This window comes from Schistocerca serialis, chromosome 3, assembly GCF_023864345.2.
Source record: "Schistocerca serialis cubense isolate TAMUIC-IGC-003099 chromosome 3, iqSchSeri2.2, whole genome shotgun sequence".
In the NCBI taxonomy this organism is placed as follows: Eukaryota; Metazoa; Arthropoda; class Insecta; order Orthoptera; family Acrididae; genus Schistocerca; species Schistocerca serialis.
This window is the reverse complement of record NC_064640.1, coordinates 954512695-955089410: the sequence shown is the minus strand read 5'-3', so window position 1 is coordinate 955089410 and position 576716 is coordinate 954512695. Positions and strand designations below refer to the sequence as shown.

The 576716-nt window shown below is 42.6% G+C and overlaps 2 protein-coding genes across 6 annotated transcripts; one reads left to right on the top strand and one right to left on the bottom strand.

Moving 5' to 3' along the window:
- Positions 1–257026: 257026 nt before the first annotated feature.
- LOC126471402 (band 7 protein AGAP004871-like) lies at positions 257027–516958 on the bottom strand. Of its 5 annotated transcripts, none has more exons than XM_050099530.1 (8): positions 516594–516958; positions 504085–504154; positions 296525–296622; positions 283121–283276; positions 275682–275779; positions 265585–265746; positions 262341–262506; positions 257027–259573 (listed from the first exon to the last, which is right to left on the bottom strand). In XM_050099530.1, exons 2-8 carry the CDS (start codon positions 504146–504148, stop codon positions 259460–259462), a joined length of 858 nt encoding a protein of 285 aa, XP_049955487.1. In that variant the 5' UTR covers positions 504149–504154; positions 516594–516958; the 3' UTR covers positions 257027–259459. The 5 variants fall into 5 exon arrangements, with proteins under 5 accessions (XP_049955487.1, XP_049955485.1, XP_049955484.1 ...); XM_050099528.1 differs by lacking the exons at positions 275682–275779; positions 516594–516958 and adding exons at positions 277296–277393; positions 504299–504360; XM_050099527.1 differs by lacking the exon at positions 516594–516958 and adding an exon at positions 504299–504360.
- LOC126471403 (uncharacterized) lies at positions 504513–511407 on the top strand. The gene is made up of 3 exons (XM_050099532.1): positions 504513–504670; positions 504755–505005; positions 510637–511407. The coding sequence occupies exons 1-3, from the start codon at positions 504595–504597 to the stop codon at positions 510913–510915; spliced, it is 606 nt and encodes a 201-aa protein (XP_049955489.1). The 5' UTR covers positions 504513–504594; the 3' UTR covers positions 510916–511407.
- Positions 516959–576716: the final 59758 nt, after the last annotated feature.

Sequence of the window (576716 nt, the reverse complement as noted above, 5' to 3'; positions counted from 1 at the left end):
AAAACCTGGAGGTCGGTAGTCGGGAAGGCGAATGGTCGACTTGGGTTTATTGGGAGAATTCTAGAAAGTTTTTCTCATCTATAAAGGAGACCGCGTACAGAACACAAGTGCTACTCATTCTTGTGGACACCTCGAGCGATTGGGATCCCCACGAGGTTGTACGCAAGCAGTTCATAAGCAAGCTGCTAGATTTGTTGCCGGCAGGTTTCATCAGCACACGAGTATTACGTAGTCAGTTCGTGAATTCAAATGTGTATCTCAGCAGGGAAGATTACGTTCTTTTCGTGAAACAGCATAAAGAAAATTTAGAGAACAAGCATTTTTCGCTCATTGTAGAACGATTCCACTGCCGCCCAGGTACATTTCGAGTAAGGACCACGAAGGTAACATAAGAGAAATTTGGGCTCATATGGAGGCATACAGACAACCGCTCCTCTCGCGAGTGGAAAAGGGAAGTGAGTAACGATAGTAGTGGTGCTCTGCATCTTACGGTGGTTTGCGGAATATGTACAAAGATGATACGTTGATTTTTAACATCTGGAACACTATTTGTGACTCTTATAATAAACTGAAAAAACTGGCGTTTGCTGTTCTTTCCTTATTCTGGTCTACATATTTATGTAACAATCCTTTTCTAGGATAAACCTTACCAAGAGATAACTGAGAAGTCGTCTTATTGATAAGAACCTGGAGTCGTGCCTAAAATTAAAAATACAAACTTGACTTAGCTACACTTTCATAGGCGATACAAGGCTATTGTTCACATTAACGTTTGTCAGTATTGTCACGATTTCATTTTATGGATACCTTATAATTTATTTTTTTCAATAAATAACATCGTTATTAAGTTTACCTCAAGTTTTAGTTTAGTTAAACGAGGACTTGAAAACTTAAGTACAGTTTATTTAGTTAATTTCAGGGCGTGGTGTGGACTGAATGAAGATAGTGTCGAGTACTGAGAAAGACGTTCTCTGAGATGGTTCGAACACGGTGAGGATGGACGAGAGGAGATAGACAAAACAAGTACACAAGACGAGTGTGGATGGGAAAGTTGGAAGGGGTCGACCTCGGCGAAAGTACCTTAATCACACTCAGAGCGTTTTCAGCAAAGGCCATCTCAGGAATATCCTCATTAAATTAATAACCGTGTACGTACATAAGTTTATAAAATCTGGGTCTCGAAAGAAATTTCAGTTGTTGCATTGCTTTTCGGCTCTGTTGATGAATGAGTTTGCCGGCCGTTGCTCGATGAGATTAGGTACTTAATTAGTAAATCCAATTATCCGGTACTCATTGCTGAAATTAGCTGCGTGCTGACATAAATGTTTCGTATTATTTATCGGAAACTTGTTAAGCAGGGCCGCGCTACAAACCCCGATGATGTCACGCTATTTATAGTTATCTGAAATTTAACTCAACTACAGCCAGTGTGTGAGGAGTCGGCTCCTCGCGGAAAAGCATACACGTCATATAATACTTACACTTTCAGAAAAGCTTGATATATGAGAGACGTACAACATTGTCATATATTACTAAAGAAGAGTAATTCATCCACGAAGGACGTTGGCTGTACATAACAATCGTCCGACTGCCTTTCAGGTATTGTTGTTCAACGTAGAACTCTCAAGAAATTGCGTAAACAGAAGAAATGGAAAAAGGTGAAGAAAGGGCTCCGCAGTTTGGCAACGATTTGTTTCGTTAGCTGGAAAGTTTCACAAATATTCAGCAATTTGCAACGGGAATGACGTATTGTGTCTTGTGAAGACTCGCTCTTAAAATTCCGAGAGTGTTCGTTCCAAGACTACTCTCGTTCATTCTACCGGTATGATTATTATGAGACAGAAAGTAAAATGTTTCGAAAGTTGGGACTGTATGGGGAGGTTCATGCCGCGCAACGTCCGTGAATCGTATAGGAACGGGTACCACTATATACACCGTACAGTGGTTTGCGAAGTGCTGATGAAAGTGCAGACTATTGCAGAAGGAAATACGTAATTTACGTTTGCATAATTTTCTTTATTCGTTCATAACGGCACGTTTCCTTCAAAAGAACGAATCTTCTGTCTTTGTGTAACTGTTTTGTGTGGATGATTATTATGAATATATGACCGAATGTTTGTATTGCTGATACTGATGGAAGAAGAAAGAAGGGTGGTGCCTAGTGCCAGTACATACACCATGTGATCAAAAGTATCCGGACACCCACAGAAACATACGTTTTTCATATTAGGTGCAATCTGCTGCCACCTATTACCAGGTACTCCATATCAGCGACATCAGTAGTCATCAGACATCGTGAGAGAGCAGGATGGCGCGCTCCGCGGAACTCACTGACTTCGGACGTGGTCAGGTGATTGGGTGTCACTTTTGTCATACGACTGTATGCGAGATTTCCACATTCCTAAACGTCCCTAAGTGCACTGTTCCCGATGTGATAGTAAAGTGGAAACGTGAAGGGACACGTACAGCACAAAAGCGTACAGGCCGACCTCGTCTGTTGACTGACCGAGACCGCCGAAAGTTGAAGAGGGTCGTAATATGCAGTAGGCAGACATCTATCCAGATCATCACACAGGAACTTTGACTCTGCATCAGGATCCACTGCAAGTACTATGACAGTTAGGCGGGAGGTGAGAAATCTTGGATTTCACGGTCGAGCGGTTGCTCATAAGCCATACATCACGCTGGTAAATGCCAAACGACGCCTCACTTGGTGTAAGGAGCGTAAACATTGGACGACTGAACAGTGGAAAAACGTTGTGTGGAGTGACGAATCACGGTACACAATGTGGCGATACGATGGCAGGATGTGGGTATGGCGAATGCCCGGTGAACGTCATCTGCCAACATGTGTAGTTCGGAGGCGGTGGTGTTACGGTGTGGTCGTGTTTTTCATGGAGGGGGTTGCAACCCTTGCTGTTTTGCGTGGCACTATCACAGCACAAGCCTACATTGATGTTTTAAGCACCTTCTTGCTTCCCACTGTTGAAGAGCAATTCGGTGATGGCGATTGTATCTTTCAACACGATAAAGCATCTGTTCATAACGCACGGCCTGTGGCGGAGTGGTTACACGACAATAACATCTCTTTAATGCACTGGCCTGCACAGAGTCCTGACCTGAATCCTATGGAACACCTTTGGGATGTTTTGGAACGCCAACCTCGTGCCAGGCCTCACTGACTGACATCGATACCTCTCCTCAGTGCAGCACTCCGAGAAGAATGGGCTGCTATTCCCCAAGAAACCTTCCAGCACCTGATTGAACGTATGCCTGCGAGAGTGGAAGCTATCATCAAGGCTAATGGTGGGCCAACACCATATTGAATTCCATCATTACCGATGGAGGGCGCCACGAACTAGAAAGTCATTTTCAGCCAGGGGTCCGGAACTTTTGATCATATAGTGTAGCAACTCCTCTCTAGCCGGCAACGAGCGGCGGTTCTTAACGCTTCCATCCGAGAGACGAGTCACCATTACCAATCTCACGTGAGACGCTATGGCGACACTGACGCACAGTCTGTCGATTAGGGCTCATCTGCTCCTCGAGTTATGGATAAATACTTGTCCCGATATATTGTACCAGCATCAGTATTCAAACCGGCTATCTCCACGTCGTCTGACATACACCAGCGATGTTGGGTGCTGCAACTCCACTCATACAGTTACTCCAGACCGTCTGTTTTGGCGCGCGTTTTCTAAATTTGCCTCTGATGAGCAGGGACGGATGGTCATTCTCTGCACCACAACTCACGAGGGTTAGGACGACATTTATCGGCATCGCAGCGAAAAATTGAGTCTTGAAGGTCAAAAATATTTATTTTTCGACGTAGCCCCTTTTTAGGTGTATTAATAAAAGTGGCATATGTTTATCGTTAAACAATAGCAATAGTAATGTCAGTAAGATAGCGCGCTACCATACCGTGAAAATTATTATCTATATAAATAAATATGAGTGTTTCTTGGTATGTTTGTACTCTATGCGTTACTAAACCATTCATCCGTTGTGATGAAATTTTGGTGAGTTCTTCTCTGTACGTCCGCTAAGGTTCCTACCCCCATCCCCGCCCCCACCGCAAAAAAAAGTGCGATAGGAGATACGACGTCGTAAACAGCGCGTATACCCATATTTATGCATCTGCCTGACAGAAGTAGCGGCTCTGGTCACGACGGCCGGGACAGCGGTGTGCTGACCATGTGCCCCTCAAAATCCGCATCCAGTGACGCCCATCGGCTGAGGATGACACGGCGGCCGGTCGTTACCGTTGGGCCCTCCGAGGCCTGTGCGGACGGAAGGAGAGGGTGACTTCCTTTCATCCAACTTGATAATGCAGTGGTCGTAAACTGCGGCCCGCGACCCGAATTGACGGTTCGTGCGTCTCGCGGTTCTCAGCCCTATAAAATAATAGTTTGCTCTAGAAATGTCAACTAACATTAAGACCTTCTTAAAAGTGTAGTTTTCCTGCTTAGTACCAAACAAAAATATTTCGAGCCGGTCCTGTTTTAAATTTTTTCAATTTAAAGTGCCGTTGGTGAATTCGGCTTTGAGCTAAGTAAAGTTGGCAGCTTACCTTGGGAGCAGAGGGGGGAATAGTGCGACCACAGCCGGGTTAGAAGCTCTGAAGGGGGAATCTTTTACTGTTTGTCTGCTACTCAGTGGTGGACTAAGGGAGTGGGAGGGCGGGCGGTGGCGGCCAACCCCACGTCTCTGCTCCTGACGAGCCTCAATATTTGGAGGCCCCGAGGACCAAACCATTTTTAATCAGACCCCAAACAAGGCAAAAAAAAAAAATAAATTAAAATGGCTCTGAGTACTATGGGACTTAACATCTGAGGTCATCAGTCCCCTAGAACTTAGAACTACTTAAACCTTACCAACCTAAAGACATCACACACATCCATGCCCGAGGCAGGATTCGAACCTGCGACCGTAGCCGTCGCGCGGTTCCGGAATGGCCAAAACTCGGCCAAAATATGTTTAGTAAATAAGAGGCAGTTTGCAGTCACAGGCCCCGTCCACATGCAATATATAGACATAGGTACCCACTTACATGCGCTGATGGGAAATAATCTAAACACCAAAAAATAATTAACGTAGAGTAAAGAAATTTCGGGAATACAATTTGTGTAGATCACGTAGCCCCCGCGGTACAGAGGTAGCGTCTTTGATTAGTAATCAAAACGTCCTTGGTGCTGGGTTCTAGGCCGGCCGGAGTGGCCGTGCGGTTCTAGGCGCTACGGTCTGGAGCCGAGCGATCGCTACGGTCGCAGGTTCGAATCCTGCCTCGGGCATGGATGTGTGTGATGTCCTTAGGTTAGTTAGGCTTAATTAGTTCTAAGTTCTAGGCGACTGATGACCTCAGAAGTTGTCGCATAGTGCTCACAGCCATTTGAGCCATTTTTATTGCTGGGTTCGAAATCTAGCCACAGGTTAAATTTTGAATAAAAATCATCACCAATGGCGGCCGGAGACTTCCGGCATAAGAAGTCACCCTCATTGTGCCTACGGACGTCAGTCAAGTGAAACTGAAAGAAGACAAGTATTTCTGATCAGATGAGGGCAATATCAACAGCAGCAGAAAATGGTATAACGGGAGTACAATTCGTTATGAATAGGAAGGTAGGACAGAAACTGTGAACAGCTCAGTGATACGGTTTTTCTCATCACAATCGACAGCAAACCAACACCGACAACAATAGTTCAAGTATACACGCCGACGTCGCAAACCGAAGATGAAGATAAGGAGAAAATACATGAGGATATTGAACGGGTAGTTCAGTACGTAAAGGGAGATGAAAACCTAATACATATGGGGGATTGGAATATGGTTCTAGGGTAAGGATTACAGGAAAAGAAAAGTTTACGGTACTAGGAATGAGAGACGAGAAAAACTAATTGAGTTCTGCAATAAATTTCAGCTAGTAATAGCGAATACCCTTTTCAAGAATCACAAGAGAGGAGGTATACTTGGAAAAGGCCGGGAGATTGGTTGGTTTAAAGGAGGAGGAGGAGGGGGGGGGGGGGAAGAGATCAAACTGCCAGATCATCCGTCCCTTGTTCCCGGTAAAATAATTACACAAGGGAAAGAAGAAAAGAAAGGAGACGTACAGCACAATAACAGGAGCATGGAAGAACCAGAGAACGACAGAAGGACATCCAACACTACTATGGACAAAACAGGAAAAGAAAACCACAGAGAGAAGCAACAGAGAGGTAGAACGGATAAAACAAGAGGCCGACCAGGAGAATAAAAAGGAAAAGCCAGCCACTCTGCGACACATTAAAACATCCACTGGAGAACACAAAGGGACAAAGGGCATGCACGAAAACTTACATAGAATGATAAAACCAACCGTCGCGTATAAAAAGTAAAACTAAATTAGCCGATGAAGCATTGTCAGCTAAAATTAATGGCAACGAGTCCGGTAACTGAAGAGTCCGTCGCAGGGCAGCCAAAGAAGGATAGCTCACCAAGATATGGGCTACTGTCAGCCGGGCGCCACACTGACACTGAGGTGGGTCATAACGGCGCAGGAGGTAGCCGTGTGTCATCCAAGCGTGGCGAATGCAGAGCCGACAGAGAGGCCCGCATGGAGGACTGCCACACATTCGTAGTCACCTTAATGGCACGCAGTTTGTTGTGCGTGTTGAGGTTATGCCACTTCGTCTCCCAAAGCCGCAAAACCTTGCGGCGTAGTACTGCACGCAGGTCAGTTACAGAGAAACCGATCTCTATAAGCGGTTTCAGTAGCCTGTTTGGCCAGGCTGCCGGCAAGTTCGTTGCCTGGGATTCCGACGTGACCTGGGGTCCAGACAAATACCACTGAACGACCGGACCGTTCCAGGGCATAGATGGACTCCTGGATGGTCGCTACCAAAGGATGACGAGGGTAGCACTGGTCGATGGCTTGTAGGCTGCTCAAGGAGTCAGTACACAGAAGAAACGACTCCCCAGGGCATGAAAGGACGTGCTCAAGAGCACGAGATATAGCTACCACCTTGGCAGTGAAAACACTGCACCCATCGGGCAAGGAATACTGTTCAGTATGTCCTCCATGGACATACGCGAAGCCGACGTGTTCATCAGCCATCGAGCCGTCGGTGTAAACCACTTCATAGCCTCGGTACATGTCAAGAATCGAGAGGAAGTGGCAGCGGAGAGCTGCGGTGTTAACTGAGTCCTTAGGGCCATGTAAAAGGCCGCGCTCTAGGTGTACACCATGGAGGTGTACGAGAATGGACCTCAAGTATAGGTGGTAAAGGCAAGGACTCCAGTTCGGAAAGAAGGGATAGGACACGAACCGCAATTGGAGGCCCTGACCTGGGTCACCGATGCAGGGGATGAATAACTGTGGGTGGGAAAGGGAGATGGTAATTCGGATGCGCAGGAGAACTACGAACGTGTGCAATTTAAGTGGCCAGCAGTTGTGCACGTCGGATCTGCAATGGAGGGACTCTGGCCTCCACCAGGACGTTGGTCGCCGAACTCGTCCTAAAAGCTCCTGTCGTTAGGCGAACGCCACAGTGGTGCACTGGGTCGAGTAAACGCTACGCTGAGGGCGCCGCCGAGCCATAAACTAGACTCCCATAGTCAAGGCGGGATTGAACAAGGGCTCTGTAGAGATGCAGCAGCTTAGAGCGATCTGCACCCTAGATGGTGTTGCTCAGGCAGCGGAGGGCATTGAGGTGCCGTCAGCACTTCCGCTTAAGCTGACGAAGGTGAGGAAGCCAAGTAAACCGGGCGTCGAAAACCAGTTCAAAAATGGTTCAAATGGATATCTCCAATACAGTGAGTGGATCGTCATCAAGGTAAAGTTCTGGTTCCGGATGAACGGTACGACGACGACAGAAGTGCGTGACACACGACTTTGCGGCCAAAAACTGGAAACCGTGGGCTAGAGCCCATGACTGCGCCTTGTGGATGGCTCCCAGTAGGCACCGCTCAGTAACACCAGTACTGGTAGAGCAGTACGAAATGCAGAAGTCGTCTGCACACAGAGAGGTGCCCCTACCATCAAGGGGGCAGGTGTAGCCTTCCGGCTCTGAGAGGTGCCTGGGGTTGGCGGAGATGTAGCGGCGGCGTAAGACGATGTCATTTCTACAGGATGTAGGCGTTCAAATTTCCTCTTAGTCTCAGTGTAGGTCAGAATGTCCAGGGTCTTCTACTCCATGATTTTCCTTTCTTTCTGGAGCAGGCGAGCAAGGTGAATGGTGCTCTCTGCAGTTGACAGAGAGCATTGGGATGTGATGGGCGTCGGCAATCTCGACATGTGACGCTGGAAGTACAGTGGGAAGACATATGGGCAAACTTCCAGCATTTAAAGCACCACATTGCGGGAGGGATATAGGGCTTTACATTACAGCGGTAGACCATCACCTTGACCTTCTCGGGTAATGTATCACCCTCGAAGGCCAAGATGAAGGCACCAGTGGCAACATGATTATCCGTCGGACCCCGGTGGACACGCCAAACGAAATGTACATCTTGCTCCTCTAAATTGGCGCGCAGCTCATCGTCAGACTGCAAAAGAAGGTCCCTGTGAAATATGATACCCAGGACCATATTTAAGCTCTTATGGGGCGTGACGGCTCCAGAAACATCCCCAAGCTTGTCACAAGTGAGTAACGCCCGTGACTGAGCAGAGGATGCTGTTTTGATCAAGACTGACCCAGATCTCATTTTGGACAAGCCCTCCACCTCCCCAAACTTGTCCTCTAAATGCTCAACAAAACATTGAGGCTTTATCCTCATGAAAGATTCCCCAGCAGCTCTCGAACATACAAGATACTGGGGCGAATAAGATCCGCTGCCATCCTTAGCGTGACGTTCCTCCCATGGTGTGGCCAGACAGGGGAACGATTTGGGGTCACACTTCTGTGCGTTGAATTGGGCCCGTGAACACTTAGAGACTGCTGGTGTTTAACTACCAGCAAGAGATAATGTACTACGCTTCATCGAGTGTCACCTGCCCTGATGCCACCCACTCCGACCAGGGGCCCTCCTCACGAGCGCCACCCAGCCGCAGCAAAGGCCACCTAGCAGGATGGCCATTGCCAGGAGTCCCGATGCCCCATGGTGACGGGTATCTACTCGTCAGCATACGTGGGGAGTTAATGGCGCAGGCATCAGCAGAGCGATCCCTGTGTGGTCAGGGGGCAACAACCAACAGGGTACATGGCGGCCACACCACAACGGACTGGCTACCTTGCTGGACATCAGGTGCAATCAAGCAAACAAGTCCATTATTTATCGTCAGCGTAGAAAACGATACTGCACAGTTGATGGATAAATACGCACCCAGGAGGGTGACCTAGCCCAACCGTTGGAGAATGAGCAGAAGTGCAGATTCACGTCAATAGGGATGCGATAGGTCTCAGCACATGATGGACATGATGCACCATGTCCAGTTGGCTCGCTCTTCGGGAAAATTTTGAAAAATGGAGGTCAAACCCTACAGAGGGCCATCACATAAAGGCCGAAACGTGTGAGACTCGTTTCAGTCGCCTCTTACGACAGGCAGGAATACCTCGGGACTATTCTAACCCCCAGATCCGCAGGGGGGAAAGGCCGAGAGATACTGGAAGGTTTCAGTTAAATTACATCAAGGTCAGGCAGAGATCCAGAAATCAGGTACTGGATTGTAAGGCATACCCAGGAGCGGATATTGACTCAGATCACAATTTAGTAGTGATGCAGAGTAGGCTGAAGATTAAGAGACTAGTCAGGAAGAACCAAATGGGATACAGAAGTAATAAGGAATGAACAGATACGCCTGATGTTCTCCGAGGCTATAGATACCACTGATAAGGAATAGCTCAGTAAGCAGTTCATTTGATGAGGAATGGACATCTCTAAAAAGGGCAATCACAGAAGATGGAAAGAAAAACTTAGGTACAAAGAAACCATGGGTAACAAGACATCCTGCAGTTGATGGATGAAATAAGGAAGTACAAAAAATTTCGAGGAAATTCGGTAATATAGAAATACAAGTCACTTACGAATGAAATAATTGAGAAGCGCGGAGAAGCTAAGGCAAAATGGCTGCATGAAGAATGTGAAGAAATCGAAAAAGAAATTATTGAGAGAAGGACTGACTCGGCATATAGAAAAGTCAAAACAACCTTCAGTCAAATTTAAAGGAAGGTTGGTAACAATAAGGGTGCAACAGGAATTCCATTATTAAATGCAGTGGAGAGAGCGAATAGGTGGAAAGAGTAAACTGAAGACCTCTGTGATGAGGAAGACTTGTCCGATGACGTGATAGAAGAAGAAACACGATTCGATAGGGAAGAGATAGGTGATCCAATATTAGAATCAGAATTTAAAAGAGCTTTGGAGGACTTAGGATCGAATAAGGCAGAAGGGATTGATAACATTCCACCAGAATTTCTAAAATAATTTCGAGAAGTGACAGCAGAACGACTATTCACGTTGGTGTGTAGAATATATAAGCCTGGCGAAATACCCTCCGACTTTCGAAAAAACATCATCCACACAATTCCGAAGCCTGCAAGAGCCAAGTGCGAAAATTATCGCACGATCAGCTTAACAGCTCATGCATCCAAGTTGCTAACAAGAATAATATACAGAAGAATGGAAAAGAAAATTGAGGTTGTGATAGATGACGATCTGTTTGGCTTTACGAAAGACGAGGAACGAAGTACTAGGATTAAAAATGTTAGAAGACAGGAATGCAGTCTTTCGCCCCCACTGTTCAACCTATACATCAAAGACGCAATTCCGGAAATAAAAGCAAGGTTCAAAGGTGGAACTAAAGTTCAAGGTGAATGGATATAATTGATAATATTCACTGATGACATTGCTATCCTTAGTGAAAGTAAAGAATTACAGGATCTGGTAAATGGAATGAATAGTCTAATGAGCACAGAATATGGATTGGGAGTAAATGGAAGAAAGACGAAAGTAATGAGAAGTAGCAGAAATGAGAACAGCGAGAAATTTAACATCAGGATTAGTGATCACGAAGTACGTGAAGGTAAGGAATTTTGCTACCTGGGGAACAAAATAGCCCATGACGAACGGAGCATGGACATAAAAAGCAGTCTAGCATTGGAAAAAAGGGCATTCTTGGCCAAGAGATGTCTACTACTATCAAACATAGGCTTTAATTTGAGGAATAAATTTCTGAGAATGTACGTTTGGAGCATAGCACTGTATGGTAGTGAAACATGGACTTTCGGAAAACCGGAAAGAAAGAGAATCGAAGCATTTGAGGTGTGGTGCTACAGAAGAATGTTAAAAATTAGCTGCACTGATACGGTAAGGAATGAGGAAGTTTTCCGAAGAATCGGCGAAGAAGGAAATATATTAAGACATCACTTCCTTGATACTAGAGGGAGCTGTAAACAGAGAGAGGAAAACAGAGATTAGAATACATCCGACAAATAATTGAGGACGTACGTTGCAGGTACTACTGCGAGATGAAGAGGTTGTCAAAGGAGAGGAATTTGCGGCTAGCTGCATCAAACCAGTGAGAAGGCTGATGACGAAAACAAAGAAGGAAAAACAAGGTAACATCATATTAAAGTAATGAACATTGTAAGGTACAGGATAATGTAAGAGAGAGAAGCCATTGCAAATGTGAAATAATGGTACACAAATACCCGATGTAACCGACAGAAAATTCAATGGAAGCACACACACGTGCATGCAGGGTGTTTTACATGTCCCGGTGTGAGTTTGTGGGACGGAGTTCTATGCCCGTTGCACTAGGTCGGTCAATACAGGGGCAGTTAATGTTGTTTGTGGATGACGCTGTAGTTATCGTCCGATGATGTCTCATCTATGCTCTACTAGAGATATATCTGGTGATCGGGCAGTCCCAGAAAACATGTCGACACTCTGGAGAGCATGTTAGGTTAAAACAACGGTATGTGGGCGGGCGTTATCCTGTTGGAAAACACCCCCTAGAATGCTGTTCATAAATGGCAACACAACAAGTCGAATCACCATATGCAAATACAAATTTACAGTCAGGGTGCACGGGATAAACACGAGAGCGCTCCTGCCGTCATACGATAACGCACCCAGACCATAAATGCAGGTCTAAGTCCAGTGTGTCTAGCACACAGACAGGTTGGTTGCAGGCCATCAACTGGTCTCGTTCGAACCAGTATAGGACCATCTCTGCCACTGAAGCAGAACCAGAGTTCATCAAAAAACACGACAGACCTCCACCTGCCCTCCAATGAGCTCTTGCTTCACACCGCTGCAGTCGCAAATGGTGGTGGTTCGAGGTCAGTGGAATGCACGCTACAAGGCGTCTGGTTCGCAGCTGTCCTTGAAGTAACCAATTTGCAACGGTTCGTTGTGTCACTGCGGTGCCAACTGCGGGTCAGATTGCTGCTACAGATGCAGTATGATGTCCGAGAGCCATACGCCCAACACGATACGATCGTCTTCCCTCTCTGTAGTGCCACGTGGCCGTCCGGAGCCCGGTCTCCTTGCGGCCATACATTCTCGTGACCACCGCTGCCAGCAATCGTGTACAGTGGCTACATTCCTGCCAAGTTTTCCCGTAATGTTGCAGAAGGAACATCCAACTCCTTGTAGTCCTATTAAACGACCTCGCTCAAATTCAGTGAGATGTTGATAATAGAGTCTTGGTAGTCTTGAAGACATTCTTGACTAACTACAACTCACCACGTCCAATCTCAAAGGTAACTAAAGTTCACACTACCTTTACATCCTGCATTTGTATCTAACCTGATTTGCATCTTCGTAGGGGCGCTACTGGCGCCAGTCTTAGGCGACTGGTGCGAAATTTAAATAAACGTCATCTTGCAGATGTAGAAACACGCCTACCAACTTTCGTGAATATTGCACAATTGCCGGCCGGGGTGGCCGAGCGGTTCTAGGCGCTTCAGTCTGGAACCGCGCGACCGCTACGGTCGCAGGTTCGAATCCTGCCTCGGGCATGGATGTGTGTGATGTCCTTAGGTGAGTTAGGTTTAAGTAGTTCTAAGTTCTAGGGGACTGATGACCTTAGAAGTTAAGTCCCATAGTGCTCAGAGCCATTTTGTTGCACAATTTCTTCTTGGTGTTGCGATTTTTTTGCGTCAGTGTACTGTCAGGCCATGGCATTTTTCAATGAGTGTGTTCAAAATTTTTAGAATTTGTGTAAAATATTGGATGTAACTTACAAACTGTAGAATGATAACTCGTTGTCTGCAAGACGCAATTATCCTACATTAAAAGCTCTGGCTGTAGCAGTTAGAAGCTGGTAGAAATTTACGATGAATCTGACAGGGAGCAGGTGCTGCAGAACATAAAGTATCGTAGGCATCTACATGCAACAGGTATGAGTGTGGTCGTCGTGCTAGATGGACAGTCCAAGGAATCCTTCAGTTTATAACTAAATGGAGCTTCAGTGAATCATTACTCTGTACACCACTTACTTCTTGGTCATTTGTCTATCAGTCGCATCATGCGACAATTTTTTTTCAGGTAAACTAATTAAATTTATCTTCGCTCTACGACGAATCAAGAACGATTACCTACTCGGTCCATTTTATCAACTGAAAGAAAAATTTAAAAGTAAATAGATTTCAACGAGGTTATTGTAAATTTCCGCAAAATAAAGGCACGATACATACACTATAATAATATCAATAATAACTAATGTTACTATGGTTACGAAAGTAACTGACATTGTAACTGTACAAGCTTTATTTCAAGACATACAAAATTAAAGATAGTTTTCTTATTCTATGCTTTATTATTCTTTTGCACTCCATCTGAGGGTTTATATGGTAAATGCTGATACGTATATTAAGTTTGTCACCTACATCTTCAAGTGTGAATATTACAATTTAGGAGGTCAGAAGCGAAGGCGTACAAGCACACTTCTTGTACTTTTGAAATAACTTAAGTTAAATTTTACAAGTTTCAGAGTCATCTAGAGATTGAAAAATGGGATTTCAATTGTTCTGTATATTAGACAAAAAATACTTTCTAGCATTTTTGTGCTCGGATATTGAAAAGACAGGTTAATATAAACGATCACTTTTATATCATCATTCGTACAAGTTTGTATATACTTGTATCCCTTTGCTTCCAGAATATCGTGAATTAAGAAGACTGTGATTTATGTAATCTCTGTAATGCGTTATTATTAGTTCTTATAATTAATTTATCATAAAACTGTTATTTAGAGCTATAAAAAACATTTCTGTAATGCTACATGAACACCATACGTTTTGTGGCTTACAATAGTGCAACAAAATAAGAAAGAATAGTCTTTATGCATACCAATTACCGCCGGCCGCTGTGGTCGTGCGGTTCTAGGCGCTCCAGTCTGGAGCCGCGCTGCTGCTACGGTCGCAGGTTCGAATCCTGCCTCGGGCATGGTTGTGTGTGATGTCCTTAGGTTAGTTAGGTTTAATTAGTTCTAAGTTCTAGGGGACTGATGACCACAGCAGTTGAGTCCCATAGTGCTCAGAGCCATTTGAACCATTTGAACCATACCAATTACCAAAAATATTTCGCACGGATTAGGTAACTTCCCTCTTCTCGTGTATCGTAAAAAGTTTTTTCAGATAATATACGACATAAAAAGTCAGTGTAGCCTTACATGAACGTAGTTGTCTTGTGAAATCTTGTAACTAGTTTTCTTTCGTTCAACGTGGAGCGGCACAGAGTGGGATTTCACTTGTATCCCCTCGCCACAACAATTTTACACACCCTACCATGTTCTACATGCACTTATCTCATTTTTGTGGCACACGTCGCTTGTACCCCTTTGTTCCACAATTACTGGGACGTGGAGTACACACATTATAAATACTTGTTCTTTTTTGTCAGCCATTACATCTATAGACTAGTAATCGTTTTTTACAAAATGTACACTGCAAGTACAGCAGTTTCTATGCAGACCTGGGACTCATTTGGTTTCAGCGCCCTGGGCCTCCGACGAGCTTAACCCGCGACTGCTGGTACTTACAACCGCCGGCCGTGGGCATCTCGCACCGATCATCTGATGCGGTATACATTTTGACGCAGAAGTAACACAGTTTGTGAATGTGCGTTACAGAGACGGTTATCTTCACATGCTGTTCGTATTTGTAGCACGGAATATGTAATTAAATTAACGCTGTTGTAATACAACGGAATGAGTAGAAGAAAACGAGACTCATAACATTTAGTAAACATTTGTGATCGTGTCTTATAGTGCATAATACATTTGACTGTAAGTAAAATTATTGTTATCAATCAATTAATCATCCGCTCGCACGGACAACACAGCACTTCGTCAGACAATTACAGACTCGCAACTTCGTGGTTGCTGAGGGCGGCAGAAATTTTGAGACAGAGCAGTCGATACAAAAAGTATACCGACTGGTGTCAACTTTTAACGGTCATTACGTGGGCGCCGGAGGCCAACTTACCGCGCCCTTAGTATAGCTAATCTATTGGGGGCTCTTAACACACTAATTTATGTAGGTTACCAATTAGCTAATAATAAAATCGCGCCATAAGCGGTCCGAAGTACCGATCCATAATGTCGGTTTGGCTTTTTATCAAAAATGTTTTACGACCACTGTGCTAACGAATTCCCACTGACGAACAATACTTTAAAACATCTGAACGAATCTCGCATGCGACAACACTCCTAAATGAATTACGCTTCCTTAGGATTCCTCCAACGAATTTTGTTTGGTATCCGTGAGTTCGAGTGGTCGCTCCACGCTATATCGCTTATAACGGATGTCCCTCGATAGTTATCGGTCGCTACTGTTTACCGTAAATAATCAAACATTGACGAGTCTTTTCACCTGTTGACGCACATCAAATCACACCTCTTTATGTGCACTCCTAGAGTATTGAACTGAATGATGAAACTTGTACGATGTGATTACTTGATGTGCAACATAGCCATGACTGCTTCACACACACACACACACACACACACACACACACACACACCAGTGCCTGTCGTCCACTTGATACCACACGAGTCATTATGCCTGTTTTACGGATGAAAGATTCGCTGCAGCGATCCTTTCATGCATAAGATCCTACATCTTCCTACATCTGACCTCAAGGGCATCTAATAGGTTTAACAAGCTATTTGAGTATGTCTTCTTTGTGGTGTCAACTCGTGGAGACAGGAAGAATTACATCTATCCAGTAACCAAATACAAAGACAAACCGTGAACTACAGCTTACATCGAAAGATGCACGGCGCAGCCAAGTGCACTAGCGAAGGGGAGGTTAACATGATACTTGAGATCAATAGACTGACAACAGTTCAAACGCCGGATGAGGGTTGTCGCTCTGTGTATAGTCGCATGGTCTTTGACGCCATCCGTCCTTGATTAAAGGACCCGCTACGCCTGTGCAAACACAAGCTTGCTTCCTCGTTTGCCAATACACCCAGGAAAGGAAACTTACCAGTCCCAAACGAGGGGAGAATGTAAAACAAGATTACGATCACAGCAGCAACTGAAGTTAATGCACATTCTGGGTAACAAGAAAGGGAGGTTATAGACAAATCTTTCATCTACGTCAAGGTCATCAAAGACGAAGGAATAGCACAGTTGGACAAAGAAGGGGGAAGGAAATGGACGTGGCTCTGTTCCAGGAAGTATCCCAGAATTCGTCTCGAGTGATTTAAGGAAACCAAGGCAAACCTAGACTGATATAACCTGACAGAGATTTGACTCCTGCTCTTCACGAGTCCAGTGTCAGAGCACTGCGCCACCTAGCGCGCTGAAGTTCAACCGTGCCTCTGTAGCTGTTCGTAAGTGAAGAGGAAAGATATCTGGTCATCCACTTAAGCCCCTATATAAGACCACTAAATTTTAAAACGACCACTTAACTGCTCTGCAGCGCGATGAAAGTTATTTGTCTTCTAGGAGCGCGTAAGTTATTGTCAGTGGCCTGTTTCATCAGCCCTCAACGAGCTACGAACTACGGCAACGCTTAACTGAATTGCTGTAGTGTCACTTTGGCTCACGCTCTTCTTTTTCATTGCAAATATGATACTTCGCCCTGATTTCAATTTGTCTAACTAAAAGGTGTCAAGCATGGGTTTTTAAAATTTCTGTACATGGCGACGGTAACACTTCATTAGTTTTGTTGCTCTAAAACACGTTAATGATAACGTCCACTGTCAACTACACTGATGAGCTAAATCATTATGACCACCTGATTAATAGCTTGTTTGTCCTTCTTTGGAACGAAATACATCACTGATTCTGAGTATCAGGAAGCCGACAGTTTGTTGGTAGGTTCGTGGAGGTATGTGACATTAGATGTCTACGCACAGGTCATGTAATTCGCGTAATAACGGGCCGCTGAAATGCGTACGCGGTGGTGGTGCCCGATAGCCACTCAGTTGGGTTCCATGGGGTCTATATCAGGCGAATTTGGTCGCCGAGACATCAAAGTGGGTTCAGTATAATGCTCCTCAAACCACTGCAGCACGGTTCTGGCTCCCAGGCACAGACAATTATACTGCTGAACGATGACATCGCTGTCGGGGAAGACATGAAGCGTGAAGGGATGCAGGTGGTTCACAACTATCAGCGTGCCTTCGATTACTACCACAGGTCCCATGCAAGCGCAGGAGAATGTCTCCCACAGGAAACAACTGCCCACACCAGCCTGTGTACGTGGCGGGCCGCACATTTCGAGCCCCCTTTCACATCGATGACGGCGTTTGTGGAGACGGCCATCGACCTAGTGTTGCAAAAATGTGATTCACCTGAAGAGCCGACACGTTTCCATTAATCGACGATCGAATCCTGATGGTCCCGTGTCCACTGCAGTCGTAACTGACAATGTCGTTGGGCCAACATTTAAACACGTAGGGGTGGACTGCGGCCTAGCTCCATGTTCAACAGTGTGCGATGAAAGGTGTCATCCGAAACATTTGTTCGTGCACCAGCATTGTGCTCTTTCGGCAGAGACGCCACAGATCACCACCTGTCCAACTGCACAGAGCAGACAAGCCTCCAAACCCCATGTTCTGTGAAGAGTTGTGGACGTCCAACCATTTAGCGATTGGTGGTAATTTCACTTCCCGTAGATGCTCACGACAGTAGCATTTGAACATTCGGCCAGCTTCGTCGTTTTCGAGATACTCGTTCACAGGCTCTGGGTGACAATAATCTCCCATGTCTCGAAGATGCTTATCTCAAAGGATTTCCCCCCTTGCAGCCCATATTTTCGCTAAGGTGATCGCCTTCCGTGTCTCCTCCTCTTACATGGTTTTGTTACCGCGTCACGTGTCCGCAACGCCACCAGGCGGCATTCAACGTCGCGGTGGGCAGTGGTCGTAATGTTTAGGCTTATCAGTGTACGTACCCAACACATTTAGGTGCAATGCTACAAGCCGTCCGCGGTGGTCTAGCGGTTCTAGGCGCGCAGTCCGGAACCGCGCGACTGCTATGGTCGCAGGTTCGAATCCTGCCTCGGGCATGGATGTGTGTGATGTCCTTAGGTTAGTTAGGTTTAAGTAGTTCTAAGTTCTAGGGGACTGATGACCACAGTAGTTAAGTCCCATGACGCTCAGAGCCATTTGAACCATTTTTTTGCAATGCTACAAGAATTTTCTCCCCTGCTGTGTATCTGACACTCGGTTTTTTTTCCAATCCTCCCCATCTCGACCCCCCAACCCTTTCAATCCCCCATCATCTCTTCTTATATTACATAAATTGATGTGAATCTGTATTTTACACGATTTGCCTGTACCATGCTGGTACTGTTAAAAACAGCGTAAAATTAAGCCCACTAATGATGCTTCAGATAATCGCTAAAGCTGATAAGAAGGATAAGGGTCTAAATAGCACTATCCACTATCGATTCTCTTCTGAGTAATATCTGTCCTACTTTAAGGGTTTAAACTTGACAGATACATCAGTGTGAATATGCTAGGTGATACACGTACGCCCTCTCCATACATCTACATCTACATCTACATCCATACTCCGCAAGCCAGCTGACGGTGTGTGGCGGAGGGTACCTTGAGTACCTCTATCGGTTCTCCCTTCTATTCCATTCTCGTATTGTTCGTGGAAAGAAGGATTGTCGGTATGCCTCTGTGTGGGCTCTAATCTCTCTGATTTTATCCTCATGGTCTCTTCGCGAGATATACGTAGGAGGGAGCAATATACTGCTTGACTCTTCGGTGAAGGTATGTTCTCGAAACTTTGACAAAAGCCCGTACCGAGCTACTGAGCGTCTCTCCTGCAGAGTCTTCCACTGGAGTTTATCTATCATCTCCGTAACGCTTTCGCGATTACTAAATGATCCTGTAACGAAGCGCGCTGCTCTCCGTTGGATCTTCTCTATATCTTCTATCAACCCTATCTGGTACGGATCCCACACTGCTGAGCAGTATTCAAGCAGTTGGCGAACAAGCGTACTGTAACCTACTTCCTTTGTTTTCGGATTGCATTTCCTTAGGATTCTTCCAATGAATCTCAGTCTGGCATCTGCTTTACCGACGATCAACTTTATATGATCATTCCATTTTAAATCACTCCTAATGCGTACTCCCAGATAATTTATGGTATTAACTGCTTCCAGTTGCTGACCTGCTATTTTGTAGCTAAATGATAAAGGATCTATCTTTCTGTGTATTCGTAGCACATTACACTTGTCTACATTGAGATTCAATTGCCATTCCCTGCACCATGCGTCAATTCGCTGCAGATCCTCCTGCATTTCAGTACAATTTTCCATTGTTACAACCTCTCGATACAATACAGCATCATCCGCAAAAAGCCTCAGTGAACTTCCGATGTCATCCACAAGGTCATTTATGTATATTGTGAATAGCAACGGTCCTATGACACTCCCCTGCGGCACACCAGAAATCACTCTTACTTCGGAAGACTTCTCTCCATTGAGAATGACATGCTGCGTCCTGTTATCTAGGAACTCCTCAATCCAATCACACAATTGGTCTGATAGTCCATATGCTCTTACTTTGTTCATTAAACGACTGTGGGGAACTGTATCGAACGCCTTGCGGAAGTCAAGAAACACGGCATCTACCTGTGAACCCGTATCTATGGCCCTCTGAGTCTCGTGGACGAATAGCGCGAGCTGGGTTTCACATGACTGTCTTTTTCGAAACCCATGCTGATTCCTACAGAGTAGATTTCTAGTCTCCAGAAAAGTCATTATACTCGAACACAATACGTGTTCCAAAATTCTACAACTGATCGACGTTAGAGATATAGGTCTATAGTTCTGCACATCTGCTCGACGTCCCTTCTTGAAAACGGGGATGACCTGTGCCCTCTTCCAATCCTTTGGAACGCTACGCTCTTCTAGAGACTCACGGTACACCGCTGCAAGAAGGGGGGCAAGTTCCCTCGCGTACTCTGTGTAAAATTGAACTGGTATCCCATCAGGTCCAGAGGCCTTTCCTCTTTTGAGCGATTTCAATTGTTTCTCTATCCCTCTGTCGTCTATTTCGATATCTATCATTTTGTCATCTGTGCGACAATCTAGAGAAGGAACTACAGTGCAATCTTCCTCTGTGAAACAACTTTGGAAAAAGACATTTAGTATTTCGGCCTTTAGTCTGTCATCCTCTGTTTCAGTACCATTTTGATCACAGAGTGTCTGGACATTTTGTTTTGATCCACCTACCGCTTTGACATAAGACCAAAATTTCTTAGGATTTTCTGCCTTCACAGTAACGTGTATACAGGGTGGTCCATTGATAGTGACCGGGCCAAATATCTCACAAAATAAGCGTCAAACGAAAAAACTACAAAGAACGAAACTTGTCTTGCTCGGGCGGCCTGGGTGGCCGAGCGGTTCTAGGCGCTACAGTCTGGAACCGCGCGACCGATACGGTCGCAGGTTCGAATCCTGCCTCGGGCACGGATGTGTGTGATGTCCTTGGGTTAGTTAGGTTTAAGTAGTTCTAAGTTCTAGGGGACTGATGACCTCAGAAGTTAAGTCTCATAGTGCTCAGAGCCATTTGTCTTGCTTGAAGGAGGAAACCAGATGGCGCTATAGTTCGCCCGCTAGATGGCGCTGCCATAGGTCAAACGGATATCAACTGCGTTTTTTTAAAACAGGGACTCCCATTTTTTATTACATATTCGTGTAGTATGTAAAGAAATAAGAATGTTTTAGTTGGACCACTTTTTTCGCTTTGTGATAAATGGCGCTGTCATAATCACAAACATATCGCTCACAATTTTAGACGAACAGTTGGTAACAGGTAGGTTTTTTAAAAGGAAATACAGAACATACGTACGTTTGAACATTTTATTTCGGTTGTTCCAATGTGATACATGTACCTTTGCGAACTTCTCATTTCTGAGAGCGCATGCTGTTACAGCGTGATTACCTGTAAATACCACATTAATGCAATAAATGCTCAAAATGATGCCCGTCAACCACAATGCATTCGGCAATGCGTGTAACGACATTCCTCTCAACAAAGAGTAGTTCACCTTCAGTAAAGTTCGCACATGCATTGGCAATGCGCTGACGCACGTTGTCAGGCGTTGTCGGTGGATCACGACAGCAAATATCCTTCATTTTTCCCCACAGAAACAAATCCGGGGACGCCAGATCCGGAAAACGTGCGGGCCATGGTATAGTGCTTCGACGAACAATCCACCTGTCACAAAATATGCGATTTAACATCGCTTCAACCGCACGCGATCTATGTGCCGGACATCCATCACGTTGGAAGTACATCGCCATTCTGTCATGCAGTGAAACATCTTTTAGTAACATCGGTAGAACATTACGTAGGAAATCAGCATACACTGCACCATTTAGATTGCCATCGATAAAGTGGGGGCCAGTTATCCTTCCTCCCATAATGCCGCACCATATATTAACCCGCCAAGGTCGCTGATGTTCCACTTGTCGCAGCCATCGTGGATTTTCCGTTGCCCAATAGTCCATATTATGCCGGTTTACGTTACCGCTGTTGATGAATGACACTTCGTCGCTAAATAGAACACATCCAAAAAATCGGTCATCGTCCCGTAATTTCTCTTGTGCCCAGAACTGTACACGACGTTCAAAGTCGTCGCCTTGCAATTCCTGGTGCATAGAAATATGGTACGGGTGCAATCGATGTTGATGTAGCATTCTCAACACCGACGTTTTTGAGATTCCCGATTCTCGCGCAATTTGTCTGCTACTGATGTGCGGATTAGCTGCGACAGCAGATTAATAGAGTCATATTTACAGTTCGATGACTGTGCGCAGGACGAGTGGTAAGTGGAGAAACTCGGGTAGCCGGAGCTTGGTGTCTGTTTTGTGATACGCCTGGAAAATGAGTTTTACTGTCATTGAGTTCTCTGATGTGACTTTATCAGCATCTGGTTGCCCGCAACAATTCCTGTTATTTTGATTGTGAAACATTGACTTTTTTGCCATTAGTTACTGTGAAATATAATTGTTTAGAGTATTGTATCCATCATCTTCAGTTAATCTTTAGTATTCTGAGAGGTGAAAGCTGCGTTTTGACTTTTGCCCACAAAAGAGACCAATTGTCCCATCGCATGTGGCTCAAGAAATATTAGTACACTACTGGCCATTAAAATTGCTACACCACGAAGATGACGTACTACAAACGCGAAATTTCACCGACGTCAATAAGATGCTGTGATATGCAAATGATTAGCTTTACAGAGCATTCACACAAGGTTGGCGCCGGTGGCGACACCTACAACGTGCAGACATGAGGAAAGTTTCCAACCGATTTCTCATACACAAACAGCAGTTCACCGGCGTTGCCTGGTGAAACGTTGTTGTGATGCCTCGTATAACGAGGAGAAATGCGTACCATCACGTTCCCGATTTTGATAAAGGTCGGATTGTAGCCTATCGCGATTACGGTTTATCGTATCGCGACATTGTTGCTCGCGTTTGTCGAGATCCAACGACTGTTAGCAGAATATGGAATCGGTGGGTTCAGGAGGGTAATACGGATCGCCGTGCTGGATCCCAACTGCCTCGTATCACTAGCAGTCGAGATGACAGGCATCTTATCCGCATGGCTGTAACGGATCGTGCAGCCACATCTCGATCCCTGAGTCAACAGATGGGAACTTTTGCAAGACAACAACCATCTGCACGAACAGTTCGACGACGCTTGCAGCATGAACTATCAGCTCGGAGACCGTGGCTGCGGTTACCCTTGACGCTGCATCACAGACAGAAGCGCCCGCGATGGTGTACTCAACGACGAACCTGGGTGCACGAATGGCAAAACGTCATTTTTTCGGATGAATCCAGGTTCTGTTTACTGCATCATGATGGTAGCATCCGTGTTTGGCGACATCGCGGTGAACGCACATTGGAAGCGTGTATTCGTCATCGCCATACTGGCGTATCACCCGGCGTGATGGTATGGGGTGCCATTGGTTACACGTCTCGGTCACCTCTTGTTCGCATTGACGGCACTTTGAACTGTGGACATTGCATTTCAGATGTGTTACGACCCGTGACTGTACCCTTCATTCGATCCCTGCAAAACCCTATATTTCAGCAGAATAATGCACGACCGCATGTTGCGGGCCTTCCTGGACACAGAAAATGTTCGACTGCTGCACTGGCCAGCACATTCTCCAAATCTGTCACCAACTGAAAACGTTTGGTCAATGGCGGCCGAGGAACTGGCTCGTCACAATACGCCAGTCACTACTCTTGATGAACTGTGGTATCGTGTTGAAGCTGCATGGGCAGGTGTACCTGTACACGCCATCCCAGCTCTGTTTGACTCAATGCCCAGGTGTTTCAAGGCCGTTATTACGGCCAGAGGTAGTTGTTCTGGGTACTGATTTCTCAGGATCTGTGCACCCAAATTGCGTGAAAATGTAATCACATGTCAGTTCTAGTATAATATATTTGTCCAATGAATACCCGTTTATCATCTGCATTTCTTCTTGGTGTAGCAATTTTAATGGCCAGTAGTGTAACATGCCAATTGTCCTGCAGATCATTTCTGTCCTGCCAACGTAAAAAAAACTGTCTTAGAATAGTATTCGTTTTAATTTTGTCAGTGTTGTAGCCCTGCACCCCTGAAGTATGCTTCGCCGTGTGTCGTTTTTATGAGGCAGGGGAAGGGGTGTTATGTTTCGTTCGCAGGTATGAAACAGGTGCTCGCTCAGCTTACACATATCAGTCTAGAATTAATATAGACAAAGTGGTTCGCGAACTTTCACTTTTCATTATTGCCTCTGTGAATCGGACATTCAAAAATCGCTATATATATTGTACCGCTTTTCAGTCAAACAGCAATAATTCGAGAACTCAATTAGATTTCAATAAAAAAATAAAAAAGTGGGGTGGGCTACTCAGGAGCTTTGAATGATACAGTGCTGTCAAAGGAAAGTCAGCAGCAAGCTTCGTTATACTGTAAAAGACAGAAAATTAGTCTATTTCTTTTTTCTAACAGACCCGTCCCACAATATCAAATTCTTAAGTTTCTAACTTCCCTTTAGCAACCCATAGTATGTACAGAGGGAGCTGGATAGATATTCACCTCCGAATACGAACGGTTTCCGTGCTAAAACAATATGTTCCTCCCTCCCCCGTTTGTTGGTCGGTAGAGCGACACTAATTTACTGTGACTCGCGTAACTGTCATTTATATTCATCTAATTCAGATATAAAGTTGAACGCTAGCCGCTGAATAAATACTGTAGCGAGATACATACCGGCAGTGGCTGTGTAGGTTACATGTTAATACACAAAGGTGCGTGCGTGCATGGGTAGAAAACATTAGGCATTATTACCGTATTATTTAATTGGTTAAAAAAGCTCCAATTACAGTTCACTGTAATCCAATATCACTGTCTCAGCCACCACACACGCGAGAACGTAAAACTGTTGTTGAAGTTAGCTCTTGTAGCACGGAAATGGTTATTCTCGGGCCACGGATTCCTATTTACATCACCACATATCCGGTACCGTCTACTCGTTCTAGCATTTCATAAGAGAACTTAAGATGCATCTTGTGTACGCTGTTGGTGAAAACAAATATGTGACATGTTGGCCTGCAGGAAGGATGGTACATTCTGTACGGAACTACTTGACGTGCATTCTGTTCAGAATATTTCTGTTTCTTCTTAAATCTCCAGAGAGAATAATGTACCACATATCAAAATTGTACTACGTGTTCTGTTTTTTCTGAACACTCAAAACTCTGTTTTCCTTCAAAGTAGAACACAGTAGAGTTCTCCCACCCAGGCACGTACTTTACTTGGTCGCAGTAAAAGGCAGCTAAAATCACAAGTTTAGAAGACGAAACACTTAGATTTATTTTTTTATCTCAGATGGAGCGCTTATAGTTAAGCTGTGCGATCACCCCCAGGAAACCTGTAGTTTCTGAATAGTGTCGTTTCTAGCAGTACTATCCGAAAAATTTGCGCTGAATTGCTGTGTGGCAGCCTGCTCTAGCTTCTATTCATCATATACACAGGGTGGATCACCTAAAACTTGTACCGCAAACATTGCGAAAATGGAAAGTGCTACTGATGAGCGTTTTACACAGTGTGGAATGATAATCAGAGACTCGCATTTTTAGCCAATGAATAGATTGTAATAATATGTAGGAAGTGTATTTCTGTGCAAACATACACTTTTTAAATGGAACAATGCCTATTGACATCAACAAACAAAAGTAGTGTAAATTAGAATAGCAATGTTGTCTGTTGCAGCATTCTAGTCCGAGTCGTTTACGACACTTGTTTGTGCCATTCACCTGCTTAGTTGCTACGTACCATGTTGTTATGTTTGAGCTTCTGCGTTCCTAGAGTCCAAGTAGTAGTCGTGAGTGGACGACGGGATTTACCAGTGCAGAAAAAGCCGACATGCTCATTGTGGTGTCACCGCCAGACACCACACTTGCTAGGTGGTAGCCTTTAAATCGGCCGCGGTCCGTTAGTATACGTCGGACCCGCGTGTCGCCACTATCAGTGATTGCAGACCGAGCGCTGCCACACGGCAGGTCTAGAAAGACTTCCTAGCACTCGCCCCAGTTGTACAACCGACTTTGCTACCGATGGTTCACTGACAAAATACGCTCTCATTTGCCGAGACGATAGTTAGCATAGCCTTCAGCTACGTCATTTGCTACGACCTAGCAAGGCCTTTCGGCTTCCTCTAATAACACGGTGTTGGCTCTCCTGCCAACCCACAACACTCATCGTGTATGGAAAGTGTATGAAGAAAGCATTTCGTTCTTGTACGGTCCCAATACACGTCAACGATCTCGGCTATTATTTATCAACCCCTTCAACCAGTTATGTGAAAGTGGTAGTGTAACAGCTAGGCAAAGTAACGGAACGAAACGAGGGACGACAGAAGAGGAGGAAATTAATATTCTTGCTGCTGTTGCAGTTGATCCGCACGTTAGCTTCCGCGCAATCGCACAAGACAATTGCAAAAGTCAGGCAAGTATGTTACGCATTCTCCACTGCCATGGGTTCCATCCCTATCACATCTCTTTCCATCAACAGTTGCATGGAAAATATTATAAGAATCGTGTTAACGTCAGTACGTGCGCATTCAGACAGGATACTCCAGGCGTATCATGTATCTTGTTTAGTGATGAAGCCACATTTAGCAGTCATGGCCAGGTAAACCGCCGACACATGCACTACTGGCCTGTTGATAATCCCCATTGACCTCTACAAGTGAACCGTCAGCGTCTATGGAGTGTAAACGTGTGGTGTGCGTTAGTGAACCAAACTCATAGTGATATTTTTGATAGACGCAACACAGAAGGTGCACAGGAATCGCAGCCTTCAGCAGACCATTTTCCGCGGATGCTAGAAGACCTTCCTCTGCAGACTAGGAGGAACCTGTGGTACCAACATGATGGCTGTCCAGCCCGTACTGCACCAAGTACTACAGTATGTCTTCACGAATGGTTTCCAAATCGTTGGATTGGACGCAGAGGACCTGTATTTCGGCCGGCCTGTTCCCCGGATTTGACGTCTGTAGACATTTTTCTGCGGGGAAAGGTCACAGACGCTGTCTGCAAGAACATACCAACTACACCCGATGATATGCAACGACGCATTGGTGCAGCCTGCTCGGACATCTCCGCTGAAATGCTAGCACGTGCAGCAATCGTTCCATACCACACTGGAATCGTGTATTGCCGCTGCCGGTGGTCATTCTGAACACAACTTGTAACGGTCAGTTGTCTCGTTACTGGTGAGAATCCCCATAATTAGTGTATGCACTTCCGTTGTTCTTAAGTGTTGCCACCACAGGTATTGTACACGTGTCGGTGTGAGAACTTTTCAAAATACAATGGTTCGTAAACGACTCGCACTCGAATCGTGGAACAAACATCACTGACATTCTAATTTACCCTACTTTCAGTTTGTTAATGCCAATAGGCATTGTCCCGTCTAAAAATTTTTTGTTTGTACAAAACGTACACTTTCTAAGTCTGCTGATTGGCTAACAATACGAGCCCCTGCCTACCACCCATTTTGTGAAAACCGCACAACAATAGCACTTTCCAGTTCCGTAATATCTGAGGTGAAATTTTTAGGTAATTCGCCCTATATATAGTACACTGATGAGCCAAAACGTTACGACTGCTGCCCACCACGAGTTAGCGGGCACGTGATACGCTACAGGAATCAGAGACGAATGATGAATGATTGTAGCGGCGGTACGAGCCGCAAGAGAGGAAAGCCACTGACATAACGACACTGGTAAAGGAAGATTGTTATGGTCCCTTCGACTGGGAACGAGCATCTCGGAAGCTGCGAAGATCGTCGGCTTTTAGCGTGCTGTTGCCTTGAGCATCTATGGAATACGGTTGGAGCTCGGTGTAACCAGCAGCAGAAGATAAGCTGTTGAACATCTACGCAGACTGGAGGTTTTTCCGCTCTGTACAGGAGGATGACAGCAGTCTGTGGCAGGTAGGACGACAGAGTACAGTGCTGCTACAGTCACAATGTTTCGGAGCAGATCGTTCTGTGCACGATGTCGAACATGGGACTCTGCAGCAGACGAACCCTACGTGTCCCTCGTTGACCCAACATCGTCAGTTTCGATTGCAGTGGGCACGGCATCATCGAGATTGGACCGTGGATAAATGGAAGCCCGTCACCTGGTCGTATCAGTCACGTTTCCTGTTACACCAGGTCGATTTCTTTGACCGGATACTCTGTCATCGATGAGAATGGCTGCTGAAGATATGCGCCGCGCCAAGTCGGTGTCACTACTGTGCGACGCAGGACATTCATTTGGGCTTCCATGCGACCTGTGGTAGTAACTGACTTCATTATGACAGCTGCGGATTACGTGAATATTACTACGGACCACCTGCATCCTTCCATGCTTGATGTCTTCCCTGGCGCCGATGAGATCTTCCAGCAAGATAACTGTCGGTGCCACAAGCCCATAATCGTGATAAAGTGGTTTTTGGGCCTTGTCACTTATTCAAGTTGTCGTCTTGGGCACCAAATTCGCCTGATCTGAACCCGATGGAACACATCCGGCACGCTACTGGACGTAATCTCCGCTCACAAACCACTAGCCCGTAATATACAGGAAATTGCGTGACCTGTACGTAGACACAGTGTGTGTGTGTGTGTGTGTGTGTGTGTGTGTGTGTGTGTGTGTGTGTGTGTGTGTGTGTGTGTGCGAGCGCGAGCGCGCACGTGCGTGCTTGCGTGTGCCTCGCCAAAGACATAATACCCCTTTCATTTCGAGAATGGTATCAAGGGACAGAAAAAGATCTTCAGCGAATGCTAGCACGCAGAATGTTACGGGGTTTTGTGCTACAGTTAATATTCTTAATTCTTGTATCAACCGCAATACTGAAGTAAGTATGGATTTCCCTAACGGGGCGATATACTTTTTTAACGATATTCAATAGCTCATGAAAAGACGAGTATGACGATATAACGCTAGTTAATAATGACGTTGAAACTCAACGGAAAAATATCCGAGGAACGAGCTAAAATTGCCGGAATTGGTTACTGCGGTGTAGGCCCCATCAAGTGGAGCTCTCGTGCGGTACTCGGTCGTTTTATGCAGCAAGAAGACAAGACCTACGATACTACGATAAATTATATTTCCTCTCTGCCCAGTGTTATATGACGTAGATACAGGGTTATGGTGACTGGAACTGCGTCAGGGTCTCACTTGGCGGTGTTTACACCACAACAGCACATTCCGGCCGCCTCGCCATTCCATTTTAACACGTTACTCGGAGATTTTTGCGAAAAGTTTCAACACCTACATTAACTGTTGTTATCCCACTGTACTCGTGTTTTTAGTATTAGTAGAACGCCGTTAAAATGTGTATTGTCATTTGAAGATAGTAAATGATAGAAAGAACAAAAAAAGTGGCTCTGAGCACTATGGGACTCAACTGCTGTGGTCATAAGTCCTCTAGAACTTAGAACTACTTAAACCTAACTAACCTAAGGACAGCACACAACACCCAGCCATCACGAGGCAGAGAAAATCCCTGACCCTCGCCATTCCATTTTAACACGTTACTCGGAGATTTTTGCGAAAAGTTTCAACACCTACATTAACTGTTGTTATCCCACTGTACTCGTGTTTTTAGTATTAGTAGAACGCCGTTAAAATGTGTATTGTCATTTGAAGATAGTAAATGATAGAAAGAACAAAAAAATGGCTCTGAGCACTATGGGACTCAACTGCTGTGGTCATAAGTCCTCTAGAACTTAGAACTACTTAAACCTAACTAACCTAAGGACAGCACACAACACCCAGCCATCACGAGGCAGAGAAAATCCCTGACCCTCGCCATTCCATTTTAACACGTTACTCGGAGATTTTTGCGAAAAGTTTCAACACCTACATTAACTGTTGTTATCCCACTGTACTCGTGTTTTTAGTATTAGTAGAACGCCGTTAAAACGTGTATTGTCATTTGAAGATAGTAAATGATAGAAAGAACAAAAAAAAATGGCTCTGAGCACTATGGGACTCAACTGCTGTGGTCATAAGTCCTCTAGAACTTAGAACTACTTAAACCTAACTAACCTAAGGACAGCACACAACACCCAGCCATCACGAGGCAGAGAAAATCCCTGACCCCGCCGGGAATCGAACCCGGGAACCCGGGCGTGGGAAGCGAGAACGCTACCGCACGAGATAGAAAGAACAGATACCATTAATGACCGTGCAGCTTCTCTAGAATAAATGATAATTAATTGAAACCCTCAGCTGCCGACAGGTGTTGTTGATATACCTCAATGGGGACAGCTGAAAATGTGTGCGCCGACCGGGACTGGAACCCAGGATGGCAGACGCTCTATCTATCCTTTTTTTTATTTCTTTTGCATTTTGTTCGTTGTTGATCATTGTGTTTGGTCGTTGCGGACGTCACATGACATCCGTTCGTTTGTTGATCCTTCCACTCAGTTTTTTTTATTACAGAGGCCAACCGGCTCTCTGACCGAACACGCAGAGCTACGGTGCCGGCAAGCCACCGAGGACACAGATGAATAGCGCGACTGCAGGGACTTATCCCTGTGTGAGGCATAAGTTTCTCACCGTCAGAAATTGCACCACTTTACTGGGTGTTATAAATTTCTCCATGCTGTCTCTTTGAGTGACGTCAAGTGTATGGTTTATGGAACTCTGTCAATCCGCAGGCACATTAAGAGGACCGATTGTTGCTATTTGACAGGAGCTCCGAGCCAACAAAATGTTTACATTCTCCCTTTCTTCCAGTTCACATGCATCTATAACAAATGTTACAACACTGCATTGCGCAACCAGCCATCATCACTCATTCACACATACAAATTCACACCTGACGCCCCGTAGAGGACGAAGAAAGCAACGCCAAATCACTTTCAAAGACAGCATTACAGGTGTCCCGTATTGCTTACCACGTTGATTGCCAGATTATGGAACTGACAAAGTTATGTACTGTTGCAAATAAGTATATGAGGAGAATCTGTGGGTCAGAACAGCGATTGAAAATAGGCGTCTGCGGTAGCGTTCTCGCTTCCCATGCCCGGGTTCCCGGGTTCGATTCCCGGCGGGGTCAGGGATTTTTCTCTGCCTCGTGATGACTGGGTGTTGTGTGATGTCCTTCGGTTAGTTAGGTTTAAGTAGTTCTAAGTTCTAGGGGACTGATGACCATAGATGTTAAGTCCCATAGTGCTCAGAGCCATTTGAACCAAAATAGGCGTGAAAAATGTTTTCAGTCGGGATGACTGAGAAACAGCAACCAAAGCCTACAACAATGATTGCAAACCGGCTGTTGTGTGTCTGATTCGTTCCTGTGACTGAAGTGCAAATAGATGTAAAACTACGTTCACCTCCAGGATTTCTTGTCGCCCTAAGTAATCCAGTAGATTTCGAGAATACAGCCAGTTGTCGGTAATTTCTTCTTGAAATATTTTGCCTGTGTACCTTCTTGTTATGTTCTGAGTGTTTATTGCTGCAGTTAAGAAGCTGAATTTATATATTCGCAGTCACAGAGATATTAAATTTAGTGATAGTAATGCACAGGAAAGTGGTGTTTGAGGTACAGAGGCCACCGAATACGTGTCACTTGTGGCAAATAAAAAATGATAATCGTGAGGCATTGGTCTCGCATGAATGATGTTTTATTCACCTAATTGCCCATTTTAAATGATCATACTCAGAGGGTCATTACCAACGGAGATATTATCTTGGCTAACGGTTTCATTATCGTGTACAGCCTCTTCTACCTACAATGCAGTACCGAAATCGTGCATGCAGAAATTATGCAGATGTCAGTCATCAGCTTGGTAGATACAGTTTTATCTGAAATCTCGTACGGTGTTGATGCGCTGCAGTTTGGCTTTTGTAGGTCAATTTGAGGTTGTTTCCTGGCTTGATACTCCAGATCTGTCCTATATCACATTGTTGGTCTCGACTTCCACTACACCACTGTGATACATTGTAAACAGTAATCGTTTACAGGCTGTGTATAAGGTATTACATTCATTGATCTCTTTATTGCCCGACTAGCATCAGGCGCATGTCCATTATCAGCGGCATTTACATTACAGAAGACGAAATATCTTTCAAAATACATGTATCTCTAGCGTTCAGTGTTTCGTATTACTAAACGTGACTGTTACTTTTACATATTAACAGTGGAAATGGAAAACGTTCTAAGTGCTAAATCTGACATCTGTCAGGAGAATGGAAAAACATTGTATCTCGGTTTACACATAACTGATTTGTATCCCAAAAATTGAGAAGGTATTTTGATGCCACAGAATTGTGCTGCTCACCGCATTGCATAAACAATAATGAGGTAAATTAGAAAATCAATACGAATGTTCTAAGTGCATACCAGAAAACTGATTGATTCGAAGAGAAATTGAGAAAATTTTTACAAGTACATTGTTGCAAAGAGGAAATCAGCAACCAGCCACTGTTAATAGTGCTATTTATTTACACAAATAGCGTCGTTACCGGTTTCGAACCAACAGGTTCATCTTCGGACGGCTGTTCACGTTTATATTACATTTATTGTTGCTTACATTTTTTGTTGTCTGTTTCTTTTCCGACAACTAACGTGAGCAATAACAACTGTAATATAAACGTCTAAAGATGAACCCGTCGGTTTCAAACCGTTACCGACGCTATTTGTATAAATAAATAGCACTATTTACAGTGGCTGGTTGCTCTTTTCTTCCCTGCAAGAATCAGCTTGTATTTTGTACACATTCACAGTCTGAAAAATGTCAGTTTTCGACAAAATATCGGGAAGAAAATTTTAGTCCGAGGTGCCATTAATACTGATGTCTGAAGCGCTCCGTTTATTAGTGAAAATAAAAGTATAGAAATACAGCATTTGGTTTTTAACTAGTAGAACTGTGGACAACAAAAGGCACTTCCCATCTTTTTTAAATTTTTGAACTCGAGTGGGAAGCACAGCTTTGCACAGAGACCTTGCCCCATCTACTAACGCATGTTTGAAATACCTTCTCCATGGTTGGCACCTGGATCAAGTCTCGGGACGTGCAACAGATTAGAGAGAATACAAGAGCACTGAAAACCCGTTTTCTTTAAATCGCAATTAGATAGTTTTCCACTTCCACTCTTCACATAATTTAACTTGCCTTATATACTGGTTTCTTAGCACATTCTAGAGACTTTTGCCGAAAACATTCAAATAATTAAATGAGCATTTTAATCAGCATATTAATTTTGGATATCATGTACTCTTACTAACCAATGGCGATGTGCTTAGAATCCAAAGATACTGATGACTTTTTTTATTTCGTAGATTATATATCCGTTTCTAAATTGCATTACATGTGCTAACGAAACATCGAAAGAAAGGAATGTATTTCAGCACCAAAGGTTTATGAGAATATTGGTGAAGTTGCTATTTTAGATTAGTTTTATATTTTTAAGTTGGTCAGTTGGTTCAAAATAATGTCATGAGGTATCGTCAAATATGTGAAAATTTGTATTTCTTCCAAAACATTCAGCAGGCTATCTTTTTCGGCGGTGTGTAGGACTGACCGGTATTGTGTTATGTCACTGGCTGTATGATCTTGTTCTTTCAAGTGCGAGTTAAGTGAAGGTAGGTTTATGCCAATGAGATTAAATGTCCTTTGATTCGCGTTTTGAAATTTCTTCCTCTCTGTCCTTTGCATATTTTCTCATAGCTATCGTATTTTAAGTTATTACCGCCTAGTTCGGCAATAAATAAATAAATGTAATCTCTATCGGGCTGTTGGGCAGCAGCTGTGAGCCAGACCCAGATGAAAGCCATGTGTCGGTTTAGCGACCGCTGGTCCGGTACACTGACCAGCCTGAATGTGGTTTTAGGCAAATGCTGGGCTGGTGCTCAATCTGTACCTTCGAAAATACGATACACAAACAATTGCAATACGACAATACACACTAAAAACGTTTGAGGATTATTCCGTTGGTACCTGGAGGAACAGACATATTGAAGACAGATAGGTATCGATGTTCCGCAATTATATTTATAGTTCGTTACGGACCAGATTTCGCCTTTCCAGGCCATCTTCAGGTAACTTAGTCTCAGTATTCATGTCCACAATAATATTTATTTTATAATCTGAGTATTTCAGTTTTTAACACAAGAACAAAGTTTACGCGATTGACAGACAGATGGCGCTCACGACTTCCCTCGCTAAAGTTTGCTGACGGCTGCGGCGAAAGGAAAGGCATACGGACACAAAGTTAAAACAAAATAAAATAAATTTGGTAAATCATAAAGCGGCGGACCCGTACGTCGAGAGAAACACTAGGAAAGAGAGATACTGTTCCATGCAGCTTCCACCAAGTCGAGGAGTGCTACCGAATATGCATTCTGTACATGATGTTGCCATCGAGAATGAGGGTAACTACGTCAGCAATGATACAAAGCAGAGACATCACGTCCTGCGTGTTGAAAAGTTCTTCGGAAAGACTGTCCGACTTCTGACAGTACAATCACGCTGAAATTCTGTCATTTATATTCAACAGATTTTTGGATAGCCTCCGGGCATTTCTACAATGTTTATCATGCCAGTAAGGTGACAGAAACAAAACAAAAACCGCTCTGTAATCAGATGACCCGCTATGGTTACGGACCTAGTGTGTTCACGCTCACTAGATAGATACCACTCCGTCAACAGCATGTCGCTTTGAGGCATTGCATTTACTTCTTTCTTAAGACAATTCTTTACTTTTTTCGTTGCGTAAAATGTTTATTTTACGCTAATATAACGGATGCTGCGATTCCGATGTAATGCTTCATTGATATGAGTTTTTAACCGTAGAATTAAGGTGAACCAATGGTCCCCAGACTTATCGAAGCTGAATTTGCCATTACGATAACAAACCTGTTCACCAGCCGTATTTCCTTAGCTTTCTCGATGGATGGGTTGTAGACAATAGGATATAAAGTGCCTACATCTATTGTACAGCAATCTGTCAGAAAATATTGGAAGATATACAACAGAAATGTTACAAAAGGCAACTAGATTCGGCTCCATGCCCAAAATGGTGCTTCTTTATCGTTCTTGACGTTTTCCTGCTGCTGCACGTTCCGTAATCTGGTACTCGTGGGCGAATGCGCTTTAAGAGACGAGGTAAACTTAATATAATCCACAGGCACTCGTACTACGTGTACCAAGTGTTCACGAATCATCTAATCTGTGTTTTCTTGTTATTTTCATGTTGTATTTCTAATGCGGAGACGGAAAAATCGTTAAGAATTCGCCAAAATAGGCGTAGAAAACCGGCGAAGAAAGCACATCCAGGCTGTCCAGTATTCGGAACAACGGTTGGTAATATAGTACACAGTTTCAGTCCCGGGTGTGAGAGTATAATCACCCACTGACGTCGAGATCATTATGGACGAGATGTCTTCAGTCAACGCAGTACACGGCTATATTATTCCCTGTATTTCTCGTGAAATTACTCAGTGAGAAGCGGTTTGTACTTGTTCAGTCGGCACAGTGGTACTGGCGCACAAAGAAAAAAACTTATGTCAGAGATCGCACGCGTATTTATAAGCTTGTGGATCTCGTAGTCCCTGGAACGACCTCTCAGACTACGTGGTTACCAAGCGCGTGATACAACGATTTCTGACGAAGACAATTCCCAACCTGAAACGCGCAAACAAAATGAACTCGTCGTGGGTGCGGCGCGTACAAAATGGGATAGGTCAGCGTGAACTCAGGTACGTTACGCGCTGTGAGTCAGCCAGCAGACGTGATTCACGCTGTCCTTGGCACTTTCTAAGCTGTCTTGACCCGGAAACGGGCAGTTGGCACTGCGAGGATTCGTCTCCGTACTGGGCAGCATCGACCGATTCTGGCAGAGGAGATGTGCTGCGGTGCCTTGCGGATGATGTACGACAGCTATAGCCAATCACGGCGTGTCTGTGTACCTAACAACCACAAACAGCGTTTGAAAGCTTCGCTGAGCGGTACTACACATTTATTCGCTTTCACTGATTACAGTACACGTCTGACAACGTTCATTAAGCAACTTGAAACTGGCAGCGATGGTATCTTTTAGGATCAGTCGAAAAATTCATGTCACACGTCCGTCGCAACGACAGTCGAGCAGTGTTTTGCGCCCGTGACGGTTGCCTGCCCTGCAAGGAATAGCGCTTGTACATATATACATTTTTTAAAGGACGCGCCATGTACGGAAGTAAAACTCGCGCAAGTAAGTCACCACAAAAAGTAGTTTCATCAGTTTTCATATCTGCAAGATATCGAGGAAATTTAACATAGCAAATAATACCTCATACGATATTTTGCAGGTGTTTCTACAGTGTTCCCAGGAGGAAGTAGACACAAATTTCCCTGCTTTAAATAAGTTTCGACATATAGCTGTTTCACTGTAACGGCTTTCGTCATTTCTGTCACTCACTGCAGACATCACTTGCACGGAGACGCCTACACCACTTGTGCAAAGGGAAAGATCGGTAAGTCTCACTCTTCTGACGCGTCTGAGCTAGCTAGAATGGTAGCGTGTTTCGTATCCTGTGTTGTGACGCCGAAGCTATTGACACTTAGAGTATGGCATCGTCAATGTACGACTGTCTCAATGAAAAACCGAAGGGATCGTTCGAAAATACGAACGATGATTTCCTGAAAAAGGATACCTACGGTATAATATCGTGAACTGTCTTCATTGCGTGGATGTTGTCGCCACGCGGAGTGGCTGCGCGGTTAGAGGCGTCATGGCTTGCGCGGCCCCTCCCGCCGGAGGTTCGAGCCCTCCCTCGGGCATGGTTGTGTGTTGTTCTTAGCATAAGTTACTTTCAGTTAGTTTACATAGTGTGTAAGTCTAGGGACCGATGACCTCAGCAGTTTGGTCCCTTAGGAATTCACACACACATTTTGGATGTTGACCTCTTCCCAGTCTTGTCGCTGTATCGAAGCAACAGGGTCAACAAGATGTCATCAATTTTTCTTCTTTAACGCCAGAAGCACTATATATGTCCTACAACGACATGATTATTACAACAGATGCACCAAATAGCTGCTTATGATAACTAACCTTTATCCAAAACAGACTCTTTCGGTATTCATTGCCATTGTCAAGAGCCAGCGGTTACGGTTTTGGTGAGAACGTGTATAAAAGTCAACGTTATTTGTATTACATTGACTAAATTGTACTCTCGTATAGGTTTTGCAAAGAACACTCTAGAAGAATTGGAAATCTATATACACACGAGAAAATACCCACAAGAAATATTAAACGGGTATAGAGAATTTCGACACAAGCACTACCTCAAAAAATTTATTGAACTTTTAGAACACGACAATGGATAAATCGGAAGATGCAACAACCAAAGACAATTTTAAAAAATTTTAGTTAATAAAACAATATCGCTGTTCATCTGCATAATCTTTGTAAACATACAGCGTCGCCAGCCGCGGTGGCTGAGCGGTTCTAGGAGCTTCAGTCCGGAACCGCGCGCCTGCTGCGGTCGCAGGTTCGACTCCTGCCTCGGGTATGGATGTGTGTGACGTCCTTAGGTTTGTTAGGTTTAAGTAGTTCTAAGTTCTACGGGACTGATGACCTCAGATGGTAAGTCCCATAGTACTTAGAGCCATTTGAACGATACAGCGTCGTAAGAGTTGAACAGTCAAACTAAAACTACTGACACACCGTAATTGGAATATTATTTTCGATATTTTTAGATCTTTTACTATCTTATTAAAACAGACAGTTGTAAGACAGTTCACTAACGACGCAATACGGACGTCATATCAATCTAGACATGAGTACAATTTAGTCATTGTAATATAAATGACACTTTTATACCCGTTCTCTCCAAAATCGTATTCGCAGGCACTTGGCAATGGCGATAAATGCGAAACAGTTTGGAATAAATATTAGTTACGCCGTCACTTGGTGCATCTACTCTGTTAATCATATCGTTATCAGAGATGTCAATCAGTTGAATATTTTTGAGCAAGAGGAGAATTACAAACGAGTACGTTTTGGACAATTTCTTTATAACTGTATAGTCCACCTAAACAAGTATTGAACATTATACAGCGGCAGGACATGTATCCCGACACCACTAATATACGGAGCACTTTGAAGACAAAGGTAATTACTGGAGAATGTGTAACCTCTAATGACGAACGGGTTGTATAAACTGTTTACTGATGAATCAACGTTTATCCACGACAGCATTGACAGCAGAGATCACTCGCTGTTCTAACAGCTTCAAGTCTCTGTTTATAGGAAACCATTGTGGGCACAGAAAATAAACATGTTTTCTGGTCTCAATGGTTTCCTACAAACAAATACTTGAAGCTGTTAATATAGCAAGTGGTCTCTGATGCTGATGCCGTAGCTGATCAACGAGGTTCTTCGTTCAGAACGAAGCATTCTACAACCTAACGAATGTCAAAAAAAAAAAAAAAGGTTCAAATGGCTCTGAGCACTATGGGACTTAACTTCTCAGGTCATCAGTCCCCTAGAACTTAGAACTACTTAAACCTAACTAACCTAAGGACATCACACACATCCATGCCCGACGCAGGATTCGAACCTGCGACCGTAGCGGTAGCGCGGTTCCAGACTGTAGCGCCTAGAACCGATTGGCCACCCCAGCCGGCTTAACGTATGTCCATTTCGTTCCGAATCGTTCTCTATAATGGAATGTAACATGACACATGCGTGTAGAGAAAAATTCATCTTAAGTGCCAACTGAAAATCTGTGCCAAGTCCAAGATTCGAATATAGATTTCCTGCTTAAAGCGAGAAGTCTGCTTTACGTTTTTTTAAAATTGTTCCTACGCATACATTGAGCCAGATCAATATATTTTTTAAAATAACGTGTTTCATAGGTCACAACACACTAACGTGCGAGTGTATGCGTGATATAACCTCGAAACAATATATTAAGCTGGTTGAATGGCTGCTTATAACAAAAATACAAATTTTAAAAAATGGCAAGGAGACTTCCCACGAATATCAGGATTTTGTATCGGTGAAGACATATGCCAACATATACAGAATGCCCGAAAACCTTAGGGTCAAAATTGTACAGACGAACCAATGTTCAGAAATTTATATTTCAGGCGACACGATATATAAATACACAGTGCGAGTAGGACACCTGTTTATAAGCTACTTATGGTTTTGAATCGACTTTGGGGGCAGTAACCTGCCAAAACAATACACGATCGTCTGTGATGTATCCACGGCATTTTTTTCCAATCGAATTGCAAAGAAAGAGTGTCACCTGATTGTCCCATTGTACAACAGACAACAAGGATATTTGAGACAGTGCAACAAAATTTTAAGCGTCTTTGTTGTACATGGAATGAGACTAGCGTGCGTCACTTTGAACAGCTGCTATGAGCTTAAGCTGCTGCCCAAATATCCCTTACGGCAAAATACTCAGTTTTGGGCCACTTACATTTACATAAAGGAACAACCTTTAGTAACGACATACTTAAAATCGAGACCCATGTCCGTGGCAGGACGCTAATACACGAATTGCGCTCTACGATAGTTTTCCGCTATCCTGAGTCCATGGAGATTGCCTGCCATTACGCTATCCATCGACGCCTCCACGCCCTATACCATTCCTCAATATTATTCGCTGTTGCTTCCTGTATGCTGAACACTTACACAAAGCTTATCCCATCACAGGAGTAGCGTCACTGCAAAGATCTACTGAAAACCTCTGCTGAAAATCCAGGTTCTAATGGAAACCCTGACGCAAATTTTTACTTGTTACGTAAGATGCTTATTAACGTGCTTACTGCGATGAGTACTCGTTGTGACATAAATCTCTGACTTCGTGCTTCATCTACACTCTGAGCGAGACAAAAGAAAAAAACCGTCGTACGACGAAGGAGTTATCTGAATCGGACGGAAATCGGTAGATGTGATGTACTTGTACGGACAACAAATGATTACAATTTCAGATAAACTGGATGATTTATTCATGAGAAAAAGCTTCACAAATTGAGCATTGGTCCATCTCTGGCCCTTATGCAGGCAGTTATTCGGCTTGACATTGATTAACACAGTCGTTGGAGGTCCTCGTGAGGGATATCGTGCTAAAGTCTGTCCAATTGGTCCATTAGATCGTCAAAATCCCGAGCTGGTTGGAGGCTCCTACCCACGATGCTCCAAACGTTCTCAGCTGTGGGAGATCTGGCGAAATTGCTGGCCTAGGTAGGGTCTACCAAACATGAAGACAAGCAGACACGTGTGCGAGTGGGCTGAAACGTAAGTGCAGGATGGCTTGCATGAAGGGCAACAAAATTGAGTGTAAAATGTCGTCGACGTGGCGCTGTGCTATAAGGATGCCGCAGATGACAACCAAAGGGGTCTCGCTATGAAAAGAAATGCCACCCGAGACCATCACTCCTGGATGTCACGCCGTATGGCGGGCGACAGGCAGGTTGGTATCCCGCCCCTGTCCGGGACGACTCCAAATAATTCCTTCGTGGCGCGCAGTCTTTCTTATACTGTGTTTCTGTTGAAGACATTATCTGGACGGTCGATCAGGTTGGTCAGATTCTTGGAACAATATTTTAATGGGTTATAAAATGAAATGGCGACTTTTATTTTATAAGATGAAAGGTAAATTACACGTCGTGTTTTTGCAATAATTCAGAGAGTTCGTGGCATTTCTACTGCGAAAGTGGCAAGATTCCCGACTCTCTTACATTCTGAGTGCTGTTCGCTTTTCGGTAAGTCGGAATGATTTGAAAGAGTTTTCTAGTTGGCCGGCCGAAGTGGCCGTGCGGTTAAAGGCGCTGCAGTCTGGAACCGCAAGACCGCTACGGTCGCAGGTTCGAATCCTGCCTCGGGCATGGATGTTTGTGATGTCCTTAGGTTAGTTAGGTTTAACTAGTTCTAAGTTCTTGGGGACTAATGACCTCCGCAGTTGAGTCCCATAGTGCTCAGAGCCATTTGAACCATTTTTTAGTTTTCTAGTTTAAAGAGTGATTTCGTTGTTCGTGACAGCTTTCAGTTTCTATAGGGAGTCCTAAACTCCACCAAGAATCAATAAGAGGATACAGTCGTGCCTTACGTGCATGCCCACTCAGATTTCAAAATCTGTCTGGTGCGTAACGTGTAAAAACACACAGCCTCTCCACAACGCGAATACAATCATAAATTTAGATAACGATAGGTACATGCTGAAATTCACTGGCAATCGTTTCCTCTTCGAACATCATTCGTGTCTCGCACGTGACAAATAACGCTGCCTCTAATTATCCTACGTCACACACTATATGGTGGTTTGAGGTTTTAAAACATTGATCAAAAATTAAAAAAAAAAAAAACAGTATTAATATTATGCGGCTAATCGTCTGACGCTGTGCATCAACGGTTTCGTGTTTGTCAACCTGAGCTTTGATTTCAGAAGTATGTTTTCCCTACAGCCCACGTGTAACCAGAAACGCAATACGTTAATGTATTCAGAAATTATAAACTGTTCATGTAACTTTTAAATTTGAACCAAATATCACGTAGTAATTATGGATCTTTGCCTATCGTACTGCAGAAAAAATATTTCACGCTGCTCATTCCATACCTTGCTGTGTTCACAGATACTTCTTTAGCACTTTGTTGCACATTTTACATTGGGTCCCCTTCCAGTTTCTTTAAGCTACGTAGCTGCCTGTGGAATTTTGGTGAACGTGTGTGTGTGTGTGTGTGTGTGTGTGTGTGTCTATCTCAAGTTTTGACAATTTGTTTTCGTACTCAGTGGTCAGAAGAGGCACCCAAACGTTTCGTGGTTTCTCGTGCGCCGCCGCAGAGCAGAACTTATCAGCCGAGACACGTCGGTGGCCATGACTTGAATGGGAGTGGAGGCTTGCTTCGGAATGAGTCAAGACGCAATACAATAGCGACCACGAGTGGTAACACGCGTGACTCACAACGATATCGCATTACTTCGTGTTAAGACCTGGCGCGCAAAAGGTTTTCGTGCGGTTTTGGTCCTTGAAGGTAGTAAAATTTGGCGTCGCGTGACTGTCTTTGCGAAGAACGGGGCATTCTAGTGTCACAAATTTTCAAGCGGTAGTGGCAGCAGGCTTGTATGTATCACATTTGCTTAACTGGCCAGATCAACAGTAAACATAGATCTACATTTAGCTTCATCATCAACGTCTTACAGCTATTTAAAGCAAAAATATTTTAACGTATGTCGGATAATCATGTTCAAATTTGTGATCAGTGGATGAAAGAAGCCACACGTAACTTTATACCTATTTTACTTGCTGTACAACATTCCTATTGAGAGTGTAGGCCTATTAACAAGTTCGCAGAAACGAACTGATATAGAAGAGATAATCTGAATTGTCCTGGAAGTGAGCATGGTGTGACAAAAGTACTAAAATAAGCAAAATATGCAACAAAGATTATAATGATGTTCAACTCTTATAATGACGCGCCTTATATAATTTGCTTGCAAGTGACAAGTTATACATCTTTTTCTCTATTTTCGTTGCCCTTGGATATGCACTTAATAACTTACCTTTACAAATGTCAAAAATGTGTGGTCATCCTCATCCGGTAGTTCTCGGGCAATCAGACCTTTTCTGTTGGCTAATAAAAGCTTATATTCAAAAGAATTCCGTCTTATCTTTTCGTAAATGTACTCCGACGTCGCAGTTTTTGGAGACCACCACGAGTATTGCTAATACTGAGAAAAATATTTCGACAAATATGACGCAGCGCTGAATCTCACAGTGAAAGGACCTATTTCTCGACGTGAATGGCTGGCTATGCTGGGGCTGAAAAGGAAAGTAGATACTTTAATATTTGAGGGTATTTGCAGCCATACCAACCACAATAATGTCTTCGAAAATAATACAGAAACCACCATCCCCTCTGCTACCCATACGTAAAAAAAGGCACAGGTGATCACAAACAAACTTTATTAACATTCTGTATCTTTACATTTGCAGCCCTCTGCCGCTAGACGGCGTGTAACATGGCACTGTGTAACGTAACTGTGTCGGTGTGTGAGAAACAGCGTCCACACACCCAGCACCATCCCCTTCAGCATGGCAATCCCCGCCTACACACGAGCGCTGCAACATCTGCTACAATCCAGCGCCTTGGATTCTTTGTCGTCGATCACGCTCCATACGGTAGCGACTTGACCCCATCCAATTTTCATCTGTTTGCAAAACTTAAAGAACGTCTTCGAGGACTTCACTTTGATAGTTGTAACACCGTCGACAGAGTGAAACGTGCTACAGTGACGGATTGAGAAATGTGTTCGTCACCAGGGTGACTATGTTGAGAAATAACGTTTGTTTTATTTGAAACGTTTGCTTTATTTAAAAAGCTTAACGAGTTTTCACGTAAAAATTGTGAGGCATTGCTTTTCAGGACGCCTTCATAATATTCTCTAGAAACATGAAACCACTTCCAGACACGCTACAGAAAATCTAGGGACAGCGTGAAATTGTATTAGAGATACGAATTCAATAAAAATATTACCGTATTCATACAACAAGCATTAAAAGCGTCATTAACATTTATGTGTAAAATTTTTCATAACAACACTAACAAAAGTTACAGGCATGCTAAATATGCGTGTGACACACTATTGGACAGGTCTCGAAGTCAGCTGGAAAATGATCATATTTATCTTAAAACTGAACAGACACACGAAGTGTTATAAATCATTTATGTAAAAATTACTAATATAGTGGTAAAACAAAGCGTTATCCACAGATAAACGATAGATTAGCATCAGCATGAATGATTTGTCCTATCGTCCAAATTTTCTTTGTTTGTTTAATAACAACTTTTAATAGTTAATATTTTAAGATGCATTATTGAATAGAGTAGTATAGAAGCAGCAAGCTGAATTAAGTTACATGTTTGGCTAACGCTTGTCGGTCCGTTTTTAAATGTATAAAATATAAATTCCAGTTGATTATTCTGGAATGTTTAGTGTGTAATGCAGTAATATTTGTCTGCAAATTCCTTTCTTATCTCCTTTATTTATAAGCAGCGATTAAAAGCTTTCCGTACAAAGGTCACACCAACTCCTTGCCTACGTGTCTGTGCCTATACACGCGCATCGGAATCGCGCAGGGTTGCATTTACGCGAAGCACCGCCCTCAGACGGAAGCACTTTGATCGACCCTTACAATAACCTGCTCATTGATTTATGTGCTTTTGTAAACTATTCAGGCCATATGAATAATCAGTCGGGCCATATGAATAATAGATACTTCTATACGGACGTAAAACAACACCGCACAAAGGAATCCCTAATTTTGCAGACGAAAGGTATATATATTTGAAGTTTAAATTATTGGGTGTGGGTTCCGCCTTTTACGCAAAAACACTGTGTTTTCTTGTTACCCAAACATGTTTGGTTCAAATGGCTCTGAGCACTATGGAACTTAACATCTGTGGTCATCAGTCCCCTAGAACTAATTAAACCTAACTAACCTAAGAACATCACACACATCCATGCCCGAGGCAGGATTCGAACCTGCGACCGTAGCGGTCACGCGGTTTCAAACTGAAGCGCCTAGAACGGCATGGGCACACCGGCCGGCCCCAAACATGTTTCGGCACCTCTGTGCCATCATCAGTGGGTTCCGTTTATTGAAAACGTATATTGGTCCCGGAAGAAGCGATGACGCCATTTATAAATGGGGAAAGATACCAAACCCAAACTGCGACTGCGGTGCTGAAAAACAAGCAATCCATCACATAGTGGAAGAAGACCTAGTTCGAGCTTACAAGGGAACCTTCATCGATTTCCTAGCTGCAACAGAGGAGGCTCTCGATTATATTCAGTGTCTGGATGTCAGATTGTAATTAAATTGCATATAAAGTGTATAAGAACAGCGATGTATACCATATGATAAATAAGTATTCTTCAGTTATTTCATGTGGAATCTCTATGGGCATGACAACGTATCTACTGGTATCATAGGGCTCAATTGCGCGTAAATCTCTACGTATCATCTTCTAACGCGCTGCTGGGAAGAAGGAACAATACCGAGAGAACCCTAGAATATTAACACTGTAGAAAGGAAGCTGAGGTACATGTTACTCCAAACATTACAAAATGGCATCATGAAGTATGGCTGCAAAACCACTTGCCAACGGATGCTTAAAAAGACTCTAGGCGCTGGAGGCACTAATACACTCCTGGAAATGGAAAAAAGAACACATTGACACCGGTGTGTCAGACCCACCATACTTGCTCCGGACACTGCGAGTGGGCTGTACAAACAATGATCACACGCGCGGCACAGCGGACACACCAGGAACCGCGGTGTTGGCCGTCGAATGGCGCTAGCTGCGCAGCATTTGTGCACCGCCGCCGTCCGTGTCAACCAGTTTGCCGTGGCATACGGAGCTCCATCGCAGTCTTTAACACTGGTAACATGCCGCGACAGCGTGGACGTGAACCGTATGTGCAGTTGACGGACTTTGAGCGAGGGCGTATAGTGGGCATGCGGGAGGCCGGGTGGACGTACCGCTGAATTGCTCAACACGTGGGGCGTGAGGTCTCCACAGTACATCGATGTTGTCGCCAGTGGTCGGCGGAAGGTGCACGTGCCCGTCGACCTGGGACCGGACCGCAGCGACGCACGGATGCACGCCAAGACCGTAGGATCCTACGCAGTGCCGTAGGGGACCGCACCGCCACTTCCCAGCAAATTAGGGACACTGTTGCTCCTCGGGTATCGGCGAGGACCATTCGCAACCGTCTCCATGAAGCTGGGCAACGGTCCCGCACACCGTTAGGCCGTCTTCCGCTCACGCCCCAACATCGTGCAGCCCGCCTCCAGTGGTGTCGCGACAGGCGTGAATGGAGGGACGAATGGAGACGTGTCGTCTTCAGCGATGAGAGTCGCTTCTGCCTTGGTGCCAATGATGGTCGTATGCGTGTTTGGCGCCGTGCAGGTGAGCGCCACAATCAGGACTGCATACGACCGAGGCACACAGGGCCAACACCCGGCATCATGGTGTGGGGAGCGATCTCCTACACTGGCCGTACACCACTGGTGATCGTCGAGGGGACACTGAATAGTGCACGGTACATCCAAACCGTCATCGAACCCATCGTTCTACCATTCCTAGACCGGCAAGGGAACTTGCTGTTCCAACAGGACAATGCACGTCCGCATGTATCCCGTGCCACCCAACGTGCTCTAGAAGGTGTAAGTCAACTACCCTGGCCAGCAAGATCTCCGGATCTGTCCCCCATTGAGCATGTTTGGGACTGGATGAAGCGTCGTCTCACGCGGTCTGCACGTCCAGCACGAACGCTGGTCCAACTGAGGCGCCAGAAGGAAATGGCATGGCAAGCCGTTCCACAGGACTACATCCAGCATCTCTACGATCGTCTCCATGGGAGAATAGCAGCCTGCATTGCTGCGAAAGGTGGATATACACTGTACTAGTGCCGACATTGTGCATGCTCTGTTGCCTGTGTGTATGTGCCTGTGGTTCTGTCAGTGTGATCATGTGATGTATCTGACCCCAGGAATGTGTCAATAAAGTTTCCCCTTCCTGGGACAATGAATTCACGGTGTTCTTATTTCAATTTCCAGGAGTGTATGTCGTGAGACACTGCGTGGGTTCTGATCCAGGGTTTCCACAAACGATATAGTTACTCTTCAACAAAAAGTGCTGTGAATATCATAAGACCTTGAGTGTGGCCTTCGTAGTATAAAAACAAAGCTTTTGAAACAGATGAGGACTTTACAATGTTCCACAGGAATTCGGTATCCATGTACGTTATTAGGGCTTTTCATTACGATATTCACCGTTCTGACATTTTTTATGATGAAGCAACTTCAGTCGAGGACCTACACAGAGTTTCATGTTGGCTTCCATGATCTTGGAAATATTTTTCTCAGCATTGTTCTCTAAAGACTCTGACATTGAGGTATATTTATTTAAAGCAAAGAAGGGTCTTCTTTGGGTATCAAATTTTTGTAGTCAACGACAAAAGCTATAGATCTGATTGACCTAGAACTACTGTATGCAGATGAGTATACACACGCTGAAAATTCCGCGGAAGAGGTTTAGAAGCTTATCACGATATTTGCGTACGCCTGCTAGGTATTCTCGATAAGCTAGTCAACGCCAAAAGTATGGTTGCTATGGTTCATGGTGCATATCGACCTTCCACTACAGTTATTGAGGGAGCTGCTCTCAAAGTATTTGCTGATTTGTTTTACCTTGGAACCATCACAACATACACTTTCTTCAACAAGAAGATAGACATGAGCATCGACGGAGTTTCGACAACCGTTAAAAAGATCTTTTCCGGAGTATGGCGAAATAGTAAACTTGAAATTTCTGGCTTTGTTGTGGGTGTAAGAAAAATCAACTATTCACGTCGAACAAGAGACGGCTCAGTGGTTTCCGTGTGCGGTGTATCCTGTTGTGGATGTGCACGATGTAAGCGAAGGCTTTTCTCCCTAGGACGCCGCGCTGCCAAAACGCCTACTTGTCACCACCTATTTCGTTCAAATGTGTGGTGTATGCAGGGCTTAGCTAGAAATTAAAGTGAGAGAAGTGGGAGCTCCAGACAGTCAGTGTTTAGAAAAAATAGCATTTCTAGCGCGAATCCGGCGAGGCATGAGCCATTTGTGTCATCACAGGTTCCAGGGAGTAGTTGACGCACCGGAAAGAGTACAGAACGGTAATTCAAGGGTCGTGGGGTTCAGTCTCTTTGCGGAAACTTATTTATTTTTTATTTTTACGTTACCTACACTGCAAATAAACGAAAAATGAACAAAATAACCCACTCGTATACACCACAGCATGTTAAAACCTTTTCTGTAAAATTATTGCCAACGGTCTAGGTATGTCTACAAGAGAGTACTACCTCTCTTGGACTGATGATTCAAAAAACTGTGGATGAGTACACGGGGTAATATAGAAATTTCGTCTTTATTTCGTCAAAATATGGGAAACCTAGATGAGTTTCATATAAAAAAAATTGACTGATGTGATAAGGCCCTACTTACAGGAGAAGAAATTTCTTCTGTTAACTGGCTTGTACGGAAGACAAAGACATCCAGAGTTATACGAAGAGTTTTCTCAAGATGATGGAGGGACGCTAACATACTAAAGATGATTTTCTCCTAATGGACTCCGTTAGTGCAACCCTGCGTTGTCTGTTTTTATGGCCAGGAAAAGAATCTGATCAAAAAGCTTCAAAACTGCTCTTATTTCATCGAGAGGGAAAAATAAATCACATTCCGATAAGACTGCATCAAAAACATTCCATTGCACATTATTAGTTATCGTCGACAGTATTTGCCGAAATGATGTGTTACGTGTGGTTTGCTGATATACTGTGCGTGTAGGTGAACCTTTTATGAGTGTAAACCAAGTCTGTTTCCCTAGAGAAACTTTAAAATAAACCTGTAATTGTGAAAATTCGTCGTTTATAGCTTGTGCAAGGTACAGAGAAAATTACTGCTTCCCATGTTTTTACGATGAGTATCATCCCAGCACGAGTAAATCATCAACTGTAAACTAATAACGGTATCTAGTTTTGTGGTGTCACCGCCAGACACCACACTTGCTAGGTGGTAGCCTTTAAATCGGCCGCGGTCCATTAGTATACGCCGGACCCGCGTGTCGCCACTGTCAGTGATAGCAGACCGAGCGCCACCACACGGCAGGTCTAGAGAGACTTACTAGCACTCGTCCCAGTTGTACAGCCGACGTTCATAGCAATGGTTCACTGACAAATACGCTCTCATTTGCCGAGACGATAGTTAGCATAGCCTTCAGCTACATTTGCTACGACCTAGCAAGGCGCCGTATTCAATTGATAATTAATATTATGAAGCATGTACCGTAACGAGAGATGTTCTACAATTGTGGATTAAAGTTAAGTATTATATCAACTACGTACTTTATTTGCAATTCGCAAGATATTGTCCTGTTCCAGACCTCACGCCAGTCAGCGTGTAATTAAACGCGTGCATTTCGGCCTCCTCTAGAAAAACAGTGTTGGCTCTTCTGCCAACACTACAAGTTTTATATACGAAGATATCGTGTACGCCCTATAATCCCTTCCAGGAAATGATTCCCCATCCCAAATTTTCCGTTGCCTTTTCTATTCGTGCCTTTTATGAAAATATCAATAAAAACAATATAGTAAAGTGAGTAAAACCACTCACGGAGTAAACCTGAGGTCTGTTCTGACTGGCCGAATGATACCCACAAGGGGCGATCAGTGATCAGTATGTTGCAAGTATCTCCAGCCGTTACTGCCAGTAGATGATTCCTGATCACTCCGCTCCCACTTTATTCCGGCAGCTCCTTATTTGGCCTTGCAAGGGCTGAATGGAGCGTATAACGGACCTCACTACGTCAGAAAAAAAACCTGAGGATCTGTCGGGAAACGAACCCGGGTCCTTCCGCAGCGATGCTAATCATTCGGCTACGGAGGTGGTATTAAATACAATAAACTGAAATAATACTCAATATATTGTACATAAATGCAATATATTGTACATAAATAAAATATATCGTACATAAACACAATACACAGAACATTATATCGGTTTATTTGCATAGTAAGTAACGTATAAATTGAAAATTGAAAAAAAAAGATGTTTCCGCATAGGGACTCGACGCCACGACTCTCGGATTACCGTTCTGTACTCTTTCCACTGCCCCAACCCCTGCGTAAAAACTACACTAACACTAGAGGTTGATGCCTTCCCCGACCCACACCGAAACGCTACTTTCTCCAAACGCGATCATTTGGAGCTCCCACATCAGTCACTTTCATTTCAAAAATGGTTCAAATGGCTCTGAGCACTATGGGACTTAGAACTTAGAACTACTTAAACCTAACTGACCTAAGGACATCACACAACACCTAGTCATCACGAGGCAGAGAAAATCCCTGACCCGGCCGGGAATCGAATCCGGGAACCCGGGCACTTTCATTTCAGGCCATTCCCTGCATATACTATACATCTGAACGAAACAAGTGATGACGAGTACGTGTGGCCCCTTGACAGTAATACTGAGAGAGAGACGACTCAGCTGGCTCGGCTACACTCGCAGAGCACGTTAGTTTCACGAGCAGTGTGTGGGCGAGCACTATACTGTTGAAACAACACGTCACCTTCCTATTGCAACAATGGTAAAGCAACAGTCTGCACGTACTGAGCGCTGATTATCGTCCCCTCCAGAAACACCGAAGGTGAACGAGAGTTGTGGCTCACCTGTGGGGTGGGGGCAGTGTGTATTAAACGAATGCACTCCACGAGACAGCGCTCACCAGGTCCACGTCACACGCGCAAACGACCGTCACTTGTGTGCAGCCAGAATTTGCTTTCATCACTGAAGACCACGTCGCGCCATTCCATCTTCCGAGTGATCCTCTGACACCACCAATCGAGCCGTGCACGTCGGCGTTGTGGCGTGACTGGAAGACTTCGTTTCTACAGGTGCATTAATTTTTCTTCTGGCAGTGCAACTAAGACAAGTCACTTCAGCAATTGTATGTAAAGACCCTGTAGGTTGGTTGGTTTAAAAGAGAGGGAGAAGGCACCAAACTGCGAGGTCATCGGTCCCTTATTCCCAGTAAAATAATTACGCAATGGAAATAAGTAAAGAAAGGAGACGTACAGCACAATAAGAAGAGAAAGGAAGAACCAGAAGAACGACAAAAGGACAACCAACACTACTATGGATAATAACAGGAAAAGAAAACCATAGAGAGAAGCAAGAAACAGGTAGAAGGGGTAAAAACAAGAGAGCAGATGACCGTGGCTGGCCGACCAGGAGAATAAAAAGGAAAAGCCAGCCACTCTGCGACACATTACAACATCCACCCTAAAAGCGTTAGAGAGGAGAACAGAAAGGGACAAAGGACATGCGCTGATACTTATATAGAATGATAAAATCCACCGTCGCGTATAAAACGTAAAATTAAATTAGCCGATGAGGCGTTGTCAGGTAAAATTAATGGCAACGAGTCCGGTAACTGAAGAGTCCGTCGCAGGGCAGCCAAAGAAGGACAGCTCACCAAAATATGTGCCACTGTCAGCCGGCACCGCACCGACACTGAGGTGGGTCATCACGGCGCAGGAGGTAGCCGTGTGTCACCCAAGCGTGGCCAATGCGGAGCCGGCAGAGAACCACAGAGTCCCTGCGAGAGGACCGCATCGAGAACTGCCACACATTCGTAGTCTCTTTAATGTCATGCAGTTTGTTGTGCGTGCTGAGGTTATGCAATTTCGTCTCCCAAAGCCACAAAACCTTGCGGGGTAGTACTGAACGCATGTCAGTTGCAGAGAAGCCGATCTCCATATGCGGTTTCCGCGTAGCCTGTTTGCCCAGACTGTAGACAAGCTCGTTGCCTGAGATTCCGACGTGACCTGGGGTCCAGACAAACATCCCTGAACGACCGGACCGTTCCATGGCATAGATGGACTCCTGGATAGCACTGGTCGAGAGCTTGTAGGCTGCTCAAGGAGTCAGTACACACAGTCTTGTGTGTATCTACTGATAAATTGTAAGGTCTGTTTCTTGACGAGTGTGAATTGCACTCTGTCAGTATCAGCGGACAATTTTCTGATCGACATGTCTGCGAAAACTATTGATACAAGTTCCACACAAAGCCCGAAGAGGATTCCGTCGCTCCCGGAAGCCTTGCAGATTTAGGTGGTGTAATCTGGTTTCTGCACTACGAGCATTTATGTCTACACCATTCACGGATGCAGTGGTATTAAAATGATACAGTGGCAATATCTGAACAGCTCCGCTTTGTGAAGAAACATTTTAATAATAAGTGTGGTACTCGAATTTGCCTTCTGGTGCTGAAGATTTCAATTGATGTATCATTAACACATTCTGTATCTCTACTACTTTTCGTTCAACTAATGCCATTATCACACAGAAAAAAAAAAGAAATCGTATGTTTTATCCCGATAGAACTCTGAGATTATAATCTTCCACAGCCAAGCCCTGTATCTGGGAGGCGGGTGGGGGGGGGGGGGGGGGGGGGCTTGGGTGAAATCGGGGTATCTCATATTGTTGAAGAAAAAAAAAACGTTGTTTCTCGAAGCGCGTACCATTCAGAGCACGTTGGTCTATCGATTATTCGTATCATTTTGAAGCGCATCGCTGTTGGTTTTTGAACATTTTTGAACACTTTCTAAGTTGATTTCTGAACGAATTATAAGTTTATTTTTGAATACGTGCATAGTGTACGTGATGTCTCTGCCAGGGGAATCTAGAAATAAAAATCTTACCCGCAGACAAAAGAGGACGCCGCTATACGAGCCGAGCCGAGCAAACCCGAACGGATGAATCCCAATTGCTGTTTGTTTATGTGGTTGATTAGGTATGCAAATGATCACCGTTGTCATAATTATTAGCGGAATCCGTGGATTCAGACTACCTGAGTGGAAATAAATGACTAATAGGAACAAGAGGTAAGAAAGACTACATATTAATCTCCTAGGTGTATTCAAGAAAATGAAATTTTGACAGAAAATTTTTGCCAAATCGCTAAACTACCAGTTGTACAGTTCCCGGTTAGCAACCGCTTTAAGTTCTATTCTCGGAATAGCGCGGAAAACGCGTTTCACCAATACGTAATAACGCCTATCCGGAGAATAAACGCGGGGTTACTAAACTTGTGATTCTGGCAAGGTTAGTGAAGTTAATCGGAGAATAAGTTTTGACAATGCCAGGAACAGTTACAGAATTAGTGATGACAAGATTGTTTGCTAGAATGAGAAGAAATGGGGACATGATACAAATTATATGGTAGAATATGACGATCCCAAATTCATATAAAAATTTCGTACTATTTCTTTTCGATCTCATGCTTGAGAAACTGGAGCATGTAAATGAAATGTTAAATTGTTTCCTAACAAAGTTTTTCACCGTAGTACCTAATAAGCATTTGATATTGGTACTGCGTGAATTAAATTCTTTCGTGTTATTTATGTAAATGGGGTAGATAAAAATGACCACTTGCGCCAAAACAGTCTCGCTTCTTTGGCGTGTATTACAATTGCTGCAATATTAGAAAGGCCTATTTCGTTTTATCTAGCTGACAGTGACAAAATAGACGTAAGCAAATCGAGAAACCACACCAGTCTTGGGTACTACTGCCGCGCGGGATTAGCCGAGCGGTCTAGGTCGCTGCCGTCATGGACTGTGCGGCAGATCCTCGGGCATGGGTGTGTGTGTTTGTCCTTAGGATAATTTAGGTTAAGTAGTGGGTAAGCTTAGGGACTGATGACCTTCGCAGTTAAGTCCCATAAGATTTCACACACATTGGAACATTTTTTGGGTACTATTCGTATTAACATATTTTTCAGTATTAGACAATGGCTTTCGATTTTTAATGTAGCAAACCGTTTGACGAAGTTTTATGAGGTAATAGATTCTTTTGCAGAAAGGAAAGCACACCGTGTAAAGCTGTAGTAAGTTTAGAGAGAAAAAAATGCTGGGACCTAAGAATTAAAGAAATGTGTACTGCCTTGCTTGTCTCTTGCCTTTACTGTTTTATGTTTCCTGTATTTTATTTTATGTCACACAAAAGAGAAAAGTTATTCGCCAATGGGCATGGAAGAGCGCAAATTTTTTGAAGAGTTCTTATTCTCCGCCAAATAATCACATCCAGTATTAATTGTGAGATTATTTAAGGGGGGTAGAATGCCAATTCGGATAACTGAAAGCAGGATAGGCACCACAGGGCATTTTAATTTCCACTGTCCTGAATATGGGTTTGATGGCTTCCACTACAAAATATACACGTTTGAATTCCACAGAGCGAAATACAGCAACGTGCGATAGCAGAATGCGGTGTGAAGAACCGTGACACTGCACTTTGGTACACTTAAGACCAAATAACATGTCTTACATTTCCTCGAACATATATCTTTTATTTATCACACTCTTCATAGAGATGTGCGTTAAAAAATGAACATTTTTTGAAAAATCGATTTTTTTTAAATTTTTGACTTTGTCTCAATTGCTCGACGGGGGGAGGGGGGGGGGCGCACTATCAAGTTTTTGGCCCGGTACGGAAATATCGTAGATCCGGGGCTGTCAACAGCAGATGCACATTGTGCACATTGGTGGCTTTTCATAGCATACGCTTCTCACCTGCTTGGCCCTAGTTGTGTCGTTGTCTGTTTGCTAATAATGGTAGTATTGGTGAGGAAGTTTGCGGCTTTATCTGTTCCTCTGCATGAATATTGTTGTTGAGCTTGATCAAGAACTGAACAGAAATGAACCACAGTCCCACAGGTGTTCCGAGGTTCCATTTTTTAATGTTTAAGCCACATCACAACCTGTTTACACAGTGAACCAAACGAGCTTAGATGCAAGCGGTCCTGTCACCCATTCATGTAACGAATACTGAGTTAGTTTGCCCTGTACCTCCGATAATTTAATCTGCGGAACAATTTTGTTAATTCGCAGCCTGGTGTGGCAGTGCCACAATCCTATTAAAAGCAATATCATCATAGTAATAACTGAATGACAAGCTCAAATGGCTCTGAGCACTATGGGACTTAACATCTGAGGTCATCAGTTCCATAAATGACAAGCTATTGTGTCGGTAATCAAACTACTTAGAGAATGGTTGGGTAGAGATTCTCTGTCCATAGACTGGAGTGAACTTGCTTTTAACAGATGTGTCAATTGCAGAATAACCATAATTTATACAAAGAATAAAAAAAACATAATATTTCCTCAAGTTTTGCAAGCACAAAAGGCCTGAAATGCTCCAAACGTTAGCTAAATTTTTTTTCGGTTAAGTTCTGAAACGTTTTTGTGGTGTCACCGCCAGACACCACACTTGCTAGGTGGTAGCTTAAATCGGCCGCGGTCCATGTAGTACATGTCGGACCCGCGTGTCGCCACTGTGATCGCAGACCTAGCGCCACCACCAAGGCAGGTCTCGTGATACGAGAGAGCAATCACCCCAGTTGTACGAGAACCTAGCTACCGCCCAGTTGTACGAGAACCTAGCTACCGCCCAGTTGTACGAGAACCTAGCTACCGCCCAGATGTACGAAGCCTTTCGCTCTCATTAGCCGAGAGACAGAATAGCCATCAGCTAAGTTAATGGCTATGAACTAGCAAGGCGCCATTGGTATCAGTGCCTATAGCTTACGAGTATTCAAGAGAGATGTATTCCAAGGACTAATAAAAAGATAAGTAATAAGCATCTACATACTTTTCTTCTTATTCATTTATAAGTTCTCATGTTCCAGACTTCACGCCCGTCTGTTTTAGCCGTGCGTGCACTATCGGCTACAGCGTTAGTCTAGAGTTCATTTTCAGCAATCTCAACTTCACGGTGTCGGCCCAGCTACCGACACAACAGTTTTCATGCGAATGGAAGCTTTTTTTTTTAGTTATCATAACCTTTCTGTAAGTTATTAACAGCTGGACCCATCACAGGTTTATTGTAAGTTTTCGTTTCCGATTTATGTTGCTCTTTTCTCGCGTAATTGTTGATCTGTTGCAGCCATGTGAAGAACAAGCACACATATCATTAATACAAGGAGAAAATAAAATGTATGGTGTGTCCACATCACGAAATATAAAAAACGCGATATTTATACTTAAAATGAATAAGAACATTTTAAGAAGCAAAGGAAGTGAAGACATTAGCTGCGAGTTGGAACTGATTTATACCAATGGGGCAAGTTGAAAATCTGTGCCGACTGGGATTCGACTTGCCCCAGTGATAAAATCAATGCCCACTGGCAGCTAATGTCTTTGAGTCCTTTGTGTCTCGTTTCATAGTGGCTGCAGTATACAGAAAATTTTAAATTAAGCCAAACAGTCGAAGTTGTTAGTATCAACTGAAACAGGCAAGTATCTGAAAGCAGTAACTAATTTTGCAATTCCATACTGAGTTTCAGATTAAACTCCAATTATTATGTGAACTAGATTCACTACTTCTACATTACTTGTTTCTGCGGCCACAAGCAGCCTTTCGCTATCGTGCACACATTACACTCTTCACTTCACAGAGAGTGTCTCTACTAACAACAACTGAATCTGTTTGTGGTGTGGTAGAAGACTTAGGAACGTTTAATGGAACTGTAAACTAGGTGACAGGTTACAGAAAATTGGGTGTTTCGGTTTATATTCGTAAATGTCACTGTTAAACGTAACGCAAAATGTTCACATTCCTATTTAAACGTAGCTCGAATGGCTTTTATTTACATATCTCTTTTTCTCTTAGACTGTACATAGTTGGCCACATGACAAAAACAAGAATGCTTTACTTAACTAACAACATGATAACATTATTAGGAGAAACTTGCACAACCCTTGCGCAACGATGTCTGATGAATGAACTTCTAGCAGCAGTGTCTAGCTTTCCTTCCCTCTTTCTCTCAAGCAAGACGAAAATAAAATCAAAAGGGAGACCGGCAAACACGGCGTATAAAAAACAAATTAGAACATCGGAGGCCAGTTCACTCCTTAAAATTCCTTACTTGTCCACGAAGTTTTACTCCAATATTTAAATAGTGATTTCCTTTTGGACGGAACTAGACTTAGTGAACATTCCTGAGGGGGCTGCGACGGGGGAGTACGCAGGATGAGTCATGGGAATCGGCAGTAACGATTATTGGGGAGCGCACCCTCGCCCTGCCACGTATTGGCACGCTGGGGGTTGTTTTCTGCGAACGCGACGCACCTCTCTCAGCCAACAGTTCGCGAACGGATACTGCACTTATTCCCTTCGGAGGTTTGCTCGTATTATCTTTCGGCCGCCAATAAAATCAATAGCAATTTCTATGAAGTTATACTGTATCCAGTGCAGAGCTACTTGGATATTCATCTTATAATATTGATGAAGCAAATAGCCAGAAAACTACGGAATGTGTTTATAACATGAAATCGGGAGCGGCAGAAATATGCCACATGACCTCTGAACACATTGTGACTTACATTTCGCACAACGGCAATGCGCAAGGCTAATGAATTATTATTTAACGGTTAATTACGTCACTTGAAAAATATCAATAAAAGTGCATCAGCGTTGAGCGCCCATGTACTTTCTACGGGAGCCTGGCAATTTCAATTTTTTCCATATGTGAATTATTACACTCATGTCCTGTTCTGCTAAATCCTGCCGTCTTAATAATATGCGGGCGTATTTTGGATGATACATCTGCAGACCTTCCCAGTGTTTTGGCATGAATAACACAAAGAAACATTGTGTTAACGTCATAAAGAATAATCCTAATATTAATCTTCGTTCAAGAGGATTAACAGTTTAGTTACTGTGCCTTCTTTTAAGGATAGACCATTACACAGTCGAACGATGTGCTCTGGAGACGTTGCACAACAAATCAATACGTATCGAATCATTTTTTTTCTTTTCTCTTTTCCCATTACGAGACGTGTACCATCAACTAAAACTCTGAATAATTTAGGTTTTATAGCACACGGCTTTTGGGATATTACGGCAGGCAATAACTTCGTTCGCTATCGACATGGCCTAAGGATGGAGCTGCTTGTGGCCAGAATAAAGGAACCGCAGATACATATACGTCAACTGGTTTAGGGAAACAGGATAGTCACTGAGTCCTACTGAGTTTAATGAACGAGTGTAGACCACGTTATGCAGTAAAATGTGAAAAATGACAACAAACAACAAGTGATTTGGATATTTTGTGATATTTTATGCGGGAATGGCATAAAAACATAATTATGTAGTGCATCATACAATAGATTTTAAAATGTGCCACCGTTCACAGAACAGAATGCTTGGCATCAATCATCTGGACGTTCCTTTATTCATGTATCGGCATCAGCATCCCGCCTGTGAAGACATTACGTACAATACAGCATGTGACCAAAGTGAGTATGGACTATGGAAATTTAGCATGGATGCCCAATGCAATCTAAATCCTCAGATTCTGGACACTTCGAAGTCGTTGCAGTTGGTGTTCCAGGTGGTAGCCCAAGGAAATACTGTAATACAGCCAAGGAATTGTCGTGAGACCATAGTTGTGCGTGGCCGCGCTTTGTCCTGTTGGACAAGAGCTCCAGTTAAGTCCAGACGAAAGAGGTCGCAGGACACCCTGAATGTAGAATTGTGCCCTCCCTGACAAAGATACTGACGACACTGTTTAAGCCACTGAACACGCATTCGTGAGCGATGTCAGTAAAACCTGCATTGACTCCTGGGTTGAGTTTGTGTTTGTTACGTAAGTCACTTGTGAAATCCATTCAAAACATGTTCACCAACAGTGAGGATCGTTCATCGTACTACAGCAGACTCAAAATTGAGGTGACCATTACAAAGTCTCTAGAAACGCACAGGGCTGTCATCAGATCCCAAACAGAGTTTGGATTCGTTAAAGACAACATAAATTTAGTCCACTGGAGTGTTTCACGACCTCACTGCAGAGGGAGGCGACAGCTGCAAAGAATACCCGAAGAGATTCGTTGGAACTCATCTCCTCTCAATCAGTGTCACAATACATCCCTCGCAAACCAGTTTCATCAGATGAACTATATTGTTTTGCGGCAGAAAGACATGACACATGGGTCAACAACTACTCACATGTCCAAACGTGGCTTCGATGCACGCCAACTGCTACAGTCGTATATGTGCACACACCACTTTCAAAGTGACGTCTTTGAAAACCACGCACCCGCATTTACGAGGGTAAAAAACATGAAGAAGGTACTTCACTGCAATGTCACATGCAACGAAAAGCAGCGAAATTCACAGATAGCGTTACTTTCGCATTAACGTCATATTAAAGGTACTTCGATGGACAAGAGAAGCCCTGGAGATAAAGCTAGGCTCCAACATGTACATTGGCGAATAAAATACCCTAATGAAAAGAACCTTATTATTAAGTTTTACATTTATATCGCTGTCTCTATTTTGCTACTGCTGTAGAATATTAATCCCGAGTCGAACCTTCTGCATCTCTTCTCTCTATATTCGTTCACAAAGGTCGATTGATGCATCTGGGCTTTATCTTTCATGTCAGACATACAGGTCACAGCTAGGCGTTCTCTTCAAACGGAAAAAACTGAAGTACAATTAATGTAATGATCGAAATTAATACTCAAATTGTGATAGTTCATTTGCTTCTAACTACGGCAACGAAGACAGTACACGTAAGTAAATAATACTGTAGCAATTCATTCATAGTCTGCGCTACCCCTCCCATTTCAAGCAATTCAGAACAGTTTCCTGGAGTATCATCAGCTATCATACATTATGAGCTCAACTTGGGTAACTGGTGCGATGTCTCTTCTTTACTTGCCAGTGTGACCACTACCACTGTCAGTCAATCATGATAAATGCTCAGAGACAAGATATCCCGTACGCAACACTGCTTCCCAAAAACCAACCGAGTTGCATATCGCCGTAGTAGAGCAGCTGTTCCACATCACTTTCTCCTCGACACTCCACGGCAAGTTCGGTTTACACGACGCGTCAGAATATATGATCCCGTTTTCACAGCAGAATTCGCATTCTTTCTATATAGGATACATGTCACTACCGTATCCCACGCAGATAGCCGAATCTGAGGAGATTTCCCTTCAGGGATCACATCGATGTATTGCAACTTTTTCAAACATGGGTTAAACCGCCGTTCATTTAACGTATTACGGGCTGCCTCGGCCTCAAGGAAGATTTCAGAACTGTCTCCATATCTCACAGTGTTTATGGCTATGGAAGCTTTCAATGTAAATGACGGTAAAGTCATAAAAAAGATCAGCTTTCCGTTACTCAATTGATGTTGTCTCACAGTAAAGAACTCAAGTTGTCTCAATGAATTTCCAGTTCTAATACGTATTCTTCAGAAAGCAAAGTAGGAGCAAGTACGAAGATGTTGGTACGATGCCTAACACCACACGCGAAAGTGGACCTGTATGGATTCGAAGTAAACCACGGAGCAACTCCCCGATACGGGGAACAGCGATGTCCTCAGCATCCTGCGACGAGCGAGCTGGTTACGGGCGTACACAGGGCTTCCCGGTGAGTTACTGCAGGCTCGTTTGAAAGAATGCGTTTATCCTGACTAAACAGCACAGCCACTCCGCTCGAAAGTTGTAAACTCTTATACAAACAATCCAGCTGTTCTTTCTCTGGCGAAAGAATTGTAACCGAAAGCTTGCGGGCTTAAAATCCGCTAATCACATTGTGGAACTTGGAGCCCTGCGTATATCAGTAGTGCTCTCTTCGAGTTCGTTTAATATTTTACCCAAACGGAACAAAGATGCCTTTGTGCCGCATCTGCGGAGGGTCGGCATGATCATTAACGGATGTGGTATGGCTAGTTAAAGGGCGGCCTGATGGCCTTCCTGTGCCACGCCGTTACCCCCAAGGACGGAATGTGTGTACCCCCAACTGACTGCATGCAGTATTATTCGTGTGAAAGTTTCAGATGTTTGCGCATCGTGTAACTGAGGCGATATTCATCAAGTCGGATGTGAGAAACCGCCCAAAAACCACATCCAGGCTGGCCGGCACAGCGACCCACGCCGTCAATCCGCCGGCCGTATTCCATCTGGGACCGACGCATATACCCAAGCCGGAAGCGGCGCTGTAACACGCATGACAATCCGGGTGAGTTCTTCCTCTCATTATACTTGCCTCGACAATTGTTTGTTTACAATAAATCGATATTTTACATATAATACAGGGCGGAGAATATAAAACTTGCTCAGAAAATATGTACAATAAAACTAACGCGAGACAGTCCTTCGTTAATGAACATCACAGGAGACGCTGGAAATGGCCGCCGTTGACGTCGATGCATCGCTATGCTCGACTTAAAAAACTATGAGACACGTGTAGATGCTCTGTCTCAGGAGTAGCAGCAACAGTGTTTTCGATATTTTGATGAAGCTCTTCCAGTGTGTGAAAGTTGTTTGAGTACAACTGACCTTTCAATTTGCCGCTCAGGTTAAAAGCACAGGGGGAGAGGTGGCACTGCTTCTGCCGATTGTTCTCTCTTGAGCGAACACCTAAGGCATTCCTGACAAGATCATCAAGACGGTATGTGCTGTTGCTCTGTCTAGCTGAAAATATTCGTACAGTCGTTCTTCTTCTGTGAGTTGATCCATATACGGATTAAACAGTTTCTGGATATACCGGTTACAATTAACAGTTTGGTGGAAGAATCGAGTTACGATGCGGACACCAGACACTGTGCTCCAAACACAAATCTTCAGAGAACTGATGGGGATTTGCTGATGCATAATCGCGCATGGTCTGTGAGTTCACATACCCTGACAGGCTGAAGAGGCCTCATCTGAAGCAATGAAAACTTTGAATCCGAAAGTTCTGATTCCACCTAAGTCAGCAACCGATTGGTGCATGGAAATCACAGTTTCCAGCATTTTTTGTGATGAGCAGTTATCCTGTTCATTAACAAGGCTGCTCAATTCCGCGTCAGCCTTGTAAATATTTTCCGAATCAGTATTATTTTCCCAATCCTGTATATACGTATCTTAAGTCTACTGACTATCCGATGCCGTTCTCCACAATTTTTATCTAGTGGTAATCTTTTCATCTCGGCATTCTCATTCAGTCTATTTTAATTATTTTAATCTATGCCGATTGGTCTAATTTACCCTCTTGTGCTCTGTACCAGGCCAAATTAATTGTTCCTAGATGCCTCAGCACAGACTCCACTAAACTATTCCTGCTTCTGCTAAGGGACTTCCATACACTTCTTCCTTCGTCTATTCACGCGACTACCTCATTATTTTTATTATTATTTTCTTTTGAGCATTTAATGTTGAGACGTTACTGTCAATGTGAGTCATTTCATTTTTTGTTTTAATGTATGTAAGGTGATTAATTATATCAAACATAAATAAACTGAAGTCTCCCACAGTAGCCCATCAGAGTAGTGGCAACGCCCGACTTCCGTGAAATGTCGGGAACCGGTGTATCCACTTCGGCACGGCCGCTGAAACAGCTGCGACGAAAGTGTACTTCTATTAGAAACGCGGGTACTGTCTTGTACAGGCAATACGGGATACAGTCCATAAATAATCCCATTCAATTATGCTAAATTCTCGTTCAAATATATTTTAAAAAATACATCGCATTCTCTTTTACATTTAATTATGTTCATTAATTCCGTTTTAATTTAAAACTCAGCAGAACTGACACGTGCAACACTTATACGGGATTAATTTCGAGATATTAACATAACTATGCATGCAATACATACGTAAATAGCTGCGTTCTCTTCGATGTGTGTTTTGCGCTACGGTATTTATTCGCAAATATTTGCTGCTGTACGAATGAGATATCAAACAAAAAATGTCGTTCGTATTTTTTTATTATTATATTTTGTGTACTACGTACACTGGAGCATGCGATGCACAACAAAAAGCATTTCAGAGTTTTGTTTTAGCGTTATTTGTGCCTATATTATTTTCATTCTCTCCGACAGTCAGACCAAGTATTACACATTTTGCTGCCAGACCATCATAAATTTTCTGCAATTTTTTCTGTAGGGCACATCACTTGTTATTTCAACTTCTTTCATATCTTCTTTTCTTGCCATACTCTTCGGTTAACTGTGACTTTCGGAGAATGCCGTAACCTGTCTGGTTGGTACTATTCTACTAATATTCTTATAGAATTTTAGCCGGTTTTGTTCACATCTGCACAAATATTGATATTCTTTCCAGTTTAGTTATTTGCTCTTAGTCTGCACGTTCCTTCTTTTCTGTAATTTAAACATAAAATTTTCCTGTTTACTTTTCGCTCTTGTCTCTCTCTCTCTCTCTCTCTCTCTCTCTCTCTCTCTATCTTTTATTTTTTCCATGTCTCTCTGTTTAAAATGAAAACTCACTGGTTTGATGTCTGTGTTATAGTGTCTCAGTTTAGTGTATTCTGAGATGGATTTTTTGTTGCAATGAAGTCTGAAGTCATTTTCACATAAACTGAGCCATTTCTTTCCATAAGCTCAGTCTCACATTTCAGTGTTTGCTTTTCTTTATTGTTCTTAGCCCCTGTTCTTACCATTAAATCGATAATTAACCTTGGACTTACCATAATGTACCCAGTCCACTTGTCCATTCATTTATTGAGGATGTCCTGTGTGCTTGTTCCTACAGCCGTCTTAGCTATAATTCCGTAAGCTTTATATTACTTTTCTATGACCTTAAGTTCCATGTAGTTCTATTAGCGTACAATTCAGATGTGGGGAGGAAGGAAGGAAAGATGGAAGGATGGAATGTAATAGGCGAAGAAGTCCATTACAATTTCATTGAGCTATTAGCAATAAATCACTGGAAACTGTAACAACCGTAAAGTACCTAGGAGTAGCTGTCCGGAGTGCCCTCAAGTGGAATGACCAAATAAAACTGATTGTGGGAAAAGCAGGTACCAGGCTGCGATTCATTTGAAGAATTTTAAGGAAATTAAATTCACGCACGAAAGAAGTAGTTCAAAAACACTTCTAATTAGTGTTTACCGCCTCCGTAGACAAATGGTGGCACCCTGCCTTTGTGAGCAATGCGGTGAAGATGGAGTTGTTTACGTCCTCGCCGCGGCGCGCGCTTTCGAGGTGTTTACGTGCTCCAGCAGCCTTTGCGCGAGTGAGTGTCAAAAAATGGTTCAAATGGCTCTGAGCACTATGGGACTTAACTTCTGAGGTCATCAGTTTCCTAGAACTTAGAACAACTTAAACCTAACTAACCCAAGGACATCACACACATCCATACCCCAGGTAGGATTCGAACCCGCGACCGTAGCGGTCGCGCGGTTCCTCCTTTCGCCCGGCGTAGTGCAGCAAGTCGACGTAGCATGAGTTCAACAAGCCGTTGGCAGGACCCTGCAGAAATATTGAGCCATGCTGCTTCTACATCCGTACATAATTGCTAAAGTGTTGCCGGTGCGGAATTTTTTGCACGGACTGACTTCTCGATTATGTCCCTTAATGTTCGACGGGATTCGTGCCGGGCGATCTGGGTGGTGAAATCTTGCGCTCGAACTCTCCAAAATGTGCGAGCGAATAACTGTGACCCGGTGATATTGTGCATTGTCATCCAGAACACTTCCATTGTTGTTCAGGAACATGAAGTCCATGAATGGCTCCAAATAGTTTCTAAGTAGCCGTCCACAACCAAAGACGCAAGCAATTCCATTTAGACCCAGCCAACACCATTCAGGAGCCACCACCAGCTTGCACAGTACCTTGTTGACAATTTGGATCCAACGCTTCGTGGGGTCTGCGCCACACTTGGACCCTACCATGGCTCTTACCAACTGAAATCGGGACTCACCTGACCAGGCCACGATTTTCCAGTAATCTAGGGTCCAACCGATATGATCACGAACCTAGTAGAGGCGCTGCAGGCGATGTCATACTGTTCGCAGAGGCATTCGCGTCGGTCGTCTACTGCCATAGTCCATTAACGCCAAAGTTCGAAGCACTGTCATAACAGATACGTTCGCCGTACGTCCCACATTGATTTCTGCGGTTATTTCACGCATTGTTGCTTGTCTGTTAGCACTGACAACTATACGCAAACATCGTTGCTCTCGGTCGTTAAGCGAACGCCGTCGGCCACTGCGTTGTCCGTGGTGAGACGTAATGCCTGAAATTTGGTAATCTTGGCACACTCTTGACACTGATGATCTCGGAGTATTGAATTCCCTAACGATTTCCGTAGTGGAATGTCCCCTAGTTCTTGCTCCAACTACCATTCTGCATTCAGAATCTGTTAATTCCGGTTGTGCGCCCATAAAGACCTCGGAAACCTTTTCACATGACTCACCTGAGTGCAAATGACAGCTCCGCCAATGCACTGCCCTTTTATACCTCGTGAACGCGATGCTACCCCCTTCAGTATATGTGCATAACGCTATCTCATGACTTGTCAACTAAGTATACGCGTATATGCTTCCGCACACTTCTAACAGCCAAGTGATAATGTTTGCCAGTGTTCCTTGCTACAATACGTGTTCGCACCTCTCGCCGTATGATGGTAGGTCCAGACTTTAGTCAGAATCAATCTGCTCTCATCCGAGAAGAGCAACCGACCAGACTCCTCGATGGTCCAGTCCAGTGCTTGGCACCATCGCAAAAGGTGCCGCCAATGTGCGGGTACCAACGGAACACAACGTACTTGTCGTCGGGCAAAGAGATTATCCACATGCTGTCGCCGTGTCACATTCGACCGTGAGATTGCGTGCCTGCAGTCCTGTTAAATGTGGTTGAAATTGCATCCGCTGTTTGACGTGAGCCCCTTCTTGGCTGTTGCTGAATGTAGCAGTCATCTGCAATGAAGAAGTCCATCACAGTGCACCGTAACTGCTCAGTGATTGACACACACTTATTTTTCTCCTGCCTTCAACTGCTACTTGTTGCTGGCAGACCCATTTGGCGCTATAGTCAAGCTGATCTCACGCCATGTGACATCCAGCTTTCTGTGCAGGACTGGGAAGCCTCTGGCAATGTGCCCCCGCAGTCTCATTCATTTTCACCGACTTGTTAGTATATTATGTTACTTTATCTATCTCGTCTTTGAGGTTTGGTTCAAATGGCTCTGAGCAGAGTGAAAAAGTATGTAAGTGAAATAACCTCAGTGCAATCCCTGTCACGTTTAGATTCTCTCATTTCTGTGGAAGTTGGTCGCGAGGTACCGGTTTCCTGTTGTGCAATTTCCGAATCATTCTTGGTACACACCAGAATTAATACCGGCTCAGTAGAGGGCCACAAAACCGTGTAGACTTGTGTTTTTAACAGCAAAAAAGAGGAAACGAAGCCGCTTGGTATTCCGAAGATGCCTCAGTCTGAGATGTATGCTCTGCAGTCGTAGGGGAACATTGGTGTTATCACATCGTTTAGAAGACACGTCTTAGATTTCCCCATAGTTCCAGTATCTACAACCTTTGTGACATGCGGTTTCTGCGAAGAAGATACACTGAAGAAGTTGCTGTGTCGATGTAAAGAGACGGTACTACATGAAATCGTAAAATTTAACACGTTCTCTCTCCCAATCTCCCATAAAACACTTAATTTAAGTGCACTAGGGCAACAGGCCTTGCGAACAAAACGAAAGTGTCCGTTTTTGCTAAAGTTAAATGGTTCGAATTCGAAAAAAGTCAGTCTAACACATCAGCGCAGTCACCCCTAGACAGTTAACAGAGATCGTTGTAGGAAACAAAGCAATCGCCGTTTGTTTATTTTACTGGTTCGACGTCTTCGTCTTGTGTGAGACAGGCCAGACGGATCAGTCTCAGTTGGACAAGGAAGCAAGAGGAACTTCCTGGCAGATTAAAACTGTGTGTCAGTCCAGACTCGAACTCGGGACTTTAGCCTTTCGCAGGCGCTCTGCCGACTTCCTTTTTTTTCATTTTGGTCGTTACTGTTCTCGGTATTTAGTCTGGGCGGACGTCAAATCGCACCTTACCGAGCACGCTGAGCCACCGTGTCGACGCGGAGTGAGCTACCCGAGCACGACTCACGACTCGACCTCACAGTTTCATATTAGCGCACACTCCGCTGCACAGTGAATATTTCATTCTGAAAGCAAGAGGAATTCCGAGGCATTTCTACGTCTCGCCGACAGCAGGACAATTCGAGAGAAATTAAGTATCTCAATTGAGCGCTAAGGGAAGAGAATTAGGACGCCTAAAGGGAAGAAAGTCCGCCTCCGCAGTTGAGTGGTCGGCGTGGCTGACTGCAATACGGAGAACTTGGCCTTCATTCTCGGTATTACCGTCGATTGTTCCTCGGTGGTAGCACTGGAACGGGGTCCCCCATGTCTGAGCAGCGGCTCCGAGGTCTGCAAAGCCGCCAACGGCCGGGAGACCGCTGTGCTGATCGCAGTCGCCTCCGCTCCACTTCCACATGCCGTCATTGGCTGGGGATGACCACCTTATTATCAGTTGGTCCCGATGAGTGCGTCTTTCCGCCAGAAGAGTGGAGCTTTCCCTTGTTTTGTTTTGTTTTTTTCATTCGGAAGGAAAAACATTACTCCGGAAAAACTACACAAAAAATCAGACTGGTTTCTCTCGAAAAATGTATGTTCTCTTACGTTAAACATTGTACCGCCTTGTTAGGTAGTAACATGTAACGTCTATCGCTGAAGACATATTTATTACATTCTTGCTGTACACAGGGCTTTCCATTCTTGAAAGAAGTGTAAAATGTTTAAAACCTATGGAATGAAAACCTAGAATTTTTAAACACTGAAAGTTTCCTACAGTCACTACGAAGCAAATGAAGGAGAAACATTGGCATCTCCCAGTCGGTTCAATTTTTATGGCGCGAAGACGATAAAATATGCTAAACATACGTTCGACATAAAAACAAGTGCGCTGTGGAGAAAGACAACAATTTATGACAGTCTCCCACAACATTCCTGTGCTGTGACTATACAAACGAATGACTATACAAACGAATAATGAGGTTTTCCGTTATAGGAAAAAATCTAAAAAAGGAAAATAATGTAAATGCAGTAAAAGTGAAAGACGTCGAGCGAATAAAACTCATATTTCGGAAGAGCCGGGTTCCAATTCCAATTGAGCATTCAGTGATTTCAGTATGTCTCTCCTCAGAAAGGCCACTGTTCTACGTCTAGCAAAAGAAAAAAATAGCCTAATCAAATGCAATAGTAATCAGTAAGAATAAAAAATTCTTTGTAAGTCAGTGATTTGTATTTTACTTTCGTCTTATGTCTATATTTTAACATGTATATAATGTTAACCATTTCATGTGTTAATCACTGATCCTTCTGAAGACGACGTTTTTAAAGACGTCCAAACATACGTCAAGGATTTTTCAATAAACCTTATACTTACAGTGAAATGAACACCCTTACCTGCTTACAGGCGTTGACATACGTCAACGGGGACAGATGAAAATGTGTGCCCCGACCGGGACTCGAACGTGGGATCTCCTGCTTACATGGCAGACGCTCTATCTGAGTCACCGAGGACACAGAGGACAGCGCGACTGCAGGGATTTATCTACGAATGTAGTGCGGGACAATACGTTGAGAATGTGGGTTTCGCGGGAGCCGTGCCAGAGATAAATCTCTGCAGTCGCGCTATCCTCTGTGTCCTCGGTGGCTCAGATGGATACAGCGTCTGCCATGTAAGCAGGAGATCCCGGGTTCGAGTTCCGGTCGGCGCACACATTTTCATCTGTCCCCGTTGGCGTATGTCAACGCCTGTAAGCAGCTAAGGGTGTTCATTTCATTGTAATTTCATTCTAACGAGCTGCTTGGTCACCGATGGTATCCGTTCTTTCGGACATGTCCGAAAGAACAGATACCATGTTAGTAGAAAACCTTGTACTATTGCAAATGATTACGCTGTTTTTTCACCTTTTCCTACACGAAGAGTACATTAGCGCTGCTGCCTCCAGCCATGTTCGAGATTTTGAAGACCACTGTTCTTTTTTCCACGAGGATGCTGTGAACTGCTTCCGCATTTCTTGTAAGAAAGAATAGTAACTTGCCATCGACAAGTCAGTGTAAGCCCACGCTGAAAACTAATAAAATAAATTCAAACTGTCATAATTTAGACATCACTTGATTCAGAAACATGAGAAGTTGAATGAATCCTATGACGCAAAACAGGTGTTCACAGCCAGTGCTTACTTTAGAGGCGAAATGTGGTTTTGCAACTTAGGTCGTGAGCTTCAATGTAATTTCCACCAAATGTTTTGTTTCTTACTGCGGAAGACATGTGGGGATATGTGTTTTACAATAATCTGAGACGTATAACTCCGTAAAATGGTTGTTTCCAACATTTCGCGGCTAGAAACAAAAGCCAACCAGTTCCTTTGTTCCACACGACTGTAAAGCGGGGAAGCTATATGTTTTCAAGGCTCACCATTTCAAACCAAAGTGGGAGCTAAACAGGTAATTCGTTCTTGTCATTTCTAGTAGTAAAGTGTACGAAACATGCAATCAGAACAAATATTGTGCGAAGGCTGCAACTAATATTGGACATTTTTTTACATTCCGTCGTGAAACAGCAGATAAAAATGTAGTTCTTCGTTACGATCTTTAAAAAAAATCTCTTGCCACGTTGGTTTATAGCGTTATTTTGCGAAACTGCTCAACTGCTGAAATCCGTTACAGCTTCGCGTAGGTTTCCAAAGTAAATGATATTTCAGTATATCTGCGTACAATGTCGGCGTTACAGATATTTTGCACTTCTCCAGAATACGTGTGTAAAATATAGTAAAAATTCTCTGTGTGAAAGAGTCTGAATCGCAATTTTCAAGCGCACCACGCCCACTCCCCTGAGCAGCCAGCAAGAACGGAACACTTAAACGCTCCGCCAAAGTGCCAGAAAACTAGTCAGGCGGCAAGTCCTGCCTCCCGTCTCGTGTAATGCGGTTTTAAACATGAGCTACGTCACTTCAGTGCATTAGCGCCACGCTAGATTTCAGCGGGCAACATACGGCTCGTAATCCCTCCGAGTTACTATCTTGTGTTTCATCTCTGCACCTGATATTACACTATCCAGAGTATCGCGGGCGGCAGCAGGTTTTTGCGTAACGACACTTTCTTCGCTGTTAATTTAGCAAGAAACGTTTTGATGAAATTACTGTGCAGTTTAAAAGCCTCCTCTTATTTTATTCGTGGTTACTCTTCCGTGAATATCAGCATATTACAGCAAAACTTGAAGATTATCCGCAAAGACGCGCATTACTGCGCAGTTCTCACGGGCAACTAAGAACAAATTAACTATCCTTAACAAAAAGGGACTGCCTCTAGTACAGGAAGTTACTAAGGCGTGGACATTGCATCACCTAGAGTTCGAATACTCAGGGAGAGGTGAAAGTGTGTAGCAAAAATTACTGTTTTTCCTCGTTTCGTAACCGGAGACCATAAACGAAAATAAAGCTCCGTTACACCACCTTATGCTGCAAACTTCGATGTTCCTTCACCTATCCAGTGGATGTATTAGTATTACAGTCCGATTAAAATTACTTGATAGCTGGCGTCTGTCACTAGCCGCTACATTGTTGCCACATCCGCTGGCGCCTACCACTAGGTTGTAGGCAGGTCACTTCGAAACTGTTGTTAATGTGTAATGTTGGAAGTGGTTGCCGCGAGGTATCTCGTAAACGCGTGATGTTTTGCTAACAGCTGATTTTAAGTGACCCGAGGCTGAACTGCAGCAGTGGTCAGCACAATGGACTCGCACTCGGGAGGACGACGGTGCACACAGTGTCCGGCCATCCTCATTTAGGTTTTCCGAGATTTCCCTAAATCGCTTCGGGCACATGCCGGGATGGTTCCTGAAAGGGCACGGCCGATTTCCTTCCCTACACTTCCCTAATTCGAGCTTGTGCTCCGTCTCTAATGGCCACGTTGTCGACAGGACGTTAAACACTAATCTCCCCCTCCTTCTGAACTGCAGCAGACGACGCGTTTTGTAGCCCTGAATTAAAACTCCTGTCATAACCTAACCACAACCTTGTGATGTGCAACATATCCGAGAAAACAGTGGTTAGCAATATTCAGAAGAACTAAAATCACAATCGCTTTCTTCACGGAGATTAAAGATAATCTCTACCAACAAACCCAGGAGAGAAAAAATTGAGTTTCAGCGCTAAAAGCAACCCTTAATTTCTCGCTGTCATTGGTTACCCTAAACATTCCCATATTGGCTACTCCTCGCTGGCACTTGGCTGCAGATTATAGGCGACAAAGGAAGATTCCAGACGAAAAAAGAATGATAGGAAGAACAATAAGAACAAATAAAAAATTCAATACGATGATGAAAATGACGTGGAAAAAAATCAGAAATGAAAAACATTACATTAAACCAATTAACTGAGTAAAAATTATAATCAAACTCTTTATATTACATTTAGAAATAAAAAAATCGCTACAATTGACGAGATTCGCACCTACGACCTTCTGCACGTGAGGTTTACGCTAACCTGGGTCAAAAAGTTATATTCAACACTGTGGTAACTCAGTCGCAACAGTGAATTGCAGCCTTCAAAAATTCAACTTTACACACCGTCGTGCAAAACTTATCTAATGTAAGTCGATCTCTGTGATTATCATAACTGTATATGTGACGCTGAATTGCGTCTTGTGTGGAAGACTCCAGTAATGTTTGCTTAGTGCTGTGCGTGAAACGTTTGTATTTCATTAGATATGAAATAAAATTGCTAGACGCATGATTCGATATCCAGACACGTCAAGAAAGAATGCCAGACAAGGAACTAAAAGTGAAATGACCAATTGTTGTGGCAGTTTGACAACAGCGAACGGTTCGGGCGTGACATTGAGCGCTCTGATTGGAGGAAACCAGTTCCAACGCGTGAAGTGTCAAATATCAAGTAATACTAATCAGACTATAGTGAAACTAAACTCGTGTCTTAAAAGTTCACTGTGCGGCATCACAAAATAAATAAAATATGAGAGAGACAAAGCAACTTTATTCTCCTTAAGAGTACATTTCATTGGCTACAATTCACATTTGGTAAAATTTGTAAAAATGATGGCTTATTCTGGCATGGATCGAATCAATGAAATTGCGTACCTATGGATGGGCATTGCAATGTAATACAGAGAGCTGAACTCTGCGATTGTGATACACTCCTGGAAATTGAAATAAGAACACCGTGAATTCATTGTCCCAGGAAGGGGAAACTTTATTGACACATTCCTGGGGTCAGATACATCACATGATCACACTGACAGAACCACAGGCACATACACACAGGCAACAGAGAATGCACAATGTCGGCACTAGTACAGTGTATATCCACCTTTCGCAGCAATGCAGGCTGCTATTCTCCCATGGAGACGATCGTAGAGATGCTGGATGTAGTCCTGTGGAACGGCTTGCCATGCCATTTCCACCTGGCGCCTCAGTTGGACCAGCGTTCGTGCTGGACGTGCAGACCGCGTGAGACGACGCTTCATCCAGTCCCAAACATGCTCAATGGGAGACAGATCCGGAGATCTTGCTGGCCAGGGTAGTTGACTTACACCTTCTAGAGCACGTTGGGTGGCACGGGATACATGCGAACGTGCATTGTCCTGTTGGAACAGCAAGTTCCCTTGCCGGTCTAGGAATGGTAGAACGATGGGTTCGATGACGGTTTGGATGTACCGTGCACTATTCAGTGTCCCCTCGACGATCACCAGTGGTGTACGGCCAGTGTAGGAGATCGCTCCCCACACCATGATGCCGGGTGTTGGCCCTGTGTGCCTCGGTCGTATGCAGTCCTGATTGTGGCGCTCACCTGCACGGCGCCAAACACGCATACGACCATCATTGGCACCAAGGCAGAAGCGACTCTCATCGCTGAAGACGACACGTCTCCATTCGTCCCTCCATTCACGCCTGTCGCGACACCACTGGAGGCGGGCTGCACGATGTTGGGGCGTGAGCGGAAGACGGCCTAACGGTGTGCGGGACCGTAGCCCAGCTTCATGGAGACGGTTGCGAATGGTCCTCGCCGATACCCCAGGAGCAACAGTGTCCCTAATTTGCTGGGAAGTGGCGGTGCGCTCCCCTACGGCACTGCGTAGGATCCTACGGTCTTGGCGTGCATCCGTGCGTCGTTGCGGTCCGGTCCCAGGTCGACGGGCACGTGCACCTTCCGCCGACCACTGGCGACAACATCGATGTACTGTGGAGACCTCACGCCCCACGTGTTGAGCAATTCGGCGGTACGTCCACCCGGCCTCCCGCATGCCCACTATACGCCCTCGCTCAAAGTCCGTCAACTGCACATACGGTTCACGTCCACGCTGTCGCGGCATGTTACCAGTGTTAAAGACTGCGATGGAGCTCCGTATGCCACGGCAAACTGGCTGACACTGACGGCGGCGGTGTACAAATGCTGCGCAGCTAGCGCCATTCGACGGCCAACACCGCGGTTCCTGGTGTGTCCGCTGTGTCGTGCGTGTGATCATTGCTTGTACAGCCCTCTCGCAGTGTCCGGAGCAAGTATGATGGGTCTGACACACCGGTGTCAATGTGTTCTTTTTTCCATTTCCAGGAGTGTATTTGCTTACCCGCCTGCAGATCAATATGATAGCAAGAAATCTTATCCACTATGATAATGCTTTGCTGAAAAATGGTGAGCTGATGTTCAATTTATTCAAATGTTTCTAACGCTGAGGACTGGTAATGACAGTGTTCGCGGGAATTCTTTCAATGACAATCTCAAAGAAAGTCAGTTCGTATGCGCGCGCCCGTCGGTTGTATGGAATCGAGACATGGAGGCGGAAAGAAGCTACATTGTTTCGGCGTGCTCACAACCACAAAGTGAATGAAATTTTACGATTTTTAGACGTATATCCGACGTGCCGAATTCACAGGGCTTCCCTCATACGTTCCTGGTTCAGTGAACATTCAGGCACGCTGTCGCACCTATACTGGTGCTCTACATCACTCGATCTTAATACCTCAGATAAATTCTGAGAGTATTCGGAAGACCTGGTGAAATTTAGCAGCCAGCATCCCCGTAATTTGGTAGCTTGAGTGTCTTCAGGTGGCTGTTGCACACTTGAATAAACTTGTGGCCTCCTTCCCTCTACAAACGGAAACCATTGTCAACAATAAAGGCGGTGTTACACGGTATTAACCATGGTGTCTCCTAGGAGAGATATATTTTTGTCCGATGTGCTTATTTATACTTTCCTCCACTATTCTACGATACCACTCTTCATGCACTCCGTTAGACTGGCTATAGAGGATATAAGTACTAATTTTTAATTTATGTAATAATTTGAAGGGCAGGCAATTTGCAAAACTTTCTAGAAGCATCTTGTTGGTGTGTTATGTCCGCGGCTAGAGGGTGCAGTTTCTTTCCTTCGAAAGCTAGTTGCGATCACTTTTCTTAAATAATATCTAAGCAGTGTTGAAACGGTATGTATAGCGGCGCGCAACCCTATATCCAGATGTATTCGAGGAATGACACTGTATTTAGTGGCGTACATGAGCAGCCATTTAGAACATAGTCAACAGTTTTATACCCACACTAGCGTACCAAACAAAGCTTTGCAATTGCTAAGTATGTATGGAAATTGTATGTACGTTCTACTCTCCTTCTCCCCCCTCTCTATGTGCATCTCCTCCTCCTCCTCCTCCTCCCCCTCACCCCTCTTTCTGTCATTCACATTCTCCCTCTTCTCTTTTCGGCTCCCCCTGCCTCCTCTCTCTGTCCCTCTCTTCCTCCTCCTCCTCTTCACCCCTCTTTCTGTCAGTTACCTCCTCTCTCCTCTCTTTTCGTCTCCCCCTGCCTCCTCTCTCTGTCTATCTCCTCCTCCTCTGCCTCCTCACCCATCTTTCTGTCATTCACCTCTTCCCTCCTCTCTTTTCGTCTCCCTCTGCCTCCTGTCTCTGTCCACTTCCCCCACTCCCTCTCTATGTCCATTTCTCCTCCTCTCTGTCCATCTACTCTTTCGCCTCTTTCTGATCGTGAGCCTTGCTTATTGTTATTCCAAATTCAGATTTCATAGTATGTAGTATTGCTATCACAGGTCGATAACAATAAATACAGCTCTTCTGTTTTCTAACAAAAACAGTACACTGTTGTATTATTGTTTAAAAATATAAAATGGCTCTGAGCACTATGGGACTTAACATCTATGGTCATCAGTCCCCTAGAACTTAGAACTACTGAAACCTAACTAACCTAAGGACATCACACAACACCCAGTCATCACGAGGCAGAGAAAATCCCTGACCCCGCCGGGAATCGAACCCGGGAACCCGGGCGTGGGAAGCGAGGACGCTACCGCACGACCACGAGCTGCGGACTTAAAAATATACATAGCCTATGTCCGTCTGAATCTTTATTATTAGGGTATTGTGTAAAAATTTAAAGTGAATCGGCCAAGAAAATTTCGAGATTTTCGGCAAAAAAGTTAGCCCTTTATATATACACAGATGAGCCAAAACATTACGACCACCCGCTTATTAGCTGGTTTGACCTTCTTTGGAACGAAATAAACCAGTGATTGTGCGTATCAGAGATCCGACAGTTTGTTCGTAGGTTTGTGGTGATATGTGGCATTAGATGTCTATGGACTGGTCATGTAATTCGAGTAAATAGTGGACCGCTGATTTGCGTACTTGGTGATGGCGCCGGCCGTTGTGGCCGGGCGGTTCTAGGCGCTTCAGTCTGGAACCGCGCGGCCGCTACAGTCGCAGGTTCGAATCCTGCATCGGGCATGGATGTGTGTGATGTCCTTAGGTTAGTTAGGTTTAACTAGTTCTAAGTTCTAGGGGACTGATGACCTCAGATGTTGAGTCCCATAGTGCTCAGAGCCATTTGAACCATTTTTTTTTGTTTTTTTTTTTTTGTTTTTGGTGATGGCGCCCGACAGCGACCCAGTTGGGCTCTATAGAACTTACATCAGGCGAATCTGGTCACCGAGACGTCAACGTGGGTTCACTATAATGGTCCTAAAAAGTACTGTAGCACTGACCACTGTTCTGGCTCCCAGATACCGTCGGGGAAGACATGAAACGTGAAGGCATGCAGGCGGTTTGCAGCTATCAGCGTGTCTTGGATTACTATCACAGGTCCTAAGCAAACGCAGAAGAATGTCTCCCATATCATAATACTGCTCCCACCAGCCTGCGTCCGTGGCAAACAAGCCGCCGTTCACCTCGATGACGGCGTTTATGGAGTAGCAAAAATGTGCTTCACCCGAAGAACCAACACGTTTCCATTGATCGATGGTCGAATCCTGACGGTCCCGTGCCCAATGCAATCGCAACTGACAATGCCGTTTTGTCAACATGTGAACATGTAGGGTTGGTCTGCTACGGCTCCATGTTCAACAGTGTACGATGAACAATGCGCTCTCAGACACTTGTGCGTGCACCAGAATTGTGCTCTTTCGGCAGAAATGCCACTGATCATCATTTATCCTACTTTACAGATGAGACACGCCTCCGAACGCCACGTTCTGTCAAGAGTCGTGGACGACCAAGCAAAGCGCCTAGTGGTAGTTTCACTGTCCTACCTCTTTCCGTAGATGCTCACGACAGTAGCACGTGAACATTCGGCCAGTTTCGTCGTTTTCGAGATACTCGTTCACAGGCTATGCATAATAATAACCTCCCCTTTGTCAAAGTGGCTTATCTCAATGGATTTACCGATTTGCAGCCCTCCGCTAGGGTGATCCCCTTCCGTGTCTGCTCCGCTTACATACGTATGTTACCCCGTCACGTGCCCGCAACTCCACCTGGCAGCATCCTACGTCGCAGTGCGCGGTGGCCATAATGTTTTGGCTTGTCGGTGTACATTACATATATATTATACCTGCTAAAAATATATAGCCTATGTCTGTCGGAAAGTTCATTACAGTATCGTGTAAAAATTTAAAGTAAATGGTAAATTACTTTTCTAGTCTTTTGGTAACAACGTTAGAGAACAACTTGACTTTATATATTAGTATAAATTATACTCTCTACATCAATGTAAGCTGCATTACGTGTGAAGGACCGTATGTACCAATTCCGCGTCAAAGCACGATCCAGCAAACTGTGGAATTTATGTCACACTATTCATGTGTGTTAACGTTGCCTGATCATTGAAACGAAACTTGATGGTCATCAGCACGGTGTCGATGATCTGATAGCGGCACAGTACATCGTCTACTGCTGGGTTTGCAACAGCTTCGGAGTTCTTCGACGCATCTACCACTATACAGGGTGCTTTTCTCCACCGTGTACAAATTCTAGGGACTGATCGATGAGAGGATATGGAACAAAAAAGGTCTAATGAACTTATGTCCGTAAATGCATCGTTTCCATGCTCGAGACCATTTATTCAGTCATACATTGCTCAGAGACTTCGGTCTAAAACGCGCTGCACCATGCAGCCATAGTTGTGGTCTATGTTGAAATGGTTTCCATGTGCCTCAACGCTTACGTGTACGCGCAGTAGCATGTTCTGTCTCACACGTTCACATCGGCCAGGCCGCATCCGAACAGTGTCAAAGGCAGCATGAACACGCTGCTCCACATCAGGAATGAGCTCTGCATACACGATACTATTCAGATGGCCTCATAACCAGCAACCGCAAGGGTTGAGATCCGGTGAACAAGCAGGGCATGCAACTGGACTCCTTCTTCTGATCCATCGGCCAGGTAAGACACGATTGAGATGCGTTCGGACGATAAACATTCGAATCATCAATGGCACTTCTTCCAGCAGCGGAGACAAAGTCACCCGCAAGAAACGCCGTTAGTTCCGGCCTGTTAGGCGACGTGGAAGGAAGACTGGTCCCAAAATACGGTCGCCAATTATCCCGGCCCACACATTCCGGCAGCACTCATGCTGATGATTTGCTGTCGCCATACCATTGGGGTTATGTGTACTATACCAAAGACGACAGTTATGAAAGCTGAAGATACCACTCCGTATAAACGTGGCCTCATCTGTGAACAGGATGGATGACACAAATCCCGGAATCGTGGTTGCCTGGTGAAGAAACCAGTGACAAAACTACTCCCGATGTGAAAATTCTGTGGGTAGTAAGCCCTTGATAGTAACAGCTGCCATGGAGAGAATTTTCCACACTTTCGTCTGGCTTACCCTGTACTGGCGGGCCAACTGCCTTATACTGACAGGGCGGTCGCCTTCCACGGTGTTAAACATATTTTTCCTCCAAGTCTGGTGTCCGAACATTTCGGGTCCGTCCTTCATGATTTCCTAATCCCTGAAACGACCCTGTCTCAGACAAACGGCGAAAAACTGTTGCAAACATTGAACGCTGTGGTTGTTGTCGGAGGGGACAAGTATCCTGATACAAACTTGCTGCCGCCGCCCGTTGCAATTTTCCTTTCCGTAAGTAAACATCAAGTCTGAAAACTCTCGATTCGAATGGGGAACCACTGTCTACAACGCTGTATCACATCCACTACAAGGTGAGTCAGCAAAAGAAGTGAATCGGAAGCAACATTATCAATTACTATGGCAGGAGAGCGCGCTAGGACATGATGTATGAGGAACAGTACCTACCATACTCTAGGAGGAAACCATGCACATTGTAACTGTGGCTGAATGGTACAGCGCGTATCAGACCGCAGTCTGTGTAACAAAGTATAACTGAATAAATGGTCTTTAGAATGGAAACCATGTATACGAAACGTAAGTGCATTACACCTTTTTTGTTACGTATCCTCTCATCGATCAATCACTACAGTTTGTACACGATGGAAAACATCACCCTGTTGTTGCAATACTAGGTGTTGCCAGGTCATGAAAAACCACATTCAGTGTTAAAGCCCCATAACTTGGCTACACGGAGTCCTTTTGCGATAACGAGGCACAGACATTCGTTATTCAATCATTAACGCTGGCAGAAAACTGCACTCAACGTTTAACACAACCTGGGAGCTTTTAATCCGCACTGTTCAGCCACAACACTATGACTCTCCATCCATCGTGTAAATGAACACCGTTAGGCATGTAATTGAATAAGAGTCATATTGTCCCGGGGTCAGGGATTTTCTCTGCCTCGTGATGACTGGGTGTTGTGTGATGTCCTTAGGTTAGTTAGGTTTAAGTAGTTCTAAGTTCTAGGGGACTGATGACCATAGATATTAAGTCCCATAGTGCTCAGAGCCATTTGAACCATTTGAATCATATTGTCTTTGTGGAGTCAAAGTCACTGGCAGTTACGAAGTTCTGGCAACCAGTGCAATTATAACTGCGCCATTGCTAGCACTATTGTTGTTTGGATTTAGGACACACAAACCCGAGGTTATCAACGACCCTATAAAATTACGATGGGTGCTCAATAAGTAATGCAACACATTTATTTTTCGGCCAATTTCGGTTGAAAAGATACGGAATTTGCTGTAGGACATTGTGGAATATTCCCGGTTCAGCCCCTATAGTTTTATAAAGTTCCACTAGGTAGGTGGCGGTGCCATATGTAGCCTTCAAAATAACATCTTTAAAAGAGATGTAGTTGAGTTTCTTTTGACGGAAAACCAGAGTATCTCATATTTTCACAGAAGCTTGCAGAATGTCTACATAGACTTGGCAGTGACAAGTGAGTCGTTGGGCTAGGCATCTGTCATCATCGCAACAAGTTCGCGCAAACCCGTCCCATCTACCGCGTGCCGGCCGGCCGCACACAGCTGTGACTCCTGCGATGCTGGAACGTGCGGACACTCTCATTCGAAGTGATCGACGGATCACAATCAAACACTTCGCTGCTCAACTGTACGTCTCTGTTCGTCATTGCTCGGTTGTCTGGCCTGGCTCCCGCCCTTTCCACCTTTCTAATTCTTCTTATTCTTTTACATCTGTCGGTGATTTATTGTCTCGTCGCCGTCGTTCTGTTTCCAGCGATTTTTATCAAATTATCCACTTTTATGTTTTATGAGGAAGTATTGAATAGGATTGGGGAGAAGAGAAGTTTGTGGCACAACTTGACCAGAAGAAGGGATCGGTTGGTAGGACATGTTCTGGCCTCAAGGGATCACCAATTTAGTATTGGAGGGCAGCGTGGAGGGTAAAAATCGTAGAGGGAGACCAAGAGATGAATACACTAAGCAGATTCAGAAGGATGTAGGTTGCAGTAGGCACTGGGAGATGAAAAAGCTTGCACAGGATAGAGTAGCATGGAGAGCTGCATCAAACCAGTCTCAGGACTGAAGACCACAACAACAACAACATGTTTTACTGTGGTAATGGAGGGTGACGAAACACCGGTCAGATGCACAGAATGTGTCTCCCACCGCGTAACATGTCCCCAGGGGACAGCTGCCTTCTAGGCGGAGCAACTCACCCATTTTTACCCTCTTACCCTTTTATCACTAATACCTGGTTCTATGTATTGGTTTTTATTGATTCTTTTTTACAACTGGGTTCATCAGGATTTTTCTTCTATGCGCTTCCTGTCTGAGGACTGTTCCCAGCTTGATGCATATAGAATGGAGGGACTGATGACAGGGATGGACTTATGACCTAGTAGTTCGGTCCTTTTACCCTACCAACCCAATCCACTGTTGCTGATGATACGTCCGTTGGAGGTTATCTGAGAGCAGCAGGCTATGTGCTGGCACCAGGTTTCGCACTTTTCCTTCCATTCATCCATGCCAATCGCAACACTACTCTGCTCTGTATACGCACTCATCACAGCCATCCGCACGACACAGAAACACGCTTGACACTTCATAACCGGTCCGAGAAAGGCAATGGCAAAGCACGTCCACTAGGATATTGCCTAGAACGGCGATGCAGGATTCCTGCATTTGCTCCCCTACGCTCATGCCGTGTACGGGACAACTTTGTCTTTGAGTATCTGCAACTGACGGTTAGACGTGTATGACTAACTTATCACTAATATAAAAAATGCGAAAGGGCCAGCTCCTACATACAGACAGAATAAAATTAAATAGGTAGAAGTAGATAACTGTTTGGTCACACAACATACGTGAATAAGCCACTCCGTGACACCTTAAAGTCTTCTACTACTTTAGAGATAAGTTCTGACAACTCATGAAATTTTAAAATACGCTCTACACTCACTCTATTACCTTAAATTGGGAGCAAGTCCTCATTTGAACCAAGGGTCGCTCTTCTGTCATCCTACAAAATACAAGCATTTAAAATATGTTTCACTAAAGAGAGTGCGTCACAACCATTACAAACTTGTGTGTTCTTGCGTTGGAGTAGGAAATGATGCGTTAAAGGAATGTAGTTAATACGCAAGCGTGTAAAAAAGAATTTAGTATCTTCTTCAAGGCTGCATGGAGGCAGAATGACGTGCCTTTGCTTAGTGCTATTATGGTTAATGGTGTCCTGGATTTTTTGAGCACTTTCGTCTGCTGAGAACAAATGCTGGATGCCCTATGCAGCACTTTACAAAAATACAGATGAGAGGAGGTATTCTGTGCGCCGGTCACGCCTCAACTGTTCCAGTAGTGCATGGCATGCTGGATCAAATGTCGAATACTCTTTCGAAAAACGATTCCTAACGACACAATGACGGAAAGCGACTGCACAGCTCAGATTACCCCCTGCTTAAAGCCACCATCGTTTTCATTTAAAATCTCAAAATTGTTTAGTTTAAAAATATGATTTAATTTCTTTAAAATTTAGTAGCCAAGTAAGTAATTTAAGGCCCAGAAACATCAAGAAGTTCTTAAAAATATGATAGGTACCTGTTAAATACTGGCCAGGTACACTAAAAACACGGCGTGAGCTATTAAAATTGAAGCACACAATTTTAAAACCAGTACTTTGTGCCAGTTTCTCCAGCCTCTTGAGCATCAGCTGCAGTCGATGGCACGTGCTTATAGTGCTGAAGGATGAGAATTGAGAAGAAAAATTGTTCACAAAGAAAGAATATTCCACAGGCCGGATCGTGTGAATGACTGTTGAGACCTTGCACAATGTACATGGTGGTTATAATTCAAATTCCGTTACTTGAGCCAGTGTAGAAGGAAAAACATTTATAGAATTGGTACCCAACTTCATTAGAATGATGTTCAGACTGTGCGCTGCAGGATTTGCATTGTTGGTAATGTTAGTGTCATCACTTGGCTGTAAGCGCCGTTACCAGTACGTCGATGTGGGGTTGAAACACATTCGTCAGTGTTCATTACAGTTGCAGACAGTCAGCATGGGTCTGGACAAGGTGAGCAGGGCTCGTGTCGAAACAACGGCAATAGCGCTGCTGCTCTTCGCGAATATCGATGCATTAAAGGAATACGGAGAGGTCCTCTTTCCGTACCGGGGTCGAAGAACATGATTCAGTAGTTCGAATTAACTGGCGATTTGGGAATTGGTTCTGGGACAGCTGACGGCCAATTGCGCCACAAATTGCTGAAGAAGTTAGTTTTGCCATGGCTGAGAACGCTGGATGCAAGGTGCGATCTTCAAGCAACTGTGTCACGACAGCTGAACATTCCACGGTCCACCGTTCGAAAAGTGCTGGTGCGGTTCCAGGCTGACGTGGATGCAGATGGTCCTCACATTGAGCAACGTTTGTAAGCTGCACCGTAAACATGTTACGCAACTAACAATTATTACCCTCTCATGTGGAAATTAAAATATGTTTTTTTTTCAATGGTATATTAGTTATTTCTCTTCCGCACGTTCTTAAAAATGTTTCTACAAAGTCTGATTGTCCTACGATCACTCGTTTCTCATACGGTCCTCTCAAGAACGAAAGTTTAATTATAACCATCCTGCATATTTGTGATGTGTTTATGTTGTAATGGGTAAGTATGCAAATGAAACTAAGGGAAAGAGCGCAAATTCTGTGTCAGTACATAACTTATTGCTCTTTACGAGAACCATATATTCTAGACTGAAAAATGAGTTTTGTATAATTTTCATTTACGTGGTAAAGAGACCTCTGATTTTAATGTTTGGTCAATCAGAAGAAGCTCGTGTTTTTCAAAATTTTATGGAAAAAATGTATCGTAATATCAATGATCAGGAACAAATTAGTCAATTCTGCCAACTGTCTGATAGAAGGAGCCGGTTGTATGATGCAAGTTTTGTGCCAAGAAATAATATGACGTATTCTCTTCGTTATTGCATTGTAATGCAGAAAAAAGACAAGCGTAGCGTTGCACGAACAAGGACGACAATTTGCAGTGCTAGAGAGTCACAGTTGCAATACAGGGGCTGTGGACTGCCATGCAACACAAAGCAATTAGGTTGAAAATAAGACTATCAGAAAGCTATCGAATGCTGTCAAAGACAACAAAGCCACTTTTTAGATACTTCAATTCAACAGAAGATATTACGCCTCATTTGCACTGAAGATATGCAGTCTATACCTAATGTTAGATTTGCACTGAACTCTACCCGTATGTCGTCGTCCTGTTGTAGGGATGGTAGTTAACTTGGAGCCGGATTAGGGAGGTAACTTTGACAGTCATTGGTGGATGTGGCTGGTCGATTATTTTGAGCGACATCAGATAGATGCGGAATTCGAATGTGTTGTCTACACAATCCTAGAATTACGAAATGGAGGTCGTACCTGTTTTATAACCGTTTTTTCCTAATTATTACAGAATTGGTTGCATTTACAGGTGGAAGTTGTTGTATAATCAACAGTTTATTGAAACCGCTCACAGAACACGAAAACAGACTGAATGCAGAGTGACTGAATCCTGATCCAAAGCAGCCGCCAGGCGAGAGCCGTCTACCGCGCAGCGACTTTCTCGACTGCCTCTCGCTTTTATCCAGGTCCGCTCGGACCGCGCTGCTAGCGGACGAGAGAACTTTGGGTACTTATCCAGCGGCAGTGTGCTTCAGTCACATCGCCTCGCTCTCTTACAATATACAGTTTGGCGAGAAGAATAACACTCGAGTCGCGTATGTGACCCTGTCACGGTAGAACTAATGTGCGCTAACGAGTTTTCATACACACGGAGCGTGGCCGTGTAGCAAGTACTAAGCGCGTAGCGCAGGTGTGGTCATCTCGCGCTTGACCGAGTAACCTTAAACTACGCCAGGTGAGCAGGGATGACACACTTTCACTGCTTCCCGCCCTCTGGCGGCGGCCGGCGAGGGTTTCCGGCGCCGGATAAGGCGGATGGGTTGCAAAGGATTATGTAAGTGTGCCACCGCGCTCCGTCTACTCTAGAGCGAGGACGCCTTGCTGATCGCTGCAGCCACTGCAACTCACACCTGCGCACTCCGCTCGCACTGATAAGATACTGCGCTAACTTCACAGATCCCTGCTGGCCCACCCGTTACCACGGACTGACCGAATGCAAAACTTAACAGTTAGTTTGCAGGTTAGTACGCTCACCGGGCATACAATTTATCGCCTCATATGTCGAAACTTGCGGTGATTTCAAGCGACCTCACATGGTCTGAGATGAGGTTACGTGGGTGGCAACGGCATTCGGAGCGTAGACAAATGTTCAGATTGTTCACCGAGATGGTACAACGTAATCACTGTCTAAGAAATGTCATTATTACCGCTTTAAGCGCCTGAAAAACTCTTTATTTAACAACCAGTTACGTTGACAGACCCCCATACCGACTTGGTTGTTAAATAAAGAATTTTATCAGTGTCTCAGGGCAGTAATCACGATATTTTTCAAGTACTTACGAGCTGTGGGTACCACCTCCTGCAAAATGTATTGTAAGCAATGTCTCGTTTGCCATGTAACATAGAACGTCGCATGACGTTACAAGCAGGCTAAAGGAGATGAATCACTTCGGCCGTATTATACATTATCCAGTGAACTAACTGACGAATTTCTCAGACATATTACAGTGCACTAACGTGTTTCACCAGCAGTGGCAAACATCTCGATCTACAACAGAGTTGCGTCAGAAACAATACTGTGTCTGAATGTGACTACAGGTATTGGCTCAGAAATTGTGGCATGAAATCAACTCTGGTCCTTCCCTATCCGTTTCTAAACCAATATTCTGCAGGTAATTCCACCACATGGCTGTTTGGAGGGAGGTTGTAAGCGAAAGACTGCTCCTTAGTGCTGTCAATAAATGTATACGATTACAGCGGGCGAAGACGCTCCTGCTGTGGATTATCTCCATGAATGGGATCATGTTGTATGGTCAGACGAATCACTTTCATGCCAGTGGGTAGAGGGCGATATAATCTTTCTAGTGCGCCTTAGGAAACCTTCGCAGAAGAAGAGACTGAACGGACATTTAAATCATATGGAAATTGGTCTATTGTTTGAGGAGAAATGTATTGTGAATTAAAATGTTACATCGAAATGCTAGACAACCACAATTTGTCATTTACTTGTACCTTGATGATGACTGTAGCACTATCAGCTCTGACAACGAAGGTGAGAATATTTGTAAAGATACATAATTCTAAGAATTTTAAGGGACAATCATGAATGTTGACTGGCCTGGAAAAGAGCCCTTATAGTCTCTGGAAGCGCCGAGAACACCGCGCCACAAATCAGGACTTGGACATGAAAGGGATGATGTACTGGGAATAGTTAAACATTGACGTTCTCTATATTGAGAACTTATTTAGTCACTGTACCGCGAATCATAGTCGTTATCATGGGTAGTGGAAGTGTGACTAATGTTTTGGCCACTGAACTCCTTTCCAAGCAACATAAATCACCGAATAACTCATGTCTTGAATAAGGGGCTTCATAACAAATACACATGTATTCCACAACTGCACAGTGTCATTCTGAAACAACGACGCTTTGGCCACTTAGCTTTCGCCATTAAAAAATTAAAAATTAATTCGTACTGACATGAAGAACAAAAGCCAGTGCACCAAGCGACTGATAAGCACAAGATACTTCTACTAGAGAGATGCTTTGTTCCCAAACGTTGTTGATACGTCCATACATCGTCATTTAGATTTTCCCTGGAAATGAATACGAGATGATGGGTAGATTTGAGAGACGAGATAGTGAAGGCAGCACAGAATCAAATATGCAAAAAGGCAAGGCCAGTAGAAGTCCGTGTATATCATAAGAAATTGAATGTAACTGACGGAAGGAGAATACATAAAAGTGCAGCAAAGGTAAATAAAGTCGTATAAAAACTGAGACTGACAGGAAGTATAAAACAACGAAACAGGAACGGCTAGACGAGGAATGCTCGGCTGTAGAACTATACTTGACTAAGGGGATGACAATGCCGCCTACTGGAAAATTAAAGAGGCCTTTGAAGAAAAAAGAGGCACCTGTACGAATATTAAGAGCACAGGTGGCAAGCACGTATTAGCCATAGAAGGGATGGCTGAAAGGTGGAAGGGATATAATAAAACCGACAAACTGCAGGGAAGGATTCCTGACTGCAAATGGAGGAAAAAAGGTCCTCTGAACATACGTCAGGAAATGCATCGTTGCCACGGTAGATGACGCTTTGACCACGTGCCGTGTATTCCTCGTGTGTTGCAAGCTAACATTCTTCCCGTAGAAGAAAATCCGCTGCTATAATCCTTGCACTCGTTGAGGATAGTAGCAAGTGTCTGGCAGGATACGCATGATCGTACTGTGATCATGTTGGCGGGCCACTGGCCTGGAGCTTCTACTAGGGTTAGTCTCAATATCCTGTAGACCTCGGTGCTCCAAATCTCGTGTACGGATAGTCCTCCATCTCCCAGAACGTTCGTTTGTCTTAAAGGACCCATGGTCACACAAACGCCCAAAAGGGGCTTGAAATGTGGTGTGATGTGGTTGGTGTCTGTGAGGGTGCTTGTTTTGGTATAGCCGTGCTGCCTCTCGACCGTTTCCGTCTGCTTGACCATACACAAACACCATCACGGCATGTTCTCGATATGAATACCGCACCATTCTGCTGCTTACAGCACGCTGCGTCAATCACACAGCGTCAATCATTCGTCAGCGTCATCTATCATAGCAACGATGCACTGCCGGGCACCATGCTACACTCTGTCACTGCGCCAAAGTCCAGTGCTGACGGTTACGTGCCCATTTCAGTCGTAGTTGCCGATGACGTGGTGTTGATATTGGGTCGTCGTCTGTGGAGGCCCATAGTTGGGAGTACTTGGTGCGCTGTGTGTTCAGACACACTTCTACTCTGCTCTGCATTAAAGTCAGATGTTAATTCTCCTACAATTCGCCGCCTGTCCTGTCTTCCTCAACGCGTGGCGAAACCAAGGTGAAACCACGTCCAGATGTGTTGGGGTGGGGAGGCAACCCCTCATTACAGATGTCGGACGTCGTAGGCTGAGCAGACTGGTAAAACAGGACAGGCGGCGAATTGTAGGAGAACTAATATCTGACTTTAATGCAGGGCAGAGTAGAAGTGTGTCTGAACACACAGCGCACCAAATACTATGGGCCTCCACAACGAAGACCCAATATCAACACCACGACATCGGTAACTACGACTGAAATGGGCACGTGACCGTCAGCACTGGACTTTGGTGTGGCGCAGTGACAGAGTGTAGCATGGTCTGATGAATCCTGACACCTTCTTCATCATGCCCATGGGAGGGCGCGGAACCACCGTCTTCCAGGGGAACAGCTCCTTGCCACCTGTACGGCGGGACGGAGACAAGCTGGCGGCGGCTCCACTATGATCTGGAGAACATTCACGTACGCATCCATGGGTCCAGTGGAGCTCGTGCAAGGCACCATGACGGCCAAGGAGTATCGCACACTGATTGCAGACCACGTACACCCCTTAATGACGATCCTGTTGCCCGAAATCAGTGGTATTTTCCAGCAAGATAATGCGCCATGCCACAAGACTAAGAGTGTGATGGAGTGGTTCGAGGAACACAGCAGCAAGTTCCAATTGATGCGCTGGTCCCCCAACTCGCCAGATCTGAACCCAATCGAACACATCAGGGATGTGATTGGACGTAGCGTCAGAGCTTATCGCCCCCTCCCCGGAATTTACGGGAATTAGGTGACTTGTGTGTGCAGATGCATAGCCAACTCCATCCAGCGACCTGCCAAGGGCTCATTGCTTCCATGCGTTTCCGCTGTTATCCGTTCCGAAGGTGGACATACCGGCTATTAGGTACGTGTTCATAATGTTCTGGCCGATCAGTGTATATGCCAAGCTATACTTTAATAACCAGGTTTTAAGACAAAACTTCTTTAAACATGGTAAATCTAAAAAAAAAAAAAAATTCCGAAAAGAAATCCGCGTAGTTGTGCCCCATACTCTCCTACTCCTAATATCTTTGTATTCTGTTCTACTTATTGAGTCAGTATATTTTGTGAATTACGTGTTTAGTAAATTCTGTCCGCATAAAGTTTCCCTGGAAATAAGAAAAAAATTAATAACTTTATACTGTCGCAGTGTGGATACGATGTATGACAACATATATGCATGCAGCAGTAAATTACGCAGCACCTGGCAATCTCGTCACAAATTTAGTAACTTTCGTAATGAACCCACTGTTGAGCGAACACGAATTTGGGGGCATGTGGTTGTTCGTTGGAGGGGAATGTTAATATAATTACGAGAAACTAAATAGAACAAGATTTGTATTATCATCAAATTAATTAATTTGTTGTGGAACGTGAATATAAAGCAATCTCAGAAGTTTTTCTTTCAGTAAAATTATTTAAAAGTGGAGGTAAGTATGTTTTTAACAAGGTCTGTACGGGAACTTTTTTATGGCTACTTATAAGTCCCCATTATTCTTGCAAAATATTAAAAATACACCACATACCCCATAAACCCCCCCCCCCCCCCCACACCTCTTACAGAATATCGTATGGAGCACTTGCTCTCAATACTGTGTGCTGATGTTTTCAATTTAGCTGTAAAAGGCTATGCTGTAACTCAGCATCAATTTAAACTCTTGTCATGTTGTCATGTACTCCTCGATAGTTCCTTTCATAGTTGTATTGCTCCGTTATTTAACTTCTGCTGCTGTTCTCAGTTTGCACTGACATATTTCGTTTCTTGATTTTGTTAACATTTAGTCCCATCTTCTAGAATCGAAATATTTCTGTCGCTTTGCGTTTCTGCACTTTTTTTTCACCATGCTGTTTGACAAGTTTTTGACCTAAATCTACTTCATCATTCTTGAACTGTGACCTACATGGTTGAATAAATGCCTTACTAAAATCAGTAAAATGTGCATTTTCCATAATTTTGTGAGATTGCTTTAAAATTTCGCACAACATGCACCGAATTCCTATCCATTGCCACTTGGTATTTGTGTTTATCACATCACATGGCTGTACACGAACGCTCGTAGCTTTTTCCCACGCCAGCCATTTCCCCGGCGTTTCTCTACGGAAACAATCCATGAAACGTGCTCTTTGTGAGTGAAATTCTTATTTCTCTTCCTTCACAGGAAAAACAGTAACGTGGAATAGGATTTCTTGTGAAACTGAAATATTTGTGATCGATTTGGCAATTTCTCATTTCTTGAAAGTCTGCACGTATTGTCCTTGTATAATGAGCAACAGCATCCAGAGCTATTTCTTGTTGCGGGTCGCTCTGTCACATTTCCCTTCCCAGGAATGAACGGTACAGTGTACATTAAACCGACTGTACTGTAATGGTTAAGTGGCTAATCACGTATAAAATCTGCGCATTTTTCCATTTCCCGCCGACATGAAACGGCATTCTACGAGACATAGCAACTCATCAGTCGTGCTGTCGCTGGAACGAAGATACTTGTTTCAGTATAAATAAAGGGTGCTATTCGCTTCATTTTAAAAGCTCCGTAATGACAATTATGGCAGGTTTTCCACTGACAAGCAAATGAATCCTGGAATAATTCCCGAATCCTGCTTCAACTGAATTACTGAACAGCTCATACAAAATTTATTTCAATTTAGTTGGAGTGGAAGGTTGATCGAACTTCATTATACCTTATTTATGGCAGGCGGTTGGCTTGATTTGTGGTCTTCCCAGAATACCCTCTATATGTCTCTTTCGAAAGTTATTGTTGTGATGAATGGAGCACGCAACAGTTAAGTATTTTGATATTTTCGTTAAAGAGCTCGCTTCGTCAGTAGTAGCAAACTATATTTTCCCGCTCAGATTTACTAATCCACTGATGGAGAGGGCAGAGGTGGTTAGACATTAACGTTCCTTAGACATCGAAATGAGAAGGATTGAAGAACGACCTCAAAGAAGAAATATGGGGAGAAGACCCCACCTCTGCGGCATTCACCTGAAAGGGTCTAGGTGATCATAGAAATGTAATTCAGGAAATATACGAAGCCAAAAATTAGCGTAAGGAGGACTATGCGTGAAGCGTTCAACGGATTTCAAAGTAAAATTCTATTTACCGACTTGATAGAAAATTCTAAGAAGGTTTGGTCTTAAGTCAAATGAGAAAGCGGATCGAAGCTATTTGGCCGGCCGGAGAGGCCGAGCGGTTCTAGGTGCTACAGTCTGGAACCGCGCGACCACGACGGTCGCAGGTTCGAATCCTGCCTCGGGCATGGATGTGTGTAATGTTCTTAGGTTAGTTAGGTTGAAGTAGTTCTAAGTTCTAGGGGACTGATGACCTCAGATGTTAAGTCCCATAGTGCTCAGAGCCATTTTTGAAGCTATTTGTCCCGACACTCCGTGACAATAACGACAGTGAGACAGAGGAGGACACAGAAAAGACCGCAATACTAAACGTCTTTTTCCAAAACTTTTTCAGAGGTGGAACGAACTTTCGTTACCCCTTTAAATCGTCGCACGAACGACAAAATTACACATATTGGAATACGTGATCTTGGGGTAGAAAAGGAACTGAAATCGCTGAACAGAGGAAATGCCACTGGACTTGACACAATACCAGTTCGGTTCTGCACAGAGTATGCGAAAGAACTGGCCCCTCTTCTATCAGCAGCGCATTGTACATCTCTACAGAAGGGCAGCTTCCAAAAGATTGTAAAAAAAGCACAAGAAATTCCCGCTTTCAAGAAGGGTCGGCGACCAGACGCACAGAACTATAGGCCTATACGTATCTCTGACGTCAGTCTGTTGAACTTTGGGATATGTTTTGTGCTCGCGTATTATGACATTTTTGGAGGCCGAAATTCGCCTCTGTAATAATCAACGCAGGTTCCGAAAACCACTGTCGTGTGAAAACCAGCTCGCTCTGTTCGTCCACGAGACCCAGAAAGCAGCAGATACAGGCGCCCAGGTTGATGCAGTTCGATACAGATCCTCACTGCCGTCTAATGAACAAAATGCGAGCGTACGGAATATCTGACCAACTGCGTGATTGGATTGAAGATTTTCTAGCAAACAGGACACACCATGTTATTCTGCACGGAGAGAAATCTTTAGACATAAAAGTAACTCCGGGCGTACCCTTAGGGAGTGTTCACAGTACATATAAATGACCAAGTGGATAACGACAAAAGTTCCGCGATGCTTTTCGCGAATGATGCTGTTGTATATGGAGAGGTCACGATGGTAGAAAATCGCAGCGAAAATTTCGGACTTTTCGATATACTATGTCTCCACAAGTTTGTTTGTGTGGCCATTTTCCGCATGAAGGATATACATATTTGTTTTTTAACTCCTAAACGCCTTTTCCTTTCTGCAATGTAATATTCATGTTCCAGACGCGTTTCAGCTTTTATATTAACGTGGATTTTTTACAAGACAGACGATTAACTAACAAATCCACTGAAGGCGTATTTAATATTAAGGTCATGCCTGGAACGCAAATATATATTACACTGCATCAAGAGAAAGGCGTTTTCCAATTGTGCGTCATCCTTTGGATGTGGTAGTTCCCCTGATGGACGCAGATGAGCGATTTTAGCTCTACAGTTCGAGGGCCTTGCATAGTGCTTGCCATGTTTGTGGTGTCTTGTCTGGTACTCCCGCTTCGGCACTCCGATACTGCGCAACTTCGACTCTTGCTGACGTACTTGGTAGCAGTGTCAAATCGGGCACGCGACAAGGCTGTGCGCTTCCTGTCGTAGATTACGTACGTGAACTTGCACCTGGTAAGCGAGCGGCGTCTGTTTGTCAATTACTCCCCGGTCGTTCACAAGAATTTCTCATTTATTCAGTGTTCGGGGGTGCACCATTCGCAAATGTGTAGCGGAGTAAGAAAAGCATGACTTATGTCTAGCGACCACTAAGGAAAAAAGTTCAGTTCCGTCGACTTGGAGATCGTTCCACGTCCGCAGCTCATGGTCGTGCGGTAGCGTTCTCGCTTACCACGCCCGGGTTCCCGGGTTCGATTCCCGGCGGGGTCAGGGATTTTCTCTGCCTCGTGATGACTGGGTGTTGTGTGATGTCCTTAGGTTAGTTAGGTTTAAGTAGTTCTAAGTTCTAGGGGAATGATGACCATAGATGTTAAGTCCCATAGTGCTCAGAGCCAGATCGTTCCATACGAATAGATCTTCTGTACCTCAAGCACTAGTCAAATCGACGTTATGCAGAGCACTGCACGGTGGTGATCTAACTTTTCCTCTGGCTGATGGCGGTTTCCCTTACCATAAATATCCAGTTATATGAATGCGTGGTATGGAAACCGCAGCTGTGATAAATTATATGTAAGTTGAAGGTTCAAATGTGTGTGAAATCTTATGGAACTTAACTGCTAAGGTCATCAGTCCCTAAGCGTACACACTACTTAACCTAAATTATCCTAAGGACAAACACACACGCCCATGCCCGAGGGAGGACTCGAACGTCCGCCGGAACCAGCCGCACAGTCCATGACTGCAGCGCCTGAGACCGCTCGGATAATCCCGCGCGGCTAAATTGAAGGTGAAGGTGGGAGAAAGGACAGGAAATGGAAGGGATTACGGATGTCAGCTGGATCGGAACATTATGCGAAATCAGCGGCGACGAGTGAAAATGTGTGCCGAACCGGAATTCGAACCCGGAATCTCCTGCTTACTAGGCAGGTAGGTTACCATTGCGCCACCCTGACACAGTGTTTATCGCAACTGCACGGACTATTTCGGCACGCCTCTCGGGTGACCCACACTCCCATCGAGCGCCACCTATCCACAGTCCCTGTCCGTGCGCTCCATGCTCGCTACTCAGAGATTCCCGCAGAAGGTCGGACGTATTTGTGCATCCGCAGTGAAAAGTCTGTCCGCCCCTGGTAGCTGAGTGGTCAGCGCAACGGAATGTCAGACCTAACGGCCCGGGTTCGATTACAGGCTGGGTCGGAGATTTTCTCCGCTCAGGGACTGGGTGTTGTATTGTCCTTATCATCATTTCATCGACACGAAAGTCGCCGAAGTTGCGTCAGCTCTAAAGACTTGCACCAGGCAAACTGTCTACCCGATGGGAGGCCCTAGCCACACGGCATTTCCATTTTTACTGAAGAAGGTAGATTCGTTGCCGATCGAGGTGAATCAATTATATGATGCATGGCTCCTGTTCTTTCGGACATGAGGCAACAACTCCACCTTCTTCAGTGCGGATGCTTAAATACGTCCGACCTCCTGGGGAAATCTCTGAGAAGCGAGCATGGAGGACACGGACAGGTACTGTGGATAGGTGGTACTCGATGGTGCTGTGTGTCGCCGGAGAGGCGTGGCAAGATAGTCCGCGCAGTTGTGTCCGGGTGGCGCCTAATAGTACCGAGCGAGGTGGCGCTGTAGTAAGCACACTGGACTGGTAATCGGGAGGACGACGGTTCAAACCTGCGTCCGGCCATCCTGATTTAGGTTTTCCGTGATTTCTCTAAATCGCGTAAGGCAAATGCCGGGATGGTTCCTTTGAAAGGGAATAGCCGACTTCCTTCGCCATCCTACCCTACCTGATGGGACCGATGACCTCGCTATTTGGTCCCCTCCCCCAAATCAACCAAACAACCCACTAACCAACTGCCTAGTAAGCCGGAGATCCAGGGTTCGGATCCCGATCTCGTCGCTGATTCCGCGTAATGTCACGCTACAGCTGACACGAGTAATCCCTTCCCTTTCCTTTCCTCCCCCCCCCCCCCCACCCTCAATTTACAGGAAATATTCTGGCTGATTGTAAACGAAAACAGTTTTCAGGGAATACAACAACTATCGACCGTTCTTAACCACCACGAGTAACTTAGACGAATCCAGAAATCAGAAAACACCGCCGAAGTCGACGAGTGCTATCAGCGATTCGTTTGTACGTGTCCCGATTTACAAAAGCTGCAACATTTTATTTATTTATTTGCTACCACCTTGTTACTAAGACAGGTCGTACTTTCACAATACGAAATTGTACATGTATTGAATACGATACTTATTTGTTAAGCCGGCCGAAGTGGCCGAGCGGTTCTAGGTGCTTCAGTCTGGAACCGCGCTACCGCTACGGTCGCAGGTTCGAATCCTGCCTCGGGCATGGATGTGTGTGATGTCCTTAGATTAGTTACATTTAAGTAGTTCTAAGTTCTAGGGGACTGATGACCTCAGATGTTAAGTCCCATAGTGCTCAGAGCCATTTGCTATTTCTTATTTTTAATGAGGTTAATAATATTGCAGCTTTAAATACTTCTAAAGTTAAAAGTAATTAAGAAACGAAAATCTTAAAATTAGCGATTTATAAAGACAGAGAAGAGGTTATGACATATTAAGTCGTATTATAAATTCGGAATTTTTTTTCTAAAATAAAATTCTCGCATTTAATATGGATAAATAAAAAGTAATAAACGTTCGTGGAATTAACAAAATTTAGTAAATTAAATTACAAACCATAACAGCCGCAACAATTTGGCTACGGCAAAAAAGCACTGCTTAACGTAGTTGGGTGCCGTTTCCGAGAGAGGACACACAATAATAAAAATCGGCCAGAAATAAAAGCGTGAGACTCGATGGGCAGGCTGCGAGTGGAAAGTGCGGGCGGACTTTCTCGCGTCGGCCCCAAGGCCGTTGACTGGGCGCGCGGCTCCGTGGGAATACTCGTACAGCTGCACCGCCAGTACCTGTAGTGCCGCGGCCGCGCCCTCGCTGCCTCGCTCTGCACCACGGAAGGAGGCTGTTCACTTCTCGTTGAGTTCCTAGTCTCCACTTAAATAAGCATTGTGTCTCGTGAACAGCACTATATCGGTTCTACGAGAGGCCATTCTCTACTCAACTTCCCGCCAACAGCGTGGTCATTTTAGACGGAGCGCAGATTCTGACTGGACAAGGATGCACCAGACAATAGGTCAATGCCATGTTAAACAAAGCATTCGAGCACCTCACTGAAACTGTACAGGACAATGAAGTTTTTTTACATGCCGATGGCATATCAATAAACACTGGTGTGCAAAACTTAAGACTGGTTGGTTGGTTGGTTTGGGGAAGGAGACCAGACAGCGTGGTCATCGGTCTCATCGGATTAGGAAAGGATGGGGAAGGAAGTCGGTCGTGCCCTTTCAGAGGAACCATCCCGGCATTTGCCTGGAGTGATTTAGGGAAATCCCGGAAAACCTAAATCAGGATGGCCGGACGCGGGATTGAACCGTCGTCCTTCCGAATGCGAGTCCAGTGTCTAACCACTGCGCCACCTCGCTCGGTGCAAAATCTTAAGGACGAAAGTATCTTCCGCATGATGTGTCTCTGCCAAGTAACATAGCTCGATGAAAGTTGGACTAAACTACGACCTAATACCCATCTAGCACCTGTGCGATGGGTCGGTAAGACGTCCACTTGCTTCAATGACTATCCATCAGTTGTGAAGCGTGGTGCTGGAGGAATGGAACGCACCTTACCAGCCTTCCAGCCTCGTGACTGGCTTGCAGAGCACGCATTGCCGTCATTAGTGATCACATGCCCTATTAAGAACCGCGTCCCGCCATTTGTAACGCTCAGGGGATCATCATAAATCACGATGACTTGAGTGTAATTATTTTCTTGAAATAAAAGGGTTACTTCTGTTCGTCTCATTGCGTATTTCTTTCAGTTACTTTCTGCACCACACTGTAGCAGTTCTTTAGGTGTATGGTCCCAGTGTCATCGAGCTACGTTACTTGGTAGTGACACATCATGTCACAGTTACTTTCGTTCTTAAGCTTTGCACAGCAGTGTATATGCATTAATCAGCTGCTCATCACTTTTCGTCTTGTCTAAAAATTTACATCGAAACACATACTCCGCAGTCAACTGTACAGTGCTTGGCTGGTGGTACTTCACACAAGTATTGTCGATTTTCTGTCCAATTCCATTCGCGTATTGAGAGACGGAGAAAAGCACTGTCTATGTGCTCTGTACGCAACCTCATCTCTCACGACCCCTTCGCGAGATATACGATGGTGGCACCACGGTGGTCGATTACAGCTTTTTCGAAAGAACTTCGTCGTCTTTCTCCCAGGATTACCATTCCCGTTACTCTTCCGTGTGAGCTACGCGGATCTGTTACGGTCGTAGCAGAGCGTCTATGAATATCAAGCTTGATGTCTACAGCCACGTGTATTTGATAAGGACTTCAAAGACTAGAACAATAATCTAGAATTTGTCGCGCTAGCGTCCTGTTTGCCATTTCCTATACAGATGCATTGGTGTTCGCGGAACGCTTCCAACAAATTTAGGTCTCCCACTCGCCTTCCCTATGCTGACTTTACGTGATCATCTCATTTCGTATCGGTTCTAAGTACTTATACGACGTGACGTGCTCGAGATATCGAACACTAAACTTGTAAGCTGGAACATCCAGATTCTCTTTCTTTGTTGGAGTTATTATCTTACACTTTTAGACATTTAAAGAGAGCCGTCATTCATTACAAAAGATATAAATTACCCGAATCTTTCTGTAATTTCTTACTACTGTCCAACGACGATACTTTCCTTTACAGAACAGTACGTCAGTGAACACTGTTATAGTGCCTGCTGGTCAGCCTCACAAATTGTTTATGTGTATGGAGAATATTACAATTCGTATTACACTTGCTTGTGACAGACTCGATGTTACTTTAGTTTCTGTGGAACATTCGCCGTCCAATGTATCGTACCCAGTTGTATTAGTCCAATACAGTAGTGAAAATCAGTATAAAGGCAGGGTTCCTACGAAAGTAGTAGTACAATGTCTGTAGCACACTGTATGGAATTTATTATTATAGTAGTAGATCCATAGAAAACATCAATAATCATGACGGAATTACACAGGTTTTTTTATAACATAAGTAACAAAATAAGGCGTTTTCATTTCCTGAATGGAAACTCGCCGTCACCTCAAAAATTCTCTTCGGCATTGGTTTTGTTAGAATTTTTAGTTATTGCAGAGAATTGTCGCCCACTCTTCTCGCATCGCACTTTTCAGCTCACATACGGCCTCAAATTGCCTTTCATTGCGATAAACATGCAAGCAATGCGTGATTTAAATTTAGTGCAGAAGGCTAGCACTTCCACCACCAAAATTTCTCTTAATTTTTTCTGCTTCCCTGTTCTCAGATCACGCCAATAATGCTGAAATCCATCCGGCTCGTCTAAATTAGACTTCTACTCATCACTAAAGATCGCTTTATTCCATTTATAAGTCCATGACATATGTTTTTCAGCAAACTCCATACTAGCCTGTATATGTTTGGGTGTTAGAGCAGGTTTCTGCAGTCGTCTCTTGAATGCAAGATGTTTATGCCGTAACAAAATTCGTCGTACACATCTAGCAGTTACTCACAGCTGTAAGTCAGCAACAAGGTGAGAAGAATAACGGTTTGTGGCCCTTGATTTGCGCAAATGGAACCGTACCCATGCCTAAATTTACTTTTTACTTAGCATATATTTTCCGTTCTGTCCAAATCCTACGGTCAGTCTAACGAAATTATTAGGCAATGTAGTTGAACGGTTCAGCTTCTAGGCGATTTGACGATTAGAGAATCCCATTTCCTTGTACGCCCCATGTGTGCTTTTTCATCTCATGGTAACTGTTTTCCGAGTGGCATTGTTACAATCGTAGTTTATGTACACAACACGGACGGTCACTAATGGTGTATGTTCTCTATCTACAGTAAAGGCACGTGCGCACACGCTAACGCCGCACAGGGCCAACTGCCTTTATACAGAGCTCCACCTTCTACCTCCTGAATCTTTGATGTCTTGTTACCCACAGTACAACTGACATAAAATGCAATACCGCCGCCCGCGGTGGTCTAGCGGTTCTAGGCGCGCAGTCCGGAACCGCGCGACTGCTACGGTCGCAGGTTCGAATCCTGCCTCAGGCATGGATGTGTGTGATGTCATTAGGTTAGTTAGGTTTAAGTAGTTCTAAGTTCTAGGGGACTGATGACCACAGATGTTTAGTCCCATAGTGCTCAGAGCCATTTGAACCAAATGCAATACCATTTAAGCTGGCCTCTGTGGCCGAGCGGTTCTAGGAGCTTCAGTCCGAAACCGCGCTGCTGCTACGGTCGCAGGTTCGAATCCTGCCTCGGGCATGGATGTGTGTGACGTCCTTGGTTAGTTGGGTTTAATTAGTTCTAATTTTAGGGGACAGATGAGCTCAGATGTTAAGTCTCATAGTGCTCAGAGCCATTTTTTGCGATTCCATTTAACTGCATTTGTCTGTAAACTGTATTCCATACTACTGCATACCTACTGTACAAAAATATTCCAGCCGACAATGTTAATTTTTCTACAAATATCCATGCCTCTGAGTTTCATTACTGTACTGATCTAACCAATCACATTTGTCAAAGAGACTCCGTATGATCGTATCTTTGTTAGTGGTCGACCATGTGATAAACCGTCTAGCACCTTTCGGAAATTTAGGAGGCTGGATCTACCTATTGACCTGTATCTGATATCTGCAAGATATCATCCGTGAATAAAGTAAGCCGAGTTTCAAACGACTCTTTGTTCCTGAATCCATGGGCACTCTTTGAGAGAAGCTTGCTTTCCTACAGGGACGTCATAGAGCTTAGAATGTGGCCAAAGATTCTGCAATAGGCAGACGTCAGCGATACTGAGATGCTCATTTTTGTTAAATAAGAGGAGAGGACCACAGCCGATAGGGATACTACAATTTTCAACACTACAGTCAGATGTAGTTTCATTATCAGTTTACAGGCAATCGGATTTGGCGATAAACTTCATCATCAGGCGCTCTAAATATATAGTGGCTGAATTTTCCAGAAAGACATCTGTTAGAAAGTCCCGCGTGAAAATAACCGCTATCCGCATCAGATCTTGAAGTAAGCAACCACGCACGGTGAGATCGCAAACTTCTATTAGTACCACGTGGCCGTCCGGGTCCCCGTCTTCTTGCTACCGAACATTCTTACAGCTGCCAGCAATCATGTATAGTCGCTACATTCGTGTCAAGTCTTTCTGCAATATCGGACAAGGTACACCCAGCTTCAAGTAGCCCTATTACACGAACTCGTTCAAACCCAGTGAGGTGTCGATAATGGCTTCTTTGTCGCCTTTAAGGCATTCTTGACTAACATCAAATCAACACGTCCAATCTCAAAGATAACTAACGCTTACGACCGTTTCAGCGTGTATTTAAAACGACCGTTACAGCGTGTACTTAAAGCAAACCTGATTTGCATCCTCAGAGTGGCGCTCCTAATGCCGCTGTTATGCGTTTGGTGAGAAATTTGAATAGACGCCATATTTCAGATGTCGAAACACGCCTACCAACTTTCGTTTATGTCGCACAAATCCTTCTTGGTACTGTGATTTTTTTCCGTCAGTGTATATGCGTGAACGTAGGCAGATGCTCGACATGGAAGAGCAAAACTACAGATACAATTAGGAAAGGCTGTTTGTCAAATCTTATGAGCCAATAACCTTCCTGAAGGCAGGTTAGAAATCTGGGTCGACACAGCACTCTCAGTAGGCAGTGCGCAGTTCTGTTATATCCTCCTCGCGGTGTCAGCGCTCATCAGTTGGTGTTGTTGACCGACGGCGGCCACTACGAGGCAGCATGTTCGAAAGAAAAAGGATGATTACAGATTAACGCACCGTCGAAATCATTAGAAAGGAACGCAGAATCGCATTAGGGAAGGCTGGGGAAGGAAATGTCTTTTACAAGGGAACCATCCTGACATTTGCCTTGACCGAGTTAGGGAAATCACAGAAAACCTGAATCTAGAAGGTTTGGCGAGGATTTGAACCGCCGTCCTCCCGAACGTGTGTCTAATGCCTTGTCACTGCGCCATCTCGCTCGGTGTTCTTCTAGAAACGTCGCTGTGTTGTGAGCCAATTCGGCGGGCCACTTCCCGTTCTGACAAGCTTTCTTCTCGTAAAGTAAAAATGCACGCACTCTCTAAGCTTGGAGGCACGTTGACATAAGCCACATAGCCCCGTTCACGACTGGAGACACTGAGCGCTCAAATGATGAATGTTTACTTGTACTCCATTACCAAATTGACTATAAAGGTCCCGGGTTCGATTCCCGGCGGGGTCAGGGATTTTCTCTGCCTCGTGATGACTGACTGTTGTGTGATGTCGTTAGGTTAGTTAGGTTTAAGTAGTTCTAAGTTCTAGGGGACTGATGACCACAGTAAGTCCCATAGTGCTCAGAGCCATTTGAACCATTTTGACTATAAAGGCCAATTTTCTGAAGTCTAAAGGTTACTGAGAATGACGTTTCGGTTAAAAAGAATACTACGATGGTGGTGCCAAAGTTTTAAGAGCATTTTGTAATCGTTACCATGAGTTTCTGAACCAGAGATAAATCACATAAGGGAAATCAGGCTAGAATTCGCGTATATTTCCAACATAGTATTTAAAAAGACATGCAGGCTAGGCCTCTTGGGTTTATGAGTCTTTAAAATACAGGGTCCAGTGGCCTGGGATGAATCACAAATCCTCTCGCAGTGTCTGGTGGAATGAGGGCTAGTGACATCATGATGATCAGCCTATCTGCAGATGAGGACATTAAGCTCGACTGAAGCCTTGGCGTTTTTCGAGACTAGTAGCTTACGTGCGACACCGGCTTTCATAGGCTTTATGAACTTTCTTCTGACTCGCTCTTACGAACAGCACGAGCGTTACAGTATAAGAAACAATTGCACTTGAAACTACACAAACTATTTGTGACGGAAATGCGCCAGAGTCAGCGACAAAAGGAAACCTTTCCCAATAGGTGAAAAAAAACCTTCGGATTCCCCCACAGAACAATTCCATGCGACTTCCCCTACATTTTACTAAGGAGAATAAGTCTATTTTTGTTTGAAATGGATAGAGACAAACAAAATCCGAACAAACCCATAGTTAGCCTAAGAAGAGCCATAAGTAAAGTGTTCAACGAATTCGAAAGTCAAATTCTATCTACAGATCTGACAAAATTCTAAGAAGGTTTCTACGCATTTTAAGTCAGTAACGGATAAAAGTCATCTGTCTGACACTCTGTGACCGTAACAGCTTCGAATCAGAGGATGATAGAGATAAGTTTGAAACACTAAACTTCTTTTTCCAAAACCGTTTCACTGAGGAAGATCGTACTGCGGTTCCTATCGCGCGAACGTCAAAATGGCAGATATCGAAATAAGTGACCACGGGATAGAAACTCATCTGAAGTGGCCACCGGAGTCGGTGGGATAGCTATACGATTCTGTATAGTATAGCAAAAAGAACTTGCTCTCCTAACAATCGCTGTAGTAGCGAGCAGATTGGAAAAGAGCGCGGGACATTCCCTTTTTTAAGACGGGTCGTCGAACAAACGCACACAAGTATTAGCCTGTATACTTGACGTCAGTATGTTGGACAGTGTTTGAATATGTTTAATGCTCGCCTTTAATGACGCTTGTAGAGACCGAAAATCTCCTGTGTAGAAATCAATATGAATCCCACAAACACCGATCGAGTGAAACCCAACTCGCTCTGTTCGTTCATGTGACCCAGAAAGGTGTAGATACCGGCACCCAGGTTGCTGCCGTGTTCTTCCACTTCCAGAAAGTGTTCCATATAGCTTCGGATTGCCGCATAGTAAACAAAGTACGAGCGTACGGAATATCTGACCAGCTGTGTGACTGGATGGAATAGTTCCTAAAAAAACAGAAACAGCATGTCAGTTTCAATGGAAGGAAATCTTACGACATAAAAGTTACTTTGTTCCTACCCAAAGGGGTGTTATAGGACAATTTTATTACTTTTCAAAACATGTAGCGAAATGCAGGAATACCTACAGAGGCTCGACGCTTGGCAATTGACCCTCAACATAAAAAAATACAACATATTGCACATGAACAGGAAGAAAGAGTCGCGCGGGGTAGCCGCGTGCTCTGAGGCGCCTTGCCACGATTCGTGCGGTTCTCCCCGTCGGAGGTTCGAGTTATCCCTCGGGCATGGCTGTGTGTGTTGTCCTTAGCGTAAGTTAGTTTAACTTAGATTAACTAGTGTGTAAGCCTAGGGACCGATGACCTCAGCAGTTGAGCCCTATAGGAAATTACCACAAATTTACAGTTTCCAGGCAGAAAGACCCATTATTGTACTACTGCAGAAGCATCACTGGAACAGACACATCTACAAAATACCTAGGAGTATCTGCACGAAGTTTAAGTGGAATGACCACATCAAACTAATCACAGTTACGGTGGATGTCAGGCAGATTCTTTGGAATATTCTTGAGGAAATGTTGTCCATCTAGAAGGGAGGTAGCTTACAAAACTTTCGTTCGTCAGTGTGGGATACGCGCCAGATAGGACTGACAGAAGGGACAACCAGCGGCGTTGCCGCCCTGGATGACTATCCCGCTGAGAAGAATAGGAGGCTCACGATACGAGTGGCCCACGCTTTGTGCGCAGGCCGATTCGAGGTAGAGCGCGCTGTAGCCAAAGCAACACGACGCTCTCCTGCCCCGCCACTTTCTTTTGTTGTGCGCAGCCAGATCGCAACTATTTTGTTCAGACTCAAGACACCTGCAGCGAAATATTTGTGAAGTACTTGTCTCTGACACTCTAACATAGCGATGGAGGTGGAGAAAATAGAGCCGCATCATATAGCCATTTTCAAACCTTCTGATCTGCGTTCGTGCACTGCTTATTAGGGATAGCGGTTATGGCTAAAACAACCGGTCATCGGTTATATGGGTTTTTTCGACGCATGTTTGACCTATCTCTTAAAACCGCTCGAAAGAACCAGTTCCTGAAACAGCCGAATTTCGGTTTTTTATTCCTATTATTTCCTGTAATAAACGTAGAAATCGAACAAAGATTGAGAACTTTTGTTTCCTTCAGTTTCAAAATACATAGAATCAAAACATTAAATTAAATAGGCAAATAAAAGAAAACAGTCCGTCCACCGTTCACCGCTTTTCTCGGTAAGTGATAAGTGCTTGTATACAACAAAAAAATGAACAGTGATTCTATTTTTTTTTAAACTCTGCTCAAAAATCGTGTTGTGATCGAGGAACATACCACTATTCGGGCATTACGAATAGTCAGTGCTAAAGGGTGAAAACTCTATTTCTCGTGTTAATTTGTCCATTTCCAAGCGCTTCAAGCAGATAAAGGCATATCACGTCGAGGCAACAGATCAGCTACTTCCTGTTTTTATCGTGAACTATGGATAAATTGTAAAGTTGTACGATTTCTCCTCATCTGATGTCGCAAGTTTGTTGTGGCTCCTCGCGCTTTTAATGTTTTAAAGCAAATGGAGCATTGTACTTCTTTGATGTAGCACTTCATAAAATACTTCTATTCTGGGTATGGTACCTTTCTCTAGTACAAATGATGTCAGACGATGACAGCGAGAAAGTACCATATAGACCAGATGGGGCAAGTATGACACACAACATGTACACACGTACCATCTAATAGCCCACACCACAAGGTAAAAGTTACGGTATTGTCTTAGCAGTGCTGTACCACTTCTTATGCCACGAGTTTGTTGTTATTAGAATAGCACTTATCCAATTTTCTGTTATAATGCAATATTTCAAAGCAATGGATATTTTAAGAATAAAAATTACTTCTTTTTGAAAAAAAGCTTTATTTAAAAGCAAAACATTTTTGCATTGCTGCTATGGATAGTTATATTTCGGTTCTTTTAATCGGTTATTAGTAAATAATAAAAACATGTTATAACCGAGGCCAAATAAATACCGAAAAACACCGGTTATTCAGAACTAAAATACCGGTATTGGTTTTAACTGGTTGGCTTTTCTCCACCCCTACTGGTTATTCCGCGAAAAGCAAATATCCCAAATATTTCGTAACCAGTTTTTGAGAAATAACAGTACGCGAAAAAGTAAGGGTTTCGCTGTATGATTCAAACCCTTGCCTTCATTATCTACCGAGCTGCTGAAGCAACATTAATGTGACACTTCTATTTCTTTGTACAAGAAAATATCTAGTATCTGAGTACGTGTATGTGTGTGTGTGTGTGTGTGTGTGAGAGAGAGAGAGAGAGAGAGAGAGAGAGAGAGAGAGAGAGAGAGAGAGAGAGACTGCCTGGGAGGGTAGGGAGATGGGAGGCGGAGGGGATCGGAAGCGCAACTCTTATTAATTCCACGATGAATGGCAAATAGCTTTGAGCTTTCACATCAGATGCTTCCGGGTACACGTGCTACTAGTCAATATTCATTACGTGATCCGCCTTTCTTCTTATTGATACTAGATTATCTGTGTGGCGGAGCAGGTCGCGACTTCGGTTTGGTAAGGTAACGTATTTCAGGGGGATATGAGGAGATGGGCAGCTCCCCCCTCTCCCCCTTCTGCATAAATCCATATCTTTACAGTGGAAAAGTAACGGTGAAACCGTGCTAAATCCCCGATTCGAGGCAGTCCGCACGGCGCAGTTTCGCTTTCACTGCGTTTTAAACACTGCATGAGAGTGGCCACATCGATACATTGGTCTTAATAATACATCGGCTGGCGAAAAGTTTCAGCGTCCACTACATTTTTCGTTACAAGGGCACACTGCACTCCTCTCTTGTCCTGCAATCGCGTTAATAATGCAAGTCTTATCACTTACAGGATTATGTGGATAAATCAATGAAAAGCACTAACCATACAACAAAATACTCACTGCTTTGGGCACAATTAATTTTTGAAAACATGTTAAATAGCTTTTCACGAGTTGAAGAAACTTATCTTTTTCCGCCTAATTCAACAAATAACAAGATCATAACGACCAGCACGTTTAGTGAACCTTATTAACCACTGAGATCATGGCATCAACTTTCTTTTAATGGATGCATATGTTCCGTGGCTCTGGGCCCCAGTTCTCGTTGACGCAAATTCAGTAATACAACTATTTCATAGATCTGACAAAAAGTTACGAAGTAATACACATTTAAAATAACAATATTTTTCGTTATTTTTGTGGATGGTTGAATGGTCCACCACCCGGAATTTTATTTCACTCTGCACGGCAGAATGCTTCGTTGCGATAGAAGACACTTTATCATTCGTGTATTGTCCTTTTTTGGCTAAAATAGCTATTTTTTGCGCCCTAAATATAAAACATCTATATTTTACATTTTAAAATTCTAAAAGATTCACATGCCTAAATATTTTGATTAGGACCACTGCTATAGTGTTGATATAGGACACAAGGACTGAAAGTCATCAGAGAAAAGCGGCGCTTTCTCTGGAATGTGTTGTGACACTTATGCAGCAGAACGCAATCAGCCGATTGTCCATTTGATCACATGTGAGTCCCTCTAGTATTCTTACATCGCAAGGCACAGATGAACATGAGTCTTCAGATTGTCGAAGTACGGAAATAAAAGTCTACTGGAGTGAAGAACCGCTATTACGTCGCGGTACACATCAATCAGACAGAACGGGTGACGCCAGAAGAATGTGATAGAAACGATCCTTCTTGTCACCAGTATACATTTGGGGATACGTGAAAATGTTTGTAGAGTTCCATGCTCGATATTCATATGCAAAGGGATACATGACTGTAAAGGTGAGTGCATCAACATGTAGGGGAAAGTCGAGAAAGAGTACGCACGTAGTATTTAACCGCTCATATCAAGTAGATGAGAAGGTTAAGGCAAATTTTTCTTATAACAAATTATTTTTGGATTATTTAGGTACAACATATATCAGTTACAGCTACCTAGCTTTTAACAGAAATATTAAATGTCAACACCTGTAAGACAGTGCTCGTTCGTAATCTTAAACGCATCATCTGGTAAGAGTCGACAACATGCAGTCAAAGAGTAAATCACAAGAAAATTTACAATGTCCTTCATAAACTATGCATTCTTCATCTCACCACTGGGAACAATTATCATACCTAAGTCCAGTCTTCCGTGATAGGCTCCTTGTGGACTCCATCACACCCTGGGCAATTCAAAAGATCAGGTCCCTCCTTGGATTTGGGCCTGGTTGTTCCTGGAGATGGCGCGGTTAATTCCAGATCGGCCTTACAGATTCTGCGTTGTTCTTTACTGGTATTTTGTCTCTTCTTGGTTTTGACTGGTTTAGCTTGTTTTTTTAACAATACATTTTTGTATAGAGACTCATACAAAATCTCGGATTTTTTTGCCATTTTCTTCTTTGTTATGGGTCGATCATATTTTGGCAGTGGATAAATACTGGATGGGCCTACACCTGTTTGTACATCAGCACTCTGAACTTCATTTGTCTCACGTTTCTGGTTCTTTCCTGGTGACTGCACAGACAAATCATTTGTCACTGAGAACCAGCACTTGTCCGTGGGCTCCTGTTGAATTCCTTTGCCTTCTGCAGTTGTCGAAAATTCGGCTCTCTCAGTGATTTCTGATGGAGCAAAGTCTTCCGCCGGGAAGACATCCGTACTCAACGGAATATTCCCGTTGACTCGAAGGATTTCTCAGCTGTTTGGATTTCGGGTATTCTAGAGAATGCGGCTCGGAACAAAATACAGCTTTCTGTCTAATGGATCTTCCTGGATTAGTAACTGATAGAAACAAAGAGGAAGGGGGGGGGGGGGGGGGGGAGGGAGGTTAAGAGTACGCACATAGTCTTTCCCGCTATATTTCAGCGTACTCTTAATCAGCGCGTTATACAGTTATAAAATATCACAAATGGCAGCCACTGCTAGGTTTCGCTGTTTGTCGTGCCGTTGTTTGTTCCTCACAGAACGGTAATTCGTTTGGCAGACAATTTTAGGGCTGAATTAAATTTAGAGATCGAACTTCGATAATACCTGAATAAAATCCATCCAGAGTCGAATGATGGGACATCCGATTGAATTTAACAACCGATTCGCCAGTTCAATAGATTTTTTCAATCGAACGAAACAACCGAAAGAAACTAGTCTCTGCGACCACGTGTGCTATATCAATAATTTTTACTCACTCCCCGGCTTTTCTTGTTTCATTCAGTGTGAAATAACTGAATGGAACAAGTCTCTGGCGGTTACGCTAGTTATACACGGTCTAGTCACATTAATTTGACCACCGCCCGTGTTCGACGTCAACGTGCAATAATCACTCACAGACGGGAGCTGGCAGCACTAGCAGTGGAGGGTATACAAACCGTATCGGTCGAGCGGTGGGAAACAGTGAAGTCGTTCTCGTATCGCGGAAACGGAGCGATTTATCTGACGTCCAAAGGGGCGCGGTCACTGGCTTTCGGGACAAGGGTGGAAGGAATTCCGAAACGGCTACGTACGTTTGTGAACTGTTAGCGTGCTCGTTTGGTTAAACTATGCCGTCCACGGTAAAATGGCGCTATCCGGAACAGGTGCCGAGGCAACTGTGATGCACCACGGGCCATAGACAACAGGAGTGAATGACGGCCGCATATAGACGTGTAATAGTTGAGCAATTGAACCGAGAGGCTACCAGTAGTGTCTCCTCGACGACCAGTCAAAAACGCTGCTGCGAATGGGCCTCTGCAGCAGGCACCTGGTTCGTGCACCAATGCAGACTGCTATTCGTCGGCGACGAAGGCTCGAATTTACACGCCAGTAACGGAACTGGAAGTTCACCGAGTGGTGACAGGTGCCTTTTCTGCTGAATCAGGTTTTATGCTCTATCGGACAGAGGGCTGTTGGCGTATACGGCGGAAACGTCTGAAAGCAAAAGGTCCAGGCCAGAGAAGGAAGCCTTAAGTCTGGGGTATTCTTTCGTGGCATTCCCTGGGAGGTATCGTCATTCTGGAAGGCAAAATGGAACAACACAAGTATGAATTTATCCTTGTGAATCGTGTCCACCCCTACATGCAGTTTGTTTTTCCTCAGGATGGTGACACCTACCATCAGGGCAATGCAACGTGTCACACAGCTCGAGGTGCACGTGAGTGGTTCGACGAGCACCAGGATGAGTTTACTGTACTCCTCTGGCCTCCAAACTTCCCGGATTTAAAACCCAATCGAGAATCTGTGGAATCGCCTGTTGGTGGCACGGATCCTCAACCGAGAAACATAGCACTGGAACTGGCATGGCTCCACATCCCTTTCGGTGCCTTCCCGAACCTCACTGCCTTTCTTGCTACACGTCCACGCTGCAAAATGTGGTTATTCAGGCTTTTGACTGGTGGTCACGTTAATGTGACTGGACAGTGTATGAACTTTTTCACGCAGTCTCCGGATTTGAGTGATTTCATTTGCATACTTTTTCAGCCTTTTCCGTTATACATGAACCATGAATAGGTCGCCATCGTTCTTTAAAGACAAATAACGTATTTTACTCTGCTCTGCAAACCTCAAGGACGAGATAGATAAAGTAACATAAGATATTAACAAGTCTGTGAAAATGAATGAGCCTGCACAGAAAGCTGGATGTCACATGGTGTCACATCAGCGTGACTGTAGCGCCAAATGAGTCTGGCCAGCAACACGTAGCGGTTGAAGGAAGCAGAAAGAAACTGTGTGTCAATCACCCAGCAGTTACAGTGCACTTTGGTGGAGTTCTTCGTTGCAGATGACCGCTACATTCAGCAACAGCCAAGAAGGTGCTCACGTCAAACAGCGGATGCAGTTTCAACCGCATTTAACAGAACTGCAGGCACGCAATCTCACGGTAAAATGTGGCACGGCGACAGCATGTGGATGATCTCTTTGCCCGACGATAAGTACGTTGTGTTCCGTTGGTACCCGCACATTGGCGGCACCTTTTGCGATGGTGCCATGCACAAGCGCATAGGGACTGGACCAACGAGGAGTCGGGTCGGGTGCTCTTCTCGGATGAGAGCAGATTGATTCCGACTAAAGTCTGGACGTACCATCATATGACGAGAGATGCGAACACGTATTGCATCCAGGAACACTGGCAAACGTTATCATTTGGTTGGTTGACTTGTGGGGAGGCATACACTCGTGTACTGAGGTGACGAAAGTCAAGGATAGCATTACGCAGATATACAGAAGGGGGTAGCATCGCGTTCACAAGGTATAAAAGGGCAGTGCATTGGCGGAGCTGTCATTTGCACTCAGGTGAGTCATGTGAAAAGGTTTCCGAGGTCTTTATGGGCGCACAACCGGAATTAACAGATTCTGAATGCAGAATGATAGTTGGAGCAAGAACTAGGGGACATTCCACTTCGGAAATCGTTAGGGAATTCAATACTCCGAGATCATCAGTGTCAAGAGTATACCGAGAATACCAAATTTCAGGCATTATGTCTCACCACGGGCAACGCACTCGCAGACTGCCTTTACTTGACGACTGAGAGCAGCGGCGTTTGCGAATAGTTGTCAGTGCTAACAGGCAAGCAACACTGCGTCAGCTAACCGCAGAAATCAATGTGGGACGTACGACGAACGTATCCGTTAGGACAGTGCTGCGAACTTTGGCGTTAATGAAATATGGCAGCAGACGGTCGAGGCGAATGTCTTTGCTAAGAGCATGACATCACCTGCAGCGTTTTTCCTGGGCTTGAGGCCATATAGGTTGGATACTAGACGACTAGGAAACATGGACTCGTCAGACGAGTCTCGATTTCAGTTGGTAAGAGCTGATGGTAGGGTTCGAGTCATGGACACAAGCTATCAACAAGACACTGTGCAAGCTGGTGGTGACTACACGATGGAGTGCGCTGTTTACATGGAATGGACTGGCTCCTCTGGTCCAACTGATCTGATCATAGACTGAAAATTGTTATGTTCGGCTACTTGGAGATCGTTTGCAGCCGATCATAGACTTCATGTTTCCAAACACTGATAGAACTTTTATGGTCGACAATGCGCCATTTCATCGGGCCACAGTTCGCGATTTGTTTGAAGAACATTCCAGACAATTCGTGCCAATGATCTGACCACCCAGAGTCCCATGGTACATTTTTGGGACACAATCGAGAGGTCACTTTGTGCACAAACTCCTGCACCGGCAACACTTTCGCACTTATGGACGGCTGTAGATGCAGCATGGCTCAGTATTTCTGCACGGGACTTCCAATGACTTGTTCAGTCCATGCCATGTCGAGTTGCTACATTCTGCTGTGCAAAAGGAGGTTGGTTGACAAGATATTAGGAGGTATCCCTTGACTTTCATCATCTTAGTGTAATGTTGCACGGACGTACTGAACTCCAAATCTTTGAACACGGTGCGCTACCTCAACGTTATCGTGACACTGTAGTCTTTCCCTGTGTGCGTCTTTCCAGGGGTGCATTCGGCCCTGACGTCTTTTTTATGGATGACAATGCGCGATCGCATCGAACAGCACAGCTGGCCTGCCAGTTCCCACTGAGCACGTGCACCAATGACCATCCAGCAATCGTATGCTCGGCCTGCCACAAATAATTCCTCACCATCCTTGTGGCCAGCATGGGAGCACGTTGCAGACCAAGCACTGCTGTCCGCTGTGATCACACTTCCTGGTAGGAACCATGCCTCTCCTTTTGTAATGTCCTCCAAATATCGAAACAGCAATAACAGTGACGACAGGCAATAAGAGTCCAGTCAGCAGCGATGATTTAACAATGGCCAAACGATCGAATATTTCCGCTCAGAACTGAATAGGCCGGAATGCGTCGACTGTTTGCATTCGGTTGCTCCCGCAGACTGAATGAATGAGTAAAGTGAACAGATACGTAAAGATACAACCGAAAGTGTCGACGTTTTCCATCAACCGAACTGAATCGATTGTTTTCATTCGGTTGTTCCTCACTACCTGATTCTAACACAATTTCTGATCGTGCTGAGATTCGGCTACTTTACATTTGTGACACTATTAGCGATGGAACAGTCATCTAGATTTTGTGCGGAACTCACGTTCTCATGTATAAAAGTTGAACGGAGCTGCATTTACGATCAGAATACACCGAAACTTGTTTATTTTGTATACTTCAACTTCTTTTTGGAAGATAACGACTGTGCCTCAGGGCAAATCAGTTCAGTTATAAAGAATATTTTCAATCCATAAACTTTCTATTGCGTCCATATTGATTGACGACACTACTGTACAGCATTATTCCAGAAGCTTGGGTTTCCTGTGGTAACATAATTCTTTTCGCGGCAGCAACGCTAAGTCTTCTTTATTATGTTATGGAATGTAATTTCCTTAAACGAATGGAAAATTAGAAAATAGTGCTTACTTCTATACAATACAGGTCAGCTTGTGTTACGATAACAATGATAAATGGATTGAGAAGTTGGAAGAACTGTCATCAGAGGTTTCAGGCTTTGAATCTGATGTAACCAGCGTGAATTAAGGTGGTTCTTCCCAAATCATCCCATGCGAAATGTCAGGATCATTCCTACTGATACGCCATATCCGTATCCCCAATCCCCGGCCATTACTTAGCTTTACAATATGAAGTAAACTTTCGTGACGAATATGTATTATTATTAAACTTTATTTTCGTATTTTATAATTTAACATTTAGATATCTCATAATTTCTCTTTTTAATAGCTCTGGGTCTAAGTTTTGTGTCATAGGATCATTATCACAGTTTTATAGACGTCCACTCAAAAATTGTAAAGATATTTATATACGTGATTGCCGGCGTCTCCGGCGTATACCCATGATAAAATCTTCTCGTGTGATCAGCCGAGTGGTGGCGTCGTCTTGTCGCACCGTTTCAATGAGTTTCGTACCCATCACCTTCAGGCGACAACGTCACCATTCGGCTAATCACCCGAGAAGATTTTATCGTAAGATATTTACACGGTAAAAATAGTATTTGTCGTCTAGAGTATGGAAACGGAAGAAGTACAACGACCAAAACATTTTTGTCCATCTCACTGCCTGCATATCCATATGTCTACAATACTAAATCGGTTTCTGAAGGCCGTACGATAACACTGTGACAACACAGCTTGCAGCACGTGGCACTGAATGAACGTAACGTACCGTGCGGTACACAGCTAGGCAGAGAAAGTAGCGGCCCCGATGCGTAGAAACATAGCCACGAGATAAAACGCATTATAGTTACGTCTTTGGCATAATGCGGCTAAACATGATACTTTCGGCTCAGTTCTTGCATTGTCATCGCTACGACCACACCAAGATTATAATAGAATGGCGAAGGTAATAGTAAGTTTATAATCTAAGAAATAACGCAAATCAGAAACAGGACACACGTGCATATGATGTTTTGTTAATAGCAAGTTTCGCTGACGCAAAATGCAGAGGGATTGGTGTTACTGTAAGGAAAACTTTGAGAAGCGAGTTTTACCAATACCGAAAGCAATGTCCACTAATGCTAAACGTAAAATCTGTTTTACTGCGAGATATTCCACTCTATTTGTATGTGATGGTGTCTTAGAGTAACTATGACACAACACCTGCATAAAAAAGCAAACACTGTGGACGCAGTTGATTTATCACCTGAGAACATTCGCGGTAAATGATCCCATTTTAGCCAAGTGGTGCATAGAAAGCATCACCAGTTTACTATTAGAGTCGACATTAAATGACATTTATCGTCAAAACGGTGCCATGTACAGAGCAAAAAAGTTAGTTTCCGTTTACCGCCAGTAGCACCTGACGGCAACAGGCAAATACTTCTTGCTCCGTCGAATCTAACGGTACACTACACAGCTGCGAGTCTGACAGCTATTAAATTCAGACAGCCTGTCATATGTTACTCTTCTCAGCGAAGTAGTGCCAAATATTTTTTTCTAATAAATTTTCAAGGCAAGCAGATTTAAACCCATTAGCACAACTATCAGCAGCTTTAAACATCTCGCTGTCAATTTTGCACACTAGTGATTTTAGATAATCGTATTCCTCTATTCAATTTTTTAAAACTTAACAATTATTGTTTGCGTGCCGTATCAGTTTCACATTTTTATACAGAAAAAAGAAAAACAATCGCTATTTTCCATACTCCGCGTGTTTCTGTTTGTAAAGACTGTAAATGAAAACACAAACAAATCTCAGCTGTGATTACGCTGTCAACAATAATATACGATCTGCGCGTGGAAATTGCACTCATCACGATAAAAAAGTGCGTTTCCATTGGACGTTCGTTATGCAAAAACATGACAAACACTGCAAAAGCAGTACATGAAAACGCAATATGAACAACAGAAACTTTGCCGCTTACCACAAATGTTGAGCCAGCCTTCAACTCTGCAAGGATACACCAGTTTCGTTCTCCGTCCCATGATGAGTAGAATACTGTGCTTTTCTGAAAACAATACTTCGGCAGGACAGCTGTTCTCGTGAACGCCGAAGTAAAATTTGCCCAAAGAAATTCAGTCACATTCCAACTCGGAAAAACTTTGTATTTTAGTGTCACTCCACGGCAGGCAAGACACTGACAAGGGATAAACAGGGAAGCATTAAGGAAACATATATTTGTGATATAAGTGATGGCATTAGCGAGTTTCAGAGAGAGACAGTAAGAAATCACTTCGCCTACCGCGCGAGCCCCATTCGACAGCTCGCCGAATTTGAAACTGACAGCGGCAGCATTCCCCAGCAACCAGTAGCGCTACTTTCCAAAGAGGCTAGAGCGCAAGATGTACCTCACGCCACAGCGAACGCAGTAGATAAAACCTCTGTCTTTCTTCTTTCCCTCAGTCTTGGAGAGACTGATTTGAGTATATCATTGCAACGTATATTTATTCTCCATTCATAGTTAACACGCGTCCCTTTGAGTTCCCAGATATCATACATTTTAATATAACACTGAACAGCGTGAGCGAGTGATACAGAGTCCTCTTGCGGTGCGCTCACGAACTGACAGCGCAGCAGCCGCAGTCGCGGTTGCCGTCGAACTCTCAGTTGGTTATTGACGAAAATCGCGTCCAAGAAAAAAAAGTCTACAGCATTGCAGTTGTGTATTAGAAAATCTATATGGGTGACCTTACTCGAATTCATTTATTGTTGCTTCTGGCAACAGAAAGAACACTGTCTAAAGTAGCATTACAACTGTCATCAACCATCCTTCGGCGTATGTTCCTCGCAGACCTATCTGTCTTATGCTAGAATCATTCAGTAAGTTGGTCGATTAGAAATCCCCGGACAAGCGTGATGAAAGTAAACCATCTAGTCGAATTATTTAAAATGGGAAATAACGTGTATGGGCGCACTACTAAAGCAGTACCTAGCACTGAGCACAACGCTACGAGCGATATAATGCCCGCTGTAAATGACGAATATGTAATTATTGTTACATTAATGAATATAAAAAAAAATTCAGGCTCCGTAACGTTTATTGTGAGCTAGACAGCAACAATCTCTCAAAACATGCCGGCCGGTGTGGCTGAGCGGTTCTAAGCGCTTCAGTCTGGAACCGCGCGACCGCTACGGTCGCAGGTTCGAATCCTGCCTCGGCCATGGATGTGTGTGATGTCCTTAGGTTAGTTAGGTTTAAATAGTTCTAAGTTCTAGGGGACTGATGACCTCAGATGTTAAGTCCCATAGTGCTCAGAGCCATTTGAACCATTTTTCTCAAAACACGAGAGGTACAGAGTGAGTTAAATAAAACTTTGCCGCTATTGTCGAACATATGTAGGTACTTATCGGTTCTCTTCAAAGAGTGATTTCTATTTTAACAAAGCACAGTATGAAATATGAAGCTTTCTGTACGTCAGATCGAACTTATAATAGTTCTGGGTTACTATTAATTTATTTATTTACTGTTGATATGCATATCGGCTGTTCCACTGTTACCTTAAAAGTAAAGGAGATCGTAATTGTGTGTTTATTTGTGGTAGATACTGCTATACAAGTTTAGTTAATAACATTTAAGGGAAATAATATTTTCAGACTGAGTTCTTTAACATTTCTTATAACTAATTTTAAATGGGTAGAACCTAAACTATTTTCAAATTAAGGTCTCAGTTCTCTCTTTAGTTACCACTACTGCTTCTGTTCTAGGTTACACATGAGTTACGCTTCCCATTCGTACCTTAAAATACAGGACATTCCCCTTTTCTTGCTTGTATATCCCGCGCCCCACTATTTTTGTTGGGATTTTGCCATTTATTGTTGTGGCAAATGATGGATCGGCGCTTATCTCACTGTCATTGTTTAGCGCGTTCTAACAGCACTGAAGACGGAAGAAGTTTGCTTAGCCTGGAGTTGGCAGCTGATTCGGTGTATTGCGTGAACTAAGCTATCGTGCCTAAACGGAAATGCAGCCTTTCTTCAAATTTAAAGGAAAAATATCCTCTCCTCAAATAGACGAAGATTAGTTATGAAATTCACTGTAAAATCTGCAGCCTAAAAATACTTTATTAAAGGGTTTCTTGAAATAAAACCTTCGATATTCAGGATTACAGAGCTTTTACAGTAATTATAATAACGTAAGATATAATACTATTACCGTTGACGGTTCACTTGGTCCTTTGCAGTCGGTCCTATATAGTTACAGTTATGAGCTTTAATCTGTATCGAGATAGAATGGGTAAACAGTAAAAGCGTAATTTGTGAAATTCCAGAAAATAAAGAGGCTACATTGGCTGCAGATGAGGTAGCTTTGGCATACCATTCAGCGTGTCATAAAAGCTACAGTTCCACAGATTGGACAATAAAAAAAAAAAAAAACTCTACGATGTCAAGTTTTGTTGCAAACGAACCAAAGCTGAAGCCATTGTTGACAACGTTTTAACTGCTTGGTGCAAACAACTTCTTAAAGAAGTTCTTGACCATGTAAACTTTGCAATTTTATCCACTGATACCAGTAATCAAAATCAACAAAGCTTCTTCCAGTGTCTGTTAAATACTTTATTCCAGAAAGTGGGGCGCATCAAAAAAATACTGGAATTCATTTCTATTTAAAATGAGAGTTCTAATGTAATATCTAAGAATGTGATTCCGGTTTTGCACGGTCACTCAATAGAATCAACGTTTATGTGTTTATCTGCCAACAATACGAACAGTATGTTTGGTGGAGTAAACAGAATTGGCAAAGGAAATGTTTTTTCTGAAGTACAAGCAAGCGTTGGTAGTGGATTGCATGGCACTTAATTATCGTCCACAACATTGTGTAATAAGCCGTTGGGAAGCTGCCAATTGGTGTAGAGAATATGATTTGCAAACATTTACGGGTACTGTCATATTTATACTGTAAGGGTGTAAACACTCATAGAGTTGTGTGATTTGGTAAATGTCAGCTACCATAAACTGCTAGGTTATGGCAGAACAATGTGGCTGGCTTTGCTTCCTGACTTTGCAAGAATTTTAAATTTGTATCCTGCTCTAAAATCATTTTTCGTCTCTGACTCAAGGTGTCCTTTATCTTTGTAATCACTTTTCAACAATGAGGAATCTGAATTATGGTTGTGGTTTGCTCAAGTCGATATTTTTGAAACAGGCATTCGAAAAATCTAAAAGCAGAATGCTTGCTTTGCAGAGACAATATCTGATTATGAATTACTCAGAAAAAAAGCTAAAAAAATAGGAAAAAATTATTTTATGAGTTTTAAGATCAAATCGATGTTGAAGTAGTTGTATGACAGTGGTCAAGCTGCTCACAGTGGGCTTTACTTCTATGTTAATTCATTTTGTAACGAAGCACTTAAATATGTCCGAAAGAACAGATACCATCTTAGTACATACATAGTTAAGGCTCACCAGCCACTTGACCATCTTCTTCTTTTTCTGTGCGAATGCACAAACAGTGCCCGAACTCTTACGGGAATCGGCAATGCGCCGCGAGTAATGAGTATAATGGGCGGGGGCACTACGAACGTTGTGCGGGACAATACGTTGAGAATGTGGGCTTCGCAGGAGGCGTGCCAGAGATAAATCTCTGCAGTCGCGCTACCCTCTGTGTCCTCGGTGGCTCAGATGGATAGAGCGTCTGCCATGTAAGCAGGAGATCCCGGTTTCGAGTCCCGATCGGCGTACACATTTTCATTTGTCCCCGTTGACGTATGTCAACGCCTGTAAGCAGCTAAGGGTGTTCATTTCATTGTAACTTAAATATTTGATTTCATGTGGAAGCAGTTTTCACATTATAATTCACTTTGCTGGAACAGTTTGAAAAAGGAGCTACAATGGAGTGAAACAGAATCAAGCATACCATTGATTCACACACTAATCAGCCAGAATATTATGACCACCGACGTACTGTCGATATAAACCCGTACAGGCGATAGCAGCATCACCTGGCGAAGAATGACTGCTAGTCAGACACACGCACGTTGCATGTGGTATCCGAGAGCGTGCTGTCTGTGTGCAGAATGGGGATGGACGCGATCTACAGGGTGTTACAAAAAGGTACGGCCAAACTCTCAGAAAACATTCCTCACACACAAATAAAGAAAAGATGTTATGTGGACATGTGTCCGGAAACGCTTAATTTCCATGTTAGAGCTCATTTTAGTTTCGTCCACCTACGCTCAATAGAGCACGTTATCATGATTTCATACGGGATACTCTACCTGTGCTGCAAGAACATGTGCCTTTACAAGTACGGCACAACATGTGGTTCATGCACGATGGAGCTCCTGCACATTTCAGTCGAAGTGTTCGTACGCTTCTCAACAACAGATTCGGTGACCGATGGATTGGTAGAGGCGGACCAATTCCATGGCCTCCACGCTCTCCTGACCTCAACCCTCTTGACTTTCATTTATGGGGGCATTTGAAAGCTCTTGTCTATGCAACGCCGGTACCAAATGTAGGGACTCTTCGTGCTCGTATTGTGGACGGCTGTGATACAATACGCCATTCTCCAGGGCTGCATCAGCGCATCAGGGATTCCATGCGACGGAGGGTGGATGCATGTATCCTCGCTAACGGAGGACATTTTGAACATTTGAACAATATGCATGGGATTGGAGTCCCAGGCAGCACAGAACTATTCGTTGCGTTACCTCTAGCCAAACATGTGCACATCTCGCTAATCGTGAAGACACAGTAAATATTTCATGTCTATTCGTAGCTATAAGACAATAGCAAAAGGTGCTGGGTTCGAATACCTGAGAGTTAAAAATCATTTGTATCGTCATTTCAGTTTGCAGTATCACACTATTGGTGAACATACGAGGGTGAGTCAAATGAAATCCTTAAATTTGTAACAAATTGAAATTTCGTGCCGTTATCCTGTAAGTTGGTAAGCGTGGTACAAACAGCGTGCAGAATGGCCTGTAGGTGGCAGCATAGTGCAGATGCACACATACCGTCGCAGTATCAGTATAAAGATGGCCGCCCCATTTGCGACTTGCACCAGGGAAGAATAGCGTTCTGTTATTCGGTTTTTGCGTAGTGAAGGTGTAAAACCTATTGAAATTCATCGACGAATGAAGGTTCAGTACGGCGATGCATGTTTGTCACAGCAGCAAGTCTACGAATGGAGTAGGAAGTTCGAAAATGGTGTGACTTCAGTGGAAGATGCTCCTCGTCCAGGTCAGGCGCAACGAGTTGTGACTCCACAGAGCATTGCAGCAGTTGAAGCCATAGTGAAGGAAAACCGCCGAGTGATATTGAACGACACTGCAGCATGTTTACAAATTAGTCATGGGTCAGCACACCACACTGTTCATGATGTGCTCCAGTTTCACAAAGTGTCTGTAAGATGGGTGCCACGGCAGCTGACTCCTGAAATGAGAGAACGACGTGTTGATGCTTGTGAAGAACTTCTTCGGCGCTTTGAACGAGAAGGTGGCTTTCTTACAAGAATCGTTACTGGGGACGAAACCTGGGTTGGCTTCCACCAACCGGAAACGAAGAGAGCGAGCAAGGAATGGCGCTATTCTTCATCACCAAAACCAAAGAAGTTTCGAACAGAACCATCAGCAGGGAAGGTTATGCTGACTCTCTTTTGGGACGAAAAAGGGGTCATTTTGGAGCATTACATGCCTAGAGGGACCACTGTCACCAGTGCATCATACACAGATCTCCTAAAAAATCATCTGCGGCCTGCAATCAAATCAAAGCGACGTGGATTGCTGTCAGCAGGTGTCCTTTTGCAACATGACAATGCAAGGCCCCACACTGCCCGTACAACAGTTGCAACAATCACAGACCTGCATTTTGAGTGTCTTCCTCATCCACCATGTTCACCAGACCTTGCCCCAAGTGATTTCCATATGTCTGGACCACTCAAAGACGCAATGGGAGGAAAGAAGTTCCGTTCCGATGAAGAGGTACGCCACGCGGTGCATGAGTGGTTGCGCGGACTACCGAAAGAATTTTTTGCTAAAGGAATTTATGCACTTTGTAAGCGTTGGAGGACATGCATTGAGTTTTGGGGAGATTATGTCGAAAAGTGATACAGCTTTGTACCACTTCTGCACAATAAATAATATTTAAAGAATATTTAAGGTTTCCATTTGACTCACCCTCGTATTTAATATCTGACATCTGATTTTCCTCAGTTAACAATTCGTATAGGCACTGGGTTCTATTCCCCGTCCATCACCGCAACTTTACTTCATGGCGTTTCACACTTATGCATTGCACTTTATTACGTACATTTCGTTGTTACTTCTCAGGGTCATTATAAACTTCATAGGGTTCCCCGGTGCAGTGCTAAACATATCGTCATTTATTTCCAGGTTCAGACATTCGGCCTTGTAAACTGATACCGATGAACACTTCAATATTTTAGGTCTCGTCATGTCATTAAATGAGTGTGATAAGACTTCTGTCGTGTCACTTACAGTAATGAGGTTTAATTAACAAGCGTTAAGGAATGTTGTCGAATTAAATCGGGTGATGCTGCGGGAATTAGATTAGGAAATGAGACGCTTAAAGTAGTAAATGAGTTTTGCTATTTAAGGAGCAAAATAACTGATGATGGTCGAAGTAGAGAGGATATAAAATGTAGACTGGCAATGGCAAGGAAAGTGTTACTGAAGAGAAATTTGTTAACACCGAGTATAGATTTAAGTGTCAGGAAGTCGTTTCTGAAAGTATTTGTATGGAGTGTAGCTATGTATGGAAGTGAAACGTGGACCATAAATAGTTTAGACAAGAAGAGAATAGAAGCTTTCGAAATGTGGTGCTACAGAGGAATGCTGAAGATTAGATGGATAGATCACATAACTAATGGGGAGGTACTGAATAGAATTGGGGAGAAGAGGAGTTTGTGACACAACTTGACAAGAAGAAGGGACGGGTTGGTAGGACATATTCTAAGGCATCAAGGGATCACAAATTTAGTATTTGAGGGCAGCATGGAGGGTAAAAATCGTAGAGAGACCAAGAGATGAATACACTAAACAGATTCAGAAGGATGTAGGTTGCAGTAGGTACTAGGAGATAAAGAAGCTTGCACAGGATAGAGTAGCATGGAGAGCTGCATCAAACCAGTCTTTGGACTGAAGACCAGAACAACAACATAGGACTGTCTTATTTCCAATAAGGTCTTCTCTAATATTTGTCGTATGACGGTATTAGTTACATCTGAACTGACTGCGATAATCAGTAGTGTTCTCTAATAGTCTTCTGTGGTAACCATTGTGCATGTCAAACGGCTGTACTGTAGAGGATTTAGAGGACCTCCGACACAACTATGCTTTGTTGGTTGCATAAAGTCAGGTGTGGCCTACACATTGGAATTCAGGGGCGGCCTGCTTTTTGTTCTGTCGAGTGTGCCGGTTTGATAAGTAGTCTTCATGGATTTGTTCAGATATGGCAATTTACTGCTTAAGTCCACAGGGTTTCAATGCTACCACTGATGATAGTCACACAGCGATTGAAATCGATTTGCAACAGAAATATAGATTTATGCTTCAACGATGAGTAATGACTTTCCTTTTGTTATATGGGGGCTATTCGGAAAGTAAGGTCCGATTGGGGTGCGAAATGGAAACCACAGTGAAAATCCGATGAAGCTTTGCACAGATGCGTTGGGCAGTGCCTCTAGTATGCCTGTCGATCGCGTCACGTCGCTCTTTTCAGATCTAAGCACACAGTGAGCACGTAAAGACGCTTAGAACAATAGTGTCTCCCGCCAAGTATGAGGGCCTGGGGTGATATTTCGCCTAATGTCATGCAGCCCACATAACACAGCTGTCATGCTTTTCCTTCTGCATGACAATTTTCGGCCGCTCTCTGCAGGGGCAATGAAGATGCTCCCGCAGCGTTTTCGATGGGAAGTGTTTGAACATCCACAATAGAGCCCGTAATTGACTCTCCCTGTATTTTATTCCTGCTCAGATGAACCGCTGGCTATGAAGATAATGTTCTGGCACACACAACGAGCCGTAGACTAGCGTAGAGAATTGGCAGGAAGAACTGGCGGCTGCCTTCTATGACGAGGGTACTGAAAGTTGGTAAAACGCTACGACAAATGTCTAAATCAGAGCGGCGACTGTGTAAAAGTAGCTGGAAGGTGTAGCTAACTGTTGCAAATAAAACTTTTTTGATTTTCACAGTGGTTTCCATTTTGCGACCGATCGGACCTTACTTTCCGAATAGGCCTCTAAATACTTGTGTGGCGGTCGTGGTGCACACAACTACTGGTGGAACCTCATTCAAAAAAATTGTCTGCAGGATGTAAACGATAAGAGCTATAACGTACTGCAGTGTTGTAAGAAAGTCGAGACCAACAATTTGCAGTCTATCAAGCCGAGAAACAACCTCAGATTGGCCTACAAAAGCCACCCAAGCTACAGCGCAAGCGCGCTGCCGAGTTTTTCAATTCCCTCTCACACTCTTACGCCATCAGTTTAGTCGAATACATCGTTAACATTATTAATTTAAACTTTCCCATGAGAGTAATGGACGAAATAGCACTTTTGTAAACGTTATGCAAAAACTAATTGGTTCAAATGGCTCTGAGCACTATGGGACTTAACTTCTGAGGTCATCAGTCCCCTAGAACTTAGAACTACTTAAACCTAACTAAACTAAGGACATCACACACATCCATGCCTGAGGCAGGATTCGAACCTGCGACCGTAGCGGTCGCGCGGTTCCAGACCGAAGCGCCTAGAACCGCTCGGCCACTCCGGCCGGCAAAAACAAATTACTTTTGGAGTTCGCTCTAAATATTACTCTTACAAGCAAAGTAATTTCATACTAAGAAAGCGAAATAAATAAAATGGTTTAATTGTTAAATTTATGATTCTAAAATCGCAATATTTTGAGATGAAATGTACAGAAAATTCTATTTTACAGTTTGTAAGTCCAGGAACAAGAGGTTTTCAACACTGAAGGAGGATTTTCGCCAAAATCACGCGCGCCGCGCATGCACTGTTGCTTAGGTGGCTTTTGTAGGCCAATCTGAGGCTGTGTGGGTCAGTATCCTCATTTCTTGAGTGACCGGGACATACAGTCACCGCTCTTTGATGCACAAAGTATGGCTTTTCTCCAGGAATGTAAGCATTCAGATTTATGTGTTTTTTTTTTCTTTAAAAGTACTTTAGGTAACACCTATAAAATGCTTTTTGTCCGAGTAATCTGAACGATCCCATGCATATGTGTGAGTAGGACAACAGTATGGCATCGCTACAGCTTGATGATGAAGCTATTAATGCGTGATTTGCAGGAGGGTGACCCTAAGAATTCATATTTATATGTATGCCTCTTAATCTTGTTCTCATGCTTGCATGCAGTGCTTACGTTCTGTTAAATTTATTTCTATAGCTGCCCCAGACATCAAACTGCCACAGGCCCTGACGCCATTTTCTAGCCAGAGCTCACGGGGGATGTCAGTGGTCATTAAGAATCGGATACATGAGCATTACTACTTCCTCTGTCAATAACAATTTGCGCTTGCATATAGTGCTTGTGACGTCTTTTTCTCTGTTGTTTCGTACGTGTGCTTGATGTTACTATAGCTACAGCAGTGTTGTTCTATTAAATGAAAACAATATCTAAACATACGTCTAAAATCCATAATGACGGAAATGAGAAGTGGTTAAAATCACTTAATAGTGTCGGTGAACCGCAACGTAAGTGTCGGAAATTATAATCGATGGATGTATATATATCTATCGCATGTGTGTGTGTGTGTGTGTGTGTGTGTGTGTGTGTGTGTGTGTGTGTGTGTGTGTGTGAGAGAGAGAGAGAGAGAGAGAGAGAGAGAGAGAGAGAGATACTTATCTCACTTCTTTCTTTTACAGAAATATCGGAGCCGTCTGGCGGCGGCTAACTACAACACCCCAGCCTGTACCTTCGAAATGGAGGCCACAAGCACCACAACCACGGTCATTACGCTCGCTGTGGCCGCCGCTTGAAACCTCCCCGACACCACATACGGCACCCCCATTGCCCCAGCCCGGAATATCAAACTGGTGCGGGACATCGACTCCGGGGCGTTTGCCGGGACGTTTGGCGTTTGCGATGTCAACATCGTGTGCGACACCATGAGCCTGGTCTGGAGTATCACGTTTACCGTGCTGCGTTGCGATCGATCTCTATGGCAACGTCCTGGGTCTAGCAGCAGTAGGAGTCACTGAGCCCGTCTTGTTAATGTACACCAGGTAAATGGCTCTGAGCATTATGGGACTTAACATCTGAGGTCATCAGTCCCCTAGAACTTAAAACTACTTAAACCTAACCAACCTACGGACATCACACACAATCATGCCCGAGGCAGGATTCGAATCTGCGACCGTAGCGGTTGTACGGTTCCAGACTGAGGTGCCTAGAACCGCTCGGCCACTGCGGCCTGCACACCAGGTAAATCACACAGCTGCGTTACACAACTCTGCGGTGGCCAGTGCTTTTGGGGATAGGATCCTGCAATCCCACATTGATAACTCCAATGCGTCGTATCGAGATCCAGACACTTTCCTACTTTCCTTCGTGCTTGTCGAGCAGTGTTGGAACAGTGGCATCCGCCCGCCACCACGTGCACAAAGCAGTTCTCTAGTTCTCTAGTGTGAGCTGACGCACCCCCCCCCCCCCCGCTCTGCTCCACCACCCCAAAGAAGTCAGTAATGCTGCAGAGAAAAGTATGCATATATGTATGTCAGAAGCAAATTGCATAATGTATGTACGGGTACAAGCTGTCACGTAGGAATGACGACATGGGGAAGCTAAGTCCAAAAGCGGCGTGTACCTCACAGCGCTATTCGCATGTTTTATGATCAACGATAGAATGGCCAACTATCATGAAACCATATTGGAGTTCACGTTCCTAACGACCGTGCGCGACCAAAAGCACTCACCGTCAAACAAATCGTACGTGACGAAGTGAAGATCCCTCGTGAAGACATGATCGGGGAACACCTGTCCATCGTTAGTAGCGTGGTTTACGAACGACGCAGCCGGCGATAAGATCTTAGAACGAATGGACGAAAGACGCCCTCAAATTCCAGCAACAGTAATTGTTGAACGTGTCGGCCTAGATTATGCACAATCCGCATCTTCGAACTTCCGTTCGAAATGCTGGCAGAAGGCGTGATGGCGGCACTGCGTCCTTATGGAACAGTATTCGGCCATTTAGCAAAGGAGTAGATTAGTTTTTAACGTCCCGTCGACAACAAGGTCATTAGAGACGGAGCACAAACTCAGATTGTGGAAGGATGGGGAAGGTAATCAGCGGTGCCCTTTCAAAGGAACCATCCCGGGCCGGCCGGAGTGGTCGTGTGGTTCTAGGCGCTACAGTCTGAAACCGAGCGACCGCTACGGTCGCAGGTTCGAATCCTGCCTCGGGCATGGATGTGTGTGATGTCCTTAGGTTAGTTAGGTTTAATTAGTTCTAAGTTCAAGGCGACTGATGACCTCAGCAGTTAAGTCGCATAGTGCTCAGAGCCATTTGAACCATTTGAACCATCTTTCACAACCTACAGAGACCAGGCGAGATAAGGCTGACCGTCTACAACAGCGACCGGCCGCTCCCCCGGAGATCATTGTGCATGATGAAGATATCGATAGGCGTGAAGGTGATATGGCTCTGGTTTGCCACGGTTGTGCCTTCTGCAGCCTTCGTCGCGTCTGCATCCCGTCGTCCGACACTGAACCACATCCGCGAAAACAGATGTCACTAAAACGACGCAATAAGAGGAAGATGACATCGACAGCAGAGTTGGAGCCGTGCTTCCAGGATGAAACCGTCACACGCCCAGGAGGAGGTCACATGCGCTCTTGGCGGTACTGACCCCCATCACGGGTAGGTCAATTTGCCGACTGACTCCAGAACGCAACAACGACCGAAGATCCCACCGGCGAGGTTTCCAACGCCGCCAGCATGGACACGCTGATGAAACGGCTCGTCTTGTATCAGCGCTGATCAGACCTGACTGCCCTGTTTCGTGGGCGGACGACGTTGTTCCTGAACCCCCACTAGAGGAAGTAAAGCCACAGGCCACCCCGGCACGATTAGGAGACAGACAGTGCTTAAGACCCTGCGACATTCGTTCTTACCGGTACGAGTCAATTTAAATACGATCAGTTCCTAAGTTAAACTTCAATTGCTACGTGACGCATTACGAGCAGCGGACGTTGACATTGTCCTGTTCCGAGAGCTACCGACAGAGACTAGGGCCAGTTTTTATTGTTACACTGCATACGTCACCTCAAGAGCCAACGGAGATAATGGAGCAGCGATTACCGTGCGTGACGGCATTGCAGTAGAAGACGTCACTCACTTGCAGCCAGCACTAACAGTGCACTAGTGAATGTCTATGTGCCATCCGGCACAGACCAACGACGAGGGCGCGCACCGTTTTATTCAGGAACAATCACGCCACTTTTTCTGGGACGATAAGATGGGAAGTGGTACATGGCAGTCGCCTAAGATACACACACGTCACACTAGCCAATCGACTGGATTGCATCTAAGTGACTTTCCCACTCGCTTCGTACGCCCTGAACGCGGAAACGTGGCCTTGGACCATCTTAGACAATAGTTTTTATGTGTGCACGATTAACCTCTGACGACAAACAATATGGCGCTGTCGGGGACAGTAGAAGCTTAGCGTTGCCTACTTACAGGTACCGTAATTTCGACAAATGGCCACGACCACATGGGAATCCTGCGAAAGACGCATCACCCGATACTCGTCCATACTTTTGTGGTGGATACAATGTGTAAAGCCAGCCCTACGCCCCGCGCTGGTCCAACGACAAGGAACGAATGCAGTGGCAGAGAGGTACGACAGAATTTTACTACATGATCCTCCGGGACCTTATGGAGCACTCGCCATCCCCGGAACGTCAGGCAGAGGTCCAACGAGGCTATGTTTTTGGCCCTTACTCGACGCCGCTTGGAATGCGTAGTTGTCAGAGTGCGATGCCAAGGCGGCATCAACGGAGAAACGTCCCCAATACATCATGTCGTCGCAGATCTTAGACGCCGTCGACAAGTGTTGGTCCGTTCTTTAGATTTTCCTGACGGCCGACGGTTGCTATCAAAGGCACACATAGAAACAGCCTTCGAAGCTAACCATCGTCAATTCTATCGTGAAGAAGACCCTAAAGTTGAAGCACTTACAGACATACTGTAGATGGTCCACCACACCCTTGATGGCCATGCGGCGGACTTAGCAAATATCTTCAATGAAAACATCACTGATGCACTCGCCAAGGATGCTCTCAACCGATCGTCAGAACCAGACGGCTTGCCGTTAGAATTTTGGAAGACCATCAAGGACTTAATATTGCCTCGATGGAGGGAAATATACCAGGAATTGCTGTCCCCCATGACGCCACCACCACCGGAAGTCCTGGAAGGTCTAATCATTCCGATGCCCAAACCATCTGGAGGTATGCGATCCGATAACTATCGACCATCACTTTACTCAACTCAGATTTTAAGATTTTTACGCGCCTCGCGCAATGCGTCTCAGACGAGTCCTGCACCAGCTCCCGTCGCCTGCACAGACGTCCTTGGGCGGAGATACTAATATACAATCGAGGCGTCATCTGCATTGCAACAGTCTGTCAACTGCAGCGAGCTACGATATCCGACGATTTCGATTAACCATTCGATCGCGTGAACCACACCTTCCTCGAGAAGGTGATGGAACGAATGAATTTCCCCCTGACTTCGTCCTCGAAATCATGGGTCCACTTCGTGACGCTTCGTTGTGGATGATGGTCAATGGACGGATGACGACGCCAATATGGATCGTATGGTCAGTCAGACGTGATTATGCCCTTTCAACGATCATGTACGATATTGAACCAGAACCGCTTCTCTGCTGCCTGCAACGTCGTTTATCAGGGATCACCCTTGCGAGGAACACACATTAAAATGCCGCGGCTATGTAGACGACCTCGTCTCCATCGTACATACCAACGAGAAGGTTCAAGAGGCAACATGGTAGATGGAACAACACGGGATCGGTGCAGGCAGCCATATGAACTTGGTCAAATCCTGCACAATGATCACTGAACGGGGACTCCCTTGAAAGTGCGGCTCCGTTTAGGACGATGGAGACTCTACGCTCTCTAGGAATAGTTTTCACTCGAGACATTCGTCGCACCACGGTGATCAACTATGTCTTCTTCAGAACATCAGGACGGGAGTTCTAAGCCAGATATTGCTGGCAATGGGCATGTTAAAAAAGGTGCAGTTTATTATCATATATATGCCATACCCCCGTAACACATATCGCACAAATTCTACCTATCTCTACAGTGATGGCGTCACCGGATCCAAGGGCCCTTCGGTTATTTTGTCAGTACTGGTCACATACTCAATCAAATATTACACACTCACACTCCCTAAGTCCTGGTCAGTGTCCATGCACGCTCTATAACTCTTTACGTAAGTTAAATCTTGAAGTTACGGAATCACAGCCTCAAGAGTATCACTGGACTTTTGGTCGATGAACTCGCACCTAATTCACGTCAACCGCCTATCGCCATGGCCCATATTGCATCAGGCCTACCACATCAGACTTTTCCTTCTGGAATACAATTATGTCCATGAAGACTTTCCTCGCACTAGGGCTCCCACTACGCGAGACTTTTATCACCTGTTAATGCGGACTCAGCCCAGGAATGCTGTCGAACAATCTCACCCAGAGGTTGGGATGGTCAGTGAGGCGCGCAGTTTATCACCCATACTTCATCACGGGAACAAGCGCCACGTGGTACATAGCCGTTACCGGTAAACACCCGACGCGACACAAACTCCATGCTATCGTCCTGGCAGACAGCCCTCTACGCCTGAGGTGTAATGTGGACGATACAGCCTCTGCGACGCGGCGGCGGACATATGGCTCCTTCTCCAGCAGATCCTGGTCCTTTATCTCCGTATTTTCCACCATCAAAGATTCATTCGGTCAACTGGATAAAGGATGTGGCCGTCCTATATCTTTTCAGAAATGGATCCAAGAACGTGATCAATTTTGGGAAGTTTTTTACACGACACCACATAATGAGACGACAACTTAAATACCAGTCCACTTTTGCTAACTATCCAGGAAGCATTTTTTCGAACCCGCCCCACAGTTGGAAACTCGCGGTTGAGCGGGGTTGACGGGTGAAGCCGTACTCTCATGACCATCAAATGCTCGGCGTTCGCTTCCCGAAGGTATTTCCTCAACCGATGTCTTCAAAACGAGCGGTCGGCGATACGTTTTCGCACACCAGGAGCATCTTTAAGTTTTTGCCTGTTTCCTATGTTAAATATAGATGTTTTCTGTTATTGTTTTTACACTATATAACTAAAAGAGACCCACTCACAACTATTTCCTTAATTACCTGTATTCCCTAAAAAAAAAAAAGAAACGGCGAAGGCGCGGGAAATTCGGTTTCGAGTCCCGGTCCGGCACAAATTCCCTTGTACAGCTGATGACTGTTCGTATTCGTAACTGCGAATACGTTTCATGTGTTTCATAACGGCTGTGGTCGCTACAGTGTCTGTTCCTTCGGACATACATGCATGTCCGAAGGAACATTCCCTCATTCATCTTAACAACACAGACACTGCGATATCGTATAGCTTTGCTTTATACAGGAACTGTAAAACAACAATGTAATTGAAGAAATGTGGCGTGTATAACGTGTGCGGGGTGCTGAGAAAATAACTGCTTCCACTGTTTTTACGATGATTTTTGCCCCAATACGTGTAAATCATCAACGGTAAAATAATAAAAGTATTTTATATATAGCATAGTATAAAAGCATTTTATATATCAAGTTGTCGTGTACGCCTTACAATCCCTTCCTGGAAATTTATTTGCAGTCGTAAATCTTTCTCCTATGAAAATATTAATAAATACAATACTGAGGATTATTTCAGTTTATTTGAAGTGTAAGTAACGTAAACGGATTGCAGCTCTGTACTCTTTCCACAGCGCCAACCGCTGCCTACCGAGCGAGGTGGGGCAGTGGTTAGCAGACTGGACTCCCATTTGGGAGGACGGCGGTTCATACCCGCGTCCGGCAATCCAGTTTCAGGTTTCCGTAATGTCCTTAAATCGCTCCAGGCAAATTCCCGGATCGTTCCTCTGAAAGGGCACTGCCCATGTCCTTCCCCATCCCTGAAACAATCTGAGCTTGTGCTCCACCTCTAATGACCTCGATGCCGACGAGACGTTAAACCCTAATCTTCCTTCCTCCCCCTCCCCCTTCTTTTTACCAACTGCTACTTGGAAACTACGCTAACATAAATGGCTCATGCCTCACCTGACCCAAGCCACCGCGCCAAAAGTGAAAAACGCTTTTTATATTTTTTATTTGTACTTTATTTTATTTTACTTTTTTTGAGCATTGCTGTCTGTAGCTCCCACCTCTGCCACATTCATTTCTGGCCAAGCCCTGCATATACCATAAATGTAGACAAAATCAGTGATGACGAATAGTCACGATTTTTCCTTCTTAGTTGCAAAGAGAAGTAGCGCAGGTCGTTAACACACGCCTGCGCAGTGGCACCCGGCTCGGAGGTAAGATGGTTACAATCCTGTTGGTAGTTGGAATTTTCAGTGCCAGTATTTGGTCGGCAAGGGAAGGAGAGGTAATGGCGTGAAGTTTCTGATCACCAGTCTTTGCGCCAATATTTTGGATTAAATTCCAAACCTCTCCGCAGTGCCTCATGAAGTGAGGAAGTGTGACATTATTGGTGACCGTCAGTTGGATGGGGATGTTAAGACCGGCAGCCTTCTTAGCGCTATTCAGGAGACATAGGCTATGTCACGGCACCAATTCTTACCCTTTCCCTTGCCTCATCGTCATCATACGACACAAATATAACACTACCCTGTACACGCTCCTATTACACTCACCTACACTCCAAAAATACGTATACAGCAAAACTCTCACATATCAGCAAGTAAAGGGACCAATGTTCGCGTCGGAAGAAAACCCTTTCCGGCAGACTGCTTAATTCACACCGTGGTAAATCCTAGCCAATAATTCTCTACGACATATACATTTTTTACCATAGTCCTCTAAAAGATGTACTAATCAGGGGTCCGTAACTTAATGTAACGTATTAGTAACATTATACTGGACTCGTAACAAATTAAACCGATTTATTGCGCGTTCCACTTGAACAGTACCGTTATTGTCCTGCGGTACCGGAATAACGTTATTGTCGGGTAAAACGTTATACAGTGCACCGTTATCGCAGTAAAGAGATGAATGACGATACGTAACGTAACAATATTGGGTAACAGGAAAGGAATAACGGTACTGGAATAATGAAATTATCGGCTGAAACGTTATGCCGTGTAACGTTGTTGTAGTAACGAATAAATTCCGGGACATAACGAAATGCAGTGTGGTATCACAAAAGGAATGACTTTCCTGGTCTCAACAACGTTACTGTCCTGTGGCACAGGGACAACGGTACTGTACCCATAACTAATAACCAGAGGTTCATAATTTAACAAAACGTATTAGTATTGGGAACTGTAACGAATTAATCCGTTTTGTTATCCGTTAATCCATTTTGCTATGAGTACACTGTTGAAAAAACTAATTAACAACAAGTTAAGGAAATTTCTAGAGACGCATTATAAGAGGAAATTCACTGATGAATATAGTTAAAAAACAAGTGTGTACATATTTTCCCGTGCTTACGTTATTACCGGAGTGACTAATGGCAAAATCTTTCTAACGTTTGTTCATATTGAGATAACTAGTATTTTAATGAGCCAACGGCCTTGCCACAGTGGTAACACCTGTTCCCGTCAGATCACCGAAGTTAAGCGCTGTCGGGCTCGCCTAGCACTTGAATGGGTGACCATCCGGTCTGCAGAGCGCTGTAGGCAAGTGGGGTGCACTCAACCCTTGTGTGGAAAACGAAGAGCTACTTGATTTAGAAGTAGCGGCTCCGGTCTCGGAAACTGACATACGGCCGGGAGACCACGTGCCCCTCCATGTCCGCATTCAGTGACGCCTACGGGCTGAGTATGACACGGCGGCCGGTCTGTACCGTTGGGCCTTCATAGCCTGTTCGGGAGAAGTTTAGTTTAGTTTTTAGTATTTTAATGAACTTGAAGTTATTTGCACACGATGTAAAGAACAATTTGTAGGGTAGATTTGGAAAATTTTGCAAGAAAACTTTATTAAGCCGTTTTCAAGGAGATCGACTTAGAGTGTTGTTTTGGAACTATCAGTTTTGGGTCACTGCATCTTGGAAACGGCAAATACATTTGGAAAATGTTAAATACATAAAAGGCGTTAGTTGATTAAATTGATTTACAAAACAAATCCGGCATGCAAGTTATATTCAATATCGAACAAACATCGAAGATTTTTTGAACTTTTTTTTATTGCCTCAAGAACTAACATCGCAATATAAATTGGCTCATATCAATCATTTTTGTAATTATTCTCTTTCAATTGCAAAATTTTAAGGGAAAAATGTGTAGCCTGTGCTTGTGTCCTATGCTGTGCAGCAAGAGGAAGCAGACTGCCTGCGCCCGCCCCTGCTCTACAGGCAGAATTAGTTTATTTTAAGTGTAATTTTGGTAAATTATTGTCTACTACATATGTCATGTAAACAAGAGGCTCCTCTTGTATCATGCATTAGAGTTGTATTTGCTAAGAGCATTGCAAGTGACCCACCACCAGGTACTGTATTAGGAAGGTTTATGTCAGATAAAATTTAAAAAAGTAAAGGTTACAAATCACGGACCAACATTTCTTCGCGATGACGTTATAATCTCTAAGGAGAAGGTAGCAAGCAGATGTCTCGTTATAAAGTTGTTAATATATATACATATACAGGGTGGTCCATTGATCGTGACCGGGCGAAATATCTCACGAAATAAGCGTCAAAGGAAAAAACTACAAAGTACGAAACTTGTCTACTTTGAAGAGGGAAACCAGATGGCGCTATGGTTGGCCCGCTAGATGGCGCTGCCATGGGTCAAACGGATATCAACTGCGATTTTTAAAATAGGAACCCCCCATTTTTTATTACATTTTCGTGTAGTACGTAAAGAAATATGAATGTTTTAGTCACGACGTGACATATGTTAAAAATAGCAAAGACTGACGTTTCCCGTAGTTGAAAATATATCATACACTCACATGTCATTGCAGAAAAAGCATACAATGTAAAAATGTTTAATAGCTGGTTAAATATTCATCCTAGACGGAAAAGTTATAAGAATAAAAATTGGGTATTCTTGAATGATGAACAACTTTTGTTACTAATTTCTTTTTTTACAGCATATGTTCTAAACATCACAACACAAGGTTTAGAAAATTGTCTAAATAGATTGTTACTTGTAAAATAATTTAATTTATTGTTTCCATCATTTTTATCTAACCTAGTATACGTTGGAAGTTTTTTAAATAGAAAATGTTATATGTATTTTTTGTAAGAGCTCTCTGAAATTGTCTGTACTATAGGTAATGTCTGTTCTGTTGTTTTCTGTAGGCTCTGCAAAGGAAAATATGCAAAGTTTAGTGTTTCTTTAACTGTCCAGAATTATTATTTTTTGTTTCTATGGCGATAATATTCCAAAAAAGAAAAAATGATATCTGTGACTTTTCAGAGCTGCCGTGAATTCTGCAACCATTCCCCTACTCATTCCAGAGTTTGCTGACGCGGTACGAGCAAAACTAATCCAGGAATTCAAGTGCAGACAGGTCTTTTCAAAAATCGACGCAACGCCAGAAAACCATCGACATTTTTTAGGAGTAAACGTCCAGTACATCAAGGGCGGGCAGATTGTAGTTAGGACCCTGGGAGTCGTCGAACTGTTCGAAAAACACTCGGGGGGCCAACCTCAAGATGGAAATTCTTCTGTTGCTGGATTGCTTCGAAGTTCTTCTCAAAACGTAGTGAGTCTCACAACAGACAACGGGTCTGATATGCTCAAGACCACTCGATTTTTGCGTGAAGACATTTCTACGTTGGAAGACTGGGATGAAGAGTGTTCATTGCCTGAGTGTGCAGTTGGCTGTTGACGACGGAATCGCTGTAACTCCGTCCTTTGCTTGGGATGGCCTCATCGATAAAGTTCGCTCTTTAGCAAAGCATCTTCGTACTCTAACGGTCGCCCGCATCATACGAAGACAGCAACAAGCTCTACCCACGCTACATATCAGAACTAGATGGGGTTCGTCTTACGATATGATGACGTCGGTGAAGAGGATTACAACTTTTATTCGCGATTTTTTTACAGACAAAGATGAGGAGAGTACAATGTTAGCGATACCGATTGAGGCCCTCTCGACAACATCATATCCGCGCTCGAGCCCATCAGAGCCCCAATAACCGCCTTGCAAGGGGAAGGGTTGCTCTTAGGAGATTTTATGCGTTTTGGCTAAAGTGCAAACTTCGACTTGACAACATGCCCGGCAGCGATCTCGCGAAGAACGTGAAAATAGCAATGGGCAATAGAGAACGTGCGCAAATGTATAAAAGTGGTGAAGTGAGATATACGGCATTGTTAGAATACTGAGGTTTCAAATCGGCCCCCTTAATAAATCCCCGATATTTTTCGTTCCTGGAAGAAGATGACGTAGATGGTTCAGATGGCTCTAAGCACTATGGGACTTAACATCTGAGGTCATCAGTCCCCTAGAGTTAGAACTCCTTAAAGCTAACTAACCTAAGGACATCACACACATCCATGCCCGAGGCAGGATTCGAACCTGCGACCGTAGCAGCAGCGCGGTTCCGGACTGAAGCGCCTACACAGAACCGCTCGGTCACAGCGGCCGGCGATGACATGGAAGCTGCTATTTGTTACTTATGTAAAACATGGTTTAAGATCCAGACGGTGATTGATACCGAAATTGGCAAGGAAGAAGTGCGACATGGTCCTGCAGTGGATGATGAATCCGATGAAAAGAATGACGAACTTCAGCGACTACTGGCGGAGAAGAATGCCCAGCGATACAGAGCTCCGAGCGAGAGTAACCGAGCGGCTTTATGTATTAACACAAAACTCAGCAGTTATTTCGAAGGTACGAAGCAACTCAAGAAGAGCGCAAATGTCCTCCAACGTTTAGTACTGCCAGAATTGCATGCACTTAATTGTATCGTTCTCGCTATCCCAGCAACACAGGTGAGCGTGGAACGCTCTTCTCGTCTCTGTGATACAAGCTGATCCCACTGAGGTACAAACTTGGCGAAGAACACGTGAACTAAGATATTTTTCCCCAACAGTAAAAAGGATATTGTGCTGGAAATCTCCCTCGATCTCCATCCCCATTAACTACATCAGTTTTGTCATCTAGGGAAAACCAATGTTCTTCTCTGTTTTCCCATTTGGAACCTGAGTCGTCGATGATGGAGACAACTACCGGTGATACCAGCACCTAAGTTAAGCCATATATGTTGCTATTTTGTATTAAGCGCCAATGTGTTGGCAATATAAATTCGTGTTTCATCACGAAATGTTTATTGTGTTATTCATTGACAAATGTGTGTCATTTTATGTTCTATACTTTGAAAACCATGAAGTATCCTCTCATTGCCCAGACTTCCAAAAATCGAACAAAAAGAACAAGTGGTGCACATACTTTCTCTTACGGTACTATTGGGAGTGAATAGCAGTAAATTCTTTCAACTTTGTGTAAATTTTCACTACGCCAATATTTCAAACAACCTGAAAGTTACATATGACCTTCGTAACTATTCGTAGAGTAGATTTTTAAAATTTCAAAAGAGAATAAGAGTTTTCTAAGAAATCGACTTAGAGTAATTTTTTGAGAGTATCAGTTTTAGGCTCAATGTATTTTGGGAACGGTAAATAATTTTGAAACACGTGGTAGAGGAACAGCTCACATACTTTCACTTTGCTACGTATGAATTATATGTAGCAAAACTGGTAGTGGCAGAATGAACGGATCAGGACCTTGTACTCAAGCACATTTTTGTGCGCTGTCCTCTCCCGATTTTTCTCCCTCTCTCTTCCGTTTTCTATCTGTCACGCTCTGTTTATCTTTCATTTCGTCTCTTCCAAGTAGACAATGGCATAGGACCTGTCAAATAGGTACTCTATCCATTAATATTTTTACGACCTACAGGAAATTATATTCAGGTATTGCATGTAATTGCATAACAATGATAAATACATCCAGATTCAAATAAATTCATAATATGCTGAATGAAGGTTAAACAAATAGATTTCAAATTTGTGAAAAACATAACTACGACAAAATTTCTTTAGTACATTGTAAAATTAAAATTGCCAAGAAAATTGCCTCATTTCAGTTCAGTCTTATTAACTTAAATAAATTCATAATAATGAAGAAATTAAATAATCATTAAAATAAAAGATTAAATCAAACGGTAATCCTACTCGTGACGAAGCATAAGAATGAGGATTCGGTTTCAAGTGATACACGCGTGGCTGAGCGCGGCGTGCTGGACCAAAGGCGACGAGTTGGCCACAATGCGGCGAGCGGAACCAGCGCGGCGAGCAGACCAGCAGAGTACGAGCCGGCTCGAGTTTTCCCTTTCAAACAGGTTGAGCGCGTCATGAACGCGCTAGTCGCGCTCACAGCCAATCGCTGCACAGCTCTAGCCGGCAACCCAGACGCCAACTTACTGTATACAGACAGTCACCTGTTCTGTTCATTTTGCCACTATGAATTTTGCTAATATAAGCACGAGTATGTATGTGCAATCTTCCTGCACCGCTTATTTGTTATGTTTTTGTGTTTACGGAACATAATCCCATTTAGTTACAACGATAGCTGCAGTCTGGAACCGCAAGACCGCTACGGTCGCAGGTTCGAATCCTGCCTCGGGCATGGATGTTTGTGATGTCTTTAGGTTAGTTAGGTTTAACTAGTTCTAAGTTCTAGGGGACTAATGACCTCAGCAGTTGAGTCCCATAGTGCTCAGAGCCATTTGAACCATTTTTGAGTTACAACGATAACAGTACAAAGCGCACCGTTACCACCGATGACATTACTTCTGCTTCACAGTTCAGTAACGTTACTTACGCCAAATAACGTTATTTCTTTTTGGTTACCCTATTGCGTTACGTTCTGGAAAGCCATTCCATTAAGTTACGAGAACTGTATATGGCGTATCGTTATCAATGCTTATGTTACTTCCGTATCAGAGTCCAGGAACGCTATTCAGTCCAAATAACATTATATCTATTTGGTTACTATGTCATTACGTTACGTTCTGGAACGTTAATGATGGAAGCTGAAAAGATGAATTAAACCCGGGTTTTCTTGCTTACTAGACAGAAATGCTAACCATTACACCACTGCAGCAGTATGGTCAACATTGCACCGGCACAGTACCTCAGCGTGTTCGGTCAGAGAGCTGCCTGGTCTCTGTAATTAAAAAATTGAGTGAAGGGATCATCACCGACTTTAACGGATGTCGTGTAACGTCTGCTACGACCAATAACAACGAACAATAAGAACAATACCGAAAAAAAAAAACCATTGCTGCATTTCTTCCTAGTGAGCAAGAAAACCCGGGTTCGAGTCCCAGCGGTGGCACAAATTTTAACTCATTTCTTCAAAATGGTTCAAATGGCTCTGAGCACTATGGGACTCAACATCTGAGGTCATCGGTCCCCTAGAACTTAGAACTACTTAAACCTAACTAACGTAAGGACATCACACACATCCATGCCCGAGGCAGGATTCGAACCTGCGACCGTAGCAGTCTCGTGGTTCCGGACTGAAGTGCCTAGAACCGCACGGCCACCGCGGCCGGCTCATTTCTTCAGCTTCCATCATTATCGTAGATAAAGATGAGACTTAAATGTCGCAGGGAAAATTTAATTATATTAGATCTATAAGTTCTGGAACGTAATTCAATTCCGTTTTAGCAATAACGTTATTTGACATAACACTACAAAGCCTTGACCCCCAATTCCGATCCAGTCCGCGCTAACGTTATTCAGGCCAATTTCGTTATTAGTTACTTGGTAGGAAACATAACGTGAAAAAAATCGTTCCAACCAAGAATTTTGTTAAGTTGCAGACCCGTGGTACTAATTGCTATGTCCGCGGACCTAACCGAATCACGCGCGCTCTGCCGTCGCTTAGCCCGGCCGCACATGCGCGGTGGTCGGCCTTAGCTTCACGTCGCGGCCGCCGGCGGTTCATGGCGTTATCTCCGGCTGAAGACGTCGTGCCATTCAATAGTTCTTGCCTGCAGCTCCCTCTATGTACACAAGATATAACGGGAACACAGACCTGACGCCACGGCCACTCGCTCTTGATCGCTAGCTGTGTTAATATCGAAGTGTTATTGTCTAGATCTTATGTGACACCTTTGGACTTAGAACATAGTTACGATTTGGATTGAACTGTGGATTTGTGAATTGTATTGTGAACTTAATTACGTAGCTACTTGTGTGGAGAATAAAGATAAGTAATCTTCCTGATCGCTGGCGCCTTGCTTTGAGACCAATCTTTTCTCGGCCATCAGACATTGCGTCACATCCCGGTCACGTCCTGCTACCAATTCCAACTTATGTTTGCCACTCCAGGCAGACATAAAACTAATGGCCACTTAGTCAGGCTCAGATTTCATCGTCTGTCAAAATGCCGTCATTCCGATTTCTTGAACTCCGTCCGGTACAGATGCATCACTGTGTCCTCACAGAACATTTCCCGCCAAGCTATTGCTAAAAATATTCACAGCTCCATGATACAAAATGCTAAAGTATGCTGACAGGGCAGGCTCCAGTGATCATATATAGCTTTTAGACTTAGCATGACTGACAAATAAGTAACCTAAAGAAGTAATTTTTCCTTCTGTACCGTAGGTACACTGAGTATAATTGATAGAAATCCCTTGCTTAGTGAACATTGGTTATTCATTGCAAGGCTCTACATGCTCGGCGGAAAGTTACCTTAAACTTTCCACGCCTCACTCTTTTCTAAATCTAATGAAAAGGTGCATAGAAAAAAATAAACTGAATGTCGGTATTTCTGCGTTTTTGTTGAGGCATCTAGCATGGTGTACCTCCCGGAACGTTTTCTCACACTCCACGGAAACCTGCGCCGCCGATGCCAGCGATACGTGATGTTTTCGCCACTATCGGCGGGGAGTGGTGTTAACTTCCCGGTGACGATCACTCAAATGGCCCCAGAGGTACCACAAATACACTGCGCAACACAATTAACTGTCTCTGCAGAATTTTGAAATTTGGCGCAAAAGTGCGTTGAACATACTTCTGCAATGATACAAAAGCGTGTTGCCCACGGACTCGGCGACGCTTAGAACAGCAAGGTGTCGATACGTGCGAAAACAAGCCCACAGCTCACAAGCTGACGTATGGTGTAAGGCGAGTTAGTGAAGTCACATTGGCACCAAATTTCACCAAAATTCTGTCCAACGCCACCGCGGAAGCGTCACACGATGGGAAGGTCGTCACACCCCCTTTTTCCCATATTTTATCCCGTCTTTTGAGGTCTCTGCGACGGAGGTCAGAATCGCAACAAATGGTTCAAATGGCTCTGAGCACTATGGGACTTAACATCTGTGGTCATCAGTCCCCTAGAACTTAGAACTACTTAAACCTAACTAACCTAAGGACATCATACACATCCATGCCCGAGGCAGGATTCGATCCTGCGACCGTAGCGGTCACGCGGTTCCAGACTGAAGTGCCTAGAACCGCACGGCCACTCGGGCCGGCGAATCGCAACACCCAGCATTGAAATCACGCGGTTTTCCTACATTTCACACACACCGCAGCTCAGTATTGACACCAAAGGGCAGTCAGGGTGTAGCATAAAGAGCGTCAATAAAACCACCCCTTTCCTTCGGGCATTGATTCCCAGACACCTTGCCGTCGAAAAGGACAGTTCGCAATACCATGAGCAAACGGACAACATTCTTGACAGCCTTTGCCCCCGAACGATTCAAATGGTCTCTAAGGACATTGTGGGCCTACAGTCCCACTGAACGTAATCACACCCCTTTGGAGTGTAGCGCGACTGCAATTTTTGCTATGGTATACAGGATGGAACTACTAAGGACCGTTCAAAGCCATTCGACGAAATCTGAATGTGATCCGAATCGGTGCTTTTTCAGCACTCCTGTTCCGCACCGTCCTGTGACGTGATCTCATTGGAGGGGGAGAGGGGGGGAGGGTTGGAGGGATGCGACATTGTTACATGCGTGAATAAAACGGGGCAAAGAGTCCCTCTAATATTCTTTATTTCGGCAACATCTTAAGTGTTGGATCTTGCCCACTCGTTACTTATAGGGTGACTAAAGGATGCTGCGTTCTCGGAATGCTATACAACAATTCAAACAAATAACATTAGTAGTTTTATTTCTATAAAGTAAATTAACAATACTTAACTTTGGGGTTACATCGGTGTTGCAAGTGACATGCAAACAGTAATAGTCATCGCTATAGACAAAGTCCAGGCAAGGAACTGATAAGGATCACAACTAGTTGTTCTTGTAGCCTGCTCCGCAAATACGTTCCTCTAATGCAGTACACTCAGCCGACCTGAGCGGCCGAGACTGGCAGGAGCTGCACTTATATTCACTTGTTACAGGGCGCGCTCCTGACGCGGCTCGGTCCTTGTCAGAGTGCTATTGGCTGACGTTTCCTCACCGCCTTCTATGGTTTTTCGTTCTTCGTCTTCGTTCCGGCGCTCGTGGTTATGCCACAACATTAAATGCCACACGTGCACCTTTGTTGAACGCTTTAAAAATGTACCTGTACTCACACAGCCGATCACTGATTATTAGGCGCCGATGTGATAGCCTGCCACTTAGACACCCCTTTATTAAGTGGCGCTATGTCGCTGAACCAGCCTCCGTAGCTGCGCAGTCAGCGCTGCGGAGTGCCGAGCGAAGCTGCCCGGGTTCGATGCCTGGCCGGGTCAGAGATTTTCCCCTATCGGGGACTGAGTGTAGTGATGTCCTTATGTTCGTATCGTCATCACTGACATTCCACAAAGGAGATGGCTGAATGGGCACATCCAGAAAGCCAGTTAACTTAAAAAAAAAGAAAAAAAATCCTTGTGCCTGCTGGTCGCATGCGAAATCTATAGAGTGTGCCAACGAGGGCTGAAAAAACATACCAGAGAAAAACTTGCGGTCGCGTTACACTGAAAAAGGCTGCGATGGCGATCAGTGGGTTTGCAGGCCCACGATGTTCTTAGAGAAGGGTTGGATCTAGCGAGGGATGTCAGCAGTGTGGGATCCTGCCCACTCGTCCCTTATAGGCTGCCTAGGAAGCTGTTTTCTCGGATAGACAGACAAAATACAAGCAAATCACATTAATGGAGTTTATTACAGTAATTGAATTGACAATATTTAACTTGCGTATGTACAAGGTGGTGTCGCAGGCAATTGGGGACATGCAAATGAATCAGTGTCCTTCGAAACATACAATTTCCATGCAAGTAACTGATATGGATCAAAAGTGCGGCCACAGCTAGGCGGCGTGTCGCTTTTATTCTCTTCGTAGATGCCGCTCCAGTCGTGAGCCAGCCGCGGTGGCCGAGGGGTTCTAGGCGCTGCAGTCTGGAACCGCGAGACCGCTACGGTCGCAGGTTCGAATCCTGCCTCGGGCATGGATGTGTGTGATGTCCTTAGGTTAGTTAGGTTTAAGTAGTTCTAAGTTGTAGGGGACTGCTGACCTCGGATGTTAAGTCCCATAGTGGTCAGACCTATTTGAACCATCCAGTCACGATGTCGTAGTCGGCGTACTATTGGCTGACGTCATCTCACAGCCCTCTCTGCTCTTGCGCTCTCGCTCTTGATGCCGGCGCTTGTCATTACGCCGGAGCAAGCAGTGTCAAAAGTTGTCAAGAACGTCGTCCTGTTACTCATCGCAGTGACAACTGTTCTTTTCGACCGCGAAATACCTGGGGATCAACGCCTCCAGGCGAACGGGTGTCTTCTTTGACGAACCCCTGACGGCCTTTTCGTGTCGATACTGAGCAGCGGTCTGTCTGAAATATTTTCCTCTGCCACTCATATGAAAGCTGCGTGATTTCAAAGTTGGACGCCGCAGTTCTGACCTCCGTGCAGATATGTCAAAATAAGGGATGAAATGTGGGTAAGACCGAACAATCGTCTGACGCCCACGGTGGCGCTGGGCAGAGTTGTGGTGACATTTGGTGCCAGTGTGACATCATTAATACGCCTACACCAAACATGCACTTCCGAGCTCTGACTTTTTTTTTTTTTTTTTTTGCATGTGTCGTCGCCTTGCTGTTTGAATCGTCTTAACAACTGTGTAAGCGATAACTGTAGGAATCAAGGGCACTGTTAACGCGTAACCAGAGATGTGCAAAATTGTGTATTAAATGTATATAAATTCAAAATGCAAATACTGGGTGTTTTTCTATTTCTGCTGTAAGTAAAAATGGTTTGAAATAAAAGTACATAAATACAAAATACGTATTTTCAAAATACGTTTATTCAAATAAAATACTTCTAGTTAGTGAACATTTCACGTGGCACTTATTTCACTGATTTTAACACCAATAATTGTTCAAATATTTCATCTCTCATGTTTCGCTTGTGTGGCCTCATTATCATTCCACCAAAGGAGCAGAACTTGATAAACATGTATTATACACTCCTGGAAATTGAAATAAGAACACCGTGAATTCATTGTCCCAGGAAGGGGAAACTTTATTGACACATTCCTGGGGTCAGATACATCACATGATCACACTGACAGAACCACAGGCACATAGACACAGGCAACAGAGCATGCACAATGTCGGCACTAGTACAGTGTATATCCACCTTTCGCAGCAATGCAGGCTGCTATTCTCCCATGGAGACGATCGTAGAGATGCTGGATGTAGTCCTGTGGAACGGCTTGCCATGCCATTTCCACCTGGCGCCTCAGTTGGACCAGTGTTCGTGCTGGACGTGCAGACCGCGTGAGACGACGCTTCATCCAGTCCCAAACATGCTCAATGGGGGACAGATCCGGAGATCTTGCTGGCCAGGGTAGTTGACTTACACCTTCTAGAGCACGTTGGGTGGCACGGGATACATGCGGACGTGCATTGTCCTGTTGGAACAGCAAGTTCCCTTGCCGGTCTAGGAATGGTAGAACGATGGGTTCGATGACGGTTTGGATGTACCGTGCACTATTCAGTGTCCTCTCGACGATCACCAGTGGTGTACGGCCAGTGTAGGAGATCGCTCCCCACACCATGATGCCGGGTGTTGGCCCTGTGTGCCTCGGTCGTATGCAGTCTTGATTGTGGCGCTCACCTGCACGGCGCCAAACACGCATACGACCATCATTGGCACCAAGGCAGAAGCGACTCTCATCGCTGAAGACGACACGTCTCCATTCGTCCCCCCATTCACGCCTGTCGCGACACCACTGGAGGCGGGCTGCACGATGTTGGGGCGTGAGCGGAAGACGGCCTAACGGTGTGCGGGACCGTAGCCCAGCTTCATGGAGACGGTTGCGAATGGTCCTCGCCGATACCCCAGGAGCAAGAGTATCCCTAATTTGCTGGGAAGTGGCGGTGCGGTCCCCTACGACACTGCGTAGGATCCTACGGTCTTGGCGTGCATCCGTGCGTCGCTGCGGTCCGGTCCCAGGTCGACGGGCACGTGCACCTTCCGCCGACCACTGGCGACAACATCGATGTACTGTGGAGACCTCACGCCCCACGTGTTGAGCAATTCGGCGGTACGTCCACCCGGCCTCCCGCATGCCCACTATACGCCCTCGCTCAAAGTCCGTCAACTGCACATACGGTTCACGTCCACGCTGTCGCGGCATGCTACCAGTGTTAAAGACTGCGATGGAGCTCCGTATGCCACGGCAAACTGGCTGACACTGACGGCGGCGGTGCACAAATGCTGCGCAGCTAGCGCCATTCGACGGCCAACACCGCGGTTCCTGGTGTGTCCGCTGTGCCGTGCGTGTGATCATTGCTTGTACAGCCCTCTCGCAGTGTCCGGAGCAAGTATGGTGGATCTGACACACCGGTGTCAATGTGTTCTTTTTTCCATTTCCAGGAGTGTATTAAAGGAAAAGGTTTTTTTTTCAGAGTTGGATATATGTTCAAGGAATCTAAACTATTGTCATTATCTTTTAAATATTTTAGGTTTACAGATCTATTCTACTGCTGGCACTATCACTGGCTAAAGAAAACAAACACGTAATAAGATTGAAACTTTTTTTTTAATCAGAATGTTGCAAGTTCATCCCATTCATTCTTCTCGTTTCATCTTCCATGCTTTTGAAATACGCAGGTCTTTAACGTATTCTCTGCTTGCCCTCGGTACCCATTTTAGTTGAGAAACTTGTGTTCATTATAGAATTTTGAAGGAATATATTGTGAATTCGGCTGGGTTTTGTCTTGCGTTAACTGAATTCACCTTTAATAATGTACACTGACGGAGAAAAAATCGCAACACCAAGACGGACTTGTGCGGCATAACGAAAGTTGGTAGGTGCGTTTCTAGGTCTGAAAGATGATGGCTATTCTGATTTGGCGCCAGTCGCAAAAGTGGCGCTAGTAGCGCCACTATGAGGATGCAAGTCAGGTTTGCTTTAAATCCGCGCTCTGACGGTACTGAGGGTAGCTTCCTTTGAGACTGGACGTGGTAAGTTGACGTTGGTTAAGAATGCCTTTAAGGCGACAAAAATGCCATTATCAACACCTCACTGAGTTTGAACGAGGTCGTGTAATAGGGTACGAGAAGCTGGATGTTCCTTCTGCGATACTGCAGAAAGACCTGGCAGGAATGTAGACACTGTACATGATTGCCGGTGCATTATTAAGTCCATAAGTCGTAGATTCCCGGCAACGCCCGGTATTCCAGCTAGTGTAAATTAAAAATTTTGAATACGATTTTACATGTTACCATACAAACATCGATAATGGTGGAATTTTATTTGAGGTTAGATCACAAGAAATAATACAGTATTTATGTTTAATAAGTTGATGTCCAGTTAAAAACAAATTAACAATAACGTTTTATTTACATTTCATTTATTTCCATCCAGAAAATGAAAAAAAAAACTGAACAAAACCACTTAGGAAGCAAACAATCACCTCGGTCAAATCGTTATTGTGCGCTCTTACATTGTAGCGTTGGATAAACATCATTAGTACAATAGTAGTATCGAAATTATCGATTGACGATAAAAAACTATCGACATTAATGTTACCGACAAAAAGAAAAGACAGTTTTTCAAGTACTCCATAGATGAAGACATTGTTTGCACGGTATAGCTGTCACTGTCGCATTGAATGAACACACTTGGTGTTGCCCGTGGTCTCAGAAAAATACTATATTCATTTCGCTCTCCCCTTCCTTCGCTTCCTTTTGGGGTCACTGGGAATTACCTAATGATTTCAGTAAATTTTACATTAAACAGTAATGGTAAACACATAAGGTTTAGTCAAGTCTTACTGCCTTTTGTAATAATTAGGGCCGCGCGGGATTAACCGAGCGGTCTCAGGCGCTGCAGTCATGGACTGTGCGGCTGATCCCGGCGGAGGTTCGAGTCCTCCCTCGGGCGTGGGTGTGTGTGTTTGTCCTTCGGTTCAAATGGCTCTGAGCACTGTGGGACTCAACATCGTAGGTCATAAGTTCAAAAATGGCTCTGAGCACTATGGGACTTAACATCTGTGGTCATCAGTCCCCTAGAACTTAGAACTACTTAAACCAAACTAACCTAAGGACATCACACACATCCATGCCCGAGGCAGGATTCGAACCTGCGACCGTAGCAGTCGCGCGGTTCCGGACTGCGCGCCTAGAACCGCTAGACCACCGCGGCCGGCGTAGGTCATAAGTCCCCTAGAACTTAGAACTACTTAAACCTAACTAACCTAAGGACATCACACACAGCCAAGCCCGAGGCAGGATTCGAACCTGCGACCGTAGCAGTCCCGCGGTTCCAGACTGCAGCGCCAGAACCGCACGGCCACCGCGGCCGGCTTGTCCTTCGGATAATTTAGGTTAAGTAGTGTGTAAGCTTAGGCACTGATGACCTCAGCAGTCAAGTCCCATAAGATTTCACACACATTTGAACATTTCACAATAATTAGCGTCAAGATCATATGCACTTGACAAGTATATCTTTGGTGCTTATTATGCTAGTGTGCCATCTGTATCCGTCACAGAGCTATTTTTGTATAAAAAATGGCTCATTACATGAATAAAAAGTACAAAGAACGAAATAAAAAAATCAAGAGAAGCATTTTGCATTTTTCAAATCCAAAATATCCGTATTTTAAGTATTTCAAACAAAATAGAAAATGCTTTTTGAAAAAAAAAGTATTTCAAATGCAAAATAAAAATAAGTATTTGGCATTTTGTATTTGCTTTTCAAATACATGTATTTCAAATAATTCATATCTCCACACGTAATGCATGTTCTGTTGTAGTCAATAGTTTATGACACCACTTGGACGATATGCCCTGTGACAACAGAGTGTATTAACAGTCTAGCGAAGTACTTCTCCCGCCTAATTCTTAAATCTTCCTTGTTTTTGTCCTCTCTCCCGCCACCCCCCCTTCCCCGCCCCCCCCCTTCCCCGCCACCCCCCCCCCCTCCCCCGTTCCCGCGCCCTTGGCAGGAGACTTTTTCGCCACGTCCTCGGAACGGCCCTGATTACAAGTCTCAGTTTCAAAAATACTTTTTTTAGAATATGTCCTACCGATTTTCGTTGTGTAAGCATACAGGATATTTATAACAAAATAATTCTGCTGTCACATCAAAATGAATATTGTTCTGACAGATGCCAGAGAGGTGGGACACCGTGTACACCTTTTGAAATACAGTATGGCCCAGCTAAAGTTATGCATTGCCACGTCCGTCGAATGAAGCGCGCTAATGCGCCCCGGCCATTCGGTAATATGGAAGCACTAATTAATATACAGCCACTGGAGCAGCGGTGTGGTGATTGTGTTACAGGCGAAGTTATGCAACAGAGTGAAGTGTATCGCATTGCAGCTGGTTTCGTGACACCGTTGGCCTCCCACGAAACACAATCGGCAGCACCTTTGGGAAACTAGCTAGTGTGCCTCGCCACGAGTAATAACGGAGTACCGCTTCTACGCAAAAAAATGGCTCAGTACTTACAAATCTGACGGAAGGTTTTAGTTTACGTGACATTTGTATTTAACGACAAATATACCCTCGATCGTGGTAGAAATTTATTACAACAATGTTCACATTTTAAAGTTACAGTTAAAGCCTAGAAACAACGCAACGTAGTGTATCTGTAACTAAATATTGACAGCATAAACTGTTCAAAATATAAATCTAGCGGTCTGGCATTCAACGGCAGCATTTTTCAGGTCACCGATATTAATTACGTTGGAGTAACGATAAACATCTCGAGTGTTAAAATGAAGAATCGAATGAAGTAAAATTAACATATAAAAACTAGTTGTATATGGGAATAATGGAAGCTTTCTATTTATTGAGAAAGGTACGAGAATTTTTTTAAATTTATTCTCGGATACACCGCCAAGGCCCGGGTTCCCGGGTTCGATTCCCGGCGGGGTCAGGGATTTTCTCTGCCTCGTGATGGCTGGGTGTTGTGTGTTCTGTCCTTAGGTTAGTTAGGTTTAAGTAGTTCTAAGTTCTAGGGGACTGATGACCATAGATGTTAAGTCCCATAGTGCTCAGAGCCATTTGAACCATTTTTTGAACACCGCCAAGTAGCCAGTTCAATTTGTCTGAGATTTTAAGAACATCGTTGTTAACCAGCAAAGAGCTGCTACAATTATACTTTCTTTATAGCCGAGGTTTTCTCCGGACAAAGAACATATTCAATTGACAAAAAGTTATCGTTAAGGGTGGTAGGACGTCAATCGGGACGACTTGGAGCAGGAGAGACACCACAGGACATTTTTATTTCCACTGTCTATTCTTTTAAAAACAAATTCATAAAACTTTGTCAGAATGACCAGAAAGGGTTCAGGATTTACTCTTATAGTGGTGGAAGTTCAAAAATATAAGAAAATAATTTATTTTTTTACATTGGTATTTCACCTTTTTTCCACTTACCATTGGCTGCATTTGTTGCTATAGGTACACTTTTCTTCATAAGTAAGGGAGATTCCTCGATGAATTTTGCACAGAATACAAGCCATATTTACAGGTGTATAAAACTCTAGAATTTTCCAAATCTATTACAAACCGTGGTAAAAATTGAAATAATTAACTATAAAATTTGAGTTTTTTCTAAACATGAAGTTTAAAATACAACAGCACACTCATTTTTTCATAAATTAAATAATTCTAGAGTTTCAAACACCTGTAAGTATGGTTTGTATGCTGTGCAAAATTCATCGAAGAATCTCTCTTACTTATGAAGGAATGTGTACCTATAGCATCAGACGCAGCCAATAGAAGTGAAAAAATGATGAACTTTCACACGTAAAAAAAAATTATTTTGTTATGTTTTTGAACTTCTACTGCTAAGATTGTGAAACCCGAATTCTTCCTGGTCCAGCTGACAAAGTTTTATGAATTTATTCGTAAAAGTATAGACAGTGGAAATTAAAATGTCCTGTGGTGTCTCTCCTGCTCCAAGACGGCCCGTTTGACGTCCTACCCCCTTAAAGCAAACGCTTAGGAGAAGAAGGTTTCTTTAAGTCATAAATCGTAAAATACATGAATACTTTTTATGATTTTCGGCTACAGGGAACCATCCTTGGAAGCGTTTGCTGTAATAACTTTCTTCGGTGATGATTAGTAGTGTTTTAGGGCGCACAACAACGAGGTTATCAGTGCCCGAGACGGTTGGAGATGACAGTTAAATGAAACTAGCTTCCATAGTAAAAGATATATCCTCGGAACGGTTTCTTGCCGGTTATTACTGACGTTCTTCAAGTACGTTGTTGGAGACGTGGAATGCAGCAGCAATTGTGTTGGCAACCTGGGAGGAGCCGATGAACCAGATTCTATGTAACTAACCGCCGAAGAAAGGCCAACAGTTTTCGAGGTGGTACAAAGCAGCAAACCACATTGCAGCATGCAGGCAAACGGCAAACACTCTGTTCGTAGAAAAACCAGACGCAATTGTTAATCTGCTTTCTCGCACACTCATCGGATTCCTGAGCTTTTCTATCATTGTAACTTGTGCATTGAAATGCGCTAAGAATATACGCAGTTTTTACTAGAATTCCAGTGTTTATAAATTATTTTATGTGACCAACCGAAATAATAGACTGTCTGCTGCTACGCTTACTTGTTCTGCAGCTCTGCAGTCGATCCACGGCCACAACATTGCTGTCCGACCTTGCAAGTAGTATCGAATCGATGCCCTTTGATCTGGAACATTTATATTTCGATTAATGTGTGCGGTTATTACTTCAGAGGAATCGTTCCGTAACATTGATCTGCCCACTGTATGTCATTCAATTGCTTCAGCTAGCCACACAGGTACAGTAATCAGTGAGCCATGGACAATTAATGAATCTCAGGCGAAGACCAACAGCTGCGTATTACCACACACGGAAAGGAATCCGTAAAGCATTCGACACCACGGCCTTGAAGTTCATCAGGCAGGGCTGACATTGCAGCAACAAGCAAAAACATTTGACTCTGACGATATGACCCTCTGTAACTACCGGGTGGTTATAATTAAAGTGCAGCCACTCATGGAGGTCCAGTGTGGGCTATAGTCATCGTATGGTAGCGAAGCTTGGTAGATATGCTAGTGCAGCAATGCGGAACCGATTTACGCTGGGAAAAAATCAGTTCTAATTTTGGCCACCATTTGCAAATCTGGCGCTGTACAGCATCTCGTCAACGTCTCTGGTACTCATACTGTGTAAGCGATAGTTAATAATAAAACCAACATTATCCCTTTCTCACTTGTTTGATCTTTCCGATCCACATACCGTTTCTCGTCCATTACATATGGAAACATTTCTATTCAACTTTAGTGCATTCACGGCGCCAGCGCCCCTGATTGCCAAAATTGGAACAAATTTTTTCCAGTGTTAATCTTTTCCGCATTAACGCATTAAAATATCTACCAAGTTTCGCTGCCATTCAATAGTTAACGCCCACACCGGTCCTCTGCGAGTAACAATTATAACTACCCGCTACATCGTTATTCGCCTCTTGTGCTTTGCACGGGGATGATGGAGCCGGTGCTTCATCGAATTCAGTTGACTTGCAAAGAGTTCCAAGTGCTTCAGCGACTACTGGTCTGTAGAATTGACTGTTTCGTTGAACGCTGAGGATTCTGGAATGCGTGTAAGAAGCGTGTGATGAAAGTACAGGAGGTGCCCAAGACCTCTGCCAGTTTATAGCGTGGCCAGCGGGTTATACGCACATTCTTAGCCCTGCCTCACAAAATAACTTAGCGTTCAGGGTAGCTTGGTCCCAGATTACTTAGTCAAAACATGGAAAACGAAACCACAATGTTTGCACGGCATTTGAAACCCGCTCCTCCCCAAAATGAAACGTCTTCACTGCTCCACGTTGCTCGGTGAAAAGATTATCATTCCGAACACCATTCAGGTCTTTCCGATTGACATCCACCCTAGAGTGTCTAATACATGCCAGCGTATGTCAGGATAATTCCTTGGAAAAGGTATTCATCGGCTCATTTCACAAATGAGTGAGGGCTCTGACAAGAATCGCTTCACTGTATCCGAAGTTAAACAAGCACATTTTTAAAAAAAATTGCTATGAACAGACCAGAGAAAGAAAATTTTATAGGAGAGTATGTGCTCAATCGGTCACATATTTAGCGAACAGATGGACCTGGGGAGAAAGGTTATTTCACGTCTGCCCAAAAACTGGATTAATAAAAACATAGAGAAAAGTTAAGATGAAGATTTTATTGCTCCAGATGTTCTACGTACTCTTCTCCCATTCGGGTTCAACGCACAAAACGTCCATACAATCATGTGAAACTGCCAGAAAATTCCTGTGGGATACTTCGTGGTTTTTTGGTACGTTCGTATTGATGACACCTATTCTCATCACCCGTGACAACTTTTCCAGAACAGAATTGTCCATCTTTCGCATTTCAGTCAGCACGCGACAAACGTCCATGTATCGTTATTTGTGTTCGAGAGTCAAAGAGTGCGGGGCATACTTTGCGCACACTTTTTTCTTCTTCAAAACCTTCTGGCGAATACTTGATTTACAGAAGTTATTCCATTGCGATTTGTGACACAACGATGGCACACTATGGTCCCACGTCCACTACTTAACACGGCCTACTCACATCTGACCGGTCGAACATACAGCGTGGTTATAATTAAACTTCCGCTAGTTAAGAGGGCCACCGTGAAGAACGAGTGATTGTAGGACAATGAATCATTGTGGTATCATTTCTAAGGTCATGTGGAAGAGAAATAACGAATCAACCACTGAAAGAATCACATTTTAACTTCCACACGACAGGGTAACATGTGTTAATTGCGTTTACGTTCCAGATTACAAATGTTGCTCAGTGTGACGCCCGTCTGCATCCACGACAGTCTGGAACCGCACCAGAGACTGCTCTACTGCTGCCCGAAGCAACGGTGGACCGTGGAATGTTCAACTGTTTGCCACAGCTCGTGCGCTGCTCGAAGATCGCACATTGCGTCCAGCATTGTCAGCCACGACAACAGTAACTTCTTGTACAATATGAGCCGCAACTCTCCCAGGAGCAATCGCCAAATCACCAGTTAATTCTAACTTCTGAATCATGTTCTTCAGCTCTGGTGCGGAAAGAGGACCTCTCCATATTCCTTCCATGCGTCGATACTGGCGAAGAACAGCACCACTGTTGATATCGTTTTGCTAAAACAGGTACGAGTAAAGCGTTTCTCACATTGTCCAGACCGATGCTGACTGCCTGCAACTGTGAAGTCCACTGCTGCTTGTGTTTCAACACTACGTTTCCGTACCGGTAACGGCGCCTAATGACAAGTCATCACATTAGCACTACAAACAACGCAATTCTTTAGGCGCACAGTCTGAAGATAATTCCTATAAAGCTTGCTATCCATATAGTAAACAGTTTTCTGTCTACATCTACATCTACATGTACATCTACATCCATAATCCGCAAGCCACCTGACGGTGTGTGGCGTAGGGTACCTCTATCGGTTCTCCCTTCTATTCCAGTCTCGTATTGTTCGTGGAAAGAAAGATTGTCGGTATGCCTCTGTGTGGGCTCTAATCTCTCTGATTTTATCGTCATGGTCTCTTCGCGAGATATGCGTAGGAGGGAGCAATATACTGCTTGACTCCTCGGTGAAGGTATGTTCTCGAAACTTCAACAAAAGCCCTTACCGAGCTACTGAGCATCTCTCCTGCAGAGTCTTCCACTGGAGTTTATCTATCATCTCCGTAACGCTTTCGCGATTACTAAATGATCCTGTAACGAAGCGCGCTGCTCTCCGTTGTATCTTCTCTATCTCTTCTATCAACCTCATCTGGTACGGATCCCACACTGCTGAGCAGTATTCAAGCAGTGCGCCAACAAGTGTACTGTAACATACTTTCTTTGTTTTCGGATTGCATTTCCTTAGGATTCTTCCAATGAATCTCAGTCTGGCATCTGCTTTACCGACGATCAACTTTATATGATCATTCCATTTTAAATCACTCCTAATGCCTACTTCCAGATAATTTATGGAATTAACTGCTTCCAGTTGCTGACTTGCTATATTGTAGATAAATGATAAAGGATCTTTCTTTCTGTGTATACGCAGCACATTACGCTTGTCTACATTCAGATTCAATTGCCATTCCCTGCACCATGCGTCAATTCGTTGCAGATCCTCCTGCGTTTCAGTACAATTTTCCATTCTTACAACCTCTCTATATACCACAGCATCATCCGAAAAAAGCCTCAGTGAACTTCCGATGTTATCCACAAGGTCATTTATGTATATCGTGAATAGCAACGGTCCTACGACACTCCCCTGTGGCACACCTGAAATCACTCTTACTTCGGATGACTTCTCTTCATTGAGAATGACATGCTGCGTTCTGTTATCTAGGAACTCCTTAATCCAATCACACAATTGGTCTGATAGTCCATATGCTCTTACTTTGTTCATTAAACGACTGTGGGGAACTGTATCGAATGCCTTGCGGAAGTCAAGAAACCCGGCATCTACCTGTGAACCCGTGTCTATGGCCCTCTGAGTCTCGTGGACGAATAGCGCGAGCTAGGTTTCACACTATCGTCTTTTTCGAAACCCATGCTGATTCCTACAGAGCAGATTTCTAATCTCCAGAAAAGTCATTATACTCGAATATAATACGTGTTCTAAAATTCTACAACTGATCGATGTTAGGCATATAGGTCTATAGTTCTGCACATCTGTTCGACGTACCTTCTTGAAAATGGGGGTGACCTGTGCCCTTTTCCAATCTTTTGGAACGCTACGCTCTTCCAGAGACCTACGGCACACAGCTGAAAGAAGGGGGGCAATTTCCTTCACGTATTCTGTGTAAAATCGAACTGGTATCCCATCAGGTCCAGCGGCCATTCCTCTTTTGAGCGATTTTAATTGTTTTTCTATCCCTCTGTCATCTGTTTCGATATCTACCATTTTGTCATCTGTGCGACAATCTAGAGAAGGAACTACGGAGCAGTCTTCCTCTGTGAAACAGGTTTGGAATAAGACATTTAGTATTTTGGCCTTTAGTCTGTCATCCTCTGTTTCAGTCACAGAGTGTCTGGACATTTTGTTTTGATCCACCTACCGCTTTGACATAAGACCAAAATTTCTTAGGATTTTCTACCAAGTCTGGCTCAAGTAGTGAATGTTTAATTATAAACACCCTAAACGTCGGTTGTTTACAGTTTTTAGCTCAAACTTTCACCGCAGTTACTGTACTAACATCGCTTATACGTCAGGAATTAATCAGCCTCGGAAATTTTTGAACGGACGGTATACACTGTGCTGCGAAGGAGATTTGTGCATTTTAAGCAACATGTTGTCAGACGTGTATCATTCTCGAATATAGCTTCAGAAAAGTATATTAAGATTATGGCATAAAACTTGTGACAATCAAAAACCATTTGGAATCGTAGGTAGCAAATACCATCATAAGAGAGGCTGTGGGTGCTACAGTCGCAGGTTCGAATCCTGCCTCGGGCACGGATGTGTGTGATGTCCTTAGGTTGGTTAGGTTTAAGTAGTTCTAAGTTCTAGGGGACTGATGACCTCCGTTGTTAAGTCCCATAGTGCTCAGAGCCATTTGAACCATTTGAGGATAAAACAATAGTAGACACCAGACATGATACGCTTAAAATGGTGTGGACATCTAGAAAGGATGGACGATAGCCGATGAAAGTGTGGTAGTAGCCCCAGCGGAAGGAAGAAAGCGTGGACGGTCTGGCAGGAGCCGGAGCCAGAGGTCTGGGACCCGACGGATGCCAGAGGCCAGAGGGCTCAAGAAGGGAGACTGGCGTGACCGGAGCAAGCGAGGAGCAGCGTCCGCCGTACAGTACTCGCAACATCACTCATATGCATCTTAATAATGCCACAGCTATTGTCAATGATTTAGAGTCGTCCCCAGACATGTTATAAACAGGTAACAAAGAGGGATGGCCAAACTTTCAGGATACATGCCTCACACGTAGAGGAACAAAATGTATAAGACTGAGGTGAAAAAAGTCATAAGATACATCCTAGTATCGTGTTAGACCTCCTTTTTCCCAACTCGACATTACATGGACTCAGCAAATCGTTCGAAGTCCCCCGCAGAAATAGAGAGCCATGCTGGCTTTATAGCCGTCCATAATTGCAAAAGAATTGCAGATATAGGATTTTGTGCACGAACTGACCTCTATATTATGCACAATAAATGTTCGATGGGATTCATGTCGGGCGATCTGGGTGGCCGAACAATTCACTCGAATTGTCCAGAATGTTCTTCAAACCTATCACTGACAACATGGCACATTGTCAGCCATAAAAATTTCGTCGTTGTTTGGGAACATGACGTCGATGAATGGCTGCAAATGGTCTGCAAAGCCGAACATCCAGAGGGCCCTGTCCGTTTAATGTAAACATAGCTCACACAATTATGGAGCCACCACCAGTTTGCACAGTGCCATGTTGACAGCCTGGATTCGTGGCTTCGCGGGGGCTGCGCCACGCGCGAAACCCACCATCAGCTCTTACCAACCGAAATCGGGACTCATCTGACCACGCCACGCTTTTCTAGTCGTCCAGGATCCAACCGGTACGGTCACGAGCCCAGGAGGGGCGCTGCAGGCTATGTCGTGCTGTTAGCAAAGGCATTCGCGTCGGTCATCTGCTACCATAGTCCATCAACGCCAAGTTTCAAATCGTTCAAATGGCTCTGAGCACTATGAGACTTAACATCTGAGGTCATCAGTCCCCTAGAACTTAGAACTACTTAAACCTAATTAACCTAAGGACATCACACACATCCATGCCCGAGGCGGGATTCGAACCTGCGACCGTAGCGGTCGCGTGGTTCCAGACTGAAGGGCCTAGAACATCTCTTCCACATCTGCCGGGACGCCAAATTTCGCTGCAATGTCCCACGTTCGAAGTCATCCGCAGACGTTCAGTCGTACGTTCCACATTGATTTCTGCGTTATTCCACGCAATTTTACTTGTCTGTTAACACTGAAAACTTGCGCAAAGGCCTCTGATGTCGGTCGTTAAGTGAAGGCCATCTGACCGTTGCGTTGTCCGTGGTGAGAGGTAATGTCTGTATTAGATTTTCTCAGCACACTGTTTACACTGTGGACGTCGGAATATTGAATTCGCTACGGTTTTCGAAATTGAATGTCCCATTCATACAGCTCCGGCTACCATTCCGCGTTCAGAGTTTGTTAATACCCGTCGTGCACCCGTAATCACGTTGGAAACCTTTTCATTTTGATCACCTGAGTACAAATTACAGCTTCTCCGATGCGCTGCCCCTTTATACGCTATGTACACGATACTACCGCCAACTGCATTTGTGCGTATCACTATCCCATAACGTTTGTCACCCCATTGTATACGGAAATACGTCTGGAAACGGTTCATTTTTATGTTCAAAATGCCCTCCATTAGCAAAGATGCATGCATCAACCCGCCGTCCCATTGAATCCCTGGTGCGCTAATGTATCCCTGGAGAATTACGTATTACTTCACAGCCTTCCAGAATACGGGCACGAAGACTCTGTACATGTCTTACCAGGCTTTCGTACGCAAGAGATTTCAAATGGGTTTAGGCCCGGAGGGAGTGATGGCCAAAGAATCGAGAGGACGACAGTTCAAATCCCCTCCCGGCCATCCAAATTTTCGTAAATCGCTCCTGGCAAACGTCAGAATGGTTCCTCTGAAAAGGGCATGGCCGATCTCATTCCTCATTGTTTCGTAGTCCAAGCTGAGGCTCCATCTCTAATGACCTCGCTGTCGACAACCTTCCTTCCTTCCTTTGTATCTCTGGGAATCGAACGTGGACTGCGGAACATTTAATGTAAGAAAACGTTTCGTGTAATGCTAGTACGTTCTGTTTCTGTGTTTCCCACGATTAATGTTATTATGAAGAGAAGTAGAAAATCAGCTCTAACATATAAATAAAGCGAGACCGGATCCATGTCCAAATAACACATTTTATTTCTCTGTTTGCGAACAATGTTTCCTGAAAGTGTGGCCATAACTTCTTGTTCCATCCCGTACATTCATATCTATTAATAATAAATCTGTAAAACCGTTGTGTCTGCCCGTTTGTCTTTGAACACGCTGATCTCCAATACCACTAGAAGAATTTTCATGCAGTTTTCGCAGGTAACTTGACCATAGTTTGGAGCACTGTATAGGCTTTAGTTCATCAAAATTGGATGACGAAAAAAGAAGTTATCGTGTTTTAAATTTTTCTTAAAACTTTCTTGTCCCTCTGTCTGAACACGCTGATCTTCAAAATACTAGACGGATTTTTATGGGATTTTCACTGGTAACTTTAGTGTAACTAGGGGCATCGTATAAGCTATATTTCATCAAAACCGGACGGTGAAAGAAAAGGTATTAGTGCATGTGTATGTGTGTTCCACTTCGAAACCACTGAACCACTTTCAACCAAACTTGGTACACATCACTTACTATCTGCAAAGAATAGATGTGGGGGTAAGAACCACCTACTTACTAAAAGGGTGGGGGTGGGGATGAAAAAGATGTGCATGCCACGACTCGCGAATACCCACGTTTTTCATCCAGTATTTGAAAACGGGAGCACTTAGTGACTTGCAATACACTTTGGACGTAATTTCAAACCTTTAAGGAACTATTTCTCGCTGACACCTCCGACATAATGATGAAAGTACAAATGTTTGTGGCTTAACACATTTTTGCATCAGGCATGACGTTTTAATTCATTATTTCTTTATTACTAACTGTACTCGCGATACATTTTGCAGATTGTGTTCACATATACCACCGAATGTACCTGCAAATTTATATCTATGTACCACACATTGTTCAGGATATATGACGTCACAAACACTGAGATGTGTGAAAAACTGCCGCCTCATGCATGACGTTAAAATTTAGCATTACTAACATGCTGAACCGATTTCGATGAAATTTAGTACGAAGATAGCTTGAACCCTGAGGAAGAACATAAGCTGCTTTAGAAAGTGTGTCGTACAATATACTTATTGATTTGAGAAACAATACACGAATTAGGGAAAAATGTTTACTCTTTAAAAAGCTATTTACTCTTTGACTTTTGAACACTGTCATACTTGTGAAAATGCTTTTCTTGGTTGATATGTGCTACAAGATACGATTCAAAGTAATCAATACAGTGCTTATACAGTCTTCAGTGTGTTTATTCCACACTCTCACAGTATTTGTTCCATACTGTACACGTTGCATAATGTATAGCTACTATACGCACCGTCCAGTATTTGAGAACGATAGAACTTAGTGACTTACAAGAAAAAGTACACATAATTACAAACCTTTAAGAAACCCACAAAATGATAAAAAGAAGAAAGTATATCGCTTACTACATTCTCGGTGTTCATGGAGTAAAACCATCGTGTCAGCCATGACGTCATGAATTTTACATTTATTGCTTCTTTGCTACGAACTCTATTCGCAACACATCTAGCAGACAGCCTCCACATGTGCTGCTGAATATACCTACAAAATTATATCTTTGTGCAACACATAGTTCAGGAGGTATGAGGGAAGGAAGAGATGGACAGAGAGGCGGATGAAGGAGATGGACTAATGGAACAGAAATAAATACATACCAGAGCAACAGTTGGTTACAAATAAAACAGTACTCTTAATAATCAAATGGCTCTTAGCACTATGCGACTTAACTTCTGAGGTCACCAGTCGCCTAGAACTTAGAACTAATTAAACCTAACAAACCTAAGGACATCACACACATCCATGCCCGAGGCAGGATTCGAACCTGCGACCATAGCGGCCACTCGGCTCCAGACTGCAGTGCCTAGAACCGCAAGGCCAGTCCGGCCGGTGCAGGGGAGGTGCCACAGCTTCAGGTGAGTAGTGCATCAGTGTATGTTCTGGCAGGAATTTTGCTGATGTGGCGACCAGCACATTCTTATCGTCAAGGCAACACCCCCACCTTCAGTGCCCCCACGCATTGCCCCCCCCCCCCCCCCCGCCCTCTGCACATTTAGCCAATGCGATGAGCGCCCCTGTGGCCCCACTAGTCATCATACTGTGGCCAATTGAATGACTGCAGTTTTCCCACTGCTATACTATAGACAGTCTGTGATTTGGTGGAGATTGTGATTATGATGTCGTGAGAATAATTTAATATGTACACTACTGGCCATTAAAATTGCTACACCACGAAGATGACGTGCTACAGGCGCGAAATTTAACCGACAGGAAGAAGATGCTGTGATATGCAAATGATTAGCTTTTCAGAGCATTCACACAAGGATGGCGCCGGTGGCGACACCTACAACGTGCTGACATGATGAAAGTTTCCAACCGATTTCTCATACACAAACAGCAGTTGACCGGCGTTGCCTGGTGAAACGTTGTTGTGATGCCTCGTGTAAGGAGGAGAAATGCGTACCATCACGTTTCTGGCTTTGATAAAGGTCGGATTGTAGCCTATCGCGATTGCAGTTTATCGTATCGCGACATTGCTGCTCGCGTTGGTCGAGATCCAATGACTGTTACCAGAATATGGAATCGGTGGGTTCGGGAGGGTAATACGGAACACCGTGCTGGATCCCAACGGCCTCGTAACCCTAGCAGTCGAGATGACAGGCATCTTATCCGTGTGGCCACGTCTCGATCCCTGAGTCAACAGATGGGGACGTTTGGAAGACAACACCCACCTCCACGAACAGTTCGACAACGTTTGCAGCAACATGGACTATCAGCTCGGAGACCATGGCTGCGGTTACCCTTGATGCTGCATCACAGACAGGACAGACAGGAGCACCTGCGATGATGTACTCAACGACGAACCTGGTTACACGAATGGCAAAACGTCATTTTTTCGGATGAATCCAGGTTCTGTTACAGCATCATGATGGTCGAATCCGTGTTTGGCGACATCGCGGTGAACGCACATTGGAAGCGCGTATTCGTCATCGCCATACTGGCGTATCACCCGGAGTGATGTTATGGGGTGCCATTGGTTACACGTCTCGGTCACCTCTTGTTCGCATTGACGGCACTTTGAACAGTGGACTTTACATTTCAGATGTGTTACGACCTGTGGCTCTACCCTTCATTCGATCCCTGTGAAACCCTACATTTCAGCAGGATAATGCACGACCGCATGTTTCAGGTCCTGTACGGGCCTTTCTGGATACAGAAAATGTTTGACTGCTGCCCTGGCCTGCACATTCTCCAGATCTCTCACCAATTGAAAGCGTCTGGTCGATGGTGGCCGAGGAACTGGCTCGTCACAATACGCCAGACACTTCTCTTGATAAACTGTGGTATCGTGTTGAAGCTGCATGGGCAGCTGTACCCGTACACGCCTTCCAAGCTCTGTTTGACTCAATGCCCAGACGTATAAAGGCCGTTATTACAACCAGAGGTGGTTGTTCTGGATACTGATTTCTCAGGATCTATGCACCCAAGTTGTGTGAAAATGTAATCACATGTCAGTTCTAGTATAATATATTTGTCCAATGAATACCCGTTTATCATCTGCATATCTTCTTGGTGTAGCAATTTTAATGGCCAGTAGTGTAAAAGTCATAATGCCAATGTAAGCACCATCATTTCTTCACAGTCTCTACATACGTCTAGGTTTCATGTGTTCAGTTGATGAGACACTTGTGTCGAGCAAAGAATAATTTGACAAGTCTATTTTTTGTAAGCATCTACCAAAGAAATGTACACACACCTTTCTGCATGAAGAATGAAAAAGCACGATAGTAGAGGTGCATATAACTGTAGACAGCATTAATACTGTTCACCGAATAATGGCAGTGCAACAGAACGGCAAGAAGATGCATTATGTGACTGGGTCCACCACACACCATGCTGCTTATGTTGTAATTATATACCCTTCTTAAAACGTCAGTCCAGTCTCCCAGCACACAAGAAGCACCATCAGTTGCAGTAAGTATTCATCCATCTATAAATATAATTACTATTGTTATTACAGCGCTGGACCAGGAAGTAGAGGTGTTCACAGGAGCAACAACAGTTTGTAACCAGGAGGAATACTGTAAAAAGTTTTGAATAAATATATCTTACAAAAATATGTTACTTTTATTTTCAACCCAATCAATCACACACACATGCAGTTTATAAGGAGGATGTGTTCACTTATAGTCCATGTTGCAGTTGTCTTAGAAAAACTTTAAATACATGCCACTGGGCATGATGCACTGTCTGAATGTGCCACCTCCGACAATGAGACACTCATCAGCCATGCAGTATGATATTCAGTGCCCAGGGTACTTCATCACATCAGCCACAGCTGCAACTACAGCACACACAAATTACCTACAATACTTTCCTGGACGTTTTAACCACTCATGCACAGACAAGGTTAACTGTAAATTTAGTATGAAAGATAATAACAATCTTAATGGGCTTGCAGTAGAGGTCACGAATAGTATAGGTATTTGCACAATTGATGAACAGTTGACCCCCTTACGAGAGAACCGCCAAAGGGTAAGGATGTCAAGATGTATATCAACACTCCCTGCTGCGAGGCAGTGTAAGTAATAAAACTGATAGTGATGAATAGCAAAAAACATATATGATAAACTAATAATTCTTTTTCCTTCCAGGCAAAGTGAATCCATTCCAGCAACAGCCACCTGACGTGAAAATAATGCTAGTCAATCAAATCTACTCTTTGAATACCAGTGGCTGTCAGCGTTTCAGTGTCGGTATGATATCAAATTTGGAGGTCTATCCATTAGTATTGTTTGAACACCCTTGATTTAGTGACATCAAAGTAATATTCTCCATGGATGAATGGTGTCGACTATGTGATATGTTAATACAGATTTCAGCCTTGCTGCACAGAAAAGTTGACTCTCCAACAGTGATACTGGACACTCACACAAGCTCTTAGGGAAGTTCCCTGGAACAGTTAATTATTTAACAACATAGAATGTGTACATCTTCAGGAGCAGACTTTCCAGAGTTTAATGTATGCAATCTATGCAATATAGCATGAGCTAGAGTGTCAACTAATGTGGCAGCCACATTTCCACTGTTTCTGTGAGACATTGTGAAGTAATTTGATGGAGTTAACACACCAAACTCTCCCTCATCAGAAGAAACCGTAGTTCAGCTCTACAATGCTTGCTGTGCATCGATGGAGGTAGGGATGTATGATTCAACTTTACCAGATGTGGGCACAGAACTATGATCTTATTTAAAATTTTTGTATATATCTGACCCCATTGTGCCATATATATAATATAAGGTCATTATTATATTATGTTATGGGACCAAACACAGTAGGGTCTTTGGTTTTATAACTTAATATAATAATGTCCTTATATAAGTTTGTTTATGTAACCAACTCTATGTAAGATTTTATTCAGTTTAAGAGCCGTATGTGCGTCATTTATTTCCCTATAAAGCGCACTTCATCCTATTGTAAACGAACATTTACCATCATAACTGAGTGGACGAAACAGCTTCACTACAATTGTCTTGTTGTAAGAGCCTGGTCCAGCAGTGGTGATGCTGGAAAGTGGAAGTCAAAGAACAATGGATCACTACTTCCTGATAACATACTTGCTTTAATTATAGGGCCTTCAGATTGCGGGAAGACTAATCTTGTTCCAACACTGAGGGACTCCACTTCCAGCATGTATATATTATTTTGCAAATACCTTGTTTCCGCCAAAATATCAGCCATTGCAGGAGCTTTTGAATTGCATGGAGACAATAACACTGGGCAACAAAAAAATAATTTCTGACTGTTTCTAGCACTTCATGAGGCAATTCCTACTAATTTTGGGTTGGGAAAAACAAATATGACAATGAAAAATTTTTATTAGCTTTAGTTTCTATGATATACACAAGGTGGAAGTATTACACATTAACGGATTGAGAGTAAATGATACATTTTAATTACATAAATGCTAACAATTATGAAATTGCATTTGATTTTTTTATACTGGTAATTATATGCTAAGAGTTCTAAATTGCTCGAAAAATACTTCGCAGATGGTCGTGTCTGAAGAGATCCATGTGGTGACCTATTGACTTCGTTGTCTTTTAGCTTGCCTCTTGTAATGGAGTTGCGCAGAATCCCTACACAAAGAACAACAGTAATCCGCAAGCATTACTTCATTCCAACGGCACTGATATCTTTGTTCCATAACAGAAATGTCCTGGTGGAATCTCTCACCATGTTCATCACTAACATCTCCACAACTAGGAGAGAAAAAGTCTAGGTGGGAGTGGAGAAAATGGATCTTAAGGAACATGTTGCATCCAAGGTTATGGTATTTTTGCAGGAGCACTGTAATCAAATGCTTGTAGTTGTCATCTCTTTTGTTGCCTAAAAATCCATGAATAACACCCTTGAAGGCTTCCCAAGCTTCCTTTTCTTTCCCTCCAAAACTTGGTCAGATGCAGGATCCTTTCCAAGTTCTCTGATTTGTGGTCCGACAAAAATGCCTTTCTTAACTTTTGCATCACTTAATTTCGAAAATTTCTCTCTTATGTACTTAAAGGCCCGTCCTTCTCGGTTCATAGCTTTGACAAAGTTTTTCATCAAACCCATCTTGATATGCAGGGGTGGAAGAAGAACGTCTTTTGGGTCCATAAGAGGCTTGGCAACGACATTTTTCTCGTTAGGGTGAAGATTTATTGCAGGTCAGTCTTCTTTAGTATAATGCAATTTCCTATCTCTACTGTCCCACATACATAAGAAGCAGCAATGCCTTGCGTAACCCAGTTCCATTCCTAAGAGTATGGCAATGACTTTTAGATCACCATAGATTTTCCATTTGTGTTCATGATAGTTAATTGAGTCCAAGAGAGCTGTCATATTTGCATATGTCTCCTTCATGTGAACAGCATGACCAATAGGAATAGATGAAAGAAGGTTCCCGTTGTGAAGTAACACAGCTTTCAAACTAAGCTTGGAGGAAACTACGAATAGCCTCCATTAAGTTGGATCATGGTCCAAATTCAAAGATTCCATGAAGCCATTAATGTCGCAGCAAACAACAAGATTATTTTTCTTCTCAAGAAAGGGAAGCAGTTCCATGTGATGTTTTCTGTACTGTGAGATTCACACATCACTTCGGAGAAGATTCCATTGCTGTAGTCCAGACGCAAGAATTTCTGCATTCTCCTTTGACAGGCCAAGGTCTCTAATGAGATCACGCGATTCCACTTGACTCAGTCTCTGCGGTTTATCATCTTTTCCCTCAAAATGAGGGTCATGGGATGTAGAAGGCTTGTTTGGTTTTTCTCGTTCCACACTGTTTTCATTTTCTACTTCAAACACACAATTTTTGGGTGGAGTAGGAATTGGTGAACTATCCGAATGTGGAATTGGTCGAATAACAGATGAAGATTCGGGTACTGAAGTGTTCTTCTTTCCTTCATAGACAATCCTGCCTTTATAGGTAGAGTCAGGCAGAAATAGCAGTCATCTGTGTGGTTTGTAGGCTCCCGCCGAATCATAGGCAAAGCGAAAGCCATAGATCGTTTCTTCTTCTTCAGCCATTCTCGCAGTGTAACTGAACATGCGTTGTGACATATATGTGGAGCCCAAGACATCCTGGTCCCCTATTTTCATACCGAAATAATACTGATAGGCAGTCTTTACAAGAGGCGTCAGATTGCGTTTCTGTGAGGAAAATGTTATTTCACCACAAATATAACAAAAGTTATTCACCATATTTACACATTTTCGTGGCATTTTTAGAAAGTTTACGCTAAAAAAGCACTCGCGAACCAGAAATTTTGCATTAATTTGAGTAGAAACTACATGTAATTGACAGTCACACCAACAGTATCTATGTTTATGACTTACAAACAGCTGAAGAGCATTTGTGTTTTGTTAATTGACAGGTGTGCCAACACCCAAAAACAATTCCCCCAAATTTAAAATCTTCATTATAAAAAATGAAATGTCACTTTATCTTCAAAACAAGAGCTAATCTGTCATTTTTATGGTGATTTTTGAATTCAGCATATGGAATTAAATGTAAATTTACTATTTTTAATCCCGAAACATTTTCATTGTTGCCCAGTGTAATTTACCAGACAGTCACCAAATGCAATATCCTACCACCTGAAAAAGTAAAGCCAAACAGTGTATTTATATTTGATGACGTCGCAGTGGAAAATCAGGATGAGATCCGGAGATGTTTCTGATTTGATCGCCATATGCAAATCAATGTATTTTATTTGGACCAGGCATATTCAAAGATCCCAAAGTAGATTGCCCAGGAAAATGCGAACCTTATTTTCGATTTCAAACCGGACAATCTGAATTTAAAGCATATTTACCAAGCACTTGTAAGAACTGACATGTCATTTAGGGAATTCATTATCGTGTGTGGGGATTGTTGAAATAACTCGTAGTATGGCTTTCTGGTAATAGACAAATTTATAAAATTGAGTAACGGTCGAAACTTCTACGTATTTCTGCATAAAAGGCAGTGTATCAACATATAACTATATCAGAACACTGTAGACTATGGACAAATTTGTACATGTTTTGCACACTGCATTAAAGGGTGCAAAGCACATGCATCTACACATTGACAGAAAAATTGAGGCAATCAGTGCTAAAGTAATAGAACTGGAAGTTCTTATCGAGGATGTGGCTAGAAATGATGAGATGTTGAATCTTACAATACAGTACTGTGAACTATATGTCACTGAGAAAGTTGATGAAGAATTCAACACAAAACTAACGTATATGTGTGGCTATATCAAGGCGATAGCTAAGGCACTTGACTCAAATCATCACCAGTAGTCTCAGAGTATATATAAGTTATACGCTATCTCAAAACCATCTTACTATACAGCAGCATCTCTTCAACAAAGCATAAATTTATTGAAGTGTGGAAGGCTATTCGATGGAAATTACCATTGTTAAAAATTGTGCAGTTGCAACAAGATCAGTTGCTCTCAAAAGCATTTAAACCAGTAAGTGAGAGTTGTAATCTTATCCTCTCACACATCACTATTAATTTTTCCTGTCTTAAAAATTTCGAAGGCTTCTAAAGACGTAGGACGTAAAAAAGAAAAACTTTTTACTTATCTTCATTTTCTCTTCTTTTGTTGGCTCCAGTTCTTGCGTCTAGGGGTACATTCTTGCGGCTGAAACTTTGACTTACTGGGTTCCAGATGACTAAATAACTGATGAAGTACTATCTGTTGCTATGATTTTCTTTTATTTTATCCCATTCTTCTAAAATACACTGACTTTACAATATCCATTTTCATACAACCATCAATTATATTGTAGACAAAATTTAAAAAATAAAAAAAACCACGTGCGCTTCCATCAAAGGCATGCCCACTACTCTTACATTCTGCGGTACTCACAATATTCCAAAGAGTTTACAAAGCAAAAGAGCTTACAAACTTTGTTGACAAAAGAACAATCATCACGAAGACATAACATTATGTTATAAATGAATCCAGAAATAAATTTAATAATTTGCGTTAGATTGTGCAGTTAATAATTTAAGTACGCCAGATTTTCAAAATTTTAAACATTTCTAAAAGAAGAGCAATTTTAACTGTATGTACAGAGTAGTAACAAATTAATTTCTTTTTTCATATTTTTGCCCGAAACATAACACACCGTATACAAAATCATATGAAGTTCATTTATTTAAACAGCTGACATAACGTTCACGTATGCAAGAATCGACAGTATACATGGTATCGGTTATTTCTATAAGAAAAAGCTTATGTTAGAAACGGGTGTCCGATTACAGTGTCTAAAAAGACTGTCACACACTATGGATGCAGGCAGAGAAGAAGAAGAAGAAGAAGAAGAAGAAGCAGGAGGAGGAGGCGGAGGAGAAGGACAAGGAGAGGAAGAAGAAGAATGAGTAGGAGAGGAAGGTGCTATTACTGATTTCATTAACTGTCGCAGTAATACTGTGTTAGACGGAACATACGGAGTCAGCAGGAAACCATAAATCAGGTAATCACTCAGTACATTTAACTGACAATGCAATACAAGTTGGTAAGTAGGAATATGAAAGAACGCCTGGTTTATTAGAGCTACTATGCTTAAAAACTTCGAACGTAAAAAAGTATTTCCCAAAAGAGATAGAAGCGTATGGCCAAATATTACGCATGACTAACGCGCATAAGAAGAGCGACACCTCAAAAGGACAAATGAAAGTCACAAAGAGCGATAAATACAAGAATACAATTAAACAAGCCTTAGCAGCTGCAGATAACACAGGCAAAGGGGGTTGAAGTTCAGCATCAAGGACTGAACAATCTACCTCTGGAGTACATATACACTCCTGGAAATTGAAATAAGAACACCGTGAATTCATTGTCCCAGGAAGGGGAAACTTTATTGACACATTCCTGGGGTCAGATACATCACATGATCACACTGACAGAACCACAGGCACATAGACGCAGGCAACAGAGCATGCACAATGTCGGCACTAGTACAGTGTATATCCACCTTTCGCAGCAATGCAGGCTGCTATTCTCCCATGGAGACGATCGTAGAGATGCTGGATGTAGTCCTGTGGAACGGCTTGCCATGCCATTTCCACCTGGCGCCTCAGTTGGACCAGCGTTCGTGCTGGACGTGCAGACCGCGTGAGACGACGCTTCATCCAGTCTCAAACATGCTCAATGGGGGACAGATCCGGAGATCTTGCTGGCCAGGGTAGTTGACTTACACCTTCTAGAGCACGTTGGGTGGCACGGGATACATGCGGACGTGCATTGTCCTGTTGGAACAGCAAGTTCCCTTGCCGGTCTAGGAATGGTAGAACGATGGGTTCAATGACGGTTTGGATGTACCGTGCACTATTCAGTGTCCCCTCGACGATCACCAGTGGTGTACGGCCAGTGTAGGAGATCGCTCCCCACACCATGATGCCGGGTGTTGGCCCTGTGTGCCTCGGTCGTATGCAGTCCTGATTGTGGCGCTCACCTGCACGGCGCCAAACACGCATACGACCATCATTGGCACCAAGGCAGAAGCGACTCTCATCGCTGAAGACGACACGTCTCCATTCGTCCCTCCATTCACGCCTGTCGCGACACCACTGGAGGCGGGCTGCACGATGTTGGGGCGTGAGCGGAAGACGGCCTAACGGTGTGCGGGACCGTAGCCCAGCTTCATGGAGACGGTTGCGAATGGTCCTCGCCGATACCCCAGGACCAACAGTGTCCCTAATTAGCTGGGAAGTGGCGGTGTGGTCCCCTACGACACTGCGTAGGATCCTACGGTCTTGGCGTGCATCCGTGCGTCGCTGCGGTCCGGTCCCAGGTCGACGGGCACGTGCACCTTCCGCCGACCACTGGCGACAACATTGATGTACTGTGGAGACCTCACGCCCCACGTGTTGAGCAATTCGGCGGTACGTCCACCCGGCCTCCCGCATGCCCACTATACGCCCTCGCTCAAAGTCCGTCAACTGCACATACGGTTCACGTCCACGCTGTCGCGGCGTGCTACCATTGTGAAAGACTGCGATGGAGCTCCGTATGCCACGGCAAACTGGCTGACACTGACGGCGGCGGTGCACAAATGCTGCGCAGCTAGCGCCATTCGACGGCCAACACCGCGGTTCCTGGTGTGTCCGCTGTGCCGTGCGTGTGATCATTGCTTGTACAGCCCTCTCGCAGTGTCCGGAGCAAGTATGGTGGGTCTGACACACCGGTGTCAATGTGTTCTTTTTTCCATTTCCAGGAGTGTATTATGATGACCCAAATGAAATCATATAGCGAATTACTTACAGCATCAGTTACCACAGGGAACACAAGTCACATGAACGAAATCATATCAGCCATTTCAGAGCCTTCGAGAAAGATGTATAATGAAGTAATTATTGAGATGTTAGTTCATGAGCTCCATAGACTGGCATACAAAACATTCCTGCACAGACATTTGATAAAAGGAGGACTGGATGGTTTATGGCAGGTTAATCTCATAGATATGCAAGAATATTCACGACTGAATAAAGGTTTCATTTACATCCTAATGGTAATAGATATATGTTCCAAATTCGCTTGGGCACTATCTTTGAAGGTCAAGACAGGGAACGAGGCTGCAAAAGATTTTGGACAACTGTTACAGACTGGAATGAATCGGTGTCGCGACTGTCTTCAAAATGGCCATAGAGGCGAATTTTACAATAGGCATTTCTACATCTACATCTACATACATACTCCGCAAACCACCATACGGTGCGTGGCGGAGGGTACCTCGTACCACAACTAGCATCTTCTCTCCCTGTTCCACTCCCAAACAGAACGAGGGAGAAATGACTGCCTATATGCCTCTGTACGAGCCGTAATCTCTCTTATCTTATCTTTGTGGTCTTTCCGGGAAATGTAAGTTGACGGCAGTAAAATTGTACTGCAGTCAGCCTCAAATGCTGGTTCTCTAAATTTCCTCAGTAGCGATTCACGAAAAGAACGCCTCCTTTCCTCTAGAGACACCCACCCCACCCGAGTTCCTGAAGCATTTCACAGTACTCGCGTGATGATCAAACCTACCAGTAACAAATCTAGCAACCCGCCTCTGAATTGCTTCTATGTCCTCCCTCAAACCGACCTGATAGGGATCCCAAGCGCTCGAGCAGTACTCAAGAATAGGTCGTATTAGTGTTTTATAAGCGGTCTCCTTTACAGATGAACCATGTCTTCCCAAAATTCTACCAATGAACCGAAGACGACTATCCGCCTTCCCCACAACTGCCATTACATGCTTGTCCCACTTCATATCGCTCTGCAATGTTACGCCCAAATATTTAATCGACGTGACTGTGTCAAGAGCTACACTACTAAAGGAGTATTCAAACATTACAGGATTCTTTTTCCTATTCATCTACATTAATTTACATTTATCTATATTTAGAGTTAGCTGCCATTCTTTACACCAATCACAAATCCTGTCCAAGTCATCTTGTATCCTCCTACAGTCACTCAACGACGACACCTTCCCGTACACCACAGCATCATCAGCAAACAGCCGCACATTGCTATGCACCCTGTCTAAAAGATCATTTATGTAAATGGTAAATGGTAATGGAACGATATGGAATAAACCTGGTTCTCTAAATTTCCTCAGTAGCGATTCACGAAAAGAACGCCTCCTTTCCTCTAGAGACTCCCACCCGAGTTCCTGAAGCATTTCACAGCACTCGCGCGATGAACGCCTCCTTTCCTCTAGACACTCCCACCCGAGTTCCTGAAGCATGTATTGCGAATACATAGAAAGAAGGATCCTTTATTGTATGATTATATGATAGCGGAACAAACACTGGTAGCAGTTACTTCTGTAAAATATCTGGGAGTATGCGTGCGGAACGATTTGAAGTGGAATGATCATATAAAATTAATTGTTGGTAAGGCGGGTACCAGGTTGAGATTCATTGGGAGAGTGCTTAGAAAATGTAGTCCATCAACAAAGGAGGTGGCTTACAAAACACTCGTTCGACCTATACTTGAGTATTGCTCATCAGTGTGGGATCCGTACCAGATCGGTCTGACGGAGGAGATAGAGAAGATCCAAAGAAGAGCGGCGCGTTTCGTCACAGGGTTATTTGGTAACCGTGATAGCGTTACGGAGATGTTTAATAAACTCAAGTGGCATACTCTGCAAGAGAGGCGCTCTGCATCGCGGTGTAGCTTGCTCGCCAGGTTTCGAGAGGTTGCGTTTCTGGATGAGGTATCGAATATATTGCTTCCCCCTACTTATACCTCCCGAGGAGATCACGAATGTAAAATTAGAGAGATTAGAGCGCGCACGGAGGCTTTCAGACAGTCGTTCTTCCCGCGAACCATACGCGACTGGAACAGGAAAGGGAGGTAATGACAGTGGCACGTAAAGTGCCCTCCGCCACACACCGTTGGGTGGCTTGCGGAGTATCAATGTAGATGTAGATGTAGATGTAGATGTAGAACCACTATTCGACATTCTCCATTCGAAAGCTTGTATTGTTGAATGCTTAAACAGGTTGATCAAAAACCGGATGTGGATCCAATTTAATCTTCAAGTGTCATATAAATAGCTAAACATTCCATCACAAATCATTGACGAATTTAACCAGATCACTCATCGTACAACTAAGATGAGATCTATTGGTGTCTGTGATAATAGACTTCTAAATACTAAGGTGGTGGATTCGCGCAAGCAGATGTCCAACGTAGGTGATTTGGTACGTATTTGGAAATAAAAAACAGCATTTGAGAAGTCAAACGTACCATACTGGTCAACAGAGATATTTAAAGTTACCAAAGTGCAGCAAACAAACCCAAGAACTTACATCTTAGCGGACAATGATGTCGAATAAATTACAGGGAGTTTTTATGGAGAGGGATTACAGAATGGATCTGAACTGGACGTGTACCTCACAGTGGCTCATAAGATATTGAGGGAGAATGGCATTAGTGGAATGTTTCGGCTTCCCATCAAAGTACACCAGTTGGGTGAACGCTTGCAATTTCCTATATAATACGAGTTTCTTTCAATAAGTAACGCAAACACATTTCTTTACTGAAAACAGGTTGCTTGTATTCAGGATTCTAACACAACATTTTATTCCCCACGCTTTTGACTAAAAAACCTTGTTTTCTCAACGTAATTGCTGTTCAATGCGATGGTCTTAGGTCACCTTACTGGGAGGGAGGGGGGGGGGGGGACGGGCTGTACGTCCACATGCTACCATTCTACTGGTCGACATCGGAGACAACGTCTTGCTGCATGAGTAACCTCTGCATCATCCATGTACTGCTTCCCGAGGACTGTGTCCTTCATTGGGCCAAACAGATGAAAGTCGGAAGGTGCGAGATCCAGGCTGTAGTGCGGATGAGGAAGAACAGTCCAATGAAGTTTTGTGAGCTCTTCTCGGAGGTGCAGCTTAGTGCGAGGCCTTTCTTTGCCATGGAGAACGACAAGTTCGTTTGCATTTTTGTGGCGATGAACTTGCGGAAGCTATTTCTTCAGTTTCCTGAGGGTAGCATAAAACACTTCCGAGTTCAGCGTTGAACATGAGGGAGGACAACAAACAGAACAACTCCTTCAGAGTCCCAGAAGACCGTCGCCATGAGTTTACTAGTTGTGGGTGCAGCTTAAAACTTTTTCTTCTTAGGAGCGGTGGTGTGGCGCCACTCCATAGAGTGTCGTTTTGTTTTTGTTTCGAAGTGATGAACCCATGTCTCGTCGCCTGTGACAATATTCGACAAAAAATTGTCACGATCAGCCTCACGGCATGCAAGAAACTCCACACACGTGGTCGTTTGTTGCTCTGTTGGGCGGTGAGGAACACCTTTGAGTACCCCAACTGGTGGACGAGTGTGTCAGCAATACCTTCAGAGACGTCCAGTTAAGCAGCGAGATGTTTGATTGTGGTGTGTCGATCACCCTGAATGAGAGTGTCCGCACGTTCCAACAATGCAAGAGTCACAGCTGTGTGCAGGCAGCCGTCACACAGGTGGTCGGACAGGTTTGCGTGACCTTGTTGCGATGATGACAGACGCCTCGCCCAACGACTCACCGTGCTTTTGTTCACTGCAAGGTCTCCGTAGGCACTGTGCAAGCGCCTATGACTATCTGTGATGCTCTGGTTTCCTGCCAAAATAATGTCAGTTACAACTCCCTGCTTTCCAAAGCGTCTCCGTTACAGACGCGATTTTGAAAGCTACGTATATCACCACATCCTATCGGAACTTCATGAAGCTATAGTGCCGAAGCAGGAATATTCCACGAAGTCACACAACATATTCCGCATTATTTCGATCGAAATTTGCCGAGTAAAAAAGTGTGTTGGACTACTTATTGAATGCTTCTCGTAGGATGCACAATCTCAAACCCTGCAGTAGCATGGTCTGAGTGCTAGGAAATGCGTCAGCGGAGATGGGGTGGTATTCTCGAGAACCTACCTGTTGAATTTCATATCTCGGGATACAATTTTTGTGGACCTGGAACGAAATTGAAAAAGCGCCTAGCTGATGGCGGTAAGAGAATTAATGTACTAGACGATGCATGCAAGGAGCACGATATTGGTTATGCCACAAATAGAGATCGTCGCACTGTAGACCAAATACTAGTTGCCTTAGCTAGGTAACTACGTCAAAGAAAGCACATTGGTAAAGGACAACGTGGTGTTGCATTCTTGGTCCATAAGACAATGCGTGTCAAACTTAAACTGAGTGCTGGAATAACTTATAGGCAAATTATGAATGCAGATCGTTGCACGCTAAAGAAGAATAAAAAATCGATGGAATGTTTAAAAAACAGTATCCAGTCAGCGGTGGCAGCGGCTAAAGGTGCCTCGAGGCAGAAGGAAGGAAGAAAAAGACATATTAAAACGCCCAGGGTTATGCCAGTACCTAAGACATATGGTGGAATAATTAACTTTCTAATCCCTGCATTTGCTGGGTTGTCGGCCATTGGATCGTTAGCAGAGGAGCTGTTGCCTTAACTCAAGCAGTAAAAAATGCACTAAATGCAGAGAAGCAACTGCAGGAGGCTAAGAGAAGTAATATGGCAATGAAGGCTATCACTATCGTTAAAGAACTACATTTAAAATAGTACAGAAAAGCACTTGGGCTGTTCATTAAGAGCTGTTCAAATGGCTCTGAGCACTATGGGACTTAACATCTGAGGTCATCAGTCCCCTAGAACTTAGAACTACTTAAACCTAACTAACCTAAGGACATCACACACATCCATGCCCGAGGCGGGATTCGAACCTGCGACCGTGGCGGTCGCGCGGTTCCAGACTGTAGCGCCTAGAACCGCTCGGGCACACCGGCCGGCTGTTCATTAAGAGGAAAGCTCATAGCGATAGTACTTGACAGACCACTTACAAACATAATCTGCATAAACTCGTCAGAAAACTCAAAATAATAGATGTCGCAGTTTTTTTCATACAGGATACATTTCCAAAAATGATGTGGAAATCCAAAGAATGTGGAACTGTCAATTCAGGTGTTGTGATATAGGGAGGGGGATATTGGACTCACTGGATTGCACGTGTAAAAAACCGGAATACAATCAACTACGCTGCAGATGGCGATTTGAATACCTGTGTCGTTAGTTCACCGACAAAAACCAGGTGTTCTACAGTTTTAGACGCTGCCAAGATGTCAATTCATACCTCTGCGGTCATCTATGTCTGGCGTTTCTCCTGACGATTGTATTAAAACAAATAGTATACATTTCACTGCGTCAGTTGAGTTCTGGATACGCTGTCGTATACTCTAACTTTAAAAGAACGTTCGTCTACATTAAAAGTGAACTTCTTTCCTAGTTCTTTATCACTGGGAAAGGCCAACGGCCAATTGCTCCACAAATTGTTGAAGAAGTTACTGTTGCCATGGCTGAGAACGCTGGAGGCAATGAGCGATCTTCAAGCAGTCCACGAGCTTTCACGACAGCTGAACATTCCAAGGTCCACCATTCGATAAGTGCTGCGAACAATTGTGAAATGGTATCTCTAGTGCTGTTCCAGCCTGCCCTGGATTCAGGTGGTCGTCATATTGAGTAACGTTTGTAGACGTCCATTACAATGAACTGTATACACTTTCAAATGGTTTGGGTCTTGTCTCACAGACACCCATCCTGTTGGAAGTATAGTGCATACATACAGCAAATTTTATTGTTTTCCCTACGTAACTGCAGTGGTACGGTATTAGGTCTGAGCTTAGCAGCATGCTGCTGATCTTGTACTAACGTCATAAACAGAGAAAACACTAGTTCGCTCTGATCTGACAGTGGGTGTCAGATGAGTGGCAAGGTAAATGTACACACGGTGCTGATAGAATCCTACCAGTTCGTGTCTTTCATAATAGCTACAGCTATGAAACTGAGCTACTCGGTTTGTGTCCAGATTGCCCGAAAGTATTCCAGATGTGACAGAGCAGATCCTTTTAGGAATGTGATTCAGCTTTGCACAGTAGAGTATTCCTCGCAATTCATCAGTACATAACTGCAACACCCAACACTAGGGATGCTCTCAGTTCGCTAATCTTGAAGAACGCCGGGTGTGCGGATCGCGCGTGCGCCAAGTCTCGGAACTACCCACTACAGTGCGACGTTTCATTTAGTGCTGCGGTGTGGCAACTTTTCAGTCGACATAACTATCTTCAATTCGACAGAACCGTGGCGTCAGTGCTGTTTACGTTACGCTTTTTGTTCGTGGTGTGAAGGACGTTCACAGGTCCAATGTCTGTTTACACAAAAAGAGGCAATCTAACGATCTGTCACCACAAGCCTCTAAAATAAATAGGAATGACCGAAGAGACGGATGAGATTCTTCAATACATACGACGCAGTCGCTTAGAATACTGGTACTGCAATTTTTCTACGAAACGACATTACAGTACCGTGCAGAAAGAATTTAAAGAGTTAATTGACAATGAAATAGAAAAAAGTTACAACTACCGATGGGATTCATTGTTTTGTACATCAAGAAGCACTTTGTGCTGCACACATCAAAAAAGTTTTCCATGACATCGGATCTGAGAGTTCCGGAACCTGTACAGAAAATTGGAATAGATATCAATACAAACATCATTTCCGCCCTTTCTATTGCTCATAAAAACCACACATTACATGTTGTACCACCATACAGCGAGACCTTCAGAGGTGGTGGTCCAGATCGCTGTACACACCGGTACCTCTAATACCCAGTAGCACGTCCTCTTGAAATGATGCAGGCCTGTATTCGTCGTGGCATACTATCCACAAGTTCATCAAGTCACTGTTGGTCCAGATCGTCCCACTCCTCAGCGGCGATTCGGCGTAGGTCCCTCAGAGTGGTTGGTGGGTCACGTCGTCCATTAACAGCCCTTTTCAATCTATCCAAGGCATGTTAGATAGGGTTCATGTCTGGAGAACATGCTGGCTACTCTAGTCGAGCGATGTCGTTATCCTGAAGGAAGTCATTCACTAGATGTGCACGATGGGAGCGCGAATTGTCGTCCATGAAGACGAATGCCTTGCCAATATGCTACAGATATTGTTGCACTATCGGTCGGAGGATGCCATTCACGTATCGTACAGCCGTTACGGCGCCTTCCATGACCACCAGCGGCTGGGGGCCGAACCGCACAATAACCCTGGGTTCGGTGTGGGGCGCGCGGTGGGGTGAGTGGACTGCTGTAGCCTGTTGTTGGGTTGTGAACCACTGAGGGCTACCGCGGGGACGAAGCCTCTCCGTCGTTTGTAGGTCCCAGTTCCATACAATACAATATAATGGAGACTTTATATATTACGGAAAAGTACGTTGGTTAAGTCAAGCGAAATGCCTGGAAGGATCTTTCGATTTAAAACCCGCTATCGGTGGATGTATGAAGGAAAATGTGTTCGGTAATGAAAATTGGAACATCTAGAAAGGATTGCAGACCTCACATTTTAAGTGGACTTCACTGCAATCTGCCCCCCGTAAGGCACTGCAAGGTGAGAAAAAACTTCTAAGATTTGATGAGGTTGAATTAAAAAGAAGGGACACATCCCGACAACGATAGTCCAGATACCTAAGCTCACTGGCGTTAAGGGACACACGAGATTTGAAGAATTCTCTGTGGCCTTCAAGGAATTGTAATAGTAGTTTCGTAAACATTTCGAGGACACCACCAATCTCACAGCTGTTTTCGAGACCATTTGCCGTTTCAGTTGAAAACGCCCCTGTACATGTACAGAAGCAACTGATTGACCTGGAAGGTAATTCTACATCTACATCTACATCCATACTCCGCAAGCCACCTGACGGTGTGTGGCGGAGGGTACCCTGAGTACCTCTATCGGTTCTCCCTTCTATTCCAGTCTCGTATTGTTCGTGGAAAGAAGGATTGTCGGTATGCCTCTGTGTGGGCTCTAATCTCTCTGATTTTATCCTCATGGTCCCCTCGCGAGATATACGTAGGAGGGAGCAATATACTGCTTGACTCCTCGGTGAAGGTATGTTCTCGAAACTTTAACAAAAGCCCGTACCGAGCTACTGAGCGTCTCTCCTGCAGAGTCTTCCACTGGAGTTTATCTATAATCTCCGTAACGCTTTCGCGATTACTAAATGATCCTGTAACGAAGCGCGCTGCTCTCCGTTGGATCTTCTCTATCCCTTCTATCAACCCTATCTGGTACGGATCCCACACTGCTGAGCAGTATTCAAGCAGTGGGCGAACAAGCGTACTGTAACCTCCTTCCTTTGTTTTCGGATTGCATGTCCTTAGGATTCTTCCAATGAATCTTAGTCTGGCATCTGCTTTACCGACGATCAACTTTATATGATCATTCCATTTTAAATCACTCCTAATGCCTACTCCCAGATAATTTATGGAATTAACTGCTTCCAGTTGCTGACCTGCTATATTGTAGATAAATGATAAGGGAACTATCTTTCTATGTATTCGCAGCACATTACACTTATGTAAATTGAGATTCAATTGCCATTCCCTGCACCATGCGTCAATTCGCTGCAGATCCTCTTGCATTTTAGTACAATTTGCCATTGTTACAACCTCTCGATACACCACACCATCATCCGCAAAAAGCCTCAGTGAACTTCCGATGTCATCCACAAGGTCATTTATGTATATTGTGAATAGCAACGGTCCTATGACACTCCCCTGTGGCACACCTGAAATCACTCTTACTTCGGAAGACTTCTCTCCATTGAGAATGACATGCTGCGTTCTGTTATCTAGGAACTCCTCAATCCAATCACACAATTGGTCTGATAGTCCATATGCTCTTACTTTGTTCATTAAACGACTGTGGGGAACTGTATCGAACGCCTTGCGATAGTCAAGAAACACGGCATCTACCTGTGAACCCGTGTCTATGGCCCTCTGAGTCGAGTGGACGAATAGCGCGAGCTGGGTTTCACACGACCGCCTTTTTCGAAACCCATGTTGATTCCTACAGAGTAGATTTCTAGTCCCCAGAAAAGCCATTATACTCGAACATAATACGTGTTTCAAAATTCTGCAACTGATCGACGTTAGAGATATAGGTCTATAGTTCTGCACATCTGTTCGACGTCCCTTCTTGAAAACGGGGATGACCTGTGCCCTTTTCCAATCCTTTGAAACGCTTCGCTCTTCTAGAGACCTACGGTACACCGCTGCAAGAAGGGGGGCAATTTCCTTCACGTACTCTGTGTAAAATCGAGCTGGTATCATATCAGGTCCAGCGGCCTTTCCTCTTTTGAGCGATTTTAATTGTTTCTCTATCCCTCTGTCGTTTTAAAGACAAATTCTTTTATCTACATCTACATCTATACTCCGCGAGCCACCTTACGGTGTGTGGCGGAGGGTACTTATTGTACCACTATCTGATCCCCCCTTCCCTGTTCCATTCACTGTCCAGGGCGTCTACATTGCTTTCCTCGGATAAAGTTCCCACGTCTCCATAATGAGATTGCAATAATACTACAATATTTCGATCAACTTATATGTGTCAAGGACTTTTTTGATTAAGAAATCTAATAAGTCACAATTATGTGCCAACGTGAGTGCGATAATCTTTGAAGTTGTCTGCGACTGTCGTTACGCCAACGGTTTGTACCAGATAAACATTATATTATGTATTCAGCACGTTAAAAATAATTAAATAATACTGAAAATTCGTTTTGTTTGTGATCTTTGTTGTTGAGAAATGTGAAATTTAAAACCAAGTCATATGCAGTGTGACTGCACTGCCATTTAAGTGAGACACGTTTGAAGTTTTCCATTTTCCTCTTCCTCGGGCTCAAATAGCGTAGCGTAGCGACGTGGGAAGTGTGCAGCGTGGTTTGGCTTCTGCCAGCGCGCGGCTCGTAGGCCGAATTCTTGGCCGTCCCTGCCCCACAGCCAGTAGCATACGCAACGGCAGTGTCACGGCTCTGTATATTACTCTGTCATTACGGTCAACTATGTATGCCCTCAAACCGACGTGGCACAATACGACCCTTGTATCATAAACACCCAACCTGATGGAAGACTTAATGCAGTTCGTTATACTGGACTTCGAATGTCTTACATCTCAATACATATTCATAACAGATATAGACATCAAACATTTCCACGGGACGTCTAAATTATTTCTGACGAACACTGGCGTTAGTTGCATTGGACTGATGGGCACACACACATCCTTATGTATAATGCTCACATCACACGTGGGCCCACAGCGAAATCTCGCTGAAACATATCATAATAAAATAAACATTTCACGTTTTGTGCAAAATTTTGAAAAGAAGTCAAACAATCTGTAATGAAAAGTATTTGCGTATAAAAACTTGTAATGTATTTAAAGGATAAAGAATATACTGTAGTGCATAGACATTGTAACGAAGTAGTTAGACTAAACTCTGTAACACTTTCAAACTTTCTAAAACAAAATATGGTGTTATCCAGAATTTGCTCACTTCTGCTCTTCTTGTCGGAGAGAGAAGAGGTACGTTCATGAGCTCTCTGTGTTTTGTAATCTTTAGCTAATAATAATTCATATTTTGATAAAAACGTGTCTGCACAAATCATTTGTAGAATTCTTTAGTTGGTCACATTAATTTGTAGGTCAGTTTCTTTACGTTTCAGAGCAACAGTATCACGTTTCTGTGTACTCATTGTTTGAGAGAAGGACGACTGAATCCTATATCCCGTCATGTTGTCTAAATATTGTCTACGTACAAGGTATAACCTGCAATTCTTTTCTTGGAGTGTGAATTAATACTTGTAACCCATTTATTATGTGGAAATTAATGCAGTATTACCACGATCATAAAATCTTTCAAACAATTAAGACGTGCAATAGCCGCCATGATCTGATACATTCCGTGATGGCAATGTATTGGTAAGGAGCAAAAATACACAATGATATATGAACATTATTGATAACTTTTCCCGACGCAAACTATTCTTAAATGCACTGCATACGCTTTTGACTTATCTAAATATTGTTTCCAAACTTTATTCCGCCAGTAAGGAAAAGTTACGTTACAACTGGCGACGCGCGACCGGACGAATTGTATGTACAGGTATTACAAATGTTTTACTGTTACATGTACTGTGCTGAATACAACGACTGAGGAAAGGAGAATATAAAGGCAAATACAAAGACAAAGAGGCAAACCATAATATGTATGTATGGAAAACATCCGCTTTAAAACTAATGTATTGCAGAGATCGCAGCAATCAGCAGAAATACCAGGTGAGGCCATCCTCGATCTATCGCTTACATTTTAGTGTTATGAATCTTGAGATTTTACTGTGGACGTATCATAACCCATCAGGAATTTGAACATTTCAATTTTCAATACAAAAACAAAGCTTGTAATTACTAATCGTTATACACTTGAGCTTCGTGGCACTACGATGGCCGTTTTGCAGCGCGCGTAGTTAAAATGTCGACTCGACTTTGCTCTGTTTCGTAACGCGGCGCGCTTTCGCCGGAAATTTTTGTGAGAAATTTCGTTATTGATAACAGTATTGCTCACACGCAGGCAAACGTTTGTAAAGCAGTTGATGTTAAAATTTCAAGTATTCAGTCTAGGTATGAAGGAAATTGACAAAATAGATAAAGTAGGGAACGCAGAGGAAATTCTACCCCAGGAAAATGTCGAAAACGGCAACATGTCGGAATCCAGTGACGAAATTACAGATACTGCTCGGTGGGCATCTCTGTTGGCGCGGCGGTAGTCGTGGGCGGACTTCGGGGGGTGTAATGGTACTTGGTAACCATTACGGCAGCTCACCTGAACCTCTCGATACCAGCTATATTCTACTGTGTTTCTGGAAAGTAGTTGACATATTTCTGAGACAACATTCAGATTTGATTTCATTTGTGATACATCGATATCTTTATATTGCAATGATATTATTCTTATGTGTATTCTTTCTTTTGTCACTATGATCTTTGACGTACTTGTAACTCTGAGTTTTGGGCGTGTAAGCGATAGATAGTTAGTTAGTTGTTGAGTTGTTAGAGAGTCGAACCTTGAGAAAGTCAAGTGTTGGACGTCATGTTGGAAAGACGCATAACGTAGTCAGCTTATAAAATGTGAACTTTAACATGACTGTGAGGAAGATGTTTTCAAGTATGTTTTGTATTGTGAAGTGATGTTTTGTGTGTTACGTGATATTGCAATAAAAGCAGTTAAAAGGAAGTGTAACTTAAATTCGGATTGTTGATTTTTTTTCACATCACTCTTGTGCTAACTTTGAAAGGTTTAATCTCCAAGAATGGTTTAAGAAGTGCATCTACAAAACTTTTGAATATAGCAGAATAAAACCTAGGCCTCTTTGCATCCGCTAGATTTTCAACGATTGAGCCATGATAATACGAGACCAGCGTGGGAAATACAAAAAGATGAGTGCCTAGTTTTTTCATTATTACATGAAATGACTTTATTAACTGTGCTCTAATGACACCTGCCACATAATATGACTGTTGTTGCCCGAAAATGCAGTATTTAGCAGCGTGAGCAACACCACAATCATTAAATTGTGACCTTTGTTGTGGTAGGGTTGTTAGAAGGGGCAGCAGGGCGGGGAGCAGGAGGGTGGTCATGGGCGGAAGAGATGGTGAGAAGGACTGGGAGGTGGTCACTACCAATGGGCTCGAGGACGTCTGTGGCGATGTGACCAAGGAGGTTGGGGGAATCGTGGATGACATCTGGGGTGGAGTTACTTTCAGGACGGGTGGGCTGTGGGACAAGGTCACCGTGGAGGGTGGAAAGGAACTGATGTCACCGCCGAAGGGTGGCTTGGTCACAGCTGTGGATGTTGAGGTCGGCGGCAATCACATAGGTGGAGAAAGTACGGTCAACGTGGGAAATGAAGTCGTAGGAGAGAGGAGCTGCGGGACAGATACAGATAGTGGCACAGGTAACAATGAGGGAGAAAAAAAAGATGCCGAGAAGAAGGTGTTCAGTCGGGTCATTAAGTAGGGGTTGTGGTCAGACGGGGAGATGCTTGAGGTGGCCAATAGCGACCCCGCCTCGTGTGAGGGGAAGGGGGTTGTCGGTATGGTGAAAGAGATAGCGAAAGGTGTGTACAACATGGTGAGGTTGGAGGAAGGTTTCATTAAGGATGGAGGAGTCGACCTGGTGCTGGGACAGGGTATGCATGAAAAGTTATTTGTTGGCAGGGAGGGAGTGAATGTTTGGGTATATGAGGCTATACTGTTGTTGTGCCAGGAGGTGGGAGGGGGGAAGGAAGTGGGAGAAGGAGGAGAGAGGGGCTTAAACAGGAGTGTCTAGGCAGGCAAAGCTAAAGTGGACACGGTTGTGGGAGTAGGTGACATAGGTATTCAAATGGAAGATGGAGCAGGTGGCAAGGGAGATCTGCCGGAGGGTTTGGGTGCGTTGGAACGGGTGGATACTGCAGGACAATAGTCAGTAACTGGATGATGTCATCAGCCGTAGGGGGAGGGCAGAGGAAATTGTTGGGGTGGATGGGCCGGTCGACGGGGTGAATGGGGATGGTTAGCTCAGGGTTGGTGGGAGGGGGTTTGGCTTCGCATTTGGAGGAGTAGGTGGGGTGGGGTTCGTTGCAGGTGTTGCAGGAAGGAGGAGAGGCGAGATTAGGACACTGTTTAAGGAAGTGGGAGGCCTTACAATTGGGGCAGGTGGGGAGGTTCTTGTGGTCTCGGGTGACGTGGTCATCATAGAGGAGACAGCATCGGCAGCGGTATGACTGAGAAGGGGAATGGGACGGGTCAACTGAGTGGCAGTGGTTAAAAATCAGGGCTCCCTGAGTGAAGTGGTGGTCTATGGAGGAGGCGGACTCGGTAAAGACACACACGAGGAAGGTAGGGCCGGAGTTGTTGCAAATAAGGTGGGCTGAGCAGATTTCCAGGGTGGGTTGGGCATTCAGTTCCACCAACACCTCCACCTCCATTACCACAGGAATGAGTTTTGTGATCAGGGCGGCGAGTGTTGACAGACGGCAAGGGGGTCGGGGCTCACGATGAGAGGTGGAGGTAAGGAAAGGGGTGAAGGACGCATAGGGGCCAAAGGTGATGTGGGGAAGTCGCCGGAGGAGATCAGTGTGGAAAGAGAGAGAGGGAGATTTGATGAGGACAGAGCCTCTGCAGGGGATAACTCAGGTAATGGGGCACAGGGGATTTCGAGGGTGAGCATGCGGGTATCTAGGAATTTTGGATCGAGGTTGGCCAGGATGAAAGTATAAAGAGTATGGGCTGGGGAGGTGGGAGAAGGGGTGGTGTCCATGGGGGGATCCGAAGAAAGAGGGGTGGGTGGTGGTTTTTTAGAGGAGGGAATGGAGGCGAGGTCGCTACTTGGGCACTTGGGAGGTTTTTTGGTGGGTGTGGCCTGGGAGGAGGGGGGAGGGACTGGTCGGATTGGGTGGTGGGAGGCAGGCCCCTCTTGTGAGGCAGCAGCACTGCGAATGGAGGCTGGGCACTCTGAGGTGGCGACTGTGTCGCAGTGGGCAGTGCCTCTAGCAGGGGAAGCAGCGACGGTTGTAGCAGAACAGGCGGGAAGTGGGGAAAAATCTTCCCCGTGGTTGATAGCAGTGGGAGGGGGCACGGGCAGGGGCAGGGACAGGGGCAGGGGCACGGGCAGGGGCAACATACAGGTGGGGATACAGGGATGGGGAGGAGATAGAAGGAGAAGAGACTGTGAGGAGGGGAGGTGGGGTATACAAAGGAAGCACAGAGGCAGTACTCCATGAGGTAATGGTGGCTGCAGGGAAATGGGAGGTGTAAATGATGGTGGTAGTGGGGGTTCCACGGTGGAATGCGGTGTCCACTGGTGACAGGAGTCACCGAAGCGGGGAAAGAAGTAAAACGGGGGTCGGCAGTGGTGGTGGCGGGCACCAGCGAGCACCGGCAGTGGTGGCGAGCACCGGGTGGCAGCTGGCGGACAGAAGACGGCGGCGGAGGGCGGCAGACGGCAGACTGTGAGGGGGGCTCTCACAAAAACGCCTATTGCATCCTGAGAGTAGCCTAGGTGGCGAAATCGTCCGATTTTGAAGGTAAGGGGATCACAGGACATAGTCAGGAAGGCATGGAAGCTACACTCCTGGAAATTGAAATAAGAACACCGTGAATTCATTGTCCCAGGAAGGGGAAACTTTATTGACACATTCCTGGGGTCAGATACATCACATGATCACACTGACAGAACCACAGGCACATAGACACAGGCAACAGAGCATGCACAGTGTCGGCACTAGTACAGTGTATATCCACCTTTCGCAGCAATGCAGGCTGCTATTCTCCCATGGAGACGATTGTAGAGATGCTGGATGTAGTCCTGTGGAATGGCTTGCCATGCCATTTCCACCTGGCGCCTCAGTTGGACCAGCGTTCGTGCTCGACGTGCAGACCGCGTGAGACGACGCTTCATCCAGTTCCAAACATGCTCAATGGGGGACAGATCCGGAGATCTTGCTGGCCAGGGTAGTTGACTTACACCTTCTAGAGCACGTTGGGTGGCACGGGATAAATGCGGACGTGCATTGTCCTGTTGGAACAGCAAGTTCCCTTGCCGGTCTAGGAATTGTAGAACGATGGGTTCGATGACGGTTTGGATGTACCGTGCACTATTCAGTGTCCCCTCGACCATCACCAGTGGTGTACGGCCAGTGTAGGAGATCGTTCCCCACACCATAATGCCGGGTGTTGGCCCTGTGTGCCTCGGTCGTATGCAGTCCTGATTGTGGCGCTCACCTGCACGGCGCCAAACACGCATACTGTTGTGTCGGTAGCTGGGCCGACACCGTGAAGTTGAGATGGCTGAAAAGGCAAGCTAGACTAACGCAGACGGGCGTGAAGTACTGGAACAGGATACGTAATTAATGTTAGGAAGACAAGTACGTAGCTTGATTAATACTTATCTTTAATATCATTGTGGTACATCGATCTTGACGATACACAGGAGACTTTAAGTACAATCACTGTATGGCTAATGGCGCCTTGCTAGTTCGTAGCCATTAACTTAGCTGATGGCTATTCTGTCTCTCGGCTAATGAGAGAGAGAGGCTTCGTACATCTGGTCGGTAACTAGGTTCTCGTACAACTGGGGCGAGTGCTCTCTCGTATCACGAGACCTGCCTTGGTGGTGGCGCTAGGTCTGCGATTACACAGTGGCGACACGCGGGTCCGACATGTACTAAATGGACCGCGGCCGATTTAAGCTACCACCTAGCAAGTGTGGTGTCTGGCGGTGACACCACATTCCTCCCCCGCAAATCGGCGAACGGTCGTGTGATAAGGCTTCCGCCCGCCGTGGGGAGGACCACATGTTGACGTATGCGATGAGGTGGGGAGCCTAACAACAGGCGAGGCTGTGCCACCCGCACCCGGCCATTCGGTCCGAGGGGAGCTAGGAAACGCCTGAAAAGCTAGTCCAGGGTGCACGTCAACATGCGGTGTATGCGCCCGTAAAGAGACAGGAGGGACCGAAGGGTCGACCTCCATTGCGTCGTGGTAGCCGACGCGCGATGACGTCATGTGGTCCGGAGCGGGCGGGAGTTCCATGGCGGAGGACAGCTGGTCACGGGAAGCGATCGGCGGCGCGTGACCCTGGGAGGCGCTTGGCGGCTGCAACGAAGCGCCGAATGCGGGCGGCGCCGGCGGGAGAACAAGCGGCGGCGGCGGCGGCTGCTGCTGCTGCGGCGGCGGCGGCGCGTCGCCATGGGGCAAAATGGAAGGCATCGTCGGTAACACCTGGGGATGAGGCGAGCCAGTAGATGGGTCCCCAGGGCGCTGACCGGACGGCACCGTCGCTGAAAGCAGACGGGGAGCGGCAGAACCCGAGCGACGACAGAGGCGCAGCTGATTGAGATGCCGACGCACCTCACCAGAGGCCCCCAAAACCAAATACATCGCGCGGCCGAGGCAGCGAAGAATGCGCCCTGCGAGCCAACGCCGTGAACCTCGATAGTTGCGATAAAATACAACGTCGCCTGGAGCAAAAGCAGGAGTCTGCCGCTGCACAGGAACCTGATGCGGCGGACGCAGCAAAGACATCAAGGTGCGATGAGGACGACCGTGGAGCAACTCAGCCGGCGAGCGACCATCTCGGGGCTGAGAGCGATACGAAGACAAAAAGAGCAACAATGCGTCCTCCCGAGAATGCGACTCTTTCAATTTCAACATCTGTGACTTGAAAGTCCGGACCAATCGTTCAGCGGCACCGTTGGACTGAGGCGAAAACGGCGCGGTTGTCAGATGTTGAATACCATTGGCCTGGCAGAATGACTGAAATTCTGCGGACATGAATTGTGGGCCATTGTCGGAAACAATAGTCTGCGGAAGACCTTCAATGCAAAAGATAGCAGACAACGCTTGGATGGTGGCGGAGGACGTCGTGGAAGACATCCGGACAACAAAAGGAAAATTACTGAAGGCGTCGACCAGAACCAACCATCGAGCATTCCAGAATGGACCAGCAAAATCAATGTGCAAGCGTTGCCAAGGGGAAGTGGCTTTTGGCCACGCAAAGACTTTCCGCGGCGGTGCGGACTGTTGTTCGGCACACGCCGGGCACGAAGAACACATATTCGTAATCGCAGCATCGATTCCGAACCAAGTACAGTGCTGACGAGCAAGTTGTTTCGTTCGCACTATACCCCAATGTCCTTGGTGAAGAAGCCGTAAAACAGAGGACTGTAACGAACGTGGGACCACGACTCGGGACTGATCATTAACAGAACGCAACAACAAAACACCACGTCGAACAAAAAGTCTATCCTTGTGAGCAAAAAATCGGCGAACCAAGGGATCCTCGATCCGAGACTTTGACAAAGGCCATTGCGTAGCAACAAAACGTAAAACAGTAGCAAGGACAGGGTCAGCAGCTGTGGCTGTAGCTACACGACGAAAATCAATCGGAAACGATTCGACCACTTCATCGGTTTCCGAATCAATGAACATGCAAGCAAGTTCGGAAGAATCGAATGCTTTATCCTCAGCAACAGGCAAACGGGACAACGCATCGGCGTTTCCGTGCTTAGCAGTGGACCGATACAAGATATCGTAGCGGTACTGCGAGAGGAAAATAGACCAGCGAATGAATTTCTGCGCTGTACGTGGAGGTACAGGCTTGGTCGGATGAAAAAGCGATGTCAAAGGTTTGTGGTCTGTGATGATGGTAAAGTGACGACCATACAAGAAATCATGGAACTTAGTAACACCAAACACGAGAGCCAAAGCTTCTTTCTCTATCTGTGAATAATGTCTTTGCGCAGACGAGAGCAATTTGGACGCAAAGGCAATAGGGCGATCATGGGAGCCAACTTTGTGCGCAAGCACAGCACCAATCCCGAAATCCGATGCATCTACCATCAACAAAAGGGGTTTCTGGGGATCGAATGGCGTAAGGCAAGTATTAGAAAGCAACGCCGATTTCAACTGGCGAAAGGCGCGTTCGCATTCCGTCGTCCAGAGAAACGGAACACCTTTACGGTGTAAGCGATGAAGCGGAGCTGAAATGGAAGAGGCATTGCGCACATATTTGTTGTAATAATTAATTTTACCCAACACACTCTGTAGCTGTTTCACATTTTGAGGGGAAGGCAATTCTTGTATGGCACGGAGGTGCTCTGGACTCGGATGTATGCCTTGGGCATTAATGACATGTCCCAGGTATGGTAAGTCACGAGCAAAAAACACACATTTGTCCTTCCTCAAGCGAAGACCATTTTGTCGCAAGACCTGAAATAATGTTCGTAAGTTCGCAAGATGATCTTCTTCTGTCTGTCCGGAGATCACTATATCGTCCAGATAGTTTGCTGCAGTAGGGACCGACGCACAAATAGTTTGTAAATATTGCTGAAACAAGGCAGGGGCGGATGCACACCCGAAAGGCAGTCTTTTGAAGCGGTACAATCCAAGATGCGTGTTAACCACCAATACGCGCTGGGATTCGTCGTCCACCGGTATTTGCAAGTACGCATCGGCTAGGTCCAACTTCGAAAAATATTTTCCCGGGCACAGTTTAGCAAAAAGATCTTCCGGGCGGGGCAAAGGAAAAGTAGCAGTCACTAGCTGTGGATTCACTGTGGCCTTGAAGTCCACGCAAAGTCTCAATTTTCCGGAAGGTTTTGGCAAAATTACTAAGGGTGAGGCCCAGAGAGAAGCTTGCACACGTTCAATTACACCCTGTGATTCGAGATCGTGTAACGTTCTTGCGACCTCATCACGCAATGCGTGGGGAACATTGCGCGCCCTGAAAAATTTCGGTTGCGCGTTTACCTTCAGTTCTAAATGTGCTTCATAGTTTTTAGCGCAACCTAAGCCCGGTGCAAAAATGTCTGCAAATTCGTCACACAGCCGAGAAACACTGTCTGTAGGCACAGTCTGATTCACTGATAGGACCTGATTTACAATAGACATGTTAAACAACTGAAATAAATCTAGAGCAAACAAGTTCACTGCAGAAGAAGAACGAAGAACGTAAAATGACACAAGTTTTGTTTGTCCCTTGGATGTTGCAAGAAGGCTGCACTGTCCTAACACAGGAATTTTCTGTCCGGAATATGTAGTTAGCTTAACATTTGCGGAACGCAACGGAGGTTTGCCCAGTTGTTTGTACGTGTCATGATTGAGCAATGAAACTGCAGCTCCGGTATCGAGCTGGAATGGTATCACTTTGCCTTCAAAGTCTAAGTCCACAAAAAGTTTATTGTTCTGCTGACGACAAGAGCGACTGTTTTGTGCAATTGGAACAGACACTGGTACAGAATCACTTGCTAATTGACGTGATTTCCGGCGACGTCGACGCACAGTTTTTGTGGGACGAACACAGTTACTGTTAGAGAAAGTGTCACTGGACGAAGTGGAATTAACGACATGAATGTCCATAGGCGAAGGTCCACGAGCCTGAGTGTCCTTGGTTCGATTCCGGCGCGAAGCAAAGGGCCTGGAATGATTGTGATTGTCGGATCTGAGCTTTTTCTGGCAAACACTTTGAACATGTCCTTTCTCATTGCAGAAAAAGCAAATAGCTTGGCGTGACGGGCAATGTTCACGCGAATGTCTAGTAGCACACCGCGGGCACGATTTCACTACATTTGTGGGCTGACGCGGCACACGTGGCTTAGCGCGCGGCGGCAGCTGTGCGGACGTGCGCGAGGCCCGGTTACCGGGCCGCGCAGCGCGTCCAGCGGGCCGGCTAATGTTACACACGGCTGGCGAAGTTTCAAAAGATTCCTGAGCACAGTCAAGTGTGTCCTGTCTATCCAATATGTCTATCACTTGTTGAAGGGAGGGATTAACTAGTTTCAAAATTTGCTCCCGTATGCGAACATCAGAAACGTTCTGTGCAATTGCATCACGCACCATTGTATCTGAATAAGAAAGACCACAGTCACATTCAAAGGCACAGTCCCTAGTAAGTCCTTGCAATGTTGCTACCCACTCCCTATTAGTTTGACCGGCCGTACGTTTTGTACGAAAGAACGTATACCGTTTTGCAACCACATTAACTGTTTCTTTGAAATAGGCATCTAATGCAGACAAAATTTCCTCGTAGGACAGAGTTGCTACGTCGCGTCGGGGAAACAATTTCACTATCACACGGTATGTGGGCGCACCGACACAAGAAAGCAAAAACGGCTGCCGCTTTTTACCTTGAATTCTGTAGGCCGCTAGATGAAAGTTGAACTGGCGAGACCACACGTGCCAGGTCTCATCGGCTGCCACGTATGGTCGAAAGGGAGGTGCAACAGCGTTTAGTGGCAGCGGTAGCGAAGAAGCGGCGGCGGCCGCATCGGTTTGAATGGTACGTTGACCCTGGACGAGCTGTCCAAGGGCATCCAGTAACGCCTGCGTCTGCTGATTCTGCAAGCGATAAAATTCGGACAGTACATCTGGAGAATGTGGCGAAGCCATGACACAATTAAATGTAAGCAATCAGAAAGAACTCTTTTCCCTCGTCGCCAATGTTGTGTCGGTAGCTGGGCCGACACCGTGAAGTTGAGATGGCTGAAAAGGCAAGCTAGACTAACGCAGACGGGCGTGAAGTACTGGAACAGGATACGTAATTAATGTTAGGAAGACAAGTACGTAGCTTGATTAATACTTATCTTTAATATCATTGTGGTACATCGATCTTGACGATACACAGGAGACTTTAAGTACAATCACTGTATGGCTAATGGCGCCTTGCTAGTTCGTAGCCATTAACTTAGCTGATGGCTATTCTGTCTCTCGGCTAATGAGAGAGAGAGGCTTCGTACATCTGGTCGGTAACTAGGTTCTCGTACAACTGGGGCGAGTGCTCTCTCGTATCACGAGACCTGCCTTGGTGGTGGCGCTAGGTCTGCGATTACACAGTGGCGACACGCGGGTCCGACATGTACTAAATGGACCGCGGCCGATTTAAGCTACCACCTAGCAAGTGTGGTGTCTGGCGGTGACACCACACATACGACCATCATTGGCACCAAGGCAGAAGCGACTCTCATCGCTGAAGACGACACGTCTCCATTCGTCCCTCCATTCACACCTGTCGCGACACCACTGGAGGCGGGCTGCACGATGTTGGGGCGTGAGCGGAAGACGGCCTAACGGTGTGCGGGACCGTAGCCCAGCTTCATGGAGACGGTTGCGAATGGTCCTCGCCGATACCCCAGGAGCAACAGTGTCCCTAATTTGCTGGGAAGTGGCGGTGTGGTCCCCTACGGCACTGCGTAGGATCCTACGGTCTTGGCGTGCATCCGTGCGTCGCTGCGGTCCGGTCCCAGGTCGACGGGCACGTGCACCTTCCGCCGACCACTGGCGACAACATCGATGTACTGTGGAGACCTCACGCCCCACGTGTTGAGCAATTCGGCGGTACGTCCACCCGGCCTCCCGCATGCCCACTATACGCCCTCGCTCAAAGTCCGTCAACTGCACATACGGTTCAGGTCCACGCTGTCGCGGCATGCTACCAGTGTTAAAGACTGCGATGGAGCTCCGTATGCCACGGCAAACTGGCTGACACTGACGGCGGCGGTGCACAAATGCGCGCAGCTAGCGCCATTCGACGGCCAACACCGCGGTTCCTGGTGTGTCCGCTGTGCCGTGCATGTGATCATTGCTTGTACAGCCCTCTCGCAGTGTCCGGAGCAAGTATGGTGGGTCTGACACACCGGTGTCAATGTGTTCTTTTTTCCATTTCCAGCAGTGTATTAAAAGACCCCAGTTTACCAGATGAAGTGGTGAAGAAATAAACCCTCGTGCTGCCAGACCTCCCAGGCTTTATGGACTGCCAAAGGTACATAAGAAACGTGTTCCTCTTAGGCCCATTGTTAGTCCAATCAGCTCGCCCACCTACAGACTGGCAAAATACATTGCAGGATTATTAGCACCAGAACTGGGTCCCATGACGTGCTCTTCCAGCTGGTGGATCCAACTTGAAACATAGAACACATCTACAGACATAACGCGTGGTTGGTGCACCTTCGAGCCCTATCCCAGATGAGACGTGATGTGGATCCGCATCCCAAAATCGCTCCAGATATAACGAGCGGCATATTCACCTTCGCATCCTATTCTGGAAGTGGCATATTGTGAATCTGCATCCCAAGATCGCTCGGATATAAAACTCGGCGGATCGACACTCGAACGCTATCTCTGGCCTACTGTCGGACCTGGGAGCCTTCCGCGAAACATGCACATACACAGACATACAGAAAACAGAGCAAACGTGCTGCAACTGTAGAATATGCGGTTGGAAATGACTGGATGCATTCGAGTGCAGTGCTATACTATGCTGCCCGACCAGAAAAATAGCGTATTTGCTCTAGGTGTTGGCAGTTGTATTACATTTACAAGCAATTTTAGAACACAGAACAAGAAGTGATGTCATGATCACATGGATAGAAGTGATGCAAAATCGATAAAATAAAGAAAAATGATGGAAAATACGTATACATTAAGGGAAAACACACCGAAATGTGGGGAAATTGAGGGAGTACTTGCATGTCTTCTGATTGGTGCAGAACAATTCTTGTACATGGGAACGAGTACACAACAGCAAGAGGAATACCAGAAAACGTTGAGATGGAAGCACTGGGAACCGTGGAAACAGTCTTTTATTTTTCGTTGAGGCAACATTCTACTTTATGTATATTGAGGTAATAGTGACATACGAGAGTTGACTGCTGTCTTTGATGTTTTCCTGGAAAAAAGAGAACCATCTGCCTCTAAACTTACCTGCATGTGCGTTAAAGGATGACAGAGAGTGGATGGAGTGATCGGTTGAGATGGAGTTGTAATGAGGTAGGATTTAATGATAGGCTCATGATGCGTTCTAGAGAGAGAGAGGGACATGTTGCTGCAAGTCATCTGACCATTTCTTTCCGTTGTTCTGTCGGGATGCATCAGTTGAGTGACATAACCTGCATTCGACTCACGTACTACTGCGTGTTCGGTGTATGACTTAGAGGACTGTCTACTTGCGATCGTTAACAGCAAACCTCTTGGTCATCGGAGGACTTCCATCCTGCTTCAACCCATTCCTCTAGACGAACGAAGATTTATGCGACGTACGCCATTCCCCTCCCGTAATAAAATCGAGTCTTCAGTTTCATAACTACGGTGATTCTAAGTTAGCGACAGCTGTTTGTGAAGTACTACAATCCCCGTGTATACACCTGCTTGACAGATGCCATGTTTATCGAGTTAGTGGCGGTATGACATGTAATTTCAAATGTCATACACCGCTGCTATGTGTTTGTCTCTTTCATTGTAAGAGGGATTCTCCATTACTCATGATCATTTTATATAGCACTGATGCGAGCATAGTATAATTTCTGAACCGTCATAGGATGTGAACAGTGGGGCCATACACCTCTAGAAAGCTATATTTTACATGGATCACAAGCAATCGATGTTTTAAGGAAGCAGTTGTTAATTTTAATGGTTTGTCACCATATTTTATAGTAGAGAAATCTGCAGGGAGAATATATGTCATGCGCTAAAATAAATGACGTGTGGCTAGGGCATCCCGTCGGGTTGACCGTTCGCCTAGTGCAAGTCTTTCAAGTTGACACCACTTCGGGATGGGGATGAAATGATGATGATAAGGACAACACAACACCCAGTCCCTTAGCGGAGAAAATCTCCGACCCAGCCTGGAATCGAACCCGGGCCGTTAGGCATGACATTCCGTCACACTGACGACTAAGCTACCAGGGCCGGACATGTAATGCGCTGGAAATATATATCTTACACTGGGATAGTAACAGCGTAGCGTTCCATACGACTAACAGGTCGGAAACCACAATGATCTAACATAATAGTGTCTTTTAAGTGCAGAACCTTGTAGCTTTAGGAGTGCACATGTTTATGTTCTCTCTGAATACCTTCTTGGTAATTACCCCAGACACTAAAACAATAGTTTATAATCGATAGCGCAGTTGATTTATGTAAAATGCTGCAAGCTCTGTCCGTCTGGATATCCATCATGCATAAAAAGCAGCCGTTTCTTGTTCTTAACCGTCTGTTATATCATCACAACAGTTTCATATCTACTGTACACAGATAAGGGGTGCTAACCTCTCGACATTCGCGCATCTGGAGAAATCTTGTGTTCTTGGATGGGTGTGGGTCAGCAGTTACAGCCTCGGTTCCCACTGTTCCTCCACGAAACGTGGAATCTAGCGATCTACTTCTGGTCAGCTGCAGATTAAATTGGTGCCAGTTCTGCAGGTAGCGTTGGTCAAAGAGAATGCGAGGAGATCTTTCAGTCTCTAACTTTATCCTAAGAATCCGAGAATGCCCCTTGACTCCACTCCACATAGAGAAAGGTCGTTAATTACGCACTACGATCGAAGTGCTAGAGATATGTAGGTCGCTGTCTGGTATACTTTGGTGTATATGTTCAAGAATTGACAATGAATGAACATACTGCACAGTCATCTATTTACATTCGCAATGGTACTCGCAAAGTAGTGGAGGAGCTGCTAAGTGATGGTACAGAAATTGGGAAGCATGCTGCAACGTCATTGGCCGGTGTTGAAATTACGATAGAATTGCTAAAATTGACCGCACTATCATCTATGATGCTTATTATTACAGTACATAGATGGTGTCTTTTCCATCCCATCCATCCACGGGTGCAATTTTAATTACCACATAACTGACTGACATAGCTTGTTTGGGATAGAGAAAGAGTCTCGGTGGAGGGGACAACACCTTCTGGGGATGGTTAACACCAAAACAGTAATTGCATACATGGCAGCAATATGAGGAATCAATCAAATGGAAGAGAGAGATGTGGTAAAAATCTATCGGATGAAGTTAGCGGAGCTTTTATAGTTCGTAATTTTTCTCTGTTGGATGGTAGAGGATAACGATGATAGAATGATTGGGTGATAGACGTGAATGGACCCTGAGGGACGCAGATCTGCTTCGGACTGCAGTACTTGCATGATGTTGAGTCTTCCTAATTTTCCCAATAAGAGACACCAGTGTAACTGTTCGTAGTGTCTTTTACACTACCTCACGTTGCAGGAGCAGGCTCCGTTTGGCGCTGACCTTACACATCGCACACGGTTGGTGGAGCTAAGACAACATGTTTCCACTTTCACCGAGTGGTCAAAATATGGTCCTATAGCATTCACTCAGCTCACTCTGTTTCCACAAGGGTTGCAGAATGTGGTACATATAGCTCTCTCTGACTTCTGGCTAAAATTGCTAAAACTGATCTCGCTATCATCTGTGGTGTGTATTACAGTACATCGTCACATATCAACGGTGTCTTTCCCATCCCGACCGTCCACTGGGTACGCTGTTGATTACCGCATAATGATTGATTGACACCACTCGGTTGATATGGAGGAAGCCTTGGCGGAACACCGAATATCTGCTACTTTTCGCTGTAGACCATAGGATTAAATTCAGAGGTAAAAAAAGTCATGTGACTAGGGCCTCCCGTCTGGTAGACCGTTCGCCAGGTGCAAGTGCTTCGATTTGACGCAACTTCGGTGACTTGCGCGTCGATAGGGATGAAATGACGATGATTAGGGCAACACAACAACCAGTACCTGAGCGGAGAAAATCTCCGACACAGAAGGGAATCGAACCCGGGTCTTTAGGATTGACATGTTGTCACACTGACCACCTTACAAAAAAAATCTCGTCTTGTTCTATATTGTTCGTTGACTTTGTTCGTGGCGAACGTCGATGACACTCGTTCAGGTTGTTCGTTGATCCGTTCACTCAGTTTTCATGACAGAGGGTAGCTAAACCCTCTGACCGACCACGCTGAGCTACGGTGCCGGCGACCACTCAGCTACCGGGGGCGGACATTTATAGGTCATCACCTGCATACAGTTGTTTGGAAGCATTCCTCAATGCTAGAGACTCGTCCTGTTTCCATATGCTGGGCTGCCTTTCACATATTTTTATTTTTTTTCGCCAATAAGATAACAGCACCTCTTTTTATTTGTACCACCTCACACGTGTTGTGAACAGCATCTTCCGGCGATGGTCAACACCAGAACAGTAATCATGTACATGACTGCAAAATGAAGCAACAATACTTTTCGAAATGGAACACTGAGACATCCGCTACCCTGTCGATGGGGAAGATGAGATTAACTGTACAGGTCATCATCTTCGAATAGCTGATGGAAGCGCTCTACAATACCGCAAACTCTTCCAGTTTCCATATGTTGCCATGTCTTCCACATTTTTGTCAATGAGGAACATCCCATCCTTGTTTTATGTCTGCCAGCCTGTGTTGTGGTAGCTGTACAGTTTTCGCCATGTGATGTTCAGCTTTCTATGATAGCCACAGGATCGAAACGTGTTAATGTCTGTTTAGCAGCAGCTGACGGACCTCTAAGTCATGGCAGAAAAAACAAAGTGTATGGCAGTGTACACTGATTGGGTGTGTTACAACCGAAAAAAATGTATTACACTGCTTATGAAGGAACAACACAGGAATCCTCTCGCGTGACAGTCTGTTGGATATGGTCCCCCTACAGTACAGGTGATGAAACTTTACACCCGTCTGTGGAAGCGACTTTGATCACAAGCCACATGTATATTTAATAGGATCGCCACATATGGTTAATGCTGGAAAGCAGACTGTATTTGTTTCAGACATAACAGAAGACAGTGATGTGGTAATATCTTATTGAGTTCTCTAACGGATGACGTCAGTGGAGTCTTTATAGTTCATAGGTTTTCTCTGTTGGATGGTATAAAATACCGAGGTGCGAGAGAATGTTTGGATGATAGAGATGAGTGCACCCTGAGAGACGCATATCTCCTTCGGACTGCAGTACCCGTATGTGATTTGGAGATGAGTTACAATGGTGAGTGTACCATCCTAGTACCTACCTGGTGAGTGTAATCCGACTACTGAAAAAAAATACTCGCTATGGTAACTGACTCTAATGATCAATTTAATTACTTAGCCTATCAAATTGATATGAATGATGTTCCGCCTGGTGGGTGGAGGAGATGGCTAGGACACCATGGAATGATTCTTGACAGGCGTTTCTTTCTTTATTTTTTCGTTGCGGTGATATCTATTAACGTTATTTCAAACTCCCACCTACACAGGGCAAGACAGGCTCTCACAATTTTTTTCATATGATGTAGCATCACATTGGTAAATATTATAGCTTCTTAGTCCGCCACGATAGCTGAGTGGTCAGAGTGGTGGAATGCCATACTAAGGAGCCTGGGTTCGATTCCCGGCTGGGCTGGCGATTTTCTCCGCTCAGGGACTGGGTGTCGTGTTGATTTCATCATCATCTCATCCACATCGACGCGCAAGTCGCCGAAGTGGCGTCAACTCAAAATACTTTCACAAGACGACCGGTCTACCCGACGGTAGGCCCTAGCCACACGACATTTCATTTCATTTCATAGCTTGTTGTTGTCGAATGCAATGTTTGTAATACACACATGATCATCTGTGATCGGCTGCAGTGCACTTTCGCCGGATGACGCAAAATAATGAGATGCGAATTGTACCCTGCAGTTGAATGTAAAAACTATACCGATTTTGCTCATACAACTAAAAGAAAATGGACTATGCCTATTTTCATGGAAAGTGGACATTTATTACAATTGTGTCTTCTTTTTTTAATAGTTGCTTTATTATAGGAGTCACACTGATGTTAAATACAAATGTTACAGCCCAGTGCTCAGAGAGGCGTGGTGACCGAGAATCCTATGAAGTGACACCTTACCCCTTTAGACAAACAACCCGTGGTCGGGATAGCCCTCATTTATCACAGTTTTTTTCTGAGGGATGTCGACGTCGCGCCCTATTGTATGTGTAGCTTTTGTCGGCATCGATAACGCTGGCCGCCCAGCAGTGTGCTTGCCGGAGTGCATTGTACTGAAGACACTGTGGTGTGAGGCTGCGGTCGCTTTAGGCGGAAGGCTTCCTGTTTTCCAATCAGCAGACTTTCGAAAAAGCCATCTGGAGCGTCCTCCGGAGGGATGGGGTGGTGCTGCTAAATTTCCCTTTTGTGCTAAGGGACGCCGCCTCAAGGCAGGCCAAGTGCCGTGAACGACCGCGGAGGGCAGCGGAAGGCCTGCTGGCTGCAGAAAAACTACGAGATGCTCGGCGGAGCAGCTGGACATTTGAAAAAGCCTGTGCCCTCTACATATGTGGATGGATGGAGGGAGGGGAGAGACAGTGAGAAGGGGAGGGATGAGGAGTCTCGATTTTTGCCAGTTTGTGGTTGTACATTGAGGAGAATACATGTTCAGCTACCGTCTCGATGCAGTCTTTTGGGAAAACGATTTTCCCTAGTACATGTGTTGCATTATGAGCTGTTCATTACGAGTGCTGGCTGTTTCACGACGATTTCGAAGTGTAATTAGAACTGTGACACATTTTTTCCACCAGTTGTGGTATCGTGTATTGACTTCGGTAATCTGGGCCGCACGGTTGTTTTTATGTAGGCGTCTGTAGCGACCACTGACGTCAAACAACGATAGATACTGTCCTCAGCTGTATGCTTACAGGTAATACACTTTTTAAACTCCTCTCTGTCCAACACCAGCATTTCCTCAATCGAACATAATTCTTGATAAAAAGAATAAAGGCAGTACCTAACATCTCAGCCTTTTTTCCTGCCAGCCTGTAGATGGAGGGTAAAGTTTGAGTGTGTCTGTCACTAGTTTCGAGTGGTATTGCGAAATTTTTTCCCAGCCGGATAACACCAGTTGTATGGCTTTTTCAATTTTTGATCTGTATTGAGATTTTAAGCCGTCCTTGTGTAGTACTATGTATATAGTTGTGTAATTAGGTCCGATATTTATGATTAATTACTTAATTGGAACTGATCTTTGCATCAGTCTCCTGACCAAAATAAATAATGTACACTAACCTAACCTTCCTCTCCTGTACTTGGACAGTTTCCATGTGTTTGGGGGTGCACTTGGGCTATCCATTCAGTAGAATTAGGGTTCGAGTCCCAGAAAAGGCACCGTCATTTTTAATTTCCCGTCATTTCGAAGCATCTCTGATGGTATAATTGTGTTATGGAGGGTGCATTTGGGCTTTACGTCTAGGAGAAACAGGGTTCAAGTCCCAGAAGGGGTATTGCCAATTTTAATTTCCCACCAGTTCCTGGGTGGGGGGATGGGGTGGCACATCAGCACAGCTGAGGACAAATAAATTGCCACCAAAATTCGAAATTCCCTCCAAAATTCGGAATTTCCCCAAAATTCGAAATTCTCGCTAATAGAGTACGTTGGGGAGGGGGAGGGTGGGGAGAGGGGAGGGGGCTGCGGCCCATGTGCAGGCTGAGAAGAGCACGTGACGTGCTAGAAACCCACAAGTATATCCCCAGTGTCCCCATTGCTCAGCTTATCCAGCTTATCCCCTACAGAGACTCCATTCTCATCAAATCCCTCTTTCCACATTGACCTCCTCCAGAAACTTCCTCGTATCACCTTTGGCTCATATGCATCTCTCACACCTTTTCTTACCTCCTTCTTTCCCTATCAGTGCCAACCCCTTCATTGCCAACCTTCACTTACAAGATCACAAAGCTCAGCCCCATGCTCACAGAGGTGGAGGAGCTGGTGGAATTGAACGCCCACCCTGCTCTGGAAATCCACTCAGGCCGATGCATCTATAATGACTCCAGCGCTACCTTCCTGATACATGAGTTCGCAGAGTCTTGCTCCATACATCACCTCCTCACTCAGGGAGCCCTTAGTTTTAACTGTTGCCACCCTATTGACTCCTCAAATTGCCCTCCTCAATCCTACCACTACCAGCACTGCCTCCTCTGTAATGACCACCTAACCCAAAATAAAAAAAAACCAACCCACTTCCTCAAACAGTGTCCTACTAACCTCGCCTCTTCTCATTCCTGCAACACCTGCAACGAATCCCCTCCCACATACTCCTACAAATGCAAGGCCAAGCCGCCCCCCCCCACCAACCCTGAGCTTATCATCCCCATTCACCCCATCGATCAGCCCATCCACCCCAACAATTCCCTCCACCTGACTCCTAGAGCCAAAGAAATCATCTGTTTCCTAACCATCGTCCTCCAGAACATACACCCCTTCCAACGTGCCCACACCCTCCAGCAGACTTCCCTTGCCGCCCTCACTGTCTTCCATTTGAACACCTATGCCACCTATTCCCACAACCAGGGCCAGTCCATCTTTACCCACCTCAACACCCTCGTTTAATTCTCTCTCCTCCTCCCTCCACTCCCTTTCCCTTCCCCACTCTGGCGCACCAATGGTATTGTCTCCTCTCCTATACCTAAACATTTTCCCCCTCCCTGCCAACAAATACCTCTTCATGCATACCCTGTCCCAGCACCAGGTCGAGTCCTTTATCCTTAATGAAACCTTCCTACAACCTCACCATGTTGTCCACTCCTCTCCCTACCTCCTTCAATGCACAAACAATCCCCTTCCTCTAGCTCAAGGTGGGGCCACCTCAACCATTTCCCTGTGTGGTCGCAATCTCTGCTCAATGACCTGACCAAACATCTCATCCTCAGCGTCTTTTTCCCCTCCCTGACCATCACCTGCGCCACTATCTATGTCCATCCGGCAACTTCTCTCCCCTACAAATTCATCTCCCATGTTGACTGCACTTTCTCCACCTATCTGATTGCCACAGATCTCAACATCCACAGCTGCAACCCTCCCACACTTTGGTGGTGGCATCAGTTCCTCACTACCCTCCAAGGTGACCTTGGTTGCCTACCACAGCACAACCATCCTGAAAGTAATTGCACCCTCGATGTTGTCCTCATTTCCCCCAAACTCCTTGGACGTGTCACTGCAGACGTCCTCTACCCCACTGGTAGTGACCAGCTCCCAGTCATTTGCACCATCTCCTCAGCCCATCGTGTACCTCCTGCTCCCCCCCCCCCCCCCCACCCTGCTGCCCCTCTTTAATTCGTCCATGACTACTGCCAAGCTGACTGGGATGCCTACTGGGAATCCATGGCCTCCCAGGTCGAAAGCCACCCACTTGTCTTTCATCATCACACTGACATCACCCAGCCTCATCCTTTCTCCAGAAAACCATCACTGACGCTATGGGGGCCCATGTTCCTACCAAACATATCCACCCTTACCACCCTACTCTTTCTCTGCAGGCTGTCCTTCTTCTCTATGAATCCCACAGGCTCTACCACGCCTTCCTCTGCAATTGTGACTGAGATACAGCAATTACAATGACACACGTGTAGCCTCTTAACAGCAAAGAAACGCTGGGACTGGCGCCAGACATGCCCATGACTCAACGCCATCCTCCCTGTCAACTCCTCCAAGTACTGGAGTGCCTTCCATCGCCTTACTGTTAGCCATCCTACCCTGCATTACCCCCTTCTCCACGATGACAGCCCCTTCCCTGACAACCTCAGAAAGGCTAACAATTTTGCTCCCACCTCTCCAAGGTCTTCCTTCCTATCAGTTTCATCCATCTTGTTGCTTCCTTCCTCTCCCGTCATCCCTCCTATGTCACTATCCACAATACCAACTCCCGTATGTTTTATCCCACCACAGGCATGCCCCAAGACTCTGTCCTTTCACCTCTCCTCTATCTCCTGTATACTGCAGATATGGCTAGACTTCCTGATGATCACTAGTTCGATTACTCCCTCTTCCCCACAGTCCTTGAATGCACCAATACCTCCAAATGGCCACTCGCCCCCAGTTTCCAGTACTTGGATCAGTTACCTCCCTCAGATTTAAACACTCCCATTACAGCACACAACATCAAACTCATATTCCGCTTCAAACACAACACAACCCCTGGTCATGGCTGTGTCACCTACCAACACCTCAAGGAATCCCCCCAACCTCCTTCCTGGCTGTCCCTGCTACCTTGTATAACGTCATCCTTTCCATCAGCTATTACCCTGACCTGTGGAAGACTTCCTGTGCCCTGCTGTGCTCTAAACCCAACAAACCCCCCTCTGACACCTCTTCCTATCGTCCCATCTGCCTTACACCCATGTTCAGTAAGATCTTTGAGTCTATCTTCTCACAACGTGTTCACCACCTCCTCAACCAGCACAACCCCTTACCTATTGTGGCTTCCAGCCCTCCTTCTCCACTGACGACCAGCTCCTTAACCTTACCAATCTTCTTTCAACACCAACTTAAATCCTGTTGTTCCGCTATCTTTATTTCCCTCCACCTCCAGACGCCTATGACCATGTCTGGCATCCTGGGCTCCTCTTCAAACTCCAGACCTATGTCCTTCCTATCAGTTTCATCCATCTTGTTGCTTCCTTCCTCTCCCGTCATCCCTCCTATGTCACTATCCACAATACCAACTCCCGTATGTTTTATCCCACCACAGGCATGCCCCAAGACTCTGTCCTTTCCCCTCTCCTCTATCTCCTGTATACTGCAGATATGGCTAGACTTCCCCCGCCTGTTCATCTCCTCCAATATGCTGGTGACACTGCCTTCCTGGCCCTTTCAACAGTCCCCACATACCCTTCAAACCAACCTCGACCAGTTCAACACTTGCTGCAACTAGTGGCTCGTTCTCATTAAACCTTCCAATACCCAGGCAGTCAACACAGGGCATACCACACCCTCCTTCTGGATCCACACTTTCCACCTTACCATTTACGGTCATCCTATACAACTCACTCCTGCTCTGAAATAACTTGGCCTCACCTCACCTGGATTCCCCATCTCCTTACGATCCAATGTAAAGCCCACAATAGGCTCCATCTCCTGAAACTCCTGTCTGGTTGGACATGGGGACTGCATCCTTCCACCAGCCTTCACACTTACAAATCCTTCATCCATCCCATCCTTTACTACGCGTCACCTGGAGTTCTGCTCCACCCAAATTCTATCAAGCCTTCTAAATCCTCTAATGCCATGCACTCTGTCTCATTTTCCATATCCACCTCCTGTCCCCCAAACGGATCCTATATGACCTCATCCCCTTTCCACATCTTCTCCTTTTCCTCAAACACATCCACACCCTGTACATCGACCACAGACAAGTTCCCCCACACCCCGTGGTCTCTCCTATCCACTCTACCCCTCACCCATTTCCACCCTTTTACTGTTATGTTCCACCCTCTCTCCATCTCCACACCCTCCAACTCCTTTACCAATGTACTTTCCAGCGCATTCTCCAGGTCCTGGATGATGAGTTTTGCACTGATATCTACCCTCCCTACCAACACTAACCCCATCTTCTCACCCCCTCCTCAGGGCTCCCTCTTTCCTCTTTTTTGCCTTCCTCCCTCCTACGCCACCCCCCCCCCCTCCTTTCCAGCGCATCCCTTCCGCATCTCTGCGCTCCCTCCTGGCTTGCTATCCCTCTCCCACCACACGCATCCCCTGCCATCCATCCCCATTTCTTTTCATCCCGCCCTCTCCAACCCTCCCTCCCCAGCTGCCGTGTGCCCTCCCTCTCTTCCCACCTCTCAGACCTCACCTCCGTCGGCAGGTCGTTCCTGGCAATTTTTACCCTTTGTCATGTGTGCTCCATGTTGTGCAGTGGTCTTGACAGTGCCGTCGTTTGGGTGTGGAGTTTTAATACTGTGGTCAAATTTTATCTTGTGCTTGTGACTTTGGTGTATTTTATGTGCCACATACCTCGCCAACTGTGTTTTTATCTTTATGTGGACTTTTTTTAACTGTGTCTCACAATAAACATCTCCTTATCAGTGTATATTTTAACCCCCACTGTCTCCGCTCACCATGTTCTTATGTTCCCCTTTTTATCGTCTATATATATATCGTTTCATCTCTTGAATAACTGTCATGTCCCTCAGCTGAAGCGCGGAGGATTGTGCTGCTGCCAGTGAGACAAAGCAGATACACACCTTGCCGGTGCAGTGCTGCAGGATTTCTGGAGCTACTGGTGCTATATCTCAAAATGTTAAACATAGGAACGTTAAGTTTAGGAAACGGAGCAATTAAGTGCACGTTCCTATCAGTTAAGGGACTGTCTGCGTCCTGCATAATAGTATTCGAGTTTTTGCGTGAGGGGAACAGTGTAATTGACGTCTCTCTCGGAAAGTGGATTTTGACTGTTAATGGGAAAGAAGTCATTGTGTATCTGTTGGAAACGAAAGGACGGCATGCCATAAACTGTAAATGGTAATAGAATAAGCATTACACAGAAGAAACTGCTGTATATTTATGACGTACAGTTTCACTATTTTGATGATGTAAAGTCATGCACACGTGATACAAATGTGTCATCTAACACGAGTCGCATTTGTAACAAAGTAACACAATCCCAATGCCTCAATGGAACGGAACTAACCCAATTTACCGATTTGTTAACAAGATACAGTGATATATTTTCAGACAAACATGGGACTGTCAAGAGCTACTAATACAATATGGAAGTATTTCTACACAAAATCTACTGCACTCCCACGTACCACATCCCGAGGACAAAGTGCGAAGGCGTGAGGCAGGAGATACGAAAAATGCTGGATTGGAAAGTAACTGAAACGTCATTATCTTCATACAATACTAAATTGCTGGCAGTAAGCAAGCCTAAAGGACAAATTTTCCCATGTTATCTAATATGTTGTTTTATGTTTGTAGTTGTAAGTTCTATTGTAATCCGAGACAAACAAAATCATATGGACAGTGCTGTTGTGCAGAGTAATTTTAAGCGTTATTCTTGTACGTAAGAGTGCTACCAGCATGAGCATGTACTAATTATCACAAGTAATGGAGGGATATTTCTCAGATGTTATGATTTACAATGCAAAAATGTACGACGCTAAGGAATAATATTCAGAGTAACTGCTCATATCAGTCTATTTTGCAAACATGTAGATGAACAGTGTAGTTACTAATGTTTTAAATATTTTCCTTCTGTTTTGCAATGTAAGATGAACTGTAATACTTAAATGTGTAAGTACTAATTTCTCTACATGCTAAAAAGGAACATTTGATTTATTTGTATTTTTAAATAGAGGTGATTTAGTTATGGTATAAACGTAATGATGATCAGTCACCAATAACGTTACATTAGTTCAATAACATAAGAAGTAACGAAGCACAGTAAGCTGTAAATAAAACTGCGTAGTTTAGTTCAAATGGCTCTGAGCACTATGGGACTTAACATCTGAGGTCATCAGCCTCCTAGAACTCAGAACTTCTTAAACCTAACTACCCTAAGGACATGACGTACATACATGCCAAAGGCAGGATTCGAACCTGCGAACGTAGCAGTCGCGCAGTTCCGGACTGAAGCGCCTAGAACCGCTCGGCTACCGTGGCCGGCGTAATTTAGTAAGAAAAGAAAGTATCACAATTAGTTAATAGGTTGTTGTTTCCTAATTTATATTCTCGTGTAAACGCAAGTTCATATCAATGTAACCAAGTGGGCTGTGATGGTCTTCGTGACACCTCGGAATCTGTGACACGTTAAGCACTCTTGTGCTTACTCTGTGGATTTCGTGTGTGCTTTGTTTGGTGTTTATTTACGTTCGCTAGTCCCTCTGTTATGAAACCATTTGGTGTGGTTTGGGACAGAACAAGGATTGTACATAATGTAAATATACGTAAAGATGTATAAATGATTTTAAAACAGTTTAAAAATAAAAAGAGAAGAAAACACGCATACAAATTCTAAAACTATCTGGCCCATGGCTACATACTGGCCGGCCGGTGTGGCCGGGTGGATCTAGGCGCCACAGTCTGGAACCGCGCGACCGCTACGGTCGCAGGTTCGAATCCTGCCTCGGTCATGGATGTGTGTGATGTCCTTAGTTTAGTTAGGTTTAAGTGGTTCTAAGTTCCAGGGGACTGATGACCTCAGAAGTTAACTCCCATAGTGCTCAGAGCCATTTAAACCATTTTTGAGCTACATACTGAAGTCATGAAATGACTATATAGATGGTAAATTACTAATGTAAATAATAATGTCATACTGACAAATACAGAGTATTCCCGAAAATTTTAAAAATTAACGTAAATAAAAATAAATTTCCGATCCGTTGAGAAGTTAAGTTATGTAGAGAGTACGAACAGTAAGAAAATCTGGTGAAATACGAGATGTTCAGAAACGTAGGAGCAATGTGTCGCAGTATGCAGGGACACAGCAAAGCGAAGAAAGTAGGGTGGAGTGATTGCTTAGCTCATGGGGTCACGGACAGTGGGATAAAGAGCAAATCCGATGGTAAATGCTGCCAAGGATGGACTCTTCAGGCAAAATGAAGAACTTCCTAGATCATAGCAGAGATCACTTCGGTGCCATAAACACCACGTATGTTCCCATACGGAATATAGCAGCGCGGCGCGTGCTACTCCCAGCCACGACTACACGGGCGCCAACCACCAGCAACACTCAACTGTCACTTTTAAAATTTGCGTACATGAACAGCGCACTTATGAACTAACTGGGAACTGCGTGATTAAAAGCGCCCATAGAAGGACACTATAAAAAGTGCTTGTGTTGGTGATTAAGTAGTGCATGGACTCTAATAAACAAAAGATGGGCACCTCGACCTAACTAACAAACTGTAAAAATAAGGATGAAAAGACAGTGACTTTTTATACGTATATTAACGTTCACGAATGGAAATACAATCCCCAATAACTGATATGTTGTTGTTGTTGTGGTCTTCAGTCCTGAGACTGGTTTGATGCAGCTCTCCATGCTACTCTATCCTGTGCAAGCTTTTTCATCTCCCAGTACCTACTGCAACCTACATCCTTCTGAATCTGCTTAGTGTATTCATCTCTTGGTCTCCCTCTACGATTTTTACCCTCCACGCTGCCCTCCAATACTAAATTGGTGATCCCTTGATGCCTCAGAACATGTCCTACCAACCGATCCCTTCTTCTGGTCAAGTTGTGCCACAAACTTCTCTTCTCCCCAATCGTATTCAATACTTCCTCATTAGTTATGTGATCTACCCATCTAATCTTCAGCATTCTTCTGTAGCACCACATTTCAAAAGCTTCTATTCTCTTCTTGTCCAAACTATTTATCGTCCATGTTTCACTTCCATACATGGCTACACTCCATACGAATACTTTCAGAAATGACTTCCTGACACTTAAATCTATACTCGATGTTAACAAATTTCTCTTCTTCAGAAACGCTTTCCTTGCCATTGCCAGCCTACATTTTATATCCTCTCTACTTCGACCATCATGTTATTTTGCTCCCCAAATAGCAAAACTCCTTTACTACTTTAAGTGCCTCATTTCCTAATCTAATTCCCTCAGCATCACCCGACTTAATTAGACTACATTCCATTATCCTTGTTTTGCTTTTGTAGATGTTCATCTTATATCCTCCTTTCAAGACACTGTCCATTCCATTCAACTGCTCTTCCAAGTCCTTTGCTGTCTCTGACAGGATTACAATGTCATCGGCGAACCTCAAAGTTTTTATTTCTTCTCCATGAATTTTAATACCTACTCCGAATTTTTCTTTTGTTTCCTTTACTGCTTGCTCAATATATAGATTGAACAACATCGGGGAGAGGCTACAACCCTGTCTTACTCCCTTCCCAACCACTGCTTCCCTTTCATGTCCCTCGACTCTTATAACTGCCATCTGGTTTCTGTACAAATTGTAAATAGCCTTTCGCTCCCTGTATTTTACCCCTGCCACCTTTAGAATTTGAAAGAGAGAATTCCAGTCAACATTGTCAAAAGCTTTCTCTAAGTCTAGAAATGCTAGAAACGTAGGTTTGCCTTTCCTTAATCTTTCTTCTAAGATAAGTCGTAAGGTCAGTATTGCCTCACGTGTTCCAGTGTTTCTACGGAATCCAAACTGATCTTCCCCGAGGTTGGATTGTACTAGTTTTTCCATTCGTCTGTAAAGAATTCGTGTTAGTATTTTGCAGCTGTGACTTATTAAGCTGATAGTTCGGTAATTTTCACATCTGTCAACACCTGCTTTCTTTGGGATTGGAATTATTATATTCTTCTTGAAGTCTGAGGGTATTTCGCCTGTTTCATACATCTTGCTCACCAGATGGTAGAGTTTTGTCAGGACTGGCTCTCCCACGGCCGTCAATAGTTCCAATGGAATATTGTCTACTCCGGGGGCCTTGTTTCGACTCAGGTCATACGGATCGAATAAATAAAATAAGACACTTCAAAAACAAGTATTTCAAACTATTGTTGAACAAAAGTCGATGTAATGACGCTATTGTTCGTTTTGTACGATAAGACAAACTATGCCTGTAGAGAACCGATATTGTCGTACAACTGTTGCATGTGACAAACCCCACTGAGTGACCGATCGACCTGGTGGTGAAGATCAACCGATCAATTCCGACGGCGGCTGCGCAGCAATGGCGGCGGTGACATACTGGCCGTCGTCACGGCTGTCCACCTACTTGCGGCGCTCATTGCACGTCAACAGAACTTCTCAACTCCAGACCACAGTATCACAAATACGTAAAATGAACAGAAAAGCCATTTTCTACAACATAGTTATATTAATATAATACACAAGTGTGTACTAAAACTTCGACTGAAAAAAAAAACCACTATCCAATAACTTTTGAACTACTATGAGACGTGGACATAACAGTATGGCAAAGCTAATCAATATCCCAAAGGGACTTCCACAAAACATACAGTACGGTGTTTTTCAAACCAAATACTGAAATCTTTATTTGTTTTCAACGAACTAATGACTTACTACATACTACACCGAAGAAACTGGTATAGACATGCGTATTCAAATAAACAGGCAGAGTAGGGTGCTGCGGTCGGCAACACCTATTTAAGACAAGTGTCTGGCGCAGTTGTTTGATCGGTTACTGCTGCTACAAAGGCAGGTTATCAAGATTTAAGGGAGTTTGAACGTGGTGTTATAGTCGGCGCACGAGCGATGGGACACAGCATCTCCGAGGAAGCGATGAAGTGGGGATTTTCCCGTACGACCATTTCACGATTGTACCGAGAATATCAGGAATCAGGTAAAACGTCAAACCTTTTACATCGCTGCGGCCGTAAAAAGATTCTGCAACAAAGGGACCAACGACAACTGAAGAGAATCATTCGACGTGACCCAATGCAATCCTTCCGCAAATTGCTGCAGATTTCAATGCTGGGTCGTTAACAAGTGTCAGTGTGCGAACCATTCCGTGAAACATCATCGACATAAGCTTTCGGAGCCAAAGGCCCACTCGTGTAACCTTGATGACTGCACAACACAAAGCTTTGCGCCTCGCCTGGGCCCGTCAACACCAACATTGGACGATTTTTCTTTGGAAATTTGTAGTAAGATCCTGTGGAACCAAACTGCTGAGGTCATCGGTCCCTAAGATTACACACTACTTAATACAACTTAAACTAACTTACGCTATGGACAACACACACCCAACCCCGAGGGAGGACACGAACCTCCCACGGGGGGAGTCGTGCGAACCGTGACAAGACGTCCCTGACCGCGCGGCTACCCAGCGTGGCAATGGACGATTGATGAGTGGAAACATGTTGCCTGGTCGGACATGTCTCGTTTCAAATTGTTTCGAACGGATGGACGTGTACGGGTAGGGAGACAACCTCATGAATCCAAGGATCCTGCATGTCAGCAGGGGACTGTTCAAACTGGTGGAGGCTCTGTAATGGTATGGGGCGTGTGCAGCTGGGGTGCTATGGGACCCCTGAAACATCTAGATACAACTCTGGCAGGTGACAAATACGTAAGCATCCTTTCTGATCACCTGCATCCGTTCTTGTCCATTGTGCATTTCGACAGACTTGGGCGATTCCAGCAGGACAATGGGACACCCCACAAGTCTAGAATTGCTACAGAGTGTCTCTACGAACACTCTTCTGAGTTTAAAGGCTTCCGCTGGCCGCCAAACTCTCCAGACATGAACTTTATTGAACATATCTGGGATGCCGTGCAACGTGCTCTTCAGAAGAGATCTCCACCGCGCCGTACTCTTACGGATTTGTAGACAGCCCTGCAGATTCGTGGTGTCAATTCCCTCTGGCACTACTTCAGACATTAGTCAAGTCCACGCCACTTCGTATTGCAGAACCTCTGCGTGCTCGCGAGGGCCCTACATGATATTAGGCAGGTGTACCAGTTTCTTTGGCTCTTCATTGTATATCTGAATTCTATGTAAAATTTTATGCATCACTTATTCAGAAACTTTGTAATTTTAAATTATTCGAACCAAGGGAGTCCCAAGTTTCAGATCGGGGTTTTCGGTCTGTTTTCCTGTGCTCTTTCGCCTGAATGGGTGAACAAATAGAAATTTAGTCGTACCACAGCCAATACAATTCCGAATTTTCTGATCGAGCCAATAAACGATCAAAACCTGCTGCACACAAAGCCATTTCTGTCAATTTGTAAGAAAAAGTGCATCCGCAACAAAATAATCGTTTTCCAAGTCCCATTAACTTAAGCTGAATTCCGGAAGAGAGGTATCTGTGAACTACAACTTCCAGAACTCAAGGAGGCAGTGAAACGTATCATAATAAAATAAAACATGTCACATTTTGTGTAACTTGTGAAGAAAAGTCAAACAGTCTGTAATGAAAAATATTTTCGTATAAAAACCCGTAACGTATTTAGAGGACAGAGAATATACTGTAGTGCATAGACGTTGTGACGAAATAGACTAAACTCTGTGAAATTTTCAAATTTTTTGAAACAAAATATGGTGTTGTATAAATTTGCTCTGGTAATAATAATTCATATTTTGGTAAAAACGTGTTTGCACATCATTTGTAGATTCCTTTAGTTGGTCACATTAACTTTTATATCAGTTTCTTTAAGTTTCAGAGGAACAATATTAGGAATGTGCACTTATTGTTTGAGAGAAGGACGACCGAATGCTACATCACGTCGTGTTGTCTAAATATTGTCTACATCCAAGTCGAACCTGCAATTCTTTTCTTACAGTCCGAATTAATTCTTGTACATTTACTACGCGGAAATTAATACAGTATTACCACGGTCATAAAAGCTTTCAAACAATGAAGATGTGCAATAGCCGCAATGGTCATTCATTCCGCGGTGGCATTGTATTGGTAAGAAGCAAAAATACATAATGATGTATGTTATTCTGATAACTGCATCGTGCCGTCGCACTTGTAATTTACTTTTCCCAAGGCAAATCATTCTTAAATGGACTGCTTACGCTTTATTTAAATATTTTTTTCTAAATTTTATTCTACCGGTAAGGAAAACTTACGTTTCATGACTTGCGACTGGTTATAACATCAGCCCAACTGCAACACACGTGGGAGGCCTCGATCCCTCCTACAGACATCTTGAAGGGTTCACCTTTAAATATTTTAATTTTTGAGCAACCATATTTGACAAATATTTCATATCTTCTAATAATGAACTGCGAAGTCCATCAATACCTGAAAATGCATGAGCTGCCAAGTTTCTCTAACACTGCGACAACAACTAGAAATGTGTAAATCTTTAAGTCTCTCTCTACCATCGCAACAGTTGAACTGTTAAGTTTCATCTGAAGTAAAATGTGCTAAGTCATGTCAACATGGCAAAAACTTGGTCTGTAAAGTCCCTCTCTAAGTGCAGTCTTATGCTTTTACTCCTACTATGCAATGGGTGTCTGAGGTGGTGGGTTTTGAGAGTTCTCTACATAGAGCTATATGTTGTTGTTGTTGTTGTGGTCTTCAGTCCTGAGACTGGTTTGATGCAGCTCTCCATGCTACTCTATCCTGTGCAAGCTTTTTCATCTCCCAGTACCTACTGCAACCTACATCCTTCTGAATGATGTTTGCATACACTGAGAGACATTTTGTCACAATTATGCTGTAGCATAGAGTATTTTGCTACATCTTAACTGTAAGATATGATATTTTTTGCAGCAACTATTAAGCCTCCTTCACTCCTTGACATTGCAATAACTGAACTATTAAGTTTTACCTTATGCAAAACTGTGCCAGGTTTCATTGACATAGCAATGCACCTACATCTAGATGTTTACTCTGCAATTCACAATTAAGTACCTGGTGGAGTGGATTCATGAAATCAATTAGTTCTTTACCGTTCCACTATCGAACAGCGTGTGGAGAAAACGAACACTTAAATCTTTCCTTGTGAGCTCCGATTGCTCCTATTTTATTATGATGATCATTTCTCCCTATGTAGATACGCGCCAACTAATATTTTTGCATTTAGAGGAAAAAGTTTGTAATTGAAATCTCATGAGAAGATCATGTCATAGCGAGAAACGCCTTTTGCCCCCCTCTCCCCCCAATTTCATGTATCACATCCGTGGCCCCCTCTCCCCTATTTTGTGTGAGCCGCGCGGGGTAGCCGTGTGGTCTTGGACGTCTTGCACGGTCCGCGCGGCCTCCCCCGTCGGAGGTTCGAGTCCTCCCTCTCACGTGTGTGTGTGTGTGTGGGACCGATGACCTCAGCAGTTTGGTCCCATAAGACCTTACCACAAATTTCCAAATTCCTATTTTGTGATAATGAAAATGAACTGCCTTCTTTGAACTTTATCAGTGTCTTCCGTCAATCCTATCTGATTCATATCCCACAATGCGCAGCAATACTCCAGAAGGGGATGGAGAACCGTAGTGTAGGCAGTCTCTTTCGTAGATTTGTTGCATTTTCTAGGTGTTCTGCCAATGAATCGCTTTGTCCAAAACATTATCTATGTAACTTTTCCAACTTAAATTATTCATAATAGTAATCTATAAGTACTTAGTTGACTTCGTAGCCTTTACGTTTGTGTGACTGTTATGTAACTCAAATTTAACGGATTCCTTTTAGTACTCATGTGAGTGACTTTCATATTTCATTACTTAGAGTCAATTGACACTCTTCGCACCATACAGATATCTTGTCTGAACCATTTGGCAATAGGTTCTGATCATCTGAGGACTTTACAAGATAGTAAATGACAGCAGCATCTGCAAAGAATCGAAGAGGCGTGCTCAGATTCTCTCATACATCGTTAATGTGAACGAGGAACACAAGGGTGATCTATAACAGTTCCTTGGAGAACGCCACATATCGCTTGTTTTACTCTGACTTTCTAACAGTTACTATAAACCGTGTCCTTTCTGACAGGAAATCATGAAACCAGTCACACAACTGAGATGATAATTCATAGACATGCAGTTAATTACACGTCGCTTGTGACGAATAATGTTAAAAGCCTGCTGGAAATCTAAAAATATGGAAGAGTTTGACATCCCCTGACGATAGCACTCATTACTTCACGAGAATAAAGAGCTAGTTGCCTTTCACAATAACGATATTTCCTTAATCAATGTTGGCTATTTTTCAATAAACTGTTTTCTTCAAGGTAATTTTCGAACACACTATATATTCCAAAATCCTACGTTAGTGATGTAGGTCTTTAATTCCTATTTACGTTCTTCATTATGGTGCGACTTTCCAGTCTTTAGGTGTGGATCTTTCGACAAGCGAGTGGTTGTATATGACTGCTAAGTGTGGAGCTACTGATATCAGCATACTCTGAAAGGAAACTGAGTGATATACATTCTGGACCAGAGTCATTGCCTTCATCAGGTAAGTTAAGCTACTTCGCTACACCGAGGATTTGTACTTCTAAGTTACTCATGTTGATAGCTGTTTTTGATTCGAATTCTGGAATATTTACTTGGTCTTCTTTGGTGAATGATTTTCGGAAAATCTGCTATGTGAGACCTTTATCGGTAACATTACCATTGCTATCCCGCAGTGAAGGTATCGATTGCATCTTGCTGATAGTGTATTAACCTCCGACCAGAACCTCCCTAGGTTTCCTGCAGATTCTGAGACAGAGGTTCCTTGTGGAAACTATTAAAAGCGTCTCGCTATGTAGATCGTCATAAATTTCGAGCTTCTGTAAAACTTCGCCAGTCTTCAGGATGTTGCATTCTTTTCAATTTGGCATGCTTTTTTCGTTGTTTCTGCAACAGTGTTGTGACCTGTTTTGTGTACCATAGGGGATCAGCATTAGATTAGGAAATGAGACACTTAAAGTAGTAAAGGAGTTTTGCTATTTAGGGAGTAAAATAACTGATGATGGTCGAAGTAGAGAGGATATAAAATGTAGACTGGCAATGGCAAGGAAATCGTTTCTGAAGAAGAGAAATTTGTTAACATCGAGTATAGATTTAAGTGTCAGGAAGTCGTTTCTGAAAGTATTTGTATGGAGTGTAGCCATGTATGGAAGTGAAACATGGACGATAACTAGTTTGGACAAGAAGAGAATAGAAGCTTTCGAAATGTGGTGCTACAGAAGAATGCTGAAGATAAGGTGGGTAGATCACGTAACTAATGAGGAGGTATTGAATAGGATTGGGGAGAAGAGAAGTTTGTGGCACAACTTGAATAGAAGAAGGTATCGGTTGGTAGGACATGTTTTGAGGCATCAAGGGATCACAAATTTAGCATTGGAGGGCAGCGTGGAGGGTAAAAATCGTAGAGGGAGACCAAGAGAGCAATACACTAAGCAGATTCAGAAGGATGTAGGTTGCAGTAAGTACTGGGAGATGAAGAAGCTTGCACAGGATAGAGTAGCATGGAGAGCTGCATCAAACCAGTCTCAGGACTGAAGACCACAACAACAACAACAGGGGATCAGTACCATCTCTTATTAATTTATGTGTATGGATGCTATTTCTTAGAATTTAAATCACATCTGGTCTATGCTTACGTAGTCAGATTGCAATGAGTGGAGACCCTTACTTAGGAATTCAAGAAGCGAATTTTTATTGGCTTTTTTAAATAAATATATTTTTAGTTTAGTATTGGTGGCTTTGGACGTTACAGTATTCAGTCATGCTACAACCATCTTGTGGTAGCTAATGCCTGTATCGGTCATTATACTCCCTATTTGCTCAGGATTATTTGTTTCCACGACCACTTACACTCTGAGTGGGCTCCTGAACTGATTATTCAAAATAATTTTCTGAGAATGCATTGAATACGATTTCGCACGACGTTTGTTGCCTGCAATCGACTTTAAACATATACTGTCACCACCAAATATAATGGTTTGATAGGGTTACCCATTTGAAATGAGAAACAAGTTTTCTTTGAACTGTTCAGCAACTGTATCATCTGAGTTGCGGGATCAGAAAAGGAACCAATTATTAATTTATTCCAGTAGTCAAATATAACATCTACCTATACTAACCCATAGGAACTACTTCCGACAGCAATGAACACTCCTCCACCAACTGTGTTTAATCTATCCTTTCTGAACATGGTTACGGCCTTTACAAAAATGTCGACTGAACCTACATCCGGCTTTAGCCAGCTTTCCGTACCTATAACGATTCGAGCTTCAGCGCTTTCTTAACGTAAAAAAAAAGAACCGCAACACCACTAATGAGCTGTAAGACATAAATGATGTTGACAGGCCTGTTTCTACAGCGAAAGATGGCGCCTGTTCAGATTTCGCGCCCGTCGGATAAGAGTGGCGCTAGTAGCGCCACTATGAGGATGCAAATCAGGTTTGCGGCAAATACACGCTGTGATGGTCGTGAACGATAGTTTCTTTTTAGATTGAACGAGGTGAGTTGATTTTAGTCAAGAATACCTTTAAGGCGACAAAGATGACATTATCACCATCTCACTGAGTTTGAACAAGGTCTTGTGATAGGGCTACGAGAAGCTGGATTTTCCTTCTGCGATACTGCAGAAAGACTGGACAGGAATGTAGCCACTGCACGTAACTGCTGGCAGCGGGGATAACGAGAGAGTACGGTCGCAGTAACACCGGGCTCCAGACGACCGTGTGGCACTACCGAGAAAGAAAACCATCGTGTTCGGTGTATGGCTCTGACGCATAGTATTGCATCTGCAACAGCAATTTGAGCAGCAGTTGGCACAACAGTGACACAACAAAATGCTACAAATCGGTTACTTCAAGGACAGCTCCGCCCCAGACGCCCTGTAGCGTCCACTCCACTGACCTCAAACCACCGCCATTTGCTACTTCAGTGGTTTCAGACGAGAGTTTATTGGAGGGCAGATTGGAGGTCTGTTGTGTGCTAGTGCCAGTGATGCCCACGTGTTGGTTAAAAGGAGGCCAGTCGAGGGGTTGCAACCAACCTGTCTGTGTGCTAGACACAATGAGTTATGGTCTAGGGTGCATTTTCGTATGACAGAAGGATCACTCTTGTGGTTATCCCACGCACCCTGATGCAAGTCTGGTGATATTGCCTATTGTGTTGTCATCCATGAACACCATTCCAGGAAGTGTTTTCCAACAGGATAACACACGCCCACATTGCACTGTTGCAAACCAACATGCGCTACAGAGTGTCGACATGTTGCCTTGACCTGCTCAATCACCAGATTTGTCTCGAATCGAACACATATGGGACATCATCAGAGAACAACTCCAGCGTCATCCACCACCGGCATTAACTGCCCCTTTATTGACTGACCAAGTGAACAGGCGTGGAACTCCATCCCACAGAGTGACATCCGGCAGCTGTAAAACACGATACATGCACGTTTGCATGCTAAGATTTAACATTCTGGTGCTTACACCGGTTATTAATGTACCAGCATTTCACGTCTGCAATGGCGTATCTCATACATTAACTTGTGATCTTGCAATGTTAATCACTTAAATATGTTACATATACAAATGTATTCCCAAGCACAACAGTGCTAAACACAATGAACCTACACCTAGAGTTATAGTCTAGGGTGCATTTTTGTATGACAGGAGGAGCACTCTCGTGGTTATCCCACTCACCCTGATTGCAAGTCTGGTGATTTTTTGCTCTTGCGATTTTTTTGCCATGTGTGTATTAGCTCTTTCCCAACACAGCTACTACAGTTTACGACTACCCTCCATCCTAAAAAGCACCCAAATAGCCCCTACTACTCGTGTACCCACTTCTCTGGTCTATTAAGCACAACCCAAATCCGACCACATTATGGCGTAAGTGAAGGAATCTGCAGCCTACATGCTTGCAGAACTGTATGAGCCTCTGATTCATACCTTCCACTTGGCTCTGTACCGAAGTTATGAATTCAGTCCTGTTGATGATGCAATGGATGGCGAGCTCCACCTTCGTATCACAAGCAAGTCTGGCAGTCTTTACCAGTTCAGCTAACCACCCAAAACCACAGAGAATCCCTCTAGTCTAAAGTGATACACATTGTTAGTACCAACATGAGGCATCACCGGCAGTTGGCTGCGTCCTGTGCTCTTCACGGTATCTGGAAGCACCCATTCCACACCTGAAATAACTCCTCCTGGTATGCATACAGAGTGTACACTGGATTCCGTCCCTTCTTTGGTACCAATATCCCTAAGGTGCTCCATCACATGCCTAATTTGGAACTCGTAACTACCACTAATCCAACCCTCTGTGACTGTACAGATCTTGCAGGCTGTGAGGCTTCCTCAAAAATGGGGCAAGTGACTGCATCTGGCTCAGGGTATTTACGAGACAAAAGCAGTGCCATCATATGAACGGGGAGGCCCTCTGATTGGCCCTCTGGAAAGTCTTTTGCTGCCTGCCACACCTTTGAGCAACCTCCCACTCAACCATGAATGAGCAGCCAACCTCAGCACAGGCAGTGCCCAGGGCAGCTACAGTAGTGGACCAATTGGTGGATACATGGGAAGTTCTGGAAGTCCCCCGGATCACCACGTCTGCACCTGGCCTTGCTCCCCGCCCCACAGTGATGCCCCTTGGCAACAGTGTCAAGCTGCTTGACTAAAGCCAGCACCACCTGGAGTTTTGAGCAAAATGTCACCAACTCAGCTCGCATCTGAACACGGCAATCACAGTTCCTACGCATACTAAAGAGGGCGGAAATATACTGTAGACAGTTTTTAATGCTCAGAATTGCACCCGATAAATAGACAAACATGCACAAAATGCAGGATTTTAAACTAAAGGGTGCAGAGCAAATTCAAAATAAGTCACTTCTTATGAAAAGCTGTGTCAACTCTCAAACAAAACAGTATACTTCGGTGCGCTACTGCAGTAATAAAAGCTACCATTTAGCTGAGCTGTAAAGTCATGGTCCCCCAAATCAAGAACTGTTGTACTTCATACATATGTATTCTGTGCACGGACAACTATTCGTCTAAACTTCAGTGATAGATCTACATACTCCTGCCCATATATAAATGTTTCCAGTTCCTCCTTGAGATATGCCTCAATTCCCTCTTTATCTAGATTACTGATCATGTAAATCATCTAATTGGCTTTTGTACTTCAGAAATCTTAACCATATATTTTTATTCAACATGTTTGAGGTATTTAATTAAATTAAACATGGTTTAGAGAAATAAATTTTCATTTATTTTGGCTTGTTTTACATGAGCTTGCATTTTAGTGTATACAAGTAGGTACAAATGTGCACATAGTTCTCTGGCAACATCAGGTAGTGATGTTGCTGATCCATTATACATACTGCATACTTAAATACAACACATATCAAAATCTTTAGTGAAAACTTCCTCAGAAGTGTTCTGACAAATAAGGTTTGTAAGTGCATGCCACATATTTCCATACAATCCATACTCATATTCCGACCACCCATGATGCTTATACACAACACAATGGATGGCTCAGCTAGCTCACATCAAGTTACTCAATGTAAATTCCTGAAAATGAACGCACTGCATGATATTCTCATTGTTTTTCACTTTCGTTGTTCTTGGTTAGTCCCCAACCCGTATTGTATGATTATCCAGTAACACTGCAGGTGCTTGAATGTTGACCATTGCAATTATTTGTGTTGAATTCTGACATAATTGATACCATTCGTAGTCTGAAAGCACTACTTCCATGCCACTGAATCTTGGGTTTCCGGAAATTACCATTACGTTTAGCTCATGATCTGTGAACAAGTCTGCAACAACACATTTACTGTTTCTCTCAGTCGGCTAGTGCATTGAAGAGAATAACACCACTTTCATAGTTCCGCTATACAATTGTTGTAGCTCGACAAGTGGAGCAGACCAAGGTGATAATGGAAACTCAAAGTCTGGAACAGTTCTGCGTGCTGACTTGGGTTCTAATGAATCAGATGCACCATGCAATGCTGCTGGCATGATGATTGGTGCATATGTTGGATATACTGGAAATTCAAAGTCTGGAAACAATTCTGTATGCTGACTTGATTTCTGCTTTAATGTTTCAGGTGCATTGTGAAATTCTAGTCAATAGAGTGCTGTTCCGTAACTGCTGATGTAAAATTATTTTTCTTTATTTCTGGTATCATACATATGCAAATTGGAATATATGTTGTAGTGTAACATTCAGTGAGCAATATGGCTTTTAGAATGCACATGTTTACTGTTGTCAGCACACCAGTTTTTGGAAACAAGTCATGATATGATTCCTTATATTTGGCTCCACTGATGATTCTTAGAGCACTTCTTTGAGGTATCATTAGCTTGTTTATATTTGCCACGGTTGTTGCTCCCCAAATTTCTATTTTGTAGTTCAAGTGTGAGAAAAATGAAGCATGGTACACATTTTATAGGGCAACAGTGTCTTTGCAAAACTTGCTAACCGTATTGATTGAAAAATTTTCCTTAGATAACTTGCATGCTAGAAAATCAACATGCATTTCCCATTTCAGATTGCTTTGAATGGCTAAACAAATGAATTTTACACTAAGCTCTTTTTCGCCATTTACTTTCCTATGTATAGTTTAATTTCATCGTTAAATATACATTTGTTGAACTGTATCAGACATGTCTTACTGGCGCTCAGATTTTGGTGGCTTTCATTAAAGTACTGAAAAATTTCATTTGTCACATTATTACAATGGGTCTCTAGACCATTAAATGATTCCCTTTTTTTACACAATGGTCATATCAGTTGCATACAGAAGTATTTCAGAATTTACAGAGCAATATTTAATGTCATTCACATAATCAAAATCAGAAGAGGTCCCAAAATTGAGCCCTGTGTCACTCCATATTTTATTTGGTCATTTTACATTTGTGAACCCCAGTTTCAATTTTAAGCAGTACAAACTGTTTTCAGTTACTCATGCAGGAAATTATTAGGTCACAGGCAGTGCCTCTGATGCCAGTGTTCCATAGCTTATATAGTAGAATAGTGACATTCGCACAATTAAAAGGTCTAGGTACAAACATGCAAAATATTCCTTGTTCTTGATGACACTTACGAGCGTGTGCTGAAAAGTAATGCCTCCAATTTTTTTTATGTGAAAAGTCTTAACGCTTTTTAAATAAAACAAACATTATTAACATTCTACATCTTTATTCTTCAAGTCTATAGATTTATTTCTCAACCTAGCCACCCTGGCGACAAACACGTATCTCCCTGCAAGATACCAGTTGATACTGTCACTGTAGAATGTTTGACTTTGTTGACAGAGCCTCAACCTCACCTGTGCTTGCACTGCTTTATCACTATCAAAGTGAAGAAGCTTTGGAAACAAATGAAAATCAAATGGGGCCAAGTCGGGACTGTATGGAGATGATCAGTGACAATGAACCCAAGGCATCAGGTTGATGCAGATGTCACAGAGCTTGTATGTGGTCTGGCATTGTCACAGTGAAGGAGAATGTGCTCCATGTGTGGATGGACTCATTGAATTCGAAACTTGATTACAGTATGCTGTTCCTCATGCACCAACAGTCATATTAACACCTCCGTGTTACACACTACAATTCAAAGCCCTGTAACAGCAGAGGCCTGCAGATATGTAGACATGAAGAATAAAGACGTAGAATGTTAATAACATGCATTTTATTTAAAACGCTTTAAGAGTTTTCACATAAAAAATTCAGAGGCATCACTTTTCAGCAAGCCCTTGCAATGCTTCTTCAATTAACTGAGCAGCTGCAATGCTAGTTGATTTACATTTTAGGAATCTAGTTTGATTTTCAGACAGTAGACTATGTTTGTTGAGAAAATTGGTAATTATATTTTATATGACTTTTTTATCTATTTTATAAAAGTTGGGAAGTATCGAGATTGACCTATAATTTTTCATTTTGTATGTGTTACCTTTTTTAAAGATCAGTGTTATCAGGACTATTTTACTCTGTCTGGGAAGGAGCCTGGTTCTATAACATTATTTAGTGCTACAGACAGAGGTACAGAGATATTTTGTCTACACACTTTTAGTTCATTAACACTGAGGCCATCATGTCCTCCAGAACTGGAGAATTTTAAAGAGCTAATGATATTCATTATTCCTCTACAAATGATTTTACACTCACGTTAAGGATCCACGGAACTCAAAAATAAATAAATAAATTTCCCATGGATTACAATATGTCTTTACAAACCAATATGCTGCCGAAATTAATCCCTGTCGTCATGCATCTCTCTGGGTGCTAAGACATCTCTTTTTATAGTGTCAATCTACATCTACATCTACATGGGTACTCTGCAAATCACATTCAAGTGCCTGGCAGAGGGTTCATCGAACCACCTTCACAATTCTCTATTATTCCAATCTCGTATAGCGCACGGAAAGAAAGAACACCTATATCTTTCCGTACGAGCTCTGATTTCCCTTATTGTATCGTGGTGATCGTTCCTCCCTGTGTAGGTCGGTGTCAACAAAATATTTTCGCATTCGGAGGAGAAAGTTGGTGATTGGAATTTAATGAGAAGATTGCGTCGTAACGAAATACGCCTTTCTTTTAATGATTACCAGCCCAAATCCTGTATCATTTCTGTGACACTCCCATATTTAGTGATAATACAAGACGTTCTGCCTTTCTTGATGTACTCCGTCAGTCCTATCTGGTAAGGATCCCACACCGCGCAGCAGTATTCTAAAAGAGGACGGACAAGCTTAGTGTAGGCAGTCTCCTCAGTAGGTCTGTTGTATCTTCTAAGTGTCCTGCCAATAAAACACAGTCTTTGGTTTGCCTTCCCCGCAACATTTTCTGTGTGTTCCTTCCAATTTAAGTTGTTCGTAATTGTAATACCTAGGTATTTAGTTGAATTTGCGGCTTTTAGATTAAACTGATTTATCGTGTAACCGAAGTTTAACAAGTTCCTTTTAGCACTCATGTGGATGACCGCACACTTTTCGTTATTTAGGGTCATCTGCCACTTTTCACACCATTCAGATATCTTTTCTAAATCGTTTTGCAGTTTGTTTTGATCTTCTGGTGACTTTATTAGTCGATAAACGACAGCGTCATCTGCAAACAACCGAAGACGGCTGCTCATATTGTCTCCAAAATCGACTATATAGATACGGAACAGCAAAGAGCCTACCTTGGGGAACGCCAGAAATCACTTCTGTTTTACTCAATGACTTTCCGTCAGTTACTACGAACTGTGACCTCTCTGACAGGAAATCATAAATCTAGTCACATAACTGAGACGATATTCCATAAGCCCGCAATTTCACCACGAGCCACTTGTGTGGTACAGTGTCAAAAGCCTTCCGGAAATCCAGAAATACGGAATCGATCTGAAATCCCTTGTCAATAGCACTCAAAACTTTATGTGAATAAAGAGCTAGCTGTGTTTCACAGGAACGATTTTTTCTAAATATGTGTTGACTGTGTGTCAATAGACCGTTTTCTTCGAGGTAATTCATAATGTTCGAACACAATATATGTTCTAAAATCCTGCTGTATATCGACGTTAATGAGATGGGCCTGTAATTTAGTGGATTACTCCTACTACCTTTCTTGAATATTGGTGTGACCTGTGCAACTTTCCAATCTTTGGGTATGGCTCTTTCGTCGAGCGAACTGTTGTATATGACTTATGTATGGAGCTAGTGCATCAGCATACTCCGAAAGGAACCTAATTGGTATACAGTCTGGACCAGAAGACTTGCTTTTATTAAGTGATTGAAGTTGCTTCACTACTCCGAGGATATTTACTTCTACGTTACTCATGTTGGTAGCTGTTCTCGATTCGAGTTCTGGAATATTTACTTCGTCTTCTTTTGTGAAGGCATTTCGGAAGGCTGTGTTTAGTAACTCTACTTTGGCAGCACTGTCTTCGACAGTATCTCCATTGCTATAACGCAGAGAAGGAATTGATTGTTTCTTGCCGCTAACATACTTCACATACGACCAGCATCTCTTTGGATTTTCTGCCAGGTTTCGAGACAATGTTTCGTTGTGGAAACTGTTATAGGCATCTCGCATTTAAGTCCGCGCTAAATTTCGAGCGTCTGTAAAAGATAGCCAATCTTGTGGATTTTGCGTCTGTTAAAATTTGGCATGTTTGTTTCGTTGTTTCTGCAACAGTGTTCTAACCCGTTTTGTGTACCAAGGAGGATCAGCTCCGTCGTTTGTTAATTTATTTGATATAAATCTCTCAATTGCTGCCGATACCATTTCTTTGAATTTAAGCCACATCTGATCTACACTCATTAATTTGGAATGAGTGGAGATTGTCTCTTAGGAAGGCGTCAAGTGAATTTTTATTTGCTTTTTTGAATAGGTATATTTTTCGCTTATTTTTCGAGGATTTGGGGATTACAATATTCAGTCTCGCCACGATAACACTGTGTTCACTAATCACTGAATCAGTTTTGATGCTCGTTATTAATTCAGGACTATTTGTTGCTAAGAGGTCAAGTGTATTTTCACATCCGTTTACTATTCGCGTGGGCTCATGAACTAACCGCCCGAAATAATTTTCAGAGAATGCGTTCAGCACAATTTTAGATGATATTTTATGTGTACCTCCGGAATTAAACATGTATTTTGCCAACATATCGAGAGTAAATTGAAGTCACCACCAACTATTATCGTATGAGTCGGGTACGTGTTTGAAATCAAACTTAAGTTTTCTTTGAACCTTTCAGCAACTGTATCATCTTAATGGAGAGGTCGGTAAAAGTATCCAATTATTATTTTATTCCAGTTGCCAACAATGACCTCTGCCCATACTAACTCACAGGAAGTATCTATTTAAATTTCGCGACAAGAGAAACTACTTCTGACAGCAACAAACACGCCACCGCCAACCGTGATTAGCCTATCCTTTCGGAACACCGTTAGGTTCTTCGCAAAAATTTCAGCTGAGCTTATACCGGCTTTAGCCAGCTTTCAGTGCCTATAACGATTTGAGCATCGGTGCTTTCTATTAGCGCTTAGACCTTTGGTACTTTCCCAACACAGCTACGATAATTTACAACTGTTATACCAATGGTTCCTGTATCCACGTTCTTCCTGTGTTTAGCATGCACCCTTTGTACTAAAGTCCTTCTTGTGTTTTCCCGAGACCCTCTAACCTAAAATACCGCCCAGTCCACGCCGCACAGCCCCTGCTACCCGTGTAGCCGCCTCCTGCGTATAGTGGACACCTGAACTATTCAATGGAACAACCCTTTGGCGCAAGTCGAGGAATCTGCAGCCTACACGTTCGCAGAACCGTCTAAGCCTCTGATTCAGACCCATCACTCGGCTCTGTACCAGAGGTCCGCAATTGGTCCTGTCGACTATGCTGCAAATAGTCGGCTCTGCTTTCATCTTGCAAGCAAGACTGGCAGCCTTTACCACTTCTGTTAGCCGCCCGAAACCAGAGAGAATCTCTTCTGATCCAAAGTGACACACATCATTGGTAACGACGTGAGCAACCACCTGCAGTTGGCTACACCCTGTGCTCTTCATGGCATCCGGGAGGACCCTTTCCACATCTGGAATGACTCCACCCTGTATGCACATGGAGTGCACATTGGTTTTCTTACCCTTCTCGTCACCAAAGTCCCTAAGGGACCTGGAACGCGTCTAACGTTGGAGCTCCCAACTACCAATAAGGATCACCCTCTGCGATTGCCCGGATCTTGCAGGCTGAGTGGTTTCCTCTGAAACAGGACAGGCAACAGCATCTAGCTCAGCGACAGTGTCAGCCACAGGCAGCACCTGGAACTTGTTTATCAGACAAACTAGGGAGGCCTTACGTGCGGCGGCCTGTGAAGTTTTTCACCGCCTGCTTCACCCTGGGGTGACCTCCCACTCGACCACAGGTGAAGGGTTAGCCTCAGTGCGAGCAGTAACTGGGTTGGCCACCGGTGAGGAGCGATCGGAGGACTCGGACGTGCTGGACGTCTGTTGGATCCCCACGACTAGCCCACAACAGTGGTGCCCATCCACTGCAGCCTCAAGCTGTGTAACCAAAGCCATCACAGCCTGAAGCTGAGAGTGAAGTGTCACCAACTCGGCTTGCATCCGCAAACAACAATTGCAGTCCCTGTCCATACTAAAGACCGTGGAAAACTAAACTATGCAGATAAACGGACTATCGGCATGTGCTGCACAACTCTACTCTAGACCCTGATGGAAACGCACGAACTGAGTCTAGTAATACGCAGGTATTCGAAAACCTAACTACTGAAGCACTCAGGTGAAACTAAATAATTTGCCCCTGATTAGGAACTTGTAGTATGTCACACAATTGGTTTACTTTCCGATGCAAATGTAAAAGCGACAACTGTGGCTATTAGATATTAAATTTACATGCAGAAACTCAAAAAACTAAACTAAAGCACACAGACGATATAATAAAATTCGCTCCTGGTTAGGAGCGTGTGTGTCTGTCTGTGTGTGTGTGTGTGTGTGTGTGTGTGTGTGTGTGTGTGTGTGTGTGTGTGTGTGTGTGTGTGTGTGTTTTTTTTTTTTTTTTAAAAAAAAACAAGTGAAGTAGACATAAAGTATACCAGAATTTCATTTATGTCAGGGTGAGATAAATGAACACTAGTCACAGATGATTTGAAAATGAAGACTGGATAATGAAGTGGGGGTTAATTAAAACTGAATTATTTTATATATCTTGAGAGTAATTATAGACGAGGAACTGTAAAGAATCACTCTCCAACATTTTAATTTAGTGGTTAGATACTTTTCCTGACATAAGACACCAGATCTTTTACTTCTTTCTGGAGAAGATACATATTTGAATTACAATGCAACCTATATGCTTAAGGTCAGTTAATTTGTTACTCTCACACCCAATTGTATAGTTGGAGTAAATATTCTCCTAAATTTTTATGGTTGTTTTCTTTTGAGTGAATTCAATAAGAAATGATTTATTTTCAGCTCATCACTCCACTGCCCAAGCTATTACACCAGAGAATGTTCTCCATGATCACAAGCGTCCACATATTCATGGTAGATAATTTTTTTTTAATTAACCTGCATTGCTAAACATGCAAAATTATAATTTCAGTTTGCAAAAGATGAAACTAGGTGATTTTAGTAAGAAACATGAACATATAATAGGACTTTCATTTTTAGCTCTTTCTAGTTCTGGGTTTCTAGGGGTACACTTACGTATGTGTCCCCTTTAAGTTTTTGGATCCTCAAAGAGGAGAAAAGCTACATTTTATTTATATAAAAAGGCAGAAAAGTTATTCATACATAATTATCAAAAGTAGGTAATTATATTAGGTTTTGTCGATATCTGGGGCATTTGTAAATGTATGTTGGTACTTCTTTTAGGTGTCTTGGCAGCCAACATTTCGAGATTGTACTGATTTCATTGCTATGTAGGAGCTCCTTCACAACTGTTCAACATAGCTCTGTATGTGGTGATCTGGTTCTCATAGAAAGAAACCTACCTACAAGCAGCAAAAGTAAGGAGCAGAAGCAGGAGAAATACGATAGTGATATTGTTATGCCAATTTGGAACCTCCTTTAAACAAGTTTCTCTGCAAGGTACTGCTTTTAATATTAATTCTAGATACTAAATATAGATCTGAATTATTTGTTTACTTCAAGATATGCATCAAAACTATGTTATAATTTCTTACGGTAATAATTTGTAAATGTTGTACATTGGCAACAGGTCACTCAGAATTCCACTTAAAATTCTTCCTGAAAATTACCTCTGGTGATTCCCAATTAAACAGTTAAAATTGAGCAGTACATAGTGAGCCATTATAAACACATTTCAAAAGTTTTATAGCCTCCACAATGTGTATAAGTTGGTATCTAATTGTTGTCACTGCTTTTTGAATGTTCAGTCAAGTAGATAATCTGTCTCATAGCCAGCAGGCATTCTGGAGCACCCTCTTCCAGCCAGTCAAGTAAGCAATCCTTAAGTGTGGGGCAGAGGCAGTTTACAGAGATAGCATCAAGTTTCCCAAATTGGTGACTCACTTCCTCTGCCTGACATCACACCTTGGCCTGTCTTTTCTGCTACTATTACCAAACAGCCCAAACTATCTGTCACTTTGTCTACAGTGGTAGAGTTTTTTGCTGTTAGTTTTACACTTTAACCACATTTCTTTGCTCAACACCAACTTTAATAAACTGGGTAGTTATCTAAAGTTATTCATTGTTGTGGAAGGAGAGTCCAAGTAATTCTCGAGAAACTAAGATGACATCTTAATATCCAATCAATGAAAAAGTCTGGGGAAATGGAGCACATTAAATCTAGAGTGTTAGATTTGAATTTAAATCCGTTATATCCAAGCACTAGCCTAGTGCCTTAATCACTGCACAACTTCACCCATTTGATTGGCTGTGGGCATTTCACTTGTTTACGACAGTGGCTTTTAATCTAGTTTATGGCTAAAGTTGAGATGAGAACCAGTGGCAGTCATGGCAGTGTTGCTGTACTACTCGTAGGTTGGCAATGCAACAGTTTTGCATACCCAATGGGATGATACTTTTACATAATCAGTGAGAGGTGACAAAAGAAGCAATGCATTTCTAGCACTGAAATTGAGCCACTTGTGCTGCTTGCTCACGTTTTCTGTTTTTCACTGTACATCATGAGTATCTCAAGATACTACTCTCTGACTATGGCAACACAATGTATGAAGAGGAAAGCTCCAAGTGATTTGGTCAGAGGGTGAGACTCATATAGGGACTTCCAGTAATGTGACCTTGGTTTACTGCCAGGCCACTTGGAGTGTTACAAGTTTATCAATTCGTCATCTCCGTTTTTTATTGGGTGATTCAAAATCTTCCATATTTGCTTTCATTTTGTACTAGACAGAAGCTAGTATCATTGCACTGTGTTCCTGATTGTGACTTCTTGTGTGTGTTGCACTCTTTGAATTGCATTGTGAATATGTTACTCATATTCTGCTTGATTTTTTCTTGCATCTGTAAAATTCGGAGATGTAAATGATTCCATATTTGTTTATGTTTCATACAAAAGAAAAGCTGGTTTTGTCACATAGTCATCTGTGAACATTTGTTCATGCATATGACTGTGTGTGAACTGCTCGATTTAAGTGTATTGTACATATATTGCTTACGGCCTTGCCGCAGTGGGTACACCGGTTCCCATCAGATCACCAAAGTTAAGTGCTGTTGGGCGTGGCCGGCACTCGGATGGGTGACTGTCCGGGCCGCCATCGCTGTTGCCATTTTTCGGGGTGCACTCAGCCTCGTGATGTCAATTGAAGAGCTACTCGACCGAATAGTAGTGGCTCCGGTCAAAGAAAACCATCATAACTACTGGGAGAGTGGTGTGCTGGCCACATGTCCCTCCTATCCGCATCCTCAGCTGAGGATCACATGGCGGTTGGATGGTCCCCATGGGCCACTTGTGGCCTGAAGATATATGTATATATATACAGGGTGTTACAAAAAGGTACGGCCAAACTTTCAGGAAACGTTCCTCACACACAAATAAAGAAAAGATGTTATGTGGACATGTGTCCGGAAACGCTTAATTTCCATGTTAGAGCTCATCTTCGTTTTGCCAGTATGTACTGTACTTCATCAATTCACCGCCAGTTGGCCCAATTGAAGGAAGGTAATGTTGACTTTGGTGCTTGTGTTGACATGCGACTCATTACTCTACAGTACTAGCATCAAGCACATCAGTACGTAGCATCAACAGGTTAGTATTCATCACGAATGTGGTTTTGCAGTCAGTGCAATGTTTACAAATGCGGAGTTGGCAGATGCCCATTTGATGTATGGATTAACACAGGGCAATAGCCGTGGCACGGTACGTTTGTATTGAGACAGATTTCCAGAACGTAGGTGTCCCGACAGGAAGACGTTTGAAGCAACTGACCGGCGTCTTAGGGAGCACGGAACATTCCAGCCTATGACTCGCGACTGGGGAAGACCTAGAATGACGAGGACACCTGCAATGGACGAGGCAATTCTTCGTGCAGTTGACGATAACCCTAATGTCAGCGTCAGAGAAGTTGCTGCTGTACAAGGTAACGTTGACCACTTCACTGTATGGAGAGTGCTACGGGAGAACCAGTTGTTTCTGTACCATGTACAGTGTGTGCAGGCACTATCAGCAGCTGATTGGCCTCCACGGGTACACTTCTGCGAATGGTTCATCCAACAATGTGTCAATCCTCATTTCAGTGCAAATGCTTTCTTTACGGATGAGGCTTCATTCCAACGTGATCAAATTGTAAATTTTCACAATCAACATGTGTGGGCTGACGAGAATCCGCACGCAATTGTGCAATCACGTCATCAACACAGATTTTCTGTGAACGTTTGGGCAGGCATTGTTGGTGATGTCTTGATTGGGCCCCATGTTCTTCCACCTATGCTCAATGGAGCACGTTATCATGATTTCATAAGGGATATTCCACCTGTGCTGCGAGAACATGTGCCTTTACAAGTACGACACAACATGTGGTTCATGCACAATGGAGCTCCTGCACATTTCTGTCGAAGTGTTCGTACGCTTCTCAACAACAGATTCGGTGACCGATGGATTGGTAGAGGAGGACCATTTCCATGGCCTCCACACTCTCCTGAGCTCAACCCTCTTGACTTTCATTTATGGGGGCATTTGAAAGCTCTTGTCTACACAACCCCGGTACCACATGTAGAGACTCTTCGTGCTCATATTGTGGACGGCTGTGATACAATACGCCTTTCTCCAGGGCTGCATCAGCGCATCAGGGATGAAGTTCTCTTTGCTTTTGCAACAATTTTCAAATGTTGCTACGGAACCATTGCGGGTCTTCCTCATTACCCATAACTCAGTGTAGCCAAAGGCATATTTAGTAATACTTTTGAATTTTATCTGTTTTTGCTCCACATCTTCATCCTCATGGCTGAGTGTTTGGTTTGACTAGCCAGATACTCTGCAATCTGTTTATATTGTAAGTAAAACTGTGTCTGATATATCCTCTGTGTGCTACAAGATTCTTAATAACAATTAATGATTAAGTATTCATCTTGCATCAGCAGTGCAAAGTCTCTAATGCTCATTTGAATAGTACATATCAAATTCCAGGAACTGTTCTTTGCTGCATCAATTAAAAACATATTTGCATGAAATAGCATCTGTTCCACACTGAAAGTGTTACTCTGGCTCATTTACTGCTGACAAGTTGCTATATTACTATTTGGATGCTGAAGGAAACAGAACATCTATTAGCATACTTTACTCCTGTTTGCCGGCCGGAGTTGCCAAGCAGTTCTAGGTGCTTCAGTCTGGAACTGCGCGACCGCTACGGTCACAGGTTCGAATCCTGCCTCTGGCATGGATGTGTGTGATGTCCTTAGGTCAGTTAGGTTTAAAGTAGTTCTAAGTTCTAGGGGACTGATGACCTCAGCTGTTAAGTCCCATAGTGCTCAGAGCCATTTGAACCAATTTTTACTCCTGTTTACCTCATTGCTGTTCTCCCTTATGTAGTTGTATGTAACACCTACCTATTTAACATTTCAATCACTTACCCATCACAAATGTTTCAAGCAATTCTTCTGTACTCATATTTTGTGACCGCTCTGTTGAAGTACTGAGAAGTGGCACTTTTAATTGCCTCATTTCCTAAAATAAGTCTAAAGACAATTCTTCTCCTTCTGCTTATGCCAAACGGAACTTCGCTGGTAAGTGGTTTAGTGAACAAACTGTACAGAGTGAGGTGGTACAATAACAAAGACATTTGGCTTTTATGCAGGAGAAGAGGAGGAGGAGGAGGACATTTGTGTTTAACGTATCATCAACAATGAAATCATTAGAGATGGAGCACAAAGTCAGATTAGAGAAGGATGGAGAAGGAAAGTGGCCATGCCCTTTTGAAGGAACCATCCTGTCATTTGCCTTATGTGATTTAATGAAATCATGGTTAACCTAAATCAGAATGGCTGGACACGGGTTTGAACCATCATCTTCCTGAATGTGAGAACTTTTATGCAGGAAAAGTGTGACACAATTCTCCATTTTGGCATTCCTTGCCAGTTTCAAGCAAGTTTCTGCAAATAAGTTGCAGCGAATTTACATTTCAATGTATGTTGTACTGAGGTGGCACTTAGTCTATAATAACCTCAAAATTTTTATTATTCTTAATGTGAACACTGGAATGGAATACTTGTGTAGTAACATCATCCTCATGACTTTCACTGTGTGAATTTCTTCTGAATTCTCTTTCTCAGTATTATTATAATTACAAGAAAAGGAGAAAGTAAAAGTAAACCTGCATTCCCAGCGAATACAAGTAAAGTGCACTGTGCATCAAATTGTAAATGGAGCAATTGGGCTTGCCCTGAAGAGTCATTTTAAGCTCAGACCATGCACACATTGTAATGAAAAGGATTGCCAGCATGGGAAGTTGTCCTCTAAAATGGTACACACCATAGAGACACCATTTGAATATTCAGCAGCTACTGTGAGACACAGAGCATCATAGTGGCTGCCCATGGCCAACGGTGCTAGATGACAATCACTACATTCAACTTGTGGCTCGTAAATAGCCAGAGGAGGCTGCATCAGAAATGTGCATTGATTTTTTTGGAGGCAACTGAAAGAACAAGGTTGTTGGGTTGTCTTAACCAACAAGTGCAGGATTTGCACTATACCTAGCAAACATCATAGAAGATACCAGGTACTAGTGAACCTAATAGGCATGTAGTCCCATGGGTCCAGGAGGCAGGTGTTTCATTTATTGTTGGGGTCTGTATCATGTTTTTATGTCAAACATATCTCATCACTTTTTACGGTTATTTAAGAGGTTGTGGTGTCATAAGGGTATCTCTGATCTATTGTCCAGCCATATAGTGAACCTTTTGATGATAGGTATATCTTTCAAGATGGTATCTGCTGACACAAATCTGACTGGGTGTACTTAGGACCAGTTGAAATTTGCAGTATGTCATTACAAACACCACCCTTACACAATGAGTCACCTCAGGGCGACAGTCTTTGATGAGCGAGACTGACTTGAGCACCTTGTAGGCAGTGTGCTAAGGAGTATCACAGCATGTTAAAATGTACAGTGTTGAGCAATTCAGTATTGAATGTTAGCCAGCAGCAAATTTTGATTTTGCATGTGTGGAGGGACCCTTTATTTGGGTTATTGTAGCATTATTTTTTTGTTTCATTATGCCAATTTTTTCAAACCCTGCTTACCTCAAATCTGAGTCCACAATGGTTCTTAGCTTTGAAATGATGCCAAATTTTTTGAGTAGTTTAGTTGACTCTGTTCCACAGAACATTCTATTTTTTGTCAAATATCTCTTATGTCAGTTTCATATTGTATTGTTAATACTGAGTATACTGTTTTATAATGTTGTATTACTAATACTGAGTACAAAAGGATGCTTTGATATCAGAATACCACCAAAATATTTACAACTGCTACTTCTTTAGAACAAACGAGTCTATGGGAGACCTTCAACAGTGTTACCTGAAACATAAAAGCAATACTGATGGTTGCTGTATGGTACAATAAATCAACTGAAATCCCTTATGCAATGTCATGAAAATGAGAGTGAAGGTAAACTATTCCTCCACCTAAACAAATAAGAAAAAAATTTGTTCACTCATAATACACAAACCTGTAAGTCAGATTGCAAGACAGAATGCCATTTTTACATGTACATATTTAATAAGTTATTAAACATCAGTAATATGGTGCTGCTGAACACTCTGACAAAGGAAAAAAATTTGACAGTAATTTCACAAAACAATCACTGGCTTTGCTAGAAGCTAAGAGAAGTGAGCAGAGTCATCTGCAATAGGATCAGATCTGAAAGTATTGACCACTTACAATGAAAATTCATTTTGTAACAACTGTCAGTTATCCATACAGTCTAACAGTTTACAAACATAAAATTCACATTTGAAGTTTTAAGCTGGGGATCTTTTATTTTATCACAAGAGATTTTTAATCGTTTGTCTGAGATTCCCACATCAAGCAGCACATTAACAAGAAAATAAAACTTCATAGGAGAACAATATGGCTTTTGGACCCCTTTTGGCCTCGAACCACACACACACACACACACACACACACACACACACACACACACACACAAGTATTGTAAAAATGAGAGTGCAAAAGTTCTAAATTGTGTTAAGTGTATTATATTTATGTTACACATATCCCACTTAACAAAGGAAAAGTATTCAAAATGGCCATGTAGAAAATTCTCTCTGTTAAAATATGCTTATACAAACATCATAAAAATGACACTAGCAAATAATATTTGAAGGAACAGTGTTTAAATTAATGAAATTTTGTCCAATATCTAGGGTATAACATATGTACCTCAAAAATTTTAGGATGTAAATAACATAAAACAAAATAAATAAAACAAAATATATAAAACCACACACAAACACCTATCAAAGGCCTGAATAACCACCTTTTTCATTGCAGACCACTGAAAAATATGCAGGAAGAGAGTCAGTGAGGTTCAGGAAGGTACCAAAAGAATATGGAGCCATGTCGACTCCAGTGCCACTGCAAGTTGCACTAGATTTCTCGGTTGAGGATACATGGTGTGCTCAAGGTGGTCCCAAAGATTCTCAACTGGGTTTAAATTCAGGGAGTTTCTTGGCCAGGGGAGTATGATAAACTCATCCTCGTGCTCTACAAACCACACACCTCCGCTGCAAGCTGAGTGACATATTGCATTGTCCTGCTGGTAGATGCCATCATGCCAAGGAAGAAACAAAGAAACAATTGTAGATTGGGGTGGACATGGTTCCTCATGATAGATGCATGCTTTTGTATTGATCCATTGTGCTTTCCAGAATGATGAGATCACCCAGAAAATGCCACAAAAACACCCTCCCAGACCATAACCCTTCCGACAATTGTTGCAGGGTGTTTGCTTTCAGACATTTCATGACACACATGCCAATGGTCATCTGTCTGATGGAATGTAAAATGCAATTCTCTGAAAAGGCCATCTGTCGCCACTCAATGGACATCCAATTGCAGTTCTGGTGTGCAAATTCCAGCCTTTGTCGTTGCTAAACAGCAGTCAGCATGGGTGCATGCCTGCTGCAGAGGCCCGTATGTAGCAACATTCACTGAGGAGACATTGTTGGTAGCCCCTTGATTCATATGGTTGGTCAGTTGCCCACAGTTGCATGTCTATTTGCCCGTACACATCTCCACAGTCATCATTCAACCCTGTTATCTAAGTAAGGCCCATGGTACACTACAGTTGCCTTAGTGGCAGTTTTGGATAGTGCCATTTTGCTGTGCACCGTACACTTTAACCATAACAGCATGCAAACAGTTTACAAATTTAGCCACTTCATAAATGCTTGCACCTTTGGCCCAAAAGCCAAAGATCATACCCTCTTGGATGTCAGATAAATCACTCAGTTTCTGCATCATGACAATGACAGCATGTTTCTGTATCTCCCTGACATGCATTATATTCCCTCCACTGCCACTGCTTCCACCTGTCATGTGTGAGTGGTTACTGCACGTTGATGCCAAATATATGCGGTGGTCACATTAATGTGGCTGGGCTGTGTCTGCACATTATTTGTACTAAATTGCTGCGTTAACGCACTCTGATAATGATCTTACAATGTTATTTCATTGAATATAACTGATGAAATGGAACTGACCTCAACCATGGCACTGTGAGTGTGCTTTGTGCTTCCACATAAATGAAGAACTGTAATATGGAAGTAATTAACACTTAAGGTTTCATGAAAGCAAATGTCATCAGTGGCAGTGTCCCCTCACTAAAGCAACTTTATTTCATACCCTACATGTGCATTGTAATATAAATATATCCAAGATGTCCTAAATATGCAGCAGTACACAATTCAAATTTAGACAGAATGAACAGTACAGAGTGCAAAGTTTTAAACTACCTGAATAACATGGTGCTTGGCTATCAAATTTTGCCCATTTTTATGAAGGAAATACATTTTGAAGTACCAACCTTATACTTTACCCATATAATTGCAAACCTGTAAGAAGGAAAAATTAGTTTACCGAAGTTCTCCCTGTTTCATAAATTTTGTTGAAATATGATACACTGTTTAAGAATGTAGTAGCTAATTATCTGAAATTTTGTCATTTATTCAAAATTTCACTAATAAATTTTACGCTTTCTAAATATTAGACAACATACAGCCAAAAACTTCATCATACGCATGATGTTCATATGGTCTGAGAAGTAATGTAGCTTTTTCTTTATGTGAGAACTAAATCAGACCTCACAGATGTTTTTGCACAATCAAAATGTGCTGCAATATCATTCATGTTGTAACTGTCATTACCTGAAAAATCTTATCACTTCAACTATGCTAAAATTATCATCTCAGTGGATGTGATGTTCACGTGTACGAAATCCATATGGAGTAGTAGTTACCTCAACGTTTTTCACAAAATTCCATCATGTTTCACAAATTTCCTGAAATTTCACAATTGTTAAACTAATTTGACAGAATTTTTCATAATTTCAGTCTGCTTCTTCACTAATTTCTTGAGTTTTTCTGAAGTGGCACAGTTTCACACAGACTAGGTATGAAACATTATAAGATATGTAAACTTCTGTTGGGCAGTGAATGAAAGTTTCTTTTATAGCCATCAGTAGTTCTAATTCAGGGTCTTAATTTCTGTAATTCAATTTTATAGACCACAAAATTAACTTGGAACATACATATAGCATGATTGAGTTAAAAATTGTTTAAAAAGTATGCACCAGATATTGATGTGACTTCAGTTGTTTTATGCATTCTAAATCATTGTGTGCAAAGTTGATGCTAGAAAATACTCCTCCAGTAAAATAAAAATTAAAAAGATATTATTACAGTGTGTTTCATTCTAAACCCAAATGAGCTATATAGCAAAATGATTGCTACTACAGTTCATACCCAAATGATGTATAAGAAGACCATCCTCATTCTTAATATTCGCTTATAAAGGTATCCTGCTCAAAAATTAAGGTAAAAATCTAGAAGAGGTCCAGTGGTGTACTCGTTTTGTGCAGCTATGTTGTCAGGGCTCACCATGAGGTGTCGTAGGAATGAAAGGGGATGTGCCAGCTGCTTGTCATATGCAGAAAACGAGAGAGCATGTCATGTGTTAGCAAGAAAGTGACAAATTATTACATTATCACATTAGTATACTACTGCCTTGAAAATTGTAATACATTAAAAAAAAGAGTAAAATATTTAAGTGAATAAACACTACAAATGTAATTGCTCCTTGCTTCACTCCCAGCGATTTAAACTGTACTATTATCTTGGAACCTAAGAACCTAGTAATTTGTGATATACCCATAAAACAGTAAAATATTTCTGACAACCAAGATTAAAAATTTAATTGCTTCTCCTTTCACTCCCAAAAATTTATGCTGTAGTATTGGATCCAGACCTAACCCCAACTATATAATTCAAGACATGTTTGAAAAAAGTAAAATATTTGTGACAACAAAGATTATTAATATAACTGCTGTGTCTTTAACTTGCAGCAATTTCAGCTGTGCTATTACCTCTGAACCTAACTACAGCCTCATAATTTGTGACATGTTGGGCAAAAGCAGTAAAATATTTGTAATAATGAAAATTATTCTTCAAATAGTTGCATGTTCAACCAAACCACAGCTCACAAATTCTTAACATATTCAGAAAAAAGCAATATAAAATTTCTGACAAGAAATATTATTAATCTCATTTTAGTGGCTCAAACTGTCATACACCAGCCTAACCTATACCTTGGTCTAAGCTACAGATCATTCTGTTACTGCAAGTATGGTTTTTAGCTTTAAGATTTGCTGCTTTTGTCAGCTCACAAATTAAGCTAAATCTCAGGTTAAGCTACAGATCAGTCTGTCATCACAAGCAGGGATTTTAGCTTTCACAGTTTTTGGCTTCGCCAACTCTCAACCAAACTCGCACATCCCAATCTAACCTAGACCTTTGGCTGTGCTACAGATCTGCCTGTTATCACAAGTAAGTTTCTTAGGTTTCAGATTCGATGGATTCACCAATTCACAACCAAACTGTCACATCACAACCTAAACTAGACCTCAAGCTAAGTTACAGATTGTTCTGTCTGCACAAGCAAATTTAAAAGCTTTCAGTCAGTGCTTCACAGAATATGATAGCAATATTAAATAGAAACACTTCTTAATGTTCTGCAAGATTATATTTATTTGGTCACCAGCAGACTTTCAGTTTATTAGGACAGCATCAGGTGGTGATGGCCTCAGAAGTGAAAATCTGGTTCGTGATCATATATGTATAATCTTGCAGAATGTTAGGAAGTGTTTCCTATTTAAGAATGAAAGTAAAATTTGCCATCTGATCTGACTAAAAGGCCTAAAACAGTTTGGTCATACATAAAGTCAGTAAGTGAATAAATTCATTTATTCACTGACCCTACTGATACCAAGACAAGAGATGTCAGGGAGAAGGCTGACATACTAAATTTGGTCTCCCAAATGTGTTTCACTGCAAATGACTGTTATATGATTCCTCTTTTCAATCTTCTAACAAACACCAAAATGGCAGATATTCAGTCAAGTGACCGTGGAATACAAAGTCAACTAAAATCATTCAGTAGTAGAAAGGCACACTAAGTGATGAAAAGTGGACACACCCAAAACATATGTTTTTCATATTAGGTGCATTGTGATGCCACCTACTGCCAGGTACTCCATATCAGCGACCTCAATGGTCATTAGACATCGTGAGAGAGCAGAATGGGGCATTCCGCAGAACTCACGGACTTCGAACGTGGTCATGTGATTGGGTGTCACTTGTGTCATATGTCTGCACGCAAGATTTCCACACTCCTAAACTTGTCTGGATCCACGGTTTCTGATGTGATAGTGAAGTGGAAATGTGAAGGGACATGTACAGCACAAAAGCACCTCATCTGTTGACTGATAGAGACCGCCTACAGTTGAAGAGGGTCATAATGTGTAAGAGGCAGAAATCTATCCAGACCATCACACAGGAATTCCAAACTGCATCAGGATCCACTGCAAGTACTATGACAGTTAGGCATGAGGTGAGAAAACTTGGATTTCATAGTCGAGCTGCTGCTCATAAACCGCACATCACGCCGGTAAATGCCAAACGACACCTCACTTGGTGTAAGGAGCATAAACATTGGACAATTGAACAGTGGAAAAACGTTGTATGAGTGACATATCGTGGTACACAATGTGGCAATCTGATGGCAGGTTGGGGGTATGGTGAATGCCTGGTGAATGTCATCTGTCAACGTGTGTAGTGCCAACAGTAAAATTCGGAGGCAGTGGTGTTATAGTGTGGTCGTGTTTTTCACGGAGGGGGCTTGCACCCCATGCTGTTTTGCATGGCACTATCACAGCACAGGCCTACATTGATGTTTTAAGTATCTTCTTGCTTCCCACCATTGGAGAGAATTCAGGGATGGTGATTGCATCTTCCAATAAAATCGAGCATCTGTTCATAATGCACAGCCTGTGGGGGAGCGGTTACACTACAATAACATTGCTGTAATGAACTGACCTGCACAGAGTCCTGACCTGAATCCTATAGAAGCCCTTTGTGATGTTTTGGAACTCCGACTTTCTGCCAGGCCTCACTGACCAACATCGATACCTCTCCTCAGTGCAGCACTCTGTGAAGAATGGGCTGCCATTCCCCAAGAAACCTTCCAGCACCTGATTGAACGTATGCCTGCAAGAGTGGAAGCTGTCATCATGGCCAAGGGTGGGTCAATACCATACTGAATTCCAGCATTACTGATGGAGGGCGCCATGAACTTGTAAGTCATTTTCAGCCAGGTGTCTGAATATTTTTGATCACATAGTGTATCTGGACTGGATGAGATAGCTGTGAGATACTACAGGGATTATGTGAAAGGAATGTTACTGTTGAAATTATAGGAGTATACATAAAAAGAAGAGTCAAGCGACATATTGTGTATATCTCACAAAATGAGCACAGTGACAAAAACAGAGAAACTTGAGCTGATAGAGAGGTTGAGGTTTATCAGCAGTCATTCTTCCCATGTAGCATTTGTGAATGGAACAGGAAAGAGGGGCAATGATAGTGGCTGCAGAAGTACATTCCAGTGGTCTTAGCCAAGTTCATAGGTATCTCTATGGTTCCAAGTTTGCACTTTATCACATGATAAGCTATTAGTGAGTACAGTACAAGAAATATAGTGCTGGGTGTTGTGTTAAGCACCTACATTTACCAGATGAATTACCACATGACACACCTGCATGCTATGCGAATGCATTATTGTCGTTACCCATGGAGCCTGATTCCAGATTTGAAAAGGCTGCTGATGCACATTTCCACATTGATATATCCATCCGATGAGTTAATGTGCTCTCTCCTGATACAACATTGTAACTCACAGAAACCATTAATAGAAATACGTATTGGAGTTATTCCAGTACTTCTGTTAGCAAAACGTGATCCGACATCTCACCTCTGACAAGCTGCCTGGTGGTTTCTATCTTGGATTCTTCGGCTGACATTCATCTGATGATTTTACTGATGTTTCGGCAGCACGAGTGGCTGGCATTGTCAAAGCTTCACCCTCCATTCGTGAGTGTGAAACTACCATTTCTACATGCGCTAGTCACAAGGGATGGTGAAAACCTGGGACATGATGTGTATCAAAAACCGACACCCATTGACCGATACCTGCACAAACTATTGAACCGCCAACTGAGCCAAAAAAGAGGCATGATTAATACACTTGTAACACAAGCGGGACAAATATGTGAGCCGCAGCACCTCAGACACGAAATTCAACACCTGGAAAGTGTTCTGAGGAGCAATGGGTACTCCACAAATTACACTACTGGCCATTAAAATTGCTACACCATAAAGGTGATGTGCTACAGACATGAAATTTAACCGACAGGAAGAAGATGCTGTGATATGCAAATGATTAGCTTTTCAGAGCATTCACACAAGGTTGGCGTCGGTGACAACACCTACAATGTGCTGACATGAGGAAAGTTTCCAACCAATTTTTCTTACACAAACAGCAGTTGACCGGCGTTGCCTGGTGAAACGTTGTTGTGATGCCTCGTGTAAGGAGGAGAAATGCGTACCATCATGTTTCCAACTTTGATAAGGGTCAGATTGTAGCCTATCGCGATTGCGGTTTATCGTATCGCAACATTGCTGCTTGCGTTGGTTGAGATCCAATGACTCTTAGCAGAATATGGAGTCGGTGGGTTCAGGAGGGTAATACGGAAAGCCGCGCTGGATCCCAGCAGCCTCGTGTCACTAGCAGTCAAGATGACAGGCATCTTATCCGCATGGCTGTAACAGATCGTACAGCCACGTCTTGAGCCCTGAGTCAACAGATGGTGACGTTTGCAAGACAACAACCATCTGCATGAACAGTTCAATGACGTTTGCAGCAGCATGGACTATCACCTCAGAGACCGTGGCTGCGGTTATCCTTGACGCTGCATCACAGACAAGTCCATCTGCCATGGTGTACTCAATGATGAACCTGGGTGCACGAATGGCAAAATCGTCATGTTTTCGGATGAATCCAGGTTCTGTTTACAGCATCATGATGGTCGCATCCGTATTTGGCGACATCGCGGTGAACGCACATTGGAAGCGTGTATTCGTCATCGCCATACAGGCGTATCACTCGGCGTGATGGTTTGGGGTGCCATTGTTTACATGTCTCGGTCACCTCTTGTTCGCATTGACGGCACTTTGAACAGTGGACGTTACATTTCAAATGTGTTACGACCCGTAGCTCTACCCTTCATTCGATCCCTGCGAAACCCTAAATTTCAGCAGGATAATGCATGAGCGCATGTTGCAGGTCCTGTACGGGCCTTTCTGGATACAGAAGATGTTCGACTGCTGCCCTGGCCAGCACATTCTCCAGATATCTCACCATTTGAAAATGTCTGGTCAATGGCGGCCGAGCAACTGGTTCGTCACAATACACCAGTCACTACTCTTGATGAACTGTGGTATCATGTTGAAGCTGCATGGGCAGCTGTACCTGTACACGCCATCCAAGCTCTGTTTGACTCAATGCCCAGGCGTATCAATGCTGTTATTATGGCCAGAGGTGGTTATTCTGGGTACTGATTTCTCAGGATCTATGCATCTATATTGCATGAAAATGTAATCACATGTTAGTTCTAGTATCATATATTTGTCCAATGAATACCCGTTTATCATCTGCATTTCTTCTTGATGTAGCAATTTTAATGGCTAGTAGTGTACATTAGAAGTGTCACAGAGCTAAACACTCGGTGAGGTGACAAATCAGAAAAATAAATAATGGGTACAGCCTTTCTGCCATACATTTGCAAAGTGATGGAAAGAATCGGCCGTATTTTCCACAAACACAACATAAAGATGATTTTCAAACCGACAAAGAAGATCAAAGAGTGTCTTAGATCAGCAAAGGAGAAAAGGGACCCACTTGCAATGTCAGGAATACAACACATACCGTGCACATGCGGAAAAGTTTATGTCGGATGACTGGACAGTCAGTCAACACCAGGATCAAAGAACATAAACAACATTGCAGGTTGGAGCAGGTGGAGAAATCAACTGTGGCAGAGCACGCACTGTGCGAGACCGACCACGTAGTAAAATTCGCGGACAGAAGTTCTGGCTGTAGAGAAGCACTATCATACTCACTTGTTCAGAGAAGCTATACAAATACAAAAACATGGAAATAGCTTCAACAAGAAGGAAGAACACCTTAAGGTAAATGGATTCTGGGTTCCAGTGCGGCAGCAAATGACTGTCACAGGTAGCAAGAGGAGAACCACACCGGAAATGACTGCGGAGAAGCCCTCAGACATCAGTGGGCCAGGTACATATAGTCTGTGACCATGAGCTTGGCTCCAGTTCACCACCAGCAAGGGAGGGTGACAATGCCAGTCACTTGTGCTGGAGAAACGTCGGTAAAACCGTCAGAGGAATGTCGGCCAAAGAACCCGAGACAGAAGCCAATAGCCAGTTTGTCAACGAGTGGCCACGAAAGCCTCAACGATCTTGTATCTCACCTCTGCATTTTACCATCAGGCCTATAATGTAAAGACAGAGAGAGCCTTTAAATCTCAGATGTCCAAGTCTGTGGCGGATATCCATAGAGATGTGACTAACCATGTTTTAAGCACTTAGAGATTAACACACAATGATAGAAGAAATCTGCTAAGACTACCAGCCTCATACCATCTTTTATTTCCTCTTCTTGTAACGCCAAGGTACTAGCAACATGCAGCAGCTGCCACATCTGGATCTCCGGCAGTACACTGCAGGTGCCCTCATCTGGCCCATTTGTACAGCCACCACTCTGCCTGGATTCTGCCAGTAGTTCACATATACAAAGGCTACAATAGGTGTATTATTGCACCTGAAAAAGGGGCTGTCAGTTGCTATCATAACCAGCTGCGCCCCAGGCAGGGTCCTCCCCAGGAAGAGCAGCTTCGACCTGACTTCCTGCTCTGCAGCTCCGTGCCACACACAGATCGTGCTAGAGTTGTTCCATTAGTTATACTTTGTAACAGGAAGCTTCTCCTAGAGATTCTCTAATGTCATGGTAAGCTTTTCATTAAATATATTACACTGCAGCTCTGGAATCCATGGCACAGTTTCTAAATAGCATTATAAATCAGTATAAATCATCACATACTCCTCAAGAAATATGAATTAACAGTGTTGTGCACACTGAGTGTGCTGCGTCTAAAAGTAAATGTACGGGCAGTAATTACTGTGCTTGGTGAAATTGTTAAGGAAAGGCAGAAAATGGCTTTGCTGTGATATTTGAAAGACTGGAAAGGGTGAGAAGATGATAGAGGAAGAGGTCATAGTATGTGGAGTTGTATAAGTAGAAGACATAGTGCTGTTATCATTGTAGTTATTGAATAATTTGCATACAAAACAATTTTCTCTTTTATATCCAATGGAAACTGTTACTCTCATGAATACTGTGACAAGGTGAAAATATTTAAGGTGTTAATTCAAATAAATCAAGGCCATTGTTGCAGTGACACATTTTTGCTAGTTACCCTGTGCAACTTCATGAAAAATAAACCTCAGAATATAAACATTTCATTTAGCACAATTTTCCTGATTTCACAGGACCATTTTAAAAATAAATGGAGATCAGCAGCATACATCTAACAGTGAACTGACTGCTATTGTCTCTCTATCCCAGGGCCGGCCAAACGCTGCACAGTGTGCAGACGTGCGGAAGTGCTGCACATGTGCGCATGTGTGCGACAGCGAGCGACAGCAACGTCTGTTATTAGACGTGTGTCCTAAATGAACGGTGGCGGTTCCCCTTCCCTGTTTATGTGGTACAGGCAAGAGCGCAGCATACCCAGTCTCGTTTACCCCTGGTGACCGTAACCTTAACAGGGAAGTATTGAGAAGTGGCAGGTAGCATGAAAAAGCGAAGGACGGGAGATCTATGTTCTCAGTAGTTTAAAAATGACTGGGAACTGAAATTCTTTTTTGTAGCCATTGGTGAAAACTCACAGTGTTTGCTGTGCCACCGAATAATAGGCGGCCAGCGTAAGTTTTCAATTGAAAGACACTACAATTCATATCACAATGACGAGTGTAGTGTACTCAACAGTGAAGAACGGCAAGCAAAATTAAATGTCCTTAAGAAAATGGATGAGTCACATCAACTTGATTTTACTGTACATCAAAGTAACTGATACTTCTTGAAGTCTTACTTTCTTGTATTACATTTATGTCTATTTTACTGTATGCTGTACAATGTACCGTTTTCAATTTTCCAGAATGACAACAACACTAAATCTTCAATGCGAGCAAGTTTTAAAATCGCATTAAGAATTGCACAATCTGGGAAACCCTTTTCCGAAGGGGTGTTTGTGAAAGGATGTCTGACTGATGCTGCAGAACTTGCGTGTCCCACAAATGTTAGCAGGTTTCAAGAAATCAGTCTATCCAAACAAACAGTGACAAGACGTATCAGTGCTGTGGCCGGCGATGTGCACAGGCAGCTAATAAATAAGGCTAAAGACTTTGTTGCCTTCTCTGTTATGCTTGATGAAGCAACAGATCTTACAGACACAGCCCATGTGATATACGTACGAAGTGTCGATAACGCACTTTGTGTAACAGAGGACGTTTTGGACTTATTACCTTTTAAAGGGATTACTACAGGTGCAGACTTACTCCAAGCTGTCGAGCAAGTTATTGATGGTGTCGGTATGGACTGTAATCGGTTAGTCTCAGTGACCACAGATGGAGCACCATCAATGCAAGCCCATCAGGGAGGACTCATAGCATGGATGCGCAAAAAGCTAGGGCGCACAGACGAGACGTTGTATGGAATTCACTGCATTCTGCATCGAGAGGCGCTTTGTGCAAAATCAGTAACGTTAGCAAACGTCATGCAAATTTTTGTGCGTACCGTAAACTATCTGAAGACACATGGGCTAATGCATCGCCAGTTTCGGCGGTTCTTGGAGGAATTAGGAGCCAAGTACAACGACATAACTTACTAGTGCTAGACTTCAAGAATACGTGTCAATAATTGTAAAAATTAAGGAACAATTTTGAGCATGATTTGCAGATGTTACGAGTTTGTCTCCTGTCATTTGCCTCTTTGCTCGACCATTCTCGTCGTCAGTTGAAGATGCTCCGAATGATCTAAAGATGGAACTGATCGGCTTACAATGCAATACAAGACTGAAGGACAAGTTCTTTGCAGTGCGAAGTACAAAAGAATTCTACGAAAATTCTTCACAACAAGAATTTCCACGCCTGCACCGAGAAGCCATGAGAGTTATGTCCATGTTCTGGTCGACATATGTTTGTGAAAGATTTTTCTCAGTGATGTAAATGAATAAATCAAGGTTTTGATCAAGTATAAGTGATGAAAATCTTTGCAACTGCTTGCGTTTGTCAATGAGCCGTGCTTTTGTGCCTGATATGAGCTATATCATTTCTCATGACCAGTGATAAACGTTTTTGGATTTATTCCTTTCATAATTAAAATTTATTGTTTACTAACTGTGCAGAGAGCAAAAGACTATTTACTATTTGTACAGAAACCAGATGGCGGTTTGTAATTCTGTCAGAAACAGCAAAGGACTTGGAAGAGCAGTTGAACGGAATGGACAGTGTCTTGAAAGGAGGATATAAGATGAACATCAACAAAAGCAAAACGAGGATAATGGAATGTAGTCGAATTAATTCAGGTGATGCTGAGGGAATTAGATTAGGAAATGAGACACTTAAAGTAGTAAAGGAGTTTTGCTATTTGGGGAGCAAAATAACTGATGATGGTCGAAGTAGAGAGGATATAAAATGTAGACTGGCAATGGCAAGGAAAGCATTTCTGAACAAGAGAAATTTGTTAACATTGAGTATAGATTTAAGTGTCAGGAAGTCGTTTCTGAAAGTATTTGTATGGAGTGTAGCCATGTATGGAAGTGAAACATGGACGATAAATAGTTTGGACAAGAAGAGATTAGAAGCTTTCGAAATGTGGTGCTATAGAAGAATGCTGAAGATTAGATGGGTAGATCACATAACTAATGAGGAGGTATTGAATAGAATTGGGGAGAAGAGGAGTTTGTGGCATAACTTGACAAGAAGAAGGGACCGGTTTGTAGGACATGTTCTGAGGCATCAGGGAATGACAAGTTTAGCATTGGAGGGCAGTGTGGAGGGTAAAAATCGTAGAGGGAGACCAAGAGATGAATACACCAAGCAGATACAGAAGGATGTAGGTTGCAGTAGGTACTGGGAGATGAAGACGCTTGCACAGGATAGAGTAGCATGGAGGGCTGCATCAAACCAGTCTCAGGACTGAAGACCACAACAACAACAACAACAACAACAACAACTGTGCATTATTGCCTCATTCTGCTCCATGTTACATTATTATCAGGAAAATTGGTCATTAAACCGATTGTTCCAATGTATACTTACATTTAGGGTTTTTATATGTGTGAAGGGCTACGCTCAGCTGAAGTCGATAAAAAAAACATTCATCTAATTGTCAGTTATTATGCAGATTTCAGACGGAACTGATGAAAGATATAGCAATAATGGTATTGAAATAACAGGTGATCATCGAGAGGTCTGCAGTTATCATTCTGTTCAGAGGTCAGTGAGACAGAAATTATGTGGGTGTAACTGAGGGCACCGAGAGTTAGTTATAGGAAATCTTGCATTAGTTTAATGTTATTTGAAATCATGAATAAGGTTTGTTGGAAGTCGCTAAGTGCTCTCTTTCTTAAATACTACCAAAAAAAAAAATATTACCTATTTATGTGCCGTCAGTCAAGCTGGCTTAATAAAAACCCACAGTTGTTAACTGTATTACTTGTCTTACTGGGTTAAACACTTAACATAAAAGTAGACGTCTCAATGAGTAGATGAGTAGACTGTGACAGTATTTTAAATGTTTAATATGCAAAATACCTTCCCATGGTTGGCTTGCAAGCTGTGGAAAGAGCACTAGAATGCGCCGGTACAGAGTATCCCAGCAAGTGGATAAAGTGACATCTGTGCGTAGAAACATGCACTACATGAATGTTGATGGCTGCGGTGTGCACGCTGTGACCCGGAAGTTGCACATGTGCAGGAGCAGCGCACGCGTGCAGAATTTCTGGCCGGCCCTGCTCTATCCCAAGGGATAGAGAGACAGAGATATTAGCCAGTCAAGATAAGTGCTTACCAAAGCTGTTGCAAACATGTGAATGTGTTTTGTGAACTTGCTACATCAACCAAAAGCACAGATATAGTTTACCAATTTTTACTGCTTGGCGCAACTACCATCTACTCAGCCCCAATAATTATAACAACAAGTAAAGTAAGGTATGGGCTTCAGTGTTTATTTCTGAGAACTATGGACTACTTCACGAATTTGATCTTTCCTGGGGAAAAAATTAAAATTGGAGAAAATAGTAACAAACCTCTGAAAAAGCACAGAAACAAATTTATCATAAATAACACCCTGTTGGGGATAAATACATCCATAAAACGAATTCTTTACAATATGCTAAGAAGAGATAACAGTACATCAACTATTGTTTTATAATACAGGCCACAATAGCTCAAAAATTTTTAAAACATGTGATTGTGTAGTCCAGAAAAGATTTCAATTTCATCCTTGTTCTCAGCAAACTTATTGGGGTCATTCACAGACGTCTGATCAGTGTCTGCAACAATGAATCAAGATAATCACCTACAATGGTTTCACAGACCTTACTCTTTACCATTCCCTACAGAGAAATTATAGGATCTACTGAAAACCATTATTGAACACTCAAAACACTTTATACAATATGAAATAAAGTAATAAACTGGCTCGTTGGATCACAATTCTTTTTTTTCCTTTTTTGTTCAGTAGCCCAGGGTTTGTTGACTTTCCACCACTGAAGCTGCTTCTTTGCATTCACTTGGTTTAACATGCTGACTGTCATAAGACTGCTGGCAACCACAGTAGAGCCATCTGGTAGTCAATGTGTTAAGAAAGATTTTGTGAAAGCAGTTCTATAATCAATGTTTTACTGGGGTTTATCACTCTGTTTCATTGATACTCGAGACTACAAATACATATAAAACTGTCATGGCCGTTGTATTTTTATTATGCGCAACAGTTTTTAATGCTCTCCTGTCTCTGCCTTTCTTTCTTTCTTTTTCCCATTTGGTCATCACCATACAGCCATCCATCACCTTGTCTCTGTTAGAGCATCTAGTTTTTGTTCCAATGTTGTGTTTAGTAGACCAAATAATCCCCTGAACTCTACATACTTTCATGGCACTAGTAACAGAAGCTCTAAATATCTCAGGCAGATTTGTAACTGTTGTGGCACCAATAGTTTCTTGAGCCAGTGAAGTCCAGCATGACAGTAGATGAAAACAATGGTTATAAACCTCCTAGTTGAAACTGTCCAAATGTACTTAGTTATTTGCATGTTCCATGGATCCTTATGATCTCTCACAATGCGGAAAAGTGATTTTTACAATTATAGTACATCTTAGTGCAAAAAATGACATTCTGAACTGTTATGTGATTTCTTAAGTGTTTTCATTTTAATGCATACATGCCTATACATACAGTTATTTATACTTTTTTTCAAAACAACACACAAGTGTATCGTTGACTAGTCCCTCTTTCTCTCCACATTCAAATATACTTTTATGGAGTAGGAGAAATAGTGAAGCAAACTAGCAGATATGATTTTACATTGTGTTTAAAGTTAATTTTATTACCAATTAAATTCTTGACATCAGTGGGTAGGTGGTCAAAGACTTTTATGACTGAATACCTCATTCCTTTCTGTGCCATGCTCTGGCTAGGTGATGGTTAGTACAAATCATTTCTCCTTCTACAACTATTTTATGAATGTTACTGTTGTTTTCAGACTTTCATTGACTGCTGACAACAAACTTCATAAGGGAATAAATATACTGAGAGACTGTTGTCAGCGTGCCCAACTGTTTAAGGAGCTGCCTGCAACAAACACTTCCATCCCCCCCCCCCTCCAATGATGAATTATCCCAGAATATGAGACCGTAAGACATTATTGAAAGAAAATAGAAAAAGTAATTCAACTCTTTGACACTTTTCATCTTAAAAAACTGATATTATCCCCAATACAAAAGTTGCAGAACTTTGGTTTTTATGATGATCTGTAACATATGACTTCCACTTCAGGTTCTTATCACTAAAAACACCTAAGAATTTAGAAATTCTGTTTCATTTATTGATTTTCCTCTTGAGCATTATTTCTCATTATGTAGTGAGGTCATGTTAAGTACTCCACCAGTACGTCATCTCATATATTCTAGAATGTAAACGTAGTCGCACTAGAGAGATCGCAGAAAACAAGTTCGATAAATGAGATGTTTACACCAATTGATATCTAATTATTAGACAACAAAGTCTTGAGGTTTATTCTTTCTTTTATGATCAATGAGAATTATAGTGCCACTTTGTTCACATTACGTCATTCATCTGAATATATGATTAAGTCTAAAACCATTATTGTTGAAATTAACTGTTATATCTGAGAAAATATCATCAAGTGTATTTTTTTTCTTATCATTTCAACTACAAAGTGTGAGTTCAGCATTAGGACTTATATGTAAGTTTTCAGGAAATTATGCTGCATCTACAATTGTATCCACTTCTACAAATTTCAGCACACAAAGATATACTAGAATAAATGATGAGAATGTGGGGTTGAATTTGCAAGATACAAAGCTTTGGGCTGAACAGTACAACAGATTCAGTAGTAGAGGAAATACTGGATGTAATCACTGTGAAATAATTAGTGATTAACAAAAAAATAATTTGATGGTAAAAAAAACAACAACATATATGCAATATGCCTATAAAAATTAATGAGCAATGAATGATATGCAGTGGCAGCACTATAATTTGTTCTGAAACAAATTTAACAGGAAATATACTAGAAGCAAAACTCTTGATAACAAGAAGAGTAAAATGTCACTGAAATAATAAAAAACATTTGTTACTTTCGATTTCATTGGTCAGAAACCATAGAAAATGGTTGCCTATTTCAAGGAAAATCACTCTTGTTACATGACAAAATATTGTTTAAAGCTTACTTTTATTGAGCTTTCACAGTAAGGAGAGGAAAAAACCGAAACACCAAAATCATTGAAATGTCTCTGTAATGAAGGGACCAGCAGGTTACTCAATAGTTGTTTCAAAGTCCGCAAAATGACAAAAAGAAATCAATGACTTCCAATCTGCAAATAATGTCAAGAAACAGGCGAATATGAGAGCTAAACTCTGTGCTTGCATGAGAACAAATACGCTACTTGGAGGGCAGGCAGCTGATGTCAAAATACCTTTTTTATTGTTACCTGGATCTTGACTTGAAAACCTCTATCACTCAGCAAATCAGCATCCAGCTATATCATATATGCTTCGTATCACTGACTTCTCCTTTTTGACTTGCTGGTGGCTCCTGAAAATTTGACAAGAGAATGCTTCTCTTCATATACTAAATGAGAGAATTTTCTTCTTTCGTATGCTACATACATCAACTTTTTACACTCAGGAAAGAAATTCAAACAATTCTGTGTCTACTTGACAAGTGTATTCGCACTGATCAGAGCCACAGTTCGTATGGCCCTACAAACTCCAACCTCTTTTGTCCACAACTTTTTCATACATTATCACAGCCGTCTTCTTCCATGGAGGCTGGTATAACTCTGAGGTGGAGATCCACTGTGCAGAGAAAACAGTAAGAACTAGAATTGTGGCCAAATGCAAGCTGCTGCCAGTGTCACCCCATCCAGCAACAACACTGTCTCCATTGCCATTCAATCAATGTGCACTTACAGAGAAACCCCACACTCAATACACATGTCCTGCTTCACAAATAACATTTAACAAATTTTCTGCCGTAGTTTGTGATCATCATTCATTGGCCCTAAATACCCTGTGCAACATGAATTTAACGAAATGGTATGTTACTCTATAGGCATTAGAGAAAATACAAAGACTACCTCTATTCATGGCCACAAAGTACACTACAATTTAACCAGGTTGGTGGTATCATTTCTAAGTATGACAGTAAACGGTGACAGTACAATTATTTCTTTGTATTATATAACAGTAAGGTGAATCATTGCTGACAAAACACTGAAATGCAGTTAAGCAGGACATACCATACATATTACTAGAGACCAGATTATATGCATCATAAAAACTTTAAAATATCCGTGCAAATATGAATCAAAAATGCATGAAAAGTGTCAAAATATGCAAGATCAAATCATAAAAAAACATGGTAGTTGCTGCATGCATTATATCTCAAAGTCAAACCAATGCATATCAGTTATGAGGAAGAGCATTGTCCATGCGAAAAATTGGTACATTTAGAATGCTGATATCATTTTCTGAGTACTTTCTGGTAGAGGCTAGGAAGAAGGCCTTTCTGGGGGTTATTTTCTACAAATTTGCAAAATGGAGACACGTACTGTGTTTCAAGAATTGTTCCTTCTTTGCTATTGTTGTCTGTAAGGAGCAGAAGCGATGCAAGTGACTTGCACCGAAACAATCGATATGTACAGGACCAACTTTGAGATATATCGCACACAGGGCACCACGCTCAAAAATTCCACAATATTTTACTAAAAACAACAGACAATCATGAACTTTTTTGAACAGCATTAACTTTTAGTTAATACTATTTGAGCAAAGTATCATTTACAATTTATTTTACAATAAATGAAAAGCACATTAAATGTCTGAAGATGGCCTTGTAAGCCGAAAACCGGTTAACACAATAAAAGTATAATAAATGAAGAGCACAAGTTTGCTTTTGTTCTACAATATTAATGTTGTTCTACCAAGAACTGACGGAAGATTCTGTTAACATTTATTTCAAATTTTTCTACTATTGTAAACAAACGACCAAGTACTGTTCCAAATGCTCAGTAGCGTTTTCGATCACTCAGAACATTTTTGTAAGTTCTATATCAACTGAGGTAACTGGGCAGTATTTAAATTTGGGTGCTATGTTGCCACTTATTGTTTCTGGTAAAACTTCACTTGTCCCATCACTAAAACTATCAATTTGGCACAAGGGTTTGAAGCCTGAGTTATTGTTTACAATGTTTTCAAATTTTTCTTTAAGTTTTCTTGGGAATACCTCCAGCAATGAGGAGTTCACTAGAATAATCTTATTAATAAACTGAATAGATTCATTCAACACCAAACCTTGAGTTTCAAGCTTGTTAATACTCATAGGTATATGGGAAAAATGAGTGCTAATTACAACAATGTCTTTTTTAATACCGGAATCATTAAAAGCTTCCTTGCACTGTCAAACTTCCAAAGCCTCTGCACTATTGAAGTCGTTTCCTATCCCTCTAATTGCCTTGACATGTTCATTGTAAAACAAAACAACTTCAACCCATGTACTCCAATGAGTTTGGGAGGTAAAGGCACATTTGGCAGCTTTGCCTTGTAGGTCTTGATGTCAGCAGGAGCCTTTAGAAACACTTTATTTGTGGATGAAATCAGTTTCTTTACATTCACATACATGGAACGTACTTCTTCAGCAAGGCAATTAACTCCATGAGCAAAGCACGTCACATGAATCAAATTGGGATAAAATACTCGGAGGGCTTTTCCTGCTTTGATCATATAGGGAGCAGCATCTGGAATAAACACAAACACCCTTTCATAGGCAGAAGATTCTGGAAATATTTTTCTAATACCCTCATTCACAAATCTGGCAATTGTAGAATGAATTTACTTTTTAAAGTTCTTTGCAGGCCGCTAAATAGGAAGAAGGAGGCTCTTCTTTTAAAGCACCAACAATTAATTTTGCAATGTAACAACCACAAGTGTTTGTAGTTTCGTCAACTGAAATCCAGATATTGATGTCCTTGAGTTCATTGCATATTTCTTCCAGAAGATTATGTAAACTGTAAGTATGTATTGTAAGTATTGTATTGACTCATCTCGTACGTTTTGATATACACAATATTTGTGCAGGAAGCCTTTGAGGATAGGGTTTGTAAGTTTGTGAAGAGGAATATTGCTTGCAGTGAATACTTCACATAGATCCATGTTAAACTGACTTTTTTGGTTACCTTTGGATGATTCCCTGCTACTGCAACTTGCTGTTGTCAGAAGTTTTCGTGGTCCTTTCTTCTGCATTCCTGCGATATGAAGACTTTTCTTGACATGCTGGTCTATAAAGCTTTTTCTCACAAGCTCCACAATATAAAACAAATCTGTCATATGTAAATGTTCCAGGATGGTCAAGTATCCACAAAATGACATTTCTTTCTTCGGGCAGCATGGCGCACAACACATTACATACTATACATCGTAAACACATTCAACTGTGTACAAGTAAATAGAAAGCTAAACTGAAACAACGGACTTGCGACTAAAAGCTTGCTTAGTTTAATTTGAATGTTGCTCACACATACGGTATTACAGCAGAGGGGATTAACCAGGGCCGCAGGCGTAGGAGGATTGATTCTGTCTGCCTGTTTCTGTTCCTCTTCTATAATGATTTTGCTAGGCAGTGGCCTCTTGGTTAGTGACTGCATGCAGTTCTAGGTCACAGTCAATCTGACTGTGAGACATCAAAACTAGATGGAGCTAGAGATACCCCATCTAAATTTTTAAAATACTGTAAACATAGAGCAAAAATATGCATCGTCACTAGTTTTTAGTTAAAATATGCAATAACCAGTGAAAAGGAGCCAAATACACAAGTGCACATGCAACATGCAACATGCAAATGCATACAACCCGGTCTCTGCTAATTACTCAAACAGTTAAGACGTAGCCCATATTTGTGGGGAATCAAAATGTGTCATGCCACTGTAACTCTGGACAACCTGCTGTGATATGCTCAGGAAATACGGAGAAGATGAATGCAAAAGTTATCTTTGACATATCAGATTGTCATTGTCGTTATCATCATCATCATCCATTTAACAGCCACTGCTACATAAAGACCACCTCTGGACTTTTCCAAGCATTAAGGCTATCTATGTGTGTGTTACTGCCAGAAATTTCTAATGTCATCTATCCCACTTGCATATGGTCATCATCTTTAACTTTTCTTAGATCCTGTGTGCAAGCAAAGCACTTCTTTGGTCTGTCAGCCATCCATTCAGCAGTCTTGTCCTACATACCTCTCTTTCATTTTTTCATTAGAGTCAGTACAGCATCTTCCACTCCGGTTTCCCTCTGTGCCATTTGTTCCCTCTGCCTCTACTAATAAATCTAAACATACATTTTCCTATAGCTCATTGAGAAACTCTCAGTTTTTTAATAGTTTTTCATGTCTGAATCTACATCTCACAATCTTTAAGTCAAAACTGATAACACACACTGATAGTGAACTTTCCTTTACAGACACATTGGTAACAGTTTTAAAAACCATTTAGTTTCCCAAACACACTGTAGGCCAGTTTTACTTTTCTGGTTATTTCTTTTGCTGTCCATACAGTTACTGTATTCAACTATAAAAACTCCCTCATTAACATGTGGACTGCCATGCAGCCACTGGCAACCACAATAGGTGGCTCTGCTGCATCACCGCCTACTTCGTGGCAGTCAGTGTGTTAACCAGCTGTATGACATTTGTTAATGTGTTAAAATTTTCTTTTCATTGTGTTAATTTTATTGGAAATTATTTTCACTCCTATTTCTAAACATTCTCTGTTAGTTTTACACTTAAGTGCACTTGAGGCAGCTAGTACAGTGCCATCATTTGGGCTAAGGTAGTTCAGATGTAGTTCATTAAACCAAATTCCTCTTCCTTTTCCCTAGTTTACGGATCTAAAAACTTCCTCTATAGCTGATGAGAAGAGTTTTAATGAAACTGAAATTCCTGACAGCACTTCTGCTTAATTGTGTATTTTCCACTATCATGATACAGTCTAACGAAAAATGTGTCATTGACATATATATCTCTATACCTGAGCTATAAAGGGGTATAAGGCTAATTTCCTGTCCCTATCAGTAATACACACATACATCTTCATTTGAGGAAGAAGGGTGGCGGTCCCACACCGGTCCATTGCCAATTTAGGCCAAATTAAAAGGACACATGTCCATTTAAGGCTCTCTAAATCAGCAGTGGTCTACAACAGGACAATCATCCTTCTTCCACAAGTGAAGCAGTGTGTGGGTATCACAAATAAGGTCGTAAGGTAAAACTGCAAAAACTGGACTTGCCACCTTTACCTGTTGCGTATAGATAGTCTTCTGAACACTAACATAGATTGAATCAGAGTCTTGTTTATGAAGTATTCTGAGTATAGATTTTGTTAAAACTGTGTCAAAAGCTTTCTCCAAATCGATAAATCCCAGACAAAGTGGTAATCTATGTTTGTTGCTTCATTCTATAACGGTGTTTATGACATGCAAATGTTCCAGCATTAACCCTGCTTCAAAGGTGTACAGAGCCTTTGCCCAATTAAAACTGTTTTTTCTATATTGTCGGTGTAATTCTAGTGACTATCGTGTATAGTATGGAAGTTTTGGCTTGATAGACCTTTAATTCTTTTTATGTCTTATGGGTCTTTCTTGCGAAATAGAACAAATATGTCCTTAATGAAATTTTCACTCTGCAACATTGTGTTGGAACTCAAACCTTGCAAGGCAAAGGAGCCAGGTTCAAGCCCCAATCTGGTGCACAGTGTCAATCTGTCAGGAAGTTTCAGAACAATTATATCATTGATCCAGTTTTTGGAAATTGTCTTACCTCTGAAAACATTCCATATACAGAGGGCCCATTTATCTTGGACACCCTAAATAACTGTTTGTCCAGATGCAAATTGCAAAATGTTTCAAGCAAATGCTCTTCAGCCATCAGGGGCACATCAACCAGCATGATAGTCTTCGTTATAGCTTTGCTTTTTGTTTTTTACAAAGATATGAGCAGCGGTATGGCTTTTTTAAATGGCACCCTGTATTTTTAATTTGGTAATTCATTTCCTCTCCTGAAGACCTATTCAAAAATGTATCACAGTGTACTATTCACTGAAACACAATGTTATTAATTACATAACACAACATTGACACAGACGCTCCCAGCACTTAATGCAGGTACCCAGGGTAATGGAAAATATACACGTGCTGATGTTGACAGAGGACAAATGCAAACATAAGTAGAATGCACACCCGTCATTCCGTCAACCATCGTCAGTTGAAGAGTTGTGTAAATAGAATGTACACCAATGAAGAGAAGTAGAAATGCTACTCATCTATGGGGAATGTAAGTTAGCAGAACAGTAATTGCAATACTGTTTTCTTATGTGCGGGTACATTTAGTACAGTAGTTTAGTCTTTTTAAATGCTGTTGTGCAGAGTAGGCATACAGTAAAGGCTGTCCTTCCTACAAACTGCATCGACATAATGTTTCTTTTATTGTTGCTGTTGTTGAAGGTAGGCAAAATGCTACACAGGCAGCGGAACTGTACAGAGAGCGATATCCTGACAAGAACCCACCTTCTCGATGGATGTTTTCTCGCCTTTTTGCGACCGTTTAGGGAATGGGAAGTTTCAGCCCACGACAACACAATCATCGTAGCACTTGCACAGACGAAGCTGTCAAAGTTACTGTTCTCACTTCCGTTGCTATGAATCCACATGTGAGCATACGACAGCTTGAACACGAGATTGGCATTCCTGAAACCAGTGTACATTGTATTCTTACAAGTCACCAGTTCCATCCTTACCATGTACAACTACATCAAGAATTGCATGGAAGCTATTTCCAGAATTGTCAGTGGGCACAGCAGCAAATCCTCGCTAACCCAAACTACTTCTCCAATGTTCTATTTACCGATGCATATTCTTTCTCAAACAAAAGACAGGTAAATACAAGGAACATGCATTGTTGGTCCAGTCACAACCCACAAGGGCTTTGACAGGTGTAACATCAGCATCAATGGAGAGTTAACATCTGCTGTGGGATGCTTGGTACTACAATTACTGGCCCTTATTTCATTAATGGTAGTCTAAACAACACAGCGTTTGTCAACTTCCTCAGATGAATTCTTCCTCCTCTTCTATGAATTCTTCCTCCTCTTCTGGATGAAGTGCCGCTAAGAACCAGAATGCTTATGGGGTATCAACACAATGGATGTCCAGAACATAATGCCTCGCGTGCATGTCATGTTCTGAACTGAAGGTATCCTGCCAAATGGATTGGTCAAGGAGGAACAGTTACTTGGCCTGTTAGGTCTCCTGATTTATATCCTCTGCACTTTTTTCTTTGGGGGTGCATTAAAGACGTTGTCTATTGTGATATTCCAACAACTCTACAGGACATGCAGGAACGTATTGTGACTGCTTGTAATTCTCTTCAGCAGGCAACACTGGATGCAGTAAATAATTCTTTCATTCAATGAGTGCACCAGTGTATCAGAGTCCAGGGTCACTTCTTTGAGCACCTATGAATGTTCTACTCCTGGGCAATGGTACAGGAGAGTGAAAGTCAATTTTGTGTTATGTTTTGACTTGGTTTTCATTTGTTTTCTGACAACTCCAGCAATTGGGCAAGTTTGTGATCCCGGGCTCAAAGTCAATGTTGTGTTATGTAATTAATAATGTTGTATTTCAGTGAATGGTACACTACGATACATTTTTGAATGGGTCTTTACGAGAGGAAATGAATTACTGCATAAAAAAATACACTGTGCCATTTTAAAAAGTCATACTGCTGTTCATATCTTTGTAAAAAAACAAAACTACAATGAAGGCAATCATGTTGATTGATGTCCCCCTGATGGCTAAAGAACATTTGCTTGAAACATTTTGTAATTTGCATCTGGACAATGTTATTTACGATGGTCAAGATAACTGGGACACCCTGTATACGAAAAGTGCACTGTTGTGACATACAATGATATTGTGCATAATTATACTGCTGAATTGTTGTAGGAGTGGGCACATAGAGAATTCACTGAAGTCAATAATAATGATGTTACAGAGGAAAGGTATCCTCCTCACAGCTAGAGGAACACACCCTTCATGTGTTGTATTATATCAATATTATGGAAAGGAAAGTCATTACTCACCATATTATATTATGTATTTCAGCGACATTGTATGTTCACTCATCAATAAGTTCTGCAGAATTAAGATACACAATCTCTCTGCATATCACTATGTGCTCAGCCATGTAATACCATTTAACAACTATGGGCCACTCCCCAGTGCATAAATCAAGCTGGTTAGTGTCCAGAACATCATAGTAACCCTGCATTGTTTGCCAGGTATACTCCTTAAGTACTGCATTGTAAAAAGCTGACACACTCTTGCAAATGGAATCTGTGTAAGCCCTCCAAAAATTACAAATTCTTATAGCAGTCAGTGTGCCTCCATGGATTTACTCCATTACTACTTGAGCCTCCGTATGTATTATCTGTGGGTAGTAGGTCAATGTTTATAGTGGATCTGTTAGAAATCCTGCAGTCAGAGACACAGCAGTGATGTCCATGATTAAAATGGTTACAGAATATCAGAAGGAACAGGCCAATAGCTCTTTAACACCTCAACTTTAGAAATGTGACGTGATGAATATTTTCCTCTGTCATAAATCTTGCCTTACAATTACTTTATTTAAAAAACACTCACTATAATTGAATTTAGCTGGTGATAGACTCAATAAAACTGTGTAAAAACTGCATGTGATCATTTAATTTCTAAATCAGATTTTTGCCAGTAAATCATCATCTGTCCATTTCAAAGCAACTTTCTACTTTGAAAAATCAAACCATTTCTGGAGCCTACAAATGTCGTAAGATGTTTTACAAAACTGTCTGTCTGCTATGACTTTAAAGAGATTGCAGCTACTCACTTACCAGGAGGCTGTGCACATCTGTATCTGAGCCCACTCTCCAGTAGGGAGTGCACACCAGCACTACATACCAACACGACACTACTAGGTTGCTATCGAAGCACCCCTACACCTGTCTGAGCAGTGAAGTGCCTAAGTTCCCAAGCTGAAACAACGCAATGCATTGCAGCACTATGCAATGTCCTGAAGCACTTTCAGTTGTTTGTTACATGCAAAGCACAAGATATTAGAGAGAAAATGGCACTAAACATGGATTCACCAAATCGAAATCCAACCACTTCTGAACTGGTTCAATGAGTTGCAAGCCACTTAGAACCACTAAGGAGGTATATGACACTTAGGAATGCTATTGACTATCCCCCTTCCCCCAACCAACTGTGGGAAAGTGAATTAAATTTACATAAATAATTTAGGAGTAAAGGAGATCACTCATCAAATAGCATTAGCACTGAGTCATCAACAGACTCTTTTGTGTGTGACAGCTGATGACTCAAAAGCTTCTGCTATTCATTGAGCGGTCTTGGTTACTCCTAAATTGTGTACATTCTGACATAATTTTCCTCACTATATGAATTACATTTACATAATTTTTAAGTCTACAGATAATCTTTTATAGAAATACAAAAATTATAAACAATAATGAGGACAGACAGCCATTCTCATGCAGTCAATTGATAAGTGGTGCACAGACGTGTAATTAGATTCTCTCTCTCTCTCTCTCTCTCTCTCTCTCTCTCTCTCTCTCTCTCTCTCTCTCAGTACTCTGTAGCTAACAATACTACAGCTTCAGGATATTAAACAAAACCAACCATGGTGACACCTTCATCCTTGTCAGTCATTCAAATGTTACTACAAACCTTTAAAATAAACCACCACCCACATTCTACATACTGAAACTAAAAGAGTACAGAATGAAGAGATGCTGTTTCCACACTATGATAACAAACATCTATAAAAGAAATGTTTTTAATGTACATGTAAACTTACAACGTTACACACTATTTTATTACAAGCATCAGTCACAATGTTGTTATATGAAAGATACAGTAAAAACTAACACACAAAGTAAAAGCCAATCAAGACACAATCCATAAAAATTCTAAAATGACTGATATATAAGGATAACACAGATTCTTATACCTAGTATGCTACAGAGCTATCAGTTGAAAACATCACGAAACTAGTTTTGGAACACAACCTTCAGTTATGTTTGCAGAATGAAATGTCACAATGCAGAGAAAATGTACAATATAATGAATGTTTTTAGTCATACTTACAGAAAATGAATGCTGACTACCAATCACTGATGAGCTGTATTATAAAAAAAGTCACACAGCATATAACAATCCTCTGTTTGTAAAAAATTAAAGTATCTTCAGAATCTTACAAGCAAATATATTCCATAAACTTTAGGCTAGCACTTCAGAATCTTACAAGCAAATATATTTAATTAACTTTAGGCTTGCACAGAGAACTATTTACACAGCAAATTCATATTGCAACCCATAAGTTGTCAAACAATGTTTGGAACATACTAAAAAAGAAATGGATACACACTTCAGAAATTTTGCATTATCGTTACAGCAAGTAGTATGAATTCTGGATTAAACTAACACAAATTGAAATTATTCTGCAAATCACAAAAAAGTACAATATGAATCTTGGAAAAGCAATTAATGCATGTCCAGTGACAGCTACAATGATAGCAGTACATCAGTCGCAAATACACACAGAAACCAATTTCCATCTCCCCTTTTCTGTAAAACAAATATCCACAAAATGGGAGAAGTATCACAAAATACCAATGACATAAAATCCTGCTGTCAAAACAAACACAGCAGAAATTTTCTGGTAGTTACTACTTATCAATGTCTCTAATATGAATAACACTTCTGTGATATTCACGGGCCATAACAAAAAAGCATTACAGAGAAAAATAAATGAAAAAGTAATGAAATATACTGATCATGGTGAGACAAAATTTAGAATTTAATTATTACACTGACATATCACTGTATCATAGAATACATTCATTCTTTTCTTTACTTTATTTTTCTTTAAGATTGCAGAGAATGTGAACTATAGAGTGTGGGCAACTTAACCCATTAGTTGCCTCATTTTTACCATGCTGTCAGAAAGTAATCTCATGGATGTCTGCATTAATTATCTATATGATCATTTTATTTTACTCTGGTGTTCAATTGACGAAACAACACTTAAATCTGAAACAGTGACGGGTGTCCACTCATTACGAATATTTGTTCCCAAGATGTACAATCTCATCATTTAGTACTGCAGGAACCATGACTGTTTGATGGAGTTCAGAATGAAATACATTCATCCCACTAATTCACAAAACTGTGCTCATAGACTATTTTATAAAGATAAATAGGAACTAAATACCACAGGTTCTGAGGTACTACGGAGTGTTATTGAGACAACATACAAGTTGTACTTTCATACAAGGATTTATTATTATTATTATTATTATTTATAATGTGTGATATAAACTCTCACAGAAAAGAGCACAGGAAGATTAGGGTTTAGTGTCATATCAACTCTCACAGGACCAAACTGGGCAATGTGATGGCATTCTATACTTTAGGTAATGTGACTAGTGTAAGTATAAGGATTGGATTTTCAGGGAGAATACGAAAATAATACATAAATTCACTTTTTACTATGAGCACGAGCTATAGTACCAACACATTTCACAAATCATGTGGGGATACTGTCAACAGAGTAGTAAAATAGTTTCAGCTCCATCTGTCAGTACCGCATTAGTCCCTGACAACTGGTGTTAGTGGTGAGTGTCTTAATCCCCCCCACCCACCCAAATCCCTTCCTCTCCTCCTTGCCTCTAGCAGAATGTATGTAGGAAACTCTAATCTTTTCACCTCTTATTGGTCACACCATGCATTGCAAACTACATTTTGATTTAATCTTGTCAGACATTGAGGTGTTATTTCAGTACTTTTTAGTTCAGTTTTCCAAACTAACCTTCAATACTCATTGTACAACACATACCTAATGTAACATCTGGGTAATAAGAAGCAATGGATTTCTTGAGATGTACAGCTTACTCTAAGTTAATGCAAAATGTAACATTTCAGGTAATATTTTTTCTACATTTTCTTATAGTTGTATGAAAAAAAAGTTCATGAATATTTTGAACATTATATTCTATTGGCTTTTAAAGTGAACTCTGATACAAATTTGTGGATTCCTTCGTATGTATGAAACACACTCTTGACGAAGCACGAGAAAGTATAAAATTAGATGTAAATTCCTGAGATACAAACAAATGCTGTGCACACATAGAATAGACATATTACAATAAACACATCACTTAATAATATATATAAATTTGTTTGAAGATCGAATTAAGACTTTTTAAGATTAGTGAGAAAAGGAGTGACAATGTCCATTGGCAGTGGAAATATAATAGTAGAATTCTTCTCAGCTGAAATGGTATTCAGGGTCTGGAGATAACGAAGCTGTAACAAAGACCATAATTATTAATGTAAACAAAAAGGTAATAAACTATCAGAAAAACAAACAAATTCAATTTTTAAAAATGTTCTACAAATTGCAGGTGAAACACTGCTCCCTATGATTTCAGTTTTGTAAATACTGTGATCTGTATGTACACTGCAGCTTCATATTTAAATAGACATTTGTAGGCTATATGATTTACTTCAGCTCTGCTTAGGCACTGCTCCACAAACTAAGCAGCAGCTCTAAGTAAGTAGGAGCAAAATAAAAGGAAGATCATGAAATGGTGTGGTTTTTGTTTTTTTTATTCATCATTTATTATGAATTCCACGAATCCATATTGTGATAAGCTATAAGAATGGGGAACACATCAATTTTACAGCTATAGAGACACAACAAATATAATTAAGAAATGTACTGTAGCAGAAATGTACCACAAATTGGTGAATAAGCTTAAATTTTGAAGGCTGAAGCAAAATTAATAAGGTATAACTAGTTTGATGCATGGCCATCCTCTGCAGAAAGCAAATAAATATTTTGTTTTGTGAACAAAAAATGTCTTCTCTTGCTGCACTGTATTTTATTCTCCCAGACATGTTTTGCCTCTTTTCACTTTGAGGCATCATCAGTGGGACCTATAATGATACAGTTATGATACATTTTTGTTTTGATATGTATTATTCATAGGAATTACTTACAGTACTCTGCGTTTTTAGTTGGCATCAGTGTTTTTGCTCTCATATGTTCATATGCTGGAATTCACACTGGTGCTCTGTTTATGACATGTTAACATGTTTTTAGGGCTGAGACATTTTTCTTCCCACTTTTCATGTTGTTTTCCCTTGTTGTTGTGATGCACTATCAGTCTTCTGTCACTAATACAGACATTTGATTGAAAATTACGACTTCCAGACGTAACTACATTGAGTTCACTTTGGGTCTCATGCTGTTTGGTTTGTTTATGTACATGTTGCCAACCTAACAAAGTATATCCTGAAAACTAATGTCTATTCATTTTGTCATGTTCATATCTGTGTGTGTGTGTGTGTGTGTGTGTGTGTGTGTGTGTGTTTGAAAGTTTGTGTGTTCAGCTGATTTGGGATTTCTTTTAAATGTTATGAGGAGAGGTTCATCGACAAATGATTGGAAAGTGGATTGGGTGGAATTATTGCAGTCCTCTGTTGCACTGTTACTCTGTTATTTTATCTATTAGTCTAAACAATGAGTTGTTTGGCACATGTACTTGATCATTGACTGGAATACTCTCTTTCAAATTCTAAAGGTGGCAGGGGTAAAATACAGGGAGCGAAAGGCTATTTACAACTTGTACAGAAACCAGATGGCAGTTATAAGAGTTGAGGGACATGAAAGGGAAGCAGTGGTTGGGAAGGGAGTAAGACAGGGTTGTAGCCTCTCCCCGATGTTATTCAATCTCTATATTGAGCAAGCAGTAAAGGAAACAAAAGAAAAATTTGGAGTAGGTATTAAAATCCATGGAGAAGAAATAAAAACTTTGAGGTTCGCTGATGACATTGTAATTCTGTCAGAGACAGCAAAGGACTTGGAAGACCAGTTGAACGGAATGGATGGTGTCTTGAAGGGAGGATATAAGATGAACATCAACAAAAGCAAAACGAGGATAATGGAATGTAGTCGAGTTAAGTCGGGAGATGCTGAGGGTATTAGATTAGGAAATGAGGCACTTAAAGTAGTAAAGGAGTTTTGCTATTTGGGGAGCAAAATAACTGATGATGGACGAAGTAGAGAGGATATAAAATGTAGACTGGCAATGGCAAGGAAAGCGTTTCTGAAGAAGAGAAATTTGTTAACATCGAGTATAGATTTAAGTGTCAGGAAGTCATTTCTGAAAGTATTTGTATGGAGTGTAGCCATGTATGGAAGTGAAACATGGACGGTAAATAGTTTGGACAAGAAGGGAATAGAAGCTTTTGAAATGTGGTGCTACAGAAGAATGCTGAAGATTAGATGGGTAGATCACATAACTAATGAGGAAGTATTGAATACGATTGGGGAGAAGAGAAGTTTGTGGCACAACTTGACCAGAAGAAGGGATCGGTTGGTAGGACATGTTCTGAGGCATCAAGGGATCACCAATTTAGTATTTGAGGGCAGCGTGGAGGGTAAAAATCATAGGGGGAGACCAAGAGATGAATACACTAAGCAGATTCAGAAGGATGTAGGTTGCAGTAGGTATTGGGAGATGAAGAAGCTTGCACAGGATAGAGTAGCATGGAGAGCTGCATCAAACCAGTCTCAGGACTGAAGACCACAACAACAACAACAACAACTTGATCATTTAACTGGGTTTTCTTTTCTATTTTGGTTTTCTGTGTGTGGTAATTTTCTTGCATGGTTAGAAGCTGTTTTTTTATTGTTGATTCTAATTATTTTCATGCCTTCTTCTCTATAGCATTGTTTGGAGTCACAATCTACAGAAAAGAATATTTATGGGGAAAACGAGACAGCTTTAGAAGATATGAGGTGAGCAAGCTTCTTCTCAAACAATCAGCTAAACACCAAGTGCAGACTGATAAGATTTCCTCCTGCAGTTTATCTAACTCAGCTCTCTGTAAGCAAATTCACATAAGGGGCAACTTACAGTATCAGCATATTTAGATGCAGCAATGTATCACAGCAGGAAGATTCCCTATTTCTATCTTTTTCAATAGATGAGACAATGATCATGGAAACACTACATCATTCATAAGTACCTAGTACTAGAGGAAACCTAAAAACAATACCACCAACCTGTAAGGCAGCTGGACTTTCAGACATAACATCAGAAGCTTCTTTCAGAGCACGTGAAGCCTTCATTTCTCCTTCTGCAGCTATGACTTTAGCACGAGCCTCTCGTGCAGCCTCTGCTTCAGCTGCCATAGCTCTCTGCAATTGAACTGGTAGTCGTACATCTTTTCTGTAAGTATTAAAAACAAATAAATGAATAAGAAATAAAAACATATGATCTGTTATTCTGTAACTCATCCCTGTATAGAAATATAAGTTAGTGACAGAGTGAAAACACAGATTGAGAGAATTCTATCACTTCATTTTTACCATTTTTCTTCTATTTTTGAAAAAAAAATTGAACCTTTCCACTACATGGTGAATGATTTGCCTGGAAAACTTAGGAGTGTTTCACATGACAGGAAATATTTTTATTAAAACTGCAAAACTGGAATAATGTCAAAATATGTTCATTCAACTTTTGGGACTTATTTATCCTGCACTAACCACTGGTTACAATATTGCACAAAGCAGGTAATTAATCCTAACAAAGTGTTATTTTAACTGCACTCCACAGTACACGATAACACAGACATTAACTCTAGACATAGAAAAGATTCACCATTATGATGATAATTGGATATAAACAGGGAGTACAAATCATTTGATTGTTGTGTTTAATTCAGCTTCCTGATTATTCTAGCACTTACAAGTTGGCTTCAATACACATGAGACTGCAAAATGTGTAACGTCGCAAACATATAATCTACAGAAATTTTCTTGACCTAAGGAATACATTGATGAATTTTGTTATGAAATTCACATCAAATGTATACAGCAATGCACATGCATCTGCATGTGCACAAGAAGTATTTATAGTGTATATTGATATTAATTATTAATTACTAATGGGCGAAGTAGCATTAACTCTGTCCTTCTGTCATTCGAACAAGGAGAGAGCAATATTCCGAGCAGAATTTAAGCAAAAACCTCCATATCTATTTGTAAGGTTACTTGCTAATTTGATCTCAACTGTTTCCTTACTAACACTATCCCAATAGCTGGAAGTGCCTGCCATAATCTCAATGTTGTTGCAGTGCATATGAGGCCAGGTGCCAATGCGTTGTTTGTGTGTGTGTGTGTGTGTGTGTGTGTGTGTGTGTGTGTGTGTTTTTTGTTCACACTCAGTAATACTATAATCTGCCATAATCCTGATGTCCTAACCAATTTATGACAGCCACTTTACACAAACCATGATCATCCTTTACTGGTACTAAAGGGTCCTAATCTTAGATGATGGTTGGAAAACACATTTCACATCATGTTTCCACATAGTACAACAAATCCTGTTGGAAATGATGCCTATGCAAGGGTAAAAGGCTGTAGACATTGGTGTCACCTTATTATTTCCAACACTCACTCACCCAATTGAAGGTTGATGGATGACACAATGCATTGCTGATTTGTCTTTCACTCTAAGAATCCTGGTGATGACTTCAAAGTGGGACAACTCAGCTAACAAAGTTTCGGGGTCTCAGATGTTGTGGGCCCTATAAACGAAGGTACAAAAGTACTCCTCCATGCTGCACCGGATTGTGACAAACTATCAGCCTGGAGACACTGATCACCTGGCTACAAATCCATACGCTGCTTGAACATTATGTGCTAGTAGAAACTCAGGTTTCACATAAGATACACTGTTTCTAAACAAGTGACTTTATTGCACAGTTACAGTCACTTACTGAAAGAGATGCACCCACAGAAAGTATGTTTATTGTGATCTAACAGTCTGCTTAGGATGAAAATCAAACAGGTAATCATGTCAGTGTTTGTAATGAAATAATTTTTGAAATATCGATAAAACACATTCCAGATTTTGTTGAATCCACATCTGCTGCACTGCTACCTGACAATCTGGCTATCACTTTTTCTCTCATTTATCAGCTGAATTAAACTTTTATTACCCATAGCTTGTCTAGTGACATGCCACTTAATCCTGTTTAAGACATTTCAGATGTTAAACTTTACAGCCACATAAAGAGGCACATAATTAGTGTAATGGTCTGCAGAAATGTAATGAATCAACTTTCAGGCTAGGAATACCCTTTCCTTGTTGGTTTACCGAGCAAGGTGGTGCAGTGGTTACCACACTGGAGTTGCATTCGGGAGGGCAATGGTTCAAACCAGGATTCGGGCATCCTGATTTAGGTATTTTGCAATTTCCCTAGATCACTTCAGGCAAATGCCGGGATGGTTCCTTTGAAAGGGCATGGCCAACTTCCTTCCTCATCCTTTCCTAACGTGATGGGGCCAATGACCTCGTTGTTTGGTCCCCTTCCCCAAATTGACCAGCCAACCAACCAATCCTTGCTGGTTTCACTAAAATACAAGATTCTGGAACCTGAATTCTTACTTAACATTATTATTACAAATTCTGACAGTAGTGGAGCAGATGTCATAAGAGATGATTTGCATTAGTATCCACATACACTATGGGGTTGGGTTGTTTGGGGAAGGAGACCAGACAGCAAGGTCATCTGTCTCATTGGATTTGGCAGAGAAGGGGGAGGAAGTCGGCCGTGCCCTTTCAAAGGAACCATCCCGGCATTTGCCTGGAGTGATTTAGGGAAATCACGGAAAACCTAAATCAGGATGGCCAGACGTGGGATTGAACCGTCGTCCTCCTGAATGCGAGTCCAGTGTCTAACCACTGCGCCACCTCGCTCGGTCCACATATACTATGAACTGATCAAGATTTCTATACCAACATATGACCAACTTTTTCATAACTTGAATACACAGTATTAATGTTCCACAACAATATTTATTTAATAGTTCATTATGAACTGGCTTTCATCTTCTTTGGCCATCATCAAATAACTTAGTACTAAACAGATAGTCCACACAAATTCAATAAAAAATCATAGCTATACAAAGATTGTTGTACAATGACACGTGACATTTTATGACTATATTGACATATAGTCATAAAATCTTTGTACAGCTATGAATTCTTGCTGATGTTGTGTGGACTCTGTTTAGTATTAAGTTATCTCATGGTGGCCTAAGGAATTGAAAGCTGGTTCGTAATGAACTATTAAATAATTATTATTGTGGAACATTAAAATTGTGTATTCATGTTGCTAATATGTCTATGTTCCTCCAAGAACTGTTGGAATGTTCCATAAATATTATTACAAACCTTTATAATAGCAGAAATTAAAAAAAAACAGAATTTGTTGAAGATATTTAAAGTGCCGTAACTTACATCTCAACACGTTCCACTTTCACACCCCATGGATCTGTAGCCTCATCAAGAGCTGACTGCATTGTATGGGCAATTGCTTCTCGTTCAGACAGTATCTCAGATAGGTTTCTTGTGCCCAGAACATTACGCAATGTTGTTGCAGCAAGCAGGCGAGTAGAATGGCTGTAAATGAAAGCAGTTTAGGTTAAAGTGTTTTCTCAGGATAGTAGTTAGTTTGTTTTTCTAAGCCCATACACTAATGACAATGAGAGCATGTCCATATAGCAATAAAAAATTCCCAGTAATCACCTGTATTCCCTCTTATTTATGATAACAGAATTAAAATGTTTTGTTTCATTTTTTATAAGAAATATTGTTATTTCCAACTTAGCTGCAATCATTGAATTTCAAGTTGTGCCCATCTGCTGTCTGTGTATGTTCAAAACAAAACAATTTTTGTTTCTTATTTATACCATTAACAGCACTTTTTAAATTTCAGTAGAATGTCCTCCCCCTCTTCCCATAATTACAGACTTATCTATTTGACATTCAGTCACTTGTCTTCTATTCAATCGAAATCCATTGGGAGCTCATTGTTTCCCATGTGATGGTGTTAAGTTCATAGTGGACATGAAGCAGCACAGTACATCCCATTCATGGGCATCATGACCATCAATAGAATGAAGTACTAAAACCTACACTGTAAAATTATGAAAAAAAGCAACAACCAGCTACATAAAAGCAGTCTTGATCAATAGGCAAGCATACAAAAGATGTGTGAACAACAGTGTTTGGGTTTTTGACATTGAGTTCTTAATGGATGAAGGCAGGCTGCAGTGAAGCCCTATACTACATGGCTACTGCTTGTATTTCCTGATGCTACCTTTTTTTACAGTTCACCAATGATTTCCCATTATTGTATTGCTTTATAACAACTTAGAATTTCTTACTTTTTACTCTTTTTTTACTTTCTGAGGGAGCAATTTTCCACTGTGAAACAAGTGTCACTTCTGAGGCCCATTTTGCACTATAAAAGAACTTTGTCACATATCTTTTAAAAATACATTTTATAAAACGTTTAACAGCATTATATCCTTAATAAAATTAAGAGCAAGGTCTTAGATGTTATAATATATGGGTCTGAGTACTATATCAAGGTATCAAAAATTAATACAAGACATCATATCAAAAACTGGATGAAGACGATGGTGTACCACCTCCAATAAAACCACACTTAGTAAAGGCACTATGGTCTTGAAACCAACTATGATGTTGATGACAGCTTACTTTTGTTTTAATAACACTATAGTACAATAAACACTTCACAGAAAGTGCAAACTGTCAGTTATTGTAAATCTGGCAAAGTAAAAGTGCAGAATTAAACATCTGAGGATAAATGCTAGCTCAGTTTCAAAACTAAATGAGTACTGAGTGAGACCTTGACAACTGCCAACTGTAGAAAATGTTCGATGACTAAATTGTTATAATGTTTTTTAATGAATACTATTATTGCATTTTTTTTCTTTACTGGAAATATTCAGGTCAAGCATAGTTGCAGAGCAACCAATCAGTTCGAAGTGGTGTGCGGTCTGCAGCAAAATGCTAGCTGTCATAAGAACTTCTGAAAAACAATTACAGAAATCAAAACATATTTAAAAACAAAAACACAAAGTTTAAGCTTCATAGAGATCATGTCCATCCATTGAAGAAGGAGGGAGGTTGGGAGTGGGGAGAGAATGGTAGAGGGTCGAGTGTTGTCTTCTCTGTAAGGAAATACAATCACAAACCCATTGTCTTCAGGATAAGCACAAAATATATTAATAGAGTCATGTTCTTTCTAATGACTACTAATCTTTAAATCAGAAAGAACAGTTCCCACATTGCCTTCAACTGCAGACTGCCGATCAAATGCTCGATACCACTTTCAAATTCCGTAATACAAAACAATAAGACAGTTTGCTGGATATGGAGACACTCACTGCAAAAACAACTATTTCTTTTACTTTTGTGGATTGTGCTGTAAGTTTACAAGTGAACGAAAGCTACTTATACAAGCATAATCTATGGTAATATTCTCACCTAATAAGGCACACAGTTTCAAATGTATCTCAGTTCTTTTTCATGTAGTTTCGCTAGATAATAGTTTTCATTGCTCCTTGAGCTAAATTCTAGACAGCTTAATCAGCTTGCAGGAACAGGAGAATGTAGCACCAAGTGTAAGTCTGTGTGTTTCATGCTTTGCTGAACATCTTCATATGTATCATAGATGCAGAGCAACCAGTCAGTTTGATGTGCTGTAGACCGCACACCACTTTGAACTGATTGGTTGCTCTGCAACTATGCTTGACCTGAATATTTCCAGTAAAGAAAAAAAAATGCAATAATAGTATTCATTAAAAAACATTATAACAATTTAGTCATCGAACATTTTCTACAGTTGGCAGTTGTCAAGGTCTCACTCAGTACTCATTTAGTTTTGAAACTGAGCTACAATCAGTCCTCAACTACTACTCTATGTGATTATCTGCTACCTTCTGAATATGTCAATTGCTTGTCTTCAGCCATTCAACTTGTTGCATTTCATTGGGGATTCTCCATCATTGCTCATATTGAACTTCAAAGAAAACAAAACCAAGACAGAAACAAGTGCACCTAGTGTGGGATTTAATTTGGTAAAACCTATACCACAAATACTTCTTTTAGTGGCTCTAAATTATTGTTACAGAAGATTGGGTCTGGAATTCACCTTCTGAAAAAAAAGGGTCTCTTTTCTGTTTTTATCCAGTCATGTATCAGCACTGTGTGTTATCAGTGACCCTCACTATATTTCTGTGGAAATGTTAGGTGGTTTTAAATTTTATATTAGGACTAAAAACTAGTACATCTGTCAGTTTGTCATCTGTCTGTCCACTTTACCATAATTCTCAAGCACCAATATACGTGCAGGACAAGAACGAAAGAAATTCCAGAACGTTACATAGCAAGAAAAGCTCAGAAAAAATGAAAGTACTAATATTAAGTGACAGTCATGGAAGAGACTGTGCTCAAATACTGCAAGACAAACTAGGGCCCTCATACCAGGTAAAAAGCATAGTAAAACCTGACGCCCCACTAAAAGAAGTGATAAAAACGCAGAATATTTGACAAGAAGCTTCGGTACACGTGATACTTTGATTGTAATAGGGGGTTCTAACGACATAGACAAACCTCTCGATCTAATGTTGAAGCATGTGGTAGAACCATTGGAACCAATACTCGCTCTAAGTCACAAAATGAATATCATTATCCATCCTATACCCAGGAGATATGATGTTCAAAATTTAAATAGTAAAATTAATATTGCAAACCTCCACCTGATACAGGCTCTGAATTTAGCTAAACACCTGTACAAAAAAAGAATTGCTGTAAACTTTGAAATAGAGAGACTAGCCAGAAACCACTTCACAACACATGGCTTACACCTAAACAAATGTGGCAAGGAGATTATCTGCAATAGACTGGCCTTGCTGACAACTATGGGTGACAATAAGAAACCAAAAGTCAGAAACCATAAACAGACACTAATAAGCAATTGGATAAAGACAAACAAGATGGGAAATAAAAAGAGTAATAGTGGCCATACTGTGCAAACTACACTAGACAAATGGGTCACGAAGTCACAGAGACGAAACACAAACCCCCTGACCCCTCAAAAAGGCCAGCAACCTGAAAGGATCAATAATGTGATGGTGAACATTATCGAGACATCCCTCCAAAACGTCAATGTGATGCCTCAACAGAGTGAAGTGCATGTGAATACTTTTCAGGCCCACCTGGAAGATGAGATGGCTGGCAAGGATGACCAACAGAACCAGCACAACTGCTCAGAAGTCAACATACCTGTAATACAGCACAATTTAAACTAAAGGTCAGTGACACAGTAAATATGACTTCGAGCCCCCTGAGTAAACCCCACTCAGACCTGAAAATCTATTATCACAATATCCAATCCTTGAGCAACAAAACTGATGACTTAAGCATTTTGCTGACCAGTGAACTCAGTGATATCTCAGTAGTATGCCTAGCAGAGCACTGGCTCTGCACTGATGCGGTTAAGCTAATCTCACTACCCAACTTCAAATTGTGTTAACACTACTCCAGATCAAATGGACATGGTGGGGTTGCCATCTTCATTAAACAACACATTGAATATAGCCCACTTCCTACCCTAAAGGAAATAGGAACAGATAAGATCTTTGAATGTGCAGTCATTAAGCTTACAGATCTAAATCTAATTGTAGCTACAATCTACCATCCCCCCTCCAGTAGTATTAATGATTTTCTGTTACAAATGGACTTGTTTCTATCCAAAATAAGTCAGTGGAAAAAGGAGGTGATTATATGTGGTGACTTTAATATAGACTTTCTCACCCACAACAGAAACAGGGAAACATTGATTAACATTGCAAAAACTTATAATCTGCATGGCCTTGTAAACAAGCCCACTAGAATAACACCCACATCCAAGACAGCTCTAGATCAAATTTTTACAAATAGAAATAAACTTAACCCAACTATAGAAGTATACAATGCAGGATTCAGTGACCACCAAGCTGTCATTCTAAAGGTCGATGTTAGCAAAGATACCTCAAACCCAGTCCCACCTAAAACTTTACGAAGGTTTTTCACCCAAGAGAACTTGAACAAGCTAAATGCCCTCCTTAGTAAAGAAAAGTGGACAGAGATGTACACAGCCAATGATGTCAACATGAAATTCAACATATTTATTGACAAAATGATCCACCACTTTGAAGAGGCCTTTCCACAAAAACCAGTAAGAATAAATAATAATAATAATAATAATAATAATAATAATAATAATAATAATAATAATAATAATAATAATAATAGAAACAAGAGTTGGATTACACCAGCTATAAAAATCTCTTGCAAACATAAAAGAATACCCCACATGTTATGTAAACAAAGTAGTGACTCCCCCCAACTAACAGAATACTATAAAAACTACACATGTATCCTAAGAAGAGTGATAAGACAAGCAAAAAGGATGCAGAATGATGAGTAAATTGACAAATCCAGCAATAAAGTAAAAGCAATGTGGAATATCATAAAAAGGGAAAGAGGGGAAATGAAAGCTTCACATTCGAACATAGAAATCAAACTCCACAATGAATCTATATCTAATCCCGAAGTTGTGGTGAACTCATTCAACAATTTCTTTACAAGCATAGCTGAAAAACTGGTCCAAAATAATCCTAACACAAATTACCAACCAGCAAACCAAAAATATCACACATGTGCAGAGTCAATTTTCATTACCAAAGTCACTGAAAATGATGTTGCAAAAGCCCTCAGAGAGTTAAAAAATTCATATTCAGCTGGAATTGATGGCATCCCAGCAGCTGTAATCAAAATTTGTGAACACACAATTGCTGAACCATTAACTCACCTCTGTGACTGTTCTCTCCAGGCAGGTATCTTCCCTGAAGCTCTGAAACTTTCTAAAGTAATACCTGTCTTCAAAAAAGGTGATAATAAAGATATGAATAACTACAGGCCTATCTCAATCTCATCCTGCTTTTCTAAAGTTTTTGAAAAAATAATGTCCAAAAAAATGATGGACTTCATTGAAAAAAAAGATTTACTAAGTTTAGCTCAACATGGGTTCAGAAGCAACAAATCTACTGAAACTGCAGTATATGATTGCACAAATACGCTTTTAGAACTGTTAGATAGAAAACAACCCATAACAGGCATATTTCTGGATCTGTCAAAGGCTTTTGACACTGTTGACCACAAAATATCACTGGAAAAATTAGAACACTGCGGTATCAGAGGAATTGCAAACAACTGGATTGCTACATTCCTAACCAATCGGATGCAGAGAGTCAGCATGAAATATACTAATAGACAAAGCAACTCAATAACCGAAATACTGTTGTTGTTGTGGTCTTCAGTCCTGAGACTGGTTTGATGCAGCTCTCCATGCTACTCCATCCTGTGCAAGCTTTTTCATCTCCCAGTACCTACTGCAACCTACAGCCTTCTGAATCTGCTTAGTGTATTCATCTCTTGGTCTCCCTCTACGATTTTTACCGAAATACTATCAAGTAATAAAACTGTAAAGCAAGGTGTTCCACAGGGCTCAGTATTGGGACCCCTACTTTTCCTCCTGTATATTAATGACTTGAGCCTGAATGTTGATGCACACAAAACAATAATATTTGCTGATGACACAACTGTACTCCTCAAAGGGGAGAATACAGAGGCTGTGCAAAAAGCTGTGAACTTGGCTACTGATCAACTCAGCAACTGGGCAAAAATCAACAGATTAACTATCAACACCAAAAAGACAGCTTCCATGAACTTCCACACAACACAAAATGCAAATTCCTCTCAGCCATCTGTCACTATAAATAACCAGTCAATAGATACCGACACTGTTTTCAAATTCCTAGGTCTGTGGGTTCAAGATAACCTGAAATGGAATACACATACAGGAAAGGTAAATGCCAGGATTTGTACTGGCTGTTATGCATTGAGTGTACTGAAAACATGTGCTAGCCTCAAAACATTAACCAGTGCATACTACGCTTATATACAAGCCCACCTAAAATATGGTGTAATATTCTGGGGAAATGCTCCAACTGCTCTGAGCACATTCAGAATCCAGAAGAGAGCAATGAGGATTATTACTGAGAGCAAACCCAGAGACTCCTGCAAACCCATCTTCAGAAAGTTGGAAATCCTTACACTGCCTTGCCTCTACATTCTTGAGACTCTAAAATTCTTCAGAAAACACATAGTGCCAACTGACCCCAGAGTCGTAAAAAAATTGTGAAATACATGAACACATCACCAGGAAAAACGCAAACCTGCATGTTATACATACAAACACTCAACTGTGTAAAAGGGGAGTTTTCCACATGGGCCTCCAACTGTTCAACAATCTTCCCACTAGTATTAAGTCCATCGAAGACAACATAAAATTTAGCAAAGCTGTGAAGTCATATTTGTTGTGTCACTGTTTTTACTCTGTAAATGAATACTTAGAACAATAATCTTGCTGTTTCTGTTAAATTGAAAACATTGAGCAATACAATAGATTAGGATACTTTAGGCTTACGTTAATACATGTTAACAATGTTAAATGATATTTTCCGACATCTGCAACACACTGTGTACCATCAGATCACATGGAATAAATAAATATTCCAACATAATTATTTAGACTCGAGTAAATAATTTGGGACAGATTTCAGAAGTTGGTATGTTGTTTTACATTTTTTTATGGCAAGACAACATGTAATTTGCAAAGTAATGAGAAATAGTGAAGTTCTTTTTCTTTTTGCTCAATAAGAATTTTAGTGGAGATTATTTCTGATATTAATAGTATTTGTTATTATGGAACTCACATAAATTTGTTTTTCTTGAGTAAAGAATTGAATACAAACATTACTACCTGCTCCACCCAGATGAGATGAGATGTGAAAGTCCTCAAGAAATAGCCTCATCACAACTGAGAAGGGAGAGTGCTTGTGATTGTAATTGTAATCACAATCTTTTGTTTGGTTCTACAGACAAGAGTATTCTGTATACTTATAGTCAGTGGAGAGAGGACATATTATTAAAAACTAACCCCATGTGTCCAAAGAAGTTTAGGTGCTCATTCTCAAATTGTGTCATAATTATTTGTTGAAAGGAATAAGCACAGAATGAGTGAAGAATTTTTTGGGGTTTACAGGTCATAAATTTCAGACATGCAGTTGATGGACACTGCAAAAATGCTAGAAAGTCAGCAGTAATGTACCTGATACGTAGTTGTTCTCAAGTTCACCTTCCTTCCATATCAGTAACACTGATGATGTTACAGACTTTCAGGGATGGTGGAGAAGGATAAATGTGTCAGTTTGAGGTAAGGGATCTTGTTCCAGAAACGACCAAGTTGAGAGATATATGAAAAAATTATTCTGATACTTCTGACAGTGAACTGATACTGTGAAAAACATGTCTTCTACTGCAAGCTCTTTGGTTTCTATATTTTTGGAGAAGGTAGTAAGGACCAAACCAAGAAATAAAGTCCAGTATATATGGGTGCTACAATGCATACCTTGAGAGCTATTAGCTCTTGTTCATCTTTGCTACTATGAAACACATCTCTTCTACTGAACAAGTGGCCACAGCTCTTCAGGTATGCATTTAAGAGCCCATGTTTGCTAGACATTTTTTTCTTGTTTTGCTCCATACTATCACCTCTGTAAGTTGGCTGCCATGCAACCATAGCAACACTGTCACAGGTATCAGAACCATTTTCGATTATAAGTTTCAACTTGATCGTTTCCGAACCAGAGTCCCTGACCCCAAATCAATAAATTTACTCTTCTCCATTATCCCTGAAAGTTTCCAATAGCATTATGGAATCAACCTGTACAATGATACTTGCAGTGTATAATAACAGTTGAGAAATAATTAATGTACAATTTGAAAAAATAATGGCCATATCTATGCTCCTCAGAAATAGAACACAAACAGAGATACTGTACAACAGTCACAAAAATTTAAGCTTTTCTGTTTGGTAAGCAGTTTTTTTTTCCTTTTTTATTCTCAGCAGTGTCACATGAATATCACTCACCTCTCATATGTCCAAAGTTAATTTCTCATTGTTCATACCATATCTCATATGAGCAGGGATCATTCTACTGTATCTGCAGAAACCCAAATAAGTTGATCTAGGTTAAGTAGTTAAAAAACTGGTTATATGAGGTATATTGTTTAAAATCTTCCCTTACACTTTCAGAAGACAACTGTGTCAGTAGTCCAATAGTGCATTTACGTAATCTTTTTCCAGAAATACAATTGTAAACATTTAGTTCCGGCTGTTAGAAAGATGTTTGCAGTCAGGGAGCAGTTAAAGTTGTCAATTATTATGGCAGAAGTAGGTTACCAATTAACTTAATAATTTGCACTTGCATCTCATGTCTTGCAGCTGATAAAAGAATTGATCTGATTTCTTGGTGGTTAATAGCTGTGTGAACATGAAAAATAGTTTCTCCGATATTATCGCTAGGCATTACTTACAGTGTTTTTATATTTCACCTACACTACTCAAACTATTAAACGTAAGACATATATAACAACTATGTGGTGTGCAACTAGTAATGTAATATCAAAGATTTACCAGAGTATCGTGTATAATTCTTTGACTCAGGGTGCTATCTCATGCATTTTTGTTCCCACATATTTTGATGTTCTCAAAATAATACATTCACAGATTTTATAAATTCTATCAAAAACAAACATACTGTACATTACACTACATTTAACAATGCACACACTCTATCTAACGTTCACACTAATACCATGTCACCTCTGTTATTGCTTTAATCAATGATCTGGATGTACTGTCCTCTTGGAGTACTTTCATGTGCCACTAACATGGATTGACTGTACAGTCGACCTTGGTTTGTGACACATGAGAAAAAATATTCCCTGTTCAGCACCAAATATGATCATTACTACATAACAGATGTCCCAGGCTATATGTAATGTTTTACAGGAAGTGGTCACTATTCAGTCTCAGTTTGTTGCAATGTACTTTTCAGTAAAAACTGACAAAGAAAAGAAATCAATCACTGGAAATAAATTTTAGAGTTGTACTAATGTTTCTTCACATAGGAGCAGTCCTTGAGATATACTAGAATTTATCTTGATAACAGACTTTACACATACATCCTATAAATTTAACAGTTGGAAAACTTCATAGTCTTTTCCCAGAAAAATCTGACTTTTTGCTAAACTACTGTCAAATGTTTATCATATTTTAATGCCACTCCAATCAACAACATTTTTATGTGAACTTTGATTTATTAAGTTAAAAGGTTTAAAAAACATGCTTGTACTCCTAAAACACACAGTGCATGAATATTAAACATCAAAAGTTCTACACTTTCTAGTTTCATGCAGAAATATCTTGAGAGCATTCATAATCAAAAATCACTGTAGCCAAACGTGTCTCCAGACTGAAGACCAAAACAAAAACAACAACAACAACAACAACAAAAACAACAAGAAGTTAAATTTAGCACAGTACTCTCTTTCCATAGGTTTTAGGCACTCACCTGTAATTGTTAACTGAGACGATGGCATTCAAAGGATCATTTACTCTATAATAGACGACAGCATCCACTGTGACAGTCACTGAATCCCTGGTGAGTGCCTGAACCCACATTTTTGAGAATATTACAAGATATACTACATGAGCATATAACATGCAAAGCAAGCAAACATAACCTGAACATTTATATTTACATGTAAATATCAAACAGCTGTGTGATGATTTTTTGTGGCAGTGAAGGTTAAACAAGTAACTTAATTTTATAATTATCTATGAAGACAGATGATCTTAACAGCAAAAATTTTTCATAGTCTTCGCTCATGCACACATATGTACACATGGTATAAAAATTCTTTTTAATAAACATTTAAGCTATTTTGCATAACAAATCATCAGTTAATTATCTGAAATGTAATTGTAGTTATTACGAAGAAAATGAATCCATGACTTGCATCTGGATTGGTTTCAATCTATAGAACCAGTTCAATTTAGTTTTGTTAAATGTAATTTCAACTTTTAAGGTGCTAATCCGTCCTTTCGTCCTTTTACACATGCTAACACAACTAAGTTCAGCAGGCCATTTAATAGTTTCTGTAAATACAAAAGAGGGTAGAAGTATGGGTGCATAAAAATACTTCCATTAATTGTTACCTACAGTTTAAGAATAGGTGTGATCTACATTCCATAGAACAACACTAAAACAAACTAGATTCCAAATTATATGTTGTATATTCCCTACACTCATTGTAGTAAATGATAGCAAATATATTACGCTCTGTCATACACTTCTACCTTACTTGTATGACAGCTGCTGCATAGAATTAGTTCAGAAAAATGTGTTTTCATAGAACAAAAGCACCTTCTTTGTTCATTTTCAATAGTGGCAAGAGCGATGATACTACAACTTATTCCATGAACTGATGTATTCACAGAACTTAGGCACTTCTGTAATAAAGATGCCATACAATTCCTTAATGTCTTCTAATTTGGTAAGAATTTCTGATAACAATTTATGTTACATTCTTCCCCTAAAATTTCTGTTTGGAATGAAAGATTCAGAAATCTCTAGTGCAGTCATAAATTCTAACCTAAAATTGAAGCTATAATTTCTCCATATCTTTTTTTTAGTGTCTCTATATGAACCCCCTTCATCTGATGCAATATTAAAAATTTGCGCACGAAAATACTCATCCCCCACAGCCCTATCTGTATATATTCTTACACAACTTAAAAGGTGTGCACACATGCATGAGCACCGTGAGGAATGTGCCATGAAAGCCTCATCACAAACCAAAATACTGTATCATTTACCAGTGCTGACAAGAATTTAAATACCAACTGAAAAGTATGCATGCCAAAATGCTGATGATTCCCAGGCTTAGGCTGTGATGCAAACAAATCAGTGACTACAGGCTTCAAACTACAGAAGAAACATAGTGTCATAGTAGAAGTGACACCTGGTGTGATCTTTAGATCAATCTGATTGTAAATACAAAATTATGCAACCAAAAATAAACTAAAGAAGCTTAAAAAGCATTAATGTAGCTATTAAAAATGAGTTGATCAAATATATAATAATTCACAGTAAATGTGTTCCAAGATGCTTTCCTAAGGATACCTGTAATCTTCAACATTGTTGGTGGCCATTGTTGGACTGCTGACACGGTAGAATACAACAGCATCTACATTGACTGTGACTGAGTCACGTGACAGCACCTGAAATCCATTTCTATAATAGCATCTTCTGGAAGGGGGGAAAACCACCCACAACAAACAGAGAAAAGTGAAAAAAAAAGGGGTGGATATAGAGAGAGAGAGAGAGAGAGAGAGAGAGAGAGAGAGAGAGAGAGAGAGAGAGAGAGAGAGGGCGAGGAGGGGGGAGGGAGGGGGGGGATGAGGTATGGGTAAGACATGAAAAGGATGGTAGAGAGATGCTTTAAACTACTCTGTCTCATACTGAACATTCCTTTCCCTCTTCAGTTTTTGAAATCAAGTGAAGAATGTGTTCATACATTACTGCCTGACACTAATTGTAAGTAACTTCCTACAGTGCAATCAATCTTGTCTACAGCATATACAATATAAATATGAAGCTGAATAATTTAAAAAGGAAAGGTGAAATTGGTAGCCATTTCCTTTTATCTTCCAATGAACTTCATTTTTCATTTTAAGATTCATGGTAAATTTCAATTTCTATGCAAGATGGATGCCAAAAACTGCTCTCATTATTCAGGAGAATTATGCATATGTGGGCAGTTAATTTTCATGAGATGAAGATACATTGTTAGTGGTGATAAAACACAGTTTGCTGCCATGTATTACATATGTATACCCCCTCCTCCATACACTGTATTTAAAAAGAATATTTTATTCTCATGTTGTTTTCTCTTACATTTTAAAATTTTGTGTGAACCTTCCTGTTCCCCATTTCCAAGCTGTAGCAAAAAGCACTTGGCTGATATTTTCATATTATTGTGTAATTAGCTTTTGTGTAAATGTACCTCCAGGAATGGTAGCATTAGCTCTGCAGTACAGTTCTGATTAAACATAATGCTTAACATATGTGTCCCTCTCGTTTCATAATTTAATCTAATAACACAATTAACTAAGGTCAATTCAGAACTGAATTACTCCAAAAGTAGCACATACAACAGCAAAAACTCAAAACAAAAAATTTTAAAAAGTTGGAGAAATAGGCAAAAGACAATGCTTAAATATGACAACTTTTGATGTGAATAAAACAATATCTCATATACCATCATCAGGGCCTGAAATCTAAAAAAGTGTTGCGGCTACTAACGATATTCGGTATGGCTGCAGAAATTGATATTACTGCAGTACAGCATCAACAATGCAAAGAAAAAGTATTTGTATAGGTTTCAGTTTCAGCAGCAGAAGTTCTTTTAATGGTAAAGAAATCACAATTATCTTTAAAAAAAAACCTGTTTACAGTAAACAGTCTTCCTATTTTTTCAGTATTATTTCAAATATTGCAATGACAAAAGACCATCTACATCTATGTCTACATCTACGTGGATACTCTGCAAATCACATTTAAGTGCCTGGCAGAGGGTTCATCGAACCACCTTCACAATTCTCTATTATCCCAATCTCGTATAGCACGCAGCAAGAATGAACACCTATATCTTTCCGTACGACCATCCTATACACAACTAACAGCTACAGGGACAGCCTCAAAGCAACTGGAAGAATGTATATACTGATCACTCGTATAGTAAAATGTTCACATCTTGAAGACAAGAAATGTTATTGTAACCCTCATGAAAAAGATATGGTTTTGATTTACACTGACATAATTTTCATCAATGATATATTCAACACAAATATTTAACATGTGAAAACATATATAAAAATTAACAGCAATTAGTTACTCATTCTATTATTCACATAATCTTTATGAAAAAAGATACAGTAGCCAGTATGAAATGTCCAATCATTGGGAGAAAGCCAATGAATTGCAGTTTTTCCTGAGCTCTCATTTCAGGGATGTGCTGTATTGGGACCTGCAGAGTGGGAGTTGGGGGAAGGGGCAGGAGGAGGAACGCTCAGGGGTATCTGGAGGTTAACATCTAACTGAGGCCATTCAAGACAGAACACTAGCACAGTTGGACAAGGACGAGTGAAGAAAGCTCTGTGGCTAAATAAGGAACTACAATTCGAATCCACTTCAAGTGATTCACAGATAAATATGAACATCTGAACGAGAATGGTCAGATAGGGATGCAAGTCCTGCTGCTCCAAAATAACAAGAGTAATTGTACTTGTTGATTATTGCAATGCTGCTGATAAAATAAATGGAATCCATGGATTACACCTTGCCCTATTCAGCCAAAATGTTGAGACTAATTCTATGACAAATCTGTAAATGATGAGTTGCACAGGGGGAGGGGAGCAGTAGGAGCAAGGGGGGATGCATGTCTCATGAAGATATTTTGTTAAAAATCAAAATAATTTACTTTAATTTACTTTAATTTGTCACTCACATGTGCACAGAAGTATTTTATTTGCATATCTGAATTATGTTCCATGGGTTCACTGAATTTCTAGAGATTAAATTTCTGCATTTTGCTCCAATGCATAGGACTTTCAAACTATTTTGAATTATTTACAGACGTGTTTTCTATCCACGTGCTGCAAGAACTAACATGAAACATAATTCTGTTCACAGCAAATTTTTGGAATTTTATGTTTAAGATCCTTCCCACCTGCTGAGAACAGATCTCATTCCTGGGACTCAAGCTATGAAGCCTTAATTCAGCTTGCCTTTTTTTAGTTGTTATATATTTTAGTGTGACCCTTTTTTAAGTTTGTTTAGCATTTGCACAGGTGTGACAATGCTGGTACTCTTGCTGTTAGTGCAGTTACTTCACGGGCTGACGACGGCTCGATAACAACTGGGTAACGGAACCCTGACGGAGAAAAAAAACTCGCCATGTGATCTAGTCTATGGGAAGCAGAGTGTCCAAATACATGCAGAGATTTGCATAGCAATAATCTCAGTCAGTGGCTGGCATGGACAGTTAATTAAGCACACAACAGTAGCACTCGGCATGAAAAACAAGCAGAGGTCCGCAGTAGTTGGGTGCAGAGTGAACGTTGCCTGCTTCACTTGCTGACACCGCCAGTAAACACTTCGGTCAGTAGGACTGTCCCTATTATACGATATGTGGGCCCTCCGGGGCAAGTTCCTAGACTACTACACTGCTCCATCCATCTCATCTCGTCTGCCTCCATCGCGATTTCCTCTGGCGGGGATACTAAATTCCTCCCTCACCTGAAAAGGCGATGGCCAAAAATTGCCATTCTTAGGCCACATCCTCCAGTGCAGAACCTGGGAGGGTGCCAGAGAACTTGACAGCAGACTGACCACCAGAGGAAGAAATGTCGATGCTTCTGGCCCCACCAGGAGGGTGGAATGACTCGGAGGCTGCAGCAACGGTGGGCCCACCAGTGTCAGCGGGGACATGTCCCCCTCCAAGATGACAAGTGAGAGGAGGCAGAAGGGGATGGATACAGGTCGAAATTTATGGGCTCCGCCTCAGCAGGTGGCGGTGCAAGTCTCACTGGGTAGCGAGGCTGCAGGCAATTGAGGGATGGTGGAGGGAGTGCAGGGGGCAAAACGGAAAGGTTCACTACTGCAAGCGGGAGCCCACCCCTAAAACAACGTCACGAGCAACCCTGGCTCTCAGCCGACCAGAAGGCTGCAGTTGCGGTGCCCCGACAGGGCACAGGTGCAACTGATTTCCGTGATGAGTCAGCTGCTCCCCATCAGCATCCACCACAAACTGCCAACCTTTGTGGCCCACCATGACACCCAGCTGCCACCCCTGATGCTGGCTTACGGATGACAGTTCACCATGTCACCAGGCCACAATCTTTCGTAATTGGTTTGAAGAATATTCTTGACAATGCAAGCAAATAATTTGACCAGATCACCCGACACGAATCTCCTTCAACATCTATGGGTCATGAACTGGCAACACTTTCACAACTACAGACAGCTATAGAGGCCGCATGACAGAATATTTCTGAAGGAGACTTCCAATGACTTGTTGCATAAATTCCACATCAGTTGCTACACAATGCCAAGCAAAAGGAGGTCTGACACAATATTAGGAGGTATCTCATGACTTCTGTCACCTCAGTGCATTACTAGTTGATGGATGCATAGCAGTTTTCACATGTTACTTTTGCATGTTATGACTTGTGGTGCAGCAGAATGAGAGGTACATTGTTTTTATTATAAGTTTTGTCATATTTTTTTAATCTATTAATGTATTAGTTATTACTGTACCTTCTTTTACTTCTGTTGCAGGCTCTGAAGATGGCTACCATATAGCCAAAACTGGTAATTCTATTTAAAAAGCAGTGCAATCAGACAATTATGTAAAAATTATGCATATCACAATTGCTCTCCAAATGGTCACTTTATTCCAATTTCAGTTCATAAATAAAAATGCTGACATATGGACAACACCAGCTCTAGACTGAATTTCTTACTGTTCTACATTTTGTAAAACAAAAGGTCATATTTGCCCTGCTTTCATGAACACATCATATCACATCACAAACTGAAGGTCTACATGAGGAATAAATTTCTTTACATAAAAGCCTACTGTTCCCATGTTTCAGTGAAAGGAATCAGTAAAATTTCATTGATACCCCTTATGTCTGCTGCTTATAAATAAATTTTTTTTGTGTTAACTTACTTCTTACAGTGTGTTTTATTCTTTGAAATAACATGTTTTCCTCAATTAGTGTTTTAGTTTAAATTTTCTCCCAGAAACATAATTGACATATTTTTTTCCAAACATTCACATTACTACCACTGGCAAACTGATGTTATTGGTATGTTAACACCAATGACAGTGCAGTAGGGAAACAGAAAACTTAGCTTATTCAAGAAACTATTGGCCCCAAAATAAAATTTTAATACACTCAATGAGATCTCCTTGAAAACAAGAGCTCACTTTGCTGGACCACTTTAAAACTTTACCAATTAATTGTGTTTTGTAACAAATATCTGGTTGTAAATGCCACAATTTTACAGATACACTGCACTCACAGAACAATATGTGATGTGCTGCCGCTGCCACAGCCACTGCGACCAGCCACCCACCTCCCCACCCTTCACCCTCCCCTACAAAAGCCAAGGTTCCAGTGAGTGACTGTCCTTCCAAGCCTGAGAAATTATTGAGAAAAATTATTTATGAAGTTTTGATATATGTAAATTACAGAGCATTTCTAGAACAAAACTACCAAACAACGTGGATTCCTCTTTAAAGCAGGTGTTTCATGATGTGGGCACTGTCATCATGACAAAGTTAAATGATATGTTCTCGATTGTCGTAAATCCTTGGGTGTTCTAGGTGGTGACATACTTTCAGTAAGTGTAAAAATGGTAATACATACTCCATGGAAGTCTCAATTGCAAACTCCTGAACTTCAGAAGATGAAGTCTGATGTATCGTATCTGATAACTGAAATGATCACGGTACACCTGCAATGAAACAGTGTGCAAAGGATTTGCTTGCAGCAACTGAGAAGTACAAAAGTACTAATTGAACTGAAGCAAATATGGTTTAGTGTGAACTATGAAACAAGTGTTGTATAGCCATACAGAAAGGTAGCTCATTTAAAGTATTTAAAAATGTAGTTTCTCAGGAATAAACCACCAGAGACTATGAGCTGGTTTTACAACAACACTCAGCCAACATCCCTGAAAAATACTGAAAATTTTGTTGATAGAAATCACTTCTGCTCTGAATAACTAGGGAAATGGGACCATATCAGCACCAAATTGAAATACAGAGTATCAGACTTCATCTTAACTACAGACATACACTGTGTTATGCTACTTACTTTGCTCACATTAGCTTTCCTTATAAATACTATTATTTGTTAGCTCTATATTTAACATACCTCTTGTGGAGGAACATCAAATGAAACAGTCCGTAGATCTACTTTGCAGTACGTATCAATGCATGGTAAGACAAAAAAAATTCCCGGACCACGGGCTCCCCCCTTACGAAGTCTCCCTAAGCGGAAGATAACAGCGCGTTCGTACTCCTGGACCACCTAAAAATTTAAGAGCATTCATAACCCTTTGTTATCTAGATGAAAATAATCTGTCAACCTTAGTTTATTTACAATATTCTTATTCAGTACACAGTAGGAAACAGTAAACTTTAGTTCCATGAACAATTTGTAAAAAAATTAAAGACAGTGGTGACTTCTTACTTCATTTAAGAAATTAAATATAAAAGAACAGTTTATACTACCACTTAACTTAGAAAATTCTACGAGAGTAACACAACTGGAAAACTATAGATAATTAATGCACCATCAACACTACTGATATCGCTGGAAGATTATGAAAGTGTGTTGTTACAGAAGAGTCACCAAAATTTGATTTAGATGTTTTTGTTGCCGTCGTCATTGTTGTCATCGTCGTCTTCAGTCCAAAGACTGGTTTGATGCAGCTCTCCATAGTGCTCTGTTCTGTGAAATCCTCTTCATCTGCAAATAGCTACTGCAACATACATCGTTTTGAACCAGCTTACTGTATTCATCTATTCATCTTTGGTTTCCCTCTACAGTTTTATCCCACACACTTCCCTCCAATCTTACATTGGTGATCCCTTGGTGTGTTAAGATATATCCTACAATAGATCCCTTCTTTTAGTCAAATTGTGCCACAATTTTTTTTTTCTCATCAATTATATTCAGTAGCTCCTCATTGGCTACACTATTTACAATCTAATCTTCAGCATTCATATGTAGCACCACATGTCAAAAGCTTCTATTCTCTCCTTGTGTAAATTGTTTATTGTCCATGTTTCACTTCCATACAAGACTACACTCCAGACAAATACCTTCAGAAAAATACTTCCTAACACTTAGTCTATAATAGATGTTAACAAATTTCTCTTCTTCAGAAATGCATTTCTTGTCACTGCCAGTCTACATTTTACATCCTCTCTGCTTCAGCCATCGCCAGTTATTTTACTACTCAAATAGCAAAACCCATCTACTACTTTTAGTGTCACATTTCCTAATCCAATTCCCCCAGTATCATCTGATTTAATTTGACTACATTTCATTACCCTTTTTACTTTTGTTGGTATTCATCTCATACCCTCCCGTAGAGACACTGTCTATTCCATTCAACTACCCTTCCAACTTCACTGCCAACTCTGAGAATTACAATGTAATTACAATGAAATCCAGACCTTTAGCTGCTTATAGGCATTGATAAATATCAACAGGGACAGTTGAAAATGTGTGCACTGACCGGGACTGAAGCCTAGGATCTCCTGCTTACATGGCAGATCCACCTGAGCCACAGAGGACACAGAGGATAGTGCAACTACAGGGACTTATCTCTGGCATGCTCCTCGTGAGATCCACATTCCCAACTTACTGTCCACACACTACACTTGTAGTGCCCCTGCCCACTATACTCATTACTCATGGCAGAAAGAACAGATACCATCTTCATATAGAATTACAATGTTGTCAGAAAACCTCAAAGTTTTCATTTCTTTTCCATAAACTTTAATTCCTTTTCCAAATTTTTCTTTTGTTGCTCAATGTAGCAATTGAACAGCATTGGGGATAGGCTACAATCCTCTCTCACTCCCTTCTCAACCACTGCTAACCTTTCATGCCTCTTGCCCTTTGTGACTGCTGTCTGGTTTCTGTATAAGTTTTATATAAGCATTTGCTCACTGTATTTTACCCCTGATACCTTCAAATTTTCAAAGGGTGTATTCCAGTCGACATTGTTAAAAGCTTTCCCAAATCTAAAAACGCTAGAAATGGAGGTTTGCCTTTCCTTTTAAGAGAACTCAAAGGGTCAAGTACTGTCTCACATGTTCCTATATTTCTTTGGAACCCAAACTAACATTCCCCAAGACTGGCTTCTACCATATTTCCATTCTTCTGTAAATAATTGTAGTTAGTATTTTGCAACCATGACTTACTAAACTGATATTTTGGTAATATTCACACCTGCAGCACCTGCTTTCTTTGGAATTAGAATTATTTCATTCTTCTTGAATGTCTAAGGGCATCACACACTTCTCATACATCTTGAATACCAGGTGGAATAGTTTGTTATGGCTGGTTCTCCAAAGGGTATCAGTAGTTATGACTGTCAAATTCTTCTTGCAGTGTCATATCTCCTATCTCACCTTCATGTATGTCTTCTTCTCATTCTATAAAATGCCTTTAAGTACATTTCCCTTGTACAGCCCTTCTATAAACTCTTTCCACCTTTCAGCTTCTTCACTTAGAACTGATTTTCCACTTGAGCTCTTGATGTTCATAGAGTTGCTTTTCTTTCCTTCAAATGTCTCGTTAATTTTCCTGTAGAGTATGTATCTTTCCCCTAATTATATATGCTTCTATATCTTTACATTTGTCCTCTACTCATTCCTGCTTAGCCATTTTGCATTTCTAGTCAGTCTCATGTTTTTAAATGTTTCTATTCCCCTTTTCTTGCTTCATTTGCTGCATTTTTGTATTTTATCCTTTCATCAGTTAAATTCAGTAACTACTGTGCTGTTCAGTGATACAATTCCATGTTTTTTAACTACTTAATCCTCTCCTGCCTCCACTATTTCATCTCTCAAAGTTACCCATTCATCTTCTTCTGTATTCCTTTCCTTGGTTCAGTCAATAATTGCCTAATGCTCCCTCTGAAACTCTAAACCACCTCTCATTCTTTTAACTTATCCACGTCCCATCTCCTTACTTTCCTTCCTACTAGCAGTTTCTTCTGTTTTCATCTACAGCTTGTAACCAATAAATTATGGTAAGAGTCCACATCTGCTCCTGTAAATGTCTTACAGTTCAAAATCTGGGTCCAAACTCTCTGGCTTAATATTATACACTGAGGTGACAAAAGTCATGGGATAGTGATATGCACATACACAGATGGCAGTATATTGTCAACACGAAGGGAATTAACAGACTTTGAACACAGAATGGTAGGTGGAGCTAAACACATGGGATATTCCACTTTGGATATCATTAGGGAATTCAATATTCTGTAATCCACAGTGTACTGAGAATACCAAATTTCAGTCACTACTTTTCACCACAGACAACACAGTGGATGATGGCCTTCACTTAACGACCAAGAACAGCGGTGGTGTTTGCATAGGGTTGTCAGTCCAATGCATAGCCAACACTGCATGAAATAACCAGAGAAATAAATGTGGGATGTAGGACAAACATATCAGTTACGAGTGTGCTGCAAAATTTGGCATTAACGAATTATGGCAGCAGACGACCGAAGTGAGTGCCTTTGCTAAAATCATGATGTGGCCTAGACTGCCTCTCCTGGCCTTGTAACCATATTGGTTGCACCCTAGATGACTGAAAAACTGTGGCCTAGTCAGACGAGTCCAGTTTCAGTTGGTAAGAACTGATGATAGATTCCAAATGTGGCACAGACCCCATGTACCCAATTAGTCACCAAGACACTGTGCAAGCTGGTGGTGGCTCCATAATGGTGTGGGCTGGGTTTACATGGAATGGACTGTGTCCACTGGTTCAGCTGAACAAGTCATTGCCTAGAAATGGGTTTTGTTCAGTTATATGAAGACCATTTGCAGCCATTCACGGACTTCATGTTCTCAAACAACAATGTGCCATGTCACCAGGCCACAATTGTTTTCAATTGGTTTGAAAAACATTCTGGACAATTTGAACAAATTATTTGGCCATGCAGATCATTTGACATGAATTCCATTGAACATTTATGGGAAATAATTGAGAGAACAGTTTGAGCACAAAATCCTGCACTGGCAAAGCTTTCTCAATTGTGGATGCCTACAGAGGCAGCATTACTCAATATTTCTGCATGGGAATTCCAATGACTTGTTGAGTCCATGCCATGTTAAGTTGCTGCACTATTCTAGGCAAAAGGAGGCCCAACATGATATTAGGAGGTATCCCATGACTTTTGTCACTTCAGTGTATAGTCAATGTGCAATATTTCAGTGTCTCCAGGTCTCTTCCAGATATTAAGCCTTCCTTAACGATTCTTAAACCAAGTGTTAGTGATGACTGAATTATGCTGTGTGCAAAATTTTACCAGGTGGCTTCCTCTTTAATTCCTTTCTCCCACTTTATACTCTTCTAGTATTTTTCCTTTTCTTTCTTTTCTTACTATCAAATTCCAGTCTCCCACCACAAATTTTCATCTCTCTAAACTATCTGCACAGTCTCTTTTATCTTATTGTACACTATTTTCAAACTCTTTATCATCTGCAGAGGTAGTGGGCATAAAAAGTTGTACTGCTGTGGTGTTTGTTGGCTTTGTGTCTATCTTGGCTATGATAATACATTTACTATGCTGTTAATAGTAGCTTACACACATTCCTATTTTCTCATTCATTATTAGACCTACTCCTAGATTTGATTTTGTGTTTATAGCCCTGTACTCACCTGACCAAAAGTCTTGTTCATCCTGCCAAATTAAAGGATCGGACATTCCACACAGTAATCCATAGAATGTCAGTTTTGTTTTTCCTGATGACAACACCCTCCTCAGTAGTCCCCACCCAGAAATCTGAATAGGGTCTATTTTACCTCTAGAATATTTTATCAAAGAGTATGTCGTCATAAGTTAAGCATACAGCAGAGCTTCACGCCCTCAGAAAAAATAATGGCTGTTTGATTTAGCACAAACACAAAAAAGAAATTGCAAGACACTTTGAACAGAGAGCCTGGGTACTATTGACAGAACGTACATATTCTGCATCAGGTTTGCACTGCTTTTCTTACTGGATATTTCCTTCATAACTGAAAAAATAATCTAGGACTTTGATGCTAAGGAATTATAGTGCTACTCGAATTCAGCTATTGGATTGTTGAATAGTACCGAGTTACTTACTCTGATGAGATAGATCAACATAAGTTTGGATTAACACAAAAAGTTGAAAACACACAAGAGAGGGGTGTTTGCAGTTTTGTCGATTTTGTGAGAGTGTGCAATAAAAGATAGGAAGAAGGTTAGGGTTTTTCATCTCATCAGCATCAAGGCATTAGAGATAGAGCCCAAGCTCTGAATGATTCAAAAATAGAGAAAGAAATCAGATGTGGCATTTCAAAGGACCCATGCTGGCCACTTGTCTGAAGCAGTTTAGGGAAATCGTGGGAAACCTAAATCTGGATGGTTACTTGTGAATTTGATGTATTATATAATATGGGATACTAGATGCTGGAAATCACTGTGGTTTGTCACGGACAAAATTTGATGTAGAAATTCTATGTATGCTTCAATATTGTTCCAGAATGAGATTTTCACTCTGCAACGGAATGTGCACTGATATGAAACTTCCTGGCAGATTAAAACTGTGTGTCGGACCGATACTTGAACTCGGGACCTTTCCCTTTCACAGACAAGTGCTCTACCATCTGAGCTACCCAAGCATGACTCACGCCCTGTCCTCACAGCTTTGCTTCTGCCAGTATCTTGTCTCCTACCTTCCAAACTTTACAGAAGCTCTCCTGCTATGAGGACGGGGCGTAAGTCGTGCTTGGGTAGCTCAGTTGGTAGAGCACTCACCCGCGAAAGGCAAAGGTCCCGAGCTCGAGTCTTGGTCCGGCACACAGTTTTAATCTGCCAGGAAGTTTTACACGTATAACGCTTGCAAAAGTTTGGAAGGTAGGAGACGAGGTACTGGCAGAAGTAAAGCTGTGAGGACGGGGCATGAGTCGTGCTTGGGTAGCTCAGACGGTAGATAAATTGCCCGCGAAATGCAAAGGTCCCAAGTTCGAGTCTCAATCCGGCACAGAGTTTTAATCTGCCAAGAAGTTTCAATATTGTTACTGTCAAAAGTCCATTGGTTTCCAGATTTCCGAACTGATCATTTCAAATACTCTACAGCTTTAGAAAACTTCTGCTACTTCATTAATAATAAGCTGCGGTATCATGTAATGACAAAAAACTAAGAAAGAGTGAACTAACTTAATCAGTATCCATATAGCTCACAGTACAAATATCACATGTCTTTTTGAAAATACACCTTTAAGGAAAGAAATGATACCATAAGAATTATATAAAGCAATGTCAGTTAATGAAACATTAAAAATATAGCTATAAAATTAATAATGGAATTAACTTTTTTAATGAAAATACTTGCCTCCTTCTGACATTTAACACATTCACCAGTCAAATTTGTTATGACAAATGATTTATCCTTCAGAGAGATCAACCAATCTGCAATCCTTATATCCTATATTCCCTCTTGAACTAAAGTCATGTTAACCAAAATGTCAACTGTGAATGTAGACTTTCCTAACATATGCTACTGACAAAACCTCTTGGATGACACTGTTAAAATAACGCAACAATTGAATTCATAGACTGTCTTATTTATCATCTTCTTCACCAGAAGATTATCAGTATGGCACTCTACAAAGTGTTACAGTATTTTGACACTGCCACCCAGCTCAAAACACAAGAGCTTTTCATTGATATGTCAACAGTTCGTGATTTTAATTTTATTATCTACATTTTAAATGTCTTACTTTTACAGCGCAGATGCTACACCTTTTATATTGATGAAAGTTTGTTTTACAGCAATTTGTAAGTGGTCTCTTACTTCCTAAATAGATGCAAGAAACCTACTAAAACCGAGATCTGGGATCATTAGCATTCTGAATCTCTTGCTGTTTTCTCTTCCTATTCCTCATCATGTGCAACTTTTCTCACCTTGGTTGACATTTCTGGCACATTTTTAAATCCCAAATGTTGTCAGTGTTGTGTTTGAGCAGATGCTCTTCCCAGTCCCAGTCTTAAGTGAGTCTATATTACTCAGCAGAGAAGATGTAATAAAGATGCATCACCTTTACATATATTATGTAAGCAATGATCTATAGCATGTCCAGAAACCATCTTATCCCTAATTATTTCTGTATTGTTGAACATACCTTCCTCTGAAATCTGTCAGCAACCATGATGCAGAATCTTCTTTTCCTCACCACTGCTGCAATTTACAGTCTGTGTCAATGTAAACATTTCGAGCTTATACTGCTGGTGGCAGTATTCAGAAACCACAATGTTTTTATGAATGTTACACTTGTCATCTTCTGGTGAACGGTGCCCAATGGAAGACAAAATTCTCATCCGGCGACAGTTTTAATCTGCCACATGGGCAACCACCCAATCCAGGGCACATTCTATAACAAGTCACAAGAGGTTTGTATATTTTGTGCCATCTGAATTCTCCTCCTTGATAGCAGCGATTTCAGATACACATATGGGCATGTATTCAACAATGCTTAATTTTCTTTCATGCTAAGGAAAAGCTTATTACCTCATCAATCTTCCACCAGCCCTTCCACCAAGTCCAGTAGGTTACAAGAACTAATCTAGTCATAGTCCAATAAAAAGACATTTGCAGCTACAATTTATTTGTTTTTGTCAGCCCACAGCATCCAATCTACCCTATACTTTAATCCCCTTTTTCCCTGCTCTTGAGAGAGCATTTGCACCCATTTGTCATTCTGAAATAAGGTAACTTTCTCCTATTGCATCTGCCACATCCCTTAGCACTCCAGCAATACTTGTCCCAAAGTATCACGGCCCACTGCACTGATATTATTAATTTTTCTGCTCTAGTTTCTACTTCAGTCATGTCACTAATAACCCTGTCAACTTTTCCTTTCAGCATCCATCACATTCTAAATCTTAACGTTTTTGTTGTTCACGGCCTTTCTTCAGTGCAATTTTTTTCATTGACTTGACCTACTTTAACTCTTTTATTTATTCATCTGTTTGGTTATTTTCCTTAAATTTCTCACTTTTCACACGATACACAGTTGCATATGGCTGCTAAGCTACCCGAGTGCGGTTGTGCATTGGTAAAGCATTATGACAACTATTTACTATTAAAAACAGTCTTGATCACGATTTATTTATCAAGGTGACCGGTTTTGATCACTACTGGGGTCATCTCCAGACCATTGAGGTTCCTACTCAATGGTCTGAAGATGACCACAGTAGTGGTCCAAACCGGTCACCTTGATAAATAAATCGTGATCAAGACTGTTTTTAATAGTAAATATTTATAAGACATTGATCACTGCTGTTCCCGTAATGCATTCAAAAGTAATTATGACAACTATTCTCGGATTAGAGCACGCATCTGACAGTTTTTAATATTAAAACAACTTCAAGCAACAAATGGGAAATTAGTTCTCACTATATTTACCTAAACAAAAAAAATCACTTAAAATATTTATTGTTTGATAATTTAACAAGGGAATTAAATACAATTCATTAGACTTTTAACTGAAAAATAATTTTTTAATGGTGAGCAATACTGACTGACTGTGGTAAGTATTTTATATGCACATAATGTACTATCTGCTATAGCCCAGTACGTAATACTTGGCTAGATGCCGCAGCACCAGGCTGCCAGTGCGCTACATTTTGAATAAACACTGTCAGTAATTGCTTGTATCAGCACCTGGATTGTTTCTATGTTTGTATCTACATTCTCAATTGTTGTCTGCCTGTAAGTAGAAGAAGAATTAACTCTGGTTGATTGTGGTCATGCTGTTGGTAGTGTCTTACAGTGTGATAGAATTGGTGACAAGTGTGGTGTTCAGTTCCAAGTGCTCAGTCTATTTGGTTGTTCCTTCATTTCTTCTATCCATGGAGGCAGTGATCCAATCTCTCCTCGAGCAGCAGCAGGTTCTTACAGTTGCTATCACAAAGTTGGGAGGCACATTGACTACGCAGGCTTCCACACCATCGGCATACCCGTCATCCTTTCACTCTTAAGACAATGTGCCCAAAGACTGGCAGGCTTATGAGAAGTGGCTTCAGCATCACTTCCTTGCTTTTGGTGTCACTGATGCAATCACGTGGAAGGCTTCGTTCCTTTCTCGGATTTCTCCTTGGATCTACCAGCTGTTGTGCCAGCTAGTCCTGCTCCAGGAACCTGTATCATTTTCGTTCAATGAAATGTGTACATTGCCATAATATCACCGTAAATGCGTGCATGTCATTGCAGCACTTTTAGAGTTCTAGCATTGTCATAAAAAAAACCCACCAGTCTTACTGGGCTTGGAGGCCAAACTCCATGCCTCAGTCACAAATGACCATTTGTTACTGATGCTCATCATGATTCCTATGCTGATTCTATTGTCCATGATATTATCATCTGGTTGACTCCTGATAAGGAGATGTTTCAATGTGCACTACAGTGTAAGAACCCATCTTTGGCTGAAGTGTTGAATATTGCTAAATTTTTTGATGTACCTCATGCTGCTGGTGGTCAGATTGAGGCTTGGTCATCAGGCATCAGTCAGTTTTCAGGAAAGTACAGCATGGCAGCTGTACAAAAGTGGCCTCTGCAGCACACTGGATAGTGATACGACAACCAACCACCACGTCAACCACAGCTCCGTGCTCTCATCTCGCCCTACTGTTTCGTGTAACATGACAGGGCTGTGTGCCCTAAGCGCTGGGTGACTTGTGACAACTGTAGGAAAAAAGGACATATAGCGTCTGTGTGTTGTTCCCAACCGCCTCCTACAGACATGAACATGGATGTTAATTCTGTCTCCAGTGTTTATGAATCATAACAAACTGTTTATCAAAGTGCTCAGACTACAAGTGGACACGGGTGGTTTACTGAACTCATAAACCTATATGGATTTGGGTCTCCGGTGTGTCTCCAGTTACTGAACATTTGATGAGTTACAACAACAGCATATTCCAATTTTGGTGCAAGTTATGGCTCCAACTATGTATAAATCTATGGTTTGTTCCTTAACTTATTTGGTAGTGGATGATGATGGTACTTCAAATTTGTTCAGTCTGGATGTTTTCAATGCTTTTGGTTTCCCATTTTGGATGTGGTGCACCTTGTTTCCAGCCAGCACCCTTACCAGCAGTTAGATACTCTGTCTTCCGAGTTCTCGTCTTTTTTCCTCAGATGGATTAGGTTGTGCCACTAATTTTGTGGCACATGTTACCCTGAAACCTATGACATGGCCGTTTTTTCTGTGCATGCCATATTCCAGTGGCTTTGTGTGATCAAAGTGAAATGGAACTAGACAGGCTGATGTTGTTGGGGGTCATACAGCCTATTGCATTGAGAGAATGGTTTACCTCCCTCGTGATTGTTAAAAAACTGACTGGTCATCTTTGCATCTGTAGCAACTTTAAAGTTTCAGTTAATGCTCGATCTATCATTGACACCTGTCCTTTGCCTCATCCAGACAAGTTACTGACTGAACTCACCAGGGACCAGTTTTTCTCCAAAACTGATTAATCTGAAGCCTATTTACAGGTACCATTGGATGAGGATTCTAAATGGCTCGTTGTGATTAACATGCCCTTCAGGTTGTAACAGTACTGTTGCTTCCTGTTTGGTGTGGCAAGCAGCCTGGCAATTTTCCATGATTTTTGATGATGGTCGTTCCAGAGTGCATCAGCTACCTCAATCACATTGTTGTGATGGGTGCATCCCGGAGAGCATTTACATAACTTACTCACCTTGTTCACAGTCTTACATACTGCGTCGTTGAAATCCAACTCGGCCTAGTTTCGGCAAATCCATTGTGTATTTCAGGTTTGAAGTTTCTCGGGATGGTTTAAGCCTTTACATTGCCATGTTACCATGGTCTCAGCTCTGCCTCATTCTATCAATGTCACAGAACTCCAAACATTTTAGGTGACATTGCTTACTACCACAAATTTATTATGGGTGCAGGTGTGTTCGTCCATCCCCTCCACAAGTTACTTGACAAGAATGTTCCTTTTCAGTGGATGCTGACCTGCCAGTAGCCTCACACTTTTTTAAATATAAATTACATTTTGCTCATTGTCTGGTCACCACCTGGGTTTGGCTTCAAATACCTCTCAGTATGGACTTGGGACCATTCTCGCACATCAACATGAGGATGGTTCTGAACGTCCAACAGCTTACACATCAGAAACGCTCAACTCCACTCAGCAGCACTACTCCTAAGTTGATAAGGAAGTGTCTGCTATCATCTAAACACTCAAAAAATTTCATGTGTTCTTGTACAAATATAAGTTCCACCTCATTACTGATCCAGAGCCCTAGGTTTTGTTGTTTAATCCATCTGTTTCGTTGCCCAACAAAGTAGCACATCACCTTCAGTGTTGGCCCTTGTCTATGTCTTGCTAAAACTATGAAATACTCTTGTGGCCTACCACACAACATGCCAATGTCAATGTGGTGTCCCAGCTTCTGATGAAACCAGATCCTACTTTTGAACAGGATTAACTACTTTGTTTTCATTTAGATATTGAGGAGCACCATACAGTGGAAGTATTCCCTATTAGGGGCACCCAAATTGCAGCTGCTGTCGCTGCCAAACCGGTTTTGCGTCAAGTTGTTCACCTCGTTCAGCAAAGTTGGCTGGACAGGACTCTGGGCAGGCCTTCTGATCCTCTGCTTAATTATTTTGACCTTAGTCACAGCCTTTCAGTATTAGATTGTGTTGGTTTCTTAGCTATTGATGGGCTGTTGCCTAGGATTGTGATCCTGGTCACCCTATTGCGAGATGTGCTTCAGCTCCCACATGAGGGACGTGGGTCTCGCGTACCAAGTTATTGGCCTGTCAGCACGTGTTTTGGCTACACATCAATGGTAACATTATACATCTGGTCGCAGCCTGCTCTCAGTGTACTATCCAACAGGTGGTGCCATGGGCGATGCTCTTCACTGGCCCGCACTGCAGCATCTGTGGGAATGTGTCCCTGCTGATTTCGTGGGACCCTTTCTAAATTCTTCCTGAATGTTGGTTGTCAATGTTTCTCTAAATTTCTATATGTCATCTAGTGTCCTTTGACATCAGCTGCAATGATGATTCAGGGCCTGACCAAAATTTTTCTACTGAAGGTTTGTCTTATACGCTTGTGATGGATAACTGTCCACAGTTTGTCTCTGGCCTTCCATAATCTTTGCGCCCATCAAGGTATTTGACACGTAACTGCTCTTCCTTTTCGCCCCCAATGTAATGGTGAGGCAGAACATCTCATCCACACATTCAAGGTTCAAATGAAAAATCACGTTGCAGACTCCTCCATGGACAATGCCTTGACACTCTTCTAGAGTTCCTACAGGTTTACACCAATGGGGAATCTGGGTCCAGCTGAGATGTCAATGGTTGCCAGCCACACGCTCTACAGCATATGCTCATTCTGCTCCACCAGTGTCAGCTTGCTCCTTGTCACGGTTCACTACAGGCTCCGCGGTCTGGGCTCAAGGGCGCAGCCAACGACCAAAGTGGACCACAGCTGCTGTGGTCACCGTCTCTGTATGGTGCGCATCAATGATAGGCTGGTGGCACACCAGCAGGACCAGTTGTGTCCTCATGCCATGGCAAGAGCTAAGGGTCCAATGCCGTCACCTCCACCTCCTCCCTCATGACTTTCCCTGGCCCACAGGGCGTCCATGGTGCATGAGTGGACACACATTCCTTGTGGATATCACTGTGATGTGCCTCTCCTACGGGATCCAGTGCTCCTGGCCCCTGCTGCCACGCCTTCACACAAGGCTTTGCTCCTACAGGTGATTTTGCCACTGGCTGGGCCAATGCCTTCGGGCCCTTCAACACCAGCAACACTGGTGCCCCCAACTGAGCGGCCAGTGCCTGCATCGTCAGCACAGTTCCACCATGTCAAGGAACCCTCAAGATGCTACCAGCACCATTGTCACTGGTCCTTCACAGGGGAGCAGCCGCTGCGTGTGTTCACAGCCATGCCACTTCCACCCTTATTCACTAGTTCTGGCCTAGAATCTTCTGCTACCACAACCATCATCACTGCAGAGGCCATGGATGTTTCAACAGTCACACTATGGCCTGCATCAGAGAAACACCTTTTCCCCAAGGGGCCAGAAGTGGTATGACCCTGCATGTGATACTTAACTATGTGTTGTAGGACCAGGCTGCTGGCGTGCTACAATTAGAATATTCTGTCAATGGCATATGTGTGGGCCTGACACCAGAGGGTGCCTGAGCCATATGACTTGTGCACAAGGCATGGCATCCTCCGCACTGTCTAATGGAGCCTTCCTTTGTACAAGCACAGTGCAGCAGGCTCTTGCTCTTGTATTTTGTTCGTACTTACTGCCTGTAACTGCTTGTATCAGTGCCTGGACTGTTTATATATTTGTGCCTATGTTCTCCACTGTTGTTAACCTGTATGTAAAGGAATAGTAAACTTTGGTTCATTGTGGCCATGCTGTTGTTTGTGTTTTACAGTACAATACACTATCTATTATACTTCAGCTGAACTTAACATTCCTTTAATACGCTTACCTTGTAGCTCATGAAAATTGCAACTGGAAAGGTGAGAATGAGAAGCAGAATTGAGAATGCTGTGGCTAACACTTCAATGCAACCCAAAGGCTCTGGATCTGCAACAAATTATACATGTACAATTTTTAAAAAGGAGACTAAAAACAAAATTCTGAGTGTACATTTCAAGAATCTCCCTTCTCTCAATCTTTAAACCAAAATTATAAAAATTCAAGCACAAATAATGCACAGTAATCACACCCATTAGCTTTGTGGCATAAAACTTCCACCAAAATAGAAAACTTAATAATGATTAGCAGCTTCAAGAGACACAAGAAAGTACACAAATATCCTTCCCAAAATTGTTTATTCAACTATAATAATGGTTTGTGCCTTTTGGTTTTCACTGCTGTCAATATCTAATATAAATGTAAGTGTTTAGGAAGTCTTTTCTGAATGTATTAGTTTGGAGTGCAGCTGTGTATGGAAGTGAAACATGGATGATATACAGTTCAGACAGGAAGAGGATAGAACTTCTTGAAATGCTGTGTTACTGAAGAATTCTGAAGATTAGGTTGGTAGACTGGATAACTAACTAACTAACTAACAACAGAACTCCTTTGGCAACCTGGAACTGCACACAAAGTTGTTTAATTAACTTCTTAAATAATATGTAGCTTTCAATCTATGGTGCAAGCATAAAAAGGTCACAGTCTACGTTATCGTACATTCAGTGAAGTCTGTGACTAAGGTTTCCACCCAGCTGAACTATGAGGGGGCTTTTCAGTTCTAATAATACTGCTGCAGAGCTCAGGATTTACCCACTATGCTTACCCACTGAGTGCAGATTGTACAGTTTCTTGTCACACAGAGACTGTGAAGATAAGATTTAATTAACAGTGGCTCACACTGAAACCTGTGGGCAATCATCTTGTCCACACCTCATCTGTGAACAGAACAGGATCAAGCCTTAATTTACACTGAGGTGATAAAAGTTATTGGATATCCCCCGATATCATGTCAGACCTCCTTTTGCCTGGCATAGTGCAGCAACTTGACGTGGCACGAACTCAACAAGTCATTGGATGTCCCTTGCAGAAATATTGAGCCACGCTGCCTGTATAGCTGTCCATAATCGTGAAAGTGTTGCCAGCACAGGATGTTGTGCACAAACTGACCTCTCGATAATGTTCCATAATTGTTCGATGGGGTCCATGTCTGGCAATCTGGGTGACTAAATCATTCATTCAAATTGGCCAAATGTTCTTCAAACTAATTGCAAGCAACTGCAGCACACTGACATGGTTCATTGTCATAAATAAAACTTCCATCGTTGTTTGGGGACATGAAGTTCACGAACGGCTGCAAATAATCCCCAATTAAACAAACATGACCATTTCCAGTCAATGATCAGTTCAGTTGGACCAGAGGACCCAGTTCATTCCATGTAAACAGAATCCTCACATTTATGGAGCTACCACGAGCTTGGAAAATGTCTTGTTACAACTAGGATCCATGGCTTTGTGTGATCTGCACTGCACTTGAACCCTACCATTAACTCTTGCCAACAGAAATTGGGACTCATGATCAGGCCAATGTTTTTCACTAGTCTAGGGTCCAACTGATATGGTCCCAAGCCCAGGAGAGATGTTGCAGCCCATGTTGCACTTTTAGCAAAGACACTCACATTGGTCATCTGCTGCCACACTGTTCTAATGGATACATTCGCTACAAGTACCACATTGATTTCTGAGGTTATTTCACAAAGAGCTGCTTGTCTGTTAGCACTGAAAACTCTACACAAACACTGCTGTTCTCAGTTGTTAAGTGAAGGCTGTTGGCCACTGCATTTTTTGTGGTGAGAGGTAATGCCTGCAATTTGGTATTATCAGCACACTCTTGACACTGTGCATCTCAGACTACTGAATTCCCTTATGATTTCCAAAATGGAATGTCCCATGCATCTAGCTCCAACTACCATTCTGTTAATTCCCACTGAGCAATCATTATCATGTCAGAAATGTTTTCACAGAAATCACGTGAGTACAAATGACAGCTGTGCCAATGGACTGCCCTTTTATACCTTGTGCATGCAAAACTACCACCATCTGTATACGTGCATATCACTATCCCATGACATTTTGTCACCTCAATGTATTATGTAATAAGAGGTACTATATGATGGGCATTTCACAGTGCTTTTCCAGGCACAGATGTTGATACAGAAGTTCAGTTTATCTTGTAATATCTCCACCATATACCATTAGTCAAGTACAGGCTTATTACAAATGACTGAAGCGATTTCACAGCTCTACAATAACTTTATTATTTGAAATATTTTCACAATGCTTTGCACACACATACAAAAACTCAAAAAGTTTTTTTAGGCATTCAAAAATGTTCAATATGTGCCCCTTTAGTGATTCGGCAGACATCAAGCCGATAATCAAGTTCCTCCCACACTTGGCGCAGCATGTCCCCATCAATGAGTTCGAAAGCATCGTTGATGCGAGCTCACAGTTCTGGCACGTTTCTTGGTAGAGGAGGATTAAACACTGAATCTTTCACATAACCCCACAGAAAGAAATCTCATGGGGTTACATCGGGAGAGCGTGGAGGCCATGACATGAATTGCTGATCATGATCTGCACCACGACCGATGCATCGGTTTTCCGATCTCCTGTTTAAGAAATGCCGAGTATCATGATGGAAGTGCGGTGGAGCACCATCCTGTTGAAAGATGAAGTCGGCGCTGTCGGTCTCCAGTTGTCGCATGAGCCAATTTTCCAGCATGTCCAGATACACGTGTCCTGTAACGTTTTATTCGCAGGAGAAAAAGGGGCCGTAAACTTTAAACCGTGAGATTGCACAAAACACGTTAACTTTTGGTGAATTGCGAATTTGCTGCATGAATGCATGAGGATTCTCTACCGCCCAGATTTGCACATTGTGTCTGCTCACTTCACCATTAAGAAAAAATGTTGCTTCATCACTGAAAACAAGTTTCGCACTGAACGCATCCTCTTCCATGAGCTGTTGCAACCGCACCGAAAATTCAAAGCGTTTGACTTTGTCATCGGGTGTCAGGGCTTGTAGCAATTGTAAATGGTAAGGCTTCTGCTTTAGCCTTTTCCGTAAGATTTTCCAAACCGTCGGCTGTGGTACGTTTAGCTCCCTGCTTGCTTTATTCGTCGACCTCCGCGGGCTACGCGTGAAACTTGCCCACACGCGTTCAACCGTTTCTTCGCTCACTGCAGGCCGACCCGTTGATTTCCCCTTACAGAGGCATCCATAAGCTTTGAACTGCGCATACCATCGCCGAATGGAGTTAGCAGTTGGTGGATCTTTGTTGAACTTCGTCCTGAAGTGTCGTTGCACTGTTATGACTGACTGATGTGAGTGCATTTCAAGCACGACATACGCTTTCTCAGCTCCTGTCGCCATTTTGTCTCACTGCACTCTCGAGCGCTCTGGCGGCAGAAACCTGAAGTGCGGCTTCAGCTGAACAAAACTTTATGAGTTTTTCTACGTATCTGTAGTGTGTCGTGACCGTATGTCAATGAATGGAGCTACAGTGAATTTATGAAATCGCTTCAATCATTTGTAATAGCCCTGTATGTTCTGCACATGATTTAATACAACTTATGCTGTAGTATGTTTCCCAACAGGAGATGCGGGGAAACAGATGGCTGCTCCGCTGAAGAAGAGCAATGTTCGGTGATCCGTTTTTTCTGGTCAGAAGGTGTATCAAGGGCCAAAATTCATGGAAGACTTTCGGTACAGTACGGGAACAGTGTTTTGTCACAGTGGAGTGTCTACGAATGGCTTGAAAAATTCTGAAATGGTCGCACAAGTGTTACGCACGATGAAGGAGTTGGATGACTGTTTACCGCCACAAATGAAGAAACCATTGAGCGTTCATGTGAAATGATTATCTTAAACAGACTATTAACTATTGACAAAGTGGCACATCATCTGCAAATTACTCACAGTTCTGCCTACGAAATCATCCACAACAGACTTGGGCTTCATAAAGTTTGTGCAAGATGGGTCCCAAAACAACTCAGACAGTTGTATAAACAAACGCACTTGGACATCTGCAAAAAACATTTGGATCACTATAGTAACGAAGGGGACAAAGGGGACAACTTCTTAGACAGGATCATTACTGGTGAAAAAACATGGATCCATCATTATGAGCTGGAGAGTAAATGGTAGAGTATGGAATGGAAACATCCAAATTCACCATGCAAGAAAAAGTTCAAGACCCAACCATCTGCAGGAATACTGATGCTTCAGATTTTTGGGACACACAAGGTCCAGTATTGGAACATTATGTGGAAAGGGGCACAACAATAAACAGCGTACGTTACAGTGAGATGCTTAGTGCCAGGCTAAAGCCTGCAATTCAAAGCAAATGTTGAGGATTGCTGTCAAAAGGTGTTGTGTTGTTGCACAACAGTGCCCGTCCACATACTGCTGCCCACACTGCCAAAACGCTCCAGAAACTCAAATTTGAAGTACTGGATCATCCTCCATATAGTCCCGATCTTGCCCCCTTCTGACCATCACTTGTTTGGTCCACTCAAACAGGCATTAAGGGGCCATCAATTTGCCTCGGATGAAGCAGTGAAATTAGTGGTGCAACCCTGGCTTGCACCTCAACCGAGAACATTCTTTTATGAGGGCATCAGGAAGCTTGTACAACAATGGACCAAGTGTGATAAAATGCAAGGAGACTATGTCGAAAGATGATCTTCTTGTAAGTTTCCTATTTGATTACAATAAAATTTTATAACTACTTTGCGCATAATAATTGACTTCCCCCGTAGATATAGACTTCTGCAGATGTTTCCCATCTCAACCACAGTATTTCATGTACTTAAATAATATGGGTCATCTAACAACTATATAAAATTTTACTTTTGGCATATTCATAAAATGGAATGGAATGGAAACAGCTGACACAGCTCAACTATAAAAATAGTAAATATTCAGCATTAGTTCAGAATCAGCTGATTCGTTGTTGTTGTTGTAATGGTGGTGATGGTGGTGGTGGAGGAGGAGGAGGAGGAGGAGGAGGAGGAGGAGGAGGAGGAGGAGGATCCAACATTTTATTAATATTGTTAAGTCCCACTCATTTTTATTCAGACAAGAAAATTGTCTGCATACAAACTTCAGTTGTCATGTGCTACAACAACAGCAACAGGGAAGCCCTAAATGAAGGAGCCTGGAGCAATAATCAAAGGCAATTCCTCTGATATATCAGATGACTCCTCCAATACTACAGAAGTGGAAGCTGGTCTGCACCAACACAAAGTAGCATTGATAAAAACTCAGCTGACATCCAACAGAGCAGCCATTCGTTTCAGCCACGAGCCACTTTTCTCAGAAAGTGGACAACTGCACTGACTCAGTTGGTATCTGCACACAGAACAATAGTAGGCTGCATGTTGCTTTTGAGTGACACTGTTCTACAGAAATGTTTCATTGTCCTTTAGGGCTAGTATCAATTATTCTACCTACAGATGGATGCAGCACAATGTTACAGAAAATATTTTTATGTCATGCACATTTTTTCTTGTGTGTGTTTACACAAAGTTAGGAATTCCCTCCCAATTACAGTGTCCTATTTTTCACATCATAGTATGTGATATTCATGAAAGCAAGTGATGGAATGATGAAAACACAAAATAGTTTGCAGACTGTCCTATTCAGTCTGTGTGAGCAGCATACATGTTTGAGCAGAATGGAAAAAATGTGTGTAGGTTTCCTGTGATCTTTTTTATTTTATTTATGGCTTACATTCAGGTATAACTTTATAAATCCCATCAAAGTTTTGTACATCCCCACACATTTAAGTTCTTTTCTCTGCTATAACAGCAAAAATTGCACAAAATTTTATATACAGGACACCTCGTTCAGTATTATGACAGGAAGAGGAAGAATGTTATTCTTCTCAACTAATTAAGGAAACTTGATCACTATGGGATATGAGGAACATCTCTGAATATCACTAAATCATATCTGCAAAATAGGAAACAAGCAGCAGAAATGCAATTTGAACAAAAGAAATATTTATCATAATTTCAACACATAAGCCATGGTGTACCATAACGCAGCATATTAGTAGCCCTGTTGTTTCTGAGATATATACATGACTTATGACTTAACTATGAAAGGGAAATGATTCTTTTTGCAGATGACACCACTAGCATGACCACTGGCACTAATTTACTTGATATCATAACAAAAATGAAATTCCTAGTTGAGTCGATCACTCAGTGTCTAGGAACCAATAGGCTAATTCTCGGTGAAGAGGAAACTGAAACAACAATTTTAGTAACAACATCAGAAGAAGGATAAAGGAATCCACAACTATAAGAACTGGATATGAATGTAGTTCAAAAGACAAAGTTCTTAGGTCTCACCGTAGACACTGTTTGCTGTTGAAAGACCACACTGCTTCCTTTAACCATCAAATTAAATTCAGCTATATTGGTTGGTTGGTTGGTTTGGGGAAGGAGACCAGACAGCGTGGTCATCGGTCTCATCGTATTAGGGAAGGATGGGGATGGAAGTCGGCCGTGCCCTTTCAGAGGAACCATCCTGGCATTTGCCTGGAGTGATTTAGGGAAATCACGGAAAACCTAAATCAGGATGGCCAGACGCGGGATTGAACCATCGTCCTTCCGAATGCGAGTCCAGTGTCTAACCACTGCGCCACCTCGCTCGGTCAGCAATATTGATTCTCAGAAACATATACTAGTGTTTGCATGAGAACATAAAAACAAGTTCAATAAAAATGAAGATATTCGTACCATGCTATCAGAAACAGTACAAAGTTAAGAGTTTCACAAAATGACACAGCCGAACTAGAAAGCAGTACTGCTTGTATGGCAATAAAACTAGAGCTGTTTAGCATTTTTATTTTAAACATTAGCTTCAAAGAGACATTTAAGCAAACAATAAAAATATGGCTTACAGAAAGACCTTTTCATTCAGTCAATGAACAATTTCATGATGTATGCTTTTGAACAATGAAATGCATGTGAAACAGAGCAGTGTTATGTCAAATCTGCAGTCACCTTCATGAAGTTGGTGTCTAAGAACATAGGTATTTTTTTTTTTTTTTTTTTTTTTTTTTTTTTTTTTTTTTGTTTTAGGGCGCAAAACTTCTATGGTCATTAGCGCCCAGCCCGTGACGTAGAAAACAGGGAGAAAACGAAATTTAAAATCAGCAGCAATGGGAACAAAGTCATAAAATTTGAGAAACTAAAGGCAGAAGGAATGCTTAAAAATCCACTATAGGAAGGGGTTGGTTGTCCCCCAAAAAAAGCTTCAAATGACTGACGTCATTTCACTGTCACTAATAAACTGTAGAACGCGGTCAGCTGAGCGCGTGTCATCTGCTAAAATCGACGATAGATCAGGCGATAGCTGTAGACGGGAGCGTAACGGATTAAAATAGGGGCATTCAATTAAAAGGTGTCTGACCGTCCACAGCTGAGAGCAGTGGGGACAGAGTGGGGGAGGATCACCGCTTAAAAGATGTCGATGACTAAAAAGACAGTGCCCTATCCGGAGTCTAGCTAAAATTACCTCCTCCCGACGACGCGTTCGGGAGGAAGAGGTCCAAGCGCAAGGAAGGGCTTTCACTTCCCGCAATTTATTATGGGGAAGTGTTGACCAATGCGCATGCCATAAATGAGCAACTTGGCGACATAAACCGCTCCGTAGATCGGTAAACGGAAGAGACTGAATAGCTGGCCGAGGAAGAGAGACTGCAGCCTTGGCCGCTATATCGGCCGCCTCATTTCCACAGATACCAGCGTGCCCCGGGAGCCAGAGGAACGCCACTGAGACGCCCCCCAGGTGGAGCAAGCGCAGACAGTCCTGAATCCGGTGGACCAGAGGGTGCACAGGGTAAAGAGCTTGGAGACTTAGGAGAGAGCTGAGAGAATCTGAGCAGATTACGTACTGTATCCGCTGATGGCGGCGGATGTAGTGGACAGCCTAGAGAACAGCGTAAAGCTCCGCAGTATAAACCGAACACTGGTCGGGAAGCCGAAAGTGATTTGGGGTGTCGCCAACAATATAGGCACTCCCTACACCTAACGATGTTTTCGAGCCATCGGTGTAAATAAATGTGGCTTCCGTCATTTGTGCACATAGAGCAGCAAATGCCCGACGGTAAACAAGTGTAGGGGTACCATCCTTGGGAAATTGACATAGGTCTCTGAGCAAGTCGATCCGGGGACGGAGCCAAGGCGGTGCTGTACCCCAAGTTGTCAAGAAGGTTTTAGGAAAGCGGAAGGAAAGAGAATGGAGCAGTTGACGGAAGCGGACTCCCGGGGGTAGTAGGGAGGAGGAGCGGCCTGCATACCCGACATCAAAGGAGGCGTCGAAAAAAAGGTCATGGGCTGGATTAGCAGGCATGGAAGACAGATGGCTAGCATAACGACTCAGAAGGACTGCCCGCCGATTGGACAGCGGAGGTTCAGCAGTCTCAGCATAAAGGCTTTCCACAGGGCTGGTGTAAAAAGCTCCAGACACTAAACGTAATCCACGGTGGTGGATAGAGTCGAGACGCCGAAGGATAGACGGCCGAGCAGAGGAGTAGACTATGCTTCCATAATCCAATTTCGAGCGCACTAAGGCGCGATAGAGGCTGAGAAGGACCACTCGGTCCGCTCCCCAGGAGGTACCATTCAGGACACGGAGGGTGTTAAGGGAACGCAGACAGCGAGCCGAAAGATAGGAAACGTGGGAGGACCAGCACAGTTTTCTGTCAAACATAAGACCCAAGAATTTAGCGACGTCGGAAAACGGAAGGTTGACAGGACCTAGATGTAAGGAGGGCGGAAGAAACTCCTTACGTCGCCAAAAATTAACACAAACGGTCTTACTGGGTGAGAAACGGAAGCCGGTTTCGATGCTCCAAGAGTGGAGGCGATCGAGACATCCTTGAAGACGTCTTTCAAAAAGGCTGGTCCGTTGAGAGCTGTAGTAGATCGCAAAATCGTCCACAAAGAGGGAGCCCGAGACATCAGGAAGGAGACAATCCATAATTGGATTAATGGCGATGGCAAACAGTACAACACTCAGCACGGAGCGCTGGGGTACCCCGTTTTCTTGGGAGAAAGTACGGGAGAGAGTAGTGTTCACCCGCACCCTAAATGTGCGCTCTGCCATAAATTCGCGAAGAAAAAGGGGCAGCCGGCCTCGAAAGCCCCAAGAGAACAGTGTGCGGAGGATGCCTGTCCTCCAACAGGTATCGTATGCTCTCTCCAGATCAAAAAATATTGCTACCGTTTGGCGTTTCCGGAGAAAATTGTTCATGATGTAAGTGGAGAGAGCAACAAGATGGTCAACTGCAGAACGATGCTTTCGGAATCCGCATTGGGCAGGTGTTAGAAGACTGCGGGATTGCAGCCACCAAGCTAAACGGTAATTCACCATACGCTCTAAAACCTTACAGACACTACTCGTGAGAGAAATGGGGCGATAGCTAGAGGGGAGATGTTTGTCCTTTCCAGGTTTCGGAACGGGAACGACAATAGCTTCCCGCCATCGCCTGGGAAAGGTACTGTCGGTCCAAATTCGATTGTAAAGGCGAAGGAGGTAACGCAGGCTATGGGTTGATAAATGCAGCAACATTTGGACATGGATACCATCCGGTCCTGGGGCGGAGGAGCGAGAAGAAGAGAGGGCATGTTGGAGTTCCCGCATGGAGAAAACAGTATTGTAGCTTTCGCGATTTTGAGAGGAGAAAGCAAGATGTCGCACTTCCGCTGCACGTTTCTTCGGGAGAAACGCTGGCGGGTAATTTGAAGAGCTCGAAATCTCAGCAAAGTGCTGACCCAATGAGTTAGAAATTGCGACGGGGTCCACTAAGGTATCATGCGCGACAGTTAGCCCAGAGACCGGGGAGGAACTAGGCGCGCCTGAGAACCGTCGAAGCCGACTCCAAACTTCCGAGGAGGGAGTGAAGGTGTTAAATGAGCTAATAAAGAATTTCCAGCTTGCCTTCTTGCTATCGCGGATGACGCGACGGCATCGCGCACGGAGCTGCTTATATCGGATACAGTTTGCCAAAGTTGGATGGTGACGGAAAATGCGAAGAGCACGTCGCCGCTCACGTATTGCGTCACGGCATGCCTCGTTCCACCAAGGAACTGGGGGGGCGCCGGGGCAATTCGGAGGTGCGTGGTATTGAACGTTCCGCAGCTGTGAGAATAACGTCGGTAATATGTGTGACCTCATCGTCGACGCTGGGAAAGCGACGGTCATCGAATGTCGCTAGAGACGAAAAAAGTGTCCAATCGGCTTGGGCAAACTTCCAGCGTCGCGAGCGCATATATGGCAGTTGAGGCTGCAGTCTAAGAACACATGGAAAGTGGTCACTCGAGTGTGTATCATCAAGGGCGAACCATTCGAAGTGCCGAGCTAGCGGACCGACCGCAAGGTCCAAATGAGATAAATTTGTCGTGGAGGCAGACAAAAATGTGGGGACCCCAGTGTTGAGGCAGACTAGATCCGCTTGGTGGAAGACGTCTATCAATAGTGAGCCACGTGGACAAGGATGTGGAGATCCCCAAAGCGGGTGGTGGGCATTGAAGTCCCCAACCAGCAAATAGGGGGGTGGAAGCTGACCAAGAAGATGAAGGAGATCAGCTCGTGCCATTGGTGTGGACGATGGAATGTATACCGTACAAAGAGAGAACGTGTATCCAGAAAGGGAAAGACGGACGGCGACAGCTTGGAAGGAACTGTTTAAGGGGATTTGGTGATAATGGAGAGTATCGTGGAGCAGAATCATGAGTCCTCCATGGGCTGGAGTGCCTTCAACAGAGGGGAGGTCATATCGAACGGACTGAAAATGAGGGAGAACAAATCGGTCATGGGGACGCAGCTTTGTTTCCTGAAGACAGAAGATGACCGGCGAGTAGGATCGTAAGAGGATCGACAATTCATCCCGATTGGCTCGAATGCCGCGGATATTCCAGTGGATAATGGACATAGGGTGAACAGAAAATGGAGGAACGTGACCAAGGATGCTGTCAACTCAACGACTGCTCAGAGCTTGCGACCGACAGCATGGAATGGCATTCAGTCGAAGGCAGAAGATCCTGATCCATAGGTTGGTCAGGAGCAGCTCCAGCCACCAACGATCGGCCAGTTGACCGGCCACCAGCAGTGCGCCTCGGCGACACAGAAGAAGGCCGAGGGCGATTTCCGCCAGGTGGTGCTGTAGATGGGACACGCCTTGGCGGAGAAGGAGAGGAACTGTGTTTCTTCGCAGCCTTCTTGGAAGTATGATGTTTAGATGAAGGAGGAACCGATGGTTGTGAAGTTGCGGTACGTAAAAACTCTTCACGAGTAGGCTCTTTTTTCGAAGACTTGGCGTCTGACTTTTGGGCTCGAGATTTAGCAGAACCCGACGAAGGGTGAGCCATTGAGTGGGCAGGCGAAAGTGGTGAGGTTGAACGGGCGATCTTTGCGCTGGCCGATCTGACGACCGTGGTACTAAAGGTGAGGTCGCAAGTCTGCGTGGCCGCCTCCTTTGTTGGCCGAGGAGAAGCAAGGACAGTGCTGTATTTTCCTTTCTGAGGCACAGTGGGCTGTCGACTGGCGAGTAACTTTCGAGCAGCAAAGGTCGACACCTTTTCCTTCACTCTTATTTCCTGGATGAGTTTTTCGTTCTTAAAAACGGGGCAATCTCGAGAGGAAGCAGCGTGGTCACCCATACAGTTGATGCAGCGAGGGGATGGAGGTGGACAAGCACCCTCATGGGCATCCTTGCCACACGTAACACATTTGGCCGGATTGGAACAGGACTGGCTGGTGTGATTGAACCGCTGACATCGATAGCAACGCGTAGGGTTTGGGACATAAGGGCAAACGGAAATTATCTCATAGCCTGCTTTGATTTTTGATGGGAGTTGAACTTTGTCAAATGTCAAGAAGACAGTGCGGGTTGGAATGATGTTCGAGTCAACCCTTTTCATAACCCGATGAACAGCTGTGACGCCCTGGTCAGACAGGTAGTGCTGAATTTCTTCGTCAGACAATCCATCGAGGGAGCGTGTATAAACGACTCCACGCGAGGAATTTAAGGTACGGTGCGGTTCCACCCGGACAGGGAAGGTGTGGAGCAGAGAAGTACGCAGCAATTTTTGAGCCTGGAGGGCACTGTGTGTTTCCAACAACAGGGTGCCATTCCGTAATCTGGAACAAGACTTTACAGGACCCGCAATTGCGTCGACACCTTTCTGAATAATGAAAGGGTTGACCGTGGAAAAGTCGTGACCTTCGTCAGACCGAGAAACAACAAGGAACTGTGGCAACGATGGAAGAACCGTCTGTGGCTGAGACTCAGTGAACTTACGTTTGTGAGCAGACATAGTGGAAGGTGAGGAAACCATTGCGGAAGAATCCCCCATGATTACCGGCGTCTCCGATGGCGCGCTCCTTCCTTGTGGGGGCCCTCACCGAGGGCACACCCGCCTTAGGTGATTGTTCACACCTCAGGTCACACCTCCCGACAAACGGACGGAGGGACCAATCGGCACTTTCGGAAGGTGTCAGCTCGGGTAATCACCCCTCCCTGGGCCTGGCCTTTACCAGGGGGTACGTACGTGTCCTACCTGTCTACCCGGGGCGGGGAATTACGCGTTACCCCGTCACCGGCTACGCATGGAAGTGCGTGGGTCGGCCTTCAGACACGCACAGGGAGGAAGAAAGAGACAGGAAAAGGAAAGAAGAGAGGTCTCAAACGCCGCAGCGGAGAAAAGGGTAAAGAGAAGAGGTAAAGAGAAGAGGTAAGGAAAAGAGAAGGACGAAGAAAGATGAAGACATACAAGCAAGGAAGGCGAAGAGTGCGGTACATTTACAAGCGTCCGTCTCCGGACGTAGGCACAAACCGTACTCCCAGAGGGGGAGAAAGGGAAGGAAAGAGCCAGAGGTGAGGGGGGGGGGGCGAAGATGGGGGATGGGGAAGGATACGGAAAGGGGGGGTATGCAGCCCGGAAAAGAAGGAAGGCCACATTAGCTCGGGGTCCCGTGCTTGCTACACACGTATCCACAAAAGAGTTGTGGATCCCCTGGGGGGGGGGGGGAGGAGAAGAACATAGGTGTTTGTCTCATTAACAATACAGCATCCTGGTGCACCAAGACAATCTAAGACAAGGAATAACCAGCTTGGAGCTAACTGATTTACATCTTGTGGCAGCAGGTAGTTTAAGGGCATAGGTAGCTAAACTGCTTTTAGTACATTTTTAGATATAAAGAATGGATACATTTTTTATCAAAAATTTCGAACAGACAATGATTTTAAAATCTTGACACCTAATGCTAATATAAAGTAGTAATGCACATACGGCTCAACTATTTGGATCTACAACACACCGACAGTGGCAGCATTCAACCATGCACATATGTGACATACAATGACTTTTATTATATTCTGTTTGGTTGTCTTATCATAAAAGGAAGCCATGAGTTAAGGGACAATTTTCTACCAGCAAGCACTTGGAATGCAAAACATCTTGTTCACAGTGCTGGAAGGATGTGCAGCATTGGTGATCCATTTGCTCCACTCTTTGCCACTCACTATTTGTCACTTTTGTCGGTCCATTTTGCCACTGACATACAAGTTGAAACTTCATTGTAGATTACAACTATACACCGTGTAAGGACCTGAACCTGGAACCTCACCTTTCACAGGCCACACTTACAGACGAGATGAAGAAGCAAGACTCGTGACTCACTCTCACAATTTCTCCTCACTACCCAATATCATTTCTTACAGGACAGTTAGCCCCACAATTTATTCATGAGAACTGTGAACTTTGAGAGGGAAGACACAGCTATTGGTAGAAGTGAAGCTGGGAGGGTAGGTTGTCTGCCAGGGTAACTAGCTGGTAAGAAAATTGATCGCCGAAGGCAAGGTTCCGGGTCTGAGTCCCGGTCAAGTATACACTTCTAATCTGCCGAGAAGTGCAAAACAGTGCATTTTCCATTACACACTGAAAGACTCATTCAGGAGACTTATAACTTATTGTCTCAACAATGCTGTAGCAAACCACTACAGGAATGATCATATTGTTACAATGCATTGGTTAAAACATTGCTTGGGTACGCCATCATTACAATCAGTGCACCCACGTCACGGTTCTCAGAATGATTCCTCTTCTCTAGAGATTGAGAAGGCTGACCTACAGATCACAGACGTTCCCAAGTGGTGATACTGCAGTGTATGCATGGTGCCAGAGGCGGATTTACATATAGGCACACTAGGCACGGGCCTAGCTTTGAACGGCGGCATTTTTGGTACAGTATTAATTCAACATTTTACGTTTTAAAGTAAGTGCTCTTACAATGACAAAAATTATTAATACTGTCAAATAATTTGGTAGTTTAAGCAAGCCATAAGAACGAAAATCTACAATACAAGCTTTGAAATATTATCAGTTTACTTGGTGACTAAATCTAACTTCAAATACTCAATTTCCGCCAGGAATCGTGTTTATGAAATGGTTCAATAGTATTTTACAGTAAGCTATCAGAACAACAGTCGACAATACTAGCTCTGAAACGTTGTTATTCCGAGCTGTCAGCTTCTTATTTCTGTTCATTGAGAATAAAGAAAGAGGCTCCAATGAAATTAAATTATTCTACATGGTCGTTCTTGTCTTTATTTTATTTCATAGCACAGTTCGGTCAAGTAATCCAAGCTAGTCAGTTAGTTATCACCGTCGTGTTTAAAGTGAAAAACTTCGTGCTCGTGTGGTACGATTTTAAACAGGTTACTTTTCATTTACAAACTTATTTTCCTTTGTGCTGGTGTTGGTTGATAATTTCGTATGTGTCTTTAAAATTAACAAGAGTGACAAAACCAAACGTGCTAAATAAAGAGCGGGATTTCGGAAATTAGCGACGGAAAAGAGAGAGCGAGAAGCTAATGTCTACGCTTGGCAACGTAGACAAATTTTTCACAAACAAATATTGCTAATTCGACTTCGATAGGTCTAGCACTACATCTGTAGTAAAAGTAAATTATGATTTAAACATTATACAGTTATGATTTAAAGCATATTTTTTGAGGGCCCTATGGGCGCAAAAATTTTAAATACACCTCTCTATGGTGTATTGCACATAGAATTCGTTAGATACGACGGGCTACTCGAAGGTCGAACCATAACCTGTGCATCCCTAGGTGGTGCTTACATGCAGAGTGTGGAACATGTAACAACTGCACATCTGTAGATGGACTTGGTTGATGGTGTGGTGAGGAATCTATAATTCAGATGTGAGGATCTCGATGCAATGTGAAATTGTTCCTAGACAGCTGCTGTACAGAAATGAGATCATATGAGTTCTTGAGCTATATGTTTGTGCCTCTGGATATTCCTTTCATCTTATAGATGGAAACCCTATATATCTGATGGTGAATGACAGTTTCACTACTGCTGCTGGTTGGGGATTTTCTCTGCCCGGGGACTGGATGTTTGTGTTGTCCTCAGACTGTCGTCGTCGTCGTCACCACCACCACCACCACCACCACCACCATTCGTGACAGTGGCTAGATTGGACTGTGTACAAATTGGGACTTTGTACGGGCGCTGATGACCGCGCAGTTGAGCGCCTCACAAATCAATCATCAAATGGTTCAAATGGCTCTGAACACTATGGGACTTAACATCTGAGGTCATCAGTCCCCTAGAACTTAGAAGTACTTAAACTTAACCAACCTAAGGACATCACACACATCCATGCCCGAGGCAGGATCCGAACCTACGACCGTAGCGGTCGCGCGGCTCCAGACTGAAGCGCATAGAACCGCTCGTTCACAACTGTCGGCAAAACCAATCCGAACCTACGACCGTAGCGGTCGCGCGGCTCCAGACTGAAGCGCATAGAACCGCTCGTTCACAACGGTCGGCAAAACCAATTATTATCATCATCATCACTAATGCTGCTACCAGTATGATCTTAATTCCTACCATTCACTTCCGTGATTCGTTTGGCAGAGTTATTTTACATTGACCAGTACTTCTTACGAGTTACGACTGACCTGGAGATTGCACCCCATGAATAGCAAATCATCTATCTAACAATGATCATTCCTCTGAATCCATTCCACCTTCAATATGCTCAGTAACTACAGTCTCCTACTAATGATGTTTTGAATTACCGTTAAAAGCTTAATTTTTCATAATGTGTTCTCCCCTACTTGTTCTTTGTTCTGAGTGCAGTACACAGAAATATAACTTTTCATGTTAATATCAGCAAACAGATGTTCAAGCAAGAGAAGCATTATAGTTTTCTGAGGGATCCCAGATGCAGACTACACGTGTACACTGTGATCTGTGTGAATCCCCGAAACACACTACATTCGTTTGAAAGCCCTATGAGCACTGCTTTGCCATGCGTGAAATGTGGAGCGGACGTTTCAGGAGCAACACAACAGCAGGAAATAGACACTCCAGCTGTGCAGGAGCCTAAAAATACGTTTTCAGGTGATCTGGTTTGAAGATAGCTGCTGTGTTAAAGTGCCACATGTAACAGACTTTCGGATGTATCAACAGATTCTGAAAAGGCGGTCGTTACAGAATGGTCATCAAATGGTGCTCTTCCCTTTTTACAGTAAATAGGCAATTATCTGCGAATGTTACGGTACTATTATGACTGCAATCACAAGTTCAGCCCTCTGGTGTACCAAAAAATACAAACGAATGACCCAGGAACGGGACGCCAACGTAACAAATAAATCAGGTATCATAACAGGAGTATGCGAACTTAAATGGATGTTGCAGTTCGAAATAAGGACGCAGCCAGAAAGTCTGTTTAGCGGTGCGTGCTGCAAACTGCAAGGACTAGCCTTGATTATATTATGACCTTTCCCTTTGCTGACGTGCAAGCGAATGAGACACGCCCCTGCTCTGAAAAAAACAGGCTTATAATGTTAGAATGGTAGTATCTATATCCTCCAGCAGCACAAGAAAGAAACTGATTCAAAAATACTTTTACCTACATATAGGTACACCATATACGCTTGAAAGCCCTGTGAGCACTGATTTGCCAGGCGTGAAATGTGGAGCAGACGTTTCAGTAGCAACGCAACAGCAGGAAATAGACACCTTCAGCTATTCAGGGGCCTAAACACACACACACACACACACACACACACACACACACACACACACACACACACACAGTGTTCAGATAAACCCTAAAGCACAAAACTGTCCAAATGTGCACTTAAATCTTCTATCGCGGTTTCGATACTGAAACGAGCTTGTGGAAGCACGACAACGCGTTGAAAGGACCTTGTGGAATAAACAGTGGTGACAAAAGTCATGGGATAGCGACATGTACATATCCACATGGCGGTAGCATCGCACACACAAGTTATAAAAGGGCAGTGCATTATCGGAGATTCACGTGAAATGGCGTCTGACGTGATTATGGCCTCATGACGGGAATTAACTGTCTTTGAACGCGAAATGATCGTTTGGAGCTAGACGCATTCCATTTCAGAAATCGTTATGGAATTTAGTATTCCGAGATCCACAGTGTCACACGTGTGCTGAGAATACCAAATTTCAGGCATTACTTCTCACCATGTACAGCGCAGTGGCCGACGGCCTTCACTTAACGACCAAGAGCAGCGGTGGTTGCGTAGAGTTGTCAGTGCTATCAGACAAGCAACACCGTGTGAAACAACCAACGTATCCATTAGGGCAGTGCGGCGAAATTAAGCGTTAATGGGCTATGGCAGCAGACTGACGCGAGTGTCTTTGCAAACAGCACATCGTCTGCAGCACCTCTCCTGGGCTTGTCACCTTATCGGTTGGACTTGGAACCTAGACTACTGGAAAACCGTGGCCTGGTCACACGAGTTCCAATTTCAGTTGGTAAGAGCTGATGGTAGGGTTCGAGTGAGGCGTAGGTTCACGAAGCCATGGACGCAAGTTGCCAACAAGACACTGTGCAAGCTGGCGGTGGTTCCATAATGATGTGGGCTGCGTTTGCATGAAATGGATTGGGTCATCTGGTCCAGCTGAACCAGAACCGGAAATGATTATGTTCGGTTACTTGGAGACAATTTGCAGCCATTCATGCACTCTGTGTCCCAAACAACGAAAGAATTTTTATGAATGATAATGTGCCATGTCACTGGGCCATAATTGTTCGCAATTGGCTTGGAGGGCATTCTGGACAATGTGAGAGAATGGTCTGGACACCCAGATCACCTGACATGAATCCCGTCGAACGTTTATAGGACATAGTCGAGAGGTAAGTTCGTGCACAACATTCAGCACCAGCAACACTTTCGCAATTACAGACGGCTGTTGACGCAGCATTATTTCTGTAGATGACTTCCGACGATTTGTTGAGTCCATGCCACGTCGAGTTGCTGCTCTATGCTGGGCAAAAGGATGTCCGACACGATATTGGGATGTATTCCATGACTTTTGTCAGCTCAACGCATATCAAAAGTGTGACAAAGTTTAAAAAACAAAATATCTGAAAACAAGATGTGGCGTGCCTCCAGCATAGAAGGAGGCAGGGAATAAGTGTTGTCAGTGGAGGAGCAGTAGCACCAAAATAACTCGGTCAGGACAGCTCAGTGGCTTCGAACATGAGACTAGTCACTGGATGTCACCTGGGTAACAGATCTATCAGAGACATTCCAAGCCTTCCAGAGCTGCCCAAGTCGACTATTGGCGATGTGGTTGTGAGTTGGAAACTTGAAGAACAACCATAGCTAAACAAAGACCAGTAGACCCTATGTACTGACGGACAGGGACCGTCGAGCATTGCGAAGGGTGGTTGTAAAAAGTCACAAGGAATCACTCATGAGTTCCAAAGCGCTATAGCAGTCCAGCTAGCACAGTGACTGTGCATAGAAATTTAAAAATAATGGGACACAGTGGTCGAGCAGCTCTTCATAAGCCACACATTCCTAAAGTCAATGCTAAATGACACTTGAGTTGGCAATCTGATGGAAGGGTTCGGGTTTGACAAATGACTAGAGAATGTTACCTGTCATGTGTAGCATGGAAATGAAGGTGTTACGGGTATAGGGTCCCTTACTGCGGTGAAGAAAATGGAAAGATATGAACATATTTTACAGCACTGTGTGCTCCGTATGGTAGAGGAACAGTTTGGAGAAGAAGATTTGTTGGTATCAGCAAATCCACCCTGTAATTACGCGTCATCTGTAAGACAATGCTTTGTGGACGACAACTTTCCTGAAATGGACTGGCGTGCCCTGGGTCCCTACTTGACCTCAGTGGAACACCTTTTGAATGAATCAGAAAGTTGACTTTGTTCCAGACCCCAACGTCCAACATTACTACCTTCTCTGGTCTCGGCTCTTGAGGAATAATAGGGTGGCATTCGTCCACAAAGGTTCATACGCCCCAGCAGAGTTCAAGCCGTCACAAAGGCGAATGACGGACGCACTCCAGTTTATGGCCACTAATATATTTCTAGATACCTCTGATTCGATGTGTACCAGACACTTTAATGGCCAGTACCTCGAAGGAGTGTGGCTCTGTGGCCAACTGACAGACTAAAAATCCAGATGTGTATGGTTCAATCCGAAGATGTCCTAGGATTGTTTTCTAACGCCGATCACAATGATTTTATTACATGTGAAAAATGATACGTTGCTGCGTGGTTGAGAGCCCGTGTCAAACTGCAGGTCCCCCTGTAACTGTTTAATCTAAATAAAATGCAAATATTGTAGTTGTTAGGCCTAAAACTGGAAAACAACGACGAACTTTGTATCATATTTTACATAAATAAATCTAAACCCCCAGAAGATGACACATAGGTGCAAAACGTGTATAGGTAAATAGAAAAAGAAACATGCTGACAGAAAGAAACGTATCAAATAAACTCTCTCAAACAGTGGATTTTGAATTTGATGAGGTTAATGAAACTGAAATAAGCAAGGTAATCCTCACATTAACGAACACACACTCAGATGGATGGGATGGTACGTCAAGTGCTGTAGTTAAAAATGCATAGGAGAAGTAGTTAAACCACTAACCTACCTCACAAACTGTAGTATTACGGAAAACATTCATCCTAGTAGTCGATAAACAAGCATTGTTAAACCAGTGCATAAGAAGGGAGGTGCAAAAGAGGCTTCAAATTTTCTTAACAGAAAAACAGCATGGTTTTAGGGAAGATCGCTGAACAACAACTGCAGTGACTGAATTTCTCCGTTAAGTGTACAACCTCCTAGAAGGAATGAAGACAATGGGCATATTCTTAGGTCTTTCAAAAGACTTTGACTCGGTCAGTCAAGGGCAACTCATTAAGAAATTGAAGGTATACAACACCAAAGACTCATCTTTGCAGTTACAATCCATAAGCTTAACAACTCGCAATAAGTGTACTAAAATTTCATGCAAAATAGATAATAAATTCATAGATTTCCCGTCTTATAGAGATACAGATGCTGCAGGGGTCAATCCTTGGTCCCTTTCTCTTCTTAGATTATGTCAATGACATGACTCAACCCTTCAAAAATGGTTCAAATGGCTCTGAGCACTATGCGACTTAACTTCTGAGGTCATCAGTCGCCTAGAACTTAGAACTAATTAAACCTAACGAACCTAAGGACATTACACACATCCATGCCCGAGGCAGGATCCGAACCTGCGACCATAGTGGTCGCTCGGCTCCAGACTGTAGCGCCCAGAACCGCACGGCCACTCCGGCCGGCTCAACCCTTTAAATCACATATTGTAAGCTATGCTGATTACACCTTCCGCTTATTTTACAAGAAAGATTTTGAGGCATTACAGCCAGTTGCAGCTGGGGGTGTATCAGAAGCAACCACATATTTTCTACGCCAGTGCCTAAACGCTAACATCAGTAAATCCTAGCTACTAACATTTAAAAAAACTGGTTCTCATGAGGTTGAAATAAACTATATATGTGGAATTATGTCAGTAAAAACAGATATGTTTCTTCGTGTCCACCTGGACAAAAGTCTTTGCTGGGTAAATCACATTTATTCTGTATGCAAGAAAATCAGCAGTAGGTTGCATTGATAATCCAACTGGCAAATGTAGTTCCAAGTCAAACCTTAAAAACAGTAAACTATTGAACAGTTTATGCATTTCTTAATTACGGTATTGAACTTTGGAGATGTGCAGCCGACTCGCACCTGGATAGAATAGGAGTACTGTAGAAGAGCGCAGTTAGGTTAATGCATGAATTTTCGTCATGAAACCTTTGTCCAACATAGATATTTAGCTATATTCCTTATATTTTTATAAACTTTTTGTGAATAGTAAAAAGGAAGCAAATAAATTCAGTGATACACATAATAACATTAGAAGTAATAGAAGTAATGCTAACTATTTCAGGCAAAAAACAAAGTTAAAAATAACTGGCACTAGTTCTTATATTAATGGGAAGATATGGTTCAACAAGCTGCCACATACTTTAAAAACTTGTGAAGCAAAGCTACTTCACAGGTTCTAAATTGCATGTCTCTTGTTGCAATATATATATATATATATATATATATATATATATATGTGTGTGTGTGTGTGTGTGTGTGTGTGTGTGTGTGTGTGTGTGTGTGTGTGTGTGTGTGGAATATTCCGTCGATTCTTGGAGGAGCATAGACATATTAATAACTCGAATACAACGTATTAATGTTCCACAATAATTATTTTGGAACATTAATAACTGTATTCAAGTTATTAATATGTGATATATTTAGACAATTAAGGTGAATAATGTTCTACTACGGTCTGTAAGTGTTATTTATGTTAATTCACTATATAATACACGTATAACGTATGCAAAAGTCACTGGATTGATGGCTATATCCAAAAAATGTAAATAAATGCAAATAAATAAAAACTGTGTTTTGCTTAATGCGGAATTCTGTACTTTCCCTTGTTACATGTTCTATGTAATTTACGTTATTTAAACATGTATTTCAGTTTATAATTTACAAGTTCTTTAACTTGTTCCACATCCCTGCGCCTCACATACATACAAGGATCTACGGAATGTGTATATATATTCGAGAGACTAATTAGAAGCAACGGCAGCCACGGTAACAGAACAGGAGCCAAATGGCATAAATCATATTCCATTTTTTGTAAAAATGTCATAAAAGATATCACGATCAACAACACAATATTTTAGAGTTTTGAAAGAGAAATGAAATCCAATAACGGTGCTCTGGCTTCAGAATGAACACAGAACCGTGCTTCGACACAGTGAAATATAAAATAAAAACAAGGCGAATTTCGTTCTCTTCTTACGGTCTTAATTCAAACTGGTTACAGGACAGTAGCTTTCAAGTAAAGAAGAGCTTTCGCAATCCACATTGCACGATGGACAGCCCCTGGAGCGCGGAAAGATACTCCATGAGATGGCGCTCTAACAAGAGAAATTTCAGTTAATTCTAAAAATTCAGTAAAATTCTCCTTGGCTGCTGTTCTCTGGAAGTATCTCGCACAAAATCTGAGAATAGCGGCATATCGACTTGCTCCAAGTATTCCTTGACCTTTTCTTGGTGAATCCCTGAGTAGAATCAGTTACCGATGATTCAAACAAAGCATTTAACCTTTTTTTTTCTTCAAGATGACCTGTGTTCCTACACATCGTAACTGGTGGCCGTTTCCGTGCATCAACCTTGGCTCTCTTTTCAATAGTTGACTGATCAAAATCTACCTGTCGTCTCGAAAATACTAATCTTCAAAGTATTAAGATGTTCTATGTTCTCAATTTTTCTCTCACCTATAAACCTCCGATTATCTCCAGCAGAATCTTGTAGTTAACTACATTGTAGATACAAAACTTGTAATTTTGGTAAGTAGGGTTTCTCAGCTCGTGTGTTGGAAAGCGTACTTTTTCCCAACAACTCATCACTTCTCCCACACAGCTAGTGGGGTACTTTGAAGTGCAGATAATTTATGCATTCACAAATTGTAAACGTTCATTTGAAAAATGGCAGTTTACTTCCATTTATTTCTGTGAGTAATAACCAAGTGAACATAATACATCCTATAGAGCAACTGAGGACGTAAGCATTGTACGTGCTACGATTGCTACCTTCCCTCTAAAGTGGGACCCCGTTGGGTCGTAAAAATGGAGAGGCACAGCTTGTCCTGCCCCGTGTCTTCCTGTCTTAGTTTCATTGACCCGCACGTCACTCGACCAGTGTGATATGAGAACACATTCAGGTATGGAAAATGAAGCAAGCAATCGGCCTACATTAGGTAATCAACAGAAAATTAAGACTTTCTTTTTTCTTGATTTTTTTTTATATTTTTGAAGCTCTGGGACAGCGTTTTCTCTTATCCTATTGAGCCCAAATATGATAGCTCAATTTTTTACATGCTGTAGAACCAACTTGGAGGATAGACCAAGGGACACTGACAAAATTTTAAAAAGTACCATATACAAGCTAACCTTAAGGTGCGTAGCTTCTGAGACGTAATATTCAAGGCACCCTCTAGTAACTGTAACCCTTTCCCAATATGAGGGGCTTTAACATTCTAACTTGGCTTGCATAGTAGTTTGAGATTACTTTTAATGCAATTCTCTATCTAGATCCATACTCTACGAACCAGTAAGAGAAGCATGGCAGAGGACACTTCCTAATGTAATATACACATGGTGATTCCATGATGAATGATGGAGATAGGTAGATGTATCAATTTGTGGTGAGCGACCCAGTGCGGAAAAAACCACGTCGAAAATTACAAGCGAAAATCTTTCCGACACCTCTGATAGTGGACCTCTTCCACTTCTCGCTCTTTGCTTTCCATATTTTGGAAGCAGAGTGTATGGACCTAAAAATGAATAAAAGATATTGCCCAGTAGACACTGGCCCTAAAATTCACATCTTAAAAGTTAAGTGCACTTGTTCAGTAGAAGAGATGTGTTTCACAGTAGCAGAGATGAACAAGTGCTCAAAGCTCTTAAGGTATGCTTTTAGAACCCCTGTTTACTAGGTAACTTTTCTTAGTCCACAGTACATGCTCCCAGTATATGGAAAACGAAGAGATTGTAGAAGAAGGGGTCCACTGTCAGAGGTATTGGAACGATTTTCGCTTATAACTTTCGACTCGGTCGTTCCGAACCAGGGAATCTGACCCTGAAAATATAAATTTACCGTTCTCCATCATCCCTGAAAGTTTGTGACATCATCACGGAATCGCCCTGTATATTAGGATGTTTCCCCGTTCCGTTCATTAGGGAGCGTGGATTGAATGACTGCTTAAATGCATCGGTGCACGCTGCAATTTCTCTCCTTTTGTGGTGCGGACGTGTGGAGCTGTTTCTAGTAGTAGTAGTAGTAGTAGTAGTAGTAGTAGTAGCAGCAGCAGCAATAGTAGTTTTATTCGTCCGTGGATCTCTTTTTACAAGGATACAGGACATGTCAAAGTATTTACAAATTTAGATAAATTTAAAATAAGCTAATTCGTATACACATATATTTACAGACTTCCTGTGAGAGACAATCATTAGATTTACTCCTGGTATACAATACTTTTTTTTTACAAATAACTTATTAAATAATGTAATGCCACACTGTTCACTAATATCTCACTATCAGACACTGCACACACTATACACACATTATTTCATAACACTTCACTAAACACACACACACACACACACACACACACACACACACACTGGTGATCTCTGGGCCATTTTCTGTACCGCAACTTCCCATTTGCTACCCTGAAAAATTGAGTCAGCATCCCACCATAATGAGTGAGATGTTGAACTCAGAAAGAGGAAGAGGTGTTAGTATTGTGGTATGCACAGCTTGGGGGTAAGTATTTCTAAAAAAGAAAAAAAACAAAGTGAAGGTGTTATGTGGAATGTTGGATATTTTATCATCATTATTATTATTATTTATTTGTATAACATTTTTTTATCAAACCCCTACTCTGTTTGGGCTAAGTACTCCTTCAATGTATAAAACGTATTGCATAACAGGTACTTTTTAGCTGCCTTTTTAAATAAGTGTACTTTTGCAATTTCTTTAATCTCTTTCGGTAATTTATTGTACAGTTTTATTCCTTGGTAGAAAATGCTGTTTTGAGTTTTACGTTTATTTTTTCTTGGTAAATGTAAGTTGGGCCTGTCTTGTTGCATAGTCATGGACAGAGCTATTTGTGTAGTAATTACCAATGTTATTTTTGATGTGTCCAACTGACTGGTAAATGTATTCACATGGAGCAGTTAAAATGCCCAGTGTTTTGAACAGATCTTTACAATGAGTTCGACTAGTATTTTTGGTTATTGTTCTTATGGCTCTTTTCTGGAGTCTGAAAATTGTGTTCATATTTTGTGCATTTGCTCCGCCTCAATGTTAGGCCAGTATTACAATATCATATTTCTTTGTCAAAGGTGATATGTCAAATATTTATGTCAAAGGAATTTGATAGTGCAATGCGGAACTTTATCAAATCTCGCCTTTCGTCAAAGAAATATGATCAGATCTAGGACCTCGCCGTAGATTCGGTCATAAAAGTCGTTCGTCTTCTGTTCACTGCAATGTGAAATGTAACCGCTTGGAGCGCTAGCATCGCTACAGATATTTGACATGTGTAATGTGTTTGTAAAAATGGTTGTAAACTTTGATTGGTGTGTTCCGTCGACTCTTTTTATAATAACCTCGCTTCGACAGGGGCGGGGTACTGAGCAAGGAGCACAATGTATGCTATTAATTGCGTGCTGATGGGAAGGTGGGATATGCTGTGGGCGACTTCAAATCCACAATTACAGCTACAGCCATCCACCTCTGTTTTTGGAAAAGGCTTGGCAGCTATTCAGCAAGCAGGAATAGAGGACAACTCCAAAATATTATTTTTTCTTAACTCTCCGTTTTAGCTTCTCTATTTTTGAACTCCGGTTGCCACAAGTTAAAAAGTGCTTCATCTGTTTCGTACTTTTTATTAATTTTGTAATTAAATAAATTATTCGAAAATAAGAATAGTTCTTAATATCCATATAGTGCACTAAACATTTATTTATTTTCGGACATTCCTCCTACAGCGCTTTATACATTACTTCACACGTTTCTGGAATTATTTTGGTTAAAGTGTACGGTGGTATTCGAGTGCTGTGGGCCTATAGTAAGCGCGACTAGCTCTCTTCTGTAGCAAGAAATGGCAGTGTTATTGTGAACCTGTCTTCTGCACATATAGCATTACTCAAGAGAGTATTCTGCTTTGTAATATGAGGAGCCACTTTACTGAGCTAATGCTGAATTGCATCATCTTGCATTCGTAAGTCATTTATATAAGACATCCATTTTCAGCTCTAGTAACAAATTTTGCTGAGTGCTTTTACTGTCTCGATGTAAACCCACGGCTTCACCCAAAGTATATTTCCTTTTTTTGCCACCGCTTCTCTTACAAAAAAAATGGCTCTGAGCACTATGGGACTCAACTGCTGTGGTCATAAGTCCCCTAGAACTTAGAACTACTTAGACCTAACTAACCTAAGGACATCACACACATCCAAGCCCGAGGCAGGATTCGAACCTGCGACCGTAGCGGTCGTGCGGTTCCAGACTGTAGCGCCTTTAACCGCTCGGCCACTCCGGCCGGCTCTTCTCTTACAAATGCATACACAATGCAATTGCGGTAAAAGCGACTGCAGCGTATAATATGGTGGTGGTGGTGGTGTCCGCCATCTTGAGTTTTGACGAAAAATATGATGACAGTGTAAAACACCTTTTTAGCGCCACGTCAAAGATCTTTGTCACAGAAATTCGACGAATATTTGATCACATTTCTTTGTCAAAGAATTATGATAGCGCAATACCGGCCTGAGCAAACTGACTGAAATGGCCGTGTCCGTTTGTCGCCACGAATAGCGCACCGAAGGAACGCTTGGCGGAGCCGTCGAAGTGGCGCCTGCTGTTTTCGTTAATTTGAAGTCATTCGATGTGCATAAAAATTGTTTTGTGTAGATGAAGTGAAGCTGCATCCATCTCTGTGTATAGCTTCTCAGTAAAACTTTTACTTTTCGAGTAAAAAATTAAGAAACATTGTTTTCGGAGTCGCGCGTGTTCTCCGCTCTGCAGTCTTCCTCATTCGATTTTGACGAAACTATTTGACTTAAAGACATCGATTCTTCGACATATTATAGTCTGACATCACAGACTGATAGTTAACTGGGTTTAGTTACGTTACTGCCCTTAGTTATTGTAATATTTCCCAAATAAGTAAACTACGACGCATATTTTGAGAAGTATGCAGTGAAGAATGCAGTCGCTGGCCAGCTCACGTTCGATGGTTTGAGGAAAGAGGTTGCTGCTTTTAAAATATAGCTAACATATCGAAATTGTTTTTAACGGCGGAAGGAGAGCGATACTTCTTTCCAGTCCGAGAAAAAATGATATATTTTGACATTTGGCTGGCGACGTGCTACGCAAATTTTTGACTCGTGTTTCTCTTTCGTATGTGGTTTGTGAGGTCAGTTACAATCACATTTCATATTAATATTGCATTAAGAGTTATTATCATTTCAAAACTAGAAGTAGACAATAGCAGATTCAGTGGCAGAACTACCTGTATACTGTATACATAATTTTTTCTAGCCTACATTAAAAGTTTCATTCACGAAACAGTCAATAATTATTTTCGATCACTTATTTTCGAATAAATGGCGTTTGTTCCAGCGAGCAATGAATGAGAAATGGGATTTTTTACTGATATAACTGAAGTATTCTACGTTCTGGATGTTTTATGCTTACATATCCGGGATTTCTTGACGCAATCATTGTGTGTGAGGTAAAACGCCATTTTGAATTTTTTGTAACTGTTATTACCCAATTACTTATGTTATCTTTCAAGAAATGGCACTATCTTTTTTTCTTTTCCTGGCGAACACCCTTGAATATGCGTAGTTACAATGTTCTGCTGCTGAAATACTGGTTTTCCTGTGTTACATATTGCAGAAATAGAAACCCTAATTTGACAAAGTACAACAACACGGACAAAAACCATATAATATTTACTGCAATACAAGTCTGCCCAAGCAGCAGCTGCAGCAGCAGCAGCAGCAGCAGAGGATACCGACAAATTTAACACTATTCCTGCTGCAATTACACTAAATATGTACTGTCAAAATTAGCTTAATTTTCTGTCCTCAATCAATGGGTTGCCAGACAAACGTGCAAATCCACTATTCACTTGGTACGTGCTCATAGAAATTCCGTATTTCAGCTGGGATATACCGCCAGATGTCAAGTAAGGCTTTCTTCTTGTCGATTTTTTTTTACTGACAGAAACTTATCACACAAGATAGGGAAAACTGTAACGTTATCTAGCGACAGATTTCTTCTCCCAGCACCTCTCGGCTTCTTTGCAATGCTTTGACAAATCCACGGTTGCTTGACGTTATGACTTTTCTTTCCCCTTAGTATAGCAGGGTTGTCAGACGAAATGTGTCGCCAGACATATTCAGTTATTTTGAATGAGCCTCTATGCAAGCCACGGTCTAGTGCGCTAAGATCCCTGAGATCCTCTCGTTCCATCTTTCACAGAAAGAATCCTTTGTTCTTCGCGTTGGCAATGACTGAAATCCAGTTTTCTGGGTCAATGGATATTTTGTTCCTTTCTGTCAGAGCAAAATCACCATCACATGGTACGAAACTAGGCTCTATAAGGAGGAATTTCTGGTCTACAGCAGTGGAATATTTACGGATGGCCGCGACATAAGTTAGTTTAAGCAGTGTGTAAGTCTAGGGCCCGATGACCTCAGCAGCTTGGTCCCTTAAGAATTCACACACATTTGAATATTTATTTATGGATGATCAGATTTTGGAAAAATCTCGTAATATTTTGAACATCTCTCACAAGATCAGCAACGTTTGGGCTTACATTCAAATGAAAATCATGGGAAAATATGATTAAAACACTCCAGTTTCGTTGCTTTTCTTTGAATGCTGTCCTTCATTTTGTCTAAGGCAGTATAGAAACACTTTTGAGACATTCTCTAAAAATGCTCGAAACGCATATTCCTTCCCTTTTTTCACCCATAACGGTTGAACCCAGTATCTTCCTCGCTGCTCAACATTGGCGAGCTATTAAAGATCCAGTGCATCAATATCTTCGTGTGATGAAGACGACATATTCTGACAGCCATTCGCAGAAATACCGTCCCGAGTGTCTCCGACAGCGCTACTTCAGTCTGAATTAGTCGTCTCCCGTCCGCACTCGCGGCCGCACCACGCCACGCCATTTCTATATGAATTGAGCCTTAGGGGATGCAGTATATTCCTTCATGACTCACTCAGTACTAGTTCTCGAAACTTTGTTAGCATGTATCTGACGTCCACCTTATATAGGAGTGGAATTCAGTATAAAGACATGGATATTTGTAGAAAATTTACATCGTCGTTTGTAATAGTTACGCACAGAGTAAATACATTAGTACGAGATCTAGTAACTGACAATTGCAGCCACACAGTATCGCATTTGATGTTAGCAATATTTTATATAACAAGACATCAACGATTCAGGGAGTAGAAGGTGGAGCTCAGCATAAAGGCAGTCGGCTCTGTGTGGCATTAGTGTGTGCGTATGTGCCTTTACTGCAGATAGGAAACAGACACCATTAGTGACAGTGCGTGGTGTGTACATAAACAACGACGTGACAATGCCACGCGGAAAACAGTTCTCATGAGATGAAAAAGCAAAAATAGGGGCAAGCAAGAAAATGGGACTATCTAATGGCCAAATCGCCAAGAAGTTGAATCGTTGAAGTACAGTGATTCATAATGTCATTAGATTCGGCGCCCGATATGGACAGAACGAAAAATATAGGAAAAGTAGAAATTTATCGGAGGCATCGAAACGGTTACTTTTGCGCAAAACAAACCGTTATGCTTCTCAACTTGTTCCTGATTTACAGTCTCCAGTATCTGCCAGGCGTGTGCGACAAATTCTGTCAAATGAAAACATCTTGCATTCAAGAAACGACTTCAGAAACTTGCTCTAAGACCCAAACATAAACAGGCCAGACTGGAGTTTGCTGAAAAATATATGTCTTGGACTTGAGAATGGGATAACGTGATGAGAAAATTTTATTTTAAATGATCCGGATGGATTTCAATATGACTAGCATGATCCTGAGAACAGAGCAGCTGGTAAGAATGAGCAGAAATTTAGGTGGTGAAACTGTTATGATTTGAGCAGCATTCTGCACTAAAGGTAAATCACGCATTGCTTGGCTGAACACTAAAGTGAACTCTAATATGTACATTGAGACGTTAGGGACAGAATGGATTATAAAATACCGTATGAGGGCCTAGGCGATGGAAGTCTAATCCTTCAACAAGATAATGCATCTGCGCTCGTTTTTGCACAACAAAACAGTGGTCTGAAGATAAAGATATCGATGTCTTGCCCTGGGCTGCACCTAACCTAGATTTGAACTCCATGGAAAACCACTGGGGAATACTTGAAAGGCGTGTTTATCGGAATGGAAGGCAATTTGAGGCCGTAAGTGAGCTGAAAAGAGCGATACGGGAAGAGTGGTCGACAATGTCACTGCAAAAACTACAAGCCCTAACAAAATCTATGTCGGATAGAATTTTTGAGGTAATTAGGAACAACGGAGGTCGAACAAAGTACAAACAATGCAATGACACAACAGGACAGTGAGTGCCTTTATACCAGTTTCTATTCAGGAAATGCAAACGCCTTATTTCGTTACGCGTGTTATGAAAGAAAATAAGTAATTCTGTCATGATTTTTACGTCTTATATGTATCTACTACTTTCATGATAAATTCGATACATATCTGCCTCAGACACTGAATATTACTGTCGTAGGAAGGTTGCGTTTATACTGATTTCCACTACTGTAGCGTCTACCAGCTGAAGTTTTTCAGTATTTCCGTGGCGCTCTTCTGTTAGTCAACCAAAGCCGTGACCTTTCATGCTGCCCTTCTTTCTGTATTTCTATATGTTCAATATCCCTTGTTATCTCTATTTGGTATGGGTTCCACAAACTATAGTAACATTCTAGGATGAGTCTGACGAGTCTTTTGTAAGCTGTTTCTTTTGTAGACTGACTGCATTTTCCCAGTACCCTGCCAATGAATCGAAGTCTGCCACCTGCTTTACCTACGATTGAGCTAATGAGATTACACCATTTCATATGCCCACGAATTGCTATCTTTCTGCGCAAGATAAAGGGGAGATCAAATAGTTTCCATTCGAAGGCCGTACAGTCCAGAATCGATATGCCAACCAGGCAAAATCGCCACGAACATTGAGGCAATTATTCACCGACACACGAGGTTGAAGAGACCCATTTGGTAAAACACCGTGTTCTGCTGAGTGAAGAAGTCCGTAGCTGCCTGCCCCACAACCTGTTACGACAGGAATCGTCGACTCTTCGAGGCCTTTTTTAAGGGACCGAAGGTGTGATAATCGCAAGGGGGTATCTCCCACTTTAATTGGTGCGTTACGACATTTGTGATATGTGGACATGCGTTATCATGAGGCAACAGCACGGAACTTGGTGAACCAAACCACAACGGTGGTTTCCGACAGTCTCTTACACATTCTTCATTCTCCGATGGATGTCTACCGGTGTTTGTCCTTCGGCAGCCAAGAAAAGAATTTTAGCATGCTGGTCTTCTTTGGGAGCATATGGCATTTACCGCGTGCACGTCGGAAAGACAACAATGCCACATAAATCCCTTGCATACATCTCGGTGCTTATATACCACCGGAGTCGAGCTACCTTGCATAAATACGCTGCAGCAACGTCCTCAAACGGAAACTTTTTCATCCCCCCCTTATAATATGCTGCCAAGAAATCCCGAATACAGACACAAACAACATTTGATGCCCCATACGATATTACTTCCATTAATTAACATTCAGGGAGAGCATAAGGGAACAATTGACAGGAATGGGGGAAAGAAATACAGTAGAAGAAGAATGGGTAGCTTTGAGGGATGAAGTAGCGAAGGCAGCAGAGGATCAAGTAGGTAAAAAGACGAGGGCTAGTAGAAATCCTTGGGTAACAGAAGAAATATTGAATTTAATTGATGAAAGGAGAAAATATAAAAATGCAGTAAATGAAGCAGGCAAAAAGGAATACAAACATCTAAAAAATGAGATCGACAGGAAGTGCAAAATGGCTAAGCAGGGATGGCTAGAGGACAAATGTAAGGATGTAGAGGCCTATCTCACTAGGGGTAAGATAGATACTGCCTACAGGAAAATTAAAGAGACCTTTGGAGATAAGAGAACTGGGTTTCCATCTGAGCTCTTGATATTCCTACAAGTCGTTGTAGGAATATCAAGAGCTCAGATGGAAACCCAGTTCTAAGCAAAGAAGGGAAAGCAGAAAGGTGGAAGGAGTATACAGAGGGTCTATACAAGGACGATGTACTTGAGAACAATATTATGGAAATTGAAGAGGATGTAGATGAAGATGAAATGGGAGATATGATACTGCGTGAAGAGTTTGACAGAGCACTGAAAGACCTGAGTCGAAACAGGGCCCCCGGAGTAGACAACATTCCACTGGAACTACTGACGGCCTTGGGAGAGCCAGTCCTGACAAAACTCTACCAGCTGGTGAGAAACATGTATGAAACAGGCGAAATACCCTCAGACTTCAAGAAGAATATAATAATTCCAATCCCAAAGAAGGCAGGTGTTGACAGATGTGAAAATTACCGAACTATCAGTTTAATAAGTCACAGCTGCAAAATACTAACACGAATTCTTTACAGACGAATGGAAAAACTAGTAGAAGCCAACCTCGGGGAAGATCAGTTTGGATTCCGTAGAAACACTGGAACACGTGAGGCAATACTGACCTTACGACTTATCTTAGAAGAAAGATTATGGAAAGGCAAACCTACGTTTCTAGCATTTGTAGACTTAGAGAAAGCTTTTGACAATGTTGACTGGAATACTCTCTTTCAAATTCTAAAGGTGGCAGGGGTAAAATACAGGGAGCGAAAGGCTATTTACAATTTGTACAGAAACCAGATGGCAGTTACAAGAGTCGAGGGACATGATAGAGAAGCAGTGGTTGGGAAGGGAGTAAGACAGGGTTGTAGCCTCTCCCCGATGTTGTTCAATCTGTATATTGAGCAAGCAGTAAAGGAAACAAAAGAAAAATTCGGAGTAGGTATTAAAATTCATGGAGAAGAAATAAAAACTTTGAGGTTCGCCGATGACATTGTAATTCTGTCAGAGACAGCAAAGGACTTGGAAGAGCAGTTGAATAGAATGGACAGTGTCTTGAAAGGAGGATATAAGATGAACATCAACAAAAGCAAAACAAGGATAATGGAATGTAGTCTAATTAAGTCGGGTGATGCTGAGGGAATTAGATTAGGAAATGAGGCACTTAAAGTAGTAAAGGAGTTTTGCTATTTGGGGAGCAAAATAACTGATGATGGTCAAAGTAGAGAGGATATAAAATGTAGACTGGCAATGGCAAGGAAAGCGTTTCTGAAGAAGAGAAATTTGTTAACATCCAGTATTGATTCAAGTGTCAGGAAGTCATTTCTGAAAGTATTCGTATGGAGTGTAGCCATGTATGGAAGTGAAACATGGACGATAAATAGTTTGGACAAGAAGAGAATAGAAGCTTTCGAAATGTGGTGCTACAGAAGAATGCTGAAGATTAGATTGGTAGATCACATAACTAATGAGGAAGTATTGAATAGGATTGGGGAGAAGTTTGTGGCACAACTTGACCAGAAGAAGGGATCGGTTGGTAGGACATGTTCTGAGGCATCAAGGGATCACCAATTTAGTGTTGGAGGGCAGCGTGGAGGGTAAAAATCGTAGAGGGAGACCAAGAGATGAATACACTAAGCAGATTCAGAAGGATGTAGGTTGCAGTAGGTACTGGGAGATGAAGAAGCTTGCACAGGATAGAGTAGCATGGAGAGCTGCATCAAACCAGTCTCAGGACTGAAGACCACCACAACAACAACAACAACAATTAACATTGGTGTGGTTCTGTGTCAGATGTCTTTCCCGAGTCAAGAAATACTGCATGCATATGATTGCCTTGATCCATGGTTTTCAGGGTATCATGTGAGTAGAGGGTGACTTTGGTTTATCATGACCCATGTTTGCGTAGTGAAAATTAGATGAATATAATGAACTTCGCCGTCTGCAATAATTAATCATCTCAATACTCCACAACAAGCTGTGCCCAATTGAAACACGGCAACAAGCTTAGAACGTTCGTAAAATAATTGCAAATACACACACGTCCTCTGACACAGCAGGGAAAGAAATGGCATATGGAGCTCCGGAAGATCACCGAGGACCATCACCAAGAAGTAATGAGTTAATATGGACCACAACGAAAATTACAGGATCAAAGGGAACACAAACTTACGTAGATACTATCGTCCAAAACTGAGGGCGCAGCAACTCGAATATTCAATTCGCGGTGCGAGTTGGGAAAAAACACTGAGGTGACGAAAGTCATGGGACAGCGATGTGCACAAACACAGATGTCGGCAGTATCGCCTACACAAGGTATAAAAGGACAGTGTATTGCCGGCCGAAGTGACCGAGCGGTTCTAGGCGCTTCAGTCTGGGACCACGCGACCGCTACGGTCGCAGGTTCGAATCCTGCCTCTGCCATCCTCCCCTAGGTCGGTAGAACCGATGACTTCGCAATTTGGTCCCCTTCCCCCAAATCAACGAACCCAACCAATATTTATGAGACATAATCGAGAGGTCAGTTCGTGCACAAAATTCTGCACCGGCAACACTTTTGCAATTATGGACTGCTGTAGGGGCAACATAGATCAGTATTTCTGCAGGAGACTTACAAAGACTAGCTGAGTCCATGCCACATCGAGTGGCTGCATTACGCCGAGCAAAATGAGGTCCGGTCCGATATTAGGAGGTATTGCGTGATTTTCGTCACCTCAGTGTATAACGGCTAGCAGCCGCTATATTATGATCTTTGAGTTGTTCTCCGGCAATCAGTAACCGCTGTACAGACGAAACAGTAGTCGCTGCTTATGGCGATAACCTGCTGCTAGTTGTACCCGGAAATCGCATGGAACGGAGATCCAGCTGCGCAAAGTTTTCACGAATATTAATACTTACCTACGTAGTCGTTCTCGTTCTAGAAAATAAAAATGGTATTTTGCAGCCGCCAGAATCAAAGACTACCCTCTAAAAGACAAGAATGCATCACCAAGACAGTGAATGCTGGCAACGACGCCCAGTACGGAGTACATCAGCGGTCAGTTATAGATATCATGTGTCGGGAATTATGTTCAGCCCTGTCAACGACAAAGTCATTAGAGAAAGAGCACTAGCTCGAACTGGGGAAGAAAACTGATTGTGTCCCTTTCACAGCAAACACTAACTGACATTAGCCGGAAGAATCCTAAGAAAACAGCTGGTACCGGCGCTCACCAAAGCCCACTACACAACTTTTGGAGTATGGTTCGTCGATCAAGGACTTTTACCAAAGCCGGCCGCGGTGGTCTCGCGGTTCTAGGCGCGCAGTCCGGAACCGCGCGACTGCTACGGTCGCAGGTTAGAATCCTGCCTCGGGCATGGATGTGTGTGATGTCCTTAGGTTAGTTAGGTTTAAGTAGTTCTAAGTTCTAGGGGACTGATGACCACAGCTGTTAAGTCCCATAGTGCTCAGAGCCATTTTTTGAACTTTTACCAAATATGATTGAAGGAAAGAGAGAAAATGTTCAAAATAGTGCCGCAAGAACTTCACTAGTTTGTTTCATCAGCACAAGATCGATACAGACATACTTAATCTCCTGTTAGTGACGCTACAACAAAGGCGGAGAGAATCATCCTCAGAATTCCGAGATACCGCGTTCTAGTGAATCAAGAAACGTATTTACCTCCAATATAAATCTCGTTTAACTATCACGACGGTACAATTAGAGAAATTCGGGCGCGTACATATAGGTTTCTGTCTGTCGCTCTTGCTGTGTGCCACCCGCGAACTGAATGGAAAGGACTACATGATTCACGTGCAAGGTAAGAGAGGGACACAGTACTCAGTCGCAGTCCCATTACCCTGTTACCGTATTGTTCTTGCAAATCTAGGTTTCGGCTATAAATAGCCAACTTCAGCGCTAAAACATAAGGAAAAATTACAGAAACCAAAATTGATTTACTTAATATAGAACAAAAAGTAAACATCATGTTATCCAATAGCAGAAATCCACTCTGGTCAACATACCATTTTCGTTATATTTCAACAGACTCGAGACAGTTCATAGGTGTGCGAGGTATGTTCAGTGTGGTGTCACCGCCAGACACCACACTTGCTAGATGGTAGCCTTTAAATCGGCCGCGGTCCGTTAGTATACGTCGGACCCGCGTGTCGCCACTATCAGTGATTGCAGACCGAGCGCCGATACACGGCAGGTCTAGAGAGACTTCCTAGCACTCGCCCCAGTTGTACAGCCGACTTTGCTAGCGATGGTTCACTGACAAAATACGCTCTCATTAGCCGAGACGATAGTTAGCATAGCCTTCAGCTACGTCATTTGCTACGACCTATCAAGGCGCCATTACCAGTTACTATTGATACTGAATCATGTACAGTCAAGAGCGACGCTCATCATTAATGGATTAAAGTTAAGTATTCCACCAGCTACGTCCGTTTTTCTAAAGTAATTTCCTTGTCCTGTTCCAGACCTCACGCCAGCCTGCGTGATCTAAAACGCGTGCCTTTCGGCTTCCTCTAGTAACACGGGGTTGGCTCTCCTGCCAACCCACAACATTCAGGAAATTCCGGAACTCTGTTCACATACTTTTTCTACTTTTACCTTCTACTTATTGTGCACAGTCTCCTTCGAAATACTCTCCATCACAATTGATAAACCACTCTTAACGCCGTTTCCACTGTCGGAAGCAATCTTGGTACGCCTCTTGCTGGATCGCGCGAAGCACATTCTGCGGATTTTCTTTACCTCGTCTATCGTTGCAAATCTTCGTCCTTTCAACGGAATTTTCAACTTTGGAATTAAAAAAATGAAAAGCGTCCGCAGGGGCCAGGTCTGGAGAGTACGGAGAATGAGGCAGTACAGTGATTTCGTTTTTTGTGCAACAGTCACGCACCAGCAGAGATGAATGTGCGGGTTCGTTATCGTGATGCAAGAGCCATGAATTGTCTCGCCTCATTTCAGGTTGTTTCCTTCTCACATTTTCTCGCAGGTGTCACAACACGTCCCGATAGTACCATCGATTAACAGTTTGTCCCTGTGACACGAATTCATGATGAACTAACCCTTTAAAATCAAAGAAAACTATCAGCATGGATTTTACATTTGAACTGGCCTGACGAGCTTTTTTTATATCTTTGAGAACCATTCGCGATCGATTGTGATGACTGAAACTTGGTCTCAACATTATAACCGTAGACTCACGTCTCATCACTAGTTATGATTCTCTTAAGGAACATCTCGTTTTCATTTGCGCGATCCAAAAGCCCTTGACAGATTGCGAGGCGAAGGTCTTTCTGGTCTCGATTCATGAGCCGTGGGACGAATTTGGCGGCAACACGATGCGTTCCAAGATGCTGTGTCTGGATTTCATGACTTGATCCAACTGAAATGTTACTTTCTCCTGCAATCCCTCTTCGATTGGCACGCGCCATTTCCTTGATATTCCTGATATAAGCGTCGTCGGTAGACTTCGAACGGCGTCCAGAACGAGGGTGATCTTCAATTTCTGTTCGTCCATTTTTAAACCGTGTGAACCATTCCTAACACCGAGTACGGCTTAAGCATTCACCATCGAAGACTTCCTGCACCATTTGGTGTGTCTCTGTAAAGGTTTTCTTGAGTTTCATGCAAAATTTAATGCAGACGCGTTGCTGCTCTAACTCTGTCATATCGAAATTTGCTAACTGTGCGACACAACGTTATGCTCAATACTGAACAATAAGTAACTGACATACAATAATGAAACATCCGGCAGTTACACATTAAGTACAGGTGTGTGCACAGATTGGCCACCGAATTTCGCTCCAACACACCATTGGCGCGAAATTACCAGTGTTCCGAAATTTTTTGAACAAACCTCGTCTTGGCAGAATGACACTGAGGCGATTGTTTACAGCAAGTACAATAGCCTTAGTTTACGTCATGTATTACAAGTAACTCCCTCTATGTTACGAATTAACTACCAGAGTTTTGTTTCAGTACTGTAGTTTATATAATATCTAAAATCAAAAAGCATATTTGCGTATCACTTTGAAATATTGAAGAAATGCCAAATTACAACGTACTTTCTCAGATTTTAGTGGTGAAGCGATCCATCGAAACCTATGCAAAGGCTCATTAACAGGTTCACATAATGATCTTATATGAAATTATTACATCTCCTTAGAAATAAAAATTAACAAATTTAAAAGATTTTGTTGATACTGTCCAATGCTATATCTATTTTACTACCAACCAAATAAATCACTACTCAGTTTTAGCCTAGAGGATAGGTATCATGGCAGTGTGTTGTATTGCCTTTCTACAAACAGCGTACGCAGTTGCAACTACACAATATGTTTATGTACGAAGTTTTACGTCAAGGCAAATTTTAGAGGGCGTTTGTATGTTTTATTAAATATGCCTGGTTAAATCAGCCTTCCAATTTTGATCTTAATTATTTTACTATGACGTAATCAGATCTTCATAAAAATTGTTTGTAAGGACTTTATTTCTCTTACATTCCACATTTAGAGGATCACATTACCATTATGATATGAGTGACTACGCTAGGTTTTAGCATCTGACGAATTTCAGTTTGGTATGTAACTGTATTTTATCAAGACGATTTTCAACAAAATCTTTTTAATTTGTTAATTTTTATTTCTAAAGTGATGTAATAATTTTGTATAGGATAGCTATGTGAACCTATTAATGATCCTTTGCATACGTTTTGATGGATCGCTTCACCACTAAGATATGAGCAAGTACGTTGTAATTTGGTATTTCTTTAATATTTCAAATGATTTGAAAATATGCTTTTTGATTCCCGGTATTATATAAATAAGACTTTGTAAACTACTGTATTGATACAAAACTCCGCCGGCCGAGGTGGCCGAGCGGCTCTAGGCGCTTCAGTCCGGAACCGCGCGACTGCTACGGTCGCAGGTTCGAATCCTGCCTCGGGCATAGATGTGTGTGATGTCCTTAGGTTAGTTAGGTTTAAGTAGTTCTACGTTCTGGGGGACTGATGACCTCAGATGTTAAGTCCCGCCGGCCGTAGTGGCCGTGCGGTTCTAGGCGCTACAATCTGGAACCGAGCGACCGCTACGGTCGCAGGTTCGGATCCCGCCTCGGGCATGGATGTGTGTTATGTCCTTAGGTTAGTTAGGTTTCAGTAGTTCTAAGTTCTAGGCGACTGATGACCTTAGAAGTTGAGTCGCATAGTGCTCAGAGCCATTTGAACCATTTGCACAAAACTCCGTTACTTAATTCTTAATATAGAGGGCGTTACTTGTAATACATGACGTTAACTAAGGCTGCTGTACTTGCTGTAAACAACCGCCTCAGTGTCATTCACCCTACACACGTGTGAGAACATATGGCGACATAAACTGCCGCGAGTCTGCTGAAGTATAACGACCACAGTGGATTGCTGCTTTGGATAACATAGGGTTGTCCGCCCGATAGCTGAGTGATAAGCGTGACGGATTGCCGTCCTACGAGCCCGGGTTCGACTCCCGGCTGGGCCGGGGATTTTCTCCGCGCAAGTCGCCCAATGTGGCGTCGAATGTAATAAGACCAACACCAAGGCGTCCGGACCTGCACCGCAAGGGGCCTCCCGGCCAATGGCGCCAAAAGCTCATTTCCATAACGTAGTGTTCACTATGTTAAGTGAATTAATTTTAATTCTGTAATTTTTCCTTATACTTTAGCACTGAATATGGCCCTTCATTGCCGAAATGTAATTTGCAAGAATAATAAAAGCTAATGGGACTGTGACCGACTGCTGTGTGCCCCTACTTCCTTATGGTCTACGGTCGCTGTGCACGACAGTTCCTGATGGAATCAAAGTCGATTCAGGCACGCTACGAGCCGTATGGTGAGATGTAGAGAACACAATCAGAAAACGAAATTTTATTGAATGACTGCAGCTGTGGAAGCGTAGGCGTATAAATTGCAACCTAGTCAATAGTAATGTCTGACCATCATCTCTCTTGTTTGATACACTCTTATTTTGATTTGTGTATGTGCATACGTAACATTGTACACTGTGTTCCTCGAATCATAGATTAACACAATGGACTAGTGACAATTATCCAGATAAAGATGTACCAATACTGTTCCTTCTCTGAAGTCCCGCCCTTCACACAAACTAGCTAAAAACTGTCACCAATCTATATAGCCACTAAAAACTTCGCGATAATAGATGACCATCACAATGCATGTTCGTCCAGATCCATTTGTTCCTAACAGCAGGCGGAGAGGCGGAGAGGGGGAGAGGGGGAGGGAAACCTCGACTAATTTTTAGTTTCTCTTTCTGGATAAAAGGGGGAACGATTTCATAAAGTAGGCAATAGTGAGCTGAAGTCCAGAAGGAAAGCAATCAGAAACTATTTCTCTAACCTCACGCTTAACGTAATGGTTTCGAATGTGTAATTTCTTGATCAGTCCGTCTAATTAATGAAGATACAAGTTCAGAATGTGCTAGTCATCTAACGCCTGTCATTTCTGATTGCCTTCGAAGAGCTTTAGTCCTTTTCTTGGACGTTTTATGACATCGACGAACATTTGTTCAGGGTTATTTTTTATTTATTTTAGTAGACGTCGTGCGTGTTCTTCCTTGTGCTTTAAAGTTGAAAAATGATGTATTATGTAAACGAATATCGTGTGTTATTTCTCCTGACGGTCAACGCCAAGACGGCACCGTAGCGTTTTCGCGCGGCATCGAGGGATTTTGTATTTTGCTTGTGAAATGAAATGAGAATGGTAGTTCACTGCTACTAGAATTGTGTAACTTATCTTCGATTTAACCGAATAGACAGAACTTGCAGGGAAATAATTTAGTAATACTGTGTGCGACAAAAATAGAAATATTTTTACTAGCACATTAAAACACTAACGGTTTGTTGGGTCGAAAAATGAGAGAAACTTACAACAATATGAAAACCGATCTCTGTAGATTGTTGGGAAATTACTTCTCTTAGCATGTGACAACGCACGCAGTTCAGGTTGTTCAACGAAAATAAAACATTACTTGGCACATAGTATACTCACAACATGAGCAGTTGCACTCCAAGCCTAAGGCTTTTGTTGTTCTGTCCTCATTCTTCATGACGGCGTATTACAGCGCGGCGCCGAGCCAATGGTTTCTATTTCTGTCCAATAACCACGAGAGAAATCCTAAGCAGGAGGTCTCACGGTGCACCATCACCATTAGTCATTGCATTAGTTTCGACACTTCAGGTGCAGGGCAGGTACCTTACACTTGGATACGCACGGAGAACTGAAAGGTTTACATTATTTAGATTTATTGCGAAATGTTACGCTCACGATGGTAACTTTTAATTCTTACTTACGCCATCTCCCACACTTTTGTTTCATGACGCTCTACAGAAGCAGCACACCTATTTAGACAAGTTTCTCTGGTAAATCACGGTTTTATAAACGCACTGGTAAATCACGGTTTTATAAACACAATGGTCACATAAGAGTCAGTTTCTCTGAGGCCCGCGTATATTTTCAAGGATCCTACCACGATGGAACAAAAGTAGCGCCATTCGAGCAAGGCAGCGAAGGAAGCACGTCCACGTTCCGAGTCAGACTGGGACAGCCGTGTGGGGATCCCATCCTCGCGCCTCCAGAGGTAACAAACAGCCCGAGATATACACATTAAAATTGGCAGCTGCGGCTTGTAAATATCCGCTTATGAAATAAACGGAACGCGCCATTGTGCCTTCTCACACATTCTTTTGAACCTCAGCTACAGCAGAAAGCTGCTGTTCAATAAATCAGTGTCACGAGAACCGAGTATTGCCTCGCTTGTCTAGAAAAATGATAGTCTACTACGTTTATCGGATAAAAATATCGTGAATACCTGCTTAAATTTATAGCATAATATTGTATTACAATATTCTGGACAATTGAAACACTGTGCCACACTGGATTCGGACCTGGATTTTCTGCTTATCGATAGCAGTCCTAACATAAGCTCTGTGCCACACTTTCCCAATTTATCATTCAAAACGTTCATTCATAAGGTTTTTTTTTGTGAAATCTCAGGTAAGGCAGATGCCAGACAGATTCATCGCAGGAAGTATAGTCCACCCACAAACAAGGTATCTTACAAAATCTTCTTTGCCGGCCGGAGCGGCCGTGCGGTTCTAGGCGCTACAGTCTGGAGCCGAGCGACCGCTGCGGTCGCAGGTTCGAATCCTGCCTCGGGCATGAATGTGTGTGATGTCCTTAGGTTAGTTAGGATTAATTAGTTCTAAGTTCTAGGCGACTGATGACCTCAGAAGTTAAGTCGCATAGTGCTCAAAGCCATTTGAACCAAAATCATCTTTCGACCGATACCTGCAATTAGAGAGGACCCTAAGAAGAGCAGCGCGTTTCGTTAAAAGTACTTTTAGTATGAAGCAAAGCTTCACGGGTGTGCTCAGTCACCTCCAATGGGAGACGCTGCAAAAGACGCGTTCTCCATCAAGGTCTACGGTTAAAATTCCTAGAGCGTACGTTTCTACCACAACCAGTATATTGCTTCTTGTACGTATGTCTCACGACATTAGAGCTCACACCACGGAGGCGTACCAGCAATCGTTCGTTGTTCCTGCGAACCATCGGCGACTGGAAGAGGAAAGTGGGGAAGTGAGATGGTGCACCGAGTACCCTCCGCCACACAGCGGTTATGGAATATAGTTGTAGATTTAGATTTTTTCGATTTTAGGGTACTGTACCTCTATCGGTAAAAACGGAGCCTTTACAGGGTCGCTTTGCTGTCCGTCTGTTAAGATCCCTGTTTCTCGGGAAATGCTAAAGGTTATCAAGTTGAAATTTACTCTGCGGTCCCTTAGCGGTATAAAAAGTATAAGCTTATAAGTCAATGGAATCAAACGATACGGCCATTATGTCACATATTTTGACAGTCGCAAACTCACTCATCAAAACCTACAGATAAACTATCTATATACATAATTAGGTTCATACAGAACCCACAGAACGCGAGTCCTACTCGCATTTGTCCGGTTTTTCGAAAATACAGGGAATGGCAAGGCGTAACGATCGAGTCGCAGTATTAACTTGGCCACTATACACTGATCACCGACAACGTTATGACTACCGACCTATCATATAAACCCGTCCAGGCGATAGCAGCGTCACCTGGCGAGGAATGACTGCTACTCAACGCGCGGTGCGCGTAGAACCAGCGAGTGTGTAGTCCGCGTGTACAACAGGGAAGGCGCGCGATCTATCTGAGTTCGACCGAGGGCAGATTATCACGGCGCGGAGGCTCCGTGCGGGTATTTCGAAAACCGCACGAGTTGGGTGTTCAAAAAAAATGGCTCTGAGCACTATGGAACTCAACAGCTGTGCTCATAAGTCCCCTTGAACTTAGAACTACTTAAACCTAACTAACCTAAGGACATCACACACATCCATGCCCGAGGCAGGATTCGAACCTGCGACCGTAGCAGTCGCGCGGTTCCGGACTGCGCGCCTAGAACCGCGAGACCACCGCGGCCGGCAGTTGGGTGTTCGAGGAGTGCTGTGGTGATTTCAACATGTGGCGAAACCAACGTGAAAGCACGTCCAGACGTCGTGAGGTTGAGTGGCCACCCCTCATTAGAGAAGTCGGACGTCGTAAGCTAGGCAGACTGGTAAAACAGGACAGGCGGCGAACTGTGACGGAGCTAACATTATACTTTCATGCTGGGCAGAGTGGAAGTATGTCTGAAAACACAGTTCACAGAATGCTCGTTACGATGGACTTCCACAGTCTACGACCCATGCGCGTGCCCATGTTAACACTACGACATCTCAACTACGGCTGAAATTGCCACGCGACCATCGGCACCGGACGTTGGTGCAGTGGCAGAGCGTTGCACGGTCTGATGAATCACGATACCTTCTTCATCATGTGGACGGGAAGGCACGAATCCGTCGTCTTGCAGGGGAACAACTCCTTGACATGTGTACTGCGGGTCGGAGGCAAGATGCCGGCGGCTCCATTATGCTCTGGCCATCCGTGGGTCCAATGAAGATCGTGCGAGGCACCATGACGGCCAACGAGTATGGTACGCTGGTTGCAGACCACGTACACCCCTTCATGACGGTCATGTTTCCCGACGGCAGAGACATTTTTCAGCAAAATAATGCGCCATGCCACAAGGCCAGGAGTGTGATGGGGTGGTTCTAGGAACACTGTGGTGAGTTCCAATTGATGTGCTGGCTCCGCCAACACTTCGCACTGTAGACTTCAGAACACAAATGCAAATCAACTTTCTTCTAGAGTTCACCAACTTCCAAAATTTCTACAACGTACCTATAAATGTTTCCAGTGAACCAAGCAATCCCATGTCTGCAGTCTCCTTTGCACGTCGACTCAGTCATCACTGATATGGACCCTACACTCTCGAGCATATTTTTGTCTACGAGTCTACAACTTACATATCCATGTTTACATTCAGTTGTTAGTCTTTGCATTAAGCCATGAAACTGTCAAAAACTAAGTAGATAATGGGGTAGTTTTGTTTTGATGATAATGCCACAATTTTTGGGTTTCCATGAGACACACACGAAGTTACTTCTGTCACAGTTTGCACTCCGTCCAAGATATGCTGCGTTCTTTCCTTCACGGAACCTTGAATTCTCGCAACTTAAACAACACCACAGGATCTGATGTTATCAATTTAAAGTTCAGTTTAAAATTAACTGATGTAGCCATCCACTGTTCTGTGCTAGAATCAAACTAGGAAGAATGTCTTGCATTCACTGTGACCATGAACATTTGAAAACTGAATGTGGCATTTTAGCTTCCTTTGCTTTTCTGTTGCCTGAATGTCCTGACAGTAACTATTGCCTCAAAGTTTGAACAAAACTTTCAAGAGTTCTTGAAAATATCTTGTGTTAAGCGTCAGCCAAGTAGTTGTCGAAGGTGTAAGTTAATGCTAAGTTAAAGTGCACAGGGAATTGGGAATTCAGCGTCTTCCCTTATGACGGCTTATGAACATGAATACGGTTTCTAAGGTACTCAAACAGCGAGGTTATTAGACCCGGTATCCTCATAATCGAGCCAACACCAGAGTTTTGCAAGTAATATTAGGACTTAGTCGGCTCAAGAGCTGTGACATTGTCACGTGAAAATACTTACGAACAATAGCGAATTGAGATTACCAGTAATAGAAGACGTAGGACATACCCAGGTGAAAGAAGAGCAGAGGAAGGAAATGGAAGAATAAACCAAGACAACATCCTCGCCCCTCTCCCAGCGCAATCACCCTCTCCACCAGCCCGACGGAAACTGTGGCGAAAGATATGTAATCATCGACCCCAATAGCATCGGTACTTGGGAAGGATACCATAAAAAAGGAGTCATTACGTGTATTATCGGGGAAATGAGAATTTACGAGAATATCTGTATTTCAGGTATAGGAAGGTAATATTTCGCGTATATGTCTGGGCAGTGGTGGAACCGGATGTGGAGATATCTAGAAAAAAACGTGAGGCAGAAGGCGTCCCCTCACAGTATGTACCTCTTCGGTAGACTACTAAAATAAATGCTTTAAATCATGTGGAATACTCATTTTCCCGTGGGAAGGTTCAGACTCAGGCAGCAACTATATCTGCTAACGACTGATAGCATTTGCTGTATGCCATCGGCCGAGTGCGTCTGGACATTCCTCAGTGGATGTTGCATACAGACAAGATCGCTCCGCAGCTGCATTGCGGAAGGTTCTCTTCGCGTAGGGCAGCGCGGGATTAGCCGAGCGGTCACGCGCTGCAGTCATGGACTGTGTGGCTGGTCCCGGCGGAGGTTCGAGTCCTCCCTCGGGCATATGTGTGTGTGTTTGACCTTAGGATAATTTAGGTTAAGTAGTGTGTAAGCTTAGGGACTGATGACCTTAGCAGTGTATTCCCATAAAATTTCACACACATTTGAACATTTTTTTCTTCGCGTAGGATGTTGCCGTGCTTGAGGTAAGTCCCACCAACATGGGTGCAACGTAAGACAACAGCTTCCCTTCGAGAAGGGCGAAGTGATGCTTTCCACTTTTTGGTGGATGCTTTTAGCGGTCGCAGTCTGTTGAGTTGGACGTTGATCGCCAACTCTTCTTCCCATTTTTCTAAGACACGGCGCCTGAGATGCGCCCGTAAAGAGAGTTTCTGGTATTTGTACTGGAAGCAGTTCCATTTTGTGATGCTCGACTTTCAGGAATCTGCTTGCACCTTCTTGGGATTAGGAGGACTGACGAGAACATTTAACAGATTTTAATAGCGCTTGATCGTATTGTATACCATTTCATCCAAGGTTTTTTTTTCCTTTTTCTTTTTTGCGCTGTAAGGCAGTGGGTGGGTGATTTATTGACTCGACTGACTGTTATAAATGGATATTGTCGACTATAGATATTTACGACCTGTCATCTCGGTTTTGTAATTTTTGTTCGAAAGTGAGCTAGATTCCAAATCCTTAACCGTTGTCGACAACTGTATTACTGGTCTTTAGTGAGAGGTTGTACGAGAAAGTTCAAAGAAGGGCAGTGCGTTTTGTATTGTCGCAAAATAGGGGAGCGAGTGTCGCTGAAATGATACAGGTTTTGGAATGGATGTCATTAAGGCAAAGGCATTTTTCGTTGTGGCGCAATCTTCTCACGAAATTTCAATCACCAACTTTCTCCTCCGAATGCGAAAATATTATGTTGACGCCGACCTATGTAGGGAGAAACGATCAACAGAATAAAATAAGGGAAATCAGAGCTCGCACAGAAAAATATAGGTAACAGTTTTTTCCGCGCGCTGTACGTGATTGGAATAATAGAGAATTATTGTGAAGGTGGTTCGATGAACCCTCTACCAGGCACTACTCCAGACCAGCTGAATCGTGCGGATGCCATTATTCGGCCGACCGGCACATCACAATTCGACAACTGACTCTACAGTTGTCGGTCAGCATTGGCAAATCGTCTGCAGTGATCGAGACTCTTAGATATTGAAAGAGGTGCTCACGATGGGTTCCACGAATGCTCACAGCGGACCACAAGTTTAAAAGAGAGGCTATTTCATCTGAATTGTTGGAGCTTAAAGATTCTCTACGGAGAACACACTTTGAAGATGATGAGAGTGTCAGTCATGCAGTGAAAACATGGCAACGCCTACAGGACAAGAGCTTTTACCAGCAGGGAATACATGATCTTCCACAACGTTGGTGTACGTCCATAGAACGTGATGGAGACTACGTAGAAAAATAGGACATGGACAAGACATATTGATGTATATTGTCACCAAATTCTGACACTTAACAATAAATATGTTCTGAGGAAAAAAAATTTGGGACATTACTTATTGAACGACCCTCGTAGATCCTCCATTACTACCAGGCAAACGAGGTAAAGCAATTAACATGTTTTCACATTAGCCCCATCCCATATATTCTATTGACTGAGATATTGTGATACGGATCAGGTACATTCCAGTCTCTTATGACATAGTTGATAAACTGGTTTTGTGTGTCTATCTTCTCATAGCCAAGTGTGCCTTAACATTTGCTTTCTGCAGTTGTACGCCTGGATTTAAACGTGTTATAATCTCAAGCCTGAAATGTCACATATTATACTGCAGTTGCTGTTTTTTCGAGGCTGCTTTATATTGTTATTATATCACGGGGTGCGTCTCTACCATCTGCAGCCATTCTAACGGCGTTTCTCATTATCCGAGAAACCACGTATAAACTACATGCATTAAAATTAAATGAACTGATAAAAGTACTACATGCGTTTATGAAAAATAAAGTAGTCGAATGTAGGTTAAACGAGGATATTACGGAATAAGTGGAAATATCTTCTGAGTTGATCTAAACAAAGACAGCTGCCCAGTTCCTGCTAGCTACTGCTGTTACCACCGGCCAAAGAAATTCGACCGCAGCTGCATTTCATCCGACACGCCGAGACTTTAAAACAATCGACTGAGGTGTTAAGGGAACGTATGTTGCTAAGTCCGGCGGTTTGCTTAACGAGAATACCGCCGAAGTGATCAACACGGTAGAATGGAGGAACTCCAAACAACCTACAGAAATGTGCCACACATTTCGAGAAGCAGGTTTTTCCGCACATTACTGTTGAATTTAAGGGCGACAACGACGTCGCTGGAGATTGAGTACTTCTGCATTGTTCTGATACGATGTACATGAAATACAGCGTGTCGTCTGTCAAGGAATCATTTTAGTTGTTCCAGAATAAAGACCCAGGAGCTAGCGATTACAAGTCATGCAGCGAACGTATTACGTAGGTCCACATAGGAACAGAGAAATTTTAAGTACCGATTCTTTACCAGTGTACGGTATTAATATGACATTACAGTGATGCCATTTCTTTGTGATTTTTCATATCCATAATGGTTTTATTACAAACATTGTTTAGTTATTAAAATTTAAACTAAGCAATTACTTTACTAACTGTTTATTCTATAAGTAAATCTAAGTATTCCGATTGCTGCGAGAGCTTGGACAAAGCCTAATTAATTCCCTGACCGCGGGTGTTATTTAGTGTTGTTGCTCCGATTCTATAGCTTGGATTGTTCCTAGATAATAATTTTTAGAAAAAGACAGCGGCTGGTAAAAATAAACACCCTTGTTCGAAGTTCAACAACTGGGCACCGCTGCTCCGCAACCAGCCTGCTCAGTTGGTGCCGCCGGTTGTCTGCTGTCTCTGCTGAACACGGAAATTTTTAAGAGGGGGCAGAGGTAGTAACGGTCATCTCCTTCGCAATAGCAAAGTCTGCTGAATTCGTAGAGATTCGACAATCTGTTCATTCGTTAAGTTGCTGTGGTACGCACCAGCGTTTTTCGCAACAAAGAATAATGGCTCAGTGAAAAACGTCATATCCTCCTCAAACTGCAAATGTTAATACGGTTTCAGTAATCACTAATTTAGGTAATAAAGTTTCCGCTGCGTAACTGCATACCGCTGTCAATCCTGTCCTCTGTAACGGAAGGTAATTGAGGCCGACAACTGCAAAAAGACTAACCACAGGCCAGGTGAATACGTTTATCGGCTTTTCTTCTGCTAGTTCTGGTTCCACACTTCACTCTCCACATTTAATTTCATGTTCTCCGACAACTGCCTCACGACTTCATGGCTGGGTTTTCCCAGAACGCTTCAAATGTGTGTTATCCCTACGTAAATGTCTCTCGTGACCTGAATTTAAGGTTGACTTGTTCGTATTTATCATAATGAATCATTTTCATTCATCTCTTCATGAGTTACTGTAAAGTACAATAGATTGTGTAAAACTCTGGGCGTTACCATTTAAAACTGAAATTGGGAAACCTCGTCATTTCTTTTGTTGATTACATTCGTAATTCAGTTACAGAGTTTTTAATTAATGAAACTTTAAAATCGGAGAGCGCGAACCTTCTATGTTCTTAGACACACCAACAGTTTTAAACAAACTTTATTCATAATTTATAATTACTTAGCAGGAGTCATGCTATCTAAATGGTTTATATCACAGGGATAATATACAGCAGAGGTGAAGAACCGCTAATTCCATTACCACTTAGCTAAGACAGCAATACTCATTTTATACAGTAAATCACGTCCTTGTGCCACTAGCTTAGTCCTACAGCAGACGGTATGTCCTTGCCTTATTCCGAGCCGGGAACTGGTTCACTGAGGCAGTTATACGGAGATATAGTTTAAAGTATGTCATGAAGTGCCAAATATTGTAGATCTAACTAATGACTGAATATCAGACTTTTGCATTTGTCGCATAGCACACAAGTTTTGTTTTGTTTATGAAACTTTACGTCTTACTTGGGTACACGTCTAACAAATGATATGTTGAAGAAGAAACAAGCTCTTATTCAAATACATAAATCTTGGGCAATAAATAAGAATTTAAAGTAACATTGGTATACAAAACATATTCCTTCATTAATGGCGAACTCCCTCCATGAACAATGGACGTTGCCAAAGTCGGATGGCTTGCATGCCTCTACACTACAGATAGTAGTACCATAGGTGCAACCACAACGGAGGGGTATCTATGGGGAGACTAGACTAACCCGTGTACCTGAAAAGGAGCAACAACCTTTTCAGTAGTTGCAGGGTAACAGTCTGCATGATTGATTTGTCCTTGTAACATTAGCCAACATGGTCTCGCTATGCTTCTACTGCGAATGGCTGAAATCTAGGGAAAACTACAGTCGTATTTTTCCCGAGGGCATGCAGGTCTACTATATGGTTAAATGATGACATCCTTTTGGGTAAGATATTCTGCAGATCAGGAGAAACAAAACTGGCGTTATACGGGTCGCAGCATGGAGATCCTTTAATCAGGCACGAAAGGTAAGAAAATTTAAAAAGGGAAATGAACAAGCTAAAGTTGGATATAGTGGGAATACGTGAGGCTCATTTACAGGACGAACAGAACTTCCAGCCAAGCAAGTACAGGGTTATAAATGCAAAATCAGGTAGGGGTGGATACAGGAGTAGGTCTAATAATGATAAGAAAATAAGAATGCGGGTGAGCTACTTTGAACAGCATAATGAACGCATTGCCGTAGCCAAGACGACTCAAAGCCAAAACTCACCACAGCAATACAAGTTTAAATGCCAATTAGTTTCGCAGATGGAGTTACAGATTGAAAGACTGTATGAAGAGCTAAAGGAGATTATTCAGGTAGCTAAGGGAGACGAAAAATAACTGTGATGAGTAAGTAGAATTCGATAGTAGGAAGAGAAGGAAAAATAATAGGTGAATAAGGACTGGGGGTAAGGAATGAAAGAGGAAGCTGCTTGGTAGAATTTTGCAAAGAGCTTAATTTAATCATCGCTTAAACTTGGTTTAAGAATTGTGAAAGAAAGTGGTACAGGTGGAAGAGACCTGTAATGTTCCAGACTGATTGTGTAATGGTAAGACATAGATTTCAGAACCAGATTTTAAACTGCAAGACAGTTACAGGGGCATATGTGGACTCTGATCATAATTTATTGGTTACGGAATGTAGATTAAAGCAGAATAAATTGAAAAAAAGGTATAAAATTAAGGAGATGGTACCTGCATAAGTTGAAAGAACGAGAGGTTGTTGAGACTTTCAGAGGGAAAATTAGACAACTACTGACTGAGACAAGGTAAAGAAATACAGCAGAAGACGAATGGGTAGCTTTGAGAGATGAAATAATGAAGGCAGAAGAGGATGAACTAGGTAAAAAGATAAGGCCTCGTAGAAATCACTGAACAACAAAGGAGATACTGAATTTAACAGACGAAAAGAGAAATTATGCAAATGCAGCAAATGGGGCGGACAAAAGGGAATGCAGACGTCTAAGAAAATGAAACTGACAGGAAATGCAGAGTGGCTAATCATAAATTGCTGCAGGACAAATGCAACACTGTAGAGACATGTATGTGTAGTGGAAAGATAGATACTGCCTACAGCAAATTAGAGAGATCTTTACACTTACGATAAGCAGCTTTATGAATATGAGATCCGATAGCAAATCAGTACTAAGCAAGAAAGAGAAATTTGGAAAGTGGAAGGACTATATAGAGGGTCTATGTAGTCGAAACAAACTTGAGGACTATATTACAGAAGAGGAAGTAGGTGAAGATGAGATGGAAGATAGGGTACTGTGAGAATAATTTGTCGGAGCACTGAAAGACGTAAGTGGAAACAAGGGTTCACGGAGTAGACAACATCCCTCCCAACTGACTTCCTTGGGAGGACCAGCCATGATAAGACCATTCTACCTGATACAGAAGAAGGGAAAAACCTGTAACAGCTTACCTCTCCGAAGATCATTTTTGTCCCAGAGAAATGTATGAACATGTGACGCAATTCTGACCCTATGTGTTATTTTAGACGACAGGTTGAAGAAATACGGTTGAAAAGAGAGAGACCTATGTTTGTAACATATGTAGGTTTAAAGGAAGTTTTTAACAATGTTGACTAGAGCACACTCTTTGAAATTTTGAAGGTAGATGGGATAAAATACAGGGAGCGAAAGGTTATTTATAACTTGTAAAGAAACCAGATTGCAGTTCTAAAAGTCTAAGGACATGAAAGGGTATCTGTAATTGAGAAGAGAATGAGACAGATTTGTAGCTTATTTCCGGTGTTATTCAATCTGTACGTTGCGCAAGCAGTAAAGGAAACCAAGAAGAAATTTGGAAAAAAGAAACAAAACCTTTGAGATTTGTCAATGATACTGTAATTCTTTTAGAGATGGCAAATGACGTGGAAGAGCAGATGAACGATATTGGTAGTGTCTTGAAAGGAGAATTTAAGATGAACATCAACGAAAGTAAAGCAAAGGTAACTGAATGTAGTCGAATTAAATCAGACGATGCTGAGGGATTTGATTAGGAAATGAGACAAGAAAAGTAGTAGATGAGTTGTTCTATTTGGATAGCAAAATGACTAATGATGGAAGAAGTAGACAGGATATAAAATGCCGATTAGTAGGAGCAAGGGAAGTACGGTATTTCTGAAAAAGAGGAATTTGTTAACATCTATTATACGTGTAGTTAAGGTTTAGTAAGTCTTTTCAGAAGGTATTTGTCTTAAGTGTAGCATTTTACAGAAGTGGAAGGTGGACGATAAGCAGTTCACAGAAGAAGAGAACAGAAGTTTTTGAAATGCGGCGTTAAAAAAAGAATGGTGTAGATTAGACGAGTAGACCGAATAACTAATGAGGTACGGAATCGAACTGGGGGGAAAAAGAAATTCATGTCTCAACTTGACTAAAAGATGTGATTGGTTGATAGGACACATCGTGAGGCATCATTCAGAGATGAAGAATAGGTTAGCGTGGAGAGCTGCATCAAACCAGCCTTCAGACTGAAGACCAGAACAATTACAATATGAAACTTTAAACTGGTAACATTCAGGACAGAAATAAAGGGTAAAAGGTTCGTGTAGTCGTCTACCCAGTTTTCATAAATTCACGGAGAGCTGGTTTTCGTCTGTTATTCCTCTAAGATATTGAATTCTTTGAATTGTTCGTGTGTGGATTGATACACACAGTCTTCGCACTGCTGCACTAGCTGCAAATGAAAGCTCCCCGACTTTCATCCCTCGTCGAAAGTAACAAAGGTCTCCTACTTTGACTCGTCAGTATCTGGTCAAAGAAAGGCAGTTGCAGCACACAATGATCACTATTGTCCCCCTCAGTTCTCCTTACAATTCCCTCACTGTTCCTAATGTTATCATCCTGTTACTTTGAACAGTCGGCAGCTTCCCTGAGCCGATCGATCCGAACTGTTTCAGTATGTCAGTTTTTTAATGTACCATCGAATGCACCTTCGTGATGTGCTGCTTGCTTACACGTTTCGATTTTCATGTTCAGTCTACTTTGTTGATATCCGTAAGAAGTATTATTATTCAGTATTACCAAAAATTAATAGCGTACTCTATACTTATTCAATGAACATGAAAAAGTTGCTGCAAATGGTATTCGCGGTTATTTTCTACGAACACACTGCACGGCAACTGAATTGGTGGAAAGTAGTAGCAAGACGAAATTTTCACTGATGTTTTCTAACATAACGCACATCGTCCAGAATTTGCATGCAGAGAGTTTCAGGTTAGATTGCGATTGTTTTTCATGAAGAGATATTCATTTGGTTCAAATGGCTCTGAGCACTATGGGACTTAACATCTGAAGTCATCAGTCCCCTAGAACTTAGAACTACTTAAACCTAACTAACCTAAGGACATCACACACATCCATGCCCGAGGCAGGATTCGAACCTGCGACCGTAGCGGTCGCGCGGTTCCAGACTGTAGCCCCGGCCGGCGATATTGATTTGACTTGGTAGTTGGGTGCGTGACGATTCCCTTCAACATGTCTGCACTACGTGATATAATTCTGTAGAATTCTCCACTCCTTTGTCACACGGCAATCGGATTTTTTTTTCCGGCACTTGAAGTTCAGAACTGAAACATCAATCTCCCAAAAATTCTCGACAAAATCGACTTTCGAGTTTCCCTACCATCTTCATTATCGTAACGCATGGTTGTTTTTCCAACAAGCAAAGTGGCTCTTTGATAAGTTGCAAGCGTGACTTGGGAGGGGGGGGGGGGCTGGGTTCGATTGCTGGCGAAATCAAATTTTTGAACAAAGGTATACGTTCTACGAGCATTTTCATGAAGTTTCAAATACATAAAAATGGAAAAAAATTAATTTGTAATCTTTTTTATTTAAACCGGCTCGATTTACAATCTTTTGTAAGGGATCGGTAATTAAGAATTTAACTGGATTTTCGTGCACACTATACAGGGTGAGCCACTAACTATTGCCACTTAGAATAACTCCCGAAGTATGATAGTAACTGAAAAGTTTGTGGGACAAATGTTGCATGGGACAACAGGAGCCGTAATATGATGTTAGTTTTTTGTTGCTAGGTGGGGTCGCGTCAGACTTTTTTTTTTTAAGTAGGATGCTTTAGTTTGGTACTTATTTTCTGATAGCGGCTATCGAGACGAATCCAATGATGTGTAACAGTAAGATTTTTGAAGATCAACGAAGGTCAAAAAGGTGGCATGAACGTCCATTTACAGAAGGTGTTCGAAGTGATGACCATTGGTATCAATGCAGTGCTGCAATCTTCTTATTATGGATTAAGTGGTATTCCTTTTCACATCGGCACTTATCGAAGCACATGCTCTGACAATTCTCTCTCGCATATCTTCAGGTGTAGTTGGAACTGCTTTATAAACAATGTCTTTTACGAATCCCCACAAGAAAAATCCAGAGACGTCAACTTAAAGGAAACGAAGAGATAATGCACAGCTGCCAACGATGTCTCATTTTAACAATCCTGTTGTGTCAAACAGTAAACTAGTGGATGCAACTCTGCTGAGCAACCTTCATACATACGATTGACGGCAGATACTGTGCCAGTTGTACATCAACGAGCGCGTACCCGTAGCTCCCTCTCGGCTCATTGCCACAGTGAAGTTTAAAGCGCCTTTGCTTCTTTTTCCAGTACGTTATACTTGCCTCGCGACAACAGCAAGACAGAAATGCAGGGCAAAAATAAGTCTAGTATTTGTACAAAGAAAACAAATTCGTAACTTCTCGGATCATCAAAAACGGCGACGAGCTGGAAGAGCTCAGCCAGTCTAATCTAAATCGTCACGGTACAATATAAAAAGATATGTGCACTACTGTAGATTATCGTTTAGGAATATGTTCCAAAGATGTACAGGACAGAAGAAACAGTTCCGCGAAGGAAGGAGAAAAGCCTGTCGTTAGATATATTTAATGAGGCCGAGGTAATCACTTTATCAGTTCCTGGATACGGAGGGTCACGTGGAGCAACACTGCTCGTCAATGATAGCGCTCTATGCGAGAACGAGTTCCAGGAAGGCATTCGCTACGCAAACAACTGTTTTTCTTTGACTGATCTCTTACGTGACAAGCGATAAACAATGGCTAATCCACTAAGTAGTCTTCCTTCTCTTTACGGGTCTGTCTCACCAAAATTTCGTACTCGCACTGACATTTCCATTTCCTGAAAGAACCAATTTTATTGTCGTGCTATGCGTGTAAAAGCGGTGAATGACAAATTGTTGGTAAATAGACGTTACGTCACAGAAACCTTAAATCAGGATGGCCGGGCGCGGATTTCAATCGTGCTCCTCCCGAATACGAGTTCAGTTTCTCCGACAAATGCATTCAACGGCTAACTTGGTCACGCACCAAAATTAGCAGTTTTAAGTTTTCTACGGTCGCCTACAGCCATCATAGGTGTTAACTTATTACGCTGCCTGTGAACTATTCCACCACAATCGCCACTGAACTCTTAACTACCAGTGAGACATACTATATCCACACCTAATATCCCCACAACTGAGATACAAAATCAATTAATGGGGTGAAACATGACGCGAATTAGTAAAGCCAGCTGCAAACACGAAAATCTCTCTCTGAGATAAATGTTCTGGAGATCCATTTCCGCAAAGAAATACAAGATTATATGATTAAACAAGAGAGCGCAATTCAAGCATTATTACACAATGGCTTTGTTAGAGTATGTTCTTAGGCATGGGACGATACGAAAATGAAAGATTTATTTATTTTTCTACGTATTTTTTGTAATCTCATCAAAAGAAATTATATTCTGAAACAAATTTGGCCATGGCTTTTTGAAGGAACCATTCGCGTAAAATAATTTTGGGACAGATCAAAAAACGTCGGTTAACGGTTATTTGATCAATGATATCACAGTCGCGAAAGTATTTTGAAATGAAGGTTGTGTCACACTGATCAGCAGCGTAGCCCGAGTTTTGGGTTGGGTTGGAAAGTAGCAATTTTGAGGTGAGTTGGTGAAGCCAACGAACGCTAAATGTTCGAGTATAATGACTTTTCTGGAGACTAGAAATCTACTCTGTAGGAATCAGCATGGGTTTCGAAAAAGAAGGTCGTGTGAAACCCAGCTCGCGCTATTCGTCCACGAGATTCAGAGGGCCATAGACACAGGTTCCCAGGTAGATGCCGTGTTTCTTGACTTCCGCAAGGCGTTCGATACAGTTCCCCACAGTCGTTTGATGAACAAAGTAAGAGCATAAGGACTATCAGACCAATTGTGTGATTGGATTGAGGAGTTCCTAGATAACAGAGCGCAGCATGTCATTCTCAATGGAGAGAAGTCTTCCGAAGTAAGTGTGATTTCAGGTGTGCCACAGGGGAGTGTCATGGGACCGTTGCTGTTCACAATATACATAAATGACCTGGTGGACGACATCGGAAGTTCACTGAGGCTTTTTGCAGATGATGCTGTGGTGTATCGAGAGGTTGTAACAATGGAAAATTGTACTGAAATGCAGGAGGATCTGCAGCGAATTGACGCATGGTGCAGGGAATGGCAATTGAATCTCAATGTAGACAAGTGTAATGTGCTGCGAATACATAGAAAGATAGATCCCTTATCATTTAGCTACAAAATAGCAGGTCAGCAACTGGAAGCAGTTAATTCCATAAATTATCTGGGAGTACGCATTAGGAGTGATTTAAAATGGAATGATCATATAAAGTTGATCGTCGGTAAAGCAGACGCCAGACAGATTCATTGGAAGAATCCTAAGGAAATGCAATCCGAAAACAAAGGAAGTAGGTTACAGTACACTAGTTCGCCCACTGCTTGAATACTGCTCAGCGGTGTGGGATCCGTACCAGATAGGGTTGATAGAAGAGATAGAGAAGATCCAACGGAGAGCAGCGCGCTTCGTTACAGGATCATTTAGTAATCGCGAAAGCGTTACGGGGATGATAGATAAACTCCAGTGGAAGACTCTACAGGAGAGACGCTCAGTAGCTCGGCACGGGCTTTTGTTAAAGTTTCGAGAACATACCTTCACCGAAGAGTCCAGCAGTATATTGCTCCCTCCTACGTATATCTCGCGAAGAGACCATGAGGATAAAATCAGAGAGATTAGAGCCCACACAGAAGCATACAGACAATTCTTCTTTCCACGAACAATACGAGACTGGAATAGAAGGGAGAACCGATAGAGGTACTCAGGGTACCCCCCGCCACACACCGTCAGGTGGCTTGCGGAGTATGGATGTAGATGTAGATGTAGATATTTTTTTATATGTTGCGCATTTCGCTTTATATTTCCATCCCTGCTAAAACCCCATATTTTCTCATTCTCTGGTATTTTCAAGTTTTTGGTACCAATGTTAGAAGGCGTTAATAGTAAGAATGCCCTTGTCCAGATATCCCCATTCTCACAGGTGCCGCCACGTTGATATAATACTGTACGTATGATTGTATGACGTGATAGTGGCCATAGTGGTTAATTAGTGCTGAAGAATAGTTGTCTGTTGATAGCGTCAGTCGCTCTCCTCGCGGCTTCCGGCATAAATATACCGGAACCTTCATCCATTAGAAATGAAATACATTAGCATTTATTCGTAGGGGCTATTCATTACATCCAGCAATGTACTGGAACACATTTGTTCAACACATAGTGCTGCACTCTTCTGAAACACTAAATGACGTATAATTGGCTAATGAATCGGCAAGGATGTTGCTGCCCTAACAATCAGTACTCCATTAAAATAAAATAAATACAAAACAAAAACCTGAGAACGAATTAGGTCTTCTGAAGCAGTAAAAGAGTCTTGACAAGGTTCAGGTATGAGAACAACAAATCCAGAACACAAGAAAAATCGAAATAATTTCTATAAAACAAAGAACGCGATCTGGCGAAAAAATAATTATGTTGGCCATAGACACGATAACGTGTTCGAGTACACGCCCACTAAACAAGAGAAAGTGAGTTTGGGAAGGACCAAAGTTCTCAGAAACCTTTATACAGGGACAGCACTGCCACTAGCGTACAGTAAAGAGAAGACGTCCCAGCCACGAATACCACCAGCACCACCAAATAAAGCAGTAAATAAATGTCATGCCTGCGAGCCTAGTGCAGAGACCATGGGCTTGATGCCAGTTTGTCGGTTTGTGTGTCGAATTCGCGGCTTAGTTTATCAAACAGCTTCTCATTTGGCCCCACGAAGCACAGTGGGCCCCCTCCTGCAGACCTTTCCGAAAGAGTAAAACTTGAGATGGTTCCCGAAAATCTAACCCGGCACTTCCGCTTCAATTCCTATTAGTACTAGACCACTACTGTCTTTAAACTCTACGTTTTTACCGGAGACGCAGTTCGTAAGGTTCTGACAGTAGAGACTTGGTGAGAAGTGCCGTCTTCTGTGATCAATGGCATTTACATAAGCTGTCTGAAGTGACTGTAATCAACCACACGAAACGTCTCAATTCGTGGATTCCCATGTAAAAGTTACGTAGTACAGCCCCCCCCCCTTTGTAGTTTTCATAGCGTATGTATGATATATGTACATTATAGGCATCAAAATAGTCCGAGACTTGTCCATATTCTAATATAGGCTTTCTGATTTTATCTTGTAGTTTCGATTTTTACAACGAAAAGCGTGTTAAATATGGCAAACTGCGTTAAATACGTCGCGAACTTGAACAGCAGGCTACATTACAAGTTTATCTTTAACTACGGCCTCTATTTCTCATTCACATTCGTTAGCCTCGCCAACTCTCACCCAAATTATCACATTCCAACCCAACTTAGACCTCTGACTTTGCTACAGATGTCTACCACCACAATCAATTTTCCGCGGAGGACCACTGTCACACTCTAGCCGGTTCTCTCACTATTGCGCACAACTTCACTTATTTTCACTGTTTCCCTGTAGTCTTGCAATGTAGCTTCGCTCCGTGAAAAATACAGACGGCGGCATATATTGAAATGTTGCCGTACCTACTTATTACGCAACAGGCATTTGACCGCAGATGAAAATGTAGTACGTTCGGGTATGAGATAGGAGGCTAGATACCACAGGTTGAAAACATATTACAATTGTGCAGGATCAGAACGGAAGCATACGTCTGTAACGCAATCGAGAACGTTCGACATGGCAGCACTGTAACTTGTTGCGGTGGACAGAAGACACGTGAGAATGGCACGCCAGAAGGGCAGATTTGCGCAGAAGCGAACGCCGAGGCCAGATAAAGCGTTTGAGAGCAGATAAGCCGCTGCAGCAGTCACCTCTTGACGGCTTGTAGCCGGACGCTCGGTCGACGATCACCTCCCGCATGTCGACTTCGCTCTCCATTCGCAGCGGCGTACAGTCGGTGGCTAGCAGCGCTTCCCCTTGGCACGCCGCCAGTCAGGTGACGGCTCGAGTACACACAGCGTCGGGAACCGGCAGGCGCGCGTCGCTCACTAACGGGCCCCGCGCACTGCCGACCATATCTGTCGTTCCGCGATTCACGTCTATCGTTCTTGCAATTCCCGTTGGGCGGGCTTGTCTCGTGCGCATGCAGCGTAGCGCTGTGTGTCACTGGGGACTCCGTTAAACACGTTGACTGCCACTGGGCCTCAGGCGAGCCTTCGGCTGTAAGCGCCGGCGACCTCGTGAAAGTCAATATGATAAGGTAGCGGGAAGTACAAACTGTTTCAATAACCGCTGACGTTCAAACCCGCGTCCGGCCGTCCTGATATAGGTTTTCCGTGATTTCCCTAAATCGCTCCAGGCAAATGCCGGGATGGTTTCTTTGAAAGGGCATGGCCGAGTTCCTTCCCTGTCCTCTAATTCGATGAGACCGATAACCTCGCTGTTTGGTCTCCTCCTCCAAACAACCCAACCCAAGCGTATTCCGATTACAGGATACGCCAACGCTTCAGAGAAGTTGCCCTTCCCCTGTTTCGAACGTTTGACTAGACGGTTAACACTACTACTATGAAATGAACACCCTTAGCTGCTTACAGGCGTTGACATACGTCAACGGGGACAGATGAAAAGGTGTGCCCCGACCGGGACTCGAACCCGGGATCTCCTGCTTTCGGACATGTCCGAAAGAACAGATACCATCTTAGTATATATATGGTTAACACTACCGCTACCCCAAGAGCACTACCCGACCCGCCAGCCTTCCTCACAGCGTATTCTCACAGCTTAACTCCTACGATTTTTTTTCTTTTTTGTTATTCATATTAGAGCCTTCGATACCTCCCGTCACCTATGACCAACGATGTCATCAAAGTGGCGGACATAAGCGACTCGTCGAAATGCAATATGTATAATCTAAGGACCACAACAAACTAACACATTTAGCCTAGCCTAGACCGGGAGCTACGCTACAAGCCAGTCAGCCACCATACCCTACATTCCGAAAAACTGACGCAAAAAAAAAAAAAAAAAAATTGTCAATGTTCTGTTCTCTTTTCGTTTGCGCGCACACAACGCCACGCCAAGTCATGATTACGTCACTGGCCAAAGCCTACCTCCTGTATCCTCCCAATGAAAGCGGGAAGCGAGTTGTCTATGGGGTCAATTCCTCAGCAATTGTTGTGGTCTTCAATCCGTAGACTGGTTTGCTGCAGCTCTCCATGCTACTCTTATCCTGTGCAAGCCTCTTCGTCTCCAAATAACTATTGCAACCGACATCCTTTTGAATCTGCTTACTGTACTAATCTCTTGGTCTCCCTCTACGATCTCCCCCCCACTCCCTATCCCCCCCTACACACACACACAAACACACACACACACACACACACACAGTCTTCCCTCCAACACCAAATTGGTGATTGCTTCAGAATGTGTCTTTTGGCCAAGTTGTGCCACAAATTTCTTGTTCAAATGGTTCAAATGGCTCTGAGCACTATGGGACTTAACATCTGAGGTCATCAGTCCCCTAGAACTTAGAACTACTTAAACCTAACTAACCTAAGGACAGCACACATATCCATGCCCGAGGCAGGTATCGAACCTACGACCGTAACGGTCGCGCAGTTCCCGACTGAAGCGCCTAGAATCGCTCGGCCACACCGGCCGGCAAATTTCTTGCCTCCCAAATTCTATTCAGTACCCACTTTCCTCATTAGTTACGTGATCTACGCATCTAATCTTCAACATTCTTCTGAAGCACCACGTTTCGAAAGCTTCTATTCTCTTTTTGTCTAAGTTGTTTATCGTCCAGGTTTCACTTCCATACGTGGCTACACTCCACACAAATACTGTAAGACGAGACTTCCTAATTCCTAAACCTATATTCGATGTTAACAAAGTCTCTGCCACAGAAACGCTTTTCTTCTCATTCCGAGCCTACATTTTGTATCCTCTCCACTTCGGCTATCAGCTGTTTTTTGCTGCCCAAATACCAAAACTCATCTACTACTTTAGTGTCTTGTTTCCTAATCTAATTCCCTTAGCAGCACCTGGTTTAATTCGGGTACATTCCATTATCTTTGTTTTGCTTTTGTTGGTGTTCATCTTACATCCTACTTTCAAGACTCTGTCCATCCCGTTAAGCTGCTCTTCCAAGTCATCTACTGTCTGCGACAGAAGTACAATGTCATCGGTAAAACACAAAAAAATTTTTTTTCTGCCTGAACTTTAATTCCTACTGCAAATTTTTCTTTGGTTTCCTGTACTGCTTGTTCATTGTACAGATTGAATAACATCGGGTATCGGCTACAACCTGGTCTCACTCCCTTCTCAACAACTGCTTCCTTTTCATGCCCCTCGACTCATAAGTGCATTCTGGTTTCTGTACAAGTCGTAAATAGCCTTTCCTCCCTGTATTTTACCCCTGTTATCTTCAGAACTTCAAAGAGTACTCCAGGCTACAAATGCTATAGTGTAGGGTCAGTATTGCCTCGTGTGTTCCTACATTTCTCCGGAATCCAAGCTGATCTTCCCCGAGGTCACCTTCTACCAATTTTTCTATTCTTCTGTAAAGAATTCGTGTTGGTATTTTGCAACCTTGACTAATTAAATTGATAGCTCGATAATTTTCACATCTGTCAGCAACTGCTTTAATACGCCGAATACGTGAGCTACATCATATGACATTCTTCTAACTTGTCTTCCACTTACGGCCGATACCCTTAATATTCCATAAGCGATTCAAGAAATCGAAACAAGGATTCCGACAAACTGTAGTATTCAAATGACCAATGCTCACAGCTTTATTTTATATAGAGGTATTCGTGAGCACCTGGAAGGTGTTACAGCCCACAGCGAAACTTTTGCCAAAGAGGGCTATGAACGTGCTAAATATGAAAGTCACGACCGGAAGCGAAGTGCAGTTTCGCTTCTTTGTCACAAAAATAAGGCTTTGTAGATACCCTGAACGGTTCATGAAATATCCGGAGTACCTATATTTCAGGTTTAGAAGTTTTAGATAAGGCAAAACTTTCATCAACTCGAAGATTTGTTTGGAAATCACATGTTTCATTGCGCTTAATGCTATAAGAGATAGTATACCCTTGCCCCCGCCAGACCTTTGAACTGAGTTACCAAGGCAAACTGAGTTCCCCAGGCAGTTATAGGGAGACCTACAGTTTACCGTGGACTACGAAGCAATTAACAATGCACTAACAAAAGTGAAAGAATCCATACGGGACAGTAAAATATCCATATAATGACCAAGGGTTGAATCCTCAATCACTGGATCGGTAATACGACACCTACTGAGCCATCATGCCCTGCGTAAAATAACCTCTTAAGAATTCCTCAGTTACTAAGGTGCAGTTTTATTGTCGTCCCTCTAGAGCAAGCATTACGAAAATTAGTATTCTCAGTGTTCTCCCCCTTAACAAACACATTGTGGCGTGGTATTCAATCTTTCCAAAGTACTTGTAACTGTGATTTAGTTTTCTTACAAGTTAAATGCTTGTATCTGGTAATAAAACCAAATACGTTGAGATGATAAGTCATGGGATACCTCCTAATATCGTGTAAGACCTCCTTTTGCCTGGTATATTGTAGCAGCTCGACGTGACATGGACACAACAAGTCGTTCGAAGTCCCCTGCAGAAATATTGAGCCATGCGGGCGCTATAACCAACCACAACTGCGCAAGTGTCACCGGTGCAGAATTTTGCGCACGAACTGACCTCTAGATTACGTCCCATAAATGTTCGATACGATTCATGTCGGGTGATCTGGGTGGCCAAATCATTTGCTCGAATAGTCTAGAATATTCTGCCGACCAATTGCGAACAACAGTTGTTCGGTGACATGGCGCCTTGTCATCCACAAAAATTCCATCGTTGTTTGGGATCGTGACGTCCATGAATGGATGTAAACGGTCTCAAAGTAATCGAATCCAGAGGACCCTGTCCATTCCGTGTAAACACGACCCACACTATCATGGAATCACCACCAGCTTGTAGAATGTCTTTTTGACACCTGGATCCTTGGCTTCGTAGGGTCTGCGCCACACTCGAGACATACCATCCGCTCTTACCAGCTGAGTTCGTGACACATCTACATCGATACTCTGCAAATCACATGTAAGTGCCTGGCAGAGGGTTCATCGAACCACCTTCACAATTCTCTGTTATTCCAATGTCGTATAGCGCGCGGAAAGAACGAACACCTACATCTTTCCGTGCGAGCTCTGTTTTTCCCTTATTTTTATTATGTTGATCGTCTCTCCCTACGTAGGTCGGCGTCAACAAAATATTTTCGCATTCGGAGGAGAAGGTTGGTGATCGTAATTTCGTGAGAAAATTCCGCCGCAACGAAAAACGCCTTTGTTTTAATAATGTCCACCTAAATGTTTTATCATTTGAGTGACACTCTCTCCCATATTTCGCGGTAATACAAAGCGTGCTGCCCTTCTTTGAACTTTCTCGATGTACTCCGTCAGTCCTATCTGGTAAGGATCCCACACCGCGCAGCAGTATTCTAAAAGAGGACGGATAAGCGTAGTGTAGGCAGTCTCCTTAGTAGATCTGTTACAGTTTCTAAGTGTCCTGCCAATAAAACGCAGTCTTTGGTTAGCCTTCCCCACAAAATTTTCTATGTGTTCCTTCCAATTTAAGTTGTTCGTAATTGTAATTCTTTGGTATTTAGCTGAATTTCGGCCTTTAGATTCGAGTGATTTATCGAGTAACCGAAATTTAATGGATTCCTTTTAGCATTCATGTGGATGACATCACAATTTTCGCACCATACAGATATCTTTTCTAAACAGTTTTGCAATTTGCTTTGATCTTCTGATGACTTTATTAGTCGATAAACGACAACGTCGTCTTCAAACAACCTAAGACAGCTGCTCAGATTGTCTCCCAAATCGTTTATATACATAAGGAACAGCAAAGGGCCTATAACATTACCTTGGGAAACGCCAGAAATCACTTCTGGTTTTCTCGGTCATTTCCCGTCTATTACTACGAACTGTGACCTCTCTGACAGGAAATCAAGAATCCAGTCGTATTTGACCAGACCACGGTTTTCCAGTCGTCTAGGGTCCAACCGAAATGGTTACGAGCCCAGGAGAAGGCGCTACAGGCGATGTTGGGTGTCAGTAAAGGTACTCGCATCGGTCGTCTGCTACCATAGACCATTAACGCCTAATTTTTCCGCACTGCTCTAACGGATACGTTCGTCGTACGTCCCACATTGATTTCGGTGGTTATTTCAGGCAGTGTTGCTTGTCTGTTAGCACTTACAACTCTACGCAAACACCTGCTCTCGGTCGTTAAGTGAAGACCGTCGGCCACGGCGTTGTCTGTGTTGAGAGGTAATGCCTAAAATTTGATTTTCTGCGTACACAATTGACACTGTGGACCTCGGAATACTCAATTCCCTAACAGTTTCCGAAATGGAACGTCCCATGCGTCTACCTCCAACTACAGCTCCAAAGTCTGTTAATTCCCGCCGTGTGGCCATTATCACGTCGAAAACCTTTTCACATGAATCACCTGAGTACGAATGACAGTTCCGCAATAGCATTGCATCACAAAAAGACGTTTTTCTTGAAGTAGTGCAACAATTTTTATTTAGTCACTAATTGGTTTATCAGGTTTATGCGATCTCCAATTAACAAGTGTCCCTCATAACCGCAAATAAAGTACGCTTAGGGCTGAAAGAGGTATTAGTGATGATGTTATGACATCCTACTTACAGATGTCATATAAAGAGAAAGAGACACATTTTAAACACAGAGCTGATTCTGCAGTAGTAACTGTCTGCTCTCTGCGACATGCATAAATTCCATTTGTGGTGAAACTATATTGAACAGGGGATTATGTGATATGTACTAATCAGTTTCCATAATTTCGTGTTTTATTATCTACCTACCTTTTTTCGTTCTATGCATCGTACAGGTCATAAAATACTAAATCAAAGTAGAAACAGTTTCACCGGCCTGTTCTTCGTTTATTTTATCTACAGTTACAACAGTCAGTCATATTTTTGTCATAGCCTATGAAGCCGGAAACTAAATTGGTTCGTGAACGAGTAAAAACTACTACAAAGCATCATTAAGTGTTCTTTCTTTGGTGAGCATTGTAGTCTTACAGAAGGTCCCATCGGATTAGGGAGAGATGGGGAAGGAAGTCGGTCGTGACCTGTCAAAGGAATCATCCTTATACAAGGAAGTGGGATGGAACAGAAAAAGCATAGCCTGAGATAGAACTTAACAGAATGAGAAGAAGGCGCAAAATACAAATCAGAATGGTCAGCTCCCAGTACAACAATACTACACGGGTTCCACACGTACGACGTGTGTCATAAATAGCATATGGTAACCGTAGAATCACTTCCTTTTCTCAATAATAAAAAAAACTGTATTAAACGTTATATTGCAAGCGACTGTCACACGCTGAATAACCCTTATATTTTTCAGAGAACTGAACAAGAGATAAATAACAAAACGTCTGTTCAATCAACAACTATTTCAGCTCATGGTGTTTACCAGATGTCCTTTAATAAATATCTTACAGATGCGTAGCACCAAACATTCAAGATGTTTACGTCAACAATGCGTTACATCAATGTTCCACACAGATACGAGGAAATGACGTTCCAATCAATGGTGTTCCGAACAGCAATGAGCTAAACCTGAATGAGCACTAAGAGTGAAAATGAAAGAAGCTGATCTCATTTACACCCACTTTCTGTTTGTCCTGCGACGCATCTAAACGTTTGGTTGTAAACGCAGTCTTGTGGACAACTTTTTCTCTGACTTACGTGCACTTGCTTTTGTTTACTCTACCGAAATATGGATGCACTTCAGAAATATTCCTCTGAACTTCCTGTAGCTGAAGACATATGTAGCTCAGGAAAGTTTTCGTGGAGATATTTCAATGGCTGCATTCGTATCTCTAACTGGTAAGTCTATAAGATGATATATTATATGCTGGTCATGTGCCTGATTCTGGACTTCTGTCAGCGTTATTTACCACAATCGATAAAACAAAGAACTCAAAGATGCATTAAAACTAATTTAAATTACTGATTTTAGTTAGGTAATTACAGTAACCACAATGTTATGACACCCTTTCTTTCCAAAGAGACTCATCGTAGAAAAACTAATAATAATAAATTAATAAAAACCACAACATAAACGCCGTTTCAAATGTAACTGAAAGCGAAGGGAAGCACTGTATCTACACTGAAGCTGACGCTACAGTTACTTAGTGTAAGGTTCTCCAATATGCGAGAGGAGTCTCTTAAGAAATAGGTCGCATTCACTGCCATCATTACTATTTCTCCCACTCAGTGTCTAAAAAACAAGGAGAAACTTGGTGCCGCTGGTTGCTGCCACCTACCAGTAATTACATTTTCCTCATAAAAGGATCTTTTCTATTCTTTTGCGTTGTTTCCGAAATACATTCTCGGTAAGAAAAACAGTGATGTAGGAACATGTAAAACTAAATTACAAAAGGTAATACTATAGTGAAAATGAGATGCGCAAGTATTGAAACAAACTGATCTTCGATAACTTCAAATAGTAATATGTAGAGTAGGTATATCCTCACTGTTTTCGGATGAAGTACTAGTGTAAGCATAGGATAAGCTAATTCCCAAATACCATTTTATTACTGTAAAATATAAAGTAATATTACTAATACATTTTTCCAGCTGTATCATTAGTGCCATAGGAGATCGAACAGAAGTCCTGTCTCGAGTGCACACTGAACACACATACTGAGGCAAAACAGTAGCTTCTGCACCCAAATAAAACATGAGTTTAAATCGGACGGGATGGATTTTATTTCCATATTATTAGAACTGCGATCTTTATTCTGGTGTTCTCGCCTATCTAATAAGAAAGCCCGCCCGGTTGGGCGTGCGGTCTAACGCACGGCTTTCCGGGCGGGAAGGAGAGCCTGGTCCCCGGCACGAATCCGCCCGGCGGATTTGTGTCGAGGTCCGGTGAACCGGACAGTCTGTGGATGGTTTTTAGGCGGTTTTCCATCTGCCTCGGCGAATGCGGGCTGGTTCCCCTTAATCCGCCTCAGTTACACTATGTCGGCGATTGCTGCGCAGCCGGCCGATGTGTCCGAGCGGTTCTAGGAGCTTCAGTCTGGAACCGCGCGACCGCTACGGTCGCAGGTTCCAATCCTGCCTCGGGCATGGATGTGTGTGATGTCCGTAGGCTAGCTAGGCTTAAGTAGTTCTAAGTTCTAGGGGACTGATGACCTCAGATGTTAAGTCCCATAGTGCTCAGAGCCATTTGAACCATTTTTTTTATTGCTGCGCAAACAAGTTCTCCACGTACGCGAACACCACCATTACTCTACCACGCAAACATAGGGGCTACACTCGTCTGGTGTGAGACGTTCCCTGGGGGGTCCACCGGGGGCCGAACCGCACGATAGCCCTGGGTTCGGTGTGGAGCGGAGGAGGGGTGACGTGGACTGCGGTAGTCGTCGTGGGGTTGTGGACCACTGCGGCTACGGCGGGGACGGAGCCTCTCCGTCGTTTCTAGGTCGCCGGTTAACATACAATACAATACAATACAATACAATAAGAAACTGATTCTACAACCAATCTTACCCAGTGAACGATCTCCACCAAAGTCAACATACACACACACACACACACACACACACACACACACACACACACACACACACACACACACACACACACAAAAAGGTTTTGCATCACCCCGGTTCCCAGAACTCCTGAAGATAGACGTTGACTGTGGATATTGTATCACAGACACAGTCCCTTTTACTGTTCACATGTGTCAACCCGTCCAAAGCCGGCCGGTGTGGCCGTGCGGTTAAAGGCGCTTCAGTCTGGAACCGCGTGACCGCTACGGTCGCAGGTTCGAATCCTGCCTCGGGCATGGATGTGTGTGTTGTCCTTAGGTTAGTTAGGTTTAATTAGTTCTAAGTTCTAGGCGACTGATGACCTCAGAAGTTAAGTCGCATAGTTCTCAGAGCCATTTGAACCATTTTTAACCCGTCCAAAGATGTAAACAACCATGCATGAGCAGCGCCTATTAGACGGAGGGGGTCCGACAGCCGATCAGTTCCAGTCGTTCCACAAGGAAGGAGGTATACTGCTCGTCTTGTCTGTAGTTCAACCATGCCTAGACTGTAAATACCGCGGTTCGATCGCGTCCGCATTGTTACTTTGTGCCAGGAAGGGGTCTCAACAAGGGAAGTGTCCAGGTGTCTCTCAGTGAACCAAAGCGACGTTGTTCGGACATCGAGGAGATACAGAGAGACAGTAACTGTCGATGACGTCCCTCGCTCAGGCCGCCCAAGGGGTACTATAGCAGTGGATGACTGCTGCCTACGAATTATGGCTCGGAGGAACCCTGACAGCAACGCCGCCCTGTTGAATAATACTTTTCGTGCAACCACAGAACGTCGTGTTACCACTCAAAATGTGCGCAGTATGCTGCATGATGTGCAACTTCACTCCCGACGTCAATGGCGAGGTCCATCTTTGCAACCACGACACCATGCACTGCAGTACAGATGGGCCCAATAACATGCCGAATGGACCGCTCAGGATTGGCATCACGTTCTCTCCACCGATAAGTGTCCCATATGCCTTCAACCAGACAATCGTCGGAGACGTCTTTGGAGGCAACCTGGTCAGGCTGAACGCCATAGACACACTGTCTAGCGAGTGCAGCAAGGTGGAGGTTCCTTGCTGTTTTGGGGTTGCATTATGTGGGGCCGACGTACGCCGCTGATGGTCATGGAAGGAGCCGTAACGGCTGTACGATAGTGAATGCCATCCTCCGACCGATAGTGCAACCACAACGACAGCGTACTGATGAGGAATTCGTCTTCATGGACGACAATTCGCGCCCCCATCGTGCACATCTTCTGAATGATTTCCTTCAGGATAACGGCATAGCTCGACTAGAGTAGCTAGCATGTTCTCCAGACATGAACCCTATCGAACGTGCCTGGGATAGATTGAAAAGGGCTGTTTATGGACGACGTGACCCACCAACCACTCTGAGAGAGCTGCGCCGAATCGCTGTTGAGGAGTGGGACAATCTGGACCATCAGCGGCTTGATGAACTTGTAAACAGTATGCCACGACGAATACAGCCATGCATCAATGCAAGAGAACGTGCTACTGGGTATTAAAGGTACCGGTGTGTACAGCAACCTCTACCAGCACCTCTGAATGTCTCGCTGTATGTTGGTACAACATGCAATGTGTGGTTTTCATGAGGAATAAAAAGGGCGGAAATTATGTTTATGTTGATCTCTATTCCAATTTTCTGTACAGGTTCCGGAACTCTCGCAACCGAGATGATGCAAAACATTTTTTGATGTGTGTTGAATGCTTATACGTGCTAACCAGGATGCACTTTCGTGGTAACCTACAATTTATTCTGTTTGAACCAGAGTTCCAGGAGAGTGGTTCAAATCCGTGGTTTTTCCTATATGGGCAAGGCAAATCCCGAGATGATTCCTTTGAACTGAGACAGACCTTTTCTTCCTCATCCTTACCGAACCCAAGGTTCTACCACATTGTTAATAATCGCGTCATCGCCTACTCTTCCGTACTCCTTTCGTTCTCTTCCAGCTTTTTCCAACCGAGTTCTCTTACGGATGACAAGAGTGTGTAGTAGTAACTAATTCTCAAACTGCGGGAATTTAAACTGAATTCTGGCGAAGCTTTTCACATGTAAATGATCGGAATCTCCGTATAACCTTATCAATAAATACAGCGTCGCCTGTGAATGATGTGTTAGCACATCGATGTCATCTGATATGCCATGTATTCAAAAATGTGAAAAAGCGTTCGGTATCTGCGGTGAGAGTCAGGTGGCAATCACCTTATCTCCTACAGTATCTGCAAAAGCATGCTAAAGCTTTTTATCCGAAGAATAGTCGAGTGAATCACATTCCTGGTTGCATACAATCTGAGGCAAAGCTTTATTTGTCAGTTGTCAGTTTTGACATTCACGTAAAGTGTTTTTTTTTATGATGAAGAACCTAGTACATTCGCCGAAGAAGTCGTCCTCTTCAGATCCGCATCATGAACATTGCTCTCACATGGTCTGGAACGATGTTACGGATGTGAACTGTGCCTTAGGTTCAAATGGCTCTAAGCCCTATGGGACTTAGCTTCTGAGGTCATCAGTCCCCTAGAACTTAGAACTACTTAAACCTAACTAACCTAAGGACATCACACACATCCATGCCCGAGACAGGATTCGAACCTGCGACCGTAGCAGTCACGTGGTTCCGGACTGAAGTGCCTAGAACCGCACGGCCACCGCGGCCGACACTTGTTGATGGCACAGCACTGAAATCTGCAGAAATTTGCGGAAGGGTTGCACTTCCGTCACACTGCACGATTCTCTTGAGTCCTCGTTGGTCCCGTTCTAGCAGGACCCTCTTCCGGCCGCAGCGATGTTGCAGATTTGATGTTTTACCGGATTCCTGATATTCACAGTACACTCGTGAAATGGTCGTACGGGAAAATCCCCACTTCATCACTACCTCGGAGATGCTGTGTCCCATCCCTCGTGCGCCGACTGTAACAGCATGTTCAGACTCACTCAAATCTTGATAACCTGCCACTGTAGCAGCGGTAACCGATCTACCAACTGCGCTAAACACTTGTTGTCTTATACAGTCGTTGCCGACCGCAGCGCCGTATTCTTCTTGTTTACATATCTACATCAGTTTCTTTGGCTCTTCAGTGTTTGTAACCTCTATGCCATGAAATTTCGTAAGAGTAACTTCTCGACACTGAATATTACTCAAGTAACTGTGCAGCGCACACCTCTGAGGAGTCTCTTCGGTCACGAAAGTCGGACTTGGATGTGCACAGATCAAATAGTATATCACTGGGAACAAGATTTTACAGCAAAAGTTTTTTTTTTTTTTTCAGAATGTATTTTCACTCTGGAGCGGAGTGTGCGGTAATTGGGACTTTTGCATCTAGCGGACAAATGCTCTCCAGAACGAGCTATCCAAGCAGATTTGCTGACAAGCCATCATTGTCACCCGTTACTAATTGTGAGGTTTCTTTGGCAGTTCAAGACTTTCGTGAGCAATAGCCTGGCACCCCTGTTCCCAATAAATACACTGACAGAAAAAAAATAGCAACACAAGGAAAAAGTTGTGCTACATCAAGGAAAGTCGGTAGGCGTCTTTCTACATCTGAAAGATGACGTCTATTCAAATCTCGGGCCAGTCGCATGAGTAGCGCTAGTAGCGCCACTATGAGTATGCAAATCAGGTTTGCTTTAAATATGCGCTGTAACGGTCTTGAGCGTTAGTTACGTTTGATATTGGACATGGTGAGTTGATGTTAGTCAATAATAAGTTTAAAGCGACAAAGAAGCCATTATCAACAGCCAATGGAGTTTGAAATAGGTCGTGTAACAGGGCTACGTGAAGCTCGATGTTCTTTCTGTGATACACCAGGAAGACTTGACAAGAACTTAGCCACTGTAAATGATTGCTGGCAGCGGTGGCCACGAGAATGTACTGCCGCAAGAAGTCTGGGATCTGGACGGCCACGTAGCAGTGCCGAGAGGAAAGACCATCGTGTCCGGCATATGGCCCTGGCGCATCGTACTGCATCTGCAGCAGCAATTTGAGCAGCGTTTGGCACCACAGTGACACAACGAACTGTTACAAATCGGTTACTTTAAGGACAGTTCCGAGCCAGACGCCTTGTAGTGCACATTCCACGGACCCCAAACCACTGCCATTTGCGACTTCAGTGGAGGACAGAATGGAGGTCTGTTGTTTTTCCTGATGAAAGCTGGTTCTGCCACGATGCCAGTGATTGCGTTGGTTAGATGGAGGCCAGTTGAGGGCCCACAACCAACCTGTCTGCGTGCTAGACACAGTGGAACTATACCTGAAGTTATGGTCTGGGGTGCGATTTCGTATGACAGCGGCAACACTATCTTAACTACCCCACGCATCCTGATTGCAACACTGTACGACAATCGGGTGATTCGACCTTTTGTGCTGCCCTTCATCAACAACATTCCAGGAGGGTGTTTTCCAACAGGATAACGCTCGCCCACGTACCGCTGTTGTAATTCAACAGAATGTCGACATATCTTGGCCTGCTCGATCACCATATCTGTCGCCAATCGAGCACATCATCGGACGACAACTCCAGCGTCATCCACAACCAACATTAACCGTCTGTGTATTGACAGACGACGTCCACAGGCATAGAATTTCCTTCCACAGAATGACATCTGGCACCTTTACAACGAAATGTAAGTCAATGTTACTTTCAATATTCTGGTGGTTACCCCGGTTAGTAATGTACCAGCATTTCATATTTGCAGTGGCTTATCTCGCGCTTACTTAAAAATGTTACCCAGGCAGTTGTATTACCGAAATTTCATTACTCTACATTAATTAATTTTTGGTGATGCGACTTTCTTCCCTCAGTGTATATGAAACACGCTGTGACTCAGCGAGCAACTGCTGCAGGCGCCAACCACAACGCAGTCACGAGGCTGGGCACGCCAGCCAGATGCGCTGACCTTGCAACGTCGCATCTCGTGTTTCCGTCCTCTAGCGTCACTTTCCGCGTTCTCCCACTCGCTACTATCTGCTCAACAACAGGCAGCCTTGTATGACTTTGGTTTACGTCTGTCTCGTGGCTAGTTCACTTAAACCTCCTAAATTACTGAGTCTATCCTAAACTACTCAGAGAGTGCTAAGGATCACGTAAGGTTCCAGCATTTCTGCGAAATTCGCACCATCGGAATTCGAAAACTTGCTTTTCTCCCATGTTCCGACGAATATAGATTGTAGAAACCGCACGGTAAAAACTGAAGACTATTTTAAAACCCAGCTTGCTGTCGAATATTACGTTGCTATAGTTTCAAAAGTGGAGCGCCTAAGCAGAAAAGCACCAACAGCCAGTCGTAATTGTATGAAATATGTAAGTTTTTTATGAGGGTTTTTCATTACGTAAAACTTACAAGGGGTAGTCAAATGAAAACAAGACAGATGGAAAAAATACGTAAATGTTTTATTTCAAAAGTAATATCCATAACTGTTTATACATTTATGCCACTGTGAGACAAGCCGGTCACTGCCTTCATGGAAAAATATTTGCGGTTTCAAGAAACAAAGGTTGTACCAAGGCGTACACATCTTCGTCCGAATCAAATCGACGGTCGCGAATGCAGCCACATGTTGCCAAGGTTGTTTCGACTACGCTGCAGAGGTTTCCCTGGGAAGCCGTTCCACATTCTCCATGTAGTCACGGTCTCCCAACATGCGATTTCCAGCCATGAAGAAAGACATTCGTGGCCGCTATTTGCTTCGGACGAAGAGGTGCACGCGTGGGTACAATCATGGCAATAGCAAACATTTTTTCATGAAGGCACTGATCGTCTTGTCTCACAGAGGGATAAATGTATTAACAGTTATAGCGATTACAATTACCAACAGTTTTTTCCATCTGGCTCGTTTTCATTTGACTGTCGATTTTATTTTTACGAAGTCGTTCGATAAAGCTTTCTGTTCAATAGTTTCAGAGAAGATTCAGCTGTAATTTGTCTTCATTTAACACTAGTTCAAACACGGACTTTGTAAGTAGCTAGTTTTCAAGGACCTCGCCCCTATACCTGCAGTCGCGATACTACACTAGTACAGTGGCGCTCAGTACTCAAGTTTCCAGTTCGAAACTTGGTCGTGACAGAAATTTTCACAACTGGAAATAGTCGAAAAATCTAAAAGATTATGTGGCATAGATAATCCTTATCAATAGACTGCGGCTGCGTAGTCGCTTAGATCCCAAAAGATTCGACAGTCTTTTGGAGTTAGGACTTGTTAGCACTGTCGAAGGTGATCTGTCTCCCGGATGGGCGTCATAAACTCGGCGGTTTCTGTGCTGCTATTTTGTAAATCGGCACAGGACTCCTCCATCTCCTTCCTTTTGTTTCAATAATAACAATGTATAACAACGCAAACAGAAAGATCAAGACTTTTGTGTCAGCTCAGTTTCGAGGTAATTATTGCGGAACGACGAAGTAGGAAACTTCGTTTCGTTTAGAGTCACTTAGGGAAATCTCGGGAAGCTACATTGGCGGGGGAACGGAAGGGAGGGGAAACAGGAAATGAGCTGCAGGATTAGTATCAGCTCAGAATGAGGCAGGCAGATTGTTCAGTGATGCTGCTGTTGAATTTACTACAATAATCTTTAGAAAAAATTTCAAAGCAAGTTCTCGCCCTCAGTTCCTCAGTATTCCAGAAATATTGTGGTGGCTGTTGTGTTAACTTCTACCAGGGTAAGTAACTATGAACCCTCAACCGCACTGAAGCCAGTTCTGCAATGGAAAGCGCGTGACTTGCGGAGCAGCCTGTTCCGGGTACTGGAGTGACGTCGCCCGCTATTGCGCAACAGCCACCATACTGACTGCTTCTTTCAGAGCACTATCGAACAACTTTCTATGGCTTCACAGTCCGTGTGCACATGTAGTGAGAGTGAATGTGCGTTCTAATATAACAGTCTTAAAAATACAGTCGCCTATAAGGAGAAATAAATTTCGCATCCTAGAGGAACTCCTGCGAAACGAAATCATTTAATCAATTCCACAAAAGAGAGGAAAAGAATTAATTACAGTCGTCTTGAAGGAGTTGTTTCAGCATTTACCTGAAGTTGGAAACCACGTAAAGCTAGAATTGGTATTGTCAGTCCTCTTCCCCTGCTTCTTCTCAGGTCGCTGGAAAGGAAAGCAGCGGGATTAGAGTTTAAAGTCTCGTCGACAACGTTGTCATTCCAGTCGGAGCAAGATCTCGGCTTGGAGAAGGATAGGGCAAAAAACACCACCACGGCTTTTTCAAAGAGATCAGGTTGCGTGGATATACAGGGTGTCCCAAGAGGAACGGCCAACATTCAGGGAAATGACGGGAATAAGCAAAAAATTCAAAAAAATCTGGTAAACATGTGCTTTAAAATGCACACCTGAAGACCTATGAGGACTTCATCTTCGATACTGTGAAAGAAATATCTTCTCCTGCATGCTCTTTGCTTTCCATATTTTTGGAGGCGGTATCATGGACCAAAACAAAGAAAATTTTTCTATTAAAACTGGGCTCTAAGCTGCATACCTTAAGAGCTATAAACACTCGTTCAGTAGAAGAGATGTTTCACAGTAGCGATTAAAAAGTGCCCATAAGTCTTAAGGTATGCAGTTTAGGGGTAGTGTTTACTAGACTTTTTTGCTTCGAAGACCGTTCCTGTCATACCTCTGAATACGGACCATTCCTCCTGGGACACACTGTAGAATGGAATGCTCACACACGTTCAGTTGTTGGTTAAGCACGAGGTAGACTTCTGTTCAGTGGTAAGATACTGGGAAAACGTAATCAGTCTATTAAGGAGATTGCTTACAAAACACTCACGCAACGTATCGTAGAATATTGCTCAAGCGTGTGGAATCCATCCCAAAAAGGACTAATAGATGATATTGACCGTACACAAAGAAGGGCAGTACGAATGGTCATACGCTTGTTTGGCCTGTGGGAGGGGATCACGGAAATGTTAAGAAAACGTGAACTGGCAGACGTTTAATGATTGAGGCCAACTACCTCGAAGAAGCCTACTCATAAACTTTCATGAACCAATACATAGTGAAGAATCTAGAGAGAATCTTATTACAGCGCGCACAGAAGCATATTCAGTTGTCATACGCGCACGGAAAGGGAAAAACCGTAATACGCAGTAGAGTGGGAAGTACCCTCTGCCACGGACTTCACGGTTGGTTGCAGACTGTGAATGCAGATGTAGCAGCAACCAACATTTGCCTTAAGTAATGTAGAATAAGCAGAAAAGAGCTTGAAAGTGGGTACTGTGATGAAGACTTAACGACCAACTGAATTAAGGACACCTATGCAGCAGCGTGTAACACCCACCTTCGAACTGGTGAATGGGATGAAATAGCATTCTTGAAACGTCTCTCACTAGTTAACAATGCAAGAACTTACTGTCCGATGATGGGCATTGGTTTGTTCTTCTACAGCAGCTCATAGGCAACCTGCAGCTTCAACAAGACAACGCACCACCAGATCGCTCCCTAGATATGTTAGAATCGTTTAAGGAAGACTCATATCAATAGAGATTGCTAGTATACCTCTTCTCCCGCAGGCCCCCCGACCTAAATCCTACTGAGAATACTTAGGACATCAAGTGAGATGTGAAAGCCTTGGACCCAGCTCTCAATTTCAAAGAGTTGTAGGTGGTAGTTGAGCGGTCATCGATAAGCATACCTCGCCAACGCTTTGCGTAACACTCTAGTGCTGCGGTTATCGATGTTCGACTGCTAATGAGCGCACACAACGCAGAAACGAGTGAACTCAAAGTCCATACTTCGTAACTACGTACGGTTTTCTGCGTGCAAGCAGAATACTTCTGCGCCAGCCTTTGAGATCCATGTTCGTAATCTCCAAGATCTCGGACACGAGAACATTAATTGCTCGTCGTGCTCTCTGCTCTAATGGAACGATGTTTCCGAGTATGAATGCAAACTGCTGGCCACTAAAACTGCAATACCACGAAGGCTGAGCGCAGCTGAACAAAGTAGATAGCAATAACGTCATCTACATTCCGTATAGAAGGAAAGATTACGCAGTGGATTTCTCATTCAGAAATATCTACGACCACGTGTGTCATATCTGTGGTGACAGATCTGTGGTTCATTGAGACTGTGGTTTATCGTTACGCGATACTGTTGCTTGTGTTAGTCTGCATCCCAAAACAGGCCTGCTAATATGGAAACGATGGTTTCAGTAGAGCCACATTCAGCGCCATAAACCCCTCAAACGCCGTATGTGCCTAGTGGCCGAGAGGGCAAACACACTGTTCACTCGTTCGTGCAGCAAGACAGCTACGTCACATACCTTGAGCCAGGAAATGGGCTTGTATGCGGCAAGGCAAGTAGTCACACGGAAAGCGTGACGACGTCTTGAGCACCACGGGCTGGCAGTATGGCGACCATTTTTGCGGCTTCCCATGTCGCGGCAGCGCGGGTTGAGCCGACGGTGGTGCTCCCAGCGACAACACTAGACGCAGAAGTGATACTATGCCCTCTTTTCAGACGACTCTCGGATCTATGAACAGCATCACTATGAACGTATCCGTGTATGAAAGCTACGAATAGAAACAACTCATGGTATGGCGTGCCACTGGGTACATAAAACGCTCTAAGGCCAGTGAATTGTTCTGTCTTCGTGAATTTATCTTTCAACAAGATAACGCAATACCTCACGTTGCCCGTGCTGTCGTGACCTAAAGCGATACAAAGAGTGGTCGACTATTACCCTGGCAAGCATGTTCTACAAATCTTTCACCCAGTGAAAACATCTGGTGATCTGCTGCCGAGAAACTGGCACGCAAAACACTCGACAGCCACTGGGACAGAGTTGATGATGATGATGATGTTTGGATTGTGGGGCCGGCCGGTGTGGCCGAGCGGTTCTAGGCGCTTCAGTCTGGAACCGCGCGACCGCTATGTCGCAGGTTCGAATCCTGCCTCGGGCATGGATGTGTGTGATGTCCTTAGGTTAGTTAGGTTTAAGTAGTTCTAAGTTATAGGGGACTGATGACCTCAGATGTTAAGTCCCATAGTGCTCAGAGCCATTTGAACCATTTTTTGAATTGTGGGGCGCTCAACTGCGCGGTTATCAGCGCCCGTACAAATTCCCAACCTTTGCTCAGTCCAATCTCGCTACTTGAATGAATGATGATGAGATGATGAGGGCAACACAAACACCCAGTCATCTCGAGGTAGGTGAAAGGACAGAGTTAAAGCAGTATGGAATGATGCACTGGTGTCTGTTATTCGAGCTCAGTTGCACTCGATGACCACTCCGGTCAGAGCCGTCGATGCTGTCCCAGGTGGAGGCTCCAAGTACTAAATTTCGCACCCTGTAGTACCCCAAATCACCTACAAATTTATTCACGGGTAATTCCAGTTTTACAAATGTAACATTTGTACCACTGAAAGTTAAGTACATTCATGTTCAGAAAAACAGAACACCTTGAACGACTAGAGATAGCACGTTCATATTCACAGGAGATGTACATTAGTATGTTCTGAAGAAATGATTAGCATTTGAACCATGCCAGCCCGCGGGTTCAGTGTCACCATCGATATCGCGGCGCAACACCACCAACCCGTAAAATGTGCCTGCGTTGGTTGTCGCTATAAACCGAAGGTAATGAATGAGTGTGACTTGAGCAGACATGCAGGATGCCTCGCTGACCTATGCGCGAACCGTAACGTCAAATCAGTCAGTCTGAAAGAGGGAGCATTATAGGCATGAGACAATGTTGATGCATCCATCCGGGAAACTGCTGCTCACAGGGGACGTAGCGTTTCGGCAGTACAACGAGTGTGTGCAGAATGGTTCACAGACGGCCGTACAACACGACGAGATGGATCAGGTCGCACCACCCAGACCATCGCCCGAGAAGATCGACACCTCATATGATTGGGATTGCAGGACATATCTGCATCCTCCTCGGTTCTGGCGCAACAGTGGAACAGTGTAACACATCGTACGCTATCAGGAGTGACAGTCCGTCGGCGTTTATTACGGCATGGGTTACGCGCACTTCCTCCACTTCGACTACCTTCGACGAATGTTCAGAAACATGCTAGACGGCAATGGTGTATGGAACGATGTCACTGGCGATAGGAATGGCATCAGATAGTGTTTTTAGACGAATCCAGGTTCTGTTTGTTTGAAAATGCTGGCCACATTTTGGTTTACCACAGACAGGGTGAGCGGCATCACAGTGACTGCATTCGCGCACGACACACAGCGCCAAATCAGGCCTTATAGTGTGGGGTGCTATTGGCTACAACCACTAATCGCAGTAGGTGCGTGTCGAGGGCACTGTGACCAGTGTACCCTGCGTGAATAACATCCTGCGACCCTTAGCTGTAGAGGAAAGGTGCCTATTATGCGATAGTTCCCTAATATGAGACACCCCAAATGTGCTCATGCTAGGGGCTGCACTCTGGTGGAGAGTTTCTTAAACACGTCTACTGCGTGCCGGACGACGACACAGCGAGCAGGACGCCATAGTTGAGCTGGACACAGTACGTAGAGGTTGACACAAAATTTCTTATGTTTGGAGTTTTTGCGACAACGGTGTTAAGACAATATTTCAGCCTACAGGTGAGTGCATATTACTGCACTCTTTCTATAATTATTGACAGTTAGGTTCATTTTCCAGCGAACGTTGTTAGCAAGTGCGTGATTCTTTGTGTAAGATGGCGAAATTCCTAATATGCGATAGTATGGGGATCCAAATACACGACAGTGTCGCATATTACGATACCTATCGCATATTGGGGGAACTCGGTCTCTCACGATTTGTTATATGTAAGTTACGCAATACTATCACGTGATAACAATATTTTATCATTTACTGTAGTAAAATTTTGGCAACTGCGTTTATTTTAATTCGATTAAATTATCATCAACAGGGATTACTTTGACTAGTCTTATGATCAGAAATTGTAATGTTTTCTGGAACTTACTTTCAAGGCAGTATTTTGCTCAGAAGTTGATCAATATTACTCCAAATTCAAAGTACTCCGTTCACAGTACTTATAAAAAATAATCTAACAAATAAAATCGTAGAAGTTGAAGTCCTTTAAGAATTATGTCTGATTATTGTGTTTATTCTTTGTAGATGGCACTGGCACCTAAAAGGAAAACGTGGGATAAAGAAGCCATGGTTTGTGCCATTACATGTGTGAGAAACGGCGAGATGGGGTACTTAAAAGCCTCAAAAGTTTTTGCTGTACCAAAACGTAGTTTGGAAAGGTATGTGAAGGATAAAACTCGTACACCCGAGAAGCTGGTTGGTGTTAATCTTGACAGAAGGCCTATTCTCTCATCTCTACTGGAAGATGAAATAGTGAAATACTGCCTTGCAATGGAAGAGCGATTTTATGCTCTTAAATGTAAGGACATACGAAACATGGCCTTCCAGTTAGCTGTCAGGAATAGGCTGAAGAATCCCTTCAATCCAGAAAAGGCTTCAGCAGGAAAGAAATGGCTCCGAGCTTTCCTTAAGAGACATCCCATTTTATCAATGAGAACTCCTCAGGGTCTTGCAGCAGCAAGAGTGAAAGCTTTCACTCCAGAAAATGTGGGGAGATTTTTTGATATTTACGAATCTGTGCTATCTAAAGTCAACCATAACCAGCATCGAGTCTTCAATGTTGACGAAACTGGGGTGACGTCTGTGCAGCACAAACACAGCAAGGTTACTACTATGAAAGCGAAGAGACAAGTTGCTGCCATGACTTCAGCGGAAAGGGGAAATCTCATCACAGTTGCAACGTGTATGAACGCAGCTGGCACTTACGTTCCACCACTAATCGTCTTCCCAAGGAAGAATATGAAGCACGAATTGATGGACGGTGCATCTGCAGGATCAGATCATTTTGTGATTCATGCAAAGTCATCTTCAAATGACCCTATCATTTTGATTCTTGATGGGCATTATTCCCACACAAAGAATCTCGATGTGTTAGATAAAGCGCGTGAAAACAATGCTCATATTGTATGTTTGCCACCTCACTCGACGCATAAAATGCAGCCACTTGACTTCGGATTTATGGGGCCTTTGAAAACCTACTGTGCTCAAGATATAGAAATTAGAAACGTGGTTGGCAAGTAACCCAGGTCATGTTATTATTAATAGCCAGGTTATTTGTGGCAGCTTACAACCGAGCAGCAACAATGGAAGCATTTGTGAATGCCTTCAGAAAAACAGGTCTCATCCCACGCAACAGAAATATCTTTAGGGAACATGAATTTTCAGTTCATCGCCATGCTGACGCTCTTCAAGAAAGAGATGCCAAAAACGAAAATGAAACTACTGATGGTGATGGTCAAGCTGTCAGCCTGGCAGACATCAGACTTCTCCCACACATCGCAAAACCACCTGGAGATAGTCAAATAGATCAAACATTGCGTTCGCGCTCTGCTGCGTTACCAACTTCAACTCCTTATATGAAACAATTGCAAGGATCTAAACAGAAAAAAATCAGAGGCTGAAGCTAAGAAAGCAGCCAGACAGTTATTTGGGGAGAAGAGTGGAAAATCTTCAAATGGTAGACCTAAAGCAGAAGAATCGTCTAGTGACTCGGCATCCGATGTACATCTTGATGACAGTGGGGATTCAGACAGCAGTGATGACGATGAAGCAGAGTGTCTGTTCTGTACTGGGCGCTTTTCTGAAGACAAGCACGCGGAGAAATGGGCACAGTGCACGAAATGTTATCGCTGGGCTCATGAAGATTGCGGTGTCACAGAAGACAACTTTGTTTGCCCCGTAAGTCGTAAATATAAACCTAAGTAGTGTAAAATGAGAGAAGGATAACAGAAATGAATGAACATGTAAAAATTGTATATGCATATGTCATTATTCTGTAATAAAATAATTAAAGCAAAATATTATTACTGTCTCATATTAGGAAACCTTGATCTCATTTCTACGAAATGCGTCTTTTGTAACTACTCTGAAAGATTGTTTATTATTGCAAATACGACCATTGTATGATAAAATTAAATAATGCAAAATATTATTACCATAATAAAAAATACAATTGCCCTTACTCTTAGGTCTTTCAAATGGGCTTACAAAAGAGTGTCTCATATTAGGTGCCTTTCCTCTACCATTTCTGCACAACACCCCAACGTCATTTTTCAGCATGACACTGCACGACCACATATTGCTGCACGAACACGTGCCTTATTGGTGTCACAGGATGTCAGCCTTTTGCCCTGACCCGCCAGATCACCAGACTTGTCACCAAACGAAAATGTGTGGGATATGGTGAACCAACATGTGCAGCGCTGCGACCCAATGCTAACCATCACAGATGAGCTTTGGAACCTGGTGAATGCAGCATGGATGGCTATACCACAGGGCGCCATTCGTGCCTTTGCGTGTGGATGCCATTACGCATGGGACAAGTTATCAGGGTCTATGGCGGACCCTGTGCCTACTAGGCAACAGGACACATGCTGATCCGACGGACTGAAATGCTAATCTTTTCTGCAGAACATACCAATGTACATACATACATTGTGAGTACGACCGTGCTATCTGTAACCGTTCAAGGTGTTTCGTTTTTTCTGAACATGAGGGTATTAGCATGAAAATAATACCCAAAAGTTACTATTTTTTTAGATAGACTTTAATATCAACGACTTAGTATAGCTAAGGTCTGCTGAAGCAAGCTGTGTTCATTTGCCACTAAAAAATTAAAAAGGTAGTGTTACAGAAACAACTAAGAAAATCAAAGCTAATGCACATGTATTTGAAAGTTTTGTAATATCTGTTAAATTACTTAGTACAAATAGAAACTTATTGTCTTTGTATAATGCACAAGGTACAGCATTTATGAAACTGTATCAAACATTAAATAAATGCAGGGTATGTCATAATTCATGTAACACACCTCTAGAGACTGTAGAGGGGACTTAGTTGATGAAGTTTTGCACAGGAACGTCATCCAACGACGGTACAGAGCATCAGAGTTATAGGCGCCGGTGCGTAAATGTATGTGTATACAGGGTGATTCCGTGATGATGTTATAAGCTTTCAAGGATGATGGAGACGAATAAATGAATCAATTTGAGTTATGAGCTCCTAGTTCGGAAACGAACGGGTCGAAAGTTACATCTACATCTACATTGATACTCCGCAAGCCACCCAACGGTGTGTGGCGGATGGCACTTTACGTGCCACTGTCATTACCTCCCTTTCCTGTTCCAGTCGCGTATGGTTCGCGGGAAGAACGACTGTCTGAAAGCCTCCGTGCGCGCTCTAATCTCTCTAATTTTACATTCGTGATCTCCTCGGGAGGTATAAGTAGGGGGAAGCAATATATTCGATACCTCATCCAGAAAAGCACCCTCTCGAAACCTGGCGAGCAAGCTACACCGCGATGCAGAGCGCCTCTCTTGCAGAGTCTGCCACTTGAGTTTATTAAACATCTCCGTAACGCTATCACGGTTACCAAATAACCCGGTGACAAAACGCGCCGCTCTTCTTTGGATCTTCTCTATCTCCTCCGTCAACCCGACCTGGTACGGATCCCACACTGATGAGCAATACTCAAGTATAGGTCGAACGAGTGTTTTGTAAGCCACCTCCTTTGTTGATGGACTACATTTTCTAAGCACTCTCCCAATGAATCTCAACCTGGTACCCGCCTTACCAACAATTAATTTTATATGATCATTCCACTTCAAATCGTTCCGTACGCACACTCCCAGATATTTTACAGAAGTAACTGCTACCAATGTTTGTCCCGCTATCATATAATCATACAATAAAGGATCTTTCTTTCTATGTATTCGCAATACATTACATTTGTCTATGTTAAGGGTCAGTTGCCACTCCCTGCACCAAGTGCCTATCCGCTGCAGATCTTCCTGTATTTCGCTACAATTTTCTAATGCAGCAACTTCTCTGTATACTACAGCATCATCCGCGAAAAGCCGCATAGAACTTCCGACACTATCTACTAGGTCATTTATATATATTGTGAAAAGCAATGGTCCCATAACACTCCCCTGTGGCACGCCAGAGGTTACTTTAACGTCTGTAGACGTCTCTCCATTGATAACAACATGCTGTGTTCTGTTTGCTAAAAACTCTTCAATCCAGCCACACAGCTGGTCTGATATTCCGTAGGCTCTTACTTTGTTTATCAGGCGACAATGCGGAACTGTATCGAACGCCTTCCGGAAGTCAAGAAAAATAGCATCTACCTGGGAGCCTGTATCTAATATTTTCTGGGTCTCATGAACAAATAAGGCGAGTTGGGTCTCACACGATCGCTGTTTCCGGAATCCATGTTGATTCCTACATAGTAGATTCTGGGTTTCCAGAAATGACATGATACGCGAGCAAAAAACATGTTCTAAAATCCTACAAGAGATCGACGTAAGAGATATAGGTCTATAGTTTTGCGCATCTGTTCGACGACCCTTCTTGAAGACTGGGACTATCTGTGCTCTTTTCCAATCATTTGGAACCCTCCGTTCCTCTAGAGACTTGCGGTACACGGCTGTTAGAAGGGGGGCAAGTTCTTTCGCGTACTCTGTGTAGAATCGAATTGGTATCCCGTCAGGTCCAGTGGACTTTCCTCTATTGAGTGATTCCAGTTGCTTTTCTATTCCTTGGACACTTATTTCGATGTCAGCCATTTTTTCGTTTGTGCGAGGATTTAGAGAAGGAACTGCAGTGCGGTCTTCCTCTGTGAAACAGCTTTGGAAAAAGGTGTTTAGTATTTCAGCTTTACGCGTGTCATCCTCTGTTTCAATGCCATCATCATCCCGTAGTGTCTGGATATGCTGTTTCGAGCCACTTACTGATTTAACGTAAGACCAGAACTTCCTAGGATTTTCTGTCAAGTCGGTACATAGAATTTTACTTTCGAATTCAATGAACGCTTCACGCATAGCCCTCCTTACGCTAACTTTGACATCGTTTAGCTTCTGTTTGTCTGAGAGGTTTTGGCTGCGTTTAAACTTGGGAGTGGAGCTCTCTTTGCTTTCGCAGTAGTTTCCTAACTTTGTTGTTGTACCACGGTGGATTTTTCCCGTCCCTCACAGTTTTACTCGGCACGTACCTGTCTAAAACGCATTTTACGATTGCCTTGAACTTTTTCCATAAACACTCAACATTGTCAGTGTCGGAACAGAAATTTTCGTTTTGATCTGTTAGGTAGTCTGAAATCTGCCTTCTATTACTCTTGCTAAACAGATAAACCTTCCTCCCTTTTTTTATATTCCTATTAACTTCCATATTCAGGGATGCTGCAACGGCCTTATGATCACTGATTCCCTGTTCTGTACATACAGAGTCGAAAAGTTCGGGTCTGTTTGTTATCAGTAGGTCCAAGATGTTATCTCCACGAGTCGGTTCTCTGTTTAATTGCTCGAGGTAATTTTCGGATAGTGCACTCAGTATAATGTCACTCGATGCTCTGTCCCTACCACCCGTCCTAAACATCTGAGTGTCCCAGTCTATATCTGGTAAATTGAAATCTCCACCTAAGACTATAACATGCTGAGAAAATTTATGTGAAATGTATTCCAAATTTTCTCTCAGTTGTTCTGCCACTAATGCTGCTGAGTCGGGAGGTCGGTAAAAGGAGCCAATTATTAACCTAGTTCGGTTGTTTAGTGTAACCTCCACCCATAATAATTCACAGGAACTATCCACTTCTACTTCACTACAGGATAAACTACTACTAACAGCGACGAACACTCCACCACCGGTTGCATGCAATCTATCCTTTCTAAACACCGTCTGTACCTTTGTAAAAATTTCGGCAGAATTTATCTCTGGCTTAAGCCAGCTTTCTGTACCTATAACGATTTCAGCTTCGGTGCTTTCTATCAGCGCTTGAAGTTCCGGTACTTTGCCAACGCAGCTTCGACAGTTGACAATTACAATACCGATTGCTGCTTGGTCCCCGCATGTCCTGACTTTGCCCCGCACCCGTTGAGGCTGTTGCCCTTTCTGTACTTGCCCAAGGCCATCTAACCTAAAAAACCGCCCAGCCCACGCCACACAACCCCTGCTACCCGTGTAGCCGCTTGTTGCGTGTAGTGGACTCCTGACCTATCCAGCGGAACCCGAAACCCCACCACCCTATGGCGCAAGTCGAAAATCATTCTGATAACTCTGACAGTGGAATTCATGTACTGGTATTGTTGTTGCATGTATGGTATGCAGCTTCAGAGGTGTAAGTATGGACCAAGACAAGAAAAAAAAAATGTTTAGGAAACATGGGATCTAAAATGCATACCTCAGGAGCATTGAGCACCTGTTCATCTTCGCTAGTGTGAAACACGTCTCCTCTATTGAACAAGTGCTCTTAAGGTACACATTTTAGGGACAATGTTTACTGCACATTGTTTCTTGTTTTGGTCCGTACTACCACTTCTGAAAGTTGCCTACCCTACAATCTTGGTAACAACAGTATCGGTAAGCCGGCCGTGGTGGCCCAGCGGTTATAGGCGCTTCAGTCCGGAACCACGCGGCTGCTACGGTCGCAAGTTCGAATCCTGCCTCGGGTATGGATGTGTGTGATGTCCTTAGGTTAGTTAGGTTTAATTAGTTCTAAGTCTAGGGGACTGACGACCTCAGATGTTAAGTCCCATAGTGCTTAGAGCCATTTGAATTTGAACAGTATCGGTGCATGTATTTCACTGTCAGAAGTATCAGAACATTTTTCGCTTATAGCTTTTGAGTCGTTCGTTTCCGGTATAGGGATCCTTACCTCAAATTGATACATTTATCCTTGTCCACCATCCTTGAAAGTTTGTAACATCGTCAAGGAATCACCCTGTACACACAGGCGCCGGCGCCTATATAGCTTTGATGCTCTGTAGCGTTGTTGGTGGAGGAGGAGATTAGTGTTAAACGTCCTGTCGACAACGAGGTCATCAGAGACGGAGCACAAGCTCGGCATCCTGACATTTGCCATAAGCAATTCAGGGAAATCGCGGAAAACTTAAATCAAGATGGCCGGATGCGGGTCTGAACCGTTGCCCTCACGAATGCGAGTCCATTGTGCTAACCACTGTGGCATCCCGCTCGGTGTAGTAGCGTCGATGAATGTTTCCAGGCATGGGTTCCTACGTAAAACTTGATCTACTAAGTCCCCTCTCCAACCTTTAGAAGTGTATAACATCAATTGTGAAATATGCTGTATATGATAGCTAATGTGAAATAAGACAACTGAATATTACGGACGTACATTTTAGTACTGCAGACGTAACACACACATATCTAACATATAGTGTAGGACTGGAATTATATACCTACCACTGTTAAAATCATTGTGTACTGACATATTTATGAACAAAAGGAAGAACATGCAGATAAAAGCGAACTAGTTTAGTTTAAAAGGTTTAATTTCAGTTCAGCAAAAGTTAATCTTTCCCGAGAACCTGCGATAGGCTCTCAGTATGATACAAACCACTTCGGAAATGTCACCTTCATTAGTATTAAATTTATTCTCTGCTCTCTTCAAGAATTTAATTAAAAGACTGTTTTCATATTTTTCACTGACAACTGGTCCAACAAATTTGTGCAAATGTCCTTGCTCTGATTCTAGTTTATCAGCAACCCACACAATAAAGGCAGAGAGAAGTTGTCACAGTAATTGGTTATGAAAGAAATTGAGTTTCTTCCTGAACGCTATGATCTGCAATAGGTTTGAATTGGAAAGTGTGCCATCTTTCTCAGACAATAAATCTATTTTAGCTGTGTATTTCCCAATTGTGTGGAGACAGCCGACTTGCTGAGTGTATGGAATCGACTTGATATAGCTACCACGCTGCTGTAACTGGGCAGCATGGCGTTTTTACTTCCTCTACCGGAATTGGTATTATACACTGAAGAGCGAAAGAAACTGGTTTACTTGCCTAATGTCGTGTAGGGCCCCCGCGAACACGCAGAAATGCCGCAACACGACATGACATGGACTTGACTAATGTTTGAAGTAGTGCTAGACCGCTAGAGGGAACTGACACCATGAATCTTGCAGGGCTGTCCATAAATCCGTAAGAGTACGAGGGGATGGAGATCTCTTCTGAACAGCACGTTGCAGGGCATCCCAGATATGTTCAATAATGTTCATGTCTGGGGAGTATGGTGGCCAGCGGGAGTATTTAAAATCAGGAGAGTGTTCCTGGAGCCACTCTGTAGTAATTCTGGATGTGTGGGGTGTCGTATTGTCCTGCTGGAATTCCCCAAGTCCGTCGGCATGCACAATGGACATGAATGGATGCAGATGATCAGACAGGTTGCTTACGTACGCGTCATCTGTCAGAGTCGTATCTGGACGTATGAGGAGTCCCGTATCGCTCCAACCACACACGCTCCACACCATTACAGAGCCTCCACCAGCTTGAACAGTTCCCTGCTGACTTGCAGGGTCCATGGATTCATGGGTTGTCTCCAGACCCGCACATGTCCATCCGCTCCATAAAATTTGAAACGAGACTCGTCCGACCAGGCAACATGTTTCCAGTCGTCAACAGTCCAACGTCGGTGTTGACGGAGCGTAAAGCTTCGTGTAGTGCAGCCATCAAGGGTACACGAGTGGGCCTTCCGCTCCGAAAGCCCATAGCGATGATGTATCGTTGAATGGTTTGCACGCTGACACTTGTTGATTTAAATCTGCAGCAATTTGCGGAAGGATTGCACTTCTGTCACGTTGAACGATTCTCTTCAGTCGTCGTTGGTCCCGTTCCTGCAGGATATTTTTTCCGGTCGCAGCGACGTCGGAGATTTGATGTTTTACCGGATTCCTGATATTCATGGTACACTCGTGAAATGGTCGTACGGGAAAATCCCCACTTCATCGCCACTTCGGAGATGCTGTGTCCCATAGTTCGTGCGCCGACTATAAGACCACGTTCAAACTCACTTAAATCTTAATAACCTGCCATTGTAGCAGCAGTAACCAATCTAACAACTGCGCCGGACACTTGTTGTCTTATATAGGCGTCGCCGACTGCAGCGCCATATTCTGCCTGTTTAAGTATCTTTATATTTGAATACGCATGCCTATACAAGTTTCTTTGGCGCTAAACTGTATTGACTTTAACAGTTATAGATTTCGCACGCTGTACAAAAGACAATAAGTAACGAGAACCTGTCTAGTTTCACGCAATGCCACACTATGCTGCAACATTCTTCCGACAAGCTCCTTTTCCACGAGACGTACAAAAGAATGCCACTTTAACGCAAGACCAGTCTCGTTTGCTTGAAGTTACAATGGCGCTTGTGTACCACTGTTTGAAATGTTGACTACCTCCATCAGAGAATATTTCCATCACATTTTGATTAGGAAATTTAGTTTTGAGGTTCTGCAGTGTTTTCTGAATAAAAGAATGAACAGATAGCTTAACATGCTGTAGATCATCAGATATAGTGGCGCAAAAGGCTGGACCAGTTATTGTGTAAGCCACTGCTGTGCGAACAGTCATTTGTTCCTTACCCCAGTGTGCGCTGTGCACCTCACCCCGATGAGCAATACTGAAATTCTCACGGAAATGAACAAATGCTACATGAACAAATTTCACCAAAGCAAAACAAAAGGAACTTTCCTTATTTCTGGTAAAACGGTTGTAAGTAGGCTGTTTAGGTTTTTATGTTGGTAACGCCCTGTAGCGCTCTGTATGAAAATCACTGACTGTTGTGTGCATTCTGTGGCTGGTTGGCATTGTTGTAATATTCGCTATTGTAGTGTTGGGCTGTTAGATGTAAACAGCGTGTAGTTGGAGGTGAGCCGCCAGCAGTGGTGGATGTGGGGAGAGAGATGCCAGAGTTTTGAGAGCGGACGATCCGGACGTGTGTCAGTCAGAAAAAGGAAATTTGTAAGATTGGATGTCATGAACTGATTAATATATATTATGACTTCTGAACACTATTAAGGTAAATACATTGTTTGTTATCTGTCAAAATCTTTAATTTGCTAACTATGCCTATCAGTAGTTAGTCCCTCCAGTAGTTAGAATGTTTTATTTAGCTGGCAGTATTGGCGCTCGCTGTATTGCAGTAGTTCCAGTAACGAAGATTTTTGTGCGGTAAGTGATTCATGAAAGTTATAGGTTATTGTTAGTCAGGGCCATTCTTTTGCAGGGATTATTGAAAGTCAGATTGAGTTGCGCTAAAAATATTGTGCGTCAGTTTCGTGATGATCAGAATAAGTAAAGAGAGAAAAGTCTGAGTACGTTCAGTTTTGCTCAGCTGTTTGAAAATCAGATAACGTAAGAGGTTTACCAGCACAGTAATTCATAATTTTTCTAAGGGGACGTTGCACGGTAAATAAGAAAATTTGGTAATTTGTTCTCCAACATTTTGAAACCATGATCTACAGAACCTTCCTGCATCACTTTAACTAGTCTTCTTGTCTCGTCATTATTCAACTGATACCAGCTGATGAGTTCATCCGAGCAAGGTAGCAATGAGTTGAGAAATTCTTTAAATATCCACATTTCTGGAATTCCAGAATAACTTTTTGAAAAATGTTTTGTAATTCTTTGTTTCATTAAAGAAAAATCAGTGCTTAAGTCTGTAACATCATTGCTGGTAACTGTGATATCTCTTTACCGGCATTTTATCTGTCAACTTTATTACTAAGCGACTATTCCGGAATCCAATACCAGTTGCGGGTTGGCTATCAAACGACTTCCAGGGATAACAAAACTTCACCTTGATTTTCAATATTTGACGTAATTATTGACCGAATTGCAAAATTAAAAACGCTGTCATAGTCTACTCACTCTTACATCGGGAGTATTTCGACTTGTGTTTTGTCATGTAACCGAAAGTAAATTATTGTTACTGGGCGCAGCTTTTGTGTTTAATGTATTCTTCATTCAACAGAGTACACTCCTCGTACGCAACACGTAACTGTTTCAAAGTATTAAATTGTTACTGATGTTAACAAGTCGCAGTGGTCATCTAAACTTGCCGTTTTGAAACAAAGGAAAATAATATAGCGAAATATGGCAACTAAGAAGCAGACTATCCAAATAAACAAACATATCCGGTTCAAGTCGTTGCAGTAGCTCTACTACACAGTTACGTACGGTAGGAGCAAAGTCCATTACTAGATCGTTATCAGGAAAACCAGCCCTCATAATGAAAACTGCCTCTACTAGAACGAAAGTTTCCAAACATGTCAATGAGTAGTCGAGGAAAGCCGACGCATTCTGTCTACTGAATCGCAACGCACGCCACTTACGAGGGGACCCGCCAAGTGTCATACCCCGATCTTGCTGAAACTTCGCTCAGTGAAAGAGGGGACAAAAATAGGTTAACACGTGTCGCGGATTATCTGCATACACTTGACCGCTTCTGAGAAATTGACGGTCAAAGTTTTCAATGCGCTGTTGCTATAGTGTAGATACCCTTCAGCAGCTGAGCCACCGTTTCAATTGAATCCTTACATGCTAAAACGTTTTCCGTTTCAGTCAATAATTGAATTAAGTGTGGCACTGAATGATTTTTAGCTGAATTTCGTTATAAATCTTCATGCATTGCTAAATTTGCACACTTTCATGGTAGGTCAGCAACGGTAATCCAGTATGGCTGGTCTGAACGTTGACACAGAACGTTTCGCGGCCGAATGCACGTAATATTTTTCTGATTCGTAACTATCTGGGGTACTTTGTCTTACTAAAACAGTTGTGCTATCTCGATAAGTTGAAATTAATTTTTATTAGTTCAGTTCATACTAATTAGCGTTTCTTCTCTCATTTATATCTTATATTTACGTGTTGTGTTTAACACACTAATCAGCGTTAATACAGGCTTACACATGACTGAAAACAGTCTGACAAAGTTAGAATAGTTTTTCAATTTCACGCCTGTGCGTAGTATGTTGGTAGCACTTCGTCGCCTTGCCTGTTATGCTGTGTAGCAGACTTTAAAGCTCTGCGGATCAGCATAACGAAAAGGCGAGGGGTCTCGTTCGTTTTGTCCACGACTGTACATTCTTATTATCGCACATATTTCCAAACAAAAATTGTGTACAGTATAATTTGCTGTTTTGTTTTCTTCCTCGTATTCGGTTTTCATAGAAAACAGAAAAATTGTATTTATTGGTTCTCGTCTTACGATTAGTAGATTGCTACGGAACCACAATTTGCAATAACAATGAACAAGGTTCGAGGTCAGAGAGGAGGAAGAAGAGGAGATGGAGAGTGGGGTGAAGAAAATGGATCTAGAGAGGGGGGAGGAGGAGGAGATAGAGAGAGGGGGAGAGGAGGAGACTAGGGCTTATATCCCATTCCCATTCATATTTAACAACTACGAAGCATTGCCGCGTTCGCTAGTACCGCTACTGTATATGCACAATAAGTACCATTTCGTTGTTTGCTACACTTCCTGGTGTTACAGTTATAATTTTCCGCTCATTTTGTCGTAAGAGCGGGGAGTTTTTTTGTATATTCAGTGATACTGTAATATACTTTTGATCACCAAGAGAGCAGACGCATTGATTACGGTACTAGACCCGTATTCGGGAGGACTGGGTTTCAAATCCCCATGTGAGCATCCAGATTTAGGTTTCCGTGCTCTCCCTAAATAGCTTTAAGCGAATGCCTGGATGGTTTCTTTGAGCGGAACGCGACAGTTTTCTTTCCTAATCCTCGCCCAGTACGGGCTTGTGCTAGGAGCCTAATGACTCGTCTTCGACTGGACGTTAAAGCTTAATCTTTCAACCTTCCTTTCCTTTCCATCAATGATATTCCTTTAAACAGACGTTAATAGGCCGCAAGATTATAAATTACGGAACAATTCAGTTCTATATCGAATGGTTTAATGTTCTGATGCAAAGGATGGTTATAATTCTACTTGCGAGGACCCCCCCCCATGAAAAACGGGTGATCGTAGGACAGCGAAAACTTTGTGGGAACATTAGTAACGACATGCGGAAGAGAAATAACGAATAAACCACTGAAAGGAACACGTTTTAATCTTTATATGACAGCGTAACATATGTTAATTGCGTACCATGTTTATGTTCCATGTTACAAACGTTGTTCAATGTGACGACCATCTGCATCCTCGACAGCCTGAGACAACACTAGAGACAACATTTCACAATTGTTCGCAGCACTTTCCGAACGGTGGACCATGGAATGTTCACCTGACGCGGCACAACTCGTGCACTGCTTGGAGATCGCACATTGTGTCGATTATCATCCACGGAAACAGCAAATTCAACAAGTTGTCACACAATTGGCCGTCGGCCTCGTCCAATTCCCAAATTGACACTTATTTCCAACTTCCGAATCATGTTCAATCCCAATGCGGAAAGTGGACCTCTCTGTAATCCTTTAATGTGTACATACTTGGGAAGAGCAGTAGCACTATTGCTGTTGTTCTGACAAAACAACTTTGCGAGTACTGCCGTGATCACCTTGTCCAGACCCATTCTGACTGCCTGCAACTGTAGCGTACACTGATGCTCGTGTTTCAAAGCGACGTCGGGGTACCAGTACCCGCGCTTAACGGCAAATCATGTCACAAGCACCAGTAACAACACAAGTGCTGCAGAGCAGAGTCCGATAATCATTCCTATAATGTTGGGTGCCATTATGGTAAACATTTCTCCGTCTAAACTGGCTCAAGTAGCAAAAGTTTAATTATAACTAACCTGTATGCAATTCCTTATGCCGAAACTTCTCAAGGCCTTTACATTTTTAATTCCAACTTTTGTTTTTAAGCCGAAACTTCTTTCAAGTTTGTTTAACTTAAAGTTGTTATGACACTATATACATATATATGGTATCAGTCAATACTTTATAATGCCCAGGGGCGGTTTAAGGCGCATGTGTCGTCATTAGTAGTGAAACTTGACACGTGACGCTATACGATAACTGAAGCAAATCTGTTCCAAGAAACATGAATCAGCAAACTAGTCATTTACGATATAACTGAGAGTGTGTGTTTACGAGGCGTCATTTGCTTCAGTATCAAACACTGTCCTTGTAAGTATTTGCAATGTAAAATTACTGTTAAATCCCATCTACACTACTGGCCATTAAAATTGCTACACCACGAAGATGACGTGCTACAGACGCGAAATTTAACCGACAGGAAGAAGATGCACGAACAGTTCGACGACGTTTGCAGCAGCATGGACTATCAGCTCGGACACCATGGTTGCAGTTACCCTTGACGCTGCATCACAGCCAGGAGCGCCTGCGACGGTGTACTCAACGACGAACCTGGGTGCACGAAAGGCAAAACGCCATTTTTTCTGTTTACAGCATTATGATGGTCGCATCCGTGTGTGGCGACATCGCAGTGAACGCACATTGGAAGCGTGTATTCGTCATCTCCATACTGGCGTATCACCCGGCGTGATGGTATGGGGTGCCATTGTTTACACGTCTCGGTCACCTCTTGTTCGCATTGACGGCACTTTGAACAGTGGACGTTACATTTCAGATGTGTTACGACCCGTGGCTCTACCCTCCATTCGATCCCTGCGAAACCCTACATTTCAGCAGGATAATGTACGACCGCATATTGCAGGTCCTGTACGGGCCTTTCTGGATACATAAAATGTTCGAGTGCTGCCCTGGCCAGCACATTCTCCAGATCTCTCACCAATTGAAAACGTCTGGTCAATGGCGTCCGAGCAACTGGCTCGTCACAATACGCCAGTCACTACTCTTGATGAACTGTGGTATCGTGTTGAAGCTGCATGGGCAGCTGTAACTGTACACGCCATCCAAGCTCTGACTCAATGCCCAGGCGTATCAAGGTCGTTATTACGGCCAGAGGTGGTTGTTCTGGGTACTGATTTCTCAGGATCTATGCAACCAAATTGCATGAAAATGTAATCACATGTCAGTTTTAGTATAATATACTTGTCCATTGAATACCCGTTTATCATCTGCATTTCTTCTTGGTGTAGCAATTTTAATGGCCAGTACTGTAACTGGACTCTAATTTCACTCAAGGCCTACCTTAACAAGAATGCGATGCTACTCAGCACGTTACATGTCAGAATTTACTCGTGAATTATCTTCTCATGAAAAATACATCTTACGTAGTTAAACAGTCTATTATGTTTAGCATGTCAACGTAAAAAATGTGTTTCTGACCCATTTTCTCCGATATAAAGTGAAATAATTTGTAAATTATGTAATTATAAAGTAATTAGACAAAAAAAAAAGAAATTTGAAACAGGGTGATCGGAAATTACCGTTACAAACTTCTATACTTGTAGAGGAGAATGATTACATAATATGTTGAATAGGAATCCATGGCCGGAAACGTACTGTTTTCAGTTCAGATGCTTAACTCATCCACTTCTGCTTGAGGAATTTAACTATGCGTGATGCCGAACATTTATTAGGTAACATCGAAAGGAAACATAGCGAAACATTAATTTATCACTCATTCACTTTTGTTTGTATTAACATATAAACATTACGTGTTTAGATTAATGAAAAAACGAACACAGCGTAATGTACATACAGGACAGTACTGATGCATTACAACAGCGACTCGCGATGTGGCGACCACCACCGTTGTTACAGACATTGTACCTACGAAGCATGTTCTGATACACACTCTCCATCTCAGGTGGTGTCTCTTCAGTTTCCAGAACTCGTGCCAGCAGATCTCACTCTCTACAGGAGTCGCGTAAATTAAGCTTTGCATACGACCCCACAAGGCAGACGTTAAGTGACATCAGGTGACCGTCTGACTTACACAGCATCATCCTGTCTACCCTCTAGCACACCAGGACAAGCAACTCAGACTTCTCACTTTCCCTCAACAGACGCGGACGCGTTACACATCTGAATTGAAACCGTTGTAGAACAGATGCGATACGTTTCCGGACACGGGTTCCTATTCAAAATATTATGTACTCACTCCCCTTTACAAATCCTAGAAGTTTGTAACTGAAATACGATGCATTTCCGGAGAAAGTTGCACGAATGCTGCGCAATTAATTATGAAAGCAGAGAAGTCATGGACTGTGCGGCTGGTCCCGGCGGAGGTTCGAGTAATCCCTCGGGCATGAGTGTGTGTGTTTGTCCTTAGGATAATTTGGGTTACGTAGTGTGTAAGCTTAGGGACTGATGACCATAGCAGTTAAGTCCCATAAGATTTCACACACATTCGAACATTTTTTGATTCAATTGTCTTTTGACTGAAGATGAAAGCAAACATTAATAGTATCGAAAATTATTGATTCCGTCAGTTTAGAAGTGCGTGATGTAATGAGATTTTTGTGCGCAGAAGGATCCACAGCTGCTTGAATTAATCAGGAGTTGTGAGGGACCAAATGTAATACACGGAAAAAAAGTTAGACAGTGGTGTCAAGACTTCGAAGTGGCAGTACAAATGTGCGTGATGAAGAGAGAAGAGGTACGCCAAGATTATAGACCGATTAAATCGCGCAACAAGTCGGCTAAAAACTGCCGCGTTATCCACGTTTGACGACTGCTGGTCTGGTTCATGAATTTCTTCGTGTTGACACATCACTATTTGCACATCTGTCGCTGGAAAGCTCGGAACTGCAAACTGTGTGTAAGGTGGGTACCGAACATGCTTACCGGCCAGCACAAAGAGTAATAAATGTCAAGCGCACCAGCGTTTATAGACTGCTATCGACAAGATGGAGATGATTAGTTTTCCCACATTGTTTCTGACAAATAACGTGAATATCCTACACCCACTCCGTGCAGTAGCGTCATTATACTCAGCGTGAACAGAAAAAGATCAAGCTATTTCTATACACCAATTGAATAATGACGACTGCCGTTTTCTGGAACGAAAAAGACGTTCTTTAGAACGATTTCACGGAGCGTGCGTCAATAATGAGAGCTGATGTGTACTGCGAAACGATCACGAAACTTTGATGTCGCATCCAAAATCTACTGCGCGGGAAAATCTCGTCTGGAACAAACATACACGGAAGAGCGCATCCACATACCGCTGTCCGTACCCGAGATAAGATTTAGCACTTCCGTTGGGAACTTCCTGACCACCCAATTTCCCGACCTTGCACCCAGTGATTATTTCTTCTTGCGCTTGAAACAAGAGATTGGTGGACAACAGCTTGAAGATGCAGCGGAACTCAAAACAACCGTTGGCATCAGGTTCAATTATCAGCTGCAGAACTTGTCTTCTACGTTACGAAAAGTGCTTAGACGTGAACCGCGATTAAGTGAGAAATTAAGTAGGCTTATTACGGTACCAAACCCGACAATAAATGCTTTTTGTAATGAATATATTTTATTAAAACCAAACGGCCTTTCCTTATCGAATATATACCGAGCAGGGTAGCGCAGTGGTTATCACGCTGTACTCGCATTCGAAAGGACTTCGGTTCAATCCCCCTTCTGACTATCCTGATGTAGGTTTTCGGTAATTTCCGTAAATCGCTTACGGCAAATGCCTGTTGTCCTTCGAAAGGGCACGATCACTTTCCTTCTCCATCCTTCCTGAATCCGAGCTTGTGCACCATCTCTAATGACCTCGCTGTCTACGGGACGTTAAACACTAATCGCCTGCTCCTACCTCCTTCCTCGAATACAGCTCATATGAAACGCGTTTTATGCTAGCGTAGTGCTGTGTTTGTGGAAAAGGAAAATCTCCTCAGCAAGATTCCGTAAACCGCGATTTTGTGTAACTCAGACTGCTCGGCAGCACCCAGATACTACGTTCCTTGACTTCTCAAAGGCATTCGACACAAGTCTGCAGTGTTGTTTAGTGGACGAAATACGAGTATAGGGAATACCGCACTAGCTTTGAGACTGGACTGAGGACCTCCTTGCAGCTAAAAATCAACACTTCATTCTTAGTGGGGAGTAATCATCAATGTGAAAGGACATACGGAATTAGACCAAAAGTCCATTACTGTTCACTATATTGGATTATTTAATGACGTGGGAGATAGTGTTGGGAAGTTCTCGAGGCCGTTAGTAGATGATGTAACGTGGGGGTACCGAGCGGAGACACCCCTACGTTGTCAGGGTGGTGTTGGGGAACCTGTAGAGCATCTTCCGGCGCTAATAAAACATAATCAGCAATATACATTTATTCGTTCTTATCTACAGTTCAGTGGTTTGTCATCAGCCTCGTGCTAATGACAAAGTGAAATCCCAGCGACTCCAGTTGTCGGCTCGGTTGGCTGGTAAGGTCGCTGCTCGAACAATTAGGCTCAAATCTTGCCGGCTCACGTCTCATAATCTGCAGGCGAAGCCACAACTTAAGATTATGCCGCCACAGTGTTACATCGTCCTCGATACCGCTCCGGAAGACGTCGATGGACCGCGGAGACCCATCGGGATGTACCGCGCTGTCGGAAGTCATGTAGTCAGCTGATCCTGGCCCTACTGGGCAGGTAGGCGCCGACACCCGGAAGTGCCTGTAGCGACGATCGGGAACAGAGGCGTCGGATAGCCATCTCACTCAGTAGTGACGAAAATGTTAGTACGATAAACACCGCCTCCCCATTACCGGCGTGGTAGGCAGTAGCCAATGCTAGGTTCCACGAGCGGCAGGTCGTTTTAACTCGAATGTTGTCTTCTCGGGAACAGGAAGCAGCGTTTTCACGAGAAGTGCTGGAACGTCTAACAGATGGATGTCACAACACCGTAAAAATAATTGAATCGGGTGCTTTGGTACGAACGCCAACGATCCCAATGACCTTCTGAATTCAGAGCCGCAGAACTGTGGTATTTAATGGAGACGGGCGGGAGGCAATAACGTGAGGCTCCGTTTGTTACTACCGAATGTGGCCCGCTTCTTAACTAGTGATGAGTGGTCCTCCTCCTGCTGTGTTCGCTTACCAATTTGTTACAGACTCTTAACTGCACTGCCAAGTCTCTGAAAGGTGTTACTAATGCGAGGTAAAGCTTGTTGCTTCATGTAACAAGAACAACGTCCGTCCGTCGGTCCGTCCGTCTCTCTCTCTCTCTCTCTCTCTCTCTCTCTCTCTCTCTCTCTCTCTCTCGATTGGCATTTTTCTGAATATGTAACTTGTGCCTGCGGATTGGAGCCGATGCAGCGACGTATGCCTATGTACGCGACCGGTCTAGTATTGACTGTTTCTTTCTCCTGCATAGCTATATCACCACCTCTGCCTGTTGTCACCTGTGGCTGTGCTAGAGCGTACTTCAGAAAAATTTTAACTTCTCCCCCTTTTCTACTCTGTGGCGTAACAGTACAGAAGACACAACGTCCGAAAATTGAAGCGAAGTGCGGCAAGATCTGAAGAGGACTGACGCTTGTGTCAAAGGTGATTAGTGTTTGATGTCCCGTCGACAACGAGGTCAGTAGAGACGCAGCACAAGCTCGGATTAGGGAAAGATAGGAAAGAAAATCGGAAAGTGTCTTTCAAAGGAACCATCCTGGCGTTTGCCTGAAGCGATTTACGGAAATCGCGGAAAACCTATATCGGGATGGCCGGACGCGGGTTTGAACCGTCGTCCTCTCCAATGTGAGTCCACTGCGCGACCTCGCTCGGTGGTTTTGTCAAGGACTGGCAGTTGACCCTTCACATAACTATTTATCGTCTCGCACAAAAATAGGCGGAAAGGTATACTACTCCTCGATCGTACGATTGAGGATAAAACTCATCAAAGCCCTAAGAACCATAAAATATTTGGGAGTTACCGTCCTAAAGTGGAACTGTCACATAAACCTAGTTGCAGGAAAATAACATACCAGCGGAGATTCACAATAAGAATGTAATGTAGAAAGAGGCAGCTTACAAGAGTGTACTTCGGTCGATTACCAGGACAAAGGACTACTGGCGGTCTTTCTTACCACGCAAATAGAACAGAAAAACGGAAAATTACTGTAACCTAGGCCACGCACGGTACGGGAGCTCGCAGAATAAAGGTTCGGGATCAGATGTGAACTTTTTTCAGATTAATCTTAGACCTACACTTTTTATTTTACTCAAGCCGATTCTACTAACATGTGCCATCTTTACATTGTTTAATGCTTTGTCACTTACTACAAAACCTAACACAAAGCAATAGCTGTTGAATTTGACTCACTTAGTACGGAATTAACTATATGCTTTTCATCAATATACGAAGGGCAGTCAATAAGTATGCAACACTTTATTCTGAAAGCAAGTTAGATTTACTCAGGATTACAATACACCATATTATTCCCCACGCTTCCGGCTACAAAACCCTATTCATTAACAATCTCTATTCAATACGACAGATTTACGCCACCATACTAGGAGGGCCTGTATGCGTGCATAACACATTTCATACTGGTCGACATCAGAGCCACCATCTTGCTGCGTCAACATTCTCCCATAATCCGCATACTGCTTGCGGTGGAGTGAATCCTCCATTCGGCCAAACACTTCTGTTAGGCTGTGAGGAACCCAGCGGGCATACACCTTTAACTACCTCAAATGGTGCATTAGTGTGTCAGCACTACCAAGAGAGGCGTTCAGTTGTGCAGCGAGGTGTTTGATTGTGATTCGTCGATCACCTCGAATGAGAGTGTCCGCACATTCCAACACTGTATGAGTCACAGCTATGTGCGGCCGGCTGGCACGGGGGAGAACGGGCGGGTTTGCATGACCTAGTTGCGATGATGACAGACGCCTCGCCCAACGACTCACCGTGCTTCTGTTCACTGCCAGGTCTCCGTAGATATTCTGCAAGCGACTACGAAAATCTGCGGTGCTCTGGTTTCCCGCCAAAAGAGACTCAATGACAGCTCTTTGTTTGGAACGGGCCTCCGTTACAGACGCCATTTTGAAGGCCACGGATAGCGCCGCCGTGTATCGGAACTTATATGAAACTAAAGGGGCTGAAGCGGGAATATTCCACAATGTTCCACAACAAATTCAACATTTTTTCAATCGAAATTGGCCGAGAAAAATGTGTGTGGCATTACTTGTTGAACGCCCCTCGTAAGATACCCTAAATGCTATTGCCTTCTTATCTTCTCTTCCCCCAATCGCTAAACTTCGACATACTCGTTCCTCCTATGTCTTAATGGGAAACGGGGGTTCGGGATCAATATGTACGAAACTCACTTTCATACTCCATCAGGGCATTATGGTGATGCAGACAGTTTCAAGAATTAAGCAGAAGCGTTCGCTTGGCGGTGTAAGCGAAAACAGTGAAAATTTTGAAGTGTCAGAGCAAGGCTTTCAATGAGTTTCCTGCTCAGTATCTCAGTTCTGTATCTTTGCTGCACTCCACTTCATGCAGATTGAGCGAGCTCTTCCAGCTACAACCTTCTAAATTGATTGCTGAAGTTATCGACAGTTTGTCAGTTACATTGTTTGTCTGAAGGAGCTGGCGACATCTACAGGAAAATAGTTGTGGATTTCAGAAGATTAGTCGAAAAACTGAAGCATAACGCCGAACATGGTATCAGGTCGTGATGTACGCTAGCATAAAATGAAAACTGAACATCCCGAATAAACAGATTCACGTATATAAAATTTACTCCCGTATTACACAAAATGTAAAGTAGATAGGTTGCCCCAAAATAACACTGACAAGCTTTAGGGACAGATTCCTTATACCAAAACAAAAAAGTGGAAAATATGGGCTCTGAAATGCATACACTTATTCACTTATCCACCTTCGATAGTATGGAATTCACTTCAAGCTCTCTGCTTTTCATATTTTGGGAGTAGTAGTATTGCCAAACAAGAAAAAAATGCCTAGTAAACATTGGCTCTAAATTGCATACCTTACGAGCTATGAGGATTTTTTCAGTAGAAGAGATGTGTTTCACACATAGTTCTTAAAGTATGTATTTTAGACCCCATGTTTAATGGACACTTTTTTGGTTTCGTCTATACAACATCCTCCCAAAATACGGAAAGCAAATTCCTTGCAGTAGAAGAGGTCTGTTTCATAGTATCGAAGATGAACATGTATTGAACCGGGTACCTAGCAACGACGGAGAGGCGTCGTCCCCGCCGTAGCCCTCAGTGGTACACAACCCCACAACGGGCTACAGCAGTCCACTCACCCCACCGCCGTCCCACACCGAACCCAGGGTTATGTGCGGTCCGGCCCCCAGTGGACTCACCCAGGAACGTCTCATACGAGACTAGTGTAACCCCGAATGTTTGCGTGGTAGAGTAATTATGGTGTACGCGTATGTGGAGACGGTGTTTGCACAGCAATCGCCGACATAGTGTAACTGAGGCGGAATAAGGGGAACCAGCTCGCAATCGCCTAGGCAAATGGAAAACTGCCTTAAATACCATCCACAGGCTGGCCTGCACACCGGACCTCGACACTATTTAGACTGCTGCAACGCTCAATGTTTGACCGGTCACGGCTCGCCTGTTGACGGGGGGACCGAGCCGCTCGTGTCCGGCCCCATACGACTCGGTTCGGTCACTTACTCGCCCCATGTCTGTTGTCCGGGTTCCGGACACGTGGATAACCGAACATGACCGGTCACCGCTGACGTCTCACCTTGCCTCGCCCCGGCTGTCTGCACTGCACTGCACTGCACTGTACAAATACAACGCTTCTCTTCTCTCTCTCTCTCTCTCTCTCTCTCTCTCTCTCTCTCTCTCTCTCTCTCACGTAACTTGTCACAAACAGAAATAAAATTATAGTTATTGTTGATTAGCAGTAAATCACTAACGCGTTCCGGATTTAATTGGCTGTGGCGATTTGTTAGTAACATGCCGGCCTTACTAAAGCATCTTTCACTAGGTGCGCTTGTTGCCGGGATACATAAAATACGTCTTGCAACTGCTACCAGGCCTGGCAGATCTGTTTCATGTCTGCTCCACTACCTTAAGATGTCATCATCATCTCCGGGGTGCATTAAAATGTAGAGATCTACTTCATCTGCTGCAGATGATCTGTTGTTCCTCCATTCCTTTAAACGATCTCTCTTTCTGGGTGTTGATGACACAGTATTCGAAGGATCTATGATACTAACTGGATTGTCGGTTCTTTTTCGTCTTCTAATTCATCTGTGGCCTCTTTAAATGGTCTCAGAAAATTCGCAATTTTTCCTGTAAGCTCATTATCATATCCTTGCAATCTGTAAGCGGAGTTCTTTTCCGTCAGCAAAGCAGCAACTTCGTTATACTGAGTGTGTAAGGAAGGATTCCAGCATAGCGTACAAGCTGTTCCAGCGTGTGCAGACCTCTTGTTTCAACGGTGATTTCGAAGAAGAGCAGAGGCCACTTTTCTTAATGCATTTTGGAGTATTTATTGTTGATGCGATGTTCGGAACATGATTTAACAAGAAGTTATCTTATCGAAAGTATGGCTAAGTGCTGTGTTTATACAATGAGCAGCACAAGGAATCCTTTCGTGGTTTTCCAAAGCCTTTATTACATTGGCACTCTGGTCAGAGAAAAACGAAACTGTGTAACATGTCCGGCGAAATGTCCCAATCAGCCATCCTCTCTTCAATTTCTTTCATAATATTTACTCCCGTCTTCTTAACGTCCAGTTCTTGCAACTGTGTATCTTTAAATGAGTGGTTCCCGACTGGAAACACAATAATGTGTAGCAGTTTATGCACGATACGTACCCAGTAGACGCAATGTTTTCGTCTACAAGCAACATAAATGTACTCCATACTTGGCTTTTTAGACCTTCCCGTTTTTTCAATGTGTAATCATTAGTTTCACTCTTACGTCTTACTGCACTGGCTTCCTCGCGCTGCATGATTAGAGAGAGCACAACATAAATGACAAGCCCGTACTGGCTGCAGTCTCACACGGATAATGACACGTGTAATGTGTTTGAAATTACGTACTACGTATTCGGTCACGGCTTCTATGCTCGGTCAGAAGAACTAGTGCGGGCAGCCTATCCAGTTAGGGTGTGCTCGCCCCATCTCGTATTTTGTGCTCGCTTACTCTGTCATGCAGGACTCAACCCGACACTAATCCGCCGGGCGAATTTGTGCCAGGGACCGTACACCTTCCCGCTCGGGAAGCAGCGCGTTAGACCGCGCGTCTAGCCGGGAGGGCAGCCCATGTTTACTAGACCCTTTTTTCTTGTTTTGGTGTAAAAACCTGTCCCTAAAGTTTCTTCCTATTTTTTGTGGATACCCTGTATATGATCATAAACACAGTCCGCCCACGATAGCTGAGAGGTCAGCGCCACAGAATGTCAATCCTAAGGGCCCGGGTTCGATTCCCGGCTGGGTCGGAGATTTTCTCCCCTCGGGGACTGGGTGCTGTGTTGTCCTAATAATCATCATTTCATCCCCGCGCAAGTCGCCTAAGTGGCGTCAAATCGAAAGATTTGCACCCGGCGAACTGTCTACCCGACGGGAGGCCGTAGTCACACGACATTTATTTATCATAAACACAAGACAAATAAACACACTGTCTTGGCCAAGAATTTCAGTGCTTGTATAGTCTCCCTTAGCTACAATTCAGTCCAGCAATCAAGCGTAGATATAATTAAGAGGTGGCTTGTGCGCATCTGACAGACATTTTGGAGGCAGCGTTGGGTAATGTGACAACAGTGTGCTCGGACATTGCCCAGAGTTGTAGAAATGGCAACACAGCCGACTGGGTGATGTCCTCGACGAATCAGCAGTGTTCACGAATCTCTCCGCAAACACGATATTTATACAGTCCTTATAGACTGCCGTTCCCCCTCTCAATGAAGTTTGAAGCTACCCCAAACATTCCGGTAACTGCCGCTCTCCTGGTCACCGCGTACTCGCAAACGACGATCACTGACGTTAAGGCAGAATCTGGTCTTATCACTAAGCACAAACCTTCGACACTCACCCCTCCATTTACATGTTTCATCACACAATGGAAAGGGGGTTGCATAATGATGCGGCGTGGCCGGAAGCTTGAGAAATGCACTCTGGTTCGTAGTTCACCTTCCAACAAACGCTTCCTGAGGGTTCTACATGACATTCTGGGTGCATGTCAGTCTCTGTTTCTACTGAGTTCGCCGCAAAAATCAGCAACGATTCCGCATCTAACGCCGTATTTGGGATTACCTATCAAGTGCGTCCTCCTACATCAGCAGCACCAGCATAGAAACACAATCGATCTGACATGTTCAAGTAATAGTCAGTTTTGCAAAAGAGGCATCTAGCACACGCGCGCTTGTGAAGGAAGATGCGCATGATCGGCTTTCTGGTGCCGCACAGCATCATAGAGAATCATGTCAGAAATACGGTATTAGATGCGGAACCATCGCTGACTTCTCCGGCGACCTCAGAAGAAACAGAAATCCACATTGCACCCAGAATAGCAAGCAGAACCCCAGGAAGCGTTTGTGGAAGGTCAACTATCAACTACGAACCAGAGTGCCTTTTGCCAAGCTTCTGGTCACACCTCGTCTGTCTCCAGACACGTCTTCGGACTGGAATCTTACTGACTGGCGTAGAATCCTCTACAGTGGCGAGTCCCCGCTTCCAAGAGAGCCCCGATGACCACCAAAGACAAGTCTGGAAACGCTCCGGACAGCGGTGGAATATCAACCTGACTGTAGCCCGCCATACGGCTCAACAACCGAGGGTGGTTGTCTGTGGTGGCATTTCTTTTCATAGCACGACTGCTTTGGATGTCATCCGCGGCACCCTTACAGCACAGTGGTACGTCGATTATACTATACGCCCCATTTTGTTTTACCCAACTCAGTCGTAAATGAGCCGACTGAGCATATCCTAGACATGTTCGATAGGCGACATGTCTAAAGAACGTGCAGGCCAGGGTAGGAGAGGTATGACAGCCTTACACGAATCCTTGTGCATCCCTTCCCACAGGTGGGAATATTCCTGTTGAAATATAATATGCATTGTTGCCTGGACGATGGGCAATAACGTGGTCTCCGAAATCTCCCTGAGACTGTGGTGATTTTTGTTCACATCGTTCTAGAAACCCGGGATGAAAGATCGACGTTGAAGCTAGAAGAGTTCCTAACCATCACACTTGACATTTGTCCGTTATACTGCTCAACAATTAAAAGGAAGGCAAGGAAGTGGCTTAAGGTCGCGTCCATACAGGAACACCGCGTCGCGCTGCGGACCAACGCGCAAGGGTAGCGCAGGACGGCACACACCACGTCAGAACTATTTATTTATTTATTTATTCATTAAGTTAAAACCTGCTGCCTGTTATTATACAGCAGGTCGTACATTGTGTGATTTAAGAAGTTCTTCCATACAAATTCAGTATTATTACAAGTACATTTCTTTCTTTTGTTGAAAATTTTGCCGGCCGCTGTGGGCGAGCGGTTCTAGGCGCTTCAGTCCGGAACCGCGTGACTGCTACGGTCGCAGGTTCGAATCCTACCTCGGGCATGGGTGTGTGTGATGTCCTTAGGTTAGTTAGGTTTAAGTAGTTCTAAGTTCTAGGGGACTGATGTCCTCAGATGTTAAGTCCCCTAGTGCTCAGAGCCATCTGAACCATATTTTTGAAAATTTTACAAAACATATATAAATTAAAAAAACAAAAATATATATAATAAGTACAAACACATATAGGCAATTTTGTTTAAAATTGTTGCTAACTTACATGATGATAGTAATGAGATACACAATAGGTTGTGGATGTATTTTAATTTATATTTAAAAGTGTATTTAATGGAAGAAACAAGAAATGGAAATTTCACTTAGCTATGATGTGACAGTTCTTCCCTTTTTATACCTTCTACGTGTATGATTACGTCTGTTAAAAATTTGTTGTCTTGACAGTGGTAATATTTGATTTAACGTATTGAATAGTTATTGAAATGTGTTTCCGAACTTAAGATAACAGTGGAGATTAGTAGTTGATTTAAATGTCATAGTCAGCTGCATCAGGTGGGACGGCTCAGTAAAACTTCTAGCTAGTCACACCTGATGCAGCGAAAGAAGACGAAATGTCACACTTTCAGATAGTGTTACATGCTCTGAAATAACGAACAGCTGCACAGAGAGGTTTTTTTTTTCAGATTAATTCGACGTAGTGTTGTAGAACCTTCCCTTAATTTTGCTATGTTCGTCTCGCCTTCTCTTCCTGTCTATGTGATGTAGCATCCGATTCCGTATTTGTGCTTGTGTCAACGGCAGAACCGCACAGAATGGAGCAGTCTGTTCGTACGAGTGCCGCGCTGTTTCAGCGCCTGCGCGCGCGTTAATAAAAATGGAAAACGAGAAACGGCACGCGCAGACGAACCATTTCCTTTGATGCACAGACAGTGTGCGGAACTTGTGCAGAGCGGCGCGGTTTGACGTACAAACCGGAAGCGCCGGGCTGCGCCCAACCTCTCTCCTTGATTTTGCGGGCCGTGACGCGGCCGACATGGAAGTGGTTTTAGTGTTTAATGTACCGTCAGCGGAAAGGTCGGAAGTAGAAGCTCGGATGGGAAACGCAATCGGTCAAATTAATTTCAAACGAACCATCCCAGCCGGCGGCGGTGGCCGAGCGGTTCTAGGCGCTACAGTCCGGAACCGCGCGACCGCTACAGTCGCAGGTTCGAATCCTGCCTCGGGCATGGATGTGTGTGATGTCCTTAGGTTAGTTAGGTTTAATTAGTTCCAAGTTCTAGGCGACTGATGACCTCAGAAGTTAAGTCGCATAGTGCTCAGAGCCATTTGAACCATTTTTGAACCACCCCAGAATTTAACTTAATCGATTTAGGACAACCACATAAAAAAAAAGATTTGATGGCTGGAAGGAGATTTGAACCAAGCTCTCTCTATATGCTAGTCCAATGCATTAACTTTGATCGGTCAACAAAAATACAGCCTGCCAGTCTGCAGTCACACAGCACCTAATATTCACGCAGCCGTCACTCAAGGCAGGTTGAAGCACATCAGCGACTGAGCTCACGTTCCTATTTGAGTCCGAGGTTTTTGTGGTTTCCGGACGGTGAACACCGATGCAGGCGCCGCTTGATCGTCGACGCAGACTGATCCACAACCGTTGCAGTGCTCCAGGGCGGAACTAACATTGTGGACGAAGCTGCACACCTATAATTATGTGCCTTGCCATGTCGTGGTCATGTTGTGTATCATGCGACACTGCGAACGATCCTCTTCTATCCACTAGTTCCTCACACACATCACTGTCGTTTCAGCATGCCGAGTACAAGGCGCTATGTCATAACCTGTCGGATTGACTTAGTTGACGCAACGCTGACATTTCATGTAATTGTTCCCAACCGCCAGCCTTATTCTGCGATCTTAATCACTTACAGCTAGTAAAGTGTTCTCTACATTTTCGGCATTTGGATTCACTGGGGCCGCACTTTTGGGAGTCGTAGTTTTCACAGACGTTGGTGTATGTCTGACTACATGTGGCACTTCTTGAACTCCTTTGCAATGAACTTGTTGGTTGGCCAGTCTGGTCATGAAGATTTCAGTTTCAAACCATTTCAGTTACTTATGATGGCTCGGTTTTTGCCACGTAAAAAGTGTTCCCATACTACGTTAACAGGCGTTGGTAAAAAATTTAAATGCGAAATTTCGTAACTCTCTAACAAAAACCAAACATTTTTATGATCTTCTGTAGTACATACCTTCGCTAAATTGTGTCTGTCGTTAAAAATCCACTCTAAAATTTCTTGTAAAAATTGAACCAAGGAATGAACGTCGTCAATTTCTGGAAACATCCCAGACGTTAGGCAAAGTATGACTTCCACGTCAGTGTGATGTGACTGAGTCATAAATAGATGCGGAACTGCGCAGTGGCAGTTTGGGTTAGCACTGTTAAGCGTTTTATTTTAGCAGACTACTTTATATCCGGAAAGAAAACTATCAGAAAAGAGAAAGGACAACGTTATGAACGACGGTTTGTGAGAGCACACATGGAAGAAATTTAAAAGTCTTAACAAAAGGAAATGTGAAATGTGGCATATTATGAAAGACTGTCAATGTAGTGAAACATTGTCATCTATTTATAAATTTGTTGTTTATACAAAATTGTGGAAAAAATCGTCTTATAATAGCGCAGCGTTGGCGAACGAAGGAATTTACTAAAAGACTGGCTGTGAGGATAATAGAGTCCAAGTATGTTTGCCCAAAAACACTGCACTCTGAGACATTTAGAACAACACACCGAGCTCAGAGGGAACTTAAATTTAAGAACACATCTGCGAAACTGAATAGAGGCTTGCATCCAAGTACTATGTGACCTTGATCAGTGAAACTTCCTGTATTCGTTTTTGTTATTTCTCTATGAAACGTCCAGCACACACGTGATGAAAGACTCTCGGGTTTCCAGCAGGCTGACAGTGCTGATATACCTCGACGTTTCGCCGAATGTCATACTTATCAGGATATGAAACGTAGCGACTTATTAGCACTGTCACCTGCCTAGAAACCCGACAGGTTTTCATCAGTTCTATAAGCCAGGAAAGCCCATATTAACACAGAAGTCCCTCAACATTTTACACTCAGGATTCGTTCATTATTGAGAAGCATCTATAACTAACACATATGCGGGAATGTAGAGTTGATAGCAAATTTGTCGAGCTCCCGGGGAAAGAAACTTCAGGCTGCATACTACTGCAAGTTGATCGGAATAAGAAATGAATCTAATATCCAGAAACACAGCATACTAAGTAACAACTTCCAAGCAAATAAAAATATTACGTTCCAATTTACCATCCTTTCGATATTAAAGTCATTACAGACGGAGGACAATTAAATTGGATATGGACCTGGGAGGAATTGGTCGTGGTCTTAGTCAAGAAATTGTCCCGAAATTCATCCCAAACAATCGATAGAAATCATGGTGGATCTATATCACGACGCTAAGATCGCACTGGAATTTGCACTTTCTCTCTCCTTAAACACAAATTAATACCATGTAGGACTCAGTGCGCTCACAACACAGATGAGAGCACGTGGTCGTAAATGTAGGAGCGAAGTGATTCTACAGGGAAAGCTGAAAAGGAAATCCTCCGAATTGTTTTATGTGAAAATTCTTGAAGGTTGTTAAATATAACAAACTTTATTAACATTCTACATCTTTATACTTAATGTGTAATGTGGTCTGGCATTGCCATGCTGAAGGGCATACTTCTGTGTGGACGAACTCTTCGAATTCGAAACTCGATTACAGCACGCTGTTTCTCACGCACTGACGTAGTTACGTTACACTCCGCCATGTTGGACGTTACAATTCGGAGCCCTCTAGCGGCAACGGGCTGCAAATCTGTACACACGAAGAATAAAGATGTATAATGCTAAAAACGTTTGTTTTATTTACGAAGGTTTAAAAGTTTTCATATGAAAAGTTCGGAGGCATTGATTTTGAGCACGCCCTCGTATTTGTGAGTGACACGACTGCGGTCGCTGGTGTCGGCAGTGTGCAAGATTCAGCCCACGACAGCAGTTGGTGGCAGACCGCTACAAGGTGACATTCCTGGCAACTGCCCGTTAGCTGTGGGTACATGGCTTGCCATACTTCCGTAAACAGGGAACGTTAGTCCCTGAGGAAAGGATGCGGCGGAACGGCTGTCTTTAGAAGGAATGTTCCCCACGTCCGGAAGAACTTCGCAACCATACCAGAAAATTCCGATCACTGTTTCTAGGGGATTTGTTTGGCGGATTAAGATGGTTCAAATGGCTCTGAGCACTACGGGACTTAACATCTCAGGTCATCAGACCCCTAGAACTTCGAACTACTTAAACCTAACTAAACTAAGGACATCACACTCATCCATGCCCGAGGCAGGATTCGAACCTGCGACCGTAGCAGTCGCGCGGTTCCAAACTGAAGCGCCTAGAACCGCTCGGCCACCGCGGCCGGCTGCCGATTAAGAAGGTGGACTCAAGATGACCTTGTGCTCAGTTGCATTAAACCGAGAGAAAAAGAGAGAGGCCAGGAGAAAAGTCGATTCATACTGTATGTGAACGTAACAGTCAAATGGATGTGTCCACACTAGACGGCACATCAATACGACGTCACTTCGCTTAGCCCTCCTCGGAGTGGTGAACGTGGAGTTATAAAATGTATCAGACTAGCGACTATATTAGATTGCATTAGCGGCAAAAGCAAAATTCATTACTGGTGTTTTTGAAAAAGACTGAACTGTAAATTTTCCACAAGTTTAAGGAGTGAAAGAATCGGAAAAGTGACTCTAACCATTTCAAAATGTCGACATATACTTGCTCGAAGACATGTACACATACAAACACATCAAACAATATTTAGGAGGCAAGACGTAGAGCCATTTTACCCTATTTAAGCAACGTGATTTATTTTCTTTCCAACCATTAAATAATGTTAAAAACAACAGCATTTTTCTGCTTCGGTAGAGCAGACTGTATCACTGTTAAAAAAAGGTTATTTAATGAAAATCGTTCCATCAATTTATGTTCTTACTCATTTCCAGTGTAGGCTTTTTCTTTCACCAGGTATTGTTAAACTTAAATCATTTTTCTTCCATTTCAGATATTTGAGTTCGGTTTTGCAAGAACACTCATAAGAAAAATATCCAGTTCCTCGTAGAACATTCACAACGTGCCTTTAAAACAAAGCGAACAATAATATTATGATTAAGAAGACGGAAAAGCACAGAATCCGCGGCTCTAAAACACGAGTGGACGGGGCGAAAATACGTAACTACCGTTCTCCCCCTACCTATGTCAACGTTTAAACTTTCTTCCCGTAAACACTTCACGTTGACGATCCCTTCCTTTGCGTCCCGTCATTTGTTGACGTTACGCGTGAATGCCGCAGTTTGAGGTGTTTTGACGTTCTGTTCGTTGACGACCACTGTGAATCGACTTGAACCCTTTTGCGAGACGATTGTGTCCGGTTGGGGCCTTGGAGACCATCATGCACAAAGAGTGCTGTTGTTGTCCAGTGAAGACGGTTGACCAGCCGCTGCTGCTAGCCTCGTCAGCTACTACACACTGCTGCTGACAGTGTCGTGGCTCTACACCCGACACCTCCGGAGGTGTCGCATGCCCGCACCTAGCGAAGGACGGCAGAAACGTGCACAGTCCTGGTCGCTAGGGATGGGCTAAGCCCTTCATTTTCGATTATAGTTATCGCACTCTATTTCAGTTTCTATAGTAATGTGTCAAATCACCAACAACTTCGCCGGCCAGTGTGGCCACGCGGTTAAAGGCGCTTCAGTCTGGAACCGCGCGACCGCTACGGTCGCAGGTTCGAATCCTGCCTCGGGCATGGATGTGTGTGATGTCCTTAGGTTAGTTAGGTTTAACTAGTTCTAAGTTCTAGGGGACTAATGACCCCAGCAGTTGAGTCCCATAGTGCTCAGAGCCATTTGAACCATTTTTGAACCAACAACTTCACCTTGGCACAATTCACTGCACCTTTAACTCTTGAGGACACAGACGCAGATTCCTTGTCCTAAGAACCATCGGCATTGTAGACATATAGTAAGAAGAACCACGATCTCTGTTATACACTTCACATATCTGAAATGTACGATAAGCAATAACTTCTCGGCTGTTGAAAGTCTCCAACTCTGATGCAGTCTCCACTTTCCCACCACGATCTAGAGCCACAATAGCCCAACCATTACCATGTGCACTAGCATCAGCATTAGTAAGTGTAAAAGTCAGTACGCACCCACAAAACACTGAAGAAGCATGAAGAATAACTTGCGCACCTACTCCGCTCTTCGTAGTAATAGATTTATTATCAATAGCTTTATACACCACTGGCCATTAAAATTGCTACACCAAGAACAAATGCAGATGATAAACGGGTATTCATTGGACAAATATATTATACTAGAACTGACGTGTGATTACATTTTCACGCAATTTGGGAGCATAGATCCTGAGAAATCAGTACCCAGAACAACCACCTCTGGCCGTAATAAAGGCCTTGAAACGCCTGGGCATTGAGTAAAACGGAGCTTGGATGGCGTGTACAGGTACAGCTGCCCATGCTGCTTCGACACGATACCACAGTTCATCAAGAGTAGTGACTGGCGTATTGTGACGAGCCAGTTGCTCGGACACCATTGACCAAACGTTTTCAATTGGTGAGACATCTGGAGAATGTGCTGGCCAGGACAGCAGTCGAACATTTTCTGTATCCAGAAAGGCCTGTACAGGACCTGCAACATGTGGTCGTGCATTATCCTGCTGAAATGTAGGGTTTCGCAGGGATCGAATGAAGGGTAGAGCCACGGGTCGTAACACATCTGAAATGTAACGTCCACTGTTCAAAGTGCCGTCAATGCGAACAAGAGGTGACCGAGACGTGTAACCAATGGCACCCCAAACCATCACGCCGAGTGATACGCCGGTATGGCGATGACGAATACACGCTTTCAATGTGCGTTCACCGCGATGTCGCCAAATACGGATGCGACCATCATGATGCTGTAAACAGAACCTGGATTCATCCGAAAAAATCACGTTTTGCCATTCGTGCACCCAGTTTCGTCGTTGAGTACACCATCGCAGGCGCTCTTGTCTGTGATGCAGCGTCAAGGGTAACGGCAGCCATGGTCTCCGAGCTGTAGTCCATGCTGCTGCAAACGTCGTCGAACTGTTCGTGCAGATGGTTGTCTTGCAAACGTCCCCATCTGTCAACTCAGGGATCGAGACGTGGCTGCAGGCTCCGTTACAGCCGGCCGCGGTGGCCGTGCGGTTCTGGCGCTGCAGTCCGGAACCGCGGGACTGCTACGGTCGCAGGTTCGAATCCTGCCTCGGGCATGCGTGTGTGTGACGTCCTTAGGTTAGTTAGGTTTAAGTAGTTCTAAGTTCTAGGGGACTTATGACCTAAGATGTTGAGTCCCATAGTGCTCAGAGCCACTTGAACCATTTTTTTTTGCTCCGTTACAGCCATGCGGATAAGATGCCTGTCATCTCGACTGCTAGTGATACGAGGCCGTTGGGATCCAGCACGGCGTTCCGTATTACCCCCCTGAACCCACCGATTCCATATTTCGCTAACAGTCATTGGATCTCGACCAACGCGAGCAGCAATGTCGCGATACGGTAAACCGCAATCGCGATAGGCTAGAATCCGACCTTTATCAAAGTCGGACACGTGATGGTACGCCTTTCTCCTCCTTACACGAGGCATCACAACAATGTTTCACCAGGCAACGCCGGTCAACTGCTGTTTGTGTATGAGAAATCGGTTGGAAACTTTCCTTTTGTCAGCACGTTGTAGGTGTTTCCACCGGCGCCAACCTTGTGAGAATGCTCTGAAAAGCTAGTCATTTGCACATCTTCTTCCTGTCGGTTAAATTTCGCATCTGTAGCACGTCATCTTCGTGATGTAGCAATTTTAATGGCCAGTAGTGTACATTGTAAAGCGCGTACGCCTTCTCCTCTTAAAATAACGTGGCGTAACTAGTCTGTGTCGATAGATATATTTATTTCAGTTTATATAGTAATCTTACTATATGTCTACAATGCCGTTGGTTCTTAGGAAAAGGAATCGTCGTAAAGTAAATGAATCAGAGTCTGTGTCCGTATGGGTTAAAGGTGCACTGTGCCAAGGTAAAGTTGTTCGTGATGTGATACATTACTATAGAAACTTTTCTGCAAATGGTATATTTGGTTGTGATTTATCACAGTCTTAAATCACATTTTAAAAATTTACAACCTGTATCCCTTTGCACTTCTAACTAAAGTTGTAACTGTGTCTGCTGATTTTCATCACCTCAGCTGTTACACTGCGATTAGTAACATATACTGTGAGTCAAACCTTATACAGGGTATCCCACTAGGAATGGTTAATACTCAGGGATATGACACGAACCATCATTCGAAGCAAAAAAGTCTAGTAAACATGGCTTCTAAAACTCGTACCTAAAGAACTTTGAGCATCCGTTCATCTTAGCTACTGTGAAACATCTCATCTACTGAACAAGTGCTGATAGCTCTTAAGGTATACATTTTAGAGCCCATGTTTACTGGAGTTTCTTGGTTAGAATGATCGTCCCTGTTATATTTGTGAATAATGACTACTCCACATGGGACACCCTGTATAAGAATCCACTAACATTGTATGTTACTAAACGCAGTGTAATAGTTAAGGTGGATGACATACAGAGTGCCCCAGGAGGAATGTTCAATACGCAGGAACGCCCATTTGAAGCAAAAAAATTCATATCGACATATGCCTTATACCAAATTGTTTCCGAATACAACACATTTAATGCACATTCGTTTTTTGCGCCCACATTCGTATGTGTTTTAACCACCCAACCTCTCTGACCTTTTATTCTTCTCACTTCCTCTAGTTGCTTTCAACCCCTTTACTCGTGATGTCTTTCCGCCATTCAACTAGCCCGTCGAGCGAGCCGTTGTCCACGTTGTGTTGTAAGCGAAGAAATGCAAGCGAGTGAGAGTGTATCAGAGAGAAGCGTCGGCTAACTGTGTACGTAGACGCGCTGGCTGGAGTACCACACATCTACACTGATGAATATATGGTGTATGTAAGGCTTGTGCGACAGTAGTGCTCCTGCTACTGCCGGAGAATACTGTCGGCGCTTTGCGACGCGTCGAATTTGTGATCGTAGACTGTTTACCAGAGTTGTAGGCGTATTGAGTGAAACATGTAGTCCCATTTGTCTTTTGAAGGTGTAGTTGAACAGCCTGTGCAGGAACGGTAACACATTGTTGAAATGGTGCAGAGTAGGCCTACTGCCAGCACACGGCGACTTTCTGTGGTATCAATGTCCCACGAACACGTGAATGGCCAACATTGCTTGCGGAAAACCTGTACCCATTTCACACACAGCGTATCCACAATATGCACACTGGCGACAATGCCGCACGACTTAAATTATGTCACTGTCTAAATGATAGTCGTCACTTGCTTCCATTAGTACTACTCACTGATGAAGTAACATTTACACGGAATGGAACCAACAACACACGTAAGAATCATCGATGGTCGTAGCAAAATCTACTCGCGATTGTGGAAACTAATTTCCAACTTCGTTTTTCTATCAGGGTTTGGTGCGGCATGATAGGTAACATGTTGATAGGTCCACCCATTATAGAAGTGCGAATCAGGGGAAATAATTATTTGCCTTTTTTAAAATTAATTTGTTGAGCACCCTGATGTCGTTCCTTTAGCCGCGCGGAATACAATGTACTTCCAGCATGACAGAGGCCCTCCACATTTTTTACCAGATGTGTGAGGGAGCATCTCAGCCTCATTTGCCCTAATCGTTGGAGGATTGGTTGTCCACTAAGATCCTCAGACTTTATGACATTAGATTTTGGTCCATAGGGTTGGATGAAGTCTGAGATGTACAAATGAAAGGTGAGATGAACTGCTTGGCCAAATCATGCACTTTGTTGCCCTCATTAGGGAATGTGCAGAGGCACTCAGACAACCAACACATCATGTTCTCCCAAGAGTGCACAAATGCACTGAAGTTGATGGTGGGATATTCGAACATTTATTGTGAACTGCACGACAGCCGTAACCTAACTTGATGATCATGTTTGTAGGTGAATGTGTTAAAAATACGTATTGTTCAATCGATACTTTGTAAAACGCCTGTTGCAATGTTTCCTAATTGTTGTACACCTATATACAGAGTGTTTCTGTAAGAGCATGTAAAAATTTAACCGAACATAGAGGATGCTCCACTGAACAATTTGAGGTAGGGATCCTGGGATCCGACGAGCCAGCTTAAGGAGATAATAGGAATAAAATCAGATTACTATGTACTTTTTATTTACATTAGTTACAGTTAACTGCAATTGCCACCACTGACACAATGAACGTACCACTTATACTGTATCTTACAAAATGAGCTGAAACTGGCGGCCATCAACCTCAATGCAAGCATGACATCGGCGAATAAGATTCTGACGCACCTAGCAAATATACTTATATGGATATAAGTCCGAAAGAACAGACACCATATCCATATAAGTATACAGTTCTGGCAATACCGGTCATGACCTCCTTCTTCTGTGCGGATGTACACATATTACCCGAACTCTTGCGGGACTTGGTAAGAATGTCTTCCGCGAGTAATGAGTGTGTTGGGGTGGGACACTACGAATGTAGTGAGTGGACATATAAGGTGGGAATGTGGGTCTCACGGGAGGCGTCGCACTGTCCTCTGTGCCCTCGGTGGCTCAGATGGACAGAGCGTCTGCCATGTAAGCAGGAGATCCTGGGTTCGAGTCCCGTTCGGAGCACACATTTTCAGCTGTCCCCGTTGATATATATCAACGCACGTCAGCGGCTGAAGGTATCAATATAATTCTAATTTAGTTCACCTGGCAAATGTCCCTGGTGTGTTAGTGGCGAAGCAGAGTAGCTGGACTGGGTTTTGCGATTAATGTACTGGATCCGAGAGTGCTTTGGGAAGAGAAGGTGATGTGGGAAATGGATGAGTTGGTATAGGATGCAAGATGGGAAAGCAGGCAGATACGGAAGCTGAGGTGCAATACATATATTCCCAGTGTTTCAAGGGATAGGTACAATTTAGATGAGGTTGAGATCCAGCCAACGTCGGCGTAAGTGAGGATGCGGCAGATGAGGGATTTATAGGTCACGGTACTGGAAGAAGGATGTAGAGCACAGGTGCGGCCTGTTAGTAGTTTTAGTTAGGTACAGGCTTTATGTTGGATGGCAAGGATGTGTGCATCCTTTACTGTGTTAAATAAAGGGATGCGTTGGCTATAGATGCAGAGAAGTTGTAGATGGAGAGATGGAAATCTGAACGATAGAAACGCCGAGTGGTGCGACCAAGGATGGTGGCTTGGCTTTTTTGGGGATTCTTGAAGTTTCCTTGTATTAAACTACTTGCTCAGGAGATTCAAATAGGTGTTCGAGAGAGGCATAGGAGAGTAGGAGGTTGTGGTGATAAGCTAGGTAGGTGATGTAAACATATTACAGGAGGTGGGTGGGGAGTGGTGATTTGGATCTGTCTGCAGTGTACAGGATGTAAAGGAGGGCGAACAGGACAGAGCACTGAGGCATATCTGCAATGCGGATGAAATACGGGGGGCAGGTTGTGGTTGATTGTGACATACATAGGATGGTCGTGAAGAAAGAATGCTATAAGGGAGAGATAGTTTACTGGAAGTATGTAAGTTTGTAGCTTTAAGAGCAGTCCACAATTCCATACACAATCAAAGGCTTTAGGGACATCAACGGAGACAAAAATTGGTCGTTTTCCGTTCAGCTGATGGGAGATAAGAGGACTAAGGAATAGTTGGGATAAAGGTCAAACTGGGCGTTTGGGATGGGTGCGAATGTTGCAAGGTGCTGATGGAATCGTTGGGTAATGATGGTTTCCAGATTTTTATTGAAAAGTGACATGAGGCTGATACGTCGATAGAACGTTTCCACAGATTTGGGTCATGTCCTATGTAGAGGATGGTACTATCTAAGATGAAAAGTGTTTTGTGGCAGACTCTGGATTATTCCTTGAGATGGCGGTAGGTAGTCATTCCCTTAGGCTTGATGGAATCCCTACAAAACACAGCATGGTTTGCAGAGATCTACGCATTCTTCTAAACGAGAAAAGGAACTTTCCTGGACATGTACAATCAGAAAGCAGCTAAAATTACACATAATACTGACTGTGCTGGCACTGTCAAATATAAATTACCGCTGCATGTTGTACCATCATATTAGGCAGCTATCTTTGACGCTATTTTGGGCTTCGCTGCCAGCATCTGGGCGCATTTGGAGAGCTACAGAGCGATAATCCAACGAATACATCGGAATGTACTTCCGAGCCTCACCTGTGCCTATCGCACTAAACTTGTTGAGGGTTTACTGGTGATTCTCGGGATATGCCCCCTGGAGATCGTGGTACGCTACAGTGCAGCTTTGTATTGGGTGGGGCATGAAAAATATTACTGACTGTACCAGATCACAGGAACTCGTACTTCTTTTAATAAAAGATACTTAGGAGCCTGGAAGTTAGGCGAATTGCAGTCTGACTGGGAAAACAGAGGCACTGCAAGGCGGATATACAGCATATCCCTAAGCATTGGGAACAGGGTCAGCGTGTACGACACTAATCCTACTCGACCTAGAGGTGCATCTATTAACAGGTCATGGGCCATATCTAAATATCTCCATCGAGTAGGATGTTGGGACACACCAATCTGTGAATGAGGAAAGTTCGGCTGATCATATCGTTTTCAGTTGACCCCATTTCCAGGTGGAGAGAGAACGCAGACGTCAGTTTTTTATTTATTTACGACAGTTTTTGTGGTAAAATTCACTGTCTTCAGCTCTCTAGGTACAGCAAACATATCGTTCAACATACTGTACAAAAACATAGTATAACAGTGACGACATCAAATATAGAGTGTCTCCCTATGGTAACTAATATTTATTTTTTTATTTGAGAGACCCAAGCAACCTATATTTTAGGTATAGGGGATTGTTGAGAACTGTATTACTATTGTGTATATTATAATCATCATCGCATTAACGGGTCTGTAAGCCCTACAGCAGAAGACGAAAGAAACAGCCACGTTACAAACGGAGAAGAATAGCACTCTACAAAATATTATAAAAGAAGATATTACAAGAAGCACAATATAAAGGTATCAGTCAGTCAAACAGAGGAGATATCTACTGTAGATGGTAGTCCATCGCTGCTGGTCTCCAGCTTCATCTTCTTGTGTGTAACACAACATTTATAGTTAATCTGGTCATAACTGAAACATATGTTTAAAAAACTATTTATATAGGATAGAAATATTACTTATAATATGATAAGTTACATGTGATTACGTATGACACTCCACACATTTCATCCGATTAAGGTAGGTATGTGATTTGAAATGGAATCGCTGTAAGTGTAGTATATTATAACAACGAGATATTACTTCGTCTGTGTGACAAAAGTTATCTGGTAAATGGTTCTACACATACATTGGTCTGGAAAAAGACTCTTATCTGTATAAAAATATCATGCGTGTAATAAATATATCGTGCAATGGTTCAAATGGATCTGAGCACTATGGGACTTAACATCTGAGGTCATCAGTCCCCTAGAACTTAGAACTACTTAAACCTAACTAACCTAAGGACATCAAACACATACATGCCCGAGGCAGGATTCGAACCTGCGACCGTAGCGGTCTTGCGGTTCCGGACTGAAGCGCCTAGAACCGCATGGCCGCACCGGCCGGCTATCGTGTAATATATATGTGTGTTTATGTGAATGTCAGAATAATTGTTTACTACAACCAGTATGAGCTACAAATTAAATCATGATGTATCATGGTGACAAGTGTTTTTCAGCTCTCAACTTTTTTGTTGCGCACAGAGAGTTGCACTTCATTACTAAAGCCATATATGTCATTCTGTCAAATCATGTCTGCATGGTACCGTTTGTAATTTACGTCTCTTCCCAGTGGTCCTATCAGACATTAAAACACACATTAGTCATGCTAGCACACGAATCTCTGATTCTGATATCTTAACATCTTTGTTTCTACTAGGAATTAAGTTGATGTGATACAGCTGTATATACCTCGAACGAAAGGTATGGAGAGACACTATAATGAACTTAACATATTACTTGCGAGAAATAATCTTGATTATAGACTGACTCTCATGTATTACATTACATTACATTCAGCACCACTTTCACAGACACTAATGGTTATGGACCTTTACTGGAACTATAATGGTAGTTTTGCATCGAAAATATGACCACCACACATTGTAGAGGTGGGCACATTTCATCCTTCACATAAACTTGTAAATAATGATTTAGTATGTGTCCTATACTGCTTATAGTAAACAAATACACTGAGGCTCACATCAACCAACAGGTATTATCACATGCTATATTTATTACACACATAGTACGTCTATATCCGATAAGTTTCCATTTGTGGATTGACACACACGTAGAACTATTTTTCTCACTGTTCCTGAAATTCCACTCCAAATCATGTACCTGTGTTAGACGAAGTGTGTGGAGCATCATTAGCAATCAGATGTAACCTATTACAAACAGTATTTCTGCCGTATATAAAAATTTATTTAACATGTGTTTCAATTAAACCAAATTAACTATAACTGTTCTGTTGTACGCTAGAGCAATATAGTCCTCAGTAATACTATATGCCTACAATACAGGCTGTTCGGTTTTCAAAAAATTTAAATTTTGTTACCATACACACACACATTTCCTGTAGTTGATATTTTCACTATTTTCATACTATGTTTTTGTATAATATTTTGAACACTATGTTTTTAGATCTATTTTACGACTGAAACTGTTCATAAATAATTAGAAAGTAATACACACAGTTGAATGCATCATCATTATTGCACATCAACATAGTATCTGCTGTTTCAATACGTCAGAAGATGGATGTATGTAAATTAGACTGTGGTCTGCAAACACCTGTAAATGACCAAAACTTGTAGATTAAAGTTAATATGACTGCACATCGAAGATCTACGAGGTGCATTCAAGTTCTAAGGCCTCCGATTTTTTTTCTCCGGACTGGAAAGAGATAGAAACATGTGCATTGTTTTAAAATGAGGCCGCGTTCATTGTCAATACGTCCCAGAGATGGCAGCACCATACGGCAGCTGGAATTTTACCACCAGCGGCGAGAATGAGAACTGTTTTAAATACTTAAAATGGCGACATTTTCCTTACTTGAACAGCGTGCAATCATTCGTTTTCTCAATTTGCGTGGTGTGAAACCAATTGAAATTTATCGACAGTTGAAGGAGACATATGGTGATGGAGTTATGGATGTGTCGAAAGTCCGTTCGTGGGTGCGACAGTTTAATGAAGGCAGAACATCGTGTGACAACAAACCGAAACAACCTCGGGTCTGACGACATGATCGAGAAAGTGGAGAGAATTGTTTTGGGGGATAAGTGTCATCCAGGTGGGTGCCACGAATGCTGACGGACGACCACATGGCTGCCCGTGTGGCATGTTGCCAAGCAATGTTGACGCATAACGACAGCATGAATGGGACTTTCTTTTCGTCGGTTGTGACAATGGATGAGACGTGGATGCCATTCTTCAATCCAGAAACAAAGCGCCAGTCAGCTCAATGGAAGCACACAGATTCACCGCCACCAAAAAAATTTCGGGTAACCGTCAGTGCTGAAAAAATGATGGTGTCCATGTTCTGGGACAGCGAGGGCGTAATCCTTACCCATTGCGTTCCAAAGGGCACTACGGTAACAGGTGCATCCTACGAAAATGTTTTGAAGAACAAATTCCTTCCTGCACTGCAACAAAAACGTCCGGGAAGGGCTGCGCGTGTGCTGTTTCACCAAGACAACGCACCCCCACATCGAGCTAACGTTACGCAACAGTTTCTTCGTGATAACAACTTTGAAGTGATTCCTCATGCTCCCTACTCACCTGACCTGGCTCCTAGTGACTTTTGGCTTTTTCCAACAATGAAAGACACTCTCCGTGGCCGCACATTCACCAGCCATGCTGCTATTGCCTCAGCGATTTTCCAGTGGTCAAAACAGACTCCTAAAGAAGCCTTCGCCGCTGCCATGGAATCATGGCGTCAGCGTTGTGAAAAATGTGTACGTCTGCAGGGCGATTACGTCGAGAAGTAATGCCAGTTTCATCGATTTCGGGTGAGTAGTTAATTAGAAATAAAATCGGAGGCCTTAGAACTTGAATGCACCTCGTAAAAAGGCCAAGGTCAGTTTTCAGTCTTTAAGATTAAAAGTACATCCTGAATGTCACAATAACAACAGATCATAAGCACAAAGCAGAACTGTTTCCTCCACAATAGACAATGATATTGCCATGAGCTGTAGTGCATTCTGTGTGGTATGATGGTTAATGTCGCCCAGCTGGTGTGCTGTGGATCATCAAATCCAACCACGGCAATTATTTGTCGTCTAGTATTTATTATTTCCGGAAGGTTCTTGAAATATCAAAGGATTGTAATGTTTGTATATTCTGTAATACTCGATGTCTGTGTAAATAGCTGCACGGCATGTCCAGGAGGACAGTTCTCCTCTGGTTCTACATTGGTGTCCGTAATAAACGCTTTTTCAGCGCTATGTGTTATACTTCATTGATGACCCTACCTTCAGATGTCGATGTCATTGTGGTTTCGACATAATGATATTTATTTTGTTAATTCCTTTGTTTATTAAATTGTAGCCTGTCATACATAAAGTATAGGCTGTTTTATTCTTACATGAATTATTAATATCGACAGGAATTTTTCTATTAATTGGCAACGAATCATACAATATACATCCACATTCAATACAATACTTCTGTCCATCATTGTAAATATTTCTGCTATAAATAAAACTACACCTACTACCATATCTGTGTCTACCCTATGATAACATCAGTTTTTGTCTGCCACATTCCACAATGCACTCCATTGCTTCCTGGTTCGTACGAATACCCTGCCGGTACTTCACGAAGCGGAGGGTGTTGTGTTTGTATTTGTCTGTTCAGTTGTCTGCCGGCTCCGTGGTCAATGTAGACTAATACCCTGTTATGAGGGAGCTTCATTGGTACCAGTTCGGAGCGCAGCTATACGCCGGCTCACGCCACATCGGTTCCAGTTCCTTGGGTGACGAGACACAGCCCACTGTTGCGTTTCCACTCTGGTTGGCTCTGAGCACTATGGGACTTAACTTCTGAGGTCATCAGTCCCTTAGAACTTAGAACTACTTAAACCTAACCAACCTAAGGACATCACACACATCCATACCCGAGGCAGGATTCGAACTTGCGACCGTAGCAGCCGCGTGGTTCCGGACTGTAGCGCCTAGAACCGCTCGGCCACCCCGGCCGGCTCCACTCTGGTGTTGTTACGATCACTATGCATGTGGTTTTGCCTGTTCGTATACTGCAACTATTGACTTTACTTGTCTTCACTGTGTTGCTTCTCAATCTTCTGTTGCAACCTCTCACAGTTCAGTAGATTAGTTGATTGAGTGATTGATTGGACTAACTGACTGACTGATTAGGTAACACACTACCCAAACCTTTCCTGAAATAGCCTTGGCAATACTGTCCAGGATCTGCCAGGTTGTTTCTCAATGCAGTATCTATTTGACACTAAATCTTCCGTTCTGCTTACCGCTTCAGTTGCTGCTCATTAGTATCAGCAACATTGGCATACAGCATACATTCCTAGATAGTATGTTCTGGCGTGCCTTCTTCACCAGGCACATTCGGACGTTTGTCTTCGACCAGTTCTATGCCAGTAGCTAGCGTAAGGCCCATGACCCATCAAGACGTGTGTTAGGCCTCTTGACGGTTTCAAGTGCCCATTCCCAGTCTTGGTTTTATGCTATTATTTGGGAGAGAAACCATTCGTGTATATCGCTGCTTGGGCATCACCCCATTGTTTCTACCACGGGTGAATTTGCTGCTTGCTTGTGGCTCCTATTCCTACTAATATTAACACTTCATGATATAGTTCTTTCTACAGTCAATGCATCACGTTTCTCTCGTATCTGTAGATCGAGTGGCCATATTCCAAGTATTGGTTGGTTGTTTGGGGGAAGAGACCGAACAGCGAGGTTATCGGTCTCATAGGATTAGGGAAGGATGGGGAAGGATGGGGAAGGAAGTCGGCCGTGCCCTTTCAAAGGAACCATCCCGGCATTTGCCTGGAGCGATTTAGGGAAATCACGGAAAACCTAAATCAGGATGGCCGGACGCGGGATTGAACCGTCGTCCTTCCGAATGCGAGTCCAGTGTGCTAGCCACTGTGCCACCTCGCTCGGTTATTCCAAGTATTACTTGCAATGCTTCAAATGACACAGTACCAGAACCTCCTGTCAACCACAGAAGTATACTGCGCTGCACTGTGTTAACTGTCCATGCTGGTGCTATGAGTACGAGCCTGTGCACCCTGCATATCCCACGATCGCAGTTGGGATAGCATTCTGGTATATTCCTACTGTTTCCATTAGTAGTTTATAATCATAATTGGCTTGATTAATAATTTTGTATATCATTCTTCTGACTCTGTTGCTCATTTCTTAAATATGTGCACTATAATTTTGTTGCTCCTCCAAGAGACGGCCTAGGTATCTGGTGAAGGAGTTCCAATTTAGTGATCTGTTGCTTAATTTCATGATCGAGTCTTTTAAAAGGTTCCCTTCTAACAATATGCACATGGTTTTTTTCAAGAACAAAAGAGAGTTTAACTCCTTGACACCACTGACATAACTGTTGGGTTGTAGTACAATCATCTTCCACTTTTTTTCTGGAGATTCCCCTCACAAGGATGATCCGGTACTCGGCATATGCCACGACTACTATTACGACCACTGTGTTATCCTGCAGCTTTCCTAATACCGAGTCGAGTATCAGATACCGAAAGATGGGGCCACTTGCAGTCCTCTGTGGACAATCTTCCGACATTTCTTTTGCAACGGTCTCTGCTGGGCACAACAGAGTTGCTTCTCTGGTTTGAAAATAGTTTTTAAAACAGCTGCATAACGCTCGTGGGCAGTCTAATTTCGTCACGCGGTCAAAAAGTGCTAGCCACCGTATGTGATAAAAAGCCACGGTGATGTCCACAATTGTGGCAGGAATATCCGTGCGGAGAGTTTTTTCAAGTCTTATTGTCTCATTTACAACGTCTTCTGTTAACTTCCCACTTCTGAATCCACACTATTGGGAGTTCATTCGACGAAGAGGTCTTTTCTCCTGTAGTATACGGTATAACAGCTTCTCCGTCACTTTCCCTGCGGTATGGAGAAGGCAAATTGGTTCAAAATGGTTCAAATGGCTCTGAACACTATGGGACTCAACTACTGTGGTCGTAAGTCCCCTAGAACTTAGAACTACTTAAACCTAACTAACCTAAGGACATCACACACATCCATGCCCGAGGCAGGATTCGAACCTGCGACCGTAGCGGTCGTGCGGTTCCAGACTCTAGCGCCTTTAACCGCTCGGCCACGCCGGCCGGCCGGCAAATTGGTCTGTAGGATTTTGAGCTGAGGGATCCCTGTCACGTTTTTTCAAGATAATCGTATTTACTTTCTTCCATAAATCTGCTATTGTTCACTCCAATAGCACACGTTACAGAGTTGGCGCAAATATAATCTTATGAGCATATGAAGGGAACGTAGATCTTCAGCAGGGATTCTTTTCAGTTTCAGGATTTCTTTTCTCACCTCTTCTTCTTCTTCTTCTTCTTCTGAAAATGGTCTACCTACCCCGTCTCCACAGTATGCTTCCCTATATTTGTTTCGCAATTCTCTGTTTTCATCAAATTCATCATCCGCAGTGTCATCTCGAAAGAGTGTCCATCAGAAATTGTGCAGATTGCCGCCTGTTTTCTGTAATGCTGTCGTCTGCTAGTTTTAGAGTTGATACCATTGTAGGACATTTTATCTTTTGACAGACTATTTTATACGGTGTACCCCATGAGTCAAAATATAGACTGTTCTGGGCCACGAATCGTTTCCAGCTCTCTATTCTTGCCTGCCGCAGGAGGTTTTGAAATTACTGTTTAAGGTTTCTTTATCTGCTCAATCTACTAGCTTTTCTCCCAAAATGCTGTCTTTCTAGCAGATTCTTCTTGCTCTTCTCTTCTCAGTCTTTGAAGACGCTCTTCTCATAGTACTTCTGAACTCCAGTCCGTTTGTCTTCTGGTTGGTATTGCATCTTTCATGTCTTCTTGTACTGCGGTGACGAATTCTTCAGCTTTTGTGTCCACAGCCACTGGATCTGGACAGCGGAAAATACTACTCAGATTGTTCCAGTAGGCTTCCCTTATGTTGTAACGAGTATTTAATGTGTTAAATGCATCGTCATCTTGGCGTTCATTTCTACAGGAGTCAGCTGCACATATTATAACTTTGTGGTGACGCCTCTTTCAACTTTCCAGGTTCTGATCTTCCTGACAGCATGTTTGTTAACCATTGTGACGTCTACAGCCGGTGGAAAAAATATGGAAACACCAAAAACAAAATACATTATAACGCCTAACACGGCGTGGGAAAACCGTTGGAATTCGACACAGATTCGGAATGAATAAATACAGGTCCTGCAAAATAGTAGCAAGTTCAGCAACGACGATGGAGGCAGATAACGATCACGCGCCCTTCTCTCCAAAGTAATCACAAAGGCTCAATAATACTGAGATCTGGCGACTGTGGTGGCCAGGGAGGATGCGACACTTCGCCCTCGTGCTCACAAAACCAGTCCTGGACGACACGAACTGTGTGAGTAGGCGCCTTAGACTCTAGGCGCTTCAGTCCGGAAACGCTCGACCGCTACGGTCGCAGGTTCGAATCTTGCCTCGGGCATGGATGTATGTGATGTCCTTAGGTTAGTTATGTTTAAATAGTTCTAAGTTCTAGGGGACTGATGACCTCAGAAGTTAAGTCCCATACTGCTCAGAGCCATCTGAACCATTTTTGAACCCCCCGCCATGTTTCACTCATGAGATGTAAACTCGGCCAGAAGTTTAGAATCTGAAACACTAATCATTCGACCAAGTGAAATTTGTCCATTGCTCCATAGTCCACGTTTTATGGCTTCGGCACCACGATCTATTTCCATCAGTAATGCGCGTTTTTGGAATTCCAGCTCGCCCTTCAGTTTCTTGCTTATGGAGCTGCGTTCGTTTGTTTTGGTGCTGACAGGCTGCGCGAGTGCGACATCCAGCTGTGCAGTGACTTTTGCAGCTATCGCCCCCTTATTTTTCGTCACAATCCTCTTCAATGACCGCCCGTCACGATCATTCCATACACACTTCCGTGCGCGTTGTAACTGAGCGGATGACATTTTCCCGCTTTCCCCGTATGCGGTAGAAACCTTCGGAGGCACCAAACACTTGGGCTACCAACAATTTGCCCGCGTTCTTATAAACTGAGCTCCGACAGAATGCACTGACTACGACTGGCACTTCAACATACAGAGGACACTACACAAGATGAAATACAACAGCACAACCTGCACGCTTGGCTAGCACCTGCATCTATGTTCAAGCATGCACTGCTCGCGGTTTTTTCGTATTTCTGTCCAACCCTGGAATATTGGACTGCGCACCTGTCCTCCCTTTATGTGTGAGTGGATTTCCATGTCTGTTTGCCACTTTCATATTTAATTTCATTATTGCTTCCTGAAGCATAATGCCTCTTTGATCCTGCACTGAACGAAACCATAGTGGTGATTTAGTGTTAGTCATCTTTGGCCAAGGTGACTAATCTCTTAAAATCGCTCCATGTACTCATGTATGGCATCACTTAACTGAGACAAAAATCAAACTTCCAGTATCAGAACATAAACACAAATCACGTGTTCATTACAGTACTATGCTATTTTATAGCTAAGATGTATATTAAAATGACAATGGCTGTCATCGGTTTTTTACCATGTGTGATAAACAGAGCAGCAACTGGCATTCCCGGAAGTTTTCCGCTTTTTATGTACGATTCCTGTAAGTATAGAGCGTCGAACTTCATTGCCTCGGCTACTTTACGAATTTCATGCTTGACATCCTGGCTTCTCTTGAAGTTTAGTTGGGCTAATTTTAAACACCTAGAGTCCATCTATAGACGGTATATGTGTAAGCAGCAGTGTGGCCACCACTGCTGAGGGTCAAGTGCTATCCTACCATGCGGTATATATAATGAACTGCTTATACGGCTCCTCATATCGCATACTATATTTCTTCTGAGAAAACTTTAATCAGTAAATTCTCCAGAATCTGAGCGTCAATAGGTAGGCTCTTCGATCCCAACTGAACACCATCTACAGCACCGGGTAGTGGAAACGTTATAGATATTTCTTCCACGTGTTTCATTCTTATTGTAGGCCCTAAGTCTGAGTACTGTTAGCAGATTTGAAGGTTCTTCCAGTCTGGCATACATTGTTGTGGGTTTAAGAACGTTTTACTTCAACTTGAAATTGTTCATCGCTGTCTGTCCTGTCTCAATGTTCATGTTATGAACACTAGATTGTTTTGAGTCACGACCTTAAGGGGCATCGGCATTTCTTCTGTTGAACTTTGTTTCTCTTAATGGGTGGCTCTGTTCCTTTACCAGTTCTTGGCTGCAATGCAATTGTGATCTGTGGTATTTTCGGTCTTCACTGGTAGTGCTCGACACCTCATTGTTCTGAATTTTGCTACCTTATTTTCAAACTGCAGCGCACGTTTCCAGATTTTACAAAATGTTATATATATAGTTATTTTCGGAACTCAAGCCAGGAGTTCAGTTCGTCTCGTCGGATAATACATCCATGATTCCTTCTTGTAAAGATGTTAAATATTGTAAAACAGTTACATGGTTTTATACCTTCATTAACAAATTTTGATGCGGGCAACTTTTGTGGCGTGGCACAACGATTCACAGTGATTAGATGACGTCGTGCGAGACCATAGAAATGGTTTCCATAACTTTTCACGTAAATGCCGAAACTCATGAATTATTAGAGAGTAAAAAAGTCGGAAAAATAGGACGTGAGCTAGGATTATTTCCAAGCATACTGAAATGCATACCGTGTTCAAGCGCATATCCTGAATTAAAGCCATGACTCGAACCTTCAAAATCCTGACGAAATCCAGCATGAGTGATTTCGTACAACACACCTTTTCAACTTACGTAGCAGTAGACCCCTTCCTCACAATCTGACCTACGCCAACCAAATTGCATCTTACCTGGAAGACACTTTCACCATCGCAGCATAGATTGCTCGACTGATCTCTGAGTGTATGAACGCTCAACATAGGTATCCCATCTCTCGCAACGAACATCCAGTAATTGCACAGCATTCAACCAACGGGACTAAACACGCCAGTATCAGATGAAGAGATTCTACAAACACTCGCTAAAAAACGAAACACTGTACCCGATCACGATATAGTTACCTTCCAAACCAATTCAATTCTATTTATTGCCATGAATTTTAGACCTGTTATCTTGAAACTCTGAACCGATCTTACATATTCAGTATTCATGGTGACATACAATATTTTATATATTATGCACATACTGCTGTGCAAAACGTAAGGACGAAAGTAACTTTCGCATGGTTTTTCACTGCCAAATAACATAGCTGTATGTAACTTGGACCATAAATAGGAAGAAATACTACAGCATAGTACAGAAGGTAACTGAAATAAATACACAACGAATCGAACAGAAATGGCACTTTTATTAAAAGACTATAATTATACTGAAGTCACATCTGCAGCTCGTGGTCTAGTGGCTAGCGATGCTGCCGCTGGTTCACGGGGTCCCGTATTCGATTTCCGGCCGGTTTGGGAATTTTCTCTGCCCGTGGATTGGGTGTTTGTGTTCTCCTCGTCGTTTCATCATCATTCGTGAAAGTGACTAGGTTAATGTTACAAGTGGAGCACTAGCGAGCATCAATTAACTGTTGATGGGTCCTTTCTTTCGACAACACTCATCGCACACTAATACTAAGCTAGTATTTATTCACAGTATAATGCATGCAGGAAGTAAAAAAAAAAAAAAAAAAAAAAAAAAAAAAAAAACTATGTACCGGGATATAAAATGTTAGAATATTTAGAGGAGATAAAAAGAATTTTTTTTAGGTGACGAAAGGGTCACAGGTGTACCGTTTTGCAGCAAGGGGCCACGAAAGATTTGACAGTAGTGATGTTCAGAGACGGTATTCAAACTTCCGTGGGATGAATATTGCTTTTGAAATGTTGCCGAACTCCTATGGAGTTCTTTTCGTGGGATTGGTGTACGCGGCAGCGACAGGCAGTGCAGAACAGCTGGTTGCTCGTCGTTAAAATGCTGGTTGTTTTCAGAGTGTTAGACAATCACTGACACGCTGATTCCAGTTGTGCACAAATGTTAACGGACGACATTTTCAGCAGCTTCTTTAAAACAATGTTCAACACATGGAGTTCACGAATATCGGTATCGTCAAAGCTTCCATGGACCACCAGTTGAGAAACGATGCACCGGTAACATTTTTGTAAAAAAGAAAAATATGATTTATCTCGTCTAAAATCACTCAAAATTTGTATACGTAGCTTTTCTTACACTGGCATCAAGTCTAAACTCAAAAAAAAAAAAAAACATTTTTACGAAACATCTAATTTAGTATGGTACCTTTCGAAGCTAATGTTTGCTAAACTTGACGCCTAGTTATGTGCAACAAATTCTGGTAAGTGCTCATATTCTCATATTCTGCATGGTATCTCAGAGGTTGCAGTCTAATAGCACATTTATCCACACCCGTCGATGGAAAAGTACGCTGTTGCTTCTTCGTAGGATTAGATATTCGAATCCAAGTCACCTCTGTGCTGTGCCACACATTTCCGTAATTTTTACGTCACCAACTTCCTTCTCCGTTCGTGGGATTGCTTCTCTTTTATTTCCACTATGAGTAACTCCAATGCCTTTCATAGCAAACGGTCATGCCAGTGCGCGAGATTGCACTTGAATTTGTCTTGTAATTACAAATCTTAAGGTTGAAGCTCTTCTGGCTGTCTTTTATTACAAATAAATTTATTTTTATAGGGTGTACGCCTTTAGCAAAACACAATTATTTCTTTTCTGCTATTACCCAGACATGTTTCGCTGAAATTTCAGTATCATCAGTGGGCTTTTATTTTCTTTCTATGACACAACAAAAATGCTCTTTACTCTTTGTACATACATAAATTTGGGTTTTTATTAAATTAATTACAAATCTGAAAAAAACGATGACAAAGTTTTATATATCGTGTTGACATATGCTGTAGTTGTCCTGATTTTGTAAGGTTTGCATTACACACGTTTTCCTTACACAGTTTGTCATGTGTAACCACATAAACTTAATGTACAAAAGTTATTTACTTCCAAATCTTACGACTGTGAATGTTCTAGTTAGGCCTAACATTAATTAATTCCATGTGGAAGATTGTGTGTGTTTTTGTCTGTGTTGGCAACATTACATTTTCTGGTACCCCCATTATCTTCACTGTGAAAAACTGCACAATATAACTTTTAATGTCACTGTTTACAAACAACGATAACAAGGTAACAGAAAGTGTTCTGAGCGGGAGTTTTGAATCTTTGTGGTGTGTGTCCGCCATTTGTGTGTGTGTGTGTGTGTGTGTGTGTGTGTGTGTGTGTGTGTGTGTGTGTGTGTGGGAAGGGGGGGCGGGGGGGGGGGGAGGTGAGGGGGGTACGGACTGGTGTCACCTGACAGTTCTTCAATGGCAGAAAGTAACTTACATGTCTGTAACACAGTCCAACAGACATGAACAACGACTTGAAAATTCTCAAATGCAGCGACAGCACCCCACAAAAATTAATAATTGAGGAAGACTACCAAATACAAAAAGCCATAATCGACAGGAAACAAGTAACAAATGAATACACAGCTCTCTGCAATGGCACTCTGTTCTCTGCTCCGAAAGAACTATCAGAAGATACCAATCCGCCCCTGCCCCCCCCCCCCCACACACACACACCACGAAACTATATAATAAAACAAAACCCAGATACACCTCACAAATATTCAAAACTCCCGCTTAGAACACAATCAGCTGTTCCACTGTCCGCTATCTTGTTTTCCTAATTTATAAACAGTTAGAGTGAATGTCACATAATGCAGTTTTTTAACAATGAAAATTATGGAGAAACCACAAAAAGTAAGTAACACATTGTAAATACAGGCACTAACAAACACAATGTTAGACCTAACCACAAGATACTCAGTCGTAAAAATTAGAACTAAATAACTTTTCTGCATAAAGTTCGATACGGTTGCAGATGACAAACAGTGAAAGGAAAACAAGTTTAATGCAAAACTTTAAAAACCAGAAAAAGCACAGCATGTGGTGAAACTGTATCCGTTTTTTAAAATTTGTAAATACTCTGTTAAAAACTCAAATTTATATGCGTACAAGTAGTGAAGCGCAGTTATCCTGTTTAATAAAAAGAAAATAACAGCCCGCTGATGATGCTGAAACTACAGCGAAACATGTCAGGTTAGGAGAAGAAATGAAATAATTGTCTTTTAACAAGGCGGATCCACTCAAAAAAAAAAAAAAAAAAAATCAATGTTTGTACGAGACGCTGTATTTCGTGATGTTCACCCACCACAGAAGATTTCATTAAATAAACAAAATCTGAGTGCTCGAAAGAAAAAATCAAACAACAACAATGATGAAACAGCGGACAGGACAAAGCGCTACAGCGGTACATATTACTCAATGAAGCAAACCGCAGACCGCCGGCCGGAGTGGCCGAGCGGTTCTAGGCGCTTCAGTCTGGAACCACGTGACCGCTACGGTCGCAGGTTCGAATCCTGCCTCGGGCATGGATGTGTGTGATGTCCTTAGGTTAGCTAGGTTTAAGTAGTTCTAAGTTCTAGGGGACTGACGACCTCAGATGTTAAGTTCCATAGTGCTCAGAGCCATTTGAACCATTTTTGAAACCGCAGACCGGCCGTAACGGGAACTAGGTACGGCCTCGAATTAGTTTAAAGATGGTCCGGAAAGAAAATGTGACGAAACATGCAAGCACAATGATACAGTCGAGTAAATCTATAATGTGCATATACGGCCATAAGGACACCATGCCAAGTGGCGTGGAGTTCCCAAAGAAGCAGCTGCAAAAATTACACAAATACCACAATATATTGTTAGGCAGAAATTTCTGTGATGTTGTGAACAAAACAAAGGAAGGAACACCAAGAAGTGAAGTTGTATGTATGGAATTCGTCTGTAAGAGGTGTCTCAATAAACGAGTCTTCACTTGAGAACGAGAAGGCATTGTTTCAGAAAAGATTATACTTTTCCGACAAAAATAGAGCATCAGAATTATACGATGTATCTAGTTAACTCGGCGTGATTGATTCTCTGTAGCCTGTTTACCCGTCCTGATAGCCGTGCGTGTTGGTGCCGCTTCCGGGACGTTGGACGGTGGTCGGCGGGGAGGGGGGGAATCGAATCCGCTCGAAGACGGTCGGTGTGCCGGCCAGCCTGGATAAGGTTTCCAGGTGTTTAGCCACATCCCACTAGTTGAATACCGGGTTGGCACCCAAGCCCCGCCTCATTTACTCGATTCACAAACATTCAGAAAAACTTTATTCAATTTCACAAGCATAACAATACACGCAGACAGTTGGGGTACACATACTCCATTCCGGAGGTAACGAGTTGGCGAAAGGAAGGCCATCCGGTCACGCCTTAAACTAACCGTGTCAAATCCGTTAATAAACATTCCGATTCTGCGCCGATGCAGGATAAAGGTACAAGAAAAAGAAAAAAAGGATGTTGAGACAGCCTGTTTGCTTGCTAGTCTTCTTCATCTATAGCGAGCTGCCTGCACTCCTGCGTAATCGCTGCCTGCACTCAACCCAGGCAGCCTGTCTGGGATTCAAGGCACTAAATACGGCTCGCAGCGCTTGGTAAGTCGTTGATATATCATGTATAAAATGGGCTCAGCAACGCGCGTGTACGCCGGAAAGCACCCCACTCGTCAGAAGTAAAGCGGCCAATTACTCGGACGAAATGTCGATTCGTGTACTTGCGCTGCGTATGGTTCAAATGGCTCTGAACACTATGCGACTTAACCTCTAAGGTCATCAGTCGCCTAGAACTTAGAACTAATTAAACCTAACTAACCTAAGGGCATCACACTCATCCATGCCCGAGGCAGGATTCGAACCTGCGACCGTAGCGGTCGCCCGGTTCCAGACTGTAGCGCCCAGAACCGCACGGCCAGTTCGGCCGGCGCGCTGTGTATAAATGTTGTCATAGCGCGAGAAGTATTGTCAAACTTAAGTGATAGTTGTGCCTTGTGGTGCTCAGTTTATGGACGCGTATCGCGTGAATAGTGGAATGTACAGTGTTACTATCTCCCCTCCCTGATCTCGAGTGTTTCACCCTTTTAGCGCCAGTAGTTTCTTCTTGCAACGACATCCTGTTAATTTTGTTTTGGAGTATCAGTGCATGAAACCACCGTTGCTGTTGCAAGACAGAGATATCTAGTGGTACACTGAGGTACTTCTGTGAATACATTCGACTGTAGCAGTCACTTACAGAGTTCAAAGCAACAGTCGGAAATTGTGGTACGTGACTGTAAGAGATGGTGATAAGCGCCTTTTTTATAGTAGACATATTGAGGAAAGTAAGGGTATCTATGTTATTGTAACATAACTTTGAGTTTGTACTATTTCTTTTATGAGTGGTTTCGAAATGAAACCACTGGGGCCGTATGTAGTTTTGATACAAAATTATTAATTTTTAAGTCCCTGTTTGCTCGTTATTACGACGTTTTAGGCATTAAAAGTTCATAGAATTTTCCAAATGTGTGGTAGTGTCTAAGAAAGAGGCGAACTTGTTTTCAAATATATCATACGAAGTGATGGGTGGTTGACAATTGTAAGCCCCAGTAGTCCCAAAGTGAAACAACAACTTTTAAACAAATGATGGTTTACTTTTTGACAATTTCTTCTTGTAGTTTAATTTTGTGAAAAATTTTAAATTGTGTTTGTTTTCACATTGTTGGGGTTAGAACGTAGAAGAGAGGCAGGTACCTCGCGTGGAGGCTCCGAAGAAAGAGCCGAGGTCGTCGGCGTGCGCGCCGCCCCCCAGTATCCTGCTGAAGCTGGGCCTGTTGCTCTGCCGGGGCTCCGCCGGCGCCGCCATCGGCTCCATGCTAATTGCTGTCTGCATTTGTCTGCGCGCGCCCTCACTTCTGCAGAGGCGCCGAGATGGAAGGCCACTGGCCCGTGCCACAATGCGTTAGCTGCGCGCACACGCCACACGTTTCTCTCCCGGCTTACCATCGACCCTTTCGAGTTCGACCGGCCAGTGTGACGTCGGATGTAGAGGCTAGCGACACGGTAACCAACAACGCTATTCCTGGCGACAGACGAGTCAAACATTTTAGCAGGGCGTAAGACGCCGAAAGCTACCTCCAGCATCTAAACTCCGCAAGTGCGCAGAGCGAAGTATCCTCGCTCCAGTTTCCTATTTCGTTTATGCATTGGAGGCAGACCATCACAACAGTCAGCACGACTCTGGTTTCTATTTCGAACCTCGTATTGATTTTCGTCTGTCGCTCCTAAACTTTCGAACTTCTGCTAAAGCCCACTCCTTTTCCCATCCGTTGTCTTCCCGCTTACCCCTTTAGCCTTCGCCAGTAAGTCAGTCCAGTTGCCATATTTTTCAATACTTTCCTTCGCCCTCTCCTAAATTACTTTTAAAAAACTGAATACTTCAATCTGATATTTCACTTCGTCCTCTCCTAAATTACTTTAAAAAAAACTAAATACTTCAATCTCACATTTCACTTCTCTCGTGAAGGTTCAAAGTCTGCCTGCAATGTTTCCTTTGCTCATTCAGAGTATTATTCTTCAGGGACATCGGTGCAACATCTGTAGCAGCTCTCTGCGAGGTGAGAGCGGTCTTCTCCCTATGTAATCCCTGATTCTGCACCACCAAGACACTAGATGACGACAGTCAAGTTCACTAAAAAACTGAATGCTTCACAAGATTCATTATAGTCAAGAGGTTCAAAATGGTTCAAATGGCTCTGAGCACTATGGGACTTAACATCTATGGTCATCAGTCCCCTAGAACTTAGAACTACTTAAACCTAACTAACCTAAGGACATCACACAACACCCAGCCATCACGAGGCAGAGAAAATCCCTGACCCCGCCGGGAATCGAACCCGGGAACCCGGGCGTGGGAAGCGAGAACACTACCGCACGACCACGAGATGCGGGCTTAGTCAAGAGGAGAACACGGCAGTGCCATAACCCGATTTCCCAGAAACTTCGCTCAGTGAAAGAGAAATAAAAATAAGCAAACCCGTGTGTCTGCTTATCCACAGATACTCGACGGTTTCGTGGAAAACGACTCTCAGTTTAGACGTACTTTTAGCTTTCTTTTAGCGCGATATGTTCAACCCAACTAGTGGTACAGTGGCTAGCGTCCCGGCCTCGCACTTCTGCGTCCCGTATTTGAAACCCGATTATTACATTATTTTATTTTGTTAATTTATCTACCCGTGTCCGTACAAGGTTCCTACAAGAATGTTACTTATCAAGTTAGGGGGTACAAAGCGATATATTAATTGTAAAATTACAACTAGGTTCCACAATAAGTACCACACATTTATTGTACATGTGTAATGATATTTTTAGGGGTTAAAATCTTTTTAAATTCTCATATTCTTATATTTCATTCTTATTTCGGTTTTTAATTTTTATATTTTATTCTTATGTTCATTCTTCAGGAATGATTTGGTACATTCCTTTCGATAATACCGATCGTAGAAACATTCGAAACATCGAACTTCCAAACAATACGAGCATCGCACGAAACCACGTTTGGCGCAGCGACGTTTCTTCGTATGAATCTCACTCGATAAAGAAACGTCCTTAACACTGCTGAAGATTTCACGAGTTGGCAATAACTTCATGGCAAACCACGCATAACGGATTACTTTTCAGAAAACTGGTGTGTGAAATTTATTATGAATCGAGATACACCACAGGAATTTCGCCGAAAACAGTTACAAATAATTTTTTCATTCATTTATTGTTTTCTTGTTTTTAATTCATTCATCACACAATTAGTAGGCGAATAATGGTAACGTCATTTCTGTATACACTGGAAAACATTCGTTTCGTAATCTCCTATGGACATGGATAGATAAATGAAAAACAAAAATTATTAGATAATAATCGGGTTATGAACTTGTATGGCCACGACGCTAGCCGCTGCGGCACCGCTTCGGCTGAACTATTTACTCGCTAAAGGGCATGTGGAGGGCTTCGAAAACTCTGACTGTCGTTTTCTCAGAAACGGTCAAGTATCTACAGATAAGCCGATACACGTATTCGCTTATTTTGACCCATGTTCCACTGGGCCAAGTTTCTGGGAAATCGGGTTATGGCACTTTCCGTGTTCTCCTCGTCAGTATACACAAAAATTACTAAGGAAAACAAACGACATGACAGTGCTAGCTATGGATTACAAATAAGTTGCGAGCTACGAGGAGTAAGTGTTTGTAGGAATGAAAAATCATCGGCAGATCACGATATACAGGGTGTTACAAAAAGGTACGGCCAAACGTTCAGGAAACATTCCTCACATACAAATAAAGAAAAGATGTTATGTGGACATGTGTCCGGAAACGCTTAATTTCCATGTTAGAGCTCATTTTAGTTTCGTCAGTATGTACTGTATTTCCTCGATTCACCGCCATGATTTCATACGGGATACTCTACCTGTGCTGTTAGAACATGTGCCTTTACAAGTACGACACAACATGTGGTTCATGCACGATGGAGCTCCTGCACATTTCAGTCGAAGTGTTCGTACGCTTCTCAACAACAGATTTGGTACTCGATGGATTGGTGGAGGCGGACCAATTCCATGGCCTCCACGCTCTCCTGACCTCAACCCTCTTGACTTTCATTTATGGGGGCATTTGAAAGCTCTTCTCTACGCAACCCCGGTACCAAATGTAGAGACTCTTTGTGCTCTTATTGTGGACGTCTGTGATACAATACGCCATCCTCCAGGGCTGCATCAGCGCATCAGGGATTCCATGCGACGGAGGGTGGATGCATGTATCCTCGCTGACGGAGGACATTTTGAACATTTCCTGTAACACAGTGTTTGAAGTCACGCTGGTACGTTCTGTTGCTGTGTGTTTCCATTCCATGATTAAGAGAAGAGAAGTAATAAAATGAGCTCTAACATGGAAAGTAAGCGTTTCCGGACACATGTCCACATAACATATTTTCTTTCTTTGTGTGTGAGGAATGTTTCCTGAAAGTTTGGCCGTACCTTTTTGTAACACCCTGTGTTAGCTATTGAAAACAGACAATCCGGAACCGCGGGACTGCTACGGTCGCAGGTTCGAATCCTGCCTCGGGCATGGATGTGTATGACGTCCTTAGGTTAGTTAGGTTTAAGTAGTTCTAAGTTCTAGGGGACTAATGACCACAGAAGTTAAGTCCATAGTGCTCAGAGCCATTTGAACCATTTTTTTGAAAACAGACGAACACACTAGCAAAGTTGAATAGGTTGGTAAGACCAAAAAAAAAAAAAAAAATGCAATAAGGCTTAAAAGTACGAGAGAAATCCATTAGTACCACGGAGATACGTAAAAAATAATTCATGGTCGACGAGGTCAGTAGAAGCAGCCCACAATATCGCAACGAAAATAGTGCTTAAGGATATCGACCGTGTCATTTCCGAAGGGAGCATCACAGCCTTCTCCTTATTCGATTTAAGGAAGTTATTGAAAACCAAAATCTAGACAGTCAAACGAGAATTAAGCTCTTGAATGCGAGTCCGCTGTCACATTCAGCACAAAAGTACGGCTAATAGGATGTACGAACTTCCAGCATGCTGGAATAATTGTAGGCCAACAACTTCTGTTAATCAATACAACGAAAAACGAGCGAAAGTTGCAAATTTAACCTCTTTTTACGGGCTGTATAGTTTCGGGCCGGGGCCTATTTTCAAATTATCGAAATAGATAGTTAAAATTGTATTTCCGAAAATGAAAAATGTAGGTCAAATATATATACGTATTATGAAGTACAAACGAACAGTTACAGCGCATACACACAACTCTGTTATGCGCTGTAACTGTTCGTTTGCACTTCATAATACACACATATTATTGACACGGCTTTTGCATTTTCGGAAATAACATTTTTACCATCTGTTACGATGATCGGGAAATGGGCCCCGGCCCGAAACGAGTCATCGAGTAAATAAAAAAAGGTGAAATTTGCAACTCTGGCTGGTTTTTCGTTGTACTGTAAAAAGTAGGCTGAAAAACAGAATTACTGATTGTAGGCAACAAATATGCTTAGATTGTTTTAAGTTCATAGTTGATCAGAGAATGTTCTGTAATGTGGACTGCGTGAATAATGTAATCATGCTGACTCCTTTTCACCAAATAGTGATAACGCTCTACATATAAGAGGACTGGTTGCGACGAAATGTTTTAAATCCTTTTTTGTCGACGTTTACAAAGCCACAACACCAATTCATGTAATTTTTACGAGTTTAACAGTGAAGTAACAAACTTAATATGCGATTGTGGTCTTTATTTTTGGCGGGGGAATGAGCAGGGGGCAGGGGGCAAATGTATTGTGTACTGTACGTTCACTGCCCCTCTCATTTTCAGAAGCTTGAGGAACGCAGTAGGTCGTAGTGTTATCGTGCACTGGACATCTAAAGCACAGAGTCAGGTACGGTATCTAAAACCGCATTCTTTCGGTGCCAAGTCCAGTGTTTTTTCCGCTGCTGAGTTTCATATCTATAATTCTGAACCGCGAGATAACGAAATGTTGACTGATAAAATTACACAATATGAGATCAAGTAGACGGAAGTTGCAACAGACTGTGGAAAGTCTTCAGCCAATAGTTGGCAGAATTTTGCCAAAAATATAGACCCTCATCAAATCCTGCAGCCGCTTCCAACTGACAACTCGTTCCATTTTAGACGAATATTTCCATGTCGTCTACGAAACGAGAAAGCGACTCATCCGAATGTGACAGATCGCCTGAGAATTCTTTTATTTCATACAGTCGCTGTGTGTCTGCGAAGATGTCAGCTAAGAGGAATATTTTGAAAAGTAAAGGAGCAGCGCCATTAGTTTTTTGATACATCTGACAGATCATAAAAGTTTTATAATACTATGCATCTTTAACTGGAGTGGTAACATCAACGCAGAATCTATACTATTCATTACTGTCGCCACTACACCAATGTGAAGGATCACATTGTAACGCAGTGTACAAAACAAACTGTCTCGTGTAACGATATAGTGAGGAGACAGATATCATAAATGTGAGGCCTAAGTAAGCACGGAGTTTGTTAGAAAGAGAACAGTTGGAATGATATCTCGAGCAACGAAGCAGCCCTATACGAACAGTATTGTAGATTAGCCGGATGCCTGTATTTGTCCTTCCCTGATCGTCCATCAGTGGGAGGAATTCCGAGAAACAGTTGAATGCTCCTAGATTCGTTTTAGCAGTTCCTAGTCTGAGCACACCGTACGCTGCATCGTTAAAGCCGAGTGGACGAGTCCTTATCGACCAGGTACGTGAGAAGCTAAACATTGGGTCGCCACGGAAATTTCAGTCAATATTAACCACTAAGGCCACCAAAACGCCCATGCTCATCGCTCAATTACGGCGGTTACACGCAAACTTGCACTGCGGCGCCCTCCGCGAAAATGCAGGCTGCACTACGCTCTAATTTCTTAAGCCTCACGATGCATCAGCCCATCTACATCCTAATCTGTACACAAAGTTATTTTATGTCTCCCAGTATTTTAACTCCATGCGGTTTAAGGAAGAACTATAATGATGTTGCATTACTGATTTCCACGAGAAATATAAACACTTATCTTCTTCTTCGTCTTGTTCTTCAGAATTTTAACAACGGAATGAAAAAGCGAAATTTAAACATCATAAAAAACAGTCCGGTAGCCGCAGTTGGTATCAATAGCCGCTGTTGGGTATCAAGCCAGTACATGCTGTATTAGCGAGTCGGTAACAGAATATTTCACACGTCACACGCAAATGTGTTTGTGCCTAATTAATGAGAAGAAAGGAAAAAATTATTAGGGGTTAATGTCTCATTAACACAGAGGTCTTCAGAGACGAAGCACTTGCTCAGTCGGACAAGGACAGACATAACTGTACATTCCTGACGAACTTGTCCACTGATTGTATTCAAATGATTCACAGAGACCAAGCAAAAATATGTATCTGGATAATCAGACGGTGTCTTGTATACAGCGCTTCCTTGAAAATATGCGCCTGTCCCGTCCTTTTAAGCCACAAAGAGGAGATGATGATTATGATGATGATGATGATTGGAATAGTGGGGCTTACACCACCCATCTCATAAGGAAACTCCATAGCGAGCGTATCACAACGCCTGATTAATATAAAATTTCAAAGTGTCTGGAGATTTTGTGGCAGGTATGGGCAACATTTGGTGACCCACGGGGCTGTTTCACATACTTCATTAAAATCGCTGGCTGCCTCGTCACGTGATGCGACAGTAGCACTCCTAGCGCGCAAAGGCGAAACTAAGCGTCCGCCACGTTAATGTTCATGGGTTGACGCACCAAAAGGGATGGAAATCCTTTCTCTACACGCCACGCCAGTAACATGCGTTTTTGAGAGTAATCATTTTATGTTCACCTCATCATCTGATGTTACATTATTTGCGTATCGTGGACATCTTTCCTTTACTTACGACGTTTTACAGTAGCTCTAGAATTCTGCAACACTTTTGTAGTAGCCGGCCGATGTGGTCGAGCGGTTCTAGGTGCTTCAGTCTGGAACCGTGCGACCGCTACGGTCGCAGGTTCGAATCCTGCCCCGGCATGGCTGTGTGTAATGTCCTTCGGTTAGTTACGTTTAAGTAGTTCTAAGTTCTAGGGGATTGATGACCTCAGATGTTTAGTCCCATAGTGTTCAGAGCCATTTTTTATAGTAAGGAAACAATGTTTCCGACATGTAAATAAATGAAACATCTAGAGATGGGATGCCATGCATTTTGAAATCACAGAAACATGAACGCCTATAAATGCAACTAGCTGCAGTCGCAGCGTTCTAACGTGTCCACAATGGACAAGAATTATTCAATAATATTAATACGATAAAGAATTGGCAAACAAAATAAGGCAATGAGATAGTCAATCCCAGTCGACAGGCTCTTTGGAGTAACATTGCCATTAACGGTCATGCGCAGCTCACATCTTCCACAGCCCGGAATGAAATCAATCGCGGATCTGATGCCCACCCGTGCTTTATAGTTTGATGAAACCTGTATGGTGGAATAATTCATTTTTCTAGCGTCTCCTTTAGGCGACTCCTAAACACCTGATGCTGATGAATTCTGGACGTCTACTGGCTTATTTATTATTACTTATAAAATTAATTGGTCTCACAATTCCCACAATCGTCTGTCAGACAATGGCTACACGGTTCCCCACGTACACTAGTATATGCAAAAAATCTGAAGTCAACAGAACTCTATTCATTAATCATTAGTGCGATTCATGTGTCAGTATCGAATACAGAAGCACAAAACGTCTAATTTTATACCCAACCTGTTCTCGTTTGGGGGAACTTATTATCTTTGCCACAGTTTTCCACATGACCACAACTGGAGCACAACCCATCGACTGAGTTACGCATCACTATGCCACTGTTTCCCTCCTTATGAACTACACGCTGCAAGTGCTCAAGTTTGGATTTTGTTTCAGCAATTCTCCGCTTATCTTTTCTTCACATGTGTCCAAATGTGGCAGGGCTAAAGACCTTAGTAGGTCTACAAATCTTGTCAGACGAATCGACATCAATAAGGTGCCTTCGAAGAGTGGATTATTATCTCTGCATAAGGAGCGATAGAATTTGTTTGTTCATACGTCGCTTTCTTCCACTTACAGAGGCGACTAACGAGTAATACAGCGATTACTAATGAATCACACAGCTGAACATCTTAATCAATTATGCTTAAGAAGAGTTTCTCTCGGTTTATTGAATTCATTTCGGTATCAAGGCTACATGTGCGACTACAAGTTGTTTTATTGATGCTTTAGCGACGGTTGCTCTGGTGAATGTGCGCATGTGAACCAAGTTAAGCCTAACACGAAAGGCATGCATTTGGTGTGATGGGTAGCACGAAAAACAAAGGAGCAGCGCACGGCAGTGGACACGCGAGGCCGGTGTGACGTCACGGTAGTGTGCTGTGGCGAGAAAGCTGCACAAGGGCCTGTAACTGCGCAGTTCTGAGACAGTAGTTTCGCGCTGCTTCGCACCTTCTCCGTAACCTAATCCTTACGTCCGCCTCAGGCTTTACTTTTACCGAAATTAAGCACAACAATTCTATGAAATCACAGGGCTTTATCAGCCTTCGTCAAGGCGAGTATTGTACACCTCCACAGGATAGAATACATGCATTTCGCTTACACTCAGCCCTTCGCATGTCCTAAAGTTTGTTCTTGCCACCACGACTACTTGCAAGTGTTCTGTGATGTTCTGCGTTAACCTGCACGGGCCGCAATATGTTCCCTTGCAACGAGTCGATGCTCTTTGCCAACGAACACACAAATCCCAGACACGGTTCCATATAAAAATATAACGATCAAAATAATTGGGTTGCAGGGCGATATATCAAGCATTATATACATTTCAGCTTCGAATTCATTCTGTCATACGATAGTTTCATAAAATGGAATATACTGATGTCGATGGTCTGCAATTCTTACCTGTATAATTCACAAGAAGACAATTTATGCAAAAAATGGTGGAATACGGAAACAGGAAAAGTAATAATAATTATGAGAACTGTCCCCTAACGCGATGCATTGCCGCAAGTTTTTCACTTTCGTGGCAACGATTAACTGAGATAACTGGAGCCGGCCGAAGTGGCCGTGCGGTTCTAGGTGCTTCAGTTTGGAACCGCGAGACCGCTACGGTCGCAGGTTCGAATCCTGCCTCGGGCATGGATGTGTGTGATATCCTTATGTTAGTTAGGTTTAATTAACCTCACCCCTGGAACATTTGGTACGGGCGATGACGTAGCAGACAGAATATGCCTTCCAATCGATCCCAGATATGCTCGGTCCGATTCAAGCACGAAGCGCTGGACATAGCATTCGAGTGATAGTGTATCATGGCGTCAGCCAACTAATCTCGGTGGAAAAGCATGGTCGTACATAAATGTGTGTGACACCAGCATGCGGCAGTTCAGAAAGTCGGAGAATCTTTTCTCAATACCAAAGTCACATAACATGGTGAATTCTAAGTCCGTTTATGCTCTTACAGTCCACACTTTGTTTTTTTGTTTTTTTCCCTCTCACTCCGCACGTATAGGCGATCTGTCAATCTCGCTGATAGCCTACGAAACTGGTTCCATTCACCATGTTCCTCCGCTCAATTGCTTCGGGTATAACGTGTCGCGCTATTGACGGTACATGTTGTGGGTTGGCAGGAGAGCCAACACCGTGATTATTAGAGGAAGCCGAAAGGCACGCGTTTTAGCTCACGCAGGCTGGCGTGAGGTCTGGAACAGGGCAAGGAAATTAGAATTTAGAAAAACTGACGTAGCTGGTGGAGTACTTAACTGTAATCCATTAATGATGAGCGTCGCTCTTGACTGTACATTATTCACAATATCAATAGTAACTGAACATGGCGCCTTGCTAGGTCGTAGCAAATGACGTAGCTGAAGGCTATGCTAACTATCGTCTCGGCAAATGAGAGCGTATTTTGTCAGTGAACCATCGCTAGCAAAGTCGGTTGTACCACTGGGGCGAGTGCTAGGAAGTCTCTCTAGACCTGCCGTGTGGCGGCGCTCGGTCTGCAATCACTGATAGTGGCGACACGCGGGTCCGACGTATACTAACGGACCGCGGCCGATTTAAAGGCTACCACCTAGCAAGTGTGGTGTCTGGCGGTGACACCACAGTACACATGTCATTATCCTACCTCAACAGATTTTATCTTCAGAAATATGACATCCATCAAACCCACTACAGTTGTGTTGCACTTAGCATTTCGACGGGCCCTAGACGAGCTTGCCATTATTTTCTTCAAAAACAACAAGTGCTTTCAATAAGAGAGTAAGAGTCCAAGATGGTGAAATTACTCTTTTCACACATTCCAATTGCTTTCGATTCAAGTGATTCAGCAGCTTCTATTTCGCCTTGCAATAGATTCAACGCGATCACATTCACGAGACAATGCATCACTTTAAGTCCCATCGAAATCTATCACCGAATAACGGTTCCTCCATTTCCATTAAATAAGCAACGTTCCATTAAGCTTTCACATGTGTAGATCACGTGTCTACGTATGCAGGACAGGTTTTCCCTCTTCCTTTAGAAACACGGAGCGGTTTCAAAAATGGCTCTGAGCACTATGGGACTTAACATCTATGGTCATCAGTCCCCTAGAACTTAGAACTACGTAAACCTAACTAACCTAAGGACAGCACACAACACCCAGTCATCGCGAGGCAGAGAAAATCCCTGACCCCGCCGGGAACCGAACCCGGGAACCCGTGCGTGGGAAGCGAGAACGCTACCGCACGACCACGGAGCGGTTTTAGTGCACGCTGGTGCACACTTAATATGTATCCAGATATTTTGGTCGATCCCTTGGTTATTTCGATCAGAGCAGAATGTATTTGTTTTTGGTAGTAATTTTTTGCAGGTTTTGTCGTTAATTACGTCAAAGGATAGAAAGAATGACGCAGATACAAGAACTGTATAATATTAAAAGAAACGACTATTTTGCTTCATTTTATGTACAACATAACTTTGTACCTGACATTACTGTATAAGTTAGAAATGTACGACATCTGACTGTGTTGTTTCAGGATGGTCGTAGAGGAGATTGTTCGTCGATGCTTTCCTCCGACCTGAGGATAAAGATGCGTACCTTTATCGCGTGAAGGCACATGAGCGCTTGCGTTCTGTAGTACTGAAATAGTGTTGTTACATACGATTATGAAAATCAATGGAAGGGAGCGGGCAAAAGCCAGAGCCAGCACATGCCTGCTCTCCTCTAAAAGCACCATAGGACGCAAGCGTAAGCTTCAGCCGATAGTGCGGCATTATTTCAACGATCATACTCTCACCTACATTTGTGTATTTCTGTACATTACAATGCAACTATAAATATACCCTCTACACTGCGTATAACTGTGAATTAAAAAGTTATCTCCGTAAAATGTAAAATAGTTCGTCTCATAACATAATTGTTTTCGCAATTGTAAATATATTTCTTCTTCAAAGTATCTGCAGCAGTGTAAACTAGCTAGAAAAAATGTTCTCCATGATGGCAAGCTAAGTTTTTATTATTATTATTATTATTTCTGCGATATTTCGGAATTAATATAGGATATGGTCCAAATTTAACGTCATATTATTGTACATGCCGAAAGAAATTTCCGACTGTTGAAGCAATGGGGCAATGAAATAACTAATGGCTATATACGAAAATTTGTGCCGGGCCGGGATTCGAACCCGGATTTCCCGCTTTACACGAGCGGTCGCCTTAACCGCTTCAGCTATTCGAGCACGTCTCCCTTCTGACCAAATCTCGATGTGGCGCACACTACGGAGTAGTGTCCGCTGTCCATTAATCCTTTTGACTCGCAGCCATACTGCATTCCCGCGAAAGGTCGGACATTATGGCAAAAGAGAAAGGAAAGAAGTCGTGTTGAATAGAGACATCTTCAAGTGACGTTGTGTTTTGGCTTTCTGTAGCGAACTGCAGTTCCAGATATTTTATTACTTCGCTTCTGGAGCAAACAAATCTGTTGTTGCTCGCAATAACAGTGGACTATGCTTCGAGAACTGAAAGCTGTACTTACTACGTGAAAATAAAATGGACAAAGATACAGAAGATATTCTGTGGAAAATCGGCAACCGCTTACTCGAAGATATACATCTTTAGATAAATGAAAACTAAGACGGAAATTAGCCGATCGTAGTGACAATATTCTGTTGCTGGTTTTGGAGCTAAGAATAAAACGAGGTAAGAGTAAAACCGAAACGGACTCTAGTTTACCGATGCGAAGCTGTGGACGACAACGAGAACGGTCCGCCCCGATGCGCCAGCAGCTCTACGGCTACTGAGTGTGGGCGGCACATTCCGGTCACTTAATCCGTCGGCGCAGCTGCCACAAGCACTACTGGCGGACGCACGTCCTACGCCTTGCTTTGCCAATTCCTTTCTCTGTCGCGCTCTGTGTATGTCGGCGGAGTAAACAATTAACAGATAGGATTCAGCCACAAGTCTGACTCACTGTGTGTATCGAGAGAGAAAAAACATATTTTAGGGTGAATAACTATGAAGAGGCACAGACACGGTGCTTTGTGTGTCAAGGGAGGAATAACCATCAGTTATGAGTGAACTGTCGAGAGTCCATCCAGTTTTCGCTATAATGGGACAAGTCCTTAAACTGATACAAGACCTTCAAACGAATTACACGTAATTATTTACAAAGACTGAAACTAATGTATCAGAGGAAAATTCAAGCACAAAAACTAATAAATCATACGACTTAATCACTCGCAAAGCACTTCATGCCATTTTTCTTTTCTGTTTATTTTTTTTTTGCTGCCGATGTAGGTATTTGCTACAATTGCCTTGTACACAAAAACTCACAAACTCTGTTGTATTCCCTCCATATTATTCTTATTTGCAATCGTTTTTCTTATGAAATTTTCACCGTATATTCTCACATCGTCTTATAGACATTTTCGAACAGTTTTTTGTATTACGTTCTTCTTATCGTTTGCCTGAAACTCCCGCCTTCTCTTTAATAGATGCTTTATTACCTTTGGGATTTTCCCTGTATTTGGTCTCCTTGATGCTTTCAGCGTCTTTTCTTTTTTACCTGATTGTCTTTGTTAAATATCACCATTTTTAAAACAAGTCTTAACATTCCTTCAATATTTGTTACACTGTTTTAATTTTCTATACGCCTTAATTTTACCCCTGCTCTGTTTCTCTGTAATAAAACACGTTCTCTCATTGTCACGGTATTTGGTATCCGATTTTTCGCCGCACTTATGATAATTTTACAATATCCCATTTTACATACTTTACGTAACCTTTCGTCTCCACTAACCTATGTACAGACCCTAAAGTTCTGCAATTTTTTCTCCAAAATAAAATGTAGTAGAAGCAATTGGGTTTCTAAGATCCGTGTTAATATTTATTTAACAAAACGTCTATAGTAAGGCGTAGCAGTAGCTGCGCGTGTCCCGCGGCCTGACGCCATTATACGAAATGCCTCAGACCACTTCAGCCAATGAATTTTATCCCGGCCAGTAATCTCAGGAACTTCCACGTGGCAGTAAGGTCTCCCACAGCTCTACCCATGGTATATCAGCATGCCAGGGCCCGAAGAGTTTCGCTAGACATGCAACAGCACTGAACCTCGGCAGTGCAGTCTCAGTCCGAGTCAGAGTGCTTCTGGGTCAAGTCTGGAATCGACACAACCAGTCTACATGCCGACCACGAGCCTCAACCCCTAAATGACGTTCCAGTTTGATAGTTGATTTACATCGAGATCTGTCCTTAAACGTGTTTCTTTTAATGCAGAAAACGAGTGAAGCTATTGTTGTCGTCTTTAGTGCAGAGACTGGTTTGACGCAACTCTCTCTACATAACAATAGCAACCTTCATACGTATTGTGATCTTACTCTATGCAAGCTTTAGCCACCCTATTCTAATTCATTCTCCACCTCCTCTCCCCTCACCCAGCGCGTGCACACACACACACACACACACACACACACACACACACACACACACACACACACACACACACACTTACGTCCATTATCATATTAGTTACGTATTGATGTCTCATGCTGAAGGTTATGTGGGTACCTATACACGGAGAAACATTCGTCACACACAGAGGAATAAAAAAAATGTTTCAAATGGCTCTGAGCACTATGGGACTTAACATCTATGGTCATCAGTCCCCTAAAACTTAGAACTACTTAAACCTAACTAACCTAAGGACATCACACAACACCCAGTCATCACGAGGCAGAGAAAATCCCTGACCCCGCCGGGAATCGAACCCGGGAACCCGGGCGTGGGAAGCGAGAACGCTACCGCACGACCACGAGCTGCGGACACAGAGAATAAAGTGTGTTATAGGGACGTGGGTAAGGAAACGCTGCATTTCCATATCAGAGCTCATTTTGTAACTCTCTTCATAACCACACCAAGGGAAACAAGTTGTCTGAATTACGGTTAACAAACAGAATGTAAAACGTTCTACTGAATACTTCAAACAACGTCGGGAGAAAAAAAATAGTGGCAAGGGAGAATTCTCGAAGCGAGTCACACGAGGTACAGTTTTGGATCCACTCCTATTCCCTGTTATGTGCTGTCGACAATCCTCACGAAATTGTACGATCACGTCATCAACAAAGATTTCTGTCACTGTTTAGGCCGGCAGTGCCAGTGACTTTTTGGTAGGGCCTCATGTACTTCCACTCAGACCCGAGAGAGAAATTAAACATTCTTTCTTGGAGAATACTCAACCCCTTCTGCTAGACCTTGTGTCTTTACGAATGTGACTAAACATGTAATGTACTTTATGCACGATGGAGACCCTCCTCATTTCGATATTAATGCTCGTAGGTTTCTAGATAACAGATTCGGTGACGGATGGATACGTAGAGGTGGATCATTTCCTTCGCCTCCACACTCTCCGGGCCTATACCCACTAGACTTTTGTTTGTAGTGGCATTTGAAAACTCTTGTGTACAGAACTCCAGAGAAGATGTGGAGAGCCTTCGTGCCCGTATTGTGGAAGATTGTGAAACAATACGCAGTTCTCCAAGGATACATCAGCGCACCAGGGATTCGATGCGACGGCGGGTTGATGCATATATCATTGCCAACGAAGGGCATTTTGAGCATTTTATTTACAAAAGTGTTTCATACTATGCTGATAAGTTCTTTTCCTTGTGTTACCCATGATTACTGTGTTGAAGATTTGTAGAAAGTGAACTCTAACATGGAAACAAAGTGTTTCTGGGCCCTTATCCATACAACATATATCCTTCATTTATGCGTGAGGAATGTTTCCTGAAAGTTTGGCCATACGTTTTTGTTACACCCTGTATAGGCAGCCACATAACCTTCAGCATTCTTCTGTAGTAGTATATTTCAATAGTTTCTATTCACTCCTGACGAATACTTTAAGAAAACACTTCCTAACACTTAAATTTTCAGGGTAATAGTTATTGAACTATATGAAATAAAATCGTCATAATTTCTGAACGGTTTGCGTCAGGACGTTCAAACGGCACGGTTGGCCACGGGGCATTATGGGAATTAGTATGCGCATGCATGGTTTGGTCTAGCGACGAAGCCCACTTTTATTTGGATGGGTTCGTCAATAAGCAAAATTGGCGCATTTGGGGGAGTGAGAATCCCCATTTCGCGATGTAAAAGTCTCTTCACCCTCAACGGGTGACTGTGTCGTGCGCAATGCCCAGTCACGGAATAATCAGTGCGATGTTCCTTCATGGCACAGTGACTACCAAACGGTACGCGAAGATTTTGGAAGATAATTTCATCGCCATTATCCAAAGAGATCCCGATTTAGACAAGATGTGATTCATGCAGGACGGAGCTCAACCTCATCGAAGCAGGAGTGTGTTTGATGTTCTAGAGGAGCACTTTGGGAAACTGGCATGCACCTCCAGTGGCCGCCATATTCTCTGGTTCTGAGCACATGCGACTCCTTTTTGTGGGGCTATATGAAATATAAGGTGTACGCAATAACCCCAAAACCATTGCTGAGCTGAAAACAGCCATTCAGGAGGTCGTCACCAGCATCGATGTCCCGACACTTCAGTGCGTCATGCAGAATTTCACTATTCGTCTGCGCCAAATCATCGCCCTGTAGTGACGTTCACATGTTGAATAAAGTGTGTGCGCCCGCCGATGTGGCCATGCGGTTCTAGGCGTTATAGTCTGGAACCGCGCGGCCGCTACGGTCGCAGGTTCGAATCCTGCCTCGGGCACGGATGTGTGTGATGTCCTTAGGTTAATTAGGTTTAAGTAGTTCTAAGTTCTAGGGGACTGATGACCTAAGATGTTGAGTCCCATAGTGCTCAGAGGCATTTTGAAAGTGTGTGCACGCCGTAGTTTGTAACCAATTTACGTTTTTTTCATATAGTTCAATAATTGTCACCCTCTCTGTTACATGTAAATATATTTTTGAGAACAGCTGTTCTTGCTATTGTCAGACTGTCAGCAGATCCTCTGTTTCTGGCGTTGGTAGTCATTTTCTGTTCAATATCAAAATTTGTCCCGTACTTTTACTGTCTGACTTTTTCATCCAATTTCCTAATCATCATCTGATATAATGACACTAAACTCCATCACCCCTGTTTTACTCTTTTGATATTCATCTTATAACATGTTTTCAATTTACATCCCTTTCAACTAATCTCCCAGTCTTTTGGCGTCTCTGATAAAATAAGAATGTCATCCGCAAACATAAAAGTTTCCATGTTGCTTGAGTCTTTCCAAACATTTTTGTTGATGAAATGGTTCCCAGGCGAGCCATCGGATGTCATAGTGAAATTCCCACGATAGTTTAGCGGCCCTGCCTACTCGAGGCCGCTACGCGTCATGGCGGGCGAGAGAAATGGTGCGGGAGACGCTGATGTAGCCCGGGGCGCACAGTGAAACAGTGAGAGCATTAAAAAGCGTTTATCATGTCACCGCAGTCGGTTGCAGAATGTGCAGATGCGCCCGTGACGTCCGTTGCCCTCAGTCATGGGCGGCTGCTACCACGGCGCCGTGCGGTCCGCAAGCAGACGAAGAAGTGAGCACGGCTCGTTCAGGGCCGCCGGAGTTTGCCGGATAAGCACTCGTGCGCTTATTCGAGGTCCCCACGCCGTACGTGGGTGCGATAGCCGACACTAAGTGTCCTGATGCAGAGGAGCAATGGTCCCCGTGACCCACCAGGGGTAGACCAGCACGGTGGCCGGTGATGTATAGGTGGCTAGCAGGTTGCGAGGGCGCGCCTCCCCCAGACAGATTGTAAACAGCTTGCATTCCGTCGGCCAAAGTCCCTCAGAGGACGGGGGCTGGCCGCACACCAGCTGCTCGCACTGGTGAAGTTTCCTAGTCCCGCAGCTGCCTCGGGCTGGACCTCGACAAGTTGATCAGCAGGCAGGCAGCCAGCAAACCTTCGTCACCAAAGTGTTAGTAGCGGTTTCTCTGAAACTCAACAGACCTCATTCTCTCCGGTTTAAGATGCAGACAGGGTGGCAGCATGACTGAATACCCTGAGCCTCTAGGATAGATATTTATACGCTTATTGCTACATTTCTGACGCAGTCTGAGGGAGCAGGGGGAGGGGGGGGGGGGACGAATGGGTTTGTTACGCACTACCCGTCCCGTCAACTTTCCCTGGCTCGCTCCCGAGTTCCGCAGCAAGCACTGGTTGCTAGGCTCGGTTAAGGCGTATCTGCAATGCGTGAGTTTTCGGCAGCACGCGAGTGCTCTGAGTTACAAGATGTTACTTCACTCTCGATCACAATGTGTTACAGCGTTAGCTGTTCTATGCGCTTCGCCCGTGGATGTTGTCGCAAACCCGTCCGGCCGGAGTTTTTGATGTCTGCAGTACTGCTCAGTGGCCTCCTCGATTAGCACACTGGGCCGTGTTGGCCTATATTGACTGTCAGCGGCCGGAATAAACTTTAAAAAAAATTTACAATTCGCTCACCGAACTTTTCTGGGGCGCAGCAAAATTTCATTGGTGCAATAGACAGACATCTTCAGGTGCGACGAACACACTGCTGAGCTGTCACTGAAGCCTCCCTTCTATACTACTCTGGAGCTCTTTTTACACGAGCAACTTTCTCGTCAAAATCGACAACTTGAAGTGCGTGCGCTTTTTGTATCTTTGTGTACCTTTGTGTGGGGCAAATAAAAGTCGCCCGGAGAATAGTGTTCCAGGATACAAAGAAACACAGCAGAGGAAAGGAACATGGTCCAGTGCGTGCAAGATGGCTACCAATTCTGCAGTAAAAACTCTACAGCCATCTGGCAAGGAACAAAGTTCCGTGTGTCTCGCATAGGTGTAAGCATAATCGGTGTGACCAGCAACCATGGAGCCATCAGTATAAATCACTTCTGAACCCTGTAATGAACTGAGGAGACAGTAGAATGGGTGGCGAAGGGCCTCCGGAGAGATAGAATCCTCTGAATTGATGGAGAGATCAAGACAGAGCTGTGGCCGAGAGACGCAGCACAGAGGGGTACGTGCGTGAGCACAGAAAAGAGGCGGTAAAGAGAAGTGTTGGAGCTCAGAAAAGAGCGACTGAATGCGGGCAGCCATAGTGAGCCCACATTGTGGTTGCTAACGAGGGAGGTTGATCTCCATCTCTGGATAAAGGAGACCATAAGTAGGGTGCTTTGTGGTGCAGCGAATGTGGAGCACGTAAAATATCAGCTGCTGTCGGCACAAAACTCGCAGCGGTGGAATCCGTGCCTCTGCAATAAGGCTAATCACAGGGCTAGTATGGAAGCCATCAGTCGCAAGTCGTACCCCACAATGGTGGATGGGGTCTAGTATCTGCAATGTCTAAGGTGATGTAGGACCATAGATAGGACTCCCGTAGTCTAAATGAGACTGAAAAAGCACTTTATATAATCGCAGGAGAATAGAGTGGTCTGCACCCCTGGTGGTACTGCACAGACATCTAAGAACATTGAAATGTAACCAGCACATCCCGCTGGCGAAGATGTGAGAGCCATGTCAACCAGGCATCAAAGACCAGACTCAAGAAGTGATGCGTGTCCACCACCTCGAGGGCTTGGTCATTGAGGATCAGGTCCGGATGGGGATGGACTGTGCAGCGACGGCAGAAATGCATGACACACGACTTGGCCACCGAAAACTGAAAGCCATGGGAGAGAACCCAAGATTGCGCTCAGTAGATTTTCCCCTGTAGATGGCGTTCTGCAGTACCCACAATGGAGGAAGTGATGCAGATACAAAAATCTGTCAGCATATAAAGAGGGGGACACTGTCAGCCCAGTCCATTAATGGCTACAAGAAAGAGAGAGACGCTCAGCAAGGAATCCTGTGGAACCCCATTTTCTTGCTGTTGGGAAGAGATGTAGGAGGACCCAACTTGGACCCAGACAGAGCGACAAGAAAGAAAGTTACAGATAAAAACGGGCAGAGCACCCCGAAGGCCCCATTTGTGAAGGGTGCTGAGAATGTGGTGGCGCCAGGTGGCGTTGTAGGATTTATGCAAATAAAAGAAGACTGCAATGAGGTGTTGCCGATGGGCAAAAGCCGACTGGGTAGCAGACTCCAGGTGGACTAAGTAATCCACCGTAGAGTGGCCACAGCGAAAACCACCTTGAGTCGATGACAAAACGTCGCGGGATTCAAGGATCCAAAATAGCCGCCGAGACACCAGGTGTTCCAGGAGCTTGCAGAGGGTGTTGGTAAGGCTAATTGAACGGTAGCTATCCAACTGAAGAGGCGGCTTCAACACCAGAATAACAATGTTTTCCTGCCACTGGGTAGTAAATACCCCCTCATTCCACAGACAGTTGAAAATGGTCAGTATACAATGGTGGCCAGCCACCAATAAGTGTTGGAGCATTTAGTTATGTATCTGATCCGGTCCAGGAGCCGTGTCGGGACAAAGGGCGAGGGCACTGCCGAATTCCCACTCCCTAAATGGGGCATTATAAGGCTCCAAGCAGCGAGAAACGAAACACAAAAGCAGTTATTCCGAGTGCTCTTTCAGGAGGAGGAACATGGGTGGATACTGAGTCGATGCAGAGGCTTGGGCAAAGTGTTGGGCGAAATGCTCTGTGACAAAGTCCGGATGGGTAAGGATAACACAATGCACAGAAATTCCTGCAATGCCGGTGGGAGGACGAAAGCCAAAAATTAGCCTGAGTTTCGCCCAGATTTGTGAAGAGGGGGTGTGCGGTCCTATGGCAGCCACAAATCGTCCCCAGCAAATCCGTTTCTGAAATTTGATTAGGTAATGGGCCTGGGCGCGGAATCGTATAAAGACCAGAAGGAGAGCAGTGGAAGCGTGCCGCTTAAAGTGTTGAAGAGCAAAGCGGCGGTCTTTTATGGCCACAGCAATTTCCGGAGTCCACCAAGGGACCATCTTCCAACAGGGGAACTTGAGGAAGAAGGGATGGCTGAAACAGCTGCAGAAAGAATGGCGGCAGTCAAAGTCTGTGTAGACTCATCAATACTACTTTGTGGTAGTACATGGGGGATGGTAGCAGAGGAGAAGGCATCCCTATCAGCTTTAGAGAAAGCCCACCTGGGAGGGTGATGGAGCGAGATATACTGAAGGAAGGTCAAAACAATCGGGTAATGATTGCTGTTACATAAGCCATCTAGACACCTCACTGAATGGAGGGAAGAAGGCCGTGGCTGCAGATGGAGAGGTTAATGGCAGAGAAAGTGCCGTGTGCCACACTGAAGTGTGTGGGAGCGCCAGTGTTTAGGATACAGAAGTCAAGCCCTACCAGAACAGCTTCAACTGTCCTGCCCAGGGCAGTAGTCGTGTGACTACCCCAAAGAGGGTTAAGGGCATTAAAGTCTCCTCGAAGCAGAGAAGCGAGAAGGGAGAAGGGAGTTGTTGAAGAATAGAGGTTAGTGCAAGGGATGTGGGCAGCCTGTCAAGTGGGAGGTAGAGATTAAAGATTGTGATTGGAGTGGCCAGATGGACCCTGACAGCAATTGCTTCCAGCGTGGTATGGAGGGGAACCCATTTACTAACAATGTCCTTGCGGACCAAGGTGCAAACACCACCAGAAGCCCACAAGGGGCCAATTCGGTTTCGACAGAAAGCGTGGAACCCACGAAGGGTGTTGAGTAAGAATTGACAAAATGGGTCTCCTGGAGAGCAATGCAGGCAGCAGAGTAGGGGGAAAGAAGGGCCTGCAACTCTGGGAGGTGATGCAAATAGCCATTACAATTCCATTGGAGGATTCTCATGCTGGAGTCCAAATGGGAAGCAAACGGACCAGAGCCAGTCACACCGCCGAGTCGCCATCTGTCGCCAATAAGGACAGGGTAATGTCCACATAGGTGGGGTCAGACTGTTGGTTCATTGGCTGGAGGAGGGGAAGGCGGCACCTCAGGGGTACCAGACGGGCCTTGTTCTTGTGTTTCTGCTTCTTCTCTTGTGAAGGATTAGAAGAGCAGACTGCAGCGAGAGGGGGGGGGGGGGCACGGAATTATACCTGAAAATCTTGGCATCCACCAGCCGCGCATCGGGTGACCGATGTGGAGCTGCAGGTCGCCTTTCAGGGGAGTGTCGGGAAGAGGAGCCCCTGGAGGGAGCTCCAGTAGCAGTGGCTGCCGAAGAAGGCGAGTGCTTCTCCAGTGGGGGAGGGGGAACAGCACCCAAAGGGGTGGGTATGGGTACTGATGGGGAGGGAGAGGGGGAGTGGGAGGGGGAGGGGAGTTGGAGACTGAGGGTGAGGCGGAAGGTGTGGGGCGGATGGGGCAGGGCTGGGAAGAGGAGGGGGTAAGGGGGGGATGAACATAACTGAAGCAAAAGTAGAAGTTATAGGCATGGGATAGAGCCAGTCATACTTTCGACATGCCTCAGTGTAGGTAAGTCGATCCAAGGCCTTGTACTCTTGACTCTGTCATTCTTTCATGCACACCAGGCATGCTGGTGAATCTGGAGGATGCTGCGCATTACAATTCACACACACTGGTAGGGGGCGCCCACAGTCACTGCAGAGGGGATCATTGATGCACTGGAAAGACATGTGTCCAAACCGTAAGCATTTACAGGGTGTTTCAAAAATGACCGGTATATTTGAAACGGCAATAAAAACTAAACGAGCAGCGATAGAAATACACAGTTTGTTGCAATATGCTTGGGACAACAGTACATTTTCAGGCAGACAAACTTTCGAAATTACAGTAGTTACAATTTTCAACAACAGATGGCGCTGTGGTCTGGGAAACTCTATAGTACAATATTTTCCACATATCCACCATGCGTAGCAATAATATGGCGTAGTCTCTGAATGAAATTACCCGAAACCTTTGACAATATGTCTGGCGGAATGGCTTCACAAGCAGATGAGATGTACTGCTTCAGCTGTTCAATTGTTTCTGGATTCTGGCGGTACACCTGGTCTTTCAAGTGTCCCCACAGAAAGAAGTCACAGGGGTTCATGTCTGGCGAATAGGGAGGCCAATCCACGCCGCCTCCTGTATGTTTCGGATAGCCCAAAGCAATCACACGATCATCGAAATATTCATTCAGGAAATTAAAGACGTCGGCCGTGCGATGTGGCCGGGCACCATCTTGCATAAACCACGAGGTGTTCGCAGTGTCGTCTAAGGCAGTTTGTACCGCCACAAATTCACGAAGAATGTCCAGATATCGTGATGCAGTAATCGTTTCGGATCTGAAAAATGGGCCAATGATTCCTTTGGAAGAAATGGCGGCCCAGACCAGTACTTTTTGAGGATGCAGGGACGATGGGACTGCAACATGGGGCTTTTCGGTTCCCCATATGCGCCAGTTCTGTTTATTCACGAAGCCGTCCAGGTAAAAATAAGCTTCGTCAGTAAACCAAATGCTGCCCACATGCATATCGCCGTCATCAATCCTGTGCACTATATCGTTAGCGAATGTCTCTCGTGCAGCAATGGTAGCGGCGCTGAGGGGTTGCCGCGTTTGAATTTTGTATGGATAGAGGGGTAAATTCTGGCGCATGAGACGATACGTGGACGTTGGCGTCATTTGGACCGCAGCTGCAACACGGCGAACGGAAACCCGAGGCCGCTGTTGGATCACCTGCTGCACTAGCTGCGCGTTGCCTTCTGTGGTTGCCGTACGCGGTCGCCCAACCTTTCCAGCACGTTCATCCGTCACGTTCCCAGTCCGTTGAAATTTTTCAAACAGATCCTTTATTGTATTGCTTTTCGGTCCTTTGGTTACATTAAACCTCCGTTGAAAACTTCGTCTTGTTGCAACAACACTGTGTTCTAGGCGGTGGAATTCCAACACCAGAAAAATACTCTGTTCTAAGGAATAAACCATGTTGTCTACAGCACACTTGCACGCTGTGAACAGCACACGCTTACACCAGAAAGACGACATACAGAATGGCGCACCCACAGACTGCGTTGTCTTCTATATCTTTCACATCTCTTGCAGCGCCATCTGTTGTTGAAAATTGTAACTACTGTAATTTCGAAAGTTTGTCTGCCTGAAAATGTACTGTTGTCCCAAGCATATTGCAACAAACGGTGTATTTCTATCGCTGCTCGTTTAGTTTTTATTGCCGTTTCAAATATACCGGTCATTTTTGAAACGCCCTGTAAATCATCTCATTGGTGGTGGAATATAATGTTTTACATCACACCGATACACCATCACCTTTACCTTCTCTGGGAGGGTGTGCCCCTCGAAGGGCAGGATAAAGGCGCTTGTATCAGTGCGACTGTTTTTAGGGTCTCGCCGTACACGGCGGATAAATCGGACTCCTCGCCGCTTGAGGTTTGCACGAAGCTCCTCGTCAGTTTGGAGAAGAAGATCCTGGTGGAAAATTATGCCCTGTACCGAGTTCAAAGATTGGTGGGATGCAACAGAGACTGAGATGTCACTGAGATGGTCACAAGCACGCATGGCTTCAGATTGGGCAGCAGAAGATGTCTTTATGAGCACAGAACCCGACTGCATTTTACTCATGGATCCACTTCGCCATACTTAACTTCAATCGTCTCCACAAAAAACAAAGGCTTGGTCGTGGCAAGACTTTCGCCATCGGTCCTGGTACAAACCAGGTACCGAGGGAAAGGTTTCAACCCAAGGTGGCGAGCTTGACCCTCTTCCCAGGTGGTGGCCAGGGAGGGGAAGGTGGTGGTAAGTTCCTATGGGACCAAACTGCTAAGGTCATCGGTCCCTAGGCTTACACACTACTTAAAGAAACTTAAACTAACTTACGCTAAGGACAACAAACACACCCATGCCCGAGGGAGGACTCGAACCTCCGACAGGGGGAGGGGAAGGCTGAAGGATCAGAAGAAGGAGTGTCATGTCTTCTATCACTCCTAGAGACGACCACAGAATGGCCAGGATTTTGAAGCTTTCGTCGCTTCATGTGCAAGACGTCCGCCCTAGTACCACCCACTCTGACCAGGGCTTGCCCCTTGGGCGCCACCCGCCACAGCAAGGGCTGTCTGGCACGGCGGCCATTGCCGTGACTTCTGATTCCCCAAAGTGATGAGCATCGACTACTTGGCATAAGACACGAGACGTTAACAGATCAGGTACTAGCAGTGTGATCCCTGTGTTGCCAGGGGGCTCAGCCAAGTGGGTACATAACAGCCCCACCACACGGACTGGCTACCGTGCTGGTGACCTAGCAGCAAGGGAGCCAGGGTGCAAGGGGAAAAGGGATGGGAGGGGGAGAGGAGCCTGCACCATGGAAACTAGGTTGGGAGTTCATCCCCAAATTGCTCACACTGAACGGAAAACGTTGGAAATGGAGGTCAAACCCCAAGGGGACCAAAAACGCCAAAAAGGAGATAGAAACAGTAAACTAAACAACAGCACATTCCGAAACAAAGTCGATAGGCTAGCTAGGTCCATATGAAAAGGTCCACCAAGAAGGAAAGGAGAGGGCAGGGAGAAAGGGGGAAGGACAGGGAAGGAGAGGAACGGGGACGGTAATGCAGTCTGTAAAACGGAAGGAGACTGCAATAGCTCGGGGCCTCGTGTGTGCCACACATGTACCCACAAAAGGTACTGTGAGGCCCCCTGGGAGGGGGGGGGGGGCCTCGCTCATGGTGTAACTAAATACGTAAGGCGGCCAGGATGATGCAAAATTGCTTACTGGTGATATCAGTTACTACCTTAACGTTAATCATTGTCATTTACTATTCATTTATGAGAGCAGCGTGTGTCAGGACAGGTGACAGCAAGATCCGTGGTGTGGAAAGCTACGAGGAGCGTTCAATAAGTAATGCAACACGTTTTTCCTCGGTTAATTTTGGTTGCAAAAATGCGTTTGTTGTGGAATATCATATTCTCGCTTCAGCTCCTATAGTTTCATGAAGCTCTGATTCGTGGAGGCGCTGTACGTAGCCTTCAAAAGGGCGAAAGTAACGGAGTGTTTTTCAGGGAGAGGGCTGTTCCTTTTGGCGGTAAACCAGAGCATCGCAGATATTCGTAGGCGCTTGCGTAATTTCTTCCGAGACCTGGCAGTGAACAATGCCACGGTGAGTCGTTGGGCGAGACGTTTGTCGTCATCGCACTAGGTCCCGCAAACCTGCATGGTCTCTCCCGTGCTGGCTGACCACACACAGCTGTGAATCCTGCAATGTTAGAATGTGCGGACACACTAATTCGAGGTGATCGACGGATCAAAATCAAACACCTCTCTGCTCAACTGGACGTCTCTGTTGGTAGTGCTGACACACTAGTCCACCAGTTGAACAGCTACGAAGCACCACCTGCACGGAATTGCTTGCTCGTCACGAGGCTGATCGTGACAATTACTTAGTCGAACATCCTCACAGGCGATGAAATGTGTGTTCTATATTGCGACATAATTGTTGTGAAGGAGTGCGACAATAGTTTAAGTTAAATGTTTTTTTAAGAAAAATGTTACGTTACCGGTTTCAACGAACTAAGTCGTCATTTTCAAATGTAAAAGATCAGCCGAAGAAGATATAATATATGGTCACAATTCCCATTATATATTCTCTAACTGATGTTTTACACTTGAAAATGACGACGTAGTTCGTTGAAACAGGTAATGCAACCCCTTTTTTTTAAAAAAAAGAAAAATTTTATGTACCGTAACTAAGGCTTCACCATTTAGTTTCAAATAAACATTTAAAATATATGTTCATCAGTTCGACCGGGAAACAAAACGGCAGTCCACGGAGTGGCGCCACATCATCTCTTCTCCGAAGAAAAAGTTTAAAGCAGCACTCTCAGACAGTGAAGTCATGTCGACGGGTTTCTGGGAATCTGACGGGGTTATTATGTTTGGTGTCGTCCTTTATGATGAACGATCATCTCTGAAGTGTATTGAGCTACCCTCAGGAAATTGAAGAACCGACTTCAGCGTGTTCGTCGTCATGAAAATGCAAATGAAGTTGTACTGCGCCAAGACAACGCAAGACATCACACACATCTGAGCAGCCGAGAGCAGCTCACAAAACTTCATTGGACCGTTCTTCCTCATCCACCCTACAGCCTGGATCTTGCACCTTCCGACTTCAATCTGTTTGGCCCAACGGCAGATGTACTCCACGTGAAGAAGTACGTGGATGATGGGGAGGTTATTGATGCAGCAAGACGTTGGCTCCGACTTCGAACAATGGAGTGGTACCATGCGGGCATACAAGCCCTTCCAGTAAGATGGCATAAGGACGTCGCATTGAACGGAGATTATGTTGAAAAATAGGGTTTTGTGGCCAAAAGAGTGGGGAATGATATGGTGTATTGGAATCCTGAATAATACCAACCTGCTTTCAGAAAAAATGTGCTACTTTCTATATGGAACGCCCCTCATGACCTACAGCCTACAATATCCGTGCATCTCCGATGTTGGTTCCAGAAATACAACGCAGGATACATTAACCATATCATCCTACCATACGAGCTCTCAAAGATGTTCGTCATCAATCTGGCCAGCACTATGGGCATCACCCCTTCAGTAACCACGACAAGACGTAGGAACGGCGTGAAAGATTATCTCCCAAAATGACTGATGACGTATCAGAGAACGTCCGTATATGGTAACCTTACCGGAAAAGATATTCGTCAGTGATCGATATGGAGCGCCGTAGATTGTGTATGACTGGTATCACCCTGTCATGTTGCCTTTCACTCCTGCCGGAAGTCGTGTCAGTGAAGCGGTGTGTTTGTGCCAGTCGGTTGTTTGTAATCAGTGCAATAAGATGGATCAACTTGGAGACGTGACAGAATGGCCGAAAGGAGCTATCGCGTTTGGACGTGCCTATAACCACACCATGAATGACGTTGCCCGATCTGTTCATTATCAACGAAGCCTGTGGTGGTCCTACATGTCTACAAGGAATGCTGCACCACTCGCAGCCACGTAACACACCGTAACGACAGTGGTTATAAAAGGATCCGAACTACCAGGGGCCGTAAACAACTGTCACGCCCTTTACAATCACAACTGGTTTCATATCCGACAGGAATTGCTGCTGTTACTGTATGCAGGTCCATCTCAACTACTTACCGAGCAAAAATTACGGAAGGAGCTGCATGCAATGAACATCTGGTCTCGGGTACTTCGCGAAAGGCCATTGCCCACAGCGGCAAACGAAGCTGTACGTCTTCAATGGGCCCAACAATACGGAAACTGGACAGTAGATGACTAGAGGCGGGTAGTGTCGTCCGACGAATTGCAATATTGACTCTTTTTCAAATCATGTAATGCGTTGAGTGCACAGACAACCTAACGAAGCGTTCAACCCTCAACGTGTGGAGGATGTAGGTTCAGGCAGGAAGTGGTTCTACCATGTTTTGGGACCGTTTTTGGTACAATGGCCCGCATCCACTCATTCAATTAGGTGACCATGAGTATGAATCAGGATGTTTATTTGAACATACACAGTGACCTAGTGTTGTCCTCTCTTCTGCGTCTTCGTGATGAGTATGCAGTGTAAACTCGCATCTTCCAAGATGGCAAGAGCGATTTTCAAAGGTTCCATGCCTGCGTTACTGGTTTGATCGTATCATACCTGGACTAGCCCGCTAAATACCCGATATTAACTCTAAATCTCAGAGGTTGTTTGGAACAGCATATGAAACATACCAGTCAACATCTCTGTGATTTGTTATCTCTGCGGAATCTTATCATTCGGCTGGACTCTTTCACGTTGAATTGAGGCTATGATCAAGGGTACGGGAAGTGGTGCGGTATGTCTCCTGGGATGACTATTTTTTTGTCCGCTGTGATTATTTGACCTGTTTTTTATGATCGCATAATGCGTACAGCACATAAAGATTCATTCAAACGGGGATATTGCTTTAAGGCGCTCATTTTTCTTTCCCATTAGTGTACAGTATTGTAACACATTATAAAGTTCAAAGCGTATCATCGCAGGTCACGCCTGCACACAAAGTAATGAATTGCAACAGTGCTAAGAACAGCGCTGACTCTGGCAGCAAACACACTCCAGACGGACAAAGGCAGCGCCAAAGGGTATTCCCCTATCACCGCACAGACCGGGCTTCTCGCGGGCGGGGATTTACAGAATTCAGTCGTGCACACCGCTTGCAGTGGGGATTCCTGCAACTCACTGTAAACTGGCGTCGCAGACTGGGGAAGGAGGTATGTTTACCTCACGCTTGCACGTACGAAACGGTAGCACCAATAATATTATGCTGATGCCTACAGTAATAGCTTTTGACTGAAGCGACTGCATGCATCAGAAAAACGAATTAGTAATTTTACGAACTTTATACAGGTTTCGAATCGCACTGCCAGCAAAAGGGGCCATAAAACGAAATTCACGGACAGCAGTGACCGACTCCATTCTACTGAAAGTGACGCATTTGAAGGCACGGTTTGTGGGGAAATACTAATGTTAATTCGATTACTATAACAAAATCACAAAACTGCTCTCGATAGTGTCATGAGCGGTGGCTTTTTGCAGCGTGCAGCGTAGGCCTTACTCAATGTTAGCAGAAAATGGATTTCACATCTGTGGCACTCGATATCAGAGAATAAGCAGGCAAATAGATAAGGAAATGGCCTGCTAATATACAACGCCAGCACTTGTAAAAGAACCGACTGCAATACGGCAGCTCAGAAGACGCTGGGTGCTCAAAGAGAACAAAGTTGAGTAGGTAACGCCCGAGAATAATTATTTTAAGCACAGAGTAGTTGCACTCCTGCTTGGTATGACATGTGCGAGAAGTTCCGTAGCAGGTCGGTGGGGCGCGATCAATGGCTGACTTCCTGTAGTCATGCCGCTTGCTGCGTGCAGGTGACGTCAGCTCCGCAATTTCAACACCATTTACAGCCCGCGTCCTAGCACTACGTAGTAGATTTCTGTCTGAGCTGCAGCTTAACGTGCAGATATGCACACGCATTTTGTTACAGAAGTTATACACCTTTCATGGGCAAAGAAGGATTCGCGTCGTCTTATGGGAATAGAAATGTTTCAGGCGACGACAGACAATTTCTACCTAGAATGGCAATGAAGGATAGAATTATGAAGTACTCACACGTTAAATTAGCTTCGGAAGTATTCTGGAAACAAAACATTACGCCTAGTGTAAATAAGATATATTCGACCACTCCCAAATACATATTTTGACACAGAGATTTTGGTGTTGACGCTTATATGAATACTCATTATTCTAGTACTCTGAACGTTCGGCATTTTTTATACTGGCTATATCATTACTTTAGAAAAGCAACGAAAACTAAAAATGAAGTAGACACTTCTTCAAGCAAAGCACAAACATAAGAAAATTTTTAGTGAGCAAAAAGTACTCTGGAAGGAGAAGAAGTTAGATTTAAACGTACACTCGAAGTCGACGTCATTAGTGATAGTATACACGTTATACTAATCAAGAATGGGAGGATGAACCGGCTGTGGGAGTGAACCATCGCACTAATCAGTCGAGGTTATTTTGGCAAGCCACGAAAAATTTAGATCTGAGTTCCTTTCGAGAACATTTTTTAAAAGGTCTTAATACATACAGCGCTACTGATTGCATACGGACTTTATTAAGATAGAAAAATTTTGTAACTAATCGTTCTTCATTTCATGAAGAGTGCATGTGCGCTGCTTCACGTAAAATGCAAAATTAACAGAAATTAATGGGGAATCCGAGTATACAATACAATACAATATGCTACATTCAACGGAATAAAATGTACAACATATTTATTAAAACGAAACAAAGTAAAGAACACACAGTGTATCTGGAACGTAACCTACGAAGACAGCAAGAGGGAATTTCAAGTAGACATTGGAGTGAAGTCCAATCAGGTATATAATCACCCCGAGCAACAGTACAAATCTTACAACCATGTAACATCATATTAAAATGAATGTGAACCACATCAATTACTATCGGCAACCACTACGTTTGAAGATTACTTTGAAAATGAGGGAATATTAAGACAGACAGACAAGCAACGACCGAGGGCACTCCACCTGTCTTCAAACTGAATAATGACCGAAGATCTGGCTATCCATTACATACTTCGGACATTTTGCTGTAACTTGTCATTGCACGTATGTATGGATATTATTGTACAGAAGAATATCTGCTCCGTTTTCCATGCAACATCGCACGCATTAGCGTTGAAGTTCGGCTTGAACGAGCACCAAGTGACAATCATATTTACACGCGTTTCTAGGGTCCGTTCTAGAATTTGAAGGCTTTTTACATCACGCTCTCGAATTTGTATACATTGTTATAATTTATACAACAATTACCGGTATTCTTTTCACATTCATTGACAATGGAACTGCGTCTGCTGCGTTACAGAAGAATGAAATAATATAGACGAGAAAAGTGTCACTGGTTTTATCCAAATACAGGAAATACACATCATTTAAGTTTCTCTGTTTCTCTATCTTCAACTCTTCGTTATGAACCGAATTTTTAATTATTTTAGGATTTCAATAAAATCTTTTGTGTATTCTCGCACTGAGCACCATTTCTTTCGGTGCTGATATAAACTTGGCTGTAATGTCCACAATTTCTTGATATTCCACATTTTCAGTCAATACTTCATTCATCTTATCTGAATGGTAATGTGTGCTGCAAACATAGAATATTTGTAACAGGATTACTACCCTTCTCGTTAAGCGTTCTTGTCTCGATTATTCAGAGGAAACGATATCGTTTACAACCAGTCTGCATCTAGGCCATTAGAGAAGGTCTGCACAGATAGTGCGGATATAAGTACCGACACAAAATCTTCGTAAGCTACTCCAGTCAGGGGGTGGCATAAGCAAAATTTGGATTCAAAGTTAATCAATGCATCCACACTGATCTCCGGAAACCAATGATAAAAGAATACGGCACATTCCACTGCTCATAATTTCATAAAATAGCAGTATTTCCTAAATCTTGTGTGGTTATTGTGTCGGTTAAGACATTGATTTCAGTGGAATGGTTAGCGTTACAAGACCTAATCCAAATAATGGTAGTCACACAATACCGTAATTACAAGTTTCGGAACCTCACGACAGCTGAGAGTAAATCCTCCAACCTTCAGAGCCGCAAATTATGGAAACCATCACTTCAGTTGCGGCACTTTACGAGCAACATCTCTGTAGATTTAGATGCATTTCATAGGAATAAGGTGCACTACACGAATACTTGACGACATAAGACTAGCACGACCGTGTATCATAAAAACTGATATCTTTCTTAATGGCAGCGACTGCAGCGGCTAGTGTAATCAGTTCCTGGTTGCAACAATCATTACTACCTTAAACAGCGAAACGTTTAATGCTTCTTTTGTCAATTTATCGGCCGTGACAAATTATTGGAAGGAGCGTAAATTGGGAACGAACCGCCAGGATAGACACGCGCATTAGCACGTCGCTTCCGGGATTCGAGAAGGCGCGCCGGCCTAGGACCCATTCCGCTCGGCGAGTTAACGACGAGGGCTGGTGTGCCGGTCAGCCTCTTTGTGGTTTTTAGGTGGTTTCCCAAATCCAACTAGTTGAATATCGGACTGGTACAATCTATGATGGAAGTATCCTTCGGATGTTAGACCATGTCTCAGGTGCGATTCCTCTGGCGAACCTATGAATTAACTTATGAACGACATCGTATGTTTCACATGTGAAAGTTATACTGAGGTGGTTGACATACATGAATTGGTATCGTAGAATTCCGGATAGCAATCGAAGTGAAGAGTTGCGCTTTTCAAATCGTGCTAAACCAGGGTAAGGTAACCATTTTCAAAACGCATAACTAAAAACCTGCTCGAAGTCGACTAAACACTTAATTGTCTCTAGGGCCCATGTCAGACGGCGGTAATTCATCCGCTCCAATGTATCACACCCAGCTAGCGAGAGCAACTCAACGAATCTTTCATCGATTTCAAGAGATGATATTTGCCTGTCTACAAGACGGTAAGGATTGTCCTGATAGCTCGAACGAATGACGGAAAGAAGAATAGGGTTTTAAATCGTTCTATGACGTTGTCGTTAGAGACAAGGTGCAATCTCAAATTGGGCGGGTTAGAGCTTCTTTTCAAACAAAGTTCGCAGCACTTGCCTTAAGCGAATTACGAAAACAGTGGAAAGCCTAAATCGAGACGGGCGGACAGGGATTTGAAACGCAGTCCTGAATGCGAGTCCATTGTCATCACTGCGACAATTAGATGAGCAGACATCACGTTTCTGGGAATAACTTTACACTGTAAACTCTCGTGGAAGAAAAACATTCACAATCTCCCAGGGAAGTTGAATTTATCTATTTTAACTCGAGCTAACACTTTCTTCAAATGACCTGCAAGGCACACAGCATTTCCTTGAATTTCGTTCAGTTGTGACTACCTGCGGTGTCTTGAGCTGCGGATAACAATCTTTTTTCAAGTCTAACAAGGAGAAGTGGGAGCAGAAACTGCGATTCGAACTCTGTAAATACCGAGTCGTCGTGACAAAGGTGTGTGTGTGTGTGTGTGTGTGTGTGTGTGTGTGTGTGTGTGTGTGTGTGTGTCTATTGTTGACGGAGGCCTTAATGACTGAAAGCTATAATCGTGAGAGTCCTTTTGTTGTGCCTATCTGCGACTCAGCATCTCTGCTATATGGTGAGTAGCAACTTTCCTTCTCTAATATTGTTACATTACATCCTAGATTTTACATGTTGTTACTAGTTACGTATCAGTTAAATAATATTGGTGTTAACAGTTCATAACATATACTTTTAGTGTAATGCCGGAAGCATATTTCCTCAACTGTAACTGCAACACTCCTTTTGCTCTACCGTACGATACATACGAAATTAGTGAAGACATTCCGTACTACTCAGACTAATTGTATAGAAGTCTCTCTGTGCTCAAGCCGTGTCCCATTTGGGTAGAAACACAGTCATTTTCTGACGGCGGAGTGGCTCAAGTTCTACCCAAATGTGACACGGTTTAAACATTTTTTGCATGGATGTCGCCGAAAAAGTTGGATGCAATACTCAAGTAACTGGTTCTCAATGAATAACAATGGAGTTTTGGTAAGTATCTACATATCGCACCCAACCAGTTAGAGAAACAGTAATCAAGCCAGACTTCATTCCACTACTTGCACAATAGTAATTACCATTGTGAAACGCCAGAAAACAAAGACATTTCAGAGTAGAAGGACTAAGATGTGAATATGCACAAATTCCCGAGAATATAGGTCTGTAATACCGCAGAGTTGATTCACGCGACGAGAATTCTCCTTTCTCTGGCAGGTTAACTGTGTACAAATATAAGACTGACTGTTCTAACGACAGTGTAAGATTTGATGGGAGCATAACAGTAAAGTCAAATGTAAGTCAAATGGTTCAAATGGCTCTGAGAACTATGGAACTTAACATCTGAGGTCATGAGTCCCACAGAACTTAGAAATACTTAAACCTAACTAACCTAAGAACATCACACACACCCATGCCCAAGGCAGTATTCAAACCTGCGACCGTAGCGGTCGCGCGGTTTCGGACTGAAGCGCCTAGAACCACTCGGCCACAGCGACCGGCCAAATGTAGGTCACAATGAATTCGACACTATTTTTCATACATTAATTAATAATCAAAGTGGTGCTTTATTCCTGCCTTACATTAATGCTTTACTATTTTATAACTATGTCCAACCTCATATGTCATTTCGGCTACTCGTAGGGCAAGCAGAAAAGTGTTTAATTTATTCTGACGGCCATAGCCGTAACAAACTTTCATTTCCAGACAAAGTCAAACGGCGTTTTTATGGAAAAACAGAAGCAAAGTGGAGCCATCTCGCTAACTAGGTTACAGAGCTGTGTGTTTTGCAAGTGTGTCCTTCTTCGTGGACATGGTAGTGGGCGCACGGCCAAGCTAAAAATGTTGGGAGGGGAAGGGAGGGAGGTGGCCGAAGCCCCACATCGTATCCAACAGCGCAGATCCACTGCTCGCGAAGGAGGAACAAAATCCCTCGAATACTTGCTGTTGCTGCAGCTTCAAGACGGTTGAAGCAATAAAACATTCTTTGGGTACAGAAAGAGTCTTTTTTGAATCACTTCCTGTTCACTTTATACAGGGTGTGCTAGGAGCAATGGTCAATATCCAGGGATATGACAGGAACGACCACTTTAAAAAAATCTAGTAAACGTGGGCCCTAAAATACGTACCTTAAGAGCTATGAGCACTTGTTCGATGGAGAGATGTTTCACAGTAGTGAAGATGAACAAGAGCTCATACTTCTTAAGGTATGTGTTTTCGAGCCATGTTTACTAGACATTTTTGCCTCGAATGATCGCTCCTGTCAACTTCCTGAATATTGACCATCTTCCTCAGCCACACTGTATATAGAATAGAGGGAAAAAAACCAGTAATGAGGTAGGGGATGTCGAATCGAGCAAAATTTTCCTAATAACCATTTGTACCGTTGTACCTTTGTGTACTTACGGGTCCGCAGCTCGTGGTCGTGCGGTAGCGTTCTCGCTTCCCACGCCCGCGTTCCCGGGTTCGACTCCCGGCGGGGTTAGGGATTTTCTCTGCCTCGTGATGACTGGGTGTTGTGTGCTGTCCTTAGGTTAGTTAGGTTTAAGTAGTTCTAAGTTCTAGGGGACTGATGACCATAGATGTTAAGTCCCATAGTGATCAGAGCCATTTGAACCATTTTTTTGTACTTACGGCCATAAAACGACAATCAGCAACCAGCGGAAGACAGTCCCGGTAAGCGAACGTGTTTTGGTACGTCAAGCAATGTAATACAGCTTACTATCTCAACGAATTAACGCTATTGCGGTACCAAACATCACAGAAAATTTGCGTCTAACAAACGCAGCCACGGATACGAATTTAAAGTATGCTTAGCTTAGTCTGTTCAGATGAAACCATTATCTTCAGCTAATTCACTACTAACTGCGCAGTTTAGCACAACAGGTGTTAACTGGGGCAAATCAAGTTAGCTGTAGGCAATCGTCGCTCACTGGCTGTCTTTTTCTTATGGGCGTAGCTGCACAACGGTTCCGACCTGTGGTTATTTGTTATTTGGAACATTTTGCTCTATTCTACGCCCCCTGCCCTGATCTGACCTTACGATCAGATTTTTTTTTATCCACCTTGTATATATATGTTGTTGTTGTTGTTGTGGTCTTCAGTCCTGAGACTGGTTTGATGCAGCTCTCCATGCTACTCTATCCTGTGCAAGCTTTTTCATCTCCCAGTACCTACTGCAACCTACATCCTTCTGAATCTGCTTAGTGTATTCATCTCTTGGTCTCCCCCTACGATTTTTACCCTCCACGCTGCCCTCCAATACCAAATTGGTGATCCCTTGATGCCTCAGAACATGTCCTACCAACCGATCCCTTCTTCTGGTCAAGTTGTGCCACAAACTTCTCTTCTCCCCAATCCTATTCAATACTTCCTCATTAGTTATGTGATCTACCCATCTAATCTTCAGCATTCTTCTGTAGCACCACATTTCGAAAGCTTCTATTCTCTTCTTGTCCAAACTATTTATCGTCCATGTTTCACTTCCATACATGGCTACACTCCATACGAATACTTTCAGAAATGACTTCCTGACACTTAAATCAATACTGGATGTTAACAAATTTCTCTTCTTCAGAAACGCTTTCCTTGCCATTGCCAGCCTACATTTTATATCCTCTCTACTTCTACCATCATCAGTTATTTTGCTCCCCAAATAGCAAAACTCCTTTACTACTTTATGTGCCTCATTTCCTAATCTAATTCCCTCAGCATCACCCGACTTAATTAGACTACATTCCATTATCCTTGTTTTGCTTTTGTTGATGTTCATCTTATATCCTCTTATATATATATATATATATATATATATATAAAATACAGTATATTGTAAACAGACATTCGCAGTTATTAATATCATATTGCCTTCTCCCAGACATCCGGCCATCCTGATTTAGGTTTTCCGTGATTTCCCTAAATCGCTCCAGGCAAATGCTGGGCTGGTTCCTTTGAAAGGGCACGGCCGACTTCCTTCCCCGTCCTTCCCTAATCTGATGAGACCGATGAACTCGCTGTCTGGTCTCCTTCCCCAAACAACCCAACCCAACCCAACCCTTCTCCCGGATGCCCGAATGTTAGTGACAGTATGCTCTATGAACTTGTAAAAAGTGTTTTGGTGTATTAATTATGCCTATTGAACAATAATATGTCACGTGTGCATATGAGGAGTACTTTCGCACATAAACATTCAGAAATGACAAACTAAAAAGACCTGTCTTCCGACCGTCCACGAAAGAGAAACTGAAGGAAGTCTTGGTCTCAACATCCATACTATTTGCAACGTCCCTTGTCACTCAGGGGGAACGATATTAGTCAGTAACTCTGTACAGCTTTCCAATATTGTGCAGACACAAACGGTACATTTAAAATCGTGGTTTAGAAAAGTGAGCCGTTCCAACCTGACACATAAGTATAAAATTATGTTTGATGAAACATGAGATCGCAGAGATCCGAAATTGAAACAATAAGTTTCACCGAGACAGTGCCTGTTCAAATGGTTCAAATGGCTCTGAGCACTATGGGACTTAACATCTATGGTCATCAGTCCCCTATAACTTAGAACTACTTAAACCTAACTAACCTAAGGACAGCACACAACACCCAGCCATCACGAGGCAGAGAAAATCCCTGACCCCGCCGGGAATCGAACCCGGGAACCCGGGCGTGGGAAGCGAGAACGCTACCGCACAGTGCCTATAATCTGAAATGGAGAAGCGTAACAATTTCGATTAGCTTCGACATACTACCCGGGGGCCAGTCTAAAGTGACTTCCCTGAAAGGCCTTAGTTAGCAAGGACCTGTTTCCACAATTTGCAGGCCTGATAAATACATTGTCTAATCAAAAGTATCTGGACTTATATTAGTAGATATTAATAAGTAATGCTCCCAACCTTCGCCTTTAGGACGGCTTCAACTCTGCTGGGAACCACATTCAATGAAGTGACTGTACGTCTGTGGACGAATAGCAGCCATTCTTCCTCAAGATCAGATAGTGAGTATTGGGGCTATGTTCATATGAGCGCATTTTGTTAGTGTGGGTTGCCTACATCAGGGGCAGCTTTAGAAGCTTGATACTGAATGACTAGTCCCCTTTCAAAATCACCAAGCCCTCCTTCCCGACCCAGAGAAAGTAGTAATGTTGGACGCTGGAGTCTGAAGTGAGGTAGACGTTCTAACTCATCCCATAGCTGTTGCATTGGATTCAAGTCAGGACATAGGGCAGGCCAGACCATTCAAGGAATGTTGTTGTCGACAAAACACTGTGTCGCAGATGCTGCTTTATAACAGGGTGCATTGTCAGGAAGATACAGTCACTGTCTCTGAACTGTTCCTCTACGATATACACCATACAATGCAGTAAACTGTGTTCATATCCCTCTGCATTTAACGTTTTCTTAAGCTCAACAATGGATCACATCCTAATAACGAATAATACCCCAATGCGGTAACACTACCCCCTATGTACTTCATTCTCGGCACCACACAGATGACAGGCAACATTCTCCAGTCATTCGCCAAACCAAGCCCTTCCATTGGATTAACACAGGGTACAGCGTGACTCATTACTCTAAATCAGTCGTTTCTAGTGGTCCCCTGTCCAATGGCATCGCTGTCTACACCACCTCAAGCGTCGATTACCAATAGTTACTCAAAGGTGGGGCTTATGAGGAGCTGCTCGACCATTGTACCCCATTCTTGTCTGCTTCCTACACACAGTCACTGCGCTAGTGGACTGCTGGTAGCACTTTAGAACCCAAGAGTGATTTCTTCGACTGACTTTTACAATCACCTTTCGCAATGGTCGTCCCCTGTCCACCACGACATGAGGTCTGCCTGGTCTCGGTTTAACTGTGGCTATTCCTTCAACTTTCCACGTCACACTCACATCACCAACAGCTTTAGAAGCTTGATACTGAATGACTAGACCCCTTTCAAAATCACTGAGCCCTCCTTCCCGACACATTCTGCTATTACTGTGCCCGCATCTCGTGGTCGTGCGGTAGCGTTCTCGCTTCCCACGCCCGGGTTCCCGGGTTCGATTCCCGGCGGGGTCAGGGATTTTCTCTGCCTCGTGATGGCTGGGTGTTGTGTGCTGTCCTTAGGTTAGTTAGGTTTAAGTAGTTCTAAGTTCTAGGGGACTTATGACCACAGCAGTTGAGTCCCATAGTGCTCAGATCCATTGAACCATTTTTGCTATTACTGCTTCCCTAGTGACAAAACAATACTCCCCCTCTCCTTGTACACGCCGCATCCACATCTCGTGACAGCTACTAGTCAATTACACAATACATAGGGGTGCCCCGATACTTCTTATCAGGTAGTGAGTAGAGGGGCTATGTTCATACGAGCGCATTTTGTTAGTGCGGGTTGCCTACATCAGGGGCAGGTATGCACTCAGGGGCAGACCTATTGTGCTCCTTTGATTGACAGGTCCTTAACCTATTGTTCTGTTAAGTGATTTTCCATGTCACTGCACTTTACCTATTGTCCCCCCCCCTCCCACTCCCCCCCTCGCTGCTACAGGTACACTTTCAGGTCTGAGTTAACCTATTGTTCTGTTACGTGGTTTTCCATCTCACCCACGTTTCCTTTTGATTGACAGGCACTTAATCTATTGTCCCCCCACCACCTCCCCATCCACCAACCTCCTCCTCCCTCACTGCTACAGTTACACTTTCATGTCTCAGCTATTGGAATAGGCCCCCCTCTCACTCTTATCAATTTGATTGACTACTTAATTAAATTGATCAATTAGTTAACCTTTCTGGTGGGAAAGTGCCACGCCCCTCTGGCAGGAAGTTCTGATTCCATCAGGGCAATGACACCTCTACTAACCTAAGAAAATGGTGGGAAAAAAGGGCACCTCCACTAACCTAAGTCACCCGACAGCCACCTCTTCCTAGGAATTGGTGGAACAAAGACTCAGCTGCTCGATCATTTGGAGAGTATTCGATTGTAGTGTATGGAACATTGTTTAAACAATTTAGACATCATGTGGAATATTGTTTATTTGAACAATTTAGGGGATTCAAGGCACTGTATGGAATATATGGAAATTGGTGGAGAGGAAGGAGCTCATAACAGGGAATTCAAGGGTATATTGTTTATTTATAAAAAAAAAAATTAGTTTGTGGAGGTTAGATTTCTCTTGCTCATAATTCCCTGCTGTCTGGAAACACGCAGGTCTTGTAAGAAGTAATTACATGGAGCAAACATGATGCATAACCTAATGTTCGGCACTGTACTCTGGGTGTCTTAACCTAATGTTTGGACCTTTGTCGGCACTTAACCTACTGTTTAAGTGGTTTTCCACGTCACCCAGATTTCCTTAAAATATTCTACCGCCATTGATACCAAATTAAGTAATTAGTTACGTTCTCCCACTATTTTCTGGTACACTTTTCGAATTTCACATGTTCTGCACTTAACTTGCTATTATGCTCCATGTCACCCACTCACGCACTCCCTCCCATTAACTACTGTACCGCTAACACCACATTGATATAAAACAATTTCTGCAAATTAATTAAATTGGTATTCTTCACATGTATGGTGTGGTTTTTCTTAATTCGCAGCATCCTATTGGTCGGTGAAATCGATGGAATATAGCTTAAACAAAAGATTGCTAATAAAAAACACATCCCATCACTCACCGCCGCTGCCGCTTCCGCCACCCCCACCACAGCCACGAGCCACCGCCGGACACAAGCCAGAGCGAGCCATCGGTCTCACACCGCTGCAGGTGAAAGTTGGGTCTATTTTTGTGCATACAGTTAGAATTGTTCTAGTGTTATACTGACGTCACAAAACTCCAAGCCACTCTCACGCTGGTCCCGTACGTGATGATGTATAGCTGTGGTTTGGCCCAGCACCGAGAGAGATGTTCCAATGCTTCCCAGAATAGCACAGGGTGCATTGTTCCTCACACAACATGAGAGACGCGTCTAACCGTGCTTACCTGCCCAACATGACTGACACAACGCCGTGAAGTGTGCGCACTAGCTACAAACCCTTGCAAGTGCATCTAACAAGGTTCTCAATCTTATACTGATGTCACAGGACTATGTAAAGGACTATGTAAAAATAAGAATCGAGTCGACCTCGCGGAAATTGTATAGTGTCCCAGAAATAGTTAATGCTCGCTTTCTTGATGTCTCAGCTTGTATGCACGGAAATTCTTGCCCTAACAGAACCTGTTTACGCGCAGAATAACGCATAATAGCGCAGAATAACGTCGAATGCAGTCTTCCTCGCGGGCCTAATATGGTACACCATCCATCACATGTTACCCTTCCTGCTCTCAACACAGACAAACGCTCCCTCCGCTATGTAGAGGCTCCTATATCCCAGCACAAAGGATGTGAATGACTCGAGCATTATGATTGGCTCTTATCGAATTTTCCCACCGAATTACTGATGCTGCCGGTATCGAAGCACTATCTGCCTTTTCTTTCTTTCTGTAGGCAAGACTTTCAGCGGTTATTTTACACAGATCGCCATATTGCACGGCAATTAAATCTTACAAACTTACATTTCGTCAAACACGGAAAAACTCTTACTCGTTTACACTGCTCTCCCACCGAGGACAGGAGCTTGAATATTAGTGTGCAAAAACGATCTCCAACCCAGCAATATATCATTGAATACCGTGTCGATGTAGTAAACATACAATTCGTATCCTGCGCCAAACAAAATCACCCCTTTTATATCATTTGTACATATACCGAGAAGACGGGCAGTACCGTATATATACTCCTCTCGGCACTAGATATTTTCCAGCAGCCGACAATCACAAGACATCCAGCCCCAACGTGCGACCATAGCACCCACAGCGGACCGAAGTCGCTCTCAGAACTGTTCTACAAATTCGGGATTGTTTCCCCTCGGCGCAAACACGTTACTGTTTCTGCTCCAAACCTGTTTCGTTGCTTGCTTGCTTTTCTACACACATCTCCAGACTTAGGGATTACAAGAACACATGTATTTTTTCGCATGGTTCGCCATAATATTATACCATTTTCGAGGTTACTTCTCGATATCAAGCACTAAGCAGCATCCTACCGATCGCGAGCGCAACATAATTCCCAAGATATAGACTGGAAATCAGTTCTCTACAAACCCGAAACTTTAGCTAGGTGGGGCGTGCTGTAAACCATTTGTCATATCTGCGAAGACATTTACTCGGCAACTCGAAACAAATAGAGGAAACTGATATTTTCACTCTCAAATACCGATGTCGGTGATGTAGTAGATTCCAAAATGGTTCAAATGGCTCTGAGCACTATGGGACTTAACTTCTGAGGTCATCAGTCCCCTAGAACTTAGAACTACTTAAACCTAACTAACCTAAGGACATTACACGCACAATCGATCTTCTCTCAACTAAATAAAGGCGCGAAATGTGCACAAGCAGTCAACCGAACAAATTACAAGGGTGGGAATAACGATCCATCACAAACACACCTCCATATTCAATCTTCTCAAATTTTCACACAATCACGAAACCTAACCAACACATACTAAATATTAGTTCGCTATTTGATCGTCTAGAGGACAACACGGTTAATTCATCTACATTCCTACACTCCAACAAGCATCTCCAGTCAGACAGCTCATACCGTTAACGAGAAATGTGAACCACCCCGCACAGGTCACCGGCGCTGCAGGCCGAGCACGTACAGGTAGAATGTTTATCCAAAGAAATCGGTCACATATACATTTTATCCCTGTACTTACAACTAAATGTTACGATCGCGGTTTCAGTTGAACGACATTCGACAATGAGCGAAGTATCAGAAATACACACTGTTGACGGCTGTGGCTTTGGAAATAGAAATATTAGTACCATTCTTACGACTTGACATACTCTTCCCATGCTATCAGAGTACTCCACGTCAAACCCATAGCTTCCTTGCGACTGGACATAGTCACTTCCTTTACACATGTCGGAACACAAACACATACTTTATAAGCCTGATGCTCAAATGCGAACATATCACGCACCCCCTACTACTAACAAGAGGAGGTAGCCAATCGGGACACGCCGATTTCGCCGAAATTGCGTGTGTAGAAGGAGGTGGGTCTCCACATCACGTGCCTTAAATATTTCGCCTGAGTGGGCCTTACGAAAGGAGAAAATGCTCTCGAAAGTTTTTCCTATAGCACTATAAACCTTGTTCAGCGCTCTGTTCGTTGATAACGGCGTAGCATAATGGTAAAGCGCATTGCTTACGAAAGAGGCGACCTGGGATCAATCCAAGGTGCTTCCTGACTTTTTTTTCTGTTTTTTCCCATGTTTATTTTACTTCTTTTCTTCGAATTGTTCAACTATTTACCGTAGAAATTAAACACAGTCAAGCAGTATATTTATATAACTAGGCGAAAGTGTTAATGAAAATAAAGTTTCCAAAGATTCTTGTGATTAAGTGCGCTACTTTTTATTCAGTATCACAGTAGAAGGTTTGCAATTTTTATGGTGACATCTGTCATAGAAACATGTGAAACATATATATGTTTCACACCAGGCACTTCTTATGAAGGATTTGTTTGAGCAGTTACATTTTGCCGAAACATGCGTCACTGGAAAGGACACTTCGTTCAGGTTTTGAAACGACGGTCTGTCCGCTATCAGTTTGGATGCAAACCAAGCACACTGGATCATAGGGGTGAACACAGGAGCACTGAATTGATGCTGCAAGATCGAAAGTATTTTAATTGCATCTTCTCTTGATGACATTTCTCGCTGTTGTTGGAGCAATTCAGGGGCACTTTGTAGTCTTTTAATTAGAATTTTGACTTGGCGGTAGAAATATACATCACACGGTTGAACCAGCGGTGTACATTTTGGTGGAATGACCTTCATGGTACACATTGCCTCGCCCAGCTCATTCGTAAATGTCTCATCATACAATGTTGAATCTGTTTGGCCGCTCCAAGATTATACAACAGAAGAAATTTATTGTCTGCGACGTATGGCTTCAATGTTATTTCCAAGAATGTTGCATAAAGCTCTTTTGTTAGTTTCCCTGACATGGAACAAATAACGACAACATGTTCGCACTCGTCTTCTAAATTTTTGACAGTGGCAGCAACTCGAGGACAGAATTTATTCGCAGGACCGCCCCAGCTAGATATTTCTATAGTACTTGTAACGCATTCTGACTCGATACCATATCAGAGGTTCTGCGATATATCCACTGAGCTATTGGCGATGACTGACTGACAAGGAACACAAACAGTAGTGGTAGATGATGTGCTGACTTAGGTCGTAAGAAAATGTACAAAAGGTTTTTAGATCTCTAGTGTTACACTACCTGCTAGAAATGATGTCCATTATTTGGAATCAAGTCTTTCCATTCAACCACATACCTGTGTCGGATCACACCCACAAGTGAATCAAATTTCTGGCACTCTCATATCTCGAAACGAGTCACCTTTGTCGAACCAGCCTGCTACAGTAAAATTCCAATGTGGTTTTAGCCAGCCCCTGTGCATCTTGCAACTGCTCCCATTTCTACAGCTTAGCGCATGTGATCGTTCCAATTTAAGTCGGAACTGGGCAGAAGTCGGAGAAAGACATATCCACCACCTTCTGCAACCCATGTAGAAACAGAACGACCTGAGGTAGTGCAACAGGACAGTGTTTTAACCATTCGGTGGAAACCGAACTAGATACACTTACTACAGACCAAAGCAGATACGCGTGCATTCAAGTCTATCAGCCCAACATGCTATCATCGTTATTCTGCACCATCCAACAGAGAAAAATTAAGAACTATAGAAGCTCCACTAACTTCACTCAATATAGAACTTACCTAGGCGTCATTGCTCACACGATGACGCATAGCTGCGATGTGGATCCGGCGCAGAGAGAGAGAGTTGACGCAATGTTTCCCAGAACAGCATTCCTTCTAGCACTCCTAATGGGACACCCAGTCCGTCATCGAATTTACCTGTCAAACTGCTCTGCTGCCTATGTGGGACGATCCTATTAAATATACAACTTTTTATCCATTGCAGACGTCAGTTTAAGGTTTCATCACCCATAATGTACGATGATGACCATATCCCACAGACTATACTGTAACTTGCAAGAGGCGCTTCCTGAGACCCTGTGTCTATGAAACATTGTTTTCTAACACGCTTTATACACTGCCATATATTCTGTTTTTCTGCCACGACGTCGAAGTCTGTCTCACATCCTAAACTGAAATTAAGACGCTCTGAGCCACGGCCTCTCACAGAAAACTAGACATCGCATGGTGTAAATAATTTTGTTACTGCAACTACCATAACACACGACACACGGTGGATGATTTTAAATAAATGACAGTCACAACATAAGGAAACTAGAAGAGTTTGGCTGTATTGTGGAGGGTTTACAAACTGATGCCCGAAAGTGATTGACGACCTCTACATTTAAACTCATCTGTCACAGTGATGGAATAGAGGATGGCTCTGCGTTCCCTTTCAACTGATTACTCATATTGCACTCATGTATGCAATCACTGTTTCGCTGCTAGCAACCCCCAGAAGTTGTCACCCATCCACAAAACTCATTCCCCAACTCAAACAAGCGTTGTCACTCAATCATTATGTGGTAACCAACAGCGCACCAATGCATGGATGGGATGGAAAAACACCGCCAATGTACTGTAATAATAAGCAATGCAGTTGATAGCGTGAACAATTTTAGCAATTTTACAGTAACTTCAACACCGGCCAATGATGTGACAGCATGTTTCCCCAGTTTCAGTATCATAGCTAAACCACCCCTTCTCTACTTTATGAGTATCATTGCAAATGTCGATAGATGACTACTCAGAACATCCATTCAGTGTTAATTCTCGAACACATAAATCATCAAAGTATCCAAGACAGCACTTTACATATTTCTAACACCTCGAGCATAGTGCGTAATTTACGATCTATCTCTCTACGTATGAGAGTCACAGAGCATTCTCGCTGACTTAGGGTAAAATTAGAGAATGAAAGACCTTCCTCACACTGTCATTGACCAACCCACCCTGCAGCACCGTTACCGAATTAATCTGCAACCGATCAGAAGAAGACCGCTCGATTTTATGTCAGATTTATCCATGCGATCATGACATAACAGCTGCCAACCCCTAGCCCAAATGCACTGATCGGGAGGCGTAATATTGCACTGTACTTGACTGTAACCAGTCACCTCCACATTCGGAGAGCGTTTGCTCTGTTTTCTGTATGTCTGTGTATATTTTTATGAAATATTTCGACTGCTGTATCTATAATTACGCATGTATTTTACGCCAACGTTCGAAATATTATTCAGACCTTGACTATAATGTTCTGAAAATATATTTATAATTACGTTCGTATATGTGAAATAAAATCTTACGTTGCTGTAGGCGGATCTCTGTATTTAGCCTAAGGCATTTTGAATATATACTTAGGATTTTATTTCACATATACGAACGTAATTATGTGCAAACTATGGAACATATATTGGACTGAACAGTGATCTGCCAGACCTGTACAGTAACTAAAAGTGGGTATAATATTTCGAACGTTGGGGTAGAATACACACGTAATAATAGCCATGTCGCGACGAAATATTTCAAAGTGCCATGATGTTAAACTAGATACTCTGTCCTGCTCAAAGTATTGGAATCAGCTAACATTCTGCCGCTAGTATCGCTGGAATCGCGCCCAACTTTCTCCTCAATACTCGATACCCATTGGCCAACGTCATAATCACGTGGTATGACGTCACCACTGCTATATAAGGACTCGCTTTCAGGCAGTCTTTCTCACCCCGCTGTAGACTATTCATCTGTTCGGTCGTTCGTCCGTGTATTCGCCATGAAGAGGACTAGTGGTACCGCTGCCAACGGCGCTGACGACGCCAAACGAGGCCGCTCATCTGTGATCCAACGGAAGTTCATATATGTACTCTAGAGTGTGTGTTCAACCCCGTTTAGCTCGCTATCTGTAGCTTTTAGTTCTTGCCGCTTCACTATCACTATCCATCCAGAACATGTACTATTTAGCCGGCCGGAGAGGACGAGCTGTTTTAGGCGCTTCAGTCTGGAACCGCGCTACCGCTGCGGTCGCAGGTTCGAATCCTGCCTCGGGAATGGATGTGTGTGATGTCCTTAAGTTAGTTAGGTTTAAGTAGTTCTAAGTTCTAGGGGACTGATGACCTCAGATGTTAAGTCCCATAGTGCTCAGAGCCATTTGAACCATTTTTGTTCTATTTAGTTTACAGTCTTCATATAGGTAAGGAAAGGGTTCGCTACGCTTTCAACTACCTAGTTTCAACTTCTTTTCAAGGTCATCCAATCACCCACTTCCTCCACTCGAAATACAGATGACCTTGAAAGGTAGTGGAGACTAGGTAGTTGAAAGCATAGCGAACCCCTTTTCTTACCTATATGAATAGCGAACTAATATTTCGTACGTGCTGGATACGGGCATGTGTTTGGGTTGGTTCGTTATTCTGTCTCATGTATATTGCCAGGTCGACTGCTTGTTCAAATATAGAATTTTTATTTAGTTGAGAGAGAACACTGATTGTCATGTGTGCATGTAGCAGCTCGAGGACACATTTGCTGGTTCTCTAGACATGAGAAATAAATTAGCTGACATCGTAAAAAATTATAGGGGCCATTTCGAATGTGTTACATCACTGGGATCGGTATTCGCAAGTGGAAATATGATTTTCGTATATCTGTTTCTAGCTGGTCAGTGGTCTACAGCACACTACACTTCGCTAAAGTCAGGCTTTTGGGGAGAAATAATTTCGAGTCTCTATCTTCCGAATTATGTTGCGCGAGCGATACTTCTATATGGACTATATTGCTATGTGCTTGATATCGAGGAGTACGACGAAAATTGCATAATATTTTCGCAACCCATGCGAACATATGTTTGTTCCTGTAATCCCAGAGTCTGGAGATAGGTGTAGAAGCGCGATCAAGCAGGCAGGTCTGGAAATAGTAACGCGTTTCTCAACAGTCTGGATGGTTTTCTGATGTAAAAGGGGTGATTTTGTATGGCAGAGGATAGGAATTGTATGTTTACTACATGGACACGGTACACGGTGATATATTGCTGGGTCGGATGTGGTTCAAATGGCTCTGAGCACTATGGGACTTAACTTCTAAGGTCATCAGTCCCCTAGAACTTAGAACTACTTAAACCCAACTAACCTAAGGACATCACACACATCCATGCCCGAGGCAGGATTCGAACCTGCGACCGTAGCGGCCGCGCGGTTCCAGACTGTAGCGCCTTTAACCGCTTGGCCACCACGGCCGGCAAGCTGGGTCGGATATCAGTTTGACGCTCTAATATTCAAGCTCCTACCTTCAGTGTGGGAGCAGTGTAGATGAGTAAGAGTCTTTCCGTATTTGACTATATGTATGCGTACTTTACAGCATTTAATTGTTCGTGCAATAAAGCGATCTGTAGAAAATACAATGATTATCCTCTATTGATTCACAAGAGATGCGTTGTATGTCGGGACGTAGAAGCTTGTACAGATTGATTAGAACAAGGTGGATGCAATATATGTAGGAAAAGTTCTGTGAAAGTGTGTGTTCAAGGAATGGGTGAAGAGCTGCTGTCACTCATCTATCACTGTATCATTAGGACATCTACGGACCTTTATCTGCATGATAACTGAAATTCAGGGCATTTTTCTCTCCTGTATGACAGTGCTTCGAATTCTCTTTGCCTGATTGTTCTGAATGCGTCCCCATCTATGCTTAGACAAGGAGAATGCTTTTTATGATTAACAGTGTTTTCGCAAGCGTGCACAGGCTTTTATCCGTGTGACTATTTAACGTTTGTGAGAGGTGTATTGATAGCAGAATGAGCAATTCGCCGCGAAGCATGAACAACGCTGGGTTTGCAGACAGGGATAGACACAGTTTACATGTTCCGTTGGATGTGCAGGAGAACAATGCGACCTGTTCTATTCAGGAAACCATTTGAACAGTGTCTGTGAGGTTGAGTCGCTAGGCGATTAGGCAGTCGCTGGAGGGCAGGTATAGAGAGAGTGAGTTCATGTCAGCAGCAGCAAACACACATGCAGGCCTGGTCCGGAGGATGACTTGGTGCTTATTTAGATGGATAGATATGTGACTTTGACAGGCTGTCGGCGGCGCTCCGACGCTGGCTTTGTAAGGTGTGATGGAGCCTCTGATAGTTGCGGATAATGATAGTTCGGAAGCGTTTTTTATATGCACTGAGCGTTTATAGTTTGAATTTTTTTTCTCCCCCCCCCCCCTTGCTGTTTAAGCGCTGTGAGCGTTACAGATGAAATATGGTTTGAGGATTTAGTAGTTGTTTTGCTGTTTATTGCATTCACGCTCTAATATTGAAGCTCCTGTCCTCAGTGGGAAAGCTGTGTAATTGAGTAAGAGTGTTTATGTATTTGACGATATGTATGGCACTTTGCAGGGTTTAGTTGTCGGTGCGGTCATGTCTGCAGAAAGAAAGAAAAGACGGAAGTTGCTTCCACACCAGCTGCATCAGTAATTCGATAAGAGCCAATCATAATGCTCGATTCATCCTTTGTGTTGGGATATAGGAGTCTCTAAATGGTGGCGAGAACGTTTGCGTATGTTGAAAGCATGAAGGGTAACACGTGATGGACTGAGTGCTGCATTAGAACCTCGAGGAAGAACGAATTCTCGTTTTCCTTGTTCTTCTACTGATAGTGATGATGATTACAGTACACCAACCCATGTCGGTGAAGTCTTTCCAAGCATTACGTCCGCGGGTGCGGTATTCAATATCACGCATAGCACCTGACGCCTGTCCATCATAAGACTTGTTTGGGTTATGTTGTAGCATGACTAGAGAAGATAAGTGTCTGTCCTATCGTGAGGGATACACTGGTTCAGCACATAGATAACCGTGAGGGCGTGAGAGAGATTTTTTATGTGTAAAATTATGCGCGCTATAGATATGAATATTCGTTTCCGAACCACAACCGTCAAGAGCAGAAATTACGTGTACATTGATCAGTGTCAGACTGTTTTGGTAATCGTAATAATATTTAATTGTAGTTAGACTGTTAAATATGTTTCTGGCTTCCGATATTCTTGTGAGTCTAGTATGTATGTATTTGATGATTAGTAGACAACTTTTGTGGGTTTAACTGTCAGTGCAATTTAGCGATCTGTGGAAAATAATTTTAGCGCTGAAATTCTACTCAGCAGAAAACAGTGGTGAATGGTGCTCCCACTGGACCCATACCGCAGCTATACATTATGGCGCCGGCAACGTTAAAAAACACGAGTGAGCGGTCTGGACCCAACATGAGCGTACCTTGAAAAAAATAGGTTTTCACTCTCTTCCAGTCGCGTCAGCAACTGTGCCCAGGTGAACACGTATTTTGAGAGGAATTTCTCAGGTACAGAGTATGAATGGGATGTCGCTCCCTCATGATTGCGGGATGCTGTGCGTGACTTGGCAGCTGAAGGTTGTGTCACTTCCCTGGTAGCCTCCAGTGCAGTGCAGTGGACAGGGGTCTGCGGGCAGTACTTGTGCATATCTGTAAGATTATTTCGAGAGCAGGTCTGTAGGCCGTGCTATGTGTTATTTGGACAATTTACAAGTTGACTTCTTGTCTGCACATCAGTGTACTGAATTATTTAGAAGCGGTGGAACAGTTTTTGTATAGCATAATCTCTGACATCCGTCTGTGCAACACACACACACACACACACACACACACACACACACACACACACACGCGCGCGCGCGCGCGCGCGCGCGCGCGCGCGCGCGCGTCAAGAGCGGTGGAACAGCAGGATCTGTGATGTCGGTATCCACGCATCATAGATGTCCCGTTAGAATGGCGATAGAGAGAAAACGGTCGAACAGATGAGAGGGATGATAGCGCGCTCTGTTGGTGGTGCTGTGCACTAGGTCAGTTGGGCTCTGGACCTCGTGGCGAACACACTGGATGGCAGTAGTGGCTCAAATTGTTTAAATAAGGACTGGAGCACGATTTCGACAGTTGACGATTAGCAAGCATGTTTGTATAGTCTTTTAGTGGTTTGCATGCCTGTAGGCTGCGTGATGTGACCTCAAGCATGTCAGAACGTGTGTTTTGTATCAGTGTGATAAATATACTCCATCCCTAAGTAAATTGTTCCAAAGTAAGTCAAGTACACTCCTTCCTCTCTCCACCAGCCCAGTGTAGGCTGAGTCCTTCTCCAACGAATCCCTAGGAGGAGGTGGCGGTCGGGTGACTTAGGTTAGTAGAGATAACCATGGTGTGATGCATTATCCTGTTGGAATTTCAACTTCCCCCGTTTTTCTGGGGGTGGGGAGGGGAGGGGAGGGGGGTTAGGTTAGTGGAGGTAGCCCATTTGACCTATCTTCCCGCCAAAGTTCAAACTTCCCACCAGGGGGGTGTGGCACTTTCGTTATCAACTGATGTCACAGCCGCCATCTTGGATGACGTCATGCACTGTGCACGTTAGCCCGCCACCATGGGGTGGTAAGGGGATGTGGCGGTCAGTTGAGGATCGTGGTGGAGACTACTATTTCCCTCCAAGTCAAGGTGGACGTGGCACTCACAAAAATCTGACAAAATTTGAATTTCCCGCCTGGGACGTGAGTGTGGCACTTTTTGAATTTCCCGCCGCCACCATCTTGGATTTGGGGTGGGAACCCTACCAGTGTGCCTGTGACGCCACAGGTCTAACGGTACTTGCGTCATCATGTGACGTCACGGCCACCATCTAGGATTTGAGGTGGGAACCCTACCATTCATCTACTATAGTGTATAAATAAAATTTTCCTGTTTTTGAGATTTAGCGATTCCACCTGGTCCGAAACGGATCCTGCGCTATCACTTTTGGCTTCGACTTAGTTTTCGAAAACCCTAGTGTAGTGATTGGAGTTCCTTCCGAATGGTCCGGGGCCGATGACCATAGAAGTCTGGTCCCTTTAATCCCCCAAATCAACCAACCAACCAACCAACCAACCGAATGGTCCCAGGCGAGTACGACTCAGTTCGTCAAAATCTATAGGTTCACAAGGTGTGGCCTCTCTCACGTTGAGATACTACTGAAAAATTTGGCGATTTCAAAAAAATGGCTCTGAGCACTATGGGACTTAACACCTGAGGTCATCAGTCCCCTACTTAAACCTAACTAACCTAAGGACATAACACATCCATGCCCGAAGCAGGATTCGAACCTGCGACCGTAGCGGTCGCGCGGTTCCAGACTGAAGCGCCTAGAACCGCTCGGCCACACTGGCTGGCTGGCGATTTCAACGAGGGCCACTAGCATCGCAGAATTCGGCGCGATCTCTGGCAGTCCGACGCCAGTCGGTTGTTCCGGACGAATACGATGGAGGTGATCGTCGAAAGCTTGAATTTTTACTCTAAATTAGATGCGGCAAGAATACGGGTACATTATACACTTTGCAACTGCAGTTCGACATTTACTCAAATAGCTTCAAAGTCGCATCCATACTTTCACAGCATATTCCAAACATCTCATTTCAGGTTACATTACGAAAGGAATTATTCAGCTAATTTATTTAGCTTGTCTCGCCGTAACTTTTCAAAACTAAAATTCCTTTTCGCATTCCACCGCGTCGCAACGCTAACTCACAATAAATCAACTTCATTAGTAGTTATGAATTACAGTATTCCTCTTATAAGATGAATAATGTGACACTTCTTACACTAAGACGTCATATGTTCTTGGAAACATCTGGAATAATGCCCTTTACGAGAAGATAGTGTTAGAACATGTTACATTAAATGTTCGACACACGTCAGTAGCATACAGCTTCTACAGTATGTTAACGTCGTTCATATAATCCGGTTTAGGTAACAATGTTCTTTCCCATCGAGGTCTTCCGATATTGCTTGACATCCAAAGACAAAGCAGCGCACATTTATCTGAATTTCTCTCATCAGTAACCGGACTGGTGTGTGTTATAGCAGGCTCATTAAAAATTTGCCGCTGATAAAGTTCTTATAATTCTTTTAGGTGGCTTGTTATCAATTTGGTCTCCGTACCACATACTAATTCTCAGTGCAATATGTCCATTTCTCAGGGAACAGATTAGTCCGACAAAGTGCTTACGTGTTCGCTGATGCCAGTATGTGCGAATTCAGACTACTACACACGATATACGAGTATGGCGATTCCTCGCATATACGTAACGTGTGCATTGTTTCTATAGAAAGTTTGTACTACTGATCACAGAGCGCAATAACTTCCAGCAGCCAGCGATGGTTCTTGTTATGTATGATCGATAACGCTTAAGTTAGATGAATGAACAGTGGAGTGAGTGTTGGACGCTCAACGTTACTTCGTCAAGTCATGTCTGAATAGCAATTTCAACTGCAGGTGTGTAATTTTGGAACACAATCATTTTGTTTAGTAACAATGCGTTCCATTGAACACACGTGGTCATTTAAAATGAGCACGTAATCCTTGGTGGTCATTCAGTGTTCGAGACTAGCAACAAGATCAGCGAAGGAAGCACGGAAAGAATGAATGTTGTAATCCCATTGGAATGGATGCCTAATATCGTGAGAAGCTAGTTCAACCACACAGAGATCACGTATGCACTGTCGATTCTATTGTCAAAGGGACAGCTTAGTATTTACATGACAGAATTGAAGGAAAACGCGGATATACTGCATCAGGACAGTCAAGATTTGAATTCTACTTCTCCAGAATTCGTGCCCAGTATCTTGATTTTTGCGACATCTCAATCGTCTGACTATTGCCACACCACCACAGAACAATCTCTACGTTTGATTTTAAGAAGTTTGCACTCCTTCGCATACGTGTTTCTGGGTGATTCGTAAAGCCGAACCCCGGCGAAGAGTGACCAGACTGTGTCACATTCATCCATTAATAGTTGGTTTTTCTTGGATAGTGTTTATTTGCGTCTCGCCGACACGTTCTTGGGAGTGATAAGAGGCTCGGAGGTCACCATCTAGCTGTGGACGTTAAGTTAATGCAGCCTGCATCTGATTGCAGATGCATGTTGTTCGAGACGTTGAATGAATTCTGACACCATTTCAGTTGCATTAGCTCCACAATTCTTCATAGCAATTTTCTTCAGTGCTGCTAAGGAATGGTTGTTAGAGTTAATGTAACAGCGCGGTCATTAGATATGAAACACAAACTCGCATCGGGAAGAGAATTGGCAACGGCCTTGTTCAAGAACCATCCAACCAGTAGCCTCACGAGATTAGAAAAAAAACATGTGAAAATTAAAGTTGGGTGTCCGGACATCGCTTTGAAACATGTTTCTCTCAAATACGAGTACAAACACTACCAATGATCGCAGATTGTGATTAATGAGGATTGTCCACCAATACGCCACGCTGAATATGTCTTGCCACGAGTCTTGCGTGTCGTCATCACACTACACCCTATTTCTCGGTGCTCTAGCAAGGGCAAACGATCTGACACGCACGATGATGATGATGATGATGATTGGTTTGTTGGGCGCTCAACACCGCGGCTATTAGCGCCCGTACAAATTCCCAAGCTTTACACAGTCCAGTCTCGCAACTTTCACGAATGATGATGAAATGATGAAGAGGACATAAACACCCAGTCCCCGGGCGTAGAAAATCCCCAATCCGGCCGGCAATCGAACGCGGGACCTCGTGATCCAGACAGAGGTAGCAACGCTAGCCACTAGACCACGGACTGCGGACGGCATGCTCTAAACCTCGTTGAGTGTAAGAAGGGTGAAATAACGGGAACATGTATTTTGACGGTCAAATTTTCAAAGCAACTTAGTCCGTTCGCGCGGCGTAAAACCAAGTGAGTTGGTAGTATAGTGGCTAAGAACACAGTTTAGAATTTTTGCAACCTGTGTTAAAATCGAATCTTATACTTTTTTCTTTATCTTTTGATGTCGAGGAAGTATATAACCTTATATAACTAACAGTAATTGAAATGAAAGTCACATAAATTATAGTATTTCAATTTTGGCTTTGATTTTTAGTTTTAAATTTCAAGAGAACCAGTGAATTTTCCAGGGTGATATCCATCGTAAAAAAAGATTCGAAGCATAAAAATTCAGAAGATCATGAGCAGATTGCGAAGGCACATATGTCACAGTCAGATTTTTAGTGCGAATATCATTAGAAAAAGCAACACCGTTAACGTTGCTTAATACCTGGCAATCTGGCGATAATTTCGAGACAAATCGCAAATATCGACGAATGTGATTCTTCTTTGTGGGTAAAAGTATACGTCACTGGGTTGGCAGAACGGCACACACTTTGGCAGAATTACCTACATCGAACCCATTAGTATAACAATTCCATCGCCAAAAACCCCGTCATATAAGAAGGGACTGCTTCCATTTTTACATTGACTGATGACAGGTTTCTTTTTTGAGCTTCACAAATGTTGTGACTGTTGCTTACATATTCTTATGCCGTTCCGTTGGTTAACATGTTGTTGGACTCGAGGACCAAACTTGCCTCTGACGTCTTAGAGGTAAACAAAAACTGTTGGAAAAAGTATTGTGTAAAGCGTTAATCCGTACTCGGCAGAATACGAGTGCGTCAGATGATTCATTTGGCAACAGCCACTTCCATTACTTTCTCACCTCAAAACGATCACGTTCTCTTACTAGAAATGTGACAACTGGTATGATCTGTATTTATGACATCAGAATTGAGTTCTGGAACTATAGTGGAGGTTTGAAGTTGAAACACTCTTGCCGTTTCCAATAACTCATGAAATATACGCTTATCTCTGGTGCTGGCGTATTTAGTGACATGACGCTACAAGATTCTGCGTTTATTCTTGAAAGAATCGCGCCGTGTTTTTGGAGCTTTGAATTCAAATGTCTCCGGCTGCACTATGACTCCTACAGCCATTGTCCACTGCTGCAGTTCTCGTGTAGCAACAAGATGTCTACTGTTCTTGGCCTGTGTAAAATGAACCAACAGGGACGGACCTATCATTTTATATTTTCCCCCGAGTCGGCGAGCCGCTCATCAGTTGGATCCTCCATTTGCAATAGCTGTTTTCTAGCCGCGAGCTTGCGCGTAGACTACACTTCTTTGCCAACGATTTCAGTGATCACTATGGATGGAGTTCGTCGAGTCTTACGGTTCTTGACTACGGTATAATAAGACATAAAACTCCCGTTATATGTCATTCGGAGCAAGAACGACGTAGGTAGGTCAAAATAAGCATTTTGATGTATTTTGTAAAGTATTTGATGATTTAATGTTTTTAAATTTATAAGTGTGTTGTTTCAAATTTACCTTCCAGTCGTAAGGAACGAAATCTCCTTCAGGTTTATCTTCGCTTGTTTCTGGTGAGTCGGAACATACTGCTTCTGCTTCGGTGTGTTCAACGTTTGCCGCTGCATATGTAATATCCGCATTGCATGTTTCCGTTGCAGTCAGTAGTTCCGTGTCTTCAACAAATTTTCTGTCGTTTATTAAGTTAATGAATTCCTTGGCCATTTGTTGAGCCTTCGTTGGTCCAGTTATATGTAACCGTAACTCGCATTTTGACTATTATGCTCACCTTTTCCAAAACTTGACTGCATAGTACACTACACCAGTTATCATTTCTTCCGTTTCCGGGTTCTCGCTGTCACACGCTTCCAGATGATCATCAGTTGCTTGTCTTTTAACAGTTTCGCTGTGGGAACCTTCAGCCTTACACTCAATGCCTTTCTTTTTCTCGGAGGCTCCATTGAACGTCTATTCTCTTAACAATTCCTAACTGAATGAAGATATTCCGCCGCGTGGGATTAGCCGAGCGGTCTCAGGCGCTGCAGTCATGGACTGTGCGGCTGGTCCCGGCGGAGGTTAGAGTCCTCCCTCGGGCATGGGTGTGTGTGTGTTTGTCCTTAGGATAAGGATAAGGATAGTGTGTAAGCTTAGGGACTGATGACCTTAGCAGTTAAGTCCCATAAGATTTCACACACATTTGAAGATATTCCCCAAACTATGACGTTAAGGAGACAAAAATAACTCAAACTGGTCAGGGCTCGTCTTCGGCATCTGTAGACCTCCTTTTTACTATACGCTCAGCGAGCAGACTGATGAAGTGTCGTCGAAACTTTGACCGCTATTTCATCGGTAACATTAACCTGCTCCAAAATACATGTCTTTATTTTCACCTTTCCTTCATTTTGCTAAGTTACGACTGTGTCAGGAGAGTGACCTATGGTGGGTTCCGTGGTTAATATACTAACAGGATGCAGTAGCATATGCGGGCCCATATACAAATTTAGAAAATCTGTTCTCAGTAATGGTTACTTTTTCAGAAGCATATGCAACATTAACACAAGATTTAAAAATTGAATTAGTAAGCACAAGATTTAATGTCAGTCGGCATAAACGGTGCAAGAAGTAGTTTATTACTTTACAGCGTGAGATTTTAGTTGGGTCTAAACGGGTGATACAATGAACTGACGAAAGTCATGGCATAGCGATATGCATATATATACATGACGGTTGTATCACGCACACAAGTTATAAAAAAGCAGCGCATTGGCGGAGCTGTTATTTGTGCTCAGGTGATTCATGTGAAACGGTTTCTAACGTGATCATAGCCGCACAGCGGGAAATAAGTCTTTGAACGCGGAATGGTAGATGGAGCTAGACGAATGGGACATTCTATTTCGGAAATCGTTAGGGAGTTCAGCATTCCAAGATCCACAGTGCCAAGAGTGTGATGAGAATATCAAATTTCAGGCGTTACCTCTCGCCACGGACAACGCAGTGGCCGATGGCCTTCGCTCAACGACCGAGAGTAACGGCGTATTCGTAGAGTTGTTAGCACTAACAGAAATCAACAATGCGTGAAATAACCGCATAAATCAATATGGGACGTCCGACGAACGTATCCGTTAGGACAGTGCTGCGAAATTTGGCGTTAATACGCTATGACAGTAGACGACCGACGAGAGTGCCTTTGCTAACAGCACGACATCGCCTGCAGCGCCTCTCTTGGGCGCGTGACCATTTCGGTTGGGTCCTAGACGACCGGAAAACCTTGGCCTGGCCAAATGAATCCCAATTTCTGTTGATAAGAGCTGGTGGTAGGGTTCGAGTGTGGCGCAGACCACACAAAGCCATGCACCCAAGTTGTCCACAACGCACTGTGCAAGCTGATGGTGACTCCATAATGGTGCAGGCTGTATTTTACATGGAATGGAATGGGACCTGTGGTCGAACTGAACACATCACTGACTTGAAATTACGTTCGGCTATTCAGAGACCATTTGCAGCTATTCATAGATTTCATGTTCCCAAATAACGATGGAATTTTTATGGCTGAGAATGCGCCATGTCACCGGGTCACAATAGTTCGCGATTGGTTTTAAGGGCATTCTGGACAAGTCGAGCGAATGATCTGACCGCCTAGATCGCTGGCATGAATACTGTCGAACATTTACGGGACGTAATCGCAGATCAGTTCATGCACGAATCCCTACAGTGGCAACACTTCCGCAACTTATGGATGGCTATAGACGCAGCACGGCTCAATATTTCTGCAGGGGACTTCCAATGACTTGGTGAAGCTATACCATTGTTGCACAACGCCGGGCAAAAGGAGACCCGACACAATGTTAGGAGGTGTCCTACGACTTTTGTCACCTCAGTGCATATAAGCAAAGCTAAACTTTAAAAAAAGCATATTGTGAGGCCGATGATTCTCTGTAGAAATTCATCTCGGTAACTTAAAATATAATTTTGCTGTAGGAAATATTTACTTTAATACCAGTAATATGATTTCTGCGATTCCAAAAAATAAATGACCCAATGGAACTGCTTTCAGTTATTTTCATCTTATAATAGATTTAAGATAGTTCAGAATCTCATTAATATGGTACTGTCACGTCGTAGCCACAGCCAAGTCCTATTCCGAAAGCAGCGTCGTCAATTAACTTCAATACTTACTGTAGCACTGAAAGAACGTTTTTTAGGAGTATCAACGAACTGCCAGAACATAACTACATCACTGGGCGGAATGTTCTGCCATTTATACAAACGTCGAATATTCCACAATATTACAAACATACGAGACTTCATGAACCTACCAGAAATTATAAATACTAAATAACAAATAACTTCTGATGGTCGGGTTTGAACTGGCGACCCAGAACACGCCAGCCAGTGACGCTAACCAATATGCATACACGGCATGCACCACAGTTCGAGGCATTGTTGTTCTAATAGAGGCGACTACACCACTCTGGATCTAGATCTTGGCAATAGTTCTCTGTATGGCGGCATTGGCGGATCCTCTTCACGAAGATGAGTGTCGAGGGTAGTCCCTCCCGCCGAAGTTTCTCGGTCACTGAGGTGGTCTTCAGTTTCCTTGAGCCTCTCGTCGTCGATTTGCGCCTCTGTACTGTAGTAGTGCCTGATACGAAGGACATGGGGTTCTCTGACCTTTTGTCTTCTTGATGAAGACTCAATCCTCGACTTTATATGTGACTTCCGACAAATGACGAAGAATACAATGGAGCCCAAAGAAGCACTTTAGTAACTTTCCCATAGAACGAAGGGAGGATGGGGAAGGAAATCGGCCGTGCCCTTTCAAAGGAACCATCACGGCATTTGCTTGAAGCGATTTAAGGAAATCACAGAAACCCTAAATCGGGATGGCCGAATGCGGGTCCAGTGTCTAACCACTGCGCCACCCCGCTCCGTTTCCACGCAGGCATAAAAGTCCATACCAAGTTACCCAGTCCGTATCTCACTGGCCAGTGTTTGATGTTACCGCTCTTTTCTCTTCGGGTTTTGTCCTCTGAGTCCCCAGGACATATGCGAGTCATCTGTCTTCTTCGATCCTGGTGATGAGGTGCTTCAAGTAGTCATTCTGAGTGCCACTTGGCTGAAACGGGGACGGCGTTTCCTTTGTTGCTTCGCCCTCACAACTGTGGAGCAGGAAGAACGGCGTGAAATCTGCTGCGTCTTGTCTCACTGTGTTGTATGCGAAAGTAACGATGTGCAATATTGTAACCGTCTCTCTGTTCAACACCAACAAACATCGAGGGCATATCTGCCAACGTCCTATTAAATCATTCCGTGAGGTCATTCCTATGTGTATGGCAGGCAGTTACCCTGTGAGTGATGTGAAATTACCACAGATGTTAAGTCCCATAGTGCTCAGAGCCATTTGAACCATTTTTGACTATTATCCGACGATTCCCTTTTGTCAATATGGGGAAGATCCCCAAGAGGTCGATTCCAATTCGATGCTGCAGACACAATTTGTACCCGATGCCCCAGAGGTAGTCGCGAGACATTCTTCCAGCATTAGCATTCCTTACAGTGACACACATATTGTCTAGTGGATCAGTAATGTCCTGGAGAGTGATATTTGCATCTGATTCTGCCTGGAGTCTTCACGAGTACCAATTGACCAGATATTTTAGCGTCATGGAAAAACTTCTCGAAAACTGTCCATAGGTGGGCTGGTATGATGAGCAACCATTTCTGCCACATCAGATCATAGTTCCTCTTATAAAATATTTCGTTCATTAACTGGAATTCTCCTTTGGTCGGTTCCTCTTCCTTCAACGCTTCTATAGTATACAACGGAACTGGATCTTCGCTCTATTCTGTGACGATGTCATACAGGTTGGGGCCAATAAAAGTGGCCTGGGGAACAGAGTACGGGCTAAAAAGTAACACAGCAGGGGAAAGGAAATTCTGTAGGAAGCTGACCACAGCGGATGCTGAAAGTGACCCCTCGTCAGGTAATTGATGAAGGCAGATCGACGCTAGACTACTGGTATTGCTGGAATCTCATGTGAAATGTTCTGCTGCTGTTCTTGAAGACTATGAGGGTTGTTGCAATACACCTTAAACTTGAGAGCTCCTCACACAAAGCAATCGCAAAGTGGCAGATCAGGCGACCTGGGTGGCCAACTAGACCCCTGCTAACAACTCCTGTCAGCCATGAAGATTGTGTAAATGTGCTCCAGGGTTTAGCTGGCTGTATGGATAGTCACTCCATCCTGTTGGAATTAACTGTAGGTCTTTCCATCCTCCATTAATGCTGCCTCAAATGGTTTCAAAATGTTGGCAATATAACGCGCCAAAGTCAGCCTGATGAAAGAAAATGTGGTGTGCAGACACTGCACACCCAACCCCAATGCAATGGCATTTCGTGGAAGTTATGTCGATTCTTCGCTGCCCAGAACCTGTGATTCTGTTAGTTGACTTAGTCCAAGCCATTTATTGTTATCTCAGTGAACAGCCACTCACAAAATGAACAGCAGACACTCGGTAGGGATGCAGGTGCAGGTCCAGATGGTATATTCATTTGCATTATCAATGTGATATGTCAGTCTCATGCGACAGATGTCGGGTTGATTTGGTAGGACTCTGAAGCATTTTCTGGTAAACTGCACCCACATTTTCTGGTATATGAGCACGTTTCGGATTTTTTTTACTTGTTCAAAACAGATCCTGTCTGACGCCATTTTCGGACTAAGTGTTGCATGGCACTCTTTGCTGTCACTTTGACACCGCTAAACTTCTCAACAAACAACTGACCACACCGTTTCCACGGCTTTGTTGTCACATAACTTTTCACAACGAATACCTGCTGCTCCACTGTGAGTACCATCGTCCCCTTTGCACTGCTCCACTCACACTCACACAGCCTGCACAACCCTCTGGGCTGGTGTGGATGATGTGGCGGGCATACACGTGCTGTGCACGTCGCGGGGTTTGGTTACATGCATACATTCATGTCCAATCGTACCCATTCACCCGGGCCCTTTTTATTTGCCCTATCCTGCATAATGCAGTGATGACTAAAAATTCGTCCACGCTGTTGAGTTCCCGCAAAAAATTCCTTGAAGGGCAGTCGACGTTCTTACGTTTGCGACTCCTTCTGTCAACCACTATGATGTACCCTGAAGCCTCAGAGCCCATCTTGCCAGTCGACCTAACTGATCCTTCCAGCTAGTTGACCAGCATAAGGAATGGCGTACCAGCACAATAGTGAATGGTCTGCCAAATAAAAACTGCTGTAACTTGTTGATGACTCAAAAACCTGCAAGGCGGTCTATCTGAATGTAGAGCAGTTCATCTAGGACTTGGATAGTGCCCAGGAAGTATAAGGTATCACATTTTCAGCATCTTACTGAATTTTCACTAGAACTGCCTCCGTCCCAAAACAGCTAGCGTAAGTGTCAAGTTCTGTCTCTCGGCATTCTCGTCATACAATACTAGGACAGGAGATTATGTTAGCGCCTCCTTAAGGATAGGGGAAGATCTTTCTTGCATGTTGTTCCGTGAAAATTTGGCTCTCCCAGCAGTAGGTCTTGCAAGAGAAGTGCCTTGGTAGAGAAGTCCTTTATGAATCGCCCGTAGTATGAGCATATTCGCATAAAAATTCCCACATCACGAATGTGTCGAGAACTCTGAACATCTGTGACCACTCATATTTTCTCTGGGTCGAAGAAGACTTAATCGCCACCAACTTGGTGCCACAAGAGTTTTATTTCTTGGGCAACATTAAGGCAACTTTTCGGATTCAGGCACAGGCCTTGGTCTGTCTTTCCTGTACTTCAGATCTGAAAGCATCCATGTTGTTCTTCGGTAAGCCCAAATCCACTTGATAGCAGCTTCTTCCTCTGCGTTGTTCCTCGTCTATGGCACTAAGCTGTTCTTCCTGGACTGGTTCAGCTGTGCTTCCGCACATATTTGTAGGGATTAGTTATAACTGCTCGTGACAACTAGAGACTCGAAATTCTCCTTGATCACCTACAATGCTTGTATCATTGTTGGCACATAGATTTCTTTTGTGAGCCTGAGTAGCTTTTTGGAATCGACAGTCGCAGTTTAACTGAGGACCTCGGTTGGCGTCTGGAAATAGTCTCGATGACGATAACAATGTCTTCAATGGCAAACAACCGCCCAGAATAATCTTAGTTGTGTGTGCTTTTTGGAATGGCTCCTCCATCTGGAGGCCTGACCTTCCACAATCTATGGTTCCTTGTGATGCCTGCAAGAAGATCTATCCAAGAATAACATTATGACCACATTCTGTTAAAATGAGACAATCAAAGGGCTGTGTTCCGTCACTAATAGATATTCTTGAAAACGTGTTGCTGTCAACTGGAGGTATTTCCCATTTGCGACCTTCAGCACAATCGCTTTCGTAGTATGGAACATAGTCTTCTTTAGCCGGTGACAATAAGCATTAATATTACAAAAAAAGAAGCCCGTGAACCGACTATCACATCTACACGCTGGCCATCGATGATGATGTCAACGAGATTTCCTGACTGTCGTCCATGGAGGATTTTCATCTGTGGCGGCCTCACCTCGATAGATTATCGCCTCAGTTTTACTGAGTCCGGTGGATAGGCGAGTGACAGGGGACGGGGAACAGCTAAGGGGTGTTGGGGAGCGACCTCGTCCCTGAATAAGGAGATGGGCTTCGTGTCACACATTGACTACAGTCGTATGCTGTTATCTGGCGTGGACAGAACTGTTGTGATGGTTGATGTCTGACGGCGTAGTAGTCGTCGTCGAAAAACTCTTCTTCGTTCTCTGCAACAGAGGACAACGTGTACACGGTGCCTAAATTGTAAACATACCGGCGTTTTGTCCTCTATCCTCCAAATGTCTGTTCCTCTGCGGTACGCTGTACTTGGCAGAGGAGTTGATGTACTTGCATTGGTCTAGTGTTGGGTTGTCGTTTGATGCCTGCGGCATAAATCCTTGTTGGCCGAGTCCATTCTTCCTGGAAGGTTCAACTGTTGGCGGAGATTGCTGCTAAAGTCGATACACCTCTTCTTCAACACTCTCTATTACCTCCTGAAATATGGGGTCTGCTATTTCTTGCTTACTCGATCCGACACGTCTGGTTGTCATAAAACGCTGTATCTCTTCTCTCACCATCCGGCATATGACAGAGACGATGTCGTGGTGGTCTTCCACAACTGCCGTAGCGGCCACAATCGGAGGTCAGTCAAACTTCTTTCGTCTGATTCTTTTCTGTTACATTTTCTCGATTCACTGGCAGCACTTGATGGATTTCTCGGTAGTTGTAACATCCTTTACCAGAAGAGCTTGATACACGTCTTCTGTAACTCCTTTCATCCAATCTTCAAGTGTGAGATTTTGTCAGCTTCTGTCATATTTGGATTCAAAATACTGCACAGTGCCAAAATATTTCGTAAGTAAGATTGTCGTTTCCCGATAATATTACCGCAATATTTTCTCCACCCTCTCGCTGTTTGTTTTTTCCTCCATCTGTGAAGTCTAAAACAATTATCCAAGTTACGCGCCACCACTTTCACTTGAACGAACTTCGTTACTGGAACAGGAGCCACAGGTTGGTTAGTTGGTTTAAAAGAGGTGGAAAGGGACCAAACTACGAGGTCATCGGTCCCTTGTTCCTAATAAAACAATGTCACAGGTGTGAGAATACAACAGACAAGACATATAACACAAAACAGAAAGAAAGGAAAGACCACAAGAACGAAGGAAAGGCAATGAACACTAAAAGGAACAAAAGGACAAGAAAAAAAAAACAGAAATATCCAAGAAACAGTTAGAAGAGAGTAAAACAAGGAAGCAGATTACAGTGGCTGGCCGACCACGAAAATAAAAGGAAAAACCAGCCACCCTGCAACACATTAAAACCTCTACCATAAAAGCACTAGGGTGGAGCACACAGAGGGACAAAGGACATGCCCTAAAACTCAGATCGAATGATAAAACTCACCCTCACGGATGAAACGTGAAACTAAAAAAGTCGATGAGGCGTTGTCCGCTAAAATCAATGATAACGAGTCCGGCAACTGAAATGAAGTCGCAGGGCAGCCAAAGAAGTACAGAGCAGAAGAATATGGGCCACTGGCAACCGGGCGCCGCACCAACACTCAGGCGGGTCTTCACGGCCCAGGAGGTAGCTGTGGGTCGCCCAGGCATGGCCAATTGCGGAGCCGGCAGAGAACACGGAGTCCCTGGGAGAGGCCCTCATCGACGACTTCCACACATTCGTGGTCCCCTTAATGGCTCGCAGTTTGTTGTGTGTGCTGAGATTTTGCCATTCCGTCTCCCAAAGCTGAAAAACCTTACAGCGTAATAACGAACGCAGGTCAGTTGCGGGAATGCCCATCTCCAGAAGTGGTTTCCGTGTAGCCTGTTTGGCCAGCCTGTCAGCAAGTTCATTTCCTGGGATTCCGACGTGACCAGGGGTTCAGACGAACACCACGGAACGACTGGGCCGTTCCAGGGCGTAGATGGACTCCTGGATGGAAGCTACCAAAGGATGACAAGGGTAGCACTGGTCGATAGTATTCAGGTTGCTCAAGGTGTCAGTACATAAAAGAAAAGACTTCCCAGGGCATGAACGGAGATATTGAAGCGTGCGAAAAACGGCCACCAGCTCTGCAGTGAATACACTGCATCCATCGGCTAAGGAATGCCGTTCAATATGGCCGCCGTGAACGTAGGCAAAGCCAACACGACCATCAGCCATCGAGCCGTCGGTGGAAACCACTTCAGAGACCCGGAACACGTCAAGAATCGAGAGGAAGTGATAGCAGAGAGCCGCAGGGTTAACGGAGTCCTTAGAGCCACGTGATAGGGCCAGACAAAGCTGCGGCCGAGGCGTACACCATGGAGGCGTACGTGAACGGACCGCAAGTAGAGGTGGTGAAGGGAAGGACTCCAGTTCGAAGAGAAAGGACAGCACGCGACCCGCAATCATTAGCCCCGACCTGGGTCACCGATGCCGGATATGGACTGCCGCGGGCGGGAAAAGGAGACGGTAATTTGGATGATCAGGACAACTATGAATGTGTGCTACGTAACTGGCGAGCAGTTGTGCACGTCTGATTTGCAATGGAGGGACCCCAGCCTCCACCAGTACCCTGGTCACCGGACTCGTTCTAAAAGCTCCTGTCGCTAGTCGCACCCCGCAGTGGTGCATACGGTCGAGTAAATGCAACCCTGAGGGCGCTGCCGAACCATAAACCACACTACCATGGTATATTCGGGATTCGAAAAAGGGCTCTGTAGAGCCGCAGCAGCGTAGAGTGATCTGCACCCCAATTGGTGTTGCTCAGGCAACGGAGGGCATCGAGGTGCTGCCAGCACTTCTGCTTAAGCTGACCAAGCTGAGGAAGCCAAGTCAATCGAGCGTCGAAAACCAGTCCTAAGAATCGACGTATTTCCACTACAGTGAGTGTATCGTCATGAAGGTAAAGTTCTAGGTCCGGATGAACGGTACGACGCCGACAGAAGTGCATGACACACGACTTTGCGGCTGAAAACTGGAAGCCGTGGGCTACAGCCCATAACTGCTTCTTGTGGATGGCTCCCTATAGGCGCCGCTGAGCAACACCAGTACTGGAGCAGCAGTACAAAATGCAGAAGTCGTCTGCAAACAGAGAAGGTGAGACAGAGGGCCCGACAGCTGCTGCTGGACCGTTAATGGCCACTAAAAATAGACACTCAATACAGAGCCCTGCAGGACTCCGTTCTCCTGGATATGGTGGGAGGCACCAATTTCGACATGGAAAGTACATCGGGAGCGAGCCCTGGAGACCCCACTCATACAATGTGGCAAGGATATGATGTCGCCAGGTCGCGCCATATGTTTACGTAAGTCAAAAAAGACGGCAATCAGATGTTGCCATCTGCAAAGGGCTGTTTGGATTGCAGACTCGATGGACACAAGGTTATCAGCGGTAGAGCGACCCTGGCGGAAGCCACCCTGACAAGGAGCCAGCAAGTCACGTGACTCCAGGACCCAACTCAACCGCCGACGTACTATACGTTCCAGCAGCTTACAAAGAACGTTGGTGAGGCTGATGGACCGATAGCTATCCACATCAAGCGGGTTTTTACCGGGTTTGAGCACCGGAATGATGGTGCTCACCCGCCATTGCGACGGAAAGACACCATCGCACCAGGTCCGGTTGAAGATGATGAGGAGATGTCGCTTGTAGTCAGATGAGAGATGTTTAATCATCTGGTTGTGGATCCGATCAGGCCCAGGAGCTGTGTCAGGGCAATGTGCAAGGGCACTGAGGAGCTCCCTCTCTGTCGTTATAGGATCCACCATGGTGTGTAGTGGATGAGAGGACGTTCCCTTCCAGCCGCCGTCTGAGAGTGTGAAAGGCTGGGGGGTAATTCTCCGACGCAGATGTTCGAGTAAAGTACTCAGCAAAGTGCTCGGCAATCGCGTTTGCGTCGGTAGATAACACGCCATTTATGGTAACACCTGTTGGGGTCTGGTACCCGAAAAGACGTTTGATCTTTGCCCAGACTTGGGAAGGTAACGTATGTCACCCAATGGTCGAGACGTATCTCTCCCAACACTCCTGCTTTCGTCGTTTGGTAAGATGGCGAACGCGAACACGGCGCTTTTTAAAGGCTATGAGGTGCTCCAGGGAAGGGTACCACTTATGCCGCTGTAGAGCTCGCCGACGCTCCTTAATTGCTTCAGCGGCTTCCGGCGACCACCGACGGACTGCCCTACGCCTCGGGCACCCTGAAGAGCGAGGGATTGCGTTTTCTACCGCAGAAACAATTGTTGTAGTCACCTGCTCAACCATCACATCGATGTTACCATGAGGGGGAGATTCAACGGTGACAGCGGAGGTGAAAGTTTCCCAGTCCACCTTGTTTAAAGCCCATATGGGCAGGCACCCGTGGGCCTGACGCCGGGGCAGTGACAGGAAGATGGGGAAGTGGTCACTACTACACAGGTCGTCATGTGCTCTCCAGTGGATAAGTGGGAGGAGGCTGCAAATTAATACATAAATGGCCGAGTAACTACGATGAGCCACACTGAAATGTGTGGCGGCCCCAGTAAGAGGTAGAGGTCGAACTGAGACAGTAAAGTTTCGACATCTCTGCCGCCTCGGCCAGTAAGCACAGTGCCACCCCACAAGTGGTTATGGGCGTTAAAATCTCCCAAAAGTAGGAAAGGTTTAGGGAGTTGATCAATCAGTGCAGCTAATACATTCAGGAGTACTGCACCATCTGGAGGAATATATACATTGCAGACAGTTATTTCCTGCGTCGTACTACTTCTGATAGCCACAGCTTCACGAGGGGTTTGAAGGGGCACAGGTTCACTACAGGCTTAGTTTAGGATATAAACGCAAACTCCACCTGACACTCGATTATACTAGCTATGGTTCTTGTAATATCCTTTATAGCCACGGAGGGCAGGGGTCCGTATTGCCAGGAACCAAGTTTCCTGGGGGCAATGCAGATAGCAGGTGTAAAGCTTAACAGTTGCTGTAGCTCAGCCAGGCGGTGGTACAGTTTTAGAAAATTTTGTGCACTGCCTGACAAAAAAAGGGAAGCGCCCAGAGGGGCAGAATGAAACGAAATGAAACTTCACGATTTGAGAGGGTATGTGATGTTCCTTCAACGATTATGAAATCGAATCACAAATTTGCAAAGAACGTGGCAGTATGAGCTCACTTAGCGATATGAATTTTACATTCGTGATCTCCTCGGGAGGTATAAGTAGGTGGAAGTGTGTCAGTTTGGAGCCACTGGAACATGAAACGTCACTTCTATGAAAAGGCCATCTATCGCCACTCAGTGGACGTCCAGTTGCGGTAACTTCGTGCAAATTCCTTCGTCGCTGACGAACATTTGTCAGCACGGATGCACGAACCAGGTGCCTGCCGCGGAAGCCTATACACAGCACGACTCACGCCCCGTCCTCACAGCTCTACTTCAGCCAGTATCTCGTCTCCTACCTTCCAAACTTTACAGAAGCACTCCTGCGAACCTTACAGAACTAGCACTCCTGAAAGAAAGGATATTGCGGAGACATGGCTTAGCCACAGCCTGGGGGATGTTTCCAGAATGAGATTTTCACTCTGCAGCGGAGTGTGCGCTGATATGAAACATCCCCCAGGCTGTGGCTAAGCCATGTCTCCGCAATATCCTTTCTTTCAGGAGTGCTAGTTCTGTAAGGTTAGCAGGAGACCTTCTGTAAAGTTTGGAAGGTAGGAGACGAGATACTGGCTGAAGGAAAGCTGTGAGGACGTGGCGTGAGTCGTGCTTGGGTAGCTCAGTCGGTAGAGCACTTGCCCGCGAAAGGCATAGAAGTGACGTTTCATGTTCCAGTGGCTCCAAACTGACACACTTCCACCTACTTATACCTCCCGAGGAGATCACGAATGTAAAATTAGAGAGATTCGAGCGCGCACGGAGGCTTTCAGACAGTCGTTCTTCCCGCGAACCATACGCGACTGGAACAGAAAAGGAAGGTAATGACAGTGGCACGTAAAGTGCCCTCCGCCACACACCGCTGGGTGGCTTGCGGAGTATAAATGTAGATGTAGATCGGACAGATGGACCGATAGAGGTACTCAAGGTAACCTCCGCCACACACCGTCAGGTGGCTTGCGGAGTATGGATGTAGATGGCCGAGACCCCGCAACCAACATCGGAAGGGTAGAGACCGGAACAAGGAGCGTTAATTATCTGGAGAATGTTTTAGTGGCATTCCCTGAGTGATCTGGTCATTCTGGAAGGCACAATGGATCAACATAAATACGCAATTATCTTTGGGGGATCATGCCCGTGCCTACATGCAGTTTGCTTGTCCCCCAGTACGATGGCATCTACCAGCAGGACAATGCAACGAGTCACACAGCTCGCAGTGCACATGCGTGGTTCGAAGAGCACCAAGATGAGTTTACTGTACTCCCCTGGCCGCAACGAATCCCCCAATCCAGTTTCTGTGGTACCATCTCGATCTGGCTGTTCATGCCACGGATCCTTAATCAAGAAACCTATCGCAGCTGGCCACTGCACGGCTCCACATCCCTGTCGGCACATTCTAGAACCTCACTGACACACTTCCTCCACATCTCGCAGCGATCTGCGCTGCAAACGGTGGTTATTCATGCTTTTGACAGGTGGTCACATTAATGTGACCTGACAGTGTACGTATTAGGGTTCAAAACATGTCGGTTATCAGAGTCAAAGCATAAGCAAAAGTAGGACAAGCATAAGGCAAGAAATGATACGTGTCCCTCAAAGTTGCCATGCCAGCATTTTCCGTAAGCGATCTAGGCAACTTAAGGAACCTACATCAGGATGGCCTGACGGTAATCTGAACCACCGTTCTCTCGAATGCTATATGAGGAGCTTCAGAATTTTCAGACAGTGAAATGCAATGAGCCTCAGAATGAACGTGTGTATCAATTATTCGTAACTTCTTGTTATGATCTTTGACACAATTAGAAATAATGACGACTCATGTTTGTCTGATTATTATTATACTTCTTTGGCGCAATCGTAATTCTGTATTATTTGCCTTAAACGCGCGTAAATGGAAGTAGAGGAGGACCGCATGAAACGTTTGACCCACATCATCTGTAGAGGACTGAGCTGGAGAGTTAGGCAACCCCCTTCGACACGCTTGGGTGGAGTTTGCCTACCTTCAGGTGCTAGAGCAGCAGCAAAGTGAATTGGTGTCGAAGTTCCCGACAGGTGCTCAACAAAGGTGCATGGGAGGCACCGGGGATGTTACCGAACTGGGTGGTCTTAGAGTGACACATTGTTATTTTATTCACGCATGTGTCAATATCGAACAATCCCGTCATCACGCCATAGAAGAGCGCGAAAAAGAAAGGACAGATCAGGATGAAAACACTCTCCTGCTTCGGATCAGGTTCAAATTTCTTCGAATGGTTTTCAACGATCGCTAGTGGTTCCACCCTGTATGGCACAGCATGCTCAGTGGAGTTAGTAATGTTGAAACACCCAGGAGGGTGGCAGCAATGGTCATATTTATCAAGAATGACGCCCTGTTGCTCAGTGCATATCGAACTGTCGTTTTCGACCGCGAGATGTATCGGAATCAACACGCCAATAGCAGGGATAGTTTCATTGACGCCCTCTATGCCACACCCTGAGGCCTTTTCGTTTCGGTTCACAGCGGCGGTGTGTCTGAAATGTTTTCCTTTGCCAACCATTACGAAACAGCACGATTTCGACACTGGGTGGCCGTCCGCGGTGGCCGAGCGGTTCTAGGTGCTTCAGTCCGGAACTGCGCGACTGCTACGGTCGCAGGTTCGAATCCTGCCTCGGACATGGATGTGTGTGACGTCTTTAGGTTAGTTAGGTTTAAGTAGTTCTAAGTTCTAGGGAACTGATGACCTCAGATGTTAAGTCCCATAGTGCTCAGAGCCATTTTCACACTGGGTGTGGCGGTTCTGAACTAAATCGGAGAGGCGTCAAAAGAAGGGGTGAAATGTGGGTAAATGGGGTGTGACCTTCCCATTGTGACACCATTAACCTGCCTTACAGCTCACATGAACTTCTGCCCTGTGGCCTTTTTTCACACGTGTCAAACGTTCTAGGCACCTTTGCGCTAAATTTCAAACTTACTCGTTGCAATCGGAGATAATTACGAGGTTTCGAAAGCACGATCCTTTAATTTTGTTGCGCAGTGTAGTTTCACGACAAATGGCTCTGGATACACCTTGCTACTAGTCAATACCCATTGCATGTTCTGCATTCTTTCAGGCTGATACTAAATTGCTATATATGTACGAGGGTTGGAACTTAAACAGTGGCAAGTATTTATTCACAACCTATACAAAAGTGTTACAAGTTTGCACCTGTTACTGCCCTTCAAAGTAGTCACCAGTGTTGTGTAGAACCCGATGCCAGCGATGTGGAAGGCGTAGTATACCGTTAGCAGAGCCTGTTCTGTTGATGGTGCGAATGGAGCGGTCTCAAGTTATGGTGATTCTCTTGTACGACTGTGATGATGTTACCCTAACGCATTACGTTCCTCCATGGCAGACCATCAATGCACAGTATTACTGTTCGTTTTTGAGCATCACCTGCGACCTGCTTTGCGAAAGAAGCGGCGACACTTTCTGCGCAACCCACCCATCATTTTGCACGACAATGCGCGAGTGCATACAACACAAGCTGTGGCTGCTCTGTTCGATCGATAGGACTGGGAAGTACTGTACCATCCACCATACTCCCTGGACTTGAGTCCTTGTAACTTTGATTTGATTCCGAAGATGAAGGAACCACTTCGTGGCATTCGCTTCAGAATTGTTCCAGAGATACGACGGGCAGTAGACCGCCCCCATTCGCACCATCAACAGAACAGGCTCTGCTAACGGTACACTACGCCTTCCACATCGCTGGCAACAATAGCAGGTGCAAACATGTAACTCTTTTGTATCGGTTGTTAATAAATAGTTACCACTATTTAAGTTCCAACCCTCGTATGTATGTATGTAGAGCAAGATTGCATATTCAGTTTGCTATGGGGGTGGGGGTGTTTGCAGCTGCCCTTTCCTGCCCCCTTGTACATTCCTGAAGTTACTCCAATAAGATAGGATCACAAGTTTGGTTGTAGCTTTGTCCTCCACTGTATGAGTGCGTACTCACCAGCCTTGTATCCAGACAGCGCCTGACTCTCCATTTTTCCGACGTCCCCTCTATCTTCCTCCATCGTGTCCTAAAAAAAGAAACAAGGAAGTACCGGTAGTGAAAATACTTGGACTAGATAACAGTATTTATAAAACTATGTTAATTAATATTCACTTTTCTTTATTTGTTTAGTGTGTGGTAACACACTGTGAAGACGCAAAACGTTCATTACTTTTTTACTCGGCAGCATTCAAGTACGCCTGGCGAGGCGACACGTACTTGCAGTTTGTGGATTGGTCCGCCATCTACCGATGACCGGGGGAAGCGTGAAGCAGCGACTGAGATAGGGACTTCCCCACCCGATATCCAGCTTAACAGTTCCGAAATGTGAATTTATTTTATAATTGATATGTAATGCAAATAAATTTGTTTTCACCCTTAAAGTCTACTGAAAGCAACAATTCTGTATTGACAAACTGTAAATGTAGCACTTAAAACACTAAGAGACGTTATCGCGTTTCCCGCTGTATGCGCAACAAAGACTTGCCGCAGAAGGTCTTCGGCGGTCAGTGCGTGAAGAGTGAGACTACAATGGCTGCTGAGCGTGAGTAAATGATGATAAAATCATTTTATGTCTTCTCACTTTCGACAACATCCATATACTTATTCGATTTGACATTTATTTCAGAGAGATTATTAGACGACATCTTACAACATTATGCTCCAGATTATTGGACCTCCACAAGCCGTTATGAGTTTGAGGGCAGCAGGTACATAAGACGAACCGTTTCCAATGGCGAAGCATATGATATGGCAGTCAGAGATTTGCGAGGTCACTACAGTATTCTTCAAGTGGACGTAATTGAAAACCCATACCAGTACGGGAGATTCCTTATACGCAAGGAACATCTTAGGAAACAGGGGAGACATGTGGTAGAGGTAAGTGAACTGTGTTGTGTGCATTACATTTAGAGGTGAGGTTTATTTTATGATGATAGGAAAAAGTGGTGCCATAATGTAGCCATGAACATAACTCGAATACAGATTTCGTTAAAAATTGAAGCTGTCCATTATAATTATCCGGGTCGTTATGCCGTGGTCGGTTGATGAATTCTGTGGTGATTCCCAACGTTTCGTCTCCGACTGCGGGAGACATCTTCAAGGGGGTCCGTAGCTTGATGGAAGGTCCAACACACACCTTGAAGATGTCTCCCGCAGTCGGAGACGAAACGTTGGGAATCACCACAGAATTCATCAACCGACCACGGCATAACAGCCCGGATAATTATAATGGACATGATATTTCCGGCCGTGAAAGTTTACATTTTAGTATCAAAAATTGAAGCTACAGATGACCTGTTTGGTTTGGGTCCCAAATATTTATTTTTATATACATGATTGCCCCAGACTTAAGAGTCTGATTTTTAATAATTATTATCAGTCAGTACGGTTTGAAATGCAGTTGGTATCATGTATGTCTGAAAACTAACAGTAGTGATTATCAGATGTGCATTATCTTTGTAAAAATTATAGAAAGATGTATTATCTTACCCAATGAAAAGAATATTAAATGGGTGTTTAGCTTTATGAAGGAGTATTGAAAGATACAAAATATTTAAAATGTAAGTTAAAACGTATTGCATGCAGTCTCACATCATGCTTGTGGATGTATCTGGAATCAGCGTATTGTGAGTGGAGGGATGAGCAAATCAGGTGCTCGTGATTTCAAAATAGTAGTTCTAAAGCGAAATGTAATTGTTGTGGAGGAGTACAACATAATGGATCAGTAATGTACAGTACTTGTAGGAAGCATGTACTGGTGCACTATGTTTCTGCACTTACTTGAAATATGGTGTTAGTGAAGATTAAATGTCTGTGAAGTATCTGTGTATGTCTGCAACTCGACAGAAGTGGTATCCAGGAAAGCAGATTCCACATTTATCGAAGCACCACACACTGATACACTAACATGTTTGATTAGTGGATAATAAGTATCATCAGGCACCCACTTAGATCCAATTGTCGAAATGTTAGCGATATTTATGTTTACCATCTTTGAGATAACTGATTATTTGGATTGCAACTGAATTTATTATCTGTTCTTCCATATACAAGACTGTCATACATTTGAATTGGGAATTTTGATTTTATTTACCAATAGCAAAGAAGTCAGTGCTGAAGTTTACAGGTGCCTTCTTTGAGATGTATATCTGAAACAAAACTAGGATGATAGGAATTACACTGTGGTACAGAAAAGAAAGAGTATAATTTTATGCATCAAAATTTTTGCTATCAGTAGTTTGTGGGTATCAGGGGACTTAAGTCTTTTAGATGATTTGTCTGCCAGTTTTGATATTCTCAGACACATTCTTGTGAACCCTGATGAATTGCTGCATTTTGGGAAAAGTTGTTAGATTACGGATAATTTAGATTCAGTAGGTAGTAGAGTGGTGGCTAATTTAGGAATTGGAGGAACATTCTATTCAGTGTCAGGTGTAAGATGCCAAGCAACATTTTTTTCAATCTCTGATAACATGTTCTGTAGTCTTCGTGAAACCAAACCCCAATTGAATTGGTAATAAAGCAATGTTTTAATGTGAATTCTGCAATGAAAGCATGGTATCTTTTACATAGTTTGTTCTTAGCATACTTGATGTCTGTTGTCATTCGATTTTTTCTACTCAGTTGTTGACACTTGTGTGTGAGAAAGTTCAAGGTCACAGAAGTGATATACATACAGTAATGGTGAAAAAGACTAGCAAATATGCATGCTTTCTTACTGTCACAACTGATCTGGTATACATATATGAGCAGTAACTCGAAGTAATACTGTAGCACAGCAATGTAAATAATGTGTGTAAAGATATGCCTGTGGAAATTATAGAACATTAATTATAGAACAAGGAATGAACACACGAAGTAGACACCTAAATAAATAATTTCTCACAATAGCCGCACAGTAAGTTCAAGTAATTCATCACTTCATTAATGTTTATGTCTAAGAGGGAATCATGGTATAAAGCATACACTGTGTTGCAGCAATTGTGGGGTTATATAAGGAAAGTAAGCAGCATTGCCACACCATGCACAGTATACTGACACTGCTGCACTTTTCACTGTTTCATGCATCTTTGCAGAGTAGGTATCACAGTAAATGTATCATAGTAAACATGTACTCTAACAACATGTAGTGATGAATGAAGGAATGTTTCTTGAAATCATAAACTTCAGTTTTCAAATAAGTTGCAATTTTACTTAGATAGTGTATGATTCAGTTACAAATCATTCTCAGGTTTGCGTGAAATACTCTTGGTATTCTTATGGCATTAAAGTAGAATAAAAATTTGAGCTTTTGATGATCACCTTCCACATTTGCAAGTTCAAGTTGTTATTCTAGAAGTCATAGTCAGATAACACAGAGTATAAAACTGGACAAAATACATCACTGTCTTAACAGGACAGTGCATGCTGTGCGATTCTGAACACAATTTATATTCACGTGCTGTGTTCAACATAACCACTTAATGAGCAGAATCACTTAATGCACTTGAAATTGATCCATAATGTAATCAAAACTGATTGAGTATAATTACAATTTCTTTGGTAACAGGAGCATTTTATTCAAAGAACAGTCCAATCAGCAGCTATGGAAGAATTTCAGCACTTCAGTGGGTAGCAACTCAGTTACTAATGAGCAAGACAGTATTGGTGAATGAAGGCCTGCACTGCATGGCGCGTTAAAATAGAAATCACAATATCAGTTAAGCTATACTACAGAATCTTTGTTAACACATAAAGTTTAGCTCTCATTGGAAGACAAGACTAAAAGTTTCATACAGGTGCAAAACACTAATTGTTACCTGATTGAATGTAATTATTGGAAATGATTTATTAAATAGTGTAGCATATCCTAATAAGTATGATTCATGAGTGATGGTTGCAAAATAATAGAGTCCCAGTTATAAAAATACACAAACCATTGTCGAAATGCAACATACACAAACAACTGTCAGTATGAAACCAAATTCAGAAGATTTGTAAAACAGTGTAGCATCAATGGCTAATACAAAGGCCATGTGTTGGCTCTTTGTGGGTCGGGACAGCTTAGTGGCGTGCCACATTTAGTTGAGATGTCAAACAACATAGTAGCAAGTGCTAGTCTGCCTAGTTGAGGTTAAAAGCCCACAGTATCAGCATATGAATTTGAATAAGGAAGAATGAATTGTACTATGGAGACTTCATATATTACTGCAAAGTATGTTGGTTAAGTCTTGGGTCGTGCCTGGAACGATTTTTCAGTTTAAAACTCACTACTGTTGAATTATGAAGGAAAGAGGAGTGCAGGAATGAAAGAACATATGGAATGTATTGTGGACTTGCACCTTAAGTGGCCTTGACTGCACAGTGCCCACTGTGGGACATTGCACAACTTCTTTCTAATTTGATGGTGATGCATTTTCAAAGAAAATCACATTGCAGATGGAACAGATTCCGATAAAGACAGTCCAGCTGCCTATACTCGCAGGAAAATGTGAGGTTTGAAGAATTAAATATGGCCTTGAATGAATTACAAGGATAGTATTATAAGGGTTTTGTGGAAACTGCCAATCTTACATCTGTTAAGCTGTTTTTGAGTCCTTTTGCCATTTCAATTGAAAGCACTTCTGTGCAGATGCAAATGTAACTGATGGATCTGCAAGAAAATTCCTGTTATGATGGCAAACCTTTGTACATTATAACTGTCTAGGATGTCTACATTGCTTTTCTCAAATAGTTTCAGAGTCCCCATAATGAGGTCGCAAAAGTGCTACAATATTTCAATTGACATATTTGTGAGAAAAACCTTTTTTCCATTGTGAAACTAAATGTCACGATTACATGGCAACTTTGTCAACTCTGTGAAATTGTCTGTCCATTTGTGCAGACTGTTTGTACCAGATCAAAATTATATTATGTCTTAAGCATGCCAAAAATAAAAATTAATACTGAAACTTTGATTTTTTTGTGATCTGTGTTGTTGATAAATGTTAAATATAAAATCAAGTCACATACAGTGTGACTGCATTGCCATTTAAATGCGGCACATTCACAGTTTTCCCCTCTTCCCCCCTCCTCGCACTCAGACAGTGTGGCGTGTCAGTGGGGAAATGTGCGGCAAAGCTAAGCAAGGCCAAGGCATGGACATCAAGCCAAAATCTTGACCACCCCTGGTTTAGAAGCACCAAGTGTTATGGTTTGGATTATATATATTGAGGGCAATCTGAGCAGTAAACACTACGTTATAATGGTTTCAGAGCCCTAGGCACTGTCTGCACATTTCAGGTTACTCCATACGCAACACTGAAATAAGCTGCAGGTACTGCCATATTTCAGGCTACTCCACATACAATACTAAAGCCAGTGCCGTCTGGCCACATATAAAAATGAATGCACATTTGCTTTTCCTGCACATTTGACTGATGAATCATACATCAAATGTCTCTAGCACATGGTTGGTCGGCATCTTGTTTGACACTGCATTCATCACTGGTATTCAGTTACTGCTTTTTATCCTTAATGAACTCATTAACAAACCATAAGGAGAGAGATCTTGCAGGAACATTTTCAGACCACCTTCAATTCTGTAGCACAATGTTTATACAGACTGGAGCAGGTTGGGGCTTCACATTATACTCACTTCTGAAAGTCAGCATCACTTACAGTCCCATATTTATCATTTGTGTATACTGACATACTTCATCTGCTGTGTTAAGTTCCTTTCAGCCATAATGATACTTTTTGATGTTGCCAACTTAATAAATGTTGGTATACATGTGAACATTATTGCTGCAATCACTTGACTTTATTCCTTATATCCTCTGACATTGACAGTTTCATAAATGTTGGTGTACATGTGAACATGAACACTACTATTACTTGACTTTTACTTATTCTAACAATTCATTTGCTAACTCACACCCAAATTCTTATCGAAGTATATTTTTACTAAAAAAAAAAAAAAAAAAGCCCATAATTTTCAGATCTTTCAATTTCTTCTCTCCACTACTTTTTTTGCTCTGTGAAGACATTAATACCTGTGAAAAGAAATAAATGTAATGAAGGAGATTGGAAATTTTCACTTCATTAGTATATGTTTCTTTTTAATTTATATTAGTATGTGACAGCATACACAGTCCTTGCATTTGGGCAGTGATGAACGTTCTAACCATTCTAGCTGTAGGAAGCATTTACTCCCTTTGTATTAATCACTAACTAATCATATGAGATTCCGTTCTGCAGGATGTCTTAACACTTCTCTAATGGCCTGACCGTTACTCACATTGAATAGCTAGTTAAGCACATACTGGCTGTTTCCCAGCTTCTTGCTGGAAAAGACAGTGCTTGTGATTAAACTACAACGGAATCTCATACCAAACACTTTTTTGTTGGTTCGCCAACAGCTGAGAAAGTCATGTGGCTATAGACAATGATGTGACCACTGCTTTTTGTGAAACATGTTCTTCAATTGATCCCCTCAATGTAATTATTTTTAATTGTTAATAAAAACTTACTTAAAATTTTATGTTACAGAGACAGATGTACCACCCCGTGCTAGAAGAGGATGTAGATCAAGCATTAGAATACAATTGTGACACAAGATACTACAACGCACACTCTAATTACATGCAATGTTCAAACAAGAGAACTAGATTTTACGCAATGCCACAGCATTGTGAATCATTTTTTAATAATGGTTTCAGGAAAGTTTTTATTGTATTGTCTGTATTAGCTGATAATGAACACAGTGACTCAGTTGTAACAGATTATGACACTCATTATTATCCCATGTTTGTCGTAATCACCACATGATTTGAAAAGAACATTGGTGCATTGTATATTCAGCTATTATATCTACTTTTATACTTTTGTATATAATTACTAAATTTGACCACTGCATTATTCATTTGTACTATAGTATTCAATATGAAGACTGAATTATGTAGAATAGGATTATGGATACAGTATTTTATGTTTCTGATGTCTCTCACCTAAGAACAGCTGCAAAAAAGGCAGGCTAGCAGAAATTTGCATATTGTGGTTAGGGACTTATAAAGCCCTGTTTGAAACTGGAGTGACAGAAAGTTTTTTAGCATTTGTTTTTGTCTCATTTGTACTATTAAGATAAAGGAATCAAGAAAACAAGGTCTTTGATGAATATTCATAACATATGTAGTAGGAGTATTAAACTAGCCTACATCTTTTCTTCATAATAATAAACTCTATAAATAATGTTTGTAGTAAATATAAACATTGTTATGTTCATGTACTGATAAACAATAAATATTTGTATTTCTTTATAAACATGTTCCCAATTTTTGAGAGGAGAATTGCTGTTGCAGGTCATAGGTACATAGTGGTAGAGATGGTACGCCCACAGTGAAGAATATCAACATGAAATGAAATAATACTGTAATCTAGTTTGGAGAAATGTTATGTGGAATTAGTAACAGTCACAGGACACATTTATTAGGTTGTTGGGCTAAAGTTTGCAATGGGATGCCCATGCACAGATGTTGGATGAGATAGTACTAGACCTTTTGAGTTGGCAATCATGCTGGTGTGGGTGTGGAGGGGCTCCACCTCTTGTATTTTAGATGTCGGCAAGGCCTCCAAAATCCATATGGCACAGTGATTCACAATTCAGCTGTTTAGTCACCTGAGATTTCTCTGATGGTACTTCGTAAAGTTTTAACAGTTGATGCATAAGTTTGTAGTGTTTTGTTTTGAAAGTTGATATCCTGGTTGCTATGGTTTTTTTATTTTATTTGTAGTTCACTGTTGCTATTTTCATTTACATGTTGTCATTTGGAGATAGTGAGTGGAGTTGTGGCTATATGAATTTACATGTTGTCATTTCGAGATTGTGAGTGGATCTGTGGGTGCTAGAAAATGTGCTATGTGGGGAAATTTGAACATTTCTGACATTAGTCTGTTTGAGATCAGTAGAAGGATGACAGCAGTGGAGGCAGCCAGAAACATTAAGTGGTGTGTAAGGAGAAAATGCCGTTGGAAAGAGCACAGCAAGAAAATGGTTTTCTCATTATGAGGAAGATCATGTTGACATTGGAAATTATCCACATTCAGGAATACCTTCTGGGTTTGATTATTGTTTAAACGCATTAATCCACAATGATCCATGTCACTATACTCAAGATCTGATAAATGTGTGTCTTTATGCAAACACAAGGAAAAGAAAGGAATGGTTGAGATCAAACAAAGCAGCAACACACTGTACAAATACTTGTGCGCCGCTGCTGATATTTACTGTCAACAACCACGATGTCTTGCAGATGCAATCCAAGAACAATGACTGTGTGAAGTGATGCTACTCCATGATAATGCCCACCAGCATTTTGCTAGACTGACAAAAACTACTCTACAGGAGTTGGGTTGGGAAGTTATTCTCTGCCCACTTCATAACACCCTTCAAGGAACTTCCTTTCTGGATGAAAATGCATTTCGAACATTGTTCGATGAATTCTTTGCCTCAAAACTGATTTCCACAGCTGCAGAACCAAAAAGTTCCCCGGCATTGGCAGGCTGTTGTAAGTAGTAAAGGAGAATATATTCTTGAGGACTAAATTCTCTTTTATGTGCATCTGTTAGATCTATTGAACTCGTGGGAAAACACTACGAACTTGTGCATCAAACCAATATTTATGTTTGTAAGGTTCTAATGTTGCTGCAATACTATGGATTAGCTGGTTAGGTGTTGGATGCTGTACCAACAGGGAATGAAAGGACTTTCTTAACATAAATGAGGGGGTGATGTATGCCATGACACATTAGTGCTGACTGGATTAGTTGTGCTTGGGAGCAGTCTTTCATAGTTTATATTAGTGTTTAATTGTTACTAAGATACAAAACTTGCACCACAGATTCAATAAATTAAGCATACAAGACTAGCTCACTTCTTGTAAATAGAAGAGATGCTGACTAGGAGACTAGCACAAGGAAAGTAAGTTGTGTACACACTGTTTTAGACTAATACCACTGCCTATAAAACAACTTATTAGGAAAAAATATGGGTTCACAAGTAGGTGTTTCGTCGACGTGCTGAACCACCATAGCCACATAAGATGAGATAACAAAGTAAAAAACAGTTGTCACATCAATTGCAAAGTGTTTCACACAATATATTATTGAACAAACTAAGCACATGCAAACACTGAGACTCAAAAAAGTATCTACTGTTATGTAAACTGTGATCTGTTACATACTGTCATTTGTATGAATAGTATTATATGGACTGGACTGTGAAACTATGTAAGTAATCCTGTCAGATATACATGTGTAAGAGAACTTTGCATTAATTTTTACCATGTTTTTATTACGTCACTTTCTTGTTTGATCTAGCAACTGATTTAAAACGAACGTCCCAATGAGCTAGAGACTTTAAATTTTAAACATAGCTCAAAATTGGATGAAAACTCGCTTTCCCGTCTGGTGTATAGAGGGGGGTACTCTGATGACCTAGAGACTTTAAACTTCCCACATATCTCCGAACTGGACAACAATGAAATTTAACTCACTTCCTTGCCTGGAGTATGGTGGCGAGTACTTTGTGTGTACCTTGCAATCCCCCCCCCCAGTTTCCTTTTCCAGTCGTGAATGGTGCACAGGAAGAACTATAGTTGGCAAGTGTCTGTATGGACTCAAATCTCTCTAATTTTTACCTTCACAGGTTTTTTGTGAGATATAAGTAGAAGGCAGCAATATACTTGTAGGCTCACATGAAGAAAAGTGAAATGAACCTGAAATTTACAAATTGCACATTGTAGTTTCATCAAAGTTCTTGAAATTAATTGAAAAATTTCACACACAAGAGTCAAAAGCGGGAAATAATTATTTAAATAAAAATGATTTTTTTGTGTACAACATTTTTAAAATCATAGTAAAAAGTATTAAGCAATTTAGCCTAGCCCGGTGCAGTCTTGAAAATTTGTGAGTATGAATTTTTTGTAACTATGAAAAAACACTAAGATTTAAAATGAAAACTATGGGGTGCATGCAGTACATAACTGATGCATTACACTGCTTACTATTACTGATACATGATTAGTATGGGTAGTTCACCTCCTTGCTATTCTCTGTTGCATGCATCTCAATGTCTGGTTTTAAATCTTACAGGTATTTCTATAGCTATTAAAAATTCAAGATTGCAGACTTTCAGGACTGTCTGTATGGTGTTAGGAATCCGTATGGGGCTAGGAGAAATTCTTTTGTACTCTTTAGAAAGATTTAAAAAACATGGTATATTAAAAATTCATTTTTATTACAATTATTTTTATCTTCTCCATTCTGGGCACAATAATGGAGGTAGATTTGGTAGAAACTGCAACCAGTTAGTTTACAATCTTTTAAAATGATTTATCATCACATTAGCCAGATTTAAAGTTACTTCACAGGTATCAGATGAGGCAAAATTACTGAAATTTATATCGAGTGTACTAAAAATATGCACAAAAACTTCTAAAGAGGTTGTAGTCCTTTTGCTACTAAAAGGCTATGTTTGGCTCAGGTAATACATACAAAACATTAAGCATTCAGATTTAGTAGAATTCTCTGGTATAGCCAATTCAGGGCTGTAATATTTGTTAAAAAATTAAACAAATCAAGGTGCTAATATAACACACCAGGGCACCATCTGTTCTGCAGCACAGTAAGAGATTACAGTGAGTTCATAACATTGTTTCAAATGTGTGTGTGAATTTCAGTGAGGTTGAAGAGTTGTTAATATTTGATCCACTAAGCATACTCCAGCCATGAACAGTGTCATCACTACATAGGACGTATCACCACCGCTTACATACATTACAACAAAGTATGAAGGTTGTTATTTCTATTACTTTGAGCTGTCTGCATATCATTTGCGATAGTATGGAGGTACAAATACGGTGACTTCTGCCTACACTCCTAGTCTTGGGAATGCTTTTCTCCCCATTTTTTGGGGAAATGCTAAGTGATAGTACTGCAAACTGCACTGAGCATATTATTTCCTCCTACATACATCTGGCGAAATAACGATGAGGAAATGACAAATTAGAGTTCATAAGAAGTCTTACTGTCAGCTATTTTAACAAATTATTTGTAAATGTAACTGGAAAGTGCTGGTGGCACCACTAATAGCATCTGCCACATACAGTAAAATGGTTTGCAGACCACAGACATAGAAGATCCTTGCTCCGATACCTTTGATGATCTAATTACTTAGAGATAAGTGCCGAAAAAACATTCCAATGGGTAACAATAAATTCTGAATTTTGCCAAAGTAACATATCACATTCTATGTGCAGAAATCTGAGCACATCATTTGAAACTGCACACTGTAACTATAAAAATCAATAATTCACTTTAGTTCATTTGTTTACAGGCACTTAAAGGAAGGAACTCTTCAAATTTTCTTATAAGAGATCATTTCCAATCCCTTCTGACAATGTTGTCAAATATAGCAACACGATAAAATACTGTAAACACACATTTTAACATATTGACTGCCACGAGGCCACAGCAGAGCCTTATACCTGATGCTGGGGTGCTCTCTGGCAGTCACAGCAGGACCTGACATTGTGGCTTACCCTGGTGGTGAAACACCCATCCCTATTCGAGTGGCAGACAACATTGTAAGTACCCATATTACACATTAAAAATATGTTTTGTGGGTTGGGTATTTACCCCGCATATTAACTATTTAATTCAGTGTACAGCTCATCAACTTACATAAGTAATGCTGTTTGAAGCTGTACAGAAAACATTGAGAGAGAGTTGGGAAACTAAGCTGCCAGAGTAATTGTAACTAATCATCACAGCTTATAGTTAGTGCCACTTGGGCAAATAATAGAAAAACATAGAGTTAGGCATACTTAAAGGAAAGAGAAGTTTTCCGGTATTCTAAGGTGACACTTGAGACAACACAACAGCAGAAGGGCAAAAAATATTAAAAGCCAAACACTGAAAGTGATTATAACAGATTTATTTATTGTCAGTTTCTTATTGTTGTCATCTCAGAGTTCACCATTACATTCAGACAAATAGCTAATCTCCCTCTGTTCTTTGCAACAGGTACCCATTTGAACACGAATATGCTATAAGTTTTAATTAACGAGATATAAAAACGTGAGGACACTAAAATTAGTCAATGATACTACAACTGATAAAAAGTGAGAGAGAGAAATGCAAAAAAAGGTAAACACTCATTTACTGCTGAAGACTGAAAACGAATGTGTGCGGGTTTTTACCTTTGATGAAAGCTACAGTGTTAGTTGCAAAAATAGAATCAATAGAATTATAACAATAGCGGTTTTTCGTTGTTTCTACTGCTCTAGATTCAAATACTTCACTACCAGAAACATTAATAGAATTTTTTCTGTTCTACAGGAAGGAAATTGAAGTATTTCGTAGAGAAGCAGCTTTCTACTACCGAGCGCTTGTACATTGTTATCGGATCTTCATAACTACAAACTCAATAGCAGTGAACATGCGCTTACAGGACTGTGTTTATCCGTAATGGTTCCAAATCCAGTAGCAGAGGAAATTCCGTTGTACTGGCACTGCAAGCGTTGTGAACAGTATATTTATTTGGAGAATGCGGCTAGTATATATGGGTTTGAAACACCCTGCTTAACTTTCACGAAACATCGGATCAGATCAGACGCCCTGTCAAATGATCTCTTGGCTCCGTAGCCCAACGAATGTGGGTAATTATGTCAGCAGAAGCTGCTGCCTACAACTAACAACACGTAACTTCTGCTAGGTTTTATTGGTAGTAATATTAAAAATTAAATAGAAACTCAACGCATATCGCACTTATACAGATCTTTGCCGTCATAAAATTGATTAGGGCGTTTCTTATATTTACTAACTTAAGATTAGCAATGCATAGATCTTCCACTGCAAAGATTGTAGACGGACACGTTGGAGAAATTATCGAAGCGACTATATTTTGGTCGACATAACAAATTATTCCCATCAGCTTGCGTACAGCGATATTAATTTTAATAGGTGTGACTGAAATAGTTAAATTCAAATATATCGGGTATAGATGTTATGTAGTTAGCGCTAATCTTTATTAATCAAGGCCATGTGGTTTTATAAATTTATAGATAATTCAATTTGTAACAGCAGTTGTTGCTCGTGGTATACAATGAAAAGCTGCTGCGAGATTTTGATTAACTTGTAGTTCAATTGTATGTACCGGTAATTATATAGATTCTTGTCAAATGATGATACTTATCTGTTCTAAATATGTAAAAAACGTTAAGATGAGAGGCATGTGTTACAAAATTAGTTTTTACGATGGCTGAAGTTCATACATCAATTATGTTTTATTTACTAACAGATATTTACCAGGGATTTGTTGTGCAACATGCAGAAAAGAAAAATTTGTTACCGAAAAGGAAATAAAAATAATTACATATCGCAAAGGTCTACACAAATGTAAGATGTAAAATATAATAACAAAGGTATTCAGCACATATGAAAAGTTTGCCACTAACAGTGGTTAGCTTTGTGGGTAGAGTGCCAGACCAGTAATTTGTGGTTCATTCCCCAGTCGCGCCTAAGACTTTTTTCTGTCATTCATTGCTTGCGATATTTCTCATCCGGCAGTGATTTGTTATTGTGAAAAAATGTGAATGCACAACATGTTATCTGCTTAACTGGAGCACTCAGTACCGCTTCACCTCCTCACAGTCAGATTAGATTAGATTAGATTAGATTAATACTAGTTCCATGGATCATGAATACGATATTTCGTAATGATGTGGAACGAGTCGAATTTTCCAATACATGACATAATTAGGATAATTTAACAACATACTTAAGTTAATATAACAACTTTATTTTTTGTGTTTTTTGTTTTTCTTTATTTTTTATTTTCTTTATTTTTTTTCTTTTTTTTATTTTCCTCTTAATTTATATCTAAAAATTCCTCTATGGAGTAGAAGGAGTTGTCATTCAGAAATTCTTTTAATTTCTTCTTAAATACTTGTTGGTTATCTGTCAGACTTTTGATACTATTTGGTAAGTGACCAAAGACTTTAGTGCCAGTATAATTCACCCCTTTCTGTGCCAAAGTTAGATTTAATCTTGAATAGTGAAGATCGTCCTTTCTCCTAGTATTGTAGTTATGCACACTGCTATTACTTTTGAATTGGGTTTGGTTGTTAACAACAAATTTCATAAGAGAGTATATATACTGAGAAGCTACTGTGAATATCCCTAGATCCTTAAATAAATGTCTGCAGGATGATCTTGGGTGGACTCCAGCTATTATTCTGATTACACGCTTTTGTGCAATAAATACTTTATTCCTCAGTGATGAATTACCCCAAAATATGATGCCATATGCAAGCAATGAGTGAAAATAGGCGTAGTAAGCTAATTTACTAAGATGTTTATCACCAAAATTTGCAATGACCCTTATTGCATAAGTAGCTGAACTCAAACGTTTCAGCAGATCATCAATGTGTTTCTTCCAATTTAATCTCTCATCAATGGACATACCTAAAAATTTGGAATATTCTACCTTAGCTATATGCTTCTGATTAAGGTCTATATTTATTAATGGCGTCATACCATTCACTGTACGGAACTGTATGTACTGTGTCTTATCAAAATTCAGTGAGAGTCCGTTTACAAGGAACCACTTAGTAATTTTCTGAAAGACAGTATTGACAATTTCATCAGTTAATTCTTGTTTCTCAGGTGTGATTACTATACTTGTATCATCAGCGAAGAGAACTAACTTTGCCTCTTCATGAATATAGAATGGCAAGTCATTAATATATAATAAGAACAACAAAGTACCTAAGACTGACCCTTGTGGAACCCCATTCTTGATAGTTCCCCAGTTTGAGGAATGTGCTGATCTTTGCATGTTACGAGAACTACTTATTTCAACTTTCTGCACTCTTCCAGTTAGGTACGAATTAAACCATTTGTGCACTGTCCCACTCATGCCACAATACTTGAGCTTGTCTAGCAGAATTTCATGATTTACACAATCAAAAGCCTTTGAGAGATCACAAAAAATCCCAATGGGTGGTGTTCGGTTATTCAGATCATTCAAAATTTGACTGGTGAAAGCATATATGGCATTTTCTGTTGAAAAACCTTTCTGGAAACCAAACTGACATTTTGTTAGTACTTAATTTTTACAGATATGTGAAGCTACTCTTGAATACATTACTTTCTCAAAAATTTTGGATAAAGCTGTTAGAAGGGAGATTGGACGGTAATTGTTGACATCAGATCTATCCCCCTTTTTATGCAAAGGTATAACAATAGCATATTTCAGTCTATCAGGGAAAATGCCCTGTTCCAGAGAGCTATTACACAGGTGGCTGAGAATCTTACTTATCTGTTGAGAAGAAGCTTTTAGTATTTTGCTGGAAATGCCATCAATTCCATGTGAGTTTTTGCTTTTAAGCAAGTTTATTATTTTCCTAATTTCAGAGGGAGATGTGGGTGAGATTTCAATTGTATCAAATTGCATAGGTATGGCCTCTTCCATTAACAGCCTAGCATCTTCTAATGAACATCTGGATCCTACTATATCCACAACATTTAGAAAATGATTATTAAAAATATTTTCAACTTCTGACTTTTTGTTCGTAAAGTTTTCATTCAATTTGATGGTAATACTGTCTTCCTCTGCTCTTGGTTGACCTGTTTCTCTTTTAATAATATTCCAAATTGTTTTAATTTTATTATCAGAGTTGCTGATTTCAGACATGATACACATACTCCTGGATTTTTTAATAACTTTTCTTAATATAACACAGTAGTTTTTATAATTTTTGATAGTTTCTGGGTCACTACTCTTTCTTCCTGTCAGATACATTTCTCTTTTCTGGTTACAAGATATTTTTATACCATTAGTAAGCCATGGTTTGTTACAAGGTTTCTTACGAGTATATTTAACTATTTTCTTGGGGAAGCAGTTTTCAAATGCATTTACAAAAATGTCATGAAATAAATTATATTTTAAATTGGCATCAGGTTCACGGTACACCTCATCCCAGTCTAACTGCTGTAGGCTTTCCCTGAAATTTGCAATTGTTAAATCGTTGACTGAACGTACTACTTTGGAGGACTGTTTAGTATTGCTGAATGGAGCTATGTCATATATTGTAACTAGCTGTGCACCATGATCAGAAAGACCATTCTCAGCAGGCTGAGCATTTATCTGGTTAAACTTATCTTGGTCTATAAAGAAGTTATCTATCAGTGAGCTGCTATCCTTTACCACCCGAGTAGAAAAATCAATAACGGGTGTCAAATTGAAAGAACCGAGTAATACTTCAAGGTCATTTTTCCTATTACCCTCTTTCAGAGAATCTACATTGAAGTCCCCACAAATAATAATTTGCTTCCCCCTGTCTGACAGATAGCACAACAAGGAGTCCAAATTTTTCAGAAATAGATGAAAATTTCCTGATGGGGACCTATATACAGTTACAATTATAAATGTGCCTTTATTTAATTTAAGCTCACAGGCACATGCTTCTATATGTTTCTCTACACAAAACTTTTTTGTTTCCATACTTTTTGCACAATGATAACTTTTGACATATATGGCAACTCCTCCTTTCCCCATATTTTCTCTCATTACATGTGCAGAGAGCTTATAACCACTTACATTTACCTTATCCATATCAGTAACAATGTGATGCTCAGACAGGCATAGTATATCTATTTCATTCTCAGCTTCTAAATCTTCTAAACAAACCAGAAGCTCATCTACTTTATTCTTTAAACTCCCAATATTTTGATGAAATATACTTACATTATTTTTAATTATACTTTTATGAGAACCTTTCCTTATTCTAACATTTGCAGTACTCTCCTGTCTGAGTTTCTCATTGTGCTTAGGCCGAGTTCCTATACCAGTGGTCACATGGTGTTCAGAGAGGCAGATTATGTCAATTGGGTTGGGTGACTTTAATTCATCAATGCAATTACCTAGGACTGAGATACAACTTGGTGGAGATAAAATTTCTGGTGATTGGTGAAAATTTATAATTGATAGCTGTGATTGGTGATCCAATGTGCTAGAATTGTGCTGTTTAATTTCTTTCCTAAACTGAAGATTTGTTTCGATCCTGACCTCTCGTAGAACTTGACATCTTTCTGTCTTACCTATCCTAAAAAAGGTGCTGCTCCAACACCTGTAACCACTGGTATTTTACCATTCATGGCAGTGCCTCCCCCCCTCAAATCTCCTGCTATTACCCCAGCCAGTTTCCCCTTCCCTTTCCTGTTGAGATGTAGGCCGTGCCTGGTATAGTCCCACCTACTGAGACAATCAACAGGAACCACACCAATATGAGCCCCCGCACCCGACCCAAGCAGCCGTTCCAACTCCAAATTAACTCTCCCAACAGAAGAGTTCAAATGAGGCCGGTCATGGCGTCTCAGGACAGATACAAATTCAACATTGGTGTGTCTCGATGCCGATGCAATCTTTACCAGGTCACACTCTATACTGTACCCAGGATCTCTGTCGATGCTGTTCCCTGGCCCTCCCACAATAACCACGGTGTCTTCCCTGGTAAATCCTTTACAGAGTGAACCTAAATCCTCTGTCACCTGATCCAGACTAGCACTTGGTTTGAAAAAATTTGTGACCTGGTATTCTGGTCCTAATTCCTCCTGCAGAAGTTGGCCTACACCTCTGGCATGAGAACTGCCTAACAACAAAACTTTCTTCCTTTTCGATGACTTTCCTACATTCTTTTTCAATTTCCTATTGAAAGTTTGTTGTGTCCTGTCTACACCTACCTCTGCTTGAGGCTCATCAGTTTCTAACTGAAGCAACAGGTCAAACTTATTTTTGACATTCACCACAAAACTGTCAGACTTAGTTCTAGGCCTGTTCCTTCTGCTACCTGTTGCCACGTCCCACCTCTCTTTGCCCTTCTCCCTCCTTAACCTGTCCAGATCTTCCCTAGCCTGATCTAGCTCAGCCTGAAGGGCAGCAATTTTCCCCTCCTGTTCCACTATCTTCCTATCTCTGCTGCAAATCCTACATAACCACTGATGATCCTGATCCACTTTCCCAACACCCACGCCACTGCAGTCCCCCCAGTGAAAAAAACTACTGCATCCATCACACCAAACCCCGGAACTAACAATTCTACGGCAAGTCAGGCACTTCTCACTCATGGCAAAAATAATACTTTAGCTAGAATAAATCAATTAAATTACCGAAAATCAAAAAAGACGTTACAAGAATTAAGCCTATTCACAAAGGTATATAAGCAAGTTTCTGATTTAAAATTCCACTGTTTTTCTGAGATCTGTATTAAAACAACGAAGGTATACGCTATTTATTATATATTTCACTCGATGGAATGAAAAAAGGACAATTAAACGAGATACTTTAACTTTGATTCTCCAAAAACGTTACGAGAATTAGGCCTATAAACAAATGTATATAGGAAAGTTTCTGATATAAAGTTACGCTGTTTTTCTGAAATCTGTATTAAAACAATGAAGTTATACGCTATTTACGGTAGTTTACTTATTTTTTACCGAGAAACTAGTTAAATTACCTTGAAACAAGAAACAAACACGTCTACAAAATTTAAGCCTAAGCGCGACTTCGCGAAGTTACGATCTTTTCGTGTTTTCTGAAAAAATACGCAAAGAAAAGTCAAACCTTTAACGGCAAGACTAAACGATACACTAATACACGTATTTAATTTGTTGTCAGCGTTAAACTAAATTATATTCCTGTCTAAATCACTTAACTTTCTGGAAATGGTTTCTGGCGTCACTTACTCGGCGGCCATCTTGGAATCAGAAAGTCAGTCACATTTCGGACTAACTTAAGACCTCGAACTATACTACAGATCACTATGTCATCGTGTGTAAGACGACATCACATGATACACCATAATTACAACACAAAGCTGACATTGGGTGCCAGGAAGATCAGTTGACCCTGTTAAAATGTGAGCCCAACCATTGACAGGCAGTGTAAGTCGATTCAAAGGCCAGCAGAAAGCAGGGATTAGGATCGTGCCCAAAAAGCACTGATTTACGTGCTTTTCGTTTTTTAACATTATTTAAAAAAAACTATGCAACCCAATTACCTACAACAGCATGTAAGGCTCTAGAGCTGTTCATATCATCATACGTTTAGTGAAAATACAAATCTAGGTTGTGAGTTGTTGAAGCAGTATCAAAAACCTCAGTTAATCTCGGGTTTCATTCCTGGTGTTTGGAATAAGTCAACAACCCAAAACTGCATCAGCAGTTGTGATAATTGAATGTAGATCTCACAGAAATGTAAGATATGAGTGACATCATATGAAATGCCCAAACCAAGACCCAGAATTATGAAAAAACACACATAAACAATGTTATACTTTACTTATTAAGTTCCTTGTTCCAGAAATTTATTCCCTCGTTTACTCACTCATCCGTAATAGAAAACACCTATTTATGTGTGTAGTCAAAACATACATGATTTCCATTGTATTTATACATTAAACATTGCATTACATTAATACTTGTTCCATAGATTATGAATATGACATTTTCTAATGATGTGGAAGGTCAGTTTAACATAGGTTTTCATTACACAATATAATTGTTTTTACAATTGCTACTTCATAACTAAATATCCATTTAACTAAACAAACACTGTTTTTAGCCTTGTTTTACTATTTATTGTTACAGTAATGTTATTGCACATCCTGGGTCTCGGGTTACAAGCCCATTTTCAAGAACATTACTGAGTCCCAAAGATGATAATACATAGATAAACATTTATTGGGTAGGAGGAGTTGACATTAGAAATTATTTTAATTTGTTTTCAAATGTTGATTGTCTTTCTGTCAGACTTTTATCACTATTTACCAAATGCCCAAAGATTTTTGTGGCACCATAATTCACCCCTTTCTGTGCCAAAGTCAGATTTAACCCAGAATAGTGACAATAATCTTTCTTCTAGTGTTGTAGCTATGCATTTTGCTATTATTTTTGAACTGGTACAGGTTATTAATAACAAATTTCATAAGTGAATATATGTATTGCTAAGGTGCTGTGAATATCCTGGGTTCCTTAAATAAAATTCTGCAATCTGATCTTGGGTGGGCTCCAGCTATTATTTTGACTACACACTTTTGTGGAATGAATACTATTTCTCTTATTGATGAATTACCGCAAAATATGAAGCCAAATGAAAGCAGTAAATGAAAATAGGCATAGTAGGCTAATTTACTGATATGTTTATCACCAAAATTTTCAATAACCCTTGCATAAGTAGCTGAACCTAATTGTTTCAGCAAATCACCGATGTGTTTCTTCCAATTCAATTTTTCATCAGTGCACACAACCAGAAATTTTGAATATTATGCCTTAGCAACAGACTTCTGTTCAAAGTCTATATTTACCAATAGAATTGTATGTATTGTGTTTTCTCAAAAGTTAGTGAGAGTTCATATGCAAAGAACCACATAATAATTTTGTGAAAGACGTTACTGAAAATTTCCTCAGCTAATTCTTGTTTGTTGGGGGTCGACCGAAGCGTCCGCTCCCACCCGTCGGCTTTGACCCGTGACGTAAGGCTGTTGTGGAGTGTGACGTCACGACGGCGCGGAATTTAGTTTGTGAGAGTGGCGTATTTGTAGGTGTCGTTTTGATGCGATCTGTGGTGCTCTCTGGTGGTGTGTTAGGTGATGTTTTTGGTTTAGTTTGCGAGTGTGGCGTCGTGTGTGAATTTTGGTAAATTGCTTTTTTTATGTCTTTGGTAGATATAGATATGACTGACACGGTCAACAGGTGTCGGTTGTCGGCTATGATGAGGGACAGTGCGTTGTCTCTAATAAAATTTCTTCAGCTATACGGATTTTTGGATGAAGTCGTGAGGTGTTCAGTATGTCGTGAAGAAATGAGGCTTACTTAAAGTTCCGGCGTCTCGGACCGTGGAGGCTGTATGTGGAGATGTCGTAAGGATAACAGGTCAAGGGAAGTGTTCGATCCCAATGTGTGGCTGTGAATGTTGGTATTGGTATCAGGAGACGTTTTTGAGCTATATAGGTCAAGGAAAGTGTTAGGTCCTAATTTATAGGCTCGGAAGCTGCTGTTGAACTATATAGGTCAAGGGAAGTGTCCGATTCCCGATGATATTGTGTTTAGTGGTATTTGGGGAGTTTTGTGATGTCGGTTTTTTCGTCGTTTTGCGTGGTTTTGTATGGGGGTGGGTGTCTAAATTTGTTTATATTTAGTTTCCCCCCACCCAAAAACCCCCTATGTCCCGTGCTTGTCCCTTTAGTGTCTTGGGCTTTTTGTGGAACGTGTGTGTGTTTGTTTTTCGATTTATTTTCGTCTTCATAATGTGTACGTAACGACTTTATATGAGCCATATTGGAATCGTGGTTTATGGTCGTTTCCGCCATACTTGTGACGTCATGGGTCAAAGCAGACGGGCGGGATCGGACGCTTCCGTATTATTATACTTGTGTCATCACCAAAAAGCAGATTTGCATCTTCATGAATATTGAGGGGCAAGTCATTAGTCTAAACACACATAAAAAAAAATTGCATCACCTCAGTCCTGAGAGTTCCGGAACATGTACAGAAAATTGGAATAGAGATCTACATAAACATCATTTCTGCCCTTTTTATTGCTCATGGAAACTACACATTGCATGTTGTACCACCATACAGCGAGACATTCAGAGGTGCTGTACACTCCGGTACTTCTAATACCCAGCAGCACATGTTCCGGGTCTAGTGCAGCAGGGGATACAACCCGTCGGCTTTGGACAATGACGTCACAAGTCGCCAGATAGCAGTTTACCATTTTCGCTTTTGCTGTTATGTTTCAGTTTCGTTTTTTTACTGATTGCTTAATAAAGTGGATCTGTTTATTCTATCTCGTGAGATTTTTTTTTTAAAAAGCCAAAAAACACTTATCAGCCACTGAAGGGAGCTACAACACTAAGAAGAATCGCTTCTCGATTGGCGACTTGTGACGTCAATGTCCAAAGCCGACGGGTTGTATCCCCTGCTGCACTAGTCCCCATGTTCCTGCATTTATGCATGCCTGTATTTGTAGTGGTATACTACCCACAAGTTCATCAAGGCACTGTTGGTCCAGATTGTCCCACTCCTCTGCAGCAATTTGACGTAGATCCCTCAGATTGGTTGGTGGGTCACGTCATCCATAAGCAGCCCTTTTCAATGTATCCCAGGCATGTTTGATTGGATTTATGTCTGGAAAACATGCTGGCCACTGTAGTCGAGCGATGTCTTGATCCTGAAGGAAGTCATTCACAAGATGTGCATGATGGGGGTGCGAGTTGTCGTCCAAGGAAATGAATACTGCCGTAATGGTTGCACTATCGTTCGGAGGATGGCTTTCACATATTGTAGAGCCATTACGCCGCCTTCCATGACCATAAGCGGCGCTGGACAGTGTGTCTAAGGCGTTCAGCCTGACTGGGTTGCCTCCAAACGGATCTCTGACAATTGCCTGGTTGACGGTATATGCGACACTCATCGCTGAATAGAACATGATGCCAATCCCGAGCGGTCCATTTGGCATGTTGTTGGGCCCAGCTGTACTGCACTGCATGGTGCCATGGTTGCAAAGATGGACCTCACCATGGATGTCAGGAGGAAAGTTGGGCATCATACAGCCTATTGCGCACAGTTTGAGTCGTAACTCGATGTCCTGTGGCTGCACAAAAAGCATCATTCAACATGGTAGCATTTCTGTAAGGGTTTCTCTGAGCCATAATCCATAGGTAGCACTCATTCACTGCAGCAGTAGTCCTTGAGCGTCCTGAGTGAGGCATGTCATCAACAGTTCCTGTCTCTCTGTAACTCCTCCATGTCCAAACAACATCTCTCTGGTTCACTCCGAGGCACCTGGACACTTCCATTGTCAAGAGCCCTTCCTCAAAGTAACAATGCGGACGTGATCGAACCGTGGTATTGACCGTCTAGGCATGGTCGAACTGCAGACAACATGCACCACGTGCTTCCTTCCTGGTGGAATGACTGGAACTGATTGGCTGTTGTTGGATCCCCTCCGTCTGATTGGTGCTGCTCATGCATGGTTTTTTACATCTTTAGGCGGGTTTAGTGACATCTCTGAACAGTCAAAGGGACTGAGTCTGTGATACGGTATCCACAGCCAATGTCTATCTTCAGGAGTTCTGGGAACTGAAGTGATGCAAAAAATTTTATGTGTGTATTAAGAGCAATAACAGACACAAGACTGAAGCCTGTGGGACATCGTTCTTGGTACATCTCTGGTTAGAGGACTTTGCTGATTTTTCCAGACTACCTGTACTGTTAATTTCAACCTTCTACATTCTTCCCGTTAAATATGAATTAAACCATTTTTGCACTGTCCAACTCATACCACAACACTTAAGCGTATCTAGAAGAATTTCATGATTCACACAATCAAAAGCCTTTGAGAGATCACAAAATATCCAAATGGATGATGTTTGGTTATTTAGAGCATTTAATATTCAATCAGCATATATAACATTTCATGTTGTAAAGCACTTCTGAAAACCATATTTACATTATGCTAGTACGTCATTTTTACAAATATTTGAAGGTAATCTTGAACACATTACTTTTTCAAGAATTTTGGATAAAGCTGTCAGAACTGAGACTCGTGGTAGCTGTTAACATCAGACTTATCTCATTTTTTATGCAATGGTTTTATAATAGCATTTTTAGTCTATCTGGAAAAATGCCCTGTTTCAGTGAGCTGCTACATATATGGCTGAGAATCCTACTTATCTGCTGAGAACAAGTTTTAGTACTCTCTTGGAAATGCCATCAATTCCATGTGAGCATTTACTTTTGAGTGAATTTATTATTTTCCTAATTTCAGTAGGAGAGGTCATTTGAATTTAAATTTTATCAAATTGCATATCTATTGCTTCTTCCACATACTGCTTTGCATTTTCTAATGACTAGCAGAATCCTATTTCCTCTAAAACACTTAAAAATGATTATTAAAAGTGTTTTTTGCTTCTGACTTCTTGTTAACGAACTTTTCATTGAGGTTGATAGGAATGCAGTTTTTCTGTACTCTCGGTTGCCCTGTTTCCTTTTAAGAATATTCCAAATAGTTTTAATTTTATTAAAAGATGTGCTAACCTCAGACGTAATGCACATACTTCTGGACTTTTTGATAACTTTTCTTTATACAGTGCAGTAGTTTTTATAATGTTTCACTGTTTCTGGATCATTACTCCTTCTAGGTATAAGAATCATTTCCCTTTTCTATTTACAATATATATTTATCCCTTTTGTAAGCAATGGTTTTTTAGATGGTTAATTACATATATGTTTAATTGTTTTCTTAGAGAAACAGTTTTCAAATATATTCACAAAGGTATTATCAAATAGGTTAAATTTTAAATTTGCATCTGGTTCCCTGTACACCTCATCCCAGTCTAACTGTTGCAAGCTTTCCGTAAAATCTGCAATTGTTAAATTGTTAACTGAATGCACTGCTTTGGAGAACTGTTTTGTATTACTGTATAGAGCTATGTCATATATTGTAATTAGCTGTGCATCAGGAACAGACCGACCATTCTCAACAGGAAAAGTTCGTATTTGATTCAATTTATCTTGGTCTATGAAAACATTATCTATCAGTGTGCACCCAAGTAGGAAAATAAATAACTGATGTCAGATTGAAAGAACCAAGTAATACTTAAAGGCCAAGCTTTTTATCGGACCCTTTCGGAAAATCTACATTGAAATCCCCACAGTTTGCTTCCCACCGTCTGACAGATAGCACAACAAAGAATGCAAGTTTTTCAAAAATAGCTGGAACTTTCCCAGTGGGGTCCTATAAACAGGTACAATTATAAAAGTACCATTATTTAATTTAAAGTCACATGCACATGCATATGTTGCTCTACACGGATTTTTTTAGTATCTAAATTTTTCACATTATGATACATTTTAACATATATGGCAACTCCTCCTCTCTCTATAGTGTCTCTACTTACTTGTGCTGCAAACTTATATCCAATTACATTTACCTTTTCCATATGAGTGACTATATGATGTTCAGTCAGGCATAGTACATCTATTCCAACCCCAGTTTCTAAATCTATATCTAATCATTAATTAAATTTCTCTTAGATATATACACAAAATCAATCCAAGACTTTATTAACATATTCTGAGCAAAATAAAAATATGGTAATAGGTCCTCGAATGGTCAAGCCAATTCACACACTCATCTCATAAGTCTACACTTTCACATTGCTTCTGCAGCTTGCACCCATTCACCCACTCGTGTTCTCAGTTTCACTCTTTTCAACATTCATTCTGCAGTACCATGTGTTTCCTAGGTCCCTGGCACATACAAAAAAGGGGAAGCAGCAGCAGGATCATTCTTATATATAGGAAAAGTATATCCAATCACACACACCGATTCATTCATTCATGATGATCTGCAGATCCCATGAAGAAGGAGAACCTTCTGGGATGTGGAAAGAGTCAAGATGAAACAAAGACACCATGGAAACTTTATATGTACACTGCATTAACAATAAACAATCTCTACACTGCTTGATGCTATTTACACTTATGCCCTCTAAATTTAATCCAGTAAATTAGTAAGACCGCCGCTATTTATCTGCTCTTAGTGGCTTAATATTTACGTAATTACAATGGTATTTTTCAGAGAAAATATTTTTACATCTGTAAGTACTGATTACTTGTACAACTTTATAACAAACACTGCTACTTGCCGTGGAGTTAACTGAAATATTAAATTCCAGTATCTAGGTATTCAGATAATTTCTAGAAAGTGTTGATGAGATGTGTTTTTAGTTTTCTTTTGAACTGGTAGGAATTCCCAATTTCATGCTTTATGTTAGGTGGGAGCATGGAGAAAGCTGGTGTGGATGTGTTAAGTGTTGCAAGATTTAGGTTAGCTTCTGACTTTTGTAGGGTAGAAATGGAGGATGGAGGAGTTCCCACATTCATTAGGACTGCCATAAATTTCATAACATAGGCATTCATAAATTTTGCCTAGAGCAGCACATGCAAGAATGTGTAATAGCAGTAGAATTTCATAATAAATCATTCCTCAATAGCAAGTGTGTACTGAGTACCAGCATGTAATTTGAATATGTTCGTAAATCACTTTGAAGATGTATTGGCCTGTTTAACAACAAAAAAAGAAAAATTAGTGGTTGCTGGTGATTTTAATGTAGATTTTCTTGAAAACTCCTCCATTAATAACTTATTGCAGTCAAGTTAATTCGTAGTGTTAAGTTTCCAACTAGAATAACTAAGGGCTCAAAGACGGCCATTGATACCATCTTTGTAGAAATGTCTAACGAACAAAATTGTATTACGAAAATATAAGTAGCTTCTCATACCATGACATGCAGTTCCTTTTGCTAAATATTAATACTGATCACTATATAAAATCTACTAAATCTGAGTTCAAGAGGGTTGTCAGTACGCTAAAAATTGAATGTTTTGGGAAACTCCTCAAAGACATGAATTGGAGTGATGTGTTCAAGGCTCACAGCATGAATGAGAAATACAATAACTTTATTAATAATGTCCTTAATTCATTTGACAACTGTTTCCTCCCAAAAGTAGCCCAGGTTAGACCAAAGTCTCTAAAAAACACTATGGATTACTCAGAGAATAAAGGTATCCTGTAAGACAAATAGGAAACTATCAGTCAGAAAGAGCTCTGATGTAAATGTGGTGTCACCGCCAGACACCACACTTGCTAGGTGGTAGCCTTTAAATCGACCACGGTCCGCTAGTATACGACGGACCCGCGTGTCGCCACTGTCAGTGATGGCAGACCGAGCGCCGCCACACGGCAGGTCTAGAGAGACGTACTAGCACTCGCCCCAGTTGTACAGCCGACTTAGCCAGAGATGGATCACTGAACTACGCTCTCATTTGCCGAGACGATAGTTAGCATAGCCTTCAGCTACGTCATTTGCTACAACCTAGGAAGGCGCCATTTATCCTTTGCTATGTATCTAATGAAGCATGAACCATCAGACCGATGTACTCCAATTGTGGATTAAAGTTAAGTATTCTACCAGTTACTCTTGTTTTGCTAGTCTTATTTCTCTGACCTGTTCCAGACCTCACGCCAGCCTGCGTGAGCTTAATCGCGTGCCTTTCGGCTTCCTCCAAACTCCATGAATTGGCTCCTGCCAATTCACAACAGTAAATGCTATAAATCATTACAAAGCACAATGCAAAATATTGAAGACAGTAATATGGACATCGAAGCAAATGCATTCTTAGGAAAGAGTAGTCACATCCGATAACAAAACAAAGGCAATGTGAGATATAGTGAAGGAAGAGACTGGTTGAACCACAGACGAAGAGGAACACATAGCATTAAGAGTAAATGATACATGGGTAACAAATGTATGCAGTGTTGCTAAACTTTTCAATAAGCACTTCATCACTGTTACTGAAAAGAGGGGATTTGTCAGGTTCAGTAGATGCTGCCATGGAATATGTAAGACCAGCCACTACCATTAACTTCAATAATATGACTATAACCCTCACAACACCAGTAGAAGTAATGTCCCTCATTGTAATTCTTAAAATAAAAAAATGCTATTGGGTATGACAATACATCAAAAAATTGATCAAAGAGTGTGCCTCTGAGTTTGGTTAAATGTGTAACCAGCCATTTATCAGTGGGACATTTCTTGAATGGTTGAAATATGATAAAGTGAAGTCTTGATATAGGGAAGAAGATAAAGAAACACATTCAAACTTCCATCCAATTTCACTTTTGCCTGCATTCTCAGAAATTTTAGAAAAGTTGTCATGGTAACCATCTGACCACAAATATAATATTATCCAAGACACAGTTCGTGTTTCTTAAGGGTACTAATACTGAGAACGTTATCGACACATATAGTGAGTAGTAGTAGTAGCAGCAGTAGTTGCAGCTTTATTCATCTGTAGATCTCTTTTTACAAGGCTATAGGACATGTCAAAGTATTTACAAGTTTAGATCAATTTAAAATAAGCTAATTCATATACACATATATTTACAGACTTCTAATTAGAGACAATCATTAGATTTACTCCTGGTATACAATACTTTTTTTTTTACAAATAACTTATTAAATAATGTAATGCCGCACTGTTCACTCATGTCTATCAGTCACTGTGCACACTATACACACACACACACACACACACACACACACACACACACACACTTGTGGTATGCATAGCTTTGGGGTAAGTATTTCTAGAAAGGAAAAGAGAAGGAAAAAATATAAAGTGACGGTGTTGTGTCGAATGTTGGGTGTTTTATAATAATAATAATAATAATAATAATAATAATAATAATAATAATAATAATAATAATTATTATTATTATTATTATTATTTATTTATTTATTTGTATAACATTTTTTATCAAACCCCTACGCTGTTTTATCCAAGTAATCCTTCAATGTATAAAATGTATTGCATAACAGGTACTTTTTAGCTGCCTTTTTAAATAAGTGTATTTTTGCAATTTCTTTAATCTCTTTCGGTAATTTATTGTACAGTTTTATCCCTTGGTATAAAATGCTGTTTTGAGTTTTATGTTTATTTTTTCTTGGTAAATGTAAGTTGAGTCTGTCTCTTGTTGCATGGTCATGGACAGAGTTATTTGTGCAGTATTTACTAATGTTATTTTTATGTGTACAACTGACTGGTAAATGTATTCAGATAAAGCAGTTAAAATCCCCAGTGTTTTGAACAGATCTTTACAATGAGCTCGACTAGTATTTTTGGATATTAGTCTTATGGCTCTTTTGTGGAGTTTGAAAATTATGTTCATATTTTCTGCATTTATTCCCCAAAAATGAATGCCATAGCTAAGAATTGAGTGTACATATGAATAATATGTAATCAAAAGACATTGCATGTTACACACTGATGATGGGATTCTAAGGGCATAACATGAAGATGACATTCTTTTTGCAAGTACCTTTGTGTGTTCACAACACTTCAACTGAGAATCAATATTCATTCCTAGAAATTTTGCATTTATTACACAGTCTATAGAGGTGCCATCTACATTTAATTTAACATTGTCATTTTTCCTCTTCAAACTGAAATTCATGGCATTAGTTTTCTTTATGTTCAGTGTCACTTTATTGCGTATTGACCAATCATAAACTTCCTTGAGAGTTTCATTTGCTTTCTCGGAAAGGAGTTCTCTTGTTTTCTCATGACTGTAATATTTCTGTCATCAGTGAAGAGAATTTTTTCACCATGAGTAAGACTACTCGGAAAGTCATTGATGTATATCAGGAACATTATTGATCCTAATATGCTACCTTGCGGAACATCTATATTAATGTATTTCGATACTGATAAGTGTTTTAGTAAATGTTTAGATCTATTTGAAGTATGTGTTACCTCTACTCTTTGTACCCTACCTGTTAGGTATGATCGAAACCAGTCATTAACTACCTCTCTTATTCCTAATGCTTCTAATTTATTGAGTAGAATCTTGTGGTCAACTGCATCAAATGCCTTAAAAAGATCCAGAAATATGCCTGCGACACACTCATCTTTATCAAGAGCATCAGGTACAACATTTGTGAATTCTTCTATAGCTGACTCCATGTTTTTGTTGCCACTTCGGAAACCAAACTGTGATTCTCTTAAGAGATTGTATTTATTCAGGTAATTCATTAATCTGTCTTTTGTAATTGCTTCTATTATTTTTGAGAATGCTGACAGCAGGGAAATGGGCCGGTAATTTTCTGTGTCTTGTGCATTACCTTTCTTAAGCAAAGGTACAACTCTTGCCTGTTTTAACTGCTCTGGAAATGTCCCTGATGTGAAGGATTCATTTATTATATTTGTGAAGGGGTCTTGTATAATCCCTATGCATGATTTCAGTACACACATTAGTACTTCATCTAAGCCTACTGACTTTTTATTTTTTAGTTTCTCAACAGTTTTATTGACTTCATTCTGTGTTGTTGAAAGTAAAATCATTGTATTTAGTGCAACATTATTTACAGGTGTTATATTTGTTTTGGGGAATTTTTGCTGCAACTTGTCTGCAGTACTTGAAAAATGCTCATTTACATAGTTTGCTAAGTGTTGTGAATCATTTATTACCTTATCCCCCTCCCTTAGCAGTATGTTATTCTGCATTTGTTTGCCTCTCCCCATGTCCTTTTTTTATAACATCCCAGACTACTTTGCTTTTATTCTCTGCATTACATATTATTTTATCACTAACTGACTTTTTGCAGCAATCAGCATCTTCCTATAGATCTTTTTGTATCTTGTGATGTCCCTTCCCTCCTTCTTCACTCATCGGGAGGAGACGATGTTTGTCCCCATCAGTGTGACGTGGAACAGCACCTGTAAAACTCATAAGAACACAACTACTCACATGGTTTAGAAATATTCTGTTATCTCTCCGCAACAGTCTTCTCATTTTGTGTGAACTGGTAAAGTGCAATAGTTTATTTTTATTATTATGCCCGGTTAGTTCCATGATGAAATAAAATCTTGATTCTTGATTTCATCCTGACGGTTGTTTTTCATATCATACATAGGAGGATGGAAATTTGCTGTCTACTATTCCGTTGCTATGCCGTTACTATGTCCAGTTATTAACAACAGTCCGACGTAACTCCAGAGATAAATTATGTTGGAGTAAATGTTTTTTTTAATACGCCATAATACTGGTTTAAAGTAATCACTCTTCACTGTCCATTATTCATGTACTCACTTAGTCACTTAAAATGTTTAAAGCGTTAGGCGACACGTAAGATTTATCTTTTGATTCAGATTTTATTGTTCTTCTGGTAATCAATTGTTTGCCCCTACAACACATGCACACTGATATGTCATTCAAGATTAACTTCTGTTCATTTCAGTAATCGTGATGCTGACGACAACTTTTGACTAATCGGCATATTTGTCTTTCTTCGTGTCTTCATTTTATTATGTCCTACTCGAGACTACGAATTGTTTTTCTGTCGTTGATCCATTGCTCTCAAAGTTTGTAACTGTTCATCAGTACGAAGGCTAAGTCCGATAAAACAATATCACTGAATTGAAGTCTAACACTCGTCTTACTATACCGTCTCATTGAGAACGGTAAAGATTAACTTTCATCTGTCAAATGGCTGAGCAAGACTTCAGTCTCTACCACAAGAATTATCAAACTTCCAAAACTGAAACAATCTAATAGTGTCTGCGTCCAGACAACGATCGCAAAAGTACTCTAGAGCGACTCAAGAGCAACTAACTAACTGAACATTTCCATTTCCAAGTTAGATTGTAGTCGCATTGAATTTCTTGGCGATATCAAGCCCTGTTAATTCAATAGCTAATATTTCAATGAGTTTGTCTTCACTTACTGTACTGAGGTCAAGATTTGAACTGTGTTCCTTTTCTGTTATAAATGCATGATCCTCCACCCCTTGAAATAGTTCTGCAGTAAGAGTTTGCCTTTTCAGACAATGATAATACTACATGTTGGATTTCTGTGTCTCTACACCAGTGCTCAGTAATACAAACTACTGTGAAGTTCAAAGATTGGAGCTCAACTTCTAATAGTTGTATTTTATTTGTTATTGATTGCATGTTTTGATGGAGTCTGTGAAATGCCCCATGTTACTCTTTCCAATGGTTTGTTTTTCTTTGTGACATCTGGTATACATAATTCATTAGAAATAAATTACAGGCTATTGGTATATGTTGTTACCTGTCAAAGGCATTTGGCTGTGTAAATCACAGTATCATTTAAAGTAAATTAGAATATTATGGTGTAACAGGAAATGCTGCAAAATGGTTTAAATTCTGTATCTCTGATAGAAAAGAAAGAGTGTCAGAAAGAAAGAAACGTGTATTAAGCTATCAGACGTTATCCAACTGGGAATCAATCACATGTGGTATCTCCCCAGGTTCCATCTTAGGCCCCTTACTTTTTCTTGTGTATTCATTACACACTGAAAAGCCGAAGAACCTGGTGCACCTTCCTAATATCATGTAGTAACACAGTGTGGCATGGACTCGACTAATGTGTGAAGTAGTACTGGATGGAATTGACACCATGCATCCTTGAGAGCTGTCCATAAATCCATAAGAGTAAGAGGGGGTGCACATTTGTTCTGAACAGCACATAACAAGGCACCCCAGATATGCTCAAAAATGTTCATGTATGGGAAGTTTGGTGGCCAGCAGAAGTGTTTAAACTCAGAAGAGTGTTCCTGGAGCCACTCTCTAACAATTCTCGATGTGTGGGCTGTTGCATTGTCCTGTTGGAATTGCCCAAGTCCGTCAGAATGCACAATGGACATGAATAGATGAAGGTGATCAGACAGGATGCATACATACATGTCAACTGTCATTAGTCATGTCTAGACATATCAGGGGTCCCATATCACTCCAACTGCACATGCCCCACACCATTACAGAGCCTCCACCAGCTTGAACAGTCCACACCACAGGTTTGCAATGTTTCAGCAGTGCAAGTGCTATCTCACAGCCTCGTGGAGCAAATTGCTGAAGCACACTGTGGTCTGTTTACAATACAACCATTGGTTGATACACACAGTGAGTGTAAAATGGGTGAAGGGTATGAGACAAACCTGAAAGTAAATGTTCTGACCAAATATCTTGCCAAAGTTAACCTTCAGTGACAGGAGACTGTGGCCAGTGTAAAGCTGTCATGAAGTGTGTCTATCATATTGGAAAACCCACTTAAACTGTGTACAAATACAATAAGGCATAATTCCCATAATATAGTGCCACTTGCCATCAGGAAGCTGCTTTTGGAGAACAAAAGTACCAGAAAGTCATGCATTTCAGAAGGAATGCCATCTGTGATGCACACTGCTGTGAGAGGTATAAGTGGGACTACCCATCAACAAATTGTGAGTTGTAATACTGTATGTGGGGCTTGCTAGAGAATAACATTGGGAATATGTTTTCTAGGGAAGCATAAAGGGAATTTTTGTAGCATGGACAAAAGTTCCAAATGGTATTCCCAAACAAGGGTAATAAAACCACCAGACAGATAAATGAAATGCAAGCATAAGAGTTTAATAAGCCAGACTATGTGTTGTTAAAAGTGATATGTTAAGGATAATTTATTAAGAGGGAAAAAGTTTTCCAGGGTGGTTTTTAGTCTGTAAGTGTGAAATGAAGAGTTAGAAGTTGTGTGTACATAAGCATGGCAAGGTGACTGGTAGCAGAAATGTTTCTTAGTATTTAAGATAATGAGCAGGGCATGGGGTGCTAGATATGCTGTAAGGTTAAGCAACACAGGGAGAGATTCCAAGGTAATAATAGCCATAGCAAGTGTATGTGGAATATTGTTATGTGAATGCTGATGATAAATGTATTTTATAGTGTTTAAGGGGATGTGAGAACATGGAACAAACCTCAAGGGTGTGGAGAGAGGACTGCCAAGAGCATGTGACTAGCAGAATAAAATTAAAATGACACTATATAATGAGTGTACCAGAGGAACTAATGTACTATTAAGTGGGGTGAAAATAAGCAGCTTATTAGAACAAGAAGTCTAGTAAGAAAGACTTGTAGGTTAAATGTGGTCTCTGAACCTTGTTTGTTAAGCTGCAACGCACTCTTGTGTTTTAAGTGAGACACAGGTGGCCAGGTCTTTTATGTGAACAGGTGTTGTGTAGTGCCACTACCCTTTTGTGGGCAAATCTTTGGGAATATGTGGTGGAGTATTGAAGAGATATGACACTGTGTGAAGAATTTGACAGAGCACTAGAAGACCTAAGTCAAAACAAGGCCCCTGGAGTAGACAACATTCCCTCAGAATTACTGATATCCTGACAAGAGCCAGTCACCTGATGTGCAAGATGAATGAGCCAGAGGATGTACCATCAGATTTCAAGAAGAATGAAATAATTCCAGTTCCAAAGAAAGCAGGTGCTTTTCTGAACTATCAGTTTAATAACGCATGGTTGCAAATACTGATGTGAATTATTTACAGAAGAATGGAAAAAAAATGGTAGAAGCAGATCTCATGGAAGACCAGTCTGGGTTCTGGAAAAATGTAGAAACATGCGAGGCAATACAGACATTATGACTTATCTTATGTAGTGCCACAATCATTTTGTGTGGAAATATGTGGTGGAGTATTGCAGTAGCTACTGGTAGTTGGTTCAAATGGCTCTGAGCACTATGGGACTCAACTGCTGAGGTTATTAGTCCCCTAGAACTTAGAACTAGTTAAACCTAACTAACCTAAGGACATCACAAACATCCATGCCCGAGGCAGGATTCGAACCTGCAACCTGATAATTGGTGAATAAGAGCATTGCCATTTAGGTTATAGCAACAGAGCAGTTGAATTATGATGAGACTGGTCAGGCTCACGCAGTGAAACCTGCCTCGCAGTGGTAATACATGGTTCTTGAATACAGGCAAGGAGATTGCCAAGGATGTCACTAGAATCAGCACATTGGCATAACAGATGTGCTGCTACCTTATATAAATAGCTCTTATTTTGGTAGCAGTTTCATTCACAGTCCAGCAGTTCTATGAGGAAGTGGAGACTACACCAGATGAGGAAACTACACGGAGACACTTGCAGCAGCCATGAGTTTGGATCATCGTCATAGTACCAGCTTCCCGCACTAAGTCAACCTTCTGGACTAAGTGGAATGGCACAGTGGATCATCCCAGGCTCACTGCATCAGCAAGCTGGATTCGTGCCCAGGGGCAATAGGTCATATCCCTGTACAGCAGCCATTCTTCCACCATCGTGGTGTGCACATTCCATACCAAAGGCTGGTGGGATGCATTCATTAATTTGAGAGCTGGCTGCAATGCAGGGTTTTTGTAGCATGACTCCTGCAATGGGGTCACTTTCCACAAACTGGGTACAGGCATCAGCAAAGATGCGCATGTGTGTACAGCCAGCAGCTGGTTACCGGTTGTCATCTCACCAGTCACCCAGCTCTTCCCACATGGAGTGGGCGGTGTAGTCACTAAGCAGCTCGAACATAGCAGAAATGTATGAGCAAAATAAAGCATTAATTTTGACAGCTGAGTTTCTCTGGGCCTTCACTGGCATGCTATCATATTGGGACAGAGAAACAGACAGCTACTGCTCTTGATGGCAGAGGCAAAGTTGATTATATGGTGCCACCAAGGTCCATGGGGGGTAGGGTAAGCTAAACATCATGGACTCATGGTGGGTGGAAATCATCCTGCAGATCCAAAATTGGGTGGTGTACAAACTCATCAGGTAGATTCAGCTACTTTCACAATAAGAATTAGTGCCACCTTTGGGGTTGTAATGATCAGTAAATTATCATTTTTTCATACTTTCTTTCATTTATGTCCTGTAGAATAATATTCTGGGGTAATCTTCACTTCAGCAAAAAGTATTCACTGCAAAAAATAAGTTAATTAGAATTGTGTGTAGGGTACACACAGGTAAACATTGAAGTTGTGGTTTCAGGCAACTGGGAATACGAATCACAACCTCATAGTGCATTTATTCAATGATTAAATTTGTTGCTAACAATCTACTGCAGTTGGAGAGTGACAGATATTGCAGAAAATAAAAGGAAAGTAGTGTTGGATGTTATAAAACCCAAAAACTCGAAAAGGCAGAGACAAGTAAAATAACATACAAATTAGTAATGTGGTAGAATAATAAAAAGTCCTCAGGAATTAGCAAATTGTGTAAATGATTATTTCTCAAACATTGCAGAGAAGCTGTAGCAAAACCTTCCTAAAACGCAGGTAACATCCACAATGACTTACACAGCAAGCACAATGATGATGATTTTCACAATGGAACTTGAAGTCAGGAAGACAATGCAACAATTAAAAAGTAAGAAGTCGACAAGTGTGGATGAAGTTCCTGTCTCAGTTATGAAGGCATCCATAGACAGCATAAAAGCTCCACTAACAAATATAATAAATAAGTCCTTTAGTTAAGGCATTTTCACACTATTTTTTTACTGTTCACCACAAAATACTACTAAACAGGCCAGAAGCACTTGGTATAAAAGGAATAGTGAATGAGTGGTTCCACTCTTATTTGGAAAAAAAAGGTACAATATGTTGAGATGGTTCACACACCTGCCCATGATAAATTTGTAGTAAAACAATTGTCAGGCAAAAAACTTACATAGGTTTTCCTCGGGATAGTGTATAGGATACTGTTCTGTTCTTAATATACATAAATTACTTTCCAGATAAGAAGATGTGGAGGCAAAGCTCTCTTTACTGATGACAGCAACATCATAGTCACTGATAAAACACCAGAACTCCTGTTAGAGAAAGCAAAGGAGACCCTCAATAATGAATATGGTTAGGCAGTATGTAATAAATCAACACTGAATGTGAAGAAAATAAACTGTTTGCACTTCAGCATAAAGAGGAGAAATAACTCGGACACATTAAGCATACATAATAAATCTGCAGGTTGTGTAATAAGCACAAAGTTTTTAGGGATGAAAATTGGTCGGCAGCTAACATGGAAAGAATACAGAAAGATACTGTCAAAAAGAACAGCATCAGTGCATTATGCTCTTAGGGTTATGGCATCAGTTTGTAATAGCCATTGTCTTGTAGTGACATGCTGCACCTTTGTACACTCAGTTCTTAGTCATGGGACTCTTTTCTGTGGATTGAAGGCACAAAACGTGGACACATATTTTAAATTGCAGAAAAGGGTTGTAAGAATAAGAACTAGGAGTGATAGTTGGGCTCAAAACACACACACACACACACACACACACACACACACACACACACACACACACACACACACACACACATTCTCTCTCTCTGTCTGTGTGTGTGTGTGTGTGTGTGTGTGTGTGTGTGTGTGTGTGTGTGTGTGGAGGGGAGGGGGATGGGGTCACGTCCATGTAAACACCAACACCACAAAAACAAAGATGACCTATGTTAGACATTCTCAGTTCTTGATATTAATAATCAACGGATGAGGTAGCATTAACTCTGTCCCTATTTTTTGACAAGGGAAAGAGCAGGGGTTTCCACACAGAATGTAAGCAAAAATCTCCATCTCTATTTAGAAAGTCACTTGCTAATTTAATTTCAACTGCTTCCTTAATAACAATATTCCAATAGCTGGAAATGCATGCCAGAATCTTCGTGTTGTTATATTCGAAAGGATGACTGGTGCCAAGGCAATGTTCTGCATTAGCAGATATGCTTGGCTGTTGTAAGCGTGTGTGACCCTTTTGCTCAGGTCATCGGCCCTCCATGGTGCTGTTGGTCTGACCAATATATGACATGCCACAACTGCAGGGAATACGATAGATACTCCCCTTCCACAAACCAAGATCAACCTTTGTTGTGGTCTTCAGTCCCTAGACTGGTTTGATGCAGCTCTCTATGCTACTCTATCCTGTGCAAGCTTCTTCAGCTCCCAGTACCTACTGCAACCTACATCCTTCTGAATCTGCTTCATGTATTCATCTCTTGGTCTTTCTCTATGATTTTTACCTTCCGCACTGCCCTCCAATACTAAATTGGTGATCCCTTGATGCCTCAGAATATGTCCTACCAACCAATCCCTTCTTCTAGTCAAGTTGTGCCACAAATATCTCTTCCCCCCCAATTCTAGTCAGTACCACCTCATCAGTTATGTGATCTATCCAGCTAATCTGCGGTATTCTTCTGTAGCACCAAATTTTGAAAGCTTCTATTATCTTCTTGTCTAAACTATTTATCGTCCATGTTTCACTTCCATACATGGCTACACTCCATACAAATACTTTCAGAAAAGATTTCCTCACAGTTAAATCTATGCTCGATGTTAACAAATTTATCTTCTTCAGAAACGCTTTCCTTGTCATTGCTAGTCTACATTTTATATCCGCTCTACTTCAACCATCATCCGTTATTTTGCTCCCCAAATAGCAATAACTTGTCTACTACTTTAAGTGTCTCATTTCCTAATCTAATTCCCTCAGCAACACCTGATTTAATTCAACTACATTCCATTATCCTTGTTTTGCTTTTGTTGATGTTCATATTATATCCTCCTTTCAAGACACTGTCGATTCCGTTCAACTGCTCTTCCAGGTGCTTTGCTGTCTCTGACAGAATTACAATGTCATTGGCAAACCTCAAAGTTTTTATTTCTTCTCCATGGATTTTAATTCCTACTCCAAATTTTTCTTTTGTTTCCTTTACTGCTTGCTCAATATACAGATTGAATAACATCAGGGATAGGCTACGACCCTGTCTCACTCCCTTCTCGACCACTGCTTCCATTTCATGTCCCTTGATTCTTATAACTGCCATCTGGTTTTTGTACAATTTGTAAATAGCCTTTCGCTTCCTGTATTTGACCCCTGCCACTGTCAGAATTTGAAAGAGAGTATTCCAGTCAATATTGTCAAAAGCTTTCCATAAGTGTACAAATGCTAGAAATGTACATTTGCCTTTCCTTAATCTATCTTCTAAGATAAGTTGTAGGGTCAGTATTGCCTCATGTGTTCCAACGTTTCTATGGAATCCAAACTGATCTTCCCCGAGGTCAGCTTCTACCAGTTTTTCCGTTCGTATGTAAGGAATTCGTGTTAGTATTTTTCAGCCATGAATTATTAAACTGATAGTTTGGTAATTTTCACATCTGTCAACACCTGCTTTCTTTGGGATTAGAATTATTATATTCTTCTTGACGTTTGAGGGTATTTTGCCTGTCTCATACATCTTGCTCACCAGATGGTAGAGTTTTGTCAGGGCTGGCTCTCCCAAGGCTATCAGTAGTTCTAATGGAATGTTGTCTACTCCCAGGGCCTTATTTCGACTTAGGTCTTTCAGTGCTCTGTGAAACTCTTCACGCAGTATCATATCTCCCATTTCATCTTCATCTATGTCCTCTTCCATTTCCATAATATTGTCCTCAAGCACATCGTCCTTGTAATACTCCTTCCACCTTTCTACTTTCCCTTCTTTGCTTAGAACCAGGTTTCCGTCTCAGCTCTTGATATTCATGCAAGTGGTTCTCTTTTCTCCAAAGGTCTCTTTAATTTTCCTGTAGGCAGTGTCTATCTTATACCTAGTGATATATACCTCTTCATCCTTACACTTGTACTCTAGCCATCCATGCTTAGCCATTTTGCACTTTCTGTCGATCTCATTTTTGAGACATTTGTATTCCTTTTTGCCTGCTTCATTTATTTCATTTTTATATTTTCTCCTTTCATCAATTAAATTCAATATTTCCTCTGTTACCCAAGGATATCTACCAGCTCTCATCTTTTTAACTATTTGATCCTCTGCTGCCTTCACTATTTCATCTCTCAAAGCTACCCACTCTTCTTGTACTGTATTTCCTTCCCCCATTCTTGTCAATCATTCCCTAATGCTCTCCCTGAAACTGTCTACATCCTCTGGTTCTTTCAGTTTATCCAGGTACCATCTCCTTAAATTCCCACCTTTTTGCAGTTTCTTCAGTTTTAATCTACAGTTCATAACCAATAGATTGTGGTCAGAGTCCACATCTGCCCCTGGAAATGTCTTAAAATTTAAAACCTGGTTCCTAAATCTCTGTCTTACCATTATATAATCTATCTGATACCTTTTATTATCTCCAGGGTCCTTCCATGTATACAACCTTCTTTCATGATTCTTGAACCGAGCGTTAGCTATGATTAAGTTATGCTCTGTGCAAAATTCTACCAGGCAGCTTCCTCTTTCGTTCCTTAGTCCCATTCTATATTCACCTACTACTTTTCCTTCTCTTCCTTTTCCTACTATCAAATTCCAGTCACCTATGACTATTAGATTTTCGTCTCCCTTCACTATCTGAATAATTTCTTTTATCTCACCATACACTTCATCAATCTCATCGTCATCTGCGGAGCTAGTTGGCGTATAAAATTGTACAACTGTGATAGGCATGGACTTCGTGTCTATCTTGGCAACAATAATGTGTTCACTATGCTGTTCGTAGTAGCTTACCCACACTCCTATTTTTTTATTCATTATTAAACCTACTCATGCATTACCCCTATTTGATTTTGTATTTATAACCCTGTTTGCACCTGACCAGAAGTTTTGCTCCTCCTGCCACTGAACTTTGCTAATTCCCACTATATCTAACGTTAACCTTTCCATTTCCCTTTTTAAATTTTCTAACCTACCTCCCAAATTAAGGGATATGGCATTCCATGCCCTGCTACGTAGAACGCCAGTTTTCTTTCTCCTGATAATGATGTCCTCCCGAGTAATCCCCGCCTGGAGATCAGAAAGGGGGACTATTTTACCTCTGGAATATTTTACCCAAGAGGACACCATCATCATTAAACCATGCAGTAAAGCTACATGCCTTTGGAAAAAAATTAGGGCTGTAATTTCCCCTTGCTTTCAGCTGTTCCTAGTAGCAGCACAGCAAGGCTGTTTTTGTTAATGTTACAAGGCCAGACTGTTGCCCCTGCAACTACTGAAAGGGCTGCTGCTCCTCTTCAGGAACCACACATTTGTCTGCCCTCTCAACAGGTACCTCTCCGTTGTGGTTTGCACCTACGGTATGGGTATCTGTATCGCTGAGGCACGTGAGCTTCCCCACCAATGGCAAGGTCCATGGTTCATGGGGTATGCTAAAAGGACCCTAATCTTAGATGGGAGTTGAAAAACACATTTTGCGTCATATCCTGTTGGAAATGCTTCCCATGTAAGACAAAAACACCATGGATTTTGGTGGCACCTCAATATTATCCCTCACCCACAGCATGTTTGGTCGATAGCAAAGCACACATACACTCCTGGAAATTGAAATAAGAACACCGTGAATTCATTGTCCCAGGAAGGGGAAACTTTATTGACACATTCCTGGGGTCAGATACATCACATGATCACACTGACAGAACCACAGGCACATAGACACAGGCAACAGAGCATGCACAATGTCGGCACTAGTACAGTGTATATCCACCTTTCGCAGCAATGCAGGCTGCTATTCTCCCATGGAGACGATCGTAGAGATGCTGGATGTAGTCCTGTGGAATGGCTTGCCATGCCATTTCCACCTGGCGCCTCAGTTGGACCAGCGTTCGTGCTGGACGTGCAGACCACGTGAGACGACGCTTCATCCAGTCCCAAACATGCTCAATGGGGGACAGATCCGGAGATCTTGCTGGCCAGGGTAGTTGACTTACACCTTCTAGAGCACGTTGGGTGGCACGGGATACATGCGGACGTGCATTGTCCTGTTGGAACAGCAAGTTCCCTTGCCGGTCTAGGAATAGTAGAACGATGGGTTCGATGACGGTTTGGATGTACCGTGCACTATTCAGTGTCCCCTCGACGATCACCAGTGGTGTACGGCCAGTGTAGGAGATCGCTCCCCACACCATGATGCCGGGTGTTGGCCCTGTGTGCCTCGGTCGTATGCAGTCCTGATTGTGGCGCTCACCTGCACGGCGCCAAACACACATACGACCATCATTGGCACCAAGGCAGAAGCGACTCTCATCGCTGAAGACGACACGTCTCCATTCGTCCCTCCATTCACGCCTGTCGCGACACCACTGGAGGCGGGCTGCACGATGTTGGGGCGTGAGCGGAAGACGGCCTAACGGTGTGCGGGACCGTAGCCCAGCTTCATGGAGACGGTTGCGAATGGTCCTCGCCGATACCCCAGGAGCAACAGTGTCCCTAATTTGCTGGGAAGTGGCGGTGCGGTCCCCTACGGCACTGCGTAGGATCCTACGGTCTTAGCGTGCATCCGTGCGTCGCTGCGGTCCGGTCCCAGGTCGACGGGCACGTGCACCTTCCGCCGACCACTGGCGACAACATCGATGTACTGTGGAGACCTCACGCCCCATGTGTTGAGCAATTTGGCGGTACGTCCACCCGGCCTCCCGCATGCCCACTATACGCCCTCGCTCAAAGTCCGTCAACTGCACATACGGTTCACGTCCACGCTGTCGCGGCATGCTACCAGTGTTAAAGACTGCGATGGAGCTCCGTATGCCACGGCAAACTGGCTGACACTGACGGCGGCGGTGCACAAATGCGGCGCAGCTAGAGCCATTCGACGGCCAACACCGCGGTTCCTGGTGTGTCCGCTGTGCCGTGCGTGTGATCATTGCTTGTACAGCCCTCTCGCAGTGTCCGGAGCAAGTATGGTGGGTCTGACACACCGGTGTCAATGTGTTCTTTTTTCCATTTCCAGGAGTGTATTATCTCTCTTTCACCATAAACATTTTGATGAAAGGTAACTTCAAGATGGGTTAACTCATCTGATAAACTTTCAAGGTCTGTGATGATTGAGCCCTGTGAACCAATGTACAAAGTACCCCTTCGCACTGGGCTGGCTGGTGACAACTATCAGACAGTAGATACAAGTTAATGTGAGTTGGCCCCCTATAAATGGCGTGTCCCAATGCATCATCAACCTTCCTCCTCACAAACACATCAATGAATAGAAGGGAGCCATCCTTTACCACTTCCATCATGAAACAAATATTCAGATGGACTGAATTCAGATGTTCTAAAAAGCCATTTAAATTCACACTACCACAAAACCAAACAATAAAAGTAACATGTACATATCTGGAAAAAAAAAGATAAAAGGAAAAAAGAAAAGGTAACATGCAGGTTTCAATCCTGCTGACTCTAAGGCGTGTACCTGGATGCCTTCCATTAACAAATTGGCAATAATAGTGGACAGTGGGTTTTGGTTCACAACTCCATCCATCTGTTCAGGGCACTGGTCATTGCATAAAAAGCAAGTGTTGGTCAACACATCTCAAAATATGTTAATTAAATCAACACCAAATCTAACCTCAATTAATTGTAACAACTTAGACAGAGAAACGAAACATGAATGAAGAGAAAAGAGACAGCATCAAAACTTACTAAACTATCGGAGTCATTCAAGCACAATCCCTCTAATTGACATAAGAAATCTTTCAAGTTCTTAATGTGCTCACAATGACCCACTTAATGGGCTCACAATTGGCCTAATAGCAACATCTTACTTGTGGATCTTCGGAAGTCCTTATAATCTAAGGCTGACACCACAATAGGAATTAAGAAGCTTGATAATCTCCTTTGAAAAGGAATTTTCCTTCATGAGATTGTAAGTCTTTCCCTTAACACTTTTGAGTAGAATACTGCTTGTCCAAACCACTGTACCATTGGCCTGGTCCATGGGTAAAATAACATTATCCAGATCCACTCTAAGTGAGCATAAAGCAGTCCTCTCAGCTGATATTATATTACTATTAGCAGAACCTGCCCCAGTCAACACATGACATGCTTCCCTTCTAACCTTCTGTGTAGCACCAAGAGGTAGTTTAAAAACAGCCTGTTCTATGAAAATTATAACGGTTTATGGTTGTTCAGAGATTTTTTATTTTTATTTTATTGTTTTTAGCAGCAGCTATGCAGATAAAGCCACAAGAAGTTAAGTCTTTTATATTAGACCCATAACAATCACCTAGCTCTTGGTAAATAGGTTTCTAAAAGAACTAGAAAAGTTTCTAGATAAGGCCATTAAGTAATTCCCTTATATATAGTTACAATAAGTGATGTTAATATTGATACCTTAAAAGATAGTTGCCATACAAGAAGTTTCTATGATCCGAACAATAGCTACACTCTCAAGTTAATTGTACATTGCCCAACAAGGTGCTGCCAGACCTCACATTCATTGAAAATCAAGTATTTCCTGTATTTATTTAGCATCCTTATATCTCATAATCATTTGTCATACGTTGCCTTACATAGAAAATAGGACATGAAAAGATTTACAATTATATGTCCATAAATAAATTATTATTACATATAACATGAAACCATATGTGTAACAACATTCATAATATGCTAAATTAGAATAATAGATGAATACAATTTAGTTTTCAATGAGCATTTTGGGTCATTACGATGAAGGAAATAAGCTACTGTATACTGAATGCTGGTGATTTAAGTATTCCTTGACACTATAAAAACTCTTGCTAATTAGCATTTTTTTAAAGTTCTTTTTTGAATATGTGGAATTTTGGTGTACTTTTAATTTCCTTTGGTAGTGCACTAAGTAAGACTTTGGCTGATAAAGAACACTTTTTTGATACATAGCTTTCGTGTGACTTCCTCTATGAAAGTCATCTCTATTTCTCGTTTTGTAATTATGAACTTGACTGTTTAACAAAGAATGTTCCTGGTGTGCCTTCATAAAACATATACTTTCATAAATATAGATACATGGTAGAGTCATGATTTGTAGTTCCTTGAAAACTTTTTTACGTGATTCTCTGTGTGTCATACCTCTGATTATCCTTATTGCCCTCTTTTGAAGCACAAACGAGTGTTTGACCAAACTGGTATTCCCCCAAAATATGATACAATATCGTAGTGTGCTATATATGAGTGCAAAGTATGAACATAACACTGCATCAACACTGCAGGAATTTTTTAGTATTCTTAGAAAATAAAAATACTGACTTAAACAAAAAAATTAACATTTCTGTGTGTTTCTCCCACATTAAATATTCATCTAGCCATAATCCTAAAAATTTAGTGTAGGGGGTTTGCTCTGTCTCACACTGCCCAAGTTTTACAGTTAGATCAGATTTTACTTTGTTTTGTTATATGTCTGAAGTTCATCCAAACTGTTTTTTTGTCATTAACAATTAATTTGTTGTTTGTAAATCATATATTTGCTTCTTCTGTGGCTACTGTGACTCTCTCCAGTAAGTCAGTTTCATTCGTAGCTTTGACAAATACACTGGTGTCGTCAGCAAACAATACTTTATCTGCTGTTGATAAATGGCTTGGCAAATCATTTATAAATACACTCCTGGAAATTGAAATAAGAACACCGTGAATTCATTGTCCCAGGAGGGGAAACTTTATTGACACATTCCTGGGGTCAGATACATCACATGATCACACTGACAGAACCACAGGCACATAGACACAGGCAACAGAGCATGCACAATGTCGGCAATAGTACAGTGTATATCCACCTTTCGCAGCAATGCAGGCTGCTATTCTCCCATGGAGACAATCGTAGAGATGCTGGATGTAGTCCTGTGGAATGGCTTGCCATGCCATTTCCACCTGGCGCCTCAGTTGGACCAGCGTTCGTGCTGGACGTGCAGACCACGTGAGACGACGCTTCATCCAGTCCCAAACATGCTCAATGGGGGACAGATCCGGAGATCTTGCTGGCCAGTGTAGTTGACTTACACCTTCTAGAGCACGTTGGGTGGCACGGGATACATGCGGACGTGCATTGTCCTGTTGGAACAGCAAGTTCCCTTGCCGGTCTAGGAATGGTAGAATGATGGGTTCGATGACGGTTTGGATGTACCGTGCACTATTCAGTGTCCCCTCGACGATCACCAGTGGTGTACGGCCAGTGTAGGAGATCGCTCCCCACACCATAATGCCGGGTGTTGGCCCTGTGTGCCTCGGTCGTATGCAGTCCTGATTGTGGCGCTCACCTGCACGGCGCCAAACACGCATACGACCATCATTGACACCAAGGCAGAAGCGACTCTCATCGCTGAAGACGACACGTCTCCATTCATCCCTCCATTCACGCCTGTTGCGACACCACTGGAGGCGGGCTGCACGATGTTGGGGCGTGAGCGGAAGACGGCCTAACGGTGTGCGGGACCGTAGCCCAGCTTCATGGAGACGGTTGCGAATGGTCCTCGCCGATACCCCAGGAGCAACAGTGTCCCTAATTTGCTGGGAAGTGGCGGTGCGGTCCCCTACGGCACTGCGTAGGATCCTACGGTCTTGGCGTGCATCCGTGCGACACTGCGGTCCGGTCCCAGGTCGACGGGCACGTGCACCTTCCGCCGACCACTGGCGACAACATCGATGTACTGTGGAGACCTCACGCCCCACGTGTTGAGCAATTCGGTGGTACATCCACCCGGCCTCCCGCATGCCCACTATACGCCCTCGCTCAAAGTCCGTCAACTGCACATACGGTTCACGTCCACGCTGTCGCGGCATGCTACCAGTGTTAAAGACTGCGATGGAGCTCCGTATGCCACGGCAAACTGGCTGACACTGACAGCGGCGGTGCACAAATGCTGCGCAGCTAGCGCCATTCGACGGCCAACACCGCGGTTCCTGGTGTGTCCGCTGTGCCGTGCATGTGATCATTGCTTGTACAGCCCTCTCGCAGTGTCCGGAGCAAGTATGGTGGGTCTGACACACCGGTGTCAATGTGTTCTTTTTTCCATTTCCAGGAGTGTATTAAGAACAGCAATGGCCCCAGTACAGAGCCCTGCGGCACATCATACCTGACTCTTTGGTATGCCGATGAGTAGACTTTATCCGCATGCTGTATCTCTATCTTCTGATACCTATTAGAAAGATAGGATTTGAACCAATCATTTGCTACTCCACGAACCTCGTAGCAATATAGTTTCATGAGCAGTAAATTATGGTCAATGACATCGAAAGCTGTAGACAGGTCCAAAAACAGGCCACAGTTTAATTCATTTTTGTATACAGAATTTATGATCAGTTTCAAAAAGTTATAAATTGCTGTGTCAGTTGACCTATTTTTCATAAACCGTTTTGCCCATTAACTAAAATTTGATTTTTATTAAGAAAATGAGACAGTCTTTCATGCATTACCCTTGCAATTACTTTTGAAAATCCAGATAACAATGATATAGGCCAGAAATTGATAACATCAGACTGGTCACTCTTCTTGTAAATAGGCTTGACAATCGATTTCTTTAGTTTTTCTGGGAAGACTCCTGTGCTAAATGACATGTTAAACATGTCAGCAAGTGGGGAATCTTTGTATCTTGCAGTGTTCTTTATTACTTTGTCTGGAATCTTATCACAGCCACATGTAATTTTATTTTTTAAGTGATTTAAGGCATTTTGTACCTCTAATGCAGTAACAGGGTATAGAAACATGGTTTTATCATTCATTGGTAGTTGCGCTCTGGAGTTAAAATCACATCTTCCTTGAATTAGTTTTGTTGCGATATTTGTGTAATGTGTGTTGAATATGTTGGCTATCTCTAGTGGGTCCTCAACTGTTTTCCCTTCACTTTTAATTACAAGAATGTTGTTTTTAATTTTTTGTTTACCTATGCTCGTATTTATTACCTCCAAGGTTGATTTTATTTTGTTTGTACGTTTCCTGATATATGAGTCATTATTTAGTCTCTTAGCTGCTATCATAACTTTTTTATATACTTTCCTGTAAATTTTCACATATGGTTTTAATGCAACAGTATTTGTTGCAGATTTATCTTTCGCAGAGTGTCTGCAGATTTTTTTATTCCCTGTGTTACCCATGTCTTTGTTTTGGTTTTAATTTTGACTCGTTTAATAGGAAATGCGATATCATAACAATGCCAATAATCTGCTAGGAATGACTCAATTTTTTTATCTACATCACAGGTTGATTCTGTGTCCCAAGTTATATTTTTTAACATGTGATTAAGAACCTTTATGATGTCTTCATTTACAAATCGTTTCTCTCTGTATTTTTCATATACCACTGGATCCTTAATAGATATATTATATAATGTTAACATGACTGGCTTATGAGCCGAGAACCCCCTCTCTATTACTTCAGTGATATGCTCACATTTATTCTTATTGACAAATACTTGATCAATTATTGTTTCAAACCCATTTAAACATCTAGTGTCTTCTGTTACTGTTGCTGTCATATTACAAGAACAGATTGGTCAGTTGTTGTTGTTAGTTTTTGTTGCAGTTAGTTTTAAAATTAAAATCTCCAAAGACAATTGTATTTGTTATTTGCTGTTTGAGTTGATTTAGCAGCATTTCAAGGTTGTGGAGAAAAGAAGTAAAATTCCCTGATGGTGATCTATATATGCACACAATAAACATTTTCAGTTTTTTTAACTCACATACACAGTATTCAAAGTCTTTTTCTATGCATTTTACATTACTATACAGTAGAGCGTTGATTATCCGAACGTCAGTCAACCGAACGATCGCTTAACCGAACTGTGTACTCACTCGCACCTGTTACTCTCCCACCCTATCGTCCATCATCCCCCTCACTCCCAAACCAAGTTTCGCACAGTAGTCGCCATACTGGGCCACTGCTGGTGGAACATTGCTTCTAATGGGGGCCTTCACAAGGCGCTGCTGACTGGCCAAGCTGCCAGTAGCTGTGTTTCAACAATCAGCACACTTCTGTCAGCTTGGAAATGGCAGTAGAAGTAGCAGCAAAGCTGTTCACAGCAACAGCTGCGCCGGCTGAGTTGAGGCATGCTGCTCCGCGCAGTTTGAAGGATTGCGCGCCCCCAAGAAGAGCTTCTCACGGTGCAACCGTCACCTTCTGTTCTCTGGTACGACCACTTGTGTGCTGCTGTGTGAAGAAGTGAACTTGACGATACGAAATGCTTAAACGTAAACGTGTTGTTCTTTCTATGAGGGACAAGTAAGAGATTATTACTATATATTCCTACTGAAGTTGCCTTTGTATGTTACTTTGTAATACCAAAAGAGATGCCTGTTTTTATGAATACATTTACTATACAGTACTTCTTTTTGGCAAATAAATATGTAAAGTTTGATTATCTGAACTAACCAGTTTTCCCAACACCCATGTCCCCCAATTATTTCGGATAATCGACGCTCTACTGTATTTATCTTCTTTTGCATCAAGACCTGTCCTAACATATATGCACGTACCACCACCCTTACTATTAACTCTACAAAACATACTTATCATTTCAAATTCACGAATAACAGCAGTACATCACTGTGTGTCTTTCAGCCAATGGTCGTTTACACACAAGACTGCAGTCTCTTTTAAATAGTCATTTAGGAGGACTTCTATTTCACCTAGCTTGCTGCCTAAACCCTGTACATTCTGATAGAAAACTGTTAACTTATTTTTGTTTTTTTTTATTTCGGTGCACCATTTACCTTACTATTTGTGTGATGCTGCCTGCTAATAAAAAATCCTGGAAATGTTTTGGTGGAGCTGTTTTTCTTCTTAATCGAAGTTTAATGTTGCCTTCAGATACTTCTTCAGCTGGTGGTGGTGTGGATGGTGTTTCATCTTCTAATGGTGAATATTCTTGCAATTATTTGTGTCCAACTGTAGTAGATTCTGCTGCTGGTGTGGGAGAGGTAACCCCTTCTGTGAACTTTGTTAGCATTGATAAAGGAGCTGAAACTACATCTGTTAAATCTTAATTTTTATGTTTGAGAATTTCAGTCGCTGTGATGGGTGGTGGTAGTGGTATGGTAGGACAATTATTGTCTTCAACTGCTAACACTGCATTAAGTATTTCTCAATTAATGAATGCTTTTCCAAGTTTATTTCTGTGTAGCCCATGCCTGGTAAAATGACTTCTTTCTGAAGATGGTACATTCACATATGTGGCATTTTGGAAGCTTCAGCATATTTTTTCAAATTTTCTATTAGTAACAGTGATTTCTTTGTTGACACAAGATTTTTCCACCAGGTCATGTCTTTGTGGTATACTTGCAACATAGCTCACATTTGTAATTTTCTGTAGTGTGCTTCTTAGTGCTCTTGTGCCGAGTTTACCCTCATTCCTATAAATGTCCTTAGTACCCCAATTATTAAACAGTTTCTTCCATTCTCCAAAAAAATGTTCACAGTTTTTTAGAATTTCACTCAAGAGAGCGCCTGGTAATTACTATTCTCCAGATTCACATTATTTTTTATTCTGTCCTGTAAAATTCAGATTTCAATGGTACAGTGCACCATGTTGAGTTTACTTTGTTACATAAAGATCATGAATGGGACAAAGGATAATGTAAGCAGAGTTGTGTGTGTGTGTGTGTGTGTGTGTGTGTGTGTGTGTGTGTGTGTGTGTGTGTGTGTGTGTGTGTATGTGTGTGTGTGTGTGTTTGCGTTTGCGTTTATTTTTACAAAATATGCCAATGTATTGTCAGGAAGCTGTACAAATACATATGCTACTGCTTACTGTTAAACTTATTACATGAAATGAAGAATATTCATTTTGATATGAGATGTGTCAATCTCCAAATGAATAATTAACACAACAATATGTGGAAGTTAACCCCTTGTTTATTCACACCAACCCTAGCTAATTCCAATGTTAAAGAAAGGAGTGAGATGTAAAGCACTATCAACTAGGATACAATTTCACTTATGAAGATATACTTTTATAACTATTGCTCTATACTTTTGCAAAAGCAGCACTTAACATAAGTTTACACCAGATGAAACATAATTGTTTGTATGTGATGATGAACTACAGTTTCAAATATTGAAATTTATTCCCAAAATTCAACTTGACTGTAATAGCTATAGATGTAGTACTTAAAGCAGCATGAAAATTTGTGCTGGACCAGGACTCGAACCCAGATTTCCCGCTTATGATAGGTGGTTGCCTTACCACATTGACTGTTGTTGTACCACTTAAGCTATCCAAGCATGCTTCCTGGACCAACCCAAACTTCCATATGTCTCACACGTATCTGTTTCTTCTCAAAGATTATTAATTCATTTTACACGTACTCACACTTCTCATGATTCCCGGATAGGTTTTTTAGAATCAAGACAAAAAGACATCATAGACCACCATTGTCATCTTTGCCATTTACATAGTTATATTTGGCGATGAACTACAGTCTCAAATATTGAAATTTATCCCTGAACTTCAATTTTACTGTAATAGGTATAGATGTTCTACCTAAAGCAACATCTAAATATTTGTGCTGGACTGGGACTCAAACCCAGATTTCCCACTTATCAAAAGCAGTTGCCTAAACATGTAGGCTGGCTAAGCATGCTCCCCAGTTGAATATCAGAAATAAATTTTGAAACAGAATTCATTTATGCTTTAATTTGCATGTACACACGTTTGACCATATACCTGAAATGATTTGTATCTTAACCGTTGATGATGCATTTAGTGCAGCAGAATCAAATGCAGATTATATAACAAGACTATTCTTGAATAAGCTATCCAATGTCTACACTGACACTTATATTTATGAAATATCCATTTTGAAGAATGTTCGTAAGAATAAAACTGTTCACACTTTTTCAAGAGTAACTACAACTCATATATTTTTTATATGACCAAATGACTATTGATTACTGTAAACACATGAAGTTTCTGATCATGGTTTATAAGTGGAAGATATAATTGTGCAATGTTTCTGTACCCAACAAATGTAGTAGTAGTACAGGTTACAATAAAAAGTCTCAAAACGAAACACTCTGCAGGTGTAGATGATATACCTGATTTCATTATAAAGAAGTGTGGGGACTTGATTACTGAGCTCTTAACCCACCCATGTAACCTATCTTTTGCTACAGGAACTTTTCCTTCATGTTTGAAAATAGCGAAAGTAAAGCCATTATACAAGAAAAAAAATGATATTTCCAACTACAAACCACTGGCACTTCTGTCTGTTTTCTCAAAAATATTAGAAAAGCTTTTCAGTAAGAGGCTAACAGACTTCTTAGAGGATAATGGCATTCTGTCAGAATTTCAGCATGGATTTAGAGCAAACCGTTCAACCGAATCAGCAGTTCACTCCTTTCTGTTAGAGGCACTGATAGCATTAGACAACAAAACACTTACAATGGGCAAATTTTTATATTTGTCAAAGGCATTTGACACCATAAATCATGACAAATTGCTAAACAAGCTAGAAAATCTTGGCATAAGGGGAACAGCTAACAACTGACTCAGCTCTTATCTTAAGAACAGGGAACAATATGTGGAAATAGATCAAGAAAGGGACAATGTCATTAGGAAATATAATTCCAAGCTACTGACTGTTAAATATGGAGTGCCACAAGGATCAGTAATGGGTCCTGTTCTGTTCTTGCTCTATGTAAATGACTTGAACATAAGCAATGCCAGCAGTAAAATATTTCAATTTGCTGATGATACGAGTGTTCTAATTACAGAAAACTCAGAAGAAACTCTTGTAAAAAACATTAAAGAAGCCACTGACAGGCTAACATGTTACTTTGATGACAATGACTTAATAATAAACACTGAAAAAACTGTAGCTATGCATATACACACAGCACAAACAAAAAACCTGATATCATCCAATCTAGAGCTATATGGACAGACAATTGCCAAAACAGCCTGTACCAAATTTCTTGGACTTCATCTACAAGACAACTTGAAATGGAAAGCACATATTGAGCAAATGAACAAAAAATGAAGTACTTCTTCTTTTGTGTTACATACATTAAAAAATTGTACCAGCTACAACACCCTCCGGTGTGTATATTATGGAGTTGTAAACTCTCACCTCCGGTATGGGATTATGTTCTGGGGGAATTCTGGAGATGCCATCAAAACATTCAAAATTAAAAAAAAACTTATAAGAATAATGGAAGGGGTAGATAATTGCAAATCATGTAGACCATTGTTTCAAAAAAGGATGTTCCTGCCACTTCCTTGCATATACACTCCTGGACGCACGGATGCACGCCAAGACCGTAGGATCCTACGCAGTGCCGTAGGGGACCGCACCGCCACTTCCCAGCAAATTAGGGACACTGTTGCTCCTGGGGTATCGGCGAGGACCATTCGCAACCGTCTCCATGAAGCTGGGCTACGGTCCCGCACACCGTTAGGCCGTCTTCCGCTCACGCCCCAACATCGTGCAGCCCGCCTCCAGTGGTGTCGCGACAGGCGTGAATGGAGGGACGAATGGAGACGTGTCGTCTTCAGCGATGAGAGTCGCTTCTGCCTTGGTGCCAATGATGGTCGTATGCGTGTTTGGCGCCGTGCAGGTGAGCGCCACAATCAGGACTGCATACGACCGAGGCACACAGGGCCAACACCCGGCATCATGGTGTGGGGAGCGATCTCCTACACTGGCCGTACACCACTGGTGATCGTCGAGGGGACACTGAATAGTGCACGGTACATCCAAACCGTCATCAAACCTATCGTTCTACCATTCCTAGACCGGCAAGGGAACTTGCTGTTCCAACAGGACAATGCACGTCCGCATGTATCCCGTGCCACCCAACGTGCTCTAGAAGGTGTAAGTCAACTACCCTGGCCAGCAAGATCTCCAGATCTGTCCCCCATTGAGCATGTTTGGGACTGGATGAAGCGTCGTCTCACGCGGTCTGCACGTCCAGCACGAACGCTGGTCCAACTGAGGCGCCAGGTGGAAATGGCATGGCAAGCCGTTCCACAGGACTACATCCAGCATCTCTACGATCGTCTCCATGGGAGAATAGCAGCCTGCATTGCTGCGAAAGGTGGATATACACTGTACTAGTGCCGACATTGTGCATGCTCTGTTGCCTGTGTCTATGTGCCTGTGGTTCTGTCAGTGTGATCATGTGATGTATCTGACCCCAGGAATGTGTCAATAAAGTTTCCCCTTCCTGGGACAATGAATTCACGGTGTTCTTATTTCAATTTCCAGGAGTGTATATATATATATATATATATATATATATATATATATATATATATATATATATATATATATATATAAAATAGAGCGAAACATTCCACGTGGGAAAAATATATCTAAAAACAAAGATGATGAGACTTACCAAACAAAAGCGCTGGCAGGTCGATAGTCACACAAACATACACACAAAATTCAAGCTTTCGCAACAAATGGTTGCTTCGTCAGGAAAGAGGGAAGGAGAGGGAAACACAAAAGGATGTGGGTTTTAAGGGAGAGGGTAAGGAGTCATTCCAATCCCGGGAGCGGAAAGACTTTCCTTAGGGGGAAGAAAGGACAGGTATACACTCGCGCGCTCACACACACATATCCATCCGCGTACACACAGACACAAGCAGACATTTGTAAAGGCTTGTGTCTGTTTGTGTCTGTGTATATGTGGATGGATATGTGTGTGTGTGTGCAAGTGTATACCTGTCCTTTTTTCCCCCTAAGGTAAGTCTTTCCGCTCCCGGGGGTTGGAATGACTCCTTACCCTCTCCCTTAAAACCCACATCCTTTCGTCTTTCCCTCTCCTTCCCTCTTTCCTGACGAAGCAACCATTTGTTGCGAAATCTTGAATTTTGTCTGTATGTTTGTGTTTGTTTGTTTGACTATCGACCTGCCAGCACTTTTGTTTGGTAAGTCTTATCATCTTTGTTTATATATATCACTCAAAATCTCACAATACACAGCTATGATACAAGACAAAAATTGGATGTACATTTTCAAAGTGCCAACATAAAGTTATTTCAAAATGACCTTATCCATCCTAGTATCAAACTATACAATGCCTTACCAGATACCATTAAACGCATACAAAACATTGGTCACTTCAAATCTAAATTGAAGTCGTACTTGGTTGATCACTGCTTTTACACAGTAAATGAATAACTACAAAACTAAATTTTTCTATGTTAACTGAATGTAGTCCTATTCAGAAGAACATTTGTATTTTATCTCTCTGTATATAGTGTACCTAACAACATTCAATTAAGTATTCATCATTAATTGATATATTAATGTGTGTTATTATGTAGAAAGGTATATTATATGTAAAACTGTTAAATATTAACATAAAAATCCAAATATCTCTTGCACATTGTGGAGCTGTAGATGAAAATTGATCAATAAATCAAAAATAAATCAGAAGCACTACCTACATTTTGAAGTGAGATTACCTACACAATTATTCTTAGAATAATATTAACAATGTTGACAAAATTCTAGAATTGATTCTAATTAGTAATCCACTTAGTTACCAATTTATCATGTAACTTTGGCTCAGAGCTGGTGCACCTATGCAGGAGGTAATAAAAGACTGCAAAAAAATCTAAGTCATTAACTGAAATGATGATATTTTAATGGGAGGATCTAATGATGTGCATCATAACAATGCAAATCAGGCTATCAGAGCAACGGTGAAAGCCCTCAACAGTTTACTAAATGTAAATGTCATCCTCTCCAGTATACCCACATGCTATGTTTTAATTCATACTTCATGTGTAAACAACAAAATTGAAAACACTAACAGGAAAGTACAGAAAATATCTAAAGCATTTTGAAATGCAACTTTTCTTGAACTGCATGCCTGTGAAATAACACATCTCACTAAGCATGGCATGCACTTAAACAACTCAGGTAAAAGATTTCCTTGCCAGAAAATAAGTGAACATATCAGAAATTTAAATAAGAAAAACAGTCCTAAAATTTTCCCGAATGTGGAATGGCAAGGACAGACTAAAACACCTTCCTATGCTGATACTGAAAAAGAGAAAAATGCTTTGCCAACTGACCAACAAGTGGAAAAACAAGATTCATCTAAAATTACCTCATCATCTGAATTGGTGAACTTATCAGCAAAGAAAAATGGCTCTCAGCACTATGGGACTCAACATCTTAGGTCATAAGTCCCCTAGAACTTAGAACAACTTAAACCTAACTAACCTAAGGACATCACACACCCATGCCTGAGGCAGGATTCGAACCTGCGACCGTAGCAGTCCTGCGGTTCCGGACTGCAGTGCCAGAACTGCTCAGCAAAGAAAGCATCACCTGCAAAAGAAGAGGGAACATCATTCACAAAAGAAGTGTTACCAACCATATCATCAACAGTATTTCCAACATCAACAGCAACAGCAGTGGAAACATCAGCAGTAGATTTTCTGATAGCTGCTGGGGCAGCACCTGGATCCATGGAAAGAAGGACAATGAACGGGGAGTCCACACAGAAGGACCAAAATTTTTGGTATCCATAGGTAGGAAAAAGCCAATATAACAAAAGAGCAATAGATTTAAAAAAATCAATTTAAAAATACTGCCTAAAACTGTCCAATATGCATCTAATGAACCAGAAGAATTAGAAGTGTTATTAGCGGCTAAAGTACTCAATATTTTCATAATGACAGAGCATGGTTTGAAGGAGAGTGAATTAAAGGTTTTCAGTGAAATGGGATACAAAAATGTAACATACTATTGCAGAACTGAACACAAAACAAGAAGGTTTTCTTGATGACATGAGGATGTACAATCTCCAGTTTCATGTAAAAAATCCAAGAAGATATACAGAAACATCAAGCATATTAGTAGATCATGTTCTTTCAAATATATCTCCTGAAAGACAAAAAGTTCAAGTTGTAAGTAATGTTGTTACAGTCCACTTTGGACAGACAATCAAACTGTGAGACAATATAAAAAGTGAGGAAAGCATTGTGACTGGATTTAGACAAACTAAATTTGAAAATTTGAGTAGACTAAAACTTTTGCTAAAAGCAGAAAAGAGAGATGATGTGTACATAGAGGCCAGTAGTGAAAAGAGCTGGGAGTCTTTCTGTGATGTATTAAGACACCACATAGACATAGCTTATCCTAATATATGCAGAACTATTAGGGCTAAAACAAACAAAAAATGGTACACCAAAGAAATTAAACAAGCAAGAGATGAACTGATTGAACTTTACAAAAATTATCAGTAAAACAAAGAACATAATTATCATGAAGACTTCAGGTTCAAGAAAAAAGTATACACTAGGATAATAAGAGAAGCAAAGGCTAGCCACCAAAAACTCAAAATACAAACATTTTATAACATCTCCATAACAGTCTGGAATTATATAAATGAGAAAAGAAAAGAGTCACATGTCTTAAAAGATACACATTTAATATTGACAGAGGAAGGGAAAGAAGTGACAGATCCACAACATGTGTGTAATATCTTCAGTCAGCACTACATCTACATCTACATACATACTCCGCAATCCACCATACGGTGCATGGCGGAGGGTACCTCATACCACAACTATCATTTTCTCTCCCTATTCCACTCACAAACAGAACGAGGGAAAAATGACTGCCTATATGCCTCTGTACGAGTCCTAATCTCTCTTATATTATCTTTGTGCTCTTTACGTGAAATGTAAGTTGGCGGCAGTAAAATTGTACTGCAGTCAGCCTCAAATGCTGTTTCTCTAAATTTCCTCAGTAGCGATTCATGAAAAGAACGCCTCCTTTCCTCTAGAGACACCTACCCGAGTTCCTGAAGCATTTCCGTAACACTCGCGTGATGATAAAACCTACCAGTAACAAATCTAGCAGCCCGCCTCTGAATTGCTTTAATGTCCTCCCTCAATCCGACCTGATACGGATCCCAAACGCTCGAGCAGTACTCAAGAATAGGTCGTATTAGTGTTTTATAAGCGGTCTCCTTTACAGATGAACCACATCTTCCCAAAATTCTACCAATGAACCAAAGACAACTATCCGCCTTCCCCACAACTGCCATTACACACTTGTCCCGCTTCATATCGCTCTGCAATGCTTTGCCCAAATATTTAATCGATGTGACTGTCAAGCGCTACACTACTAATGGAGTATTCAAACATTACAGGATTCTGTTTCCTATTCATCTGCATTAATTTACATTTATCTATATTTAGAGTTAGCTGCCATTCTTTACACCAATCACAAAACCTGTCCAAGTCATCTTGTATCCTCCTGCAGTCACTCAACAACAACACCTTCCCGTACACCACAGCATCATAAGCAAACAGCTGCACAGTGCTATCCACCCTATCCAAAAGATCATTTATGTAGATACAAAACAAAAGTGGACCTACCCCACTTCCCTGGGGCACACCAGATGATACCCTCACCTCCGATGAACACTCACCATCGAGGACAATGTACTGGGTTCTATTACTTAAGAAATCTTCGAGCCACTCACATACTTGGGAACCAATCCCATATGCTCGTACCTTAGTTAGGAGTCTGCAGTGGGGCACTGAGTCAAATGCTTTCCGGAAGTCAAGGAATATGGCATCCGTCTGATACCCTTCATCCATGGTTCACAAGATATCATGTGGAAAAAGGGTGAGTTGCATTTTGCAGGAGCGATGCTTTCTAAAGCCGTGCTGATGCACGGACAGCAACTTCTCTGTCTCAAGGAAATTCTTTATATTCTAACTAAGAATATGTTCGAGAATCCTGCAACAAACCGATGTTAAGGATATTGGTCTGTAATTTTGAGGATCCGTCCTTCTACCCTTCTTATATACAGGCGTCACCTGCGCTTTTTTCCAGTTACTCAGGACTTTATGTTGGGCAAGCGGTTCGTGATAAATGCGAGCTAAGTAAGGAGCCAATGCAGTAGAGTACTCTCTGTAAAACCGAATTGGAACCCCATCAGGACCTAGCAATTTATTTATTTTCAACCCATTCAGCTGCTTCACAACCCCAAGGATGTCTATCACTATGTCCTCCATACAGGAATCTGTACGAGAGTCAAATGGTGGTATGTTTGTACGATCCTCCTGTGTGAAAGATTTCTCAAATGCTAAATTTAAAATTTCAGCTTTTGTTTTGCTATCTCCCATTGCCAGGCCAGACTGATCAGTGAGTGACTGGATGAAAGCCTTCGACCCCCTTACCGATTTTACGTAAGACCAGAATTTCCTTGGGTTTTCAGCATGATCTTTTGCTAAGGTATTACGGTGGTAGTGGTTGAATGCTTCGCGAATCGCTCTTTTTACAGCAGCACGAACCTCTACTAACTTTTTCCTCTCCTCATTCTCCCGATCTTTCTTGTACCGCAAGTGCAAATGCCTTTGCTTCCTGAGCATTCTCCGAATTGTGTTGTTAAACCACGGTGGGTCTTTTCCGTCCGTAACCCACTTTTTCAGCACATACATCTCCGATGCGTGATTTACAATGTGTTTAAAATTTGCCCATAATTCTTCCACGTCCATCGTACCGGAAGCAAATGAAGTCAATTCATTTACTAAGTGGGATGCTAGCAACTGCTTATCTGCTCTTTCTAGTAAGAATACTCTCCAAGCCTTCTTGACCGACTTTCTAACTTTTGTAACCATGTAATGACAACATCATGATCAGTAATCCCTGTCTCAACACTGACACCGTCGATGAGGTCTGGTCTGTTCGTGGCTACAAGTTCTAAAATATTTACATAATGTGTTGGCTGTCAACTTAGCTGCTCAAGACAGTTTTCGGATAATGTGTTCAAAAGTAATTCACACGACGGCTTGTCTGTACCACCTGTAATGAATCCATAGACTACATAGCTATAGTGGAGAAACTTCTAAACCAAAATGTTTAATTACAAAAGGGCATGGAAAGTCTGAAAAGGTTGGCTGATGGTTTATACCTACACCCTATGGATGAACTGGAAGTTAAAAAAATAGAGCACTAAAAATAAAAATAAAGAGGGTTTGGACAGAATATTAGCAAAAATGGTCAAACATTGTGCTAGATATCTTGGAAAGCCTCGCATTCCTGATAAATTTAGTTATGAAAGAAGGGATATTCCCAAAATGTTTATAAAGGAGTAAGGTAGAGCCACTATTTAAAGGAGAGGAGAAAGGAGATTCAGGTAAGCTATAGATCCATAATGATCACAACTCTTCTACCTAAAACTGTAGAACCATTGATTAAAGACAGAGTTATAAACTTTTTAGCGAAACAAAATATCTCAAACAAAGCACAACATGGATTTAGAAAGTGAAATACACTAAGACTACAGTGGTAAACTCCATAAAGCACATCACTGAGGCAGTGGATCATCAAAGGAGAGTATCTAGTGTATACTTAAATCTTTCAAAAATTTTCAATTGCACCTGTCATAAAATTCTTGTACAAAAATTGGACTGCTGTGGCATAAGAGAAAAAGCTGCAGACATTATAAGACAGTGTGTTGAAATAAATCATAAATCCAGAAATACACAGAAAAACGCCTACGCTGATTTTCTGGAGGTAAAATATGGAACAGCTGAGGTTTCAGTACTAGGGCCTCTGCTCTTTATCTCATATATAAATGATTTCCCAGTTAATGAAAAAAGTGATTATGTATGTTGACGACACATCTTTATTAGTATGTAGTGACCCAGTGGAGGATTTGGAAAAGAGAGCAAGTGAGAATCTGGAAATGGCAGAACAATATTTTAGAAAAAATAATTTATTGATCAACAGAAAGAGAGCTATGTGTAAAAAAATTTGAAACAAACAGAACTATCATCTCACAGGAATTTATTCTGAACATTGCAGAGTTAGAAGAAGTGGGCTGTAATAGGTTTCTGGGACTAGAGGTGGACCAGTCTCTGACAGAAACAACCACATCGATAAGTCCTGTTCAAAAAGGAATACAAATATAATTTTAATGAAAAGAATGAGCTACAAGGTCTGTTCAAAAAGTTCGAGAACATTCATAATTTAGTGCCAGTGCTGTGTTCGAGGAAAATGCAGTTGGCATCCCTGCACAGGCCTCTGTTTAATGTGTAAGTGCTGGAAGTTTCATTGTTGTATGTCTGTTAGTTATTGTTCAGAGCTACATTGAGTCTTGTTTTGTGTTGCATACATTAAAAAATTGTACCAGCTACAGCACTCTTCAGTGTGTATATTATGCAGTCATACAGTCTCACCTCTGGTATGGGATTATGTTCTGGGTAAAGTCTGGAGATGCCATCAAAACATTCAAAATTAAAAAAAAAAAAAAAAAAAAAAAAAGAATAGTGGAGGGGATAGATAATCGCAAATTGTTTCAAAAAAGGATGATCCTGACTCTTCCTTGTGTATATACACTTGAAAATATAATATATTTAAAAGAAAACTTTCACGCAAAAAGACCACTCATCACTCAAAATCACATAACACACAGCTATGACACAAGACAAAAATTGGATGTACATCTTCAAAGTACCAACAAAAAGTTAGTTCAAAACAGTCTTATCCATCCTAGTATCAAACTATTCAATACCTTACCAGATACCACTAAACACATACATATTTAGTTGATCACTGCTTTTATACAGTAAATGAATATCTACAAAACTAAATTTTTCTATGTTAACCCAATGTAGTCTCATACAGAAGAACATTTGTATATTATCTCTCTGTATATAGCATAAAAACATTTATTTAAGTATTCATCATTAATTGATATATTAATATGTGTTTTCTGTACAAAGATATAATTATATATAAAATTGTTACTATTAAAATAAAAATCCAAATATCTCTTGCACATTGTGGAGCTGTAGATGGAAATGGATCAATAAATCATGAGTCAAGACCAGAAAGACCTTTACCTTATAATCTGTGAAGAGCTTTTGATCATGAAAATGAGAACAAGATGTTCCTTAAGAGAATCATAACTGGTGATGACACATGGGGCAACAGTTAAGATGTTGAGACTGAGGTTCAGTCTTCACAATGGGTTGGAAAAGGTTCTCCAAGACCAGAAAAAACATGTCAGGTCAGGTCAAATGTCAAAGCCATACTGATAGTTTTCTTTGACTTTGAAGGATTAGATTATCATGAATTTGTATCAAAGGCACGAAATGTTAATTGATGGTACTGTCGGGACATGTTGTGATGCCTGAAAGTAAATGGGGGAAGGAAATGGCCTGAAATTTGACAATTCATGGCTCTAGCATCACGATAATGCACCTGCACATTGATCCTTGTTGATGCATGACTATTGCACAAAAAAACAAAATCACTGTGCTGTCTCAACCTCTGTATTCTCCAGCCTTGGACCCTGTGGACTCTTTCATATTTCCAGAGTTGAAAACCCAGTTGAAATGATGAAAATTTGCAATGATAGATGAGGTAAAAGTAAATTCTCAGATGGTGCTTCACATGATCCAGAAAGAGGCACACCATGACTGCTTCCGGAAGGGGGAACAGCTTTGGGAGTGGAGTATCAATTGTGGAGGAGAGTATCTCGAAGGAGACCATGCACAATAAGTAATAGGCAAGTGCAGAAAAAATTTGTGAACAAAGTTCTGGAATTTTTTGAACAGACTGTGTATATGGTAGACACAGAAACCTTGCTAAAAATGTACTGTGGACTGTCTTCCCACACATATTGTACTGTATACCAATATGGGGAGGAGAAGTAAATGTACATATTCCAAGAATCTTAAAACTTCAAAAGAAAGCCATAAGATGCATAGCTAAACTAATACCACAGGAATCCCACAAAAACAAATTCAGAGTATTTAAAATATTGACTGTGCCAAGTATCTACATATATGAGATAATACTTCTTTTAATGGTAAATTGCACAGCATCTCTAAACAGAGATTTACACAATCACCACACAAGAACTGTAGATAACAAAGACTGAAAATGACAGATACGGACCCTACAAATGCAGGAAACTTATTTTATAACAGGGTGCCACTTATTATAAAGGAAGTGAATACTTTCAAAAGAAAACTGAAAGAACATCTCACCTCTCAATGTTGGTATAAGGTGAAGAAGTACTTGTAGTCAAATCCACAGGACAAATGTAAAGTTGGAAATGGGGTAAAGCACTTTCTTTTTTGGGTGGGAACAAATTTCCTTAAAGAAGGAAAATAGAAAATGAAGTGCAGTGCTGAAAATACAGAAGAAAGCATACAGGCTAAGTATACTGGTGCAGATACGATAAAAATGAGTTTTCACTATGTGTTATATGTCTATATATTTTCTGCCGTATGGTCGACACACAGGGTGAGTCACTAACTATTGCCACCAAGAATAACTCCGAAAGTATGATAGAAGCTGAAAAGCTTGGGGACAAAAGTTGCATAGGACAATGGAGGCCATAATATTATGTTGGTTTTTTGTTGCTAGGTGGCGTTGCTTCAGAGATATGGAGGTCAACTTTTTTAAAAATGGGATGCTATAGTTTGGTACTTATTTTCTGATAGCGGCTATCAAGACGAATCCAATGATGTGTAACAGTAAGGTCTCTGAAGGTCAACGAAGATCACAAAAGTGGCATGAATGTCCATTTACAGAAGGTGTTTGAAGTGATGACCATTGGTATCAATGCAGTGCTGCAATCTTCTTATCATGGATTGAGTGGTATTCCTTATCACATCAGCACTTATCAAAGCACGTGCTCTGACAATTCTCTCTCGCATATCTTCAAGTGTAGTTGGAACGTGTTTATAAACAATGTCTTTTACGAATCCCCACAAGAAAAAATCCAGAGGTGTCAAGTCTGGTGAACAAGACAGCCACAACACATCTCCTCTGTATCCAATCCAATGATTTGGGAATTGTCTCTGCAACTAATTTCTAGCCATCAGTGAAAAATATGTCGGACACCCATCATGTTGATACTACATTCTGTTCCTTGTTCCTAAAGGTATTTCTTCCAATAACAGACCTACTGTTTCTTGCAGGAATGTGGTGTACTTCCTACCATTAAGATTGCCTTTGACGAAATTTTTTTTTTTGTCATCAGTCTACTGACTGGTTTGATGCAGCCCACCATGAATTCCTTTCCTGTGCTAACCTCTTCATCTCAGAGTAGCACTTGCAACCTACGTCCTCAATTATTTGCTTGACGTATTCCAATCTCTGTCTTCCTCTACAGTTTTTGCCCTCTACAGCTCCCCTCTAGTACCATGGAAGTCATTCCCTCATGTCTTAGCAGATGTCCTATCATACTGTCCCTTCTTCTTATCAGTGTTTTCCACATATTCCTTTCCTCTCCAATTCTGCGTAGAACCTCCTCATTCCTTACCTTATCAGTCCACCTAATTTTCAACATTTGTCTATAGCACCACATCTCAAATGCTTCGATTCTCTTCTGTTCCCGTTTTCCCACAGTCCATGTTTCACTACCATACAATGCTGTACTCCAGACGTACATCCTCAGAAATTTCTTCCTCAAATTAAGGCCGGTATTTGATATTAGTAGACTTCTCTTGGCCAGAAATGCCTTTTTTGCCATAGCGAGTCTGCTTTTGATGTCCTCCTTGCTCCGTCCGTCATTGGTTATTTTACTGCCTAGGTAGCAGAATTCCTTAACTTCATTGACTTCGTGATCATCAATCCTGATGTTAAGTTTCTCGCTGTTCTCATTTCTACTACTTCTCATTACCTTCGTCTTTCACCGATTTACTCTCAAACCATACTGTGTACTCATTAGACAGTTCATTCCGTTCAGCAGATCATTTAATTCTTCTTCACTTTCACTCAGGATAGCAATGTCATCAGTGAATTGTATCATTGATAGCCTTTCACCTTGTATTTTAATTCCACTCCTGAACCTTTCTTTTATTTCCATCATTGCTTCCTCGATGTACAGATTGAAGAGTAGGGGCAAAAGGCTACAGCCTTGTCTTACACCCTTCTTAATACGAGCACTTCGTTCTTGATCATCCACTCTTATTATTCCCTGTTGGTTGTTGTACATATTGTATATGACCCGTCTCTCCCTATAGCTTACCCATACTTTTTTCAGAATCTCGAACAGCTTGCACCATTTTATATTGTGGAACGCTTTTTCCAGGTCGACAAATCCTATGAAAGTGTCTTGATTTTTCTTTAGTCTTGCTTCCATTATTAACCGTAACGTCAGAATTGCCTCTCTCATCCCTTTACTTTTCCTAAAGCCAAACTGATCATCACCTAGCGCATTCTCAATTTTCTTTTCCATTCTTCTGTATATTATTCTTGTAAGCAACTTCGATGCATGAGCTGTTAAGCTGATTGTGCGATAATTCTCGCACTTGTCAGCTCTTGCCATCTTCGGAATTGTGTGGATGATGCTTTTCCGAAAGTCAGATGGTATATCGCCAGACTCATATATTCTACACACCAACGTGAATAGTCGTTTTGTTGCCACTTCCCCCAATGATTTTAGAAATTCTGATGGAATGTTATCTATCCCTTCTGCCTTATTTGACCGTAAGTCATCCAAAGCTCTTTTAAATTCCGATTCTAATACTGGATCCCCTATCTCCTCTAAATCGACTCCTGTTTCTTCTTCTATCACATCAGACAAATCTTCACCCTCATAGAGGCTTTAAATGTATTCTTTCCACCTATCTGCTCTCTCCTCTGCATTTAACAGTGGAATTCCCGTTGCACTCTTAATGTTACCACCATTGCTTTTAATGTCACCAAAGGTTGTTTTGACTTTCCTGTATGCTGAGTCTGTCATTCCGACAATCATATCTTTTTCGATGTCTTCACATTTTTCGTGCAGCCATGTCGTCTTAGCTTCCCTGCACTTCCTATTTATTTCATTCCTCAGTGACTTGTATTTCTGTATTCCTGATTTTCCCGGAACAAGTTTGTACTTCCTCCTTTCATCAATCAACTGAAGTATTTCTTCTGTTACCCATGGTTTCTTCGCAGCTACCTTCTTTGTACCTATGTTTTCCTTCACAACTTCTGTGATGGCCCTTTTTAGAGATGTCCATTCCTCTTCAACTGTGCTGCCTACTGCGCTATTCCTTATTGCTGTATCTATAGCGTTAGAGAACTTCAAACGTATCTCATCATTCCTTAGTACTTCTGTATCCCACTTCTTTGTGTATTGATTCTTCCTGACTAATGTCTTGAACTTCAGCCTACTCTTCATCACTACTATATTGTGATCTGAGTCTATATCTGCTCCTGGGTACGCCTTACAATCCAGTATCTGATTTCGGAATCTCTGTCTGACCATGATGTAATCTAATTGAAATCTTCCCGTACCTCCAGGCCTTTTCCAAGTATACCTCCTCCTCTTGTGGTTCTTGAACAGTGTATTCGCTATTACTAGCTGAAACTTGTTACAGAACTCAATTAGTCTTTCTCCTCTTTCATTCCTTGTCCCAAGCCCATGTTCTCCTGTAACCTTTTCTTCTACTCCTTCCCCTACAACTGCATTCCAGTCGCCCATGACTATTAGATTTTCGTCCCCCTTTACATACTGCATTACCCTTTCAATATCCTCATACACTTTCTCTATCTGTTCATCTTCAGCTTGCGACGTCGGCATGTATACCTGAACTATCGTTGTCGGTGTTGGTCTGCTGTCGATTCTGATTAGAACAACCCGGTCACTGAACTGTTCACAGTAACACACCCTCTGCCCTACCTTCCTATTCATAACGAATCCTACCCCTGTTATACCATTTTCTGCTGCTGTTGATATTACCTGATACTCATCTGACCAGAAATCCTTGTCTTCCTTCCACTTCACTTCACTGACCCCTACTATATCTAGATTCAGCCTTTGCATTTCCCTTTTAAGATTTTCTAGTTTCCCTACCACGTTCAAGCTTCTGATGAAATATGGGCCTATAATTCTGTCTTCTGGGATCCCACACGATACATTCACCAACCACAGTTTTTGCTGTGCAACTTGGCACAGCCAACATGAATTTTCATTTGCCCAATAATGCATGTTATGCAAATTAACATTTCTATATTTCATGAATGAATACTCATCAGTAAATAAAATCAAATTAATAAATGTGTCATCCCTCTAAACCTGAAGTTAGCCCATCAGCAGAATTCAATGTGATTCATACAATCTGTATGATATGGTATGTTGTTGTTGTGGTCATCAGTCCTGAGACTGGTTTGATGCAGCTCTCCAATGCTACTCTATCCTGTGCAAGCTTCTTCATATCCCAGTACTTACTGCAACCTACATCCTTCTGAATCTGCTTAATGTATTCGTCTCTTGGTCTCCCTCGACGATTTTTACCCTCCACGCTGCCCTCCAATGCTAAATTGGTGATCCCTTCATGCCTCACAACATGCCCTACCAACCTATCCCTTCTTCTTGTCGAGTTGTGCCACAAACTCCTCTTCTCCCCAATTCTATTCAATACCTCCTCATTAGTTATGTGATCTACCCATCTAATCTTCAGCATTCTTCTGTAGCACCACATTTTGAAAGCTTCTATTCTCTTCTTGTCCAAATTATTTATTGTCCACGTTTCACTTCCATACATGGCTACATTCCATACAAATACTTTCAGAAACGACTTCCTGACACTTAAATCTATACTCAATGCTAACAAATTTCTCTTCTTCGAAAACGCTTTCCTTGCCATTGCCAGTCTACATTTTATATCCTTTCTACTTCGACCATCATCAGTTATTTTTCTCCCCAAATAGCAAAACACCTTTACTATTTTAAGTGTCTCATTTCCTAATCTAATTCCCTCAGCATCACCCGACTTAATTCGATTATACTCCATTATCCTTGTTTTGCTTTTGTTTATGTTCATCTTATACCCTCCTTTCAAGACACTGTCCATTCCATTCAGCTGCTCTTCCAAGTCATTTGCTGTCTCTGACAGAATTACAATGTCATTGGCGAACCTCAAAGTTTTTATTTCTTCTCCATGGATTTTAATACAAACTCCGAACTTTTCTTTTGTTTCCTTTATTGCTTGCTCAATATACAGATTGAACAACATTGGGGATAGGCTACAACCCTGTCTCACTCCCTTCCCAACCACTGCTTCCCTTTCATACGCCTCGACTCTTATAACTGCCATCTGATTTTTGTACAAATTGTAAATAGCCTTTTGCTCCCTGTATTGTACCCCTGCCACCTTCAGAATTTGAAAGAGAGTATTCCAATCAACATTGTCAAAAGCTTTCTCTAAGTCTACAAATGCTAGAAATGTAGGTTTGCCTTTCCTCAATCTTTCTTCTAAGTTAAGTCGTATGGTCAGTATTGCCTCCCGTGTTCCAACATTTCTACGGAATCCAAACTGATCTTCCCCGAGGTCGGCTTCTATCAGTTTTTCCATTCGTCTGTAAATAATTCGCGTTAGTATTTTGCAGCTGTGACTTATTAAACTGATAGTTTGGTGATTTTCACATCTGTCAACACCTGCTTTCTTTGGAATTGGAATTATTATATTCTTCTTGTCGTCTGAGGGTATTTTGCCTGTCTCATACATCTTGCTCACCAGGTGGTAGAGTGTTGTCAGGACTGGCTCTCCCAAGGCTGTCAGTAGTTCTAATGGAATGTTGTCTACTCCTGGGGCCTTGTTTTGACTCATGTCTTTCAGTGCTCTGTCAAACTCTTGATGCAGTATCATATCTCCCATTTCAACTTCATCTACATCCTCTTCCATTTCCATAATATTGTCCTCAAGTACATTGCCCTTGTATAGACCCTCCATATACTCCTTCCACCTTTATGCTTTCCCTTATTTGCTTAGAACTGGGTATCCATCTGAGCTCTTGATATTCATGCAAGTGGCTCTCCTTTCTCCGAAGGTCACTTTAATTTTCCTGTAGGCAGTATCTATCTTACCCCTAGTGAAATAAGCCTCGCCATCCTTACATTTGTCCTCTAGCCATGCCTGCTTAGCCATTTTGCACTTCCTGTCGATATCATTTTTGAGATGTTTGTAATCCTTTTTGCCTGCTTCATTTACTGCATTTTTATATTTTCTCCTTTCATCAATTAAATTCAATATTTCTTCTCTTACCCAAGGGTTTCTACTAGCCCGCGTCTTTGTACCTATTTGATCCTCTGCTGCCTTCACTACTTCATCCCTCAAAGCTACCCATTCTTCTTCTACTGTATTTCTTTCCCCCATTCCTGTCAACTCTTCCCTTATGCTCTCCCTGAAACTCTGTACAACCTCTGGTTCTTTCAGTTTATCCCGGTACCATCTCCTTAAATTCCCACCTTTTTGCAGTTTCTTCAGTTTTAATCTACAGTTCATAACCAATAGATTGTGTTCAGAGTCCACATCTGCCCCTGGAAATGTCTTAAAATTTAAAACCTGGTTCCTAAATCTCTGTCTTACCATTATATAATCTATTTGATACCTTTTATTATCTCCAGGGTCCTTCCATGTATACAACCTTCTTTCATGATTCTTGAACTGAGCGTTAGCTATGATTAAGTTATGCTCTGTGCAAAATTCTACCGAGCGGCTTCCTCTTTCATTTCTTAGCCCCAATCCATATTCACCTACTATGTTTCCTTCTCTCCCTTTTCCTACTCTCGAATTCCACTCACCCATGACTATTAAATTTTCTTCTCCCTTCACTACCTGAATAATTTCTTTTATATCCTCATACATTTCATCAATTTCTTCGTCATCTGCAGAGCTAGTTGGCATATAAACTTGTACTACTGTAGTAGACATGGCTTCGTGTCTATCTTGGCCACAATAATGCGTTCACTATGCTGTTTGTAGTAGCTTACCCGTAGTCCTATTTTTTTATTCATTATTAAACCTACTCGTGCATTACCCCTATTTGATTTTGTATTTATAACCCTGTATTCACCTGACCAAAAGTCTTGTTCCTCCTGCAATCGAACTTCACTAATTCCCACTATATCTAACTTTAACCTATCCATTTCCCTTTTTAAATTTTCTAACCTACCTGCCCGATTAAGGGATCTGACATTCCATGCTCCGATCCATAGAAAGCCAGTATTCTTTCTCCTGATAACGACGTCGTCTTGACTAGTCCCCGCCCGGAGATCCGAATGAGGGACTATTTTACATCCGGAATATTTTACCCAAGAGGACGCCATCATCATTTAATCATACAGTAAAGCTGCATGCTGTTGGGAAAAATTACAGCTGTAGTTTCCCCTTGCTTTCAGCTGTTCGCAGTACCAGAACAGCAAGGCCATTTTGGTTAGTGTTACAAGGCCAGATCAGTCAATCATCCAGATTGTTGCCCCTGCAACTACTGAAAAGGCTGCTGCCCCTCTTCAGGAAGCACACGTTTGTCTGGCCTCTCAACAGATACCCCTCCATTGTGGTTGCATCTACGGTACGGCTACCTGTATCATTGAGGCACGCAAGCTTCCCCACCAACAGGAAGGTCCATGGTTCATGGACAAGGATCTTGAACCACAGTAGCAACAGTACCAATTTCCATTTCATCGTTAGTAACTTTCCTTTGCTAGATATGTTTCTGATGCGTTAAAGATCCAGTTGTTCTCAATTCATTATACACATATTTAAATGTATGACTTATAGGGTGAATACATTGAAGATACCTTTCAGTGTATAAGTCTCCAGCTTTTGATGTTTGACCAAATGTCTCTGCTACTCAACAGTTTCACTGTTGTCTTTATGACAGGATGAGCTAAACCATGAAAATGAAGAAATATTTGATAACGAAGAGGCTGAGGAATATAAGGTCTGATATTTGCAGTGGATGTGTCAGACCACAGTGTTTTCCCTGATGGAAGTTGATATGACTTGAAGTTTAAGGAGTTGTTCCCTGTTCGGAGTTGCTGTAGTTCTTGATATTGTTGCTGGTTTTTGGCAATTTCATCATAGTCCAGTATTACTACTTCATCAACTCTGGATATGGCATCTGCAACAATATTGTCATGGCCACTTACATGACGAATATCGGTCGAAAATTGTGAAATGTACTGCAACTGTCTCATCTGTCGAGGAGATGCCTTATCATTGTTTTGCTTGAAAGCAAATGTGAGTGGCTTATGATCAGTGAAGATTATGAAGTCTCTTCCTTCCAATAAATGCTTAAACTTTTTTACAGAAAGGTAAATTCCCAATCATTCTCGGTCTTAGGTACTGTAACCCTTCTGTGATTTACTCAGTTTCTGTGAAAAGAATGCAAAAGGTCTCCAATTTCCATTTTCCAGTTGCTGGAGCACAGAACCAACAGCAATATCTGATGCGCTGTACATAATGCTAGGGGTAAATCTGAGTTAGGAAAAGCCTATAATGCAGCATTTACTATATCTTGTTTGGATTTCTCAAACATTTTCTTTGCTTCTTCGGTCCACTGAATTTGTCTATTATCCTTCTTTCTTGCTCCCTTAAAATAGTCATGCAAAACAGCTTGAGTCTGTGCTGCATTTTTAAGGTAGCGATGGTAGTAGTTGACAATGCCACGAATTCTACGGAGCTCATGCAGTTTGTCAGGTAACTTATTCTCTAAAATTGCTTGCACTTTCTCAGATAGTGGACGGGATCCCTCTGATGTTATCCAGTACCCCACGAATTCAATTTCATTTACTCCAGAGGTTGATTTTGATATGTTGATTCGAAGTCCATAATTAGACAATCGCTCCAGGACTAGTTTCAGGTGTGTTCCGTGAACTTCAATACTAGATGAGGTGATTAAAATGTCATCGAGGTAAGGAAACACAAAATCTAGCCCAAACATAACTTCATTAATGAATCGCTGGAATGTTGAAGGTGCATTCCGCAGGCCAAAGCTCATGACATTAAATTCATACAGTCCAAATGGTGTGATTACAGCTGTTTTGTGCTTATCTTCTTCAGCAATAGATATTTGATGATAAGCCTTAAAGAGATCGATTTTAGAAAATATGTTTTTGCCTTGAAGAATACAATGGAAATCTCCTATTCTAGGTTCAGGATAACGGTCTGGAATTGTTCTTTCATTTAGCCGTCTATAATCTCCACACGGACGTATTGAGACATCCTTCTTAGGTACAATATGGAGAGGACTTGCCCATGCAGATTTAGATGGTCTAATGATGCCATTGTCTAATATGAATTTATATTCTTGTTTTGCCATCGCCATGCGCTTTGGGTCTAATTGTCTTGCCCTAGAAAACACAGGCGGGCCTTCAGTGGTAATATAGTGTTTGACATCGTGTTTAATTTCGCTAGGTACCAAATTAGGTTTAGCTATGTCTGGATACTATAACAGTAGATCTGTAAATTTTGTGTTTTGGCTCATGGTGCTCTGAGATTGACATAACTTTACCCTAAACATTGAGCTTGGTTACATCATCTTTTATTATGGACATCTACTAATAACTGTAATTTATTCAAAAAATCGGCACCCAATATAGATTTATTGATCTTTGCAACTATAAATGGCCACTGAAATTGACATCACAGTCCCAGATCTACATCTACATCCATACTCCACAAGCCACCTGACGGTGTGTGGCGGAGGGTACCTTGAGTACCTCTATCGGTTCTCCCTTCTATTCCAGTCTCGTGTTGTTCGTGGAAAGAAGGATTGTTGGTATGCCTCTGTGTGGGCTCTGATCTCTCTGATTTTATCCTCATGGTCTCTTTGCGAGATATACGTAGGTGGGAGCAATATACTGCTTGACTCTTCGGTGAAGGTATGTTCTCGAAACTTTGACAAAAGCCCGTACCAAGCTACTGAGCGTCTCTCCTGCAGAGTCTTCCATTGGAGTTTATCTATCATCTCCGTAACGCTTTTGCGATTACTAAATGATCCTGTAACGAAGCGCGCTGCTCTCCGTTGGATCTTCTGTATATCTTCTATCAACCCTATCTGGTACGAATCCCACACTGCTGAGCAGTATTCAAGCAGTGGGTGAACAAGCGTACTGTAACCTACTTCCTTTGTTTTCGGATTGCATTTCCTTAGGATTCTTCCAATGAATCTCAGTCTGGCATCTGCTTTACCGATGATCAACATTATATGATCATTCCATTTTAAATCACTCCTAATGCATACTCCCAGATAATTTATGGTATTAACTGCTTCCAGTTGCTGACCTGCTATTTTGTAGCTAAATGATAAAGGATCTATCTTTCTGTGTATTTGCAGCACATTACACTTGTCTACATTGAGATTCAATTGCCATTCCCTGCACCATGCGTCAATTCGCTGCAGATCCTCCTGCATTTCATACAATTTTCCATTGTTACAACCTCTCGATACACCACAGCATTATCTGCAATAGTACGAAGTTCGATTCCGTATGTAGGAATTTCAGTACCATCTGCAGCATACAATTTATATGGTGACTCACCATTAACATTTGCGTGAGCGGGAATTACAGAAACATCCGCCCCAACCGTGTTCAGATCACGTTGGGGTCACCAAATATAACTGCTGTAACATAACATTTGTGGCAGTTCCCAAAAGATGTTGCTTGAAGATATTTAGTCTAATTTTAAATC

What these genes read in the sequence shown, in the direction of transcription:
- LOC126471403 (XM_050099532.1), top strand. Translation starts at nt 504,595, where the DNA reads ATGCGCAACAAAGACTTGCCGCAGAAGGTCTTCGGCGGTCAGTGCGTG. An exon ending in GACTACAATGGCTGCTGAGC is followed by an intron (nt 504,671 to 504,754) that starts GTGAGTAAATGA and finishes CATTTATTTCAG; the next exon opens with AGAGATTATTAGACGACATC. An exon ending in AGGGGAGACATGTGGTAGAG is followed by an intron (nt 505,006 to 510,636) that starts GTAAGTGAACTG and finishes TTTATGTTACAG; the next exon opens with AGACAGATGTACCACCCCGT.
- LOC126471402 (XM_050099528.1), bottom strand. An exon ending in CAATTTTCATGAGCTACAAG is followed by an intron (nt 283,277 to 296,524) that starts GTAAGCGTATTA and finishes TTAAATTTTTAG; the next exon opens with GTGGTCCAGGAGTACGAACG. An exon ending in AAAGTCCAGCTGCCTTACAG is followed by an intron (nt 259,574 to 262,340) that starts GTTGGTGGTATT and finishes TCTTTGTTACAG; the next exon opens with CTTCGTTATCTCCAGACCCT.